The sequence below is a fragment of the Pan troglodytes genome, chromosome 12 (genome assembly GCF_028858775.2).
Source record: "Pan troglodytes isolate AG18354 chromosome 12, NHGRI_mPanTro3-v2.0_pri, whole genome shotgun sequence".
Taxonomy (NCBI): Eukaryota; Metazoa; Chordata; class Mammalia; order Primates; family Hominidae; genus Pan; species Pan troglodytes.
The window spans coordinates 21,690,805-22,267,520 of NC_072410.2; the positions used below are offsets into that span (position 1 = coordinate 21,690,805).

The 576,716-nt window shown below is 44.8% G+C and overlaps 3 protein-coding genes, 1 long non-coding RNA gene and 1 pseudogene across 13 annotated transcripts; 1 reads left to right on the forward strand and 4 right to left on the reverse strand.

Annotated features, from left to right (window-relative positions):
- Positions 1–90,176: 90,176 nt before the first annotated feature.
- On the reverse strand, positions 90,177–94,033 carry LOC112208200 (uncharacterized). Its single transcript, XR_010149059.1, has 3 exons — positions 93,778–94,033; positions 92,828–93,651; positions 90,177–91,552 (listed from the first exon to the last, which is right to left on the reverse strand). It is a non-coding gene; the product is annotated as an uncharacterized LOC112208200 (long non-coding RNA).
- TBC1D8 (TBC1 domain family member 8) lies at positions 93,997–238,551 on the forward strand. Of its 5 annotated transcripts, none has more exons than XM_063788967.1 (20): positions 93,997–94,057; positions 155,507–155,617; positions 186,302–186,420; positions 191,497–191,725; positions 195,202–195,442; positions 205,427–205,634; positions 207,157–207,351; positions 208,089–208,265; positions 209,629–209,779; positions 212,036–212,250; positions 213,414–213,531; positions 216,022–216,307; positions 217,365–217,494; positions 217,651–217,749; positions 218,346–218,414; positions 223,274–223,514; positions 224,049–224,114; positions 234,261–234,350; positions 234,777–234,874; positions 237,502–238,551. In XM_063788967.1, exons 5-20 carry the CDS (start codon positions 195,312–195,314, stop codon positions 237,952–237,954), a joined length of 2,727 nt encoding a protein of 908 aa, XP_063645037.1. In that variant the 5' UTR covers positions 93,997–94,057; positions 155,507–155,617; positions 186,302–186,420; positions 191,497–191,725; positions 195,202–195,311; the 3' UTR covers positions 237,955–238,551. The 5 variants fall into 5 exon arrangements, with proteins under 5 accessions (XP_063645037.1, XP_016804614.1, XP_016804615.1 ...); XM_016949125.4 differs by lacking the exon at positions 93,997–94,057 and adding an exon at positions 94,117–94,438 and having other exon boundaries at positions 155,507–155,662; XM_001162139.7 differs by lacking the exon at positions 93,997–94,057 and adding an exon at positions 94,118–94,438.
- On the reverse strand, positions 177,178–177,470 carry LOC107973572 (BBSome-interacting protein 1-like; annotated as a pseudogene).
- RPL31 (ribosomal protein L31) lies at positions 226,073–244,062 on the reverse strand. 2 transcript variants are annotated; one of them, XM_003309163.6, is made up of 5 exons: positions 243,517–243,606; positions 243,024–243,130; positions 241,535–241,660; positions 239,731–239,843; positions 226,073–226,799 (listed from the first exon to the last, which is right to left on the reverse strand). In XM_003309163.6, exons 2-5 carry the CDS (start codon positions 243,128–243,130, stop codon positions 226,759–226,761), a joined length of 387 nt encoding a protein of 128 aa, XP_003309211.1. In that variant the 5' UTR covers positions 243,517–243,606; the 3' UTR covers positions 226,073–226,758. The 2 variants fall into 2 exon arrangements, with proteins under 2 accessions (XP_003309211.1, XP_001162291.1); XM_001162291.8 differs by lacking the exon at positions 226,073–226,799 and adding an exon at positions 239,384–239,452 and having other exon boundaries at positions 243,517–244,062.
- A 4,993-nt stretch (positions 244,063–249,055) lies between these two features.
- On the reverse strand, positions 249,056–425,705 carry NPAS2 (neuronal PAS domain protein 2). Of its 5 annotated transcripts, none has more exons than XM_003309165.5 (21): positions 425,432–425,705; positions 341,032–341,085; positions 320,545–320,693; positions 312,820–312,911; positions 307,999–308,088; positions 297,488–297,608; positions 296,363–296,476; positions 281,668–281,786; positions 280,901–280,983; positions 280,078–280,184; positions 277,427–277,574; positions 274,784–274,868; positions 270,898–271,039; positions 270,277–270,386; positions 268,057–268,146; positions 263,519–263,665; positions 257,641–257,838; positions 255,401–255,591; positions 254,975–255,067; positions 252,303–252,483; positions 249,056–250,428 (listed from the first exon to the last, which is right to left on the reverse strand). In XM_003309165.5, the coding sequence occupies exons 2-21, from the start codon at positions 341,061–341,063 to the stop codon at positions 250,246–250,248; spliced, it is 2,475 nt and encodes an 824-aa protein (XP_003309213.1). In that variant the 5' UTR covers positions 341,064–341,085; positions 425,432–425,705; the 3' UTR covers positions 249,056–250,245. The 5 variants fall into 5 exon arrangements, with proteins under 5 accessions (XP_003309213.1, XP_003309214.1, XP_016804613.1 ...); XM_003309166.6 differs by lacking the exon at positions 425,432–425,705 and adding an exon at positions 424,647–425,194; XM_016949124.4 differs by lacking the exon at positions 425,432–425,705 and adding an exon at positions 424,647–424,893 and having other exon boundaries at positions 249,056–250,032.
- Between the last annotated feature and the right edge of the window lie 151,011 nt (positions 425,706–576,716).

Sequence of the window (576,716 nt, forward strand, 5' to 3'; positions counted from 1 at the left end):
CTGACTCAGCCTCCCAAGTAGCTGGGATTACAGATGTGCACCACCACACCCAGCTAATTTTTGTATTTTTAGTAGAGATGGGTTTCACCATATTGGCCAGGCTGTTCTCCCTCAGGTGATCCACCTGCCTTGGCCTCCAAAAGTGCCAGGATTACAGACGTAAGCCTGTACGCCCAGCCTTAAACAGTTAAATACATATCAATCCTTTGTATTAAATATCTTAATGGTAAAATGTTAAAATATTAATGTGAATAACAGCTGGCATTAAATATTGAAATTCACGGAACTCCTTAATAGTTTTAATTAACATCTGTTTATTTAATTTGTGCCATGTGATAAAACAGCTTTTTATGAAACAGCTTTTTTTTTTTTTTTTTTTTTTGAGATGGAGTCTCACTCTGTCACCCAGGCTAGAGTACAGTGGCGTCATCTCAGCTCACTGCAGCCTCCACGCCCAGGTTTAAGCATTTCTCCTGCCTCAGCCTCCTGAGTAGCTGAGACTATAGGTGTGCACCACCATGGATATTGCGGGATCTGGCCAGCAGCCCGCGATGCAGTGGGGCTCTCTCTTTGTTCCCAGGTGGATCGGCAGGTTGAGAAATAATAGACACACACAAGACAGTGAAAGCTGGGTCCCGGGGGGTCACCGCCTTCTGGTCCCGCAATGCCGCCAATGCACTGGATATACCAGCATTTATTTTTATTAAGTTTAGTGAGGGCGGGGGTAGGTTAGTGAGGGATTTAGAGTCGTTTGATTATGAGGTGAGATGGTCACATGGAGATGAAGTAGTTCTTTAACATAACATCTCTATGCAGAAGTACAGTATACAGAGATAAGAATTTACAACATAGTGTGTGCATCAGTAATTTCTAACAGAGCCTTAAAACAGAAACACAGTCTTTCCATAACCTATGATTAGCAAGATATTAATCAGCAGTAACAGTTGCAGTAAAAGCTGGTTACACACAATCCATAGAAACAGGACATGAAGCTAGACAACCGGTTAGACCAGAAATTCTCAGAAGGTAGCATGCCTTAACCCTACAGAGGCCTAGAAGAGCCGTGGCAAGATGAGGGCGTTTATAGCCCTATCTTATCCATATGGACAGGCGCCCCTCATGCATCCATTTATAGGCTCTCCACAAGGGTAGCATTCCATTCCCAGAGCTATGAACATCTGCTTTTCTGGGATAGGAATCTTGGTGATGTGAAGCCTCCCTGACTGCATGTCCGTTCATAGGCTCTCCGCAGGGGGAAGGACATCACGTGCTGTTGGCTCATTCTGGCAGTCCAACCTGGCATTGTCTTTACACAATTCTGCCTGCAATTTTTTATTTACAATAATCAGGAGCATTTCATCTTTTATTCTGTAGCAATAGTTTCAGGAGGTCTCCCTACATCTCCCCCTTTTCTCTGATTTAAATGAACCATAGCAATCATAGATTGGCACTGATCGCGATTGGATTGAAGAGTATTTTTTCCAATTTTACACATGAACAATAAATCAATAACACAAATTATACACAGAACAAAATTAATGATAGTGGATCCTCCCAAAGATTTTACCCATTGAATGGGGTTGAGATTAGATAACCCCTCAGAGATACTATCTAAAACTTCAGCACTAGGTAAAGCAGTTAAGTGTGCTTGAGAGGCCTCAAATGTCTGTTCTTTTAGCTTGCTTACATCTAAACTTAATTTATCTTCACTTCCTTGTAAATGGCGTTTTACTGATTCCCAATTGTGAACAGACTCATTATATTAGAATGGAGTTATACAAAAATCAGAAGTATTCCAATCACATTGCATTTGTAATCGATGTTCTAAACTTATAATTCTATCTGCCATCCATATAACAGTTTGTCTTAGATCATTAATTTGATTGGCAAATTTTTGATCAATACCTGACTGGGAATTCCACATCTGAGTAGAATTTTTTTTTGCCATTTATCCACAAAATGAGCAGTTTGAATAGATTGATGTCATGCAACTCCAGCAGTAGCAGCAGTCACAGTAACAACAATCAAGCCCATTATTACTGCAATTAATGTAAAAATAAATCATTTACTCCTTTTAAGATTTTTCTGTAGAATATTATCAATAACATGGATAGAAGGTCAAGATTCCCAAGGCCTATGTAAGGCTACGGGGTGCCAAATAACTTCCCTGGCTCTATTAAAATACTATGATATTGATTAAAAGATGAGTCAATGCAAGTATACAAGTAACAACACATGTAATTATGTTGGTTTTTGAACTAATATGCATCTTTCCTACTAATAACATATATGGTGGTTTAACACAACTTTTAAGTGGTATAGTTTTATTGGACTCCATATAGATAGTGTATATATTTTGGGATGGTATTCTTTTTTGTGAAATGTGGGGTGGGGGGAATAGGTTGTATGAGAGGTGGTGGGGGGACATTAGTAATGGAGGGGTATAAGTCCTCATAATCTTTACTGTCCCATCTTTGAATTGACATTTTGATGATTGCCATAGTGATATTTTTGGCTGTGTGGAAATAGTAGTGTAAATTAATCTGTTGTCTTAGTTTTTGAGGTGATAAGGTGGATTTACTTATAACACTTTCTCCAGCCCAAACTCTCAAACCAGTCATAGCTATGGTTAATCTCCATAATTCTGAATGTTCAGGTCCTAAGTGGGGAACAACGAGCCTTGGCTTTGGAGGGGCAACCCCTGCCCCTTTCCACTTAAAAGGAAAAAAGGAGTTAAATCTACGATATAATAGGGGAGGGCTGTCACTACTTTTTTGATAAGTAATATCATAGAGAAAATGTTGATAATCTCTGTGACCTTGAGAGCAATCATTAGTAATATGACCTTTAGGAGCCCAGTCAACAATGGTGTAGTGAGAAGAATTAAATAACACAGTTCCTTCTGGACTAACACAATCCTTCCACATTAATTTGTCAGCATTTTAACACAAGTTGAGAGGACACGCAGGTCCTAAAGGCTTATATTGGGAAGTGTGAATATAATCAGCAATTCCTATTTTTATCTGCCTTAGAGGTTTTAATGAGAGCCCTGATACCAAGTGTCCTTAAGGAGGGACAGAGTGACCAGATGGTAGTGTGACTGCCCAAGTTTGAATATCTAATGAGAGATATCCATTAGTGGGTCCCAGGCACAAAGGTGGATACCTAAAACCTAAAGTGATATTGAAAGGGATTCCTTCTGAAGGTTGGGCAGGACAACGATCATCTACAGAACCAGGCATCCAAATACTATCATTAACATAGACCTTAATAGGAGCGTCCATCCATGTCATGGCTCGAATAAGAGGAGGAAAAGGAATATAGGCCCAATATGTATAGTTTTTAACAGTCTGTGGAGTGACAGAGGGTAGAAGGATCAGTGTCATCAGGAGGAGGCAGAGGTTGAGCCAGTCCTGGATCGCTGGAGACAAGTTGTTCAGGATGGCTGACTGGATTGTCTGTTGTAAAGGAGTTAGCATGATTATTTTATTTCTTTTTTTTTGATGGTTGGATGTGTTAGTTGTTTTTTGCTTGGTGATTTTTCAGCAAATTTCTCCGTCTCATTGTTGCACGCATCTTCAGGACACAATTTCAGGTGTCTAGCAGGAATCCAAACAGGAGATTGATGTTCACCTGGGGAAACACAAGCATAGCCTCTTCCCCACGTTAAAATAGAACCTTTTGACCATATATTTGATTGAACATCTTTCCACCACACTTCCCTTCTTGGTTTACCATGGGACAGTTACCAGAGAAATGTTTTTCAGCAGCAGTAACAGAACTAGATTTAGGAATATTAAGAAAATTTAACGTGAACAATTCCAAGTTTAGTTGTATGTGAGGGGTAGACATCTCCTTATCCCCCTCTTTTTGTTTAAGTAATTGTAATTTTAAAGTTCTGTTACTTCTTTCTACAATAGCATGGCCTCGTGGGTTATAAGGAGTACCAGTAATATGTTTAATATGCCACTGATCAAGAAAATTTTTAAAAGCTTTACTGCAATTGGCTGGACCATTGTCTGTTTTGAGCTCACTAGGAATCCCATAACCACAAAACATGAAAACATATTTTTTTTTAACGTGAGAAGTGGCTTCTCCGTTTTGACAGGTAGCCCAGATGAAATTGGAAAAGGTTTCAACTGTGACATGCACATAAGCTAATTTTCCAAAAGAAGGAACATGAGTAACATCCATTTGCCAGATAGCATTAGGAGAAAGGCCTCGGGGATTAACTCCGGGAGATTGTGTGGGTAAGACAAGAAGCCGACATTGAGAACAGTGTTGTACAATTTGTTTAGCTTCTTTCCAACTGAGAGAATATTTGTGTTTAAGACCTGAGGCATTAGTATGAGTGAGTTGATGAAATTGTTCTGCACCTGTCATGGCTAGAGAAACTAGAGTATCAACTTTATGATTACCACTGGATAAAGGTTCAGGCAAATTAGTATGAGATCGAATGTGAGTGATGAAAAAAGGGTGCTTTTGGTTTCTGACAGTTTTTTGAAACAAAGAGAACACGGAAAACAGATTAGTGTCAGCAATATTTTTGATGGTAGCTGTTTCTATTGCCTTGGTGGCATGGACTACATAAGCTGAGTCAGAGACAATATTAAGAGGCTGATCAAAATCTTGTAATGCAGAGATAACAGCAAACAACTCGGCTTTTTGAGCAGAAGTGTATGGAGTAGGAATGACTTTATCTTTTGGCCCTACATACCCTGCCTTTCCATTACTGGATCCATCAGTAAAAATGGTAACAGCTGCCTCTAGTGGTGATGAACGAGTAAGTTTTGGTAGACTCCAGGAAGTATTTCATAGAAATCGAAAGAATTTTGACTTAGGCAAATGATAATCAATAGTGCCAATGAAGTCAGCCAGATTAGTCTGCCAGCAGAAGGATGTAGAAAAGGCATTTTTAACTTCATTTTTTGACAAAGGGACCACAATAATGTTTGGATCAAAGCCGGAAATTTTAGTGATATGTTGACGTCCTAACCCAATTAAAGTGGCCATTTGATCAAGATATATTGAAAGAGTTTTAGAGGCTGAATTAAGAAGAAATACCCATTCAACTAGAGAATCATTTTGTGCTATAAGTCCCGTAGGAGAGTGGATGGAAGGAAAAACTAAAAATTGTAAAGACAAATTTGGGTGAATACGAGAGACTTGTACCTCTCTCTTTGTTCTACAAAAGACAGCTCTTGTTTTGCTGGTTCAGATAGGGAGCGAGGACTCTTTAAATCTGTATCTCCCGATAAAGTAACAAATAGGTGAGATAATGCATAAGGAGGGACGCCTAGGGTTGGTCTGAGATAATTGATGTCACCTGGTAATTTTTGAAAATCATTTAAGGTGTTTAAATTGTCAGTATGAAGTTGGACTTTTTGGGGCTTAATGGAGAGAGCTTCTAGCTGCATTCCTAAGTACAGAAAAGGAGTGGCTGGTTGAATTTTATCAGGAGCGATGTGGAGTCCTGCATTGGCAACAGCTAATTTTAAAGAGGTAAAACATTGAATTAATTCATCTTTAGTGGGAGCAGCAATCAGTATATCATCCATATAATGAAGAATGTAATTATTTTTAAAAGTCTGTCGGATAGGTTGTAACACAGTACTGACAAACAACTGACAAATAGTAGGACTGTTAATTATTCCTTGAGGTAAAACTTTCCATTGATATCTAGCTGCAGAAGCTGAATTGTTAATGGAAGGTGTAGTGAAAGCAAATTTTTCACAGTCTGACTTGTCTAAAGGAATATGAAAAAAGCAGTCCTTAAGGTCAATGATAATTAAAGGCCATGCCTCAGGAATCACGGAGGGGGAGGGCATACTGGGTTGTAATGCCCCCGTAGGTTTAATAACTGTATTAACAGCTCTTAAGTCTGTTACCATCCTCCATTTTCCTGACTTTTTTTGTACAACAAACACAGGTGAGTTCCATGGAGACAAGGAGGGCTCAATAGTGTTTGCTTGTAGTAAATCATTAACAATTTCAATTAAAGTCTCCAACTTGTGTTTGGAAAGCGGCCACTGCTCTACCCAAACAGGTGACTCACACATCCATTGTGCGTGGGCAGAGGAAGAGAAGGAGAGTGAGGGTGTTGGGATATGGACCAGGGGGAAGCAGGATTCCAAACCTCTGAAAGAAGGGGTCCCAGAGCGTCGAAAGAAACAGTATGCTTAGAAGAGGGGAGAGGTCTGCAAGGATGAGAGGAATGAGAAACGGGCCATTCAGATGAATGCCACACGTCCTCCTCTGGCCGAGGGGGCAACAGCTTGGTAGAAGAAGAGTTAACATATACAGGTTCCAAGATAGGAGGTGGAGGGAGGGGATCATCACCAGGTTCCTCCTCTTGGGGAGAAAACAAGGAGAGATCGAATTCCTCCTCATCATCAGAAGGAAGACTAGTAGGGGGGTCAGCTACCCACGGTAAAGGGAGCAGCTCACCATCCATGTTAACTTGTGGCAGTTGAAGAGGATCACCAGACTGAAAAGGAAGTAAAGCGACATGAATAAGAACCTAGTCAGCCCAAACAGAAATAGGAAGTAAAACACCATCTCTCATGAATTGGTGGAGAGTGGTACCAACTCTATCCCAGTCTAACAGATCCATAGAACCTTCGTCAGGGAACCAAGGACAATATTTTTCAATAGTCTGAAATAAGAGAATAAGGTTATTGGAATCAGCCTTGATTCCACCCTGTTTAAGAAGAAGTTTAATAAAAGACAGATAAGCCTGGTGTTTAGACTGTGATTGTCCCATAATAACCCTGGAATAATACCGGTCAAAAAACCCAAAAAGAGGGGAGAGTTGGAAAAAGTGTACCCAGAGACCTTACCATCGAGACTGAAGACTACTCGTCACAATCCCGCACTCGGAGTGCACTTAGTCGAGGAACAAAGAAGGCCACATTGGGCGCCAGATATTGCGGGGTCTGGCCAGCAGCCCACAATGCAATGGGGCTCTCTCTTTGTTCCCAGGTGGATCGGCAGGTTGAGAAATAATAGACACACACGAGATAGTGAAAGCTGGGTCCGGGGGGTCACCGCCTTCTGGTCCCGCAATGCCACCAATGCACTGGATATACCAGTATTTATTATTAAGTTTAGTGAGGGTGGGGGGTAGGTTAGTGAGGGATTTAGGGTTGTTTGATTATGAGGTGAGATGGTCACGTGGGGATGAAGTAATTCTTTAACATAACATCTGTATGTAGAAGTACAGTATACAGAGATAAGAATTTACAACATAGTGTGTGCATCAGTAATTTCTAACAGAGCCTTAAAACAGAAACACAGTCTTTCCATAACCTGTGATTAGCAAGATATTAATCAGCAGTAACAGTTGCAGTAAAAGCTGATTTCACACAATCCATAGAAACAGGACGTGAAGCTAGACAACTGGTTAGACCAGAAATTCTCAGAAGGTAGCATGTCTTAACACTAAAGAGGCCTAGAAGAGCCGTGGCAAGATGAGGGTATTTATAGCCCTATCTTATCCATATGAACAGGCTCCCCTTACGCATCCATTTATAGTCTCTCCACAAGGGTCGCATTCCATTCCCAGAGCTATGAACATCTGCTTTTGTGGGATAGGAATCTTGGTGATGTGAAACCTCCCTGACTGCATGTCCGTTTATAGGCTTTCTGCAGGGGGAAGCACATCACGTGCTGTTGGCTCATTCTGGCAGCCCAACCTGGCATTGTCTTTACACAATCCTGCCTGCAATTTTGTATTTACAATAATCAGGGGCATTTCATCTTTTATTCCGTAGCAATAGTTTCAGGGGGTCTCCTTCCACATGCCAAACTAATTTTTTGTATTTTTAGTAGTGACAGGGTTTCACCATGTTGGCCAGGCTGGTCTTGAACTCCTGATCTCAGGTGATCTGCTCACCTTAACCTCACAAAGTGCTGGGACTACAGGTGTGAGCCAGTGTGCCTGGCCTGAAACAGCTTTTTTATTATTTATTTCTTTGTGAGACAGGGTATCCCTCTGTCGCCCAAGCTGGAGTGCAGTAGTGTAATCATTACAGTGAGGCTCACTGTAGCCTCAATCTCCCAGGCTCAGGCAATACTCCCACCACAGCCTCCCAGATAGCTGAGACTGCAGGCACATACCACCATGCCTGACTAATTATATCTATATCTATATCTATATCTATACCTATATCTATATTTATATATTTGTATAGAGATGGGGTTTCACCATGTTGCCCAGGCTGGTCTCAAACTCCTAGGCTCAAGCAGTCTGCCCACCTTGGCCTCCTAAAGTGCTTGGATTATAGGCATGAGCCACCATGCCCGGGGGGGGCAGTCCTTATAAATATTTTTCTTCCCCTCCTTCTTCTCCTTCCTCCTTTCTCCTTCCTTCTTCCTTCTTCTTTTTCCTATTTCTACCTTTTTAAAATCTGAAACAGGGTCTTACTTGTCACCCCAGGCTGGAGTGCAGTGGCACAATCTTGGCTCACTGCAGCCTCGACCTCCCAAGCTCAAGCAATCCTCCCACCTCAGCCTCCTGAGTACCTGGGACTATAGATATGCACCACCACACTGGCTAATTTTTGTACTTTTGTGTCAAGACAGGGTTTCACCGTGTTACTGTTACTGGAAAGGGGTCCTCATCCAGACCTCTCAAGAGGTTTCTTGAGTCTCTTGCAAGAAAGAATTTGAGGCAAATTCATAAAGTGAAAGCAAGTTTATTAGGAAAGTAAAGGGATAAAGAATGGCTACTCCATAGGCAGAGCAGCCCTGAGGGCTGCTGGTGTACTATTTTTATGGTTATTTCTTGATTATATGCTAAACAAAGGGTGGATTATTCATGAGTTTTCTGGGAAAACAGGTGGACAATTCTTAGAAGTGAGGGTTCCTCCCCTTTTTAGACTATATAGGGTAACTTCCTGACGTTGCCATGGCATCTGTAAACTGTCATGACACTGGTGAAAGTGTCTTTTAGCATGTTAATACATTATAATTAGCATATAATTGTGTCTGGAGTTGGTTCCTTCCAGTGGGTTCGTGGTCTCACTGACACCAAGAATGGAGCCATGGACCTTCACAGTGAGTGTAACAGCTCTTAAAAATTGCATGGACCCAAAGAGTGAGCAGCAGCAAGATTTATTATGAAGAGTGAAAGAACAAAGCTTCCACAGCGTGGAAGGGAACCCGAGTAGGTTGCTGTTGCTGGCTGGGGTGGCCAGCTTTTATTCCCTTATTTGTCCCTGCCCATGTCCTGCTGATTGGTCCATTTTACAGAGTGCTGATTGGTCCATTTTACAAACCTCTAGGTAGCCACAGAGCACTGATTGGTGCTTTTTACAATCCTAGCTACAGAGTGCTGATTGGTGCATTTTACAATCCTCTTATAAGACAGAAAAGTTCTCCAAGTCCCCACCCAACCCAGAAGTCCAGCTGGCTTCACCTGTCAATCCCCTCTCTAAACAGGACACCCCAACTCCTGTTGGGAATTGGGTGATGACCACTCTAGCTACTTCCTGCTGGATAGGGGCAAAGAAGGGGCCCTGCAGTCGTAGTGTCCTCCAGAGGGGAACTCTCTAGGCCAGCCAAAGGGTCAGTGGGTTGGTCCAGGGGTCCTCAGTAGAAGTTGTTAGTTGAGCTCGTTTAGGGTTCCATTTGTAAGACCATCTGTAGCTTGATGGCATTGATCCTGGAGGAAACAAATTTGACAAAGAGGTTAAAAACACAGGGCCCGAAGGCGAGTAATAGCAATATGGCTGTTACGGGACTTAGAAAGGGGAGAAGCCATGTTGCCCAACTCCAGAGGTTGATATAAGAGTTTGAAAGGTGTCTGATTTCAGAAGCCTTTTCCTGTAAATTCCGGGCAGCATCTCGTACTATTCCTTACTGGTTAGTGTAAAAGCAACACTCTTCCCATAAGAAGGTGCAAAGTCCTCCTTTCTCAGCAGTGAGGAGGTCTAGGCCTTGGCAGTTTTGGAGAGTCACTGCTGCCAAAGAGTCTACTTGGGATTGTAGAGTGAGGATAGATTTTGTTATTTCTTGTAAACTGTCTGAGAAATCCTTTGAGAGTGTCTGGTAGTAGGATAATCAAATAGATAAACCTGCTCTTCTGGTTTCTGTAGCAGTAGCCATTCGTAACCCTATAAGTAGGGGTATTAGTTGTATGGCCCTGTGCTGATGTACTTGAGCTTTGAGGGGCATGGATAGGGTCTGATTTCCACAAGATTAGAAGTCAGGATAATACATGTTACACTGTTAACTTTTAGCAAACTTTACTTTTGTTGAAAACCTTGTAAGTTTGGGATTTCAATTATTCTTTGCTATTTATAAGACCTCGTTCAGTACATATTTTCTTAGAATTGGTATAGATGGCTCCTTCATCATTCTGTAAATACTTTAAGGTTCAGCTGAGTGCAAACAGCTTGCACATTTGAGCACACCAATTATTAGGCAATTTTCCTAACTCTGCTTCTACAAGAATTTCCTTATCACTTACTGAATACCCATTGTATCTTTTTCCCTTAATCACCTGGGAGGAACCATCTATCCTCCCGTCCTGAAAGGAGTTCCTCCTAGATCTGGTCGGACCTTTTTATGGTAATTAATTAAGATTTAGATCCCCTGTTAGGAAACCTGCTGGGTTAAGGATTTTTGATAGAAAAGCTATAAGTCCAGCTGGCTTCACCTCTCATAATGAGCAGTGAGGACGATCAGAGGTCACTCTCATTCTCGGTTTTGCTGGGTTTTGGCCAGCTTCTTTACTACATGTTGTTTTATCAGCAAGGTCTTTGTGACCTGTATCTTGTACTGACCTCCTATTTCATCCTGTGGCTTAGAATGCCTTAACCTCCTGGGAATGGAGTCCAATAGGTGTCAGGTTCATTTTACCCAGGCTTTATTCAAGATGGGGTTACTCTGGTTTGAACGCCTCTGACGTTACCCAGGCTGGTTTCCAACTCCTGCGCCCAAGTGATCTTCTCGCCTAGGCCTCCCAAAGAGCCAGGATTACAGACATCAGACACTGCAACTGGCAAAGTCATGTGCTTTTTGAAAGCTGTTTAGGAGATAGATATTAATTTGATGGTTTAGAGATGCTATTCTCCCACTAAATGTGAGGAGAGAGGCCATTTCTCTTACTGTCTCCTGTCTCCAAAGAAAAGGCGGAAGTAAGAACTGAAAAATAACAGACTGATCGGGGCCACTGGCCAGGCCTGTAGGCTAAAGATTAACCCCACCCTAATCACTTGTGCTATTTATAGATCACAGACAATGGTATGGAGAAATACTTGCCTTGCTTACCCCCACCTAGTCACGTACCCCATGCTTGCTCAATCTATCACAACCCTGTCATGTGGACCCCTTAGAGCTGTAAGCCCTTAAAAGGGCCAGGAACTCTTTCCTCGGGGAGCTTGGTTCTTGAGACGCAAGTCTGCCAACACTCCTGGCCAAATAAAGCCACTTCCTTCTTTAACCTGGTGTCTGAGGGGTTTTGTCCACGGCTTGTCCTGCTACAAATGAAGCCAGTAAAGCACAGAGAGCTTTGCTATAGAAAAGTGACCTCTGGATTGCTATGCCTTTTGAATTCTTATGTCTACCTTTTATAGTTTTTCTAGGTCTTTCATTCCTGTTAGGTTGTTGCAAACCTCACAGTTTGCTCTTCAAAGCTGAGAGGGCTGAGCATCTTACTTTTTAGGATATTGTTCAGACAAGAGTGATGAAGTCAGAAAAGACTCATGGTTGATAGAAACTTAATTTTGTGACACTCATTTGGCTGCTTGAGAAACTTTGCTGCTCATTCGTTGATCCCTTCCTGAGTTGCAGGTAGCTGAGGTTACTGGATATTTGGCTTTTGTACTGATATAGGAGTTAAGAATAAATCACTTAGGCAGATAGCAAGGGTATGGGAGTCCTCAGTGAGACTTTTTTGGAGTGCAGTGGCGCAATGTCAGCTCACTGCAACCTCCGCCTCCCAGGTTCAAGTGATTCTCCTACCTCAGCCTCCAGAGCAGTTGGGATTACAGATGTGCACCACCATGCCCAGCTAATGTTTTATATTTTAGTAGAGACGGAGTTTCACCATGTTGGTCAGGAGGCAGGTTGAACTCCCAACCTCAGGTGATCTGCCTGCCTCGGCCTCCCAAAGTGCTGGGATTACAGGCATGAGCCACCACACCCGGCCAAGCAGTCCTAAATCATTTTCTAACAAAGAGCAGCCTGCAAGCTGGGAGCTTGCACGGGTGAATGCCGGCAGGAACTAAGGACTAGACATTTTCTCTCTTTTTTTTTTTTTTCTTTTTTGAGAAGGAGTGCAGTGGCATGATCCCGGCTCACTGCAACCTCCGCCTCCCGGGTTCAAGCAATTCTCCTGCCTCAGCCTCCCAAGTAGCTGGGACTACAGGCACGTGCAACCATGCCCAGCTAATTTTTTGTATTTTTAGTAGAGACAGGGTTTCACCATGTTGGCCAGGATGATCTCAATCTCTTGACCTCGTGATCTGCCTGCCTCGGCCTCCCAAAGTGCTGGGGTTATAGGCATGAACCACTGTGCTGGCTCAGGACTAGACATTTTCCAGATGGCAGCTCCATCTTCCATTCTCTTCCAGTCACATGTACTGTGAAGGGGCAGACAAGACACTGATCAACTGGAAAGCTCATTTGCATAAGAAGATTAGGGTGGGGCGACCAGCCTTCCCCACATACTATGTAAATGTCATACCTGATTGAACCAATCTATGAACCCTATGTAAATCAGACACCGCCTCATCAAACTGGACAATAAAACTCAGTGCATTCACTACCAGCAGATCTTTTCCACTCCGAGACCCCTTCCTCTACAGAGGAAGCTGTTTCTCTTTCTTTCTTCTACTTATTAAGCCTCCGCTCCTAAACTCGGTGTGGTGTTTGTGTCCTAAATTTTCCTGGCACGTGAAAACGAACCCCAGGGTATATATCCCAAACAACGCAACCACTTCAGTACCTAAGCTATAATCTTGCCTGATGTTTGCTTCGTTGTTCTGCTTTCACCGTTTTGTAGAAATTCTCATGCTTTTCTTCTAACATTCTCTTTCCTGACCGTTACTAACAAGGGATTCCCCTTTCAAAGATAGCTTGATATTTAAGCAATAACTTTGGTATGAGGCAAGGAAATGTTTCATTGTCCCTTCAATTGGCTGCAAGGATCCTGGGAAGCTCAAAATGAAAGTAAAAAAGACAATTGAACCTCGAGTCTCACTCATACCTGATTTAGATGATATTTAGGTGAGACTTTGAACTTGAAATTGATGCTGGAATAGGTTAAGATTTTTGGGGCATTGGGATGGGGGTAAATGTATTTTCCATGTGAGAAGGACATTAATTTTGGGGATTCAGAGAATGGAGAGTCGTGGACTGAATTATGTCCCCCGCCAACATTTATAATTGGAACCCTCACCCCCTATACCACAGAATGTGACTGTTTTTGAAGATAAGGACTTCAACTTAAATACCCAAAGAGGTATTTCAGTTAAAATGAGGCCATTGGTGGAGGTGGGCCCTATTCTTATCTGACTGGTGTCCTTATAAGAAGAGCAGATTAGAACAGACAGAGAGACATCAGGGTCATGCATGCACAGAAGGAAGACCATGTGAGGACACAGTGAGAAGGCGGCCATCTGCAAGCCAAGGAGAGAGGCCTCAGGAGAAACCAACCCTACCAACACCTTGATCTTGGACTCCCAGCCTCCAGAACTGTGAGACAATACATTTCTCTTGCTTAAGCCAAAGAAAGAAAGAAAAAAGGAAGGAACGAAAGAAAGAAGGAGGAGGAGGAAGCAACTAAACAGACAGCTCATATCCAAAAGTTACACACTCCACATGATGTTGGAGGCTGAGACTGAAGTGATGCTGCCACAAGCCAGGGAACACCTGGGTTACAAGAAGCTGGAAAAGGCAAGGAAGGATCTTGCCCTAGAGGCCTAGAGCATGACACTGACTACACCTTAATTTCAAACTTCTAGCCTCTAGAAGTGTGGGAGAGTACATTTTTTTTTGAAAGCCACCCAGTTTGTGGCACAACAGATTCAGTAGTCCATTGTGTGAGTGAGTCTACAAGAATTTCTCTACCCATGTTATTATTGACAGGTATTTAGATAATTTTCAATTTGGGGCTCTAATGAATAGAGGAGCTATGAATATTCAAGTAAAGCTCTTTTTTGTAGACATAAGCATTTTTCTTGCTGGGAGTAGAATTGCTAGGTCATAGGATACTTGCATGTTCAGCTTAAGTAAGTACTGGCAAAGACTTTCCCAAATGGTTGTACCAACTTATACTCCACCCCACTCTGGGCAGTGCGTAAGAATATGGATTGATTCACATAGCCACTAACTATTAATACTTTTTCTTTTTAAGCATGCTGGTTGGTGTGTAGTGGTATAGCATTGTGCTTTTAATTTTTACTTCTCTAATAACTAATGAAGTTGAGCACTTTTTCATGTTATTGGACATTTGGTATTCTTTTTGTTCCCACTGAAGTCTCTTGCCCATTTTTGTATTTGCTTTCTTACTGATTTGTAGAAATTCTTTATATATTCTAGGGATAACTCCTCTTTCAGATATAGGTACTATGAATATTTTCTCCCACGCCGTGAGAGGGCTTTGTGAGATATATGTAATATGGTATAAAAGCCAGCCACTTAAAGGGACTGGAGCCACATCAGTTCGGAGTGTGGGTCCAAACAATGCTAAGCATGTCTGGTTGCTGATACTACAGCTAAATACCTTAACAGCCAGCTCATTTTTCCTGACTTGTAACCTTTGCTCACTGGAATCCACCAACATAGCTGATTTCCAGTGAAGCATGTTGCAGCAACTTCTATCAGCTGAACCACAAACCCTAAATCCTTATTTTCAATGTCCCCTTTCTAGGCCCCGGTGGACTTCTGGGGCTAAGAAGAATAACACCCAACTCTGTTGAAAACCATTGCCTTTTTCAAGAAAAGATGGTACTGAGTCCAGTCCACTCCATTGGTCAAGGACCCTGATGAGTTTTCCAGGCTGTCTCAGGCTTGGCTCTGGATTATGGTTGCCTAGAGGGTTGGCCAATTTTCTCAGCTGGCTCCAGGTACTAAAGCTACCAATATGTCCTGTGCTGAGCATGGGACTGCTTATGACACTGGACAAATGCAGCTAAGACAGTAGCATCTTTGGCTAGAAGTTTTTAACTGCTGATACTAGAAGGAATGTCCATGTCTATATTCAGAGATCTTTGTACTACATGGATGAGATAGCTTCAGAATTCAGTTTTCACTCATGAGTTTAGCTGATTAATATCACTAACAATAAAAGCAAGGTTCCTAATTAGCTGATTTCACTTAAACTGCTGGTCAACCCTGAAGATGGAGCTCCCAGGTAGGTGTTGCCATTGGGTGGGCTCAACATGTCAGTGGCCTGCACCAACCAGGCCAGTCACCTATCCTCCTAGATCTGAACTCTTTTGACTCTCTCACTTTTCCTTCTTTTCTAGCAGTGAACACCTTCTGTTATGGGCTGAATTGTGTTCCACCCAAAATGCAAATGTTAAAGTCCTAATGCCTGGTACCTGCAAATGTGTTGTATTTGGTGATAGGGTCTTTAAGTTAAAATGAGACCTGAGGGTGGGTTGTAATCCAATCTGACTGGTGTCATAAGAAGAGGAGATAGGAATCACAGAGAGACACAAGGGGAGTTCATGCATTGATATGGTTTGGCTCTGTCCTCACTCAAATCTCATCTTGAATTGTAGTTTCCATAATCCCCACATGTCATGGGAGGGATCAGGTGGAGATAATTGAATCATGGGGGCAGTTTTCCCTCATCCTGTTTTCATGATAGTGAGATCTCACAAGATCTGATCATTTCATAAGGGGCTTCCCCCTTTGCTTGGCACTCATTGTTCTCCTTCCTGCCATCATGTGAAGAAGGACATATTTGCTTCCCCTTCCACCATGATTGTAAGTTTCCTGAGGCTTCCGCAGCCATGTAGAACTGTGAGTCAATTACACCTTTTTTCTTTATAAATGACCCAGTCATGTGTATTTCTTTATAGCAGCATGCGAATGGACTAATACATGCTTGGAGGGACATGGTGTGAAAACACAGGGAGGGCCGGGCTTGGTGACTCATGCCTGTAATCCCAGCACTTTGGGAGGCCGAGGTGGGCAGATTATGAGGTCAAGAGATCGAGACCATCCTGGCTAACATGGTGAAATCCTGTCTCTACTAAAAAATACAAAAAAAAATTAGCTGGGTGTGGTGGCGGGCATCTGTAGTCCTAGCTACTCGGGAAGCTGAGGCAGGAGAATGGCGTGAACCCGGGAGGCAGAGCTAGCAGTGAGCCAAGATCACACCACTGCACTCCAGCCTGGGCGACAGAGTGAGACTCCATCTCAAAAAAAAAAAAAAGAATAAAAAAAGAAAACACAGGGAGAAGTTGGGTATCTGCAAGCCAGACAGGTCTCAGAGGAATCAACCCCACTGGCACCTTGATCTTGGACTTCCAGCTCCAGAACTATGAGAACATAAATGTCTGTTGTATTAGCCACCTCGTCTCTGGTATTTTGTTATGGCAGCCCTAGCACAGACAGCCAACACAAATGCAGCCAAGAGACCACCATTGTACTATGCATGTATGCCACAGTTTGCCTCCAATCATGTTGCTCACCAAAAGGGCAGCATGATATCAAGTAACTTTAGATCATACATACCCAGACCAAGTACATCATGGGTATAATAAGGCTCATTGGTTTTTCCTATGGATATTGAGTTGGCTTTTGCAGAAAGCAAGCTACATATTTATTATTCAGCTTGTATTATAATTTAGAAAAACCTCTTACCTCAGCCTCTATATTGCTGGTGGACCTATATACATTTGTACAATCTTTTGCAAAATTAATTTGGTAACAGGCGTTAAGAGTCTGAAAATTGTCAATATCCTTTGTCTAAGTTATTCCACTTCTAAAAAAATCTATCTTAAAGAAATCAGAATCAGGAAACCCTTGTGTACAAGATTTTCAGTAGCATTTATTTTTACCAGCAACAATCTAAATGTCCAATAATAATAGAATACTTAGGAAACCGATGACATCTCCACCCATGGGAACATCATGCAGTCATTAAAAATGTTGTTTACTATTTAAGATAAATATTGTAAATCCATACCATAGAATACTACTCAACAAGAAAAAAGGAATGGACCATCGATATGTGTAACTTGGATGAGTCTCAAGGGAATTATGCTGAGTGTAAAAAAGACAATCTCAAAAGGTCACATACTATATTATTCCATCACTTAACGTTCTTGAAATAACAAAAGTTTGGAGATAGAAAATAGATTCGTGGTTGGCAGAGGTTACGGATGGTGGGGGGCAGAGAGGAAGTAGGTGGCATGAGGGAGCCTTGGGGTGAGGGAGCAGTCCTGTATCTTGATTGTGATGGTGGCTACAGGGATGTGCACTGTAACCCTGCGTGCTTCCTGGTTGAGACTGAACCGTAGTTCCACAAGATCTTACCATTGAGGGAGCTGGGTGCAGAGTACATGGGGACTTGCCATATATTTAAAAATTAACTTCCTGTGAATCTGTGACAATTTCAAAATAAAAAGTTTTAAAAAATTAGCAACATTCCTATGGCATAATGCTACACACAAAAAGTAAAATAGGCCAGGTGCAGTGACTCACACGTGTAATCCCAGCACTTTGGGAGGCAAAGGTGGGAGGATCGCTTGAGCCCAGGAGTTCAAGACCAACCTGGGCAACATAGCAAGACCATGTCTCTACCAAAAAAAAAAAAAAATAGCTGGGCATGGTGGTGCGTGCCTGTAGTCCCAGCTACTCAGGAAGCTGAGGTGGGAGGATCGTTTGAACCCAGAAGGTCGAGGTTGCAGTGAGCCATGATTGCATCACTACACTCCAGCTTGGGTGACAGAAGAAGACCCTGTCTCAAAAATAAATAAATAAAATATATGTAATATTATATGTGTGTATACCATATGTATATACACACTTTATTGTATAAAGTGTATGCACACATACATACTTAAAGTTGTTAATAATGGTTGTCTTTAGGTACTTTTTTTTATGTTCATGTGATTTCCACACACACATGTATTATATTTTTAGAATGAAAAAAAAAAAGAGGTAAAGCATCCATGTAAGTTGATGATTGGAATTTGTCCTTTGTAACTCAGACATCTGCCTATGTGTTCTTTTCTGAAATTTCCCTCGTTTCCCAAACTGAAAGAAATGCCAGATGTGCTTCAGCATTCTCCCTTCTGAGATTTGAGCCCCCTCCCTTCTAGCTCATTGACACAGGCTGTTGACAGCAGTTTCAATCCGCTCTCCATGTGGAACACCACCAAACACAAGGCCCAACATTCTCACTCTCCCTGTGGTGCTGTCTAATGGTTCTTGAGGTTGGTCTGTTTCTCATCCCTCCCAAGTGGTTCTTTCAGGAAAATTGGGAGAGGCAAAGAAGAATGAGGCAGCTTCAGTGGAAACATTTGGTTTTGTGCCCACTGGAGGAATGGCACACCTTCCTGTGCAGATGTTAGCATCCAAAAGCTCTCTTTTTCTCCCCGAGGCCCTCCTATATTCCCCATACAATTATCAATTGTCTGGGATTTCTTTCTTTTTTTTTTGTTTTTTGTTTGAGACAGAGTCTCACTCTGTTGCTCAGGCTGGAGGGCAGTGGCACAATCTCAGCTCACTGCAACCTCCGTTCCCCAGGTTCAAGAGATTCTCCTGCCTCAGCCTCCTAATTAGCAGGGATTACAGGCACCCACCACTACGCCCGGCTAATTTTTGTATTTTTAGTAGAGACGGGGTTTCGCTATGTTGGCCAGGCTGGTCTTGAACTCCTGAACTCAGGTGATCTGCCCGCCTCAGCCTCCCATAGTGTTGGGATTACAGGCATGAGCCACCGCGCCTGGCCTGGGATTTCTTTAACTTACCCATTCAAGGCATTCAAAAGACTTGCCCAATCCTGTTAAGAGTATGAGGAAGCCAGGGAGGTAAGCACAGGCTTCAGAATCAGACTTAGCTTGTCAGTATCCCTGGCCTGAGAGTTAGGTGCGGCTGAACAGACATCTGCCGAGTCTCTTGTGTGCTGGGCCTGCACTGGCCCTGTGGATGCAAAGGGAAAGAGACCCTGTCCCTGCCCTCCAGGAGGGTTCAGACTGCATGAGGAGGAGCCTGCTTTGTAAATGTGGGCAAGTTGTGATAAAAGAAAAAGTTCAGCCAAATTATATTTAAAGGAGTTTAACTGAGCAATGACCAATGCACAAATCAGGCAGCCCCCACAATCACAGCAGATTCACAGAGATTCCAGTGCAGCCATGAGGCGGAAGAAGATTTATAGACCAAAAATAGGGAAATGACATACAGAAATTGGAAGTGAGGGCCAGACGCAGTGGCTCACGCCTGTAATCCCCGCACTTTGGGAGGCTGAGATGGGTGGATCACCTGAGTTCAGGAGTTTGAGACCAGCTGGCCAACATAGTGAAACCCCATCTCTACTGAAAATACAAAAAAATTAGCTGGGCATGGAGGTGTGCACCTGTAATCCCAGCTACTTGGGAGGCTGAGGCAGGAGAATTGCATGAAGCCTGGGAGGCAGAGGTTTCAGTGAGCTGAGATCACACCATTCCACTCCAGCCTGGGCAACAAGAGTGAAACTCCATCTCAAGAAAAAAAGAGAAAAGTAAAGAAAAAAGAAAAAGAAATTGGAAGTGAGATACAGAATGGCTGGATTGGTTAAAGCTTGGGGTATGCCTTATTTGAACACAGTTTGAACACTCAGCAGTGTCTGAATGGTTGAAGTACGGCCATTGGGATTGGCCAAGACTTAGCTATTGTTACAGGTGCATACTACTAAGTTAGGTTTTCACTTTTGTCTGCCTGTTAATCTAGGTTACAGTTCATCCACAAGGACTCAAATATGGAGTCCTTCTCAGGCCATATTTAGTTTGCTTTAACAGTTGTTGACTGATACGGTTTGGCTTGTCCCCACCCATATCTCATCTTGAATTGTAGCTCCCACAATACAATTCCCATGTGTTGTGGGAGGGACCCAGTGGGAGGCAACTGAATCATGGGGGTGGGTCTTTCCCATGCCATTCTCATGATAGTGAATAAGTCTTACGAGATCTGATGGTTTTATAAAGAGGAGTTTTCCTGCACAAGTCCTCTTCCCTTGCCTGCCGCCATGTGAGACCTGCCTTTCACTTTCTGCAATGATTGTGAGGCCTCCCCAGTGACATGAAACTGTGTCTATTAAACCTCTTTCTTTTGTAAATTGCTCAGTCTCAGGTATGTCTTTATCAGTAGCATGAAAATGGACTAATACATTGACCCTTCTCAGCTTTGGTGTCCTCACCTGGGTTACAGAGAAAACCTTTCGTCTGTGGGCAGGAGATTGATAGCACAAGGAAGGGGGCCTTGCTTGGGATCCCTTGCCTCTTCTTAAATATGTTGAGAATGGGGAGGAAGGGGTCTTTTTTTTTGGTTTGTTGGTTTGTTTTCTGAGATGGAGTCTCACTGTTGTCTAGCCTTGAATGCGATGGCACCATCTTGGCTCACTGCAACCTCCACCTTCTGGGTTCAAGCAGTTCTCCTGCCTCAGCCTCCCAAGTAGCTGGAATTATAGGCACCACCACACCGAGCTAATTTTTGTATTTTTAGTAGAAAAGGAGTTTCACCATGTTGGCCAGGCTGGTCTCAAACTCCTGACCTCAAGTGATCCGTCCGCCTTGGTCTCCCAAAGTGCTGGGATTACAGGCTGAGGGCTCTGTGCCCAGCCAATAAAGGGTTTCTTTTTTAAAGGATGAATCTTTCTTTTGTGGAGTTTTAGGCATAAAACTGGTTCTACCTTTCACCTTCTTCAATAAAACTCTCATTCTAGCCTTTGGATTACTTCAACAGGACACATCTGACATAAAATTAGTTTCCAGCACTCCTAAATCTTTCCCGTGAAAAAGACCAAACCTATGATCGTAGATATCTGTAAACAACTGTCTTATCCATGCAGTGAGGAAAGACCCTGCTGAGGAGAAACCGGAGTGCCATCCAGGGCACTAAATGGCGATACCAGTACTGAAGGCAGCTGTCAGTTGTAACTTGTGAGTTAAGTGGGAAACTCATAAGGAACTAAGCGGTTATTTACATTTTCCTGTCGGAGAGAATTGTGAACTCTTTGACCGTCCTTGTCTTTGCTTCTGTTGGAACTCCTTCAGCATGACCAAGGATGACTGAGAAGGGCTACAGTGCAGGTCCTTCAGCATTTGTAGGGTGATAAACAGTGAGGCAGGATCTTCATGAGCCACCTCAGTGTATTGGGGAATGGGTGTGTGTCCAGGGCAGCCTGAGCACGGCGAGAACACTGGATCTAAAGCCACTGGCAGTCTTCGAGTCCCCACTCCAGTTACCAGCTGCGTGAACTGAGATCTGTGTCTCACTTTCCTCATTTGAGAGTGGCAAGTTAAATAGTACCAATGTCAGAGGGTCATTGAAACTAGATAACCACTGTCAAGGCTTGGCACCATACTTAGTAACACAAAACCCCAGCTCTAGTGATGTGCAAAATCATTTCCTGCCCGAACGTTTGTGGTCTGTCTAGTGTCTCCGTGTCCCAAGTGCCTTCTGAATGTCTACAGCTGTAACCACAGGACCAGCTCAAACCAATTAACCATTGCTTAAGCTGCCGCTATGGTGCAGAGCCAAAATTGAAAGTCATGTAGCTCAGGCATGCGCAATGGGAAAACGCTTTACCCTCCTGATGGTTAGCACCACCAGCCTGGCAGACCGGCTGCAGTGGCATCACCTGGACCGAGTTTAAAATGTCATAAAAGCTTGACCCCACTCCCCAGAGCAGGGAGACAGATTTGAGCATTGCCTCCTGTCTCCTTCCTTGCCAGCCAACTCATAATAAAGCTTTTACTTTCCTCAAAAGCCAGTGCCGTAGGATTGGCTTCTATGCACGTCAGAAAGTGAGCCCATTGCTCAGTAACAAAGACTTCCACATTCCCTATCTCAGATTGGAAACTCTCAGATGAATTGGTCTCAGGAACCCTTTGCACCCTTAAAAATTACTGAGGCCCCCAAAGAGCCTTTCTTCTATGTGGGTTATATCTATCAAGACTTATTGTATTAAAATTAAACGTGATAAAATGTTAAAATATTTATTCACTTAAAAATTACAGTGATGGGAGGATTGCTTGAGCCCAGGAAGTCAAGGCTACAGTGAGCTATGATCACACCACTGCACTCCAGCCTGGGAAACAGCAAGATCCTGTCTCAAAAACTTGTAACAATGAAAATAACAATATTTTCCCAAACAAAACACACTTGGGGCCGGGCACAGTGGCTCACACCTGTAATCCCAGCACTTTGGGAGGCTGAGGCAGGCAGATCACTTGAGGTCAGGAGTTCGAGAACAGCCTGGCCAATATGGTGAAACCCCATCTCTACTAAAAATACAAAAAATTAGCCAGGCCTGGTGGCTCATGCCTGTAGTCCCAGCTACTTGGGAGGCTGAGGCACAAGAATCACTTGAACTCGGGAGGTGGAAGTTGCAGTGAGCTGAGATCACACCACTGCACTCCAGCCTGGGCAACAGAGTGAGACTTGGTCTTGAATAATTAAAAAAAAAACAAAAAACATACTTGGTAGGAAGAGTAGCATTGCTTTACATTTTTGCAATTGTCTTTAATGTCTGGCTTAATCACATTCATTTCTGTATTTGATCTGTTGGAATATGTTGTTTTGGCTGATGTATATCAAGAAAATCCAGCCTCACTTAAATATGAAGTTAGAAATGGAGAAGTATTTTAATAGCCTTTTTGTATAATTGTGGCTATACTTCGACACAACACCAAAACTCAACAAGTACTAGTTTTATTTGTTTGTTTTTCAGATGGAGTCTCACTCTGTCACCCAGGCTGGAGTGCAGTGGCGTGATCTCGGCTCACTGCCACCTCTGCCTCCCGGGTTCAAGTGATTCTCATGCCTCAGCCTCCCAAGTAGCTGGAATTACAGGCGTGTGCCACCACACCCAGCTAATTTTTGTATTTTTAGTAGAGACAGGGTTTCACCATGTTGTCCAGGCTTGTCTCAAATTCCTGGCCTCAAGTGATCCTCCTGCCTTGGCTGGGATTACAGACCAAAGTGCTGGGATTACAGGTGTGAGCCACCACTCCTGGCCCAAGTAGTAGTTTCTTAAAGGTTCTTTATAATGAGGAATCTGAAACCATATCAATGAATGTTCATAGCTGATTACATTAAAATCAATTCGTCTATCTTGCACATTGTAGAAATATTTAATCATGCATGTTTTGGGAGTATCATACATTAGTATTTGGAAAATATTGACTGTGATATGCAGATCTTCCAAATGTTGACACATTTCATTATATTATACAATATCAAAACTCACATTTATTAATATCATCACTGATATCATTGGAAACGTATTTTAAGTATTGAGAAGCTGTCAGGCTCACGGGAGCAGACACAAGTTTTCCAAAATTCTAATTTTCACACGAATGCCTAAATGTTGTCATTGGCATCAAATACTGTCAGTAGTTTTCCTTGAACTGTCAAGCTCACTTTATTCATTTTCAAGAAAATGTTTGTTCAAGTACTGGTATCTAAATAGCCATAGTTTATCTGCTAACCCACCTTTCAAATAAAAATGATGTTTCATGAAAAAAGTGGCTAATTTAGCTCAAAATTCAAACAATCGTCGAACTGCCTTTCTTTGAGACAACTATGGATGGAGAAGGAGTGCTTTACACATATTTCTCATTTTGTCACACAGAATATTGAGAAAGCATGTGTTCAGCCAGGCATGGTGGCTCATGCCTGTCATCTCAGCACTTTGCAAGGCTGAGGTGGGCGGCTCACCTGAGGTCAGGGGTTCCAGACCAGCCTGGCCAACATGGTGAAACCCTGTCTCTACTAAAAATACAAAAAAATTAGCCGGGCATGGTGGCACACGCCTGTAATCCCAGCTACTCGGGAGGCTAAGGCAGGAGAATCATTTGAACCTGGGAGGCAGAGGTTGCAGTGAACCAAGATCGTGCCACTGTACCCCAGCGTGGGTGACACAGTGAGACTCTGTCTCAAAATAAATAAATAAATAAATAAATAAATAAATAAATAAATAAATAAAATAAAGGCCGGGCACGGTAGCTCACACCTGTAATCGCAGCACTTTGGAAGGCTGAGGCAGGCAGATCACCTGAGGTCAGGAGTTCGAGACCAGCCTTGCCAACATGGTGAAACCCCATCTCTACTAAAAATACAAAAACTAGCCAGGCGTGGTGGCACGCACCTGTAATCCCAGCTACTCGGGAGGCTGAGGCAGGAGAATCGCTTGAACCCGGGAGGCGGAGGTTGCAGTGAGCTGAGATCACGCCATTGCACTCCAGCCTGGGTGACAAGAGCAAGACTTCGTCTCAAAATAAATAAATACATAAATAGATAAATAAAAAGAAAAAATAAAGCATGTGTTGAAGGGATGAGTTTTTTAAAACATTTAATTTCATTTTATTTTAAATTCTGGGATACACGTGCAGGACGTACAGGTTTGCTACATAGGTACACGTGTGCCATGGTGGTTTGCTGCACCCATCAACCCATCACCGAGGTATTAAGCCTAGCATGCATTGGCTATTTATCCTGATGCTCTCCCTCCACCTGCCCACCCCCTCCAACAGGCCCCAGTGAATGTTGTTCCCCTCCCTGTGTCCCTGTGTTCTCATTGTTCAGCTCCCACTTATAAGTGAGAACATGCCGTGTTTAGTTTTCTGTTCCTGCCTTAGTTTCTTGAGGATAATGGCTTCCAGTTCCATCTATGTCCCTGCAAAGGACATGGTCTCATTTCAAGTGATGAGATTTAATAAAATTAATAATTTGTACTGCTTCCTCAAGAACATTCTTCAGTGAAATTGGCCTTTTTCCTTTTTTTTTTTACTGGGAGTGTGTGAAGAATATAATTGCCAGAACAACTTAACAGTGCTGCCTTGATTTATGATAAAGTAGCAGCAGTTTTACTCACCATGGCCATTGCACTATCAAATGACAACACAGTCAAAAAAGGTAAATAATGTCTTACTTTTATTAGAAAAATAATTTCAACCTTATAGGCCTCCTGAAAGGGTCTTGGGTACCCCCCAAATCCCATGGACCAGAACTGCTGCCTTAGACCTGAGATCAGCCAACCTCTTTTGTAGAGAACCAGATGGTGAATATTTTAGGCTTTGGAGGCCAGACAGTCTGTCACAGCTACTCAACTCTGCAGGTGTGGTGCAACAGCAGCCCTGGATAATGTGTAAATGGAGGGGTGTGGCTGTGTTCCAATAAAACTTTATTTACAGGGGGGCACGGTGGCTCACGCCTGTAATCCCAGCACTTTGGGAGGCCGAGGCCGGCGGATCACCTGAGGTCAGGAGTTCGAGACCAGCCTGACCAACAGGGTGAAACCCTGTCTCTACTAAAAATATAAAATTAGCCAGGCGTGGTGGCGCATGCCTGTAATCCCAGCTACTCAGGAGGCTGAGGCAGGAGAATCACTTGAACCCGGGAGGTGGAGGTTGCAGTGAGCCAAGGTTGTGCCATTGCACTCCAGCCTGGGCAACAGGAGCAAAACTCCATCTCAAATAAAAACAAAAAAAACTTTATTTACAAAAACAGCCAGATTTGGCCCAGGCAGTAGTTTACCTACCCCTGCTTTAGACAATCCCAATTGTTCGTGGACTTTTTTTTTTTTTCTTGAGACTGAATCTCGCTCTATGGCCCAGGCTGGCGTGCAGTGTTGCGATCCCGGCTCACTGCAACCTCCACCTCCCGGGTTCAAGCAATTCTCGTGCCTCAGCCTCCCCAAGTAGCTGGGACTGTAGGCGCCCACCACCACACCCAGCTAATTTTTCTATTTTTAGTAGAGACGGGGTTTCACCATGTTAGCCAGGCTGGTCTCTGAACTCCTGACCTCAAGTGATCTCCTTGCCTTGGCCTCCCAAAGTGCTAGAATTACAGGCGTGAGGCACCGCGCCCCGCCTTGCTCGTGGACTTTTAAGCCACAAGATGACTATTAATGTAACCTCAGCCAATCAAATGAGGACACAACAAATATATCCCATCATTCTTGTCTCACACAACTTCCTGCCCACACCCTCATTACAAGATATACCCTATGCAATGCTATGCTCTGTGTCTGTCCTGACATTGCACTTGTCAGAGTTGTTGGGGTCAAGGACCCAACAGGAAATAGATGGCATGTTCAAATTGGATGACTCTAGGGAAGTGTGGTTGGGGAATTACAGGGAATGATGTGATAACCCCTGGTCGGTTACCACCTCTGGGCCCAGAGAAACAAAGGGAGGGAGGGGTTGTCAGAATCTGGAAGGAATCACATAGGATCAGTGACCTCCATTTAAGCTAAGGAAATAAATACCCTAACTGACTGTCTTGCCTTCTCAGATCTGCTGGCAAAACCCACACGGAAGCCAGGGGCCTGGGGAGCCTGCCAATGGGGTCCATGAAGGTCAGGCTTCCATGGTAGAGGGCAGGGCACAGAAAGGTGGAGGGGGGCTAGGGGTGGGGCGGATGAAAGATCTATGGCTCGGCCATGTCCTGTGAGTGCCCGTGGACCAGTGTGTGTCCTCAGCTAGCTGGCCCAACATGAAGTTGGGTGTGTGCCCCTCTTTACTGTGGGATCTGCAGCTCTTTCCCAGTGCCTGGCCCACTGTGGGGTCAATAAAGTTTCACTGACAAAGGATGCATGAGAGTCCTGATGATGTGACTAGGGGGTGGGCCACAGAGCCAAGGAACCCTCAGCCACTCATTTATCCATCATGGGATCCCTTGAGCCTGCCTGCAAAGGAGACCACAGCACCAAAACTCAAGGCACCTGACCTGCTATGGCTGCTGCTGAGCCAGTGTTGAGTGGATCAGATCTCCAGCCCCTCCTCCTCACCTAGCACAACTTGTCCAAATAAAGAGCTTGGTGACTAGGCTGGGCGCGGTGGCTCACGCCTGTAATCCCAGCACTCTGGGAGGCCGAGGCGGGTGGATCATGAGGTCAGGAGATCAAGACCATCCTGGCTAACACGGTGAAACCCCGTCTCTACTAAAAATACAAAAAATTAGCCCGGCGTGTTGGCGGGGCGCCTGTAGTCCCAGCTACTCGGGAGGCTGAGGCAGGAGAATGGCGTGAACATGGGAGGCGGAGCTTGCAGTGAGCCGAGATCGCGCCACTGCACTCCAGCCTGGGTGACAGAGAGAGACTCTGTCTCAAAAAAAAAAAAAAAAAAAGAGCTTGGTGACTAGAGATGGTGTGAGCTGCGATTATTTCTGAATTTAAGTATAGAAGCCTTCCTCAAACAGAAGCCATGGCAGGACTTAAAACTCTGGCAGTGGTTTCCAGATTTTCTTTTACCAGCAGAGGTCCCCATTCATGAGAAATCCTGTGAAGAATAGGAATGTGAGCTGGGCACGGTGGTACACACCTGTTGTCCCAGCTTCTCAAGAGGCTGAAGTAGGAAGATCCCTTGAGCTCAGGAATCTGAGACCAGCCTGGCAACATAGTGAGACTCCAGCTTGGAAGAAAAGCATGTAAACCAGATAAAAGGAGAGCTATCCTGGTGAAAGAGGAGGTGCCCAGGACCTGACTTGCTTTGCCTCCCCTGGACGAAATCCTTTAGGTGGCTTAGAGGTGTCTCCATCATCTCACAGCTCGGAGGAATACGAGCTGAAACCCACTGCCTTTTTTGCAAAAAGTGATTGATGTTGTAAATGAACCTAGGAAAACCCTTATGGGTTTTTTCAAGCCCATAAAAATAAAAATAAATAACAGCACTCAGAATAATTCAAGATATTTTATATCACATAAATAAGTCCCACTGGTTTTCATTTGTCATCTTTGACATCGTGGAACATTTTTGGATACCTATCTTCCATCTCTTCTTAACAGTTTTTTTTTTTCTTTTTTCTTTTCTTTCTTTTTTTTTTATTCAGATGGAGTCTCACTCTGTTTCCCAGGATGGAGTGCAGTGGCATGATCTCAGCTCACTGCAACTTCTGCCTCCTGGGTTCAAGCGATTCTCCTGCCTCAGCCTCCCAAATAGCTGGGATTACAGGTGTGTGCCACCACGCCTGGCTAATTTTTTGTATTTTTAGTAGAGACAGGGTTTCACCATGTTGGCCAGGCTGGTCTCGAACTCCTGATCTCAGGTGATCTGCCCACCTCGGCCTCCCAAAGTGCTGGGATTACAAGCGTGAGCCACTGCACCTGGCCTTAAATTTTTAATTGATTTTTATTTTTACTATCCTTTTATAATTTTTTAAAAATTAATAAGTTTTTATCATATTTTTAATTTATTAAGACCTTAATTTTTATTTTACCAAACTGGTACTTGCACAAGAGACCAAATAGTTCTAACAGGCTTATAATGAAGAAACAGCTGTCTCCTGGCTTACTCTTCCCTACATGTTTCTCTTCCAAAAGGTAACCATTTTGAACTCTTTTAGCTGTTTCTTCTAGTACTGAATAACCTTCATGTTATCTAAATAATATATTTGGGGCCGGGCGCGGCGGCTCACGTCTGTAATCCCAGCACTTTAGGAGGCCGAGGCGGGCAGATCACGAGGTCAGGAGATCGAGACAATCATGGCTAACACGGTGAAACCCCGTCTCTACTAAAAATACAAAAAGTTAGCCGGGCGTGGTGGCGGGCGCCTGTAGTCCCAGCTACTCGGGAGGCTGAGGCAGGAGAATGGCCTGGACGCGGGAGGCGGAGCTTGCAGTGAGCCGTGATCACGCCACTGCACTTCAGCCTGGGCGACAGAGCGAGACTCCGTCTCAAAAAAATAAATTAAAAAATAAATAAATAACATATTTAAGAGCTTCCAGATAGCTGAACACATGGAGGTGCCCAGGGAGAGCATGGAAACTCCATCTCCCTTCCCCCATGCCCTGCCCTATGCATCTCTTCTACCCGAGTGTTCATTTTTTTTTCTTTTTTTGAGTTGGAGTCTCACTCTGTTGCCCAGGCTGGAGTGCAATGGCGCAATCTCAGCTCACTGCAACCTCCGTCTCCCAGGTTCAAATGATTCTCCTGCCTCAGCCTCCCGAGTAGCTGGGATTACAGGCGCCCGCCACCACACCCAGCTAATTTTTTGTATTTTTAGTAGAGATGGGGTTTCACCATGTTTGACCAGGCTGGTGTCGATCTCCTGACCTCAGATGATCCACCTGCCTTGGCCTCCCAAAGTGCTGGGATTACAGGCATGAGCCACTGCTCCCAGCCCTGGCTGTTCATTTTTATTAAAAAATCCTTCTAACTTGAATTCTCTTCTTACTTGAATATTCCCTCCCAGATTTTTCCCCTATGTTGTCTTTTTTTTCCCTCACTCTGTCACCCAAGCTGGAATGCAATGGAATGCATAATCCTGGCTCACTGCAGCCTCAAACTCCTGAGCTCAGGTGATCCTCCCACCTCAGCCTCTCAAGTATTTGGGACTACAGGTATGCACCACCATGCCCAACTAATTTTTTTTATTAATTATCATTATTTTTTGAGACAGCCTTTTTGTATAATTGTGGCTATTCTTTGACACAACACCAAAACTTAACAAGTAGTAGTTTCTCTTTTTTTGAGATGAAGTCCCGCTCTGTCGCCCAGGCTGGAGTGCAGTGGTGCCATCTCGGCTCACCGCAACCTTCACCTCCCAGATTCAAGTGATCCTCCTGCCTCAGCCTCTGGGGAGCTGGGACTACAGGCGTGCACCACCACACCTGGCTAATTTTTGTATTTTTAATAGAGACAAGGTTTCACCATGTTGGCCAGGCTGGTCTCTGAACTCCTGACCTCAAGCGATCTGCCCACCTTGGCCTCCCAAAGTGCTGAGATTACAGGCATGAGCCACACCACGCCTGGCCCCAACTAATTTTTGAATTGTTTTTTAGAGACAGGGTCAGTCGGGTCTTGCTATGTTGCCTAAGCTGTTCTAGTACTCCTCAAGCAATCCCTCTGCCATGGCTTCCCTGCAGGTGTGAGCCACCACACCCAGCCTGCCCTATATAGTCTTTGTTTAGATTTTCTCACTCCACTTAGCTCTAGTTATCACACCTGTTTAGACCCTCACAGATCCATCTGCTCACCTATGAAAAGTTCTGGTCATTCCAATCTTGAGGTGTCCTCCATACTTGCCAGAGAAACCATTGTCTACTTTCCCTGCTTCTTTTCTCAACACTCCCCAGCACACAGTGTACTGTAAACATAGCATTGTATATGGAAAAAAAGGGTAATAGATACAGAATTCTTGTTAATCACAAGAAATGTAGGGACTTGATTTGGCAGGAATCACACTGGAAGGGTGAAAATTTCTTGAATGTTTATCAAAATCACCTGGAAGCTTTTTAAAACATAGATCCTTGGCTTTGATCCACAAAGTAAACAAATAAACAAATACTATGTTTATACTGCCCTTTCTTGATTTATAACTTTTAGGTATTACCTATTGACTTATTTTTGGTAGTTGGGATTTTAGTATCTTTATATGCCCCCTTTCTCTTAACCTTCCCTCCCTATATTCCCAGTGAGGTTCTGTCACAACATTTAGTTAAATCAGTCACCAGCATTTAGATAATGTGATATTGCTCACTGCCAAGCCAGATGATATGCCAAAATTATGGGTTTTTGTTTTTTCCCCTCCAATAGCCTTGTGTTTTTCCTGAAGTTCATAAGTGCATCTATTTTTATGTGTGTCTTCCTATGTACTTATCAGTAACATTTATCCAGATACTCAGATCTATCTAATTTCCCAATGGCCCAAGCATATCAATGACTGACAGTTGTATTCGTCATTGCTCCTGCCCCGCCTGCAGGTATTTTGGGACCTTTAGACCTGGTAGTTAGCTACTTTCCTGGGACCTCCTTTTGCTGTTCTCCTGTTCTGTGTCCCATTTCCCAATCTCACGTGCTCTTCAACTTCAACTTACCTCCTCATTTTGCTAAAACAGTTCCTCCGGTATCTTCCTGGGGCCTCCAAGTGTTCAGACTCCCAGCTGTTTTTCTCAACAAATTTGTTTACTTCACATGTATATCTTCTTCTGTGGCTGCTTAGCTACAATTTCCCCGTTTCTACTAAATGAGTTGTCCTCCATTGGACTAGGGTACAGGCAATGGAGATGGAGAGAGGCAAACAAATTCAAGAAACAAAAGATATAAAATTCCCAGGACCGGCTGATATAGTGGCTTCAGGAGTAAGGGAGACAAATTTCTGGCTCATCCAGTTGTGCAGGGTTGTTTATTTGAACAGAAAACATAAACTTGTTTTATATCTGAATGTTGAGTTTTTATACAGTGAAGACATAAACAAGTAAAACTACAAAATTGCATATATTTATAAACAATATATAAATTTGTATGAAACCAAATGTCAATAGTTGATTTTTGGAATAGTTTCTAAATGGTATCTAATAAATCAGTGTTTTCCAAGCTTTTTTGGTCATAACACCCATCAGTAAAACTATTTTTTAATATGGGCCCCCATATTATACAGGTTGAGCATCCCTAATCCAAAAGTCCAAAATCCAAAATGCTCCAAAATCTGAAATCTTTTGAGCACTGACATGATGCCACCGTGGAAAATTTCATATCTGACCTCATATGGCAGGTCACAGTCAAAACTTTGTTTCATGCACAAATTTACTTAAAAATATTATATAAAATTACCTTCACGCTACATGTATAAGGTGTATGTAAAACAAAAATGGGCCAGTAGTGGTGGCTCACACCTGTAATCCCAGCACTTTGGAAGGCCAAGCACGAGGATTGCTTGAGGCTAGGAGTTCAAGACTGGCCTGGGCAACACAGCAAGACCCTGTTTTAAGGAAAGTAAAAAAAAATTAGCCAGGTATGGTGGCGTGGTAAGGCATGGTGGTCCCAGCTACTTGGGAGGCTGAGGTGGGAGGACTGCTTGAGCCCAGGAGTTTGAGGCTGCAGTGAGCTATGATGGTGCCACTGCACTGCAGCCTAGGTGACAGAGCAAGATTCTTTCTCTAAAAAAAAAGAAAAAGAAAAGAAACATAAATACATTTTGATTTTAGACTTGGGTCTCATCCCCAAGATATCTCATTATGTATATGAAATCCAGATTTCAAAATTTTGAAATTTTCAAAATTTTTGATTTCAAAAATTTGAAATCTTGGGACCACTTATGGTCCCAAGAAATTTGATTAAGGGATATTCAACCTATTTATACACACATATATACATACTTATATAAATGTGTATATTATTATGCTAATTTATTAAGTACAGCATAAAAATATACAAAAATATAAATTACAAATGATATACAGCTGGGGCAACATAGCAAGACCCCCCCATCTCTACAAAATACTTTTAAAAATTAGCCAGGCATGGTGGTGCATGCCTGTAGTCCTAGCTACTTGGGAGACTGAGGTGGGAGGATCATCTGAGCCCAGGAGCTCCAGGCTGCAGTGAGCTATGATTGTGTCACTGCATTTCAGCTTGGGTGACAGAGTAAGAATCCATCTTTAATAAATGACATAAAAATAAATATAAATGAAAAGTTACAGGGTATTATAGAAGTTATAGAGTATTAGCCAGATGACATGATCTGCTGTAAAGAACTGCCTGAGACTGGGTAATTTATAAAGGAAAGAGGTTTAATTGACTCACGATTCCGCATGGCTGGGGAGGCCTCAGGAAACTTACAATCATGGCAGAAGGGGAAGCAGACACGTTCTTCTTCAAATGGTGGCAGCAAAGAGAAGTGCCGAGCAAAAGGAGGAAAAGACCTTTATAAAACCAACAGATCTCAGCCGGTCGCTGTGGCTCACGCCTGAAATCCCAGTACTTTGGGAGGCTGAGGCAGGCAGATCACAAGGTCAAGAGATCGAGACCATTCTGACCAACATGGTGAAACACCGTCTCTAGTAAAAATACAAAAATTAGCTGGGCATGTTGGCACATACCTGTAGTCCCAGCTACTCAGGAAGCTGAGGCAGGGGAATCGCTTGAACCCGGGAGGCAAAGGTTGCAGTGAGCCGAGATCATGCTACTGCACTCCAGCCTGGTGACAGAGCAAGACTTCATCTCAAAAACAAAAACAAAAAAACTCATCAGATCTCATAAGAACTCTTTCACTATCATGAGAATAGCAGAGGGTAACTGTCCCCATGATTCAATTACCTCCCACCGTGTCCCTCCCATGACATGTGAGGATTATGGGAACTACAATTCAAGATGAGATTTGGGTGGGGACACAGCCAAACCATATAATATAGTACTTAAGCCATGGATTTCATCGAATAATTTTAGGCCCTATTTTGGTGCTTAGACCTATTTTGGTGATTAGGCCTATTTTGAAGATTATTGCTATAAATAACAGCCTTAGTTCAAAATATGATATGCAAAATGACCAATATTTATCAGCACTTCTGTGTATTGCTAAACTTCATAGTAACTTAACAGTTTAGCATGACCATCAAAGGCCACAGTTGCTTAAAGGGAGACTTCTTGAAAACCCAGGACCTGGCCAGAAGTGGTGGCTCATGCCTGTAATCCCAGCACTTTGGGAGGCTGAGGCCGGTGGATCACTTGAGGTCAGGAGTTTGAGACCATCCTGGCCAACATGGTGAAACCCCGTCTCTACTAAAAATACAAAAATTAGCCGGGTATGGTGGTGCGTGCCTGTAGTCCCAGTTACTCGGGAGGATGAGGTAGGAGAATTACTTGAACCCGGAAGGTGGAGGTTGCAGTGAACCGAGATCATGCCACTGTACTCCAGCCTGGGCAAGAAGAATGAAACTCTGTCTCAAAAAAGAAAAAAAGAAAACCCAGGACTTGGTTTCAGCAGTGTCACTGCTGAATTCTACCAAACACTTAAAGAACTAACACCAACTCTTCAAAAAATCAAAGAGGAAGGAGTACTTCTAAATTAATTTTATGAGGCTAGCGCTACCCAAATACCAAACCAGACAGGGACACACAAAAATAAAGAAAATTAGAGGCCAGTATCTCTGATGAACATAGATGTAAAAATCCTCAACAAAATACTAGAAAACCGAATTCAACACCCACTAAAAAGATCATTTACCATGATTAAGTGGGACTCATCCCAGGGATACAAGGATGATTCAACATATACAAACCAATAAACATGACGACTTACATTAACAGAATCACAAATAAAAACCATATGATCATTTCAGTAGATGGTAAAAAGCATTTGAAAAAATTCAACCTCCCTTCATGATAAAAATTCTCAACAAACTGGGTGTAGAAGGAACATTGTCAAAACACAAGGACCATGTATGACAAATGTATGAGTTATACTGAATGGGGAAAAAACAGAAAGCCTTTCCTCTAAGATCTGGAACAAGGCAAGTATGCCCACTTTTACCACTTTTATTCAACATAATACTAGAAATCCTAGCCAGGGCAACTAGGCAAGAGAAAGTTAAAATAAAGGGCATCCAAATAGGGAAGGAAAAAATCAAATTATCCTTGTTGCAGATGACATGATCTTATATTTAGAAAAACTCTACCAACAGTCTGCTAGAACTGATAAACAAATTTAGTAAAGTTGTGGGATACAAAATCAACATACAAAAATCATTGCATTTCTATAAATTAACAGCAAACAATCTGAAAAACAGACCAATCACATGTAGGTAGCTACAAAAAATATCTAGAAATAAATATAATCAAATAAGTAAAATATCTCTACAATGAAAAATATAAAACACTGATGGAAGAAGTTAAAGAGGACACTGTATTAGCCCATTTTCATGCTGCTGATAAAGACATACCCGAGACTGGGTAATTTATAAAGAAAAAGAAATATAATGAACTCACAGTTCCACGTGGCTGAGGAGGCCTCACGATCATGGTGGAAGGCGAAAGGCATGTCTTACATGGCAGCAGGTAAGAGAATGAGAACCAAGCAAAAGGGGTTTCCCCTTATAAAACCATCAGATCTCGTGAGACTTATTCACTACCATGAGAACAGTGCAGGGAAAACTACCCCCCATGATTCAGTTATCTCCCACTGGGTCCCTCCCTGCACACATGGGAATTATAAGAGCTACAATTCAAGATGAGATTTGGGTGGGGAACACAGCCAAACAATATCAGACACATACACACAAAAATGGAAGGATAGCCCATGCTCATGGGTTGAAAGAATATTGTTAAAATGTCCATGGTACCCATGGTGTCCATGCAATCTACAGATTCAATATGCTCCCTATCAAAATACCAATGCCATTCTTCACAGAAATAAAAAATAAAATCCTAAAATTTTTATGGAACCACAAAAGACACCAAATAGCCAAAGCAATCCTGAGCAAAAAGGATTGCCATCCCTTGGGCCTGCTGTCCCTTGGGCTTGTGTGCCTCTTCCTTCTGCTTCCCTCTATGTTCTTTCTCTGCAGTAACCCACAACCAAACAAAGCTGAAGGCATCACACTCCCTGACTTCAAAATATACTACAATGCTATAATAACCAAAACAGTATGGCTTGTGTATAAAACCATGACACATAACCAAATGGAATAGAATAGAGAACCCAGAAATAAATTCACACATTTACAGCCAACTCATTTTTGACAAAGGCTCTAAGAACATATACTTGGGAAAGAAGAGTATCTTCAATAAACGATGCTGGAAAAACTGAATATCCATATGCAGAAGAATAAAATTAGACCCCCCTCTCTCTCACCATGTACAAAAGTCAAATCAAAATGGATTAAAGACTGATATGTAAGACTTGAAACTATAAAACCACTAAAAAAAAACCATAGAGGAACCACCTTAGGACATTAATCTGAGCAAAGATTTTATGGAGAAGAACTCAAAAGCACAGGCAACCAAAGCGAAAATAGATCAATGGGATTACATCAAGCTAAAAAGCTTCTGCACAGCAAGGAAAATAATCAACAGAATGAAAAGACAACTTACAGAAAGGGAGAAAATATTTGCAAACTATGCATCTAACAAGGGGTTATGCAAACCATTGTTATATGCCAGAATATATAAGGAACTCAAATAACTCAATGGCAAAAGGTCAAATAATTGGATTTAAAAGTTTGAATAGACATTTATCAAAAGAAGATATACAAATGGCCAACAGGTATATGAAAAAATGCTCAACATCACTAATTATCAGGGAAATGCAAGTCAAAACCACAATGAGATACTATCTCACCTTAGTTAAAATGTCTGTTATCAAAATGACAAAAAATAGCAGATAATGGCAAGGCTGCAGAAGAAGGATAACAGTGGTACACTGTTGAGAGAAATGTATATTTAGTGCAACCACTATGGAAAGCAGTCTGAAGGTTCCTCAAAACACTGAAAATAGAGCTACCATACGATCCAGCAATCCTACTGCTGTGTATATATCCAAAAGAAAGGAAATCACTATGTGGAAGAAATAGCTGCACTCCCGTGTGTATTGCAGCAAACATCACAATAGCCAAGATGTGGAATCAACTGAAGTGTCCATCAACAGAAGAATGGATAAAGAAAATGTGGTACTTACACACAGTGGAATATTATTCAGCCATAAAAAAGGGATATCCTGTCATTTGCAGCAATATAGATGGAACTGGGGGTCATTATGTTAAGTGAAATAAACCAGGCACAGAAAGACAAATATTGCATGTTCTCACTCATATGTGGGAACTTAAAAAATTGATCTCATGGAGGTAGAAAGTAGAATAATGATTACCAGAGGCTAGGAAGAGGGCACAGATGAAGAGAGGTTGGTTAATGGGTATAAACATACAGTTAGAAGGAATCCATTTTAACATTTGATAGCACAGCACGATGACTAGTTAACAATAATTTAATGTATATTTCAAAATACCTAGAAGGTAAGATTTGGAATGTTCCCAACACAAAGAAATGCTAAATGTTTGAGGAGGTGGATATCCTAATTACCCTGATTTGACCATTACTTATTGTATGCTTGCATCAAAATATTGCATGTACTTTATAAATGTGTACAATTATGTATCCGTTTTTTAAAGTTTGTGTTTTAAAGGTAGATTTCTCTGGAGTGCCAGTATCTGGACCATTGGGAGACACTGTTAGCTTTGTAGAGAGGGCAGCAAGAGAGAGGGCTTGAGCTCTTGAGCAGCCTCTGCCTTCAGCTAGCTTTGAGCATGTCTTTGAGCATGTCTTCTCTAGCCTTCTGTTTATTTCTAAGGTGAGAAAATTAGATGCCATGTCCTCCAAGAAGCCATGCAGTGCTTCAATGTGATATTTCATGTATAGTGCTTGTCACAGTGTCTGGCACACAGAAATGTCTGACAGCCTCAAGGATAATATTATCATCAGTCATCTCCCAGATAACTGCAGCACCTCCTCCCTGGTGTTCCTGATTCCACTCTTGCTTCCGTTTTCCACATAATAGCCAGAGTGACCTTTGAGAAAACATAAATGGGACAAATGATAAAGCTTTTTTAATATAAAATGTATGATCACAATTATGCGGTAAAGGATTAAGTGGCCAAGTGCGGTGGCTCAGGCCTGCAGTTCCAGCACTTTGGGAGGCCGAGGCAGGTGGATCACTTGAGGTCAGGAGTTCAAGACCAGCCTGGCCAACATGGCAAAACTTCGTCTCTACTAAAAATACAAAAAATTAGCTGGGCGTGGTGGCAGGCACCTGTAGTCCCAGCTCCTTGGGAGGCTGAGGCTGGAGAATTGCTTGAACCTGGGAGACAGAGGTTGCAGTGAGCTCTGATCATGCCACTACACTCTAGCATGGGTGGCACAATGAGACTTTGTCTCAAAAAAAAAAATTAACTTTGTCCAAAGAAATGTTTGGTGGTTGCTCAACTCCTGGGTGGTAACCTCTAAGCCTGGAATGTCCTGCCTGATAAGATAAGGTGCCTTTGTTTATCTGGGGGCCTTGGGCCACCAAGATCGTGTATGCCAATTGATATGTGGCTTGGGGGACGTTGGGCCACACAGTAGCAGCTCAACTTATGGAGGGCCTGGAGACTAAGGTCAGCTACATGGTCAGTCAACCACACCCACATGGCTGACTCCCAATCAAAACCCCAGACACCAAGGCTCAAATGAGCTTCCCTGTTTGGCAGTACTCCATGTGTGTTGTCATGCATTGTGCTAGGACAGTTAAGCACTGTCCATAATATTCCAACGGGAGAGACTCCTGGAAGCTTGTGCCTGCTGTCCCTTGGGCCTCTGTGACTCTTCCCTCTGCGTCATTCTGTATTATTTCTCTGCAATAAACCATAACCCCCAGCACTTTGGGAAGCCAAGGCAGTCAGATCATTTGAGGTCAGGAATTCGAGACCAGCCTGGCCAACATGGTGAAGCCCCGTCTCTACTAAAAATGCAAAAAAAATTAGCTGGGCATGGTGGCAGGCACCTGTAATCCCAGTTACTAGGGAGGCTGAGGTAGGAGAATCGCTTGAACCTGGGAGGCAGCAGTTGCAGGGAGCTGAGATCACACCATTACACTCCAGCCTGGGTGACAGTGAGACTCAATCTCAAATAAATAAATAAATAAATAGCCGTGAATATAATCACTTCTGAGTTCTGCGAGCCCTTCTAGCAAATCATTGAACCTACAAGTGGCCGGGGGGACCCCTAAATTGCAAATTGTTTTAATTTTTTAATTTTTGAGATGAATTTTCACTCTCATTGCCCAGGCTGCAATGCAATAGTGTGATCTCGGCTCACTGCAACCTCCGCCTCCCGGGTTCAGGCGATTCTCCTGCCTCAACCTCCTGAGTAGCTGGGATTACAGGCATGCACCACCACTCCCGGCTAATTTGGTATTTTTAGTATAGAGACAGGGTTTCTCCATGTTGGTCAGACTGGTCTCGAACTCCTGACCTCAGGTGATCCGCCCGCCTCAGCCTCCCAAAGTGCTGGGATTACAGGCTTGAGCCACTGTGCCTGGCCTTGCAATGCTTTTTTAAGTTAAAAGTCTAACAGAGTACTCACCCTTAATAAACAATCAACATGCAAATCAACATGCACCTAATGTCTACCTGTTGAGACAATCTTGAATAAGATAACCTTTAGAAAAATCTGACGAAAAACTTCAATTTTAAGATACATGAAAGTATTTTGCTTTAGTGAGTGCTAGTGTTCCCCCTATTTTAGACTTACAGATCATTTACTACCCTGCTTAAAAGCCCAGTGGCTTCTTGGTACAGCTGGTATAAAATCCTAACTCCTTTTTGTAGTTTACAAAGTTCAAATGACCCTGCCCCTGCCCAACTCTCTGACCTTGTGTGGCATCACTTGTTCCTTTCCCCCATGCTCTGCTCACCTCGGCCTTTCTGCAGTTCTTTAGACAGGCCAAACCTCCTCCAGCCTTGGGGCCTTTGCGCGTGCTATTTCCTCTGCAAGGACAGCTGGTTCCGTGTTGTCCTTTCATGCCCAGCTTCTCCCAGGAAGTTTCTGGTCTCAAGAAAAATAGCCACCCCAATAGTCTCTATAACATGGCACATGCCTCCACGGCCAGCTAATTTTTTGTATTTTAGTAGAGACAGGGTTTCACCATGTTGCCCATGGCTGGTCTCAAATTCCTGAACTCAGGCAATCCACCCATGTGAGTCTCCCAAAATGCTAGCATTACAGGTGTGAGCCACCGCACCCAGGCAATTTTTGTATTTTCAGTGGAGATGGGGTTTTGCCATTTTGGCCAGGCTGGTCTCGAACTCCTGACCTCAGGCGATCCGCCCGCCTCAGCCTCCCAAAGTGCTGGGACTATAGGCATGAGCCACCGCACCCCACCCATCAGTACTTTTCTGATCTCTAAGGAGTTTCCAAGGCTGAGTCCTGGAGGCTGCTCCCAAAGATTGCATGTCATTAACACTAGATGGCATCAGAAACTGATCCGATGCACCAGCCAAGTCTTAAACCCCAGGCCCGGAGCTCATCAGGCCCAGAAACCATCGTTTCCCTTACTTTCATTTTAAAATCAAGCAAAAACAGAGTATCAACTATAAGTAACAGCTATGTAACTTCTTCCAATATATAAAATACCCCTTGGAGCTAATCTGATGAAGGAAATCTATGGTATGTGAAGTTATCTTTTTGAATGAATTTTAGCTATTTCTAATCTTTTTCTCTTAAAAAAAATTTGCTTAGGCATATGAAAAAGTGTAAGCATTACTATAATAAGCACCTACATGCCCGTCCCCCAGGCTAAGAAATCAAGAATATAGGCCAGGCGCAGTGGCTCATGCCTGTAATCCCAACAATTTAGGAGGCCGAGGCGGGCGGATCACCTGAGGTCAGCAGTTCGAAACCAGCATGGCCAACATGGTGAAACCCCGTCTCTAGTAAAAATACAAAAATTAGCCCGGCATGGTGGTGTGTGCCTGTAATCCCAGCTACTCAGGAGGCTGAGGCAGGAGAATCGCTTGAACCCAGGAGGCGGAGGTTGCAGTGAGCTGAGATCCTGCCACTGCACTCCAGCCTGGGCAACAGAGCAAGACTGTCTCAAAAAAAAAATAAAAGAAAAAGAAATCAAGAATATAAATACAGTAGTCATCCCCTGGGTATGTTTTTCCTCTCAAATGTTTCTCCCTCCCTGTTCCACATTTCCTACTCTGAAAAGACTAACTCTATGTGTATGTCCATTTATAGGATCCCTGAACAAATACCACAGATACACCAGAAATCCATTGTACTGCCATTGCCTCTTCACTGGGGGACAGAGGTCCGGGGAGCCTCTCTTTTCAATGTATCCTCTCCTGTACTATTTAAATTTTTTTTCATTAAAAAAGTAATATCCTATTCAAAATAGTAAATATATAAGCTTTGAAAATTGTCAGCCTGTATCTGGGTTTTAAAGGGGGGGTTCTTAGACTAGGTGCAGTGGCTCACACCAATAATCTCATCACTTTGGGAGACCAAGGTGGGAGGATTGCTTGAGGCCAGAAATTTGAGACCAGCCTGGGCAACACAGTAAGACTCTGTCTCTACAAAAAGTTTAAAACTTAGCCGGGTGTGGTGGTGCAAGCCTGTGCACTTGGGAGGTGCACAGGAATGGGAGGCTGAGGCAGGAACATAGCTTGAGCACAGGAGTTCGAGGTTACAGGGAGCTATGATGGTGCCACTGCACTCCAGCCTGGGCAACACAGCAAGACTCTATCTCAAAAAATAAATTATAAATAAATAAAAGAGTGTTTCTTCTCTTTTCACCATCTGAAACCTCACTTGGTTTAAAATCCTTTTTCTTAAAACAAACAAACAAAAAACAGCTTTATTGAGACAAAATTCATACACCATACAATTCACCTATTTAAAATGTATGAGTCAATGGTTTTTAGTGTAAAATTACTCTCTATTAGGGCTCATTTACTATGAACCCTAAGGAATCCTGGGTTTTTCTCCACAAAGGCACTCTGGCCCCCTAAGCTGGGCAGGTGTGAAGCCTCCACCTGCTTCCCTGCTTCCATGGTCTTCCTTTTGAGCCCTCAATCCTCTCCCTCACATGCACACTCTCCCCCTCCCCTGCTGTGCAGAGAAAAAGGTCTAATGAAATATTCGGGTGCGGTGGCTCACGCCTGTAATCTCAGCACATTGGGAGGTGAAGGTGGGCAGATCGCTTGAGCTCAGGAGTTCGAGACCAGCCTGGCCAACGTGGGGGAAACCCCGTGTCTACTAAAAATACAAAAAATTAGCTGGGGGTGATGGTATGTGCCTTTCATCCCAGCTACTTGGGAGGCTGAGGCAGGAGAATTGCTTGAACCCGGGAGGCAGAAGTTGCAGTGAGCCAAGATCGCGCCACTGCACTCCAGCCTGGGGGACAGTGAGACACCATCTCAAAAAAACAAACAAAACAAAACAAAAAAAACACAGAAAGAAAGAGAGAGAGAGAGAGAGAAAGGGAGGAAGGAAAGAAAGAAAGAAAGATTCAGCAAACCTAGGGGTGCTGTGAGGAACTCAGGTGTTGTATTTGATAAGCTTCTGTATTGTTTGAAAATTCTACAAGTAGCATGTCTCTTATTTTAATTAAAAAATATATTTAAAGTCTTATCTCTCCCCAGCATTTGTCAGTTCTAATCTGCGTATATGAAAAATGCCAGGAAGAGTCGGAGGAAAGCGGAGCATCCATGCTTCCTGGAGGGCAAGCCCTGTCTCTTATTCTTATTTTTATTTATTTATTTTCTTTGAGACAGGGTCTTGTTCTGTCACCCAGGCTGGAGTGAAGTGGCATGATCACAGCTCACTACAGCCTCAGGCCCCCAGGCTCAAGAGATGCTCCCACCTCAGCCTCGCAAAGTGCTATGGAATTATAGGCCTGAGCTACCACACCTGGCCAGACCCTGTGTCTTAGGTCTTGAGTTTCCCAAGGTTTTCCTTTCTGCCTTCACTAATCATGGAAGCCCTCCCCATGCAATCATGCCCAGCACTGGCTATAACCCTGGGAGGGGTGCAGAGGCAGCCCACGGTTCCAGGGTAGGAGGCAGGCCCTGCTGGGAGGGAAAGTGACTCGTTCCAAGTCCCAAAGCAGCAGAGCAAGTTTCTGCTCCAATGTGAGTGCTCTTGAGCATGCCAAACAAGCTTTCCCTCATGTCTGGCAGTTGAGAGCAGCCCTCCTTTGGGGTGCCTCCGTGGGCAGCCATCTTTGACAGGTTGCAGCCCAGGCCAGAAGGCAGGAGAATGCTGGAGAGAAAACGTCAGAGAGGACGCCAGGCCAGCTGGAGTCCTGCCTGCCCCTGGCCTGTTCCCCACCTGGGGACCCTCCCAAGCACCTCACATCCATGCACACACAGGACCCTTTCTAACCATTTTTATCATCTATTTCTCTCTTTCTTTCTCAGCGTTGCATTCCCAGTGGCTCTTATTGTCCTTCGCAACCCCACTTGATGTTGAAAAGCTTCAAATAAACGCTAATGAAGCATAATAGTAATCCTATGCGCTCAGTAGGGAGTTATTGATTTTGGGTGTAAAATACTAATGTGTCTTTCAGGGCTATTGCTGTATGTCATTAGAATGCAGCTCACATAGTGTTTCCTAATGTACAAACCACACCAAGACCTATTTTTCTTTCTGGGAAAACATTAAGTATTACCACTAACATTACTTTCTTCCCCCTTTTTATTTTTATTGCATGTCCAGACACTCAATAATAACTGATATAGGTTAGTCCTGTTAATGCATCAGCTGTTCCCATTTTTTCAGAGTTTTTTCTGGTCTGCACAGATATAGAGCTGTAATCTCACATTAGTATTCCACTGGCATGATTTTCAGTGGTACCATCTAAAGCCATACACTCAATTGCTCCTGTCCAATTTCGTCTTTGATGAAATAAAAATGTAAAATGTTTTGGCATGTCATTTTCCAAATGTTTCTCTGTTTTTTGCAGAAATACATGTTATTGATGGCAAGGTAAGTGCAAGGTCAGAATAAACAGTATTCTCCCTGGCTTCCAGCACTCCCACCAGGAGGCATCCAGGAGAAAAGGTCACCATGTTCTTGGGAGCTTCTCTATGTGATGTCAGTCAGCATGCATGCCTATTCTGAAGCCATACAAGGCAGCCACAGATTGTGCCCAAGAGCATGTATAGCTGGGACTACCCTATGTGTCACTAAATCTTTTCCTTCTAAGCACACAAAGAGACCACATTGCATCTAGAGAAATAAGAGATGTGGTCGAGTGCAGTGGCTCACGCCTGTAATCCCAGCACTTTGGGAGGCAGAGGCGGGCAGATCACCTGAGGTCAGGAGTTCAAGACCAGCCTGGCCAACGTGGTGAAAACCCATCTTTACTAAAAATACGAAAATTAACCAGGCGTTGTGGCACGCACCTGAAGTCCCAGCTACTTGGGAGGCTGAGGCAGGAGAATAGCTTGAACCTGGGAAGCGGAGGTTGCAGTGAGCCAAGATCATGCCATTGCACTCCAGCCAGGGGGACAAGAGCGAAACTCCACCTCAAAAAAAAAAAAAAAAAAAAAGAGAAATAAGAGATGAGTTCTGGCCAAGGAAATGTGGACAGAAGAGTGTGGGTGATGATTAGGGCCAGACCCCAAAAATCTCTCATGTGAGCGAAAAGATTGATGGAGTTTCACTGTTTTCTGACCAATCAACTGTGTACTCATTCAAAAAGCGTTAAGTTCCTTGTTTGTAATAGTGTCTTGCTCAATAATTTGAGAAACATTGGTTTCAACTTGTTTATTTATTACAGAACTTCTCAGAGACTTTATTTTTATTTTTATTTATTTTTTTGAGATGGAGTCTCACTCTGTCGCCCAGGCTGGAGTGCAGTGGGATGATATTGGCTGACTGCAGCTTCTGCATCCCGGGTTCAAGCAATTCTCCTGCCTCAGCCTCCCAAGTAGCTACGACCATACCTAGCTAATTTTTGTATTTTTAGGAGAGTTGGGGTTTCACCACGTTGGCCAGGCTGGTCTTGAACTCCTGACCTCAAACGATCCGCCTGCCTCAGGCTCCCAAAGTGCTGGGATTACAGACATGAGCCACTGCGCCCAGCAGGGGCATATTTTTATAACAAATAGCCAGGTTTTAGCCCATCACAAACAGCCAAACTTCAGCTAATCAAGGCAGCCAGCTGATCACATCATGCTCAAATAAGGCAAATGCCTAGCAGTAGCCAATCAGGTGATTTCTCTGCTTTGCTTCTGTGTTCGGTCTATAAAAGTTCACTGCTCACACTTACAGGTGGAGTCCTTGGAACCTCTCCTGCTTATGAGTACTGCCTGACTCATTAATTGTTAATTGTTCAAATAAACTGTTAAATTTATTTTGTCTGAAGTTTTTCTTTTGACACATTGCATATTAGTGTTTTCCAAAGCCTTCAAGGCCCTAGACTGAACCAGCTCAAGGCAAGTGTTGGGCAGCTGACACTGTGGCACTAAGCTCCAAGTGGCACTAAAACAAGCACTCAAAGAAAAAATAGATAAACTGGACTTCTTCAAAATGAAAAGGTTTATACATCAAAGAACACTATCAGGACAATGAAAAGACAACCCACAGCATGGGAGAAAATATTTGCAAACCATATATCTGATAAGGGACTAGTATCCAGAATATATAGAATACTCTGACAGATCAGAAATAAAAAGACAAATAACCCAATTAAGAAATAAAATCGGCTGGGCACGGTGGATCATGCCTGTAATCCCAGCACTTTGGGAGGCCGAGGCAGGCGGATCATAAGGTCAGGAGATCGAGACCATCCTGGCCAACACAGTGAAACCCCGTCTATACTAAAAATACAAAAAATTAGCCGGTTGTGGTGGTGGGTGCCTGTAGTTCCAGCTACTAGGGAGGCTGAGGCAGGAGAATGGTGGAAACCTGGGAGGCGGAGCTTGCAGTGAGCCGAGATCGCACCGCTGCACTCCAGCCTGGGCGACAGAGCGAGACTCCGTCTCCAAAAAAAAAAAATAATAAATAAATAAATAAAATCTGGCCGGGCACAGTGGCTCACACCTGTAATCCCACCACTTTGGGAGGCCGAGGTGGGTGAATCGCTTGAGGTCAGGAGTTCAAGGCCAGCCTGGCCAACATAGTGAAACCCCATCTCTACTAAAAATGCCAAAATTAACTGGGCATAGTGGTGGGTTCCTGTAATCCCAGCTGAGATTACAGGAGGTTGAGGCAGGAGAATCACTTGAACCCGGGAGGCGGAGGTTGCAGTGAGCCGAGATCATGCCACACCACTCCAGCCTGGGCGACGGAGCAAGACTCCATCTCAAAAAAAAAGAAAAGAAAAAAGAGGAAAGGAAATAAAATCTTCTTTGTCCAAAGAACATATACAAATGGCCAAGAAGAACAGGAAAAGATGTTCAAGTCATTAGTCATTAAGGAAATGCTAATCAAGCCCACAATGAGATACTAGTTCACACCCGCTAGGATTGCTGCACTAAAAAACATGGACAATAATACGTGCCAGCAAAGATGTGAAGAAATTGGAACCCTCATAAATTGCTATTGGGAATGTAAAATGATGCAGCTGCTTTGGAAGATAGTTTGTCAGTTCCTCAAAAAGTTAAACACAGAATTATCCTATGACTCAGCAATTCTCCTCCTAGGTATATAACCAAGAGAAATGAAAACATATGTCTATGAAAAAACGTGTATAAAAACGTCCATAACAGTATTGCTCATCATAGCCAAAATGTGGAGACAGCCCAAATATCCATAAATCGATGAATGGATAAACAAAATGTGGAATAGCCTTACAATGACAAATGATTTGGCAATAAAAAGGAATGAAGTGCTGACACATGCTACAACATATGAATCTCAGAAACAATCCACTAAGTGAAAGAAGCCAGACACATACAAAAGGAAGCCACATATTGTATGGTCTCATTTGTATGAAATGTGCAGAATAACAGATCTGTAGAAACATAAAGTAGATTAATGATTGCTAGGAGCTGGGGAGAGAGGTGAATGGGGAGTGACTGCTAATGGGTACTTGGTTTCTTTTTGGGGTGACAAAAATATTCTGGAATTAGATAGTAGTGATGGTTGTACAACTTCGTGAACGTACTAAAAACCACTGAATTGCATTTAGTGGCTGTAATTGTAAAAGGGTGAACTTAATGGTACATGAATCACGTCTCAATGATAATAATTTTTAAAATTGTTAGAATAAATGGGGGCCAGGCGCAGTGGCTCCGGCACCCCCATTTATTCTAATGACTTTAATGATTTATGCCTGTAATCCCAGCACTTTGGGAGGCCAAGGTGGGAGGATTGCTTGAGGCCAAGAGTTCAAGACCAGCCTGGCAACATAGCAGGACTACATCTCTAAAAATGAAAATAAAATTTCAGGCTGGATATGGCAGCTCATGCCTATAAATCCAGCACTTTGGGAGGCTGAGGTGGGAGGACTGCTTGAGCCCAGGCCATCCTGAGCAATGGCAAGACCCCATCTCTACAAAAAAAATTTAAAAATTAGCTGGGTATGGTGGTGCGCTCCTGTGATCCCAGCTACTCAGGAGGCAGGCTGTAGCAGGGGAGGATCACTTGAGTCTAGGAGGCTGAGACTTCAGTGAGCCTTGATTGCTCCACTGCACTCCACTCTGGGCGACAGAGCGAGAACTTGTCTTGAAAAAAAAAAAAAAGGCCGGGTGCAGTGGCTCACGCCTGTAATCCCAGCACTTCGGGAGCCCGAGGCGGGTGGATCACAAGGTCAGGAGATTGAGACCATCCTGGCTAACACGGTGAAACCCCGTCTCTACTAAAAAATACAAAAAAGTAGGCGGGCGTGGTGGTGGGCGCCTGTAGTCCCAGCTACTTGGGAGGCTGGGGCAGGAGAATGGCGTGAAGCCAGGAGGCAGAGCTTGCAGTGAGCTGAGATCGTGCCACTGCACTCCAGCCTGGGTGACAGAGCGAGACTCCGTCTCAAAAAAAAAAAAAAAAAAAAAAAAAAAAAAAAAAAAAAGGCTGGGCATGGTGGCTCACGCCTGTAATCCCAGCACTTTGGGAGCCCGAGGCGGGCGGATCACAAGGTCAGGAGATCAAGAGCATCCTGGCTAACACGGTGAAACCCCGTCTCTACTAAAAATACAAAAAATTAGCCCGGCGTGGTGGCGGGCTCCTGTAGTACCAGCTACTCGGGAGGCTGAGGCAGGAGAATGGTGTGAACCCGGGAGGCGGAGCTTGCAGTGAACCGAGATCACGCCACTGCACTCCAGCCTGGGCGACAGAGCGAGACTCTGTCTTGACAAAAAAAGAAAAGAAAAATAGGAAAGTGTTTGCTCTATGCAAACCAGAAGAAAAAACATGTAAATTACTTCGAGCAGATCTTTGGGAGCGTGCGCAACCTATACTGTTCAGCAATAAATCGCAGAAAAATGGTGACATGAAAGACAATTCTAAAAAATGCAAACGTTGTCATTTAGAGCCGGACAATGTTGACCATTATCTGAGACCCATGCTCGTGGAAAAGGGCAACGGTGACAAGTCCCCCACCCGTTTGTTTGTTTTCTGAAATGCCCCCACGCTTTTGTGTTCCAGTAAAGTGCCAACCCTAATCACCAAGAACAGTCCTGCCCCATATGCTTAGATAAGACTTGCTGTCCACTGCTTCTCCTAATGCTGTGGGCCTCGTGGATTACTCTCGGGGCTACCTGCCTTTAGAAAACTCAGACCCCTTGTCCACATTGAGGCATTCCTCATTAATGAGTGACTCCATCTTGCAACAGCCTAAATAAAATCATCTCCTTAATTGTCCAGTGCATTTTGTCTTTCACAGTCATGTAATACAATAAATCCTTTATTTTGAATATAAAGAAAGAGGTGTACAGTTTTTCTTACTGGACAATCTGTTCTTTCTGTCCCCACAAAGAAAATATTGAAAAAATATTTTAAAAATGTCAGTTTGGAGGGATGCCAAATATTCACCAGCTGAGGGTACCCACAGCTGGAGTTGCCCTGACCAGCTATCTCAGATAAGGACTGTGCCACAGCCTTCTTTGAATGAAAATTCACCCCCTTGTGGTGACAAATCAAGGAAGTTTTTCTTTTATTTTTTTAAAGCAAAACCTCTCCAAGTGCCTGACAGTTTTACATTTCTATAGAAACCGTCCTTAATCCAATGCCCAAGGCTGGTTCTTCTCCTCTCCCAGAGCTCCTCAAATGCCAAACATCTAGTTTTGTTCAGTTTTTTTTGGATATTAAGTGGAAATGTGCATGTATAGAACTGGTTTTATGCCAGGTGATCAGTTTTTTCATATAATCAATACATCTGATTTCTGATTTATTTTAATATAGTGACCACTCTATGCGTGTCACTATGCTTCAAGCCATTATAATAAATCATGGGTGGTAAATAAGATGGAAATACTCTGAGATGATCACAATTGAATAGCACATTGAACTTTCTCAGCAGAAACACTGTGGATAACGCACTCTTCAGTCTGTTAATGGGGCACATCACTGAATTGTCCGATACTTTCATGTAGCTGTTCCATTCCTGGATTCTTCCATAATCTGCTGGGCAGCCTCAGGAGCTCAACCTCAGGATTTCCCAGAATCATTTTTATTTCCCCCATGCTGAACCATTGGGGTTTGGGGACTACAAAATGCTGCAATATTGCACAGGCATGGTAAATTCTTCTGTTACCTGTCCAAAGGGGATCCAATTGCACCCTGGGCTGGGGCAAAGGGATTTAGAGGTTGAGCTTTATCAAAGAAGCAGCTGAATCTAGAAAATCAGGGCCAAGAATAAAAGTGTGATTCACCCTGGAAACTGCCCGGGGTCCTCCCTCTTAGCAGGTACAGGATACAGCTTCAGGCTTGTCTGACAACACCTGTTCCGATGGTCAGAGTGGACAGCACACTGACTGCCACAGTCCTATGGTCTGAAGTTTCTGTTTTGCTGGTACTTTGGGACAGGAGAGCCAACTCCCTTAGCATCCAGTTACTTTGTGTTTACCGTGGAATGATTGTGCTGTTGCATAGCAGAGGGAAAAAGCAAACTTTGCCCAATGTCTCACCTGTGAGTGCTATGAATGAGAGGTTGCTTGGTGTAGCAGGGAGATATGTGAGCTGAGAGAGTTGAGCTCTGGTTTTCAGCTGTCAATTTGGGGTTGTCTATTAGTCCGTTTTCATGCTACTGATAAAGACATACCCAAGACTGAGCAACTTACAGAAGAAAGAGGTTTAATTGGACTTACAGTTTCACATGGCTGGGGAAACCTCACAATCATGGCAGAAGGAAAGGAGGAACAAGTCACATCTTATGTGGATGGTGGCAGGCAAAAAATCAGAGAGCTTGTACAGGGAAATGCCGCTTTTTAAAACCATCAGATCTTATGAGACTTACTCACTATCAAAGAAACAGCTGAATCTGGAAAATCAGGGCCAAGAATAAAAGTGTGATTCATCTCGTGAGACTTATTCACTATCAGGAGAACAGCTTGCCCCCATCTATCTTATCCCCATCTTGTCCCCACTATTAGGAAGGACTTGCCCCCATGATTCAATGACCTCCCACCAGGTCCCTTCCACAACATGTGGGAATTCAAGATGAGGTTTGGATGGGGACACAGCCAAACCATATCAGATTGGCAGACTTTGGACAAGCCATCCCTTTCCTTCCACCTGTTTTTCTTCATCTGTAAAATAAAAGAACTGGATCAAATGAGATAGGAAGCCAATTCTAAACCTAGCTCTTTTTTTTTTGACAGAGACTCGCTCTGTCACCCAGGCTGGAGTGCAATGGCGTGATCTCGGCTCACTGCCAACCTCCGCCTCCTGGGTTCAAGCGATTCTCCTGCCTCAGCCTCCTGAGTACCTGGGACTACAGGTGTGCACCACCATGCCTGGCTAATTTTTGTATTTTTAATGGAGGCGGCGTTTCACCATGTTGGTCAGGCTGGTCTCGAACGCCTGACCACTGGTGATCCACCTGCCTCGGCCTCTCAAAGTTCTGGGATCACAGGCGTGAGCCACCGCGCCCCCCAGGCTAAATCTAGCTTTTGCTCATCAATCTCTTTGAAAATGATGTATAAAGTTTAGTTGATAGTGAACTAACAGCATTCTTTTTTTCTTTTTTCTTTTTTCACGGACAGGGTCTGTCTGGCTATGTCACCCAGGCTGGCCTCCAACTCCTGAGCTCAAGCCATCCTCCTGCCTCAGCCTTCTGAGTAGCTGAGACTACAGGTAACACAGTTACTTCTGATATTAGGATTAATATTAGGCCTGAATGTTTCTAGTGAAACTGTTTATCATTCTTCCACAACATATTTATTGAGCATCTACTAGGCACTTGATAAAACAATGAGGAAAATAAAGATTCCTACCCCACGTGGAACTTACATTCTAGCAGAAAAATGCAGACCCTAAACAATAAACACCATAAAAACAAGCTTATGTAATAGGCAACAAATTATTTATTTGGATAATTTCAGCAAAAGTGCCTAGCCAAGTGGAAACCCCAAACCAGCCTACTGTGGAAATTGATTTGAATGCTTTGAATATTTTCATTGCTTTCTTTAACCAACTAACTAGATTCCCCAACCATGGGAAGAGGATGGGGCTGGCCAAGAAGCTTGGATTTTTGCCTTAATTAAGAGTTTAGTTTGTAAGTAAATAACCAATTCAGGCTGGATTAAGCAAAAAGGGGAATTTATGCTAAGAATCCAAGACTGAAAGCTGGACTCAGGACAGAGACTAGGATACCAGGGGTGCACACTTGTAGAAGGCACAACAGGTTTGTACAAGGGTAGGCCTTCACCCAAGTGGAAGACATCAGTTCAGTGTTTAGGGGCCCCACCAGCCTGGTGGGCCCTCCATGAGGGGCTGAAAGCAGCCCTGGACACCTCCAGGGGCCTGGGTGTCTTTCTTCTCCCCAGGCCAGGGGTCCTTCCACCACATCACACCAGGCTCATTCAAGCAGCTGATATACCACATTAAGTACATTTCACTATTTATTATTATTATTATTGAGACAGAGTCTCGCTGTGTCACCCAGGCTGGAGTGCAGTGGCATGATCTCCGCTCACTGCAACCTATGCCTCCCAGGTTCAAGCAATTCTCCTGTCTCGGCCTCCCAAGTAGCTGGGATTACAGGCATGAGCCACTGCGCCCAGCCTCAACCATTTTTGAGAGCCCTGGAACTCATACAGGCTCCCGGCCCAGTGTGGCTCGCTGCTCTGAACCTGCCTCTCTCCCAGAGCCCAGAGCTCAGCACACCTGAAACCTTCAGCCAACCCATTCTGATTGCTTCCCGCACTGAAGGGCCTCAGCTGAAATCCATCTCACCATGGTCTCTGATGGTCAGATTTGATAAAGGGGCCACGTAGGAACCTGAGCCGCCTGGGGGATGGTTGTGAATCTCAAAGCAGACACACATTCTCCATTAGCGGCCCTCTGAGGAGCCCAATTTCAGCAGAATCATTAAAAGTTGATGATTCTGCAAATGTCTTTTTGTCTGCTGTGGGGTGATGGAAGCAGGGAAGTGTAGTCTTCCTCTGAAATGATAAAGCACTAGGCAAAGAAAGGCAGTAAGACAATTCCACACTTAACCTTAGAGTGACCATGAAATTCAACACTGAAGACTTTTAAGAGAGATTCAGGAGAGGAGAGCTCAGGTAACCACTGAAATGCTTAAAGGTCAGGAGCTGGGGAAAAAAACATCAAGGACTGCATTCAAAATAAATCAGAAGGCCGGGCGTGGTGGCTCACGCCTGTAATCCCAGCACTTCGGGAGGATGAGGCAGGCGGATCATGAGGTCAAGAGAAGGAGACCATCCTGGCCAACATGGTGAAGCCCCGTCTCTACTTAAAAAATACAAAAATTAGGCCGGGCGCGGTGGCTCACGCCTGTAATCCCAGCACTTTGGGAGGCTGAGGCGGGCGGATCACGAGGTCAGGAGATCGAGACCATCCTGGCTAACACGGTGAAACCCCGTCTCTACTAAAAATACAAAAAATTAGCCGGGCGTGGTAGCGGGCGCCTGTAGTCCCAGCTACTCGGGAGGCTGAGGCAGGAGAATGGCGTGAACCCGGGAGGCGGAGCTTGCAGTGAGCCGAGATCGCGCCACTGCACTCCAGCCTGGGCCACACAGCCAGACTCCGTCTCAAAAAAAAAAAAAAAAAAAAAAAAAAAAAAAAAAAATTAGCTGGGCGTGGTGGCACATGCCTGTAATCCCAGCTACTCGGGAGGCTGAGGCAGGAGAATCAGTCAAACCAGGGAGTTGGAGGTTGCAGTGAGCTGAGATCGTGCCACTGCACTCCAGCCTGGTGACAGAGCAAGTCTCCATCACAAAAAAAAAAAAAAAAAAAAATCAGACTGCAGAAGACCAGGGCTTAGCATTATTATTATTTTTTCCCCCAAGAATTGAACCACTCTCACTGTTTAGGCTTTGAGAGTTGCTTTGAGACACTGAACAACATCACCATGTGTGAGGGCATCCTCCTCATCCAGCCCCGCCTGGGCTGGGGTCCAGCATCTCCTCTCAGGGGGCCCTCAGCCCCCCTTGGGGAGAACTGCAGGCTGCAGAACTGCAAAGGGCCCTAGGTACACAGATAAGTGAGCAACCCGACTGAGGGGCTGCAAGCCCCTTGTAGTCAGAACTGGTGCTCAAGCTGAGCTGGAGCTCCTGTTTCCTAATCCCCACCTGAGCTTTGCACTGACCACCCAAAACATACATGTAAGTTGATTCATTTGGGAAAACTAAAGGCTGGGCACAGTGGCTCATGCCTGTAACCCCAGCACTTTGGAAGGCTGAGCTGGGAGGATCTCTCGAGACCAGACTGGGCAACATGGTGAGAACCGTCTCTACAAAAAAGTTTAAGAAATTAGCCGGGTGCAGTGGCAGGCACCTATGGTCTCAGCTATTCAGGAGGCTGAGGAAGAATTGCTTGAGCCTAGGAGGTGGAGGCTGCAGTGAGCCATGTTTGCACCACAGCACTCCAGCCTGGGTGACAGAGCAAGACCTTGTCTCAAAGAAAAAAGAAAAGAAAAGAAAAGAAAAACCATAAGTCCTTTCTTTCCTTCTTTTCTTTCCTTCCTTCTTTTCTTTCTTTCCTTCTTCTCTTCCTTTCTTTCCTTTCTTCCTTTTTTTGATGGGGACATGCTCTGTCTCCCAGGCTAGAGTGCAGTGATGCAATCACAGTATCGCAGCGTTGAACCCCTGGGTTCAAGCCATCCTCCTGCCTTAGTCTCCCTGAGTAGCTAGGACAACAGGTATGCACCACCATGCCCAGCTAACTTTTTTTTTTTTTTAAGAGATGGAGGTCTCACTATGTTGCCCAGGCTCGTCTCTAACTCCTCATCTCAAACAATCCTCCTTCCTTAGCCTCCCAAAAGTGCTGGAACTACAGGTGAGCCACCTCGCCCAACCTAGAAGTCCCTTCTAAATTCTGAATAATATTTCTACAATTAATTAATTTGCTAACACAAATACTAGCTTAGAAACATAGTACTTAAAGTTAGCTGCTTTTCTTTTCCATAGAGGTACAGTTTATGCTCAGTGGGTTTTGCTTGTTGACCTACTTCTCTCTGGTTATTTGTCACAGACCCACAGTTGATTAACGTCACCACTGGATCTGGGAAAAATGGCTTATGGGCAGTTTCACATCATAAAATCTTCTTGCTATTATTAAACAGAAAAAAAACGCTTGTGAGCTCAAAGCAAGTGAGTGCTGTTCATGAGGTTGGAGGCGTTTTGCAATGGGTAGGTCATAGCCATATGAAATGTTTGCTTCCTCTGTTTCTCTTCAGCTCTTTCCCTGGGCAGTTCTGACTGTGTGTGCCTCTCCTCCTAGGTGAGCCATGCTAATTGTCCTCCCCTGAGAGGAGAAGCTCTAGGGGTCAGGAATGTCTCAGCTTGACATGGGAGGTGTCAGAATAAGGCTGTTCTTGTCCTTCCCCGTGCTCTGAGCATGTGGCAGCATGCCCTCCTCTCTTTTATGGAGTGAAAGGGCTGCGTGTGTGGTGACAAGGACACCTTGGGAACAGGAGCCTTCGGTTCCACTCTCTGTTCACTGCAGACCCACCAAGTCACCTTGGCAACCCCCTTAGCTTGCATTACTGTTAACTCTGCAGAAGCTGGAAGTGGAGCTGAAGAGGTTCCTATTTCACATGCCAGCTGGCTCAGTGGGGGCTGGGGCGGGGGTGGGACTGGGAGTGGGAGGGAAAACCTGGGGGTTGATAGCTTCCCACGGTGGGAAACACTACCCCTGACAGGAATCTACCCCACTGGAAAACACCTGTGTTCCAGCCCTTCTGTGAAGTCTGACTGCCCTTTCCTCCCTCATATATATATATATATATATATATTTTTTTTTTTTTTTTAAGACAAAAGGGTTGTTCTGTCGCCCAGGCTGGACTGCAGTGGTGCAGTCTCAGCTCACTGCAGCCTCTGCTTCCCAGGTTCACGCAATTCTCCTGCCTCAGCCTCCCGAGTAGCTGGGACTACAGGCGTGCACCACCACGCCCGGCTAATTTTTGTATTTTTAGTAGAGATGGAGTTTTGCCATGTTGGCCAGACTGGTCTCGAACTCCTGACCTCAAGTGATCCACCCACTTCGGCATCCCAAAGTGCCAGGATTACAGGTGTGAGCCACCACACTCAGCCCCCTCCTACTATTTCTCCAAGTATGGGAGAAGCTGAGGGGACCGCGACTAGAGGGAGAAGGGAGGGTGACTCCGGATAGCAGAACTTCAGTGACTTAAAAGCTGTGACTCCCATCTCCCTAAAATACATAAAACTAAACTGTAACCTGACCACCTCGGAACCACTTATTCAAGGCTTCTTGGGTTCATTTTTCCTCCAGGCTGCGGTCATTCATATTGGCTCAGAATAAACCTCTTTAAAATATTTTACAGGATTTGGTTTTTCTCTTAACATGGGAGATAGTATCAGATCCCACAGGTTGAGGGCTCAGTCCCCAAAACTGCCCCCTCACCTTCAGACACCAGTTGCAAGTCCGAGCATCTGGAACTTCTGACCAACTGGCTTCAAGTTGGGGTTCCTACAACCCTGTCTTTGAGTTCAATTAATTTAATAGAGTGGCTCACAGAACTCAGGGAAACACTTATGTTTACTGGCTTATTATAAAGGATATTACAAAGGATACAGATGAAGAGATGTGTAGTACAAGGTTTAAGGGAAGGGGCATGGAGCTTCCATGCCCTCTCCAGGGCACCACCCTCCAGGAACCTTCATGTGTTCAACTTTCTGGAAACTCTCTGAACCCTGTCCTCTCGGGTTTTTATGGAGGCTTCATTACATAGGCATGATTGATTAAACAATTAGCCATTGATGATCACCTTAACCTTCAGCCCCTCTCCCCTTCCTGGAGGGCAGGGGTAGGGCTGAAAGTCCCAACTCTCTAATCCTGCCTTGGTCTTTCCAGTGACCAGCCCCATCCCTAATGTTGAGCTGTCAGTCATCATTAACACACAAAAAGATAGCACTCTGGAGATTTCAAGGATTTTAGGAGTTATATACCAGAAAATGGTAGGAAGACCAAATATATAATAATATCACAGAGGGTAAACAGTATATTATGACCCTCTGTCATAATATCACAGAGGGTAAACAGTAAAAGTGATTAATGTGATGTCAGTGACTTGGGTCAAAAGCTAAACTGCTGCAACCAACAGGCCTTAACATGTGATGGTTCAAGGCAGACACTTTCTTTCTCTCACTAATAGTCCAATGCAGGAGTTCTAGGTCAGCAGGACTCTGCTCCACACAGTCACTCAGGGGCCCAGGCTCCTGGTAGCCCTGCCATCTCTCCTACTTGGCATCCAGAGGGGCTCTGATTGGTACCATCCCAGCTAGAAGGAAGGAGGCAAAGGGCATGGAGAAGACCACATGAGGGGCTTTACACGTCAAGCCTGGAATAGGGACCTATCTTTCTTTTCTACTTCCACTGGCAAGCATTTGATCTCATGGCCACTCCAGACTACAAAGGAAGCTGGAAAATAGACTCCAGCCTTGGGTCCAGGTAGAAAGGAGGGCCAGTTTTGTTGGACAGCCAGCAGTCTCTGCCCCGATGGCTTTATCAAAATGGAAACATTTGAAAGGAAAACTATAGCTCAGAGTCCAGTTTAACTCCCACATGTCCAGGACCTCTCAGACTTCCCAAAGCTGCCAGTAGGGGGCCAGATTTTCACTCTGAGAACTGTCCCCTCTCCCAGCTTCCATGGATTCTGGAGCAGGGAATCAGAAGCCCTAGAACCACATTCGAGGTTTATTCTTTGGATCAAGTATGAGCATCTGTGGCTCTATTTTTAAAGTGAAAAGTACTTCTTCTTCTGGACGGGTATTGGGGTAAATTGTGCTAGATATCCAGTTAAAGAAAGTACACTCAAGAAATAGCTTTCCAGCCAGGCTTGGTGGCTTGCGCCTGTAATCCTAGCACTTTGGGAGGCTGAGATGGGAGGATAGCTTGAAGCTGCGAGTTTGTGACCAGCCTGGGCAACACAGTAAGACCTCGTCTTTACAAGAAATAAAAATATTAGCCAGGCATGGTGGCACACACCTGTAGTCCCAGCTACTGAGGAAGCTGAAGCAGGATGATCCCTTGAGCCCAGAAATTTGGGGCTGCAATGAGCTAGGATTACACCACGGCATGCCAGCAGAAAAAAAAAATTTTTTCCATTAATAATGTTAATTTTTTTTTACAGTTGTTGTGGAAGATAAAGCCCAGCCTGATATATGCTCTTTCAAAGGAAGTTCTCAGGAATATCCTGTATATGGCACCAGACCTCAGACAATTCAGGTAGACAAAAACCCTCATGTGTATCACAGCTACGTAATGCTAGAACAAAATATTGAATATTCAAGCTCAGAGTATTTTTTAGAGGGTTTCTGCTTTTCCCTTATTTACAGGTTTGGCTTTTTCCTGATGTTCTATCAGTGACTGGAAATTGTATTAGTCCCTTCTCATGCTGCATAAGGACATACCCGAGACTGGGTAATTTATAAAGGAAAGAGGCTTAATTGACTCATAGTTCTGCATGGCTGCAGAGGCCTCAGGAAACTTACAATCATGGTGGAAGGGGAAGCAAACACGTCCTTCTTCACATGGCAGCAGGAAGGAGAAGTGCTGAGTGAAGGAGGAAAAAGCCCCTTATAAAACCATCAGATCTCCTGAGAACAAACTCAGTATCACAAGAACAGCATGGGGAAACCACCCCCATGATTCAATTACCTCCATCATGTCCCTCCCATGACATGTGGGGATTATGGGATTACAATTCAAGATGAGATCTGGGTGGGGACACAGCCAAACCACATCAGAGATCAATTTTGAGTGTTGGAATTTTGGTGACATAGCAGAAGAATGACACCTTCGGACAAGTCTGGGGTTACATCTAGATGTTATTTCCAAATTGCACATTATTTAGGGGACTTGTGACCCCTAATATTTTGGCTTAAGATATGGTTAAGAAGTGGCTCAATTTATAGTACTATGCACCTGGCTTCTATCATAAAACTCCATTAAAACCACAGTCTTGACGATTTTCAACTAGTCAGTCTCCATATATCAGGAGATGGATTGCTTAGGTTGTGGGCTGTCTGACTTTTGAAAACTAAAAATAAAATTCTAAGTCCCCAGCCATCTGAATGGATCCTTCCTCTCAGACAAGGGCATTCCAGAGTTAACCTGAAAAACTAGTTCAGGCCATGATGGAAAGGAGGAGTCAGATATACCTCATTATACCCTCCTCCCTTATGAAGTTCAGGCACAGCTGACCAGCATTAACATTAAAACAGATCCCAAGACTGTCAAAACAGACCTTTTGTAGCAATAAGAGATATCGAATTCCAGCCTAACTCTAGTATAGCATCACATCACAGGTAAGAGGCCCTGAAAGAAATTGAAGTATTTTGCCCCCAAATTATGTTTCTTTGCCATATCTTGAAATAATCCTGCAAAGCTGTCTCTTGTGGGGAAAATCTACATTCTGAAGAGAATCCTCTTTCTTTTAGAGGCCTCTTTCTTGATCCAGGAGAGAATCAACTCTGATAAGAAACATCTACAATCTATTCTCTCTGAAGCCTGCTACCTGGAGGCTTATATTGTGTAATGGGAACCTCGGTTCTCATTTAAGGGGAACAATTAAGGGGTCTCCACAACCCCTTATCTTAACCCAGACATTCCCTTCTATTGATTCTAGATCTTTAGACAATAACTTAACCTCTTTCTACCAATTGCCAATCAGAAAGTCTTTGAATCCACCTGTGACCTGAAAGCCCCACCTTGCTTCGAGTTGTCCTGCCTTTCCAGACCAAATCAGCATACATCCTACATGTATTGATTGATGTCGTATGTTTTCCTAAAATGTTTAAAACCAAGCTGTAGCCCAACCACCTTGGGCACATATCCTCAGGATCTCCTGAGGGCTGTGTCACAGGCCATCGGTCACTCATATTAAGGGAGGAGACCACCCTTCATATTGTCTTATGCCCAATTTCTGCCTCCAAAGAAAGAAGTAAAAACTAAAAGGCAGGAATGAAATCCACAAGCAGACAGCCTGGCGCCACACCCTGGGCCTGGTGGTTAAAGATCGACCCCTGACTTAATCGGTTATGTTATCTATAGATTACAGACATTATATAGAAAAGCACTGTGAAAATCCCTGTCCTGTTCTGTTCTGATTACCGGTGCATGCAGCCCACAGTCATGTACCCCCTGCTCGCTCAATTGATCATGACCCTCTCACACGGACCCCCTTAGAGTTGTGAGCCCTTAAAAGGGACAGGAATTGCTCACTCTGAGAGCTCAGTTGTTGGAGACATGAGTCTTGCCAAAGCTCCCGGCCTAATAAAGCCCTTCCTTCTTTAACTCGGTGTCTGAGGGGTTTTGTCTGCAGCTTGTCCTGCTGTAATATTTGGCTCGGAATAAATCTGCAAATATTTTACAGACTTTGATTCTTTTTGTCGACACTTTATTTCTCTACTTTTTCCTTGTTAGGCCATTTTATGCTTTTTTGGTGTATTTCACACCCATGGAGACCAGGAAAGGCAAGATTACGGAAAATCAGTTCCAACTAGAAGTGTTGCTCATCAGTGGTGAAATATGAGGACAAGGAGGCTGGATCTAATGCTTAAATCACATCCTCGCACTGTCCTCTGCACCTGGAGCATGCTCTAACTTATGAGTTGCAGTTGTGGTCAGAGCAGGTGTTTTAGGTACAGGAGCGAGTTTGTTCTGCCTGGTCAGATACTCTCCTGCCCTTTTCTCAGTTGAAAAACGCTTTGGAGACCTCATGGGGGAAGTAAAAACACTCAGGTGTAAAAGATTTCTAAGGTTTACTAAATAAGCCTTCTCAGAGCCAACTGCTTTTAATCCCTAATGCCTCAAGCAGAAGGAATCAACCTCCATTCTGGAAGCTGGGGTCTGTAAGTACCAAACTCACTCAGGTAAGGGAATCATTCCTGAGTAGGTTGTTCTTTAAATGCATGAAAATGGATCTTACGGATGGCAGCTTTTTTGCCTATGGCTGAGGTGGGCCTCAGCCACAATTAATCCAGCACAAATGCAAATTGCAGAAAGCTCTTGACTTCTGTAGGCATGTTTCTCTATTTAGGCAATTTTTTTCGAGGAAGAAGCTTGGGATATAACATCTTACATGGTGCAGTTTGCATGTACGAGGCTAGATAAAAAAGGCCTCAGCTGTTAAGCAAACAGAAACAATTGGTCTTGTTTATTCTCCTTCCCTTTTCTTTTGTTCACCTTAGAGAGACCGCTTAGAGCTTGTCTATACATGTCTTGAGTGTATTAAGGCAAAGGTATGGGTAGAAAGGAAAGGAAAACGTGAGCAAAGTGATGAAAAACCAATAGGAAAATTTTGTGGGGAAGTTTTAATGAATGCCACTACAAGAAAATCACCTGTAAAACTCTAACTTTTAAAACTGTAACTCTTTTTCCCATAAACATTTAACTAAATGTTAACTCCATTTTGGCTGGGTGTGGTGGCTTGTACCTGTAATCTCAGCACTTTAGAAGGCCAAGGTGGGAAGATCCTTTGAGCCCAGGAGTTTGAGACCAGCCTGGGCAACATAGTGAGACCTCATCTCTACAAAAACTTTTAAAAAAAACAAAGTTAACTCCATTTAACAATGTTTATGCAAATTCCATTTAGGATAGCATCTAAAATAATCAAATACTTTGGAATAAGCTTAACAAAAGAAGTATAAGATTTGAATGCTAGAAACTACAAAATGTTTTTGAAAGAAATTAAAGTGCCGGGCGCGGTGGCTCACGCCTGTAATCCCAGCACTTTGGGAGGCCGAGGCGGGCGGATCACGAGGTCAGGAGATCGAGACCATCCTGGCTAACACGGTGAAACCCCGTCTCTACTAAAACTACAAAAAATTAGCCGGGCGCGGTGGCGGGCGCCTGTAGTCCCAGCTACTCGGGAGGCTGAGGCAGGAGAATGGCGTGAACCCGGGAGGCGGAGCTTGCAGTGAGCCGAGATCGCGCCACTGCACTCCAGCCTGGGCGACAGAGCGAGACTCCGTCTCAAAAAAAAAAAAAAAAAAAAAAAGAAATTAAAGTAGACCTAAATAAGTGAAAAACATACATATGATCATAGATTATAAGAGTTAATATTATTAAAATGGCAATATTATTCAAAGTGATCTACAGATTCAGTGCAATTCCTATCAAAATCCTACCTGGCTTTTTTTTTTTTTTTTAAATGGAAATTGACAAGCTGATCTCAAATTTCTGTGGAAATGCAAGAAACTGAGAGTAGCGAAAACAATCTTGAAAAAGAATAAAGTTGGAGGACTCACACATTCCTTTTTTTTTGAGAGGGAGTCTCGCTCTGTCACCCCAGGCTGGAGTGCAGTGGCACAATCTCGGTTCACTGCAAGCTCTGCCTCCCAGGTTCACGCCATTCTCCTGCCTCAGCCTTCGGAGTAGCTGGGACTACAGGTGCCCGCCACCATGCCTGGCTAATTTTTCATATTTTTATAGAGACGGGGTTTCACCATGATAACCAGGATGGTCTCTGTCTCCTGATCTCGTGATCCGCCCGCCTCAGCCTCCCAAAGTGCTGGGATTACAGGCGTGAGCCACCGCGCCCAGCCGGGACTCACACTTTCTAATTTCAAAACAAACATAGCTACAATAATCAAGACTATGTAATATTGACATAGGCGTAGACATATAGATCAGTGGAATAGACTTGAAAATCCAGAAATAAATGTTTACATTATAGTCAATTGATTTTCAGCAAATGTCCCAAGACAATTTAATGGGAAAATAATCTTTTTAACATGTCACATTGGTTGTGGGACAATTGGATATTTACACGTAAAAGAATGACATTGAACCCCTACCTCAACCACATGAAAAATTAACTCAAAATGGAAAAAAAAAACCCATAAATTTAAAAGTTAAAACTATAAATTCTTAGAAGCATACGTAAGTGTATATCTTCATGACTTTAGGTTTCTTACATATGGCACCAAAAGTACAAACAACAAAAGAAAAAATAGGTAAACTGAACATTACAAAAATAAAAACATTTGCTCTTCAAAAGACAGCATCAAGAAAGCGAAAAGAAAAAAGCAATCTTTCGAAATCATATATCCAATAAGAGATTTTGTTATGAATGTAACTGTGCCCTCCACAAATTCATAAATTGAAGCCCTCACCCCTAATGTGACAATATCTGGAGTTAAGGCCTTTAACAAGGTAATTGAGGTTAAATGACAGCATAAATGTTGGGTCCTAATTTAGTAGGACTGGTGTGCTTACCAGAAGAGGAAGAGGCCGGGCGCGGTGGCTCATGCCTATAATCCCAGCACTTTCGGAGGCAAGGCCAGTGGATCACTTGAGGTCAGGAGTTCAAAACCAGCCTGACCAACATGGTGAAACCCCATCTCTACTAAAAATACAAAATAAGCCAGGCGTGGTGGTGCATCCGTGTAATCCCAGCTACTTGGGAGGCTGAGGCAGGAGAATTGCTTGAACCTGGGAAGCAGAGGTTGCAGTAAGATGAGATCGCACCATTGCACTCTAGCCTGGGCAACAAGAGTGAAACTCTGTCAAAAAAAAAAAAAAAAAAAAAAAAAAAACGCCGGGCGTGGTGGCTCACACCTGTAATCCCAGCACTTTGGGAGGCCGAGGCAGGCGGATCACGAGGTCAGGAGATCGAGACCATCCTGGCTAACACGGCAAAACCCCATCTCTACTAAAAATACAAAAGATTAGCCGGGAGTGGTGGCAGGTGCCTGTAGTCCCAGCTACTTGGGAGGCTGAGGCTGGAGAATGCCATGAACCTGGGAGGTGGAGCTTGCAGTGAGCTGAGATCATGCCACTGCACTCCAGCCTGGGCAACAGAGCAAGACTCCATCTTGGAAAAAAAAAAAAAAAAAAAAGAAGAAGAAGAGGAAGAGACACCAGGGGTGCTCGAGCACAGAGAAAAAGGAGGTTATTGTCTACAAACCAAAGAGAGAAGCCTCACCAGAAACTAACCCTGCTGGCACCTTGATCTTGGACTTCCAGACTCCAGAGCTGTGCTGTGAGAAAATAAATTTCTTATGTTTGAGCTGTGGTATTTTGTTTTGGCAGCCGGAGCAAATGAGTACAGACTTGTATCTAGAATATGTGAAGAACTATTACAGCTCAATAATAAAATGAAAACCCATTTTAAAAATGGGTAAAGGATCTGAATAGACAGTGCTTCAAAGAAGATCTACCAATGACTAATAAACACTTGAAAAGATGCTCAACAACATTAGCTATTAAGAAAACCATAATGGGGTACCACTTCACATTGACTATGATGGCTATAATCAAAAAGACAATAATGACCAGGCGTGGTGGCTCACACCTATAATCCCAGCACTTTGCGTTGCTGAGGCAGGAGGATTGCTTGAGCCCGGGAGTTCAAGACCAGCCTGGACAACATATGGAGACCTTGTCTCTACAACAAAGTTACTTATTTATTTATTTATAGACAAAGTCTAGCTCTTTTGCCCAGTCTGGAGTGCAGTGGCATCATCTCAGCTCATTGCAACCTCCGCCTCCTGGGCTCAAGTGAATCTCCTGCCTCAGCCTCCTAAGTAGCTGGGACTACAGGCATGCACTACCACACCTGGCTAATTTTTGTATTTTTAGTAGAGATGAGGTTTCACCATGTTGGCCAGGCTGGTCTTGAACACCTGACCTCAAGTGATCCCACATGCCTTGATCTCCCAAAGGCCACCACACCTGGCGTCTACAAAAAACTTAAAAATTAGATGGGTGTGATGATGTGTGTCTATAGTCCTAGCTACTTGAGAGGCTGAGGCAGGAGTATCATTCGAGCCCAGGAGTTTGAGGCTATGGTGAGCCATGATTGCGCTACTGCACTCCAGCCTGGGTGACCAAAAAAAAAAAAAGGCAATAACAAATTTTAGTAAGGATATGGAGAAATTGGAAGCTTCATACATTGCTGGTAGAGATGTAAAATAATGCAACCACTGTGGAGAACAGTGTTGTAGGTAGCTCTTCAAAAAGTTAAACATAGAGTTTCTATTTGACCTAACAATTCCACCCCTAGGTTACCTTAGAGAAGTGAAAACATATGCTCCCAAAAAATCTTGTACATGAATGTTCATAGCGGTATTATGCATAATAGCCACAAAATGGAAACAATCTGATAGAGTTTGAATATATGTCCCTGCCAATTCTTATGTTGCATTGTAATCCCCCGTGTTGAAGATATAACCTGGTAGGAGGTGATGGGATCATGGGGGTAGAATTCTCATGAATGGTTTAGCACCATCCTCTTGGTGTTGTCCTCATGATAGTGAGTGAGTTCTTGAGAGATCTGTTCATTTTAAAGTTTGTGGCATCTCCCCCTACACTCTCTTTCTTGCTCCTGCTTTCACGATGTGATACACCTGCTCCCTCTGTGCCTTCCACCTTAAGTAAAACCTTCCTGAGGCCTCCTCAGAAGCCAAGAAGATGCCAGTACCATGCTGGTACAGCTTGCAGAACTGTGAGCCAATTAAACCTCTTCACTTTATAAATTACATAGTCTTAGGTATCTCTTTATAGCAATGCAAGAATGGCCAACTACACCATCCAAATGCCCATCAACTGATGAATGGACAAACAAAATATGACATATGCATACAATGGAATATTACTCAGCCACAAAAAGGAATAGAGTACTACATGCTACAACATTGATAAACCTTGAAAACTTTAAACTAAGTGAAAGAAGTCAGACAGAAAAGGCAACATATTGTATGATTTCATTTATATGAAATGTCCAGAATGGACAAATCTATAGAAAGCAGAATGGAGGTTGCCAGAGGCTGGGGCCAATGGGGAATAGGAGTGACTATTAATGGGTAGAGTTTCTTTTAGTATATTTGATGAAAATGTTCTGGAATTAGATAGTGGTGATGGTTGTACAACTTTCTGAATATACTAAAAACCACTGGGTTGTATAGTTTAAAAGGGTGAATTTTATGATTGTGAGTTGTCTCAGTAAAGCTCTTATTTTTTTAAATCTTCAAAAAAGTGTATGCAAACGTAAAATTAACAGTATTTCCTTTTCTTTTCTTTTCTTTCTTTCTTTTTTTTTTTTTTTTTGAGACCGAGTCTTGCTCTGTTACCTAGGCTGGAGTGCAGTGGCGTGATCTCGGCTCACTGCAACCTCCACCTCCTAGGTTCAAGCAATTCTCCCGCCTCAGCCTCCTAAGTAGCTGGGATTACAGGAACGTGCCACCAAGCCTGGCTAATTTTTGTATTTTCAGTAGAGATGGGGTTTCACTATGTTGGCCAGACTGGTCTTGAACTCCTGATCTTGTGATCCATCCGTCTTGGCCTCCCGAAGTGCTGGGATTACAGGCGTGAGCCACTGCGCCCGGCCAATAGTATTTTCAAAATGTAGATACAGTAACCAATATATTATTTTGCCCACTAGGTTAAAAGACTTCAGAAAGTCTCCAGGCCACTTAAATTTGTTTGTTAGTTTTTCTTCCCTGGTCTTTTCCTCTTTAAAAAGTGACGAATTATGCATGATGATGGTTCCTTCCCATTTTTCTCCTCTGCCTAGAGCTGTACCCACCCAGGAAGTGTGTTCTCAGCAAACAGCAGGCTCTCCTCTTACCACTCCCTCATTCTGTTCTGAGGATGGCAGAGGTCAAGGGGAATATTGGTCTGTAAAGTCCAGGGCTCACTTCCCTCTGCAGGCCTGTGCAAGACACACTGCTTTTTTTTTTGCAACGATTATACCACATGGTCTCAGCCTCAAAGTACTTACATTCCCAGACATGTAGAATGTGAATGATAATGTGTATTTCATGCAGTAGGACTGGAGGAGCTGTAGGTGGGAGATAGATTTTTCAGTGTGAATCATTGTGTATTGCTTGCATTTTTACCATGTGTTATGGATAGAATTGTGCTGCTCCCCCCACCAACCTCACCCACTGCCCCACATTTGTATTTTTGGGGGTTTTGTTTGTTTGTTTGAGACAGGGTCTCACTCTGTCACCCAGGCTGGAGTGCAGTGGCACAATCACTGCTCACTGCAGCCTCTACCTCCTGGGCTCAAGTGATCCTCCTGCCTCAGCCTTCTCTGAGTAGGTGGCACTATAGGTGGCACCACCATACCCAGCTAATTTTTTTATTTTGTAGAGATGTGGGGGTCTCACTCTGTTGCCCAGGTTGGTCTTGAACTCCTGAGCTCCAGCAATCTGCCTGCCTCAGCCTCCCAAAGTGCTGGGATTGCAGGTGTGAGCCATCGTACCTGGCCACCAAATTCATTTAAGTCTTAATCTCCGGTACCATTCCAAATATTTGGAGATAGGGCCTTTGAGGAGGTGATTAAGGTTAAATACAGGTGGGCCTTGATCCAATAAGACTGGCATCCTTATAAGAAAAGAGACAGAGGCTGGGCGCGGTGGCTCATGCCTGTGATCCTAGATACTTGGGAGGCTGAGGCAGGAGAATTGCTTGAACCTGGGAGGCGGAGGTTGCAGTGAGCTGAGATGGAGCCATTGCACTCCAGCCTGGGAAACAAGAGCAAAACTCCTTCTCAAACAAACAAACAAACAAAACAGAACTGATTTGCATTTCTATTGTTCCTATAGATAGGATCTCTGCCGTTAGAATCATAGGCTTTTTTCTTTTGAGACAAGGTCTGCTCTGTTGCCAGGCTAGAGTGCAATGGCACAATCATAGCTTGCGGCAGCCTTAACCCCCCCAGGCTCAAGCTATCCTCCTGCCTCAGCCTCCTGAGCAGCTGGGACTACAGGTGTGTGTCAGGCCTCTGAGCCCAAGCTAAGCCAACACATCCCCTGTGACCTTCATGTATACATCCAGATGGCCTGAAGCAACTGAAGATCCACAAAAGAAATGAAAATAGCCTTAACTGATGACATTCCACCATCGTGATTTGTTTCTGCCCCACCCTAACTGATCAATGTACTTTGTAATCTCCCCCACCCTTAAGAAGGTTCTTCGTAATTCTCTCCACCCTTAAGAAAGTACTTTGTGAGATCCACCCCCGGCCCACAAAACATTGCTCCTAACTCCACCGCCTACCCCAAAACCTATAAGAACTAATGATAATCCCACCATCCTTTGCTGACTCTATTTTCGGACTCAGCCCACCTGCACCCAGGTGATTAAAAAGCTTTATTGCTCACACAAATCCTGTTTGGTGGTCTCTTCACTCGGACGCGCGTGACTTTTGGTGCCAAAGACCTGGGACAGAGGGACTCCTTCGGGAGACCAGTCCCCGGTCCTCACCCTCACTCCGTGAAGAGATCCACCTACAACCTTGGGTCCTCAGACCAACCAGCCCAAGGAACATCTCACCAATTTCACATCGGTTAAGGGGTCTTTTCACTCTCTTCTCTATCCTCTCTCGCTAGCCTTCAATCTCCCTGTCCTTCCAATTCCAGTTCTGACTCTCTTTTCGGATTCAGCCTGCCAGCACTCAGGTGATTAAAAAGCTTTGTTGCTCACACAAAGCCTGTTTGGTGGTCTTTTCACTCGGACGCATGTGACAGTGTGCACTATCATACTTGGCTAATTTTTAATTTTTTGTAGAGATGAGGACTTGCTACGTTGAACAGGCTGGTCTGGAACTCCTGGCCTCAATCAATCCTCCCACCTCAGCCTCCCAAAGTGCTGAGATTATACGCATGAGCCACTTAGCCTGGCCAGAGTCATAAGGCTTTTGTTTAAGGATCATTTAAGATGTTTTTCAGACATCAAATCTTAGCAACCAGTTTGAAGATCCCCCACCTGCCCCACTAGAGGAGCAGGATCAGCCTGAGAATACAGCTTCTTCCTCTCCCTGGCTCATGACTTCACCCTGTACTCTTCAACCAATCAACAATCTCCACACTTTGGACCACTCCAAAACCCTTAAAAACTCTAGCCCCAAACTCCTCGGGGAGATGAATTTGAGGTTCCCTCCCATCTGCTCATTTGGTGACCCTGTGATCAAACCTGTTTCTCTGCTGCAATCTGGTATCTCAGCATTTTGACTTGCTGTGTGCATTGGGCAACAAACCTATTACAGTTACACCACCCACCTAGAAGGTGGTCTTGTCTTCCTCCAGAATCTTAGAGAAATCACTGCTTCCAAGACTCATTTTGACACTGGGTCTTTCCTTTTTCTCATTTATTTTATAAAGTTTGTGAAGATTGGGACCATCTCATGAGTGTAGACAGCTCTCCCAGGAAATCTTTTTGTTGTTATTGTGTTGAGTGATTGAGTCTAATTGTCAGAGGCGTTTGAACCAGAGTGACTCCATTTTGAATAGGGGCTGAGTAAAATAAGGCTGAGACGTACTAGGCTGCATTCCCAGGAGGTTTAGGCATTCTTAGTCACAGGATGAGATGGGAGGTTGGCACAAGATACGGGTCACAGAGACCTTGCTGATAAAACGGGTTTTGGTAAAGAAGTTGGCCAAAACCAAGATGGTGACGCAAGTGACCTCTGATCGTCCTCACTGCTCATTATATGCAAATTATAATGCATTACCATGCTAAAAGACACTGCCACCAGCACCATGATAGTTTACGATGCCATGACAATGTCAAGAAGCTATTGTATCTGGTCTAAAAGGGAGGAAACCACAGTTCTGGGAATTGTCCACCTTTTTGCTGAAAAACTCATGAATAACCCAACCCTTATTTAGCATATAATCAAGAAATAACTACAAGTATACTCAATCAAGCAGCCCATGCTGCTGCTCTGCCCAGGGAGTAGACATTCTTTTGTTTCTTTACTTCCCTAATAAACTTGCTTTCACTTTATGGATTCTCCTCGAATTCTTTCTTGTGCACGATCCAAGAACCCTCTCTTGGGGTCTGGATTGGGACCCCTTTCCTGTAACATAATTAGCATCTCCAACCAGAACAGGAAAGAAGATGAAACCCAATCTGTTTCTTCTACTTAGTTGCTTTGGTTAGAAAAAGAAAGTCAATTTCTGTAACTGTGGGTTTGAAAGACTGGTTCCAATAATTAGAATTTCAAAAATGTTTTTATCGATTTAATCTTAGTCATTGTTAAGGTATAATTTTCAGAAAGGTAAAATCATGAATCTTATGCAAATATAAACTGAAAATATGTCAAAGATTTAGTTAACTCACTAATTATAAGGGCACAAGTAAAATGTGGTAATTAATAAGATAGTATAAGCATTTAAGAAACTAGTTATAGATTGGCAATTTTATACATTGCTGGTTCAGGAGTGGAACTGATTAATGTCCAACAGGGCCAAAAACTATAACCTGTGGGATTATCTGTTCCACTGGACAGAAACTAGTTTGCATTCCCATGAGACAAAATTCTACAAGTTAATCATTGTTCCTACAGACTTGCAAAATAGCTCTGACAATGAAATGTTAAGCCCAACCTGCTGCAATGAGTGAATGCCTGGCATTTTAGTCTGTTCAGACTACTATAACAACATAGCTTAGACCAGGTAGCTAATAAACAACTGATATTTATTTCTCACAGTTCTGGAAACTGGAAAGCCAGTGGTCAAGGTGCCAGCAGAGTCCACGTTTGCTGAGGGCCTGCTTCCTGATTCACGGATGCCCATCTTCTCCCTCTGTCCTCACAGCGTGGAAGGGGCCAGGGATCTCTCTGAGGCTCCTTTTAAAAGGGCACTAAGGCCAGGCGCGGTGGCTCATGCCTGTAATCCCAGCACTTTGGGAGGTTGAGGCGGGTGGATCACTTGAGGTCAGGGGTTTGAGACTAGCCTGGCCAACATAGTGAAACCCCATCTCTACCTAAAATACAAAAATTAGCCAGGTGTGGTGGCAGGCACCTGTAATTCCAGCTACTTGGGAGGCGGAGACACGAGAATTGCTTGAACCTGGGAAGCAGAGGTTGCAGTGGAGATTGCACCACTGCACTCCAGCCTGGGCAACAGAGAGAGACTCTGTCTCAAAAAATAATAATAATAATAATAAAATAAATAAAAGGGCACTACTCCCATTCCCAAGGGGCCACTTTCATGACTTAATTACCTCCCAAAGGCCCCACCTTCTAATACCATCTCATTGGGGATTAGGTTTCAACATATGAATTGCGGGGGGGTCACACACGCTCAAATTGTGATCTCTTGCCCATTCCCAAGCATCTAAAACAATGCTCAATCCTTTAGGACGGAGGTTTAAGGGTGTGCCGAACTGAGAAATAGGAGCTGGTGCCACCGGAAACCCAAACATTCGTTTTAGTTATTACGCAATGAGGAGGAATCTGTGAATTTTGGTGACTCATTTTCCCATGCCAGCAGTAACTGAAATAGAAAATTCAGTGTTGGCCATCTGTCTTCCTAGGAGTAAAGTGAGGAAATTATAGGCCATGGTCCTTGTTGGGAACAGGCCTCCTAAAATCTGGCCATAAACTGGTCCCACAACTGGCCATAAACAAAATCTCTGCAGCACTGTGACATGTTCATGATGGCCATAACGCGCACGCTAGAAGGTTGTGGGTTTACCGGAATGAGGGCAAGGAACACCTGGCCCACCCAGGGTGGAAAACCGCTTAAAGGCATTCTTAAACCACAAACAAGAGCATGAGCGATCTGTGCCTTAAGTACATGTTCCTGCTGCAGATAACTAGGCAGACCCACCCCTTTATTTCGGCCCATCCCTTTGTTTCCCATAAGGGATACTTTTGGTTAATTGAATATCTATAGAAACAATGCTAATGACTGGCTTGCTGTTAATAAATACGTGGGTAAATCTCTGTTCGGAGCTCTCAGCTCTGAAGGCTGTGAGACCCCAGATTTCCCACTTCACACCTCTATATTTCTGTGTGTGTGTCTTTAATTCCTCTAGCGCTGCTGGGTTAGGGTCTCCCCGACTGAGCTGGTCTCGGCAGGTCCTCTGAAATAAAATAAAGCATTCCTACCTCAAAACATTATTTTTTCCCTAAATGTATACTATTTCTAAAGTTCCTCTCATGATTTAAAATTATTTAACAATTTTACATTTCTTGGCCCAGTGTGGTGGCTCATGCCAGTAATCCCAAAAATTTGGGAGGCCAAGACAAGTAGATCACTTGAGCCCAGGAGTTTGAGATCAGCCTGGGCAACATGGTGAAACCCTGTCTCTACAAAAAAATGCAAAAATTAGCCAGGCGTGGTGACAGATGCCTATAGTCCCAGCTACTCGGGAGGCTGAGGTGGGAGGATTCCTTGAGCCTGGGAGTTTGAGGCTGCAGTGAGCTGTGATCATGCCACTGCACTCCAGCCTGGGTCACAGAGTGAGAGCCTGTCTCAAAAAAATTTTATATTTCTTACAGTACATAATTTTATGACATATTGTTCTTTAAATGTATAATGAAAAACAACAGCCTTCTGCTTCATTTCCTCCCATCTCATGCCTATGCCCTACAGACAACCTCTTTCAACTTTTTTCTCAAACTCTCTGTCAGAACTTCAAGTTCTTCTGAACCCAGTTCCTCTCCATCAGAAAATCTCTCAAGTTACTAGCTCCCCTGGTGCCCTGGGACTTCCTGCTTCACACCAGATCTGGCACTTTCTGACCTTTTGCAAGGCTGTTGTGCTGAGATTCACTTGCCTTGACCTTTGTTGGGGGAATTCCCTTTGACTGTGTACTGTGTTGAGTCCTTTACTTTCTGGCTCCCATTTCCTTCCCTTTTTCTTGACTAACTCTCTTGTTTTATTTTCTTCAGTATTTCTTGAGAAAGTACATTTGGCAAGTAAAGTTTTTAAGATGTCTGGAATTGTCTTATTTTACTCTCATATTTGATTAACAGTTTAGTTGGGTATAGAATTCCTAGTTTAAAATCACTCTCCCTGAGAATTTTCTTTTTTTTTGAGACACAGTCTTGCTCTGTTGCCTAGGCTGAAGTGCAGAGGCACAATCAAAGCTCATTGCAGCATCAAACTCCTGGACTCAAAAGTTCCTGCCACCTCAGCCCCTCAAGTAGTTGGGACTGCAGGTATATGCCACCACGCTCAGCTAATTTTTTAATTATTTTGTAGAGATAGGGTCTTGCTAAGTTGCCCAGGCTCATCTTGAACTTCTGGGCTCAAGTGATCCTCTCACCTCAGCCTCCCGAAATACTGGGATTACAGGTGTGAGCCACTGAGCTTGGCCACCCTCAGAGTTTTGAAAATTTTATTCCACTGTCTACTAGCTTCAATGCTTTACTGAGAATTGCAATATTGATTTGATTCCTAATCATCTGTTTGTGATCTTTTCCTTCTTTTTGGAAGAGTTTAGGATCTTTTTATCCTGGATGCTCTGAAATAACCTTGGCAAGGGTTTTTTTGTTTTGTTTTTTTGATTTGACAGGGTCTTGCTGTCACCCAGGCTGGAGTGCAGTGGTGCAATCAGGGCTCACTGCAGCCTTGACCTCTCTGCTCAGGAGATCCTCTCACCTCAGCCTCCTAAGTAGCTGGGACCATGATTGAGTACCATTAATTAATTTTTTTTTTTTTTTGAGATGGAGTCTCACTCTGTCACCAGGCTGGAGTGCAGTGGCACAATCTCAGCTCACTGCACCCTCCACCTCTCGGGTTCAAGTGATTCTCCTGCCTCACCCTCCTGAGTAGCTGGGACTACAGGTGCCAGCCACCACGCCCAGCTAATTTTTATATTTTTAGTAGAGACAAGGTTTCACCATGTTGGCCAGGATGGTCTCGATCTCTTGACCTTGTGATCCACCCGCCTTGGCCTCCCAAAGGGCTGGGATTACAGGCATGAGCCACTGCACCTGGCCAAATTAAAGTTTTTAATTAAAAATTTTAATTTAAAAAAAATTATTTTTGTAGAGACAGGGTCTTGCCATGTTGCCCAGGCTGATATTGAACGCCTAGGCTCAAGTGATCCTGCTACCTCAGCCTCCCAAAGTGCTGGGATTATAGGTGGGAGCCACTACACCCAGCCAGTACGGGTCTTTTTTTGTTCATTGGGCTACATATCCTTCAAACTGGGTCCTTAAATTTTATCGTTCATTGAAAATGGGCCCTTGCAATATAAAGACTCATTTCCTCTAGTTCTGGGAAATTATCTCTTGATTTTTGTTTGTTATAAATAATGTTCTCCCTCCTTTTGTCTATTCTTTCTTTATGTACTTCAATTTGTCAGATACTCACCCATTTAGATTGACTCTATCTCTTTTCTCCTTCTTTCTGTATCTTTTTTTTTTTTTTTTTTTGGCAGAGTCTTGCTCTGTCACCCAGGCTGGAGTGCAGGAGCGCGATCTCAGCTCACTGTTTTGCTTTTCTTTTTTTGTTTTTGTTGTACTTCCTGGGAAATTGTCCTCAACCTCATTTTCCAGTTCTTCTATTAAAATTTTCATTTTTGCAATTATATTTTTAAATTTCGTAGAGTCTTCCTTGTTCTCCATTCCTTTTTTATAGTCTCCTGCTCCAGTGTTATGGTGAATAGTTTGCTCTTAGTTCTCTGGGGATTTTTATTATAGATTTTGGAAAAGTTTTCTTCTACTTCCTGCATTGTCTCTGTTTTTGTTTTATTTTTCCATTGTCTTCTGGTTGTTTTGGTCTCTGTCTTTCCTAAAAAGGCATTATCTAAGTGTTCTGAGATACAATGTGGTCCATTCACATTTCAAAATGAACCTCTAAAAAGTGGATGGAAGCTGTGTGGGCATGCACTGTGCTTGTTGATGGGAGGTTCTCATAGTGGGGACAAGGTACTTAGCTGGTATTTTTCATGGAGGGAGCCCCAAATGTCAACATATGTAGGTCATTTTCCTTGAACTAGGCACTTTCCACATTGTGTTAGCTTGTTCTCACATTGCTATAAAGAAATACTTGAGACTAGGTAATTAATAAACAAAAGAGGCTTAATTAGCTCACAGTTCTTTAGGCTTTTGTATTAGTGCATTTTCACGCTGCTGATAAAGACATACCTGAGACTGGGCAATTTACGAAAGAAAGAGGTTTAATTGGACTCACAGTTCCATGTGGCTGGGGGGGTGGGGGTGGTGGTGGGGGGGTGGGGGTGGGGGTGGGGGGGCGGGGGTGGGGGGGCGGGGGTGGGGGTGGGGGTGGGGGGGCGGGGGTGGTGGTAGGGGGGCGGGGGTGGTGGTGGGAGGGCCTCACAATCATGGCAGAATGCCAGGAGGAGCAAGTCACATTTTATGTGGATGACAACAGGCAAAGAGAGTTTGTGCAAGGGAACTCCTCTTTTTAAAACCATCAGATCTTGTGAGACTCATTCACTATCATGAGAACAGTGCAGGAAAGACCCGCCCCCATAATTCAATCACCTCTCACTGGGTTCCTCCTATAACACATGGAGATTGTGGGAGTTAAATTCAAGATGAGATTTGGGTGGGGACACAGCCAAATCATAGCATTCCACCCCTGACCCCTCCCAAATCTCATGTCCTCACATTTTAAAACCAATCATGCCTTCCCAACAGCCCCTCAAAGTCTTAACTCATTTCAGCGTTAACTCAAAAATCCACAGTCCAACATTTCATCTGAGACAAGGCAAATCCCTCCCGCCTATGAGCCTGTAAAATCAAAAGCAAGTTAGTTACTTCCTAGATACAATGGGGTACAGGCATTGGGTAAATACAGCCATTCCAAATGGGAGAAACTGGCCAAAACAAAGAGGCTACAGACCCCATACAAGTCCAAAATCCAAAGGAGCAGTCAAGTCTTAAAGCTCCAAAATGATTTCCTTTGACTCCGTGTCTCACATCCAGGTTACGCTGATCCAAGAGGTGGGTTCCCATGGTCTTGGGCAGATCTGGCCTTGTGGCTCTGCAGGGTACAGCCTCCCTCCCAGCTGCTTTCATGGGCTTTTGTTGAGTGTCTGTGGCTTTTCCAGGCAAACGGTGCAAGCTGTTAGTGGATCTACCATTCTGGGGTCTGGAGGATGGTGGCCCTCTTCTTACAGCTCCAGTAGGCAGTGCCCCGGTAGGGATTCTGTGGGGGGGCTCCAACCCCACATTTCCCTTCCACACTGCCCTAGTAGAGGTTCTTCATGAGAGCCCCGCCTGTGCAGCAAACTTTTGCCTGGACATCCAGGCATTTCCATACATCCTCTGAAATATAGGCAGAGGTTCCCAAACCTCAATTCTTGACTTTTTTGCACCCTCAGGCTCAACACCACATGGAAGCTGCCAAGGCTTGGGGCTTGCACCCTCTGAAGCCACAGGCTGAGCTGTCCCTTGGCCCTTTTTAGTCATGGCTACAGCAGCTGGGAAGCAGAGCACCAATTCCCTAGACTGTACAAGCACAGGGTCCCTGGGCCTGGTCCACAAAACCATTTTTTTCTCCTAGGCCTCAGGGCCTGTGATGGGAGGGGCTGCCATGAAGACCTCTGACATACCCTGGAGATATTTTCCCCATTGTTTTGGGGATCAGCATTTGGCTTCTTGTTACTTATGCAAATTTCTGCAGCCAGCTTGAATTTCTCCTCAGAATATTGGATTGTCTTTTCTATTGCATTGTCAAGCTGCAAATTTTCTGAACTTTCATGCTGTGCTTCCCTTATAAAACTGAATGCCTTTAACAGCACCGAAGTCACCTCTTGAATGCTTTGCTGCTTAAAAATTCCTTCTGCCAGATACCCTAAATCATCTCTCTAAAGTTCAAAGTTCCACAAATCTCTAGGGCAGAGGCAAAATGCTGCCAGCTCTTTGCTAAAACATGACAAGAGTCACCTTTGCTCCAGCTCCCAACAAGTTCCTCTTCTCCATCTGAGACCAGCCCAGCCTGGAGCTTATTGTTCATATCACTATCATTATTTTTGTCAGAGCCATTCAACAAGTCTCTAGGAAGTTCCAAACTTTCCCACATTTTCCTGTCTTCTGCTGAGCCCTCCAAACTCTTCCAACCTCTGCCTGTTACCCAGTTCCAAAGTTGATTTCACATTTTTGGGTATCTTTTTAACAACACCCCACTCTAGTAGTACCAATTTACTGTATTAATCTGTTTTCATGCCACTGATAAAGACATACCCAAGACTGGGCAATTTATAAAAGAAAGAGGTTTAATTGGACTCACGGTTCCACATGGCTGAGGAGGCCTCACAATCATGGCAGAAGGCAAGGAGGAACAAGTCACATCTTACGTGGATGGCAGCAGGCAAAGAAAGATTGTGCAGGGGAACTCCTCTTTATAAAACCAACAGATCTTGTGAGACTCATTCACTATCACAAGAACAGTGCAGGAAAGACCTGCCCCCCATAATTCAATCACCTCCCACCGGGTTCCTCTCACAACACATGGGAATTGTGGGAGTTACAATTCAAGATGCGATCTGGGGCCAGGCACAGTGGCTCACACCTGTAATCCTGGCACTTTGGGAGGCCGAGGTGGGCAGATCACCTGAGGTCAGGAGTTTGAGACCAGCCTGGCCAACATGGTGAAACCCCGTCTCTACTAAAAATACAAAAATTAGCTAGGCATGGTGGCACGCACCTACAGTCCCAGCTACTCAGGAGGCTGAGGCAGGAGAATTGCTTGAACCTGGGAGATGGAGGTTGCAGTGAGCTGCTATCACACCACTGCACTCCAGTCTGGCTTGGTTCACACACTTTTAATGAACAGATCCCGTGAGAACTCACTATTATGAGGACAATACCAAGTGGATAGTACTAAATCATTCATGAGCTATCCACTCCCATGATCCAGTCACCTCCCACCAGGCCCCACCTCCAAAACTGGGGATTACATTTCAACATGAGATCTGGGTGGGATCATACATCCAAACTATATCATTCTTCCCCTGGCTTCTCCCAAATCTCATGTCCTTCTCACATTGCAACATACATTCTGCCTTTCAAACAGTTCCCCAAAGTCTTAACTCATTCCAGCATTAACTCTAAAGTTCAAAGTCCAATGTCTCATCAGAGACAAGGCAAAACCCTTCCACCTATGAGCCTGTAAAATATTTTTTAAAGTTAGTTACTTCCAAGATACAATGGGCTATAGGCATTGAGTAAACCTTCCCATTCCAAAAGGGAGAAATTGGCCAAAAGAAAGGGACTAGAGGCCCCATGCAAGTTCAAAACCCAGGAGGGCAGTCATTAAATCTTAAAGCTCCAAAATAATCTTCTTTGACTCCATGTTCCACAACCAGTACACACTAGTGCAAGGGGTGGGATCCCAAAACCTTGGACAGCTCTGCTTCTATGGCTTTGCAGGGTTCAGCCCCAAGAGTTGCTCTCCTGGGCTGGCGTTGAGTGCCTGCAGCTTTTTCAGTACATGTTGTAAGCTGTTGGTGGATTTACCATTCTGGCACCTGGAGGATGGCAACCTTCTTTTCACAGCTTCTCTATGCAGTGCCCTGCTAGAGACTCTGTATGGGGGCTCCAACCTCATGTTTCCCCTCTCCTCTGCCCTACTCGAGGTTCTCCACAGGGGCTGCACTCCTGCACCAGGCATCTGCATGGACACCCAGGCTCCATACATTATCTGAAATCTAGGTGGAAACTCCCAAGCCTCAACTATTGCACTCTGTACACCACAGGCTTAACACCACATGGAAGCCACCAGAATTTATGGCTTGTACTCTCTGAAGCAATGGTCTGAGCTGTACCTGGAGCCCTCTGAGCCGTGGTAGGAGCTGGAGCTGTAGGGAGCAATGTCTCAAGGCTGCTCAGGGCAGTGGGACCTTGGGCTTGGTTCACAAAACCATTCTTCCCTCCTAGGCCTCTGGTTCTGTGATGGGAGGGACTGCTCAAAGGTCTCTGAAATGCCTTGAGGCCTTTCCCCCTTCATCTTGGCTATGAGCACTTGGCTTCTTTTTAATTATACAAATCTCTCTGCTTCTCTTTTAAATATAAGTTCCAACTTTAGGTCATTTCTTTGCTCACACACATGAGCACAGGCTGTTAGAAGCAGCCAGGCAACATCTTGAATGCTTTGCTGCTTAGAAATTTCTTCCACCAGGTACCCTATGTCATCACTCTCAAGCTCAAAGTTCCACAGATCCTAGGGCAAGGGCGCAATGCAGCCAAGTTCTTTGCTAAGTCATAACAAAAGTGTCCTTTGCTCCAGTTCTCAGTAAGTTCCTCATTTCCATCTGAGACCTCTTCAGCCTGGACTTCACCGTCCATATCACTATCAGCATTTTGGTCACAACCATTTAACCAGTCTCTAAGCCATTCCAAACTTTCCCTCTTTGTCCTGTCTTCTTCTGAGCCCTCCAAACTGTTCCAACCTCTGCCTGTTACCCAGTTCCATAGCTGCTTGTACATTTTCAGGTATCTTTATAGTAATGTCCCACTCCTTGGTACAAATTTTCTGTGTTAGTCTATTCTCAAGTGCTATAAAGAAATATGAGACTGGGTAATTTATAAAGAAAAGAGGTTTAATTGGCTCATGGTTCTTCAGGCTTTACAGGAAGCATGACAGCATCTGCTTCAGGGGAGGCCTCAGGAAGCTTCCAATCATGGCAGAAGGTGAAGGGGGATCAGGCGTCTCACACAGCAGGAGCAGGAGCAAGAGTGAGATGGGGGAGGCGCCACACACCTTTAAATGACCAGATCTCACAGGAACTCACTTGCTATAGTGAGGACAGTACCAAGCAGGTGGTGCTAAACCATTCATGAGAGATCCACCCGCATGAGCCAATCACCTCCCACCAGGCCCCGCCTCCAACACTGAGGATTACGTTTCAACATGAGATTTGGGCAGGGACATACATTCAAACTATATCACCTACTTTCCTGATTATGCATGTGGGAAAAGAAACTGAAAGTGTTCCATAAACTTTCAACCAATGCTTCTTTTTTTTCTTTTATTTTTTTTTGTAGAGTCAAGGTTTTTGCTATGTTGCCCAGGCTAGTCTCAAATTCCTGGACTCAAGTGATCCTCCCTCCTTGGCCTCCCAAAGTGTTTGGATTACAGGCATGAGCCATCATGCCTGGCCCAACCAACACTTCTTTTTTTCATCCACATGTTTCAACCAGCGCTCAGAAACCTGGGGAAATTCAGAGCTAATTGTCTAGACATTGCTCAGCTCTGTGCAACCAGGGCTCTCCCGAGTCTCTTTAGATTTGTGCTTTTTCCATCTTTTAGACGATTTTCCATTCCATTCCAACTTCCAAAGTGTTATTGCTATCTAGTCTGCTGTTTTCTACCCTCCTATTATTTTTATCCTTGCAAGTTTATTTCCTTTTAATCCCATTTACTATAATTTTAATGGAGCTTTGGAAGAGAGAAAAGATAAATGTCTGTGTTCATTCAGCTTCATTTAATGTAAAATCTTCCTCCCAACTTTTCAATTACTAAATTAAATTCTAGATAATTCAGTCTCAAATGTTCCTCCTTATAAGTTCTGCAAGGCATCAAGATGATTTTTTCTCCATATGGACCACCACCCACCCCTAACATTTATTTTCCCCCACCATCATTAAAAAGAAACAATTGGCCGGGTGCGGTGGCTCATGCCTGTAATCCCAGCACTTTGGGAGGCTGAGGTGGGTAGATCATGAGGTCAGGAGATCGAGACCATCCTGGCTAACATGGTGAAACCCCATCTCTACTAAAAAGATACAAAAAAATTAGCCGGGTGTGGTGGCGGGCGCCTGTGGTCCCAGCTACTTGGGAGGCTGAGGCAGGAGAATGGTGTGAACCCAGGAGGCAGAGCTTGCAGTGAGCCAGGATTGTGCCACTGCACTCCAGTCTGGGCGACAGAGCAAGACTCTGTCTCAAAAAAAAAAAAGAAAAGAAAAAAAGAAACAATTAACTCATAGATAGAACTTCCTGGGCCTTTCTTTTCAGGCTTATAATCTGGGTTTAGGGCTCTTTTACAATGCAAATAATTAGCTAAAAATGTTCTAATTTGTATCTTCTTTTTTTTTTTTTTTGAGATGAGTTTTGTTCTTGTTGCCCAGGCTGGAGTGCAATGGCATGATCTCGGCTCACTGAAACCTCCGCCTCCCAGGTTAAAGCAATTCTCCTGCCTCAGCCTCCCACGTAGCTGGGATTACAGGCATGCACCACCACGCCCAGCTAATTTTGTATTTTTAGTAGAGATGGAGTTTCTCCATGTTGGTCAGGCTGGTCTCGAACTCCTGACCTCAGGTGGATCCGCCCGCCTTGGCCTCCCAAAGTGCTGGGATTATAGGCGTGAGCCACGGTGCCCAGCCTGTATCTTCTTTATAGATGTTCACACTAACGAGAGCCATATAACTCAGTGAGGTGTCTGTTTGTCAAAGGAAACTTAAGAGGAGAAATAAATATTTAACAGACACAATTCTGTTTATCACCGAGTTATAATTGGTGAGTTCCAGCTTTGAGACTCTAGGGTTGCCACCAGCCACATGTGGTGATTAAGCAATTAAAATGTGTCCAGTGTGAATGAAAAATGAAATTTTATTTTAAAAAACACTTCATTACTTTACATTTAAATCTAGAGCCAAGCACAGTGGCTCACACCTGTAATCCCAGCACTTTGGGAGGCTGAGGCGGGCAGATCACCTGAGGTCAGGAATTCGAGACCAGCCTAGCCAACATGGTGAAACCCAATCTCTACTAAAAATACAAAAATCATCCGGGTGTGGTTGCGTGTACCTGTAATCCCAGCTATTCAGGAGGCTGAGGTACGAGAATCGCTTGGACCCAGGAGGCAGAGGCTGCACTGAGCCAAGATGGTGCCATTGTACTCCAGCCTGGGTGACAGAGCAAGACTCCGTTCTCAAAAAAATAAAAATAAAAATAATAGATAAATAAATACATTTAAATTTAAATAGCCACACATGGCTAGTGGCGACCATATTGGACAGCAGAGCTCTAGAGTCTCACAGAAATTTTCCTTTTTTTCATTTCATAGCATTTTCTGTAACATGAGGGGAATTAAACATTTGAGCTTGCTTTCACTGAAGCTATGCACTCATGTGTCATCTTAGTCCACTAGTGTTGCTATAAAGAAATACTTGAGGCAGGGTAGACTGAGTGCAGTGGCTCACACCTGTAATCCCAGCACTTTGGGAGGCCAAGGCAGGCGGATCACCTGAGCTCAGGAGTTCAAAACCAGCCTGGGCAACATGGCGAAATCCCATCTCTACTAAAAATACAGAAAATTAGCTGGGTGTGGTGGCGGGCACCTGTAATCCCAGCTACTCGGGAGGCTGAGGCAGGAGAATCGCTTGAACCTGGGAGGTGGAGGTTGCAGCGAGCTGAGATCATGCCACCGCACTCCAGCCTGGACGACAGAGCGAGACTCTGTCTCAAAAAAACAAAGAAAAAAGAAAAAAAGAAAAGAAATACTTGAGGCAGGGTAATTTATAAGGCAAAGAGGTTTATTTGGCTCACAGTTCTGCAGGCTGTACAGGAAGCACAGCACCAGCATCCGCTTCTGGTGAGGCCTCAGGAAGCTTCCACTCATGGCAGAAGGCAAAGAGGGAGCTGGCGTGTCACATGGTGAAGGGGAAAGAGAGAGAGGAGGAAGTGCCAGCTCTTTTTTACAATCAGATCTTGTGGGAACTACTAGAGTAAGAATTCACTCATTACCATGAGGACAGCACCAAGGCATTCATGAGGGATCTGCCTTCATGACCCAAACACCTCCCACTTGGCCCCACCTCCAACACTAGGGATCATATTGTTACTGAGAAATCAATAGGCTCACTGCCCAATATGCATTGAGGCCAATACCATGGCACTAGCTTCTGAGAAAAGAAAAGCTCTGGCTGGGTGCAATGGCTCATGCCTGTAATCCCAGCACTTTGGGAGGCTGAGGTGTATGGATTGCCTGAGTTCAGGAGTTTGAGACCAGCCTGAACAACGTGGTGAAACACCATTTCTACTAAAAATATGAAAAAAATCAGCCGGGCATGGTGGCACACGCCTGTAATCCCAGCAACTTGGGAGGCTGAGGCAGGAGAATTGCTTGAACCAGGGAGGTGGACGTTGCAGTGAGCTGAGATTGTGCCACTGCACTCCAGTCTGGGCGACAGAATGAGACTCTGTATGGGGAAAAAAAAAAAAAAACTTTATTGCAATTCAACTGGCAAGGAAACAGGAGAAATGCTCAAATCTGTCTTGCCAAGCGGGGGTTTGGGTTGAGTTTTATTTTTATTATTTATTTATTTTGAGATAGAGTCTTGCTCTATCACCCAGGCTGGAATGCAGTGGCGCCATCTCAGCTCACTGCAACCTCTGCCTCCCATATTCAAGTGATTCTCCTGCTTCAGCCTCCTGAGTAGCTGGGATTACAGGGGCACACTACCACGCTCAGCTCATTTTTGTATTTTTAGTAGAGATGGGGGTTTCACCATGTTGGTCAGGCTGGTCTCGAACTCCTGACCTTGTGATCCGCCCGCCTCGGCCTCCCAAAGTGCTGGGATTACAGGTGTGAGCCACCGCGCCTGGCCTGGGTTGGGTCTTATAAGTATAGGGTAATGAAGTGTGATCTGATTAGATCTTGCAATGAGATGATGCCGGGAGGCATGATCTAACTGGATCCTGCCATGGGGTGATGCCAGAGCTCAATCTGATTGGATCCTGGATTCTGCCAGGCAGCATGGCTTCTTAATTTAGTCCCTGTTCCTTTGAGCATTTAGGTTCCCCCTGGGGTTGCAAAGCTTGGTTCCTTTGAGCGTGCTCAGGTTACCTGACCTTTAACCTGGGCGTCCATGGCAACCAATAAACAACTCACAACTTTATTACATGATAATTGAACCAGATTGCTCGGATGTGGTTACAAAATTTCAACCTGAGATTTGGAGGAGAACAGTATCCCAACTATATCATGTCCATAGACTACATATGTTATAACATAATTGGGACATGAATAGTTTTACACAGATTTCGGTAATTAGGGGGTAGATTAAATAATACGGTAATCAACACATACTTAAAATCTAGAAGAAAAAATATGTTAACATCAATAGGTGTGATGAAGTGAAAGAGGAAAGGACGCAGTATAGTCTGGTGAATAACAATCGGAAATCAGACAGGATAAGAGGATGCCCTGCTCTTACTGGTTCAGTGATGGCTGAACATGCAAAGAAAACATTTTTAGGTCAAATCCTGGGTTCTCAGAATGAACAGTGTAATTTGTACCTTGGGAAGATTCCAGTTTATGAAGGTCCTTTTAATCGATCAAAATTCTTTTCTTTCTGCTTAGGAGCTTATGATTGAAATAGAATGCAGATTCTGTATCAGCTGAAGATTAGTAATCTTTCAGAGCTAATTAGAGAACATTGCAAGGTTTTGTCCTTTGATTTAATACTATTATGGTGTAGGGGTTCTTAATATAGGTTCTCTGACTTATAAACAAATGAAACAAACTGGTTGTAAAATCGGGAAAGAATCTGGAATAGGACAGGGCCATTTGTACATTCCCTACTGTAATTTTCCTTGGCACATGTGCAGACTCACAATCATTGCCATTTGTTATGATTCTTCTATTCTAATGTGTGTGTGTGTGTGTGTGTTTTGAGATGCAAAAAGAGCTAAAAAGGAAACCTAAGATTTGCTTTTCCCTGCCTAGTTCTGCTCCCTCATCTCTTTTGGCCTCTCCTTGTCCTTGTTTCTCCAGAGAGGAGTGCCTGGCCTGGGTGCAGGCTGGAAAGTCTTGGGAGGGTACTCTGAGGAGCTGGATGCTAGCTAGACTTTTGTTGGAGCCTTTCAAATATGTTGACATAATATAAGTACAGAGATAGGGAAATGCAAGCAGAGGTTGGGTGAACTGCCCTAGATGACAGATGGATGAGTGCACTGTCCCTATGAAAGGGGATGCCAGGGGACCCTCCTCCTCACCAACCCCTGAAGCAAGTGCTTTCTAAGGCTGACTTGGGTAGGGAAGAGGGCGGTGGTTGTGTTGGCTGTAATTTGCTTTAAAATATGTTAGCACAGGCTATCAAATGACATATATGTGCATGCTCACTGGTTTCAATCCACATGCCAGAGACAGCAGCATATACCCTCATCCCAATAACAAATGCACACTCCAGGAGCGGTAGAGCACCTGTAATTAAATGCCTACACTTTTAGCCGGGGGGTGGTGGTGGTGTGTGCCTGTAATCCCAACTACTCAGGAGGCTGAGGCAGGAAAATCACTTGAACCCTGGAGGCAGAGGTTGCAGTGACCCAAGATCCCGCCACTGCACTCCAGCCTGGGCGACAGAGCAGACCCTATTTCAAAAAAAGCAAAAATGCCTGCACTCCAGCTGTCTTTCTCTCCAATCAACGGCAAGGATTTTGTTAATTATCCCAAGGGATGTTAGAAGAGTAATTTTATTGGTGAAACTCATTGCATTCAAGAAGGTAGGTTGGCTAAAATTGGTTTGTAGGCCGGGCTTGGTGGCTCACGCCTGCAATCCCAGCACTTTGGGAGGCTGAGGTGGGTGGATCACCTGAGGTCAGGAGTTTGAGATCAGCCTGGCCAACGTGTAATCTCTACTAAAAATACAAAAATGAGCTGGGTGTGGTGGCAGACTCCTGTAATCCCAGCTACTTGGGAGGCTGAGGCAGGAGAATCACTTGAACCTAGGAGGTGGAGGTTGTAGTGAGCTGAGATCCCACCACTGTACTCCATCCTGGGCAACAGAGCAAGACTCTGTCTCAGAAAAAAACAAACAAACAAACAAAACAAAACAGACCAGGTACAGTGGGTCACGCCTGTAATCCCAGCACTTTGGGAGGCAGAGGTGGGTGGATCATGAGGTCAGGAGTTCAAGACCAGCCTGACCAAGATGGTGAAACCCCGTCTCTACTAAAAATACAAAAATCAGCCAGGCATGGTGGTGGGCACCTATAATTCCAGCTACTCGGGAGGCTGAGGCAGAGAATTGCTTGAACTCGGGAGGCAGAGTTTGCAGTGAGCCGAGATCATGCCACTGCACTCCAGCCTGGGTGACAGAGCGAGACTCCGTCTCATTTAAAACAAACAAACAAACAAACAAAACAAAACAAAAACCCAAAACATTGGTTGGTAGCAAGGCGTTTGTCCCTCCCCCTCCTAGAATGGCATTTGAGGCTTGACCTAAATGGGCCCATGTCCAGCTTCTGACTCAAAGCATTCTGGTTGCCTGGTGCCAACTATGAAGTTACTTCTAGGATATAGTCACATTTTTACTTTGAGTAAACATTTAATGCAAGTTGTGGTCAAAGACTTGAGACTTCAGGAGCTTACAGAACAGGATATAGGGTGATCTTGGGCTCTCTAATAAATGAGTTTTAATTTTTTTTAATTTTTATAGGTACATAGTAGGTGTATATATTATGGGGTACATTTTTTTGGGACAGGGACTTGCTCTGTCACCCTGGCTAGAATACAGTGGCATGAACATGTATCACTGAAGCCTTGACTTCCTATGCTCAAGTGACCCTCTGGCCTCAGTCTCCTGAGTAGCTGGGACTACAGGTACATGCCACCATGCCCAGCTAATTAAAAAAAAAATTTTTTTTTAAGAGAAAGGGTCTTGCCATGTTGCCCAGGCTGGCCTCAAACTCTTGGGCTCACATAATCCTCCTGCCTCGACTTCCCAAAGTGCTGGGATTACAGGTGTGAGCCACTGTTCCCGGTCTCTAATAAATGTTTAATACATGCTTGAGTGTGCTGCAAAATTTAAGAGACTTGCTTCCATTTTAACAAATTAACTCTTTTGAGTACACGGTGGTGATGAAAGGCATATCTACACCCTCGCTTATTTCAAACCACTAGTAGCTACTGACATTTAGCAAAAAGAATCTAGTGGTTACACATAACCAAACTAACTAATGTTTGTTTGCAATAGAGATTCAATGTGGAGAGGTCATTATTTCTGAGTTGCTATCATCTTTTCCTGGGGTGCTTGCCTCTCACTGTGCTTGGAAGAATGCTGGGGAAGGTCCTTCAGTCTGCAGGATACAAAAGCAATTTCAGAATTGCAGACAGAGGTGAGATATGTCACAGTTATACCCAGGGCCAGGGTTAGAATAACCCAGAGGTGATTATAACAGTTGCTATTTAGAAGACATGCCCAGGACAAGCCTGAGGTAGGTGTATGACTTAGGTCACTTCACTTAAGCCTTATAATATCTTAGAGAGACATAGGTATCCCTGTGAAGAAACTGAAATTGTAAGAGATTAAGGAACTTGCCTGTGGTTGCAAAGCTAGGAGCTAGGGAAAGATTTCTGAATCCATATCTGCCTCCTTCGAAGCGCATGTTATTTGGATGATGGCTCTAATCTTTATTGAAAGTAATGCTAAGGAAAAAAATAGATGCCACTCTCCTTCCATTAATAAGACTGAAACCAACTTAAACTGTTCATTAATGGAAAGAGCATTGGGCTGAGATTCAGAAAAGCCTGGGAGCAAATCCTGGTTCTGCCATGTAGCAGGTATGTGACATTGGCAAGTTTCTAAACTTTTCTGTGGGCTGAGTTTTCTCATCTGTAAAATGGGACTAATTTTAATTTTCTTTTAGATTTATTGTGAGAAATAAGTGAGATACCTGTTGAAAGTACAAGCACAGAGCTTAGTATATAGTAGTCCTCCAACAGTGTTCTTTTCCCTTGGAGGAAACTCCTCCTACCATGATATAAAGCCAGGAACCAGCATTTATTTATTTATTTTGAGACAGTCTCGTTCTGTTGCCCAGGCTGGAGAGCAATGGTGTGATCTCAGCTCACTGCAACCTCCACCTCCTGAGTTCAAGCAATTCTCATGCCTCAGCCTCTCGAGTAGCTGGGATTACAGGCGCCTGCCACCATGCCCGGCTAATTTTTGTATTTTCAGTAGAGACAGGGTTTCACTGTGTTGGCCAGGCTGGTCTCAAATTCATGACCTCAGGTGATCCGCCCCATTCGGCCTTCTAAAGTGCTGGGTTTACAGGCATGAGCAACTGCACCGGGCCTACAATTTTTTTTGAATCCCAGGAATTTCTCACAGTGCTAGTCTGTTGAACATATTCAATGGCTGTTTCTTGACTTTGCAAATCCCTTGAAACTTGTTAGCTTATTTCTGGGCTTCTTGTGACTGATTTTGAGCGTGCTTTGCGCCCATTGGGTGGAAGGCACTGTGGCAAAAGGTGTGAGCACACACAGAGGGCTCCTTCATTGCCTGTTACCTTACAACTGAGCTGTCAGAAGTGGGAGAGAAACTGCAGCCTGGGCCAATGATCTGTCCTTCACAGCATTCATGTTATAAGAGGAAATACAAAATCATGCTTCAGACAAGGAATCGAGCTAGAAATGTGAGCCAAAAGTCAACGAGGAAAATGTGATAGCAGTTTTCAAAAGGAAATCAATAATATCAAAAGCATACATTTTAAAAATTATTTTAAAGATTAAAAAACTAAATCAATGAAAAACCAAAAAACAACTACATTTAGTAGGTATCTGGACACTAACAGAAGCTTGTAGGTAACATAAGTGACAGTTCTATTAAGAACTAAAGAGTATTATGAGCCGGGTGTGGTGGCTCACGCCTGTAATCTCAGCACTTTGGAAGGTCGAGGCAGGAGATCACCTGAGGTCAGGAGTTTTGAGACCAGCCTGGCCAACATGGTGAAACCCTATCTCTACTAAAAATACAAAAATTAGCTGGGTGTGGTGGTGCATGCCTGTGGTCCCAGCTACTTGGGAGGCTGAGGGGGGAGAATCACTTGAACCCGGGAGGCAGAGGTTGCAGTGAGCTGACATGGTGCCACTGTACTACAGCCTGGGCAACAGAGCAACAGAGTCTCAAGAAAATAAAAATAAAATAAAATAAAAAGTATTAATTATGAAGGAAAACCAGAAATGCCTTACCGTTGCTTTTTTATATTGGGTCTAACATCTCAGAATATTTAGTTTTTCTTCCCCATTTCTCTCTCCTTTTCCTTCTTCCTCCTCTGCATGTATGAAGGGAAGGGCAAGGGGCTGGTGATTGCTGTCTGGAACGGCTGACATGGGCAGGCTGGGCTGCTAGGACAGAGACATAGGAGCCAGGTCCTGGATCCAGGAAAAGAGGTCCCGGCCCGGCACCACCTCTCACCCCCAAGTGGAAGTCATCGTCACATGGATAGGCTTTGTGTGTGCAGTTTCCTTCACCTGTACAACAAGGGATTTTTGGTACTTCTCGCCAAACCAATGATGAGTTGGGCCAGTCACCTGCCAGCTGAGTTCAGATTAACTACAAGCAAATGCTGGCAGTGAAGTGTTGAATGAGTGGTGTGCTTTCATCTCTGAATGCTTGCCATCCCACGGCAGGATATGCGGTGTGCTCGTCTTTCTATGACCTTTCTCAGACTGCCAGTCAGCACGTGAGGGGGACCACATCAGGGAGATGTCACTGCGGTTTGGGTGCTCTCAGAGGAGAGAGGTGTCCTAGAGGTTGGGTCTACTTCTCAAGGTTTTGCCAAGGTCTAAGAGCCTAGTATCTTTTCTTGGGGCCAGAGAGTATGTTTAGTGGGGTATTTGTATCCGGGATAGGAGAGCAAAAGTATCTTTGAAGGTCATTTTCTCTTTATTTTATTTATTTATTTTTTGAGATGGAGTCTCACTCTGTTGCCTGGGCTGGAGTGCAGTGGCGTGATCTCGGCTCACTGCAAGCTCCGCCTCCCCAGGTTTAAGCGATTCTCCCGCTTCAGCCTCCCTAGTAGCTGGGACTACAGACGTGCGCCACCATGCCCAGCTTATTTTTGTATTTTTGTAGAGACGAGGTATCACTATGTTGGCCAGGCTTGTCTCGAACTCCTGACTTCATGATCTGCCTGCTGTCCTCCCAAAGTGCTGGAATTACAGGCGTGAGTCACCACACCCCGCCTTGAGGGTCCTTTTCTCTTATCTCTCCTTTTTTTTTTTTTGGTTTGGTAGAGATGGGGTCTCACTATGTTGCCCAGGCTGGTCTCAAGCTCCTGGCCTCAAGTGATCCTCCTGTCTCAGCCTCCCAAAGTGCTGGGGTTGCAGGTGTGAGCCACTGTCCCTGGCTTCTCTTTTTTCCATCTTTCAACTACAACAAAATATTTATTTTATTTTTATTTTTTTGAGATGGAGTCTTGCTCCATCGCCCAGGCTGGAGTGCAGTGGCGCGAACTCGGCTCACTGCAAGCTCCGCCTCCCGGGTTCACGCCATTCTCCTGTCTCAGCCTCCCGTGTAGCTGGGACTACAGGCGTCTACCACCACGCACGGCTAATTTTTGTATTTTTAGTAGAGACAGGGTTTCACTGTGTTAGCCAGGATGGTCTTGATCTCCTGACCTCGTGATCTGCCTGCCTTGGCCTCCCAAAGTGCTGGGATTACAGGCGTGAGCCACCGTGCCTGGCTAACAAAATATTTTCAACACCCTACCAGTCCTGTTCCCTGTCTTCTACTGCTAAAGAATAATTTCCAAAAAGTTAAAAGCATGATTCTCATTGTAAATATAAAATGAACATGGATCAAAGATTTTATTCGACTCATTCATTAATGAGGGAATCAGTAAGACGTTAAGATTAGTTCAAAGGAGAATTCAAAGAACAGATATATAGGTATAGACATGGATATTAGTGAGGAATGCCCAGTAAATTTGCTAGTGGATGCAAAACTAATTAATATTCTATAGGATGTCTTTATGGACCAAAGTTTATCTGCATTGCTTTGGACAAGAGTCATGTGCATTATGATCTGTTTTCCACAAATTACCTTTTAAACTATTCAGCGTGGGGCGGGTGCGGTGGCTCAAGCCTGTAATCCCAGCGCTTTGGGAGGCCAAGGTGGGCAGATCACCTGAGGTCAGGAGTTCAAGACCAGCCTGGTCAACATCGCAAAACCCCATCTCTACTAAAAATACAAAAATTAGCCGGGCATGGTGGCATATGCCTGTAATCCCAGCTACTCAGGAGGCTGAGACAGGAGAATCACTTGAACCCGGGAGGTGGAGGTTGCAGTGAGCTGAGATCGCGCCACTGCACTCCAGCCTGGGCGACAAGAGCGAGACTCCGTCTCACAAAAAATAAATAAATAAAAAATAAAGTATTCAGCGTTTTCTGTATATTCATAGTATATTAAGAAACATTGCTGGGTGCAGTGGCTCACACCTGTAATCCCAGAACTTTGGGAGGCGGAGGCAGGTGGATCACCTGAGGTTAGGAGTTTGAGACCATTCTCACCAACATGGCAAAACTCCATCTCTACTAAAAATACAAAAAAATTAGCCGGGCGTGGTGCAGTGCGCCTGTAGTCTCAGCTACTCAGGAGGCTGAGGCACGAGAACCTGGGAGGTGGAAGTTGCAGTGAGCAGAGATCATGCCACTGCACTCCAGCCTGGGCAACAGAACGAGACTCCATCGCAATTAAAAAAAAAAAAGAAAAGAAACATCACCACGTTGTCTAAAACATTTTAATCACTCCAATATATAACACACTAAATCATAAATCCCAGGGGAATGTATGCATATTCATAAATTTTGCTGAATCTTACTTTATATTTTATTCGAGACAGGGTCTTGCTCTGTCACCAGGCTGAAGCGCAATGGTGCCATTATAGGTCTCTGCAGCCTTGACCTCCTAGGTTCAAATGATCCTCCCACCTCAGCCTTTGAGCAGCTGGGACCAGAGGCACGCGTGCACCACCACACGTGGCTAATTTTTACATTTTTTGTAGAGATGGTGTCTCACCGTGTTGCCGAGGCTGGTCCTGAACTCCTGGCCTCAAGCTATCCTCCTGTCTCTGCCTTCCAAAGTGCTGGGAATATAGGTGTGAGCCACCATGCCTGGCCTAACCTAGTATTTCAACCTCCTTAGTCTTAACACTTTAGAATCCATTCCCATACACAGTTCTCAGCTTCTCTGCAACACATATTGGCAAGATTTTCCAGCTTTCGTGGTATATAATCTATTTCCATCCTCCTCTTCTCTGGCTGACCTTGCATTTCTCCTTCTGGGCTCTGTAGAGAGTTTATTCTTGTTATGCTCCTGGAGTCAATGAGGTGCATCAGGGGCAAGTTTGGAGAACAGGCATCCATGTGGGAGGCAGAGGCCCCAGTGAAGTCTTGAAAGCTCTTAGTGTATGTGAAGGCTAATTTCCTTGCACAGGGGAGGCGGGGCTGCTTCTGTATACAAGGGAGCCTTGAGATTTGGGAATTCGGCTTTGTCTGTGTCTGTCCAAATGTTCCTATCACAAGTCTGTGGTCCTACTCCTTCCCAATCAGTGTCCTAATCTTAGCAAGAGAACTTGCTGAGGTTGAGCACTTAACCTTTGCCACAATTCTGTAATCTGTACAATTATATTTAGTATCTGAAGATGAACTTAGTCTGTCCTGTGCCTATCCCAGATAAATGGTTCTTTGGATTTCAGCATATCTGTACCTTAAAATAAGAATTTAATACATCATGCTTATCTTTTCCATTGTTTAAAAACTCTCCAGGGCAGTCAGAAACACCCATTTCACTCTACAATCTTTATAATTATTACTGTTGCCATAGCAATCAAGTGCAACAGCAGCAAAAGCCCCCAAAGCTTTGTGGTCCATCTGCCCCTCACACTATTCCCAGTGCTAACTGGAGTAATCCTGCTGCCCCTCCATGCCACGGGTTACTAGCATCCCTTTTGTTCGCTATGCACGCACGAATCTGTGGGTAACCCAGCCAGAATCCCACAATTGAGGAACTGTGTTTCCTGGGGTCACTCTGCTATCAGCCAGGGTCTTGGTAGGAAATGCAGTCCATCTCCGAAAGGTTGAAGAGACTTGCTGCTCAACAGCTGTGGGCAGGATTACAGAGGCAACTGGATTAATTTGCTAGGACAGCAGTAACAAAGTACGAGAAGCGAGGTAGCTTAAACAACAGAAATGTATTATCTCCCAGTTCTGGGAGCTAGACATCTGAGATCAAGGTTGTCGGCAGGGAAGGATCTGTTTCAGGCCCCTCTCCCGGCTTCTGGCAGTTCTTTGGCTTGTAGCAGCACAACTCTAATCTTCTCATGGTGTTCTCCCTGTGGATTTGTCTTCCCAAATTTCCTCTTTTTATAAGGACACCAGTCATTATGGATTAGGGGCCACCCTAATAACCTGATCTTAACTAATTACATCTGTAATCATCCTTTTTTCAGATAAGGTCACATTCTGAGTTGCTGGGAGTTAGGACCTCAACATATGAATTTGGGGAGACATAAGTCAACCTGTAACACCATCAAGGGTGATGAGAACGTAGAGATGAGCAACAGCGGGAAGTGGCTAGGGCTCTGCCGGATTTTCTCCACCCGCTCCTCCAGATCCCCTCTTCACCCTCCTCCACCTTGTTGTGTGTCTGGGAGGCTGACTGCCGCAGACTGCAGCCTGTGCCCCCTTGCCTCCTACTGGCTTCTGTTTGACTTGGGTAATGGCACAGGCAGGAGCTTCGGAGGTGGGAGAGAGATAATAGAAACACAGTACCTCATAGTACCCTCCCATGCCTTCCCAATGACTTTCATATCCCTCTCCGTGCTTCTTTCATATTTAATATTTGGCAGATCAGAGCTGAATAATGTTTAAAACATGGGTGAGCGTGTGTGAACCCTTTCAGAAGTTTTTGAACATTTAATAATAATGGCTGATGTTCACTGAGTACTTACTTTGTGTTCTAAGTACTTACTACAGTATGCTCTCGATAGTTCCTACAAGGGAGGCACTACGATTATCCTAATTTTATAGTTGAGTAAACTGAGGCTCATTGAGATTGGTATCTTGCCCAAGGTCAAGATCACACAGCTAATTAGCAGCAGTTGCAGGATTCGATTTGGGGCTGTCAGCCACCAGAGGCTGCTCTAAACCACAAGGTCATCTGTGCTGATCCATTTACCAGACATGACCTCCCTTACTTGACCTCCTGTCAAACTCATATTCAAGTACTGATCTAGCAACAGCTGTTCTGTGGGACTTTCTCAATTCCCTCCCCCCAAGAACTGACCACGCGGTCTGCGCATTGCTCTCTGCTCACTGCCCCCCTGCGTGGACTCCTGTTAGGAAGCCTACGGCTCTTTTCTGCCTCATTTTCCTACCTGTGAGTTCTCCAGGGCAGACAAGTCTCCCAGTTCATCTCTGCGATTCCCGGGCCTGGCAGTGTGTCTGCGCGGGAGGTGCCAGTGAATGTCTCTGGAAGGAATGTTTTCTTACCGTCCCTGACTGTTCTATATGCCCTGGTGCACCCTAATGGTCCCGATTACCATTGACTTCCTTCCTCAGTTTCATTCAGAGGCTGTTAGTGGCTGCCAGTCCTGGACCATGCTCTCCCGGCCTCTGGGTGGGCGTTCCTGTCCCCCGCCCACACGGTTCTTGTCCGCCAGGTCTGGTCAGGGTTTCTGAGCTGTTCCCTTCTGGGGGCGCTTCCCTCAGTTCCCAGGCGTCCTGGGGGGGTCGGGATTGACTTTACTTCCACTTTTCAGTTCTGTCCTAGTTATCAGTCACGTTTTGTCAGGGATTCCTTTGTTAAAACCCCAGGGATGTTTTGATGGGGTTGTTCTTTTCTTCTTTTGCTAGGTAGGGTGTTGAATGTAACTGCCTCCCTGTGGAGATCCTTGGAGGTCCTCCAGCCTGCTCCAGGCCAGCCACCTTGTCTCTGCTTCCACAACATCCTTGAGGAAATACGCATTTAAAACCCGACCTCTACATTCCCTGTAGTTTCTCTTCACATCGCCTACTCCATATTTTCCAGCTTTTCAATTTCTCTCAGAACAAAGGTTTTATTTCTGGGCAGGGCACTGACGGCGGCGACACTAATATCGGTACCTCCGTGCCACTTGAGGGACATCCAGACCTGAGTCTGGTCTGATGCTTTCTTTAGGATCCCAAACATCGCTGCCGCCTCCGCAGCGCCGTCGGATCCCTGGGGAGAGCAACCAAAATGTGAACCAAGTATTAAAAACATTGGAATATAACTGTTTTTAATTCTTATGCTGTTTTTTGGTTATTTGTAATTTTTGTTGTTGTTGCTATTTTAAACCCAACGCACTTAGGTTTTCTGGCGTGCATTCTGCCCCCGGCCCCCTCGGTGCGGAAAAATGCCCTCGGTGGGGCAACCTGCAGCTGCGAGAAGAAGGCTTTTTCCCTGTCCCTCCTCCACGTCTCAGGTCGAGGTCAGGGACGGCGGCTCTCCCGAGTTCCCCCTGGGAGCGCGGAGGGGCGGGAGGGAGGGAGCCTGGCGCAGGATTGGACTTCCTCCCTCCACTCCGGAACTGCGCGCCGGAGCGCCTGGGACGCGGAAACCCGGGAGGCGCCGCGGGAGCCGCGGGGTAGGGGCGGTCGGGGGCGGGGCCGGCGGCTGGGGCGGGGCCGGGGGCGGGTGCGGGGCGGGGCCACGTGAGGGCTGCGCTGGGTGCGCGGGGCGAGCTGCGCCTGCTGCGCTCCGCGGGCTCTCAGAGCGCTGGGCACCGGCCGGGCTGTGGTCCCCGCGCGCCGCCGTCGCCTCTCGAGCGGGCTCGGCTCACAGCGACCGGCGGCCGGGGAGATGTGAGCTGGGGCCGGCGGGCGCGGCCGGACCGCCGCGATGTGGCTCAAGCCCGAGGAGGTGCTGCTGAAGAACGCGCTGAAGCTCTGGGTGACCCAGAAGAGCAGCTGCTACTTCATCCTGCAGCGGCGCCGCGGGCACGGCGAGGGGGGCGGCCGCCTCACCGGTAAGGGGCGCGCCGGGGCGGGCGCGGCGGCCGGGCCCGGGGCCTCGCACCCCGCCGGGCCCGCGGCCCCCAGTCCCGGGCTGCGTCGCCAGAGGCGATTTCTTGGGAGACGCGGGGCCCGGACGGCCCTGCCGCGGGCTTGTTTTCCTTTTTTCTGCGTTTCTCCCGCGGGCTCCCGTCGAGGTGGTGGTAGAGGGGGCTCCCGGGCGCGTGCGTTTTCCGGGCGAGGCAGGTGTTTTCGCCGCCTGGCCCGGTGAGCTGGAGGCCGGACTCGGCTTGGGAATCGAAGGAGAAACGCCGGGTGGAGCGGGGCCGGAGGGAGCGGGGCCGCCCTGGAGCAGCGAGGCTGCTGTGCGGGGCCAGGTGACAGCGGGGTGCGCCGGGCCAGCCCGGACTCGGCCATCTGGAGGCGCCGGAGGCTCCAGGTGGTGTCGTGGCTGGGGGCGCGCGGCGATGCGCGCGGGGCGCAGCTCTTGGAGGCCGCGGTGAGCGGAAACTGTCTCCACGCCCGGAGGGGAAACTGAGGGTGGGCGAATCCCAAGCTCGTGATCTCAGTAGAGAAATTGAACAGATCAGTTTTTTCCTCTCTTTCAGTGTCTTACAAGGAATGATAGGAAAAAAAACCCAGGCTCGTAAAGTTGATGAAAAAACAAAGCATTTTTTTTTTCTAAAAGTTTTGTTCCAAAGCTCTTTGAAATTGACGCCAACTTGCAGTAGCTAGGACACCTGTTTAAAGGTCAGTGAAGGAACAATTAGACTTTTTCATTTGTATCTAGGGGACCTATACTTTTCTTTCCAATTTTGGAATCGGAATAAAAGAGAGCTTAGATCTCCTGTCTCGTTCCTGTTCTACTGAGGAGAAGACAGAGGCCAGAGAGAGGTCAAAGGACCTAGGTTAGGTCCCCGGGTTAGTGGTTGGCGGCTCTTTCTGCTCTCAGACCAGTCTAGGGAAGGCCTTTTTGAGGTTGAGTCTGGTAGGAGATGTACTAACACGCCTGGAAACCGCAGAACCAAGTGCAAAGGAACTGGATTTTGCTGGACTTTAGCTTCTGAGAAAGCTGGCGGTTGGGTTTGTTAGAGGAGTGCAGACTTACACTGAGACCGGGTGAGTGGGTGGGAGTTGGCAGGTTGCTGCATGGAGGGAGCTGTAGGCAGCTGAGGGTTCCCCATGGAAGGGGCAGAGGGTAGTTAGGATTCTGGATGGAGGCGGTGCTTTGGTAACCAGTGGTCCTGTTGAGTGGCAACAAGGACTCAACTTGGGCAACTTGGGCAGCACGTGGGCCTGCTCCAGGAGCTGTTTTGAGCTTTGGGGGAGGGAGTTGTGCAGGAGGCAGGGGCCACAGTGGCCTTGTTGGGCCCCGTGACGCACCCTGGTGCTTAGTGCCCAGGCTCTCAGGAAATGGAGGTGGGTGGTGCCCTGGGAAGAGGCGAAGAGGCAGGAATTTGTCGTCCCTCCCTTTCTTTGAGGGCAGTGTATCTTTATTTATGGTGCATTTAGCAGGGTTCCTGGTCTATAAATGTTTCATTTAGTAGAGAGTGAGGACAAGGCCTGAAGATCTGTGAAGTGAGAAACATAAGGACAGTTTGTCCCGTAAACGCTCATTCATTCACTGAGTTCCGTGCACATATGTAGTATACTCTGCTCGCTGCTCTGGAAAGAGGCCCGAGAGCAGGCGGTGAGGGCCGGCTACCTTCAGCCGATTCACCATCTAGTTAGTGGGTGAGATGGTTCCAGACACGGAGGGCAGAGCTGGCCATAGGATGCCTGGTCGGGCTTCAAGCCCGCTTCCTGTCCAGAGGGTTTCTGACTCTGTTGTCCAGAGTCTCTCTGTGATGAACTCAGTGAATTCCCTCCCTGTTTCATTCCAAAATCAAGCAGGTCCCATATTATTATTATACCTGTGGCTCTGGCATTCCTTGATATTTACTTCGGTTTGGACTTACTGTGAATGTGCAGAATTTTCTTATGCTTAAAGGCAACAAGATCGACCATAAAGAGGGAAAAGTCTACAAAAAGAGGACACTTGATGTATTTCTTGGAGACCCTGTTGATTGTGAAAAGGATGACATGTGCAGCCAGACACTTTACCTTTGAGCATTTAGCTGGGAAGCCAATGCGATGAAGCAGCGCCGAACTGCCACGTGTGCTGTTGGGGGCTGGTCTTCATGGGGCCACTTAGGATTGTGGTAAAGTCAAGACCCATGGGACACAGGGCAGCTCTGTGGTGGTGGCGGTTTTTGAAAAATGTGCAATTCTAATGTGGCAGATTGTTAGCAATTTAAGAGTTTAAAACCTAGATTGAGTTTATGAAAAGAATGAGGGCTACAGTGATACACATTCTGGCAGGTTGTAGACTTCTGTTTGGAGGGAAGCAAGCAGTGGTGGCCTAAGGGGGATTGGAAGTAAAATGTAAGAGAGCAGTAATCAATAAACATCTCTTTTCCCTTATTGTGATGCTGAATTTGTATTAGTAGGAGTTTAAACAGAGGAGATCTCGTGGTTGAAGTAATCTTAACTGCCTAACTTCAGAAATACTATCAGCTTTTGTTTCCTTGAGGATTAAAATCGGCCCTCCTGCTTACATACATGCATATACATGCTCTCTCTTCTCTCCCTCTCTTCACATCTCCAGGTTTATTTTTCTCCATAGTTCCTTCTCACTTTCTCTTACAATGTACCAATTTATTTTTTTCATTGCTAAATTGCCTGTTCTATGAGGGCAGGTATTTACCTGTGATAGTACCCAGCATATTTGTTCAGGAAACATTTGTAGGATGAATGGATGGGTGACTGTATGCATGGATGATGGATCCCACTTTTTTCTTAAAAGTTGGGTGGGAGTAGAGGCCCAGCGTTTGGGACTGATTGCCTGGAACAGGAACAACCCCTGTCTCTTCTCAGCTTCCTGTTTACCTGGCAGTCTGACCATTATGGAAAGCTGGAGGGGTGTGGGTGGGAAACACAATTGTTTCCTCCAGTCTTTTTTTGTAGCTCCCTCTTTTGAGGGGGATGGATCATCACACTAACTTCTCTGGTGGCCAGAAAGGGCGGGCACAGATGTGGCTGCCATTGTTACCTCCTGGGCTCTGAGCACTACTAGGGAGGTGCCCATCTTTTCCTCAGGTTAGAGCATAGCATGGCAGAATTCAGGATTATGAGATGTTTCCAAACTTCTGCTTGCGGAAGTGATATTGCTACTCTGGAAAGGAAATAAAGTTATACAGTGTTCACTTTGATACAGTCTGCAACCTCTTGCAACAAGTTCAGCCAGCTCTGGGAGAACAAAGAGCCCGGAGATGTTAGCATGTGGGAAAGAGACAGTGCAGAGAAAGAACACACAACATTGCTGCCCTCTCTCCCAGGGTCTCTGAAGCACTTCAAGTGAGTGGGATAATAAGGAACTTAAATAGCTCAAGAGCAAAAAAATCTAATAACTGGATTGAAAAATGAGCAAAAGATGTTAATAGGCATTTTTCAGAAGAAGACATACAGATGGCTAACAGGTACATCAAACATGCCCAGCATCACTAATCATCAGGGAAAGGCACATCTAAACCACAAGGAAATATCGCACTCCAGTTAGAATGGCTATTACTTGTTTATTTAATTAATGTTTTTCTTAGAATGGCTATTATTGAAAAGACAAAGGAAAAACGTGTTGGTGAGGATATGCAGAAAAGGGAACACTCACACACTTGGTAGGATTGTAAGTTAATATTGCCACTATGGAGGACAGTATGGAAGGTTTTCAAAAAACTGAAAATGTAGCTGCTGCATGATCCTGCCATCCCGCTACTGGGTATATATTCGAAGGAAATGAAATCAGTATGTTGAAGAGATACCTGCGTTCCTGTATTTATTGCATCACTATTTACAATAGCCAAGATACGGAATCGACCTAAGTGTCCAACAAGAGATAAATAAAGAAAATGTGAGATATATACAACAGAACACTATTCAACTATACGAAAGAATGAAATCCTATCATTTGCGACAACATGGTCTTGAACTCTTGACCTCAGGCCATCCTCCTGCCTCGGCCTCGGCCTCTCAAAGCACTGGGATTACAGGTGTGAGCCACCGTGCCTGGCGCATTTGCAACAACATGGATGAACCTGGAAGAGGACATCGTGTTAAGTGAAATAAGCCAGGCACAGAAAGACAAATACTGCATGATCCCACTTATATGTGTAATCTTAAAAAGTTGGTATTATCAAAGCAGAGAGTAGAACAGTGGTTACCAGGATGGGAGAAGATGGATAGGGAGAGGTTGGTCAACAGGTACAGAGTTACAGTTAGATAGGAGAAGTAAGTTCTGCTGTTTTCTTGCACAGTAGGGTGACTGTGGTGGTACCGTATATTACAGAATAGCTATGAGAATGAGAAGCTTTTGAATGTTCTCACCACAAAGAAATGATAATTGCATGAGGTGATGGATATGCTAACTACCCAAATTGGATAATTATGTAACATATATGAGTATTGAAACATCAAATTGTATCCCATAAATATGTACAATTACAGTGTGATAATTAAAAAATAGTGAGTGGAATAAACATTACTCTAAATAACAGATATCACCACCCAGCTGTGTCCTCTGAAGGATTTGATTTTTCAGGGTTTTATTGCGTGTATTCCTGTATAATCTTGCAATTCTTCTCTTAAATTGGCTGACAATTTAAAAGTTGTAATTTGAAAAAATATTGATGTTTTCTGCTTTGCAACATGGTTACCTTAAGTCCCTGTTCCTGTCATTGCATTTGTAGTAGTGATGGGCTGATTAGCTAAACAGTTAGGGTGAAGGGAGGAAGTATGGTATAGTGAAAAATAGTGTAAAATACAACCTTTGGAGTCAAGGTAAGTAAGTCTGTTCATTAAGAATCTGGACTGAGAGGCTTTGAGTTAGTTTATCCAGTTTCTTTGAGCCTTAGTTATAACTCAGCCTTAAGAAAGGGACAATAATGAATCTTACTTCGGAGGGTTAGAAACTGTTTTCTACAGCAGCGGTACCATTTTTCATTCCCATCAGCAATGCATAATGGTTATGATTAAAATAAGGCTTAGAATTAAAATAAACAGTATACATCAAGGGCTTAATTGTGCTTGGCACCTGGTAGGTTTGACAGAAGAAAAGCAAAGTACAATTTAAAAAAACTGAATAATGGCTTCTGAGAATAAAGGTGTAAAAACATTTGCATTGTAGTGAAGGACATAAGAAACATTCACTTATCTATTAGTGCAGTATTTAATATGTGTCATTAAAAGATGAAATATTTAAACAACAGCTTGGGTTAAGAATTGCTCAGGAGAAAGGTGTTTTTATAGGATTTGGGCACACGGCTCCTCTCACCACATTAAATCGTAGTGAGTAAAGGGAGCTTCACCTTGTTTCAAATGTTGAGTGTGAGTGCTCATGCTGTGCCTCCAGTGAATCACCTACTGCCTTTGGAAGAGTGTCCTAATGACTGGGGGAGGTGAAACTGACAGGCTAAGGATTCATGTGGGGTTACAAGGCTTGCTCAGAAGGACTCTTATCAGAAGGTTGGAAACTGATGAAGTCCAGCATGGATGTTGCATTTCTTGGCTAGTCTGTCTGAGGTTGGCTGGAGTCCTGCTCATATAGCTGAGTTTGTTGGTGAATTTTGTCTCCTCCAACAGTGAAAGTCTTTGACTCAACAGGGCAGCCTGTTGCATTCTATAGAAGTCCCAGATGTTGGCTCCAGAGTCTTACATGCTTTGGTATTTTTTCTTAAAAGCATAATAGGGAAGAAACCACAAGTAAAGGAAGTAGTTTGATTTTAGGATCATACATCTGAAAAATTAAGTTAAATAACTGATATATCTTTAGGGGCTGATAATCTATTAATAAAAGCCTTGAGGTTTCCAAGAGTTGCATTTAGTGAGAGCATAATAAGGGCAATGTATTTGTAATGAGATAATCAAACAAGGCACGGACTGTGTCACTCCAGGAGATAATATAAGGTACAAATTGTGCAGGCGGTGGGATACTGGAGGGTGGCCTTTTCCACCTAATTGGAACTCCTTAGGAAGAGCTGACAATTATTGAGAGGCTGGTAGCTTGTAAAGAATTCATTTACTAGAAGTGAAGGCAGAAGGATTTTATGATCTTGACTCCACATTCTAGGTGGCACTGGATAAAGGAGGAATTTATTTATTTTTATTTTTATTTTTGGAGAAAGAGTCTCGCTCTGTTGCCCAGGCTGGAGTGCAGTGGCGTGATCTTGGCTCACTGCAACCTCCACCTCCTGGGTTCAAGCGATTCTTCTGCCTCAGCCTCCTGAGTAGCTGGGACTACAGGCACGCACCACCACGCCCGGCTAATTTTTTGTATTTTAGTAGAGACAGGGTTTCACCATTGTTGCCCAGGCTTGTCTCGAACTCCTGAGCTCAGGCAATCTGCCCGCCTAGGCCTTCCAAAGTGCTAGGATTACAGGCGTGAGCCATCGCGCCCGGCCAAGAGGAATTTATTTAAAATGAAAGTAAATCTGGTAATTCTTTCAGCATGGATTTTTTCCCCCTATTTAAAAAACTTACATCAATGGTATTAAAAAGCAGCCGTGAGCCTATTTTAATCACTGCTGGGGGTTGCAGGCGCTGCCCCTGAACCACCTCTTGGGTTGCCTCTCTTCCCCCTTCTGCTCTTAAGCACAGACCCTGCAGCATGTTGGCACTTTTCTCTCCCAGGCCCCTCATGGCTGTCTCCTCCCCCACCCCCAAGCATCTGGCTAATTCTTGTGAACCTTTGGGGCTCCGCCTGAGCTCCACTTCCTGGAGATGTACCTGACCCTTCCCCTACTCCCACCACTGTAGTCATGAAGAGGCTCTTTGAGGGTTTGTCTGTTTAGGGTGAACCAGATCCTGAGCTCCAGGAGGGAGGTCATAGGTCTGTGCCCCTCTCTCCTGTGCCTTTAGTGCTGATGGTTCTTGTCACCAGAGCACTCTTGATAAATATTTGTGAAATACATGGATGTAGACATCAAGTAGTACAATCTTGAGGGGATCAAGTACAAACTTCATGTAGATGTCATGTAGGAGATATCAAGTTGTACATATCAAGTAAAATGGATAGATGTGAGCCTGTGCAGTTGAGAAGTGTTTTGTGTGTATCATCCTGCAAATGGAAATTATGTAGAATGCAGGAATAAATAATAGAGTGGTGTTCTTAACTGTCTTATACCAGCACTGTGTGCTGTAAGGACTAGCAGTAGTTTGTGGCTGAACCAGCCCAGCTGTTAGGACTACCTATTGATGCCGGGCAAGGGGGCTCACGCCTGTAGTCCTAGCACTTTGGGAGCCAAGGTGGGTAGATTGCTTGAGCCCAGGAGTTTAAGACCAGCCTGGGCAACATAGCAAAATCCTGACTCTACAAAAAAATACAGAAAATTAGCCGAGCATGGTGGCATGTGCCTGTAGTCCTAGCTACTTGGGAGGCTGAGGTGAAAGAATCACCTGACCCCTGGAGGTTGAGGCTGCAGTGAACTGTGATCGTACCACTGCACTCCCGCCTGGACATTGGAGTGAGACCCTCTCAAGGGGTAGGAGCGGCGGGGGAAGAACTACCTATTGGTAACCTTGTTGTAAATGATTCCATACAGAACCAGACTTATTCCTCTAGTGTATCACCAGCCAACAAACATATGTGTATGAATTTGAGTCATCCATATTCTTTAACATTTGGTGAGTCTTTCATTCTACTGGATTTTATTATTTTCCTGCTTCCTGCTTTTTACTTTAAAAAAAAGGAAAGTTGTCTGTGCGTGGTGGCTCATGTCTGTAATCCCAGCACTTTCGGAGGCTGAGGTGGGCAGATCACGAGGTCAGCAGTTCGAGACCAGCCTGGCCATCATGGTGAAACCCCATCTCTACTAAAAATACAAAACTAAGCTGGGTGTGGTGGCGGGCACCTGTGATCCCAGCCACTTGGGAGGCTGAGGCAGGGGAACCGTTTGAACCCGGGAGGCGGAGGTTGCAGTGAGCCGAGATCTCGCCATTGCACTCCACTCTGGGTGACAGGGTAAGACTCCGTCTCAAGGAAAAAAAAAAAAAGGAAAGGAAAGAAAAATCAACAATAAAATAAACAGTGCCTTAGTAAGATATCCTTATGAAAAGGTACTGCATTTTATGGTTTGTTTTTTAGTTAGGAACTTTTCGGTGTGCATAAGAGTATTTAAGGTAAGTTGTAGGTAATGGAGCAAACACTATATATCTACCACCTGTAAGTAAAAAAATAAGAGTATATCCTATGCCTGAGAGACCCCTTCTGTGTTTTCCTGATTACATTTCCCTCCCTTCCTTGCAGGCACCACTACCCTGGATTATGTGTTAATACTGACTTGCTTTTCTTTATAGTTTTAACACATTTATATGTATTCGTAATCAATACATAGTTTAGTTTTGTGTGTTTTTGTAACTTTATTACAAAATATACTTTTATTCATACTTTATGTATTTTTCTGTCACTTGATCACCCCACCCCCTGCATTATGTTTTTCTCACTTTGACCCATGGTAGCTGCCATGGTTCATTCATTTTCATGGATGTGTAGTAATCCATTGAGTGAATGTATTATTATTTATTCATTCTCCTGTCCTTGGATATTTGGGTTGTAGTTGTTTTAGTAGATAAAGCTGCTGTGAACATTTTCCTATAGTGTTCACACAGGTATACATTTCTCTAGAGAATATTTCTATGAGTGACCTTGTTGGGTGTATCCATCAGGATGAGTTAGGTTATGCTGCAGTAACAAACACTCCGACACATAAATTTATTTCTCTGTCATGCTGTATATTCAATGTGGGTCAGCAAGGGTCTCTTCTGACGGAGAACTGGGACTTTTGTGAACAGCCCTAATACTGGGTCATAGCTATGTGTATTTTCAACCTTTCTAGATAATTCCAAATTGTTTCCAAGCAGAGCATGGTGGTGCATGCCTATAATCCCCTCTACTTGGGAGGCTGAGGCAAGTGGATTGCTTGAACCTAGGAGTTTAAGTCCAGCCTGGGCAACATAGTGAGACCCCTGTCTCTAAGAAAAACTTCCCACAGTGGTACATCCTTGCTAATGCTTGATATTGTCAGAGATGTTACTTTTTGCCAATCTGGTAGGTATTTACATAGTATCTTAGAACCACTAAGATACTATTTCTCATTGTTACTAATAGGGATGAGAATATTTTTATGTGTTCATTAAGTATTTGTTTTTCCTTCTGAGAAATACTTGAGTCTTTTGCTCATTTTTTTTGTTGGCTTATCTTTTTTTTAGTTTTTTTTATGAGCCGTGTGTGTGTGTGTGTGTGTGTGTGTGTGTGCGTGCGTGCCTTCATGTGTGGTTTTTCTGTATTCTTTTTCAATTGTATGTATTTTTTTTAAAGTCAGGCTTTTTATTTTCATTGTAGGTTTTTTGAAGAACTCACATTGTTAATTTTCATGCAGTCAGATGTATCAGTCTTTTCCCTTTTGTTTTAATTAATTAATTTACCTAGACCTCTTCTGGCAAGATCTTTTTCCTTCAGAGTTTGTTCTTTTTGTTACTTGTTTAAGAAGAGCTGCTTGGAGGGGAATCTCTAAGATGATGGTGAAGGGAAATCCTGAGATGTCAGTGAGAACCTCTCTTCTTCCCTCCCCCAACCCAGCGTTCGGTCTAGATTGGAGCCTGGCAGGAGGCTGCAGGACAACTTCTAGGAGAAGAGAAAGTGATAGACTGTAAAGTGTGTTTGCACATATTGAATGAAGATCTGCACATCAGGGGAGAATTTGTGGATAGATTATCCATAGATGGAAAGCTGAGTAAGTCAGAAACTCTGGGATAGTTGTTAATTCCAGGGGAAATAAAAAGTTGTATAGGGTGGAAAAAGTACTGTAGTTTTGCTGCAAAACTCAGCTCTTGTTAATGGTTTTGTAGTTATAATAATGTAAATATTGACTCACGATCTAACTGAAATTATTGCATAACTGGGGTGGGAGTGTTGGGTCGCGGGTGGTAGTCAGTGAAAGGGAGCTAAAGCCTCCACTTCTGAAAGTTGACAGCTAATGCCTACACTAAATATCCAAGAAGTAGGCTGGGCACGGTGGCTCACGCCTGTAATCCTAGCACTTCAGGAGGCTGAGGTGGGTGGATCACCGGAGGTCAGAGGTTTGAGACCAGCCTGGCCAATGTGGTGAAACCCCGTCTTTACTAAAAATACAAAAATTAGCCAGGCATGGTGGCGCATCCCTGTAATCCCAGCTACTCTGGAGGCTGAGACAGGAGAATGGCTTGAACCCGGAGACGGAGGTTGCAGTGAGCTGAGATTGTGCCATTGCACTCCAGCCCGAGCGACAAGAGTGAAACTCTGTCTCAAAAAAAAAAAAAAAAAAAAAAGTAGTAATATAGATGTGTTATTTGGAGATGCAAAGGTGGATACAAAAATAATCCATTAAGAGTTGGAAGAGGTTGCCTTTGGGGAGTTGGTAAGTGGGAGCAGCAAGGAATAAGGGGACTGTTTGTGTTTCTCATGAGCCTTGCAGAATTATATGCTGATTGACACGTACCTGTAACATTGATATAATGCAGACAGCATCTAAACTCAGGGAGAGCTTGGCATTTTTTCTGGTGGGCAGCTCTGTTTGGGTAGTGGCGATCAGGAAGACATTGAAGCTGTGTCCCCTCATTGCCCAGGGGCCGTGATTTTCCCTGGACGCCTTTGTGTCAGCTATTTGTCCTCTCAGTGTGCTATATTTAGCCTTCAAAATGTCTAGCATGCGTGGGGTGTGTCATTTTACAGAAGCTTTTAAAACTATTTTCAGAAATGTTTTAAATTTCAGAAATCTAATTTAGTCAGGTACTTTTATTTGAAATTAAAGATATCTATTCTGGATTTTATTCCCTCTCTCAATAGAGGAAATAGGTTTAGAGTTGCAAGCTCATGATCTTTGTCTTCTTTCTCAACTTTAAAGAGGGGTTCTGTGACCATAACCCACTCTTTGTAGGGTCTCAGTTTATTAACCTGCAAAACAGTAGCAACGATTGCATAAAAATAATGAAAGTTTTTGCTGTGGGGGAGGTTTTATGCTTCAAACTGTAATGTTTTCTAGATATGTTGGTTAAATCAATGAAATTACTTGTAGATAAAGCAGCAGAAAGAAACCCAAAGAGCATTTTATTCAGCAGTGCCAGGCCCTGTGCTGTTGTGCAGCTTATAGTCTGGAGAGGTGGACTTTGTAGTTGTGATTGTGGGGTGATACTAAGCCATGAAACACTGAGTTATCAATGGTGGTGAGTGCCAGGGGATGCGAGAGAGAATAAGAAGGAAATGAATTTGGGTTGGAACATCAGGGAGCTGTCTCTGAGGAGCTGTGATCTCCACTGAGACCTGCATGGTGTGCAGGAGGGTGGTAGCTGGTGAGAAGTTGGGAAAAGAGCCGTCTGAGCAGAGGAAATGGCATGTGCAAAGGTCCTGAGGCCTCCGAGAGTCTGTTTTGGACAAGTTAAGTGTGGGATACCTGGGAGTTGTCTAGAAAGGCCTGTAGAGGAGGAGGAAAGGGCAGAGGGGACTGAGGCATGGGCAAGGGGCAGGCGGACCTCAGCAGTGTATTTTCCCTGAAGCCAGGAGGAAGTGTATGTGAGAAGGAGGGAGGGGTCTGCTCTGCATTGCAGTGTGGAAAAGGCTAGGAAGACCTTGGAGACCTCAGCCACAGCAGCTTGGATGCAGGCAGATGTGGCGTGGGAGCGGGCTGGAGACTGGAGGGTGGCGAGGAAGTAGGGATGGCGGATGAAGGCAGCTCTCTCAAGGTGGGATGTGGTGGTGTTTTTTTTTGTTTGTTTTTTGTTTTTGGATACATATTTATTATTTGTCAATGAATGGAGTCTCTGTTGAATGCTGGATCCACAAGTGTTGTAGATTTGGGGCCGAGCTGTTGGGTCTTGAGACGGGCTGGGGAAAGATTTGAATAGGTCGAGGGAGTAGTTCACCTCATCCAGGTGAGGGAACCTCAGGAGCCAGTTCCGGAGGAATGTTGTTTTAGAAATGGGGTTAGTACTCACTACTGAAAAAAAAAAATGTGTGGAAGAATTTGTCTCTGACTACCTGTGACATATTAAGAAATGTATTTCTTGTTTGGCCTCTGCTTCTTGTTCCTGGCACAGAGCTCCTAATCCTTTGGAATTTCCTGGGTGATGGGAGCATCTTTTGTTCTAATGAGGTGACTCTTGGTGGGCTCCTGGGTGGAGACTGGTCACCAGCAAGAACAGATTTGAAGCTTGGGGATTTCAGCCCCACCTCCATTCTCTGGGAAGGAGCAGGGCCTGGAGATTAATGATCAGTCATGCTCAGGTGGTGGTGGTGAAGCCACCTTAAGAATCCCTGGACTCTAGGGTTTGGGGAGCTCCAGGGCTGTTGAACACATGGAGGGTAGCCCACCCAGAGAGGGCACAGAAGTGCCACGTCCCCTCCAATACACCCCGCCCTGTGTATCTCTTCATCTGGCTGTCTTCTGTATCCTTGATCATATTCTTTATTACATAATAAGCTGGGAAATGTGTTTCTGTGAGCCATCCCAGCAAATTATCAAACCTGAGGATGGGGTTATGGGAACCACTGACTTGTAGCTGGTTGGTCGGAAGTGCAGGTGACAGCCTTGGGCTTGTGACTGGCGTCTGAAATGGGGCCAGTCTCGTGGGACCGAGCCTTTAACCCGCACTAATTCCAGGTAGTTAGTGTCAGAATTGAATGGAATTGTAGAACACCCAGGTGGCGTCTGGAGAGTTGGAGAATTGGTTGGTATGGGAAAGCTCCCCATACATTTAGTGTCACAGATGTGAATAGTAAAAGATAATGTTTTTTTCTTTTACCACCAAAACAATTAGCTAATTTAAATGGAACCTGATATGGTTTGGATCTGTGTCCCCACCCAATTTTCATGTCAAATTGTAATCCCCAGTGTTGGAGGTGGGGCCTGGTGGGAGGTGATTGGATCATGAGGGTGGATTTCCCCTTTGGTGCTGTTCTTGTGATAGAGATCTCCCAAGGTCTGGTTCTTTAAAAGTGTGTAGCACCTTCCCCCTCTCCCTCTTCCTCCTGCTCCGGTCATATGAAGATGCCTGCTCTCACTTTGCCTTCTGCCATGAGTGAAAACTCCCTGAGGCCTCTCCAGCCATGCTTCCTGTACAGCCTGTGGAACTGTGAGCCAATTAAACCTCTTTTCTTTAGAAATTACCCAGTCGCGGGTATTTCTTTATAGCAGTAAGAGAATGAACTCATACAGAACCCAAGTCTGTTGGCGTAGCACTATACAGTGATGTTTTCAGCTGGCAAAAAGAGTTCTTTGAGGAGACTGTGGCAGCTTAAAAATGTAATGTTACTGGTTTGGCATTTCACGTCACATGGAGCCTGCATGTAGGACGCCCCTGTACTGTCTTGTCTGGGGTAAATGCTGGTAGGAAACTGACTCCACTCAGTATGTTTCTCAGCTTAGATGTATTTAGTATTTTGTTAGAAATAATACGGTCAGGATTCAAAAAATATCTATTTCCAGAAGGACTATACAGATTAAAAGTCATTTCAAATCCCAGCACTTTGGGAGGCCAAGGTGGGCGGATCACATGGTCAGGAGATGGAGACCATCCTGGCTAACACGGTGAAACCCCGTCTCTACTAAAAATACAAAAAATTTGCCGGGTGTGGTGGCGGGCGCCTGTAGTCCCAGCTACTCGAGAGGCTGAGGCAGGAGAATGGCGTGAACCCGGGAGGCGGAGCTTGCAGTGAGCCGAGATCACGCCACTGCAGTCCAGCCTGGGCGAGAGTGCGAGACTCCGTCTCAAAAACGTGGTGGCTCACGCCTGTAATCCCAGCACTTTGGGAGGCTGGGGTGGGCGGATCACTGGAGGTCAGGAGTTGGACTCCGGCCTGACCAACATGGTGAAACTCCGTCTCTACTAAAAATACAAAAATTAGCTGGGCGTGGTGGCACACGCCTGTAATGCCAGCTACTTGGGAGGCTGAGGCAGTAGAATCACTTGAACCTGGGAGGCGGAGGTTGTGATGAGCCGAGATCGCGCCATTGCACTCCAGCCTGGGCGACAAAAGCCAAACTGTCTCAAAAAAAAAAAAAAAAAAAAAAAAAGAATTAGCCTAGTGATGAATGGTTTAGAAAGCTTCTGGGCTTTCTCGCTTGAAAAACAGTGTTTGCTTGACAGAAACACTTTAAAAAGGCGTCAAGAGCATTGCGCAGCCTCAGATGGAGATGTAGGTATTTTACCCACCATGGGAGCATAGAGAGTTAAATGGGTTCTGAGTATCTGTTATATTGCTGTTTTGTTATTATAATTAAAAATAAATGTGAAACGTAAGCAAGGCATTAAGATTGCTTACAGAATGTATAGCTCGTGATCATTCATCATCAAGGATTCAGCCATGGCAAGGGTTTGGCTGGAGTGAAGGGTCAGACTAGATCTTCGTAAATCCAGTGTCCCAAAATTGTATGTATGCACAAGTGTGCATACTCGTGTGTTTTTATTTTAACCTGTAGCTTCCTTTAGATTTTTGAGGTAAAGGAAGGCTTTGATGCTCACTTAGGCTCCAAATTGGACCATGTTTAATCCCAGTATTATGTAGCTGTCTGTTAATGTGGGGATTCGGTTCTCTTTCAGTCCTTTAGAATACCTGAGGCTGGGAATTTATAAAGAAAAGAATTTTATTTGGCTTGCAGGTCTGCAGGCTGTACAAGAATCATGGTCCTGGCGTCTGCTTCTGGTGAGGCCTCAGGAAGCTTCCACTCATGATGGAAGGTGAAGGGGAGCGCCTGTGTACACAGATCACATGGTGAGGGTAGGGGTAGGTGCCAGGTTCGTTTTAACAATCAGTTCTTATAGGCACTAATAGAGTGAAAACTCACTCATTGCCACCAAGACAGCATCAAGCCTTTTATGAAGGATCCACCCCCATGGCCCAAACACCTCCCACCAGGCTCCACCTCCAATACTGGAGATCAAATTTCAACGTGAGGCCAGGCCAGTGGCTCATGCTGTAATCCCAGCACTTTGGGAGGCAGAGGCTGCCGGATCACTTGAGTCTAGGAGACCAGCCTAGGCAACATGGTGAAACCCTTTCTCTACAAAAAAATACCAAAATTAGCCAGGTGTGGTGGTGCCTGCCTGTAGTCCCAGCTACTTGGGAGGCTGAGGTTGGAGGATCACTTGAGCCCTGAGGCAGAGGTTGCAGTGAACCAAGCCAGGGTGACAGTAAGACCCTTCCCAAAAACACAAAAACCAAAAAACCAAATTTCAACATGAGACCTGTATGAGACAAACATCCAAACAAAATCAGGTTCCAAAATCACCATGAAGAACAAACATCGCTTGAGGGAAAAACGACTGCAGAAATCAGCAAGCTACCTGTCTTTTTGCAATCTGCTCATGTTATCAGGAGGGCCTGGGAAGTGAGGACCCCTAGAGACCTGAGGAATTCCAGCCCTTCCACGAACTCAGGCCAGGGCCTGTGCTCCCTGATGGTGGGCAGTTGGTTTGAATTATTGTTCCCTGCTCTGTGTTTGGACAGTGCATATCGCTGAATGTGATGAATTCACGTGACCTGCTCCATAACGCCAACTGCGCCTCCACGTAGAACATCTGAGGTGGCTTCACAGTCAGGTGAGGCCAGCAGTGATCACGCCTACATTTGGTATATTACATGGGGGATTGCTGTTAGGTGAGGTTGGTGGTGGCATTTTTTTTTTTTTTTATTAGTTGAGCTACAATTCTGTTTTCTGCTGTTCAGATGGCTTATAACAAAAAGGTCTGTACTAAGAAGATGTTGTTTCGTCTTTCAGCCTTTTGGTTGTCTTCATTTAGCCAAATAAAACATTTAGATTTGAGGAGAAAAGGGGTTGGAGAGCCTCTTGTAGAACTGGAAGGTTCTCTTTGACAAGACGTGTATCTCACTGTAAAAACGGCTTTTTCTTTTTTCTTGTTTCTTTTTTCTTTTTTTGAGACGGAGTCTCGCTCTGTCGCCCAGGCTGGAGTGCAGTGGCGCGATCTCGGCTCACTGCAAGCTCTGCCTCCCGGGTTCATGCCATTCTCCTGCCTCAGCCTCCAGAATAGCTGGGACTACAGGCGCCCGCCACCACGCCCGGCTAATTATTGTATTTTTAGTAGAGACGGGGTTTCACTATGTTGGCCAGGCCAGTCTTGAACTCCTGACCTTGTGATCCACCTGCCTCGGCCTCCCAAAGTGCTGAGATTACAGGCGTGAGCCACCGTGCCCGGCCAAAAATGGCTTTTTCTGTTTGGTTTTAACTTCATGTGCAACCTGGAAAGCCAGATTTCAACATTCTGTATTAATACCAAAAGTTAAGTTATGTTGTGGATTGAATGTGTCCCCCTGCCCCCTAAATTACTGTGTTGAAGCTGTGACCTCCAGTGTGACTGTATTTGAAGATAGTGCCTGCAGGGAGGTAACTAAGGTTAACTGAAGCCATAAGGGCAGGGCCCTGATCCTATAGGGCTGTTCCCTTTATAAGAAGAGGGACAGTCACCAGAGAGCTTACCCTCTCTGCCATGTGAGGACACTATGGGAAGGTGGCTGTCTGCAAGCCAAGAAGAGAGCCCTCACTAGACATCACATTTGCTAGCCCCTTGATTTTGGACTTCCAGCCTCCAGAGCCATGAGAAAATAAACTTCTGCAGTTTAAGCCACTCAGTCTGTGGTATTTTGTTATAGCAGCCTGAGCTAAGACAAGTTAGAATCATATAATGTAATGTAAATTTGTTTACTTTCTTTGAATTAAAATTTATAAAGACTCTAACTTAGGCAAAGCCAGAGATCTGATTAGTATTGATGGTGCCTGAACATACTAAGACCCAAGACGAGACAGAGGCCCCAGAGGTTAGCATCCATTTATACCAGAAAGATCATTAGAAAGTCTGTGTGTGTGTGTGTGTGTGTGTGTGTGTGTGTGTGTGAGAGTGTGAGAGAGAGAGAGAGAGAGAGAGAGAGAGAGAAAGAGAAGAGAGGGAGTGCTAAAGTGTGAATATTTATGTCCCCCCTCCAAATTCATTGTTGAAATTCTAACCCTGATAGGGTTTGGCTCTGTGTCCCCACACAAATCTCATCTCAAATTGTAATCCCCACATGTCGAGGGAGGGAGGTGATTGGATCATGGGGGTGGTTTTCCTCCATGCTGTTCTCACGATAGTGAGTGAGTTCTCACAAGATCTGATGGTTTTATAAGTGTTAGATAGTTCCACTTTCACACACTCTCCCTGTCCTGCTGACTTGTGAAGACGGTGCCTGCTTCCCCTTAGCCTTCCACCGTGATTGTAAGTTTCCTGCAGCCTCCCCAGCCATGCAGAGCTGTGAGTCAGTTAAACCTCTATCCTTTATTAATTGCCCAGTCTCAGGGAAGTTCTTTATATTAATAGCAGAGTGAAAATGGACTAATACAACCCCCTAAGGTCATAGTACTGGAGGTAGATTCCTTGGAGGTGATCAGGTTATGAGGGTGGAGCCTTCCTGATTGTGATTAGTGCTCTTAGGAAGAGACCCCAGAGAGCTCCCTCTCCCTACCCACCTTGTGAAGACACAGCATGAAGCCACCATCTGTGAACCCCCCTCACCAGACACCAAACCTGCTGGTGCCTTGATCTTGGATTTCCCAGCTTCCAGAACCATGGGAAGTAAATTTGTGTTATTTATAAGCTATTCAGGTAGTGGAGATTTTGTTATAGCATCCCAAATGGACTAAGACAGGGAGAGAGGGAAGATGGAAAGAGAGGAGAGAGGGAGAGGGGAAGGGAGCGAATATCTCAGAGAGAGACTTGAATGGCAAATTGACTCACACAAAAAGAGATCATGATCCCAGAAGCATTTGGCAGTGCTCATTCTAATATGCTATGTGATTAATATTTCTATATGCATTTCTGAAAAGTTTTATTTAGAATCAGAATTGTCTAAGTTAGGTAATTTTCTTATTGCTTACATGTTCAGAGAGATATACTTTTTTTTTTTTTTTGAGATGGAGTCTCGCACTGTTACCCTGGCTGGAGTGCAGTGGCTCGATCTCAGCTCACTGCAACCTCCGCCTCCCGGGTTCAAGCAATTCTCCTGCCTCAGCCTCCCGAGTAGCTGGGATTACAGGCGCCCGCCACCACGCCCAGCTAATTTGAGATGTACATTTTAAGTAAAACCAAACTTAAACATTTATAGAAACGTCTATAAATTTGAATAAGATAATCGTATTGCAGATATAAGAATATTTTTATTGCAAAGTAAAAACAGAAACAGTGGCTCATGCCTGTAATCCCAGCACTTTGGGAGGCTGAGGCAGGAGGATCACTTGGGCCCAGGAGTTCAAGACCAGCCTGGGCAACATAGGGAGACTCCATCTCTACAAAAAATTGAAAAACAAAAAATAAATTAGCCGGGCATGGTGGCATATCCCTGTAGTCCTAGTTACTTGTGAGGCCAAGGCGGGAAGATTGCTTGAGCCAAAGAGGTCGAGGCTGCAGTGAACTGTGTTTATGCCACTGCACTCCAGCCTGGGCTGCGGAGTGAGATCCTATCTCAAACAAAACAACTTGATCAAAATTGTCAAACACAAAACAGGGATGGGATGGGGATTTATGTCTTCAAAAATGTCAGTCATAGAAAGACAGGCTGTGTTTGGAAAAGTTCTTTATGAAAGGAGACTAAAAAGACATGGTAGCTCAATGTAATACGAACCACAGAATACATACTGTACTGGAGGGAGCAGGTGCTATAAAAGACATCATGGGGTCACCTGGCAGCTTGGGGATATGAAGGGTAGATACAGATATACACGTGTAAAATTCACTGGAGGTGATGACTGCTCTTTTGTGTAGGACAGTGTCCCCATTCATAGGAATAGGCTTCCCCTCAAATGATTTAGAAAAGGTGTGTGTGTGTGTGTGTGTGTGTGTGTGTAATTATATCATATATCATATTGTATCATTATATTTAGAGGAAGAAATAGAAAAAGAAAAACAGCAAATGATATAGTGAATGGGATAAGCTGCTCACAGTAGATGAATCTGAGTCTTGGCAGAGAGGGGATGAGTGTTCTCTGTCTTATTTTAGTTCTAGTTTTCCTTTAAGTTTGACTTTATTTCCAAATAAAAAGTGAAATGAACATGCAAATCCAGTTTATGTGTGAATCTGGAAGCACCCGTCTACTTTGATTGAAGTATTTTTAGTCTGTGTTAACAAGATGTAAAATATACCTATAACAATTTTTAAAAAACCTTTTATTTAGGAAATTTCTGCAGAAAAATAACTTTATTGTAAGTCTGAAACTAACCACTCCCAGCTTTATCTTGTTGAACAACTATATTTGGAACCTTGCTTTTTTTCTTTTTCTTTGAGACAGAGTCTCGCTCTGTCGCCCAGGCTGGAGTGTAGTGTCACGATCTTGGCTCGCCGCAAGCTCCTCCTCCTGGGTTCACGTCATTCTCCTGCCTTAGCCTCCCGAGTAGCTGGGACTACAGGCGCCCACCACCACGCCCAGCTAATTTTCTCGTATTTTTAGTAGAGACAGGGTTTCACCATATTAGCCAGGATGGTCTCAATCTCCTGACCTCGTGATCCAACTGCCTCAGCCTCCCAAAGTGCTGGGATTATAGGTGTGAGCCACTGTACCCGGCCAGAACCTTGTTTTTTTTTTTGAAACGGAGTTTCGCTCTTGTTGCCCAGGCTGAACTGCAATAGCGCACTGGACTCACTGCAACCTCTGCCTCCCGGGTTCAAGCGATTCTCCTGCCTCAGCCTCCCGAGTAGCTGGGATTACAGGCATGCACCACCATGCCCGGCTAATGTTGTATTTTTAGTAGAGATGGGGTTTCTCCCTGTTGGTCAGGCTGGTCACAAACTCCCGGCCTCAGGTGATCCACCCGCCTTTGCCTCCCAAAGTGCTGGGATTACAGGCGTGAGCCACCGTGCCCGGCCTGCAACCTTGTTTTTAAAGAGGTAAGGGAGCCGGGCTCAGTGACTTGTGCCCATAGTCTCAGCTACTTGGGAGGCTGAGGTGGGAGGATGACTTAAGCCAAGGAGTTCAAGACCAGCCTGGACAACATAGCAAGACCCCATCTTTCTAAAAATAAATAAATAAAATAAAGAGGTGAGGTTTCCCAGGGGTCCTGGGTGCCACACCCAGCAGGGCAGGTTGTGTATTATTTGATGTGTATGAGGGTATCTTATCTAATCCCTTCCTAAAATTAAATGACTTCAACACAGGAGTTTTTGATATAGTGTATATGCATTATTGCAGTGTTAGGTTGGGGCTTGATTGTGGTCAATAACAGTTAGATATTAAGAGAATGAAGACCTTGGAAAAGAAGGCCATTCAACAGGTATTTACTGTGTGCTGCTAGGAGCCTGGCTCTTTCCCAGGCACCTGGATGTAGCAATGAACAAAACTAGATCCTATCCTCATGGAGCTTGAAGATTACTCTAGTGATTAATCTGGGGTTGGAATTCTCAAATATGCACTGCCAGTCCTTCTAAATATGTCAGCCCAGGCATCATTTTAAACTTATTTCATTAAAACAGTTAGTGCTGTTTTCACTGAACCACAAAAAATTGACTTTTTGTAGCTCTTGCCCTTGAAAATGGAAATACCTAGTCAAGGGGGTTAGGGCCTTTGAGCCCTGTCTTTTAGGTTCCTGCCTGTGTTGGCTGTGTCATCTGCAAGCTCTGTGACAGGATTAAAAGCACTGGGGCGAGGAACTTCTGCCCCTGGAAGTCTTTCTGGCCCCTTCTCACTAGGGTCCGACTTGGTGAGGGGAAGCACAGCTTAGCTTAGCCCTCTGCGACCCTGCAGTGGGCCTCAGGGCGCGGGCACCTGTCTTGCAGGCCAGCCCTGCTAAGCCACTGAAGTGTCAGCACAGCTGGCCCGTTTGACGCTTCCAGGCCTCCCCGGCTCTCACTCCCTTTTGGGAGGCAGCTCAGCAGCCTTCCGGAGGTGACTTGAATGAAGTGGACTCATTTTCTTAGTTAAAAATAACCCCAGCAGCTGTGGGTTCAAGTACCCCAATGGCAAGACTGGCCCTCGACTCATTGTTGCGACTCCTGGTCATTGTGGCTCTGAGGGTCATGGCTGGATGAACGTCGTTGCTGGGATCTTGGAGCCCACCAGCTCGTACCCCTTTTTACAGATGAACAAGCTGGGGCCCAGGAAAAGGTCCAGTGACTGATCTGAGGGAGGATGCTGTTACTTGATTTGACTTGGGCTAGCCCTTTCTTTTTCTTTCTTTTTTTTTTTTTTTGAGACAGAGTCTCGCCCTGTTGCCCAGGCTGGAGTGCAGTGGCACTATCTCGGCTCACTGCTAGCTCCGCCTCCTGGGTTCACACCATTCTCCTGCCTCAGTCTCCTGAGTAGCTGGGACTACAGGCGCCTGCTGCCACGCCCAGCTAATTGTTTGTATTTTTAGTAGAGATGGGGTTTCACCGTGTTAGCCAGGATGGTCTCGATCTCCTGACCTCGTGATCTGCCTGCCTCGGCCTCCCAAAGTGCTGGGATTACAGGCGTGAGCCACCACGGACTTGGGCCAGCCCTTTCTAGCAAAACTAGAAACCCCTGAAATGTGGGTGCTCCTGGCTGCCTTCTTCCAGCCCACCTTGGCTCCTCCAGATCTCTCCAGCTACTTTTGTTCTGGGCTGGCGACTGTTGAAATGCTTGTTTGTTTGTTTAATGGTTTAAGTAACAGATATTTTAAAAAACTGTGGTCAGGGCCAGATGCCATGGCTCATGCCCGTAATCCCAACACTGGGAGGCCGAGGCAGGCAGGTTACCCGAGGTCAGGAGTTCGAGAACAGCCTGGCCAACATGGCGAAACCCCGTCTCTACTAAAAATACAAAAACATTAGCCAGGTGTGGTGGTGTGTGCCTGGAGTCCCAGCTACTCGGGAGGCTGAGGCATGAGAATTTCCTGAATCTGGGCAGCAGAGGTTGGCAGTGAGCCAAAATCATGCCACTGTACTCCAACCTGGGCGACAGAACAAGACTCTATCTCAATTTAAAAAAACAAAACAAAATAAAAAACACACACAAAAACTGTGGTAAATATACATAACATAAAATTTACCATCTTAACCATTTTTAAGTGGCATTACATACATTCGCAGTGTTGTGCACCCATCACTACCATCTAATTTCCAGAACTTTTTCATCTTCTCTAAATGAAAGTCAGAGCCCATTAAATAAATAACTCCCCCTGCTCCCTCCCTCTATGGTAACCATCATTCTACTTTCTGTCTCTGAATTTGACTATCCCAAGTTCCTCATATAATTAGAATCACACGGTATTTGTCTTTCTGTGTCTGGCTTATTTCACTTAGCATAATGTTATCAAGGTTCTCAAGATTCTCAGGGAATATTATTTGAGGCTAATGATATTCTATTGTATGTATATGCCACATTTAAAGAATTCATTCATTTATTCATTGAGGGACCCCTGGGTTACTTCCGCCTTTTGGCTATTGCAAATAATGCTGCCGTGAAAACAGGTGTACAAATATTTGTTTGAGATCCTGCTCTCACTTTTGGGTATAGACCCAGAAGTGGAATTGCTGGATCACATGGTGATCCTGTGCTTAAGTTTTTTGAGACAATCCTAGACTTTTGCACCTGATTCTTTGTCTCTCCTGGCCTCTGAGGACTTGACTGCCCAGCTAGCACTGTACTGAATTTGCTGGGGCTGAGGCCCCAGTCATGGGCCCCTGGCTTCCTGAGTATCCTAAGCCTGGCCCTGAGACCCTCATTACTCTTCCCAGGAAGCTTGAGTGGAGAATTGAAAGAGAGCTGAAGCTTGTTTAGAGGTGCATTGCAATTGACTTAAAAACAAAGAATGAGAATTAGAATTTGATTTGGGGCATTTTCAGGTTTACTGTTCAGTCATTTGTTTTGGATTTCATGTAGTTTTGTTTTTCATAACTAAGATATGGAGTGGAATGCTTAATCTGTATTTGGTAGTTTTTCTAACATGTTCTCAGTTACATCTATACCTAAGGTTATTGGGGGGAAAGAATAGGACTATTAGGAGGTGGAAAAGAAAAGAAATCTTGTCCTTATTAACCTGAATGACCTTGGACCTTGGTTTCTTATTTTGTAAAAGGGAGTTAATAATGTAACTAATAAGAATGTTATGAGTAATTGGGGAAAAAATGGATCTGAAGTATCTGGGACAGGCTTAACAGCCATTGTGCTTAGTTAACATCAGCCTATCCTTACCTGTTTGTGGTTCTGGATTCATTAAGTAAGCTGTGTGTGTGGTCCTAGGCTCCCGAAGGGTAGAGCAGCAACAATGGGAAGAGCTCCGAGCAGGACTCAGGAGCTGCGACCCTCACATCCTCCACCAACTTCCTCCAGGCTCAGGTTCCTCACCTATCCAATGAGGAGGTTGGACTCATCTCTCTGATTTCTCATGGCGCTAAAAGGTCAACAAGGCTGGGTGTGGTTGCTAAGTTTGTAATCCCAGCACTTTGGGAGGCTGAGGTGGGAGGATTGCTTGAGCCCAAGAGTTTGAGTCTGTAGTGAGCTGTGATTGTGCTGCTGCACTCCAGCCTGGGCAACAGAGTGATACCCTGTCTCAAAAAAAGTGTTAGGTTTGTGGGTAGCCTTCTTGTGATTGCAGAGTGCTTTCTTTTCTCCATACTGACGTCTGTTCTCTACACGTGGTAGACCCATCTCCTCAGCGGTGTATGAAGTGAGTTGAGAGATTGAAAAGCCCAGACTGGAGTTTTTGTCATTCTAAGATCTTTAGGGCCATATGGGACCTGAATTTCCTTCTTTCTCTTTTTTTTTTTTTTTTTTTGAGATGGAGTCTTGCACTGTTGCCCGGGCTGGAGTGCAGTGGTGGGATCTTGGCTCACTGCAAACTCTGCCTCACAGGTTCAAGCCATTCTCCTGCCTCAGCCTCCCGAGTAGCTGGGATTACAGGCGCCTGCCACCACGCCCAGCTAATTTTTTGAATTTTTAGTAGAGATGGGGTTTCACTGTGTTGGCCAGGCTGGTCTCGAACGCCTGACCTCATGATCCACCTGCCTCGGCCTCCCAGAGTGCTGGAATTACAGGTATCAACCACTGTGCCCGGCCAGGGGCCTCAATTTCTTAACAGCTTGTTCTCTGGCTCTAGCCCAGAATTCCAATACCTATGAGGAGTCAACCCCCAAGCCCTTGTGACCTGGGGCCATCCACATCTGCGAAGGAGATGAGAAGGTGGAAGAGGCATTGGATGTGATTTTTGATTGCTCAGAAATAGAATTAAACTGTCTTCAAAGAATTGGACAGAGAAACTCTCTTGCTCCACTGACTTCAAGACTTGGCCGTTTTCTACAATTGACCTTGTCTGTCTTTATTACTTAGTTACCAATCTTCATTTTCTCCAAGGAAGAACAGCCAGCTTAGCTTGTAATGCTTCCTTCTTCCAGTCTTCCTATTTTTGAGAAACATTTATTGCTTATTAGCATTGTAGTAATAATACCATACATTTTCATATTGCATTACATTTTTCATAGGGCTTTCACTACTTTACCTCTCTCTGTATATCTATCAAGATTTATCTAGGCCACCTGGTTACCCCCATTTTGTAAATTGAGATCCAGTGTGGTCATCTATTTGCCAGGCTGTTGGTAACAGGGCCCTGGTATCTGTCTTTTCTTTCTGTGATGCTGGTTAGTCACCAGTGCTCGCTCAAGATTTGCTTATGGGCAGGACATATGTACCCAGCAGAGAAGCTTGTGGTAGAGACTTCTTACCCTCAAGACATTTGCTATGGTTCGGATATGGTTTGTGTGGCCCCACCAAGTTTCATGTTGGAATTTGATGCCCACCTAGTATTGGAGGTAGGGCCTGGTGGGAGCTGTTTGGGTTGTGGGAATGGATCGTTTATGAATGTCTTGGTGCCATACTCATGAGAGTGAATTCTTGCAAGAACTGGTTGCTGAAAAGAGCCTGGCACCATCTCCTCTCTCTCTTGCCTTTCTCTCCTACCATGTGCTCTCTGTATATGCCAGCTCCCTTCACCTTCCACCACGAGTGGAAGCTTCCTGAGGCTTCATCAGACACAGATACTGGTGCCATGCTTCTTGTACAGCCTGCAGACCTGTGAGCCAAATAAAGCTCTTTTCCTTATAAGTGACTCAGCCTCAGGTATTCCTTTATAGCAACACAAATGGACTAAGACAGCATTATAACCTAATAGGGACTCAAGGGGAAGGAGAATGGAGTTCAAGTGTGTTACTCTCTGGTAATGCTAATAATTAAAATGTCTGGTGGATGGAGGAAGAGCTAAGAACTCAAATGAAGTTTGGGAATGTTTCTGAATTTAATGCGTGGATATTGGTTACCCTGCCTCACTCTGGCATTAAGGAAAGGTAATGGTTTTTAAACAATACATTTAGATATCCTTAAGTCTCTGGGCTCTACATTGTATTGCTGCACCATAAAGGTGCGTCTATACCTCATCTCTGCAAGCTATTTCACACTATTGTTAAGTGTAAAAAGACAGGAAACATTGCCTAACATGCGTTATTTCTGATCTTGAATGCTTGTGGTTTGTGGCTTAGTTTTTCAGAGGATCATTGATAGTAAGGGCACGGGGCTGACCCAGGACTTTCTTTGGAACAGAAATAAGGATTTTTAAAATAAGTGACATTCTAATAGATTACACTATACTGTGCTTTGTGGAAATAAAATTTCTGGAAGGAGGCCTGTGTGTGTCTGTGTGTGAGTGAATGTCTGTGTGTATAATTTTCTCAGATTCCTGACTTTGCAAGTGTTTCATAAATCTGTAAGTATTTTATTCATATCTGCCTGCACCAGACCTGGAAAATGTGATTTTTTTTAAAACTATTTTTCTTGTGTACTCTTAGAAGGGAGTGGTTGTGAATAGCAGGTTCAGGAATGTGGGATTGTGTTGTCAGAATCTGAACCCTGGCCCCGGGTGCCCCCTGGGCTCTGTAGGTGCTGCTTTGCCAGACTGCTCTTGTTGGCTGGAAGTGATGTTGGCCGGAGGAGTGGCCGGAGGCTGCTTGATTGTTTGGATGATGAATGCATTTGTCATGGGAGGCTGCTTGTTTTTCAAACAGGCATAAAAATATCATTTGCTCAGAGGAAATGGATTCACACACAAATGTCACGAACCTTGGTGATCTTAGATTGTTTATCCGTGGGATAGTTTGGTTATTGAAGAGCTTGTTTCTAAGGCACATGGGAAGGTAAGGGCTCTGACTCACTTGGTGGGTACTTGGCCTTCTGTCCTGTTGTTGTAGGAAGCCCTATCACGTCTCCAGATGCTTCGAAAGAGGATTCCTGGCCACCCAGCCTCTTCATCACTCTCTGATTGTAGTATTTTTTCCACAGCTTCCTAAGTAATGAACTGCAAGTACTTCTGGCAGCTGATAGACCTGGGCTGTGTACCAACCCAGGGACCATGTCCCTAAGCAAGCTGGGGAAAAAGTCACATTTGATCTGGTCCCTGAGTTCAGGGTTGGCTTATGGTGGGCTCTGCTGCCATGTGCAGAAGTTCTCTTCTCTTGGGAGATAACCCTAACTGACCTCATCATTTCAGCCGGGGGTTTACTTAGATTCCTTGCCACATCTCCTCAGCCAGCGGAGCGTACTGTATTAACAGCAGGTTTTTTTCCTTAAATTGGAAGAGTTGTTTTTTAGTGTTAGTATTTTTGGATTTGGAGACTAGAAATGTGGTAGTTTTCATCTTGGTTAGCCTGCAAGCAACCCTTATAGCGCTCTCCAGAAATTATTTTTAGGAAATTTGAAGCATTTATTATAGAGCCTTGAGATAGGAAATGAGCTTGTCTTAGTCACCCACTGCTTAGATGCCCTATGTAATGATGACAATTCTTTTATACATGTGTGTGCAGAAAGAGAGAAGGTTTAAATTCTTTTTCTGTTGGAGATTGTAATGCATCCTCCACCTCCTCTCTCCTGCTGTTTCTGGTGGCCTCTGATCTTGTGTTTGTGTGGTGTCGGAGATCCAGTGGCAGTGGGAGGGAAGTGCTCACTGGTTGACAGAGGGTTTATGGCTTCAGTTCTTACTCCAGGAGCCTCTTGCCGAATCTAAACAACCAGCTGTCTATCGAAGTAATGAATCCAGGGACAGGACAACAGGGGCTGGAGATTGAGTCCAAGCACCAAGTCCATGGCCGATGTTTTAATCACTCCTGCCTACATAATAAAACTCTGGTGAGTTTCATTACTCTAAACACAGAGGTTTGGTGTAGCTTCCTGGTTGGTGAGTATGCTGATGTGCCAGGAGGGGGATGCCCCCTGACCCACAGGGAGAGGCCATGGAAGCTCCCTGTCGGGGACTCTGCAGGACCTTCCTTTATGTGTTTTCTCCATGTGACTGTTCCTTTATCATAAGACTGTAGCTGTAAGTATAGCCCCAACAAAACAAAGCGAACAACTGACTCCTCTCTTTTTGTAAGGTAGACCTATATCTGTGACAGTATACTGGTCCTTAAGGTGATTTGTTCCAGTGTGTGGGAAGCATGTTCTGTCTTTGGAGTAGTGGTGAGACTCAATCACAGGGTAAAGCAGCCCAAGAACACAGCTTCCACAGATTGTCACGGGGGCAGGTGAGATCAGGTACATGACTTAGCCGTGTACACTGGTTTGGAGCGTGCTTGAGAAGTTGCATCTTGGGGCAGTGGCTCCACAATATTTTTGTGGTTGTGGCCTACTCTGAATGCTGCTAGAACTGTCGCCAAGCAAATTAGCCACAGTGCTAATTTGCACTATGTACAACGGCTGAATACTGCTGGAAGTCCTAGCCAGAGCAATCGGGCAAGAGAAAGAAATAAAAGGCATCCGCATTGGGAAGGAGCAAGTCCAACTATCCCTGTTGGCTGACAATATGATCTTCTATCTAGAAAAGCCTAAAGACTCCCCCAGGCTGGTCACGATGACTGTTGCCCAGGCTGGAGTGCAGTGGTGACCATAGCTCACTGTGGACTGGAATTCCTGGGCTCAAGTGATCTTCCTGCTTCAGCCTCCTGAGTGGCTTGGACTACAGGTGCGCACCACTATGCCCAGTTTCCTGCTCTGTTTTAGGTACATATTCCTAAGACTTTTACCTGTGTGTTTTGGTAGACACAGGTGCTGGCTTGACACTGTGCTGTGCCTTTTGCCTTTGATTGGCAGCTGCTTACACACCCACATCACATCGCTGTACCACATGCTGGGCCTGATGTTTTTCTCCAACAAGTACCACCATACAAGTCTATATTCCTGGCTGTGGCAAAGCACATTTTACACCTTGATCAGTGTTTGACACCAATGTGAAGGGCTCGCGGTGGTGCTGCTCTGAACTGCACACTGTTGAAAAACGCAAGTGGATCTGTCTTCAAAATTTGGGGGGACTGTTTTGTTTAAAAATTTATTTTAAATCCTTTAATTGAAAACTCAAATAGTCTAAGAGTTTTCAATTCATTTGGGTTTCATGTACAGTATTACATTTATGCAACCAAGCTATCAGAAGGACTGGCTGTCCTTGGGAATGAAACGTAACAAAATCGTCAGTAGAGTATTACTTGAAAAGATTGTTTTCAGTCATGAACTAGCTATTTAAATGAGAAAACAAATGTAATGACGCTTTCTGTCATGATTTTATAAATAAATGTCAATTGTAGGAAATTGGAAAAATAAATGAAAAACTCATAATCCCATAGTTAACCTTTTTGTATTGATTTCCTGGCATTATCCATGCTTTTTTTTTTTTTTTTTTGAAATGGAGTCTTGGCCGGGCGTGGTGGCTCACGCCTGTAATCCTAGCACTTTGGGAGGCCAGGGCAGGTGGATCATGAGGTCAGGAGTGCGAGACCAGCCTGGCCAATATGGTGAAACCCCGTTTCTACTAAAAAATACAAAAATTAGCTGGGCATGGTGGCGCACACCTGTAGTCCCAGCTGCTTGGGAGGCTGAGGCAGGAGAATCACTTGAACCCAGGAGGCAGAGGTTGTAGTGAGCTGAGATTGTGCCACTGCACTCCAGCCTCGCGGCAGAGCAAGACTCCATCTCAGAAAAAAAAAAAAAAGAAAAAGAAATGGAGTCTCACTGCGATGCCCAGGCTGGAGTGCAGTGGCGTGATCTCAGCTCACTGCAACCTCTGCCTACCAGGTTCAAGCAGTTCTCTTGCCCCAGCCTTCCAAGTAGCTGGGACTATAAGCGCCTGCCACCATGCCTGGCTGATTTTTGTATTTTTAGTAGAGACACGGTTTCACCATATTGGCCAGGCTGGTCTCGAACTCTTGACCTCAGGTGATCCGCCTGCCTTGGCCTCCCAAAGTGCTGGGATTACAGGCGTGAGCCACTGTGCCTGGCCGCATTTCGTTTATATAATCGAACTCTGTATATCAGTCCTGTGTCTTTTCACTTACCGGAATAATAGCATTGTGCTATGGTCTAAATGTTTGTGTCCCTCCCAAATCCATATGTTGAAACAGAAACACCAGCAGGATGGTATTAGCAGCTGGGGCCTTTTCTTGAAGGTGGAGCACTTAAGATGGGAGTAGTGCCCTTACAAATGAGACCTCAGAGAGCTCTCTCACTCCTTTCACCGTCCTGGGACCCAGCTCTAGAAGGCACCATCTTTAAATCAGGAAATGGGCCGTCACCAGACACTGAATCTGGGATGCGAGTGCCAGTCCCTCTCCCACTCTTTGCTGTGTGACCTTGTAGCAGCTACAGAGCCTCCCTGAGCCCCGGGGATAGGACTGTGTCCGCCTCTAGTGTGGCAAGGCTTAAACAGAGGTGATGAGTGGGTGGAGCTTGTCGCAGTCCCTGGCACGTGTCATATGTCTGATATGTGTTAGTTAATGATGGGAGGGACCGGAATGACACGTTCAAACAGGCACAGCTGATAACAACCTTATAAAGGATGGAATAGAATATTACTTTATATTTTTGTCAACAAAGTCCTTTGGAATTCTTTTTCTCTTATTTTTTTCTTTTCCTCAAAAGAGCGCCTTAGTGATATGAGATACTTTAATATATTTTCTTAGAAAAGAGGGAGGTTTGCCCGTTCATAGGATCTGTTAGGTTAGGCTCTTCAACGTTATCATGCTACTTGTGAGTTCAATATTTCTAGGCAGCTGAATTTAATAGGGCTAAGGAGTTTTTAAAAAAAGGAACATAAAGACACCCTGTAATGATTGCTACACATCCAGCTGTAGTGTAGGGATCAGCTTTCAGCTTTCAGGTGTCATTGTCCCACTCAGGCTTGCTTCTGGGCGTGGGAGTGTGCATGTGTACATGTGCTGTGCCCTCTGAGTACTTTCTAATGGCCTTATGTCCCTAGCCCGTGGTTGTGAGCCAGCTCTTGTTAAGGTCAGACATGAGTCACTGCCCATGGGGCCCTTGGCTCTGTTCAGAGCTTCCTGGGACTTTGTGTCCTACCCAGTGTTTCTGCCACGAGGTTGAACCTGAGATCAACATCTTTGCATGGGCCTTGTATCCTTTTGCATTTAGCTTTTTGATGAATGACACTGACAGGTAGTTTCTTCCTAAACGTAGGCTGGCTTTTTCCTGCCTGTACTTTATGTTCTCCTAGGCAGATTTTAGCTGGCAGATGCATCAGATAACAAAGGTCCCTGCTTCGTTGTGCAAATAATAGGATAGACACAGTGGTTCATACCCTTGGCCACACAGGTGAGAGCCTGGAGAAATGTCAGTAGCCCAGGCCGGACCACAGACCACTAGCATCTCTAACATTGGGATTTCAAAAGCTCCCCAGGGGATTCCAGAGCTCAGGCAGGATTGAGAACCAGTGGAGCAACCCACAGCTCAGCCTAAGATGTTTTGGGCACCAGGAAGGGTGGGCACCGGGAAGGCCGGGCACATGAGAGATGGTTTGAGTTGGGAGCAGCGGCCAAAGAGGCAGAAGGATCAGGATGACTCTCCAGTGTGTTGTGGGCAAGATGTGAAGGGGGTCTTCATGCTGCTCTCTGTCCTGGTCTGAGGAGCTGGCTTTTGGATGATGGAGCGTCCTTGTTGCCACCCCCACCTCGGTGTTGATGGTGGTGGAGTCAGGGACCCTCTCTGCACTGTGGGGATGGACATGGAGTGAAGGCATGAGGGAGATCTAGCTCTCTTGGGCTCCTGGCTCACTTGGGTTATTTTGCCTGTTCTGTGGAGGGAGCATCTTCAAATTCATCACCTTCATCAGCAGGAGAGACTATTATCTTCATGTTGCAGATAAGAGAGCTAAGGCTGGAATATTTGATTGGTGTCATTTCAAGGACCTGCTGTAGAAGAACTGTCTGGATGGAGGCTAGATGCAATGGATAAAGAAGAAAGGGGCAGCAGGTGCCTTCTGCTTCTCTGTAATTTTCAAGGTGAAAGTAACTACAGAAGTGAAATTGCAGCTTAAGGGCAGACATAGTGGCAGAGTCAAGAGCCTTAGGGAAGAGGGAACAAGAGAAGATCCTAGAACAGTGGTCCTGGTCTTGGCTGCACAGTGAGTCATGGAGGATCCTGTGACAATGCCCGTGCCCAGGCAGCACCCCAACCAATGTCATCAGACTCTGGAGTGGGGCCCAGGCCGGCTCTGCACTGCAGCCAAAGGTTGAGAACCCCTGCTCTAGAAGGAAATCCAGGGAGTTAATGCAACCACATCTAGAAGGAAAGGAGTCAGAGGGGTTCTCATTTCTTCTGAACCTGGTGGGAAGGGAAGCAAAGGAGTAGAGATGGGACACTTAGGGTGGAAGAGGAGGCACAGGCTCCTGAGTCAGCAGGGAGGTGGGTACCAGGTAAAGTGTGGAGCCATCCGTAAGTAGGGTGGTTTGTATCTCACTGATACTGTTCCCCTGTTGGCTGGAGGGGGCTTCATGTTGGGGAGACATGGAGGGCCGGGGGGACTTAGTTGAAGGTTTATGTGGAATAGCTACTGGCAAACATGCATTGCCCATGGTTATCCATATGGGAACTGCTTGAGGAGCCTTAAAAATTCTGAGGCCTTCTTGATTTCATTCTCAGCTAGATTGTTATTGGTGTGTAGAAATGCTATGATTTTTGTATGATGACTTTGTAGCCTGAAACTTTACTGAATTCATTTATCAAATCTGAGAGTCTTTTGGTGGAGTCTTTTTTTTGGGGGGGCAGAGACAGGGTCTCAGTCTGTCATCCAGGCTGGAGTGTAGTGGTGTCGTCACAGCTCTGTGCAACCTCTGCCTCCCAGGCTTAAGTGACCCTCCCACCTCAGCCTCCCAGGTAGCTGGGACCATAGGCTGTGTGCCACCACACCCAGCTAATTTTTGTATTTTCTTCATAGAGATGGGGTTTCAACATGTTGCCCGGGCTGGTCTCGAACTCGTGGGGACTCAAGCCAATCTGATGGCCTTGGCCTCCCAGAGCGCTGCGATTACAGGCGTGAGCCACTGTGCCCAGCCTGATGGAGTTTTTTTTTTTGTTTTTTTTTTGTTTGAGATGGAGTTTCACTCTGTCGCCCAGACTGGAGTGCAGTGGTGCCATCTCGGCTCACTGCAAGCTCCGCCTCCTGGGTTCACACCATTCTCCTGCCTCAACCTCCCTAGTAGTTGGGACTACAGGTGCCTGCCACCATGCCTGGCTATTTTTTTTGTATTTTTAGTAGAGACAGGGTTTCACCGTGTTAGCCAGGATGGTCTCGATCTCCTGACCTCGTGATCTGCCCGCCTTGGCCTCCCAAAGTGCTGGGATTACAGGCATGAGCCACTGTGCCCGGCTACCTGGTGGAGTCTTTAGGCTTTTCTAGATAGAAGATCATATTGTCAGCCAACAGGGATAATTGGAGTTGCTCTTTTCCAATGTGGATGCCTTTTATTCCTTTCTGTTGCCCAGTGGCTCCGGCTAGGACTTCCAGCACTATGTACAATTGCATTTGGACCCCCAAAATTTATACAAATGAAAAAAAAAAGTACTGAAAGCCAGGCCCCAACCTGGCCCATTAGAACCCAGGGCTCTGGAGGTAGGACCTAGGGTACATGGCGGTCTGGGTGTGTTGCCAAGCAGTCCCCTCCCCATGTTGAAGGGAGCTCAGTCCTCACTCATTCGTGACTTTATGGTTGATGATGAGTGTGATAAGAGTGACATTTGCTATTTCAGGAACTTCAGCAAAGCAGCATTGTGTTCATGTCAAGGAGGAGGAAGTTACTGAGAGATGACTTTCCAGTGTCCCTGCAAGACGCCATCCTCCCACCCCCTTCTGTATGGAGAAATTAGAAGGAGGTCACTCTTCTTAAAGGTTAAAAAAAAAAAAAAAAAAAAAAAAGGCCGGGTGCGGTGGCTCACGCCTGTAATCCCAGCACTTTGGGAGGCCGAGGCGGGCGGATCACAAGATCAGGAGATCGAGACCATCCTGCCTGACACAGTGAAACCCCGTCTCTACTAAAAATACAAAAAAAATTAGCCGGGCATGGTGGCGGGCGCCTGCAGTCCCAGCTACTCGGGAGGCTGAGGCAGGAGAATGGCGTGAACCCGGGAGGCGGAGCTTGCAGTGAACCGAGATGGCGCCACTGCACTCCGGCCTGGGCGACAGAGCGAGACTCTGTCTCAAAAAAAAAAAAAAAAAAAAAAAAAAGTTCTGCCTCCTAACCAACTGTCATAGGCCTTGAACATGTGGGTGCCTCCCCGCTGAATCTGCCCTTTACTGGACTTAGATTATTGACAGGTCAGGGGAATAGGTAAAGTAAATAGCAACGTTAATGACTAGTAAATAGAAATTGGTTATGAAATCCACTTTGGGTCCAGAAAGATTGGCTGGGTGAGATGGTCAGTCTATTGTGGGAGGCTTTGGAGAGCCATCTCTTTGTATATTTAAAGCTCTCTCACTCTGTGTGTGGAAAAGAGCCAGGGCCTAAGTTGGGCATTGTCTCAGTTTCTAAGGGCTGATCCCCAACTAGGTGGCTGAAAACAAAACCACAGTTCTGGTGTCCAGAAGTCCAAAGTCAGCTTGTCCACCATGCTCCCTCTGAAACCTATAGGGGAGTTCTTCCTTGCCTTGCCTGGGGTTCTGGGGGTTGGCTGGCATGCTTTGGGGTTCCTCACAGCTGCATGGCTCAGTCCCTGCCTCGGTCATCACACAGTGCTCTCCCTGTGTGTCTGTGTCTTCAGTGGCCGTCTGCTCGTGATGACACCAATCACATTGGATTAAGGGCCTACCACCTCCAGTATGACCTCATCTTAAATAACATTAAATTTCACTTCTCGGCTGGGCGTGGTGGTGCACAGCTGTAATCTCAGCACTTTGGGAGGCTGAGGCGGCAGATCACTTGAGACCAGGAGTTCGAGACCAGCCTAGCCAACGTGGCAAAACTCCATCTCTACTAAAAATACAAAAATTAGTTGGGCATGGTGGTGTGCGCCTGTAATCTCAGCCCCTGGGGAGGCTGAGGCAGGGAGAATTGCTTGAGCCCAGGAGGCAGAAGCTGCAGTGAGCTGAGATTGCACCACTGCACTCTAGCCTGGGGGACAGAGGGAGACTCTGTCTCAAAAAAAAAAAAAAAATTCACTACTTTTAATTAATATTAACTGACATCACACCTGCACTGTGGCCCTGTTTTAAAATAAGGTAACATTCTGAGGTATGGGGGATTAGGATTTCAATGTATCTTCTTTGGAAGGGGTGAGTTGGCCCCTTCCAAAATTCAGCCTGTAAGAGGCAAGTGGGCCAGGGACTTTGCACCTGCTTGTTTAATCTCCACGCAGACCAGTGTGGTGGGGATGATCCCCGTTGGACACATGAGGAAGCTGAGCCTGAGAGAGGTGAGGCTACTTACACAAGCCACACAGCTGATACAGAGCAGAGTGAGGATTGTGACTCTAGAGCAGTGTACAACTTGCGTAGGTTAGACCAAACATAGGTTCTTTTTTTTTTTTTTTCCCGGGTTCACGCCATTCTCCTGCCTCAGCCTCCCGAGTAGCTGGGACTACAGGCGCCCGCTACCACGCCCGGCTAATTTTTTGTATTTTTAGTAGAGACGGGGTTTCACCGTGTTAGCCAGGATGGTCTCGATCTCCTGACCTCGTGATCCGCCCGCCTCGGCCTCCCAAAGTGCTGGGATTACAGGCGTGAGCCACCGCGCCCGGCCACATAGGTTCTTTTGTGACTTCCTTGGACTGGAGTCCATATGTCTTTTGGGCATTCTCAGGGCCCTTGTGGACATTATGCATCTGTGGGCAACCAGTCAAATACTAAGATAGTACTTCCCTGCCTCCTCACCCATTACCAGAAGGAAACTTGGAAACATGAAGTTGGTTTGATTTGTTGAGGGGGTAAGATTGGTGGAGATTTTTCTTATATTTATTTTTGTTTCCGTTCTTATAGCTATAACAACTTAAGCATATTTTAAATGGAATTAAGAGGAGGTTTTTAGAGCTTTGGTAATAATCAGCACCCTGCTGAATGCTGCTGGTCTCCTGGAATCCTTTTATGTTGTCAGCCTTACCTGATGAAGACTTGCCCCATTTCTCCTGGTGGCTGGCCTTGCTGGCATGTGCGTTAACAGATCCAGGTCATGGGATGTCTGGGGCCCTGGTGCTGATGGCCCGGTTCCATCACTACCACTGCCAGAGCATTTTTGCAAACAAGTACTGTGTACTAGTTTGTCTCAAGGATCCAGAATCTTTTTTTTTTTTTTTTTGAAACAAGGTCTTGCTTTGTCACCCAGGCTGGGGTGCAGTGGTACAATCTCGGCTCATTGCACCCTCTGCCTCCTGGGTTCAAGCAGTTCTTGTGCCTCGGCCTCCCAAGTAGCTGGAATTATAGGCATGGACCACCAACCCCAGCTAATTTCTACATTTTTAGTAGAGATGGGGTTTCACTGTGTTGGCCAGGCTGGTCTTGAACTCCTGGCCTCAAGTGATCCACCTGCCTTGGCCTCCCAAAGTGCTGGGATTACAGGCATGAGCCACTGCTCCTGGCCGAGATTCAGAATCTTGAAGGCTGCAACTTCCCCTAAATGGAAGGCATTGAACAATCAGATTTCAAGATCAGAATTCCCAGTAGAAAACTCCTGCTAATAAAGAGACGTCCATCAGTCTGAGGAAGTAAATTGCTCCTGCTAAGTCTCCTCCACTCCATCTTATTAAATTTTAATTTCATTTGATTTTTTTTCTAATTACTGGCTCCACGTCTGTTCTTCCCACAGGTTGTCTGTTTGTGGATGTTGGTGGAGATGCATCTTGGGTCAAAAGGACAGATTTTCTAAAGATAGATTGGGTGACCGCTGTCTGTCATAATGTGTGATAGCCTTAGAGAGAGAATGAGCTGTCATTTTATCCTTACTCCCTTTCTTCCTTGTCTCTATCTTGGACACTGTTGGGATCCACACGTGACTGAGTCCCGATCCAAAGCTTTCTTGGTAGCTGGAGAAAGCGACAGGTTCTGTGAAACACACCAGTTGGCAGTGTTTTACAGACTAGCTCTATGTATTGTCACTTTATGGGGAAGTCAGACCAGGGACCATGGGGCCAACTGCACTTCCTTATTTCCGTGGGGTGGCACCCCTGTTCTGGGTGTTTGCCTTCCTTACCTCTAGCTTGCCCTACTCTCCTACTTTCTCTGCTTTTTAGAATTAATGGTTAAATTCCCATGTGAATGACCCTACAGAAGAGAAGACAGTGTCTGAGAGTACACTTTAAGTACCTGCTGAAATGTCTGCACTGTGTGCTTCTTTCTAAAACCAGAACAAAGTAAAAACAAAAAGAAACTCTGTTTAGTCTGTGATATAAATTTAATTACTGACACAGTATCTTCTGCCCAGTCCAGGATGAGATTAGTAGGGTACTGTAACAGAACCATGTAACTGTTGTGTTGCAAATTACTGAAGGACATATGGCAGGCTTTGAGTAATCGGATTTCAAGATCAGAATCCACAGTGAACAAAACTCCAGGTACTTGGAGCATACGGAAAAAGTTTCCTGTAAGTGAGTTTAAACAACTGGGTTCTTTGAATTTATTTTACTGAAAGGGCTAATTAAACAAATATTTATTGAGGGCACAGCAGGAACCAGGTATTTATGCCAGGTGTTGCGAACTGATAAAGGATCCCAGCCCTTACCCTTGCACCCCCTTATATGTGCACTTAAGAAAGCTTCTGTAGTTTGTAAACATCTGACATTTAGTTGTAGCAAACTGGATATAATTTTATGCCTCTGTTATCAAAGATAGAAATGTTGACATAAAAATCAAGTAAATATGAGCTTTACAGCAAAGGTTGTAAAGGGTGTTGGAAACACTTGTGTGCTAAGCCTGACTGTTTTTAATATACCTGCACATTTTCAAGATGAATGGAACCCACTGTGGCCTCACTGGCTGCAGTTTGCAAATGATTCATCCTTCCCCTAGGGGAAGATTAATCAACTAGAGTGTCCTGAGCACATAGTGGGTGTTCAATAGATAGTTGTTTGTTTTAGGAATTGCACAAGAGTTGCTGTCTTGAAATGCATGTAGCTTGGAGAGCCTGATGAAACAGGCAGACTCATTCCTTTTCAAGATTTGTTTGCAGTTTTACAGGCTCCCTGGGGAGCTCTTCCCGCGTGAGGAGCCGGAATCCACCGCAGAGCAACCGTTTTTTTATTTTGAACTTGAGCCTATGGAGTTGTCTTCCTTCACTGACCCCTTTGCCTCTCATATTGATTTCCATTTTGCAAGGGAGGCACTCTTGCCTTGTCTTATTTATATGTTTTTCTCTGATCCAGGAGTGCCTCCAAACTCCATTTCCTGCCTTTTATTATGTACAGGGCCATTAAACAAGAGTGTGGTTTGCAAGGTGGAGGTAGAATTGTGTCTGTAACAGTAGCATACAGGGCTGTCAGGCTGCAGGCGGTATTTGTGATTAAATCTGGCTGGGAAACTGATTTGCGCATCATGGGCTGTGAGTCTCGCTGAACAAGTTTAACAGCTTTTCTGCAGCTGTCTCTGATCATGAAACAAGAAATCTTAGTATTTCATGTTCAGTCTTGTTTTTGTTTTGTTGATTTTTTTTTTTTAACTTCCAATTCTCAGTATCCTGTGTGGGAACTGAATTATCTAAATCTATGGCCAGTAAGGAAAGAGGCTAGAAGGACATATACCAATTAGTTATTGCTGAGTGGCAAGATGAGCGATTAAGCTTAGTTTTCTTCTTTGTGGTTTTATATGTTTTCCAAAATTCTATAATAAAAATGGATTAATTTTGGAATCAACAGGAAAAATTGCTTTTAAGAGGACAAATTGAGATTAGACCTTATTAGGGAAGGTTTTTGGAAAAGATATTCTTTATAACTGGTTCTCTTGATGTGATTTTGGGAGTACAGGTAATACCTGTTGGGCTTGTTAAAATGGGATGTCAAAAGTGATACGTTATTCAGACTCAGATGGGAAGTCTTGTGTTACAGCCTGCACGGGTATCAGAGTGCACTGGGCTGTTAAAGTACTTGACCCAAGGCAGATACTGTCTCAATGAAATGGAGAAGTAGTCAGAAATGTTTCAGCAAGGGTTCTTTTGACGTAGCAGAAACTGGCAAAAGAGTGCTGCCTGTGCCGTTACGTTTGATTACAACATAGTGTCATATTGTTCTAGTCTTCATGAGTTAGGGGCTACTGGTCTCTAAGGGAGGAAGGTTTGGGATTAAAATGGGCATGTCTGGAAAGAGCCCAAAAGAAAGGTAAGGGCGGGTTACACAAACTTGGAACCATCAGGACCGTGAATGGCCAATACCCTGAGCAGTCAGGCCTCCATTCATGGCCTTTGGGAGACTGAGAATGGCACCTCAACGTCCAGGGAAGAGCTGTGGATAGTCCTGGATTGTCCTGCGTTTGGCAGCGGAGGTGGAACAGGCTGTTCCAGTCTAACCCTGATGTCTCTGGCACCTGGCATTTCATTTGAAGACTGTATCAGATCTTAAAGCCAAGCTTTTTGTGACATCTTGGTTTTCCTTCTCCCATTATGGCCCTGGCCTTTCATTTTATAGACTTGAGTCATCTGTTCACGACGAGAAATGAAATCTAATTGCTCTTCATAACCATCATGGCAGGAGACCACCTTAGATCAATGGATGGCCAAGTGGATAGATTCGCTGGGGAGTTTCCACAGAACTGTATTCTTTAAAGCCACAGCAACAAGTGTGAGAAAGACACAGCAGTGACTGGGTTTGGAACTGGCTGCTGTGATGCTAAGGGTTCTTGCTGTCATGTGTTTGAGCATGATATCACCCTGCCTGGAGGCTCAATACAACAGGACCCCTACGTTTGGTCTGAGGCAAAGCAGATTACTTGGTCCCCATCCAGGGGTTATTTATGGAGCAGCTAGAGGACTGTGTCAGGGGTGAGCAATGTGGACCCAGAGCACATCTATGTTCAGATGGATTTATGATTCGTTGCTTGGGGGATGAGGTTAGGAAAAGTTGTTTTTCTATTTACATTAGGAGCCCAACTGCAGAAATCTCTGACCACTAGAATTTCACAGGTTTTTTTTTTTTTTTTAACTATGGTCAAGTACACAACATTTGACCATTGTAACCACTGTTAAATGTACAGTTTGGTGGCATTATGTACATTTGCATTGCTGTGCCAGCATCACCACCAGACATCTTCAGGATTCTTTTCATCCTGCAAAACTGAATCTCTGCACCCAATAAAGAATTTTCAGGTTTTGAGTGAAGACTCAAACCAATTTCTCCCTCCTGTAATTCAGTGTGAATCAGACAGTCAGTCCAGGTAGCGTAACTCGCTCCAGACACCTGAGGCTAGCAGCCACACCCATTGTCCTCTCTTGGTTTCCTGAGAAAGCAAAGGACCATTGTGTGGATGTCATCATTCCCATGTATCTGGGGCACCACGTGCAGGTGACTGCTCATTCTGTTCTTGAGAATGAGGGCCAGCATCCCTCCCTTGCAATGCCCTTGAAATGCTCCTCCGGACCTGCCCTCGCGCACACACTCAGGCATTCGTGTTGTGGATTCGGCAGGCTCGTTCCACCAGCCATGATGGGCACAGGACCGCCCATGTTGTCTGCTTAGTTAAAACGGTGAGCTTGTCAGGTTGCTGCCGCCGGAGCATCCTGCGTGATATGGTCGCCCTGCAGCTTTGTCCGCTGCTCTGCTGCACGCCCTGAAAAATAGCAGTCATCTCTTGGTTTAGTGGGAATTCGTGGGGATCATAAGAGTTCTCATTAAGAGTGATATTGAATTATGAAATGCTTTGTAAAAACAATATTCAAAAGTTGGATAATTTGGATTATGAATTTTACTTTGAATAGGTAGATTTCTCATGTTGCCAATGCAAATTTCCCCAACATTTTTCTTTTCTTTTTACTAGTCATTAGAAAGGACTTCATGTGGTCTTTTTCGGTTATTTGTGACTTTTCGTGAATAAAAGTTTTTCTCTTTGTTCTGGTTCTTTTTTTTTTTTTTTTTTTTTTTTGCGATGGAGTTTTGCCTTTGTTGCCCAGGCTTGTGTGCAGTGGCGCAATCTCAGCTCACTGTAACTTCCACCTCCCGGGTTCAAGTTCAAGTGATTCTCCAGCCTCAGCTTCCCAAGTAGCCAGGATTACAGGTGTGTGCCACCATGCCTGGCTAATTTTTTTGGTATTTTTAGTAGAGATGGGGTTTCACCATATTGGCCAGGCTGGTCTTGAATTTCTGACCTCGGGTGATCCACCCGCCTCCGAAAGTGCTGGGATTACAGATGTGAGCCACCGCGCCTGGCCTGTTCTGGTTCTTTATTTGCTTTTCTCTCTAACCCTCAAAAACAGTGACAGCAGCCAAAGCAAACAGCCCTAGCATGAAGACAGCTATCTAGTGCAGCTGGTTTCCCCACAGTGGCTTGTGGTGCACCGTGAAGGTGCCATCACTGTTTAATGGCTTGTGTATAGTGAGAAGTCCTTCTATTACTCCAGTAATAACGTTTTCCATCATTGAGCTGCTCAGATGTACTTCTGGGCCCAAAGCTGTTAGGGAAGGCATACTTTCTTTAATGTGGGTGGGAGTGGGGCGGGGAAGAGGGATGGGTGTAACTGTTTCTTAAAAACGGGTTTTACTATGCTATGGTGCTATTATTGGTAAGAGCAGAGCACTCTGCCACCACGGCCTGTGGTTAGCACAAGGCCCAACACAGTGGTTATAAAAACCATTAAGCCATGGGAAGGCTTCTCTGAGTACCCCTGTTTGCCCTGAATCAGTAGCTGTCATTTTGTCTCAGACTTAGTACCATCACTGTGCATCAGATCCAGCCAGAATGAAAGAATTGCCGTACTATTGCTTAGAAGCAAATTATTAGTAGGCCTCTATTTGGGCCCTAATTATAAAACTTGTCACTCGACATCTATCTCAGCCAGAGTTGTTATTCTAAGAGCCTAAAAATAGGAGTGTTGTGCTCGCTGAGACGCCAGGAGGATTTTCCTGTAGCGCCAGACAAGCCATATGGAACTGCTGCGGAAGGGAAAGCAGGATGCACGAGGTGGCGGCCCTGCAGCCCTTGAGTGGGGCCTCATTCCTGGAGATGCCCCAAAGAGTTTGCCGGTTTGGGCTTGTGGAGGGAAAGTCAATCTGAATGTAGATGGAACTGTAGGTTTGTAAATGATGTAGTATTTTTAAAAATAAGTGTTTGCCTGTCTCTAACCAGTCCTCACCCAGTGGAAGAGAACGTGGGCTCTAGAGCCAGGGCTGGGGAGGCCCGGCATCATCTCTCAGTGCTCAGGGCCTCAGCTGCTTCATCCCATCTGCGGAAAGGTGGTGGGAGGATCAGATGAGAAAACATGCACGTGGGTAGGAAGAACAGCAGTATTTTTTTTTTTTATGACCCTGCTCGTAAGTATTGCCCAAAGGCCTCCTTGTGAGTTATCTTCAGCTTCCTTATAAAAGGACAGACTAAGTAGGGCTGCACCGTGTTGTGGGAGCATGCATGAACATTTTGCCGTATAGTTGCTTTCTCTATGTGTATATATGTATATATTTTTGTCTTTGACCCGTTTGAAATTTGCAGACATGTTATCCAATTTTCTGATAATGTTGAAGGCATTCTTTGCCATGTTAACTTTTTTGTTTGCCCATTCAACAAAAACTGATGGGTAGTTCTTTCTTCCTGAGTTTTCTTTTCTCACCCGTATCTTCCCCTTGTCTGCAGAGTTGTGCCAGGGACACTCACTGCCCTGCCTGCCAGCTTTGCATCTCCTCTGCGGTGCTGGTCCTTTGTACCGTGGGTGGTTCCACCCTGAATGCTCTAGTTTACCCTCTGGTTTCATGCGACTCCCCCACCCCAACCTTGGGTTCCTATGGGGGCAGTTTGCATTTGCACAGATGTGTCACTCTCCCCTGCTTCTCTGCAGGTGGGCACTGATTGGCTTGATTTTCCTTGACACTTCTTAAAAAAATAAACTTTATTTTTTAGAACAGTTTTAGATTTACAGAAAAATTGTGAGGACGGTACAGAGGGTTCTGGTATACCCCATACCTGGTTTTGGTTTCTTGTGCTACTGACAACTTGTACTGGTATGGCGTATTTGTTACAATTAATGAACTGATATTGTTACATTATTGTGGTAGGCTGAATAAAGGCTCCATCCTGTGAATGTTAGGTCCCCGTGACAAAGGAGCATTAAGGTAGTAGGTGGAAGTAAGGTTGCTAATCAGCTGACCTTAAAATAGGGAGATTATCCTGGAGTAATGGTGGGTGGGGAGGGTGGGGTGCCAATGTGATCACAAGGGTTCTTATAACTGGACAAGGGGATCTGAAGAGAGGACCAGAGAGTTGGTAGTGTGGGAAGAACTTGGCCTGATGTTGCTGGTCTTGGAGATGGAGCAAGGGGCCCCGAGCCAAGTAAAGTTGTTGGTCTCAGAAGCTGGAAAGGGCAAGCAGACCTCGGAGACGCGCACCTGTCACCACCTCGATCCTAGTGCAGTGCGTTCTGTATCAGACTCATACGTTTGTTTTGTTTTAAGCTATTATGGTTGTGGTAGCTTGTTATGGCAGCAGTAACAAATGAATACAATTATTATTAACCAGAGTCCAGGTCTTATTCAGATTTCCCTAGTCTTGTGTTCCAGGATTCCATTCAGGACAACACATTACATTTAGTTGTCAATGTGGCTGGGACAGTTTCTCAGACTTTCCCTGTTTTGGATGACCTTCACAGTTTTGAGAAAATGCTGGTCCTGTATTTTATAGAATGTCACTCAGTTGGGATTTATCTGATGTTTTTCTTATGATAGATTAGGGTGATTGGCTTTGGGAGAGGAAGACCGCAGGGATAAAGTGCCATTCTCATCAGTTCATATCAAGGGTACATTCTCCCCTTCCCTCCCTCCCCCACTCCCCTCTTTTTCTTTCTCTTATTTTTTGAGACAGAACCTTGCTCTCTTGCCCAGGCTCGAATGCAGTGGTGATCATAGCTCACTGCAACCTCAAACTCTTGGCTCAGGTGATCCTCCTACCTCAGCCTCCTGAGTAGCTGGGACTACAGGCACCTGCTACCATGCCTGGCTCAAGGGTACCTTCTGTCAACATGACTTACCTTTATTGATGCTGTCCTCAATCACCTGGCTGAGGTAGTATTTGTCAGTTTCTTCAATGTAAAGTTACTTCCCCCCACCTTTCATACTGTGGGTTGTGTATGGTTAGCATTCCTTACTTTTTGACACTGTAAATGGTTCCAGGCTCATCTTGTATATTTCCTGTTCCGGTTCCAGAAGCAGCCATTTCTCCAAGGAGCCCTGGTTCCTTTCATTGGAGCATGGTAGTAGAAACCAAATCTGCGCTCTATGTGTGCTCATTGCTTCTAGGCCCTCTCAGAGGGCAAGGAATTTTTTCCTGATAGAGCAAGGAAATACATCTGTGTGAATTTACTCTTGTGTATATGCATGTCTATAAATATTTCTTCATGCAACTGTATTAGGATTCTCCAGGGAGACAGAACCTCTAGGATATATATCCTCATCTGCCTTTTTTTTTTTCTGTCTGGGCCCTCAGCCAATTGGATAGTGCCTGCCCACAGAGAGATTGGATCTTCCATACTTAGTCCACTGATTCAAATGCTTATCTCTTTTGGAAACACCCTCACAGATATCACCAGAAATAATGCTTTACCAGCGATTGGGGTATCTCTTAGCCCAGTCAAGTTGACACCTACAATTAACCATTGCAGTAACCCTTTGTATCTATAGTAAGCTGAACCTGAGTTCACACCTGTCTCTGACTCTAGTTCATTACCATCTGGATCATTCTTGCCTCTTTCCCTTGACTGTCTATAAGCTCCTACTGCAGAAGTGAGAAACCTGGCTCTCACGCTCTGCCATCCTTTTTCTTAATGGTTCATTTACAATATACTGATGCTCCTTAGCTTACGATGGGGTTACATCCCAATAAACTCATCCTAAGTTGAAAATATCATCGTCAAAAATGCATTGAATACACCTGACCCTCCAAACATTATAGCTTAGCCTCACCCACCTTAAACGTTCTCAGAACACTTACATTAGCCTACAGTTAGGCAAAGTCTTCTAACACAAAGCATATTTTATAACAAAGTGTGAATATCTCATGTAATGTATTGAATACGGTGCACTGTAGGGCACAGTACCGGTTGTTTATCTTTGTGATCACGTGGCTGACTGGGACCTGCAGCTCACAGCTGCTGCCCAGCATCACGAGAGAGTGCTGTGCCTTGCACCACTAGCCTGGGAAAAGGTGAAAGTTCAAAATTCAAAGGATGGTTTCTACCGAATGTGTGTTGCTTTCATACCACTGTAAAGCCAAAAAACCGTTAAGTGGAACCATTGTTAGTCGAGGACCATCTGTGCATGTGTAGTAGTTTCACAGTTGTTAACCTGTGGCTCATGGAGTCCTGTACTTGTGTATGGTTCTTTGCCGTCCTTTCCACAGACTCCACTTATTTCCAAAATTACTTAGGGCTGTCCCCTATTTCCCTCACTCCTCGCACTGAGGCTGTTTCAAACATGTGTAGTACAGTCAGGTTGCTGGGTCACATCCTGCATTAAATCCAGGGGTCCCTGACCTCCTAAAGGATTTATTTTTAAAACTTGCAAACATTAAGGTTTACTCTTTGTCCTGTAAAGTTCTGTGGGTTTTGACAAACACACAGTGTCATGCATCCACAATCACAATATTATACAGAATAGTTTTCACTGCCCTAAAATTCCCCTATGTTTGACTAATGTAACCTTTTCCCTCTAGCAGCCACCTGTCTTTCTACCCTTGCTATAGTTTTCCCTTTTCCTTTTTCTGGAATAATTGGAATCATACAGTATGTAGCTTTCTTAGGAGGGTTTCTTTTCCTTAGCAATATGCTTTTAAGTTTCCTGTTTGTGAAAAGTCATGGCTCGATAGATTTTTTTTTTTAAATCACAGAATAATACTCTACTGAATGGATCTAACCACAGTTTGGTTATCCATTCACCTATTGAAGGACATCTTGGCTGCATCCAGTTTTAGATAATTATGAATAAAGCTGCCATAAACATTCATTTGCAGGTTTTTCTGTAGACATATGTTTTTACGTCAGTTGGGTAAATACCTAGGTGTGCGATTGCAGGGACCATACGATAAGGCTGTGTTTAGTTTTGTACAGAACTATCAAGTTATCTTCTAGGTGGCTGTGCATTTTGTATTACCATCAGCAATGAATGAGTCCCTGCTGCTACACATCCTCACAATTGGTATCGTCAGTTTTTTGGATTTTAGCCATTCTATTAAGTATATAATGGTATCTTGTTTTAATTTACAATTTCCTAGTGACAAAAGATGTTGGACAACTATATATATATATGTTTTTTTTTTTTTAAATTTGAGACAGAGTCTGGTCTGTCACCCAGGTTGGAGTGTAGTGGCATGATCTTGGCTCACTGCAACCTCCGCCTCCCGGGTTCAAGTGATTCTCCTGCTTCAGCCTCCGGAGTAACTGGGATTACAGGCATGCGCCACCACGCCAAGCTGATTTTTAGTAGAGACAGGGTTTCGCCATGTTGACCAGGGTGGTTGCAAAACATTTCATATGTTATTTGTCATCTGTATATCTTCTGTGGTGAGACATCTATTCAGATTTTTTGCCTATTTTTAATTGGGTCATTTGTTTTCTTATTGTTGAGTTTTAAGAATTCTTTGTATATTTTGGATATAAGTCCTTTATCAGATGTGTTTTGCAAGTACTTTCTCTCAGTCAGTGGCTTGTCTTTTGGTACTCAAGTGTCCTTTGCAGAGCAAAAATTTTAAAATAAAGTCTAACATCAATTTTTTCCCCATGGATCATGCTTCTGGTGTTATCTCTACAGAGTCATCACCACACTTAGTCATCTAGGCCTTCTCCTATGTTATGTTGTAGAAGTTTTTTTTTTGTTTTTTTTTTTTTGAGATAGAGTTTTGCTCTTGTTGCCCAGGCTGGAGTGCAGTGGTGTGATCTCGGCTCACTGCAACCTCCACCTCCCGGGTTCAAGCGATTCTCCTCCTGAGCCTCCTATTCAGCCTCCTGAATAGCTGGGATTACAGGCGCATGCCACCATGCCCGGCTAATTTTTGTATTTTTAGTAGAGACGGTTTCATCATATTGGTCAGGCAGGTCTTGAATGCCTCACTTCAGGTGATCTGCCCGCCTCGGCCTTCCAAAGTGCTGGGATTACAGGCATGAGCCACCGCGCCTGGCCTATGTTGTAGAAGTTTTATAGTTTTCTGTTTTACACGTAGGTTTATGAGCCATTTTGAATTACTTTTTGTGAAAGATGTAAGGTCTGTGTCTGGGTTCATTTCTTTGCATACGGATGTCTAGTGATTTAGCACCATTTGTTGAAAAGACTATCCTTCTCCACTGAACTACCTTTGCTTTTTAGACAACGATAAGTATTTACTAAGTATTGACTTACATATCTAATCTATTACCAGTACCACCACACTGTCTTGATTACTGTAACTTTGTAGCAAGTCTTGAAATTGCGTAGTGTGAGTCCTCCAACTTTGTTCTTCTTCTCCAGTATTGTGTTGGCTTCTCTATATCTTGACATTTTTATATCAACTTTAGAATCAGTTGTCAATATTTACAAAATAGTGTGTGGGATTTTTATTGGGATTGTGTTGAATCTGTAGATAAAATTGGGAGGAATTACATCTTAACAGTATTAAATCTTCTAAACCATGAACGTGGAATATCTATCTATTTAGATCTTCTTTGATTTCTTTCATCAGAGTTTTGTAGTTTGATACAAATAAACCCTATGCATATTTATTTAGGCTTATGCCTAACAAAAATACCTTTTACTGTTGTCAATGGTAATTTTTTTTTCTTCAAATTCTAGTTGTTCAAATTCCAGTTGTTCCAGTTCCAGTTGTTCCAATTGCTGGTATGTAGGAGAGATGTTGTCATGTTAACCTTGAATCCTGCAGCCTTGTTCTACTTGCTTATTAGTTCCTGGAGATTTTCTTGCTGATTCTCTGAGATATTTCTACAAAGACAAGCATATCATCTGTGAACAAAGTTTTGTTTTTTTCTTCTCTCTCTCTCTATATATATCTTTTATTTTCACTTTTTATCTTACTGCATTAACTCTGATGTTGAATAGGAGTGATGTAAGAAGACATTCTTGTCTTGTTCCTGATTTTAGTGGGAAAATGTCCAGTTTCTTATCATTAAGTATGATGTTAACTGTGGGGAGTTTTTCTGGAGATGTTCTTTATCAAGTTAAAGAGTTCTGGCCATGCGCGGTGGCTCACGCCTGTAATCCCAGCACTTTGGGAGGCCGAGGCGGGCGGATCATGAGGTCAGGAGATCGAGACCATCCTGGCTAACACGGTGAAACCCTGTCTCTACTAAAAATACAAAAAAATTAGCCGGGCGTGGTGGCGGGTGCCTGTAATCCCAGCTACTCGGGAGGCTGAAGCAGGAGAATGGCATGAACCTGGGAGGCGGAGCTTGCAGTGAGCCGAGATAGTGCCACTGCATTCCAGCCTGGGCAGCAGAGTGAGACTCTGTCTCAAAAAAAGAAAAAAAAAAAAAAAAAGAAGTTCTTGATCCTTAGTTTTTTTTTTTTTGTTTCCTGCTTCCCCCTTCCAAGTTTTTTTTTTTTTTTTAAATCATGAATGGATGTTGGATTTTGTCAACATTTTTTGTGTATCAATTGATGTGATCATATGGTTTTTTCTTCTTTAGCCTGTGGATGTCATGTATTATATTGATCGATATTTCCAATGTTGAACCATCCTTGCATACCTGGAGTAAGTCCCATTTGATCATGGTATCATTCATTTTATGCATTGTTGGTTTCTATTTGCTCATATTTTGTTGAAAAATTTTGCGTGAGAGCTATTAGTCTGTAGTTTCCTTTATTTTAATATCTTTATTTGATTTTACTATATTACAGGAACGTTGGCCTCCTTACTGTAATAGAATGAATTCGCGTGTTCCCTCTGCTCTGTTTTCTGGAATAGATTGTGGAAACTTGTTATCATTTCTTTCTTAAGGTTTAGTAGTATTCACCAGTGAAACTATCTCAGCTTGGTATTTTTTTTTTTGCTTTGTTGCCCAGGCTGGTCTGGAACTCCTGGCCTCAAGCAGTCTTCCCACCTTGGCCTCCCAAAGTGCTGGGATTACAGGTGTGAGCCATTGTGCCTGGCCTGTAATACCCCTCTTTATTCCTGATGATATTTCCTGTTTTGAAGTCTATTTGTCTAAAATTAATACAGCTACTCCTGCTTTCTTTTGACTAATGTTAACGTAGTATACTTTTTCCATATCCCTTTACTTTTTTTCATTCCTTTACTTTTAACCTATGTGAGTCTTAAATGAGTTTCTTCCGGACAACATACAGTTGAGCCATGTTTTTTGTTTTTTGGTTTTTGGTTTTTAATCCACTCTGAAAATCTCGTTTAGTTGGTGTACTTAGACCTTTCATACTTGAAGAGATTTTTTTTTTTTTTTTAACTTTTTATGGAATCTTGCTCTGTCACCTAAGCTGGAGTGCAGCAGCGTGGTTTCAGCTCACTGCTATGTCTGCCTCCCAGGTTCAAGCAATTCTCCTGCCTCAGCCTCCTGAGTAACTGGGATTACAGGCACCCGCCACAACGCCTTGCTAATTTTTGTATTCTTAGTAGAGATGGGGTTTCACCATGTTGGCCAGGCTGGTCTTGAACTCCTGACCTCAGGTCATCTGCCTGCCTCAGCCTCCCAAAGTACTGGGATTACAGGCGTGAGCCACTGCACCTGGCCCTTGAAGGGATTATTGATGTAGTTGGATTAATATCTACTATGTTTGTAAGTGTTTTCTATTCATTGCATCTTTCTTTTTCTCTTTCTGTCTCTCCCCTCCCCTCCCCTTCCCTCCCCTCCCCTCCCCTTCCCTTCCCTCCCCTCCCCTTCCCTTCCCTCCCCTCCTCTCCACTCCCCTCCTCTTTCTCTTCTAAAAAAAAACCAACAAAACAGGATACATGTGCAGAATGTGCAGGTTTGTTACATAGGTATATGTGTGCCATGGTGGTTTGCTGTACCTATTGACCCATCCTCTAAATTCCTTCCCCTCACCCCCTACCCCCCAACAGGCTCTGGTGTGTGTTGTTCCCCTCTCTGTGTCCATGTGTTCTCATTGTTCAACTCCCACTTATGAGTGAGAACATGAGGTGTTTGGTTTTCTGTTCCTGCATTAGTTTGCTGAGGATCATGGCTTCCAGCTTCATCTATCCCTGCAAAGGACATGATCTCATTCCTTTTTATGGCTGCATAGTATTCCGTAGTGTATATGTACCACATTTTCTTTATGCAGTCTATCATTGATGGGCATTTGGGTTGTTTCCATGTCTTTGCTGTTGTAAATAGTGCTGCAATAAACATACATGTGTATGTATCTTTATAGTAGAATGATTGATATTCCTTTGGGTATATACCCAGTAATAGGATTTCTGGGTCAAATGGTATTTCTGATTCTAGATCCTTGAGGAATTGCCATACTGTCTTCCACAATGGTTGAAGTAATTTACATTCCCACCAACAGTGTAAAAGCATTCCTATTTCTCCACAGCCTCGCCAGCGTCTATTGTTTCCTGACTTTTTAATAATTGCCATTCTGACTGGCGTGAGATGGTATCTCATTGTGATTTTGATTTGCATTTCTCTGATGATCAGTGATGTTGAGCTTTTTTTCATACGTTTGTTGGCTGCGTAAATATCTTCTTTTGAGAAGTATCTGTTTATATCCTTTACCCAGTTTTTGATGGAGTTATTTAGCTTTTTCTTGTAAATATGTTTAAGTTCCTTGTAACTTCTGGATATTAGATCTTTGTCAGATGAGTAGATTGCAAAAATTTTCTCCCATTCTGTAGGTTGCCTCTTCACTCTGATACTAATTTCTTTTGCTGTGCAGAAGATCTTTAGTTTAATTAGATCACATCTGTCAATTTTGGCTTTTGTTGCAGTTGCTTTTGGTGTTTTAGTCATGAAGTCTGTGCTCATGTCTATGTCCTGGGTGGTATTGCCTAGGTTTTCTTCTAGGGTTTTTATGGTTTTGGGTTTTACATTTTAGTCTTTAATCCACCTTGAGTTAATAGTTAATTTTTGTATAAGGTGTAAGGAAGGGGTCCAGTTTCAGTTTTCTGCATGTGGCTAGCCAGTTTTCCCAGTACCATTTACTGAGTAGGAGATCCTTTCCTGATTGGTTGTTTTTGTCAGGTTTGTTGAAGATCAGATGGTTGTAGACGTGTGGTGTTATTTCTGAGGTCTCTGTTCTGCTGCATTGGTCTGTGTGCCTGTTTTGGTACCAGTACCATGCTGTTTTGGTTACTGTAGCCTTGTAGTATAGTTTGAGATCAGGTAGTGTGTACTAAAAATAAATAAATTTTTAGTAGTATTTTCAGCTTTGTTCTTTTTGTTTAGGATTGTCTTGGCTATATGGGGTCTTCTTTGATTCCATATGAAATTTAAAATAGTTTTTTCTAATTCTGTGAAGAATGTCAATGGTAGTTTGATGGGAATAGCATTGAATCTATGAATTTCTTGGAGCAGTATGGCCATTTTCACAATATTGATTCTTCCTATCCATGAGGATGGAATGTTTTCCCATTTGTTTGTGTCCTCTCTTGTTTCCTTGAGCAGTGGTTTGTAGTTCTCTTTGAAGAGACCCTTCACATCGCTTGTTAGCTGTATTCCTAGGTATTTTATTCTCTTTGTAGTGATAGTGAGTGGGAGTTCATTGATGATTTGGCTCTCTGCTTGTCTGTTGTTGGTGTATAGGAATGCTTGTCATTTTTGCACATTGATTTTTGTATCCTGAGACTTTGCTGATGTTACCTCTCAGTTCAATAAGGTTTTGGGCTGAGATGATGGGGTTTTCTAAATATAAAATTGTGTCATCTGTAAACAGAGACAACTTGATTTCCTCTCTTCTATTTGAATACCCTTTATTTCTTTCTCTTGTCTGATTGCCCTGGCCAGAACTTCCAATACTATGTTGAATAGGAGTGGTGAGAGAGGGCATCCTTGTCTTATACTGGTTTTCAATGGAAATGCTTCCAGCTTTTGCCCATTCAGTGCAATATTGGCTGTGGGTTTGTCATAAATAGCTCTTATTATTTTGAGTTATGTTCCATCAATACCTAGTTTATTGAGAGTTTTTAACATGAAAGGATGTTGAATTTTATCAAAGGCCTTTTCTGCATCCATTGAGATAATCATGTGGTTTTTGTCTTTGGTTCTGTTCATGTGATAGATTATGTTTATTGATTTGCATATGTTGAACCAGCCTTGGATCCCAGGGATGAACCTGACTTGATCATGGTGGATATGTTTTTTGCTGTGCTGCTGGATTTGATTTGCCAGTATGTTATTGAGGATTTTCGCATCGATGCTCATCAGGGATATTGGTCTGAAGTTTTCTTTCTTTTGTTGTGTCTCTTCCTGGTTTTGGTATCAGGATGATGCTGGCTTCGTAAAATGAGTTAGGGAGGAGTCCCTCCTTTTCAATTGTTTGGAATAGTTTCAGAAGGAATGGTACAAGCTCCTCTTTGTATTTCTGATAGAATTCAGCTGTGAATCCATCTGGTCCTGGGCTTTTTTTGGTTGGTGGGCTATTAATTACTCCCTCAATTTCAGAGCTTGTTATTGGTCTATTTTGGGATTCGACTTCTTCCTGGTTTAGTCTTGGTAGATGGTATGCGTCCAGAAATTTATCCATTTTGTCTAGATTTTCTAGTTTATTTGTGTAGAACTATTTATAGTATTCTCTGATGGCAGTTTGTATTTTTGTGGGATCAGTGGTGATATCCCCTTTATCATTTTTTATTGTGTCTATTTGATTCTTCTCTCTCTTCTTTATTAGTCTAGCTAGTGGTCTTGTTAATTTTTTCAAAAAACCATCTTCTGGATTCATAGATTTTTTTTTTTTTTGGATAGTTTTTCGTGTCTCTATCTCCTCCACTTCTTCTCTGATCTTAGTTATTTCTTGTCTTCTGCTAGCTTTTGGAACAGTTTTCCCTTGCTTCTCTAGCTCTTTTAATTGTGATGTTAGGGTATTGATTTGAGATCTCTCTAGCTTTCTGATGTGAGGATTAAGTGCTATAAATTTCCCTCTTAACACTGCTTTAGCTGTGTCTCAGAGATTCTGGTACGTTGTCTTTTTGTTCTCATTGGTTTCAAAGAACTTGATTTCTGCCGTAATTTCGTAATTTACCCAGGAGTCTTTCAGGAACAGATTGTTCAATTTCCATGAAATTGTGTGGTTTTGGTTGAGTTTCTTAATCCTGAGTTCTGGTTTGATTGCACTGTGGCCTGAGAGACTATGTGTTATGATTTTAGTTCTTTTGTATTTGCTGAGGAGTGTTTTACTTCCAATTATGTGGTCAATTTTAGAATAAGTGCCGTGTGGCACTGAGAAGAATGTATACACTGTTGATTTGGGGTAGAGAGTTCTGTAGATGTCTAGTAGGTCCACTTGGTTCAGACCTGAGTTCAAGTCCTGAATATCCTTGTTAATTTTCTGTCTTGTTGATCTAATACTGACAGTGGGGTGTTATAATCTCCCATTATTGTTTGGCAGTCTAAGTCTCTCTTTTTTTTTTTGAGATGGAGTTTTGCTCTTGTTGCCCAGGCTGGAAAGCAATGGTGTGATCTCAGCTCACTGCAACATCCACCCTATGGTTTCAAGCGATTCTCCTGCCTCAGCCTCCTGAGTAGCCCCCGCCACCACACCTGGCTAATTTTGTATTTTTAGTAGAAACGAGGTTTCACCATGTTGGTCAAGCTGGTCTTGAACTCCTGACCTCAGGTACTCCGCCTGCTTCAGCCTCCCAAAGTGTTGGGATTACAGGTGCGAGCAACCATCTCTTTTTTATTCATTGCTTTGTTCTTTCTTTTTTTAAAACCTTTCTTTTTCTGCCTTCTCTGGTTTTAATTGATTTAATTAAGTAAATGATTCTATTTGCTGTCTTTAGCATGTCAACTATACTTCCTTAAAAAAATCTGTAGTAGTTGTCTTAAGGTTTACAATATAAATTCTAAATTAATCTACATCAACCTTCAAACAATACTATACTGTTTCACATTGAATGCAGGCTTTATTTATTTTTTTGAGACAAGGTCTCACTGTGTCATCCAGGCTGGAGTACAGCAGTGTGATCAGTCATAGCTCACTGTGGCCTCAAACTCTTGGGCTAATGCAGTCTTTTCACCTCAACCTTTTAAGTAGCTGGGACTGCAGGTGCATGCAATTATGCCTGGCTAATTTTTACATTTTTTGTGAAAAATGTAAAAAGTGAGATGGGATTTCACTTTGTTGCCCAGGGTGGTCTCAAATTCTTGGCCTCAAGTGGTATTCCCAAAGTGCTGGGATTACAGGTTTGTGCCACTGGGCCCAGTCTAAATGCAGGTGTATTTTTTTTTTTTTTTTTTAATAACAGAGTATTTCCAAGTCTTCTCTGCCATTTTTATGACTTTACTGTTATTCATGTCACTTATCCATGTGCTGTAATCACCCAGTACATTCTTACTATTATTACTTTAGACGATTATCTTTTTGATCTATGGAGAATAAGAAAAATAAAATATTTTATTTTACCTTTATTCTCAGACACATTTCCTTTATATAAATTTCGGTTGCTGACCTATGTCATTTTCTTTCTCTCTGAATAACTTCATTTAACATTTTTTGCTAATTAGGTCTGCTGGAAATTATTTTCTCAGTTTTTGTTTAAGGAAGCCGTTATTTCTTCAATTTTGAAGGATAATTTCACTGGATATAGAATTCTAGGTTTTTTTTTCCTTTAAACATTTGAAATATTTTACCCCACTCTCTTGTTCGCATGCTTTTTAAAATGAGAAGTCTGCAGTAATTCTTATCTTTGTTCCTCAAGCTGTTTCTTCCCCCTATGGCTTCTTTTAGAACATTCTCTTCATCTTTCATTTCTGCAATTTGAATATGATTTACCAATTTTTTTTGACATTTATTTTGCTTAGTGTTCTCTGTTCTTTTTCGATCTGTGGTTTGGTGTCTGTCATTAATTTTGGAAAATCCCTGACCATTATCGCTTCAAATGATTACTGTCTCTTCTCCTATTATTCCAATTACGTACATCTTGTACCTTTTGGAATTGTTCCACAGTTGCTGGATGTTCTATTCCTTGTGCTCTCTCTCTCGCGCTCTCTCTCTCTCTCTCTCTCTCTCCCTCTCCCTCTCTCCCTCTCTCTCACTTTGCTTTTCAGTTTGGGAAGTTTCTATTGACTTATCTTCTAGCTCACTGATTTTTTTCCTTGACTGTGTCCAGGCTGCTGATGAGCCCATCAAAGGCAGTCTTCATTTTTCCTTGATTTTCTTTTCACGTCTAGGATTTCTTATTAATTCTTCCTCAGAGTTTCCATCTCTCTGTTTACCCATCTGTTCTTGCATATTGTTTACCTTCTTCATTAGAGCCCTTATTTATTGCAGTTATTTTAAATTCTGTCTGATAATTCCAAGGTTGTGTCATATGAGTTTCATTCCAATGCTTACTTTACCTCTTCAGACTTTGTTTTAGCGTGCATTATAGTTTTTTTTTTTTGGTCAAAAGCCAGACATAATATTTTGGGTAATAGGAACTGAGAAAATAGTCCTGAAGTATGAGTTTGGTGTTATTCTGGCTCAGACTTGGGCTGTGTTTCATCTTCACTGTAGTTGTAGGTGACAGAGCGTTCAGATTCCTCAGGTGTCCTTGTTATGGTCTCTCCATTTGTCTTTGGGCTTCTTTAAGAACTCCTTGGCTGAGCACTGTGGCTCACGCCTGTGATCTCAGCACTATGAGATGTCAAGGTGGGAGAATTGTCTGAGCCTAGGAGTTCGAGACTAGCCTGGGCAACATAGAGAGATCCCCATCTCTACAAAAAACTAAAAACATAAAAAAATTTAAAACAACAAAAAAAGAACTCTTTCTCAAATAGAGTCTGAGTCTTGCCATACTTCCAGCTGTCGTTACTGTCATTATACTGGAGCCTGTTGGTGTGGTGGTCAGGTATGGGGGAGGGGAAGAGTTCTATAATAGTAGCATAAATCTCAGTCTTCCATGGGCCTGTGTCCCTCGGTGTGACCTTCACAAGTGATTTCTGTTCCTCCTACCCTTACATCCCTAATGAGACAAGAAAGCTAGATGGAGTTAGCTTTCTTACTGACCAGAGAAGACTTTCTCTAGTTAATGAGAAATGCCCTTTTTGCATGGGCCAGGGAGGGTGGAAAAGGCTCTAGAAAATACTTCTCTGGCTGGGTCAAATGGTATTTCTAGTTCTAGATCCCTGAGGAATCACCACACTGACTTCCACAACCCCAATGTCCAACAATGATAGACTGGATTAAGAAAATGTGGCACATATACACCACGGAATACCATGCAGCCATAAAAAATGATGAGTTCATGTTCTTTGTAGGGACATGGATGAAACTGGAAACCATCATTCTCAGCAAACTATCGCAAGGACAAAAAACCAAACACCGCATGTTTTCACTCATAGGTGGGAATTGAACAATGAGAACACATGGACACAGGAAGGAGAACATCACACACCGGGGACTGTTGTGGGGTGGGGGGAGGGGGGGGAGATAGCATTAGGAGATATACCTAATGCTAAATGACGAGTTAATGGGTGCAGCACACCAACATGGCACATGTATACATATGTAACAAACCTGCACATTGTGCACATGTACCCTAAAACTTAAAGTATAATAATAATAATAATAATAATAATAAAGAAAATACTTCTCTGGTGCGTTGGCCTTTATTAATGGAGAACAGCCTGAGGATATTGAACAATGATTACTTTTCCCTTTGCCCTGAAAGGGCCAAAGAGGATCTTCCCTGGCTCTTCACGGTGAGAACCTGGTGGGGTTCCTGGTGTTAAAACCTATGCAAGTTGTGGGGTACCCTAGAGACTGTGGCTTTCAAGAGTTTCTTACTCTTCTTACACACTCAGCCTCCAGCAAGTTGCCAAAAATCACCATTTAAATATTCCTACGATTTATGGCTCCAGCAGAAGCTATAAACTGCTCCAGGGAAGCTGATCTTGGCTGTCTCTGGATTCTTCCATCTCTCTCTACATTTCGAGGTTGTGGTTTAACCTATGCCCTTCGTTCTCTGAATAGTCTGAGAAAAATCATGGCTTTTCAATTTGTTCACCTTGTCCTTGTCATATATATGGGAGTGATAACTTCCAAGCTCTTTGCATGTTGGAACTGAAACCGGAAGCACCCCTGTGGCTTTCTGATGGCTGCTCTGTCCACTTTCCCACCAGTTGAAGGGGCTGGGTTGGTCTTGACATAAAATGTCCTGACCTTTGCAAAAGCACCTGAGTCTTGTAGAGAAAAATTTCCACTCTTTCCAGTTAAAAAGTCACTACTTCCATATTGTGGCTGCACACCCTCCCTGCTGCTTTCATTTGATGTTGTCCAAAGTCCCTCCGGTTTTTATCAAACTAGATATGAGTTCTACAGCAGATCTCTTAATGTAGTTGAAAGTGCCAAGCATGTGGGGGTGTGGGATGAGTGGGATCTTTAGCCCCTTTCTGATCTTCATCAGCTTCCTTATCACCACCTGCTGTCCCAGTCCTTGACAGGCAAAGGTTTTATCAATCCCCTGCAACTGCAGCTTTAACCCTGTCCCCAACCTGATGTTCCTAATCACTGAGCTCCCCTGAGGTATGGCTAAGATTCTGTATTAAAGTGGCAGCCCCTTTATCCAGTAGACAGGTTTCCAGCCTCCTTTGTCATCTGGAACTTAGGAGCAAACTAGGAAGGGGGCAGGAATTCTGAGCAGCCTAAGGAGTATTTGCTAGAAAAGCTCAGTGCTCTTCCTTCTTTTCTGAGGGTTATTAAGTGGGCAGATTAAGGAGATTGCAGGGGTGGGGTGTGTTATAGCCTGGATGGGGTGAAGAGGGCCTCTGCTGTGGAGGGGATATTGGTAGCAACAGGAGGACTGATCAGATAAGTAAGTATTTTGAGAATCAGCCAGGCATGGTGGCTCACGCCTGTAATCCCAGCACTTTGGGAGGCCACATAGGCGAATTGCCTGAGGTCAAGTGTTCAAGACCAGCGTGACTAACATGGTGTACTAAAATACAAAAATTAGCTAGGCGTGGTGGCAGGTGCCTGTAATCTCAGCTACTTGGGTTGCTGAGGCAGGAGGATCGCTTGAACCTGGGAGGCGGAGGTTGCAGTGAGCCGAAATTGTGCCACCGCACTCCAACCTGGGCGATAGAGTGACCCTCCGTCTCTTTTTTTTTTTTCCCTGAGATGGAGTCTTGCTCTGTTGCCCAGGCTGAAGTGCAGTGGTGTGATCTTGGCTCACTGCAACCTCTGCCACCTGGGTTCAAGTGATTCTCCTGCCTCAGCCTCCTAGTAGCTAGGATTACAGGCGTGTACCACCACACCTGGCTAAAATTTTTTTTTTGAGAATAATGGAAGCCAGTTTACTTGGTGTTGGAAAAGGAGTTACAAATATGGAAAGAAATGAGAACTCTGTGGTATTGGATTGCAGTTGGAGGTTTTGGTGTGAACTCGTTTTTCTCTATGTAGATATATATGAAAATGCAAATACATGTAAATGTGTCAACAAATACGTGTATATGTGTGTGTGTATGTAAGTATGTATGTAAGTATGTAAATGCGTATGCAGTTGGCCTTGGAACAGTGCTGGGGCTAGGGTTGCCAACCCCCGTGCAGTCAAAAGTCCTCACATATAACTTTTGATCCCTAAAAATGTAACTACTAATAACCTACTGTTAACTAGAAGCCTTACTGATAAAACAGTTGGTTAACACATTTTTGTGTGCTATGTGTATTATATACTGTGTTCTTACAATAAAGAAAGTAGAGAAAAGGTTAAGAAAATTATAATGAAGAGAAAATATATTTACTATTCATTAAGTGGAAGGGATCATCATAAAGGTCTTCATCCTCATCATCATCTTCATGTTGAGTAGTCTGAAGAGGAGGACGGGTTGGCCTTGCTGTCTCGGGGTGCAGAGGCAGAAGAGACTCCACATGTTAGTGGATCCATGCAATTCAAACCCGTGTTGTTCAAGGGTCAGCTGTACACACATACACATGTACAGACATATATTTCCTGGCTCTGTACACTGAGGGGACCTGGAGGCACCCCATTAGCAATGAGCACACCTGGTTTCCCTGTACTGGCTTTTAAATACCATTAGTCACTAAAGAAACCAGAGTTTCTTGAAGAAATGGTGGCTGGTTCCAGGGCCAGAGTAGTGAAAGTACAAGATGAAGTTGGAATATTTTGTTGTCCCAGAAAATATGAAGAACGATGGGGACACATCCGAAGGACACAAAAGCCTGCTTGAAGGGGTTCCCACTGGCCAAACCTGGGACAATCAGGGCATCAAAATATATGATAGTAATAGATTATAACCCTTTGAGAAAAGGAGAAAAACATGAGGCCATACTGATATAAGTAAGAGAATAATGAAATATTTGGTGAGGAACAGGAAATTTGCATGGCTTCAGAATACTTCTCCACAGAATACTCGTTAATTACAAAGAAAAAGGAATAATTTTATAGTGCAGGAGCCTGGCAGCCCCAATTTGAGTCAAGTGATGAAAGCGAACGTTAGCAAGAATGGGACAAGTAGAGGTTATCTGCCACCTGATAGGATGTGGTGAAAAGAACACAGCATCACTTCTGTGATTCTTGCCGAAAATATATTACCTGAATCTAATCATGACCAGGCCTCAGACAAACCCAGACTTTGGGACATGCTACAAGAAAAACTGGCCTATAACGCTTCAAAAGTGTCAAGGTCATGAAAGTCAGTGAAAGACTTCTCCAGACCCACATAGTCCAAAGAGACTTGACAACTGACTGTGATTCTGAACTGGATCCATTGTAGCAAAAGGACATTATTGGGACATTTGGCAATATTTGAATGGGTCTTATGATTAGATGGCAGGGCCATATCAATGTTAATGTTCTGAATTTGATGGTTGTACTGTGGTTATATAGGAGGATACTGTGTTTGTACTAAATATATGACGGGGTGTTATGTAAGTAACTTGCCCCCAGTGATTCAGTTTTTCTTTACACTTGAGGTGGTTAAACTGTATAAAAATAGACATAGTAATTGCTCAGGCAGCTGTGGCCCTTATTCAGGGCCTATTAGTTAAGGATAATATGTGAAGTAAATTGAAGACCTAATCTTCTCAGCCATCTTAGCCATCTAGATTCCCAGGCAATCAAGGATCAGGATGCCTTTTTTTTTTGAAACTGAGGTCCTGCTCTGTCTCCCAGGGTAGGGCACAGTGGCATCATCACTGCTCACTGCAGCCTCGAACTCCTAAACTGAAGCCATCCTCCCGCCTCAGCCTCCTGAGTAGCTGGGAATACAGGCACTCGCCACCATGCCCAGCTAATTCTTTAATTTTCTGTAGAGATGAGATCTCACTGTATTGCCCAGCCTGGTCTCAAACTCCTAGGCTGAAGCGATCATCTGCCTCGGACTCTCAAAGTGCTGGGATTACAGGCATGAGCCACCACACCCAGCTTGGGATGCCTTTTTTGTTTTGTTGTTGTTGTTGTTTTGCCTGCCATTGATTTCTGATGCCACTCATTACAGGAAAGTGCTAATCCTGCACTCACATTTCGTGCTTTATGGTCTGTAAAAGACTTTGATAGGTTTTCTTTTCTTTTCTTTTTCTTTTTTTGAGATGGAGTTTCGCTCTTGTTGCCCAGGCTGGAGTGCAATGGTGCGATCTCAGCTTGCTGCAACCTCCACCTGCTGGGATCAAGCGATTCTCTTGCCTCGGCCTCCCGAGTAGCTGGGATTACAGGTGCCTGCCACCACGCCCAGCAAATTTTTTTGTAATTTTAGTAGAGATGGGGTTTCACCATGTTGGCCAGGCTGGTCTCAAACTCCTGACCTCAAGTGATCCTCCCGCCTTGGCCTCCCAAAGTGCTGGGATTACAGGCATGAGCCACCACTCCTGGCCGGTTTTCTTATTTACATCTCACAGTACCCTGGAGCAGGCAGGGATTATTCTACCATATTGGAGAGGAGGATAATGATGACAAAATAATAATAATGGGTGACATAGAGTACTTTTTATGGGCTTGCAATAGTTTAAGCACTTTGAATATTGGATACTTTAACTCATTTAATCATCCCAATTACCCTATGAAGTACGTAGACTGTGCTTATTTTATTTCACCAACAAGGAATCCAGGGCACAGACAAGTTAAGTGATTTGCCTAAGGCCCCACAGATTGAAAGTGGTGGAGCCAGGGTTTGCATCAGGCAGTCTTGAGTCCAGAGCCCCTGCTTATTTATGTACTGGGACTTAGTGCCTTAGCTAGGCTGGGCGACTGGTTCAGCACCCTTTGTTCACCTCTTCATTGATTGAGCAAATGAGTACTGAGTGCCTGTCAGGGGCAGGTCCTGCTGCAGATGCAGACAGAGCCCTTGGCTCCATGGAGCTCAGGCTTTGTGAGGTGAGTTGAAGAACTGGATGTAAAACTGTCTCTGCTACCCCAGCATGGAGTCCAGACAGCGACCACATGCCTCACACGCATGAGGAGCTGGCCAGCCCCATGCTCACAGGTGCACTTTCTTCTCTTTTCTTTTGAAGGTCGCCTGGTCGGCGCTCTGGATGCAGTGTTGGATTCCAATGCACGGGTCGCTCCATTTCGAATTCTGCTTCAAGTTCCCGGCTCCCAGGTTTATTCTCCCATAGCATGTGGTGAGTTACTGAATGGATCAGACGTTTACTGGGCCATAGCCACTGGTGAGTTTTGTTCCAGTTGGAATGTTCCAAACCTTAAGGTGTAAGCATGCTGAGTATCTGCATGTTGGTGAAGCTTGAAGGTAACCCCTTTGGATAGCTCCCTCATCTGCTTTCAGGAACTTAACTCCCCTCCCCTCCACTCCCCTTCCCTGCCCTTCCCTCTCCTTCCCTCCTCTCCCCTGCCCTCCTCTTCCTTCCTCTCCCCTTCTTCTCCTCTCCTCTCCTTTCTGCCCCTCCCTCTCAACCCTTGCTTTCCCCTCCCATCTTTTTTTTTTTTTTTTAAACCATCGAAAGCACATAAAGGCTGTAATCTTGGGCAGCGTAGCTTGGGCATGCCAGGCTTTCATTGGTGTGTTTCATGGTGCTCGTATATTGTTGATAACGAATCGAGCCATTTTCTTCTTAATCTTGTTTCTGACTTACCAAATGTGCTCCTGGATGCATACACATAATGGTGTGGGCAGATTCTGAGGGCTGTGTCTGACTCAGGGTAGTCTTCTCCTATTGTGATGATGTGGGCAGATTCTGAGAGCTGTGTCTGACCTAGGGCAGTCTTGACCCCATGTTCCACCTTTGCACTGAGAGAATGAGTCACTGGACAGCTGGGGGCTGAGAGAAGGTGGAAACCACCTGCTCATCTTCTCCTTCTGGGGTTTCTGTTCCTATCACAGGCATTACCTGGTGCTCTGTCTAACCACTCAGGTTCCTCTTGGGCCAGGAGTCACCACTTCTTGAGAAGACCCTTTTATTAAAAAACAAAACCAAAACATCTTTTTTTTTTTAAACACAAGTAATAAATGCTCGTCTTCCAGAAATGAAAAAGTGGATAAGAAAGAAGGAAAAAATAATCACCTGCAACCCTTTATCCACAGCTAATCTTCTTTCTGAATATATACGTGGTGGTTTTTTAGTTTTCTGTCTTCTCATAGCACCTTATTAGTTAACTTAAACTTTCAAAATCACCTCTACATGTTCTCCAGCAACATTTAAATAAAAAAAAATTAAATTTTATTTTATTGAGATGGAGTCTCACTATGTTGGCCAGGGTGGTGGTCTTGAACTCCTGGCCTTCAGTGATCAGCCTGCCTTGGCCTTCCAGAGTTGCTGGGATTACAGGCATGAGCCACCACGCCTAGCCAACATTGGAATTCTTTTTCCTCGAAAATACAAGAAGTGTGAAGAGAATTCACATTCATATCCCATGGATCCAATACTAATCACTGTTAACATCTTGGCATTTTTTTTTTTCAGTTTGTTTTGTTTTTTAATTAAGACAGATCATTCTGTATTTGCATAAAATGACAAAGATGATGCATGCTCGGTAGAAAGAAATCAGGCTGGGAATGGTGGCTCATGCCTGTAATCACAGCACTTTGGGAGGCTGAGGAGGGAGGATCACTGGAAGCCAGGAGTTCAAGGCCAGCCTGGGTGACAAAGTGAGACGCGCATCTCTGCAAAAAATTTAAAAATTAGCTGGGCGTGGTGGTGTGTACCTGTAGTCTCAATTACTAGGAAGGCTGAGGATCACTTGAACCCGAGTTTGAGGCTGCAGTGAGGTATGATGGTGCCACTGCCCTCCAGCCTGAGTGATAGAGGGAGAGCCCATTTCTTAAAAAAGAGAGGCTGGGTGTGGTGGCTCATGCCTGTAATCCCAACACCTTGAGAGGCCCAGGCGGGTGGATCACGAGGTCAGGAGTTCAAGACCAGCCTGGCCAAGATGGTGAAACCCCGTCTCTACTAAAAATACAAAAATTAGCTGGGCATGTTGGTGGGTGCCTATAATCCCAGCTACTCGGGAGGCTGAGGCAGGAGAATTGCGGTGAGGAGGAGGTTGTACTGAGCCGAGATTATGCCACTGCACTCCAGCCTGGGCGACAGAGTGAGATTCCGTCTCAAAAGAAAAAAAAAAGAAAAGAGAGAGAGTGCGTGTGTCAAATGAATCAGCTAACTGAAAAATACAAAGAAGGTATCTATCTCCCCAAATCCCAGCCACCCAAAGTAACTTCTAGTTTCATGAGGTGAGCATCAGCCCAGATAACTTTCTAAGACATTTAGACACACAGGGATAGTTGAGAAGTTGGACAGAAGGACTTTTATAAAAATGCAACTTGTGTGTCAGTGGTTTTATAACAAAAGTATTACACTTACTTGATTTCAATAAAAGGAAATAAACTGAAATGAAACCAAAGAAATGTTAAACTTCAAATAAATGTTTCTTTAGTACAAGAGAGATTATTTTCTAAAAGGTTCAAGTAAGGTTAAGGGAAGAGATTTTTGAAAGCATTAAAAGGTTAGAATTGTGGCTTTTGAAAAACAATGTTTGAAGTCTGATAGTGTTCACTGGCTCTCCACCCTCTGAGTCAAGGGTGCCAGCATTCTTATTCTCCTCCCTGCTTTCCCAATCTCTCATTTTAAAAAGTTTTATTATTAGTTTTACATTGTACTTTCCATTCTGTCGTGTAACCTTACTTTATTGTTTAGCTCAGTTCTCACTTATACGTTGATTTAATGCTTTTACTCAGGTATAGATTTCTCAATCTGGAATTTTTTTTTTTTTTTTTTTTTTGAGACAGAGTCTTGCTTTTGTTGCCCAGGCTAGAGTGCAATGCTGTAATCTCAGCTCACTGCAACCTCCACCTCTTGGGTTCAAGTGATTCTCCTGCCTCAGCCTCCCAAGTAGCTGGGATTGCAAGCATGCGCCACCACGCTTGGCTAATATTTTGTATTTTTAGTAGAGACAGGGCTTTTTTTTTTTACCTATTGGTCAGGCTGGTCTGAAACTCCTGACCTCAGGTGATCTGCCTGCCTTGGCCTCCCAGAGTGCTGGGATTACAGGTGTGAGCCACTGCATCCGGCCCCAATCCAGAGTATTTTATCTCTTATTTGGCTGGACTCCTGTTTTCTTCCCTCAATAATGTCAGTGTCCTATTTTCTGAATGTTTTTTCCCATTTGCCAGTGTTTGCCCTTGTTTCTGGACTTGAGTGACACTTTGGCTGGGTGATAGTTTGAGGCTGTGCTCTAGAGCAAGCTTGTCCAACCTGCGGCCTGCTGGTTGCATGCGGCCCAGGAGGGCTTTGAATGCAGCCCAATACAAATTAGTAAACTTTCTTAAAACATGATGAAATTCAGCCGGGTGCGGTGGCTCACTCCTGTAATCCCAGCACTTTGGGAGGCTGAGGCGGGCGGATCACCTGAGGTCAGGAGTTCAAGACCAACTTGGCCAACATGGGGAAACCCCGTCTCTACTAAAAGTACAGAAATTAGCCAGGGGTGGTTGTGGGTGCCTGTAATCTCAGCTACTCAGGAAGCTGAGGCAGGAGAATCGCTTGAGCCCAGGAGGGAGGTTGTAGTGAGCCGAGATCATGCCATTACACTCCAGCCTGGACAACAGAGTCAGACTCCATGTCAAGAAAAAAGAAAAAAAGAAATTTTTTTGCGATTTTTTTAAGCTTATCAGCTATTGTTAATGTTAGTGTATTTTATGTGTGGCCCAAAATAACTCTTCTACTTCCAATGTGGCCTAGGGAAGCCAAAAGATTGGACATCCTTGTCTAGAGGTTGGTGGCTGTTGTTCTAGGGCCTTCCTGTATTTGATAGGCCAATAGGAGAAATCTCAGGCAGCACCGATTGTTTTTTTTTTTTGCTTTGCATATGATGAGTTTTTTTTGTGCACACAACTCTGTCTTTATCATTGAAGTTTAGTAACTTGATTAGCATCTGTAACTACTGTGAGCATAGTGTGTTACATTTTTTGGAACATAGTATACTGTTGCAGTCTGCAGATTGGTTTCTTTAATCACTTTAGGAAATTTTCTTGCATCATTCTGTGTATGTATTATATTTTTTGATGCATTTTACATTTCATTTAACTTTTCCACTTCAAGGATACTTTATGTTGGATAGCCGTTATCTGCTTTTCATTTCTGTTTTTTGTTATCTTTTTCATCTGTGTTCTCCATTCAGCTCATAACTCTTTTGAGTTAATAATTTGGTTTGCAGCAGTATATTCTATACCTTGCTGCTTTTAACTTATCTACTAATTTTGTTGTCAAGTTTTTTTTTTTTTTGAGACAGAGTCTCGCTCTGTTGCACAGGCTAGAGTGCAGTGGTACAATCCCAGCTCACTGAAACCTCTGCCTCCCAGGTTCATGCCATTCTCCTGCCTCAGCCTCCCAAGTAGCTGGGACTACAGGCACCCGCCACCATGCCCAACTAATTTTTTTGTATTTTTAGTAGAGACGAGGTTTCACCCTGTTAGCCAGGATGGTCTCGATCTCCTGACCTCGTGATCAACCTGCCTCAGCCTCCCAAAGTGCTGGGGTTACAGGGTTGAGCCGCCGCACCTGGCCTGTTGTCAAGTTGTTTTGATCCTCCTTTCATTTTGTTAGATTTCCAACATCCTTTTAATCTGTTATCCATTAGCTCATCTGTGAGCGCTTGTTTTATTGAACCCGTGTTCTTCAGTTGTTTGGGAGCATGAAACATTCGTGAGAATTTTCTTTTCTTCCTTGAGTGTTCCATTCTCTTCTGGCACAGAATCTCTTCTTTGGAACCTTGTGTTCTCATCCATTCATTTTCTTTAGCAGTCGAGTGTTTGCTTGTTTGCAGTGCTGTTTCTCCTTGTCTTGCTCACGCTTGGGCATCGTTATCCCGGACGTTATATTGGCGCTAACGTAGTGTGACTTTAACTCGTGTTATGGGAACAGGGCAAGGAGGACTGGCATCTCGCTGGACGAGATGTGGTGGCTGAGAGAGTAGGATCCTCTTTTTCACATTTCTTGCAGATTTGGAGCTTTTGATATGAGTATTTTTTTTCTCCCCCCTAGGTTGGCTTCTGGGGAGTTGTCAGGGTGGGGAGTTGCCCACATTTCTGTTCTGTTCCTGAATCCATGCCCTTTGTAACCACAGCCATACCACGTTCTTAATGGCCACACAGCATTCAACTCTGTGGCCGTAGCTCAATTTACTCATCCAATCCTTTATTGGATACTTAATTGGCCTGGATTTTTTAATAGTTTAAAAGTGTTTAAACTGTTACAGTTTAATAGTGAATACCCTGGCTGGGCGCGGTGGCTCACACCTGTAATCCCAGCACTTTGGGAGGCTGAGGTGGGCAGATCACGAGGTCAGGAGATCGCGACCATCCTGGCTAACACGGTGAAACCCCGACTCTACTAAAAAAATACAAAAAAATTAGCTGGGCCTGGTGGCAGGTGCCTGTAGTCCCAGCTACTCAGGTGGCTGAGGCAGGAATGGCGTGAACCCAGGAGGCGGAGCTTGCAGTGAGCGGAGATCGAGCCACTGCACTCCAGCCTGGGTGACTGAGCGAGACTCTGTCTCAAAAAGAAAAAAAAAAAAATAGCAAATACCCATTCATATCAACTTTTCAGGACACTTCACAATCCCTTAAGTCCATTTATTTGAAATGTTTGTTGCCTGCCATGTACCAGACACATGCTTGATGTCGGGGATTCTGCGCTGTGTGTGTGAGGGGCAGTCTCCCTGCACCTAGCTTTTCAGGACCTGGGGGAAGGTAGATAGCAACATGAATAACAGGTGCAGGTGGGCAGAGGGCTAGGGAGGCCCTAGAGAAAAGCACCCTTGCAGAGCACATCCTGAGGAATGGCTGCATGGAAGGGATGTGTGTTTCTTTTTTTTGAGACAGAGTCTCACTTTGTTGCCCAGGCTAGGGTGCGGTCATGCGATCTCGGCTTACTGCAACCTCCACCTCCCGGGTTCAAGCAGTTCTTCTGCCTCAGCCTCCTGAATAGCTGGGATTACACGTGCACGCACCACTGTGCCTGGCAAATTTTTTGATTTTTAGTGGAGATGGGTTTTCGCCATGTTGGCCAGGCTGGCCTTGAACTTCTGACCTCAGGTGATCCTCCCACCTTTGCCTCCCAAAGTGCTGGGATTACAGGCGTGAGCCACTGCACCCGGCGGGATGTGTGTTCCTAATGCATTTTGTGTTTATTGCCAAATTGCCTACCATGACGTTTGTGCCAGCTTCCCTGGGTCCTCCCCTTCCAGCAGTGCAGGAGTCCTGAGCAGGTTAACTCCTAGACCCTCTTTCTGTTGAGCTGAGATCAGCTTCCTTTAGTTCCCACTGGGCGCAATTTCTGCCTCAGGCCTGACCCGAGCCAGGTCTGTAGATGCATCACTTTCTGCTGCCTTCTTGCCCACAGAACATCCCTTGAGTAAGAATTTGTTCTTTCAGTGCACTTTTCTTGGGTTAAGGAAGAGAGAATTGTTGAGTGTATTTCTGTCATGGACCCAGGGTATCAATTTAGATCCTTAGGCCTCTTCTGGGAGTGCCTTGGGCATCTTGCACTGTGTTATTGACTCACCGTAGTTAATATTTTATTGTGTCTTAAGCATTGAGCAAAGGCCCCTGCCCAGGGTTTCAAGTCTCAGATAAAGCCCAAACAAGAAGTGTAGGAAGGGCCTGGGAAGCCCCAGGACAAGGTGGGAACAGGAAGAGTGGCCTGCACGAATGATTTATATCTTCACTTGAGTTTGGCTGCTTGCACAGCAGGATGGGGAGACATAGGAGGGCCTTTGAGGTTAAGTTTTTTTCCTTTTTTTCTAAGTAGAGATAGGTAGATAACTTCATGGGTGAACTACATTATTATTTGGCAGAAGATATCTATGGCTGACTGTGTTTGGAAGGAGAAATGAATTGCTATTATTTTTAACTTAACATGGACCAGAGAATCCCAAGGCTTTATAAAGATTACTGGCTTCAGTGGGTGGAGACATCCTAGGAGAGAGTGGTTGTGAGTTGTTTGGGAGGTTGTGGGTGGTGTGATTTGGGTGAGAGCTGAGATGTCACCTCCCCTGACTCCCTGTCACCCGCGTCCTCCATCCCGGCACTCACTTGTCACCAACTCTCCTTTGACTTGATTTTTGTCTGCCTTTTACTTCATGGAATTAAAAGTTCTCTGAGTGTCATACTTGTGACCTTCTGATGCCTAGGACAGAGCTTGACGTGTCATCAATGTTCAGTAAACCATGAGTGGGTGAATAAGTGGGGAAGTATGGGAGAGAAGGAGAGGAGTCTCAGCAGTTAAGACTTCCGTATATAAAGAGAGTGAAGGTAAGGCACGCAGTTACAGATGAAACTCCTTGGGCGCTTTCTGCCGAGCCAGGCCAGGGATATTCCAGGCAAGGCATGGGCCTGCTCACCACCAACATGCAACAGAAGAACTTGAAAAACAGGGATGTTTCTTAATTTCTTTAAAAAAACAAATGTTTGTATTGTTGTAAAATATATATAACATAAAATTGACCGTCTTAACCATTTTTAAGTGTACAGGTTGGTGGCATGAAGTACATTCGCAGAATGGTACAACCATCACCACCATCCATCTCCAGAACTTTTTTCATCTTCCCAAACTGAAACTCTACCTGTTAAAAACTCACTCCTCACTCTCCTCTCCCCAAGTCCCAGGCAACCCAGATGGGATCCACGTTCTGTCTGTAGGAATTTGCCTACTCGGGCACCTTGTGTTAGTGGGCTCGATCAGTGTTGGTCTTTTGGTGACCGCTTATTACAGTCAGCATCCTATTTTCAAGTGTCCCGCATGTTGCAGTGGGTGTCAGAAAGTCCTTCGTTTTTACAGCTGAATGATATTCCATTGTAAGTCAGCTTTCTTTTTGAAATCATATCTCTGAATGATTGGGCATAAGTCGAAACAAGGATGTGGTGTGTGGAACCAGGAGAGCAAAATCCTAGGAGCTAATTCCTAGTCAGGTCATGGGGAGCAGGAATGCTGGGAGGGCCAGGGTGCCCAGCCTGCAGGAGGGCCGGTTTTTGGCTGAATTGATGCCTATCTCTTGCAGAGCCCTCTGGGTCTCTGGATGAACAAGGAGACTTCATTGCCATTTCTATGTATCTGATGGTCTTAGTCATGACTCTGTCCTGTGCTTGGAAAGTCCAGGCTGTTGTAGGCTGAGAGTTACCTATCATGTTCCTATGTGAGATGTCGATGTCTCATGTTCTTTTTGGTAGGTAATTCCCAAGGTTACCAACTGCATTATTCACACATATATTTTATTCTTTTTCGTTTTCTGAGACGGAGTCTCACTCTGTTGCCCAGGCTAGAGTGCAATGGTGTGATACTGGTTCACTGCAACCTCCGCCTCCCAGGCTCGAGCGATTCTCTTGCCTCAGCCTCCTGAGTAGCTGGGATTACCGGCGCCTGCCACCACGCCTGGCTAATTTTTGTATTTTTAGTAGAGACAGAGTTTTATCATGTTGGTCAGGCTGGTCTTGAACTTCTGACCTCAAATGATCCACCTGCCCCGGCCTCCCAAAGTGCTGGGATTGCAGGCATGAGCCACCACACCTGGGTACACATTTTATTTTTTACCATGGCCCTGTGCATTGAGTGCATTGTTCTTGCCCAGTTTTCAGGAAGCAGAAAGAAAATACAGGCAAGAACTGCAGGACTTTGAATTATCTGCCTAGATCATTCTAAGAATTGAATTGATTATGCAATAATTGGACTCCTTTTCCTGTAGATTAATTGAGGCATGAGGTGGACTGTCTCCTCTGGTTACTGGAAGAGGACTTCCTGATTGCCTTACTTTGAGGCAGCCAGGGTGGGGGTCCTCCCAAGAGCATGGGGAGGGTCCCAGGGGGCCCACTTCAGGGTTGCCTTTCATGAAAAACTTGTCAAACCTTTGTACAGATGGCTTTTTAATAACACTCACTGCTTTGCAGATCCAAGTTTGGACTCTGGGCTGCTCCAGTAGTTTGTTGGCTCTGTTTATGGTAGCTTAAGTGCAAGGTTTTTATGTAGCCAGTAAGGTCTGTCCCATGGTCTTGAGTGAAACGGGGAGCAGGAAAACAGAAAGAAAGGAAAGTGCCACGTTGTAGCAGGGGAGGGTCAGGAGACCACCTTACCTGGGCATTGTGGGGTGCAGGGGTGCCAGCAGAGCAGGAGCTTACCTGGTGGGCAGGGGCACTGCCACATCTTGGGAGGGAGTATGTGTGTAGTTTGAAAAAGCTTACTTAATAGTTTAGATTTGGAAAATGGAAAAAACATCCTTTTGAAATGTTAAAGATCGTTAAAGAAGTTTGTGATATTTTCATAAATCAAAATGTGGCATATGTTTTAAAAAATTGAGAATAGCTGGACACAGTGGCTTGCTCCCATAATCCCAGTACTTTGGGAGGCTGAGGTGGGAGGGTTGCTTCAGGCTGGGAATTCAAGACCAGCCTGGGCAACATAGCGAGACCCCATCTGTACAACAAAATTTTAAAAATTAGCTGGGCCTGGTAGTGCTCCTGTGGTGCCAGCTGCTCAGGAGGCTGAGGTGGGACGGGACCTGGAAAGTTGAGACTGCAGTGAACTGGGATCGTGCTACTGTACTCCTGCCTGGGCAACAGAGCAAGACCCTGTCTCCAAAAAAAAAAAAAAAAAAAAAAAATTGAGAGTACAAGAGTTGGGCTTTCCAGTTTAAACAATCCTTCCCTTTCCCATACTTTCTTTATTTGTTCCTCTCAATATTATATTGGGAAGTGTGATGCTTTGGCTCTGGAAAGGGAAGGAGCAAGCCACAGGGAGCTCAGGGACTTGCCAGGGCTGCTTCAGGCATCGGTAACACTGCGGGTGTGTCAGGTGCTATCCCTGACAGAATGTTCTTTCAGAGCGTTCTTTCTGACGCACATTCTCTTATCCCTGCCCTTGACCACGAGTGGCATCTTGGTTTTCTTGCAGTCTGCATCACTGTTTGCTTTGTCTTTGGAGAGAGAATTTTGTTGAGGGAGGAAATGTTCCAGGGTGGATCAGATTAGCATCTCTGTGAACTTTGTACCAGGGTAGCGAAGGAAGTGCCAACCCCATCTTTTTTTCAAGAACAGAACACCCTGGGTGCTTCAAGGAAAGTCTGGGAAGCAACCCAGTGGGAGGGAAGACAGTACTTTTCTCTGGGTCCCCATGCTGAGGTCAGGCGATGCGAGTTGTTACACTTGTTTTCGGTCATGCTCGGGGTGCTGCGGTTCATGTTTCTTTTCTATTATGGAGTTACTGTCACCAGGCTCTTACTGTTTTAAATAAAGTCATTTTGCTTACGCTCAAATAATTACACTCATCCAAGGCATTCTTCCCTTAGGGTTGTTGTTTATAGTTATTTAAAAAGCAGGGACATACTGAGTCTAACTTGTAGATCTAGTAAATGCTGATATCAAAAGTGATGTTAAAAACTATTCTTAAGACTGGACCTGGTTGGGGCTGGGCACGGTGGCTCACACCTGTAATCCCAGCACTTTGGGAGGCCTAGGCAGGCGGATCATGAGGTCAGGAGATCGAGACCATCCTAGCTAACACGGTGAAACCCCGTCTCTACTAAAAATACAAAAAAATTAGCCAGGCGTGGTGGCGGGCGCCTGTAGTCCCAGCTACTCAGGAGGCTGAGGCAGGAGAATGGCGTGAACCCGGGAGGCGGAGCTTGTAGTGAGCCGAGATCGCGCCACTGCACTCCAGGCTGGGCGACAGAGCAAGACTCCATCTCAAAAAAAAAAAAAAAAAAAAAAAACCAGACTGGACCCAGTGACTCAAATGCCTTTAATTCCAGCACTTTGAGAGGCTGAGGTGGAAGGGTCACTTGAGGCCAAGAGTTTCAGACCAACTTGGGTGGCATAGCAAGACCCTGTTTCTACAGGAAAAAAAAAAAAATTAGCCGGGCGTGGTGGAGCGCACCTGTAGTCCTAACTACTCAAGAGGCTAAGGCGGGAGGATTGCTCGAGCCTGGGAGTTCAAGGCTGCGGTGAGCTATGATGGCACTCCAGCCTGAGTGACAGATGAAACCGTGTCTTTAAATAAATACATGAATAAAACCCTCCAAAACAAAAAACCAATTTTTAAGCCTGGAATCAGACTTTTCTCTAGTGTCTTATAGGTTACAGAACCAGTTGGTAACTTCTGCATAGAGCAGGACTTGATTAACAAGGAAACCGTCTGGAGAGGATCTTAGCAGGCATCTAGTTTAATCCCTTTCATTTTTAGGAGATGAAGAGACATTGACTGGGGCTGTGGGTTTCAAAAGGAGATGACTGGCTAATGACTTTTTATTAAATGATTCCTTAATGATAAAAAAATAACATTGGGAAGGAGCACGGAGGCACCATGACTTTGTGCTGCCTGGAGCTCTCCTTCTTGGCCAGTTTTGCTGGTCTGACCCCAGTGGGTGTGTCTGCCTGCCTACTCTGGTCTCTCCCATTCCATGAGGTCCCCGGGGGCCCACTTCAGGGTTGCCTTTCACTGACTTCTGTGACATATGCTAGAGCCTTGTATATCTGAATTACCTGGGGCTGGTAGTGATCCTGATCAAAAAAATAATAAGGAAATTCAGGGAGTAAGCACTTCTGCCCATTTTCTTGCCCCACATTTTCACTTCTGATTATATTTTCCTCATAGGTAGGAGTTAGTTATCCATATTTGCTCCCCCCCCCCTTTTTTTTTTTTTTTGCTAAGAAAGGTTTTTCTTTTCTTTCCTTTTTTTTTTTTTTGTTATGAAGATTTTCAAACATGTCCCAAAGTAGGGAGGAGAGTGTAAGGAAACCTGCAGAAACCTCATTGTGTACATGCGTGAGGACTGAAGTTTTGCCCTTCTTGAGTTATTTCTTCCTCTCTAAGCCCTTCCCCTACCCCAAAGCATTTTAAAGCAAATTCTAGAAATTATAATATTTCACTTCTACATATTTTAGGAAACATCTCTGAAAAATATGGCCAGTCTTATCACTGTAATGCCCTCACTAAACCGATAAAGTTAACTTTGATTCCTTGTTGTCCCTGGACTCAGTCCATTCTTAGGCTTCCTGCTTGCTTCAGGAATCTTCATAGATCTGGGTTTTAATCCATAGCTAACTAGAACTGCACACCCATTTGGTTGTGTTTCTAAAGTCTCTTTGAGTCAAGAAAACTGTGACTGTCCAATGTGTTCATTTTGCCCACTGCCCATTTAGAACCAATTTCTCAAGATGGGAATTGCAATAAAGAGTTTAATATGTACAGAGCTGTCTGAACGAAGACTGGAGTTGTGTTACTCAAATCAGTCTCCCTGAAAATTCGGAGGCTAGGGTTTTTCAAGGATAGTGTGGTGGGCCAGGGAATGGAAGCTGCTCGTTGGTTGGGGATACAATCTTAGCAGTGTGGGAAATGGTCTTTGTGTGTGCTGAGCCCACTTCTGCGGGGGATGACTGGGCCAGTTGGTGGGTCCGGGTGGAGCCATCTGTGATCAGAAATGCAAAAATCTGAACAGACATCTCAAAAGGCCAATTTTAGGTTCGGTAAGAGTGTTATCTGCAGGAGTAATTGGGGAAGTTGCCAATCTTGTGACCTCCTGGAATAAAGGCTGGTAATTGTTTAAGTCTACACCTTAGCATAATTCAAGCTCCCCTCATCCTCCTAACCTGGTGGTCTTTCATTAGCTTTCCAAGGGTGCTTTAGTTTTGGGGAAGGGCTATTATCATTTGATATGGTTTGGATCTGTGTTCCTAACCAAATCTCATATTGAAATGTAATGTCCAGTGTTGGAGATGGGGCCTGGTGGGAGGTGATTGGATCATGGGGGTAGATTTCTCTTGAATGGCTTAGCACCATCCCCTTGATACTGTCCTCAGGATAGATAGTGAGTGAATTCTTACGAGATCTAGTTGTTTAAAAGGATGTAGCACCGGCCGGACACGGTGGCTCACGCCTGTGATCCCAGCATTTTGGGAGGCCGAGGCGGGTGGATCACGAGGTGAGGAGATCAAGACCATCCTGGCTAACACAGTGAAACCCCGTCTCTACTAAAAATGCAAAAAATTAGCTGGGTGTGGTGGTGGGCACCTGTAGTCCCAGCTACCCGGGAGGCTGAGGCAGGAGAATGGCGTGAACCTGGGAGGCGGAGGTTGCAGTGAGCCGAGATCATGCCACTGCACTCCAGCCTGGCACTTTGGGAGGCCGAGGTGGGTCGATCACGAGGTCAGGAGATCAAGACCATCCTGGCTAACACAGTGAAACCCCGTCTCTACTAAAAATGCAAAAAATTAGCTGGGCATGGTGGTGGGCACCTGTAGTCCCATCTACCCGGGAGGCTGAGGCAGGAGAATGGCGTGAACCCGGGAGGCGGAGGTTGCAGTGAGCCGAGATCATGCCACTGCACTCCAGTCTGGACGACAGAGCGAGACTCCGTCTCAAAAAAATAAAAATAAAAATAAAAAGTATGTAGCACCTACCCCCTCTCTCTCTTGCTCCTGCTCCCACCATGTGAAATGTCCCCCTTTGCCTTCCAGCATGATTGGAAGCTTCCTGAGGCTCCCCAGAAGCAGAAGTTGCCATGCTTCTGCAGCACCGTGAGTCTCGGGTATTTCTTTATAGCAATGTGGGAACAGACTAATACATCATTTATACTATCACCTAAATGTCTTCCAAAGTTAGGTTGGCCCAAGCCCAGGAATGACTAAGGGCAGTTTGAAGGTTAAAGGCAAGATAAGGATTGGTTAGAGCAGATCTCTTTCATAATTTCTCAGTTATAATTTTTGCAAAGGCAGTTTCACGGTTTCAGCCCTCTTCCTCCCCATCCCTCTTTTCATGCCACTGACCTGTTGAAGAAGTTGGGCCAATTTTTATGTGGAATATCCTGCTGGCTGCACAGTCTGTTTTCTCCCTCAGGGCATCATTTAACTTAGTGCACTTTTCTTCATGTTTCCTGGAAACTGGAAGTTACTAATAAAGGTTTAATTGAATGTAGGTTCAGCTGTTTTTAGGAAGAATACTCTATAGGCTGCGCCATGTATTTTATTTTGCTTTCTCTCAGGAGGCACGTATCATCTGGATGTCTCACTCCTATTGATGCTAAGATTAGTTCATGAGTTCAGGTGACAGCTTCCATTGCATTCTCCCCCATCAAGCTTTCGTCAAAGGTTTTTTTCCATTATGATCATTGCCTGAATTCACTTTTTCTCTATGGATCATGAAATGGTGGTTTTCTAATTTGATCATTCCTTTTACAACTGTCAGCTTGAGTTATCTGTAAAGAAGAACTTTGTCTCTTCAACTAGTGCTATTTGGTCACCCTGAGACATAATATATTTAGAAAACATGGGGTAAAATGCCTCCTTTTGCTCTGTAGTTGCCTACTGTTAATGTAAGGAGTTGGTGCCCTGGTCATCTGCAGTGATGACAAGTGAATTATTATTTTTCTATTTTAGCTTCCTTTTCTTTTTCTCTCTCCCTTCTCCCCTTTTTAGTATCATTTTAAAGTTAAGAATCCCTGCTCCTAGCATTTCATTATGAAAATTTTCAAACATACAGAAACGTTGAAAGAATTATACAGTGAACACTACAAGCCAGGAGTTTAAAAATATATTCACTGTGTTTCAATTAATTGCTGGATTTTTTTGGTATGTAGATTGAACCATCTTCTGCCCATTAGAGCCCATTTGTAGTCCGTTTTATACTGCTATAAAGAACTGCCTGAGACCGGACAATTTATAAAGGAAAGAGGATTAATTGACTCACAGCTCAGCATGGCTGGGGAGGCCTCAGGAAACTTACAATCATGGTAGAAGGTGCAAAGGAGAAGCAAGGCACTTTCTTCATAAGGCAGCAGGAAGGAGAAGTGCTGAGCAAAGAGGGAAGAGCCCCTTATAAGACCATTTTGTGAGAACTCACCATCATGAGAACAGCATGTGGGAAACTGCCCTCCTGATTCAATTACCTCCACCTGGTCTCTCCCTTGACACGTGGGAATTATGGGAATTACAATTCAAGATGAGATTTGAGTGGGGACACAAAGTCTAACTATATCACCCTTCCTGTGACTTCTATGACTTTTTTTTTTTTTTTTTTTTTTGAGATGGAGTCTCACTCTGTCGCCTAGGCTGGAGTGCAGTGGCGCAATCTTGGCTCACTGAACTCCCAGGTTCAAACAATTCTTGTGCCTCAGCCTCCCCAGTAGCTAGGACTACAGGTGCGTGCCACCACGCCTGGCTAATTTTTTGTATTTTTAGTAGAGATGGGATTTCTCCCTGTTGGCCAGGCTGGTCTCAAACTCCTGACCTCAGGTGATCTGCCCGCCTTGGCCTCCCAAAGTGCTGGGATTACAGGTGTAGCCACTGAGCCCGGCCGACTTCTATGACTAAACTGTAACATTTGTCTCAAGTGCTTCCTGGCTTTCTGGCCAACAAGCTGTGAAATGCTCATCTTGTACCTTTCCTACCTTTTATTTGGAATCAGTCATTCCTCAAGTAGCTATGGCTCCTTTTTTAATGAGTATTTAACTGATATATGATGCTTATTTAATGGTATTTAGGGACCACAGTTTAGGCTGTAGGGGTGCTCATTGTTACTGGGTTGTCATTGCCTCTAATGCTTTTCAAGTAAGTGTGAACCTAAAAAGTGTGTGTGATGATAAAGAAAAAATAAATAATGAGTTCATACTGACTTTTCCAATTCAACTGTAAAACTACATAGTTATAACTTAACTTTGATTTTATATTTCTTCTCTTATACTGAAAATCTTGATTTCTAACAATGTTCCCATAATTGTTTGTCTGTTTATCTAGTATGTGTACACGCACACCATTTCTAAATAATGTCAATATTGCTGTTAAGAATAGTTGAATGAGATTTTAAGGTTTTGAAGCTCTATATGGTGTTAGAATACATTTAACTACAGGTGTACCTCCTTTTATTGTGTTTCACTTTATTGTACTTTGAAGATACTGCATGTTTTACAAATTGAAGGTTTATAGTAACCCAGAACTGAGCAAATCTGTTAGCACTATTTTTCCAACCGCGTTGGAATGTGTTCACTTTGTGTCTCTGTCATATTTTGGTAATATTTTCAGTAGTTCAGACTTTTTCATTATTATTATGTCTGTTGATGGTGATCTGTTATCAGTGATCTTAGTTGTTACTGTTGTAATTGTTTTGGGGTGCTATGAACCATGTAAGACGATGAACTTAATTGATAAATGTTGTATGTATTCTGACTGCTCCACCCACTGGGCCACCTTCTTCTTGGGCATCCCTATTTCCTGAGACACAAAAATACTGAAATTAGGCTAATTAATAACTCTACAATGGCCTCTAGAGCTGAAGTAAAAGAAAATGTCGTATGTCTTTCACTTTATATCAAAAGCTAAAAATGATTAAGCTTAATGAGAAAGGCATATCAAAAATTGAGATAGGCTGAAAGCTAGGCCTCTTGGGCCAAACAGTTAAAGTTGTGAATGCAAAGGTAAAGTTCTTGAAAGAAATTAAAATTGCTACTCCAGTGAGCACATGAATGATAAGAAAGCAAAACAGACTTATTGCTTCTATGGAGAAAGTTTTTGTGGTCTGTATAGAAGACCAAATAAGCCACAACATCTTTTTTAGCCAAAGCCTAATCCATGCAAGACTCTCACTTTGTTAAATTCTGTGTAGGTTGAGAGATATGAGGAAGCTGCAGAAGAAAAGTTTGAAGCTAGCAGATGTTGGTTAATCAGGTTTACGGAAAGCAGCCATCTCCATAACATAAAAGTACAAGGTGAAGCAGCAAGTACTGATGGAGAAGCTGCAGTGAGTTATAATATCCAGAAGGTCCAGCAGAGCTCGTTGATGAAGCTTGCCACACTACACAACTGACTTTAAAACAATGTAGATGGCCGGGTGTGGTGGCTCACGCCTGTAAATCCCAGCACTTTGGGAGGCCGAGGCGGGCGGATCACGAGGTCAGGAGATCGAGACCATCCTGGCTAACACGGTGAAACCCCATCTGTATTAAAAATACAAAAAATTAGCTGGGCGTGGTGGTGGGCGCCTGTATTCCCAGCTACTGGGGAGGCTGAACCAGGAGAATGGCATGAACCCGGGAGGCGGAGGTTGCAGTGAGCTGAGATCGTGGCACTGCACTCCAGCCTGGGCGACAGAGCAAGACTCCGTCTCCAAAAAATAAAAATAAAAAAATAAATAAAACAATGTAGATGAAAGAGCCTTCTGTTGGAAGAAGATGCTATCTAGAAATTGTATAGCTGGAGAGGAAAAGTTAGTGCCTGTCTTCAAAGCTCCTCTTGATAGGGGCTAACATGCCTGGTGACTTCAAGTTGAAGCCAGTACTCATTGACCGTTCTGAAAATCCTAGGGCCCTTAAGAACTATGGTAAATGTATTCTGCCTGTGTTTTATAAATGGAACAACAAAGCCTGCATGACAGCACATCTGTTTATAGCATAGTTTACTGAATATCTGAAGCCCACTGATATGATTTGGGTGTTTTGTCCCCTTCGAATCTCATATTGAAATGTGACCTCCAACGTTGGAGAGGTGGGCCTAGTGGGAAGTGTTTGGGTCAGGGGGGCAGATCCCTCTTGAATGGCTTAGTGCATAGGTCCCCAACCCACGGGCCGCAGATTAGTACCAATTTGGTACCAATTTGTGGCCTGTTAGGAACTGGACCACACAGGACAAGGTGAGCGGCAGGCAAGCGCACATTACTGCCTGAGCTTGGCCTCCTGTCAGATCAGTGGTGGCATTAGACTCTCGTAGGAGTGTGACCCCCTATTGTGAACTGTGCATGCGAGGCATCTGGGTCAAGTACTCCTTATGGGAATCTAACCAATGCCTGATGATGATCTGAGGTGGAACAGTTTCATCCCAAAACCATCCCCCATGGTCCATGGAAAAACTGTCTCCCACAAAATTGGTCTCTGGTGCCAAAAGGTTTGGGGACTGCTGGCTTAGTGCCATCCCCTTGGTGATGAGTGAGTTCTTGCTCAGTTCACACGAGATTTGGTTGGTTAAGAGAGCCTGGGGCCTCTCCCTTCTCTCTTTTGTGCTCTCTTTTTCTCTCTCTCTCCTTCTCTCTCTCTCCTGCCCCCCTCCTTTTGACACACCTGCTCCCCCTTTGCCTTCTGCCATGATTGTAAGCTTCCCGAGGCCTCACGAGGAGCAGATGCTGGTGCAGTGTTTTCCATATAGCCTGCAGAACTGTGAGCCAATTAAACCTCTTTCCTTTATAAATTACCCAGCCTCAGGTATTCCTGTATAGCAGTGCAAACAGATTAACATACCTATTGTTGAGACCTAATGCTCAGAAAAAAAGATTCCTTTCAAAGTATTACTGCTTATTGACAATGCACCTGGTTGCCCAAGAGCTTGATGAAGATGTACAAGGAGATTAATGTTGCTTTCATGCCTGCTAATACAACATCCATTCTGCAGCCCATGGGTCAAGGAGTAATTTTGACTTTCAAGTCTTATTATTTAAGAAATACATTTCATAAGGCTATAGTTGCATAGATGAATTGTGATTCCTCTGATTCATCTGGGCAAAGTAAATTGAAAACGTTCTGGAAAGCACCATTTTATTTTTTGATTTTTTAAATTTGTAGTACCTTTATTTTAGATCTTTAAAAACACTTTTAAATTTCACACAGCAAATTTTAAATCATATAAGGATGCATATTTGAACTTAGTGAATTTAATTTGTGTTCCTTGAAAACTTTTTTTTTCCCTGCAAACTTTTAAAATGAGAGTACAATAGTAAATTATTTAAAATTAAACTGGGGAAAAACACAGGCACACTTTTCTCCATTGTTTACTACTCTGATCTAGACCTGAGTTAAATTTCTAAAATATATAAAACCTTTCATCATTCTTAAGTTCTATTATCAAATAATGGTTAGTGTTATAGAAAGTTATTCTCCAAATACCCAAAGCTTTACATTTACTTAATATCTGAGAAAATATCACCTACCAATCAATAACAATTAACTAAAGAATGATCACATTTCTAGCCTCCCCACAGGGCCTAATAACCAGGCCTTAAGGCCGATGCTTATTTATTTATATTTATTTATTTGTTTTTGAGACGGAGTCTCGCTGTGTCGCCCAGGCTGGAGTGCAGTGGCGTGATCTCGGCTCACTGCAAGCTCCACCTCCCGGGTTCATGCCATTCTCCTGCCTCAGCCTCCCGAGTAGCTGGGACTACAGGCGCCCGCCACCACACCCGGCTAATTTTTAAAAATATTTTTAGTAGAGACGGGGTTTCACCGTGTTAGCCAGGTTGGTCTCCATCTCCTGACCTCGTGATCCGCCCGCCTCAGCCTCCCAAAGTGCTGGGATTACAGGCCTGAGCCATCGCGCCTGGCCTGGCCGATGCTAATTTAAATTGCCTATTATTGACTGAGACAAACCCCCAAGAATTATATTCAGAATTTACAAAGATACTCTTAGCAATGTATCTGTTAGAGGCTTAGGTACAATGTTTTAGAATTAAAAATCCAAGTTTAATATGTATATTGACCTCCTGGGGTCTTTCAAGTCCATATTATTTAGGCTTATGTAGATAATTACAGTAACCATTTTTAGGTTTGTAATTGTTTGATACGTGGATGATAAAGGCAGAAATGTAATTCTCAAGTCCTTGAAATTAATGTAATTAGAAGCTTAGCTGACTACAGAATAGGTGAGGGTTTCTTAAAAATCAGATTTGTTGGCTGGGCGCGATGGCTCATGCCTGTAATCCCAGCACTTTGGGAGGCTGATGCAGGCAGATCACCTGAGGTCAGGAGTTTGAGACTAGCCTGGCCAACATGGTGAAACCCCGTCTGTACTAAAAATACAAAAATTAGCAGGGCATGGTGGTGGGCACCTGTAATCCTAGCTCCTAGGGAGGCTGAGGCAGGAGAATTGCTTGAACCTGAGAGGCGGAGGTTGCAGTGAGCTGATATTGTGCCACTGCACTCCAGCCTGGGCAACAGAGTGAGACTCTATCTCAAAAAACAAAAAATCAGATTTGTTTTAAGACACAGTTTTGTCTTTACTGGTAGGATCGGTTGGTCACACAAGATATTTAATAGTATTTAACATAACATGGCACAGAAAATTGGTTAAAAAAGGTTTTTTCTAATTAGGTAATGTAAAAACCCAACATGAACTTTATGTAAGATTGGAATGTATCTTCAAATTCAGGTTTTTAATAAAAATGTAGGCCGGGAGCAGTGGCTTACGTGTGTAATCCCAGCACTTTGGGAGGTCGAGGCGGGTAGATCACCTGAGGTCAGGAGTTCAAGACCAGCCTGACCAGTGTGATGAAACCACGTCTCTACTGAAAATACTAAAAATTAGCTGGGCGTGGTCGTGGGTGCCTGTAATCCCAGCTACTCGGGAGACTGAGGCAGGAGAATCGCCTCAACCCAGGAGGCGGAGGTTGCAGTGAGCCGAGATCATGCTATTGCACTCCAGCCTGGGCAACAAGAGCAAAACTCCGTGTAAAAAAAAAAAAAAAAGTAAACATGCTCTGTATATAAATGTTGTATTTAGTTCCTTGTGTCCAAGAATGTTATCTATAAAACTGAAAGCGATAAGAATAGTGAATAATTTAATTTGCAATTCTAAAAACATGACTTGAGAAAAAAAATCCCATAAAATTTGGTTCAAAGTTTAACTGCTATGTTTAATACAAACCAGAGTGTTTAAATTCACAATACAAGTTCTATCAATCTTGGGCATTTTTATATTATTTATATGAATAGTATCAATTTTATTGATATTATTAACAAATACTTTCATTGCACCTTATTTTCTAGTTATTGGTTTGTTTTGTTTTGTTTTGTTTTTGAGATGGAGTTTCACTCTTGTTGCCCAGGCCGGAGTGCAATGGCACGATCTCGGCTCACTGCAACCTCCGCCTCCCAGGTTCAAGCAATTCTCCTGCTTCAGCCTCCAGAGTAGCTGGGATTACAGGCAAGCACCACCACGCCCGGCAAATTTTGTATTTTTAGTAGAGACGGGGTTTCTCCATGTTGGTCAGGCTGGTCTCAAACTCCCAACCTTAGGTGATCCACCCCCCTCAGCCTCCCAAAGTGCTGGGATTACAGGCGTAAGCCACTGTGCCCGGCCTTTTTTTTTTTTGAGACGTAATCTCACTCTGTTGCCCAGGCTGGAGTGCAGTGGCATGATCTTGGGTCACTGCAAGCTCCGCCTTCCGGATTCAAGGGATTCTTCTGCCTCAGCCTCCCAAGTAGACTACAGGTGCCTGCCACCACGCCCAGCTAATTTTTGTATTTTTAGTAGAGATGGGGTTTCACCATATTGGCCAGGCTGGTTCCGAACTCCTGCTCTCGTGATCCACCCGCCTCGGCCTCCCAAAGTGCTGGGATTACAGGTGTGAGCCACCGTGCCTGGCCTTTTTTTTTTTTTTCTTGAAACGGAGTCTTGCTCTTGTCGCCCAGGCTGGAGTGCAGTGGGGCGATCTCTGCTGACTGCGGCCTCCGCCTCTGAGGTTCAAGCGATTCTTGAGCCTCAGCCTCCTGAGTATCTGGGATTACAGGCGCCCCACCACCACGCTCAGCTAATTTTTGTATTTTTAGTTGAGACAGGGTTTCACCATGTTGGCCAGGCTGGTCTCGAACTCCTGACCTCAGGTGATCTGCCTGCGTTGGCCTCCCAAAGTGCTGGGATTACAGGCATGAGCCACCACATACAGCCAAGTTATTGTTAAATAGTAGATAAGGCAGATTGTTCCCTAAAGTGCTAAGGTATCATCCAGTGGGTTATTTGCCATTTTTCCTTTTCTGCCATTTCTTGTTGGCGAATTGTATCCTGTGCTGCTTAGTGCATTTTCTCTAATTTTACCAGAGTCAGAGATTTTAAGGGTCAAAGTTTGGGTTTACATACCACCACTGTGGTTCCATCTTCCAGAGACAACTACCTTTGTTTTGGAAGAACTTCCTGGAACACTGACTTCACTCTCGCCGTATCTGAATTGCTGGATACAGTAAGTTTTTTCCTGAACGTTCTGGTCTTTTTTCTGCAACTTTTGACATTCAACCCGGTATTACCAAGAAGACTGAGAGTTCTTGACTCAAGCCTACAGAAGAAAAGATGCATCCCTTCGCAGGTGTCTCAGCTGCTGCCGCAGGTCATAGTCAGGATTTGCCATCTTAGATGCCTGAGGCACATTTGTGATTCTTGGAAGGAGGTCAAAATACCAACATTAATAGGAGTTTGGAAGAAGTTGATTCTAATCCTCGTGGATGACTTTGAGGGCTTCGGGGGTTCAAGGCTTCAGTGGAGGGAGTCACTGCAGATGTGGTAGAAACAGCAGGAGAACTAGAATTAGAAGTGGAGCCTGAAGATGGGACTGAATTGCTGCAATCTCATTAAACTTGAACGAATGAGGAGTTGCTTCTTATTGATGAGCAAAGAAAGTGGCTTCTTGAGAGGGCATCTACTCCTGGTGAAGAGGCTGTTGAAACATTGTTGAACGCTTCACACATTGTTAAAATGACAACAAAGGATTTAGAGTATTTCATAAACCTTAGTTCATAAAGCAGCAGTTTGAGAGAATTGACTCCAAATTTGAAAAGTTTTACTGTGGGCAAAATGCTCCCAACAGCATCTTCGTGAAAGAGAGAGTCAATCATGCCAGAAACTTCATTGTCATTTTATGTTGAGAAATTGTCACAGCCATCCCAACTTTCAGCAGCCAGCACACTGACAGTCAGCAGCCATCAACATTAAGGCAAGACCCTCCAGCAGCAAAAAGATTATGACTTGCTGAAGGCTCAGATAATCATGAATGTTTTTTTAAGCCATAAAGTATTCTCTAGGTAAGACATGTACTTTTTAGAAGACGTAATGCTTTCGCACACTTAATAGACTAACAGCATACTGTGAACGTAATTTTTATATGCATTGGGAAATTTAAAAACCTGTGAGTGACTCACTTAATTGTGATACTTGCTTTATCGTGGTGGTCTAGAACCAAACCCACACTATCTCCAAGGTATGCCTGTCCCTAATCTCAACGTCCCCCACGACAGTCTGTGAAAACTGTGTTCTTCAAGCTTGGTCATCTGTGATTGTCACCACTGCTCTTGAAGAGAGAACATTTTACTCTTCCCATGCAGTATTTGGAACAAAATGCCTTAAAGGCCAGTATAGTACCTTGTCATGGCTGTAAGTCTACCTTATAAGAGAGGAGGATTCATTATTTTAATAGACAGCTGGTTGTTTTAGATTTAGCAAGGTGCATTTGGTGTAAGAACTGAAGTCGTAAACACTCTGCCAGCCAGAAAGCACCTTCCTCCCATAGCCACTGGCTGTATCTCCAACACCATACAAATACATGGTCAGAGGCCACCAGAAACAGCAGGAGAGAGGAGATGGGAGGATTCGTAATAATGCAATCGCACACTTAATAGACTACAGTATAGTGTCAGTATAACTTTGATTTTTTTTTTTTTTGGGGTACTCGCTCTGTCGCCCAGGCTGGAGTGTAGTGGCACTCGATCTCCGCTCACTGCAACTTCTGCCTCCCGAATTCAAGAAATTCTCCTGCCTCAGCCTCTCGAGTAGCTGAGATTACAAGTGCATGCCACCACATCTGGCTAATTTTTGTATTTTTAATAGACACGGGGTTTCGCCACGTTGGCCAGGCTGGTCTCAAACTCCTGACCTTGTGATCCGCCCGCCTCAGCCTCCCAGTGTGCTGGGATTACAGGCATGAGCCACTGCGCCAGGCCAGTATATGCACTGGGAAGGCAAAACATTTGTGTGACTTACTTTATTGTGATATTTCCTTAATTTCATGGGTCTGGAACTGAACCCATAATATTTTTGAGGTATGTCTGTACATATGTGTAATCAAAACACTATTTAATTAGTTATTTTTTCTGTGTAATTATTTTAATAACCCAATAGTTAACTTTATCCATTTTTTAAGAATTGATTTTTCCCCCATATTGATTTAATCTTATGTAAATACCATATTTTTCATTCCTAAAGGTTTGAGTTGGGTCTTTTTAAATGTCTTCCATTTGGCTTCTTAACAGGCCTGTGCCTTCTTCTACCATTTGAACATATGGAGTATATTTATATTTATTTTATTTTATTTTATTTTTTTGAGATGTACTCTTGCTCTTTCGCCCAGGCTGGAGTGCAGTGGCATGATCTCGGCTCACTGCAACCTCCATCTCCCGGGTTCAAGCAATTCTTTTGCCTCAGCCTCCTGAGTAGCTGGGACTACCAGCACCCGCCACCACACCCAACTAATTTTTGTATTTTTAGTAAAGACCGGGTTTCACCATGTTGGCCAGGCTGGTCTCAAACTCCTGATCAGGTGATCTGCCTGCCTTGGCCTCCCAAAGTGTTGAGATTACAGGCATGAGCCACTGTGCCTGCCTTAGAGTATATTTATAATAGCTGTTTTATGTCTTGGTCTACTGATTCTATTTTTTGTGTCATTTCTGACTCTGTTTCTACTTACTGATTTTTCATTTGATCACAGATCATGTTTTTCCTGTGTCTTCTATTCCTGCTTTTATTTCTGAAAAGTGTGTCTAATGGTACTAATACAAGGACATTTTAATGACCACTTCAATTATAAATTAAAAGGCTATTTTAATTTTACTGTTGAAGAGATTAAGTTTGTCTGTTTTTCACTTTTAGGACTCTTTAATTTCACTTGAAGGCAAAAAAAGCCAAGGAAATTTTGTAAAAAGAAACATTTAAAGCTTATTTTCTTAAACTCTATAGTGAGAAATATACCCGACTGAAAATCTTGTAAATCATGATGATGGGATGATCATTGAACTTTTTCATGTTCTTGTAAAGATACTGCTTTCGACTTACAGATTAGATGTTACAGTATCCACTTGAAGAATGTCAGCTCTCTGAAAATCAAAGGCTTTTTGTTCCAACCCTTTCCCTCCTTCATTTGTAATTTTTGCTTGAATTCTTTGATCCTGAGTTACCCTGCACAGGGTGAGTGTTGAGTGAGATTTGGGAATGACATTGCCGTGACAGTTAACTTTTAACTAGCTCCTTTGTAGTCTATATGGCTTTTAGCCCAGGCATTTAGACAGTAGATGGTTAGTGTTTGGCCTGTAGAGAAATGTCTTGTCATTTCAGAGGAACAGATCTGAACTATACACACAGAATGCCCGTTTCATTGTTGATTAGGACTTAGGTGGCTGGAGAAGGCACTTAATTCAGTTGGATATTTACTGTGCAGAGAGAAGCAGCTGCTTTTGAAAACAAACTTGGATCAAGTTCTTTGTGGCAGTGTCCATGCAGGAGCTGTGGGCATAGACAATGAGATGCTTGTTTTATTTCCTGAAAACACCTCTGGGAAAAACCTAAGAGAATAAATATTGTGTGTGCATTTCAGTGTGACTCAGCCACTGGGAGCTTCCATCCATGACGATGTCATGGGCAGAGCCAGGCCCGAGTCAGATGAATTGGCTTTCGGGTTGGTTATTTTTTTCACTTTGCTCTTCTCACCTAGAAAATTTAAATACTGGCAGTTACCTTGTTTTTTATGTATTTTATGGAGATAAGTGATATTATGTGTATGGTATATGGAACAAAATTCCTGACACATGTCAGGCATCCAGAAGATGTCCTCTGTTGACCACCTCTGGTTGTTCTCAGAACATGGATTTGGTTACTCCTAAGTCATCAGTGTTGTTCGTTTTGTGGTCTTACCTGAGGTTTCTAATACTGAATTTTAGTTTTGCAGAGGCATTTATAACTGTGACTTTTGACTTCTTATGTGGGTGAAGTTTAAGATTCACTGGACTTTCATTTTCTTAGAAAATGAAAAAGTCTTTTTTTGAAAAATTGGAGGTCTTAATAAGACAGGCGTAGTTTCACTAATTGTACTTCCATGATGGTCCACAATATTGCTATAAATTTTGGTTTTAGACAGCTGCATTAGTTTACTAGTGCTGCTTCTCACCTCTACCTCACCTCCATCCCCCTCCACACACTGAGTGGCTTAAATAACAAGCATTGATTTCTCACAGTTCTGGAGACTGGGAAGTCCAGGATCAAGGTGCCAGCAGGGTTGGTTTCTGGTGAGGTCTCCTCTCTCCTTGGATTGCAGACAGCAGCCTTCTCTCTGTGTCCTCACATGGCCTTTTCTCCATGGGTGCACTTCCCCGGTGTCTCTTCTTATAAGGACACCAGTCATGCCAAACTAGAGCCCTGCTTTAATGACCTTATTTAACTGTATACCTCCTTAAAAGTGCTATCTCCAAACACACTCCCACTGGGAGCAGGGGCTTCAACATGAATTTTGGGGAGACAAAATTCAGGCCATAATAGCAGCTCTCCTCTGTCTTGGCTTTGGAAAGTCAGCAGAAGCAGCAGTGAGAACATTGCTGTGGTACTGAGTTAATTTGTAGGCTTTTTATCATCCTGCGTCTTCAATGGATGACACATTCTCACTTTCTTGTTTTCTCTTCTCTACCCTTCCCACTGCTGGTATGTCTATAATGCAGTGGCTTTCAGTTTTTTTTTTGGCCATGACCTACAGACAGAACTATATTCACGTGTGTGTGCATAACTCTAACAAATATTTTACAAATCAGTAGCTATCCTTAGGAGTTTGCATGTATTCTGTTTTCTATTTTTTTTTTTTTTTTTTGGAAAAAGGTATTTTCAGATGTGCTACTTTATGTAATTTGAAAAACTGATGTAGTGTAGTTTGAGAACTGTGATATGTGACATATATTAAAGGACTTTCCCTTTTAATCTTTTGTGGTCACGGACATGCAGTTGGCTTGCATTGATTTGTGGAATTTGTGGAACCCATCATAAGACTTTTCTGCAGAGGAAATTACAGTCTGGAAAATTTCCCTGCCATTTGGCAACTTGTGTAGGAAATAGAAGCCAGTAGGGTGGAAAAGTTTCATCATATTGATTGTCTTTGCTGGGAGAAGCATACAATTATGTCTTATATTCAGGAGCAGGGTAGATTGGAACAAAAGCTTACTATAGCTCAGTGATAGTTTTTTTTATGTGTGGTTTATTTTTCTCTTTTAAGGTGTGGGTTTGTTTTTGTTTTAGAATTATCTTTCTCTATGATAAGCTCCTTCCTAATAGGTTAGAATGAATTTTTTAAAGAATAAAAGTCTAGTTTTTTGATGACTTTGTCTCAAATCTTAATTCCATAGGGATATATTGTGTTGGGGCTTGATGATAATTTATTCACGTTATCTAAAGTTATCAGTTGAGGAAGACGCATGCGGTTAGCTGGTATCAGTTAACGGTGTTAGCCCCTGTGAGCTTAATAGCAGGATAAATGAAAACCTGTATCAGGTCGTCCGAAAGGATGCATTTGGGAGGATGGGAGTGGAGGGAGAGAGCTCGCTGTAAGTGGAAGCACAAAGTATCTTTTTTAATGCCCAGCCATAGCAAGAACTGGGCCTGAGGATGATGTAAATGATACTTAAAAATTCAAATTAGCGGGGCTGGGCGCGGTGGCTCACTCCTGTAATCCCAGCACTTTGGGAGGCCAAGGCGAGCGGATCACGAGGTCAGGAGTTCGATACCAGCCTGACAAACATGGTGAAACCCCGTCTCTACTAACAATACAAAAGTTAGCCAGGCGTGGTGGTGTGCGCCTGTGGTCCCAGCTATTTGGGAGGCTGAGGTGGGAGAATCACTTGAACCCAGGAGGCAGAGTTACAGTGAGCCAAGATCATACCACTGAACTTCAGCCTGGGTGACAGAGACTCCATCTCCAAAAAAATAATAAATAATAATAATTCAAATATAGCTTTTTATGGAAGGACCCTAGAGTACTTCGAAGTTGTAGAGAGTCATTTCATGCCCTGGTTTGCCCTTCATTTGATATGATTTTGGACAAATACTTGAGCCTCCATTTCCTCATTCAGTCTTCATCACAGATCTGTGAGATAGCATCTGGAACAGACTAGCACCACAAAGGTGAGTCTTCTCCCTGCTTTAGTTCTTCTTCATTCCTGCAACTCTTAGTTCTCTCTTCTTCTGGATCAATGAGTCCATGAAAACAAATAGCAAAAGATCGAGGTCCCATAAAATGCTCCCTTTTTAGCTTATTCTTCACTTGTTTTTTTTTTTTTCTTTATTCTGAGTGACAGGTTTTATTGTAATGGATAATAAAGGATAAAGACCTAGAAAGAAAAGGTCTTAAAGTACCCAGGAAAAGCAGAGCCCTGGGCTACCCCAGGTGCTTGTGCAAGATTATCAGCTTGGGTGGAACCCGACTTAGTGATGTGATAGAGAGACACCATTGCTGACCCACTGGATTTAGACGAGGGTGTTCTTGTGGCTGACACCTACACACCTGCCACCTGGGAGCACTGAACAGGGCAGGGAGACTTAAGCCAGAGGCAGGTAAACCAGATGTACCCCTAAGTCGGGCCAGCATGGCGTGTGTTATGACCAGCTGAGGAACCAAGCAGACGCTCTGGGCCTCAGTGCAGGTAGGGAAAGGTCGGAAGCTTCAAGAGAGTCATGCTGGGGAGCCTAGAGTAGCTGGGTTTGATTTTGTTTTAAAATAAGCTTTCCTGATTGTAAGAGGGATGGGGAGCCTGAAGGGCCAGGGGCTTTGTGACACCGCAGGAGCCCTCCCAGACGGCAGGAAGTGGAGAGCAAGAGGACCGGGACCCCTCACCTCAGAGGAAGCTTCTGCTACACCTGAGTGGGCTGCTGCTTGGGCTTCTGTGATCCATGGAGAGCATGACACGGGAGGTGGGACCGAGGGGCAGCAGGGCAGGGTCACTGACTAAGTGCTCTTGGTGTAGGGACCGGCGAAGTCATGGCCTGTGAATAGAGACCTCAGGCAGAGAGAAGCCTGGGCTGGCCCTCCCAGCTCTGATGAGAACACTGGCTTTAGTGATGACTGAAGGATACTGTTTTGGCCAATGCCTTGCCCAAGAAATACAAAATAGGCACCACTGTTTTAAACTTTCATTATTCCTTATGAAATATTCTATTAGATACTTCTTTTTATTCCTTCCCTAAGTGTCCCCTCAGAACAACAGTCCTACTACAGATAGATGTTTTTCATTCTCATGGACTCCAAAGCAGCCACAAGTCCAGAGCCGGTCCCCTGGCACCTTCTTGTGTGGGGTGTTTATATTTACATTCCAGGGAGAGGAAGGCTGCACATAACATGCAGAGAGAAAGATGACTGAGCAAAATGCATGCCTGGCTTTTTTTTTTTTTTTTTTTGAGACAGAGTCTTGCTCTGTCACCCAGGCTGGATTGCAATGGCGTGATCTCGGCTCACTGCAATCTCCGCCTCCCAGGTTCGACAGATTCTCCTGACCCAGCCTCCCAAGAAGCTGGGATTAGGGGGGCCCACCACCGTGACTGGCTAATTTTTGTATGTTTAGTAGAGATGGAGTTTTATCATGTAGGCCAGGCTGGTCTCAAACTCCTGACCTCAAGTGATCCATTCACCTCGGCCTCCCAAAGTGCTGGGATTACAGGCGTGAGCCACTGCACCCGGTCCATATCTGGCTTTTGAGTAAGTGGTGTGTGGCTCTGGGCACCATATCCCTCTCACACTGGCTAGATGATTCAGCTCTGTTGTTGTCTAATTTCTTTGAGATTAGAATATCTCCTGCTTCCCATTTTGGAAACCTGCCTACAGTAGAAACACCTGATGCCCACGTGCCTTTTGTTGTCCAGGACCATGTGTGCTTCTAGTCGTGTGCTTACTGAGCATCTGCTGTGTGCCAGGCCCTTCATGAGGAGCTGGAAGTAGTCCCTGTGTTAAAGTGCCCATTGTCCAGTAGAGATGATGAGAATAGAGAGGAAATACAGACAACTAAAATGACTAAGCTTTTTGCTTAATGCTTTAATAGTGTGGTGATTTAAAAAATTTGTCATTGAAAGAAATGAATTTACGCCTTTGATTTAATGCTTTTGTGTTTCTGTTTTAACATGTACCGTGAGACCTCTTTTTATGTATGTTTTTAACGGTCATTGCTATAAATGATATGAAGTATGCATTTGTAAGCTGTAGATTTCCTAGGCCCTTGCTTGTTGTGTTGCAGCAATGTTGGGTGCAAGTGGCAGTCCCTGGCCCTGGCAAGAGGCTCATTCCTCCGTGGACTTGGGCTTTAGTACTTCTTGAAGGCACCCTTGTTTTCATGGGAGAACTTTGCAAGGCTGCTCAGGATTGGTCTGCTACTCAGGGCTTGTTCCGTGCCGGAGTAGCTGAATCATTAGAAATGTTTCTGTCATTTGAGTGGAGATGGTCAGAGTTCTTTGCGTTAGTAGGGTAGGTGGGATGGTCATAGAACAGTCCCAGCGGTAACTCACTTGGCCACCTGGCCCATCTTTGTGGCAGTGGGAGTGACGCTTGCACATCCCAGTGCTGCAGGGAGGAGCACCACGGCCCCTATGGGGGTGCCTTCCTTTTCATCTGGCAAACTGTGGCCCAGGGTATGAGAGGCAAGATTTTTTTTTTTTTTTTGAGACGGAGTCTCGCACTCTCGCCCAGGCTGGAATGCAGTGATGCCATCTCGGCTCACTGCAAGCTCCGCCTCCTGGGTTCATGCCATTCTCCTGCCTCAGCCTCCCGAGTAGCTGGGACTACAGGCGCCCGCCACCACGCCCGGCTAATTTTTTGCATTTTTAGTAGAGACAGAGTTTCACCTTGTTAGCCAGGATGGCTCGATCTCCTGACCTTGTGATCCGCCTGCCTTGGTCTCCCAAAGTCCTGGGATTACAGGCGTGAGCCACCGCGCCTGGCCAAGGCCAGATGTTTTAACATCAACATGGGGATACACAATATTTGGAAAATGAGTTAATGTTCTAGGAATTACTTCTATTGCATTTTTTAATCTCTGTATCTTTTTCTGTTTGAATCCAGGTGCAACATTAGAGGAAATCAATCAGCACTGGGACTGGCTGGAACAAAATCTCCTCCACACCTTGTCCGTCTTTGATAATAAAGATGACATTGCCAGTTTTGTCAAAGGGAAGGTAAAGGTAGGTCCCCTGAGTTTCATGTTTCTCCCCATCTTTCCATCTTTCTTCCTTAAGACATTCCGAACACTGTAGCATACTAACAGTTTTTCCTACTAACTGAACTTTTGGCTCAATACGTAATGCCAAATAAGTTTCATTTATCACCTGTCTTAACTTTGTAGTCAGTCTAGCAAAATACACCTGACATGTTTAAAAAAAAAAAAAAAAAAGACTTGGCTGGGCACGGTGGCTCACGCCTGTAATCCTAGCACTTTGGGAGGCCGAGGCAGGCAGATCACGAGGTCAGGAGGTCGAGACCATCCTGGTTAACACAGTAAAACCCCATCTGTACTAAAAAATACAAAAAAATTAGCTGGGCATGGTGGCGGGCACCTGTAGTCCAGCTACTTGGGAGGCTGAGGCAAGAGAATGGCGTGAACCCGGGAGGTGGTGCTTGCAGTGAGCCGAGACAGAGCCACTGCACTCCCGCCTGGGCGACAAAGCGAGACTCTGTCTCAAAAAAAAAAATAAAAAATAAAAAAGACTTTATTCTCAGACTTAGTTTTTGTTATCCTTTACAGGAGTGAAGGCCTTTTTTTATCCCAGGAAAAAAAAATAATGTTAAGATTTCCGCAGAGCAACACATTATTTGACTTCTTAAATCACCTTTTTTTTTTTTTTTTGCAGTTGTGACATCTTGTCACACTGTTCTGTTGGATCTACCACTTTCCTCCTGCTAGAAGTGGATGTTTATTCTTAAAATATGTAAATTAAATGTAATGAAAGCCAATTAAGTTTTGAGTTGGCAAGAGAGGAATATTTTTGGAGGTATCTGTGATACCTCCTGTGAGTTACAGTCTTATATAACTGGCCTCACTGCAATAACATGATGGGTAATCAGTGCTTTAAAAGCCCCATCGGGTTGGGAGAGATGGTTTCTCATTCTAAATTTAACTCTGTCATTAAATACTTTAACACATTAGCGTATGATACAGTTTTCCTTCCTTAGGGTAAAACCTCCTAGCCCTTCGATTTTGTTTGTTTTCTGCAAAAAGCTTGGCTTTCTAATACGTCAAGTGCTATGGCTTTTAGTAAAGGGTGTAAAAGCAGATTTTTGATTTTGGAGGAACAAAATTTTTTCCTTTGGGGACTGGGGGTTACTTGTGGGATTTGGTGAAAGGGAAGGCATCCCAAGTCCAGCCAGCTTGACAATGTCTTCTTGGAGTTATACCTGGCCTGTGGGGTTAGGGGGTGGGCTAGGCGTTGGTGGGCTCGGGTCAGCCCTCATCCTGGCCCAGCCAACTGTGGCTCACTTCCCTGGGTCAGATCATACTGGGGTAGCTACAGAAAGGCCCCATTCAGCACTATTTTTCACACTTACTCTGCGTTTCTTGGTCTAATGCAAGTTGTAGTGGTTATTTGATTTAGGTGTTGCTCTTCTTAATTTGGAGGAAGAAAATTAACTTTCGCTACAGTGATTTTAAAACGGCTTCTGTAGAATAAGAAAACTTGTCCTTGACTCTCCTAGATTTCATGGCTGGGGCCCTGGAAATTACACTGACAAAAGATTAACAAGAGAAAAACAGAGTTTATTTTTGTTGGTTGTTTTTTTGAGACAGGGTCTTGCTCTGTCACTCAGGCTGGAGTGCAGTGGTGCAATCGTGGCTCACATCAGCCTTGACCTCCCAGGCTCAAGTGATCCTCCTGCCTCAGCCTCCCATGTAGCTGGGGCTGCAAGCACACACCACCACACCTGGCTAATGTTTTTATTTTTTGTAGAGACGAGGTCTCATTATGTTGCCCAAGCTGATCGAACTCCTGGGCTCAAGCAATCCTCCTGCCTTGGCTTCCCAAAGTGCTGGGATTATAGATGTGAGCCACCACGCCCAGCCAAACAGACTTTATTTGAACACAAAAGCATGCATATATGTAACAGAAACTCAGTGATGGGTAACTCACAGGGGTGGTTAGCACTTGGGCTTACATAGCATCTCAGCAAAGAACAGTGCATTTGTAGAAAGGTGACAAGACTAGGGAAAAGGCCTTTAGGCTTTTGGGGGCAGTGTACTGTGTGGGAAACTCATAGAAGCTAAGGATTATTTTAGTGAGGTTTGTTATGTAGATTCCTCTCAGGGCTGTTTCTGGACTTGGGAGGGTCAAGAGCTGTTTCTGGTGATTGAGAGTCAAAGTCCTCTTTCTGGTACAGGAGCAGGACACACCTCGACAAATGGACCTTTAAAAACAGGTCCTGTTTTTAGGCAAATGCCAGGGGAAGACAGAGAGCCTTTTTGGTGTTTGTGGTTTCTCAGTTTTCTTCAGCTCAAAATAATCCTTATGCCAAAGTGGCATATTTTGGGGTGACATATTCTAGTCCCTGACACTTTGAAGCTAAAATGCTTTGAAAAATAATTCCTGAGGAGGCAGGGCTGGGGAGTGAGGGGCCTGCCTGGCCTGAGCCTGGGAGCACAGCGTGACATTTGATCTCCCTTTCCTCTGGCCAAATCCTAAGGATCTGGGAATAGAGGCTTTCCTACTCATATCCTGAACCTTTGATGACTCTACAAAACTTTAAAAAAATCCCTGTTTCAAGCTGTGCCTATAACCAGAAACCACACTTCAAGGAAGGCAGGGGTCAGCACGGCCACCTCATGCCTGCATCAGGAGCCACTGGGTCCCACCCTGCAGCCGTGCCTGCTGCCTGTCTGCTCCGGAGCCTTCACAAAGACCCCTCCACGCCTCACTTCCAGGGCAAGGGGAGAGCTCAGCACTCATTATATATTAGATATGCTTTTCAAAAATACTCATCTCTCTTAACTAGAACTTCATTAATGTATAATGTCTTGTTAAATGAAATGTGGGAAATAGAGAAAAACATAATGAAGAAAATAAAAATCACTTGAAATTTCATCAGCCTCCACATTTCTTTTAAAAATAATTTTAGGCTGGGCACGGTGGCTCACGCCTATAATCCCAGCACTTTGGGAGGCGGGTGGATCATGAGGTCAGGAAATCGAGACCATCCTGGCTAACACGGTGAAACCCCGTCTCTACTAAAAATACAAGAAATTAACCAGGCGTGGTGGCAGGCACCTGTAGTCCCAGCTACTCGGGAGGCTGAGGCAGGAGAATGGCATGAACCCGGGAGGCAGAGCTTGCAGTGAGCCGAGATCACGCCACTGCACTCCAGCCTGGGCGACAGAGCGAGACTCCGTCTCAAAAAAAAAAAAATAATAATAATAATAATAATTTTACATTACATTGTTATTTTAATGTCAGTGCTCAGGTTTAATTTTGAAAATAGCTTATAAAGTAGTGCAGGGTTTCATAACAATACCCAAAAAGTAGTCTTGTCTTGAGGGACATAGCTTTTCATGAGACATACCTACAAAAAAAAAAAGGGAAATGTTAATAAAAATAAATGATAGAAGTATTTATATATATGTGTGTATTTTTAGAGATGGGGTCTTGCTGTGTTGCCCAGGCTGGAGTGCAGTGGCTGTTCACAGTTGCCATCATAGTGCACTGTAACCTCAAACTTTTGGGCTTACATGATTCTCCTGCCTCAGCCTCCTGAGTAGCTGGGATTTGAATTATAAATGTATTTTTATAATCAGGTAGCACATGTGAGGCTTGGGGCCCAGGAGTTCCTAAACAGCTGCTCACATGAAGGTACCAAGAAGATATTCTCAGGGAAGGATTTTGTGGTGAGCTCCCAGGGATGGGAAATCAGATTTCTGATGTTAGCAATGAGTTGTCAATTAGGAACAAATAGGCCACAAGCTTGAATTCTAGGCCCTTCTACCACCACCCCAGATTATGAAGGACACTACTTGTTACTCAGTTTTGGCAAAAAATTATAGATTTAGATGTTTTGTTTTCCCATAGACCTGAGTGCTTTGGAGGTTATTTATGACCTTGGGAACCTTGGCCAATATCCATTTAAGGCTACAAAGTGAGCCACACAGTCAGGCAGGTGGTAGCCTTAAATACCAACATTTTTGAACCTAATGAGGAAGATCTTCATGAGTTTTTCTCAAAAGACTAACTTTTTTTTTTTTTGTGAGGACTCTGTCATCCAGGTTGGAGTGCAGTGGCACAATCTTGGCTCACTGCAACCTCTGCCTCCGGGGTTCAAGCGATTCTTGTGCCTCAGCCTCCCAAGTAGCTGGGATTGCAAGTGCACCACCACACCTGGCTAATTTTTGTATTTTTAGTAGAGATGGGGTTTCACCATGATGGCCAGGCTGGTCTCGAACTCCTGGCCTAAAGTGATCTGCCCACCTCCATCTCCCAAAGTGCTGGGATTACAGGTGTGAGCCACCACACCTGGACACTCAAAGGACTAACTTTTATCTTAAAGTTGGGTAGTTCTTTGGGATTGATGCTGAGTTCACAGGCCTGAGCCAGTCTTTTTACCCTCATATGCCTATCGGGAAGATTTAGAAAATGATCATTTGTGGCCGGGCGTGGTGGCTCATGCCTGTAATCCCAGCACTTTGGGAGGCTGAGGCAGGTGGATCACCTGAGGTTGGGAGTTCGAGACCAGCCTGACCAACATGGAGAAACCCGGTCTCTACTAAAAATACAAAATTAGCCCAGCGTGGTGGTGCGTGCCTGTGATCCCAGCTATTTGGGAGGCTGAGGCAGGAGAATCACTTGAACCCAGGAGGTGGAGGTTGCGGTGAGTTGAGATCGTGCCACTGCACTCCAGCCTGGGCAACAAGAACAAAACTCCGTCTCCAAAAAAAAAAAAAAAAAAACAAAAAGAAAAGAAAATGATTGTTTGTTTGAGAACCGGGCTTAGAAGTCAAATGATTTGCCCAGAGCCTCATGATCGGTAAGTGGCCGAGTGAGAGACTGGTTCTTGGGTTTTCTGACCCCGACTGCCATTCCTTTTTTTTCTGCTGCAGCCGTGTGTCTGGGTGGCTGACGGATGACACGGCTGAGCCATTCTCCTCGTCAGGTGTGTCTGTCGTTGAAGCAGCGCACACTTCTCGGGGGCCTGTGCACCTCAGTCCCTCCTGCTTCCTGTCCCTTGCACCCCCTGCCTTCCCATTGCTGGCTCACTGAGCAGGGACTGTCATCTCTGTGTGTCAGGCTCTGATAGCCGAGGAGACCAGCAGCAGGCTCGCCGAGCAGGAGGAGGAACCCGAGAAATTCCGAGAAGCCCTGGTGAAGTTCGAGGCCAGGTTCAACTTCCCCGAGGCGGAGAAGCTGGTCACCTACTACTCCTGCTGCTGTTGGAAGGGCAGGGTGCCCCGCCAGGGCTGGCTGTACCTCAGCATCAACCACCTCTGCTTCTACTCCTTCTTCCTGGGCAAGGAACGTAAGTGAGGCCTGGCAGGCTCTTCCAAGATAAAGTTGGCCCCAGGGACTCAGCGCTGCTCCCAGGAAGGGCTGTTAACAGGAAGAGTTGGACAGATTTAAATAAATGGTGGAGATGACACCAGGTGACACTTGATTACTTATATATGCTACTGCTAGCAGGGGATTAGATCTGGAGAATTCACTTTTTCTACTGCTTCAAGAAACATCCTGTATAGTTCACTTTATATAGCCACTAAAGGGTTTTTACTACTGTAAGTTGTTTAGAAAACATAGTGTTATCACTGATGGCTTAATATTTCTCAAAGTGGAGAACATGTTCCTGCTTCTTAACAAAGCAGGCCATTAAAAAAATTCCTGGCGCTGAAGGTCAGGACTGCCCCTTGGAAGACTGGCTGGATATGCAGTCGCTTCCAGAAGGGGAATTCTTCACTATTTCCTTGAGATTCATGCACTGATTCACTGCTCACCTATTTATCCAGTGGCAGGAATTGTCCTAGGCAATGGGATTCCAAGGTGAAAAAGAGAAGCCACAAGTGTCAATTGTGTATTGAGTGTTTAAAAAGTCATTCCCACGGACACTTCTTCCAGAACCAAATATTGTTTCAAGTGCTCATGTTGGGTAGTATGGATGCTGCATATGTGAGTGTGTGATTTTGTTTTCTTTCTTCATTTATATTTCAAGTTGAACCAGTGAGAGGAGCTTCTCTTGAGTGTCTGCTGTGGCTGGCTTCTGGCACGTGGTGTTCCTTTTCCAGCTCGCCAGCCTTGGTTCTGATGCTCTAGGATATACACCCTATCTGCACAGCCCTTCCACACCCTCGGAGTGTGCCCTGACCTAACCTTGGCCACCTTCCTTCTTTTTGAAATGCTTTTCAAAGTACACCTGGCTTTCTTTCCTCTCTCTGTACTTAGCCTATTGGAAACTCCTATTCATCCGTCATCCTTCAAAATTCAGTTCAGATTTTGTCACATCCAAAAGCCTTCCCTGATCCCTGTATTATTTGTACTGTATTTGCATTTTTATGCTGGGTCCCAGCAAGTCAGTGGTCACTTACTAACATGCATGTCTGTTTTCTCTGTGTGAACAAGCTCCTTCAATGCAGGGCAGGCGCTTCGCAAAGGAGATACTTAATGAATGAAAGTTGGTGGTGTAGGTGGAGCATATACCTGTGTATAAAAGAGTTTTTATGAAAGCAGCTAGAAGTAGCTGGAGAAGTTTATTGTTGAGCCTGATGCAGAAATTTGGCCTTTAAAATTATTAAAGCACTGAAAGTGGTATTGCAAGATAAGTGGAAAGAAATGGTAAAAATAAAAGCAGTCATTCTCTATTTGAAAAGGAAAATGAATTGTTTTCTGACACTTATTAGTGATTGTCACTAAACCTTATTGTGTTAGGAGGATAAGATTTGGAAAAAATAGGTCAGGCACAGTGGAAACCCCGCCTCTACTAAAAATACAAAAATTAGCCAGGCACGGTGGTGCACGCCTATGGTCCCAGTTACTCGGGAGGCTGAAGCACGAGAATCGCTTGAACCCTGGAGGCGGAGGTTGCAGTGAGCCGAGATTGCACCAGTGCACTCCAGCCTGGGTGACAAAGCAAGACTCCGCCTCAAAAAAAAAAAAAAAAAAAAAAAAGATTTAGGAAAAATAAATGATTCCTAATATGTAGTGACATTTCTGATTTTCAGGTGTTCTGCATGCCTCTCTGATGACAGCAAGCCGTCAGATGTTTAGACTTTCTGTTCTCCTTGCTGGCTCTGTATTGCCAGCCCTGGCTACTGCTGTTAGAAACCTTTCTGAGACTAGACCAGGTGTTTCTAAAATGTACTGTTTGTACTGTGTTACTTTTTAAAAGTTTCATAAAAACTGCTTATACTCTGTCTTCTAAGACTCTAACAACTGTTATTGACACAGGCTAAATGTTAAGTCCATTTCTCTGAACGAGATCATGAATGATCCTCATTTACACACCTCTTTTTCCCATAGCTTACACCGTGAATGCTGTTTTTGAAACCAAAATTTATGTAGATTCAGAAACTTTTGCATAACTGTTGAAGTTTAAATATTCTTGAGAAAGGTATATGTTGTTAACTTGGTATTTCAGAATAGTGTTCCTTTGCAACATGCAGTAGCCAGCAGCTTGGGAAGTTTTACTGAGATCTTTAAGAAAACCATTAGAACATGAGTTGGGTTTTGACCAACAGCTGGCAAGTGGTCTGTGCTCTATCTTTCCTGCTCTGGTTTAAAGGTATTTATACCAGCAGCATATAAATGTTTCCTTTTCTCCACAACCTCGCCAGCATCTGTTATTTTTTGACTTTTTAGTAATAGCCATTCTGACTGGTATGAGGTAGCATCTCATTATGGGTTTAATTTGCATTTCTCTAATGATCAGTGATGTTGAGCTTTTTTTTTCCATATGCTTGTTGGCCGCATGTATGTCTTCTTTTGAAAAGTGTCTGTTCGTGTCCTTTGGCCACTTTTTAACAGGGTGGTTTGTTTTTCTCTTGTAAATGTGTTTAAGTTCCTTATAGATGCTGGATATTAGACCTTTGTGAGATATCTAGTTTGCAAAAAACTTCCCCTATTCTGTAGGCTTCTGTTTACTCTGTTGATAGTTCCTTTCGCTGTGCAGAAGCTCTTTCACTTAATTAGATCCCATTTGTCAGTTTTTGCTTCTGTTGCAATTGCTTTTTGGCATCTTCATCATAAAATCTTTGCCTGTTCCCATGTCCAGAATGGTATTGCTGGTGTAAATTAGCTCAATCATTGTGGAAAACAGTGTGGCAATTCTTCAAAGAACTAAAAGTAGAACTACCATTCAATTCAGCGATACCATTACTAGGTGTATATCCAAAGGAATATAAATCGTCTACCATAAAGACACATACGTGCGTATGTTCATTGCAGCACTATTCACAATAGCAAAGACATGGAATCAACCTAAATGCCCATCATTGGTAGACTGGATAAAGAAAATGTGGCACATGTACACCATGGAATACTATGCAGCCATAAAAAAGAATGAGCTCATGTCCTTTGCAGGAACATGGATGGAGCTGGAGGCCATTATGCTTTGCAAATTAACACGCAAGAAAACCAAATACTGCATGTTTCCACTTAGAAGTGGGAGCTAAATGATGAGAACCCATGGACACATACAGGGGAAGAACTGACATAGGCACCCATTTGAGGGTGGAGGGTGGGAGGAGGGAGAAGATCAGAAAAAATTACTAATGGGTACCAGGCTTAACACCTGGGTGATGAAATAATCTGTACAGCAAACCCGCATGACATGAGTTTACCTATATTGCAAACCTGCACGTGTATCCCTGTATCCCTGAACTTAAGAGATTTTTTAAAAAGGCATTTACACATTGGCCTAAGGAGAGCTTTGGATAGTTGCTTGCTGACACACTCAAGTTTGGCTCAAATTTCATGGCATAATATGTATTTCACCCTTTTCTCTTACAGTTAAACTTGTAGTTCCGTGGGTTGATATCCAGAAATTAGAAAGAACGTCCAATGTCTTTCTGACGGATACCATCCGAATCACCACGCAGAATAAGGAGCGTGACTTCTCCATGTTCCTGAACCTGGATGAGGTGTTTAAGGTCATGGAGCAGCTGGCCGACGTGACGCTGCGAAGGCTGCTGGATAATGAGGTCTTTGACCTCGACCCCGATCTGCAGGAGCCGAGCCAGATCACCAAGAGGTGAGAGCGACTGTTCTAGAGTGTCTCCCACCCGCACGGGGGACCCATAAGCTGTGCCCATCCCTTATGTACAAGTGCTTTTGTTAGCCTTGGTTATGTTAGATTTAAATTTCCCTGTGGCATAATCCAGATTTTCGTATGTCGTTAATCTCGACAGAGATATGACAGAAATGATGATTACTCATTTCATTTATGCAGTGGACTTCAAGTTTTCAGATATTATTTCAAAATTGATTTTCATAAAGAATGCTTTTAGAAATGTAGTAAGGGTAGGGCCGGGTGCGGTGGCTCACGCCTGTAATCCCAGCACTTTGGGAGGCTGAGGCGGGTGGATCACGAGGTCAGGAGATCAAGACCATCCTGCCTAACATGGTGAAACCCCGTCTCTACTAAAAATACAAAAAAATTGGCTGGGTGTGGTGGCGGGCACCTGCAGTCCCAGCTACTCAGGAGGCTGAGGCAGGAGAATGGCGTGAACCCGGGAGGCGGAGCTTGCAGTGAGCTGAGATGCCGTCACTGCACTCCAGCCTGGGCGACAGAACAAGACTCCGTCTCAAAAAAAAAAAAGAAATGTAGCATGGGCAGCTGCATAATAGAAATCTGTGGAGCACTGTGCTTTGCTAGTGAACATTAAGACATTTTGTCTTTTCTTTTTCTTTTTTTATTGTTTTTTGAGATGGAGAATCTCTCTGTCCCCCAGGCTGGAGTACAATGGTGCTATCTCGGCTCACTGCAACCTCTGCCTCTCAGGTTCAAACGATTCTCCTGCCTCAGCCTCCCGAGTAGCTGGGACTACAGGTGCCCACCACCACGCCCAGCTAATTTTTGTATTTTTAGTAGAGACGGGGTTTCAACCATGTTGGCCAGGCTGGTCTTGAACTCCTGACCGCATGTTCCACCCGCCTCAGCCTCCCAAAGTGCTGGGATTACAGATGTGAGCCACTGTGCCTGGCTGACATTTTGTCTTTTCACAGGAAATTAGTTTGTAGAAAACATTTTCAGGACAGCTGGACCTATTTTTGGTACCACTTTGTCATCAGAAATATGCCTCACTAACAGTGTAAGTCAGTATGCTACGTGGTTTGTTTGCCACAAATTGATACTAATCCTAGAGACTTGTGAGATAGTTGTTTGAATTGTTTGTTGCTTTAAGGAAGTTCAACTTTATTATCCAAAGTTTTTATTTTTAATTTTTAAAGAACCACTAGTTATTTTTTATTATCTTGGTGCAAAAGTAATTAAAAGCAGAATTATCCTAGTGTCCAGCAATTCCATTTCTGGGTATATACACTAAAGAATTGAAAGCAGGGGCTCGGAGCTATTTGTATGCCCGTGTTTGCAGCAGCATTATTCATAGTCACCAAAAGGTAGAAGCAATCTGAGTGTCCAGCAAGAGATGAAGTCATCAGCAAAATGTGAGCTGCACAATGGAATATTACTCAGCCTTGAAAAGGAAGGAAATTCTGACCCACGCTACCACATGGATGAACCTTGAGGACATTATGTTGAGTGAAATAAGTTGTGAAAAGACAAATACTGATATTCAAATGTGATTTTTCTGAGATTTAGTCTGCCATACTTGGGCTGGATGACATGCCAAGTTCCTTCAAAGCTCTAAAGTTAGTGTTCAGTAATAATATAGTGGTTTTTTTTTTTTTTAAAAAAAGACTTATTATTCTTGAAATCCGTGCACTGTCCTCTGTCTTTTCTCAATGTGTGGGGGAGAGAGTGTCCCTTCATTCATGGCCTGTGAACGGCAGCATGCTGAGGTTTTGATGTGTTCAGAAAGAATTCAAAGCCCCTTCCTACTGTGTCCATTTGTTTTAAAATGGATCATGTGTAGTCATGAGTTAGGTGAAATCAAACACAAATGCTCTTGATTTTTTTGGTTAAGATTCCAAGGAATTTCGCATGGTCTTGTGCCACCTCTGATAATCTGAGATGGAGGGTGAGGGGGTGCTCGTTGCCCCCTGTGAAAGGACACGCTTGGGGCAGTGTCCTTTGGGATTTGGACCTGCACCTCTCAGCCCCAGGCTCCCCATCATGGTCTCTCAGCCTCCATCTTAGGAGCACCTGTTTTAAAAGCAAGACAGTCCAGTACAGTGGGTGCCATGCCCTCCTGTATTTCTTCAAATGCCTCTACAGTAGTTGGTATCTGAGTCCTTTTAGTGCAGCTTACAAAGATATCTTAAAAATGGGAAAGTCGCAGGAAGCCCCGAAGCAACAAGCCTGGCTTGTGTGAGTTGCTAGAGGGCTCACAGGCGCACCATTTGAAGCTTCTCCCCCTCTCCCTGTGTGTGTGGGGCGCATGGGCGTGTGAGTGCAACCGTGTAGTTGCAGGAGTCGGAGGCCTGCTAGCAGCTGTTCTGGCCAGCCCCACAGCGCTGGGATTTCCGGTGATTCCTCACAAATCTACTGATATCCCGGCACAGCTTCACTTCCAGATGTGGTGTTTTTTGGTTTTGGGTGGAAGGGAGGAAAGAATACATTGAAGGTCTGTAGCACCAAATCCCTTGTGGTAAGAGAACTGGTTTTGGAGAAAAGCCATCAGTTGGCAGCCTTCATTTACATTCCAGAATTCAAGGAGATTCTACAAGACATTCCCCCTCTGTCTTCTACCCTGGGAATTATCAGAAAGAAGAGGGGAGAGGAAAGGCGTAAAAGGGCCTGGTGTTGGCCAGGGCTGAGCTGCCAGGGTGCCTGCAGGTGCGTGGGGCTGGCCCTGTGATGGGGCTGCAGGCCTCTGGGCCAAGCTGTTGACTGCAGGTTCAGCAGCTTTCTCAGAAAGTGAAAGGCATGTACCTTGCCTCCCAATTCCTGGCCAGTTCTCATTTGTAGCATTTGTCTTGGAGACGTGGGCCTGTGGGTATAAACAGGTAATGACTCAGTCTTCTTGAAGCCTTGCCAGGAGAGCCCAGGTTTGAAAGCTGAGGAAAACAGTCTCTTCATGCTCGCTCCCTGGCTCTCTTTGGTTGGTCCCTTTTCCCTTCCCTTCCCAGATAATGGCTGCAGAAAGGTGCCCTTGGGGTCACGAGCCGGGTGAGCCTCAGATTGCCAATTAGTCATGATTGCCATGTGTGGCCACTCCAGCAGGACTTATGGCCACAGTGCGAAGCCGCTCGTAGCTCCCCTGGGAGCAGGGAGGGTAGGGGGTGCATTGTCACCCTCGGTTGATTGGGCTGGTTGGAGTTGCCAGGCGTGGGAGTCACCTGGCTCAGCCCTCACAGGGCGCAGGGGAGGCCCTGGGCCAGGGATCCCTGCATCATAGCCACAGAGTCCAAGAGGGCAGAGTGACTGAGGAGCTGCCCACAGAGGGAACAGAGGGAGGGAAGCGGAAAGGAAAAAAGACCATCCTGAAATCTCAAAACAGAAAAGATATATCCCAAAGTTGGGAATGGTGGGGTGAAAAAAAGTGTATTCGGCTATTTTTTTGGGGGAGGGTAGTTGGAGAGTGATGGGCTTCATTAAATCAAATTACAATCTGTTTTGACTGGCTGAAGATGCTGGAGGAGAGCTGAATTAAAGCGGTGCAGTAAATGGAAACTCTGTTTCCCACGAGGCAGGCTCTTTCTGCCGGTTTATAAAGATGAATAGCGGCTGCCCAGAGGCAGGTGTCCTCAGCAGGGAAACCTGGTCCCTCATGGCCTGGCAGATTCTGAACTCTCGGGTCTGGCTGGCTTTGCAGACCCTCTTTGGCCTTCCCCTTTCCTCCCCTCCCCCCACTCTCCCTTTTCCTGCTCTTCTTTCTCGGCTCCCACTAGGACCGCTTTTGTGTAATTTATTTGACTTTTCATCCCTCTAATTCTCGCTCGAGTCCTCCTCTGCCTCAGAGTCCTCTTGGCCCACTTAAGACATCTCCCAGGGGCTCCTGCAGCCTGACAGGCCCCACCTGGCAAGAGAAGGCCCATGTCTCACCCTCCACAACCCCAGTCCCCAAGCTGCTCGGTGATTGTCAGCAGGTTGGCTTAGGTGGTTCTCTCTAGGACAGGACAGGAGGAAGAGGATGGAGGGATGAGCCTTTTTCTGAGTGTCAGAGAGCCTTACGGATGCCCTGTGTTGTCAGGGTCCTGGTCTCTTAGGTGCTCAGTGCAGACGGATTTCCAAAGGAATGAGGGGCCCTTCGTGCCGACCGCCTGTGCTGGCGCGGGACAGCCAGGTGAGCCTAGTGGCCGTGGGCTGCAGTGTGTCTTACTTAGCAGCTGCATGGCAGCTTCATCCACATTTCCTTAGGACTCCTCGGGGGGGTCACAGAAGAAAGGTATTCTGAGTAAACACACATTTGAGAAATGAAATATTTTATATACAGACTTGGGCTTTGAGGAAAAGCACGTGGATCTGGCCTTGTTTTTAGATTCAGAAAGCTTGCTATTTCCCTGATTTGATTTGATTTAGTTAATTAATTAATTAGAGGCAGAATGTTGCTCTGTTGCCTAGACTGGAGTGCGGTGGCGTGATCTCAGCTCACTGTAGTCTCCACATCCTGGGTTCAAGTGATTCTCCTGCCTCAGCCTCCTGTGTAGCTGGGATTATAGGTGTGCACCACCCTGCTGGCTAATTTTTGTATTTTTAGTAGAGATGGGGTTTTGCCATGTTGGCCAGGCTTGTCTTGAACTCCTGGTCTCAAGTGATCCTCTCGCCTCGGCCTCCCAAAGCACTGGGATGACAGGCGGGAGCCACCTCCTGGCCATGGGTCTCTCGGAGGGGGGCACATCACGTAGAGCCACTGGAAATCCTTGTGTGCTCCTTTATGAGGCAAACTCACCGCAGAGGACTGCGTTTGCCCTCCCTTATCCAAGAGGGCAGGAGCCATGGCTCCAGGCTTTCTGTCTAGTGCACACATGGGAAGTCCCTGCATGCTGAGCATGGGAGAGCCAAGCTGCCCTGGCCTGTCATGCAGCCTGAGTTTGGGGACGCATTAAGCCTGGAAGCAACGTTAAGCCTGCCGACACACAGTAGGCTCTTGGATGCGGGCTGAATGACCAGAGGGAGCGAGAGTTGGCGTGTAGCTCAGACAAGGTTCTTCCCAAAGCATTCTAGTGGGTGGATGGGGAGAGAGAGAGAGAAAGGGAAACCTGTTTTGATACATCTTTACCGAAAGTAGGAGAGACAAATATAACTCTGGATTTGCAGAGAAATAAAAGAAATACATACCTTCTTGGGTCCTCTTGGGATTAAGCTGAATTTTTTTAAGAATGTGTAACTTTTCTAGAATCTTCTGCATAGTTGTCATGCATTATTGCACATATTAATTTCAGCTTCAGCAACAAATCTGATGTTTGTTGTTCCAGAGTCGGGTTGACTCACATTTATTTCCTCCTTACTTACAGTCTCATCAATGGCATGTGTTAAGATAGGGTGGTTGGGCTGGGCGTGGTAATCCCAGCACTTTGGGAGGCCGAGGTGGGCGGATCATGAGGTCAGGAGTTTGAGACCAGCCTGGCCAACATGGCGAAACCCCATCTCTACTAAAAATACAAAAATTAGCTGGGCATGGTGGTGGGCACCTGTAATCCCAGCTACTCAGGAGGCTGAGACAAGAGAATCCCATGAACCCAGGATGCGGAGCTTTCAGTGAGCCGAGATTGCACCACAGCACTCCAGCCTGGGCAACAGAGTGCAACTGTGTCTCAAAAACAAAAACAAAAAGGTGATTGGTGGCGCTTTCTCCCACTAGTCTTAGCTGTAGCTCTCTCTTAGAGTGATTGCTTTGGCCTGTGTGTGCAGCACTGGAGGGTAGGTGTAGCTGGGGTAGCTGGGATGGTCTCCATCCTCATAGGGGTGCTTCTGCGGTGACCTACAGGCTTGTGTGGCCACGTTCTGAATGTCAGGTCATCACCAATGTCTGTTCTTCTCTACGGAGGAAAAGTGAAGGCACTTAGGAAGTACTGGAAAGTCTGAGAAGCGGGCTGTGAGCAGTGGCTTTGTTGTTGATGGTGTTCAGTAAAAGGAGTTGATATATTTAGCATCAAAACTAACATCTGCTTTGAAACAGACCTAAAGGATAGGATGGTCATAAACTTCATAAAGAGCTGATTTCTCGAGGATTTCTCATCTTTTCAAAGTCACGATATCTTCATCTCAGTTATGCTGGAAATTTAACTATCTTGTATATAATACATATTTAATGAATGGTGAAATTGGAAGACAACTTTCTAGTAGGGAGGAAGGAAACTAACTCAGATCTTAGGAAAGTCCCCCCTGTTGCTTATTTGTTTATAACTTGAGGTTTCTGGTCTCTGGCTACCCAAATGTGCAAAAGACAGATGTCTACAGGGAAAGCGAGGACAGACCTGAAAGGGGAATGGAGACTGTGTGCAGCTTGCCCAGGCTGCTCTGAAGCCACTGAGAGAGAAGCCGATTGAACTCAGGCAGCAGGTGCACTGGGTAGAACAAAATGGTTTAGTTGCCTCAGATACGGGAACACCTTATTCTTTTTTTTTTTTTTGAGACAGACTTTTGCTCTTGTTGCCCAGGCTGGAGTGCAATGGCGCGATCTCAGCTCACTGCAACCTCTGCCTGCCGGGTTCAAGCGATTCTCCTGCCGCAGCCTCCTGAGCAGCTGGGTTTACAGGCACCCGTCACCATGCCCAGTTAATTTTTGTATTTTTAGTAGAGGCGGGGTTTCACCATGTTGGCCAGGCTGGTCTCAAACTCCTGGCCTCGTGATCTGCCCAGCTCGGCCTCCCAAAGTGCTGGGATTACAGGTGTGAGCCACCACGCTCAGCCTGGAACACCTTATTCTTAATTTGAGGGATTCGGTGCAAAATAAATGTAAATACAAGTACTCCCACCCTTCTGGTGGCTCAGTGCAAGCTTCTGTGATTTGAATACTCACCATGTATTCACTTTGGCTTCAGCCATGTCCTAAGGGGAAAGAGATGCCCAGCTAGGAAGGAAGGCTGACATGACAGGTGAACTCACTGGCGACTAGAACCACGTTTGTGAGATACGTGCAGGGAGTAAGGGTTGATTTTACTTTCGTCAAAGCTAACATAGCCAGCACGCTCTGCGGACAAGGATGGAAGTTTTCCAATTTAAATGCACCAGACATAGTCAGCTTGGGGAACTTGGGGTCCTCTTGAGGGGCCTTGCCTTCCATTCTTGCGGTGTATGAACTGGTAGAGCGTTTATGGTGCTTTTCCTGTGTTCTCCCAGCTCCTCTCTGGAGGCAGCTCAGGTGCCCATGGAAACAGTAGTCCACGTTGTATCAGGCATTTAAGGAACTGCAGCTTTGGCCCCCAGGAACTGGACCCATTGTGATCTGTAGAATTTAATTTCTGTATGTGTCCAGAGGACTTTCTCTGTGTTTTCTCTTTTTGAGGGCTTGATAGTAAATTCCACGGATTGTGCCATCTCTGTATGATGGCTGCTGCTTGTAAGTCAGTTGTGTGATGGTGGACATGAGACCAGAAGGGGCTGCAGAAAAGGCGTGTGTCTGGGAGCCCAGCCTGGCATGGTTGAGGTGAGGTCTTATCTCCGGGGCCTCACAACCAGATCGTGCCTGAAAAGCTCACTTGAGCTGTGTGCAGCCGATTCCAGAGTTGAGAATTTACTATCTTGCATTTATGGCATTTATGTAACATTTCAAAAAGTTGTACTTTTCCCTAAAGAAAATAGCTAAGGTTTTTTTTTTTTTTTTAAAGCTAATATGTAGTCATGTAGAAAATGTAAGCAAAATAAAATTGGAAAGTGGAAGTCCCACTATGCAAAGACAATCACTATTAACACTTAAGATAAAGCCCTTGTACACATCTCTGTCTGGAAATTTTAAGGAATTTATGTAAAGGGATCATACTGTAGGTACTATGCCTAATTTCTGTTTTACCATATTGTGGGGATCATTTTAGATTCACAGGGATCCCTTGAAGCAGAGCATTCAGACATTATTCCCATTTTGTAGCAATCAAAATGAGATACAGAGAGTCTCATTCAGGGTTACAGTGTACATAAGCAAGCCAAGAATTCATATTCCTGACTTTAAGCAAGTGCTAATTTCATCCTTATATTTATAAGGAACTTTATAAAGTGCAAGAGAAAAATCTTTCCCTCTGTATGTTGGAATTTCCCCCTTACTAGAATTTTGGAATATGACATAAATTGATCAATATTTTCAAACACTGTGATTTGGCTGCTTTCTTTACTGGTTTTAGAGCCAAAAATCAGGATATGTAGGGTTGCCTGGGGGTTAGGATCCTTCTTTCCTCCTCATCAACATTCTCTCTTGTCATTACTGATGTGATGCATGAGCCACTGCACCTGACCTGGATTCTTAAAATATATATTTTTAAAAAGATAATAATAATAACTAATGTTTATTGATTACTTACTGTGTGTCAGATATGCATCTCAACTTTTTTTTTTTTGAGTCAGGGTCTCACTGTGTCGCCCAGGCTAGAGTGCAGTGGCACGATCTCGACTCACTGCAACCTCTATCTCCTGGGCTCAAGTGATCCTTTTATCTCAGCCGGTGGAGTAGCTGGGACTACAGGTGTGAACCAACACACCCAGCTGATGTTTGTATTTTTTTGTAGAGATGGGGTTTTGCCATGTTGTCCAGGCTGGTCTCAAACTCCTGAGCTCAAGTGATCCACCTGCACGGCCTCCCAAAGTGCTGAGATTACAGGCATGAGCCACCGTGCCTGGCCGCATTAAATTTTTTAATTTTTTTTTTGAGATTTAATTTACATACCATGTAATTATTATACATCCTTTAAAAGTGTACCATTCAGTGGTTTTTACCATATTCACAGAGTTGTGCAACCATCACCACGATCAATTTTAGAACATTTCATCACCCCAAAAAGAAAAAGAAACCATGTACCCATGAGCAGTCACTTCCCATTTCTCTCTCTTCCCCCAAGCCCCGAGCAATCAGTAATCTATTTTCTGTCTCTAGAGATTTGCTTATTCTGGATATTTCATATTAATGGAATCAGTCAGTATGTCGTCTTTTTGTGTCTGGTTTACTTCACTCAGTATAATATTTTCAAGGTTCATCTCTGTTGTGGCACTCATCAGTACTTCATTCCTTTTTTATGGCTGAACAATATTTGATTGTATGGATACACTACATTTTGTTTATCCACTTATCAGTTAATGGACACTTGGGTTATTTCTGCCTTTAGGTTATCATAAATAATGCTGCTAAGAACATTGGTGTGCAAGACACACGTTTTCAATTCTCTTGGGTATATCTACCTAGGAGTGGAATTTCTTGGTCAAGTGTTAAGTCTGTTTTTAGCCTTTTGTGGAGCTTCCAGACTGTTTACCAACATGACCACACCATGTTAATTCCCATCAGCAGTGTGGTAGGGTTCCAGTTTCCCCACATCCTCCTCACCACTTGTTATCAAACTTTTTGAAACTTGGATTCTTAAGCAATTGTTTTTCTGGTAATTCTCAGTGTTACTCAAACCAGGAAGGAATGCTTATTTGGCCTGTGAGTTTATTAAATTACTTCTGTGCAGAGGCAGTGCGTCTGCTCTGTGTCCTTGTTCTGAAGGTTGGCCATGCAGTTAGAACGTGGGATGCCCACGTGCACCAGCACAGGACATGCATGGTGCCTTTTTGTACTCACTTAAATACAAATTGTGCCAGTGGCTTTAAAAGTATTTTCTTGGCTGGGCGCGGTGGCTCACGCCTGTAATCCCAGCATTTTGGGAGGCCGAGGTGGGTGGATCACCTGAGGTCAGGAGTTTGAGACAAAACCCCATCTCTAATATAAATACAAAAATTAGCCGGGCGCGGTGGCGCGTCCCTGTAATCCCAGCTACTTGGGAGGCTGAGGCAGGACAGTCACTTGAACCTGGGAGGTGGAGGTTGCAGTGAGCTGAGCTCGCACCACTGCACTCCATCCTGGGTGACAGAGTGAGACTCTGTCTCAAAAATAAAATGAAACAAAAAAGGAAAAGTATTTTCCTTTGTAATCTTGGCTGTCCATTCACCTTTCCTATCTCTTCTTCTTCTCTCCCTGTCCTTCCCCAGGGACCTGGAAGCCAGAGCACAGAATGAGTTCTTCCGGGCTTTCTTCAGGTTGCCGAGGAAGGAGAAGCTGCACGCAGTTGTGGACTGTTCGCTCTGGACGCCGTTCAGTCGCTGTCACACCGCGGGGCGGATGTTCGCCTCTGACAGCTACATCTGCTTTGCCAGCAGAGAAGATGGCTGCTGTAAGATCATCCTGCCACTCAGAGAGGTAGACTGGCCCTACTGTCTGCTTCCCGCAGCAGCCTTTTGTTGTTTGAACACAAGGTTGCTGGCTGTGAGATGGAGTGTGGGAGGGGAAGTTCAGACGGCAGGTTTTGCCATCTAGAGATGGATGACTCCAAGGCTGGGCTTCTTGAGGGAGGCATGGCCTGAATTGGACCATTACCCATTCGGCCATTGCTTTTCCTGCTGTTGCTATGGCATCCTGAAATTTGCCAACAAGTGACTGCTGAAAACAGGGGACTCTAACCTCCACATTATTGATAAAGCTGTTATTAAAAACTACATACCTAGCAATGAAAGATTTTTCCAGCAGCTCCTAGGAATGAATCCTCCCCTTTCACTCACCAAAAAAAAGAAAGGAAAAAAAAAGCAACCTACAAAAAGCATCACCTTTTAAAAATAAATGGTAAATTGCCTGGCTTTTGTATGCTCCTGGAACTTCAGTTAAAAATTTTAAAATGCTTCCTTTGACAGGGATCAGGTCCCTTCTTCCTATAAAATTCTGCAATTCTCTTCTTGGAAATGGGGGCTCGGATTACTTCCAGATCTGAGCAGCTCAGTCCTTTGGCTTCAGGGCAGCAATTCTGGTGAGATGGTGCCCACAACTCTGTGTACATGTCAGGACCTCCAGATTCTTCTTTCTGATAACAAACGTACTGAGCATTCTTCTTTGGAAAAACTCAAAACTCTTATTTTTTTCTTCTTTTTAGAGAGGAGGGTTTCACTGTGTTGCCCAGGCTGGTCTCGAACTCCTGGGCTCAATCGATCCTCCCACTTGGCCTCTGACAATGCTGAGATTACTCCTTGTGGTCTCCTAACTCCATGTTATTATTCTGTAGTAGATGTCTTCATTTTACAAATATTTTTACTTATTAGTGGAGCAAGAAATCTAGGAGCCAACTTACATGCTTTAAAAATTTTTTTTGGTAATGTGTACCTAACCAGAAATGACATTTTAACCATTTTAAGTGTGTGGCTCAGTAGCATTAAGTACATTCACATTGCTGTGCAACCATCAGCACCATCCATCTCCAGAACTCTTTCATCACTGACAATGGAAACACGGTCCCCATAAATCAACTTCCCTCTTCCCCTTCCCCCAGCCCCTAGCAACCATCCTTCTACTTCCTGTATCTATGAATTTCACTCCTCCAGGTACCTCATATGAGTGGATTCATGCAATATTTGTGACTGGCCTTGTTCACTTAGCATAATGCCCTCGGAGCTCATCCATGCCGGAGCCTCTGTCCAAATTCCCCTCCTCTTCAAGGCTGGGTCATACGCCAATGTATGGATAGACCACACTTTGCTATCCAGTCGCCCCTTGATGCAGCCTTGCACAGCCTCCCCTTGTGGTGGTGGTGAGCAGTGCCACTTTCTCGCCGTTGCATCATCTCCTTTCTGCAGTGATTGTGCCTTGCCCTCTGTTTCGGGACATCTTCTGCATATGTAATAACATGCCTACCTTCCTCCCGCCCTTCTGTCCCTGCATGTTGCCTCTCGCGCAGGTGGTGAGCATCGAGAAGATGGAGGACACGAGCCTGCTGCCGCATCCCATCATTGTCAGTATCAGAAGCAAGGTGGCCTTCCAGTTCATTGAGCTCCGGGACCGAGACAGCCTGGTGGAGGCGCTGCTTGCGAGGTTGAAGCAGGTCCACGCCAACCACCCCGTGCACTACGACACCTCTGCAGATGATGACATGGTATGGTCCCTCCAGACCCTGATGATCCCCTTCTTCATGTCTCAGGCCGTGGTCTCCAAAGGGGAGTACACATGAGGAGAGCCATGTGGGGCCTGTGTGTGGTCTGCTGTCATTTCTGATGTGCCGGCTGTGCTGAGAGGGTGTGGGGAATTGCCCCACAGCTTGGAGGGGGTGACGGGGTCACCCCTCACAGGTGAGAAGGGTTGCTATCCCTGCTCCTGAGGTTTGAGGATGGCCTGATTGGAGGCACGTGTAACCTGCTAAAAGAGGAGCTTTGTCGGCCCTGAGGTTGGGCAGCTGCAGAGGTGGCCCCGGGGTGGCTGGGGCCTGGTCTCCTTTTTTCATGTCTCTTCTCTTTCTCAACCTCTTTTCACCCAAAATAGTGATGGGGAGAAAAGGAGGTGCAGCCTCTCTCAGCCCCAGGGCTGCTTTCTCAGGGTGGCCATCCTCCTGTCCATAAGCTGAGAGGAGGCTGGGGCTGCCCATGAGGAACTGCATATGGACCCAGATACGGACCCAGGTTCTGGGGACTGGGACAGCCTCACCCGGAGCATGCAGTGGGACTGTGTCTTCCTAGGAGCCCTGTCTGGTCTGGCGTCAGTCTGTCTTCCCCCTGAGTCATTGAAGTCTGCTATGCCTGTGCATCCAAAGGCAAAACAAAGACTGTCCCCTCGACTAAAGCCATGATTTTCTCCTCTCCTCTCTCTCTCTGTCTCTCTGTCTCTCTTGCTGTGCAGGCTTCACTCGTGTTTCATTCAACAAGCATGTGCAGTGACCACAGATTTGGGGATCTTGAAATGATGTCTTCTCAAAATAGTGAGGAGAGTGAGAAAGAGAAGAGCCCGCTGATGCACCCCGATGCCCTGGTCACCGCCTTCCAGCAGTCAGGCAGCCAGAGCCCTGACTCCCGAATGGTGGGTGACACCTGGTGCCCAAGCTGGACCACAAAGCTGAGCCGTGGGCTTGGGGGGGTTGCCCAGCTGTCTGAGTCACCATGGAACGTGGCACCTGACTTTGGGAAGCTAACGCTCCTCCTCCCTCTTGTTCTCATGGGTGAAAAGTGACCACTGAGGTGGTCAGAGGACTGAGGGGCTGCTCTCCCACCCACCCTTCGGTAACCCTCGCGCAGCTCTCAGCTGTGGGGCCTGCGGAGCTGGCCGCGCTGCCCCTTGGGGGTCTCCAGGCACAGAATGGTTTCCTCTCCTTCCAGCCAGTGCTGTCTGTGTGCCCCTCGTTATAGCTTTCCTTTTTCCTTTTTTTTTGTCTTCTGGGAGAAGGGGTCACTAGTCTTCTAGTTTTACTAAACTGGAAATATTTTTGCTATATTTACTTACAGATTTCCTCTTTGTAGGGAGAACTTGAGGGAAATGTCACGTATAGTCTGGTAAAGATACTGGAAGTTGTGCTTTGAAATGGGGCCATGGCAGGCAGGGTGCTGCGTTGGACCATGAGCACTGGGCAGTGGCCGTGAACCTGTTAACCCGAGCTTATTTTTGGTCACTTTAATGGCTCCTGTAAAATCTATTGTTGGTTTTATTTATCCAAAACTGAGCCTTCTCATAGGCTTTACACCCGGATCCTTAATTAACTTTTGTTGACAAAATGTATGAGAATGTTAAGTATATGTATTTATTTCTGCCATTACTGGAGAATACAGATAATTAAAAGCAAATGTAAATACCTAGTTTAAAAGGCACTAAACATTCCTGCCACCTAGGGGTAATTTCAAGTATTTTCAGTTGCCTAGAGAAATGGTATCTTTCTCATTTCTGGTAATAAGAACAATGCATTTTTTTTCAGGTTTCAGTTTTCCCTCTGGCTGTCAGGAAGCTCAGGGGAAATTGTGATGCCCCTGTACTCCCCTTTGCCCTCTGAGCTGACCAGTGTCTTTTTGGCAGATGCAACATCCAGAGAAAGCTTCCCCCAGCGTCCCCCTTACCCACCCCTCCCTCCCATCTGATTTGGGCTACTTTAATACTTGGATTCACATATCCTTGTTATCAGCCTTGCTAAGGAAATCGTATTTTATTTGTATAAATGCTCCCACTGGGCTCTGAGCTCCTGCAGGGCCTTACTCTGTGTTATTCATCTTTGCATCCTCTGTGCCCCCGGTAAAGGTTCAGAAATATTTGCGGCTTGCATACAGGTGTCCTTGCCCGTTGCTGTTGGCCCCTCGGAGAGCAGGGGCAGTACTTCCTCCATTACCAGTGGTGCATCGGTGGGTGGGGGGTGGTGAGGACAGACTTCTTTGTACATTAAGAATATTCCCATTTCCAGTCCAGAGAACAGATAAAAATAAGTCTGTGGAATGACCACTTTGTGGAATACGGCAGAACCGTGTGTATGTTTCGCACAGAGAAGATTCGGAAGCTCGTAGCCATGGGCATCCCTGAATCTTTGCGAGGGAGACTCTGGCTTCTCTTCTCAGGTAAGCGCTCTTGGTGTCTCGAAGCTAATTGTTCTTTTTGTCATGGACACAGGAACAGCCTGGACCCGAGCAGCGCGTGTGTTTATGTGCAGATGAAATGGTTCTGTCTTTGAGTCATTCCTGTGATTTCCCAGCTGAGGACTTCCACTCCCTGTTGTGTCAGCTGTGGGACCAGGGTCAGGCTGCCTGGGCCTCTGGGCTGTGGCTTCCAACTGGGTAAATGCGAGGTCTGGGCACAGTGACGGCCACTCTTTTAAAAATGCCTTCACGAGGCTCTACATAGTGCTGAGAATTCTATTCAGAACCCCCTGGAAGTGAAGTGTCTATAGTGTGTGAGCTCTGAAGTAGATGAAACAAAAAGTCCTCATCCATTGTCAACTGGCTGGGCTGCTGAAACACATCCCTCAGAGTGTGGCTGCCATGGGTCCCTCCTCCAGTGAAGACACATGGCGGGCACCAGAGGCAAAAGTGCAGATTTCTTTTCTGTTCCGTTTCCTCTTTTCTGCTGGACCCATTCAGGGATGGCCTCTTTTAGCTTTAGAGCCCTGGGGCCTCTCCCTGCACCCATTGGGGAACGCCTGGGAACCCTCATCAGGACATTTAATGATGGATGGGCTGAGCCTGGGACCAAACTTCCCCAGGGACATACTGGGTAGGCATTTGTCTGTCCCTCCATATCAACTGTGAGCGACTTGCTCCTTGGAGCAAAGGAGCTTGGGCCCGAGGGTAGGAAGGGAAGGCCCTGCCATTGGAGTGTGCCTTTGGGGCTCCTCAGGGTGCTGTGGGAGGCCAGGTGAGAGGGTCCCTTCCCCAGATGACCCCATGGCGCTTTTGTCAGCAGGGAGGCGCCTGGAGGCTGGGCTGGGTACCTGTGCCCTGCTCCGTTACTCTTCCTGGGACTGGAAGCATCTCTTGTCCTACTTCACCATCAGCCTCTTTCTGGTTCCTTGTCTATCCCCCAACTTTGTCCCTCACTTTCCTCTTCCCTGTCTCCCCCCCAGCCCCCAACCTCCTGCCCGAGATGCCCAGACACAGCCCTCATGCTTCCTGGCACACTCACTGTGTTGGGTGTGGTCAGTGGTCACTGATGCTGCCTGCACCACTGCGCCCCTCATCTCCTTCCTGCCTCCTGGCTTCTGCAGCTAACTTCCAGAGGCGCAGTGTTGAAACACCTCCTTTTAAAAGTGAAAAATGTCTTCTGTATTTTTGTATATAAAAATGACAACATAAATTCATAGTTGAAAAATAAAGGCATGGAGGAGTGAGCAAAGACAGTGACCTTCCTCAGAATCCCACCACCTGATGGTGAGGCGTGTCACTGCCCAAGGTCTGCATTCCTCTAGGTCTCTCTAACGCATATGCACACACACGTGCACACACACATGCCTGCACACATGTGCACACACTTGCACACACTTTTCATAAGGGACGCATTCATCCCTTCATCTTGCCCGCCCGCTGAGGCCTGGGCTGTAGCTCTGGCTGTGGGTGGCTGGCACAGGAGTTTTCTGGGCTGGGCACTTCTGCTGCAGTTTGTGCATCTCAGACCTGACTTCAGAGTTGCATGTGGGCGCCGTGCTGCTGGCCCCTTCGCTTTGTCATAGCTGCGCCCCCTTGATGTGCCTCATGCATCAGTGCTTGGTGTCATTTCTTGTTGAATTAATGCATGAAATATGCGTGTGTGTATGTGCATGCTTGCACATTGCTGCTACTAGGGAATACAGTGTGTTAAAAGCATATTAATACAGTTATTTCTATTATGAGTTTTCTCCCCTTCGCTCTATAAGGTTATTCTTAGAAAAGCCATACTATTTCTTTTATTTCTGTTTTTTTGACTAGGCTACATGGCAGAAATGAAGTCCTTACTCTGTCGCCCAGGCTGGAGTGCAGTGGTGTGATCTCAGCTCACTGCAACCTCTGCCTCCTGGGCTCAAGGGATTCTTGTGCCTCAGCCTCCTGAGTAGCTAGGTTTACAGGCACCCGCCACCATGCCTGGCTAATTTTTGTATTTTTAGTAGAGACAGGGTTTCACCATTTTGGCCAGGCTGGTCTCGAACTCCTGACCTCAAGTGATCCACCCGCCTCGGCCTCCCCAAATGCTGGGATTACAGGCGTGAGCCACCGCACCTGGCCAATATTTTGTCCCTCAGTAAGTAACGAGACCCCACTGGGGTCCCCTGATGGGACCAGCGTCTTCTTCATCATGACACTATCCTAGTAATCATTCCCCCTTGAAACATTGCTTTTAAAACTCAGATGCGGTGACAGATCTTGCCTCACACCCTGGTTACTACGGGAATCTGGTGGAGGAGTCCCTGGGGAAATGCTGCCTGGTAACCGAGGAGATAGAACGAGACCTGCACCGCTCCCTGCCAGAGCACCCCGCCTTCCAGAACGAAACGGGAATTGCTGCTTTGAGGAGAGTCTTGACGGCCTATGCCCACCGGAACCCCAAGATTGGATACTGCCAGGTGAAAGGGGTGTGCTCTGGGGCGCAGAGAGTCTTTAGTTGGTGTCTCATGTTGTCCTTCCCAGGGTTTCATTTGCATTCCCAGTCATCTGGTCCTGAGTGTTGTCGTGTGAAGGCGCTGTACTCGGTCCCTTTCCGGAAAGAAAGTATCAAATGAGGGCCAAAGGGACTCATCTTCTTATAATCAGCGGATCATGAGGTCAGGAGATCGAGACCATCCTGGCCAACATGGTGAAACCCCATCTACTAAAAATACAAAAATTAGCTGGGCATGGTGGCGCGTGCCTGTAATCCCAGCTACTCAGGAGGCTGAGGCAGGAGAATCACTTGAACCAGGGAGTCGCAGGTTGCGGTGAGCCGAGATCATGCCACTGCATTCCAGCCTGGCAACAGAGCGAGACTCTGTCTCAAAAAAAAAAAAAATGTACCGAGTGCCTGAAAAGAGAAACGTGCATGTGTAGTGGTTGTTGGTGGCAGGGCAGATTCAGTCTTCAACACCCCTCTTGAGCTCAGACGTAGGAGGGCATTAATAGAATTTCTAGACCTCTACAGAAATTACAGGAATTATTTAAAATGGCAGCGCTATTTGGGGAGGAAGATGATGATCAGGGCCAATCCCCTTCCTTTAGGACACATGAGTGGAGGTGAGATGTCTGCTGAGCTTTCCCGAGCTGAGGGTGTGGTCAGCAGGCACAAAAGGAAAATTAGTCCATTAAAGCAGCAGCCAAACCCAGCACAAGCCGGGATTAGTGAAGCTCCTGACATTTAAAAATTTAAGATTTCAAACTTTGTTTCCTGTGAATAAGCAAAGTCAGTGAGCGAATTAAGTTTGTGTGTGCACGTGTGTGCATGTGTGTGTCTGCTTGAACAAATAGCGAATAGCTGGATTTAAACCAACCTTAAGACTTGCACCACAGCTAAATTCCACATTGCTAGATGGGGACCGGAGCTGAGTGGTGGCCGATCGCTCATCTGGGCGTGTCCTGTGAGGACTGTGTTGCTGTCACGGTCATTCCACTGTACAGTGTCAGTGTGGTTGGTGTATGCTGGATCTCTCACCTATGAAATCTTTGCTTTTGTGGGTTGTTTGGGCTTGGATGCTTGTAACATCTCTGTGGCATCACATGGGCCGGCCAGTAACTGCCCTCCTTGACCCCCGAGCAGTCCATGAACATCCTGACCTCCGTGCTGCTGCTGTACGCCAAGGAGGAGGAAGCCTTCTGGCTGTTGGTTGCTGTGTGTGAGCGGATGCTGCCCGATTACTTCAACCACCGAGTGATCGGTAAACAGACCCCCTTCCTCCTCCTGTGTATCTGGGGAAGAGTGACAGAGCCTGGGCAGGATGTTTCTCATCAGTCCTGTTTATAAAATCTCTCAGTGCCACTCAGCTAGTCTGTTTGCAAACACAGTTTGACTCCTGAATTTGCAAAACTAACTCGGGACATTCTCTGCACAGTTCTGACAATGTAGTGGAATAAAGAAACTCAAACACATTCCTGCTATAAAGACCTACAGAGTCGGGATTAAAACAAACACATAATTTTAGATGGATAGCTGAGCTTACAAGAAGGGAAGAAAGATCCAAGGCCCAAGAAACAAGTCAGAAAGTGAAAACCAGGGTGGTTTTATATGGATGCCATGGCCTGGAAAGGGAGGGTGGGGGCCTGGGAGGATGCCTCTCGGTAGCTCAGGGAGCTTGTTCAGACAGGAGGCCCTCGGTTGCCCTAGAGAGAGGAGGTAGGTGGGATGGAATTAGAGACCCTCAAGGCCCATGTGGTCAGTTAAAGGGCAGACTTGGAAAAGTCCTCCACTTCCATAAGGACATCTTAAGAAAGCTCGTTGGCTGCTGTCTGGACTCTGGGTAACCTGTGGCCTTGCAACGCTCCTGCACTGGGTACCTGACTTTCATGTGGTTCAGATTTAAATGTGTGCTGTCTCTGTAGTCCAGCAACCTCCTAGTAAACAATACAAAAATGGTTCTGGGCTGGTGATGCTCTTAAGAACTCTTCTTAGTAATTCAGATGAGAGATGGAGCTGGCCTAAAATTAGGGTGGCAGCCCTGGGAACAGAACCAACTTCAGACAGAATTTAGCAACCGAGTGGATATAGGAGCAAGGCGGGAAGAAGGTGCCCTTGAAGACTGTGTCCTAAGGACTGAAGGGTGGCCTCTAGGAATAAGGAGGGGCAGGTGGGTGGTGTGGTCAGCTGGGAAGGCAGTGATGGCTCTGTGCCTGCTGGCCCAGGTGTACCCTTCCCTGAGCCTTCAGCCGTGCACACCAGCTCCTTCGTGTGCCTGAGTGGCCAGCTGGCTTGCTTCCCTTTTTACTTTGTGTTGTGGGAAGTGGTGTAAGGAACAGAGTAGCAAGGAGTAATTAAAACCTCGGCGTCATTGAGGGACATGCTGTCAAAGCCACTGTTGATGATTGTTGCTATGTGACAGCTCATATGCAACAGTGCCAGCTAGACCCTCTGTGAGAGTGCCCGTGCCTGTGTGGACACTGCCCCAAGACAGGAGGGGACCATTGGAACACATGCATCACCCCAGCAAGTTCTCTTCTGCCCCCTTCCTGCCATAGGCAACACCTGGTACTGAGTTCTATCACCATGGGTTAATTTGGCCTACTCTTGAACCTTGTATAAATGTAATCATGGAGGACAGGGTCTTTTGTGTCTGGCTTCCATCACACAGCAGAGCATCTGTAAGAGGCAACCACATTGTTGGTGCATTTGTAGAGCTTGCTCCTCTTTGTTGCTGAGTAGGATTTCACTGGTGTGCTTGTCCAGTCACCTGCTGATGCGCATTTGAGTTGTTTCCAGTCTTGGAATATGATAAAGTAGCAATGAGCAGTCATATAAGTCTTTTTATGAATATATACTGTCATTTTTCTTGGGTATTTACCTAGGAGAATTGTGGGGTCATAGGTTAGATGTATGACTTAATAAGAAACTCACAGTGTTCCAGAGTGGATGTAACGTGTTCATTTGTCTCATACCAGCATTGTAGGAGAATTCAGCTTGCTCCACATCCTTGCTAAAACTTGGTAATGTTCATCTTTTTAATTTTAGGCATCTAGTGGGTAAGAAGTGGTATAATTATGGTGGTTTTAATTTGCATTTCTCTGATGATTAATGATGTCTTTTTGCTTACTGACCATTTGTTTATTGGCTCTTCTGAGTGTTTAAATCTTTAGCCTCTTTAAAAAAGGTTGGTTGTTACCTTCTTACTAAGTTGCAAGAGTTCTTTCTTTTGAATATAAGACCTCTGTCAGGCATATGGATTGCAAATATTTTCTCCAAGTTTAAAGCTTGCATTTTCATTTTATTAATGGTGTATTTTAGAGAACGGCAGTTTTAATTTTGATGAAGTCCAGTTTACAATTTTTTCTATGGTTAGTACTTTTTATGTCATAAGAAATGTTGTATTTTTCTTAAATCTCTTCTAAAAATTTTACAGTATTAACTTTTATATGTAGGTCTATGGTCTACTTCAGATATATTTTTCTGTATGGTGTGAGGTAGGGGCTAGTGTTCCTTTTTTATTTCCCCCATGCCACTTTCCAGCTGATCAAGCAGTATTTTTTTTTAAAAGGCTATCTTTTACCCATTGAATTACCTTGGTCTAAAAGTCAGAATCAATGAACTAAGCATGGACGCTTTTCTGGACTCAAATTCCATCTCTTTGTTCTGGTTACCTCAGAGTGATTTTAATTTCAGACTGACCTTAGAGAGTGAGTCCTACCCCAGCCAGAGCCCTGTGGCCTTTCTTTTCCAGGGGCACAAGTTGACCAGTCTGTCTTCGAGGAGCTCATCAAGGGTCATCTCCCAGAGCTAGCAGAGCACATGAACGACCTCTCAGCCCTGGCGTCCGTCTCTCTCTCGTGGTTCCTGACCCTGTTCCTCAGCATCATGCCTCTAGAGAGTGCGGTGAATGTGGTAGACTGCTTCTTCTACGATGGCATCAAAGCCATCTTCCAGCTGGGACTGGCTGTGCTTGAGGCCAATGCTGAGGACCTGTGCAGCAGCAAGGATGATGGCCAGGCCTTGATGATCCTCAGCAGGTGGGCCCCGGCTGCACCTCTGTGGCCAACCAGAGATGGAGGAGGCAGCAGCACGTGCCCAGCAGGGCTATCGGTGGGGAAGTTTTTTTTTTTTAATTGAGACAGAGTCTCACTCTGTTGCCCAGGCTGGAGTGCAGTGGCACCCCACAATCTGCTCACTACAACCTCCGCCTCCCAGCTTCAAATGATTCTCCTGCCTCAGTCTCCCGAGTAGCTGGGACTACAGGAACCCACCACCATGCTCGGCTAATTTTTGTATTTTTAGTAGAGACAGGGTTTCACCATGTTGGCTAGGTTGGTCTCGAACTCCTGGCCTCAAGTGATCCACCCTCCTCGGCCTCCCAGAGTGCTGGGATTACAAGTGTGAGCCACTGCCTGGCCCCTGTGGAAGTTTTCTGTTCGACTCAGCCTCTTGACATTCTGTGGCCTCCCAAGCCAGTTCGCCATGTGGCACTGTCCCAGGCATGGGGTGAAGGGTGCCATTGTCCCTCACTCCTTTCCACAGTGAGAAACTCCAGGAAGAGCAGGGCCATAAATGCTTCTCTTTAAGAAGATTAAATGTCTTGCATTTAGATGGACTCACAGTGGCCTTGAACAGGGTTCGGGGGACACCAGACATCATGGGCATCAGGCAGCCAGCTAGAGGTTGCAGACATTTTCTGCATAAGGCTAGTGAGCAGCAGTGAGGGAAAAGGCCCACTAGGTTGAGTGCCAGAGCTGGGCTTTCTAGGAGCTGAGGGCAAGTCAGATGACACTGAAAGAGGGGCTTCTCTTTCAGAGCATGATGGAAGCTTAACCTTGCATGTATGCGCAGAATGTTAGGCTTACTTCACTGGAGAGTTTCAGGCCTGGAAAGCCACCTGTGGAGCCCAATCCACAAGCCGGGCTTCATGACTGCCTCTCGCTTCTCTAAAATAAGCCGAGCAGCTGCAGCCTTGCCCTCCTCCCAGGTGTTGGTGTTTGGAAGTGCCCTGGCATGTCTGACACTGTGAAGGCAGCCCGTGTTGTGGTACCCGAATGAGGATGGACTTGGGTGTTGACGGGGCGGTGTGTTCAGGTTTCTAGATCACATTAAGAATGAGGACAGCCCAGGGCCCCCAGTTGGCAGCCACCATGCCTTTTTCTCCGACGACCAGGAGCCCTACCCTGTGACTGATATTTCGGACCTGATCCGGGATTCCTATGAGGTAACGGGAACCCCCGCCCCATGCCCCGTTGCAGCCCCTAACCCCCCGGGAATTGTGACTGGGGGATGGATGTGGAAGGAGGTTCCTGGGCCACTTCCTGTTTCCACACTTTTGATGAGCAGGGGACTGAGCAAGTGGTCCCTTTTTTCCCTGCAGAAATTTGGAGACCAGTCTGTGGAGCAGATCGAGCACCTACGTTACAAGCACAGGATCAGGGTCCTCCAAGGCCACGAGGACACCACAAAGCAGAACGTGGTGGGTAGCAGACGCCTCACCCCCGGTGATCACGGTATTGGGGAGCCAACCTGGGAGTGCGCGTCCTTTTTGGTCATAAGAATGCCAGCTTTGAAAAATGTATATATATATTTTGGATTACATTAACAACTTAAGGGTGAAGTAGTGTAGAAACAATGTGAGCTTTGGAGCCAGGTGGTGAGTGTACTCAACACTGGAGCCTGTTTCCCCCGTGTAAAATGGGGATAACAGTGCCTGCTGCGCAGTTAAATGAGGTTGGGGTCTATGATGCCTAGCACAGGGGGCCCGCAGGGGCATTAGCTGGCGCTCAGAAGGCTCCTCCTGCTCATGCTGTTTCTCTGCTAGCTTCCTGGCTTCCATTAGAGCTCGGTAGGTTTGTCCTTAGGCACTGATGTGTGAACTGGAAAGAGGCTAAGGATGAAACACCTGGGAAAGATACCTGGAAGTGATCTTTATGTCAGAAAAGAGCCTTTGTGGGAGAGAAGCTGGTGCATGGGCTCCTTGTGTCCCCTTCAGGAGGAAGAGTCCCCTCCTGCCCTGACCCCTGGGGGCGCAGGCCTAGATTTCATGACATTGCTGTTTATTCTTTCCTCAAGCTTCGAGTCGTTATCCCGGAAGTCTCAATTCTTCCTGAAGAGCTAGAGGAGCTCTACGACTTATTCAAGGTACGCAGCTCTGGGAAGATGAGGGGTTCCAGGCCCTGAGCTGGCCTGAGCCGCGGTGCCCAGCCTGCCCAGGGGACAGCATGCAGCTGCCTGCAGGGCTCCGTGGAGCAGAGGCTGGAGCTGCCCCCCTTGAAGCTGTCTTAGCCTGCCTACCTGCTTCTACCCAGAAACCTCTCTCCCCACCCTCCACCCTAGAACATGGGAGGAGGGAGCTGGGGTGCTCTTTGGGCAGCCCAGCAGGCCTGGCCTCGCGCTGAAGCTGCTGCACTCTGCTGGGAGGGCTTCGGTGCTGTGATCTACTCTGCTCACCGCTGCTCTAGTGAGTGCGGGCTCTGGGTCCTGCGGTGACCCTTTTTGAAATCATCACCTGATAATACTTTTTAATTACTTGTGATCCCACACCACAGTACATGCATGAATATTTTCCTATTTGTGTGGCAGATATGCATTCAAGTTCATATTCTATTTTTCCTTAACATTCTTCCATGTTGCCGTATAGTCTTAATCATTTTTAATAACTCTGTGATCTGTCATATAGCTAAAACTTAATATAGTTAATGAGATTTTTAATATTTGGATATTTACCTGGAATCATCCTGCAAAGAACATCTTCAGGCACATTACTAGAGTTTTCTTGCTCAAAACAGTAAATGGAAATTAGGAACAGAGGCAGGCACGTTGTGGACTCCTGCTACCCTGGCAGAGACGGGGAGGAAGCGCAGTTGCAGAAAGCAAGCCTGGCAGGGAAGGGAGTGTGGCTGCCCCAGCTCGTCTTGGTGGGGGCTCCAAGCCCCTTTCCCTCCTGAGCCCAAGTTCCCAGCATGATTGAAATGATAGTCAGCACAGTCCAGGGCTTTGGAAGCCATGGAGCAGGCCTTTCCCCGCAGTCAGTGACTGCAGGGTTGTTGGGTTAGTTAGTAGGTTCCTCACTCCTCATTCCTAATGAGCAGGATGTATGGTGAGAATTAGCAGGCCGCTTTCTCCCGTACACATCATGTTTGCAAGTTTTATTGTTTCCTTTGTTGTGTGAAGGCAAACTATGAAGTCAAAGGTTACTTGGTATCCCAACCCCTGCCTCATTTTGGCTTTCAAGGAAGGAAAACAGGGAATACCAGGAACATAAAAGTAGGCAAACAAATTATGTGAGTTTTGGTTTGTGTTTTTTACCTTAAAAAGACTTTGATTTATTTAGGGCTAATTGTTCTCAGGTTGAGAGAATAGGAACTATCGCATGTCGGAATTTATGTAATTTAAAGGATGGCTTTAAATTCACAATAAAAACAAATTTTGTTAAGTACCAGCCACATCGTTCATGTTTCATAGGAAAGATTAAAAAAGGCCTTCAAAGCCAACCATGTTTGTTTCCTGTTTTTATCCTTCCTATGAAGGACCAACAGTGTTGGTTGGTACTTGAGGAAATTTATTTTTATTGTTAGTTTAAAGCCATTCTTTAAATCACATAAATTCAGGTCTGTGATATCTCCTTTTCTGTCAAATTGAGAACAGCTTCATTACTTTATCTCTGCAAGAAGGATGTGAACAGTATAAATACAGACTTGGTGCGTAAGCTACTCCTGGAGGCATCGGGGCCTGAAACGGCGCCTTGTGTATTCCACAAACGCGTTCCTACTGCTGAGCAGTGAAATTCACCCAGTGTTGCTGGGTTATTGTGCTCTAGAGAGCATTTGGTCTCTTCAGTGTTATTTTGCTTCCTTTCATGTTCTGCGTAAGACTTATTTTCAAAGTTTAATTGAAAGACACAAAGCTAAATAAAATTATACCTTACCATTAAAAAAAGAAAAAACCATTTTTTTCTCTTACCATTGAAAAAAGAAAAACAAAGCTTCTAAGCAAGAAAGGAAAGTAGCTGGGTGCAGTGGCTCACGCCTGTAATCCCAGCACTTTGGGAGGCCGAATCACTTGAGGTCAGCAGTTCAAGACCAGCTTGGCCAACATCATGAAAACCTGTCTCTACTAAAAATACAAAAATTAGCTGGGCGTGGTGACGCACTCCTGTAATCCCAGCTACGCGGGTGGCTGAGGCGGGAGAATTGTTTGAACTTGGGAGATGGAGGTTGCAATGAGCCAAGATCATAGCCACTGCACTCCAGCCCTGGCAACACAGTGAAACTCCGTCTCAAAATAAATAAATAAAAATTAAAAAAAAAAAGGGCCTATCGTGCCCGTATTACCCTCCCTGTACAGATAATTACGGTTAACAATGTGCGTATCTTTCCGGAATTTTCCCTCTTGTATCTATCTATAAATACACACATGCCTACAATACATACACACACACTTACTTTTCTTTCCCACATAGAAGTGAGATTATGGTATATATAATACCTGCAGGTTTTTTTGTTTGTTTGTTTCAGTTGACCACGTATGATGAACTTTGTTCTAGATGAGAATCTATAGATCTTTTCTCATACTTTTTTAGTGATTGCAGTTTCCTTGTAGGGCCGAACTCTGATATATTTAATTATTCATCTCTTGAGTGACATTTGTGTTGCTTCCGGTTGTTGCTGCTTGACACTGAGCACCTGTGCATTTCCTGGACCCCAGTGCTGCTGATTCTGTAGAATGGGTTCCTTGAGGTGGAACTGTTGGGTCATGGGTGATGTATATATTCAACTTTAGTCAATACTGCTAAAGCTTTTTTAATTTTTTCAAATTACAGTTCTGGCCGGGCACAGTGGCTTATGTCTGTAATCCCAGCACTGTGGGAGGCCAGTGCGGGTGGATCACTTGAGGTCCAGAGTTTGAGACCAGCCTGACCAACATGGTGAAATCCCGTCTCTACTAAAAATACAAAAATTAGCCGGGTGTGGTGGCATGCACCTGTAATCCCAGCTACTTGGGAGGCTGAGGCAGGAGAATTGCTTGAACCTGGGAGGCAGAGGTTGCAGTGAGCCAAGATCGTGCCACTGCACTCCAGCCTGGGCAACAAGAGTGAGACTCTGTCTCAAAAAAAAAAAAAAAAAATTACAGTCCCACTGATGGTGTCTAAGAGGACTCATTTCCCCACACTCCACACCCAGTATTTAATATCATGGATCTTTTAAAATTTTGCTAGTCCAGTGGAAAATTGCATTTCATTTTAATTTAAACTTGTTTTCTCATTAATGAGGTTGAGTGCCAGTTCATGTTTATTGGCTAGTTCTCTACTCTTTTGAATCACCTGTTCATGTCCTTTGCCTATTTTTATAGTGGTTTGTTTTCCTGTGGCATTCTATGTAAACTAATATTTGTCCTTGGCATATGCATTACAACCATTTTCTTCTGCATTTTATGGGATGTTGATGTGACAGTCTACATGAATATACATAGAAATTCATGGTGTGCCTTGGGTTTTAAGGAACAGAAATTTATGAGACCTTTATTTCACACTTAAAAGTTCTTGTGGTTATTTTCATGATTCTGTAATGACTATTTAAATAACATGGCTGCAGTGAATATGACAGTAAAATTATAAATGGCATTTTGGTCTCTTTGAGGATATGAGCTTGCAGACTACAGCATCTGCCCTTGTTTTTGTCCCATCCTGTGGACAGAGGACATTGAAATGGTCAAGAACCCTGCAGTTACTGGGAACTACTTCAGACTTTTGTGAATTGGGATGTCCAAAGAGATGACGTAGTCATTTAGTATGGGTGGAAATGATGCATTCTGAAGAGGCTCACCTGGTCCTCAGCGATGGGGCCGGTTTTGTTAGTTTTCAGTCTATTCCCAAGACTTCAACTCACCTTAAAAAAAAAACTTAAAAAAAATTGTTAATGTATTCATGTGGTTCAGAATTGAGAAAGTATTAAAAATATGCAATAAAAAGTCTCATTTCCGCCTCTGGGGCCCTCCCCACAGGTAGCCAGGGTTATTAGTTCCTTCTGTATCCTACAGATCTGGCTAGTCCTTTTTGATTTTTAAATAATATGATTTTGGGCCAGTCGCAGTGGCTCATGCCTATAATCCCAGCACTTTGGGAGGCCAAGGCGAGTGGATCACCCGAGGTCAAGAGTTCGAGACCAGCCTGGCTGACACGGTGAAACCCCATCTCTACTAAAAATACAAAAAGTTAGCTGGGTGTGGTGGCGGGCACCTGTAATCCCAGCTACTCGGGAGGCTGAGGCATGAGACTGGTTTGAACCTTGGAGGCGGAGGTTGCAGTGAGCTGAGATCGCGCCACTGCACTCCAGCCTGGGTGACCGAGCGAGACTCCGTCTCGAAAAAAGGAAAACAAACAAAAAAAACGCTCTGTTGCCCAGGTTGGAGTGCAGTGGCGCGATCTCGGCTCACTGCAACCTCCGCCTCCGGAGTTCAAGCGATTCTCCTGTCTCAGCCTCCTGAGTAGCTGGGATCACAGGTGCACACCGCTACACCCAGCTAATGTTTTGTATTTTTTAGTAGAGACGGGGTTTCACTGTGTTGCCCAGGCTGGTCACGAAATCTTGAGCGCAGACGATCCACCCACCTCAGTCTCCCAAAGTGATAGGATTACAGGCGTGAGCCACCACGCCCGGCCAAAAAAGTAGGATTTTAAGTGAAAATATCAGAATAAAAATTGTGTGTCTTCTATAATGAAAACTATGTTAGCTGAACTGTACATTTAAAAATAGTTACAGTGGTACATTTTACGTTATGTATATTTTACCACAATGAGAAAGAAAAAAAACCTTAATAAAAAAACCAACGTGAAAATTACATGTTCATGTGGGTAAGGATGTCAGGGTAACAAGGGAACACTTTTACGTATCCAGTTAGAGTGGTGAGATTGTGAGTAATTTATTATTGTATTTGTTTGTGTTAATAACGTGGCTTGTTCAATAAGTGGTAAGAGCTCCCTTTCCCCCTCTTATTTGAAGAGAGAACATATGATGAGCTGTTACTGGGAGCAGCCCAGGCCCATGGCCTCACGCCACGACCCCAGCCGGCCCTATGCCGAGCAGTACCGCATAGACGCCCGGCAGTTTGCACACCTGTTTCAGCTAGTCTCACCCTGGACCTGCGGGGCCCACACGGAGATCCTCGCCGAAAGGACGTTCAGGCTCTTGGATGACAACATGGACCAGCTCATCGAGTTCAAAGCGTTTGTGAGCTGCCTCGGTATGCCTCTGTGGGATTTCGCAGTGAGGTGCTTTGGGGTGTGGGTCTGTGAACAGAACACAAAGTGGATCTTCGGAGCAGGCAGATGCACATGGTGTAACACTTTTGTGAGTGGCCTGACATGAACTTATGATTTTGAAATATCACTCTGCAGGCCCCTCTCAGGATCTACTTTCTGAAGGGGGATGGGAGAGGGGCCCACGCTCTCAACATACGAGGCTGTTCACCTTGCTTTCCTTGGCATCCACGATGTGGTGGTGGCTTGTTGGAAGCCATGTTCCTAACTTTTGTCCATAAAATTAAAATGTTTTGGAAGGTATGAGGCCAGACAACATTCACAAAGTTCCGTGGAGCTCACATAATCACCAGCCCAGTCTTTAACACTTTCATTGCTACCATGGTGTGTGTCTGGGGCAGGAGAGTTGGGGGTGGCAGGTATTGACCTTCCCCAGTGTTCTCTCCACAGTGAGTTTGTGTCCTGACAAGTGGACTTTCAGCATTGGCATCAACTCACTCTTTTTAAACTTTTTGCAGATATTATGTATAATGGAGAAATGAATGAGAAGATTAAACTATTATACAGGCTTCATATCCCTCCAGGTAAGAAAGTCCAAGTAGCAAAATCAGACTGTGCTCTGCTTCAACACAGTATCAGCTTTGTGCATGACTCTGAAGCTCTTCTCTTTTTAAAGTTCACTTATGCTTGAGGCAACAGGTGTTTCTGGCTTGGGGTTTCAGGTCACAGGTTTGAAGTTCTGTGCTGCACAGCTCTGGCAGGACCTCCCAAACTGGAGTGTGCACCAGAATTGCCTGGAGGGCCTGTTAAACCAAGTTCCTGGGCCCCCACCCTGGTTTCCAACACCCTGGGTCTGAGGACACCTTCAGAACCTCTGGCCTGTGGAATGTGTGTGAGAGCCATATCCTCATTACCTTAAGAGTTATTTTAGGCTACTGAATCTGAAGAACCATGTCATGTTTCTAGTGCATCAGACCATGTTTTCTCCAAATTTCAGCACTAGTAACCAGGAAAAGGAAGCCATTTGGGTATCTATGAGATCAGACTTGACGTTGACGGGAACAAGACCAAGGAAACCTAAAAGGTGTTCCTTGGATCTTAAAAACTAATAGAGATGAATCAGAAATCCCAGAGGGCTCTGTCCCCCCAGTGCTGTGGTTGTGGTTCTGGTGTTGGATGGTGCCTGGGGAGGCTGGTAGGCACTGAGGGGGCTTCTAGAGCCATGATATCCTGGTGGCTTTTACAACTATTGGTGCACTTACACATTCTCCTTTATCCACTGGGCATATGTCCCAAGAACCCCCCCAACTCCCCGTGGATGCCTGCAACTGTGGATAGTACCAAACCCTATATACACTCGATTTTTTCAATCTGATCACCAAGATGGCTAATGAGGGACTAACAGGCAGGTAGTGTAGACCTTGTGCAGATACTGGACAAAGGGAGGATTCACGTCTGGCCTGGGATGGAGTGGAACGGTGCAAGATTTCAAAATGTTACTCAGAGCAGCATGCAGTTTAACACTTCGGATGAGGGGGACTACTGTACAAACATTGAAGATGCACCTGGACATTACTTGTGGGCTTTCTGGGTCTACTTCCCAGATGCAGCCATTACTGAACTGGCATCTTATACGTTAGGCATGCTCTCCCCAGTGAGCATTCTGTGCTGGCCACACAGTCCCTCCTTGACCTTCTCATTGACAATGTGCACTATTATGACTTGAGTGCAAATTGTTTATTATTTATTTATTTTTGGTTTCCCTTTCTCTGTCAACTGATCATAAATGCAAATTGTTTAGCATCACTGAAGTTTTCTGCTCTTTATGCCAATATAAATTGAGTTTTAATTTATCCTTATTTTTCACAAATGTTTTTCTATTAACATAGAAGGCATGCATAATTGTTTATCTTCATCATATCATCATCATCATCATCTTTCCATAGTTGTCATTATCTATATCTGGCATTCTTAAATAGAACATGATTGTTTTTATTTTACTCTATTATTTTATCTTGGTTTTAAAACAAACATTATTTTGGAATAATTTTAGATTTATAGAAAAGTTGCGTAGATTAGTACAGATGGAATTTCACCATGGTATATTTTTAAATTTATAATTGGCTTTTGAATTATCATCTAAGATTGATTTTTGATTCTTCATCTGTCTTTTTTTTTTTTTTTTTTTGAGACGGAGTTTCGCTCTGTGGCCCAGGCTGGAGTGCAGTGGCGCAATCTCAGCTCACTGCAGGCTCCGCCTCCCGGGTTCCACGCCATTCTCCTGCCTCAGCCTCCCGAGTAGCTGGGACTACAGGTGCCCGCCACCACGCCCGGCTAATTTTTTGTATTTTTTTTTTTTTTTAGCAGAGATAGGGTTTCACTGTGTTAGCCAGGATGGTCTCGATCTCCTGACCTCGTGATCCACCTGCCTCAGCCCCCCAAAGTGCTGGGATTATAGGCATGAGCCACCGCGCCCAGCCTCTTCATCTAACTTTCTAATGAATTACTACTTGTTTCCAAATAAGTTTATTTCTAAAAGACATTTTAATTACATTGATTTATTAGAAGCATTTGTAGTCCTTCATGGTTTCAGAAAATCAATTGTTCAGACCTTTTTGAACATATCTGATTGTGATATTCATACTGTGTAACTCTGAATTTAAATCAAGTTCAGTGGAAATTAAGATATGATGTATTATTTTTTAGTGTATGTTTCGTATCTGAATTTTTGATGCAGTTAAAAAAGCCTTAAGAAAACGACAAAAAAGCTAGAGTGCAGACAACCTAAAATCTCTATTTTAAAACATCATTTTCCTGAGGCCATGCAGACTCATATCTAAGTTTTTTTCATTTAAATAGACTTAATTCTAACAAATACTTACTTTCATAATGAAAAACTTTTTAAAGGTGGGACAGACATACTAGTTACGAAATGAAAGTTTTCAATCACAGATCAGGAAGTATAATGAGATTACATCAAATGTGAATTTGTGTGCCTAAAGAATTCTCTTCACTTAAGTCTTATTACTTGCCTGTCGAAGAGGCAAGGGCAGAAAACATCAGTACCTTGCTGAAACCCCGGCCGTGTAGAACAGGCCTGGCCCTCTGCCAGGGTAATATGGGAGACAGACGTCCTCGGTGAGCTTGGTTGTAAAGGCATCTGCTGCAGCTCAGGAAGCAATGAAGAGCCGAGACCCAAGGCCTCATCCACTTCCAGGAGGGCTCCCTTTATGGGCTCTTGGTGACTGTAACACTGTTTAGCACAGGAACTAGCACAGAAATATTACAGATGATTTGGTACCATGTCAGGTAACACACAGATGAAGACCATTCCAGAAGATTAGGACATCAGCAGTTTTCACTGCAGATTGATAAACCTACGGATATTGGCCATTTTGCTTAGTTAATTATACTAATTGGACTTTCAGAGGAGAACTTCCTGGGAGAACTTTATTTTCCTTGGAAAGAAACATAACAAACTGCTGAGAAAGTTATACTGAAAATGGACACACACAAATGAGACAATTTGGAGGTTTTTCTGTAAGTTTGTATACTGAGCAAACCTATGAGGACCCCTCACATCATGAGTTCCTTCTGCGAACTCTGAGATTCAGGGAATATGCTATTTTATTCACAGATAGGCTCTCTGAAATGTTTGCCTGCCAGCCTGAATCCACATTAAAGGATGTCCTTAAAATGTTGATTAATAAAATTGGAGCTGCTCCAGTCTTTGTGTTCAGCTTTCTGTGAAGGAATAGAAGTTTCCTTCTGAGGTCTTATACATAACCAAGTACATCTGCTGTCTAAAGGATGAGTTCTGTCAAGAAGTTGAGTTAAAAGGAGAAACCTTTTGAATAATTCCAATTTGCAGTTGGTTAAGGGTAATTATTGGCTTTAAAAAAAAAGCACTTAAAACGTTGAAAACCTGAATGAACTTAATTGATAACTGAAAGAGCACATGACATTATATTAACACACACTGACAAAATATGAATTCAAAGCAAAAATTCAACTTCGGAAAAAAGGAGGTCACAAATGTTTCATTAGTGATGTTTAGTCAGTGTTATAATTTGAATTCTAAAACATAATTATAGATTAGTACAGCAACATCTGTATGAATGAGGGAAAGCTTTGTTATTCTGAAAACTTTATATGAAAAAGTGTTGATTGGATTCAAAATCTAGTCCCATTAGCCAAAAAATTGTCAACATTACATTTGTCAGTGAAAAAGGGGTTGATATGTAGAATGAGCACATGCTTGAAGTAGAATTGCGAGCATTGGAACTGTTCAAATCCTCTATAATGACTTTTCACCAAGTAGAGAAGAAAATGCCATTTGCTTTCCCCTTCTTGTTCGGTTTCTCACTGATGGTGACAATCTGCTTTGAAGAGATCATCGTTTTGAAGACCTAATTGGGAATTGCATGTAGCTGCTTCACTGTTAGTATTAGTATGAAAACTAATATTAAAAAGTCCTGAGCGTGCCAAGATTTTGGTAACATCTTATCCTTTTTGTCACTTGACCCTATCTTGCCTGTGATAAAGTGATGTACCATGGATATCTGTTAGAATGATCTGCTTTCCAAACCTGTGTAGTACAATTGGAAATACACAAGATCTTTGCACAGCATGGTCTGCTTTGCCAAGGGTATCTGCAGATTAGATGGTAGGTACTGATAAATATATACTGTTGTGTGCCACATAGGGACGTTCTGGGCAAGGATAGACAGCATGTATGATGGTGGTCCCATAGGATTACAACGAGACTGAAAAATGCCTATCTTAGCCATTGTAAACACCATAGCAAAACACATTACTCATGTTTTTGTGATGATGCTGGTGTAAACAACTCTATTGCCGTTGTATAAAAGTCTAGCATATAAAATTACATGTAACACCTAATACTGGGTAATGATAATGAATGTTATTGGTTTATGTAATTACTATACTATTTATCATTATTTTAGCATGCGTTCCTTCTACTTATTAAAAAAAATAAACTGTAAAACAGCCTCAGGCAGGTCCTTCAAGCGCTATTCCAGAAGGCACAGGAGAGGACAGCTTTGTGTGTGTTATTGCCCATGAAGATCTTCAGTTGGGACAAGATGTGGATGTGGAAGACACTGATATTGATGATCCTGACCCTGTGTAGGCCTAGGCTAATGTGCGTGTTTGTCTTGTGTTTTTTTTTTTTTTTTTTTTTTTAATACTTTTAAGTTTTAGGGTACATGTGCACAATGTGCAGGTTAGTTACATATGTATACATGTGCCATGCTGGTGTGCTGCACCCATTAACTCGTCATTTAGCATTAGGTATATCTCCTAATGCTATCCCTCCCCCCTCCCCCCACCCCACAACAGTCCCCAGAGTGTGATGTTCCCCTTCCTGTGTCCATGTGTTCTCATTGTTCAATTCCCATCTATGAGTGAGAACATGTGGTGTTTGGTTTTTTGTCCTTGCGATAGTTTACTGAGAATGATGATTTCCAATTTCATCCATGTCCCTACAAAGGACATGAACTCATCATTTTTTATGGCTGCATAGTATTCCATGGTGTATATGTGTCACATTTTCTTAATCCAGGCTATCCTTGTTGGACATTTGGGTTGGTTCCAAGTCTTTGCTATTGTGAATAGTGCCGCAATAAACATACGTGTGCATGTGTCTTTATAGCAGCATGATTTATAGTCCTTTGGGTATATACCCAGTAATGGGATGGCTGGGTCAAATGGTATTTCTAGTTCTAGATCCCTGAGGAATCGCCACACTGACTTCCACAGTGGTTGAACTAGTTTACAGTCCCACCAACAGTGTAAAAGTCTTCCTTTTTCTCCACATCCTCTCCAGCATCTGTTGTTTCCTGACTTTTTAATGATTGCCATTCTAATTAGTGTGAGATGGTATCTCATTGTGGTTTTGATTTGCATTTCTCTGATGGCCAGTGATGATGAGCATTTTTTCATGTGTCTTTTGGCTGCATAAATGTCTTCTTTTGAGAAGTGTCTGTTCATATCCTTTGCCCACTTTTTGATGGGGTTGTTTTGTTTTTTTTCTTGTGATAGTTCACTGTAGATTCTGGATATTAGCCCTTTGTCAGATGAGTAGGTTGCGAAAATTTTCTCCCATTTTGAAGATTGCCTGTTCACTCTGATGGTAGTTTCTTTTGCTGTGCAGAAGCTCTTTAGTTTAATTAGATCCCATTTGTCAATTTTGGCTTTTGTTGCCATTGCTTTTGGTGTTTTAGACATGAAGTCCTTGCCCATGCCTATGTCCTGAATGGTAATGCCTAGGTTTTCTTCTAGGGTTTTTACGGTTTTAGGTCTAACGTTTAAGTCTTTAATCCATCTTGAATTAATTTTTGTATAAGGTGTAAGGAAGGGATCCAGTTTCAGCTTTCTACACATGGCTAGCCAGTTTTCCCAACACCATTTATTAAGTAGGGAATCCTTTCTCCATTGCTTGTTTTTCTCAGGTTTGTCAAAGATCACATAGTTGTAGATATGCGGCGTTATTTCTGAGGGCTCTGTTCTGTTCCATTGATCTATATCTCTGTTTTGGTACCAGTACCATGCTGTTTTGGTTACTGTAGCCTTGTAGTATAGTTTGAAGTCAGGTAGCGTGATGCCTCTGGCTTTGTTCTTTTGGCTTAGGTGTCTTGGTTTTTAACAGAAAAGTTAAAAAGATTTTTTTGATAGAGAAATGTTTATAGAATAAGAATATAAAGAAAATATTTTTCACAGCTGTACAATGTGTTTGTGTTTTAAGGCAAGTGTTATTACAAAAGAGTCAAAAAGTTTATAAAGTAAAAAGTTACAGTAAGCTGAGGTTAATTTATTATTGAAGATCAAGAATATTTTAAAAATGAACTCAGTACAGTTAAGTGTTTATAAAGTCTATGGCAGTGTGCAGTAATGTCCTAGGCCTTCATATTCACTCACTACTCACTGATTTGCCCAGAACAGCTTCCACAGCCCTGCAACCTCCATTCATAGTAAGTGGTCTATACAGGTATACCATTTTTTTTCTTTTATACCATATTTTTATAGCACCTTTTCTACATTTAGATAGTTTAGATACACAGCTACCATTGTGTTCCAGCTGCCTACAGTATTCAGGACAGTAACATGCTGTACAGGTTTGTAGCCTAGGAACAACAGACTTTATAGGCGAGGTGTGTAGTAGGCTACACCATCTAGGTTCGTGTAAGTCCACTGTATGATGTTTGCACAATGACAAAATCACCTAATGATGCATTTCTCAGAATGTATTCCTCTCATTAAGTGACACATGACTCTATAAAATAATAGATTTCACAGAATATTTGCTGTGGAGAAAAACCTTACAAGCATTATGGAATGGGAGGTGTTTAAAATTAACATCAGTAGGACCAAAGATAGAGAGCATGTGACTACTGGTTGTCTAAGAGAGAAGTATGGCACTCAAGTTATACCCACTATCTTGATTCTTCACTTTTTGGTTAGGCTTTTCTTATGGCTATGGTAAGAAACAATACTGAAGATAACTCTGTACGCTCTTGCTTTTAAGAACGTGCCAATATGTCAAGGTATCTGCTGGAACCCAAGAAACTGAGGGATGCTTACACTGCTCTAAGGACCAAAATAATAATGGGAATGGCACAAATGGCATAGGGGAAGAAGGCTCACCAGGTGAAATGGAAGCAGATTGGCTAAATGATGAATCCAGCCAGGATTAAGAGCCTCCCTCAGAGAAAAAACAGTCATTCTAAAGATTTAGCTGGAGGAAACAATGACTTTGAAAAGGGATGATGTGTTGATGAAATTTGCAAAGGTCAGCATCTCACAGGGCACAAAAAATGGTAGTTTAGATTCCAGTTTAACACGCAGTCCTGATATCAGCTCCAGTTTAACAGTTAAGCAGTCCTGATACCAGCTACATCAGAAATGATACCAGACATGTTTGATTCGATGATGGGCAGCTTGGGCTAGATGAAAGATCTATTCTGGCCTTGGATTGGGATCCTGAGTTAAAATGCCACAGAAGATTTTGAAAAATATGGAAACATAGAATATAAACTTCCTTGAAAAAAAAAAAAACTTTTGCGAAATTATAAGACTGCCTCAGACCCTTTTCAACAAAAGAAAACTAAGTGATAAAGATTCCTGGTATCCAAATCGTCAAGAAGCCACCACTAAGAAATTGGATGTATGATCCCTGCCTCCAGTAGCTGTTGCATCTCAAGTGATTTTTCTTACAGTAGATCCTTGAGAAACAAGTTAGATAACTTAGTTGATTTTCCTATCAATGACTTGGCTGTATTGGAATTTCTGATTAATCCAAGTGCAGGGCCTCGCTGCTATAATTTGATTGCTGTTTCCAACCACTATGGAGGGATGAGAGGAAGGCCCTATACTGCTTTTGCAAAATAAGCATGGTGGAGATGGGATTATTTTGATGATTACTGTAATGTCTCAACTGCATCTGAAGGCCAGATTGTGTTCAAAGCCATATGTGAATTCTACTACAGAGAAGACACTTATGGTGGAACTGGCTTGTCGCCTCCACAGGCATCCCATTTAGAAAGTGAGGAAGATGGCAGTGGCAATGACAATGATATAGAAAATAGAAACCATGTACAGTGTGTAATGAAGGTCCCTAAGGCTATAAAGGAGAGACCTTCCTGCTGGTGGTATCTGTTGGAGCAATGAAGTTACCTACTACCTTTAAACAGAAGTCTGAGATGAGGGTTTCAGATGACCAAATGTAAACCCTTTATCTTATTTTAACTTGGGTAGTACTTGAAGTGAGACACAATGAACACTTTAATAGAAATTGTCTGTCAATCCATTTAGACGCTTGAATTACAGGCTACATATATATAGGAATGAAAAATAAGATCATGTTTAAACAGCCCAAATATCTCATGTAAAAAGATTGAAAGGATTTTTAAAGACTGTATGCATGCTTAGTAGTTACTATTTCCCATAATGCATAATATCCTATCCTTCTGATCATCAATAGATCGTGGAATGAGTATTTTCAGTGAGTTCCATGTCCAGGTGACGTTCTCTTCATATGCTGTGACGGCAGAGGTTGGGAGGCTCTGCTCTGAGAGTTGTTTGGCCCCTCAGCTCCTTGTCACTGTTAATACTTTACCTGCCTCCTTTCTGGACACTTGCCCACCCCCTGGATTAATTGCTGCCTTTCTATGGCTCCCATCACATTTTGTTGGTGACTTGTATACACATTTCTACTTTGTGGTACGCCAAGTTCTTTGGCATCCCAGCACTATTCTGGGAAATCCGTTTCCATCCTGACTGCCCCAGGTACCATTCACGGTTTGCAATTTTCCTCCTGTTCAGTTTGAGTGGATTCTTACATGTGCCAATGCACAAAATTCGTTTTGGGCAAAGTTGGAAAAAGTAAGGGTAGCTTTCCAAAGCTTTGCTGCCATCTTGTGGAAGCTTGTTGAATCACAGCTGAATTTTGCCTTTGATTTATTTTCAGTGAAATGGTTTACGAATAAGTTCCAAACTTTTTAAAATATGGGGAACCTTCCCTGTCATCCCCGATAATTGTTATTTTATAGCAGCTTTATTGAGATATATTTCACGCACCATGCAAGTCACCCGTTTAAAGCGTACAATTCAATGGGTTTTTTTTTTGTATATTCAGAGTTGTGCAGCGATCACCACAATCAATTTTAGACCATTTCATCACCCTGAAAATAAATGTCATATCTTTAGCTCTCACTCCCAGTGTATCCATTTTCCCCAGCCGTAGGCAGCTTTCTGTTTCTGTAGATTTGCCTGTCCTGGACATTTGATATAAATGGAGTTGCTGTATCATGTTCGACTTCTCTCACCTAGCATGATGTTTTCAAGACACATCCATGCTGTAGCATGCGCCAGTGCTTCATTCCTTTTAATGGCCAAATATTCCATTGCATGGGTATGCCATGATTTGTTTATTCAGCAATTTATTCAACATTTGGGTGTTTTTTTGGCTACTATGAACAATACTACTGTGAACAATCTGTGTACAAGTTTGCATGTGAACACTTTCAGTTCTCTTGGGTGTATATGTAGAAGTGAGATTTCTGAGTCAAATGGTAACTTTAACTTTTTAAAAAACTGCCAGACTGTTTACTAAAGTGGCTGAGCCAGTTTATATTCCCATCGTCAATATATGAGGGTTCTGACAGTTTTATTTTTAACATCCTTAAGAACACTCCTAATACTAAGATGCTGCTTTGAATTCACTAAGGCTTTTCTTCAACTTTTAAAAGAAATTGTGTAAGTACAGCAGTATGTGCTCATTGTAGAGAAATACTATCCTGAAAAGTTTAAAATCATTACCAATTATTCCACCACCCAGAGATTTAGTGTATTTATTTCTAGAGTACTTTATGTGTGCATGGATATATTTTAGTTTTACAAAATGGGATTTCACTACATACATTTTTTCCAAATCAGTATTAGCAGTGTCCTTCTATGAATGTGTATGTTGTTAATTACAACAGTCTCCGCATACCTCTGGGAAAAGGCACACTTGGTGTGGGGGACATTTTATTTTCTCTGGGTATCCAGATAGTGCTTGGTGTGCATTTGGGTTCGTGGACCCTGCAAAAACTACAGTCCACAGGCTGGGAGCTGCTGGCTTAGCCTTTAGTTGCCTAGAAAGCTACATTACTGTCAGTTTTGGTAAGGCAGAAAATTTGTTTAATTTAAACCTCTCATCTTTTTTAAAGCACTCACTGAAAATGACCGAGACAGCCAGTCGCCGTTGAAGAATCCTCTGTTGTCAACATCGAGACCCCTGGTTTTCGGGAAACCCAATGGCACGTACCTCTTTTCATTGTTGCTTTCCCCTGGGCATACCACTGCAGTGGCGGGAGGCACCCGGGTTGCCCTCATCCCTCTTCTTGTAGCAGCCTTGTCTTTTCCCTTCGTCCAATGAATTATCACCGAACTCATTGCCTTTAGAGGACAGAAGTGCTCCTAGTGGGGGTGTTGCTGGGTGGCTGCCCCTTGCCCCCACCACCAAGTTCCTTCCTCCTGTTTGCTGTTTCACAGGTCCTCCTAGAGCAGAAGTCCCCCAGTTACCACCCACTGGCTCTCCAGGGGAATCTCTTGCTTTCCAGTTTTGTATGGAATTTGCTTAGTGGAATTCCTCACCCCCTTGCTCCTCTCTCCTACATAGTTTCCTTTTTGCTGTCACTGAATTTATTTAAATTAAACCACATATTGTTTTCCTTTGTTTCAAGGTGATGCAGTTGATTATCAGAAACAGCTGAAGCAGATGATTAAGGATTTAGCCAAAGAAAAAGATAAAACTGAGAAAGAATTGCCCAAAATGAGCCAGGTATGGACTTTCTTCAGTGCAGAGAATTAACTTTTTTTTTTTGAGATGGAGTCTCGCTCTGTCGCCCAGGCTGCAGTACAGTGGCGTGATCTCAGCCCACTGCAACCTCCACCTCCCAGGTTCAAGCAGTTCTCCTGCCTCAGCCTCCTGAGTAGCTGGGACTACCGGCGTGTGCCACCACGTCTGGCTAATTTTTGTATTTTTAGTAGAGGTGGGGTTTCACCATGTTGGTCAGGCTGGTCTTGAACTTCTCACCTTGTGATCCGCCTGCCTCAGCCTCCTAAAGTGCTGGGATTACAGGTGTGAGCCACCGCGCCCAACCGAGAATTAACTGTTTTTTCAGATGATTAATCTGAGAATCAAGCTTGGGCCCCTTACCTGCAGAGTCCAGGTAGTGGAACATCATAGTGATTAAAACAGGAGGCTGCCACACACTTCACATCTTTGAGGAGTTTTTGTATAAAATTCATTTATCCAGGTTGTGATACAGATTTATTCCTCTGGGAGGTAGAAGTATTTGGGGCCACTGTGGATACAGCATTCTTCCCTTCAAATACTGTGTTTGCTCCATTTCCTGGGAAATCACTGGCTGCATGATACACAGTACTGATAGAGGAGTCTCTAAAACTTCTGAGCATCTTCCAGAAAAGGGTTGTGCCATATTCCGGTTCCATATGGTTTGTTTCATTTTGAAAATGGTTCCTCCCAATGTTTAGGAAATGTAGGCTTAAAGTTAAAAATGCTCCTTTTTGGCCAGGCGCGGTGGCTCACGTCTGTAATCCCAGCACTTTGGGAGGCCGAGGCGGGCGGATTACGAAGTCAGGAGATTGAGACCATCCTGGCTAACATGGTGAAACCCCGTCTCTACTAAAAATACAAAAAAAAAAAAATTAGCTGGACGTGGTAGCGGGCGCCTGTAGTCCCAGCTACTCGGGAGGCTGAGGCAGGAGAATGGCGTGAACCCGGGAGGTGGAGCTTGCAGTGAGCCGAGATCGCGCCACTGCACTCCAGCCTGGGCGACAGAGCGAGACTCCATCTCAAAAAAAAAAAAAAAAAAAAAAAAAAAAAAGCTCCTTTTTTATAGGACTTAAGTCATTTTGGTGCTGTGGACTACGACCATTCAAGAGTAGAATTTAGCATGCAGTTTCTCAGTCTTTTTTTTCTTTTGACCACAAAACATCTTGTGGGATTAGTGTTTCATAGCATGTTTGAGAAATGCTGCTTGTCTGCTGTGCTGGGAATTGCTCTCAGATGCTCATTCTACTCTCTGGATATATGATCAAAATGAGTTAAACTTCATCACTCAGAGCTATCAGTATTAACATTCTGATACACATAACCTTTTTTTTTCTATAGGTGATGTTTCAAACAAAACGGGCCATGTTCATATTCAGGTTTCCTTTCAGAATAACCATGGATCTTTTCCCCCAAATAAATATTTGTTATATTAGTACCCAAGCATTTTTCATTTTTGTTTTTTGTTTTTTTTTTTTTGAGACAGAGTCTCACTCTGTCACCCAGGCTAGAGTGCAGTGGCACGATCTCGGCTCACTGCAAGCTCCGCCTCCCAAGTTCATGCCATTCTCCTGCCTCAGCTTCCCGAGTAGCTGGGACTACAGGCGCCCACCACCAAGCCCGGCTAATTTTTTTGTATTTTTAATAGAGACGGGGTCTCACCATGTTAGCCAGGTGTTAGCCAGGATGGTCTCGATCTCCTGACCTCGTGATCCGCCCGCCTCGGCCTCCCAAAGTGCTGGGATTACAGGCATGAGCCACCGCACCCGGCCATACCCAACCGTTTTTCTATTCTTGGAGTAATTGTGTAGCTAGATTCCACCTAAAGCACCTGTCCTCACATTACGTATTCTCAATTTCAGCAGCAGTGTCTCAGATTACACTGAGAAAACAACAGGCATCACTCTTCCATTTCATTTTACATTTAGGTCCTGCATGGCCTTCCCACCACAGGAACATGCCCTAACTTTATAGCGTTTCAGCTGTTTCCAGCATTTTCCTATTATAAACTCTAGCTTAAAGATCCCTACAGATAAATCTGTACATTGCTGTGGTTTCATTTTTTTTTTTTTTAAAGACAAAGTTTCACTCTTGTTGCCCAGGATGGAGCGCAATGGTGTGATCTTGACTACCACAACCTTTGCCTCCTGGGTTTAAGCGATTCTCCTGCCTCAGCCTCCCAAGTAGCTGGGATTGCAGGCATGGGCCACCACGCCTGGCTAATTTTGTATTTTTAGTAGAGATGGGGTTTCTCCATGTTGATTGGGCTGGTCTGACTCCCAGCCTCAGGTGATCCGCCTGCCTCGGCCTCCCACAGTGCTGGGATTACAGGCGGGAGCCACTGTGCCCAGCCTGCTGTGGTTTCTTGAATTGCTTTGTTAAAGGGTGTGCACATCCTCTAGGAAGGTCTACCCATTTCCAAGTCTGTGCTGAAATTCCCAGGAATCACCACTGTTAATAGTTTAGAGTGGAAAGGCGGAGACTACCTTTTCTTATATTCTGTGTCTTCAAAAATACTGTGTCGTTTTCTCAAAGCTCACAGGTATGTTTAAAAAAAAAAATGACACTTCCACCCTGGTTCTGCTGCTACCTAAGACTTATTTCAATTTCAGAGAGAATTTATCCAGTTCTGTAAAACTCTGTACAGTATGTTCCATGAAGATCCAGAAGAAAATGATTTGTATCAAGCCATCGCCACAGTCACCACACTGCTGCTGCAGATCGGGGAGGTGGGGCAGCGAAGCAGCAGCTCTGGAAGCTGCTCCCAGGAGTGTGGGGAGGAGCTGCGGGCTTCAGCTCCTTCTCCTGAGGACTCGGTTTTTGCAGACACTGGGAAGACGCCCCAGGACTCCCAGGCATTTCCAGAGGCGGCAGAAGGGGACTGGACTGTCTCCCTTGAACATATTTTAGCTTCACTTCTGACTGAACAGTCATTAGTCAACTTTTTTGAAAAGCCACTGGACATGAAATCCAAACTTGAAAATGCCAAGATCAATCAGTACAATCTCAAAACTTTTGAAATGAGCCACCAATCACAATCTGAACTTAAGCTGAGTAACTTGTAGCAAGATAGCAGCTGCTATGCACACTGGAGTCCACCATACCAAAGCACAAACCAGACTGTTTCTTGGGATCAGCCCTAAACCGAGATTTCAGTCTACCTTACCAATGGGGCATCTGGCTAAACAACCTGACAAACTGTGGCCAGGGGAACCGACACAACCCTCAAGCATTTCTATGTATTGAGAATTGTCTGTCAGTGCCCTAAGGTATCCATTGGTTCCCTTGATGCCGACTTACAATTTTTACCGGATTCGCTGAAATGGGCACTTCTGCTGTGATGCTAGTGTTGATTTTGCTCTCAGATGAACACACTGTGCCATACTAACCAAGAAGCAAGAAAAGCCCCATGCTTTCATTTTTCACTTGGAGTGACAATGGGAGAGGTCAGGAATCAAGTTCACTTTCAAGATCTAAGGGAGTCCACTATCTGTGCAATTGTATTTGGCTTTTTTTTGCACTGTTTCAATGCTGGTAATTGAAACCATTTTAATATATTTGGTTGTATTCACTTTATATGTCCTTCCAAAAATGTTGTTGTGTACAAACCATGCTTTCAATGTTGGCTTCCAAGTTTTTTAATAAGAAACTTTTTGTATTTACTTGGTCCTTTTCTTTTACCTTGCAGTTAAGTGTCTTAAGCTGTAGACTGTGGCAGTGAATGGGTAAGCTGGAGATGTTGCTGCTGCCCATCCATGGTTTCTGGGTGGTGCAACACTACTAGGTACTTCTCAGCCCTGCCTTGGGTGTGCCCTACGGCTTCAGAGACCTCTTTATGGCAGCATTTAACATAGAGCTTGTAAATGCTGGTGAAACATAATCTCAGCAACACTGCTTTAGGACTGAACTATTAATACAAATTTTTGTTATTGATACCTTAAGGAACTTTTTACTTCTGAACCTTGACTCCAGGTACCACGGGGCCATTACAAAAGGCTTAAAATATGAATCTGATTATCTCACCAAAAATCAATTATTTTAGAAGACAACAACTATACTCAATATGGATGTAGGCAGAAGCTTAAAAGACCTACTGCCACATTAATTTCATTACCTTTAAGATGCTACAGATAGATAGATAGCTAGTATATCATTTTAAAGTTGTTTCCTAAAATGTTGAGATGTCAATGGCAACTGGATTCTACATCCTGGTTTCTGGAAAAATGCTTATCTTAGAATTAGCAAAACATACAAGTAGAATAATTAACAATATGCCTTCAGTATCCCAACTACCCAGAACAGTGGTTCTAAAACTAGGTTGCAGTTTGAAATCACTTTAAAAACCTGCCTAGACCCTGTCCACAAATTCAACCCCAGGGGATAGGGAGAAGGCAGCACAGGCCATCAATTTGGGAAAAGCTCTTCAAATGATCCCATAATTAGGATAGGGATATACAAGTACATTATGTTGCAACTAAAAAGAACAAAAACAAGGCAATTTTATAACTTTATTTGATCTGACGATCAGCAATTAGTTCTCATCCACATTGACTGTCTGTAGATCTGTAAAGGAAATAACAGTCAATTTCCATACCCACATCACATTTCATATTTCAACTCTAAAAACCTTTTGTAGACGGGTCTGGGCATTCTATTTTCCACAACCTTTTTACATCCCAGATATGGATCAGTTTTGCATTCTTTAGCATCTTCCCACACCAACAATTAAAAAAGGGTACAATGACGTGTGTCACCCCTAGCTTAACAGATGAATTCACATTTTAAGAGGTAAGGACATTTTTCTAATGAATTTAAATGGCTTTATGGGATGGAGAACTTACTTTTGAAAGTGGTAACAGGTACATAGGTAACCAAAGTATATAGCTTATTTGGTGAATCTTCATCCTCATTACGTTTTCTGGACAGCCGCACACGGATTCGGTATGGCACATTCCTAATAAAAACATAATTGTGTTGCTAAAGTCAATGCCTCCTTTCAACCAAGCAGCCACTAGCTGTATTCACATATCTCATATGCCTGCTTCTAATGCTGTCCTTTGCTCTACTCTGACCAACCTAGAACTTACAGTTCCCTGGAAAATGAAACATAACCCCCAGGTGAACATTAAATGCTGTTACCACAGGAGGGATGCTTGTTTGAAGACATGTTAAGGTAGCCACCATTGATACCCAACCGGTTAATCCTAAGCAGATATCTGGGTCCAAATGGTCCAAATGTGTTAGTCTTTTGTCTATCACCAGAAACTTGTTACGTGATTTTTCTGTTACATTAAAATATGAAGAAACGGCATGGTGGCTCGCCCCTGTAACCCCAGCACTTTGGGAGGCTGAGGTGGGTGCATCATCTGAGGTCAGGAGTTCGAGATCACCCTGGCCAACATGGTAAAACCCCTCTCTACTAAAAATGCAAAAACTAAGAGCCAGGCGTGGTGGCGGCTGCCTGTAATCCCAGCTACTTGGGAGGCTGAGGCAGGAAAATAGCTTGAACCCAGGAGGTGGAGGTTGCAGTGAGCTGAGACTACGCCATTGCGCTCCAGCCTGGGCAACATTAACTCCATCTCAAAACGAACAAAAAACAGTGTTAAAAACTCTGCCACAGGCGCATACTCTTTTCTCTGTCTTCCACATGCAATCCCCTTGTCCTGTCTTACCCTCTCCGTAGCATCACAGCTGATTCTCTTTCCTCTATCGATGCTGGGTATTGTTCTAGGCCCCGGATTCCTATAAACTCAGGACTTCTCTTGGCTCCTGTAATCCCATTCCTCTTATCCCAAGGCAGGCATCGGAGGACACTTCTCCTGCTGCACCCTTAAATGTCCACCCACAGAAGAGCTAGGTCTCAGGTCCCTGTCTTGTTCATCTCACTTAATCCTAAGGTTTAAATACCACACAGATGCCGACAGTCCTCCCCCAACCCGTTTCCAGAATCAACTAGTCCACACTGTCATCATTCCTCTAGCTGCCCCTCACTCCACTTCTGTTCTGGCACCTCATGACGTCCTTTACAGCACAAGCCTCCCCTGCTTTCTGGTTCCACTTTAGAGCAGGGTCCCCCAACATCAGAACTAACATCTGAGCTAGGCAATTTTTTGTTGAGGGAGCAGCCCCATGAGTTGTAGGATGTTTAGTAGTCCCTGGCCCACAGTATCCCTCAGTAGTGACAAAAAACACTGCCCCCCACCCCCGCCACAACCCCGGGAAGGACAGGTAAAACTGCCGCAGGCCAAGAACCACTTCTCTCATGGTGGACTTGCCATGATGTCTAGAGCGACCCTACAGGGTCGGCCCTCACCCCTCCCTCCCTCCTCCACTGGGCTCGCAGTGATTTATTCCACTTTACCTGCGTTCACCACCCCGCTCCCAGATCCTGCCAAGCTTCCTCTCTCTGCAGTGCTCTTTCCCACCCTACACTGCTGGCTCCTTCCCTTGGGTCTCAGTTCAGAAGCCACTAAATTAAGGGGCTTCCCTGCAGATACTACGCACCCTAAGTCATGGTCACAGTATTTTTTTTTTATACTTCCACATGCATTAACCAAATTACTGAACTGATACGGGCTCTTGCAGGGTTAAGTGAAGCTGGTATCATTGCAAAAGTTCACCTTCGAATACAGATAACTTTAGCACCTTATTCCTTTGGCCCAGACAGCTTTGTTGAGCCTGGTGTCAATGCGCACATCTGGAGTTCCCATCTCCTTCATGGCAAATTTCCGAATCTCTTTGAGTGCCCGAGGTGCACGCTTCTTGAAGCCCCTACGATTCAAACATAAGTGAACAAATTAAAGGAGCACAAAACTAAATTAGGTACATGTGAGAAATCCTCAATGTCGTTGATAGGCTCCTGGAAACTGACTTTAAGCAACGTCTTATGTAACAAAACCAAGTTTTTACAGCATGCAGTAGGCCAGTGTGCTTAAAGCTCAGTGAAGACTTACTGTAGATGGTATGTCCTCCTAAAACCAGCCTAAACCAAACCTTAAACTAGGCAGTAACAATCCTTTTTTCCCACCAGTGTGCAATGCCCAGCAATTAGCATAATACTTAGGACAAGAAAATGCATAATCCACTTTCTGAAGTCCTCAATCAAAATACTAAATTTGATTAAATGTCATGTCTTAAGACAGGACATGTTTTTGGAACAGATCATTCAATGCTATTGACTTCATCTATGCTTAAAGAGCAGGGGCCTGAAATGTGCAGACAGGTTGCTTCTTGAGTATGATGAATGGCAGTAGTTAACGCTATGAACCCATCAAGCAAGCTCACTTCACTTAAATACTTAAAACATCCAGAAGTAAACGGTACTAGAAATAACAGCAGCTGGCAATCCCTTGTTCTTCACACAGCTTATGTAAGCAACCTATTGAGTACATCAGATGGTATCTAGTACTACAGAGAAAGACAAACCAGGGAAAATAAAGCATTAGGGAAGGGGACTGCAAGTTTCTATAAGACGGCCAAGGTGGGCCAGGTGTGGTGGCGGGGTCCTGTAATCCCAGCTACTCGGGAGGCTAAGGCACGGAGGCGGAGGTTGCAGTGAGCCGAGATCGCGCCACTGCATTCCAGGCTGGAGACAGAGCAAGACTCCGTCTCAAACAAAACAGAACAAAACAGATGGCCAGGGTGATATTGGACTCAAAGTCTGAAGGCAACGAAGCATTTATTTGTGGAAAAAACATTCAGGCATAGGGAAAAAAAGAGTAAAAATTCAACAAAGTAGCTACTTTGAAACAGAAGCATGCCCGGTATGATTAAGCGGGTCAGCCAATGTGGGATCATGGCAAGAACTCTTGATTTCTAACCTAAGATAGAAGGCCGATGGAGGATCTGAGAATAGACCACGCATGTTTGGGTAGGGAAGGGAACAGGGGTAGGGAGCTGCTGCTGTCCGCATTCGGGTAAGAAAGAATAATGGGGGCGGTCAGAAAGACCAATGCAGCTGGTCAGACTGTGAATGTATTCGGAGGGTAGAGCCCACAGGATTTGTTAAATTGCCAATGAATGAAACAGGGAAGGCCACAAGAGGAAAAGATTGGGGTGGAGGTGATTCGGCACATCTCTCAGTGACAACCAGACGCGTGAGTTCGAGACCCAGGGCAGCTACAGGGATACTCACACTCCATGGATGCGCTTGTGAATGTTGATGGTGTATTCTCGGGTTACCACTTCGTTGATGGCAGAACGGCCCTTTTTCTTCTCGCCACCCTTCTTTGCGGGAGCCATCTAAATGCAGGCGACAAGGAGGCTCAGAGCAGAGTTTAACAAGCTCAAGCCAAGTCCTCCCTCCCAGCCTCACGCTGTCACTCTAGGGGCGCTTCCAGGTGCTGAGAGTCTGGCCAGGCTAAGTCGGTCACCCAGTGGCCCACGCACCCGCGCCCCTGCGCCCCTCAGATGCCTCCGACCCGGAAATCCCTGCCGCTCCGGCTCCCCTAAGCCTGGTCACTTTCCTCCTCAGGCTCTGGGAGCCTTTAAAAGCAGGGTGTATTCCCATCTCCCCACAACCGGAGCCCCGGGCTGGCTCGGGAGAGATTTTGCGGTCCCAGTTAGCACAATCCCAAAGGAGGATGGCGCTGGATTCCAGGAGCCCAGACTCCGCCACCCATACTCACTCTGCAGCGTCCAAGTTGGAAAGGAAGAGCGCGAAGGATTGTGGGAGAAGGAAAGCCGCAGTTGCAAGTACAACTTCCGGGTCGCCAGGCAAGGGGGTGTGGCTAGGGAAGGGGAGAGGCGAGCTATGATGTAAGCGGCGCGCGCCGAAGTGGGGCCAGCTAGCAGGCGTCGTGGCGGGGCCGCGCTTTTGGGCCGCGAGCTTGAGGTCCCGCTTCTCGACGGATTCCTTCTGGCTCCGGGAAGGAACTTGCGTCCCTTCTCTAAGTCTTCGGATAAAACCAAGACCTAGGCCTACAGATGTATGGGAGCAGGGCCAGGGAGAGAGACTTCGTTTTTCCCATTCATTCATGCATCCGACCAACACTGACTGAGCCTGCGTCGGGCGCGGTGCCTGGCTGGCGGCCCCAGGGTCACTAAGACGCAACCCGGCGCTGGAGGTGCTTGCGTCGAGCAGGGCTGGCACAGGATTGCCAGTCGTGGCTGTCCTGTGCGGTGGAGCCACAGGGCTGTCGCGTCGTCCCTGTGCGTGGGTGGCCCAGTGTGTTGGATATGACCCGAGAGATGACAGATGTGAGATGACACGACAGGGAGATCTGAGGAGGTCCCCAGAGAACTGGGAACTGCGTGTCACCAGTCTAGAGATTCGGAGACAGTTGGATCTATGGACCCATGTCTTCCTTTTTCTTGTCAAACTCCCTTCTTTCACAGGAGCACACCATTTTTAGTGGTTTCTTAAGATGAGTACACTAGCTAAAAAGTTTATGAGCCCTCAAATACCTGAGTATTTATTCAACCCTCAAATTTAAATTCTGGCTTGTATGGAATTCTAGATTGAAAAGAATTTCTCCCCAGCATTTTGAAGGCAGGCTTCATTGTCTTCCGTTTTTCAGTGTGGTGAGAAGTGATGGGTCATTTTTTTCTCTCTGAAAGATTTTAGGATCTTCTCTTTAAAGTTCAGAAATTTCATGACGATGGTACCTTGAATTTAAGGAAATTTCCCAGAACGAAGGAGCTTGATGTTCCAAGTTGAAAGGGCCCACTTAATGCCTGGCACTTTGGTGAATGGGAAAATGCCCGGACCAAGTCACCCCTAACCTACTAACAGGGTTTTCAGCAATGGACATGTTTCAAGACCTCACAGACAAGACTGGAGGCAGGCAATTTCAGGGCTGGAACAGGAACTCTGATCTCATGAGGAATCTTTGCATCCTGTATCAGGGTAGATGTTGCACTTCTAGGTATCCCAGCAGTCCTCAAAGGCAAGAGATGGTGGTGGACAAGCAAGCCTCCCCCCATGTCTCTTATCAGACTCCAAAGGCCTTTCCAGAAACCTCCAGTAGATTTCTGCCTGTCATTGGTTAGGACTAGGGACTCCATTTCAGTTAGGCTGGGAGAGCACATGCCTGCCAAAAGCAAATGGGATTGTCATGATTACCTTGGCCTAATGATGGGTTGTGTATTTTGTGGCCTGGGCTAAACACATTGCTTTTGTTGTTGTTGTTGTTGTTGTTTTTTGAGACGGAGTCTCGCTCTGTCGCCCAGGCTGGAGTGCAGTGGCGCGATCTCGGCTCACTGCAAGCTCCGCCTGCCGAGTTCACGCCATTCTTCTGCCTCAGCCTCCTGAGTAGCTGGGACTACAGGCGCCCGCCACTACACCCGGCTAATTTTTTGTATTTTTAGTAGAGACAGGGTTTCACCGTGTTAGCCAGGATGGTCTTGATCTCCTGACCTCGTGATCCGCCCGCCTCGGCCTCCCAAAGTGCTAGGATTACAAGATAGACACATTGCTTTTAATGCACAGAAGTGGGGTTCTGTTAACAAAGAAGAAGAGGGGCTGGCACAATTTGTTTCAACCAAATGATGCTTGCTCTCATCTCCTTTCTGCCTCCTCTTCCTCATGCTCAGGCACCCTAAAGCCTGCCTCAGGCCTTTCATACCCCATGGCCCTTTTGGGATCATTGTTCTGATCCTGACTCCCTGCAATCACACTCTGAAGATGTGATCTTGCCCCTTCTATCTGGCTCGCAGCACCTAGAGAGGGATTAAGGGACAGCTTTCTAGGGTACCATCCATTAGAGGTAGTAAAAGTGTTACTGTAATAAATCAGAAAGAAGTCTGGTGCCAGCTGACTCAAGTTTCCGTATAACTGATGAAATGTGAGTAGATCCTACCACTTGTTGAAATAAATAGATCCTTCCAGTGGGAATCTACAAAACATCCCCCTAAGATGTCAACTCTCCTGCCTTACATAAAGGTTGAACAGACATATAATAAAGACTGTTAGGTTTGAGGATTGAAAATCATTTGCCTGCCTGGGGCTCTGCAGACTCTTCCAGCTTCTGTTTCCCTCCCAAGCCCCAGGGACCAGGTCAGTGACTACTGGGCCTGGAAGAGACCAGAACCATATAATAGGAACTTTGTAACTCTCTGGTGTTTGTTAGCTGGGCTAATCACTCACGTCTTTTTACTTTTACTGATGAGCAGAGAATCCATAAAATGAAACAAGATCTGAATGTTTCCCTGTCGGGGCAGCAAGAAAGTAGACAGGTTGCATTCCCGTCCACCAGCTTTAGGGGCGACAAACCTAAGGGGCTAAAGGAGTCCTCCTTGGCAGTTTCATCCTGGACTGAGCTCCAGGAAGGTCCAATGGGACTTCCCAAGAAGCGCCACCGAAAGATTTTTACAAGGAAAGAGGCGTGGTGCTGAAGAGGTGCTAAAGAGGTAGTGTGGGGAGACCAGGCCTGGGAGGTCAGTGTGGAGGCTGTTTCTGTGACCCAGCCTAAATGGGGCCCAAATGAGGCAGCAACTAATGTGACAGGAGAGGAATGGCACAAGAAGTATTTGAAATTAAAATAAACAGTTCATAACTGACTTCATATGGAATGTCAGTTTAGGAGAAAGTGCTGAACAAAATCACATTAGAAAAGTAGACTACGGTATAATATATATTACATTGCAGAAATCAATGTGATTTCATGACTGAAAATGTTTTCAGCTCCATCACAACAGGATGACCCAATAACAGCAACAGAGGCAGCGCTTGACCCAATACCAGCTCTTAGTCTTACTCTAGGTGTCCAGATTTTAATCTCTTTTTTTTAATTAAAAGGAATCAGGACTCCTTGGAGGGTAGTCGCCTGCATGCTTTGAGAGAGGAAAAATAAAATAAATAAATAAATCAGTATGGGCCTCGATTGTGTTGTTCCCAGAAGGAGATCTGGAATCTGATTTCTGATGGGCAATGCTAAAAAGAGAAAAGAGCCAAACACAGGAGCTGGCTCTCACTGGCCGGGTTGTACCAATTTGAGCATGAAATAAATAACAATGGTCAATTAGAAAAGTTGAGTCCATAAAAGGCCATGAGTTCCTAACTTCATGCTTAAAATAAAACACGAAATATAAAAAAGATAATTGTAATTTAAAAAAGGAATCAATATCATAGATGTGCCTAAGTGTGGTTAGGCAAAAATCCTACGAGAGTTGTTTTGTGTTTCCAGTGAGCTTTTTTTGCCAGAAAAATAAAGCTGTTTGTATGCATAGTGTGAAATTAATGCATGTCTGCCCAAAAAGCTGCTAACAGGTATCTCTAGAGGATCCAAATTAGTTATTTATCTGGGACATTAATGGCAGACTTGGAGACCTTCAGGCTGTGCCTACACTAAGTAAAGAGAGAAACCAAAGCAGTCTTGTACCAAAACAAATTTTACCAGATAATTTAGACAAGAGTGTAAAATGTCATGGCTTAGAACAGTTGGCTAGTTCCCCATGTCGCATGCACAAACAACATTTTAAAATTAATGTAATGAATTTTAGTTGAATTAGAGACAGTAAACTGAGTTAGTTGAAAAGATCATAAACTGAGTGTACTTGAGTTCGCGTTTCAGTCATTTCACGAGCCAAGACTTTATAGTTTTACAAATAGAAAGGTCATGGTTTTTCTGGAAATAGGACAGGGTTGCAAAATAGCCTTTGAATGAGCAAACTTTAATGAATCAAAAGTTTAGGGATTAAACTTCCCATGATGCATGTGGGTTTAAAGAAATATTACACGAGTTTTCCGAGTTTATCCAAATTCTGAACAAGTGTAAGATTTAAGCAAGGCTAAATCAAATTAGTAGCAAGGCACACTCTGCCCTTTTTTAATGACTTCCAGCTAGAAAATCCTAGGACAATAAATATGCTGTCCATTAAAAATCTTGTTCTGCTTAAAAAAATGCTGACAGCAAATTAAATTACAAATTCTATTACAAGCAAATCAGATCTAGAAACCTTTGAATTTATAAAACATTTAAAAATAGTTAATCCAGTTTCACAAAGCATTTTTAAGAAGGGGGTTCATTTCTGGTTCCTTTAAAGAGTTAGTGTTTTAGTACGTGCAAAATATTTTCACTTACCTTTTTCTCAGGAATAGAACAATTGTGTGAGTAATGAAACTTTTTGGATGTATTTATACGGCACCCTCTCACGCCATCCAAAACTGATCCTAGTCATAGAACTGGGAAGAGCCATCCCCATTCTACATGGGAGGAGTAGGAGCAGAGAGCCATAGCAATGCAGCAGGGAAAGGAACTTTGCTCTCTTGGGCCAATGCTTTTGGAAGGGGCATTGCCATTGCAGTGGTTCTCAACCACAGTACTCCAGGGTACCCTCCTTCAGCCCATGAAGCCTCATGATGGGGTGGCTGTCTGTAGTTGGCAGAAATCTTCTAGATGCTGTGGCTATGCCCCCACCCTCAACGTGGCATATGTGCACACATCTTATATGGAGACACACATACGCTGCCCACATCACTGATATCTAAGTGTTGGTGGCGAAACCCCATGTAATTCCAGGCTGAGTTTAATGATGGGCTATAAATGAATGCTTTGGTGGAGAATGTCTTGGTCACCTCCATGGATTTTACCTGTGTCAAGACTGAGATGTTGGCTGGGTATGGTGGCTCACACCTGTAATCCTAGCACTTTGGTAGGCCGAGGTGGGCTGATCACTTGAGGTCAGGAGTTCGAGACCAGCCTGGCCAATATGGCGAAACCCCGTCTCTACTAAAAACACAAAAATTAGTGGGGTATGGTGGTGGGTGCCTGTAATCCCAGTTACTCGGGAGGCTGAGGCAGGAGAATCACTTGAAACAGGAGGCACAGTTTACATTGAGCCGAGATTGTGCCACTGCACTCCAGGCTGGGCAAGAGAGAGAGAGACGCTGTCTCAAAACAAACAAACAAAAAAGATTGAGATGTTTCCAGAAACTTTTTCTGTTTTGTTTTGCTGTCACTTCTACAGTAAACCATTTGTTTTTCGGGCACAAACTTTAATACAAAGATCAGAACCTGATAGGCCGATGCACATATTGCAGCTCAAAAAGCTGATGGCTTGCTTTCATCTTTTCCGTATCTTTGATTATCCTTCAAACATCTTGAAATTAGAAAAAAAGAATTACTGGTGAAAACATGTATGCAGGGATGTATAACAAGGGACAGAGGAAATTGTACAAATTTGTTAATTTATTACAAAATTTTCACTCACAGAAAAACACAAGAAAACTTTTATACTTTTATATTTGGGAAAAGGAACTGGTATCTCAGATACAAAATAATTTACACATAAGCCATACAATTTTATTTTATATAGAAATAGGTCATTATTACAACAGCTGTACAATTCACTACGCTTCATCTTATAATTACATAAAATCTTTTCTTTAGAAACATCTCAACATAACAAAACATACAAAAAAAGCAAAGTGCATTTTGAAAAGGAAAATCCAATTCTCAGTATTCTCATGAAGATATGTAGAAAGATGCAGCATTCTCACTCAAAGGGCCAGCACGTGGCAGGGTCTCCTTGGGGACTGCAGTCCCCCAGGCCTGTCTGGCTTGTGAAACCTCTCCCCTCACAGACTTGGAGTTCTCAGCAGAATTCTGGAATGTTGGCTGGCATGATTGTGCTTTGCTTTGAGTCCACCTTTGTAGTTGCAATCAATGAAGTAAACAGGAAATAGTCCAGTGTTTTATTTAGGGGCTAAAAAATCACCACCAGCATGGCCTGGGGTGAAAAGCCTCATCCCATTAGGGTTTAGGCCAGAAAGTGTGAATCTGTAGCTTGGTTAATAACAACCAGCTTCTCTGATTGGTGGGCTGCTGTTGTTACTGTGGTCTCTGAATGAAGCCATGAGACCTTATTATTTTTTTAAAAAAAAAAGAAAGTGCCTAAGTTATTTCCTCTGTGTAGCTGTGCAAATTAAAACAAAAACAACCATTTAAAAATAATGAAAAATAATCTCTTTATTCTCTCTCTCCAACAGATCTCTGACCCAGTCCTTCTCCAATACAAAGGAAAGACGATCAAGAGCGTGAAGGCCAGCTAGCGCAGATGGGCGAGCCGCAGGTGGCTAGAGCAACCGGTGTACTCTCGGGGGATGCAGCGAGATGCGCCATCTCTGACGGCAAACCGACCGACGATGCCTACACGGGGCACCTGGTTCCTGTCCAGTATGGCTATAGAGTGTGCCCAAGAACCTCGGAGGCAAGAGAAACACGGTCAGTATTCCTGATCATTTCCACTGCAGCAAGCGCTGCACTCCAGAGATGGTTACCATCCAGGAGTTCTGAAACGTATGCAGTGTGCACAAAAGCCAGGGGTTTAGTTCAGACTCCTCTCCCCATCTCCTGTGGCCACCCCCCTCATCCATTGGTTAAAGCTGATTGTGTCCCGACTTCAGTGCCGGGGCATTATCGGGGCGGCTGCTGGAGGCCTGACGACTCAGACAGACTGCTGACCCTTCGGGGAGGACGTAGGGGCTGGGGCTGTGCTGGGGGTGGTTGGGGGTAGCCCAGGGTCCCTGGCTGTTGTGAGTAGGTGGAGAGAAGTAGCGAGTCCTGCTGCTCACTGTGCAAAGAGGTTGGTGCCTGTACCTAGAAAAAAAAAGAACAAAGGGCTTCAGAGGTGGTTCTGATGTCCGCTCCTCAACTGTCTTACAAGGCAGTGCGGGGCATGCTGCAGGTTGAGTTAGACTATAGGGCTGTCTTTCTTGGGGGGTCATGTGGGGAGAGGTGGCTCTGGCAAGACCTGGGGGTGTGGTGGGGATGGGGACTAAGGGAACCTTAGGGTGAATTCTGAAGCTAAGTTCTCCGCCAATAGTGGGGGCACCTTCTGGCCCAATCGACCTAGGCCTGTGGCTATGGCTATGGGGAACGGTTTCGTAAACACGTGCACATGATCTACATGTAGCCACAATGTTTTTGGATGATGGAACCTGAGGCCACATGCAGGTAGTTGACAGGGCAGAATCCAAACACACATACAGTTTGCACACTTTTCACTGCTGGTCCCTGATCCCGTAGCTACCTCCAGATTCACCAGCACCTACTAGGAGCATCTTGATTGGAAGTTTAGAAGCTTTGACTGACCAAAGCCTGACTTTGGAGACTTCAGTCTTATCACCCACTATTCCCTTCCATGAAATCTCCTCCTGCAAGTAACCCAGCACCCCCCTGCTCTCAAAGCTGCCCAGGCACAGCTGCCCTGAACTTTTGCTCAGGCTGTCTGGCTGGAACACTGTCCCTTTATCTTCACCCTCACCCACATTTCGGGCATTTCCTGGACATCAGACTCTGCAGTGGGTGCCTTCTGAGCCCTCCCTCTTCTCAAGTCCCTTCCTCCACAAAGGCTTCCCCACCACAGCACTCCCACTGTTCCCAAATCCGAGCCTGACTGCATTCTGTGCTAACCCACCTCTCTGCACCCCACCCCAAGCCCCTAAGGGCAGTGAGTGGGCCGAAGCGCTCTCTGTATTCATAGCCTACATCTTGTCTGCAACAGGTGCATGCAAACTTGTCTGTTGCTGATTTCCCATCCAAAATCACTTCTGGGTCTCGAGAACTGACAAGATCTGCAAAGCCAAAGTCTGAGTTGACTCCCACTATGTGTGGGGTCAGGGAGATCTGAAAATTATAGCACAGATGGCTTAGCAGCACTGGAATTAAATTACATTCTAGAACTGCAAGGACAGCTATCTTCATCACTATCTACAGTACTCAAGAGGTCTCAGCTACTGCTCATTCTCCATGGCTTTGCAGGTGCAGGTGGGGCTGCAGGCCAGGGAGGAAGCCCCCCCCAGGACAGGGAAGGGCTGGGGTGAAGAGGGGCACCCTGCACATGGGTGAGGGAAGGCCAGGCCCTTCTGGAGCTTGGGAGACGCAGACGTGTGGCTCCCACGTGAACCTGCGGACCAGTGGCTCTCACCCTCCCTGCTTTTGACATACTTGGCACTTGCTTGAAGTAATTTTTGCCTTCGAAGTAGTGACCACATGTAAATGAGCTCCAAATTTTCCTGGCAAGCCCAATTTCACACATCACTGTATTTATGAAGGCAGGTTAATGGATCTTTAACTAAATGTGATTTAACTTTATGTTTATATAGGACTTTATAAACACACTGGAAAGTCCAACATAGTCATCAATGTTTTTTGACTTTTACTCTAAAAACTATGAACATATCAAGATGCAAATCCTTGAGTAAAAACTACTTTTTTAAAAAAGAACCTTTTTAGCACATAACCACATAAGGCATAATAGCCGACTCGTAATTTCACGTACTCTGTAGACATAGACTTCATAAACTTTAAGCATGAAAAACAATCAAATAACAATCTTTCTGGGGCTTACTTCTATACTAGGGATAGAACAACCTTGAAAGCAAGGGAATAAAATATCTCTGAGACTTGGGGTGTGGAGCGTGGCCCGGCTCCCAGGCCTGCACGGGGGCCCCCTGGGCCGTGGCACCCACCTGCAGGTAGTGCTGCGGTGGCTGCTGCCGGGCCTGTGCAGGCTGCAGGGGCGATGGTTGGGAGGCGGGGAAGCTGGGGTGGAGCACCGCCTGCCCCATCAGCAGGACGGGCATCGGGGCGCTGCTGCTGTTGGCGGGGTGTGCGTCTGGATTTTGAAACACGGTCTGGCTCTGTGCGTACCTGTTTCACGTGGGAAGGAGAAAACAGGTCCTTTAAGAAAGCAGTATTGATACGACACCAAAAGCACGAGCAACAAAGAAAAAACAAATAAGTTGGACTTCATAAGAAACTTTTGGCCAGGCGCGGTGGCTCATGCCTGTAATCCCAGCACTTTGGGAGGCCGAGGCAAGCGGATCCACAAGGTCAGGAGATCGAGATCAGCCTGGCCAATATGGTGAAACCCCTGTCTCTACTAAAAATATAAAAATTAGCCAGGTGTCATGTTGGGCACCTGTAGTCCCAGCTACTTGGGAGGCTGAGGCAGGAGAATAGCTTGAACCCGGGAGGTGGAGACTGTAGTGAGCCGAGATCACACCACTGCACTCCAGCCTGGGCGACAGAGTGAGACTCCGTCTCAAAGAAAAAAAAAAAAGAAACTTTTGTCCATCAAAAGACACTATCAACACTATCAACAGAGGGAAAAGGCAGCCCACAGAGTAGGGGAAGATATTTGCACATCACATATCTAATAAGAGACCGATACCAGAATATATAAAGAATGCCTACAACTCCACAACAAGACACCCACACAACCCAATCAAAAAATGGGCATTGGGGCTGACATTTCTCCAAAGAGAAGCTAGAAATGGCCAACACACACATGAAAACATACTCAGCATCACGAGCCATTCCATTAGGGCAAAGCAGATCAAAACCAAAATGAGATGTCCCTTCACACTCATTACAATGGTGATTATCAAAAAACCAGGAAGTAACTTCACATGGCCGGGAGGAGAGCGAGAACGAGGGGGAGGGGCTACACACTTTTAAACAAACAGATCTAGGGAGAACTCTATCACAAGAACAGCAAGGGGGAAGTCCCCACCCATGATCAATCACCTCCCACCAGGCCACACCTCCAACACTAGGGATTACAATTCAACAAGAGATTTTGGTGGGGACACAGAGCCGACATTTAACACAGTGGCTGCGGCACTGGACAGTTCCCACCAACAGAGCACTGAAGTTCAAGTGATTCTCCTGCCTCAGCCTCCTGAGTAGCTGGGATTACAGGCACGTGCCACCACACCCGGCTAATTTTTGTATTTTTAGTAGAGATGGGGGTTTCACCATGTTGGCCAGACTGGTCTTGAACTTCTGACCTCAGGTGATCTGCCCGCCTTGGCCTCCCAAAGTGTTGGGATTACAGGCATGAGCCACTGCGCCCAGCCTATTTCCACTTATTTGGATCATTTAGGAAGAACAGGTAAAATCCAGAAGCAAAACCAGCCCACTTCCTCCCACCTAATGATAGACATGAATGGAACTTTACAGATGGCTCCCCACAACCTGCAGGTCCCTCCTTACCCTCCTGTGACCAAAGGGAGGGCTAGAAAGTCTCAGGGGCAGAGGCTGCCTAGAAAGTTATCCTGAGGCATAGGGAGACCCCAGACAGGGCCAACAAGGTGGACTTTGAAGATTCAGGGAGCCCAAGGGGCCTGTGGCCTGGAGTTAGCTGGCCTCCAGCCCCACCATCTGCACTGTGTGGCCTTCAAGAATGTAATCTAACCCCTTTAAAGCCCAGCCTCTTCACTGGTTTATAAAACAAACAAAAAACAAAACAAACAAACAAACAAACAAACAAAACCGAGCATGTGCCTACACCCTAGGGTTTTTATCAGGATAAAATTAAATAATGAACATACAGACCCTGACCCTCAGAAAGGCAGTAACCATCTGCCGTTACTCTCTGTCCTGGCTGAAGGAGGGCACAGAAGAAGGACTTCTAGGGAGAGGGGCCTGGGGGTGCCTGCGAGGCTTCTACATGAGGGCATCCCAGGCCTGATCGGCTAGCACTGCCCTGGTTAGCTCTGGACACAAAGTCAACCAGTGTTAATATGAAGGAGATGTCTGTGTGATAGCTCTATTTCTGCCTCATTCCCAAGGGCTAGAAACTGTTTTCCAGCAGCTTTTAAACTATTTCCCCTGTGTCTCCAGTAACCGTTGTCCCTAGTAATTAAGTAGCTGAGTAAAGCTGCTTCTGGTCCTACGGGTGCTAGTGGGGAGGAGGCTGGGGAAGGCAGAGAGGGGGCTGCTTGTCTGGGAGAGAAGGGCCCGAGCACAGTGCCAGAAGCACGGAGCACCAAGTGTGCCTGCGGCATGTCAGCTGGAGCCTGGGGGAGGGTCCTTGGGAAGGGGGATGTCTCCAGGGGTGAGGGCTTTAGAGGGCTTTACAGGTGTAAAGAAGTCGGAAGATGATGGCAAACGGTGGGGTGTGAATTGTTTCATTCAGTGCTGCTCTAAGCATGGAGCGCTGAGTTTTTTCTGCTTAATTGGGACACGGTAGAAGAAAAGCTGAGGGGCAGCGTCCCCTTCACAGCTGTGGGCACACTCAGACCCTGCCTTTAGCGCAAGGCTCATGTGAGTGCTGCTGGCCCAGGCGGGTGAGTCTGGCCAGCCTGGAACCATTCCACCAGCGCTTGCCTCCTGCCTCCCGCCAGGGTCCACGTACTTGACTTGCCGTCCCGTCCTGCTGACTTCCGAGGGCTGCCTTGCGTCACAGGACCCGGGCATCATGGGCTGGATGGGCTGGCTCAGCAACAGCCTTTAAGCAGAGGTGGGGAAATAGGAAACTGATCAGCACCTGAACCACAGACCCACTGGTCGTGGCAGCACTTGCTCAGCCTGGCTGGACCCTTTATGGTTGACTCTAATCTCCACTCTCCTGGCTTCATTCTCTGAGGATGATGGACGCAGCGGGTAACCTCCCCTGGACCTCAGGATCCCAAGCCCTGTCCTCTGCTTCCTTAGCTGAGATCAACTGTGGACACTTTAGAATCTGTCTGAACTTTGCCTCCGTCTAAAGCAGAAAGTAGAGCTGAAATGAATGGGGTAAAATGATGCCTGGGTTATCCTTTAAACAAGGGCAGTCTCGTACCTGAGCTGCCGATCATGGCTGAAGTCTGGGCTGGGCTGGCACTGGCTGGCATCCTGGGAGGTGGAAGCAGGTGTGGTCAGATTCAGACTTGGCGGGAGCACAGCTGTGGCGCTGCTGAACGGGGACACTAGGCTGCTTCCAGAGCGGCCGCTGCTCTGCATTAGCTGTGAGCTTCTCATTGGCTTTGGACCCTGGAGCATCATTTCAATGAGAAAGGTAAGACTTGGACTCAACCCTGGGCCATCTCTCCAGGAAACCTCCCAGTGTCTCCTCCTTCTACCTACCCTTGCCTTTCCTCTAAATCAGAACCTCCCAACTACTGAATTACTTTGATCTTGTGACTGTCTTCCCCATTGGATTGTATTTGAATCCCTTGGGCCTAGGACAGTGCCGGACTCCAGGCAGGCAAGTAGCAAATGTGCCTTGAACTGAACTACTTTCTGCTTCAAATTCTACTGCAGACACATGGCCCTCCTGGCTGTTTCTCCAACTCACCAGGCCTACTCCTGCCCTAGGGCCTTTGCACGAGCTGACTGCTCTGTAGAATGCTCTTCCCCTGACATTGACATGGCTCATTCTTTCACCCCCTCAGGTCTTGACTCAAATATTATCTTCTTCAAAAGGCCTTACCTGGCTACCTCTTTACACCTCCAGCCATTCCTGGCCCTCACCAGCATTCCTGTACCATTGCACATACTATAATTTTCACATGTTCGTCTCTCTCCTCACTTGGAACAGAAATTCTTTTTTCTTTTTTGTTCACTGCTTTCCCTCAGTGCTCAGAATTTAGTGCCTGGCACGCAGTGAGCTGAGTGAAATAATAAATGAGTGAGGAAGTGGGCTTGCACCTGCTTTGGGTTTTCTGTCTATTTCACTGATTGTCCATTCATCCGATAACACAGTGCTCTCATTCTTAGTTTTTACAAAATTTTCCAATATCAGATAGTATAAATCCTTCCTCAGTTTTCTCTTTTCCAAAATTTTCTTAGCTCTTCTCACCTATTTTTCTGATGACCTTTTAAATCAAAAGGCTGTATTTTCAAGCAAAACCCTTACATTTGAAGAAAGATGGCCTAAACACTTCCATATGTGTTTATCTGTATTGTACTGCAGGTTATCTAAGTTCCCAGATTCTCTACTGGACTACAAGCTCCTCGAGGCCCAGGACAACTCTTGCTCATCATTGTTCCCCTGGGTCTTGGTGAATTCAGGAGCTCAGCTGACTTTACCAAAGCCACGAGGGCCTGGGAATGTGAGGCTGGAGGAAAGGCTGCCTTCCCATCTGTTATCCTCCAGAAGCCCTGCTCCAGACTTCTGAATTCCATTCCATTTGAGTGCCATTTATCTGCTGGCGATTTTGTCCAATTGCAAGGTCACTGGTGGCTTGGAATAGGTGGAAATGGCTACAAGGGTTTGGCAAAGAGTCTGGGGGGCCTGGAGGAGCAGGGGGGCCTGGAGCAGGGGGGCCTGGAGGAGCAGGGGGCACCTGGAGGGGCAGGGAGGCCTGGAGGAGCAGGGGGGCCTGGAGGAGCAGGGGGCGCCTGGAGGAGCAGGGGGACCTGGAGGAACAGTGGGGGCCTGAAGGGGCAGGGGGCACCTGGAGGAGCAGAGAGGCCTGGAGGAGCAGTGGGGGCCTGGAGGAGCAGGGGGACCTGGAGGAGCAGTGGGGGCCTGGAGGAGCAGGGAGACCTGGAGGAGCAGTGGGGGCCTGGAGGAGCAGGGGGTGCCTGGAGGAGCAGGGAGGCCTGGAGGAGCAGTGGGGGCCTGGAGGAGCAGGGGGCGCCTGGAGGAGCAGGGGGCACCTGGGGCAAGGGACAGTGAACAGCAGTGGCTGCTCATGTGGGTAATGGTTAAAACCAGAGTAGATGACAGGGACCGTGGATGTTGAGTATTGGGACATTCAGCTGCCAGTGGGTCTCTGGGATGGCCATACCTGCCTCTAACCCTAAGTCAGCATCAAAGGTGAACATTTCAGCTGAGTGGTATCTTTTAAGCACGAGAGCAAGGGACTGAGGTGGACATTTATAAAACACAGAAGGAAGCCAATACAACTTGGGGTTTCAAAGTGACTTTAACAGAAGAAGGAAAAGAAGGCTCACTCCCAAATCTACCCCCAGTCCATAACGGAACAGGGCAGTAGGCCTCAGTTCACGTAGGCTGCAGGAATCAAGTATGTCCCAAACTGCAAGAGGGTGTCTGCTCTAGAGGCAAGGAGTGAAGCTGGCAAGGAGCACATTTACCTGGGTTGATATCACACTTGATTCTCTGAGCAGGTGCTGGCTTGTGACCTGGGCAGAGGAGATCTGCCCTGGAAGTTGGGGGCCCGCCCCGAGCTGGGGCTGAGTCACTGCAGCTGACCTTTGCTGTAGCTGCTGCTGAGCCTCAGGTCGCTGGGTGCTGCTGAAGCTCAGGGATACAGCTGGCTGCTGCAGGAACATCTGGGAGCAGAACAGAAATGCCTGTGAAGTTGGGGTCATGGGTACCTCACCAGTGTGCACCTCCTTTGCATTCCCTGTGCCAGTAAGAACTTTCTTGCTCTGAGCTGCCTAGAAATAGTTCATTTACTCCACTGGTGGACATGGAGCACCTGTGATGCCCCAAGCTCAGTGTAAGGCACTGGCCACAGAGCCATGGGCTGGAGAGACACTCTCTCTGCCTTCATGAAGGTTACAGGCAAGTGACTGAGGCCTAACAATGTGAAAGCTGTTTAGACCCAGATGTTCTGTAAATTATGTGATGTACTTGTTTAGAGTCGAGGTTGGCTTACCAGCTTCTTCCTAGAAGGGAGAAATACCTGGTGAGTGGAATGCATGATGCAGTCATGATAATATTGCCTAATGATATAGGGGCAGAGGGATGGCTCACCTGTGGCATGGGCCACATTGCCCTCGCAGTAGGACCAGACTCTGTGTTTGCCCTTGAATCTCTGACCAGTGACTCGTGTCTGTACCCACATTACTGTTGAGAATCTTCAATCCAGTGCTCTCAGGTGAGATGGCAGATCTCTCATTAATTAAGGAACCACATACCCAGGCAGGCCAATAACATGGATATGATCGCATAACATTAAGTCCATGCACTTTAAAATTATGTTCAAGTTTTGTAATCATCATGATCATCTCTGTGTTTTGTTACCTAAGGTGTCTCAGAGACATTTAAAAGGCCACGGGATATTAGCTTGGTGGTTTTAATTTGAAAGATTTAAGAGAATTTGAGGTGTTCTTGAGAATCCTGATTTAGTTCAAATAAGTTTGGTGTATTTGATTTAAAACAGTTGTTTACGCTGGGCGCTGTGGCTAATACCTGTATTACAGCACTTTGGGAGGCCAAGGCAGGCAGATCGCTTGAGGCCAGGAGCTTGAGACCAGTCTAACCAATATGGTGAAACCCTGTCTCTACTAAAAATACAAAAATTAGCTGGGCATGGTGGCGCACGCCTGTAATCCCAGTTATTTGGGAGGCTGAGGCAGGGGAATTGCTTGAACCTGGGAGGCGGCGGTTGCAGTGAGCCAAGATCGTGCCACTGCGCTCCAGCCTGGGCAACAGGGTGAGACTCTGTCTCAAAAATGAATAAATAAATAAAACAGTTGTTTCGGTGCTTAGAAAGATTTTACTTCTTAGCTTTGTAAGTCTGCCTTGTTAGGTACATAAAATGCTTGAAAGATTCAGATAAATTAAATGTGTAAATGAATAGTTTTGGTAGATAATGTTGATTATTCACAATCAACCTATCAACTAATTGAACATAAATAAAAATCTAGTTAGAGCATTGCTCTTTTTAGACCAAATTAGTAGATTCATAAATAAAACGGAATCTGTCAGTTGACTCTAAAGTTTTAAGAAAGACAACTTTTGTAATTTTAATAATAATTTAATGACAGACCTGAAACTGGCTTTTTAAACAAAAGTACCTCTTGGGTATTAAAAACATCAGATGGCACTGTATCTATCATGATTCTCAACATACACTGTTCCAGTCCATCAGGCCCTTAGCTTGGAGTTCTTTAGGGGGAAGGCTCTCTGGCTCCCAGCATCTGACGTTTTTCACCCCATTCCTGTACTCAGTGCAGTCCCACCTCATATGCAGTACAGGACCCACAGGCTGACATCTGTTGAGTGTCAGCGCAGGTTTGGAGAGGCAGGCGCGCTGGGGAGACTTACGGATCGGTTCGCTCAAGCATCTGTTTCATGGGTGGGGTCGAGCCACTTACCAGAGGCCCGAGATGGGCAGGTGGCTGAGCTGGGGCTGGGTTCTGATCTTTCTACCATCCCACGGGACCTCCCCAAACTCCTCTCATGCCCCACCCACCACAGAGAAGCCTGCAGTTTTGAAATGAGGACTCCTTGTCACTTTAGAAATTAAGAAGAATTTTCTGGGTATCCATCATTTTACACATTTTGAGGATTCATGTTTCATGCAATCCCAGCTCCCTATTAAAATACGACTCATTTATAGCACATAGGGCAACCTATACTTCATCACTTCAGCAAAAACCTAGTTAGTCAAACCCAATTACCATGCGTTTTTCTGGTAGGACACAATTTACCTTTTGATTAGAGTTCGAATAAATCCAACCTTTATTGATGAGAGGCAGTATAATTTACCTTAAAGCAGACCTATCTTAGCTCAAATTCCCACCCTACCATTTACTAGCAGTATGGCCTTCGGCAATTTTAATAACTTTTCAAAGCCTTAGTTTCCTCATTAGTAAAAAGTAGTGACATTAAAAAAAATAGTGACATTAAGAGCATATATCTTATTAAGGACTAAATGACGTTAATGCATATAAATGACCTGAAACATAGTAAGTACTGAATGAATGTCAGATAATAACATTCAAAATGAAAAAAGGAGCTTTTTCCTCCTTCGCCTCTTTGGGCATATAAAAACTGTTTGATAAATGAATGAATGGAATAAATACATGTATGAATGAATAAACATATGAATGGTGCTTTCACTCAGAGAAGGGCAAACTATGTCTGCTGGTGTTATTTATGTAACAGACTGTAACAGCAAGGTGTGCTACTCTGTCCCATCGATGTATATCCTCTGACAGTAGAAACCCTGTCCTGTTTATCTTTCTGTATCCTCACAGTGCTTAACCACGTGCCTGGTAAATAAAGGGTGTCTGTCGGATGGATGGACTAAAGGATGGATGGAAGGAAGAAAGGACGGGCAGAAGGATGTATAGAAGGGAGGGTGGCTAGAAGAAAGGATGGACAGATGGCGGCTGGATGGAAGGAAGGATGGATGGAAGGATGGATAGATGGTGGCTGGATGGAAGGACGGATGGAAGGATGGACAGATGATGGCTGGATGGAAGGATGGATAGATGATGGCTGGATGGAAGGAAGGATGGATAGATGGATGGATGAACCAGTTGAGGAACACGTCATTTGCCATTGCTACAGGTGTCCTTCTAGGCATTCCTTTGAGCAGCCAGCAGAGGGTGCGCATGCTCTCAAAAAGAGCAAGAGGCAGCCTTGGAGGGGGCGATGATGGGCCTTTCAGCACAACAGCTCTTGTCCAGGTAGCCCCATTTTCATGACCCCATCCAGGTGCAAACACCAACAGCCCTTCAGGACTTCTTCCTCATAACCCAACGTTTTTTTGAAAAAAAAAAAAAAATAGTAAGCATCACAGGCACATATAGCCTCGACGAAAGTTTTGAAGCAATGAAGTAAAGCATCACAAGTCCACTGAGGTTGGGATAAAGGCCACGGGGTGGGGGACTGGTTCCTGGTTTGCTGCTGGGCACAGCCGTACTTCTGTTTATCAACAATAAAGTAGAATTTTGTGGCTTAAGGAGATGGTGACTTAAAAGGGCTCTGAGGTCAACTTTATAGAAAACATAAAAAAAAAAAAAAGTTCTCCAAGTGGGAAAAGTTATCAGAGAAAACAAACCAACAACTTCTAATTTTCAAGAACAAACCAATCCTACACTCACAGATGATTTTTCATTAGTGTTATCTGCTTATTTCTACAAATACTTGTCATTACAGGACATTTTAGAAGTATACAAAATAGACAAGTAATATAATGAAACCTTGGCATCACCATTAGGCTTCAACAATCATCAGTGTTTTGTCATTCTTATTTTATCTATCCCTCTACTTTTGGGGGTGGGCTGGAGTCATTTCTACTTGCTTATTCTTCACACTTGAATCACACAGTTTAGTTTAAAAAAAACAAATATCACATTTTGGAACATATTTCTTTAAGTCTTACAAAAAAACAAGGCAGGCTCCTTGAGGAAATATCCTCTGTCTTGACTATCTGTGGATTTCCATGATCTCTGGAAAATTCCACTGCAAAGATAAAGCCTCAGGAATGAACACAGGGCAGGAAGGCACCGGAGGGTGCAATTCCCATGCCGGCCAGCTCAGAACGTCCCTCAGTGCACTGTGGCATAGGTACTTTGGGGTTAACCAAAGGCATGGGTCACAAGGAGGAAAAATACTTTGTTATAACAGGAGTGAAAGCGATAACCTTGCTGCCTGTTATTTTAAAATTCAGAAAAGGCAGGAAGTAGAAAAACTCCAGGCACTGAGGGGGATGTTCATACGCCTACCTCAATTTTAGCAGTTTCTGGCTCGATTTCCCCCTTCCTGTTAGTGTAAAAATTCCATTAAAGTAATTGGAGTCAGGCAAGCATCGGGCTCCCAGTCAGGCCCTGGATCAGTGAGAAAAATATTCCAGCTGGGAAGGCGTAAGTCAAAAGCCACTTTTTACCTATTCTGGTAAAAGGTGGAATGGCAGCTCGGTGACTCCATTTCTTTTCACGAGAAGGCCGAGCCTTTTCCTGGTCAATTTAAGGGTGCACTGAGGAGGTGGGGAGAGCAGCAGGGCTCTGGCATGGCCCAGGCTGTCTGAGTGAAGCCTGCTCAAGGCGCACACGCCGTGTCTTGAGGGGAGCAGGTGGGGAGGTGGCCTGTCCAGGGCGGGGCTCTTCTCTTTAAGGTGAGCAGCCACCTCTGAGAGGCCTGTGCAGGGGCAGGAAGGGGAGGGACAGTGAGCATCTAGAAAGCCACCAGGAGTGCCCCTGAGGGCCAGGCGGAGCTGCTGGGACCTCAGCGAGGCAGGATGGCCAAACGAGCATCTCCCTAAGCCCCCAGACACCTGCACCACTGCGTATTAATCTCAGCGTGCACCGGCTCAGGGCGCTGTGCCCCGACAGAACCCGCCTGTCGCCTATGGTAGGTGTGGCTGCACTTCGGAAGCTGTGTGGCCAGGGGAGGGTCTGCGTAGATGGTGATGGGGGAAGCAACAGGGACAGTGCTCCGGCAGAGATGTTATTTCTGCTTCTTTCTGTCCCTTCTAAGGGTCTCCAAATGCTTAGCGCTCCCAGGGCAGACGCCAAGGTTAGCTAGAGTTACATTTACAATCAAAGGCTGGGTCAGAATCAGGCACTTCTGAAGATACACAGTCCTGGACTAATATAAGTAAAACATCATGTATTATTAAGAGAGATCCAATACGTAAAGGTTTTCCTCCAAAACAAAACAAAAAACAAAACAAAACAACACCTCTCCAAACAATTCTAATATCTGGGGGTCACAGTGAGAGCTGCTGCTGCTAGGCCTTGCAGAGCTTCCCTGCTGGCACACCACAAATGGGGTGCCACCCAGCTCCCTCTGCAGTCCCCAGTAGGCTGTGATATGGATATCATCATTTCCCACATCTCCCTGGATGCCTGCGTTGGATGAGAAACAACAGAGCTGCGTCCATCTCCTCCTGATGGCAGCCTGGGCTGGGAGCTAGGAAAGCAAAGTTATAGAGGTGCAGGGAGGTACTACCCAGGACCGAGGCAGGCATCCATGCAGGGCAATCCAACGCCAAGTGCACAAGTGCAAACGGAGGTGGAGGCAGCGAGCAGATGTGTCTGCCAGAGTGAGGGGCGAGGGAAGAGGACATCAGGGGTGTGGCCTGGAGGCAGGGATGGGGACCGGGATTTGTTCCTTGTCCTTTGCAGAGACTGCAATATGCTTTCATAAGCAAATGGGGCTTGGCAGGGCAGTGCACAGGGCTTGGGAGGAAGTCCTGGCTGCCCGGAAATGGCGGCAGGACCCCTTCCCACACAGCAGCAGGGACAGAGGCCAGCCCGGGAAGGGGATCACCTGGACATTGGAGTCCTGGACCAGGCAGAGCTGCTCCTGGATCTTGTGGAGCTCTTCCTGTTGCCACCGGATATTGGCCTGCAGGATCCGCGTCCGCTGCTCTAGCTGGTCTTTGATGGTCTGGAACATGCTGAACTGTGCCGAAAACTTCAAGGTGGAGCCGAAAAACATAACCAGATGAAAGAGTTATTTCAGCCTTGCAGGCAGATCTTGCTGCTGCTCGGTCTGTACACTTCATTTCCGTCCCTTAGCCGTCTTTCCCAGCATCCCTAAGGAGCCCACGGCTGGGTCCTGGGCAGTGAACAGGGGCTGCAGATGAGGTCTGGGCATCCTGGGGGCCCCTGTGCCAGTCTTTCTCAAGCTGGCTATGACAGCAGGCCCGCCTGAATCTGCAGACCTGACTTACTGCCCTGCAGTCCGGGAGGGCCACAGAATTGGGACAGGATTTTGTAAGCAATGTTCACAAACTGATATTCCAAATTTAGAGAGATGAACAAATCGTTCTGGAGATGAATGTCAAAAGCAGGGCATCAGAGAGTCCCTTTTCCCCCTCATTTAGGGCATAGCAGTTTGTATGTGACAGCTTCACAGGCATTTTTGGGTCCGGTCATTATCCTAAATCTGATCCTGGCTCTCTCCAAAACAGCCTGGGATCACCAAGAACTTATCATTCCCCCTCACCCTCCCCTCTCCAGCCTTACTTGCTACTATGCACGTCTTGGAAATCTGTGCAAAAAACGAACAAAACAATCACCCAGTCTTTGCCCGAGGGCCCCCTCTCCAGTGTGACTGACCTCGGGGTAAAGACACGGTGATTGTTTTGGGTCTCCCCTTCCTTTGGACCCTTAATCCTTTCTGGGGAAGGAGGCTGGCCTTAGGAAACTTGCAGGTAGTCTCTGCCTCCTGTCCCGTCTCCCTCAACACAGGCTCCTCCGCTTCCAGGAAACACTGTTTGGGAGGGATGGCAGGAGGGGCCTGCAGCCCCTGCTCTGGGCTCTTCGGGGCTATGACTCCCATATCTTGAGGCAAATGAGTTTGCTAGATTCATTCTGTTTTTCTCTTTCTCCCTTTTTACCATGACTTAACCCCCATTCCCTCAATCTCTAGCCCAACAATCTCCCTAGTCTGTTTCCTGCCCGCTGTCTTTTGCAAATGCCCCCAGGGCCTCTCTCTTTTCCTCTGCCCTTTGACCTCCCAGACACAGGGAGGCAAGGAGAGCAGGAGAGTTGAGAAACAGGATGAAATAACTGAAAGCATAGCTTTTGAAGCAGCAAAATAATAATAAAAAGAACCAGTAAGAGTAAGAATAGCAGGTGCTGACATGTGCAGAGACCCTCAGGTGCCAGCTGCTGCCCCAGGCAAGTAGAGGTACGTGTGTTGTGCTTCTTCACGACGAGCCCATGCCACCCCAAGAGGCTGCACCCTGCTGGAAGTCACACAGCGAGATGGTGGCAGCACCAACATGTAAATCCCAAGTCTTAGGAGCTGAGCAAGGCCAAGAAGTTTTGCCCACAAGACACTCCCATCTTGACCAGAGTGGCTTTGACCTCAGACTTCCTTTAAAAGGAAGGTTCTGTTGCTACCCATGCATTTAAAAATACCTGTGCTGGGCCTGGGGTGGTGACTCATGCCTGTAATCCCAGCACTTTGAGAGGCCGAGGTGGGCGGATCACCTGAGATCAAGAGTTTGAGACCAGCCTGGCCAACATGGCAAAACCCCATCTCCACTAAAAAATACAAAAATTAGCCAGGCGTGGTGGTAGGCACCCGTAATCCCAGCTACTCGGGAGGCTGAGGCAGGAGAATTGCTTGAATCCGGGAGGCAGAGGTTGCAGTGAGCCGAGATTGCACAACTGCACTCCAGCCTGGGCAACAGAGTGAGACTCCGTCTCAAAAAATATATGTATAAACAAAAATAACAAAAATTAAAAAAAAACCTGCGCTATCCCAGACTCACAAAAATCCCAGTCAGATTGTGACTAATCAGACCACTCTGTGAGGATTTTGAAAGAGAATTCAACGGAGAAAGCAAACGAGCTATTCCAAGTATTTAACGAAACACAAAAGCTTCTCTGGCAGGTTCTACAAAGTCGGGAAACTCAGCGTTGCCCCTTCCACCTGCAGTGGAGGCGGCTCATGGGTGCCGAGTTGGCTTGGAAAGGGAGTGGCGATGGGCTGGGTTAGGAGATGGTGGCTGCCTCTCACGTTATTCGGATTTTTTCAAGGCCTCCCAGACACCCCATCATTAGGCCCTCCTTACCTTCTTGATGGTGATGTTTTTGATAAAGAGAGCTACTCTAATTTAAAGACATTTTAGAACCATAGTATGAAGAAAGAGGCTTTTTGGAAAACCACCAGTTACCCAGATAACCGCTCCTCAGATTTTGGATTTCATTTTTCCCTTCTTTCCCTGAAGGGTGAGGGGAATGAGAGAAAAATCCCAGAATCTCGTTGTTTCACATGAAGTGGGTATTTCACATGAAGTGGGAAGAACTGTGTGACTTGGAAAGTCAGTATTATGCAGGGATGTCTTAAAGAATATAGTTATTGGCTGGGCGCGGTGGCTCATGCCTGTAATCCCAGCACTTTGGGAGGCTGAGGTGGGCGGATCACCTGAGGTCAGGAATTCAAGACCAGCCTGGCCAACACAGCGAAACCCCGTCTCTACAAAAAATACAAAATTAGCTGGGTGTAGTGGTGCATTCCTGTAATCCCAGCTACTTGGGAGGCTGAGGCAGAAGAATCGCTGGAACCCAGGAGGTGGAGGTTGCCATGAGCCAAGATGCTGCCATTGCACTCCAGCCTGGGCAAAAAGAGTGAAACTCCGTCTTGAAAAAAAAAAAAAAAAAAAAATATATATATATATATATATATATAATTAAATATAGTACACATGACAGACTAAGAAGTTCAATAAATGAAAAATCAGAATTCCAAAAGAGACTGCATCACACTGTTGTGTCTTATAAACACAGACATTCTTTATAATGCAAGACCCAGAAGTTAAAGACATTTTCATTTTATGCCCCTTTGGATTAAAAGGTTACTAATTTCTTACCAAATAGGCCTTGGAAATTTAAAGAGAAAAACAGTATTCAGGTTTTTTTTCTTTTGGCCTAATGAGGGTGAATATAGGCAGTTTTAATGAGTAGATTCCAGAAGGGCAGGTTTTTTACACCAATCTTCAAGCCTGACTCTGGCAAGCAGCACGCGTTAGCATGTGTCTTACTCCAGGAATGCATGAGAGACCCCCACTAAGAGGGCATATGTTCCGAAATAGTTTTCATCAGTGGTGACAGATGTGTGCCAAGACAGAGAGGGGCACCTGCTGCTGAACCGCCGTCTGGGGCGCAGCTCTAGCTTGTGGCCATGGTCTGGGCAGAGCTAAGTCTCCTATGAGGGAACTGAAGTCAGAGCTCAGGCCTGGGCAGGGTTTGTCACTCCCCGTGTTCAGAACTCCCTGCTGAAGCACATCCCTGCTGTCCCCCTGCCGCACCATCTGGCAACCTCCTACCCACCTTTCCGGGGCCAACTCAAGCGTCACCTCCTCCAGGAAGCCACGTCAGACTTCCCTGGGCAGAATATTTCCTTCATGGTTCTATAAAAACGCATGCCCTGCCACGGCGGCGTCTCTGTTTACATGCCTGTCTCTCCCTTTAGTTCTGAGAACTAAAAGCAAGGGCTGACTTACATCTTTACATCCCTAACACCTCGCTCACTGACCCAAATAGTAACTCACCGAATGTTGTTGAAACAAGGATGGAATTACTCAGCAAAGCCGTAATCCTTTTCTTTTCTTTCTTTCTTTTTTTTTTAAACAAATGTGATATTTATAGTGCTGGACTCACGGCTTTTAGATCCTTTCAGTCTTTCTATGACATGCAGCCCAATTCAGACCTTTTCTAAAATACCGTGGCCAATTTGGAGTCGTAAAGAACAAGAGGAATGTGGAAAAGTGGCAAAGAGGTGAACAGAGACTGTTAAAAGAATTAAAAAAACAGACTCTGGACTTTTGCAGCAACTTGGATGGAGCTGGAGGTCATTATTCTAAATGAAGCAACTCAGAAATGGAAAACCAAATATCGTATGTTTTCACTTCTAAGTGGGAGCTAAACTATGAGGTCACAAAGGCATAAGAATGAAATGATGGACTTTGGGACTGGTGGGGCAAGGGTGGGGGGGGTGTGAGGCATAAAGGACTACATATTGGGTACAGTGTACACTGCTCGGGTGACAGGTACACAAAATCTCAGAAATCACCCCTAAAGAACTTATCCATACAACCAAACACCACCTGTTCCCTCAAAACTATTGAAATTTAAAAAAAGAAAACCCCAGACACTGGAAAAAAGAACTTGGAGATGAGAGGGTGGGTGTGGGGGGAACCTCATGGCTCGACACAGGCCACACACACATTGGGAGGGACATTCCCCCACGTCAGGGCCTTGGTTGGGACCTAAGTGTACAAGACCATCAGCGCAGCACACTGCGGGCTTCTGGCTTGAGAGGGGCTGCCCTTTCCTGGGTCCCAGACTCACCTGTGCCATGGGAGCGGGTGTGCTCTGCAGAACGGTCTGAGGCAGGAGCTGCTGTGTGAGGTCGCAGGACGATGGGGAAGGCAGAGGGGCCTGCGGGAGAGAAAGGGGCTTTGTTACCACTGCTTCTGCCATTCCAGGGGACAGGGATGTGGTCTCTTGGTCCGGTGGGTTCTCTGCATTCCCAACTGGGGTGAACAGCTGCAAGTCAAGAGTTCTAGAAAGTATAGGTGTCTGTTCCCTGGCTGCACTGCTTCCTACGCAGGGCACACGGGCAGAGCCCCTGCACAACCGGTGCAGGCTTCCGCCCCACCACAGTGTGCTCTGCCAGGCTGCTGCTACCTGCCCAAGCCTGGTAGCTCAGCTCTACTTCCCTTCCCTTGCCTGCTGTCCTGGACTCCGCCGTGGGTGGATTTGGTTGCTCTCCTCCCAAACGGATTAATTCTTAGCGGTGTCATCAAGCAGGACGACGTGCGTGGACTGCTACCATGAGCTGCTGTGCGTCCGTATCTTTTCTGCTCAGCGCTAATGCAGATGGACAGACACGCCATGCATGTTTGTCCATGAACTCATCTAGGCAGTGAGGACTGGGGCAATTTCACCAGCCTCTGCCCAGAACCTTTTAAGAGACTCCTGGGAAGTGAGCTGAGTCACATCTGTGTTCCCTGATCACTCGGGTGGGTGGGGGAGACAATGTATAGTAACAAGAAATGAAACACTCTGCTTCACGGGCTAGTGGTTTTTTTTTTTTAAAGAACAGTGAAAGGACTCATCTGAAGTTATTCTGACACGGCCCCTAGTTGCTAGGGCCTATATAAAAAAGCAGCTCAAATGGAAAGTGTCACCCAGGACAGCACTGGGAGGAAATGACACCAGGAGACCTTGTTTCAGTGAGAAGTCTCAGGCACAGGGCTGATCCAGAAGCTGGTCTGGGTTCTGTTTCCCTGTGCAGCTGGGAGGAGACAGAAGCACTCTGGGCCTCCGTTGTTGGCAAAGTGAGTCACACTGGACAGGAGAGTCTGGAAGAATGGCAGGCACAGCTTGCAAGCGCATCTGGAGGTGGCTGGAGAGAAAGTAAGTGGTCTTTGCCACATTCTACTTGAAAATAAAACGCATCGCCCAAGCTTCTCAAGCAGGGTGCGCACAGCCTTTATGGAGACAGCAAGCAGGAAGGTGGCACGTTCACTCCATCTCCAAAGTGACAGTGAAGTGTGGGTGGGAGGGGTTTGGCAACTATCTGGAGGTGGCCCCTAAAATTCCTGGGTACTTCTCCCATCTAGAAGTGGAGGTCTATATCCCTCTTCATGGGTGAGCTCGGGGCTGCTTTGACCAAGAGGTATGGCAGTGGTGATACTATATGACTTCCGTGGCTAGGTCACAGAGGTCTGCATGGTTCCTGCCTGCGTCTCCAGGTGTCTCCTCTTGGAACCTGGAGTCCACCACCATGCCAGGAGAAGCCTAAGGCTTGAGAGGCCCATGCAAGTCAATGACGGATGGCCTCAGCTGAGCCCAGCCCTCAGCCACCCAGCCCGGCTGCTGGACATTCATGTGCAGACACCATCTGGTGGGTGCATTCCATAGCCTAGGCCCACGAGATCCCCGACACCAAGGAGCAGAGAAGTGCCATCCCCATGATGCCCTTTCTGAATTCCTGACCCAGACTCCATGAACTTCATACATGTGGTTGCTTTAGGCCACTAAGTTAGGTGTAGTTTGCTACCTGGCAATAGATGACCAGAGTGGTGCATGCCAGTGACTTTACATATAGCCAGGGCCATACATCCCGATGTTCTGGAAGGATCTGGCACATGTTGGGGACGCTACCTGATATGTGCAGAGGTACATTTTTGTTGACACTGAGCTGCTCAAATATTTTCACCAGCATGAAAGGGGATTCAAAACAGAAGAATCCTAATTGTGTAGCCCCAGGGGCTCTGGGGGTATGAGGGTATGACCCCGGGTTTGCAGTTTTGCCTTTAATCCTTAAAATTCACTTGGATTTTGTATTCTATGGATATGCATCCATGTTAATTTTGTCATGCAAATGTTTAAAATTAGTTGCCAATTAAATTACTTAACTTCCCACCCCCATCTGCCACCCTACACTCTCAATCCCTAAGTAAAACGGATTCTCTGGAGAGACGCAGCACATCGCCTGTGGCTCTGCAGCCCCCACCACATTGTAGCGTACCCCCGTGGAGGAGTTTGGGGTCACACACTTACCGGCATGGTGGCTGCCTGGCTGAGCCCGGGGACAGGTAACTCTTGGGGCAGGGTGGCTGATCTTGGCAAAGCCGGGGTGCTGGCCTCTGCCATCAGCTTGGTGGGAGTGGCTGTAAGAAAGCAACGAATGACCTTCTAACTTCCATGTACTTAGCATGTACTCATCCGAAGAGGGGACCCATGACCGTGGTGTGCCCAGCACAAGAGCTCGCTTGGGATCTCTGATAAAGGAAGTCCACCATGCAGGGTTGAGCTGAACCACAGAAGCCCAGCCTGGGAGCAGGTAGGAGACACCACAAACACTCCCTAAACTTCATTTCGGCTGCTTGGTCCAATGAGCTGCCTGATCAGACGCCTCCCCAGAATTACTGAAAGCAGTCAAGGGATCAGATCTGTGCACAACCCATTCAATGTCTTTGCTTGGCAATGAATGGATACCAGAGTGTGGAGAGGTGATCAGGAGGCGGGAAGTCTGGGAAAGGAAAGGGAGTATAAACTGCACGGCAACCTCTGTCAGAGGCACAGACTGCCCTGATTCCACTTGGGCCCGGGACCCTCTGTGGGGCTGTCCCTCTGGTCTGATGGGGACATCCCGCTCCCCATCCAGGGACTCGCACTCACAGGTGGGTTCTGACATGGCTGTGTGCGAGGATTTGTGGGAACTTCTTGAGGACGCCGATGGCGAATGACTGGTATTAAGGCCCGAGGCACCCACGTCGAGTGCATTAAAGTGCTGCCGAGGTTCCAGGCTTGAGCCCTTGTCCTGAAACACACACATCAAACAGTCCTCATGTCAGCATCAAGAGGAAAGAATCAGTGGGCGTGACTTTAGTTCTAAATACGTCGACAACCTCAGAAGCTGCTGAGACAAATACCATAGTTGTTTGGGGACGATTCCAAAGATGCTTGGGTAGAGTATATACATATACGTAACCTAAAGCCTCAGAGAGGCTTGCAGCCGAAAAGCAGCGTTTATTACCCTTTCTCACCTTTTGTTTTTATTGTTTACATTTTCGTAACTGACTTTCCATTTTATTATTTCCTCAACATTGTCACCTCACCACCTAGCATCTTGACTTTCCAAGAAGGGGGAAAGAGGTTCTAGAAATAAGGTTGCTGCTGGCAGTGGACTGTAAACTCATCCACTGGGACAGGTGCCTTTGGACCTTCCTGGGTCCTTCCCAGGCTTTCTCCTGTTACTCATTCTCTGCAGCCTCAGTGTCCCCTGGAGTGGAGAACCGGGGAGGGCAAGGGGTCTCCTGTCTTTCGACCTCTCGCTCCTGACTGACCCTGGCTCCCAGGATGTCTCTGCTTCAAATACAGTGTGACGAGAAAGCAGCTGTGACAGTCTGACTCCGAGGGACCGTTTTTCCATCCTCTGTGGCTTAGCTGTTATAGGCACATGAAAACAGGGGTTGGGTTGGGGCTGGGTGCGGTGGCTCACGCCTGTAATCCCAGCTCTTTGGGAGGCTGAGGCAGGTGGATCATTTGAGGTCAGGAGCTCGAGACCAGCCTGGCCAACATGGTGAAACATCGTCTTTACTAAAAATACAAAAATTAGCTGGACGTGGTGGCAGGCGCCTGTAATCACAGCTACTTGGGAGGCTGAGGCGGGAGAATGGTTTGAACTTCGGAGGCAGAGGTTGCAGTGAGCTGAGATCATGCCATTGCACTCCAGCCTGGGCAACATAGTGAGACTCCGTCTAAAAAAATAATAATAAACCAAACAAAGGTTGGGATAATTTTTAAGCTAAAGAAGAAAACAAAACAGTGATTACCCTCCTGAGCCGCATTCCTACCTAGTGTTAGACGAATGGAAACTGCCAGCATCTCTGGGCTATGTCAATGGGCTGGTCTGTGTCCCATGGCCTTGGGTATGAAATCCCATGCGTGCGTCTGCGTGGCCGTTTTGTCTTTTGTGTCACGGCTGCAGTGGGGGGTGGATATTGTACACGTACAGTAGGAATGAAGTGACTGACATGTGACCTACGGGCCTTTGTGCAAAACAGAAATACCAGATGTGGCTGGATGTGCTGAGGTAAATGGCAATTTGGGGACCTTGCTGCTTGGTTACAGTTTGCCTTTGACCAGGCTCCTTAGAGCGGGGTCCCTGGACCATGGCTGTTTGTGAATTATGTGTTCCTAGTCAGCAGAGAAGTCGGTCCAGGAAGTGAGAATAAGCCCAGGGGAACCTTGATGCCCATTTGACATCTCTGCACATCACATCCACACACGGGAATCTGCATTTTACAAATGCACTGCACAGTGACAGACAGCAAAGCTATAAAAACCAAACTGGTTCAATACCACGGATAGTTTGGGAGCTTTTACTTTAAAGGGATTTCTTAACCCAGTTCCCAAGATTGTGTTTGTATTTTTTTTTTTTTTTTTTGAGACGGAGTCTCGCTCTGTTGCCCAGGCTGGAGTGCAATGGCGCAATCTCGGCTCACTGCAACCTCTGCCTCCTGGGTTGAAGCGATTCTCCTGCCTCAGCCTCCTGAGTAGCTGGGATTACAGGTGCACGCCACCATGCCCGGCTAATTTTTGTATTTTTAGTGGAGACGGGGTTTCTCCACGTTGGTCAGGCTGGGCTGGAACTCCTGACCTTGTGATCTGCCTGCCTCAGCCTCCCAAAGTGCTGGGATTATAGCACGGTGAGCCACCGTGCCTGGCGATTGCGTTTGTATTTATACATATATGCATTTTGATGAGAAGACATTCTTTCGCAGGGCTCCAGGACTCCCCAAGGATCAGAAACCTCAATGATAAATTTCCGACTGGATGATACACACTACATCTGTTCTTCAGCGATGATGTATGGTGTGTCTAACATCTGCCTATTAGCAGCTGAATTCCCTTCTATGACGTGATACATAATGTATGGTGTGACACAGCTGGGTAATAAACAATGTCAGCTGCGTCCTATCAGTGTGCTGGTGATGAATTGCCATGGAACACACCACCACATGGCACAGCAGCCGGGGAGGCTCTGCGAAGGCACCCACTGCTCTCTGATCTTGAAAGGTGATTTCTCCTTCCTCCCAACTTGGCCCTTCAGGGGTGAGAGATGCTTCTGTTGGACCACAGACAGCCTGAAAGACTGGACCATTGCTGTGGCACCAGCCTCTGGCCCAAGGCTCTGGATTCGCAGTCACTGGGCACCCTGGAAGTTGAGCTTCACCAGTTCTAAGAGGTACTCCCCTCTCCAGCACTCACATTTGAACACTTCTGAAATTAAGACGTGTCCTTCCGTTGATGAAAAGAAACACTTGTTTCAGAGATTGGTTGGCAGCAATTTTTCTCTTAGTGGGAGAAAAAATCATGTGGAGGCCAGGCACGGTGGCTCACACCCGTAATCCCAGCACTTTGAGAAGCTGAGGTGGGAGGATCACTTGAGGTCAGGAGTTCGAGACCAGCCTGGCTAACATGGTGAAACCCTGTCTCTCTGAAAGACACAAAAATTAGCCGGGTGTGGTGGCGGGCACCTGTAATCCCAGCTACTTGGGAGACTAAGGCAGGAAAATCGCTTGATCCTGGGAGGTGGAGTTTGCAGTGAGCCGAGATCGAGATTGCACCACTGCACTCCAGCTGGGGCAACAAAGCGAGACTTTGTCTCAAAAAAAAAAAAAAAAAAGAAAAATTCATATGGATCTTCCAGTTGACACCTTCCTTAACTTTGATGAAATACAACACGCCCTCCCTTTCTTGCTTTTTTTTTTCTCCCAACATTTGTGTCTGCTTTAAGAATGGACTCCGAGGAACAGGGCTCTGGTCTACTTGCAGATGGTCCCCAAGGTTCCCTGAAGCTGTGTGATGGACCAGGACCAGGGACAAAGAGACGTCTGGCTAGGCAGAGGTGAGCAGAGGGCTCAGTGTGTGGAAGGAAAGATGGAAGGGACTCTGTGGAGGGAAGGCCTTTCTACAGCAGGGCTCGCTGACCCAGAGCTGGCTCCAGCATGATGTTCACTAACACCCCTGGACACAGAAATAGAAAGCACAGGTGACAGGGAGAGTGGCGTGAGGGCAGTCTCCCCATAGGGTGCCTGGGTCCCGGAGGCAGTGCCATGGCCCTCAAGCAAAGGAAGACCAGGGACTCTGGAATTCCTCCACAACCCAGCCGGGGAGGGAGGAACTCCCCCAGTGTCTTATCTGTGGAGGAAATGCCGAGTGGACTCACTGGAGTCATGCTTGTAAGGCTGGAAAGTCGCCGAGCCGTGCTTTGAGTCCAGGGGCTGTGTCTAGCCCAGCTCTGCAGGCTCTTTTTTTTCTTTTTTTTTCTTTTTGAGATAGAGTCTTACTCTGTCATCCGGGCTGGAGTATGGTGGCACAATCATAGCTCACCACAGCCTCAATGTGACGGTCTCAAGGGATCCTCCCACCTCAGCCTCCTGAATAGCTTGGAGGTACCCTTCCATTGATGAAAAGAAACCCTTGTTTCAGAGACTGGTTGGCCGCATTTTCTTCCTAGCCAACCTTTGCCGTATCCATCTGGCAGGGATGGGCATACCTTTAGTGCTGAGGAGTGGAGGGCCTCGGATGGCGGGTCTTCCAGAGCCAGCTCCTGCCTCCTTTCCACCCGGACATCTGCGTAACTGCACAGGAAATTAAGAGACCACAGTGGAGATGGGGCATTCCAGGAAGGGATGACACCACCTGAACAGACAGCAAGGTACATCGAGGTTCTCTACGTAACCCCTGCCCCCCCAACTGTCAACACAGAGGAGCCTAGCCTGTGACTTGTTGGAAGGAATGACCGTCGTTCTCTGCCTTAAATTCTACCTGAGTGACTTATAATATTACATTCAAAATCTTTTTATTTCCAGGATGTCTTTATTCCCCTCTCATTTACTATTCTTTTTACTTCCCTGAAATCTCCAATTGTAATTGTCTTTAAAAAACACATTTTCGTCTATGGGATAAGCTTCTGCCTTTAAATAATTAGAAGCCTTTCTTAAAACCTGCTCAGTCTGGACCGTGCATATGGAAGAGTGACACAAAACTTTTTTAGTAGTTACATTTCTCAGAAAGTTTCCTCTCAAACCAACCCGGACTAGCCAAATCCAGACTGTAGATGAGCCCACGGGCCCACTTTTCAGCAATGTGGGTAAATCAACTCAACACAGGGACGCCCAACTGACCCTGCAGTGCCTCTGCCCCGAGTGTGGAGACCCTGGGGCAAGAGGCCTTGGAAAGCAACGTGGCTCCTGGGCCTCCGGAACGCCTGCCACCTGATTCATTCACTCTGTTCTCTTCCTCCTTTCTCTGAGAGTTTCTTCCAAGGATTTGGGAGGTGGAGGATGGAGAAGAGCTGGTAGAGGGCACAGCCTGAAGGGCGAGGGGTGAGTGCTGCCCAGCCTTCCCTGGGGGTAGGGGGCCCTCGGGCAGAGGACCAGGCTGGGTGGCAACAGGCGGCTGCCATGGAGTCAGAGACCACTGCTGCTGCACGCCCAGTGGCGGGCTGGGAATCTAAGATCAAGTCCCTGAGCGAAGGCATGAAGTGTGGTCAAGTAGAATCAGGGTCATTTGCTGCTGAAAACTAGTGTTTCTCCCCTCTTCTGCATGTTAAGGAAGAATGGCTGATTTGGTGACCTGATACATGTATGGTGTGCGTGTGTGTAGTGTCTGTCTGTCTACATCTGTCTGTTACATATATATAGTCATGTGCTTATGGGACATATTGGTGGTTCCCTAAGATTGGAACACTGTATTTTTACCGTACCTTTTCTGTGTTCAGATACGTTTAGGTGCACACTTACACCTGTGCTATGACTACCTGTAGTGTTCAGTGCAATAGCATGCTGTACAGGTGTGTAGCCTAGGAACAATACACTATACGGTATAGCCAAGGTGTATGGTAGGCCACACCATCTAGGTGTGTCCAGTACACTCTATGGTGTTTGCATGGTGACAACATCACCTAATGACACATTTCTCGAAACATATCCATCATCAAGCAGCAAGTGGCTGTATATAAGAAATGCATATGAAATTTCAAGTAGGTTTTTCTAATTTTATGGAATACTATGCAGCCATAAAACAGAATAAGTTCATTTCCTTTGCGGGAACATAGATGAAGCTGGAAGCCATCATCCTCAGCAAACTAACACAGGAACAGAAAACCAAACACCGCATGTTCTCACTCATAAATGGGAGTTGAACAATGAGAACACATGGACACAGGGAGGGGAACATCACACACCAGGGCCTGACAGGGGTGGTGGTAGGGGACAAGTGGAGGGAGAGCATTAGGACAAATACCTAATGCATGTAGGGCTTAAAACCTAAATGATGGGTTGATAGGTGCATGGCACCATGCACCATGGCACATATATACCTATGTAACAAACCTGCACATTCTGTACACGAGTCCCAGAACTTAAAGTTTAAAAAAAAAAAAAAAAGAAAGGCATGCTGTCCTTCCAACTTTTCTTTCTTTGCCCTTCTCCAAGGCTCTTCTGTAGGCCAGCTTAAAACTAATTTACGTTCTTAAAATTTCTGTAGTCGGGGAGAAGACCATTTTCCCCTTCATCCTTGGGAGCAGTGACCCCACAAAGGCAGCATCTATGAAACCCTGGGCATGCCGCGTCTCTTTAAAGTCCTGCTCACCCGCCCTGGGTGCAGGGCTCCCTGAGGCCAGCAGGGACCTCCCAGGAACCCGCGCCCACTGGCAGCCAGGCTGTTTTCCCAACACTGCCTCAGTTGCCAGCAGGGGTTTTTAAAGCATTAAAAATAAAGGGGAATATGTGTTTGAGTTATTTAGAGGTAAAATTTAAATTTTCTACTCAAAGCAGGAACAAGGGAAGGCTGTGGGTTGGATAGAGATGGGAAAATATGTAAGTAGGTCAGTGAAGCAGTCACTTACTAAGTAATATCCTGGCAGCCTGCGAGAGTCCATGAGGCGTTCAAAGGGGCCTGACTGAGAGCTTGAAAGGAGTCTCAGCCCTGGGAGGGCAGAGCCAGTGGTGCCTGGAAGCGAGCTGAGCTCTGGGAATTGTGCTGTTAACAGCAGGGGATGGCCTGGGCTTCATCTTCGAAATGGGGAACACCTGAGTGACTGCTGATCTGACTTGGCCATCAGGGGCCACGCCACCCTGCACCCCTCCCCCAGGTGCGACAAGGACGCAGCCGCACCCCTGCCCGTGCGCGGTACCTGACCACCGAGTGTGTGCACACGATGAACTCGGGCTTGGAGTTCCACTGATGGTAGGTGATGTAGTAGTGAGTCTGCAGCCAGATCCACTGCTGACCTTTGGTCAGAAACCGGTAGCAACACGACTTCCCTTTGCCAAACTGCATCACTGTCAGTAGAAAATGGATTCCGCATATAACCAATGTTAATATGAAAATGATCTTTTCCCCAAGAGTTATTGTAAAGATAAGCTTTCAAAAAAGACAATACCAAACATGGCTTGTTTCCCTGGTTGCCCTGTATTTTAAGTGACTGTCAGGATCACGGTACACTGTCGTGAATTCTTAAACAGTGGAAGAGTGATCCATATACTTTCCCAAATGCTCAGAAGCTTAAAGAGATCCTCAGATAAGGGCAGATGCAGACGGATTTTCAAACTGCAGGTTTAATGAAAGAGAGGCCCAGGTTTGCCTGGTGCTCATCTTCCCGCTGCAGGCAGAGCTGTCTTTGGAGCTGCAGGAGCCCAGGAGAGAGCATCCAGAATTGGCCCGAAAACAGACCTGCCAGCCAGCAACCTCTGGACGGATTCTGTGGCTGCCAGTCAGCAGTTCATGCCCAGTCGACACAGTTCTCAAATAAAGAGTCGGGGACAGATGCCTCCACCCCAGGCTTCCCCCTTCCCCAGAGCTGCTTGCAGCACCCCCATAGTGATGTCTGCTGGTGGCTTTTCTAGGGGTGTCCAGAGCAGAATGGATGCTGATGGTGTATCAAGCCTGGGCAGGGCAGAAAGATGGACTACGGATCCAAGGAAGAAGAATGATTTGGGTTTTATTGCCATAGTGCCTGGAACTTAGCACCTCTTTAGGTAAATGGTTAAGAGAAATCTCAACTAGGAAACTAACGCTACAAAAGGACACTGACGGCTGGGCACAGGGGCTCATGCCTGTAATCCCAGCACTTTGGGAGGCCGAGGCAGGCGGATCATGAGGTCAGGAGATCGAGACCATCCTGGCGAATATGGTGAAACCCCATCTCTACTAAAAATACAAAAAATTAGCCGGGTGTGGTGGCGGGCGTCTGTTGTCCCAGCTACTCACGAGGCTGAGGCAGGAGAATGGCGTGAACCCGGGAGGCGGAGCTTGCAGCGAGCCGAGACTGGGTGACAGAGTGAGACTCTGTCTCAAAAAAAAAAAAAAAAGGACACTGACTTGGAGAATGTGATTATCTGAAGAGGAGATAAGCCCAGCAGATTGAGGGTGTGGGCTCCACAGGGCAAGGAGGTCTTGCCCAAGCCATGGAGAAGCCTTTCAAATGCTGAATGTAATTCTTCACTTCGGGATCTTGTTAAAATAGACACTCTGATTGAGTAGGCCTGATTCTACAAGTGAAGCAAACTTCCCGTGATGCCTATGCAGTGTGGTCCTAGACCACGCTTTGAGGAGCAATGAGTTACAGTTTTAATGATTAGTTTTAAATTCTAACAGCCGATCCAGATGGAACTCAAGCCTATTCTTCCTTCCCTCTCCACAGAAGATAAAGTTCTAGCCAGGCACAGTGGCTTATGCCTGTAATCCAAGCATTTTGGGAGGCCGAGGTGAGCAGATCATTTGAAGTCAGGAGTTTGAGACCATCCTGGCCAACATGGTGAAACCCTGTCTGTACTAAAAATACAAAAAATTAGCTGGGCGTGGTGGCACACACGCCTGTAATCCCAACTACTCTAGAGGCTGAGGTGGGAGAATTGCTTGAACCCAGAAGGTGAAGCTTGCAGTGAGCCGAGATTGCGCCACTGCACTCCAGCCTGGGTGACAGAGCGAGAATCTGTCTGTCTCAAAAAAAAAAAAAAAAAAAAAAGTTCTAATGGGTACTACAGGTGAGACATCTTTTAAAGCACAATATTAGTGGTCGATTCATGCATCAGGATCAATAGGTCAGTGTTCCTGTTTAAAGTTAAGAGTTGGCACTGAAAATACAGCTGTAAGTGGTTAATTCTTGAAGCCACTTGCTAAGTGAGAACTTGGACAAGCTTGTAATTCTCACTCCCCCACATCATAAGTCCCATCCCCCATACATTTGCTAATGTGTTCGCCTCGTATGTGGCAAACAGCCTTCCCCGAACCCCAGCTGTGAGGGTCCTCTTGAGTCCCCGAGTATGCTGTGTACATCCCCTTCAATGCACCGACCACATCCCACAAAGTCACCCATTTCTGGCTTTCCCAGAAGACCTGCCCTGCGGGACAGCAAGTAGGTACTGATCATCCCCATATGCCAGCCTACTCAGTATCTGGCCTATGGTTAGTGACCAATACATATCTGCTGATGAAAGAACAGTTATGAGAATTCGGTATTTTATCTCTGAAATGTATTGCATAACTTAAAAAAAAAATCCCTGCATCACCTTAATTTCTTAATTAGGTTTAAACAGGGCACCTATCTGGATGACAGTGGGAAGGTGCTAGGGTTTGGGGCCAAGTGAATTCCAGTGACATGGGGGTAGACGCAGATAAGGGGCCTCCACCATGCCCCCAGATCATCTCAGAGAAAACCAAGTTCCTCACCTTAAAAAGAAACCAGGTAACGAGCAGAGGCTTCTGGAGTCCCAGAGCCCTGCTGCTGGGCCCCAGTGGAGTGAACGCAAGGCCCCCATGCCTGGGCTGGGCAGTGGTACTCACGGTGCTGGTGACACCTGGCCAGGAGCTCCAGGTCATCAATGTGGTAGTAGTCATAGCCTGAGGTTCCCAGCACTTCAAAAGGCAGGTATCCTATGATTGGAGGTGCTCTGCACAAGGACAAGGAGGACTTGTCATCAGGGAGGAGACACACTGCAGGGCTCACCCTGGTGGCCATGCCTTTCCATAATGATCAACATGGAGGCCTCATTTCTCAAGAACGAGGGGAGAAAAATAACTTCGCAATGGTCAAAACCAGAGAGGCTGTGTTTTCCAAAGGGCTCAACTTTTTTTTTTGGCATATAGATACTCCTTTCCCTTGGTATAACTTGGCCCAAATAACAATAAGCTTTATCACTACTGGGTAATTAAAAACAGCTACAAATTGGATCAGCCCAACACCAAAGTGTAATATAAATTAAAGGGTGGGGAGGGGAGATTTGGAGTTCTTCAACTGCAAATAATGTTACAAAAGAAACAGTAAAGATTGGGCTAAAGGATCAAAGGATGTTGAAAAAAATGAGATGAGAGATTTCTCTCACACTTGCTGCTGCCTTACTGGGAGCCGGGAAGGGCCTCAAGTGAGGATCATCCCAAAGATGGCCCGGGGCTGAGCCATCAGACCCAAACACAGAACATATTCACGATGGGGCAGATGAAGTTGGAGGGAAACCACCCACCCTTGGCAGGGACGACTTTTCCTAGCGCCAGAGAGTCCTTCTCCTTCAATGGACCAGGGCCGACTCTTCTCTCCCAAGGAGAGCCTGGCTCATGCAAACAAGACTTGAGAAGGGCCCAACCCAAATATGTTTTTCTTTTCTCAAACCTGTGATCCAGAAATAAAAATTTCCATTCCAAGCTATGCCTTGAAGTGAATTCCTCTAAAGGTTCGTCAACTATGCACATTTCCTGTATTGGAAGCAGAAAAAAAAAAAAAGTTGCTTGGGTGCCAGATGCTCACCCTAGGTTTGTTCAAGAGGAACGCATGGTGGGTAACAGAAGTTAAAATCATTTCGAGCAAGTCTCCAAGTCGTGTTGGACTGAAACTCATCATCTGTAGCTAATTTCGGTATTAGCTGATACTAAATTTATTTCACAAGCTGGGGAAAGATACCTAGGAGCCAGAATGTCACACCATCCCTTCCCATTATCGAGAAGTGGCAAACATGTGGAAAATGGCTTTTCATCGGAATCTGAATTACTCATTTAACTCAACATTCATGCCATCGATGTTGAAGCAATCACAGATGAGAGAAGGCAGACAAACCCCCAGCGCTCCAACACTCGGTTCTCACCCAGGCCTGCCCTGCATGGTATTAACGCCGGTGTGAAAGGTGGGAAGATTTACAGTTATCAAACAGCACTTCTGCGGGCTGAACAGCAAGTGATGCTGCCTTCAAACAGAACCACTTGCAGGAAACGGGACAGGGGAAAGGGCGTGTGTGCAGGCACAGAAGCCAGACACTTCGATTTTCAAAGCCAGTGACAACTTCACTGCAATTTATTCCCTCCCAAAAGACCATTAATTACATATAACAAAATGTGAGTCAATCATAACAGCTCCGCACAATGAACTGCCTCTCAGGTACTTGCCTTTAAGAATTGTGGTGTTGCCAGACGAACGGTGGCAATGAAGCAAACCTCCTTTCCTAGTGGCACCCGGCAAGGTCTTGAAAGGGTGTTGTCAAAACCATTACAGGAGGGGCTAGGCACTGGAGGGTTGGGAAGAAGAGGACACATAGGTTAGCCCTGTCTGGTGGCAGCAGCCAATCCCTAGTTGGCACTTAACTGTAAGCCAAGCGCTGCCCCCAGGGTTTATGTAGAGTATATTAACTCATTTCATTCTTACAACAACTGGATGAGGTAGGTCAACTATTATTCCCATTGCAAAAAGAGGAAACCGAGGCACAGAGGGAAGTAACTTGCGCAAGACCAAAAAGCTTGCTAGAGCTGGGATTTGTGCCCATGCTGGTCACCAGCATTCAGCACTGCCTCTCACTTCCACTAGCCCTATGGCTTATAATGCTGGGAAAAATAGTCTACAAAATGAGAACACAGGCCGGGCACAGTGGCTCATGCCTGTAATCCCAGCACTTTGGGAGGCTGAGGCGGGAAGATCACTTGAGGCCAGAAGTTCGAGACCACCATGGCCAACACTGTGAAACCCCATCTCTATTAAAAAACAAACAAACAAAAAAACAAAAATTAGCTGGGCATGGTGGTGTGTGCCTGTAATCCCAACTGCTTGGGAGGCTGAGAATCACTTGAACCTGGGAGGCAGAGGTTGCAATAAGCCAAGATGGCACCACTGCACTCCAGCCTGGGTGACAGAGTAAGACTCTGTCTCCAAACCAAACCAAACCAAACCAAACCAAACCAAACAAAACAAACAAAAAAACAAAGTGAGAAGACAGCCTCATTCTACAGTAACGGTTTGAATACTCCAGCCAGTGTTTTAAGGTGAATTCTATAATCAGTGTTCCTGATACTGATGGTCCCAGGGAAAGTAGGGGTGTCTCGGCATCATTGACACCCCCTTCCCTGGCCCTGTCTTGGCTGGCATACATGGGGTTCACGGGCCTCTGTCCTGAAACTCCCCCTTGGGAGCCCAGGCTGATGCAGGGGTTGGGTCTGGGCCATTGAGGAGACAGAGCTCAGGATTTAGGGTCATCCCCAGAGGAACACAACACCTACAACAAAACTTGCTAGTTCCCTAGCATGGCCCAGGTGACAAAATCTGCTCTCACGCATCTTATGTCTTCTCAAACATCTAGGAGGGCATTACTGTCCTAGGCCCAGAATGGTTCTATAATTAACCATGGTCACTCAGAAATAACAGCAGGGATGCCATCAAGTTTTTGGGCTCTAGGCCCAGGGTTCTAACAGGGCAGAGGGGGGACTGTCCTAGGCCCACAGCCATGGGCCCACGTCATGATGCCGTCTCACACCTCCAGTAGCCTCGGCAGAGTCTTCTCTGTGTGACTTGGTCCCTGCCTCCAGGGCAACTGTGGAGAACGGACTGACCTTCTGGGCCAGAGAAAAAGTTAGTTACTTTTAGATGGAGTTTTCTAGGTGGGATAAAGAACCCTGTTAAATAGGAGAAAAGCCAATTTACTATGTACGTGGAACTCTCAAAGTCGTCCACGGGTGGGGTTCCCTTGGGACCCTGGGCACCGCTGCCTGGGCCCTAAACAGATCAGCTAATTCACAAACTCTGGGGTGAAGCCCAGGCACTGGCCTTCTCAAAGGCTCTGCAGGTTCACCAGTGTGCAGCCAGGCTGAGGATCCCAGGGCTGATAATCTGTGCTGCGTTTTTCACAATTATATCCTGCACATTCTGAACTGGAATATCATGATGTTCTCCAAGTTAATGAGGAACATATCGAGCATCAGAAAGCTAAATCATTATAAAATGAAATCTGCAAGATTTTCTTTGGATTTTAGCTTTCCAATCATTTTTTAAAATATATATATTTATAGGTTTCTAAAAGATTCTATAATGTGGTCTTCTCTCCACTAACATGAATAAATTCATTTTACCAAACATATTCTCTGAATTCATTCGCATAAATACTAATGTTTCCAAACATGAATATAAAGTGGGCAAAATAAAAAACAGTGGTCTCTGGAGAGCTTACATCTGTCACAAGTTGGCTTAGGCTATTGCGAATGAATTTGTAAGATGAGCCAAGAAACTTATCAAAGGGAAGGAAAACAATTCCACATAAGGGACGGTTCTACAGATGTGAACATCCGCATAATTAAAAAAAAGAGACATTTGAAAACTTCCCAGATGTGAAATACTCTCTCTGCTAGAATCTAAGACATATTACCCAGCCAGATAATGACTAATACAATTCTGACTCTTTCAGAATACCAAGACCTTCCAAACAAACTTCTGAGGGCCTCCCAGGAATTTAAGAGGAGGCCTCCCCCTTAATCTATCTCTAAACGATGCAACATCTTTGAACGATCTTTCAGCTGTTACATTCCTGTGCTCTGTCAGAAATGCCTTCCCCTGATTCACTGTGACGAGGAGAAGGGGACAGAAAAAGATTGTGAAGTGGGAGGCCCTGGTTGCTTCTTCGAGGGCAGCAGCGACCTGGACCATGGACATTAGGTGGATGTTTTGCAGAGCTTACTGTTGGCCTGGCTGCCCCCACAGTGCAGTTTTATCTGCCCTTTTATAGCATCTAAGTCTTTAAAGATAAAAATGCACCCCCCAAAAGGAAGTTTCATTATTGTTTGTAGCCTGCATTTGATGAGCTAGATATTTTACAGATGTCCAGAACGGGGCAACTTCTCTCTTCAATATGCCTTTCCCACCAAAAAACTTAAAAACACTGAGGGCATGATCAAGGGTGATAATAAATCAAGGATGAATGCTTTAATAGAGTCCAAGGAGAAAACCTTGGGGAAAACTAAGGCAAAGAAGATACTTTGAACATTTTGCCAGTTGCATTTGAAATAACTTTTTCCTGCAGCACGAGTCTTCTTGCATATTCTAGAGGCAACACAGGTGCAAACTGCTCCCTGGAACTTCCTAGTCATATTTAGCACTTAGAATAACTTCTCTGGCACTTTGTATCTCAAGGTAGTTTAAAGACATTAATTAAGGATTCAATTAGTTGTTTCAATTTAAGTAATAGAAAGAATATATCTAATTACAACTGGCTTCCTGAGACTCTCAGGATTACCCACTAACTGCAGGAGCAGCCCTGTTTGCTCAGATCTCTGACCACTCACAATATAGAGAAAAGCAACTCATTCTTGCTACATTTTCCCTCCTAGGGTCATCTTACTCAAAATTGACCTTACTCTTGCCGAAAGCTAAATATATAGCCTTCCCCATGGCAGGAACTGGGGCTCATTCTCTGTCTCCACCTCTGAGCAGGTGTCCTGCACACAACAAGTGCTCAACATGTGTTTATCAGATGACTCTCCCATGAGATGGCCCGGCTCATCTCCAAATCCCAGCTTAAGGTCCAGTTCGGGAAGACACCATCTCATCCTTGCCAGCAACTAGCACACAGACCTTGGGACCCCAAGGTGGCTTCCCCTCTGCAGTGTGACCCACCTTGGTGCTGCTGGTGGCCCGTTCACTCTGCCAGCTGTGGGAGGTGCCCATAGCACATGGCCTGGGTTCCACTGGCAGGCAGGTGAGCTCACTGCCCGACTGATACATTAACACTGATCAGCAGGAGGCCTGGTCAGGGCAACTGCTGCAAATCAGCATACGGCAATCACCACTCTGTGATGGAAAACAGAGCAGCAGGTGCGTGGCGTGGACTTCTGCTTGCGGAGATGCAGGGCTAGCTTGCTTTTTGAGACAGAGTCTTGCTCTGTGCCCCAGGCATGTGCCACAATGCAGGGCTAATTTTTGTATTTTTAGTAGAGACGGGGTTTCACCATGTTGGCCAGGCTGGTCTCGAACTCCTGACCTCAGGTGATCCACCTGCCTCAGCCTCCCAAAGTGCTGGGATTACAGGCGTGAGCCACCGCGCCCGGCCTCGTGCTTTCATGATCGTCTTTCTATTAAAACAGTCCACAGGTTATCACGTCCTGAAACTGTCATTACACTCTAACTTCAGAGACCTTGAGAAAGTTTTGTCTTGGGCTGGTATTCTTGGGATTCCAAAACCAGGAGAGTCCCTGGGACTCAGAATGAATCATGTCTGCCTCATTTGGAAGCACCCAAGGTTGGCTTCCAAGTCTGTCTGATGGCAAAGGTGAGCTCCCAAATCAGCCATGATGAGGAGAAAAAGATGACTATGAGGGCAGGAAGATCTCAGGTGGTAGAGAACTTTTTTCAAAAGGGCTCAGGAAGGAGCAAGGAAGATGCAGAAATGGTAATAGCATTAGTTAACAGCAAAAGAATACAAAGAGCTGGAGAAAGATGTCTGGCTCTGTTCCACTGAATTACCAGCTCAGTCATCAGAACAATTAAGTATTCTCATCAGAGATGACCTGCTTATGATAAATTAGTTGCAATGGCTGGAGGAAAACATACTAATAGTCCACAAGGAAGTGACAAATAGCTTTCTCGGCACTTCTCGAAACAAATGAAAAACAAGTCTGACAGGTGTCTGAGAAGATATGAAACTATCAGTGATGAGGTTTCGCTCCAGGAAGAATAAAGTTGTTAAGTCCCCATCGTGATAAACATCCAAAACATTCAGGCTATGGCTTTGGAATGTTGAGGGGAAAATAACTTTCTGCACATTCATGAGGAATCATCTCCCACTAATTAAGCACTATTTTCAGACTCTTATTTTTCTCTCTTCACAATGTGCTTGACCCAATGTGTTCTGAATAGCCAGGTGGCCGGGTTCCTAGGAGAGCACCGTGATAATCCTGCCCACTTCTTGGCAGGGGCACTGCCTACCTTACCCAGGGCATATTTGATCCTTTCCTTTCTGTTTCCTTTCTTTCAGCTGTGTTTTGCATAGAGAAGAGCAATGTTGGAGAAAAGGCAGGAGCCACAAGAGAGAGCTGGGGCTTTGCAAATTTTTTTTTTTTTTTTGAGACAGGGTCTCCCTCTTTGCCCAGGCTGGAACACAGTGGTGCGATCTTGGCTCACTGCAGCCTGGACCTCCTGGGCTCAACTGATCCTCCCACCTCAGCCTCCTAAGCAGCTGGGACCACAGGAGTAAGCCACCATGCCTGGCTAATTTCAGTTTTTTTTTTTTTTTTTTTGAAGAGACGGGGTTTCACCATGTTGCCCAGGCTGGTCTCAAACTCCTGAGCTCAAATTATCTAACTTCTCAAAGTGCTGGGATTACAGGTGTCAGCCACCGTGCCTGGCCTGGCTTTGCAATTTGCTGGATTAAAAAATGACTCTAAAGGGAAACTACATGTCTTACTCAAATATTTCTTCTTTCCTCTGGCAATTATTAATTAAAATGAGTATTTTTAGGGGCCAGAAGAGTGTAATGGCGTTGAGAAGATATCCACGAGACGGTTGGTGTGGATGGGCCAAATTATTTGTATGTTCAGGAAAGTGAACTTCCCTCGCCCCTGTCTTCAAAGTGGATATCTCACACACATTTTTATCACGATTATGGGACAACTTGTATGAAAGGTCCCCCCACTCCCAGACTGAAACGAGCAGAAAGATGAGGTTGCTTAAAAGCCTGACCATTCCTCATTGTTCCATTTTAATATGAACCCCAGGTGTCTGTGCAGGATGACGCTCCTGGGGCACATTTTTTTTTACAGTGATTTTAACTCCCCTGCGATCTCTCTGGCAGCACTGACCCCTACAGGGGAAGGACGGCCTGATTCTTTGCTGGGTGGAGGGGACACTCTGCTTCCCACTCTTAGGGTCCTGAGTAGATGAGACACTCCTTCCACGAAGCCGTCCACACTCGCGTCTCCATTCCCAGTGAGGTCTGGCGTGCATGCGCTTTGTTCCCTTTTACTGAGGCATCTCAATTAAGCTCAGCAAGGAAAAAACTCAAACCACCCCAAAGCCATAAAATGAGGCAACCTCCAGAAATCCCACGGAACATACAAAATCGAGTGTTGTAAGCTGAAAAGCCTCCACTTCTGCCAGTATTTCAAATCTGGTTGTGCGGTTAGAGGCGAGTAGGTAAAACGAGGGCAGGGAAACTTTTATACTCTGGTGTGTGGTTTCTGGAAAGCCCAGGGTGGAATGTTTGCCGAGGGTGACCTATTTGGAACCACACCAGCAACTTTTGAAATACTGCTTTCTGGATTTGTCAGACACACATCTACATCCAAGTCTGGAGGAGGAGCAAAAAGGCTCAGAGAAAGGATTGCCTTCTTGCATGAAGTTATCTTTCAGGATCTGGAAGCCTGCATATTAGGACCCCGTAAAGCAAAGACCTTTTTTTTTTTTTTTTGAGACGGAGTCTAGCTCTGTTGCCCAGGCTGGAGTGCAGTGGCGCGATCTCAGCTCACTGCAAGCTCCGCCTCCCGGGTTCACGCCATTCTCCTGCCTCAGTCTCCCAAGTAGCTGGGACTACAGGCACCTGCCATCATGCCCGGCTAATTTTTTCTGTATTTTTAGCAGAGACGGGGTTTCACTGTGTTAGCCAGGATGGTCTCGATCTCCTGACCTCGTGATCCGCCCGCCTCGGCCTCCCAAAGTGCTGGGATTACAGGCGTGAGCCACCGCACCCGGCAGGACCTTTCCCCATGCCTCTGAAAATCACCCGGCCAGTTTCTTTCCACTAAGAGTGGTCAGGTGGGGCTACAGGACTTGGGCACCTGGGGTTTGAGAAAGGAGGCACTATTTCGCTGGAGAAGCAAGAGATGGAAATTGTGTATTTGTCTGAAAGCATCTCTCTTTTGTTGTTGTTGTTGTTTAAAGTATCTGTTACAAGCAAACATAGCCCTAAATAAAATCATCTTGTTAAGCTCTATTCTGGAAACAGTCAATTAGAGGAAGAAAAGGGCTGCTCCTACCAGTGGTCCATGCCAGTGCTGCTGGCTGGCCAGGTCCAGCGTGGGCTTTTCAGGGGAAGAGAATAGGACACGGGGTTACATATCCCAGCTCAGAGCCCTCCAAGAGGCTTTGCACAGACTGGGTTAGAAACTGTCCTCAAGTGAAACTCTTCTAAAAAAGACTACTTTCTTGTCCCATTTCCTGACACATATTTCTTCACATTTATTAAAAATCTAGGTTAAAGATGTGAAGTCCCGTCTTCCCTCCCCTGCCCCCAGAACATCTGTGGCAAATGATGAAGTCCTAAGGAGTGACCAAAATGTGCAAACATTGAAGTAGGGGAAAATTCCACTTGGCTGAAGGACCTGAGCAATGGCTGGTGTGTTCACACTGCCAAAGTGAATGGGGGCAGAGGAGAGGGGGGCATCCTCCACTGGGGAACCTGGACATGTCCAGTTGGAGAGTGTAATGTCACCTAGTTCACCAGAGCAAAGGGGCTTTGTTCCTCCCTTCCCCTCAAATTCCTACGAACTCAGCCCCATCACGTTGCGTACAGAGCCTGACAAATCCCGGGTAGCCATGTGGGCGAGCAGACAAGATGGGATCCTCGTCTGTGTGCTTCAAGGCTCACGCAGAGCACTCTCCAGCTCAGCCTCACCCTCTCTCCTCTGCCCTGGAACCTACACATCTCTCTTTGGTTTGGGGCCTGAGGCTTCCTGTTGATGTGATTTTTGAGTGGTGGCCCAGGGACTCTCTCAGTCTTGGGCCAACTCAGTTGATCAGAGGAGCAAGAAGAGAGCGCGTTAGCCGTGGAATACTATACAGCTATGAAAAGAATGAAAACATGTCCTTTGTGGCAACATGGATACAGCTAGAGGCCATTATCCTAAGTGAATTAACACAGCAACAGAAAACAAAATACCACATGCACTCACTGGTAAGTGGGAGCTAAATATTGAGTACACATGGACATAAAGATGGGAGCAGTGGACACCGGGGGCTGCTGGAGGCTGGAGGGAGGAAGGAAGGAGGGGGTGAAGGCTGAGGGGCTGCCTGTCAGGTGCTGTGCTCACTGCTTGGGTGACAGGATTATTGGTACTGCAAACCTCAGCGTCAGGCAGGGTTCCCATGTGACAGACCTGCACATGTACCCCCTGAATCTGAAATAAAAGTTAAGCCGGGTGCGTGGCTTGTGCCTGTAATCCCAGCACTTTGGGAGGCCAAGGCGGGAGGATTGCTTAGGCTCAGAAGTTTCAGACCAGCCTGAAAAACACAGTGAGACCTCATCTCTACAAAACATAAAAGAATTAGCCAGGTTGTTATAGCATGCGCCTGTAGTCCCAGCTACCCGGGAGGCTGAGGTGGGAGGCTCTCTCGAGCCCAGGAGGTGGTGGCTACAGCGAACCATGATGGTGCTACTGCACTCCAGTCTGTGTGACAGAGTGAGATCCTGTCTCAAACAAACAAACAAACAAACAAACAAAAAACTGAAAATATTTTCAAAAGAGAGAGAGGGTGTCAGGAGCATGGGGTGGGGAGTCCTGGGTAGGGACATCAGGTAAGGGGGCTACTGGCCTCCAAACACCCAAGCAGCTGAGGTGAGGAGGCGGCTTGATGTGGTGGGAGGCACAGAGTGGGTGGGGAGTGCACAGAGCCCACAGACGAACTTCCCCAGCCACTCACTGCTGCTTCAGAGGCCCTCAGTGTGGACAAATCACAAGGCATCAGGAGTGACACAATCCAGTTAACCCAGTGCGTACCCACCTGTGTTCAATCTCCACTTTGGATTTAAGGCCAAAGAAGTGACTGCAGCTCTTCTGCATATAAGTGCACTCTATCCCCAGAGTGTATTGTGGAGCTGGTCGAGGAGAGAGCTCTGTTAGCTCCTAGGGAAGCTCTCTAAGCCTCAAGTCTGGTCTGAACCCTGCTCTGCCCTCCACCAGCTGTGTCCCGGGGCCAAGATCAAGCCTCACTTTAGGTCAACCTATTTTTATCCGCTGCTTATTTATGTGCTGGGTAAGGACCATGCTAGGCCCAGGAAGCGGGTACAGTAAGGGTTGCTGTCCTTCCCATTCCATTATTTATACATATATATAAAAAGGACAGGCATCAAATAAGAATGTACCATGTAACACTCCACCAACTAAACTGCCCAGCAGAAATGCTAAGACTTTTCACAGTAATGGACCAAGGTGGGTTTCCTAAATAGTTCATTAAGGTGTGAGCAAGTGTCCTATAAAAATACAACAGATAGGCCAAGGTGGGATCACCTGAGGTCAGGAGTTTGAGACCACCCTGGCAAACATGACGAAACCCCGTCTCTACTAAAAATACAAAAATTAGCCAGGCATCGTGGCACATGCCTGTGATACCAGCTACTTGGGATGCTGAGGCAGGAGAATCGCTTGAACCCTGGAGGCAGAGGTTCCAGTGAGCCGAGATCACGCCACCACACTCCAACCTGGGTGACAGAGCGAGACTCCGTCTCAAAAAAAACTAAAAAAAAAAAAAACCAACAAAAAAATGATGTTAGTGGTCATTTTTCTTCTACACATATTACATATTATTACTAATATTACATCTTATTTTTTCAACTGTCACCACACCTGGGAACTTGGAGTTGGAGAAGTCGTATGGGGAGCCTTGTGTAATAGCTATGTTTTCTAGTTTCTTTCTTTTTTCTTTTCTTTTTTTTTTTTTTTTTTTTTGAGACACACTTTTACTATGTCACCCAGGCTGGAGTGCAGTGGACAATCTCCACTCACTGCAACCTCCGCCTCCCAGACTCAAGCAATTCATATGCCTCAGCCTCCCGAGTAGCTGGGATTACAGGCATGTGCCAACACACCCAGCTAATTTTTGTATTATTAGTAGAGACACAGTTTTGCCATGTTGGCCAGGCTGGTCTCAAACTCCTGACCTCAGGCAATCTGCCCGCCTCTGCCTCCCAAATTGCTGAGATTACAGGTGTGAGCCACCGTGCCTGGCCCACATTTTCTGGTTTCTGTTTTCGATGCTTTGACATCTGGGGCCTTGCTGGTGCTGGAGGGACTGCCTCTCCCAGGGTTAGCCAATTCCTAGGGAGGACAAACAACTCACCTTCCAGGTAGCTTTCATATGCAAAGCAACCCACCTAAAGCCCACACCCCAACCAGGTCCTTCAGGCTCTCATGTCCTGGGCCCTGTCCCCTGACTTAACCAATCCCCGGGCAGGCACCAGATAATTAGGGACAGCTCCTCCCTCCCAGATCCCACTACACTTATTCATACTACTCTCTCTCACCCATTCTTTCTCTTGGAATCTACAATAAAGGTTCCCTCGGACTCCTGACCAACCCCGATGCTTCTCCGTGTGGCCCTGCATGGTGGGCCATGTGTGCCTCCTGTTCCCAGGGACCTGAGAGCATGAACCTTTCCCTTCATGACAGTCCATGACTGTGTGTCTTTGTGTTTGATTAAAACACATCTTGGGTGCCCTTCACACAGCCTGGCGTGTGGGTGCAGGGCATCTGACATGCACAGGCATTGTAGGCATCATGGATCAGCAGAATGCCAGGAGGCCGGAGCGGGCCTGTGTCTGTGTGTTTCATTCCGACACTGATGTGTGAAAGGCAGCAGGCACTGGGGTGAAGACTGTGGGCTCCGGGTTAGAGGGTCTGGCTGTGAATGTGGGCCCCTGACTTCCCACTCACACATCATAGATGCAACCCTTCTACGTGTCCATTTCCTCCTCTGTGAAGATGGGATGATGCCATAAACCACCTCAAAAGGCTGTGGCGAGGATTACATGATCAATGCAAAGCCTGAACTCTGGGCCGGGTGCTTAGAAAGCACTCCTAGGGTGAGCTTTTTTTGTTACCTCATTGTTCAATGTTTATTCAGAAGTAAACCTATGAAGTCAAATTTGAGTTCTTATATTAAAGCATATCTCATAGGTCACGGTGGTTAAATGTTGGCAATTTTATAGGGTGTTTTTTTTTTTTTTTTTTTTGAGATGGAGTTTCACTCTGTCACCCAGGCTGGAGTGCTGTGGCGTGATCTCGACTCAGTGTAACCTCCGCCTCCTGGGTTCAAGCCATTCTCCTGCCTCACCCTCCTGATAGCTGGGATTACAGGCTAATGCCACCACACTCGGCTAATTCTTGTATTTTTAGTAGAGATGGGGTTTCGCCATGTTGGCCAGGCTGGTCTCAAACTCCTGACCTCAGGTGATCTCCCGCCTTGGCCTCCCAAAGGGCTGGGATTACAGGTGTGAGCCACTGCATCTGGCTTTATAGGGTTTAATCTGAGAAATTCATTTGTCTCTGACAATTTTTGCTATTTTAATCCCAGTTAGAATGATATTTCATGTACTCCACAGTTACACGGGAACTCTTGTCTCAAGAAAGCCTCTTTAATGCTGGTTTGTAGAACAGACCCTGAAAAGACACTCCGCACTCTTTCTTTTAAATTTGCCACATTCAGTGCTGTGTGTTTACAGCAGTAATAGTTTCAAAAAAAAAAAAAAACCTCACACATAATTTCCACACATTCTTTCAGGCAAACAAACACTATCTCAACCCACAGTGAAAGTAGAGCCCTGCTAGTTAAAAAAAAAAAGTCCCAGGTATTCAGAATGAAGCCTGCCTATTTCCTTGAAATCCTCCAAGATGTGGTAAATGACAGGATGCTTCAAAGGGATATTCAGCAGCATCTTAATGAGATCGTGGAAATGTAAATTCACAAAGGATACAACTGCTGCTCGCCAGCCAATCACAGGCTGGTTTTTTGTTGTTTTGTTTTCTTTTTTGAGACAGAGTTTTGCTCTTGTTGCCCAGGCGGAGTGCAAATGGTGCAATCTCGGCTTACTGCAACTTCCACCTCCCAGGTTCAAGTAATTCTCCTGCCTCAGCCTCCCGAGTAGCTGGGATTACAGGCACCCGCCATCATGCCCGGCTAATTTTGTATTTTTAGTAGAGACGGGGTTTCTCCATGTTGGTCAGGCTGGTCTCGAATTCCCGACCTCAGGTGATCTGCCCGAAGTGTGTGCACTGTTGTCATGGGGCAAGAGGGAGCAGCATCCTATGATTCCCACAGTCTTGGTGCCCTGAGGGCCAGGGTGCCTTTGCCCTTTGCCCTCTGTGCACGTGGCCACCGGGGTATGTTGCTATCACAGTAGCTGCCATTATGGCCAATGCACATCTTTTTTTTTTTTTTTTTTTTTTTGAGACAGAGTCTTGCTCTGTCGACCAGGCTGGAGTGCAGTGGCACGATCTCGGCTCACTGCAAGCTCAGCCTCCCGGGTTCACGCCATTCTTCTGCCTCAGCCTCCCTAGTAGCTGGGACTACAGGCGCCCGCCACCACCACGCCCAGCTAATTTTTTGTATTTTTAGTAGAGATGGGGTTTCACCATGTTAGCCAGGATGGTCTCGATCTCCTGACCTCGTGATCCACCCGCCTCGGCCTCCCAAAGTGCTGGGATTACAGGTGTGAGCCACCGCGCCTGGCCATCATTTTTTAAAAATTGTGGTAAAACACATATAACAAAGTTTGCCATCGTAACCATTTTGAAGTGCACAGTTCAGTAGGGCTGAGTATATTCACACTGCTGTGCAACCATCCCACCATCCACCTCAAGGACTCCTTTCATCCTGCAAAACTGAAACTCTGTCCCCATTTAGCAACTCCCATTTCCCCCTCCCTCCAGCCCCTGGCACTCACCATTCTACTTTCTGTTTCTATGAATTTGGCTATGGTACCTCATATAAGTAAAATCATACAATATTTGTCCTTTGCTGGTTGGCTTATTTCACTCAGCATAATGTCATCAAAGTTCTTCCATGTTGTAGAATGTCAGAATTTCCTTTCTTTTTAAGGCTGAATAATATTCCAGGGCATGTATATACCACACTTTCTTTATCCATTCATCCACTGATGGACACGTGGGTTGCTTCCACCTTTTGGCTATTGTGAATAATGCTGCTATGAACACAGGTGTGCAAATATCTCTCAAGTCCCTGTCTTCCCTTCTTTTGCATGCATACCCATAAGCAGAATTGCTGGATCATATGCTAGTTCTATGTTTAATCTTTTGAGGAACGAGTGCACACGTAAAGCAAATTCCAAATCACTGTTTACATTAACTCAATGATAAAGTTGTCTGGGAGGAAGGCCATTGCATTCTCCACAGAATGGCACTGGTATCACACTAGGACAGTGCTTTTCAAAGTCCATGGCCCCTGGAACCAGAACCCCACAGTACTCCCCAACGGCACATTCCTGGGTCCTACCCTCCCATCTCCTGAGCTAGACTCTTTAGGGCAAAGGCTGAGAGTCTGCATTTTAACAAGTTGCCTCACCCAAAGAACCACTGCGCTAGGGTTAGTATGATGCTGGGTTCTCTACAAGGTGCCTCTTAGGTCAGTTTCTTTAACTGAGCAGCCCAACGAGAGCTTCCATTTACCTCTTTGTGTGGTTCATTAAACATTCATTTCATGAAGTTTAGACAAGCCTTTCAGATGAGTAGGATGAGGCATGGTTAGGCCTTGGCCTCATCTGACTTTGCCCAGATGTAGGGGCCCACCTGGGAGGATGGACTTCCCACCACTTCCGACCATCTTAAGCCCTGGATGGGTCTGTTCCCAGAAAGGCCTCCCAGTCGGCCAAGGAGCCCACCATCCAGGCATAAGCCCTGCACCCTGGACCTGAAAATCATGCTGGCAGGATCACACTAAAGGTTTAGCATCTAGTTGGAGCCTTTTAAACAAAGCATGTGTATTTATGCAAATAACATACAACAAAGGACCATCTGAGGTAGAAGGAAAAATCCTGGTTAGATGTGAGGACTTGGTGCCATTACTTTGGCTGTTTCTAATAGAAACCCTGGGACAAATTTGACTGAGGGAATAGACCCACCACGTCCAGAGTGAAACAGCGGTCAAGAACGCAGCAGAAGTTAATGCTGTCATCATCTGCTCTCTGCATCTCCCCCTCATTTCTGCAGCTCATCTTTCTGTTTTTGTTTCCTTTGGTATTTTTCTCATTTCCTCTTTTTTCCCCCATTCCCTGTCAACGCTTTATTTTATTTTTTTTTCCGTCTTTGCTGCTTTATGAAATGTTAGCTGTTTCAAAGTTATTTGTTTTGTGTTGAGTTTGGAGGAGCCCAGAAAACAAAATGCAGGCCATGCTGAGCTCAGCCCATAACCAAGTTGGCTTAGGACTTGGTTTCTGAATTCCTGGCCTCAGGCCTGCATTTCCATTTTGCATGGTTCAAAAGTAAAAATAAGTGTTTTAGTCTAGTTCAGAGTTGTTGTCTCTGTAGCCAGAGTTTGGTTAATCAGGTAACCGGGTAATTTCAGAAAATAAGACTTTGCTACTTGGCTTATCCTGCTTGATAATTCATCCAATGCAGATTCCTGGCTCATTGTAAAATGACCCCCTTGCTGTGCATGAGGGCCACAGTGAGCAGAAGAGCTACGGACCAGGTCTACTAAAACACGCTCACAACAGTACTGCAGGGGGAGGGAAACAGTGTGGAAGGCAAGGTTATGGATCATCAAGTCACCACGAAGGCCTGTTCGGCAGAGCCTGTTCTTTATTCCCCGTACGTTGTTTCTCACAGTACAGAATTATTTCATCAGCCCGAAGATAAATAAACGAATAATGTGTGTTTCAGTGGGACTGTGTGCACTGGCACAAACAGGTGTGGGAGTGTGTTCCTCTTGAATGGGAGAGAACATTGATGAGCACAAAAACACATCCTGGGAGCTCGAAAATTCAAATGCAAATGTGAAAAGCACGCGTTCTCCCTCCTCCTCCCTGGGCGATTCTTAATGCCCCCATGTGCACGTTTGCATGAGAAAAGACACTGTCACACTTATATGACAATTAAAGCTTACCATTGTTGTAAGAGCGAAAATTTCCTACAAATTTTATGTATTCATAAGTTGGAAATTCCTTTGGGTTCAAGCTGCCTCTGAGAAGATGGCAATAAAACTCTAAATCGCTGTCAGCTGGGCCGTTAAAGGAAGAAGAGGAGAGAAAGGGGTCGTGAGCATTGCACAGACTCTAAACAAGTAGCGTCTCTGTGAAAACTCTTATGGGATTTAGTCTACACATGGCCAGGCTAGTTCTCTCACTACGACTGACTTCTGGACCTGGTTTGTAACCCTGCTGCACAGGGGTTTCCTTCCATAGTTCATAGATATTTTGCATTCCATACATGGACCCAATTAGTCTTAATTTGCTCCCAGATGTCTGTGGTTGGTAATGTCGGCATTGATTAGTTCCGGCTGTTTTCATATGGTATGTTAAAATAAAGCGGCTCATATAGAGCTGCTCCCTTTAATTTAATCTTTTTGCTTTGCTTTGAAGTAAAATCAGATGTACGACAGGACAGATTATTCATGGAAAATGGACTCAGGCTTGCACTGATGCAAGCAGCTTTGCTACCTCATGCAATTGTGTATGCTTCATTAAGTGACACGCGGTTCACGAGGCATCAAGGTTAGCCTTCTACCTAGGTTGCCAAATATTTTGATAAAAACTTCTGAATTCCACAGAACACAAAAATGTATATAAATAACCAGGTGAGAGCCTCAGGAGGACAGAATTTGGATTTTTGACCTAATTATTCCGTTTTCAGTTGGTTTCTTGATATTATATGAATTTAGTATCTTAGTATCCTCCACGATGAGCTGATTGTTCACTGATGTTTGCACTGTTTCTTACTAAAAGACTCTCATGCAAAAAAAAAGAGAAATCTTATCATATACACAAAATAAATTATTATTCTTGAGTTCTCTGCTTTCAAATTTTCCACATAAAAGCCAAATGTCTTACATATTCCAAATTCCAGTTTTAGCTTTAAACCTAAAATATACCTCTAAGGATCTTGGAAATGTTCTGAGTCATGAGGAAAATTATTCTTAAAATTAGTTCTCCCTTCTTAATTCATTCTAACCTCCTTTCAAAAGCAAAATTCTTATCTTTCTAGCTTGTAAAACCAGAAAAATTAAACTTACATTTTAAGTATTCTGGGGAGGGGGAATCCGTCACAAGCATATGGGAAGAAAGGATTTTATAAACTTCTGAATGTTCTTGTTCTGGGAGGAAATTTAACAAATTCTGATCCATGACATCCGACTGAAAAAGAAAATAAAGGACAAAGGTACACCCTCAACGAAGATGAAAAACAGAAGCAAAAACAAAAACTGAACATTCACAGCAACGCAGAACTGGTTTCTGAAATGGAAAGTTCAATATCTGATTTTCTGTGGACACTCTCAGTTTATCACTCCACTGTTTTAAATAGTAACCTAAAGGGCTGTATTTGTTCAAATGCATATGTGCTGTTGTCTGTGGGCCAAGGAGGGAACTAAGAGTGAAGTCAGACAAATGTAGGAAGGACTGAGTCCTCCTGTTGCTTGAGAAGTGCTGTTTGCTGACACTCCTGCGTTTTGGCTGGGGTAGCAAGGCCCCTGTGCACGCCCAGTGCGAGGCCAATCATTGATTTAAATGGCTCCAAAGAGCCCACAGGGTTCCTTTCCTGACCCTTAGGGCAGCAAAGGGCTGCCAGTCTACTTCGTAAAGGTCTTTAAGTTATGGAACTGCACGTTTTCTTCTGAGTGCCTTGGCACTGTGGTTACAAAATAAATACAAGGTAGAGTTCAGATTGAGTGCTGTCCAACAGAACTGTCTGTGATGATGGAAATGGTCTGTAATCTGTGCTGCCCGTAACAGGAGCCACTAGCCACATGGTTACTGAGCACTTGAAACGTGGCTAGTGTGAACAAGGAACTGAATTTTAAATTTCTTTTTTTTTTTTTTTTTTTTGAGACAGCATGTTGCTCTTGATGCCCAGGCTGGAGTGCAATGGTGTGATCTCGGCTCACTGCCAGCCTCCACCTTCCGGGTTCAAGCGATTCTCCTGCCTCAGCCTCCCAAGTAGCTGAAACTACAGGTGTTTGCCACCATGGCCAGCTAATTTTTTGTATTTTTAGTAGAGATGGGTTTCACCGTGTTGGCCAGGCTGGTCTTGAACTCCTGACCTCAGGTGATCCGCCCACCTCGGCCTCCCAAAGTGCTGGGATTACAGGCATGAGCCATCAAGCCTGGCCCATTTAATTTGAATTGAAATTTAAACAGCCACATGTAGCTAGTGGCTACCATATTGGATATGCAGGTAGGAGCTCACAGTGGACCGAGGAGACAGGCACCTCTCTCTTCCTCAGTTTCCCTCAATAAACCCATCCACTCTCACAGCTTCAAACACAATCTGTATACACTTTCAGGTTTGAATATCCAGCCAACTCTCTCATGTTCCAGCCTCAGCCTTCCAACTGCCACTCAGATGCTCCCTGGGGACCACAGATGAACACATGTCCTGAACATCGGCATTCTTTCCCACCCATATCATCTCCAACCCTTGTGTTTGCATCTCCATCAACAGTATCATCAGTTGGTCACCTGCCTCTCCCAGACCCTCTGGTGGCGCCTTTGTCTTCTCTCCTTCTCGTCCTTACCCTCAAACCAAACAGTGTCCATAGTACTGCCCATTTTTCTCCCTCAAATTCTCTGCTCCATTCACTTCTATTTCTCCAGCTTCCACCCTAGTCCAGACCCCCATCCTCTCTTGCCTGGGAATGATTTGGCCAAACTGGTCTTCCCACAATCCACTTTAGTGCCTGTGCAATTTGTTCTCCATCAGCAGTCAGAGGAGCCTCATATCAGATCAAGTCACAACTGTCCCTTGGCTTCCGACTGCTCCAGGAACAAAGCCTCAACTGCTCAACACAATTTCACGGCTCTTCACAGCTCAGCCTCTGCCTCTCCCAGCTCCCAGCATTTCTCTAATCCTTCTGAGCCTTTTTTCCTCCAGTTTGCCTTCTGTTCTCCCCGAGCCTCACCTGGGCTGTTCCCTCAGGCAGGAACATGTTGCACCCTCCCCTTGTGTTTAACGAAGCCCTGTGCAACCTTCAAGCCCCTGCTTTGAAGTCACTTCCTCTGAGAAAGCCCCAGGTGACACCCTCCACCCCCACTGATGATTTAAGGGGCTCTGAGGGGACAATGACCCCCTTGATGGGACATCAGGTGACATGGCAAGGCGTGAGAGCTCAGAGCCCAGGCTTGAAAGCAGGTTCTACCCCTCCATGCTGCATTTTCCTCAGTTGCAAGGTGAGGAAACCATGAAGGTTCCATGAGCTCACCTGCCTCCACTGCTGATAAAACAGCACGTGGCAGACATTCAATAAATGCCAAGTGCGATTAGGCACTGAATGACCAGTTAAGAATGACTGCAAGGGCACCTGCACCACAGTAACGTTTTCCTGTACAGCTATGTGCTGACTTGAGCATTCCGCCTCCCTCTCTCCAACAGGAGCTTCAGGAGAGCAGGGCCCAGTGCCTTGTTCACCACCACATCCCTGATGTCCAGGATGGTGACTGAACTGACCAGCTGAAAGAATGGCGTGGCCAGCACTATGACAGGCATTAAAACAAGGTGCCCGGAGAACACTGCGGATGGTGTGCCGCCTCCACAATGAAAGGGTAGAGGAGACTCCTGGGGAACAATTTCCAGAGGAAGGAGTCTTGAGTGGGAACCAGGGGACAAGACAGTGTCTGCCAGACAGGGTGGGAAGGTGCTCCAGCATGCACAGAGGCGTAAGGTGGGTACCCTGACAGCACTGCAGGAAGGTGGGAACAACAGGGAGGGCGAGAAGCCATGAGAGAGGAGGTTGCACAGGGAAGCAGGGCCCAGATGAGAGAGGCCTCGGAGGAGTCAGGGCTCGACCCTGTGCCAGGAGGAGCCATGAAGAACCTGAAGGAAGGGGGTGGCAGAACTGCTCGTGCATTTTAAAGAGATCCTGCTTGTAGTCTGGAAGGAGAGAGCACTGGAAGTCAGGCTGGCAATGGCCAGGGTCCCAACAGAGACAGGGGAAGGAGTGGAGAGGAGCAGACAGAGTCCCAGGCAACTCATCAATATCATAGTCCAAACAATACTTGCTGAGGGCCGCCATGTGCCAGCCACTGTTGGGCATGGGGAAGACACGTTGGGAAGCAGGCAGAGCCCCTCCCTGCCTGCAGTCAGTGTTCCGGTGGGTGTGAGGACAGTGGACACAGCTTGGTGGCTGATCGGAGGACAGGAGGAGGGAAAGGAAGGACTCAGCATGGCTTCCAGGCTCTGGCTCGGACGCACCGGTCTTTATCTTTATGGACGAAACTCTACCAGGATCCTCTCTCGTCTATGCTACCATTTCTCATTCTGGCTTTCTCCAAGTTTCTTCGGATGTTCCTGGTTTTATTTTAAGCCCATTCTCTCTAGTTTTTTTAGAAGATGACTCATGTTCACAGATGACAGTAGTCTTTCTTCATAAAGATATTTCAAATACTTGAAAATGAAAACTAAGTGACTCCATGGCCTCTTCTTGGAGGGCTCCATCTGAAGCCACTTCCCCTGACGGTGGGTGTGGCAGAGAGCAAGGCTGAGTGGCTGCCTGGCCGGGTCACCTGTGTGAGAGAACTTTACTGATACAGGTCCGAGGGCCAATATCAGGACACGGGTTCTGCACAGAATAAAGACGAACGCTGGATGCAAGTAGGGGCAGGTATGATATGTGGGAGGTTGCGAGGATGGTGAATTGACACACAGAAAGGGCCCCAGACTGTGCTTGGCTCTTGCATGTATTTGCTAGTACATTGCTATTATGCTACTTCCACATGCTGAAAACCAACACAAACAATGATAACTTGAAATTTTTAACCCTAGTGCTTACAGGGGAGAAAATTACATCTGCAGTTGAACGGTCCCTTGAATGAGCTGAGTTCTGTTTATTAAAATAATAGCAATTATGGAGACAAGGGAGGGAATGTGCCATCCACAGCCGTCTTCACAGCCGAGTCCCACGATTGGGAAGGTCACCTGCCTGTGGAGGTGGGCGGTCCTCTCTCCCAACGGCCTGACAGGCCTTGAACCAGCAGCACCAGTGCAGGGACACCCAGCTACGTTAAATGAGCCTGTACTAAAAGCACGCTGAGGCTGAGCTGGAAGTGGGCTGGATGGACACTTCCTCCCAGAGTGTCCCTGAGGCGCTCTGGCAGTTTTGGCTTAAGATCTGTGCTGGCTGCAGTGAGAAGAGGCAATGGTGAGCAGCCCTGGAGAAACTTCACCTTGAGAAAAGAACGGCTTAAGAGAAGTCACTGGGGCCTTGGTCTCCCTGAAGGTCCAGGAAGTTGGAGGCATATTTGATCCACTTAGATTCAGTTTAGATTCAAAGTCAAACTAACGGCCATATGGTTAAGCTTTCAGAAGGTAGTGTAGAGAACGGCTTTGACTTTGTAATAGTAAGAATTAATTGAGATATAAAAGGTACCAATTATACAGAAAGAATCTCTGTTCATCAAAATGCCCTAAAAAAGGGGGAAAGGTAAGCCACAAAGTGAGAGAGGATATTTGCAACACATACGTCTGTGGTATGGCCCAAAATTAAGGTTCTAAATTATATGCTGCCTCGGCATCTGGTAAAATTGGAAGGGCCTCAAATGGCCTAACTGCAGGTTCCCTCCCCACACAGACCCATGGATGAGGTCCCCCAGCCAAGCCCCCTGCTCTTATCACGGGGACAGGTACAGTTTCTGCTCATCCCTGAGTAGCAGGTTGTGGAATTATTCAAACATGTCAATCATGTCCTCCTGTGGGAACCAGGGGCCACCTCACCCTCTTCTTACTGCATAGCCTGCTTCCCATAGCCCCTGCTGGTTCACTCTTTTCCCACGTGCAGCCCCCTGTGGCCCTGTGTGGTCCTCATCTGGGCTGTGAGTATCTGTGACTAATTAACTGCTGTTGGCCTCATCCAGTGTCAGCTGTGGAGTGTTCAGACATCCGCATTACCCCAGGGTGGGGTGAATGAGAGGCAATTAAAACAATACCTGCCCACAACTTGTGTCCAGATCGTGGAAAGAAAGCCTACTCACAATTGCAAGAAAAAACCCAATCAAAGAGGATGTCCAAACACCTGAGCAAGTAATTCGGAAAAGATGAAATCTAAATGGTTGACAAACATATAAAGAGACACTCAATCTCATTGGTAATCGAGAGAAAAGCAAAGTACAACTCCATGAGACACCTTCATGTACCAGACTGACAAAAACAAGAAGTCTGACAATGCCAAGTTCTGATGCCACAGCACTGCGACGTCTCCACCTTGCTGGTGCAGGGCAAACTGGTGCCACCGCTATGGCATCATTCTGGTGTTACTTAGTAAAGGTGGAGGCAGAACTTCCCTCAACCCAGCCATTCTACATCTAGTCAGTTCTCCAGGGATGCTTGCAAACGTTCATCAGGAAACACTACAGGATGTTCATGGAAGCACCTTCCAAGAATCCCTAACTGGGATGAATGCAGGAACTGCAGCACATTCCTACGATGGAACACACCCAGCAATAAGAAGAGCCCACAGCAGCTACATCTGCCAGTGTGAGGCAGATGCGAAGCACAAACGATGTTGAGCAAAAGGAGAAGTCACAAGAGTCCATTTTCAATGATTCCATTTACACACAGTGAAACAAAAGGCGATACTAAAGAGTTTAGCAGTGAAGTCAAAGTTGGTGAAACTACAAAGGAAAACAAGCAAACAATGACCTTAAAAGTCAGGAAAATGGTTGCCTCCAAGTGGAAGGTGGGGGTGTGATGAAAAAGGGGCAGACAGGAGCTTCTGTGGTCCCAGCCGTGTTCTATTTGCTCACCTCAGTGACAGCTGCATGTATGTTCACTTGGTCAATTTAATACTGAACATATGTTTTATACACACATCTGTATTTATGGCATATAAAAATCAAAAGGCATTAAAAAAATCTAACTAGAGGCCTGGAATCTTTTAATCCATGATCAACTCTAAGCTGCAGCTGCACCTGTCAGGGCTCTGCTCCGACCCGGAGACACCTCTGACAAAATGATGTGGATCAATCAGGTGGGAGCTTCCAGCAGGTGAGGGCAGGGTGGGGTGGGAAGGGCAGAGGGATGCTTCCTGAAAAGGTGTCTCATGGCCTTGGCCTTGCTGCTGTGTTTTGTGTTAACACAGGCCAGGGGCTTTGGCTTTCCTTTCCTGGGATCTCCTCCTGCTGTGCCCCTGCCACAGGAACTTGGCTCCATATCCCATTCTGGTCTTGTATTTTCTTCTCGCTGGGGCTTGTACCTGGCGAGCCAGCATGATACAGAAGTATTTTCTGGCCTGCAGATTTCTCCAGTTTTATGAACACTTGTGCCTTGTTTTCTTTGGGGAAGGTAGGGTTATCCATGCACATAGTTCTCACATCCAAGGCACTCCCCACCCGTGCCAAGCTGCTTGCAGTTGCTCATAACCCCAGTTATGAATTCAGTCCCTCGTTCAATGAACACTTAGGCACATGGCAAATGTTCAGGGCTGGGGATATGATGTCTGCCTTAAGAGCTTAGCACGATCCAGCTCATTAGGCAACACTGCATCTAGGAACAAATCAGAAAGTAACCCAGGAAGCTAACTTTCAAAACGTCAAATAAAAGCCCAAACAGGAAACACAGATTATGCCTACTTTTGGTCTCTCATTTGGTTCTGCCTCAGCCGTACTCTTTCCCCATTCTGTCCAAGGCACGTGACTCATGCCCCTTGGATCTCTCCCGCAAGGTTTTCATTCCAGAGGCTCCCGTGAGCCCTTGGCCTCCATTGTATGCACGTCTGTCTTGCTCATGTTCCTTGCCTGTGTCAATTCTAGACACCAAAATGTGCTGGTGCTGCCACTGCTGAACAATTCTCATTATTATTGTTATTTTTTTTTTGAGCCAGGTCTCACTCTGTCACCCTGGCTGAGGTGCAGTGGCGTGATCTTGGCTCACTGCAACCTCCTCCTCCCAGGCTCAAGCGATTCTCCCACCTCAGCCTCTCAAGTAGCTAAGACTACAGGCATGCGCCACCACACCTGACCAATTTTTGGATTTTTTGTAGAGACGGGTGTTGCTGAGTTACCTAGGCTAGTCTTGGACTCCTGACCTCAAGTGATCCACCCAGCTCAGTCTCCCAAAGTGCAGAGATTACAGGCGTGAGCCACCGCGCCTGCCAGTTCTCATCTTAAAATCACTTTCACTTTCAGCTATTTTATTCTTTTTTCTCTGCCAATTTGGTAAAGAAAGTTCTAGGCTATTTCATCAGAAATTGCTGTACGAAAATCTATCGCATGAGCTTCTGTTACATCTGAGATGTTGGCAGTGTGAAGGAAACAGAGAGAGACTTGAAGCCCCACAGCCTGAGAAGTGGGAAGGAATTCTGGCTGCTCTCATCCCCCTTACAATGGCTCTCCAATCCCCAGTCACACAGGGGGCATGGGAGGGGACCCCAGCAGGCCAGCCTGTGCTTGGCCTGACACCAAGAGGGGCGTTGCTGCTGGGGCCCACAGCCTCCTGCCCCCTGGCTACCCTGTGTCCCGACCTCCACCTCAAGAGCCGCCTCTTCCTCGAGGACCGACCACCACCTCTCAGCTCCTCATTCTCCCTTTCTGAGCCCCACACCCTGAGAACATTCAGCTTTACTGTGTCCCGTATAGGATTCTGAGGAGTGGTTAAGCACCAAGCTCTGGAGCCAAAGTGCCTGAGTTCAAATCCCAGCTCTTCACTGTCTGGCTGTGGAACCTTGGGTAAATTATTCAATCTCTCTGTGCCTCAGTTTCATCATCTGTGAACTGGGTAACTATGTACTTCATAGGATCCATAAGGATGAGGAGAGCAAATATAAAACAGCCTCGCTCTGGGCCAGGCACGGTTCTATGCGCCTACACATATTAACGCATGTGAGTGACTCTTAATGGTGCCTGCTACATTGTAAGTGCTCAGTGTTAGTCACCCAAGGTTTAATGGGTAAAATCTCTCAACAAAATTGCAAAAGGAAAGACAACCTCACAAGTTTTGAAATGTTGCATCATCTGTGGAAAGGACCGGGGCTCACAAGGAGTGATATTTAATAGTTAAGTATGCATCTAAGTAAACCAAACCAAAATCAGAATTCCTAAATTATGACCCAAATCCTGGGCATCAGAAAGACACCAGAGCAGACTGGTGACCAGCCTGGGTTCTGCAGTCAGCTACCCCTGGGGTAAGCCCCGCTGTGCCTCTCACTGCCTGGGCCGCTGGGGCTTCTTCCCCATAGTGGAAGTCATAGAGGTCTGACTCCCAGATCCGCTCCTCTGCCCAACCAGCTGTATGCTGATTGCACCAGGGAAGTTTCCATCCTCAGCAGCCTTTGCCTACCCACTTGCAAAGGAAGATCCTGGTGAAAACTGGATAATGAAAGCTGAAAGTAAATTGCAGTTAAATTTGGGGACTGCCTGGCCCAGGCTCACCTGCACCAGGGAGTTGAGGGCTGACTCACTGTATGTGTCTGGGCATGGGTATATATACAGAGTCTTAGTTTGCATTCAAGTGGGTCCAACATTGATAAATTAGAGTCGGGTCATTTCTGGCCCTTGTAGAGTTAGAAAATAATTTATGAAAGTGGTCCTAAATTGCTCCATAATTTCAAGTCAGATGAATTTCCCTCTTACTTTCTAAGTCCCGTCTGCCACGTACAGCAACTGGGTCATCAGATAATTACAAGAGCATAAAGCAGAACAGTGCAAATCCTGTTTACCCAAACAGTTCTGGCTCCTGTCTCTCATTCCCAGGTCAATAAGCAGGCCACGTGTGGTTGCTTTCGGTCAGTGCCTACCACTGCCGAGCCCCTGCCATTCAATACAAAACACAAGCACCCTCCAAAGAATACCCCAGCTCCTCTTCTGTCCTCAGACACCCTCAGATCAGCCCAGCTTCTCTGGGGTGATGATGGGGATCACTTCTGTATTCATGGTGTCAGCCCCATCACTAGCTTCCTGGCCAGAGATGAAAATCAAGGTGCAGCTGCACCCTCAGCTTCCTCCTTCAGGCCGAGTGAGGATGAGCCACTTCTGATGGCTATCAAGAGGAGAGAGCCCCCCAGCTCCCCACCACCAGCCTGATGCACCCTCGTTTTAGGAAATGGGCTGGAACACAAAGGGGAGACAGATTAGGTTAGTTTAGGGCCTATTGGGAAGGCATCCGCTTAGCAACATAAAAAATGCTTTTGTGGGCCACGGCTCAGTGAATGCAAAGAAAAATGTAGGCAGCGGCTTCGATCTGCACACAGCATCATTTGCACTAATGGTGGGATAAGGGAGTGGCTTCCAGGGAAAGGTATGACCCAGGATGATGTGGAGCCCTGGGCCGTCAGCAGAGCTGGGCTCATCACCCCAAGGCAGATGGAAGCTGCCCATGGAACAAGGCCACGGTGTTCCCTGGGCAGGGGCAGCTAAGGAGAGGGAACCGCGGTCCTCCAGCATCATCCTGGCCCAAGCTTTCCTATGTGTGAACCCAGGGCAAGCCTTCCTCTTTTCGTCACATAAACTGGCCGCCCATCCATGGATAAGCAGGGGTGGGGGGTGGTGGGGAAGGTTTTGGCTGGGCTCATCGGGAGAAGAGCGGAGAGAGGACATTTTTTTCTTGTCCATCACACGTGCTGCTCCTGGTACAGCTGTCATTCACAATGATGCTGTGTGCAGATCGAAGCTGCCGCCTAGGAACAGGAACAGGCAATGGTGTGGCAGGAGATGGAAGCCTGGCCAGATGCCCATGAGGGAGCCTCAACGGTGGGTCCTCCACCAGCCAGGTGCAGACCCGTGAGTCCCTTCATCCTGTGTCGGGGGTTACCAGAGAGCCAGCAAGGCTTATGCAGAGAGGAGGGAGGGAGGGAGCGAGGGAGGAAGGAAATGGGGGAGGGAGGGAAGGAGGGAGGGAGGGAGGAGGGGATAAGAAGGGAAGGAAAGGAGGGAAAGAGTGGGGAGGGACATCTGTCAGGGCCTGTGACCATACCACAGCCCCTTCTGCCACCTTGGAGCTTCCATCGTGCACTTCTGGAATGCAAAGCCGACCCTCTCCTGGTCCACCCAGATACTCCTCACTCCCCAAGGTCTTCCAAGACATCAGTCTTCCCAGAGCAGTTCAACCCCCAGGAACCGGCCCTGCTGCCAAACCCTTACCACCACTAAGTGTTGCTACCCACTTGCAACCTCAGACATGTCCCAAGTAAGCCCCAAACCATGTTTCAACCCAAGCCATCTGTTGTCCTCTCCCTTGATCAGCTGTCAGGTGACCCTGGATGTCTGTCAGCCTCCATGATGGCTCTGAGCTCCACTAACAGTGCTGTGACTCTCTCATCAGTCCCCATTTCTGACCCAGAAAAAGAATCTGTAGCCACAGCTCCCACTCCAGGCCTTGCCTGTTCCAGGATGGCACACGCCTGCATCTGCCCTTTTCCTGGAAGGCTCCTGGGACCTTGACCTCGGCCTGGTCCTGTCCCCAAAACTCAGCAGTCCTTTACTCTCCACCCCCTTCTCACCTGCAGCCCCCTGACACCTGCACCACCTTCCATCTGAGATCTAATGATTCTCAACAGAAACATGATAACGTGAACCGGTAAAGGCCATTGGAGTGGAAACTCACCGGTAAATGCCCAAGGAGAGGCGTGATACTGTCAGAGACATAGATGATGCTGCCGTCTGTTGTCACTGCGATAATGAAGCCATCTAATGCCTGTGGAAAATGCAACATTTGAAAGCTCCTTAGCAATGCGTTTATGGAGGAGCATGTCACTGAAGCAGAGGACACTATTTTAGGACACTGGCTTTGTTTTATAATCCTCAGAATATTTCCATGAATAACCTCACGGCACTTCTTGGCCTTCCACAGAGGACAGCTTCTTACAGAGAATGTGTCTGGCCCAGAAAAAGCGTTTGCAAAAGCACTACAGGATCGGTGAAAAATGTGACCTAGTGGCATAATCAAATAACATTTAGCCATGGAAATTCCCTAAGTAGGTTTAATGATAAGCATATTATTAGCCTGATTCAGAAATACCACCCTTGCCATTAGAAAACATCAGCCATAGTTTATGGTTCCCATCTCCCTACCCCTGCCATCACTTTGAGTTCAATGGTAAACATTTGCCCTGATAAAGATATCAGACCTGACAGATGCATTAAAAACAGAAAGTGTGCCTGTTGGCCAAGGCAGGCCTCTGCTCACATTCATTGCCACAAGAGAAATGCCCACTGAAGGGACTGTTTGTAAAGAACATTCACATTACTCTACAGGGCTGGGTGGGTGTGGGGGTTGCGTAACTCAACTGGATCCATAAGCATTTCAGAATGTCTGAAAAATCCATGCATTTGACAGTCTCTACTGAGTGCCTACTCTATGCTGGGCACACTGTCCTGGGTGCTTGTGATATAACAGGTTGAAGGTGGGCAATGCTTTCTCATAAAGCAGACACTTTTGCTCATGGTTTTTTTGTTTTTTTGTTTTTTTTTTGAGATGGATTATCACTGTCACCCAGGCTGGAGTGCAGTGGCATGATCTCGGCTCACTGCCACCTCTGCTTCCCAGGTTCAAGCGATTCTCCTGCCTCAGTGTCCCGAGTAGCTGGGATTACAGGCACATGCCACCAGGCCCAGCTAATTTTTGTATTTTTAGTAGAGACAGGGTTTCACCATATTGGCCAGGCTGGTCTTGAACTCCTGTCCTCAAGTGATCCATCTGCCTCAGCCTCCCAATGTGCTGGGATTACAGGTGTGAGCCACTGCACCCGGCCACTTTTGCTGGTTTTAGATTGTTTATTGGGATTTATTTTTGTGTGGATGCTTGCAATGCTTTCACAATATGTATCTGATAGTTGATTTCTAAAATAAAGACGACATAATTCAGCAGAGAATAGGATCACAGTGGCAACTGGCTGTCTAGGGTGTGCCAGTGAGGGGGAGGAGACTAGAAATGAAGCCTACCTCTCCAGAAAGCAAGTCTTTAAGGGAATAATAGCTCAGGGAGACTTTTACTGGAAACCTGTCACTGTCGGTTCACTGACTTTTTCTTTGACTATCTTCCCCGAATCTGGACATTTTTCTGCTTAGGAAAAAAAGTGAAATATGTGCTTAGAAAGCTCTGGAAACATGTTGCATGCTCTCAACTAGATAGTCACGTGATGTCTGAGAATCTGTGTGGACAATTCATTCCTTCACGTTAGGAGGGTGTGGCTGACGTGCATGGCAGCGGGAACCCGGAAGAGGCCACGAGCAGTGCATGAAGGGCACCTTTATACCATGCCGAAAGGGGAAGGAGTTCTTTTCACCAGGAAAATTAACACTAGACTCATTTATTATTTTACACTGACAGCTGGTAGGATTTAGACTGAAAAACAGATTCAAGTACGTTTCTTAAATGGACCTCATCCTCTTGGATGACATCAGTGGTTCTCAACTGGGGGCAATTTTGGTAATGTCTGGAGGCATTTTTGATTGTCACCACTGGAGTGGGTGACTTTGGCATCTAGTGCTGCCAAACATCCTGTAATATGCAGGAGAGTCCCCACGACGAAGAACTACCAGGTCCAAAATGACCACAGTGCAAGATTGAGAAATGCTGGGTTAGATTTGAGTTACAGTAAACGAAGAGGTACATCCCAGTAACTTTTCCTTCCCAGGTATTTTTCTAAAAATGTTTTAAAGTCATCTATGAAGCCCTCTAGGAGGTGAATTTTTTTAAGGGGTAAGGGCACTGTTGATGACATCAGTGAGACTTTTCTGGAAAAAGCAGATTGGAAAGCTGGGAAAAGCAAGGGCAGTGCAAATCGTCTTGCACAGTGAGCCCATGTCCCTCCTGAATGTCTAAAGCAAGCGGGTGTTAAAAAGCTGAAGGTATTTATAGACGGGAGATAACTTCCATCAGCTCATTGGCATTTCCATCAACTCTATGAGAACTGCACTGAGTCATTGCTTTAAGAAAGCTCGCTGTGGTTCTGGAAGTCCCATCAGTAGCATCCGAAAGGGATTCAACAGCAAGTGATTGCAAAGTGCTGTGCCCCTATCCATGGAAGGGTGATTTTGACTGGGGTGTTTCCAAAGGTGCCATAATGGCCCAGAATTTTCTAACCGCCACACATTAGAGGGAAATGAAACCTTCCCTTTCTGCGAATTCCTGAATCAGATGGAACATTTCTTGTGTTCTTTGGGACAACCTCTGGGCTAAGAGAAGAGATTGCTTTTCTGATTAAAATTCAGAAATTCCACAAGCTCCCTATTCCGCAGGCCACAGGCACTTTGGCTCCTTTTGAGTGCAACTGCTCCAATGCTGGTAGCCACAGTCTTTGCCAGCTGATACTTTACCAGCTTGGCTGGTCTGCAGCCAGGTCAATTTTGTTTTTTCAAACTTCACAGCTATGTGAGTCCTCCTGGAGTCTGGTTTTGTGCCTCTTAGAGAGAAGAGGGAAGAAGACGGGAGTCACATCTGGAGGGCATTAGCAGTTCCCTAGGGACATGATGGGTTATCTCCTGGGCTCTGTCCTCATTTTAGAAAGGGAACATCCTGGCCACTAAGACATGGCACCTGGATTCTTCACAGTCTCTGAAATGGCTCTGAAAAAAACAGAGAGATGGGCAGCTGGAGAGAGACCCATGCTATGGGAAGGTTGCACTGGACAATGGTGACATCACCGTGGGAGCTCCCCATCTCCCCCAACCACAGCTGGGGCTCAGGCCACCAGGGAGGAGATGCTAGAAGGCTCCAGTCACTCAGCACTAGGTCTGTGTCTACTGAAGAGCAACAGGTTGGAAGAGAAGCCTGACACAGTCAGGGTCAACAGTACTAGTTGGTGGACTTTCCAGACCACTCACAGCTGCCATTCACCCAGAAGGCCTGCTGGTTGTGCAGGCTTAATTTCAGATCCAATTCATTCATCTAGCATGATTTCCTTTCCACCGGCTTCTAGGAGTCTACACCGGGAGCAAGGGAAAGTGCATAAAGACTATACAAATATCAATCTTCCTTGTCTAGAAATTCCAGTCTCCTGAATCTCAGTCCCGTCTTCTAGCCCCGAAATTTATTCATTTTTAACTTTACAAAAGCCCTATTTCCTCAAATACTTTTGATAGTTTGAAACTCACTGGGAAAAAAAAAAAAGGTTGTGCTACAGGCTCTTAAAAAAAGGCTGCTGCTATAGGGTTATGTGTTTTAACTACTTTTCCATAAGAATTAAAAGATAAATCGATTTATGTAAATTAGCATAATGATACATTAATTCAACATTTCACAAGCTGCTTTAAATTTAACATACTTAAAAATGCATTGCTTCTGCAGAAAGTTCTGTATTTTCTTTAAATATAGTTCACATGTAGATTTAAGTATCTTTCATCTTATGCAAATGTTCATTAATGCGTTTACATTTCATAATATTTGGACATCTTCATTCTGGCATTTTCTTACTCCAGTACTTTCTGTTTTCTGCAAGTTAATCTATGTAAATTGAAGTTTACATCAGTCTTATATAGGCACATAAGATATGAGAGAGAAAGATTTATCCCCAGAAACCACTCTCCAAACACCCTGCCAGGAACCACTGGTCACAGCCAGCGTCTAACTTCCTTTTGCTGAGCTCATCTGTCCCAGTTTGCCTCCTCTTGGTTGTGGGCGTGGATATGTCATGCCTGGAGCTTTCTCTGACCCACTGCCATATCCATATACTCCAAAACTTATCCCCAGGTGAGAAGCCACAGCACGTTGGCAGTTGTTTCTGTAGAGGCTTATGCTTATCTGCATTGAGGAGTTTCACCCATATACAAATACATGATGTTGAGGAAGGGGACTCATTCAGATCAGCCAGGTTTTCACAAATACGGCCCTATAGATGAGTATGGGGCCTCTGACCCAGAGGGAGGAACATGAGTATCTCACTCAGCACAGAAAGGGCATGAGCTGGATGGGGAGGCACGGGATCCCTGGGGCTGATATCCGTATGCCATGTGGATGTAACATGAGTTCAAGTTCAAAGCATATTTTAAAAAGACAACTTTTAATTTCAAAACGTGTTTCTACTAAGGCAAAAAATGTATAATCATAGCAGTCTAAAGAGAAGACTCTCTGAGTCAAATGACAGTGCAAGCTGATTCATCTTCCCTCTGTCCTTCTCCTCTCTCTACCTACCTCGAACCCACCCTTCCTGGCTCCCCAGCAAGGTGTCCTCTGGTTGTGACACCATCAAGGGGCTCATCCTGTGGTCACTGTAGTGAAAACACGTGACCACATTCAATTTTGGGATTCTTGTTGACACGGCCCATAGGCAACAGCAGGCAGAGAGCCTCAGGGAGGTATCTGTTTCAAAGTCAAGTCTTCCCAGGATCAAGAACAGTAGTTTCCTTTGGGTACAGGGACTTATCTGCAACAAGTAGCGACATTTTAACTGGCAACTGTTTAAGCTATTTTGAAAGTGCATTTCACCTCCAACATCAGCTGGGTGAATTCTTCATTACTGAGGAATGAAGGCTTCCAGTCTTGCTGAATGTCACAGATTTCCGTTTGCGCTGAGACTTCTAGAAAAGAGACACAAATAAGCCTTTATATTCAATGGCACCTAGAAATTGGAATTAACAAATGAAGCACATGTTACTTCTATGTAATTTTGTGTAAACTTCTGTGTAGTTTAATTTAAGAAGCCAGCAGAAGGAAATATGTTACCCTGATTTCCAAGGACTGGGAGCTTCGGATGTTCTCACCTCCCTTAATGAGGCTTTAGGGAGGTGCATCCCCCACCTTCTCTATGGCTGTGGTGCCTGCCCTTGCAGGTGGTACCATGGCCCTGAATGTCTACATGACGAACTCCATCGTCAACAGTTGGAATTAGGTAGTTACCACCTACGAAGGCAACAGGAACAAACACTGGGATGGTGTGACACCTTCATAAGTGGCTTCTTCATGGCCCAGGTGAAGCAAAACACTTCACAGACGTGGGATTTTAAAAATTCCAGAAACACCTTAGGCGTGTGGAAAATAACCCACTGTGTTATACAGAATGTACCATATTTTTCAGCATTTCCATTACTGAAATACAGCGTGCTATATACATACACAGAATGTACTCTTCTCAAAACTTTTTGGGGTTAATCTATAGTTTATCCATTTCACAGAACTGCCTTGTACTGAAGACATTATGCGGATTTGTAAATTCAAATAGTCATTGGCCTACAAGGGGCTCCTTAAATATTTTAGTTCTTCTGCATTTTTAAAGAATGTTTTGTTCTATTATTGAATTATTTCTGATAAGATAATTATAGGTGGCTCAAATGTAATATCAAATATGTTTGTTTTTCCTTCAGTTTATCCTCCATCTTAAGCCAACATTTTGCTCCATTTCACGTAGTAAGAGGTTTCTTCAGAGATTATTTCCTTGGTGCTAGGAAAAATGTAAGAACATAAGACTCATAGCTCAGAGAATAAAACTAACCTGTTTAACAACTTCCTGGAGAATGCATATGGTCCAGGCAGATAATCCATCAACTTTAAGCCAGGAGAAAGATTTCAAGGCTCTCTCCTTTGTGCCTGTGTTTTTGATCATCTCTCTTACGTGGCGCATGAGGAATGCATTCTGCCATTTGAATGAATGAATCTGAGTGAATGCAGCAGCTACTCATGAACAAAAGATGTAAAGAGCTGAGTTATGGCCGGGCGCGGTGGCTCACGCCTGTAATCCCAGCACTTTGGGAGGCCGAGATGGGCAGATCACGAGGTCAGGAGATCGAGACCATCCTGGCTAATGGTGAAACCCCGTCTCTATAAAAATACAAAATATTAGCTGGGAGTGGTGGCGGGCTCCTGTAGTCCCAGCTCCTCGGGAGGCTGAGGCAGGAGAATGGCATGAATCCAGGAGGCAGAGCTTGCAGCGAGCCAAGATCGCGCCACCACACTCCAGCCTGGGTGACAGAGCAAGACTCCGTGTCAAAAAAAAAAAAAAAAAAAGAGCTGAGTTATGCGCGTCACCCTGTAAACCTCCACTTGTTCCAAAACCCAATGTTCCCAGCAGTGCTCGTCTCCACCAGGAAGATTCCTTCCTTCGAGATGTCAGAAAGAACGAGTTGCTGCTGCTGTTATACAAAATTGGATTTTTGTCTTTGTGAGTTTAAAGGGGCAGAAAAGAGCTGCTATGAGCCTTTGGTAATAGAACACTGAAGAAACCCAGGAGAAGAAACCCAGGAGAGGAAACCGTGCTGGTGGTCAGGCAGCCAACGACACTGAGAGGGCCCCTGGAGGGAGGGCTGCGCTGTGGGGAAACGTCCAGTGTCGGGCCTCATATGCACATGGTGGAATGCAGCATGGGAAGCAGAGGCAGGTGCTACATGCACATCGTGGGTCAGAATCCATTCTGTGGTGCTGGCTGAGGCAAGGAAGAGAGGGTGCAACTCCCAGTTCTTCAAACAGATGGTTGCCACAGTTCGACCACTTAGAAAAGACAGGGACTGAAGATGTGCTATAATATTTAACCCCATAAATGCCTTTCCTCTTCTCCCCAATATGCACACTCATCTGTGAGACTCTTTTGACCACTAGGATCAAACTATAGACTAACTGTTTTTCTAGCAGAAGAGTCTTTATGGCAGCCCAAATTTCATTTAAATAGAGATCCATTCAACTTAATGGTGAAGGAAAATGAAATACCCATTTCTTTAACTTAAGTAATTTTTAGATCATTCTGTATGACTGGGTATTTTGTCAACGCTAGCATAATAACACTGAAAGCAGCCATCTCATTCACTTTGTATTTCAACAACTGAATTAGACTCCTTGGAAGTTAAGGTTCATTTCATAGCATATTAAAAAAATATGTTAGATATGGTGTCTCGAATCGAGGAAAAAATGTTACACTGGGAAGTAAAATTCAGTGTTATGGTCAAAGTGGTTTCCAAATTTCAAGGGAAACAAAACCACCTGAGAGCCATTTTTGTAGGAAAACATTGTGATTAAGAGCCAACCCCCCAAATTCTACTCTGATATCACTTGTACCCATTTCCTAGAGTGCTCAACTCCCGACTGCTCCTGGTATATCTGAATAATAAGCAGTATATGTTTGGGATGTATGTGGTCAAATAAAAGCCTGGAAAATGGAGCAGAAATTCCACAGCTGTCCTGGGTAAATATTACCCTGTTCAATAGGGAAATTTCTCCTTGTTCTACAGCTCTCCCCACCTCACCTTCCATCCATGAAGACAGACACATTAAAGAAGTGTGAATGAGGAATGGGATTTAATGTTAGGAGAAAATTTCATTAAGTCAGCTTGAGACTCACTCAGGAAGAGGATAATGTGTAGGCCAGCCTGACCCACTAGAACATCTAGATGGATGTAGATAAGGATGTCCAATATGTCCTGCTATTTACAGACTTTAGGGATTTCTCTCTTATAATAGCTACTGTTACAAAATTTTGCTACAAAGAATCATGATCAGATTCTCATTTTGATTTGGATTACTTCAGAGAGAATAAGTGTACAGTTCAGGATTAAAATTCATTTCCGAAGCTGAGAAAATAGCAATGCTGAAAGATTATTAGGGAAAGAGCTAAATAATAATTACTTGGACCTAATCATCTTTCCTTACTTATCATGTGGTCTCCCTTCAGCATGACGGCAGGAAGCATGTTGAAATTCATAGTTCTTAACCCTCACTGCACACCGGAATCACCTGGGGGCCTTAAAAATGCTGATGCCTGGGCCTTACCTAGCCATCTGCTGGTGAAAGGCTCTCCACCCTCTACAATAAACAGCCCTGATTTGCAGTGTTTGCCCCTTTCTGTGGTGTAAATACGCCTACCATGGCTGATTTCAAGCTACCAACTTGATGTCAACTGGCTTGCAAAACTCCTGAAAAGTGAACAATCTTCTCTTGCAAGCTGGTATCCCATTGTGGTCCCACCCCTAGAGATCATGACATATTGGTCTGTGGGGGGTTACCTGGTAATATGTATTTTTCAAAAGCTCTTCAGGTGATTCAAATGTGCACACAAGGTTGAGAACCAGCAGTCTAAATGGACACACTCATGAACAGCTGGAGTGCAGCTGTGATATAAATAGCCACAAGAAGCCCTGTAGATCACCCCTTGTGGAGCAGCCATAGAGTGTAGTGCTAAAAGGTTGGGCTCTGGAGACAGGCTGCTGGGCTTAGATTCCACATTTTCCTGGCTGTCTGACTTGGATGAGTGACTTGACCTTGTGTGTCTCATCTGTGCAATGGAACTAACTCAAAGTGCTGCCATGGGCCGGGTGCAGTGGCTCACGTCTGTGATCCCAGCACTTTGGGAGGCCAAGGTGGGCAGATCACTTGAGGCCAGGAGTTCGAGACCAGGCTGGCCAAAGTGGCAAAACCCCGTCTTCACTAAAAATACAAAAAATTAGCCAGGTGTGGTGGCACGTGTCTGTAATCCCAGCTACTTGGGAAGCTAAGGCAGGAGAACCGCTTGAACCTGGGAGGTGGAGGCTGCAGTAAGCTGAAATTGCACCACTGCACTCTAGCCTGGGTGACAGACCAAGACTCTGTCTCCCAAAAGAAAGTGCTGCCATGAAGAGGAGCTCTATGTAGAGGAGTTCCTGTAGGTAGAGCTCTTAGAATACTGCCCAGCTCATAGCAAGCCCTGAATAGATGCTGACGGTCAGTATTCTCTACTCTGTTGCAGGTGCCTGCAGAGTTCATGTCCATTTGGACTGCAAGTAAAGGAAAGTGATTGCTTTGTTTTTTGCTTTAATCCAAGTTTTGCTCCAACAACTCTACTTCCCCAAAAAACGTACCATGAATTTTCTGCTTTATTTTGAATATGAAATCACAGAGATGAGTGAGATCCTGGCATGATCCTCATTGTGTTTAAGCGGGTTGTGCGGAGCAGGCCTTCATCTTATGAAAAAGGCGAGCTGAAGCAGGCTCTCCCGGTATTTGGAGGCTGCATTTCTGCTGACTTATCCTTTCCAGGGCCCAGATTCGACAATTCTGTAATTCCACAGTGGACAGAGCCCGGCATAAATGTCAGGCCGATGAACTTGATCCCAGCTGTCCTATTTAACAGCTGTCCTGCTTCTCGGTGGCAATGACCTAGTTTGAGTAATTTGCACAAAATATCTTGGCAATCAAACCAACCTGCTATTTCACTTGGCTAAATCATTATTTAGGAAATATAACCATTTGATTAAATTATCAGGGCAATCAAATACTGCTGTAACACTTCGTTCCAATCCTGCTTGATTGGTCTTTCCTGACTTTTAACAAAAGCAATTAACATGTTCTTTACTCTCTCCTGGGCAGCTTTGGAAAAAAGAATATGAGGATATATCATCACTGTCACATTTTTAATAGGTATATATGATCATCAAAGAAATAATAAAAGAATAAGAAGTATAATGAAATTTTCTGATGTCCCAGCCGCACCCTCTTTTATGAAATCATCTTGTCTAGGAAAATGTTCAGTGGAAGAGACACATCACTGCCTGTATGGAAGAACTGTAATTATTTCCTCACTAATTCTGACATTTCTGACTTATTATGTTTGGTGTCATGATTAAAGAAAAATGAATTCTGCTCTTCCTGCTTGCTAATAGGTTCTGAGCCCTCTTAACTATTCTGTGACTTTTTGTAACATCCTGGGTGACTGGCAGGGTAGGTGTGACCACACACTAACAGGTAAAAGTGCTTGAAGGAGAGGAAAAGGGAGAGAGAATGATTTGAGAAAGATGTGAGCTCAAGGATGAGTTCAAGTGGCATATGCAGGTGATCGTGTGATGGAATACTATACACTAATGAAAGGGAACTAGCAATAGCATGGGAAGGATGGGAGGAATCTCATAAACATCATGTGTATAATTCATGGTTCCATCTGAATAAGGTTCCAACAGGCAAAAGCAACCTATGGGGTTAGAAGTCAGCACAGAGGTTCCTTCTTTTGGGAAAGCAGAGGAAGACAGGAAGGAGCTTCTATTTCTTGACCTGGGTCGTTGGTTCCCTGGCTGTGTCTGCTTTGTGATAATTAATTCAACTGTACAGTTATGATTTGTATATTCTCTGTATGTGTTACTTTTATAAAGTATTACAAAGTTAGAAAAAGAATGGAGTGCCAGGATAACTGGAAATCCACATGCAAAAGGATGAATTTTCATAGCCTACCTTACGACATCTATAAAAACGAACACAAAATGGATCAAATATCTATGCTTAACCTACAGTTTAAAATTATAAACCTTTTAGGCTGGGCGTGGTGGCTCACACCTGCAATCCCAGCACTTTGGGAGGCCGGGGCGGGTGAATCACGAGGTCAGGAGAATGAGACTATCCTGGCTAACATGGTGAAACCCCTTCTCTACTAAAAATACAAAAAATTAGCCGGGTGTGGTGGCGGGCGCCTCGAGTCCCAGCTACTCAGGAGGCTGAGGCAGGAGAATGGTGTGAACTCTGGAGGCGGGGCTTGCAGTGAGCCGAGATCACGCCGCTGCACTCCAGTCTTGGTGAAAGAGCAAGACTCTGTCTCAAAAAAAAAAAAAAAAAAAAAAAAAAAGAAAAAAGAAAAAAGGTTATAAACCTTTTAGAAGAAAACATAGATATAAATCTTCATTACCTTAGATTAGGCAATGATTTCTTAGATAGAATGCCTCAAGCACAAGTAATCAAAAGAAAAAAATAAATTTGACATTAACTGATTAAAATTTAAAACCTTCGTGTGTCAAAGAGTATCACTTGAAAAGTAAAAAGACAATCCACAGAATGGGGGAAGATATTTTCAAATTCTATACCAGATAAGGGTCTAGTATCTAGAATACATGGAGAACTCTTACCACTCCAGCATAAAAAGAAAAATCAATGATTTAAAAAGGGGCCATGGATTTGGACATCTCTCCAAAGAAGATACACAAATAGCCAATAAGTACATGAAAAGATCATGAAAAGGAAAACATGATCAGTTATTGGGAAATTCAAATCAAAGTCACATAAGATATCACTTCATACCCACTAGGGAGATTATATTAATAGTAGTCATAATAAAAGAAGACAGTAATAAGTGTTGACAAGGATGTGGAGAAATTGGAACCCTCATACATTGCTGCTGGGAATATAAATAGGTACAAGCCACCTTGGAAAACAGTTTGGCAGTTCCTCAAAAAGCTAAACACTACCATTTAATGCAGCAATTCCCCTCCTAGGAATACAAACAAAAGAAGTGAAAACATATATCAACTGAAAAATTTGTACATGAATGTTCACAGCAGCATCATTCATAATTTCCAAAAATTGTAAACAACCCAAATATCCATCAACTGATGAATGGTTAATCAAAATATGATATTAATATATCCATACAATGGAATATTGTTGGTCCATGAAACGGAATGAAGTACTCACACATGCTAAAACACAGATGCTACGTGAAAGAAGCCAGATACAAAAGACCACACACCGTATGATTCTACTTGTATAAAATGCCTAGAATAGGGGAATTGATGGAGACAGAAAACAGATTCGTGGTTGCCAGGATCTGGAGGGAGGGGGAAGAATGGGAAATGATGGCTAATGGATACAGGGTTTCTTTTTTGGCGTGATGAAATTAGATAGTGGTGATGGTTACACCACCTTGTGAATATACTGAAGACCACTTGCACTCTACACTTTAAAATGGTGAATTTTATGGTATGAACATTATATCTCAATAAAAACAGAATGAATGTGACATTAAGAAAATTAATTCTTTTCAATGTATTTTTTCATGATGTAGCTCAAAAGACCAAAGAGTTCGAGGGCAGTGGCAGAGAGGGATGAAAAGGCCCACATAGTCTGATCCCACAGGAAGTGAGTATTCAGCCACTGCATCTGTTCAGCATTGAATAAAAGACACTTGGTTCCAGGGATTTTTGATCAAGATGTTGTCACTGTGAATGCCACGCTGCTTCGGCTGGGTGCTACCTGTGAGGTTGTTTTGGATTCTCTCGTCTGGCTTATAATGCAATTGGGAGGTGTGTGCCCTCTCCCCACCCAGCCAGAGACGGGCTGATAGAGGGTGGAGTGCCTTTAAAATGGGAAGCCCTCGACCAGTAAGGCTGGGCCTGGCTGGGGAGACAAAACCAACCAGGCAGCCCAGATTGGTGAAGTCATCACCACATGGACAGGGCAGGGTGGAAGAAAAACAGAGAGAAGGGTGACCTTTACCATTGTGTTTCTGCAAAAATCCGATGACCTTTTCCAACACGGTGGTTTTGTCCATTTTCCGCGTGTTGCCAGGGAGCATGGAACTGAGCTCTTTGATGAGAACATTGAACTGGTCCCGACGCTTCTTCTCAGACTTGTTTCGAGAAGCTCTGTAAACACAAAACGAGCAGGTTACTGGAACATTCCACGTCACAAAGGCTTTGTGATGAAACAAAAGCACTTTCTATTAGAGCACATTCTATTGTGATCATCTATCTTATCAAAAAACTCTTTCAGGAAGGTCACGCTGGCCACATTTCCAAGGCAGGAGGATAGAAAATGTTTTGCTAGACTCTTGGCCACAAAGACAGACAGCATTAATAACCAGTAAGTTCTGACTCAGACGCAAAATCTTACAGATTAGCTCTGAGGCCGGATGCTGCTCATTCGGATTTCATAGAGCTTTCACTTTCAGAGAGCAAAGGACACATTGCTGACTGAGATGGCTGTGCTCGGAGAGCCCTTCCTAAGACTCAAACCAAGTCCCCTTCAATCCAGAACACCCAGCCTGGTTCCAGGGCCCACGGGGTGGCCAGGTATCCCGTGTGCCACCAGTGCATATGTCCTGGCCCCTGCTCCAAAGAGCTCATCGCCCTGTTGGGGGAGGCAAGACACACCCTGCCTACAACAGCCAGGGCTGTACAGACCCAGGGCAGACGTATGACAGGTACTGCACCATGGCTGTCAAGCTGCTAAGAGCAGACGAACACTTTTTAAAATGACATGGAGGAAAGTTAAACACATATTACTAAGTTGGAGAAGCCAGTCTGAAAAAGCTACACACTGTATGATAGCAAGTATATGACATTCTGGAAAATGCAAAACTACAGAGACAGCACAAAGATCAGTGGTTGCTAGGGGTTAGGAGGGATGAACAGAGGATTTTTAGGGCAGTGAATCCACTCTATATGACACCATACTGGTGGATGTGTGTCAACACATTTGTCTAGACTTGGAGAATGTACAACACAAGAGTGTGCCTTGATGTTAACTCTGAATGGTAACAATGTATCAGTGTAAGCTTATCAGCTATAACTAATGCACCACTCTGGTGGGGGATGCTGATAATGGGGGAGGCTGAGTGTGTCTAGGGAGGGCTCAGGGGGATATGGGAATGCTCTGTGTCTTTCACTCAGTTTGTCTGTGAGCCTAAAAATGCTTCAAAAAATAAAGTATATTTTAAATAAGTGACACCCTGTGCTGCACACTTATAGGAGAGATCAAAGGGAAGCTGCTTGGTTAGAGAGGAAGGGCCTCCCCCAAGCCACCCAAGCACCTCTGAGGACCCTGAGATCCTCAGGAACTTGAGTAGGGAATCGTGGCTCTCAGGGATGCTCTAATTAACAACGAACAAGGAACACGTGATGCAAAAAGCCCTCCTGAGAAGTCCGGAAGCAGTGCTACTCGAGGGGCCTCCATCTTCAATGACACGCCACAGGCCCTTCATCAACAATCCACGTATTTGAAGGTGATCCAGGGCTGAGAAAGCTGGTTCACTCCTCCCCAGTTCACTGAAGACAGACTTGTTCCAGAAGTCAACTCTCTGAGAGAGAACAGGGGCCCCAGAGGCCAGGCCCATAAAACATTGCTGCTTTTCCAGGCACCTTGGGCCCGGGGTCATGGTTCTCAGGGGAGCAAATCCTTCACCAGGAGGCTCCTGGCCAATGTGTGGTCAGGACAGAGTGTGCACCTGGATTCTGATTCACCTCCCTTGGAGCAGGTGTAAGTATCTATAGGTAACAGTATCAATAAACAGCCCTTGGACACAAAAGGACGTATTTCCAAAACCCTTTCCCTAGACACCACGAGGACCATAACCACTCAGTTTGCCCCTGCCTAATTGCACACAACCTGCCTTTATTTCAACACACATGTTCACAACCCATCTTTTACCGGTCCTATCTCAGTTTAGGCTGTTTCCTGATAACATTTGGGCAATTCTTCAAAGCTCAGCTAACGTGCGTGGTCACTACCCTTTACCTAGGGGTCTCTTCCTGCCTCTCCCCTCCTCCCTGTCTGTTCTTGGCCTTCTACAAAGGCCCTGTCCCTCGCCGAGCCACTCTCTTTACCTGCGCTCTCTCACATCACACACTAACTGCAGGCGTGGCAGCAAGATGTTGCGGAGTCTTGTTGCTAGTCCAGGCTAAAAGACCATGTTCAAACACATGGGAGAGAAGAAAGGAATCCTTTAACTTTCAGAGTGAGTGTCTATGCATTATAAATAATTTTTTGGCCTAGATTTTAAAGAGTGACATGCAACCTCCTTAGCCAAAAAAAGCTCTGTTCCTGTCCTAGTTTGCCCATTATAAATTATTTGTGAGCTGATAACACCCAGCTCATTACTGCTCTGTTCTCGTCTTCAACGGGTGTAATGACGACCAACATGGCCTGGTAGCAACTCCGACGAAGGCTCCTATCGTTAGTGACAGAGACACAAGCTTGTTTCCATCCGCCTCCGGCTGGGACACACTGTGGTGTCCACTGGAAACTGGTCGCTGTCAGCTGGTTCCACTGCTATCAGGCAAGAGAAAGAAAATGAGCCTGGAATGACCTTATTTCCAAAAAGAAGGTCCTCTCGGCAGGCCCCGAGACCACCACACACAGACACTGGGACGAAGGTTTTGAAAGACACTCCAACAACCCCAACAACCAGGCTTTGGGTTTTTGTTTTTGAGACGGAGTCTCACTCTTGTTGCCCAGGCTGGAGTGCAGTGACGCGATCTCAGCTCACTACAACCTCCACCTCCCGGGTTCAAGAGATTCTCCTGCCTCAGCGTCCCGAGTAGCTGGGATTACAGGCATGCACCACCACACCCGGCTAATTTTTGTATTTTTTAGGAGAGACAGGGTTTCACCATGTTGACCAGGCTGGTCTCGAACTCCTGACCTCAGGTGATCCACCAGCCTCGGCCTCCAAATGTGCTGGGATTACAGGCATGAGCCACCATGCCTGGCCAGGCTTTGGAGTTTTAAGGCATTTTTTAAATTCAATAAAATTCATCCATTTTAGTGCATAGTTTGGTGTATTAGTTGGGTAACTACCACCAAAATCAAGATAAACAACAGTTCCTTCATCCTAAAGAGGTTTCTCCTGTGTCTTTGTGATTGATCCGCCCACCCCCAGCCATAGCCACAGGCAACCAACCACTGATCTGCTGTTCGTGTGGTTTCACCTGGTCTAGAATTTAACAGACCTGGAATCAGAGTACACAGTCTTTTTGATTTAGCATGACATTTTTGAGTTGCATCATGTTGCTGCACATATTAACACCCCATTCCTTTTTCCTGATGACTAGCATTCCTGTGTATGAATATGCCACAACATCTGGTTCATTTCTAGTTCAGGGGTAATAAGAATAATGCCGTTCTGAATACTCATGTACAAATCTGTGTGTAGATAGAGGCATTCATTTCTCTTGGGTGAATACAGAGGCATGGAATTGCTGGGTCATCTGCTAAGCGTATGTTTAACCTGATAAGACACGGCTGCACTGACATACGGTGCACTGAAATGTTTAGCCATTGAAATGTTACCTTACTGTGGCTTGGATTTGCATTTTTCTAGTGACTAGTAATGTCGAACATCTTTTTACATGCTTAATAGCCATTTATGTATCTTATTTTGTGAAGCATTTGTTCAAATCTTCTGCCTATTTTCCAGTTCGGCTGTTTGTCATCATCTTATTGAGTTTAAGAAAGAGAGAGTAAGAGAGAGACCAAGGGAGGGAGGAAGGGAAGGTACGTGTGTGTTTTAAATATACAAGGATATTGATTTTTGAATGTGGGGCTCAAAAAGCCCCAAGTTATCTGTTCTGAAGCGTCCATCATCGGGCATCTTGGGGAGTTTGGGTCTGGTTACACAAGGAATATTTGCTGGGCACTTACTATGTATGTAACGGGCACCATGTTAAGAGCTTTACATCCATTCATTCCTTCAATTCTCATGGCAACCCTTTAAGGCAGGTACTATTGCATTTCCATTCCAAGGGGAAGGAGCGAGGCACTGAGAGGCTGTGTAACTCACCACCATCACAGGTCTGGGAAGCGGTGCCACAGGCTGGCTCCAGTGCCCACACTGTGAGGCCGTGCACCCTCCTGCCACTTCCTACAGCTCCCTCCAAATCACTGTGGCGGGATCTGTTATGGACCTACAGACCCAGTGTTCTGGGAACACAGAACTGAGAGTGACTAATTCTGGCTGCTTGAGTTTATAGCACAAAAACTAAGCACACCGTGCAGAGAAACAGTGCCATACACTAACAGGAGGCTGGTGTTTGCGTTCCCTGTTGGGGAAGGGTACTGCAGGAAATCAAGGGAAGACTGCGACCTTCGCTTCAGCTCCTAGGAGGAGTGGCCTTTCCCACTGTCGTGGTCACCTGTGGTGTTAGGATTGCTGTTCACCGAATATTTCCAGTTTGTCTTCTGGACAGAGCAGGATTGTGCTTCCCTGCCCCTTCGCTTGGCCAAGAACACGTATGCGCAAGTGCCATGTGTCAGTTCCCAGGGAGAAGCATGAAGAGTCAGTGCAAAATCTGGTTCATTCCTTTTTCCATTCACCTCCCTTGGCAATGGGAGGTGAAGCCTCTGTCAGCCTGGGTCCTTGGGTGAGGACACTTTATAGTAAGGGGCCAGCAGCTCTGTGATGAGCACGTCAGCTTTACTGAGATATGGGGATTGTGTGCCACATAGCCCAACTAGCCTATCTGGATACACATAGTAGGGGATTGAGCAGAAAGGCACTCATGGGTGGAACTCAAACATCCAGTTATTAAATGCAATACAGACAGACCTCCAGGGAAGTGGGGGACAGGTTACCTTCCAGTACCCTTAAAAACTGTACATGTTTATGGGGTACAATGTGATGTTTTGATATATATATACACACAACATGGAATGATTAAATTAAGCTAATTACCATATCAGTCACTTATATGTGGTGAGACATTTGACATTTACTCTCCTTGCAATTTTGAAATATACAACACTGTACGTTATTATTAACTACAGTCACCCTGCTGTGCGATAGATCTCAAAACCTGATTCCTCCTGTCTAACTGAAGCTTTCTACCCTTTGACTAACATCTCCCCACTCCCTCCCCCTTTGACAGGAGGACCCTCTTCCACTTCTGACTTGAGGGTTCTCTGGACAAGGGCAATTAGAGACAGGAAGAGTATTTGTTCTATATTCTCTGATTAGCACCTTCTGTGCACAAGGCGCTCCATCAAGCGATATGGAGGAGGCAGCAATGAAGAGGTCTCGGCCCTCAACTGAAAGCAGCTCAGTGTCTAGAGGAAGAGATGGAACTCATTCCTCAGAAGCTGGTACAGGGGGTGCAATACAATACTGCCCGGTGAGAAGTTCCAACGAATCACCAAGGGTGTTCACCAAGGAGGGAGCCCAGCCACGGAGCCCCTAGAGGCAAGAACATGAGGTGGCTTTGAGGGGTGCATAGTCAGGGGTGGAGAGGACAGCCCAGGGGAAAGCTGGGTGGTCAAGTTTGGCAGCAGAGTTGGGCCCAATTGGAGAAGGAAAGGATAGGGTGGGGAGGCAGGGGGAGACCGACGGCACAGTCGTGAATGGTAGGCCAAGCAACCTGGTCTGAGCTTTTGGATGAGTGGGGACAGGGAAAGGAAATGAAATGGGTCCTCAGAAAAGGATGAGGAACCCAACTTAAAGGGGAAGTGAGTAGAGACAGGAAGGGTCCGTGAGGCTCCTCCACCCCAAAGCACAGCACGGCGCTGCTGCTCCCTACCGCCCCCAGCGGGGGATGTAGGGAAAGAGCCAAGCAAGGCTCAGTCAAACTTCGTTAGCCTCGAAAGGGTGACGCTGACGGTGGATGCTTTAAAACGTTTTTTTGTTTTTGTTTTTGTTTTTTTTTCCCCTTAAAATTAACACACAGTGAGCCTGACTTTTTCTTCGGGGACACGGTTCTATACGTTTTAGCACATGTATAAAGGTATGCAACCGTCATCACCATCAAGACAAGAGACAGCTCTCTACAAAACTCTCATGCCCTCCACTCCCCCAAAACTCTGGCCAGCTCGGTTCTGTTCTCCATCCCTATGCTCTTTTCAAGAATGTCATAAAAGTATAATCCTATAGCATGTAACCTTTTGAGGATGGCTGCTTCTACCCAGCATAATGCCTTTGAGATTTATTCAACTTGTGTCTGTCAATAGCGTGTGCCTTCTCATTGGTGAGTAGTTTTCTACTGTATGGGTGTTCCACAGCCGGTTTATGCATTCACCCATTGAGGAAATGTGGGTCGTTTCCAGTTTGGGTAATTATGAATAGAGCTACTATGCCCATTGGTGTACAGGTTTTTCAGTGAACGTGTTTGTATTTTTCTGAAGTAAAGAACCCAGGACTAGAACGTCTGGGTCATATGGAAACTATATGTTTATAAGAAACTACCAAACTGTTTTCCAGAGTGGCCATGCCATTTTACCTCCCTACCAGCAATGTATGAGTGATCCAGTGTTCTACAACCTTAAAGGGAATTAATATTGTCAGTACTTTAAATTTTAGCTAATCTAAGAAAGTTGCGGTGGTACATTATTAGAGGTTTAATTTGCATGTATCTAATGGCTAATGGCAGTGGACATCTTTTCACTTTTTTTGACATCTGTAGACCCTCTTTGAGGAAGCATCTGTTCATATCTTTTGCCCATTTTAAAATTGGGTTGTCTATTTCCTTACTATTGAGTTTTGACAGTTGCTTGTATTTTCTGGATACAAGTCTTTTGTCAGAAATGTGATTTGTCAGTATTTTCTACCCGACTATAGCTTGCCTTTTCAATCTCTTAATAGTAACTTACAGAGTGAGTTTTTAATTTTGATGACGTCCAGGTTTAACAATTTTTTCTCTTACGAGTTGTACTTTTGGTGTTAGGTCTAGGAACTCTTTGCCTAACCTTATAGACTACAAAGACTTTCTATTTTTTCTTCTTATGGTTTTACAGTTTTACGTATTTTACATTTAGATTTATAATCTCAGTATTGATTTTTATTTCATGAATAGATGTTGCATTTTGCCAAAGTCTTTTTCTGCATCAATTGATATAATCATGTGGTTTTTCTTTTGTAACTTCATAACATAACGGATTACATTGATTTTTGAATTCTGAATAGCCTTGCATTCCCTGGATAGGCTCCACTTGATTGTAATTAAAAAAATATATATAAATATATATAGTTGGATATAATTTGCTAATGTTTTGTTGAGAAATTTTGTATCTACACTTATGAAAAATGCTGTTCTGTAGATTTCCTTTCTCATACTGTCTTTGGGTAATGCTGGTCTCATAAAATAAACTGGAAAGTACTTCCTTATCTTCAACTTTCTGGAAGAGTGTGAACAGAATTGGTGATATTTCTTCTTTTAATGTTTGGCAGAATTCACCAGTGAAATCATCTGGGTCTGGAGATTTCCTGTTCAGGTTTTCAAATACAAATTCAATTTCTTAGTTATAGGACTCTAGGTTTTCTCGTTCATCTTTTGCGAGTTTGGTAGTCGTGGTTTTTAAGTAATTGGCCCATTTCATCTAAGTGGTTGGATTTTATGTGGATCTAATTGTTCATAGTATTTCCTTATGGCCCTTTGAATTTCTCAGGAATATCTAATGATAGGCCTTCTTATTCCTGCTATTGATAAATCGTGTCTTTTTCAGTCCCTTGATAGACTTATCAATTTTATTGATCTTTTATTATTTTTATTATTTTTTTAGATGGAGTTTCGCTCTTGTCACCCAGGCTGAAGTGCAATGGCACGATCTCGGCTCACTGCAACCTCCACCTCCCAGGTTCAAGTGATTCTCCTGCCTCAGCCTCCCAAGTAGCTGGAATTACAGGTGCCCGCCACCATGCCTGGCTAATTTTTGTATTTTTAGTAGAGACGGGGGTTTCACTATGTTGATCACGCTGGTCTTGAACTCCTGACCTCAAATGATCCCCTCACCTTGGCCTCTCAACCTGCTGGGATTACAGGCATGAGCCACCATGCCTTGCCAATCTTTTAAAAAATCACCTTTTAGTTTAGTTGATTTTTCTATATTGTTTTTCTGTTTCTAATTTTATTACTTTCTGTGTTTATATCTAATTTCCATCTTTCTTGCTGTGAGTTTATTTTGCTTTTCTGTTTCTAGTTTCTTAAGGTAGAGATTAGTTGTTGATTTGAGACCTTTCCTTTTTTTCTAATAAGAGCATTTAATGTTGCAAGTTTCCCTCTAAGCATTGCTGTAGCGGCAACCCACTAATTTTGAAATGTATGTTCATTTTTATTTAGCTAAAATATTTTCTAATATCCTTGAGACTTTCTCTTTGACCCATGGATTACTACACAGTTTGTGGTTTAATTTCCAAGATGTGGAGATATTTTTCCCGCTATCTTTCTGTTTCTAATTTTTTCATTTGAATTTATTTACATTTGTTTTATGAAGCAGGGTTTGGTCTAGCTTGGTAAATATTCAATATGTACTTGAAAATATGTGTATTCTGTTATTGCTGAGTGGAATGTTGTATAAATACCAATCAGATTCTGTTGGTTGATGGCATTTTTCAGTTCTTCTATATCCTTGCTGAAGTTTACTAGTTCTATTACTAAGAGGAGCATGTTAAAGACTCATCTAACTTCTTCAGGTTGTGCCTCCTGTACTTTGAAGCTTTGTTTTTAGGTGTATACATATTAGAACTATTATCTGTTCTTGGTGAATTGATCCTGTATCATACGTAATGTCACTCTTTATTCCTAGTAAATTTCTTTGCTCTGAAATCTATTTCATTTGATATTAATAGAACCATTTTGGCTTTCTTTTAATTAGTGTTTGTGTGGTATATCATTTTCCATAGTTTTACTTTTACCCTCTACCTATAGCATCATATTTGAGTTGAATGTCTTGTAGACAGCATATATTTAGGTATTTAGGTTACCGAAAAAAAATCATTGCAACAAAATCTGTTTTTTAGTTGGCATATTTAGACAATTTACATTTAATGTAATCACTTATATGTTTGGATTTACATTTTCTATTTTAACATGTTTTCTGTTTGTACATTCTTTGTTTTGGGTTATTGTTTATTTCCCCTTTCCTGCTTTCTTTTGGATTATTTAAACATTTTTTAGTATTCCATTTTAATTTATCTATTGTTTTCCCCTCCATATTTCTTTGTATGACTTTTAGTAATAATTCTAGGGACTGTAATATACAAACTTGTCTTTTCAAAGTCCACTTAGAATATTTTATCATTTCAAATGGAATCTTTTCTCTATATAGCCCCCTCTACCTTCTCCCCTCTTTTATGCTGCAATTGTCTTATGTACTGTCTATACATACACTAAATATACCCTATCAGATTATGCTGTTTTTGTCAAATATTTACCATTTCTGTTATTCTTCCTTTATTCTTCCTATTCCAAGTTTCTATCTAGTGTCATTTCCTTTCTGCTGAAAAAACTTCCTCTAGTAATTCTCTCAGAGCAGGTCTCTTGACAGGAAGTTTTCGTTCATTTGAGAGTAATCTTCATTTTACCTTCATTCCTGAAGGATATTTTCACTGCATGTCGAATTCTGGGTTAATAGCTCTTTTCTTTTAACATTTAAAAAATATTTTACCCCTATCGGAAGGCTTCCCTGGTTTCTGATGAGAAATCCATAGTGCTACTAAAATATGTTCCACATGGCCAGTCTTAGACCTTGGGTGGTGGTCTATTCTGAAGTGCAGACCTGAGGGTCTATGGTATGCTGCTCAAGATGAGATCCATGCAGATTCAGCTCAGGGGTGAGCTCAGAAACTCACAACCAGCTTTACAGAGTCACTTTCCTGAGCACCTCCCTCTCTGAAATCTGCCCAGTACCTTCTGGTTCCCAGGCTCCCTTTCTGTTCCGTTGGCCAGAAAGCTGGCTCTATTTATCCTGCCCTTCCTCATACTACCTACATCTGCGCTTTCATCTGGGGCCAAGCAGTAGGAAGATAGAGAGCAAGGGGGAAGAAAGCAGCAGGGTTTCATCCCACCCTCTTGGAAGTGTAGCTGCTCTGTCTGGAGAGAGGTTCCCCTTCCTCTGCATAAAAGGTTTCATGTGGATTCTGATGGCCACTGCTGCTCCTGCTATGCTGCTGTTGGAGGATTGCTTCCGGGATGCAAGGAAATAAAGAAAAAACAAAAAAGGGCAGATTTAACCTTGCACAATCTGAGCATTAGGAGACCTTGTTCCTGCTCCTTAAGCCAGTGCTAGAGCTCCTGGTCCTCTCTCTGTCAGCAGAGGCCCACTTCTGGGTGTGGGGCTGCATTGAGTCTAGGCTAGGAGATATTACAGGGCAAAAAATGGTGAACTCGCTGCTGGTTTGGTAGTGCTTCCCCAATCTGCACCCTACTATTTACTCTTCAGGGTCCTCAAATGGCTGTTTCATGCATTCTGCTCACGCTTTACAGCTGCATTCAGTGTGATGGACAGGACGGAGTAGGCTAACTCCATCTTACCAAGATCCAAAACTCTCATATATCTTTTCATATATTTTTTAATGAGTTTGTAAAAAACCCATAGAAATCAAAGGGTGGGAACAGAGAATATAAAAGCCTGGTGGCAGGGGCTGTTAATAAGATCCTTTTGCAGAAAAGCGTATGGGGTGAGCTGGACTGTAATTATAAGAGACTCTTGAAGAAACACATTTCTGGGTAGCTCTTGCAGAACAAAGAGAATGACAGACGAACTGGGCAGGCCCTTCTTCCCTTGGTATTAGCGTATCACTCTGGAATGAGCTAACATTAAAAAAGCATCAAAAGGAATCCGCCATTGCACATCAACATGGAGTTTTACTAACCCAATAAAACTACTGTCCTATGCCTCCCTCCCCTCTGAGAGTAGATGTGCACCTCAGGCGTAGCTCTCTAGAACTCTGGAATCCAGAGGAGGGTTGTACTTGCAGCTCAGGATCCAAGCGAGTCCTAGCACAGTAGCCCCATACTCTTACGAAGGGGCTGTGTCTGTGGTATTTCAGGAGGGCTGGAGGAAGGAGAGTCACCACATAATGCAAGGCAGGAGAGGGCCACGGTTCCAAGGCAAAGTGTCACACACACACCCACACCCATACCCCTTGGGTTTCTCCCACAGGTGGAATCTTGGAGGCCCTTCTCTGAGAGGATTTCATAAGACAGATGCATATTATTTACACCATACTCAATGCTTCTCTCCTCTCCTTCTTGGTGAAGAGATGACACAGGTGTGCACACTTAGTGTGCAGGACTGGACTTCACACCCAGCTGCCCAAGATGCATGGCTGTGGCTGGGATGGGGATCAGGTCCTTCTGAGGGGCCTGTGGCACAGAGGAGGAAGGAAGATGCTCATTTCCCATCCTGCTGGGAGAGACCCTGTGCCAAGAATACTTTGAGCATGCAGGTGAATGACATCGAGCACCCCCAAGTTTGTGTCCTTGGCCCTCTGTCTTCCTTAAATTCACAAGAACGCATGCATAGTGGTGCAGGTGCATTTTATACATCACCAAAAGTCCTATGTTTCCCTTGGGAAAAAATTAAAAACCATTGAATCGGAACTCCTCATCTGTGAGCTGGATCAGGAATGAGGATAAAAAGCAGTAAAAAGAGAAAAGAGGGGGGAAAAACTATCATTCCTAGGAGGCTCTTCCTTTTAATCCATTTCATATGTGGACTGCTCTGGCTGGCAATGTCTTCAGCTTATGCATCTCTGGTATCCACTGGGAAACTATCCATAACGTCTATCAGGCTTCCCTGCTATTAAGATGCTTTTCCTGGTGCCTCTTCCCAAGGGTGCCATCTTTTAAACTGGCTCCACTAAGTCTAGTTCTGTTAACTGAGTAAATAGGGCATCCTGATGGGGGAATATAGAAGATGCTCTCTGAATCAAAGAGAGTTGATCAAATGGAGTGAAAGCTCATAAATTAAATGCTTTCCAATCAAGTTGGAAAGCTATGTTCGGAACTGGTGAAGGGAGCACTAGCAGGCTCCCTTGCTGCCAAGAAGAGCTGGTATTTGAACAAGAGGTACAAATAGGTATGCAGATAGATGTGCAGCTCTCTGAAGAGTGACTTCTTGCCCTTGGAGGGTCTCTATGGTGAGGAGCTAAAGGCATTCTATGAGGCATCCTATTTTCATGTTCCCAATTCCCACCGGGAGCTGAAGAGAGGTGGAGGGAAGAAGAGAATCCAGACAATTTGGCTTGGCTGAGATGAGCACTAGACAGACTTCAGAAGATGTGAGTTCTCATCCTCATTCTGCACCTAAGCCAGGAGAGAGTAAGCAAGGCACTCCCAACCACACATTCCTCAGTTTCCTCTTAAAAAACAGTGAGGACATTGATATGGTGATTCTGACACACAGCATTTAAATTCTCTGAAGCTCTCCCATCAAAAGATGGGTTCTAATTCTCCTTCCCTTGAATAAAGGCTGGCCTTGGAGGCTGGCTCCTGGTGAATAGATAGCAGCAGCAATGACAATGTTTGGCTTCCAAAGCCAGGTACTAAGAGGAGATAGAGCTTCCCCATGACATTCGCCCTTGAATGCAACCAGGTGTTGTGAGGAAGCCATATCTCCATAGGGAAAGCTACTTCCAGTGGACATGCTGGTTGAAAGCCAACATCAACCAAAGGTGTGGGAGTGAGCGTGTCTTCAGGGGGTTCTACCCACAGTCTTTGAGCTACTCTGGCTGATACCACCTGGAACGAAACAGGCACTCCCTGCCAAGCCCTACCCTAGTCAAAGATCCATGAGCAAAATGAATGTCATTGCTTTAATCCCTCACATTTTGAGGTGGTTTGTTACATAGCAACAGAAACCCAGAATAGTTAATGCCTAAACCAAAGACACACTGATACCCAAGTTCCTTCCAGATGGGGAATTCTGGCATATCTTACCTGGGGTCACTAGTTCTGCATTATAGGATGGGACAGGAACCGAAAAGGGTGCAGCACTAGGCTTCTCAAATCTGAGTTTTATAAACTGAGCAAAATAATAAATAAATAAATAAATAAATAAATAAAGCAAACTGAACCTTTCTAGAAGGCATATCAGGACTAGGCCTTATTCTTCTTTTGTAGTCTCCACAGTGCCTACGACTGAGGTTGTAGAAGGAACACACATTTCTAGTAGAACTGAAATATACCAAATAGGTGCTCACAGTTTTAAGAGGCAACTGCAGCACGTGATGCTCAGTGAAGACAGTGCTGTCCATAAAAGGTGAACTTTCCTAAAGAATACATTAGAGCTGGTCATCCACATTAACAAAGAGCATCTATGAGCATTCCTATTAAAACTGACTGGAAGCCGGGCACCATTGCTCACACCTGTAATCCCAGCACTTTGGGAGGCCAAGGCTGGCGGATCACTTGAGGCCAGGAGTTTGAGACCAGCCTGGCTAACACGGTGAAACCCCGTCTCCACTAAAAATACAAAAATTAGCCTGGCGTGGTGGTACATGCATGTAATCCCAGCTACTCAGAAGGCTGAGACAGGAGGATGGCTTGAACCCGGGAGGTGGAGGTTGCAGTGAGCCGACATTGTGCCACTGCACTCCAGCCTGGGCAACAGAGCTAGACTCTGTCTCAAAAAAAAAAAAAATTGAATGGAAATGTATAAAAAAGGCTGACAGGGAATATGCTATAATATTAACAGTGGCTATCTCCAGGTGGTATGATTATAAATGATCTTTGTGGCCGGGCAGGAGAATTGCTTGAACCTGGGAAGCGGAGGTTGCAGTGAGCCATGATTGCGCCACTGCACTCTAGTCTGGGCAATAAGAGCAAAACTCTATCTCAATAAATAAATAAATAATCTTTGCTCACATCTTCAAACATTTCAGAATTTTTCAAATGTTGTTTTGGAATTTTTTACACATAAGAAAATGTATAATTATAATGGGAATACAGATGACATATCTATTGCCTAAGATAGTGTTGGTCAATGGGTCTTCTGTGGAAAATCATGAAGAATTACTTGAAGAAAGGGGAATGACCATGGCCAGAGGAGGTTATTTTCTTGCTACTATGTTTTTATTTTTCAGGATAATTTTTTAAATGCAGGATTGTATGATTTTTGGTTATTTGCTAATTGCAGTCTTAGCATCTTTAATGTGCTGAGAAGCCCTAAAATTCTCCACAAGGGAGAAACAGTAAACATACAGTCCACAATTATTTTGGGGGCATTTCCTGGGATTAATATTCTCCATAATACATTTTGGGTAACTTCAGCATAAATCAAGGTCCATATAAGGTCAGTGCAGTCCCCTCCTGTGCCCAGGCTTAGAGCCTGGAGACAGGTGCACAACCCCTCACTTCCGTAGCCCAGGCAGCATCCCTGCATGCTGAGGCCATGGGGTTTGGGGGCATCGCTGGGCTCAGAGTCTCAAGAAGTTTGGTGTAAGAAGAAGACATCAGGCTGGGCATGGTGGCTCATGCCTGTAATCCCAACATTTTGGGAGGCTGAGACAGGTGGATCACTTGTGGTCAGGAGTTCAAGACCAGCCTGGCCAACATGGTGAAACCCCAACTCTACTAAAAATACAAAATTAGCCAGACATGGTGGTGGGCGCCTGTAATCCCAGCTACTTGGGAGGCTGTGGCAGGAGAATCACTTGAACCCAGGAGGCAGAGGTTGCAGTGAGCCGAGATCATGCCATTGCACTCCAGCCTGGGTAGCAGAGTGAGACAGAGTCTCTGTCTTAAAAAAAAAAAAAAGATGTCATCTGGCTGTGTGGGGAGAAAAGTTGCCCCAGCAGGGCAGGCTGATGCCATCCTCACCTCATGGAGAACTTAGGGAACTATTGCAGAGACTTAGCAAAGCGTCTGGTGGTGACTGAGAGCAGCTGAGGCTGTCTATTCTCCCGAGAAGCAACAGAACAGCTTTACTCTTAACCACAGTTAGCAGAAAGTGTCTGGGCCCAAATGGGAAGCTGGCCTAATTTCATAGTGACTCTTAGTTAACAGTAACACAGGCACCATTTAATTGGAACATGATAGTTAGGAACTTGTCACCAAAATTCTAAAAAGAAACGTTTAGCCTTTTCTAAAGAAAGGCAGCATTTTCAAGTGGTGCATTCCTGATCATCTCTTTTCAATTTAAAATTTACTGAAATTATTGAAAAGGCTTTAGTAAACTGCCTTTTGCCTCAGATGCCCCCAGAGAGGTTCTGGATCTCCTTGAACGAAGACATTCCCAAGTTTCTAAGGCTGCCAGACACCACGCTTCTCTGACAACTCCTCTGAGCCAATCAAAGAACGCTAGCAGGGTAAAAGCCAAAAGCCCCCCCAGCAGAGGGAGGCCCCTTTTCCATTCCATCGTTTACTGGGCTACAGGAAGAATTAGCATTCTGCCTGCAAGTACAGTTCTACTTTCCCCTTTGTTTTGAGAACAGAATCACTCATCTGGAAATTACAAGGTAATATACACGAATCGCATGTCCTATTACCTCCTGCGTTCTCGCGATGCCTGCTGCTGCCTTAACCATAAAAAAAAAAAAAAAACAAAGAGGAAGCCTCAGAGATGTTTTACTGCCATTTTTTTTTCCCCGTGTGGGAGCTTATGATGATGTAAGTAAAACCCAATCCAAAGCCTATGAAAGGAAATCACAGCAAAATTAGCACGACAGGCTCCAGCTGGGAGCATCAGCCCACTGTCCAATGCTGAGGGCCCGGGGTTCTCACTGCACTGTGCCTGCACGCAGGGGCACTCTGCAAGTGTGCATGGGGCTGGAGTCCTCCAAAAGGGCTACAGCCTTTCTGGGCAGACCTTTGCTTTCAGACCTACAGAATTTATATCCAAAGAAATGGTACGAATGAAACGAGAACAGTCTCTCTTCTTTGCCATATTACTCTCCCTGAAAGAGCAATTGGCTGAAAGGGTTGAGTTTACAAATTTCGATCTCCATCCTGTCTTGGCCTAAAACAGACTCTGCAGAAAGTGTTTTCTTTTCCTTCTTTATGCTTATTTTCATGAATGCATCTCTAACTTGCCTGAAAGCGCTCTGAGGGCAGGATAATGCTATGTATCCTCATCTGTAGCATCCACTTGCTCACCACATCACTTAGTCAACAAATACAGATGGGATGGTCTCAGCCATTCATCGGTCCATGTCATTAAACTACCCTATCCTTTTCCTCTACCCGGGGGGACCAGAAGAAATAACCAAATGGCTAAACCTTTTCCTTCTGAAATATCTGCTTCTGCAAAATGGCATGCGTAGGCTTCTTGTTTGCTTATGTTTGAACTCTTCCCTCTCATCTGAACCACTTTATTGACATTGAGACTAAGAATTAGGGTCAAAGAATCATAAAATTGTTTAGCTGATGTTTCAGAACCAGCATCCACTCCATTAAGAGCCCCAAGAATCAGCGAATCTGACCTGACACTTTTGATTCTCATGAACAAAGGCAGCAGAGCCATAAACTCACCTTCTCCTCTCCCTCTCTCAACCAAAGGTATGGGACTATGGAAACAACCTCACAGCTGACTGGAGAGAGGAGGTCATGGACTCATTTAACACTGGATTAAAGGAAGAGATGAATATGAAGCAGTTTCTTCTTAGCCAACAGGTGCTCATTTCTGTCAAGAAATGGAGTAAGCTGGATTTTGCAATACGGCAAAGTTAGATCATTGCTTTCTTTGGAAAGCAAGAATTCCTATCAGAACTTATTTTCTCTACCCCTTGGGAAGGTGGTGACTCAAAAGGAGTGGCTTCCATTTACTGAATGTCACAGACGCTGTTAGGAGCCCAGACTTCAGAAACAGATGTGTGCATTTGAATCCCTGCCTGCCGCCAACTGGCTGTGCAATCCCTGAGCCTCAGGTTTCTCAACTCTAAAATGGGGCTAAGAATAACCTATTTTATGAGGAGGTGTTGTAAGGCTTGGAGAATTACTGCATGTAAAATGCTCCAGGCAGGCTGTGAGCGCTCTGCAAATTTTAGCTTTCCCTATCAGCACTGCATACTGCACTGTGCCAGGGGATCAGACACAGCTACGTTTAATTTCTGCAATAAGTAGCGACTATTATCACCCCACTTGACAGAAGAAGAAACTGAGGCTAAGAGAGATTTAGTGACTTGCCCAAGGACAGACAATAAACATTGGCAAGAATCAAAGCCAGGCCTGTCTGATTCTAACCCTGCGCACTTCCTGCTACCCCACACTGCTTCCTGGATGACCACAAATGCACGCACATGCATGTGCACACACACACACCCTACAATACTGTTTCACATCGGAATTAGAAAGACGTGCTTATAACTGGAATACAGAAAAAGCTGTGAACTTCATTATCTAGGGATTACAAATATCTCTCAATCAAGCTGTTTCCTTCTTGAGTACAAGGACTATATTTTTGCATCTTCCCTAAAGAATAGAGCACTCAGTTCTGAACACACAATAGACACTCAATTAATACTCCCTGGATTTACATGGAAATTCACAGAAGTGGAACCGTGCCCTTGTTCGGAATACTTGATCAAACAACCCAAATACACCATGAATTCCCTAAAGCATCGAAAGCCTTGCCTAACACAAAGCAAGTTTTCTGCAGACAATGAGAGTTTTGATCTCAAGTTAAACATTTCTAATCTCATCAAAAATAATGGGTGTGTAAAAACAATTCATGCCAGGCCTCCAGGTGGGATTAGGGGAAGGGCCTCCCATGTTACTGCTATAAAAACTACTTTGAAAAGCATACGATCTTAGGGGTGTGGGGGTGTGTGTGTGTGTGTGTGTGTGTGTGTGTGTGTGTGTTCCCAAGTGTTAGGAGGGGTACTGCGTCCTTGCTATTTCTGGGTACCACCAAACGTTCTAAACTCCTTTTTCCATCTGAGGACAAGGGAGGAGTGTGGGCCCCAGCCTCACTACACAGGTCTCTGTGCAAAGATTTCCAAGCAGAGAAGTTTTTGGGTGGGGGAGGTATGCTTATGGCCCAAAGCAAATGGGGAGGGGAATGAATGAAAAGAAACTGCATACAAACTGATTTATTTCTAGGAACTTTTAGCCCAGATTTTTTTTGGCATGTCTATATTTGCTGATTTCTGCGTATGGTAGAGCCTAAACATGCATTTTTATCTCTTCCTGATTTAGAGGTAAGCGGTGCAGGAGAGAGGCAGGGATGGGACTAGAAGGGGTTTGGAGGGTGATATTAAAGATGACGACAGCAAAAGTAAAACTCCTATGAACTCCTTAGTCATGCCAGAATGCAGCTCTTTGTCTAGTCGGCCAGGTAGATTGAGTTTGGTCTTATATGAAGAGCCTCTTGTGGTCTGGGGATAAGAATAGAGTCTAAGATTAAAGAAGTCTGTATTGAAGTTCTCATTCTGCCACTTCCTAGAGCTTTCTGATCTCTGACAATGTACTCAACCTTGTTGAACTTTAGTCTTCTCACCTGTAAAATGGGAATAAGAATGATACACACTTCAATGGAATGTTGAGAAGATAATATGAGATGACGTACATAAAAGGACTTAGCTCAGTACTGTGGGCACCCAGCGAATGCTGGCTACCACTGCTGTTCTTTCCATCATTTCTAATAAGAATGGCCTGCGCTTGAACCCGGGAGAGGGAGGTTGCAGTGAGCCAAGATTGCGCCACTACACTCCAGCCTGGGCAACAGGGTGAGACTCCATCACACACAAAAAAGATTGCCCTGTAAATGTATTACTGTAAAGTGTGCTGCATATTCATACACATGTAATGATGAATATTTAAAAAGCACTACTCAGTCTATTTTGTAGCTAATTTCCAAAATAACCAGTGAGGAAAGCAGGACAGACACTACAACCCTTATGTTGCAGGTGAGAAAACAGAGGCTTTGAGAGATGAGGGGTCAGTTGGAATTCATCAGCTAGCACAGGGCAGGCCAGGAATGCAGCTCACATCCGTCTCCAGCGCTCCATCCGTAGCTATGCTGGAGGAAACCAAAACATCCCAGAGGAAGGAACTCTAGTCTGGTCTAATCCAGTCTATTCATTTGTTGCTTGGGACCCAAGTGGATTTTGCAACCCTTGTAGGTTGTGACCTACAGTTTGCAAAGCACCTGGGTCCCAATGCCAAGTAAAGGGCCTGTCACTTCAGGATAAGCTGGGGAGTTCTTTGCACTGATGCCTGTTTGAATTTTTATTGCAGAAATTTGCAAACATATGCAAAAGTAAAGAGTACTAAGAGTCCCCAGTGCTGATCTCCCAGATCCTGGGATGAAGGCTGTTCTGTCTACACTTCTGGCCATTTCCTCTGCTCCCTGATTTTTTTAAAGGAAATATTGGGGGAGTTTAAAACAACCCAGACTCCTCTTATGCCTTGCAGACTCAGGTATGGCAGGTCTGGGGGTGGCCAGGGATTTGTGGTTCTCATGGCTGCCTCTCCAGGTGACATGGAAGGACAGCTACCCTGCAGCCACAGAGCTAGGTGGTACCTGAGGGCACTACCATTTACAGGTGACAAGCAAGCAGTGGGTTCTGTGAAGGGAGGTGGGCAAACCCTTTAGCTCTGCAGGTTCACGAGGCTGTCACAGAGGACGGAGAGCCCTGCCACACACAAGCAGTGGCAGAGGCAGAAAGGGGTGAGATCACAGCGAGGAGGCTGGTCCAGTGGGGTTGCAATGAAGGGTGTCTCCAGAGAGGATGCCCCCTGCTGCCAAGGCTCTGTGGCTGGGCCTCCACCCGAATGACCTGCAGTGAGCCACTGAGGAGGTTCCTGCTCACGTTTTTTTCCCCAGAGCATGGCACAGTAACTGCCGACTGGGGTGAATCGTGTGAAACCGATGACATTCAACTGTTCCTGACCCTCTCAATGTCACTGTTATGATTCCACTGCATATCTAGTAGGCATTCAACACATGTCCAATGAAGGAATCAACATAGACAGGTTATTAGGGCTCTCACATGCCAGCTGCCAAGTTAGTATTTCTAGTTGACCCAACCACAGTGCAAGGTGTCTATGACATCTCCAATCTACAGCCGAGGAAACTGAGCTAATCTATGTATACAAAAGTGCTTAGCACAGTGCTGGGTGATGACTGCATGCTCACTGTGTGGCAATGATCATTATTATTATCCAAAGCCAGACAGAGCCCCAGCAACTGAGTTAGGACTTGAATCCAGGCCTGCTGGGCTCCAGTCAGCCTGCCTTGTCAAGCAGTGTCTGTCCTGGAAAAGCAGTAACCAGAAACCCTGAAAGATGACCAGTGTCAACAGGGGTACACAGGAGCATGACAAAAACCCAGACCACTCAGCCAGTCCTAGACAATGTGTCATTTCACAGCGAGGGGCAGGGCTGAGTGAGCTCTCTAGGTTTCTCATGGAGCACTGCAATATGTCACAGACAGTGTGTCCTACAGCTGCCTATCTTGCTGGTGGCCTCACCTGCACAGAGTGAAAGCCAGCGAGATTCTGCCAGGCAGACCCCCGGGGGCCAGAGAGCTCTGCTGAGGAGGGGGAGAGCTGCATCTTACCTCTTGGCTCTGTCTTTCTCATCTTCATCCATTAGATTTTCTATGCAGTTTTTCCTGCAAAAATAAATAAATAAATAAATAAATAAAAAGAATGGATAATTACTGTCTGCTTCTACATCTTTCTTAAAAGTCTTTCAGGTTGTTGTCATTTCGGTCTTAGCCCAGTGGTTCTCAAACTTATTGGTCCTAGCACCCCTTTACACTCTCAAAATGGACTGAGGTCTCCAAAGCACTTCTGTGTATGTGGGTTAAGGCTGAGATATGTTTAAATGCACAGGCACTCATTTCATTGGGCATCGGAGCAATGAAGTCATCAGATGTCAAGTAACTTTTGGAAAAGTCAGAATAATTATGTCGTGTACACTCATGAGACAAGGAGACCTCTTTTAAAAGGAGCAAATAACGAGTTAATTATATTTTGAAAAAATGTCTTGACCTCAAGGACCCCAAGGGTCTTCAGATCACACTTTGAGAACTGCTGTCCAGACCAGCTCAGTGAAGCAGCATCTGTTCATCTCAAGCCTTAGGTCACACGCACCTCCCAGTGCCTGCCTGGGATCCGTTAGCGACGCCACAGCGGGCCTTGTTCACTCCTGCTTGCAGGACCCCAGTGGCCTATGACATCCTAAAGGAGAGTGTTTATCTGTCCATTCAAACCACACAAGCTCCTCTGACAAGTGGCCTGGAAGAATCAGCCCCAAAGTAGTGTAATCCGCAGTTCCTCCCTTAGGGCGTTTACTCTCCTTGAGACAGCGAAGGTGCACAGATGTGAAAGATTACGTAACAATCCAGGAATGTTCTTCAACACTGGAGCCTCTACTCTCCCAAGGCCACTGGCTTGATGCTTCTCAGGCCCACAGATCCAGCTTCCTCTCCTACCACACGCAGGCCTGGGTTCCCTCCACCCCTCAGAGCTGTGCAGCCCTGGTTCCTTTCTTCATTCACACATTTCCCAGAGCCCCACCTGTCTGGGGTGCGCCCCCCAAGTCAGCACATCAAGCAGAACCATTCTCAGGGCGCTCATGAGGCCAATGCCAGCTGTGGGAGTGGGAGGCTGAAGGCTGCGGTGGCTGGGAGGGCAAAGTGTGATCGAGGTAAAGGTGGGGACCATGGAGAAGCTGAATCACCACTGCCCACCCGCTTCTACGCTCAACACACAGGGTCTTCAGTCGGAACTCCCAAACCAGCACTTTGCAAATGCACCACCAATTACTCTTGAAATATGAAGTTTCAGATAAAAATTTTCAATGGAGCCAATCAATCTTTCTCTGAGCTCATTTAGTTTTGTGATTTTGGTCACCTATGTACACAAACATGGGTCTGAGCCAAAGCAAAGATGAATTCTGCAGCCATAGCCCTTGTTTACATAATGCCCATGCAGTCAACAGCAGGCATATTCCACAATGGACTAGCAAGAAATGCCGCTTAGAAGTTAAAGCCTGTATTACAACTGAGTCAGCATTAACACATCTGCAAACAGGCCTGTGCTTAATGTTTTCCAGATGGAATCTGTTCAAAGTTTTATGTCAATTCATTGAATGATGCCCTACCCCAAGCCCGTGCTTCCAAGGAGAATGGTGGCTGACCAAAGCCCCAGGGCATGAGCAAGGACCCGGCCACGCTGTGTTCTTTACCAGGGGCCCCTGGACAGAGCTTGTCCACAGGAGGGCTGGCTGCTGCTCCTCAGTCCACTCTCCTGAGCTCCTGGGATCCTGTTTGGATGACCAGAGTTGCTGAGTCATAAACTAAACATCTAAAAATGACTAATAGCTCTTCTTTATCAACCACATCTTCTGTGATTTGTATGTTTATCACACAGACATTTCCTGAATCTATAAAACCTGGATGCTCTACACCCATTTCCTCTTCTTCAGCATCCCTCTCATTTCCCTGCCCCGTTCCTCTCACTTGACCCCTGACTAAGCTATTCAGCTGAGCTGCACCCAGTGTGAGGAGAAGGCCTCTAAGCTGAGTTCCCATTGCACCTGCCACAGAAGCTCCGTGCTGATATTTTTACTATTTTATCACCTCTGTTGTCTACCATGTTATTTTTTCACTTAAAAAATTGTGATAAAATACACCTCAGAAATTTGCCATCTTAACCACTGCTGAGTGCCCAGCTCAGTGGCATTAAGCACATTCATACTGTTAGGCAACCATCACCACCATCCATTCCAGATCTCTTTGCCCTTGCAAAGCATAAACTATTCATTCAACAAGAAGTCCTCATTCCCCACTCACTCCAGGCTTCGCAACTGCCCTTCTACTTTCTGTCTCTATAAATTTGACTATTCCAGGTCTGTCATGTAAGTGCAACCAGACAGTATTTGGCTTATTTCACACAGCGTAATGTCCTCAGGGTTCATCCATGTTGCTGCATGGGTCAGAATCTCCTTCCTTTTTAAGGCCGAGTGATATCCCATTGCTTGGAAACGCAGTGTTTTGCTTGCCCATTCATCTATCCATGGACACGGGCTACTTCCACCTCGGCAGCTGTTGAGTGTGGGTGTCCATCCCCCCTTGCGTTTTAGAGTCACCCTTTTACTTAATAATAGGATCTGGAACCAGCTTGAAGGCAAACAAGGAACAGGATGGAAGGGAAGAAAAGCAGTCCTCTGAGGTCAGGTTAAAGGAATCACAGAGAAGTTTAGGGAGTGACAATGACTCTTCTCAACCGTATAAAGTTTTCAGTGAGAAGGATTTTGAGCATCTATTTTTTTTTTTATTTTGATCACAGAGTGCCAGAAAACAGAAAAGGAGCTTAAATGGAAGCAGAGGAGATTTTGTTTGGAGCTGAGACATAATGGTTGAGGTGATGAACCCCCCAGAGTGAACAATGGAGGGATGCCATACAGCCTTTACCCCAGATAACCATGTGTCCTACGTGGCGTAGACAGTCACGAGGTGTGTGAATCAGGGTCCCAACAGGTAAGCAGAAGGCAGGTGGGATCCTCTGAGGAGTGCTGATTTACAGGGGGGCTCTTTGTAAAGGTGTGGGTGGGGAGTAGGGAACCAAGAGGGACAGTGTGGTTACCTGAGGTGGGGAACGGCAGAGCTGTGAACACCTGTAAGGGGAAGGGACAAGAGGGAAATTACTTCCCAACCCTGGAAGGAGTGTGTCCCATAGGAGGCGGCCTTCAGTGAAGGGACAAGAAGGGAGCCAAGGGAATAAACACTCTCATTCTCCACCCACCCTCTGATCTCCTGCTGCGTCTCCTTTAGCCATGTCTGCAGGATCCTCTGCACAGGGGAGCCTCAGGGAAGAGAGAAGGGAACACGCCCGGTAACATTCATCTCTCTGGGGCTCTTCCAGTTCTGGGTTTCTTGGGTTTTCCTAGAACACAAACTCTCCGGAGTCTTTTTAAGCTTTGTAACATCCCCCCCAATTTGAAATCCAGTCATCTGCACCTAGCAACTGACCACACAACAAATCATGATCAACAGTAACCATAATTATGGGAGCCTGATGAAAAGAGAGGCTGAGAGGGGTTCCCACAACAACCTGAGCAACAAAATGAGTGACAACCGTATTGATTATAGCCTGTGCCACAAACTAAATACTCATGAGTCCTATTTATTTGTTTTATTGTTCCCCACCTCAGGTAACCACACTGTCCCTCTTGGTTCCCTACTCTCCACCCACACCTTTACAAAGAGCCCCCAAATAAATAAACAAATGGGGAGGTAGGAGGAGGGAGGGAGACAGCTTCCTCTTACAGAAGATTCCAATTAATAAATGTAGAAGGAACAACAGCAATAGAAAATCACCATCATGCTTCATGCCTGTAATCCCAGCCCTTAGGGAGGGAGAGTGGGGAGGATAGCTTGAACCCAGGAGTTTGAGACCTGCTGGGGAATATAGTGAGGCACTGTTCTCCACTAAAAGGAAAAAGAAGAGAAGAGGAGAAGGGAGGGGAGGGAAGGGGAGGGGAAAAGAAAAGAAAAGAAAATCACCATCGGCATACCATAGTAATCATTGTTGCAGGCAAGATCCACCGATGGATGCTAAAATTAATGTGAAAAAGCTTGGGGAGAAACAGGATATTTGCAGAGTTTCAAAGTATCTCTCTCAAGATATTTATTAATTACAAAAGAAAAACATTTTACAGGGAAGAAGGTTGGCAGACACCACTTTCACCTACTGGTCAACATTAACATCACCAGTGTTAAGTCATATAGAAGTCTCTGTGGAAATAAGCACTCGTTCCTCTTGGGTGTATATATTCAGGAGTGTCATTCTTGGAACACGGGGTAGCTGTATGCTTACTTTATTAAAAACTGCCAGTCTGTTTTCCAAAGTGAATGTACAATTTCATATTTGCACCAGTAGTGTACAAGGAGTTCCAGTGGCTCCATTCTAACATGTAATATTTCTTAATTTTAGTAATTTATGTGGGTGTGTAATGATATCTCATTGGGATTTGCATTTCCCTGATGACTAATGATGCAGAGCACTTTTCACTGGCTATTTAGATATCTTCTTTTGTAAGATGTCTAATTCTTTTGCCTGCTTAAAAAAATTGGACTGTTAGTCTTCATCATACTGATCATAGAAGTTTATCTCTTCCAGGTACAAGTACTTTGTCAGAAAATATGAATGGTGAACATTTTCTCCCAGTCTGTGGGTGGCCTTGGTGCTTTCTGGATGGTGTCTTGTGATGAGCAGTTTTAAATTTTGATAAAGTCTAATTTATCAACTTTTTATTTTATGGTTAGTGATTTTTGTATTCTAAAATGTATTTGCCACCTCAATGTTGCGAAGAATTATCTTATGTTTTCCTCTAGAAGCTTCATCACTTAGCTTTCACATTTTGATCCACAGTCCATTGCAACTTAAATTTTATGTGTAGCGTTGGATAGGGCTCAGACATTATTCACCACCACCCCCACCACGCCCCCAATATGGACATCCCTCCAGAATAGTTAGTTTAAAAGGCATTTATTTCCCTGTTGAATTGCATTAGCACTTTCATCAAATAGTGTGTGATCTTACATGCATTATTTATGGACTGTATTTAGCTTCATTTATCCTATGTGTCTCAATTCTGCAGGACAGAATCAGGATGTCTGTGGAGTGAAGACACATAAGATAAACTTATTAAAAAATAAACCGCATTTTTAAGAACAACTTTAGATTTACAGAAAATGCAAAGAGAGTAGAGAAAGTTCCCTTATCCCCACACCCAGTTTCCTGTTATTAACATTTTACATTAGTATGGTGCATTTGTCGCAACACTGATACCTTCTTATTAAGAAAAGTCCAGGCCAGGTGCCAGTGGCTCACACCTGTAATCCCAGCACTTTGGGAAGCCAAGGTAGGTGGATCAACTGAGGTCAGGAGTTCGAGACCAGCCTGGGAAACACGGTGAAACCCCATCTCTACTAAAAATACAAAAATTAGCCCATGTGATGGTGCACGCCTGTAATCCCAGCTACTTGGGAGGGTGAGGCAGGAGAATCGCTTGAGCCTGAGAGGCAGAGGTTGCAGTGAACTGTGATCACGCCACTGCACTCCAGCTTGGGTGACAGAGCCAGATTCTGTCAAAAAAAAAAAAAAGAAGTCCATAATTTTCAGACAAACTTGCTCAGATTTCCTCAGTTTTTACGTAACGTCCGTTTTCCACTCTAGCACTCTATCCAGGACACCACAGCACACTTTGTCAGCACGTCTCCTTAGACCCCCCCTTGGCTCTGCGAGTTTCTCAGGCCTTGACAATTTTGAGGAGTATCTGTAGAATGTTCTTCAGTTCAGGTTTGTCTGATGTTTTTCTCAAAGTCAGGCTCAGAATACGGGTTTTTGAGAGGAAGACCCAGGAAATAAAGTGTCCTTCTTATCACATCATGCTGTCAACATGGCTTGTCATCACTGTGGATGCCAGCCTTGGCCACCCGACTGAAGTGGTGGTAAACTCACTCATAAGAGGTATGTTAGTTACATTTACATGTAATATGTACAATGTGTTTTCCTTCAACTTTCAGGTTTTTTTTTTTTTTTTTTTTTAGGTGAAAGAGGTCTAAATTTAAAGTGGTAGATCCAATTATTACGCTGAAAAAATTATATGATTTTTGCCTGTACTTTTGGACTTAGATGTATAATGAGTGAACCTGTATCAGATTAACAATTGGAGCCATTGCTTTACATTTAGAGGCCCTTCATCTGGAAATATATTGAGCATTTCACTTGAAAATATAACTCCTCTGTTGTTTAAACAAACTAACTCCATGTTTCCCAATTCCACCACACCCTTTGTCTATTGTTATGCCGGTACCACACTATCTTAACTCCTAAAGTTGTGCAGTAATTACTGACATAAATGTAGGGTGGGCCTTCCAACGTTTTTCTTATTCAAGTTTACCTTGGCCATTCTAAGTCGTTGCACAGCCACATAAATTTTAGAATTAGCTTGTCAATTTCTATAGAAATGCCTGATGCAGCTGGGTGCAGTGGCTCATGCCCCTAATATCATTGCTTTGGGAGGTTGGGGCATGAGGATTGCCTGAGGCCACGAGTCGTCTGGGCAACACAGCAAGATTCCGTCTCTACAAAAAAGTAAAAATTAGCTCGTCATGGTGGTGCATACCTACTTACTGCACTTGGTGGTCCTAGCTACTTGGGAGGATGAGGCAAGAGCACTGCTTGAGCCCGGAGTTCAAGGTTACAGTGAGCACCAGCCTAAACAACAGCGTGAAACCCTGTGCCTCAAAAAAAAAAAAAAAAAAAAAAAAAAAAAAGTGATAGCTTGATGCGATTTTGATTGAGAATGAATTGAATTTGGGGATCAATTTTAGGAAAACTAACAATGTGCAGGTCTCTGATCCATGCACCGTGTGTACTATCTCCTTCTATTTGCCTCTCCTCTTGGGCTCTGTGATGAGGCAGGAGAATGTATATGCCAAAGCACAAATGTGCCAACTGCATGTGACATACGGTGATTCAACAGATACTCCCTGAGTGCCTGGGCAAGGGGGAACCCACTGTGAGCAAAGCCGCTACTCTCATGGTGCTTACATGAGGCGGGGGATGCATGTGTCAGGGGAGTTGGGGAAAACTGCAGGCAAGCAAATAAGTAAACACAGAGCCTGTTCTTTGGTTATCACTGCAGTGCAGGAAAAGGTGAATCCTGGGTGGGACGGGGTTCGGGGAGTCTTGTTCTGATGTTTTAGGGAGTCTTGGAAGACCTCCTTGATGAGATGCTATGTGAGCTGTGACCTGAAGGGAGTGTGGGAGTGAGCAGTGAGGGTGCCTCCCCCAGACAGCAAGGAAAGCGAGGAACAGCCCAGAGGCCAGCCTGGTGATTGCTTTGGTGAGGGGGAGGTGGAGCCAGGGGCAGAGGGGCATTGTGGCTTTTGCTTTATGTGAGACGGGAAGGCACTGGAGGTTTTGAACATGAGTGACAGACACCTATCTCAGAGGACAGCGGTGAAACTTAAACGAACTTAAGTTTGCAAAGTCTGGCCTGCAGCAGACACTCAAAAACAGGTTCTCTACTTTGATGGCAAGGATTAGGCAAATTGCATCTTCACCCATTTCACGATGGCTCGCCCAGCTATGATATGGTTTGGCTGTGTCCCCACCGAAATCTCATCTTGAATTTAGTTCCCATAATCCCCATGTGTCCTGGGAGGGACCAGGTGGGAGGTAATTGAATCATGGGGGCAGTTACCCTCATGCTATTCTCATGATAGGAGTGGGTGCTCATGAGATCTGATGGTTTTATAAGGGGCTTTTCCCCATTTTGCTCAGCAATTCTCCTTCCTGCCATCATGTGAAGAAGGACGTGTTTGCTTCCCCTTCCGCCATGATTGTAAGTTTCCTGCGGCCTCCTCAGCCATGCGAACTGTGGATCAATTAAACCTCTTTTCTTTATAAAGTACCCAGTCTCAGGCAGTCCTTTATAGCAGCATGAGAATGGACTAATACAAGCTCCTTACCCATATTAGGTGCTCAATAAATGCATGAGGAATGAAGAAGAAAAGGAAGGGAGGAAGGGAGGGAGGGAGGAAAGGAAGGACAAAGCCAGGGCCAAACCCCCATCTGAATTCCTGTGCCACTACCTGACATTCACTCCCACAAACCTCCCCATGATCGTGGTGGCTCCAAGGTAATAGTGCTTACAAAGTACATTTGAAGGGACAGTTATATCCTGGTGACTAAAATTAAAACAAAAACTTCTGCATGTGCAGGAGCTACTGACTAGAGGGAAAATCCACTCAGACAGCACTGGCAGCCAGGGCTCTTCAGGAAGGCCCAATGGGTCCCTCACCAACCCCTGGCAGCTGCCAAGTTCTGAAAAAACATAATCTCATTTTGTCTCCATCAGTTCTGTGGGTGGAATGGGCTGGCTATAGTTATCCTCCACTCATAAATCAGGCAGCACCACCCCCCAGCAAGGCTAAGTGGCCTGCCCACAGACACAGGCTTGGGGACAGAGCAGACCCTGGGCTCTGCCTCCTGGCACTGACTCAGGAGGCCTTTCTCCAGCCACTGCTGCTCAGAATAGGGGGTTTCCGACTTCAGAGTCAGTCTGATTTAAATCTCCATTCCAACCTACTTGCTCTATGATCTTGAGTAGGCCCCTTAAACCTCATGAGCCCCTGTTCCCCTCATTCCTAACACAATGCAGCTAACACCCACCAGGCAGCAATTGTGCAAGGTGCAAACAGGAAGCAGGTCACAGGTATGTGTGCAATAAAGGACCCAGCATGATGCCTGGGGCACAGAAAGCTCTAGGTGAGTTCCATTCATTGCACACCTGCCTCACCTAACTGTCCTACCCCTTCTGTTCACACTGTGGCCACTGAGCCCCTGCTAAGGGAGGTGACACTAAGCTTCAGCCTTTCTTATCTACTTTGAATTTCAACGAACACATTCTCTGCACAGTAAGGAGGTCACCAGGGGTGAAACAGAAATGGACTCTGGGGTCACACAGACCTAAGGTTTCAGAGAGGGGCTCCTAAACAGAGACAGAAAAGGCCATATTGGTAGGAAGAGTGCCTTACAGCCAAGAGGCACCCGCAGGCAGGGGCTCCAGCTGAAGCCTGAGTCTGCCCCACCCCTAGGGACTACCTGTGGCTGCTGCAAACAGGACTGTGAGGACCACTGAGTGGGGGCATGGGGGTAAGGAGCTCTGCCAGGCCCAGTAAACAGACCAGCTGGGGAATCTAATCAAGCAAGGCCAGTGGAGCACTGAGTATGGAGGGGCGGGGAGGAGGGCTGGAACTCCTAAGGGAATTGGCAGACAGCCACCCCTGCTGCTGGCAGGCAGAGCTACTGGGGCACACTGGGTGTCAGAGTTCCTGGGTCCAGCATCCACATCTGTGAAGGGGAGAAAGGCAGTGGTGGCCTGGGGTCAGGCGACCCAAACTGAGACCGACCCAGGCTTTGCCCTTCAGTATCTCTGTATAACCTTGGACAAGTGTGATGCTCCCAGCCCTAGCTCCCCAACTGCAAAGTGAGAGAACAGAAGAGCTTTTCTCACTGTTTGGCTGTGAGACAGCATAAGAGAGTCCGAGGGAAGCCCCCAGCACAGTCCCCGGCACAAATAAGTCATCACAAAATTGTAGCTGCAGAATTTTAATCACACTATCACTAATGATCATGAATTAAAGGGCTCACAGTAGAAACTGGTACTTAAGCCCAACAAGTGTCTTTGGGAGAAACAGGATAATCATTCCCTTCTACCAGTGTTGAAAATGTGTATGTGTGTGTGTACGCATGATGGACAGACAGACACACATACGCTGTCTAGAATACTGGACTAGCTAGTGATAACTGTATACAGTACCCTTGACACAGTAAACTCCATCTTAGAGAAAGACTCCATCTTACATTTTAAAAGGCACCTTGCCAACAAGACTGGATGTTTTGCCTAATCAATGAAGACTGCTTCCAACAAGGACATAACCAAGTACATTCCTCCACTCAGTCCTCACCAGAGGACTCTGCGGCCATAAGAGCAGTACTTCACCAGCTAGAAATGGCTGTCCCCACAGACTCCATCTTGCTGTCGCTTGTGATCAGCACCCAGCATCCACTGCCCAATGCTCTGCCCACATCAAAGACTCTTCCTTGTGAGACCAATGGACTGCCCAGACCAGGCCAGGACATTCTTTTTTTTCATGTTGCTCTCCCTGGACTGGTCCATTAACCCTTTTCTTTTGATGTTAAATGTTACTTCATTTATTGTGAAATGTTTAATCATTTATTTATTGATAAGTGTACTATTATGCATGGTTTGCAACACTGACTGACCTGTGGAGTGGCTTGAGCCTGTGTGCCTGCGGCTCTGACTCCTGAGTGAATGGGAAGTAGTAAGGGGAAGTTCCTCCTTGGGAACTCAATGGAGCTTCCAGCTTTTGTGATTGAAATCATGTCAATAAAAGTCTGACCTTGTGGAGAGACACAAACATGCATGGACCTGGTTATCACTGACCCTGAGCCGCTCATAACTAAACAGGAAAGCAACCGGCCATTGTGAGGTTGTGAGGAAGGAGAGAAGGGAATGGAATGACTATCAGGTGAAATGACTGGGGTTTTCCTTCCCACAGCAGACTCTCAAAAAATCTCTTGACTCTAACTGAAGCAAAGGACAAAAGTGAAGCCTGCAAATGACATTCACACACCCAGGTGAAATTTCTGCCCCAGAGGCTTTAGAACATTCTTTCTCACAGCCACCTACTACACAACTGATTAGAATTCTGGCCCCTGGCAAATGGGGACCTAGAAATGGCAGCAGGATTATTTTGTCACGGCATATCCGCCCTGGGTCCCAAGTGCGTCAGCAGTGAGACAGAAGACTAATGAGTCATACAAGTGACAGGCTCCCCCAGGGACTAGCAGCTCACCCAGGTCTCCAGAGAGGGCCTCATGCAGCACGCACGGAAAGGCATGTTACTCCACTCATGCAGGAGGTAGCAACCCTTTTCTCCACAGGGCCACCTGGTAACTATTTTAGGTGCAGAGCATCCAGTCTTTGTTGCAACCACTCAACTCTGCCATTATAGTGCAATGCAGCCATAGACAACATGTAAATGAGTGGGCATGGCTGTGTTTCAATAAAACTTTATTTACGAAAACAGGTTGTGGGCCAGATTTGGTCCCCAGACAGCAGTTTGCCAAACCATGTTAAAGAATCACTGGAATCATGACTCAACTTTCCTCTTCAGTGTCTTTTAATTTAGAATTTTTTGTAAAGTCTTTATAGGCCCAGTGGGTCACTTTGTATCATCATGAATTTTCCCTGAAATGACTACCCCAAGCCTGTTGTGTTGCAAGGCCTATGTTTTCACAAACATAAAATCATGATGTATTGAAATTGGCTGAGAACTGGTTTGAATTACAGGTCCCAAGTTAGCTGGAAAATCCTAACACTCTTCCCCACCATACCAACCAAGCCTGGTAGAATTTAATCAAAAGAAAAAAATACAGAAAACAAGAACAAGTTGGAATCATAAAAGGCAAAACCGAGCACACACATCTCCCCAATTGATGGGGGTTTATTTATTGCTGACAGAGTGTGTACCTTCTGTCCTCCCAGCCAGTCCCTGGTGAGGGGACCTCATGTCGTTTTGGATTAACGTCTGTATCTCACACATGGGAGCTTGGTAATGATTTTTCCTCATTATGTTAAGGAATAAAAAGCCTTTGGGCAACAGTTGCTGATGAACTGCGACGCTCACTTATCTTCCTTCGTCATTTGGGGAAGCTAGGAAATAACTTCCATATTTTGATTCTTCCTCTCCAGGGAATGGCTTTTGGTGTTGCAATGATTCATTCAGTGAGAAAAGATAAATTTCTAAGGCCAAGCGCAGTGGCTCACGCCTGTAATCCCAGCACTTTGGGAGGCTGAGGTGGGAGGATCACTTGAGGTCAGGAGTTCTAGACCAGCTGGCCAACATGGCGAAACCCTGTCTCTACTGAAAATACAAAAAATTAGCCAGGTGTGTTGGTGCACGCCTGTAATCCCAGCTACTCAAGAGGCTGAGGCAGGAGAATTACTCGAACCTGAGCCAAAGGCCGCAACGAGCTGAGATCACGCCACTGCATTCCAGCCTGGGCGACAGAGCGAGACTCTGTCTCAAAAATAAATAAATAAAATAAAAAATAAATTTCTAAAGGAGATGGACAGTGAAAGCCTGAGAGCCGGCAGCTCCTGCAATCCCAATTCCCCTCCAACTAGGGAGTTCTCATCGCATTCTGGCACATTCTCTGACCTGGAAACGGCAAGGCGGACAGATCCAATCCTAACACTAGCCCTCTCCAGCCTTGTCCCAAGGAGCCGGGTCTCACGGTGCTTGCTGGAGCCTCATAGAGCCAGATGGCTAGAAGAAACCAAGACAAGACTCTCATGAGCGTCGTGACCATACGCAAACACTACCACGAGTGTCTAAAAAGCCAAGCTGAAGCTTTATCTGCCTGTTACAACCATGGTTCCTCCTTCATGATTTCCTTTTTCCAAGAATCTGATGATTCATTATTCAGAGAGAGGGTGACATATGCAGTGAAGGAATGGATGAAGAAAGTTGAAAAATTTGTTATTAAGTAAATGTACCATAACATCGTTTGGTCAGCAAATAATTCTCAAGATAGAAACGGCCATGATATCTGGATGGAAGGGCCATCCTAACACAACATATTATTCTTGCAACCTTTGACATTTATGTTGCAATCACCTCAGGTTCCTTTTAGGGGGACTCTCTATCAAGAGTTCGGATGGCACAGTGTAAACCTGAGTCAACTGGAGACTCTGATGGGCGACAGTGTGTGGTCAGGGTGTGGACAATAGATGCCTAGAAAAATCAGCAAGAGGGGAAAAGGAGATTTATGAGTCATGCTTGGAGCTGAGTCAGTGAAAGCCTTTGTTGGAAACCGCTGTTCGGCTGCCACAGACAAGCCGAAATGAATCCACAAAATACTGCTCCAGCAAGCATCTCCCTCCATGGAACTGTTCCCCAAATGCTCCTTCAGGTCAGAAATGCTCATCTTCACTGCGCTCAAGTTTGCAAGGAGAGAAAAAGTAGGTGCCCTTGAAACAGGAAGTCAAATTAGTTTTGGACACCTAGACTGTGGAATCTTGGGTTTAATATCAAGAGTTTCAAATAACATTTAATCAAAACGTAGGAGGTTTGATGTGAATTGCTAATTGAGGCAGCAGAATTAGTTTGGGAACTAGCCAGATCTAGGTTGAAATGTCCTCAGTGCTCTTGCCTTCACTTGTGTGGTGGCCTTGGAGCCTGGGCATGATGACCTCATCTGTAAGCTGAAGTGGATAGACCCACTTTTCACAATCGATAGGAGAATCTATTGGGACGCCTCATCTGGTTAATTGCCTCCCCTTCCACAGCACAGCGGTCAGAAATGGTGACTTTAGAACGAGAACAGGTGGGACCTTCAGAGCCGCAGGTCACGTGGTCAAGTATGTCCAATGCTGCACACCTTGTTGGTAGGACGCACCCTCATGTTGCACCATCTTCCTTCTCCTGTTATCCTCACTTCTTTTTTTTTTTTTTTTGAGATGGAGTCTCATTCTGTCGCCCAGGCTGGAGTGCAGTGGCGCGATCTTGGCTCACTGCAAGCTCCGCCCCCCGGGTTCACGCCATTCTCCTGCCTCAGCCTCTCGAGTAGCTGGGACTACAGGCACCCGCCACCACGCCCGGCTAATTTTTTGTATTTTTAGTAGAGACGGGGTTTCACCGTGTTAGCCAGGATGGTCTCGATCTCCTGACCTCATGATCCACCCGCCTTGGCCTCCCAACATGCTGGGATTACAGGCGTGAGCCACCGCGCCTGGACCATCCTCACTTCTTTTACTTACAGTTTAAGCAGACAGCGCACTGCTGGCCCTCCCTGTGCAGCCAGGGGTCTCCTGCCCACCACCCCTGCTGACTCAGCCAAGGCCAAGTCAAGCTCACGGGCTGCAAGGGGCCCCACAGGGAGCAGATGGGACAGCACCAGCAGCAAGGAGTGCTCTTCCTTCACATCCGGGACTCTCTCATGATGTATTAGATTTAACATATTCACTGTTAAAGTATCTGTGATGTTGGATCCTCCTCCATTCCTTCCACTGTCACTGTATCATGCGATTCAGCTGAGCCTGGAAGAGGCATGCAAGCAGAAGGAATGGTTTGTTCAAAGGCCCTGGGGCATGAGAAAATGGGGCATTTGGAGCCCCTCAAGTGGCTCTGAGTGGCTGGCTCCTCACTGTATTTGGGCCTGATGACCTGAGGGTACAGGGACACCTGTGGTACTGCCCAGAGCACCTGCACCTCTCCCTGCCCCGAGATTCCCCGTAGGCTAGGGTCCCTGGGAAGGCCTGCACAATTTTGTGTGGAGGTGCATTCAGGGGTAGAAACTATCAAGGAGATCAACGTTACTAAGTTTGCCACCCCTTCCCTGCACCCACCTGTCCCTATAGTCAGAGATGATGAGGGGCCTTGGCTGGGCCCTGAGGCCAGCTGAGAGCTCGCACTACCTCTGAGCCCGGCCTGCTCCCTGGACACAGCCGGCCCACTGTAGGGGACCAACATGCCTTGCAGAGGTATTATACCAGGGCTGGGGCCTAACAACCCTCAGAGACATGACCTTGCTAGCTGTCATCCTGGTGTGTCACACTAAGATCTGGCAAAGCTACATACCTCATACAGTATGCACACAGAAGCAGGAGGGTGCCCATTTCACTCCCAATGAACCAGGAACTCACCACTGCACGCTGCCAGGAGGAGGGTGTGCACGCAAGGAAAACCTCAATCCTTCTAGTTGCTCTACATATCCCTCCCCGCCCCCGAACATGCCCACCCCACGCTCTCAACCTCAGGGGACGTCTCCACGGCATCTACACAAATCTACACAATGATGCATTCATACGGAAAATGGCATTAATTCACCATTTTTAAAAAGTCAATTAAAAAGTAAAAAGCATTGAGATGTATCTGCTAGGTCACCAAACTGACAGGTTGCTGCTTTTCTTTTTAAAATCTGAGTTGTCTGAAAACCCTGGTTGGTTGGGTTGGATGCAGGCCCAGCTGGGAATTTGGGATCCATTGGTGATTGCTGCCTGGTGAGGCCTTTCTCCTACCACCTTGATAAAACTAGATCCTAATCCACAGAGTGAACCAACCCTAGACATGCCTCTCCCAAAACCCCAACCAGCCCAGCTTCAGGATATCCGGTGTGGTAAAAATGTGTGCATGGATCAAATACACAGGAACAAAACTAATGTCAGGAAGACCAACCAGTAGGCAGAGAAGCTGGGATGTGGGGATCATAGGTCAGTAGGGAAAAAAACTGGTCGGGACAACTGGTCTCCTCGAATGTCACACGGCGAAGGGCATGTCTCTGCCTGTGCTAGAAGAGCCACTGGATACAGGGTGAACCTCAACAAACAGAAAGCCCCGTGGCAAGCCCTTCCCAAGAGCTTACAGCTCTCCCTAGTGAGGGGCTTAGGCAATGTAGGGCCGAGTATTTCCATTTTCCCTCTTCGAACACCAAGACTCAGAGTCCCATACAGGTATTCAACAAATGTTTGCTGAATGTCTAAAGAAGAGCTACTGCCTTAATTGAGTGACAAACATTACCATCACCGGTAATGGGACAGGTAGAAATGACTGACTTTTATGCCATCTCTAGGTCATCTGGGTTTTGCCTCAGCAGGACTAGAAATCTCCAGTTTCTCAATGTCCATTAGATATTCACGTTGTAAATTAAAGATGTTTTAGATCCCTCTCCTTACATCTGTCACTCTGCCTCTGAATAATGCTGGGGAAACTGCAAGAGAAATCAGAAGTACATATTTTTCTTTTTAAAAAGAGACTGAGTTCCTCCTTCTGCAAACATCTAAAGAAGTGGCCCCAGTTAAGGCACAATTCACCCACTGGCCCGATTCCTCCTCCAAAGCTCTGGGTGGTGGTAGCTTCGGGGTGTCAAGGAGAGTCCAAGACATGTCCCCCTGAGTCAGAAGTCATGGCATCAGAATTAGAAGGCACAGGCCCAGGACCCAAGGCATGTTGCTACACACAAAATCCATGAGCTTGAGAGATAAACTACACATGAAGCTCTGGCTAGTGGTTTTCTTGTACATTAGCTTATTTAATCATGACAGTCTGGGTCTGATCTTAACTATTTTCCCCTGAACAACTCTAACAGATACTATCCTATGTTCACAGGCAGCAATATAGCAATATTTCAGCAAAGAATAAAGGTAGTAACTATGGGGTGGGGGGATAACATGTACATCTACTAGCACTTCACATGGTTCCATATCGTAGCATTCAAACCCTCAGATGACAAGCTGCCAGTCTGTGACTTTAGCCCCATCCTCATCACATTGTCCCCCTCTCCAACACTTTCTACCCTACTAGCGCATCTTCCTCCGCCCCCACGGCTCATCCCTATCCTCTTCTGTTTCTGCTTCTCCTTGGCTTTAGCTGTTCACAACCCTCCCCCACTGGATGGTAAACCCCTCAAGCACAGGCATGGGTCCCACCCTCCTGGCATCTCTGCAAGTGGCTGATGTTCTTTGGGCTTAGTATAGAATATGAAGAGCTTCCATTTAGGAATCTGTGTTTAAAGTTTGGAAAGAAGCCTGGCATTGGTTCCCGCAATAATTCATCCTAATGCAGGATCTCTTCGGGAGAGGCTGAATATGGGTTGCAGGATGCCCCTGTGCTTGGACCTGGGCTCAAGCCATCCTGGGTGCTGGGCCCTAACTCTGCAGACTAAGGGCAAAAAGGGCAAACAGATTCAACCACACTCACTCAGAAGACTGCCATCTGTATGACTCGGAAAGCAACTTGCTCTGCCCAGCCCCTCTGGACGAGGCTAAACAGGCTTAGCCTGCTGTGGGCAAACAAGAAAAGTAGGTCAGCTTGACAGCCCAGTTCTTCCATAGTGATGAACTAATGATGCGAATGCAGGGCCCGTTCGCGGAGAGGGGCGGTGCCGGCACCAGCCCAGGCCCTCGGCTGATCCCAGACCCAGCCTGGGTGGCTCATGCCAGCCTGTGGATGGCAGACAGGGGACCTGGGTAAGAGGAAAACCCAGAGAACACTTGGGAAGATGGCTCAAAAAAAAAAAAAAAAAAGAAAAAGAAAAAACTGCAGAAAAACAACTGTGTAAATTGACACATTGCCATTTCCCTGTTATTAAAGACACATGAATTCATGTCTGTATGGTGCTGTGATACTTGCACAGGCTGCTGGGCCTGCACGGGTGCATTATAGTGATAATTTGCACGAACACTGCTGAGAAACCGTGGTGCTACCTCCCAGCTCGCCTGCATGACGTCCTCTCCCCTCACCTCTCCGTCAGCCACTGGCAATAACTAGAGGCTCACTGGAGCTGAGGAAGGACTTGAGTCAGTGGTTCAGTGGTGCCAGGATTGGTGGGCACAAGGCCCATGCCACGGAGGAGGCCACTGCTCTGTTCCTGCTGTTCCTGCATCCAGTCTGGGCTGTAGCTGTCCGACAGAAAGGCTTCCACTTCTGGCCTCTCTGGCTCAGAAGCTGGAACGCTTTGAGGGAATTCCCCTGAGTCTCAGGTGATCTACTTATAGGAGCTAGTGTCTGGATTGGGGTTGTCTCGGGAGGGCCCAGCACAAACCTGGAGGCTAATGCTGGGGTCCTCAGGAGGCCAGTCCTGCTTCCTAGGGCTCATAAGAGGACAGTGGCCTTGCAGCCCAGGCCAATGAGGAAGCAAAGGAATCTGTTCAAATGCAGTTATGTATAATATTTAGAGCCCTTTCTTCCTCAAAATGCTGGACATTTTTCCCCTTATGTCACGTTTATAACAAATGTATTAGAAGGTTCTGTCAATCAACATTTTAGAAACATTCAAATCTAAAAACTCATGACTCTGGGAATGTTTACCCCACCTCTTCCAGGAAATGACCTTGTCTGAAAGTTTTGTCTTTGGCATTTTTAAGAACTGAAGGAAAGAGCTGACATCATTTCTTCCTCCTTTCTCTCTTTCTCCTGTCCCTTGGCCTTTGTTCATGAATTCATCTAGAGGATATTAAAGGAGATGGGAAATCTACCATTTATGAAGAGAGGCAAGGACTCTCGCATAACGTGGGAACAGTCCTGAAAGATCCTGGCTTCTAATCGTGACTGTTGCTTAACTAGCTTAGGCAAGTTCCTAACCCTCTCTGCCTCAGTTTCTCCCCTTCACAGGCCATCTGTGAGACCTGAGAACACAATCCCTTAAAGCAGCTAGAATGTGGGACAGCATAAAACTCAATGAATTGTTAGCTCAGGTGGTGGCTACTATCACAATGCAAAAAAACAACTCCAAAGGCATATTTAAATGCTTCTACATTTAAATAACAGATCCTAGCCATGGACATCAACTATCTTCATATTTAAATTCCCAAGATATTCACCAGCTACCAGGGAGCCTGCAGAGCAAGTCCTTTTATGTGCAGACCTCGGGATCCAAAAGGTTGCTGGATAGGAGACCTTGGCTTGTGTAACAGTGTTTTCCTGAAGAGCTGAAGACAAACAAACTTGGGTAAAGTGAATCATACTTGAAATGTGCGAGTGGCTTGGGGGCCCGCTAATTGGAGGAGTGTGGATTCCCACCCACCCTCACTAACGAGCCTTCTGCAATGCAAAACTCCAAGCTGCCAATTAGTGTGCTTAACAAAGTATCATACACCTGGTTTCCAGGCGACCACAACTCACTGCAATTTTGAAATTCTGGACAAAATAGGGAGAAGTTTGGATTTTTAAATTTTAAATAAATGATTTTACATGTCTAGCCAAATTTAACAAAATTGAAAGTGAAATGCTGTTAAAATAAATTGGCTAGCCGGGTTCGGTGGCTCATGCCTGTAATCCCAGTACTTTGAGAGGCTGAGGCAGGCAGATCACCTGAGGTCGGGAGTTTGAGGCCAGCCTGGCCAACATGGCTAGGCTGTCTCTACTAAAAATAGAAAAATTAGCCAGCTGCCTGTAATCCCAGCTACTCAGGAGGCTGAGGCAGGAGAATCACTTGAACCTGGCTGGGGGAGGTTGCAGTGAGCTAAGATCACACCATTGCATGCCAGTCTGGGTGACAGAGCAAGACTCCATCTCATAAATAAATAAATAGGCTATACATTAGTCCTACCTATGATTCAAAGCATTTCTTATAATGCAACAGCATTATCACAAAGAACGTTCCATTTACTTGACTTACTTAAGTAAGCAATTCAGGATATCTTTACCTAAATAAAGCACGAAGTTTTCAATTCCCAGAGTACCCTAAATTATAGAGTTCATTTAAAAACTATCAGATTCTTTGGGACAAAACTAAATAATCATTCCAAGGCCACATACACATATACTCTTGCATGTTATAAATTTAAACAGAAATTTCATTTTTGCAACCTATTTGGAAGAAAAAGAAACCAACAAGGAAATAAATAAAAAAGTATATGTCTGGTTTAAATAAAAACATTAAAAATTTTTCTGTTTTCTGGAGAAGCAGTACATATTCATTGCAATTCATTCCCTCTTTCATTAAGAATACAAAGGATCGGCTGGGCGTGGTGGCTCACGCCTGTAATCCCAGCACTTTGGGAGGCCGAGGCAGGCGGATCATGAGGTCAGGAGGCAGGCGGATCATGAGGTCAGGAGGCAGGCAGATCATGAGGTCAGGAGACAGAGACCATCCTGGCTAACAGGGTGAAACCCCATCTCTACTAAAAATACAAAAAAAATTAGCCGGGCGTGCTGGTGGGCACCTGTAGTCCCAGCTACGCGGGAGGCTGAGGCAGGAGAATGGCGTGAACCCGGAAGGTGAAGCTTGCAGTAAGCCAAGACTGTGCCACTGCACTTTTAGCCTGGGTGACAGAGTGAGACTCCGTCTCAAAAAAAAAAAATTATATATATATATATATATATATATATATATATATATATATATATATATATATGATCTTAGGCCATTTTCGTTAGGGAGAGCCAAGATGTCTCTTTATATATTAAAAAAATATATTTTAAAACAAAACGGCAGAAGTACTAAGTCCTTCTAACTCTCCTAGAAATACTAATATTTTCTCCCTTCTTTACCTATACTCTTACTAAATCACTCCTTTGAGTCTTTCCTCCTTCCCATGGTTTAAACTGTGTATTCTGCCTTGCTCTGGAGGAACTATGTTCATGTCTATGTAAGAAGGACCCCAGGCTGACTCCCTCTGAGGAATGCTCCATCTCTGACCCCAAGCTTGCAAACATTTTGAGGTCATAAATCTTATATTAACAATAACACCACCACAATCTTTCTCAGCCTTGATCACAAGGAGTGAAGTCTTAATAATGTGTGTGCGAGAGCATGTATGTCACATGGCATCACAGCAGGATGTAAACTATGATAAGACAAGGGATACTTATTCAAGGGGCAGGAAGAACTGGTCCGTATCAGAGATGGTGGGGCTAGTGAGCTGTACAAGACATACACATTCCTTTATCTACTGTCTCTTATCTTGGTTGTAGAAAAATGCAATAATTTTTTTTTAATCTTCTGAAGGTACTGTTTGCTTTCTGCTAAGTTCCTCAGTGCCCTTGAGACCTCTTATATGGTCAACGGGAGGAGATGAGGGTGTGGCTTGCATTTAGGCAAAGAGAAAGGAACTGAATTCAAGAACAGCCTCACAGAAACTTAAAATACTGACAAATATAGGGGTTTCACACAAAAGCAAGCAGCTTGCAAAATGCCCCACAGATCTCAGCCACAGTACTGAGTTTAGAAAACCCCATAATCCGGAATCAGGGTCAAGTTCTCTCGAGCACCTGCCCCCGGTTTTGGAGGGCATTTAAGGGACAGGACATGAAGACAGGAGTCTGGCTGTGCTCCCCACGGAAGCAAGAGCTGCTCCTCTTCTCTTTCCACAAACTCACAAGATGCTTCAGGGCCCTCTCCAGCGGTGAAACAGAAACACTTCTCTGTGTGGGCTGGGGCCTAACCAATAGGGAGGTGTAATGAGAAGATGGGAACTGTGGTGCTGATCCATCACTGACCAGGTAGGTGGCCTCGGGGGAGGCACCAAACTTTTCTGGACTGTGGTTTCTTCATTAGGTGGAATAAGAAGTAACTTTTGTAAACTATGAAACCTCATATAAATATGAGGTTTTATAACCACTGAAGATGGCTGTTTAGCTCATGTACTATTCTGGGCAAGAATGACCTGCACAGGTGGCTGTACAGGTAAACATGGATGGGGAAGGGTGCTAAGAACCCATGGAGACTGGGAGCGCTGGTTATGACAGAGCATTCTCCATCTGTGACTGTGCCATGGTGACAAATCAGAGCCATTCATGCTGGTCCTCTCAGCTGCAAGCAGTGGGCACATAAATCTGCAGCATCCCATGGCGTGTGGTTACCTGAAGTTCAGGTTTATGCTGCTACCGTGTGTGGCTCTGACACACCACTCTGCAAATGAGTCAGCAGGTCGGGAACCTCATTCCCACCCTCCAGTCAGGTGCTGATGTTCTTGGTTAGGAATGACTGGGCTGTGAACCTGCCCTGACCCAGCAACCTTGCCTGCACCATCTCTGACCCAGTTCACCGATAGCCTGGCATAAACCCAGTCACTGATGACAACATCTGGCCTTGGTGGATCTCAGCCAGGCATTTGTACTTTGGACTGGGGTCAGTTCAAAGATAATCATCCTTTTATTTGGAATTTAACATGAAAGAAGTAAAATAGCTACACTTGTGGGTCATCTGCTCCTGTGGTTTCTGGATGCAAATTCTTCCTCTAGCTGTGTAGGTTCCAATCCATCATAGACGCTGCTGTGGAGCTGTTTCCAGCACGGGACACAAGTGATTTCAAGTGATTACCTGCTGGTTAGGTCAGTTTCCTTTTCTTCCAGATGAGAGCAACTTCCATCCCCAAGACTATCTGACTTTGTGTCAGTTTCTCCTCTAAAAAGAAACACAGGTAAAAGGAGTGGGCCCCTCCCCTAGCCCAGCCGAGGAGGAACAGGTCTCAGAACAGCCACCAAACACTTTGAAGTCTTCCACAGAGAAAGTGCATGGCATGTGTGTGCATGCATGTGTGTGTGTGAGAGAGAGACAGAGACAGAGAGAGAGACACTTCACCCAGGCAAGGCAGAGGTCGCTGACCATACCACTCTAGTGGGCCGCCTTGCTTTGTGATGTACAGCAGCTCTCTCTCCTGCCAGCAGGAAATCAGTCTTTATAAAGTGTGTTTTCAGGGACCCCACCGTTTTTTGTTTGTTTGTTTGTTTGTTTTGAGACGGAGTCTCGCTCTGTCTCCCAGGCTGGAGTGCAGTGGTGCGATCTCGGCTCACTGCAACCTCCGCCTCCCGGGTTTTACGCCATTCTCCTGCCTCAGCCTCCCGAGTAGCTGGGACTACAGGCATGCACCACCTACGCCCGGCTAATTTTTTTTATATTTTTAGTAGAGATGGGGTTTCACTGTGTTAGCCAGGATGGTCTCGAACTCCTGACCTTGTGATCCGCCCACCTTGGCCTCCCAAAGTGCTGGGATTACAGGCATGAGCCACTGCGCCCGGCTGTCTGTTTGTTTTTTTAAGTCAAGGAAAGAAATGGGTGGTTTACGCAAATCCACAAATGTGGCAAATGACACAGAATTCTACAGGCCCCTGTGGCAGTGCCGCCTTCCTGGGGGTGATATTGTGCTATAGTGACGTTAAGATGTTGCCACTGGGGGAAACCAGGTGGTGGGTACACTGAACTTGAACCTCTTGGTGACTTCCTTTGAATCTATAATTACTTCAAAACAAAGAATGAAAAAAGAAAGGGAAAAGCTAATGACAAGCTGAGCCATGCATTGAGGATTCCCATGGCATCAGGCTCCAAGCTGAGGCACGGGGTCTCCCCAGCCCCAGCAGTTTCAGCATACCCAATAATTACCCAGCCTGGGCTCCGGGCAGGGCACTGCGAGCACATGAGGGAGGTGGTGGGTGTCACAGAGAGCTGAAGCAGGCCCTTGGACCTGGGGGAGAAGGCCCTGAATGGGGCACGTGGGAGACCAGCACTGTCCGTGGCATGTGGAGTGAGTGAAGCCCTCTGCGCCTGGACTTCCTCCCCTGTCAAACAGCTGAACAAACCAGCGATTGTTCAGAAGATAAAATGAGGAAAAGCACCTCGAAGTGTCTTGTAAATAAAGATCGACAGCAGCACTTTTTTTTTTTTTTTTGAGATGAAGTCTCACTCTGTGGCCCAGGCTGGAGTGCAGTGCTGTGATCTCAGCTCACTGCAACCTCCGCCTCCTGGGTTCAAGTGATTCTCATGCCTCAGCCTTCCGAGTAGCTGGGATTCCAGGCACCTGCCACCACGCCTGACTAATTTCTGTATTTTTACTAGAGACGGGGTTTCGCCACGTTGGCCAGCCTGGTCTCAAACTCCTGGCCTCAAGTGATCTGCCTGCCTTGGCCTCCCAAAGTGCTGGGAGCACAGGGGTGAGCCCCCATGCCCCGGCCCAGCAGCACTTCTGAAACTCAGATGGGCACACAGGTCCCCTGGGATCTTGCTAATGTATGGATTCTGACTGGGCGGGCGTGGGGAGGGGAGACGCTGCATTCCCAGCCAGCTTCCAGGTGAGGCGGATGCTGTGGGTGCACCACTCACACTGAACAGTGATGATCCTAGGCTCGCAGGCACCACAGTCATTAAAACAGAAATCCCTGTTGGGGCCGAGGTAGGATGGGAGGGACACAAAAGGTCATCTGTTTCCACCTAAAGCTAAGACACCAGGGGCCTTTGTCCAGATGCCCAGTCCACACCTTAGGCCAACAGCGTCAGCATCCCTGGGGTGGGGCCCAAGTGTGGCTTTCTTGTGCCACCAAGTGAATCCCACGTGTCCTCGGGGTGAGAACTGCTGCTCTCGGGGTTGAGTGCAGCACCCGACAGGCACTCTACAGTCCCCTGCACTTGCTGCTTTCTTGGGCGGCCTCTTCAATTTCCTACTAGTTGTATTTATGAGTCAGTTTTTCCTGCTGAGCAAAAATACTGCTCTCCCTCCTCCCTGCTGTGCTCCTGGAGCTTCTACTCATTTCCTCTTGCCATATGTCCAGGGGTCACACAGAATGACAGCCCTCAGATTATTGTTTAAATTGAGGTAAAATTCACATAACATAGAATTAACCATTTAAAAATGTACAATTCAGTGGTGTTCACTGCATTCATAATGTTGTGCAACTACCACCTTTCTCCGGATTCAAAACCTTCTTATTTCCTCCGAGAAACAGCCCGTACCCACTGAGCTATGCTCTCACTCCCACCTCTCCCAATTCCCTGTCTCAAGGGATTTTCTTTTTCTGGATATTCACAGAGAGGGACTATACAACCTTTTGCCATGGCGTCTTTCATTTAGCATAATGCTTTCGAGGTTCCTCCACATTCGGGCATGTTTCAGAATTTGCTTCCTCTTTAAGACTGAATAATATTCCTATATATATACATATGGTACCACATTTTCTTCATTCATCCACTGATGGGTGCTTGGGTCGCTTCCATATTTTGGCTATTATGAATAACGCTGCTGTGAACATTGTTCATAAGTTAACATACGTTTCTGCAGGGACATATGTTTTCATTTCTCTTGGGTATAGACCAAGGAGTGGAACTGCTGGGTCATATGGTAATTCTATGTTTTAACGGTTTGAGGAGCCACCAAACTGTTTTCCACAGCGGCTGCACCAGTTTACATTCCTACCCGCCATGTATGAGTGTTCCAATTTCTCCATATGCTCACCAACACTTGTTATTTTCTATTTCAAAAAAATTCTTTTAAATTAAAGCCATCCGAGGGATGCAGTTGGCCTTCAGATATTGGAGCAGAGTGATCTTGTCCCCCCCCAGAGGTCCCCCATTTCAGGCCAAATATCTTCAGTTGCTCCCCACTTCTTGACTGTCAAAGACACCCTGAAATGTGGTTTTCAGAAGTGGGCCCGGTGTCCCTGTGTGGAGGGACCAGCCCTCAGCCGTGCAGGCCACCAGTGGCCAACCCCAGAGCTGACTCTCCTGGCCACCGATTCGGAGCCTCTCTCCTTGAGTGGCTGCTAGGACACATCTTGTCCCTTGTTGATGGTTGTTTTTTAACCTAAAAAAGTGAAATCCTTTTGCAAAGAACACAGCCCCATATCCAGTGTGAAGCACGATATTAAGAAAGGCCTGGCCACAGTGAGCACTCTCTCTAAAAAGGGAATCAGGAGGTCCTGCCATTTCCCACAACATGGTCGGGCCTGGAGGACATTATGCTAAGCAAAGTAAGTCAGACACAGAAAGAAAAATACTGCATGATCTCACTTACATGCGGAATAAAAAAAATAGAGATAACAGAAGAAAATAGTGGTTACCAGGGGTTTGGGATGGATGGAAGGGAGGGAGAGAGAAAAGGAGGAAGTAGAGTTCAAAGGATACAAAGTAGCAGGTGAGGGGGGTCAGCAAGGCTAGAGGAACATGAGGATTGTAGTTAATAACATTGTAGTGCATTAGGAACTGTTGTTAAATAAGTATATTTTTAGCTCCTCTTGTCACACAAAAAAGTAACTGTAACATGATGGATATGTTAATTTGCTTCACTATAGTAACCCGTTTCCTGTCTATACATATCCCGTAATATGTTGTAAACCCTAAATACAATAACATTTATCTTAAAATATAATTATCAATGAAGCAAATGATTCATGTTTAGCAACATGTGCCCTGGAGATCTATTGCACCTTCATGAAAATATTTAGAAGGCTTTTTTTTTTTCTTTTTTTTTGAGACAGAGTCTCGCTCTGTCGCCCAGGCTGCAACACAGTGGTGCAATCTCCGCTCACTGCAACCTCCCAGGTTCAAGTGATTCTCCTGCCTCAGCCTACCAAGTAGCTGAGATTACATTGTATGCCACCATGCCTGGCTAATTTTTGTATTTTTAGTAGAGATGGGGGTTTCACCATGTTGGCGAGGCTGGTCTTGAACTCCTGACCTTAAGTGATCCACCCGCCTCAGCCTCCCAAAGTGCTGGGATTACAGGCATGAACCACCGTGCCTGGCCAGAAGGCATTTTCTTTTAAATAATTTACAGTGCCTTTAAAAAAATTAGCGGTGAACATTTAAAACCCAGGTTATATTATTTGGACTCAGATGAATTTCAAACAAGTAAACATCTCTCCCTTATAGTTGGGTATCAGTGAGAATCTACAAAATCAATGCCACCAAAATTAGAAAACTTTTTTTGAAACAAAACCGCAAAGTTACCTTGATTCTGTTAGCAGATAGCTGAAAGTGTATATTCTTACTGAACTTAATGTACCACACACGGCCATTTCAGTTGACGGTTAAAACCAGGTGTTCCTTTAGAAGAACAAACAAAGTAGCCACATCTCTCCATGCCTTTTCTTCTTGCTTCAATGTCACAGAGGGAGCTATTCTCCAGCTTGTTGCTGTGGGTCTTTCTCATGTCCTTGTCCAACGCTGGAAAGAGGAACTGCTGGTTTTCCAGGTCCTCAGCTGCTTCCAAAGACGGACATTCCGTTGTGGGTGACAGTCTCCTCCTGGCCTGCAGAGCCCTTGCTTAGGCAGAAATGTCAGGGAATGCTGCTTGCCTCACTCCTGGCTCCCTCCCGAGCTCCTCGGACAGTCCTCTATATTTTTTTGCCTTCTGCCCAGCTTTCCCTAGCATCTGGAGCCAGGGCCACTGCTCCTTGCATGGCCACACGCACTGACCTGGTCCCTGGAGGCTGTCCTCTGTCACAGGCAGCTTGTCTCAGCTGCTGCCAAACAACCTTCCGCGGACATAGGGGAATGCTGACTCGTCACCACTTTTTGCAATCACGGCAGGTCCACGGGGCCTACAAAGAACAGCACTCTGGTCTTAGCTATACCACACATAACTGATAAATTCTGCAGGCCCCAGACTATAAGTTTCCAGCACTTTTTATGTAGTGTTTCAGCCATGTTTACTGTTTGATAATTTCATTTTACTTGGTCCCTGGTATTGTACAAGAGAAGGTCCTTGGCATTCTTACAAGGCAGTATGTGAAATGAAATAAAAAGGATGCACCGGCTGAAGACACGGCTGCACTTGAGCCAAATGATGGGGTTCCCTAAGAGGGATGCCAAGCCAAGCTGCTTGGGTGATGAGTCACGCCATATTCAATTGACCAATGAAGGTTGGAACAGTAATCACAGGGTGCAAACATATCAGAAAATGCGCATGGTGCTGTGTAAAATGGGTGCTATGACACTCACAGGATACTCTCAAGTGACAAGGTCCCCCGTGAAAACCCTTGGGGCTGTGAGCCCACCTGAGGGGAGGGGAGGCTGAAGGCTGCTTGGCCAATGCTTGCATGGCTCCAACTGTAAAGAAAAACAATCTTTAGAAGCAACTCTTCCAGAAAGCTCTCTTATTTCAACCATTTCTTTTTTTTTTGTTTTTGAGACGGAGTCTCACTCTGTTGCCCAGGCTAGAGTGCAGTGGCGCGATCTCGGCTCACTGCAAGCTCCGCCTCCCAGGTTCATGCCATTCTTCTGCCTCAGCCTCCAGAGTAGCTGGGACTATAGGCACCTGCCACCACGCCTGGCTAATTTTTTTGTATTTTTAGTAGAGGCAGGGTTTCACTGTGTTAGCCAGGATGGTCTTGATCTCCTGACCTCGTGATCCGCCTGCCTCGGCCTCCCAAGTGCTGGGATTACAGGCATAAGCCACTGCGCCCAGCCTATTTCAATCATTTCAAATACAGCAATTCCCAGGAGGAGATCACACTGCCCTGACTGCCTCAGCAGAGTCAACTGAACATAACCATCAGCTCTCTTGGGTGGCTTGGTCATCAGGAGGAACTTGATCCATGACGTTGATGGAGAGGGCCCCGAGGAGGGTGACTGTGGGCTCCAGAGTCAGGTGCCCTGTGAAATACCAAACCTCTTTGGTTCTTCTACCAGTTTTCTGTCATGTTTCTGTCCTTTTTCTGGTCCATGGGAGTCACCTGCATCTCCTGGTGGCTGCAGCTCTTGTTCTTTGCAGCATTTCTTGAACCCTGAGTGCTTAAGGGCAGACGTCCACCTCCACATGTCTTTGTTAAGAGTCGGGGAGTGCTCTCTGCCTTCCCTAGGAGCTTGGTGTGCATGGCTCTGGGACCTGTTTTCCAGACAGGCGAGATGCCCAAACAGATGGGATTAGGCCTGAGCCACCATAACATGCACGCCCCTGCCACCAACAGCAACAAGAAGGGATCTGAAAGACTCTCCTTGCCACCAACCACACAGCAGGCCCACATCTAAGCTCTTCATGAGTCACCACTGATGGGGAATCACTGATTTAAGGCTATAGTCTCCAAATACAGCTGGGCAGCAGGATTACTTGGAAAGCAACTAAAATACAGATTCCTGGGCCCCTAGGGCAGCTGGAAATTCTGACATATGGCCAAATGGAAAGGCCAGGTCCGAAAGGAAGAGACAGATACCTCGTTCTGCGTTCTCCTGAAGCCCTCTTAGGAGACGTGGGAAGCAGCACCACTGACAGTCACGAGGGTGATGGGGCCCTGAGCAGCAGGCGTGGGGACCAGGTCATCACTGAATTTCTCCACGCAATGCGTTCTGGCCCCACAAAATGATACCAGCCACACGCCTTGGTTCAGGAGTTGTGAATACCCTGTTCACCCTGGAGAAAGGTTGCTAAGCGAATCTGTGGCTCCCAGGTGTCACTACAAATACCAGATATGGGGAAGAGAGGAACAGAACCAGAGAGGCCGCAAAGGAAGTCTCTGTCTGATGTCAGCTGCCTCTGAGAAGGCCTGCTCTCATTTACTCAAACAAAAAAAAATTAGAGTGGTAAAGGTAGAGAAAAGCAAATAATTCGATCCACTGGAGTGTAATGGGATAACAGGATTTATAGCATTTTTGAGGCTAAAAATAGCTTAAGAGCCCTCACTTCAGAACTCTGAGCACTTCACACGGTTTTAACCCATCCTCCCATTTCCCTTCTGTGCTAATATCACGTGGCTTGAAGTTTGCTTTCTGCGGTATTTGATTCCATGTGGGTGTTTTTTCCTCATCCGTCTCCCCTTTTGTTACTTCAAGGGAAAAATAACCCTGGGAAAGCTTTCATGCCGTCTGCCATTGTTCTGCGTTTAAGGAAAAAAGTGCATGCTGCTTAATCTGGGCCTCGGGACCAAGCAGGCTGGCAAATTCCAGAAACTTTAAATCTTTGTTAAAAATGCCAAAGTAAACGACCTTCGGTCTACAAAGCTAAGGGGAGGCAGCCCTGCCCGCGCCTTTCAAGCCTCGACAAGCTGCGCGTCCAGGAGCCGCGCTGTGTAGGAACCAGCTAAGGAAAGCGACTGTCTCATCCCTCCGAGAGGCCAACACTGGGGCATCATGCTCACATCTGTGTGATCCCTACATGCTGTGTGTGTGTGTGTGTGTGTGTGTATGTGTGTGTGTAAGCTTTTAATTTTTAAAAATTTTATTTTTAAAAATTGTGGTAAAATACATATAATTAAAAATTTACCATTTTAACTGTCTTTAAATGTACAGTTCAATGGCATTAAGTCCATTTGCACTATTGTGCAACCATCAGACAGAAACTGCACCCACTAAACACTAACTCCCCATTGCCTGCTTTCCCCAGCGTTTGGCAACCACCATTCTGCTTTTTGTCTCTAGGAATCTGACAACTCCAAGTGACTCAGGTAGGTGGAATCATGCAGCATTTGTCCTTCTGTGACTGGCTTATGTCACTTAGCATAACGCCCATAAGGTTCATCCATGTTGTAGCATGCGTCAGAATTTCCTTCCTTTTTAAGGCTGAGTAATATTCCACTGTATTGTATGGATAGAGCACATGGGCTTAAGCTTTTCATCCTAAAAATGATAAAAATATCAACCTGTTGTATGTCTTGGATTCCACATTCATTTTCAATAAATAGAAACTTAATAGACAAATGATCCAGCATGAGGCCCACCACAGTCATCGGGGCCCATCCGTCTCCTTGGGTCCTTGGTGTGGGGCCTGGCATGAGAGCCCCTGGAATTCTAGGATAGGAGACAGCCTGGAGGAAACGGCCCCGGGTTCTGGGCATTCTCTGCCTTGGCCACATTTTGCAGGGCTGTGAGAACGCTTGCAGAAAACTGATGTTTACTTCATTTTTATCTTTTTTTTTGAGATGGAGTTTCACTCCTGTCCCCCAGGCTGGAGTGCAATGGTGTGATCTCAGCTCACTGCAACCTCCGCCTCCCGGGTTCAAGTGGTTCTCCTGCCCCAGCCTCCTGAGTAGCTGGGATTACAGGCGTGCGCCACCACACCTGGCTAATTTTTGTATTTTTAGTAGAGACAGGGTTTCACCATGCTGGTCAGGCTGGTCTCGAACTCCTGACCTCAAGTGATCTGTCCTCCTCAGCCTCTCAAAGTGCTAGGATTACAGGCATGAGCCACCGTGCCCAGCCCATTTTTATCTTTTTAAGTGGTAGTTGCTATATGAGAATTCTCAGCTTCTTGGGTAAAGCAGAGACTATGCCTCCACCTTGTACAAGGCAATGTGGGGTGCTCCGCATATGGCAAAATCAAACATGACCAATCGTTGTTCTGCTCCATCATGTGGGTTGTACTCCATTACTTTCCTCTACTTGCTCAACAATTAAGAGTTGGTTATATATACTTTGAAGGCCGAGGCAGGCGGATTGCTTGAGGTCATGAGTTTGAGACCAGCCTGGCCAACATGGTAAAACCCTGTCTTTACTAAAGATAAAAAAATTAGCCAGGTGTGGTGGCATGCACCTGTAGTCCCAACTACTCAGAAGGCTGAGGCGGCTACAGAGAAGGCTCGAACCCAGGTGGTGAAGGCTGCAGTGAGCCCAGATCACGCCACTGCACTCCAGCCTGGGCAACAAGAGCAAGACTCCATCTCAAAAAAAAAAACAAAAAACAAAAAAAAGAGTTGGTTATATATAAAACTGCCAGCTGAACAAAGGCTTCTAGAAGCCCCTCTTAGTTTTCAGGTTGACCAAAATGGGAAGACATTTCTGTCTTTAAGCCTTTAAAGCTACAGACAGTTATGATGGGGAGGAACAGGGCAGGTATGATGCTCAGGTATGATAGCGGTTGGGATTTTGGAGCTTACTTATGCATCCATTACACCCGTGCAGCAGCCCTGCTCAAACTGCAATCCTAATCCACTCACAAATGAATCCCCGCTCCATTACTATGAAAGTAAGCACTTTATAATATGTAGTTACAAAATATTTTTATAGAGAGCATAAGAAAATGAAATGGTGTTTCAACAAAATGTAAAGGAGAAAATACAGAGGTTTAAAGGACTATCTATGTAGCTGAGTTGGCATATACTTTGGGGGTTACTTTCTGGGCATATTTCCATTAACTGTGAAATTTGGAGACAGGTTAAAAAAAGGGATACAATATATAGTGCTCTTGTGAGATTCAGTATTGTTGTATTGAGAAAATGAATCATACTGCAAATTTCTTAAGGTAGCTTCCTTGTGTGTTTTCAAATATATATATATGAAAAAATATGTATATATACATATGTGTGTATGTATATGTGTGTGTGTGTGTGTGTGTGTGTATATATATATATATATTTTTTTTTTTTTGAGATGAAGTCTCGCTCTGTCGCCCAGGCTGGAGTGCAGTGGCACAGTCTTGGCTCACTGCAACCTCCGCCTCCTGGGTTCAAGCAATTTCTGGCTAATTTTTAAAATTTTAGTAGAGATGAGGTTTCACGATATTGGCCAGGCTGGTGTCAAACTTCTGACCTCAAGTGATCTGCCCACCCCAGCCTCCCAAAGTGCTAGGGTTACAGGCATGAGACACTGCGCCTGGCCAGTTTTCAAACAGATTTTAACTGGCATTCATTTATTCATTCATTGAACCAGGAAGTCTTTGGTACTTACTAGAACTTAGTCTGTTAGTCACAATAGATATGCAGATAAATGACACCAGTCTCTGCTCCAGAAGACAAATAGGATCTCAGGATGCCACAGAAGCACCAAGGTGGTAGGGGGTTAGGGATCAGGGAGGACTTCCTGGAGGTGGATGCTGAGTCTTGGGAAACAGAGTTCGCAGACAAGAGACCAAACTTTTCTGGGCTTCTCATCCAGTGTTCAGCTCTAGAGTGAGGCAGTAAGAAGCTACCAAAGATCCACCATGCTGAGGATGGCCACTAGGTTCTAGATGTTTCTAGAAACCATTTCCTTTGAAAAAGGAATTTATAAATAGCCTCAGTAGGAAAAGGGAGATAGAGAACAAATATAAATGAAACCCCAGAAAATGGTATCTATCTACCATGTATTTGGCTCCTACAGTGTCCCCTGTTTTGGTGCTTTAAATCTATCATGGTTACTCCTTAAAATAAAAGTTTGTTATTATGATTTCCATTTTACAGCAGGAAAGACAAAGTCAGAAAGATTAAATAATATATTATGATAATGAATTACATTTGACGGCTTCCTAGGTTGCAGGCATGGTTCTAAGTAGTTTAAAATATATTATCTCATTTTGTCATGTTTGCCTTTGTCCAGATGAGGAAACTGAGGCACAGTGAGAGTGACTTGCCAATGCCCACTGGTTAGTCAGTGCAGAGCAAGGATTCCCAACTAAGCAGTCTGATTCCAGGTTGCACACTTCTGACCACAAGGCCATCAACAGCCTGTGCTCTTGCAGCCACAGAAAGCATATTGGTGAACACTTACACAAAACACACTTGCTGGTGATGGTTTCCAGTACAAATTAATTCTTCACTGCTCAAGCTGATGACTCAAAAGGAGAACTCCTCTAGTGCCATTAAACGCTATTTAACTTGCTGTGTTACATGTTTGTTGTTGCTGTTGCATTCCCAAGACTATCTGCTGCTTGAAATGTGTATTTGGACTGAATGTGTAAATGGATGGAGTCAAGATATCTGCCTTCCCCCAAAGGGTCTGCAACAGAAGACCCATGAAGAGTGGAATGAGGTCCCTGATGTGGAGTGGAGAGACTTTAAGCGTCTAACTAAATTAAGTAAGGGTTTCCAAGGGCAAGCTACTACAATGTCTTTCAGCATGCAGAGATGAATTTCTAGTGTTTCAAAGGGCAAATCATGAGCAAGCTGAGGACAGCAGGAAAAGTTCAGTGGAGCAACGCTGGAGCTGAAGAGGTGACAAGTGTGGTTAATGAGGAGGGGAAGGCCTGGATACAGGATGCTCTAGGGAAGAGTTAAGAAGAGAGAGGTAGGCAGGCCAGGCGTGGTGGCTCACATCCGTAATCCTAGCACTTTGGGAGGATAAGGCGGGCAGATCACTTGAGGCCAGGAGTTCAAGACCAACCTGGCCAACACGGAGAAACCTTGTCTCTACCAAAAATACAAAAATTAGCCAAGCACAGCAGCATGTGCCTGTAATTCCAGCTACTCAGGAGGCTGGGGTGCAAGAATCGCTTGAATCTGGGAGGCAGAGGTTGCAGTGAGCAGAGATCACATCACTGCACTTCAGCCTGGGCGACAGAGTAAGACTGTCTTTAAAAAACAAAAACAAAAACAAGGAAGAAGAAGAGGTGGGCAGCAAGCATCCTAGCTCAGGACCTTAAAGCCAGGCTGAAAAACTCTTTGCAAAGTGAGATATGGTAAATATTTTCAGTTTGATGGGCTACCACAGTGGGAAAGTAGCCAAAGGTAATATGAACGGGTGTGGCTGTGTTCCAATAAAACTTTATTTACAAAAATAAGCTGTGGGTGAGTGGGTGAGATGTGGCCCACAGGCAGTGGTTGGCCAACCCCTGCCTTAGAGCATGGCATTGAAGAGAAGGCAACAGGTTGCCCAGGGCAGTGTGATGGGACACCCAGGCTAGCTGGCAGAAGGCTGTCAGAACAGCGTTAACAGGAAAGCACAAAAGTCATTGATCTTCTGAATGATAAAAGACTTGACTGGTCCAAAGTCCAAGGTGCCACTAGAGGGCACACAGCTGAATTCAGAGATGAGAGGAAGCATTGACTCCCCACAGGAATCTTCACCTAGATGGGACTGAAGCATCAGCGCTTGCCACAAGCATATCTGTTGGTACATGCACAGCCCCTCACACCATAGTGCTGGTTGGGGGTGTGTGCTCAACTACAGACAACATGGAAGAAGAAGGGACCTGCCTATATCACCCTTAGCTAGAGGAACTAAGCAGAGAAGGCTGGGAGTGGTGACTCACGCCTGTAATCCCAGTACTTTGGGAGGCCGAGGCAGGAGGATTGCTTGAGTTGAGTTTGAGACCAGCCTGGGCAACATGGCAAAACCCCATCTCTACAAAAACACAAAAATTCACCAGGTGTGGTGGCAGGCACCTATAGTCCCAGCTACTCGGGAGGTGGAGGTAGGAGGATCACTTGAGCCTGGGAAGCAGAGGTTGTAGTGAGCCAAGATCGTGCCACTGCACTCCAGCCTGGGCAACAGAGTAAGACCCTGTCTCAAAAAAATGAGGGGTGGGGTGAGAACTAAGCAGAGAAGTTGGTCCGTGTAAGAAAAAAGATGGGGCCCCTTGGCCTTAACAATACAGAACACTTATTAACTGCATGTGGTTTCAGTGTATACCCTGGACAGCCTCCTACTGAAGTCAGCTAAAAAGAATAAGAGAATAGGAAACTTCTGAATAACTATTGAGCTAATATGAAAGTCAGGAGTCTGGGCCAGGCACGGTGGCTCACGCCTGTAATCCCAGCACTTCGGGAGGCCAAGGCGGGTGGATCACCAGGTCAGGAGATTGAGACCATCCTGGCTAACACGGTGAAACCCCATCTCTAAAAACAAAAAATTAGCCTGGCGTGGTCGCAGACACCTGTAGTCCCAGCTACTCAGAAGGCTGAGGCAGGAGAATGGCGTGAACCCGGGAGGCAGAGCTTGCAGTGAGCCAAGATCGTGCCACTGCACTCCAGCCTGGGCAACAGAGCGAGACTCCATATCAAAAAAAAAAAAAAAAAAAAAGAAGTCAGGAGTCTGCTGGGGCCAAACACAGAGAGGAAGTGGGGTCCTGAGAGTAACAGGGTTGAACTAGCATGCTCACAGGAGGGGAGCACCGGCCCAAGCCTTTTTGATATTGTGTGGATAAGGCAGGAGGCCGGAGAGGAAGCCCATCCTTGGAGGGGAGGGGTGTGCCTAAGAAGAGACCCTTGCTTGTAAAGCTCGACCTCAAAGGAAGGATGTGCTCAGTATTAATGGGCATGAGGAATAAACCCGCCCACACGGAAGGGACAGGAAGGGAACGTGCCTTTTTCAATGCCAAGGAGAAAGTTAGCCTCTCCCAAATAGTCCTAGCCCCAAACTGACCTTCACACAAGGTTCAGGCCCAAATTCCCACTGTGTGGTTTGAAAATCCTTAAGAGATCATTTCGAGTGGTTTCAGGTTGACAGCCTGCAGGTGTGTAGCAGAACAAACACAAATCCTCTGCAGAGGTAACTTTAACCCAGCCTTCAAAAAATTCTCACAGATCAAGTTCCAAGGATTAGGATCCTGGTCAAAATTTACCAAATGTACAAGGAAAAAGGTCACCCTGGATGGGATCCAGCAGAAACAACAAAGAACAAAATCAGATTCACAATGACCTCAAATACTTGAAGATCATATGTCAGTTATAAAATAAGCATGTTTAGACCAAGCATGGTGGCTCACGCCTGTAATCCCAAAACTTTAGGAGGCCAAGGCAGGTGGATCACTTGAGGTCAGGAGTTTGAGACCAGCCTGGCCAACAGGGTGAAACCCTGTCTCTGCAAAAAAAAAAAATACAAAAATTAGCCAGGTGTGATGGTGCATGCCTATAATCCTAGCTACTCAGGAGGCTGAGGCACGAGAATCGCTTGAACCTGGGAGAAGGTTGCAGTGAGCTGAGATTACACCACTGCACTCCAGCCTGGGTGCAGAATGAGATTCCATCTCAAAAAAATAAAATAAGTATGTTTAATATGTTTAAAGATATAAACATGAGGCTTAAAAATAAAAGCAAGGAAGAAGGGATTATTTTTAGAAAATGAAGACCAAGCAATTTGAAATTTGAGAAAAGAAGAAAAGATAATTTCTGGAATAAGAATTTATTAATTTTTTTTAAAAAACCCAATAGATTGGTTAAAAAGAAGCTGAGACACAGGTAGAGTGAGAATTACTAAAGTTTAACACAGATCTGAAGGAATTATCCAGATTGCAGAATGCAGAGACAAAAGACAGAAAATATAAAAGGGAGAGTAAAATCAACAGACAGTGACCTAACACATGCAAAACTCAAGTTCTAGCAAGAGATATTCGAGGGAATGGGGTCTAGGAAATATTCAAAAGAAAATTTTCCAAAATTTATGAAAACCACCAATTCTTAGATTCAGGAAGCCTAACAACCCCAAGCAGAATAATTTAAAATGTATCTATTCCTAGAGACAATCACCATGACACTGCAGATTACCAAAGTCAAGGGAATCATCTTAAATGCAGCCAGAGAAAACACTGATTATCTGATAAGGAACAGCAACTGGATGGGCAGCAGGACTTTCAAGAGCAACCATGGAAGCCAGACAACAGGAAAAGAATCCCTTCAATGTGCTGAGAGAACATCACCATCACCCTAGATTTGTATACCCTGCAAAACTATCTTTCAAGAATTGATAAAATAGAGATATTTTAGATTAAGAAAAAAGTTTGCTACTAACAAAATCTCACTAAAGTAAATCTAAATAATGCCCTTGAGGCAAAAGGAAATTGTCCCAGATGGGAATTTTGAGAGGCAAGACAAAAAAGTGAGGAAATATAGTGTGCTTCATAGAAAATAATACTGGATAACAGTAACATGTAAGTAATAAATCATTCTAAGGTCTTCATATTTGGGAGGAGAAAAATTAACTTAAAATTTTCATTAATTAAATTGAAATTTTAATTAATTAATTTGAACAAAAGTTCCAATTAGTAGAGGAAAAATGTAATAAAGGGAAAAAAAAGGCAGAAAAAAATGGGACAAATACCAACTATAATATAAAATAGTTAAAAATAAATAAGTACTTCAGCTGAGCACAGTGGCTCATGTCTGTAGTCCCAGCACTTTGGGAGACCTACGTGGGAGGATCACTTGAGCCCAGGAGTTTGTGAGACTGGCCTGAGCAACAAAGTGACACCTTGTCTACAAAACAAAAACAAAACAAAACAAAAAGTACTTTAGTAATCATAATAAACATATAATCTCTCCAGTTAAAAAGATTTAAGAGTCATCACACAGGATGTTTTAAAACCTAGCAAACATCGTTCTCAAGAAACACATCTGAAATCTAAAAACAGAAAACTTAAAGAGTAAAAGGAGAAAAAACAAATACCAGGTAAATACTAACAAAAGGAATCTACCATACATCTGTTAATATCAGACAGACTTTAAGGCAATAAACATAACTTAGTAGCATATAAGCATAACTTTGACATCAGAGAGGGTCACAAAACAAAGATAAAAGTTTCAACTTACTTGGAAGAGAAGATAATCCTAAACTTACATGCACCTAATAATATAGCCTCAAATTATATAAAGCAAAAAGCACCATACCTCAAAGAAAAACTGACAACTCTATCATAGTCATAAATTTCTGACATATCTCATAAGTGATATATCAGGCAACACAACAATTAGGATAAATAAAATTGAGCAGCACAGATCTAATGGACAAATATGGAATATTACACCCAATAATGGGAGAATAAACATTCTCTTCAAGCACTCAACAAATATTGACCATTTAGGAGGACGCTGTTTTAGGTCACAGTAGACTATGTTTCAGTCCTCCTAACAGGGGATTTGGAGCATCCACTTCAAATTCAGCTATTTGTCAGGTGACCAAATATTACACTGGCTACAAAATAAATTAACTAACCTGTAAATGACTCTCTTTAAAATGGTGTGCTTAATGTCACCCCAAAGAACAAGAATTGTTTTCCCCGCTCACACACCTCACTGGACTGAGCAAATAAACAGCAAATTAGAAAGAATATAGAAGCTACAACTCCTAAAATGACCATTGAGAACCTAGATAAAAGATTCACTTCACCCCAAATCTTGGAGAATGTTGATTTGTTACTTGCTGGATAGAATGTCAGTAAAATGAGAGCAGGAATCTTTGTTTTGTTCACAGATGTATCATCTAGTGCATAACAGCATTTGATAAATACTTCTGAATGATTGGTTGAATAAATGAATGAAGATCCTACACTACTACTAGATGTTCTTTGCCTTTCCCTGTGGCACTGTAATAATTCTGAATATTTTGTGATGTATATGCTACTTGGCAAGTGAGTGACCTAATCATCCCACATTTAGGTTCAGACATGGTATTTTGGAAAGAAAGCACCCAACATCTGCGTTGCTTTTTTGTGCTCCTGATGCCAGGTTAACTCTGAGACTGCTGGACAAAGAAAAAGATGCCATGATGGACATATCTGGGCTTGCTCATGGCAGCAAAGCCTGCTGGGAAAAGCAGAAAGAGGGTAGATAAAACAAAAATGAACTGAGCTCTACTTCTCTAGTATTTTTCTTACAGGGAGGGGAATAAAATCACACAGTCAACAAATGACTCATGAGTCGCCTGCTCTTGACAAACTGTGTCAGGAGTATCCAAGGAGAAATGCAGAAGATGAATAAGAATGCTTTGCCCTGATCAACTGTTCTCTCCCCATCACCCCCTCAACTCCTCTGCCACAGTGCTCACTCCACTTCCAATCTTTCAGGCCTCACTGATGGCACAGCTAGGGCCCTGCAGAGTGTGTGGTCAGACAGCTGCAGGGACCAGAGCAACAGAGAAACCATCCATTCATAAACAGAATTGCTGAGCATGAATATTGACTGAAGAGGGGCGGGTCACCCTGGGCTGTCAGGCTGAGGGTTGGGTCCAGGCTGGCGTCAAAATCAGTGAAGAGACAGGAATAAAGAGATATCAGGGCCAGGGTCTAGGCAAGCACTTGGGACTGGTAACAATTTTAGCGGGAGGCAGTTCAAGGTTTCCATCTATAGTACTGCCTCAGGTGTGACCTTCCAGAACTTAGAGAGTATGGTCCAAATAGGAGTCTCCTTGTTCCCAAAGTCAGCAGTTGTCCTTCCTGGACAGAGCTCCTTGAGTTTCCAAGTTAAATGGAAGCATGACTTCCTGCACGTGCATTGGAGATCCAGTCAGTAACACCAGGCACTTGGAATTGCCCCCTTTCCAAATTCTTCTCTGAAATGGGGTCAGAAGGTGGATTTTCAACAAGGGTTCTGAGCGTTTAAGAGCTTACCTTCTTATTTTAACTAGAAGTCATGGTGGTGATTGGTGTGGCCAGGTTACCCGACTTGAGCAAAGGTGTCCTACAAAGTAGACTATGTCAGCAGTCACCGGTCAGGGAACCAGGTGAATTGTGTGAGCTTCCGAAAGGTCAACAGTGCGGGCAGCAGTAGTCTAAGAACACATAGCAGGTAAGTGGGGCCTCAGCTCCACACAAGCAGACAGGAGTCCAGGCTACGTTCCCAGTATAGAGGGAAGGTTGAACATGCATCCAAAGGAGCATGCTGGCTCAGGCGGCAGCACGACCTGCTTCCTCCCACGGACTCCCAACTTCATGGACAGAGAACAGATTCGTAGTTGAGTTCAGGGTTCTTATGTTCAAGAATATTCCAGTTCAACTAATTACTCTGTATTAGCAGTTCTCAAAGTGTGGTCTGGTGACCCCTTGGGAGTTCATGACATTTTAAGGGGATCCATAAAGTCTAAACTATTTTCATAATAATGCCAAGACATTATCTGTCTTTCTCAATCTCATTTTCTCACAAATGTACAGTGGAGTTTCCCAGAGGACACTGGCATGTGATATTTGCCTTCTGTGAAGCTGGACATTGAAGAGATTTGCAAAAATTAAAACAATGCTACTCTTCTCACTAAATTATACTGTTTGGGGAAATGTAGTTATTATTTTTGTGTTAAAATGCAATGCACTTATTATTTTTAAATGAATTAATAAACATTTTTAAATGTTCTCAGTTTTCATTTATAAGGTGATAAATACTCATAGATAAACCCACATAAACAAAACCTCTTTGGGATTCTCAATAATTCTGAAGAATGTAAAAGAAGCCTGAAATCAACAAGTTTGGGAACTGCTGCTCTAAATTTTCAACATAAATCCTTGGTTACAAATGTTGACACTTACCAGAAATACTTAACAGTCACTTTAAAGACTAAGGGGGGTGTTGTGCCCCATTTTTTCTTTGTTATGTAGATGTTCAAGCAATATAAAAGACTTGTCAACCATTTTTCAATGCCATGTTCCTTGGTGCCTCAGAAATGGCTCCAGAGTTTCAAGGAAGACACTTCCCATGTGTCCCAAGGTAAGGTTCTCGTGGACTTTTTATTCCAAGGAGTTGTTGGCTAATCGTATGGAAACTTAATGCTGAACCCAGCACCATTAAATGCGGGAGAGGCTTTATTTATATCCGAATATTATTATATCACACAGTTTTGGAAGAGATCAGGGAAATTTGTGAGCAATTTAAATATACTAATATTTTATCCTGATGGACTACTCAGTCTAGAACTTAAGGTAATTTGGTAAACGACTAAAACAATAACCACAAAATGTTTTTCTGACATTCAGATGAGCACTCTTCCTCTACAAAACCAACATACAAATCAACAAGCCGAAAAGATAAAAGGTATCCCACATGGGCTCTGAATTATGAATAACTCACAAAGAAATAGGATGCTAATTCATAATCATGTAAGTCAACCAAATTCCCACCAAGCATCTAGTTACTGATAGCTCACTACACATCCCATCTTCATGACATCTCGGCATAATGCTTTCACAATTAGCCCAGTCTCGATATGATAGAAATATTTTCATTCACATTTCAGACAATTTCTAAGTGCTGAGTTGTGTTTGGCTTGGATTTGGCAGTGTGACAAATTAAGGTGTGCTTTAGGTCAAAAGCTTATACTGATGGAGGACACTGTCCATGAGAGAGAGAGAAGGAGATCTGCAGCAATCCTCACACTACAAAATGGAATGCAAGGAGGGCTATATAAATTATATACATATATACATTAGAGCTCACAGATGGAAGAAACTAAAATAAGAATGGTCAAAATGGCAAAGATATAAAATATTTGCACAAAAAAACATGTCTTCACCATTGCGTGAAAATGGTCCAACTGTATTCAAGGATGCAACTCGTTAGCATTTATTTCTCATTCCTGTGTTTAGACTAGCAGGAAGAAAGAAAGAAAAGCTATTTAGAGTCATTCTCCTGCCATTCTGACCCATTAGATATAATTCCCCATGAGAAGCTCAAGCTGGGCTTCACATCCCTCTAGGATGCTGAAAAAAGAAACCACTCCTCCAAACATGGGGCACAGATCTGTGGGCCCACGGACTGTGTGGCCACTGATATGGACATCTTTCTATCTGCCAGGATCTCTTTCTCTAACACACAAATAGCAACTCAGGAAAGGGCTCATAGGTAACTGCATGGGGTTCCCATCAAACCAACCAACCAACTAATCAACCAAGCAACCCACCATCAAAGCGGGGAAGAGGAAGCAGAGTCTGGCAGCCATGGCCCTCTTTTGCTTGAATGGAACCAGTGTGGCTGAGCATCCAACTCCTACACCTGCGTGAGATGCTCCAGCACTTGGGTCATTGTGCTAAGTGCTACTAGCGGTAGACTAGCCCCTTCTGCTCTCGCTCTTATTTTAGACAGTGAGAAGGTCGGGCTGTTGTTTCAAAGTAGGCTTTCAGAGGCATCAGATTAACCAAGAGGATAGGTGACTGCCTTGGTGGCACTGCTGTGCACGGGCTAAGGCTCTTGACACGGAAGTGAAGATACATCCTTCCTCATTAGAGAGAACACGACCTTATAGCAAGGCAGAGCTTACTCCTTCCTGACCCGACAACACCATTTCACTAACAGCTCCATACATAGCTGTTATTAATGCTGCCAAAAGGCAGGGTAAGAAGAGGGTCACTCACATACGTCCCCCTCACTGCCATGTCTAGTCTGGGGAGGACACAAAATGGGAGGCGTACAAGAGCAACTCCCATAAAAGGAAGAGCTCATCAACAGGAAGTGGAGCACTGTCTGCCCCTTTCCACATAGAATCTAAAGCCAAACTATATGCAAAAGCCAGGCCCAATGCGTGTTTCAGGTGTGAAAAAGGAACGGCAGTGTGCTGACTTGCTGGAGAAACTATGCCATGGTACGTGTGGATAACCTGGGCAAACCTGAAAACCTTTTCTAGTCTACTGAGGAAGGTTATGGTAAGGGAAGCTCTGGGCAGTGACTGTCAGGCAGCCGCTGGATCACCATGCCCTGACCTCCAGACCTGACCACAGCCTTCTGCACTGCCAAGCTATGGTTAACACCAGCCCTTGATTTGAAATAAAAATTAAGCTACGAGGCAATGAAACCCTCCAACTTTGCTTTTCAGACAAAAGCAGAAGTTAAATACAGCCCGATGAATATCAGCTGTTTCTGATTTAGAGGCAAAAAAAACCCCAACCAACCCTCAAGTAAACATTACCAAAAATGCCAAAACAAACAACATCTATATCTACAGAAATGACTGAACCTACTACATAGAAGCCAGATCCCTTTCCAAGGTCTGATCAGACAACAAAACCACTGTGTTTGTGAACTACGCATCTACTTAGCAGCAGCTCTGACTACAGCTTTGAGATGTATTCTTTTTTTTCCTTTTACCCATCCAATAGGTTGTGAGAATGCTATGATTATAGTTTCCTCATCATAAATTCTTTATCCACAATCTATTTTTAATTACCCCTTATCAATTTTAATTTTGACATAATGTATTTTTTGACAGCAAAGATTTTAAATACTACATATAGACATACATATGTATACATACATATACACACATTCTTTTCTTAACACAGATCCCTTAATACAAAAAAAGTGACAATTCCTGTTGACATCTTCCCCAGTCCACCGGGTTGGTAGTCATAGGATGGTGCAGAGAGGTAATCTGTTTACATTTCTTTTTCTTGATACACATACCAACAGTCAGACCCAGAAAACATGCCCAAAGGCTTTCATATCTGTTGTGAAAATGCCAAGCATCTGCCAAGCATTGCGAAGTGAAAACAAGGCAGAATATGAGTTGAAGGACACACTCTTCTACCCAGGACAGCCTGATTCAATACCCGTAGAAGAGGCCCCCAGGTGTGTGGTCAAATCTCACCCTTCTCAGATATGCATCTCCAGCCCAGGCCTCCTTCCTGTGTCCCAGACCCCTGAGCCCACCTGCCCCTCACATGACTGCCTGGCTGACAAACAACTCTCAAGCTGCACAGGCCCGAATCAGAACCTTCCATCTTCCCTGTCCAAGGCGGCTCCCCTCCTCCCCTTGTGTTTCTTTTGTCAGAAAAGGACACCTCTGTTCTCCCCGATATCCCACCCATCACAATTCTGTCGGTTCCAGCTTCAAAATCTACCTTAAATCCATCCCCATTCTCTGTCTGCACTATGAATATCAAGCCCAAGCCAGCAGACTGAACTACACCCTAAAGTTTTCCAAGTGTTCTCCCCGGTTTGTCTCCTGCTTCTCTTCAATGTGCTCCTCAAGGGTAGACACAGTAATATGTTAGAAATGCCAATCAGATCAGGCCACTGAGCAGCTCGGAACCCTTCAGTGCCTCACTCTTCTCGAAAAGAGCCAGGCTGGGCCAGGCATGGTGGCTCACAGCTATAATCCCAGTGCTTTGGGAGGCTGAGATGGGAGGATCCCTTGAGGCCAGGTGTTCGAGACCAGCCTGGGCAACAAAGTGAGACCTCGTCTTCAAAAAAAAAAAAAATTAGCTGGGGGTGGTGGTGTGTACCTGTAGGGAATCTGAGGTGAGAGGATCGCTTGAGCCCTGGAGTTCCAGGCTGCAATGAGCCACTGTACTCCAGCTTGGGCAAAAGAGCAAGACCCTGTCTCAAAACACAAAACAAAACAAACAAACAAACAACAACAACAAACAATAAAAAAACCATGCTAAGTCCAGTGGGGAGGAAGGAAAGTACAGAATGAGCCTGGAAAGTCAGAAGAGCTCAAAGAATGATGGGGACACGTCAGAAGCCAGCTGGAAAGAGCTCTCCCCAGCCAAATCTGGGACAATCTGAGAACCCAAACTGTAATTATAATCCACCAAATAAAAGAAATCTACAAACCCATACTGATATAGAGAATAAACAAAGAATGAATGGATGGAGGAGAAGGAAAGCTCCTCCTTCAAGTAGACTGCCAACTAACACACGTAGAAGGGAGGATTGAATTAGAAACTTACCATTTGGCAACCACCATAGTAATGTTTCAAGCAAGAAAAATCAATGGATACTAAAACTAGTGGGTGAGGCTTGATGAGAAACAATATATTTACATAGTCTCAGGATATCTCCCACAACATAATAATTAAAAGGAAAAATAGTTCAGCGGAGAAACCTGGCAGATACCGCCTTAATCAAGCGATCAAAGTTAACATCACCAGTCATGGGACTAATCAACAGCATGGTCGTCTGATACACTGCATCACTCTGATATTCCTGCCAAAAGTACAGAATCTGAATCTAATCATTAGAACACATAAGACAAACCCCAACTGAGGGTCATTCTATGAAGGAAATGACCTGTAATCTTCCAAAACGTCTAGGTCACAAAAAAACAAGTGAAGACTTAGAGAACCGTCCCAGATGGAAGAAACTAAACACCAGAAGACAACGAAATGCAACGTGTGATCCTGTATTGGATCCTGAATCTGTAGAGGACATTATTGGGACAATCTGTGGAATTCCAAAGGGGACCAAGCATTAGAAAGAAATACTGTATCAGTGTTAATTGCCTTCTTTTGATGACTGAATCATGGATACATACACAGGAAAGTGTCCTTAAGCCTCATATCTGCAACTTACCTTCAAATGGTTTAGTAAAAAACAGTAATATAAATACAGAACATGATAGGCAACTGTGATCAAATGTTAACATTCTTAGCAAAGGCTATAAGGAAGCTAGTTGCCCTATTCTTACAACTTTTCTCTTAAGTTTGAAATGATTCTAAATAAAAAGTTAACACCAACCAACCAACCCACCCACCCTTACCACTTTCCCACTGCACTTCTGGCAAAACTACCAGGGCCTTGGTAATCTGCACCTATACCTCTAACCATCCCTCAAGGAACATTTCCCATCCTCTCCACCCAAGTTGTCCTTCTATGCTGTTCCCTCTACCCGAAAAGCTCTGCTCGCTCCCCTGGCGTCACTGGTTCCTACTCCCTTCCCACCATTCAGGTCTAAGTTCAAATCCATCCACTTCCTCCGAAGGGCCACCCCTGTCCCCTAGACTGGACCGAACTCCCCATCACAAGGTGATATTCAACACTGATTTAGGTGATTATCCATTTAATGCCCATCTATCCCACTATTCTATGAGCTCTGGGTTTGACTTGTTTTCCTCACTTTCAATTCCCAGGGCTGAAGCATATTTTCTGGAATAAAGGACTGAACAAAAGATCTCGACCACAGAGACTTGACCTGGCTTCCACTCTTGGAGGCAGTGGCCTTTCCATCACAAATGCATGCTATTTTTTTTGAGATGGAGTCTCGCTCTGTCACCCAGGCTGGAGCGCAGTAGCATGATCTCGGCTCACTGCAACCTCCGCCTCTCGGGTTCAGGCGATTCTCATGCCTTTCAGCCACCTGAGCTAGGATCACAGGCGCATGTTACCATGCCCGGCTAATTTTGTATTTTTTGTAGACACAGGGTTTCGCCATGTTGGCCAGGCTGGTCTTGAACTCCTGACCTCAAGTGATCCACCTGCCTTGGCCTCCCAAAGTGCTGGGATTACAGGCGTGAGCCACCGTGCCCAGACAAATGCATGTGTTTTTATTATTTTACTCCAACAACTTATATTCTTGAGGCGTTGATTATGCAACCTTACTTAGTTTTACTAAATATCTTATTGAGCAGGAAAATTACACTATGGAGGGCAAGGGCTGCTATATTTAAATCCAAATAAACAGGACGGGGCGTGCACACTGACGTGTAACATGATCACCCTTAATGACTTAAACAACTGATATCAGTAATTAGGACTATTTTCAGAGTACGGAGAAGGTGATTAAAAAAATTAAGTAGGGAGTAATTAATTTCACATAATAGTCACACTGGGACCTATTGTGAGATCTGACGTTAATGATGTATTTCTTTTCTGTAATTAATTTTTATGTGCAGTCCTGGGAACTCCCCGCCACCTTCTGAATTGCTCCTTGCTCAGCACCCCTAACTCTTCCAGCCCCACCACATCAGGCCAGCCTTCCCTATAACGAAAGGGAACACAGAGACCACTGGAAACAGAGGCCCTCACAGCAAAAACTTTAGTGTGACAATGCTTTCTCTGCTCAGCGAGGAAATTAAAGTAACTAATAGAAGTGAGAGTGCACGCTGGAAGGAGTTTGTTTTTCTCTGCAGTTTTTTAAGCATTAAAGCAGATGACAAAGGGAGAGACAAGGGCAAGAGACTCGAATTCCAGTCTAACCATTATCACCACCTACCAGCCTGGCAAATCACTTTCTTTCTCTACGTCTCGCTGGTCACGGTTTTAAAATATGGATAGCATCCTCATCCCTGAAGACAGAGGCTGAGTCAGATGGCCTGTAGCTTTCACAGTGAGAAGGAACTAGAAATTACAGCAAAGTCCCTGATATGATGCAAAAGAGAGGCAACAAGACCTCTTTTCCATGACTTAACCCCTGGCCTCTTTGTCTAGGACTATCATGCAAACAAACTGGTTAATACTGAATCATGTTTTATAAAGAGCTGCATCATTTCCTTCTCTTGAGTACTGACTTTTTCTTCCAGATTCCTAAAGGATGTTTTACAACCAGTTTTCCAACTTGCCTACAGCTGATAATGGCCAAATACACAAAATTAAGGCAATGTGCTTCTTCTTCAATGCCAGGAGGCAGCTTGAGCTCTCCGAAGCAGACATAAGAGAGACCAAGTGTTACAGATCACAAAATATACACATGTGGTTGTTTCAGTGGGACAAAGAGTCATTTGGTGAGAAATGAAGGAAAGCGAAGTTCAAGAGTGAACTGTGGCCTGCCCTGTAGCAGACGCCGGGTGCACAGAAACACTTGCTGTGGTCATGCAGCCCAGGTTAACAGGAGCGTGTTTTCACGCCACCCATTTGCGGAGACTTGGCTAGGCTCCCACTCTTGGAGGCAGTGGCCTTTCACGATTAGAACCCTCCCTGAAACACATATCTAGTGACCTATCCAATGGTTACCAAGTCACTGCAGTGGCCTGCTCTGGCCTGTTCCTAAATATGGACCCAGGAAGCCCCATGGCCACATCTGAGGGCAGCCACCACACTGACTGACAATCCACTGGGCTGCTCTCTCATTAGCCAGCTCCTTGAGAGCAAGGACTGAGCTTTTTATTTCCATGTCCCTGCCATCTACTACATGGAAGGGCTCAGCAAATGTTTTCAACAAATGAAAGCTCAGGGGCGATCTCAGGGAATGATAACATCTTTTTTTTTTTTTTTTTTTTTTTTTTTTTGAGAAGGAGTTTCACTCTTGTCACCCAGGCTGGAGTGCAATGGCGTGATCTCGGCTCACTGAAACCTCTGCCTCCTGGATTCAAGTAATTCTCCTGCCTCAGCCTCCCAAGTAGCTGGGATTATAGGCGCCCGCCTGGCTAATTTTTGTATTTTTAGTAGAGATGGGATTTCACCATATTGACCAGGCTGGTCTCGAACTCCTGCCCTCAGGTGATCCGCCCACCTCGGCCTCCCAAAGTGCTGGGATTATAGGCGTAAGCCACTGTGCCCGGCCAGGAATGACAACATCTTAAGCTTGTGCTTGGACAGCCTGTCCTATCCATGCTGCACCAGCCACTCCCAATTCTGGCAAAAATGCACGCCCTACCACTCTCCATCACCTGCCCTACTTCCTCACCCAGGTGCTGTCTTACTACCTGCTCTGAAATTTTTAAATGACTCATAGCTCATCTGAAAAGGTCAGGGTGCAAGCAGCGTGGACACCTCTCTCTCTTTTCATGTTTGGTCCTTCCCTGGCACCACAGGTGCTTCCTTTTGATTCACAGGGGTTATGATTCTGCTAAACACATGCCCCCGCCCCCGCCCCCACCCCGCCCATACACACATTCTCTCTACATTGCTTCCGAAGTCCGAGCTGCTAAAGCAGATGCAATGCACTCGGAGTGTGCCGCATGGCTTGAATTCTGTGAGCATTATTTCCACTTCTTTTCTTTATAAACATCAAATTTTGAAAAATCAATTTCAAAGTCTGAATGAAAAATATTTTCTTTTCTTTACCCTGAGTCTTTACTAATTTACTTCCAATTAGATCTAAATGAACATTTAAATACTTATCAAAGAATACTTCTTCCACACCCAACCAGCAGGTAACACAGGTCCCCTCTAACTGGATCTGCACCAAGGACCGGGGGCTTGTGAGAAAGCAGACAGCATTGGGAGCCTGTGCCCGGGAATGTGGACAGTCATGTAACGAAACAGTTCTCAACCAGAATTAACCACACGTTTAATTCAGGAAAAGAAAGGCTAGTAATTAGCAAGCAGAATTAAACACGTGACACTTAAATCCTAATGGATGGTCTTGTCTGATTTTTACTGGGCAGTTACATGCCACAGGGAGAGTTACCTGTAATTGCCAGAGAGAGCTGGATCCATTTTTCTGTTCTAGTTTTGGATGGGTTTCTCTCAATATGTCAATTTTAGACAAAGCTCCTTAATTTTGCTTAAGTAGGGCTCTTAGCTCCAATCCCTCTAATCAAAATGTATTACTGGAAGACGTGATAAGCAGAATGTGTTTGGAGGGAGGGGGGTTATTTCGAGGGGTTATTTCTCAGAGGAGTCCTTGGGAGAAGGCAGTATGGACTCCAACCCTTACCTTAACCTTCCCCATTCAAGCTGAGTGGGCTGAGACCCTCTGTACTAGGCATTGTGCACTTTTCCTCCAAGAGTTTTTGGGAAAGTTGGTCAAGAGCCAGTGATTCATCAGACATGCAGGAAAGCTGAAGCTGGTGCTACCATCTGCTAGCCCTGTGAGTTTGGGGAATGGGCCTGGTTGCCTCACTGCTGAATTCGGCCCTATGCCTGGCACATACTAGGGGCTGTCACAACTTGATAAAAGAATGGATGGAAGGACAGACAGAAGGCTGAATGGAGGGAGATAAACATGAGAGCAACAAGAGGGCAAAGAGTTGCCATTTTGATTAGGCTCTGAAGTGCTTTCTCACATCTGGATTGTGGAATAAATGCATGATGGGTCAACAATGAGGTAAAAACAAAATGTGTAAGAACACAGACAACTCGGAATGCTAGTGCTTTTCATGGAGACATGCAAACCTTCACAAATAGGATCCAAGAATGAGATTCCAAAAGTTGTGACATCTCTCACTCTTTTCCCCCTGAATCTCAGGTGGTTCCAGCTCTACCCACAGTTGAGGCCTTCGTGAGACAGGCTAAGCAAGTTAGGAGAATTGTCTAGGAATCGCGAAGGGCAAACAATGACTCACTGAAACCCCCAACACTCAAACAGGGGTGCACATTGAAGTCTGAGGAGATAATGTCAAGGAAAACAAAATTAATGACCCAGTGGATAGTGACTTAAGGATTAATACCCCCAAGGTAGAAATATGAACACAGTCTAGAACAGCGGTGTGAAGAGAAATATAATATAGCCACATATGTAATTTCAAATGCCTACAAGCCACATTTTTACAAGTAAAGCTATATGGGTGAGTATAATTTTGAAAATACACTTTATTTCACCTAACATACACAAAATGTTATTTCAACATATAATCAATATTAAAAAATAATAGCAGAGCTTGCATTCTTTTTTCCTACTAAATCTTTTAAATCCAGTATGCACTTTACACTGACAGCACATCTCACACAGCGTTTCAGGGTCCAGCACTCAACATTTCAGCGTCTCAATAGCCACACTGTGCGCAGCTGTAGAGACAGGTGAATGCATGTACCAACAATGGGTATCACCAAACGAAGCAGCAGGTTTGGAGTGTACTCCCTTTGTGGGGCTTCGGTTATTTTGGCCTGCATTTATTTCCTGTGGATTCCTGCCATACAGTTTTAACAAGGTTGTCACTCACAGTACTTGTCACCTCACTCGCAGGGTGAGCACCTGACCCTGGCCTCCTAATCATAATTCAGGCTAATGCTGGAGTCCAAGAGAAGGGCCTTGTGACCAGGCAAGGCCAATTAGAATCTTTCCCTAGGACTGATGTATAAAAGCTGGGGGGAAAATGCTTTCTCTTTCCCCTGGGGTTGGTGGGGTAGAGTCTAGGTCTCTCCCTATCATAGAGATCTAGAGTCATAGTCTGTCTCAGGATGGGGTCATGAAAAGGCAAAGAAACACCCTAGTTCCATGCCCTGAGGCCCTGGTTCAGGTCTCTCTCTCTTGCTTGGATTCAGCCACCTACTCCACTTCCTTCCCAGTAGTTGCTCTCACTTCCTTAAGCCACTTAGGCTTGGGTTTCAGCCACTCCCACAACTCCGGCCCATGGCCATGTCCTCCCACCCCATGCCTAGGAGCCCGTCTCTAAGGCTACATGCCAGGCCACAGAGAGGTCACCAGCCAGACTCAAAGGCAGGACTCCATCTTTTTTTTTTTTTTTTTTTGAGGCAGGCTATGTCCAAAAGCCTGTTGTCGAGGCTGGAGTGCAGTGGTGCAATCTCTGCTCACTGCAGCCTTGACCTCCCAGGCTCAACTGATCTCCCAACCTCAGCCTCCCGAGTAACTGAGACTAGAGGCACATGTCACCATGCCCCGCTAATTTTTTGTGTTTTTTTTTTTTTTTTTGTCATGGGCTGAAGCCATCTGCCTGCCTCGGCCTCCCAAAGTGTTGGAATTACAGACGTGAGCCACCGTGCCCGGACCAGGACTTCATCTTTAAGTTTCATCAATGCTGCACAGCGCTTGTTCCCTCCCTAGGTCACCGCTTGGTTTTCAGATCTGCGCCCTCATACCTCCACCCAGCCAACAGATGTGTGCCAGAAGGCTGAATGGCTCCACCTGGCTGCAGACGCCCCTGGGGCTCCCCTTTGTTCTCCTCCACGTGTCCACCGTCTTACCTCACTGCCCCTGCAGCATCCTGCCTTGAGAAGCAGAAGGGTGCCATGAGTTTGCCCTTTCACTACAGGATCTAACTGGCCTCCTGGTGAACCATGTGAAAAGCCTGTTCTAAAACACTGACCTTTTAGAATCAAGTGAACACAAAAGGAGACTGTTCCAGGCCCGAGGTTACAAACATAAAGATGATCATGTCCTCTGTCCATGCATGAGATTCTCACTGGTATTCCCAGCGTGACAGCAAATATGTACTATGTTCACCCAGGAAACAGCCACTTAGGACACTGGTGAGCTACTCCTTAGGGGGTTGTGGAAATAGAGCCCAATCTGGCCTTGACTCCATCGTAGAGCACGATTTACTGAGCAAATTCTAATAAATGTCAATTGAAATTTACATACGATGCTGTTCTTTTCAGAACCAAGATTCGTTCGCTTACTGCTTATCAACTCTTCCTCCTGTTTAGGTCTAGTTCTCTCCTGTGCAAGATTGCGACAGACGCTGAGAGGAGCCTTCTGGTGTTTGATCGATACACTCCCTTGACCACAATTTATTCACTGTAGTTACAATGGATAGTCTTATGAAATCTTAAATAGCTGCTTTGAAAGTCCACAGGGGTGTAGACAGGGCTCTTCACTCTACCTCACATGATAGAAGTTTATAAGATAAGTAATAAAAATCCAGAGTTCAAATTATTCTTGCTCCTCTTAGGAAGTTCAGCATGCTAATTTAATACTTAATGATGTTTTCAGGGCTATGGGAAGATAATGAGTGAAATTCATGTCGAGCCATTAGCGGGTTTTTTTGTCTTTTATTTATTTTATTTTATTTTTTTAAAGAAAGCACTGAACGCCCCTGCAGGAACTAGTGCTAACCTACCGAGTCTGGTGCCTGTGCAGGGGGCAGGCAGAAAGGGTCCATACTTGCGATTTTGCTCATTTTCCTCCTGTAGCTCTGAACAGTGCAGGACACCAGGGCAGGGATCAGTGCCTCCCATCTCTCTTGCAATGTAGAGGCGGTGACTCCACTGTGAGTGCATGAATCCCTTCCTGCAGTGCTCCATCACAAGTGGTCTCATTGTCTCCCTTCTTTCCACTCTAGCTAGACAAGGACAGGTTTGTGGGGCCAAATGGGGTATGCTGTGCTAGCCAGGGGTCCCTGCATTGACAGACGCAAACATCTGTAAAACAAGTCCTGTTCTTACGTGGATGGGCAGAGTTCCACGGGGGAAAATTCTTGCCTCAAAATGGCCAGACACCCATTCCTGGAGGCTTTCAAAACTTTTTTTATTTTTATTTTTATTTTTATTTTTATTTTTATTTTTTTTGAGATGGAGTCTCGCTCTGTCGCCCAGGCTGGAGCGCAGTGGTGCGATCTCAGCTCACTGCAAGCTCTGCCTCCCGGGTTCACGCCATTCTCCTGCCTCAGCCTCCCGATTAGCTGGGACTACAGGCACCCACCACCACGCCCGGCTAATTTTCTGTATTTTTTAGGAGAGACGGGGTTTCACCGTGTTAGCCAGGATGGTCTTGATCTCCTGACCTCGTGATCCGCCCGCCTTGACCTCCCAAAGTGCTGGGATTACAGGCAGGAGCCACCGCACCTGGCCAAAAACTTTTATTTGCTAAACCCAAGGCAAGTTATCTAACCTGCTGGAACCTCACTTTTTCCTGTTCAAAATGGGAGCACAACACCAGCTGCCTGATTTGGTTATTGCAAGAACCATGTAGCTAACGTGAGACTCCCTGAACAGCCTCCTCCACCAGGGTCTACCTGTAGCAGGCAATTGCTTTCCTTTCTTTTCCTTCACTAAAGATCATTTTTGACTGTGTTTCCATCTACCATGCACCTTCCCAATAAGACTACTCACTCATTCAAAAACCCGGAAGACCCAGACAAGTGAAAAATAAAAATGTTAAATCTTCCATGGACTCATGACCCCAGACAACCACTATTAATATTTTGTGTTTTCATTCCTGGGCATGGGAGCATTTTGCATAGTTGAGATCATGCTGTAGATATAATTTGGCATATTCTCTTTTTCACTGAACATTATATGCATTTCCGCATGTCACTTTGTAGTCTCGAGAAACAACACTTTCCATAGCTGCATGTGTTTCCGGCCAGTGGGTGCTCAGGGTTTATTTAACCACACAAAGCTTTTCAAGAGTCTTGGCTTCCAACTTTTTGCTAACATGAACAACGCTGGTTAGTAAAGCCTTTCCTTGAGTTGGGCTTACTCCCTTGGGAGGAGTCCCCGAAGCAGAATGACGGCATTCAGGGTGTGAACTTGTCAAGGACCTTGATGTATACTGCAGAAGGCTTTCCCTGTGCTCATGCCATAAGCAATGCTGCGGAAAGCCCATTGCACATCCACAGGAAGTACCTTTCAGGATTTTTGATTTTTAAAAATTGTGGTAAAAGACATATAACACAGAATTTACCATGTTAACCATTTTTAAGTGTACAGCTCAGTACTGTTCACACTGTTGTGTAAACTACGTCCAGAACTTCTCAATCTTGCAAAACTTAAACTTTATTCCTATTAAATGGTATCTCTCCATTCCTCCCTCTCTCCAGCCCCCACAACTCCCATTCTACTTCCCGTCTTTGGATTTGACTATTCTGGGTACCTCATCTAGGTGGAATCATGCAGTGTTTGTCCTTTGGGACTGGCTTATTTCACTTAGCATAGTGTCCTCAATATTCATCCATGTGGTAGCATGGGTCAGAATGTCCTTCCTTTTTTTTTTTTTTTGAGACAGAGTTTCACTCTTGTTGCACAGGCTAGAGTACAATGGTGCGATCTTGGCTCACTGCAACCTCCACCTCCTGGGTTCAAGTGATTCTCCTGCCTCAGCCTCCTGAGTAGCTGGGATTACAGGCACCCACCACCATGCCTGGCTAATTTTTGTATTTTTTGTAGAGACGGGGTTTCACCATGTTGGCCAGGCTGGCCTCGAATGCCTGATCTCAAGTGATCCTCCCACCTCGGCCTCCCAAAGTGCTGGGATTACAGGCGTGAGCCACCGTACCTGGCCTGTCCTTCGTTTTTAAGGCTGAAGGATATTCCACTGTACCAATAAACCATATTTTATTTATCCATTCATCCAGTGACAGACACACGGGTTGCTTACACCTTTTGGTGACTGAGAATAATGTTGGTATGAACCTTGGATGTACAGCCCTGTAACATTTTTTTGGATACCTTGATACAAAATGATCTCGTCCTTTTTCTTTGCACATTCTTGACTTCCATTTTCCTGTTAACCATATACCATTCCTTCCTCTTTTGTACCTTCACATGAATGAATGCCTTCTGCCAGAGAAGAGAAAGGATCTCAACCTTTGGAGGCTGAAGACTTGGCAGAAGAGTTTGACAGAGGACAGGAATCTACACTTGAAACTAAATCTGACGCAACCTATTCTTGGGCCAGAATATGAGAACTCGATTACAGTATCAGTTTTAAAATTTGTTTATTTTCCTTATACTGAAGATGTTAATTCTTTTCTGCAAATTCCTCTAAAGGTTAATGATCTTTACATTTTGATTACCTTTAATGAAGTATATGAGTTTAACTCAAATCTGTCAGTATGTTCTTTAGTGATTTCATTGAATCTTAGAAAATTCTATACACTCTGAATTTCACAAATTTTTTTTCTATTTTCTCTTGCTTTTTTTTTTTTTTTACAAAAAGAGTTACTGTTAGATCTATCTGGAGTTTAAGTTGGCTATATAGGGTAAAGTGAAGATGTAAAATTTTATATTTTGTTTGTTTTTGAAAAAGTCTAACCACTTTCCCTGACCATTACAGCATAATTTCTCCCTCCCCAGTGACTTCTGATGCCTCTTTTAGCCAACATCAAATTCTTACAGACAACAGGACCTCTGTGGGACCAGAACCACGCTGCGTCCATTCCTCTCCTCCCCAACCTCTCTCCAGTTTTCCAGGATCTCTTTGTTACAGACTCTAGCCCTGAGAAACCTGCTGGCACCTGAAACCTTCCACAACCTTGCTTTAGAGCAAAGTAAAGAATGTAACAATTCAAATGTCTTCCTACAGAGAGTGAGGAAATACATTATGGCTTTTTGTAAATATAGAAGTCATGCCTATCATTTTATAATAATGTTGTGCTTAGAATATGGTTGAGGCAGAGATTTTTCAAGCTGAAGGAAGCCCAGGAATGATCTACCTGGAGTTCTGACCCTATGAAGAACCTGGAGACCTGGGAGGTGAAACCAACTGCGCAAACACTGCAGCTAATGGTGGCAGGGCTGGAACTCACAGCCCTTGTCTTTGCTCCAAGCCATGAGCCTCCCACTGTGACCTGCTGCCACTGTCCTCCCCTTTCTTGGATTTATTGGTGTCACAATTAGGCAGGGAGGTGACCGTTTAGCTAAAGACCCTATTTAGGGTATCTTAATTACTTTCATTCACCCACTCAGCTACACAGAACCAAAGCACACAACTATCACCCTAAACCAGAGAAGAGAGAGCTGACTTTAGACTGATGCACTAGTCTGGTCTGAGAGATGCTTCCAGCGGAATGGTCTAGATGAAAGGCATCTTGCTTGTGGAGCAGCCTTTGAGAAAGGCAACCGACTGCCTTCCACTTCCCCGCAGGTCTGTAAACTTGGGTTACACGTAGATTTAAGTGTGCAGGGAAACCCGTATTCCTGAGATGAATGCACAGAAAAGGTAGCTGGATGACCTGCGGCATCTGCCCCGTGTGCTGGCTGTCCTCCTGGCCCATGCATGACAGGCTGCGCCCCACGGCAGGGATTTGGGGACTCAAGGCAGAGAACATGTCAGGGCGATTTGGGACAAACAACCACAAGATTTTCCCCAAATAGAATTATTTTAACCAGTGTACAGCCTAAAATTACGTAGAGAGAGTCTTATTGGACATAAAAGTTTCTTGACTACTTCAAAGTTAAAACTAATTTCCAGCTACAGATCTATGTATTCGTTGACTAGCAGGGAATGTCCTCTTTACGCATTTCCAGCTCTGTATTGTTGAATTGTGCAAGTAATGCTCTCAAACACCCACCAATTTATGCTGAAAAGATCACTTTTTCAACCTATGATGGCACGTATGTATTCCTCTCATTCAACGGGGTGCTTCAGAAAAATAATGTGTGCTCTAGATGCGGAAGTGACCATTTCATGCCAAACTGTGTGGGTCAATTCCAGGCTTTGGGAATTCTCTTTTCACTTCCCTTTCCTCCTCCTTTAAATCCTCCCTGTTTCATGAGTTTCCTTGGATTCCAGAAAGGCAAACATTCAAGGCTTCATCCAGATCTTACCTATAAGATTTGTGTCTATAAGAACTTTACATTCACATTACCTCCCAAGTATGATACAGGAATTTCTTCTAGAATACCATATGATCCTGGAAGATCACACCCTAAGAAAAACTGGGCCAATGGGAAAAGCAGGGCTGGGCAGACCACTGAGGACCCACCGGACTTTGTAACCAGGGTCTTTGCAAAATCGAAAACAGTCCCAATAAAAACATGAGTCCAGTCAAATCTCCCAGGCCCAGCCACAGCATCACAATGGCCCACCCAATGCAAGCTCCTTCCCTGGGCCTCTGCTTCCTCCTTTAAGGGGAAAGCCCTTGAAAACATCCACTTCTAAATGATACCAGATTTGTCAACACTAAAAATAAGGTCCAGGGGTCCCCCTCTGCATCAACTCTTTTCTTTCCTCTTCTTTTAAACACAGAAAGACATATATTCACAGTGTCTTTATCTGTACTTGTAGCTTCCCCAAACACAGTAGAAACCAAAGTGGTTCTTGAGGCCATGAAATCAGCCACTTCTTGTACCAAAAGAAGGCCCTTCTACACTATTCTTGGCTTTTTCCTAAAGGTCTTCATATATGGCGAAGGCGTTCTGATTACATGTGTCATCAACACAGAACATTAACGTGCTAGGAGAAAACCTCACTACAACCTTTGAGTCCTACAGACGTCACACCTTGCCGAGTTCCCCATCAGCTCACTGGCTTTATAAAAAAAGTATTTATGGCCGGGCATGGTGGCTCACACCTGTAATCCCAGCACTTTGGGAGGCCAAGGTGGGCGGATCACGAGGTCAGGAGATTGAGACCATCCTGGCTAACATGGTGAAACCCCGTCTCTACTAAAAATACAAAAAAATTAGCCAGGCGCGGTGGTGGGTGCCTGTAGTCCCAGCTACTCCGGAGGCTGAGGCAGGAGAATGGTGTGAACCCGGGAGGCGGAGCTTGCAGTGAGCCGAGATCGCGCCACTACACTCCAGCCTGGGCGAAAGAGCGAGACTCCGTCTCAAAAAAAAACAAATTTATTTTTATTGTGGTAAAGTATACATAATCTAAAGTGCACAATTTTAACCATTTTAAGTGACAGTTCAGTGGCATTAAGTATTTTACCACAACGAAGAAATGTAACTCTGCTAAAAACTAAAAAAGAATTCCAAGATAAGAAGACAGTCACGTTATTTTTACTAACATCATCCTCCCTGTTTATTTTTAACCTGTCTTTTCTCAAATTTGGCTTTATAGATAGCAAATCAGTCCCAACAATATCACCAACAGCTGAGATCAAACTCCAGGAAAGAATGGAATGATTGTTATTATTTCTCATACTCCAAAAGCTTGAAGCGTTCTGAGCTAAAAGCATCTATAGAGTAAGTGGCTCTCTTCCATTCCAGGTTTATGTTTTTGGGAGACACAAGAGAGAAACTAAGCGCCTTGACAACATGCAACGGAATCTTCTAGGGTCAATGCAGGCTTTTGGTGGATGATTGATGGCTCAGGTCCAAACTGTGGCTGTGTGACCTCAGGCAGATGGCTGAACCTTTCTGGGCCTCAGTTTACAAGGTATAAAATGAGAGTAGCATGAGTAGATGAGTTAACATATGTAAGGCATTTTCAACACTTTATGGCACAAATAAGTCCTCATTAAATGATACCTAGTATTATTGAAAGGCCAAGATCCTGCAACCAAAATATTTTAGTTGAAGGACCAACTAATATGACATTTTTATTGTGTGCAGCTAAACATCAAAATGTTTTAGAATTCATAAAAATACTTTAACTTAAAGACATGAATAATTGTTCTTTCAGTGACAAAAAGAAATATTCTTTTTTAACTTAAAAAGAAGGCTTATTGTTATTCTTGGTAGTCAATGGTACAAGAGTTGTTATTAGGAGAAAAAAATACTCTTGACAGCTTTGACTTAACTCCTACACACAGTGGATATCATTTAATTTAAACGTACAAACACACACAAAGACAAGAGAAGAAGTGCCTTTTTAAAACCATCCCCTCTTCAAAAATTACAGATGTCTTTCAAAACCCAACATCACATTTTTAGAGCTTATCTATAAAACTTTAATACTTTAAGCGCATTTTATGTAAAACTTAATGCCTTAAACTCTGGAAACTTTTTATTCATATCTTCTAGCAAAATAAAAGATTCCAGTGTCTCCCTTGACTACCAATGATTTTACCACCCTAGAATTTTCCCTAAGTGTTGGAGAAAACACACAAGAAACATATAAGCAGAAAACCATGGGGGAGGGGCGTGACCTTCAGAAAACCACATGTGGGCCTGCAGGTGCTGAAATCGTGGGCACCGAGGGCTGGCCCGCATGGCCAAGCCATTTGGGCACTGTCTCCATTCACCTTGGGCCTGACACCGCACCCAGGGTGGGGAAGCCACAGCATTGAACTTGCAGGGGTGGCAAGAAACTGACTGAAGGAGGGGTCGGTTCCTACAGAAATTCCAGAGTGGTTTGGAATAATCCATTCCTGACCAGAAAACCCTCTGCCATGGTGAGGAACCAGGTGAGAGCTGAGAACAGGAGCATGATGACATGCAGGAGAATCTTTTACTGTCAGGGGATCCCTAGATGACAAAGACAGCTGGTCACTACCAAAAATGGGCTAAAATCTGAGCTAGAGCTGCCCTGCCCAATAAAACAGCATGCCTCTCAGAGAAGCAGTTCTCTGATGTGAATCCCAAATTGAAGGAAGGCAGTTAGGAGCTCACAGCACAAAGACACTGCACTGTCAACAAGCCCCATGGCCAAGTATGAAACTGCCCACCAGGGCTGACATTGGATGGCTGCAGTGTGGCCCCAGCTGGCATCCACCCAGAGCAGCGTGGGTGCCTGAGTGCATGTAGTCAGCTACCTGGCTGGGTGGCTTCCATGCTAGCCTATGCCAACCGGTGTGCTGGGTCTGTTGTTTGTTCTTAGCCAGTGCTACATTGGCACTGAGAGACTGGATGTACAAATGGACAATGGGCAGACCACATGTAAAAACAGAACCTGATCCCCAGCCTGCAGCAACCTGTACAGGAAGCCAGCCCCTCATCTACAATAATCAGCATGGAGCCAGCCTGCTCCACGTCAGACTTGGAAGAAGTCAGACCTCTATCTGCAGCCACCATCCACGAAGCCAAACTATAATGATCAGCCCCAAATGGCCAGGAGTTGATTAATAAATGACAGCTGCCCTAATTCCACCCCGATCCACTGCTTCAAACTTAGAACCAACCAGAGAGAGCCAAACATGCTCCCCTAACGGATCACACAGGAGGCCCCATTTCTAGTTAGTTACCAGCAGCTCCCCCATGCCAACAGCCTCCAATCAGGGCATGCTTGCAGCCTTCCCTTCTTTCCACTGTGAGGCTTTCCCACCCGCTGCCTGCCTCTAAGTCTCTGCCAAACACAAGTGCTGGTGGCCGACACCCTCACTAGTGCAAGCTCTGGATAAATGACCTCTGCTTGTTCTCATTTGGGTGGTCTTTGTTTATTCCCACAGTACAATGTCTCTCATCCCTTCCTCACCCTTGACTCTCTATCTCCTTCTCTAACGAAAGTGGCAAAGGAAAAGTAATTAATTTCAGTGAAAAAGTCAACTGTTGCTCTGGAAAGAGGCGCAACTATACACAACCCATTTGAATGATCACAAAACACTCTCATCTCACTTTCTAGTAGTAAGTATGACTCATCCGGACAGCATCAATATGAAATACTCACTGATCTAGATTTCAAACAACCAAACGTTCCCCTATATTCATCTGGTGACATAAGAGCTAAATGAAAAAGAAAAATTAATACTAAGGGTTTGTTTCAAAATGTACTCTGCAGTCGATGCATATCAGTGTGGTACCCTACACCTTTTATACCTGCAGAGCTGGTGGGGAATCATGCAGAAAACTGTTCAGAATCATGGACCCCTCCTCCTCGGTACCACTGGAGGCTAACTGAGCAAAGAAAGGTGAACTTTTCTGTAACATTTATGTATACTTATTTCTTCTAATTCTCTGAAAATTGGTGTTCCAAGTATAAAATATATGGTTAAGGAGATTTATCAAAATACTTGCTGATCAGAACCCCTGACTCTCCCAACATCCTGGGTAAGGGTCCCTAGGGTCCTTCTGAGCCCCGAGCCTCCTCTTGACCCCATGGAGTCCCCCTTCAGTGGTACCCCACACCCAGCACAGAGCTGGGCATGGTGGTTGCTGGGTAGATAAATCACTTCACTAACTATGGGGACGATGACACAAACCCTATATTAATTGGGTCAGCATTGAAGGAGAAATTGGGTGGCCAGGCTGTGAGCCTGCAGACAGTGAGAGCTGACACGGCCCTGGCAGTCTGTGTACTATGGGCAGCCCGGCCCTATCAGGGCGGGCATCTTCACCACCGTTTCTCTTCTCATCTCTTCTTGGAGTATCTAATCATTGGAATCTTCCATTTCTGTCTCCTTCTGAGCAAACGGAGGACATGGGTGCTGGAATTCCTTAGTTCTGGAATGGCTTATCAGGACACCATCTTCTCATTTGCCAAACCATCTGAACAACTGATTGATGGGTGAGATAAAGGACACTCTGAAAAGGAATTATTCCTTCATGCCAGAGTCCTTTCTAAACCTCATCCATTTTCCTTTATAAAGAGATCCTTTGGATCTCTTTATAAATGTCATCTACTTCCTTAAGATAAATGGAAATTTTTCTTAATCAAGAAAATGTTAAAGTGAACACCGAAGTGTGGAAAGCATTTTATGTTTCTTCTGCTTAACATAAGTGTTAAATAACAGAAAACGAGGGTCAGAGCCATTTCAACAATGAACAAATATCAGTATATAGGACAAACTATCTCAAAACATACTGAAAACTTACAGTGAAAATTTTTCTAAGCAGACTTTTACCTGAGACTATCAAAACATCTTCCCATAATGGAGGTTCTGATTCCCTGTTTATCTAAAAATGTGCTTCTTACCTGCCCCCTCAACCCCCAAAACTATATTGCTGTTTGGCTGTAATCTGATTTTAATGTGTGTGCAATGTTGGGGGCAGGGGAGGCTTTATAGCCAATGATTAAAGCTCAAGCAAAGCAGAGACTTTGGACTTTGATCAGAAAATGTATGAAATTCCCAGGTGAGGCTGACCAAAAGTGGGGACACCAGGGAACAGATGCCAGCATTTTTTTTTTTTTTGAGACAGAGTCTCACTCTGTCACCAGGCTGCGGTGCAGTGGTGCGAACTCAGCTCACTGCAACCTCCGCCTCCCGGGTTCAAGCGATCCTCCTGCCTCAGCCTCCCGAGTAGCTGGGACTACAGGCATGCACCACCACACCCAGCTAATTTTTGTATTTTTAATAGAGATGGGGTTTCTCCATGTTGGCCAGGATGGTCTCAATCTCTTGACCTCATGATCTGCCTGCCTCAGACTCCCAAAGTGCTGGGATTACAGGCATGAGCCACCACACCTGGCCGATCCCAGCATTTCCTACTCCTCTCAGGAACAGCTTAGGACAGAATCACTTCATTATGATAGAACTGTACTTTTCTGTAAAAAGAATCCAGCTACAATGTGTAAAAACTGGCTGTTTGTTGAGGCACTGAATGTCTTTGCTAAAAGAAGCAACACTGGTGGGGCCACATGGAGCCTCTTGTTGTCAACAATGCACCTGTGGGCTGTGCTGACCTGTCATCCAGTTCCTCAAACACATCCCAGAGACAAGGACACAGGTTTCTCTAGGCCAGTGAAGTGCTCAGTTATATGGACCCGCTTTGTGAAACTGTGTAGGGTCTGAGATGCTGCCCACCTTGCACGACTAAGGACTTTATATAAGTGAATACTGCAGAAAGAGGAGGCAGCTAGGTCAGGGAAAAGGGCCCTTTCTTTACTGACACTCACACCCTGACTAACAGCCAGAGTAACTGCAGCAGCAGCCCCGACACCCAGACCACAAGCAAGATGATGACAGTCGAAGGAAACTTTCTATGTGGGCGCAGACTAGCTCCCATTGACAAGGGATGGCGCACGATGCATTCTGTCTACGTGCAGGAGTAGCTGCCTCCCTCCCCAAGTAGAAAGAAGGGAGAGAAACCTTTAGCTCCTTGGAGATGGGATGGAAAGGATCCTGGGTTCTCACCCTAACCTTTTAAAGTATAAATAAAATATCTCCAGGGGTCAGAAAGCCTCATGAGTCTGGGCTTTTATGACCTAGAATTGTCTCTAAGATCTAGGCTTCATCCCTTTGGACATGTAAATACCTACGAAGACAGTGCTCCAGTCTTCCTGGCACCTGGGGGCTTGTGTGTGTGTGTGTGTGCGTGCGTGCACACGCATGCATGAACATGCACGTGCACATGTATATGGTGTGCATACATGCATGTGTGTATATGTGTACTGTGTGAATGCATATGTGGATGTGAATATGCTGTGCATGCTTGTGTATATGTACATGCACTTATGTATATGGTATACATACATGTGCAGTTATATGTGTGCACCTTTACATGTATTTGTGTACATGCACATATGTGCATGTGTATATGCTGTGCATGTATGTGCATATGTATGTGTCTTTCTGTGGGTATATACATGTATTTGTGCATGTGTGTGTGTATGCATATGTGTGCATGTATATATATATATGCAGGTATGTATGCATGTGGTACGTGTATATGCATGTTTGTATATGTGTATGTGTAAATGTATTTGTGTGTGTATGTATGTGTGTGTAGACGGAATTCTGGAGGGTCAGTCTGGTTATCGAATGTTCTAACCTTTAGTCACTGGTCACATCAACTAGTCACCAGCCCCTCTGGCCACTTTACACAGGCCCACAGCAAGATCTTAGGCACACAAATAGGGATTATGCTTGTTTTAACACTTTCTCCAAATTTTTCATAGGTATATTTGGCATAGGCATACACAGTCACCGTAGAAAATTCTTTTCTTCTCTTTTGAGACGGAGTTTTGCTCTTTCATCCAGGCTGGAGTGCAGTGGCGCAATCTCGGCTCACTGCAACCTCCACCCCCCGGGTTCATCAAGCAATTCTCCTGCCTCAGTCTCCAAAGTAGCTGGGATTATAGGCGCCTGCCACCATGCCTGGCTAATTTTTTTTGTATTTTTAGTAGAGAAAGAGTTTTGCCATGTTGGCCAGGCTGTTCTTGAACTCCTGACCTCAGGTGATCCACCTGCCTCGGCCTCCCAAAGTGCTAGGATTACAGGTGTGAGCTGTCGCGCCCAGTTTAGAAAATTGAACAGTAACAAGTAATAGGCACTGTTTGCTCACTACATGCCAGGCACAACTGTAGGGCTTTGCATATGTTGTCTCCGTGAATCCTCAGAACAACATCCTGAAGCAGATCCTACAATTATCCCCACTGTACAGAGGAGGAATGGAGACCCTGGACTGAAGCCACTTTCCTAAGTTGCACAGCCAATCAGAAGTGGAGCAGAGATGCAAACCCCAGCTGCCTGACTCCAAACTTGACTGGTAAGCACCGTGTTCTAGACTTCCTCGTGCTTATTTTTAGACAGATCATTCTTTTCACTTTTCCATTTTTTTAAACAAAAATGGAATCAAACTGCTGTTTGCCCCTTGCTCTTTCCCTTCGCACATGTGACTTTCTCTGATGGATATGGTTCTCAATGTTCCCTGCCCCACCACTGTGAAACTGATGACTTCACAGGCATCTGATGTTCTCTGACAGATCGACTCTGGAATTCCAGATTCTAAACCCCAAACAAAGCCTCAGGAACATCAGGTTGCTGTGGGGGTTAAGATTAAAAAAAAAATGGGGGCTGTGGAGAGAAGATTGTCCAGGGTATAAAGCGGCTACCAGAAGGTTGCATTAGAGGGTTGTGAGGAAGCCGGGTCTGTGAACACAGCGGATTTAACAAAATGGTGCGTCTCAAGGACCTAAAAATGAATAATTTTAAAAGATGGGTCTCCATTCAAATGAACAGAGGCTTCCTGTCCTTCAGTGCAGTTCAATAAACATGGATAGAGCAAGTCTACTCTACAGCAGCTCCTAAAAGACAGGAGAAAAAACACGTGGTCCCCACTCCCGGGAACCTACAGTCTTCGCTGTAGTTAAGTGAAGGAGAGCCACACCGGTAACCTTGGAACTGTAAAATTTAGATACTGCCATGTAACAGACATGCAGGAGTCTCTGTCAGAGCCCAGAGGACAGACATTCGACCCCTGTGGGCAGGATCTTAGAAGCCAGAGCTGTCCGAAAGGGTGAACAAGAATTGGCAAGCAACGACGGAAGGAAGGGTGTTCCAGGGCAGCAGTAACAGTATGAGCAAAGGCTCCGGGGCCTGGATAGGTGAACGGAGTAATGCCACTAACATCTGCTGTTCATGTAAAGCATAAAATTCCCTGAATATAGATGAGAAAAATCTGCCTTCACGCACTCTGCATCTACTAACCATGAGCAATTTTCAAGTTAATCCTAAATTCCATCAAAAAGAAAAAAATATTATTTAAACATAGAGTAGCTGTTTACGGTTCTAAGAGTATCTATAGAAGAAGATGGACTTCGAAAGTGAAGCACAAATATTCCTAACTGATATGAAACAAAAACTCAAGACATGCCTGGCAGCAATTTTTGATAAAAATAAAATGAAAGCATAAAAAATTCGAAGGATTACAAAAATAATCTGTATAGAAATATGGCTGACTCTTGAACAATCCAGGGGTCAGGGGCACCAACTCTCATGAAGTTGAAAATATGAGTATATAACCTTTGATTCCCCCAAAACTTAACTATGAATAACCTACTGTTGACCAGAAGCCTTACTGATAACAGTCAATTAACATGTATTTCATTTATATATATCATACCCCATATTCTTAAAATAAACTAAGCTAGAGAAAAAATGTTATTAAGAAAATCATAAGAAAGAGGAGATCTATCTACTCTTCACTAAATGGAAGTGCATCAAGATAAAGGTCTTCATTCTCAGGCCAGGCGCGGTGGCTCACACCTGTAATCCCAGCACTTTGGGAGGCTCAGGCAGGTGGATCACCTGAGGTCAGGAGTTTGAGAGCAACCTGGCCAACATGCTGAAACCCTGTCTCTACTAAAAATGCAAAAATTAGCTGGGTATGGTGCTAGGTACCTGTAGTCCCTGTTACTCAGGAGGCTGAGGCAGGAGAATCCCTTGAACCCAGGAGGTGGAGGTTGCAGTGAGCCAAGATCGTGCCACTGCACTCCAGCCTGGGCAACAGAGAGAGACTGTCTCAAAAACAACAACAACAATAACAACAAAACAAGTCTTCATCCTCATCATCTTCATGTAGAGTAGGCCAAGGAGGAGGAAGAGGAGGAAAAGGAGGGGTTTGTCTTGCTGTCTCAGGGGTGGGAGAGACGGAGGAAGGGAAGGGGAGGCAGGAGAGTCAGGCACACTCACTATAACTTTTATTGAAAGTAAAGCTGCATATAAGTGATTCCACACAGTTCAAACCTCTGTTGTTCAAGGGTCAACTGTAAATATATATTTAATATATATTTCTAAAATTTAATCTCTTCTCTGTATATTAAAAAATAACTGATCCAAAGCAATGGAGCAAAGCACCCCTTAAACTTTCTAAGCAGTACTAACAATTTTCAAAGCAAATTCACCCTCATTATCTCCTCCGATTATTATGAACACCGCTTTGAGAAGGCAGGCCTTGTTATCTCAATTTCTCAGAGGATGTAAAGTCAGTCACTTCTCTGCAGCTAAAAGGGCCTAGACCAGGGGTCCTGCTCTCTCCATCTCAGCGTACTGACTATGCAAATCAGTCTTCAAGAGAAAGGCCAGGCATGGTGGCTCACATCTGTAATCCCAGTACTTTGGGAGGCCGAGGCAGGCAGATCACCTGAGGTCAGGAATTCGAGACCAGCCTGGGTAACATGATGAAACCCCTTCTCTACTAAAAATACAAAAATTAGCCAGGCGTGGTGGTGGGTGCCTGTAATCCCAGCTACTCAGGAGGTGGAGGCAGAAGAATCGTGTGAACCCAGGAGGTGGAGGTTGCAGTGAGCTGAGATTGCACCACTACACTCCAGCCTGGGCAACAAGAGCAAAACTCTGTCTCAAATAAAAAAGAAATAATCTTCAGGAAAAATTAAATCAGCACACATATTCATGAAAAGCAAATCTTAAATGTTTATTATAACCCATCTGACTTAGGGGAATTATTAAAAAAAAAAAAAAAAAAAGCTAACCCAGGGATGACAATTTCAGGGCTTGAAAGATAGTCGTTTTCTGATGTCACAGCTACAATCACGTTCTTGCGTCTAAAATAATTAACACTGCCACTGAAAGACAGGTAGGGCAAGAAAGAAAGGGTGCTGCAGAGAATGAGGTGGAAAGGCAGATGGTGACCTCGTGACAGAAGGCTGAAGACCTGTTCCCACCCTGGGTTCTGCCACTGATGAGCCTCAGCCTCAGTTTCCCCTTCTATAAAATGATGGTGCTGGCTTCCTGACCTCTAAGGTCTCGTCCAGCTCTGTCGTTCCCTGACCCTCCTCTCTAAAGGACACTTCCTGGATTAGAATCACAGTTGAGGACAACAGTGTCTCTCTTCCATATCTCCTCCTCCCAGCATACGCCCAACTGTTCTTTACTTCAGCTTGAAAAGGGCAAAAAGACCAATCTGAGGAAAATTCCATTTATCTTCAATCAGATTAGCAGCTAACCTCAAATATTTTCCAGGTAGTTATCAAAACAGGACAGTGCAAAATTAAAAGGTAAACTGTGTGTCTAAAAATGGCAATCCAGGCCAGGTGCGGTGGCTCATGCCTGTAATCGCAGCATTTTGGGAGGCCAAGGTGGGTGGATCACCTGAGGTCAGGAGTTCGAGATCAGCCTGGCCAACATGGAGAAACCTCGTCTCTACTAAAAATACAAAACCGTCTCTACTAAAAATACAAAAAAATTAGCTGGACGTGATGGCGCATGCCTGTAATCCCAGGAGAATAGCTGGAACCCAGAAGGCAGAGGTTGCAGTGAGCCAAGATCGCACCATTGCATTCCAGCCTGGGTGACAAGAGCAAAAATTCATCTCAAAAAAACAAAATAAATAAAAATGGCAATCCCTAGTTAGGTATAAGAAAGAGAATAAGATATTAGGATCAATACGGCCTTTTACAATCTAACTTTTAGACTGTCAGATCCATTTGGGGCCTCAAGTAATCTGGATGAATTATCTATTCTGCCCGAACTCAAGTGAATTCAGGCTTCTGCTTTAGCTGAAAGAAAATCTCCTTGGGATACTAGATTTGTCCTAGAACATTAATAACTCTGGAAGGATGGGGTCCCGCTGCTGTATGGCTCTAGTGTCTGTAAGCGATGTAATTTACTGGAAATAGCAATGTGAGTGTGGCCACCAGATGAGCCACACTAAAGTGTTCAAAGGTGTTCTTGGTTTTAGTTCTTGATCCTGAAAAATCTGCCCCAGAACTAAGAGGAGCACCATGTTTCACAATTCACAGACCTCATCTCATGTTCTTTTCAAAGTTCTTTCATATTTCTGACCACACATTTCCCTATCTGGGAAAACGGAGGAAAACCCCATTCCTCCCAAACCCTGTATACCTCTTTCCCCCAACATTATACATGTGGCCCGGGGACTTGCCTTCACGACGGGGCAAAGCTGCAATGCCATAGAACCCAGGGAGGCATTGGAACCAAGATGCAAAACAGTTCCGTGCATACGGAAGAAAGAAGAAGGGCATTCACTCGGCAGAGCCACCCCTGACCTGCATCATGGGAACTCGGAGGCACCCCTTGAATCGTGAACTCCTGACCCTGTTATTCCATGGTTGGTCCTACCACAGGTCATCCCAACCTCACCCTCCCCTACCACCACTGTCCCCAGGCGCTGGCGTTGAGTGGCCATGTCTTCCAGCTGAAAAGCCTTCTTAAATCAGTTTCAGTGTTGTTTCCTAGAACTCTCTGAAATGATATACAGCCCAGAATAATTCAAACAGATGTTATTCAAGGATTCCAGGTGGGGAGAAGAAAACAAAACAGAAATGGCTCGGGTCAGGGTAATATGCTTATTCGGAGAAGGCGCTGGGTGGCTGATCCCAACTCTCTGGGATGGGGGTGGTACACATCGAAGTAAGGTCGCTAGGGCAAATTTGATTTTGTGTGTGTATATGTATGTCAATCAAATTACTTTATTGATGTTTATGTTCAGATTTTGCTTCTGTTTTCATAAACGGTAGCAGCAGGAAGGTAGACAAAGTGGAAGTAACCTAACTGGGCTCCTCATTGCCATCCTGCAAAGAGAGCCTGGCATCTCTGCTTACAACCAAGGCTGGTGGCGGGAGTGGGGTTAGGATGCTCTGAACTGCCCTTAATCAGTTAAGTGGATCACTACGGAGATACTCCCCAGGAGTCAAACCGAGGAACAATGACTTAGAAAACCCTGTTACTCAAAAGTCGGTAATATCTTGCTTGCATGTATTTCCTTTATATTACATTGAGCGCTGAGGTCTGTGCTCAGCTGTGGAGGGGAAGAGGGGTAGGAGGATATGTTTTGGGGTGACCCTGAGTGACTTCTAGGAGGCTTCCCCATAAATTCAGTCCATCTCGGGTTTTCCAGGCCCGGGATGATGAGACCCAGGTGAAAAGCTGTTTGACAAATGTGGTCCAGGTGACCCCTACCTTTCCACGCTGGCTTCTAGGTTAAGCTCAGCTGAAGAAAGATGTACCTGACTCCAAAATGAGGAGAGACATAATGAGTGTCCTGATTTAACAATCCTTATTACAGCCAGAGAAACAATTTTGGAAAGCTGGTTCGCTACTAAAAGACAGCAAGGAACAGAATAATGATTTTGTCCTAAAAAAGATTTTCCTGCAAGCGTTCCTCTTTTGTACCCTTTCACACGCAGCCTCCTCCTCCGAAGGGTGGAGTCGAGCACGGACACCAAACTGGAGTGGTTTCCTACTCCGGCATGCACCCAGCCGCCGCACAGTGACCTCCTGCTCAAGAAAAACCTGCTGAAGCTAAAGAAGGCAGGTTCAGATGCTGGACTTGATTTACACACATCCTATTTTCTTCAAAGCAACATTTCAGAAAAAGTAAATAAAAACGAGCTGTTCTATTTCTGGTTCTTCTCTAAACAGTGAAATTCAAGTTCCTGTTCTGACTGTCCTCATGCCAGTCATTTAACTTATCTGCGCCCCGGTGGCCTGTATGGAAAATGGGAAGAACATAGTGCTTCCCTCCAAGTGACTGCTGTCAAAGCAAATGAGCAAACTCGTGTCTGTAACGATGACTGTCGAACACAGGGTCCCCCCTCCCAAATGATCCTTGGACCTGACGATATTTTTACCTTGCCTAAATTGTTATGGAAAAATGATAAAGGGGCCAGGCGCAGTGGCTCACGCCTGTAATCCCAGCACTTTGGGAGGCCAAGGCATGCAGATCACTTGAGGTCAGGAGTTTGAGACCAGCCTGGCCAACATGGTGAAACCCGGTCTCTACTAAAAATACAAAAATTAAAATAAAAAATAAAAAATTAGCTGGGCATGGTGGCGCATGCCTGTAATCCCAGCTACTTGGGAGGCTGAGGCAGGAGAATGGCTCAAACCTGGGACGTGGAAGTTGCAATGAGCCAATATCACATCACTGCACTCCTCCAGCCTGGGCAACGGAGTGAGACTCCATCTCAAAAAAAAAAAAAAAAAAGAAAGAAAGAAAAGAAAAGAAAAATGATAAAGGGATGGCCAAGCATGGCAATGTTATGGGGTTAAAAAGTCCGGGTGAGAAAATCCTGCAGCTGACCGTGACCCCGCCTGGCATACATGAGAAGCACTATTAAAAGCTGGTCAAGTAAGTAGGCAGTTTAGTCTCCTTCATAGGCATGAATGAGCTCTGTGCGTTCAGTCTATCTGAAAAAAGTCAGATGTCCGCGCCTAAGAGAGTCAGCTGGTTCCCACAAGTCAAGTGGACGGTCCGTGTCCATCCTTGTCCTTGTTTTCTCCCTGTACCCAGCTGCCTCTAGCACCCAGCCTTCCTTATCTTATGCTACTCACGGCAGAGAGCAGATTGTGGAGAGCACACAGAGAGATAAGGCGATTCAGGCAGAGTGGGTAGTTGGCCTGTGGCGTGGCCCTCCCAAAACCTCTGGGTGGAGAGTGCACCGGCTGAGCCCAGAAAGCCTCATTCTTATGGACTCTCTGGGAGCAGGGCCTGAGAAACCCCTGATTCTCCAGGTGAGGAAGCCTCTTCAGGACTCATCAGAGCAAGAGAAGCACTGAGCCACCAGGAAGGGGTCGGCTGGTCTGTTCGGTGCCGGGCAAGCGCCAGGACTCAGCAAAGGCCTCTTTGCTTTCTGAGCCTCTAGTTTTTACCGGGAAAAGGTGCACCACGTTGTACCAGATGATCACTAGGGTCCTTTCCTTCCACCTCAAAACCAGCTTATTAACCAGAATTGGGAGTGTGTCTCCAATCTGAAGAATAAACTCCTGGTTCCGTTGAAAACCAGGTGATCCTTATTCTTCAGGGGATGCTGACATAGGAGACAAACAATAGGATCCTTTAAGAACTGTGGGAGCTGAGCCTCCATTCTGCAAGCCAAGCCTCTTTAGAAAAAAAAGAAAGGCCACATGAAGTAGCACATGTCACATTCATCATGGCAAAACAGCCCCACACATCCCATAAAAATTTCAGAATCCATGGGATACACAGAGGCTATTTGATTTGGACTGAAATCCCAGACACAAAAGGTTATCAGGGTACTTTGCTCTTATAAATGGCAAAAGCTTTCAAAAGCACACTGTGCAGCCCCAAGCAACTGCCAAGACATTCCGAGTGTTTGGCTTCTAGAGTTGAAGTATTTCACTTCCCCCACTTCATGTTAGCTTTCAAGAGAACATTGGGATATGTTGGGGTTTTACTTGCTAGAATGTACCTTGTTTGAAAAAACCAAGTACTTCATTCAAGAAGAAAACACCTTGAGGCTGGCATTTACCCAGCTGGGTGTGCAAGAGTTTGAGTGAACTGGTCACAGCGCAAAATAAATCAATAGCACTACTTTTCATTTTTATGAAACTCTAACAAGCATTCTCTCCTCTTGATTCTCATCCTGAGTATCAATATCTCCCTTTCACAGATGAAGAAACTGAGTCATGGGGTTTATGCAACTTGCCAAGGTCACTTGGTCACAGTGACCATATCAGGGCGTCAAAGCTTTCTGCTATGGGCCATGCGCTGTCCTCGTTACACCATTTAAAAATGCCCTGGCCCATACGGCGATGGCCACTCACACACTGTGATTTAAAATCAGGTCATAGGGTGCTGCTGGCACACCCATGGTACAGGCTGAATGTTTTTATAGGTGTCTCATATAAACAGGCTGCAATAGATGCAAGAGCTGCCAAAGTCTGAGCTGTTAGAAAACACAGACATCGCCTCAGGGAAGCACATCCGAATGATACCACCCAAAGAAGTACAAAATGGGCAAAGAGATGCTGTTGCTTCATAGAGATATGTGCTTAGACACATGGCACGAGGAAAACATAAGGAGATTTTGTACAGAGAGGTTAGATAGCTGACCACTTTGGACACCTAACTCACACAAACACAGCACAGCTTCCCAGAAACTGGGAGCCCAAGAAGAATTAACTATTCCTTTTAAAATTTAAGCATGGTGTCTCCGGCACTAGGCACCCCCATTGTTTCCTGGGTCATTGCCAGGCAGGGGCCCATCCAGGTCTCTTAAGCAGGCTAGCAGCAACGTTCTTCTGGTGAGAATGCTACTAGACCAGGCATGGCGAGAGGAGAAAAACCTACTGCACAGTTGGAAGGCTAACCAACTCCCACCGAGGGACTGTGTATATACCAAACAGTACAAGCCCAAACAGATGTGGCGCACACTGGAGCGCACCACCTTGCTGCCCAATAAATCCCCATTTTTCACAGAGCACCGGGAACATGACTCCCTGAACTGGTACAGCAACAGCAGCAGGCCCTGGCTGAGGAGGAGCCAACAATTGCCAGGGCAGGTACAACATGGCAACCACCAGGTAAGTGCTTGGAGCAGGTTTCTACAGAAATCAGGGGACAAGGATGATGAATGACCTGCCCAGGGTGGGAAGGGAGATACAGGTGGCTCAGGGTGCTGTGAGTTTCCTGAGACTCTCTTTGAGGGGCTCATATCTGCTGTCTGGCAGTCAGGAACCAGCACAGTTCTTCTCTCATTCTCTCCATGGAATGTGATAGAATGCCGATGTGCCTACCCTACATGAGGTGCAGGGGATTCAGCGGGGATCGCAGGCCCAGGCAGAGCCCAGCTTGGTCATGAGAATCACACACACACACATCAGGACAAGAGCAATGATGCCAGCAGCTGGAGCCTTGCCAGGAAGCATCCCAGGAATAACTGGAGAGCAAGTTAAGGACTTGGGGCCCTGGCAGCTGAGAATCAGCATGCTAGGGGGTAAATGACAGCAAACGAAGGCAAAAAGAGTATGGGTTTGCAGGTTTGAGAGAATAGAAAAGCCAGGAAGGAGATATAAAATGCAGGATAGGGGTCTATTTTCATCAAGGCCACCTTGAACTCCAAATCCAAGGGTCCCGTGCTTCCCCTGGACAGTTTCCAAAAGTGGTACCTTTTCAGATCAAATGAAAGTAAAGATGATTTTATTTTGCTTGAGAGATCATAAAACCTCTAAAAAATTGCCATGCAAATTGGTTGTGAATGAATCTCTCTCTCCCACAATGCTATGAAGGGGAAAGGGGGGAGGCCATAAAAGGAAAATTCCCTCTGACCATTAAGAAGGCCTTGGAGAGGTCACACAAAAACTTCCATCTGCTTTTGGTCATTAGATGAGCTGAGATGACAGAGCTGCACAGCAATCGTTCTCAGCAAGGTTCCAGCTGACACATCCACCCCCACCTTACCACACACCCCACAACTTGGGGTTTAAAGTTTTCCTCGTATTTGTTATTAGATCTTGATCTCCAGGGAATTAGGCATCTTTTGCTGTAACTTATGATACTGTATGCCATGTCTTTCGTAGACAACACAAACTGAAGTGCTGACGTGGCAAACACACAATTTATTTTTATTTTTATTTATTTATTTTTTGAGACAGAGTCTTGCTTTGTCACCCAGGCTGGAGTGCAGTGGTGCAATCTCAGCCCACCGCAACCTCCGCCTCCTGGGTTCAAGTGATTCTCCTGCCTCAGCCTCCCGAGTAGCTGGGATTACAGCCATCACCACACCCGGCTAATTTTTGTATTTTTAGTACAGAAGCGGTTTCACCATGTTGCTCAGGCTGGTCTTGAACTCCTGACCTCAGGTGATCCACCTGCCTCAGCCTCCCAAAGTGCTAGGATTACAGGCATGAGCCACTGTGCCCAGCCCAAACACAAGATTTGGTAGGTCAACGTAGCAGCCAGACTGGCTTCCCCTTGTCCTCACTCCAACCCACCTCCTCAAAAAACCTCTCTAGCTACAAGAAAATGTTTCCTCCCCTCCCTTACTGTCAACACTTTGTCAACAGGCAATGATCAGCACTGTTTGTCCCGTGACCTATGTGGACGTATGATGCTGTCTGCTTCTAAAAGGTCTTCACCCTCCATGATGGATAATGGAAAATTGAAGCCATCAAGTTCTGAGATTGAAAAAATAATGGATGGATGTTTCTATATAACACTAAAGACAGATCTGACTTCTACTGACGGGGAAGTCAGTACTATTTGTGAAAATACTCCAAAAGGACTCCAGCCCATGTCGGAGAACCATGACTAGCCGCTGGGTTGGATGAAGCTAGAAACCATCATTCTGAGCAAACTATCCAAGGACAGAAAACCAAACACCGCATGTTCTCACTCATAGGTGGGAACTGAACAATGAGAACACTTGGGACACAGGGCAGGGAACATCACACACCAGGGCCTGTTGTGGGGTCGGGGGAGGGGGAGGGGTAGCATTAGGAGAAATACCTAATGTAAATGACGAGTTAATGGGTGCAGCACACCAACATGGCACATGTATACATATGTAACAAACCTGCGCATTGTGCACATGTACCCTAGAACTTAGAGTATAAAAATAAAATAAAAAGAAATGGAGTTAACCCATCTGAATTAAGGAGAAAACAAATGTTTGCATTTGTATGCCAAAAAATATAGGCATTCATAAAAATTAATAAAAAATAGAGGCATTCTCATTTCTTCATGGTCTCAAAGTTTCTTCTACCACCTGTCATGTTATTGCATGTAGTTTGATGACTAACAATTCTATTCGCGTTAGGATACTTGGGATGCCTCAATGCATGCAACAAAGACCAAAGAGCTATGCTGGCTGCCTCATGATGTCCCCAGGAAGTCTACTGATAGATTGTTTTTGCTTTCAAGGTATCTTTTTCTTGTGTGGTCTGTTGACTCTGAGAAGGTTTTTTCTTTTGTCATCTTGCCTTTTCCTTTCCTATTGGAGGACAGCAGGTGGTGGGTGTTCCTGGGCTATGCACTATCACTTAGGAGTGAGGAAGTAGAAGGATGATCAGAGGTCCATGCCCAAGAGTGGTGCTTTTCAAATGTGCCCTTGCCTGAAGGGTGATTAACATTTCTTATGAGTTTTATCCATTTCATTTGCCTTCCTCTCTTCTCTAGCAGAATTGAAAATGTTTCAAGAGCATTCCCCTGGATAACTGGAACAAGATGAGGATGCCCACTCTCACCACTTCTATTCAACATAGTACTGGAAGTGCTAGTCAGAGTAATCAGGCAACAGAAAGAAAGTAAAGGCATCCAAATAGGAAACGAAGAAGTCAGACTCTCTCTCTTTGCTGCTGATATGATTCTATGGCTAGAAAACCCCGAAAAACTCCACCAAAAGGCCCCTAGAACTGACAAATGACTTCGATAAAGTTTCAGGATACAAAATCAATGTGCAAAAATTAGTAGCATTTCTACATTATTTCACACCAATAACGTCCAAACTGAGAAACAAATCAATAACACAGTTCCAAAGTGCTGGGATCAGGCGGGCAGATCACCTGAGGTCAGGAGTTCAAGACCAGCCTGGCCAACATGGCAAAACCTCATCTCTACTAAAAATACAAAAATTAGCCAGGCATGGTGGTGCGTGCCTGTAGTCCCAACTACTCAGGAGGCTGAGGTTGTAGTGAGCTGAGATTGCGCCACTGCAATCCAGCCTGGGCGACAGAATGAGACTCTGTCTCAAAAAAAAAAAAAAAAAAAAAAAACACACACACACAGTTCCATTTGCAGCAGCCATTAAAATATAAAATACATAGGAATACAGCTAACCAAAGAGGTGAAAGATCTCTACAATGAGAACTATAAAACACTTCTAAAAGAAAACATAGATGACAGAAACAAATGGAGAAACATTCCATGCTCATGGATTGGAAGAATCAATATTATTAAAATGCCCATACTGCCCAAAGCAATCTACAGATTCAGTGCTATTCCTATCAAACAACCAATGTCATTTTTCACAGAACTAGAAAAAACTCTTCTAAAATTCATAGGGAACCAAAAAAGAGCTTGAATAGCCAAAGGAATCCTAAGCAGAAAGAACGAAGCTGGAGACATCATATTACCCAACTTCTAACTATACTATAAGGCTACAGTAACCAAAACAGCATGGTACTGGTACAAAAACAGGCACATATACCAATGGAATAGAAGAGAGGACTCAGAAATAAAGCCACACACCTACAGCCATCTGAGCATCAACAAAGTTGACAAAAATAAGCAATGGGGAAAGGACTCTCTCTTCAGTAAATGGGGCTAGGATATTTAGCTAGCCATACGCAGAAGAATGAAACTGGACCCCTACCTTTCACCATATACAAAAATTAACTGAAGATGAATTAAGGATTTAAATGTAAGACTTCAATCATAAGAATCCTAGAGAAAAGCCTAGGAAACATCAATCTGGACACTGGCCTTGGGAAAGAAAGTCCTCAAAAGCCATTGCAACAAAAACAAAAATTAACAAGTGGGACCTAATTAAACTAAAGAGCTTCTGCACAGAAAAAGAACCTATCAACAGAGTAAACAGACAACCTACATAAATGGGAGAACATATTTACAAACTATTCATTCAACAAAGGTCTAATATCCAGAATCTATAAGGAACTTAAACAACTGAACAAGCAAAAAAAAAACAAAAACCATATTTAAAAATAGGCAAAATACATGAACAGACACTTCTCAAAAGAAGACATACAAACATGAAAAAATGCTCCATATCACTAATCATCAGATAAATGCAAATCAAAACCTCAATGAGGTACCATCTCACACCAGCCAGAATGGCTATTACTAAAAAGTCAAAAAACACATGCTGGAGAGACTGTGGAGACAAGAGAACACTAATGCACTGTTGATTGGAATGTAAATTAGTTCAGCCACTGTGGAATGCAGTTTGGAGCTTTCTCAAAGAACTTTAAACAGAGCTACTAATTTGACCCAGCCATCCCACTACTGATAGTAGTATCTATCCAAAAGAAAACAAATCATTTTACCAAAAAGATATATGCATTCACATGTTCATCACAGCACTATTCACAATAGCAATCGTGATTCCATGTCCATGTCTATTGGACATGGAATCAACCTAGATGCCCATCAACAGTGAACTGGATAAAGAAAATGTGTTACATATATACTATGGAATACCATGCAGCCATAAAAAGAATGAAGCCATGTCCTTTACAGCAACGTGGATGCAGCTGGAGGCCATTATCCTAAGTGAATTAATGCAGAAATAGAAAACCAAATACTGCATGTTCTCACTTATAAGTGGTAGCTAAACATTGGGTACTTGTGGACATAAAGATGGCAACAACAGGTACTGAAGACTACTGGAGGGAGCAGGGAGCCAGGGATAAGGACTGAAAACCTAACTATTGGGTACTACATCAGTACCTGGGTGATAGGATCATTCATACCCCACACCTCAGTATCATGCAATATACCCAGGTAACAAACCTGCACATGTATCCCCTGAATCTAAAATAAAAGTCGAAAAAATTAAAAGAATACAGCAAATTTACTTTTCAGCTATGTCTCATGCAATGTACGAAGTGTTTACGTAACTACTGTACATTCAGAGAACTGAATTTAGAACCTGTCTGACTGTAAATCTGATGGATTCTAAAAGCAACAAAGCTTCTTAGAAATGCTTGGGGCAGCCTACCATCTGACTGGATTGAGAAAGGCCTGGAAGGTCATCTCCTCAGGGTTTTCTTGGAAACATATCACTGGAGGGGTGTGTCCCCCAACACCATTTCCAGAAAATCTTTCAGGTTTACTGCAAGGTCGATCATAGCCACTTAATTTTCATAGACAACCTCTATTTCAAATATTTCCCTTTGCGTCTTCATGTACCATTGATACACTCCCAAAACAAGTATAACTATTATGTAGCCAATAAAATTTAATTTAAATTGTTTATGTCATGGCAAAATGCTTATGTTCACGTGAAAACAATCAGAATAGAAAACTATAAATGGTACTACCTCAAACATGTGAAAATGCACAAAAAAGATTTAAAAGCTGGAAAATACCTTGTGTTAGTTAAGATATGGAGACAAGGCGGCCTTACACACTGTAGATGGGGAGGTTAACAGGCATAGCTTTTTTAGCCCCCAATTTGGCAGCATCTATCAATATTTCAAACAGGTGTGCCTTTACCCAGGAATCCTAATAATCCCTGACCTAGAAAATCTTGAAATGTACATAAAGATATACAGATAAGGAAGTTAATACAAAAACTGTAACAGTCAACTCAATAGATTATTTATTAATAGGGATGGGTTAAATAACGTCCTATTTGTACTTCTGAATAATACTCTGTAGCCTTTAAAAATAAAGAAAAAGATATGTCATTAAAAATCCATGCCATATTAAGTTGCTAAATAATATACATAAAATGAGTTCAGTTTTTGTTTTTATTTTTTAATTTAATTTTATTTTTTTGAGACAAAGTCTTGCTCTGTTGCCAGGCTGGAGTGCAGTGGCAGGATCTTGGCTCACTTCAACCTCCGACTTGCTGGTTCAAGTGATTCTCCTGCCTCAGCCTCCTGAGTAGCCAGGATTACAGACATGTGCCACCATGCCCAGCTAATTTTTATATTTTTAGTAGAGACAGGGTTTCACCATGTAGGCCAGGATTGTCTCGAACTCCTGACCTCGTGATCCGCCCGCCTCGGCCTCCCAAAGTGCTGGGATTACAGGCGTGAGTCAGTGCACCTGGCCTTAGTTTTTAAAAGTGTACATATGTGTGTGTATATGTAAATGCGCCAAAAATGACTAGCAGAACATGCCCCATGGTTATCAGTCATTACCTCCTGAGAAAGGTGGAGAGTTATGGGATGCTTTTGGCTACAACAGAAAAACTAGCTCAGTTTGCTTCATCTGGTAATGGTTTCATGATCTCACACATGTTCAAAAACAGACTCTTCTTTGTGTAATTCAGAAAGTCAAGGGCACCACAGAGACCTCCCTGCCCCCTGCCCTTCTTCACCTTTGCATTCTTCCGCAGGTCAGCTGAGACCTGGCCCAGCCCCTCTGGTGGCTGATGGCTGCCCAGTTTGCAGGCATTATGGCCACATATCACAGTATCTAGTGGAAGGAAAGGACTGTTTCCTTCCTTGTCTCTTTTGAGAGCAGGGAAACTTTCCCAGAAGCCTCCCAGTGGCCCACCCTCACATTTTATTGGCTAGAACAGGGTCCACATGCTCACCCTGAGCCAGTCACTGGCAAGGGCAGCAGCCCCACCCTCACCAGGGTTGAGTGGCCAATCTGATAAACCTCCAGAGGCAGGTGTGGGTTGGCAGTCTACTGTACAAAATCCAGTTTCTGCTAGGCAAATAAAAGATAGGGCGATGATTATGGGTAGGCCACAAGGATGAAGGGAATTTTTTTTCTTTCTACTACAAATGGTTCTGTGCTATTTGAAAATTTTTACAAGATTATATCCATGTGCTTTTTAAGATAAACTAATATAAAAATATTTCAATGCATAGAAAAAACACTGAACGGAAAATATATCTTGAAATTGTGGGTTTTTTTCCTTCTTTTCTATCTTTTCCAAAAACTATGTACTTTTATAAACAAAAGCCAATAATTTTCAGATGACCTTGAGCTCTTAATATTTTATCACCAAGGGACACAAATATCATTCATAAAATTGTGCATGTCATTTTTGGCTCAGAAGAGGCTAGAAGAATCACGCCACTAGGTTCTGTCACCTCGTCACCTGTCTGTCTTTAGATGGGCCTGTGTTTTCTGGAAGCCTGGATGATTTTCAGTGGTCTGGGAACATTATCTGCCACGGCCTTCAGCAAAGCAACAAAGTCCACAAATTGGGTCCTAGGGCCCAACGTCTCAGCTTCAGCCCCCACCACTGCTCCCATTTCCGTCCTGGTACTCCCATGCCTGACGATGCCTTCCTTTCCCTCTTTCGTCTCCACCCTCACCCAGGCCTGCCTTGGCTCCAGGGGTTCCTCTGCTTTTCCTTCCCCCTAAACATCAAACTGCCATTGCCATTCTCTTAGAACTTGGTTTTCAAGGTTTACTTTTAGGGAGCTGGAAGGCAAATGGTGGCAGAGAAATCGCCTTCGCAAATAATAAATGGAATCCCAAAATATATTTTAAAAAATCAGAGTGATGTTGGTTGAAGTGTTTTCAGGGCCACCCAGGTGACCCCTCCTAATATCAGGGTGAAGGACACCATTGCCTTGCAATATCCATCTCTCCTAGATGGCAGGAGGAAGCAATATCTTAGAGTGCAAAGCATAAAAGGCACCCCAGGTGAATTCCAACACGCCCGGCACTAGTTTCAAGTAACTCGTACTATGGTGGAAAGACAGATTGATGGCTTTGATCCTAGAAAGTGACCCACCACAGAATAGACCAATGCCCCTCAAAGAGGAGAGGTGTTTGTCCTCTCCACTACATTTTTAAACAGCGCTTGATTGCCGCTAGCAGTCTTGATCAACAGAACCTACAGCTTAAGTACCAAGAAAAGCTTCAGATGAAAATATCCTAGGAAGGGCTATCAACAAAGCAAACCAGAAGCCAGGGACTGCAGGAGAGGGTGGAGATAAGCATGTTCCCAATAGTTTTCCATTTTGCCTCTGATTAGCTTCCACAGCTGCCTGCCCTCCAGCCCTGGCCCGGTTCTCCACGGCCGGCCTTGGGTTTGCTGGTTAACCAAATTGAATCTCTAATTGGTGAACTACATGGAACATATTTTAGTAACCTCTTCGTCCTCCTTGCTTTCCAGCCTCCTCTCTCCTATCAACAGTAATAAAAGCAATCACTTTTGTTAGGCCTAACACGCGTCCTTTACTGGTAATTCTACAAACTTGGCAAGGTAAGCATCATTTGCACTGTTTTTCTGACAAGGACTCTGAGTCTCAGAGAGGTTAAAAGTTGCCATAGCTGAGCTGGGAGGCTACCCCAGGTCTGTCTGACTTCAAAATCTGCATTTTATTTCTTGCCAAGTCACAAGGCTCTCCATTCAAATATGACTACAGGTCAAGGTCAGCAATGTGGAAGCCCTACCAGCAACTCTCCTTTCCTGGGCCCCTTTCTGGCCACCACCCCAGAGAATGGCATCCCAGAACCTCATTTTCAGCTTACAATCCCTCTCTCTCTCCCTGCCACCTCATCTTGTTAGCTCCTCAAGGGCAGGTACAACCCATCTTCTCATTTTTGTATCATCTGGGCTCTCTATGTGGTATATGCTCAGTAAACATGCTGAACTGGATTCAGTGCATCCCAAAACCTTGCCAGCGTGCAGCATCTGGTAGCTGTGAGAAATGCAGCTCGGGTCCTCTCCCAGGTGTCCTGAGTTAGAATCTGTGTTTGACAAGGGCCCCAGGTGATTCTCGGGCACTATGATATCCAGCATCCTCCATCTCCTTATACAGTTTTTTTCATACCAGTGTAGAGGATCAACACTCTCCTTCCTATTCTGAACCATCAAATGGAACCACCCATTGTTTTAAGACTTGCAAAAGTTCAGGTGGTCTCTGGGGGAACTTTACCTAAGAAATGACTTTGCTTAAAATGCCAAGGACTCCTTAATCTCAGTTAAAGAATTCAAGTGAGAAGCAGCAGTGCCTTAAAGACTGCATTAAAAATTCCCCCTTTAAACATATGCTCATATTTAATACATGTTTATTTAGTGCCCTGAGATACTATTAATCATCATCACCTTGAGATTTAAAATAGAATTACTCATAGTTAAGTACCCCATTAGCATTCAGAAATTTCTAACCTTTGGATAGTGATCACCAACAATTCAGCTCATTTCCCACACCTATTTACTGAGCATCTATTCTGAACAAGGCCCCATCGAGATGAGATGCTGTGGGGAATATGAAATGTGACAGTCCCTGACCTCCCATCTTTGCTACAAATAGAACGAGGATCAGGAACATGCTAATCAGACACTTCTGTAAGCAAATAATGCACCAAGTACCCTATCCACTATTTAAATGTGAAATTCAATTAGATGCTTGCTATGATGCAGCCAATTAAACCGTTGGCATAAAGCAGCCAAGAATACTGAGTCACTGGGCTATTTTCAACACCTCGAAATCTGACCTCTCTTGGGAAAGAGTTGCACCGTGCATGGAATCAGCATGGGACAGTGTCGTGATCACACTGGGAGAACCAGACGATTCATGTAAAGAACAAAACACATGCTTGTTTTAAAAATTAAGAAAGAAGACTTAGCCCTTTGGGTTCTTAAGATTCAAAAGCAAGACTCTGAAAAAATGAACATATAAAGATGGTTAAATTAAAAAGTATACGCATGCCTTATTATTTTATTCTGAAGAAATTAACTTTCAGTTTTTAACCTAATAAGTTGCAGTGTTGAGTGAGCTATAAAGATTACCAAGAGTTAAGAAAGATTGTTCAAAAAAAATAAGGTGAATTCAACTTAAACATGGCACACATCAGGTTATATGTGTTATCTTTAACGATTTTCATCATTTGCATTATTAAACAGCCAGAAATTTTTTTAAAGGGCCCAAACTGTTTTAAGAGAACCAAATGAGCTTAAAAACAATTGTTGTTTTCTACATAAAGATCAATTCTTTAGTCATCATCTGAACACTCTCTCATCAGACCACTAATTAGTAAAGCCTCACTTGGTTCTTTTTGGCGTGGTTAACTCTTTGGGGGTAACGTTTTATTAATAACATATTTCCTCTAGAACGTATTTCCTTCTTTCACCTCCACAGGAGCCCCTCTGGGAAGCAGTGAGAATAAAACCGATTCTACATTTACGCACAGTGGGACAGATCAGCAAATAAATAGAGGCATCGATTTCCAAGAAGAAAACGGCTAAAAGCAGCGCATTTACAATTCTTCTAAGCCATACTCCACACATCTCTCTGTGAGACGGAAGATAATTACTGAACGTCTTTACTTTGCACACTTTATTTTTAACTAAATATTTAAGTAGACTGCTGAGAGATACCAATACTTCTACTGGTCCTGGTTTAGCGCCGTAATGAAACACTGAATTTTTGCTTTTATAAAATAGTGGCGCAGGTCAGGATAACTCTTTTAAACATTACACTATTTATTTGGGGGTTATTTTTGGCTAACTTTTTCCTTTAAGGACATCTTAGTGGCAGGAAGATGGAGCTAGTGTGTGCGCTTGAATGTGAACAGTGCCTCCCAAGGAGGGCAGCTCTGTGTTTAATGCAAGCCATAATTAGTTGGTCAATTCACTGATGGGGACCAAGTTACAGTGAGAGAGAGATGCTGGCAGAGATGTCTTGCTGGGAACTACTTTAGAACTAATTACCTGGGAAGTTCAAACAGGAAAAACCTTTCTATTAAGAAAAATAAGGTTTGGGTTCTAAATGATCAAGACGGTTTAGCTCGTCTCTGCTGATTAAGTTAATTTAATAAGTGCTCAATGTTTTACCTGTAGGAAAACAGGCTAACCACTTTAATGAAGTTGGGGTGGATGTCAAAGCAACGCGTAAAGACGAAACTCCTCTCCGGGACCCTCCTGAACACCTGTTGAACTCCAGGGCTTCTAACTTTCCGTACTAAAGCCTCCCGGACACAAGCTCGGGAGTGTTTAGACTTCGTGGAAGTGCGTGCATATATTCAAGGTTTCCATCTTGCTTAATCAACAATACTAGTTACTAATTATTTATGAATCACAGGGCTGAAACAAACTTTCTTACCTTGAGCAATTAAGGAGTGGCAAGCAGAGGAGCGGGACTGGTTCTGAATTTAGCCGGGTGGTGCCTGTCCCTTCCCTGGTTACCGACCTGCCCAGCTCTTTAGAAAGGTCAAAGGTGCGTCCCTCCTCGGCTGGGAAAGGGGCACATCTCCCAACAAAACCATACGCATACATCCAACCTGGGGAGCTCCGGAGTTGGGGTGGGGGGCCGGCAGCGACGTGAGGAGCCAGGCTGCACGCTGTCTGCGCGCACGGGGGTTGGGGGCACCGACTCCGCACCCAATCCGGCCCGGAACCAATTCCGACCCAGGGACTCCGAGAGACCGCGGGCCCAGGGCGCGCACGCCGCACTCTCCGGGGGTCCAGGACGCCCGACGTTTCGGAGGGTAGCGCGATGGGTCTCGAAGACAACCACGGGCAATCCCCAAAGCTGTTGCCCTGGGGCACGATCCTTCTCCACCTTGTCGGACACCCCGAGGACCCCCAAATTCCGAGGCTCGGATGCCCAGTCCTCTGTCTTCTGCGTCGCGACGCGCCCGGAGCCCACCGGCCCAGCGATTGCTACCTCCTGCAGGACGCGAAGCCCCCAGCGGCCTGACTGTGGAGGGGAACCCACCTCTCCGCGCCCCCGCGTCCGGGGTCCCCGGTGCCGCGCAGCCTCGCGCCTGAGCGCCCCTCCGCCCCCGCGCGTCCTCCACGCTGGCGAGCAGGTGACCGAGTCCTGCGACCCCGCGCGCACGTACTACCCACCCTGGGTCCCCCGCGCCCCTAGGCGCGGCCCCTTACCTCGGAGCGGGCCGGAGCGGCCCCGCGGGGCCGGGCGCGGACTGGGCCGGGGAGACGCGCCTCCCGCCGCCGCTGGGAGACGAGGCGGCGAGCGGGCGCGGCGAGCTCCTCCCGGGCGGCGGCGGGAGGCGCTGCTCTAGCTGCTGCCGCCGCCGCCGCCGCCGCGGCTGCGGGTCTCCGGGCTCCGCGGCCGCCGCTCCTGGGCCGCAGCCGCGCGGGTCCCTCGGCTCCTGCGAGAGGCCGGCTGCTCGCGCGGCAAACTCTTCCGCACGCAGAGCCGGCGGGGAGAGCCGCCTCCGCCTCTGCCTCCTCCCCTGCCTCCTCCCTCCACCCTCCTCCCTCTCCACCTCCCCCTCCTACCCCCACCCTCCTCCTCCTCCCCTCGCCTGCCTCCGCCTGCGGGGTCTCTCCTGGCCCCGACCCAGCCTGGGACAAGCACCCCGCGCGCGCCGCAGGCAGACGGACCCCCGGACCCCTAGACCCCCGGCTTCCCTGGGCGGCGCAGACACCCGCGAGTCCCCAGGCCGCCGCCGCCTCTGCTGGGCTGCCAGGGACGCGCGGCGGGGTCGGGCCTGGGGCGCAGGGTCGGGGTTGGGCGCCGGGGCTGGGGGAGTGGGGGTTGTGCTTCCAGGTGAGCCGGCCCAGAGGAGAGGCAAGTGGACTAGAGGCTGCCAGCCGAGGTCCCATTAAAGTTGTCACTCGGGGGGAATAAGGAATCTGCCGCCCCCGCCTAGTGTAGACCCTCGCAGTGCGGGCCGCCACCCTGCTGTCCCGCGCAGGGGGTGAAGGGGGACGAGCACGCGACTGTCACCCCCTCCACACTGTCCTCCAGGGGCAGGGTTGCGCGCAGGTCTCGACCCAGGGCACAAAGCGCGTCTCTGCGGGGACCACTGCGATTTCTCAATGAGCGGCGGGGGTGCGGCCCGGGGGCAGGTGGGAGGCGGGGGTCGGGGAAGATGCGGGCGAGCGGTGGTCGGCGGAGGACAGCTGCGACTGCCGGGGAGGAATAACCAGTGCCTGTCCTAAGGCGAACGTAGCTGGTCCGGAAAATGGGTCAAGGATGGAAAGGAACCGGCTAATTGCCCCCCTCCCCGGCAGGGGCACGTGGGGTGTGGGGCTGCGGCCAGGAGCGGGCACTTGGAGCTCCACTCTGCCTCTCCCTCCCCTCCTCCGCTGCCCTCCTCTCCTTTTGCACCAGTGCAGGAAATGTTCCACTGACCTACATATTTTTCCAAACATACGTGACCTTTTTTTTTTTTTCCTCTGTGGGAGGAGACAGGCGAGAATCCAAGAAAAAGAAGCTGGAGAGAGAGGCGCGCGCGAGAAACAGGGAGGATTTTACCAAGGTTCCCGCAAACGCCAAGCGGAGGGAGGCAGAGGTACAGGAATAGTCCCCGGGTGCCGGGGCTGCTGTCTGATGCCCTTCGGGGCTCCAAGACAGAGCCGGGTGAAAACCGGAGACCGTGTGCCCCGCCGAGGTCCGGAAACGTGGCCGGTTTCCCCTTCACCCGGGCGGCGGCGTTCACAGCGGGGAGGCGCCTGGGTGGAAGCCCGGGAGAGGGGAAAGGTCCCCCTGCCCGCTCCCACGAGGTCTCCGCTCCCCTGGCCTAGGTGCCTGGCCTGGCGCAGCGCTCCGAGCGTGGCAGCCTTTTCCGGACGTCTCTCCGTCCCTCTTACATTCCGGCAAGTGGCCCTGGAAGGAAAGCGCCCCCGCTGGCCCTTTTCTGTCATACTCGATTTTGTGGCCAGAAGGGGTCTCCTAGGGCCTTTGCCCCGAGCGCGCCAGGCCCCCGCGGTGGACTGGGGGTCGCCCCGGACGCTGTTCCTCTCGCTGTCTCGTCCTCTCCCTCGAGTTTGAGACGTGCCCTCTCCCTCGCAGATCCGACCAGCAGCGCCTTATTTGGGCATGCAACCCCACACCGTCAATTAGATCAAAACGCTCACACAGAGCTCCTTTTTCCCCCCCTGTAAAGTAGGTCATTCTCTTTATTTCCCACTTGTATTATTTGTGTCTAATTCTCCTCCTGAAAAATAATCAGCTGCAAGGAGCTTTGAGCATCCTAAGAGCAGCTGTTATTCTCAGGCTTGCTTCTGACTTGGAGGGCTTTTCAAGAAAGAGGAGGAGGCATTTGGCCTGTCATGATTTTGAAGTCCCTCCCTTTCCAAAAGAAGAAACTTTTGTTTAATGTATTTTATTTTGCTTTGTTTTTCTACCCCGTCCTTTTCCTCCAGGCAAGTAGGTTTCACCCCGCCTTTAGAGCGTGGCCATGACTAATATTACTAAAGGATGAAATTGTGTACTTCTAACCGGTTTTAAAGCATCATTTAAAGTCACCTCCCTTCCTTTTTTGCTTTGGAAGAGATTCCAACTCCCTTTTCCTACTCCCTTTTGGGAACTTGTTGAACAATCATTAAATTTTCTTTTAGGAAACCTGGAATGTCCTGTAGTAGTAACTCATCAAATAATTCTGCAGTACAAAAAGTGTTTTTGCTGTGGTCTCTTTTTCTCTGTTGTCCAGTAGATGCCCCTACTAAATGTGGTTTCTGCCTTTTTAGTCTTGGAGATGACGTGTATGTGGTTGTCGTATTTATTCCAAACTCCATCCCGTGTCCTAATGTTAATCTCACCCAGATGGGAAGGATACCTCTAAGATAGGCCACATATCCTATCTGACCGTAAGGCAGAGTGGATTCTGCATCACAGAAGCCAGTTAGACTAGGCCCTTTCCCCCACATGGGGAAGAGAGCTACGGAGGAGAGTTGACCCCATGTTCATTCTATGCATTTGACAGTTGAGTTCCTTTTACTGACATCTGTTGAAGGCTTGCCATGAGTCAGGCTGGGCTTGGCCTGTGAGGGATCAAGGGAACATTAAGGCAGTTTCTATACACAAAGGGTTTACTATGTTGAGGCAGGCATAAACACGAGCCAAATAGGGCTAGGGCCAGAAAAGCCCTCCAAGCCAAAAGCAGATGTCCCATGGGTGCCGAGGAAGGACTCAGGATGAGCTTCTTGGAAGAGGTGACATTGGTGCTTGGATTTTTCGTTAACCAAATAACAAAGCCAAGCTACAATAGATCATCTATGCATTGTTCAAAATGTGCAGCATGGAGCAAAAGAGCCATTTCAAAACTGCATTGCGAGTTTTAGGACATTCTCACTGAGTTCCAGTCATTGGGCCTTTAAAAGAACATGGCTTTACTGATTGAATGTTGCCTTGATGTATTCAGGAACTCCAGATATTTTTCAAAGAATCCAAATGTATGGAAGGGAGGATAAAAAAATTTTTACAGTCAATTTTATCAGTCTTTAGAGGTATCGGTGAAATAATTCAAAGTTCTCACAGTCAAATTGGATATTCTTTTCCATCATAGAAGTTGAATCTGTGGCATATCCTAATTTTAAATATGCATACATTAAATTTTCAAAATATGTATTGGGTGACTATGGGTGTTCATTTGTGGTATTACACAAGGGCAAGAATGTGTGGGCTGCTATACGAATTACAGCACTAGCCCAGGGCTTGGGACTCTTGTTGGATGTATACATTCAATGACTTCAGCATAAGCTTTGGAACAGACAATAAGAACAGGGTTCCATGCCAGATGTTAGCACAGTTTTTCTAGTTAATCACAAGGTGGGAAGGCCCTCTTTCTTCATGTGAATGTCCAGAAGCCCCTTTGTGGATTCTTACCTCTGATCATCAGTTTTCACTTCAAAACTCAAAAGAAAAAACACAATACCACGCATCATTGGATAGAATAACATTATGCTAGAGAAGAAAATTGTAGCAACCAAGGCATAGGGAAGTTGGGTCAGTATAAAGGTGAAGAAGAGGCTTTAGAACCCAATAATTGGAGACTGACTCAGAGGCCAGGGCTTATGAAGAGTACCTTTGAAAGCAAGACTGAGGAACGCCTATCATGTGTTTCAAATATCAAGATTAGGCCGTGACAGTGGCTCATGTCTAATCCCCAGCACTTTGGGAGGCTGAGGTAGGCAAATTGCTTGAGCTCAGGAGTTCAAGACCAGCCTGCGCAACATGGTGAAACTCCGTCTCTCAAAAAAAAAAATTAATTAATTAATTAATTAAAAAAAGAAACAATATCAAGGTTAGCACCTTGATGTGCTGGTTCTGCATGAGCTTCATAGAATAGAAGAGTACAGGAGGCAGCAGGCTCTCGCCCTCCCGCCTGGGCCAGAGGATGCTACCAGGAGACAATCAAGGCCTTGTATAGCCTGCCTGATAGGGTTAAGACTTAACTTGGCTTTTGTGCCTATTAGATCATGTGGTTGGCAAACTAAAGAATGAAGTAAGATTTCCTTACAAAGACTGTGTGGAGGAGCCAGGGAGGAAAACAGGACTGGAGGAGTCTGGAGGTGACAAAGCCCTGAAGCCTTAGCACAAACATACACACAAATCTGAAAAAGAGGTGAGATTATTGCCAATGCGGGCGCTTGAGAATAATATTTCCTTATGCTTAAGCCCCGCTGAGGAAGTTCTTTCATGTACATTTTCTCTAACAGTAAAGTGTGATTTTAGATCCTATCTACTTCTAAGAGGATTTTCATAAATAGACATTATTGTTTTGAGCAGCTTTTGACTCTAAATAACTGAGAGGAAATACAGAAAGGTCCCATACACCCCCCCTCCCATGTACAGCCTCCCCCACTATCAGCATCCCCTCCCTCAGTGCTAAGTTTGTTATATATAGTGACACATCATAATCACCTAGAGTCCATAGTTGACATGAGGGTTCACTCTTGGTGTGTTTGGTCAAATGTGTAATGACACAAATCCACCATTATAGTATAATAGTATAATACAGAATAGTTCCACTGCCCTAAAAATCCTCTATTCTGTGCCTGTTCATCCCTTCCTCCCCCCAACTACTGGCAGCCACTGATCTTTTTATTGTCTCCATAGTTTTACCTTCTCTGGAATGTCATAGAGTTGGAATCATATGGTGCGTACCTTTTCAAATTGGCTCCTTTCAGTTAGTAGTATGCATTTAAGGTTCCTTCATGTCTTTTGTGGCTTGATAGCACTTTTTTTTAAAAGCATTGAATACTATTCCATCATCTGGATAAGAGAATTTTTAAATGATATTTTATTTAATAATGTTTTCAGGAATAAAAGGTGACATTTATCTAATACTTATATGCCAAGGTATTTACATTACCTCATTTCATCTTCATAAGGTCCTGTACAAAAAAGTGTTTAATTATTTCCAGTTGGCAGATAAGGAATCTGACTTAGAGGCTCAAGGTGCCCCCAGTCCCTTGGCAAATGCAAGACAGAGCAGGACTTGAAACTGACCCTGATGACTGCCAAGCCCGGGCTTTCTCCCACCCAGCCCAGCACATCGCCACATCCAATGCCAACACAAAGATATTCACGGCATCATTCACTCCCCATGAGATCTTGCTGGGTAATGAATTGATACCAAAGCAGTGTTACACACTTCTTGTCTCTGTTTTCTCTCATCCTCCCATCAGTGCATCAGTTATTAATATCTTTACTCCATTCTTAAAGCAGCTGTCTTCCAAGTGCTTGAAATAGAATTCCAGGATAAAGGATTGGATTGGCAAAAGAGCAATACTAGGTCCTGATCATTCATATAAGGAAATGAAGTCAGTGGGTCGATACATGGGTTATTGGCCTACTGGCATCTCACCAAGGGCACTGTTTGGACTTTGGCAACAGACTGGATGGGAGTGTTCTTTTGTAAACGTATGCAATCTTCAAACCAGCTCTGGGCTTCAGGTTGGGAAAGGATGCAAGTTCCTCTCATTAAATGGAAAGTTTGGGTGCAGGTCAGGCATGCTCATCTTGGCCCAAGAATATGGGACCAGTGCAGGTCAGCCCAAGGCAGGGGCTTTGCTCAGCTGTTACCTCCGGTCATCCTGCTGATTAAGGTAGTGGCCGGGGATGGAGCCTTTCTCACTGGAACAGGAACATTTTTCAATGGTCAGCTCAAATTCTGAGTGCTCCAGGGAGGCATTTAAATGACCCCATCCTAGCCAAACAGCCATCACGAGGGAACCTATGGAATGCAGAAGGGACACTGATTTCAGAGCATGTGGAAAATAGAATGAAGAAAAGTCTTTTGTGTAGCAGGGTGCTGGGAGTTGTGGGGGGAGGAAGGTGCGAGGGCAGCAAATGTGGGGGAACTGTAAATGTACCAGAAGAATGGGAGGTGTTGTTTAGCTCCTGCAATTAGCTGAGAGGATTTCAGAAGTCACTGTGGAATTGGAACTAAAGTGCATTGGATGTAGAAAAATCCATTTCAGCTCTTTCAGGTGTTTGCCCCGGCCCTCCTTCGTGGAGACTTGAACAAATTTGAGATTTGCACTTTTCTAACAAGTGCAAGGAACACCCTTTAAGAATAGAGCCAAGAAACAGCTATATGGAGGCTCAAGCAGCCATTGTCTTTAGTTGCTCTCAGCACCTGCCTGTTTAACTCAACTATGAAGAGGTAATTTAATGTGTTTGCACACGTCTGTTTGTAAGAGCACATACACCCCAAATGGGCACTTCCCGTCAATTTCATAGTGTGGTTTCCATCTCTGTCTCATTTAAAAATTCTCTGACTTCCGTGCAATGCCGTTTGTTCAGTTTCAACATTAACAGATGCATAATCTGCCATATACTTTGCCCAGGAAGAACATCTAGTGATATGAAATTCATTACACATAGTTCACTTGAAGTGAAAGCTAATTATAGAACAATGTTCTCCAAGGAGCTATTTATAGCCCCTCCCAAGTAGACAGCAGACAACGCATTTCCTGTATGGGTAAGCATTGTTTTATTAGTATGTTTTGTTGCAAGATTTTGGTGAGAAAAAGCTTTTCTCAATGGCCCCAGTTGAGCACTTGTGTGGACAGTGAACATGATTCCATGGTAAAGGCAACCTCATTTGATGTTGTTAATGCACATGTGCTATTACATGTTGCTTCAGATTTCTTCCTTTCCAGTCAAATAAAGGCTTTAAAGGACACTTTTATCATAGCAACTAGGCTTGATTGTATTTTTACATTCCAGAAATTGGTAATTAAAGTCACCTTTCCTTTCTATTAGTGAGTTCCAGATGGTTCAGAGTGCCTATATCCGGGATCAGTTATTAGGGCTTTTATTTAAAGACTTTTCACTTGAGAATTTAAAATGCCAATAAGTGGCATTTTGTTTTCCTGACCCTTCATAATTCAGAGTAGTGGTTTTCAAAGTATGTTCTTTGGAAGAACAGCATCAGTGTCACCTGTGAACTTGTTAGAAATGCAAATTTAGAAGCACTACCCCAGACCTGCAGAACCTGAAACCCTGGGGAGCCAGCCCAGCAATCTCTGTCAAACAACCTTTCCGGAGATTCCAATGCATGTGAAGTTCATTCGAGGTCCACTGGTTTATACAGTTGGTGATGAGGCTAGTAGGGGGTTATTCAACTCTCCTGTGGTTTGCACTAATTGTATTGATCTTCCTGTGCCAGGCCCTGGGCTAAGAGCATTAACTTATTTAATCTTCACGCCTACCCCCTGAGGGCAATTTTCTTATTATCCGATTTGACAGATGATGGAATGGAGGCCTAGAGATGTGGAGTTACTTGCATAAGGCAACATGGCTGGCAGGGAGCAGAGCCAGGTTGGACACGTGGGCCTCTCTGCCACCCACACCTGTGCTTTGAGCAGCCTACAGTTATGCTATCTTGAGGGGATACTTAGTCAAGTGATTGATAAGAATTTTAAATAAGCCTTCCTCAATTCTTCTCCCCGTTTCTCAATTCCTTGGTCCCTTCCCTTTCTCTCAGTGTCTCCTGGTCATTTCTTCTCTCTCTTGCTCTCACTGTCTCTCCCTCCCTCCCTGCTCCATGGACATGAGTACTTTAACGTATGATCATCCTATCGTTGATCTCTTTCTCATTAGCTCCTCATCAGAGTACAGTTTGGTCAAGTCTAAAACATAGTGTTGAGCCACAACCTTCTGACTTCAGGGTGTGTGATGAACCAGTTGGCTTGATGTGGCTGTCAGATAAGGGGAAGCCGGCAGGGTGGGACACTGAGTTACAGGCATCCTGTAACTCCCTGTAATGTAACTCCCCCTGTAATGTACAGCAGATTTATGAACTGCAGTGGCTGTGCCTGCCACAGTGCAAAGCAAGTTCTGTAGGCATTGTTTGAACTCACTGGAGCTGGTAGTCTAAGGGAAATGACACTAACTTGGGTCACCAAGTCAAGAAGTAGATGTCTGTACTGTAACATAAAAATAAAAAATTGGCATAGGACATGGATGACAAGTGTAAAACATTAAGGTAATAGAATGAGAGCACAGAAATACACCCTTACATTTATGGTCAATTGATTTTGACAAAAGTACCAAGACAATTCAATGGGGAAGGAGTAGTCTTGTCTTGTCTTGTCTTGTCTTTTTTTCTTTTCTTTTTCTTTTTTTTTGAGACAGAGTCATGCCATGTTGTCCAGGCTGGAGTGCAATGGTGTGATCTCAGCTCGCTGCAACCTCCACTTCCTAGGTTCAAGCAATTCTCCTGCCTCAGCCTCCCTAATAGCTGGAATTACAGGCACATGCCACTATGCACGGCTAATTTTTGTAGTTTTAGTAGAGATGGGGTTTCACCTTGTTGGTCAGGCTGGTTTTGAACTCCCGACCTCAGGTGATCTGCCTGCCTCGGCCTCCCAGAGTACTGGGATTACAGGCGTGAGCCTCCACGCCCAGCCAAGAGTAGTCTTTCTAACAAACAAATAGTACTGGGACTGGATATCAAGACACAAATGAAGTTGGATCTCTACCTTGCATCATGTTCAAAAATTAACTCAAATGGATCAACTGCATAAATATAAGAGTTAAAATGATAAAATCGCCAGGAAGAAAATGTAGGTGGTAAAGCATCATGACCTTGAATTTGGCAAAGGATTCTAAAATTGGCAAAGGACTCTTGTATAACACCAAAAGCACAAGCAACCAAAGAAAAAGATACATTAGACTTCATCAGAAGTGACAACTTGTGATGATACTATCTAGAAAGTGAAAAGACAACCCATAAAGTGGGAGAAAATATTTGCAAAGCATGTATCCGATAAGGGACTTGTATCTGCAATTGTAAAACTCTTATAACTCAGTAATGAAAGACAAATAATCTAATTTTAAAATAGGCAAAAGATCTGAATAGACTTATCTATAGTGTATAGAAAGTATACACTTGGCCAAAAAGCACATGGAAAGATGCTCAACATTATGAGTCATGAAGGAAATGTGAATTAAAATCAACATGAGATACCACTTCACATTCATTAGGTTAATACATTTTAAAAAATTGAAAATGACAAGTGTTGACGAGGATGTGGAGAAATTGAAACCCTTATACACTGCTGGTAGGAGTGTAAAATGGTGCAGTCCCTTGGAAAACCAGAGGACAGCTGTTCAAAAAGTTAAACATAGTTACCATGTGATTAGGCCATTCCAGTCCTAGATATGTACCCAAAAGAAATGAAAACAAATGTCCACACAAAAACTTGGACAAGTGTTCATAACAGCATTATTTGTAATAGCCAAAAACTGGAAACAGCCCAAATGTCTGTCAGTTGATGAACAGATAAGCAAAATGTGGTATATCTATACATTAGAATATTATTTGGCCATAAAAAGGAATGAAGTACAGATAACGTGCCACCACACGAATGGGTCTTGAAAACATTAAGTGAAAGAAGGCAGTCACAAAAGAAGACAAATTCAATAACTGAGGATTCCTTTTATATGAAAGTCTAGAGTAGGCAAATCTATAAAACAGAACGTAGATTTTCGTTGCCTATTTCTGGGGACATGGGAACTTGGAATGTAATGGATAAAGGGTATGGGGCTTTAGGGGGTAATGAAAATGTCCCAAAATTGATTGCGGTGAAGTTTGCATGACCGTGAACACGCTGAAAACCATTGGGTTGTACACTTGACACGGGTTAATTGTATGGTATGTGAGTTATGTCTGAATAAAGTTATTAACAGAAAAATGGAAAATATAACCAACTCTTCCTTCTTGAAGCCTTGTTCATCCTTCCAACGTCATGCTTCCTTCACGCCCAGGCCTGACCTATCCTTCTCCTCCTCCTCATGCCGCTCCCCTTCTTCTTCTTTTGCTTCTTCCTGCTGCCCCATAAGTGAGCACGTCTCCAAGGTTCTATCTTTAGTCTCTTGCTCTTCTCTTTCTCTCTGGGGAGAGCCCAGCCCTGTGGTTCTTTTCCAAAGTCTCTCTCATCTGTACCTCTGATCCTGACAGCTTCTCTCAGCTCTCCTCCCACACTCCCAACTGCCTGCTGATATTTCCATTTGGACGTCTCCAACTTAGCTTGTCTAACACTACATCGATTCCTTTTTCCCTCTTCTCCCTACCCCAGCTCTTTCTCCCAGCCTCGCTAGTCCTATTCATGAGGTTACTTTTCTCCCAGTTATCTGAGCTTGAAGCTGAACTCTGCCTTTAAACTCTGTCTCCCTCGTCTTCTCCCATTGTTCAGTCACTGAATCCCAGGAGATTCTTGCTTCCACCTCTTGCTTTCACTCAGCTCTTCCTTCCCATTCCCACTGTCTCTGTCATCTGCAGTTTAGCCCTAATAAGTAATATTCACTAACCTTCTTACTGGCCATAGTAGCTACAGAACATGAATTGTAGAGAAAAAGGATGTAAATTTGCAGCTGAAGGGAGGGCTTCCAAATTCCTGCTGTGACCTCCGTGCTGGAGGTTTTGCAAGAGAGTTGCACAAAAGAAGATAAAACCCAAGGGTCTGGAGAAGCCTGTTCAAGAAGCAGGTTGTCTTGGGAAAATGGAAAGATACCCAAGGGAGTGGGTTCAGAGAGCCCCATTAACAGGCCTGATAACTGAGCCAGTGTACACTGGCACCGCCATACTGGTGGTTAACATGCTAAAATATTTTGTGCTGGTTGCTAAACAGCCACCATCCTGAGCCCCCAGTGATCTCCCGCCTTCCTGCTGATCCTGTAGGACTCCCTGAAACTCCCCACCACATGGTGATTAGGGGCCCAGGGCCCTGTGGATGGCTGTGCTGTGGTACAGCTCTGACCGTGGAACCCCTGGCTTCTCCAGCGGCTGTCAAATCAAGTCCACACTCCTTGGCATTCTTGGGGTCCATCTTTTTTTTTTTTTTTGGAGATGGAGTCTCACTCTGTCGTCCAGGCTAGAGTAGTGCAGTGGTGCGATCTCGGCTCACTGCAACCTCCACCTCCCAGGTTCAGGTGATTCTCCTGCCTCAACCTCCCTAGTAGCTGGGACTACAGGCATGCACCACTATGCCTGGCTAATGTTTCTTTGTATTTTGAGTAGAGATGCGGTTTCACCATGTTGGCCAGGCTGCTCTCGAACTCCTGACCTCAAGTGATCTGCCTGCCTCAGCCTCCCAAAGTGCTGGGATTACAGGCATAAGCCACCACGCCCGGCCCTTGGAGTCCATCTTAATCTAGCCATAATCCAGCTTTCTGGTCTGTCTTCCACTCCTCCCTACAGTGAGATCCCTGGACAGTATGGGCTTTTGCTCTCCCAGCACCACATCTTTGCATTTGCCTTTCTTCCCTTCTCGGTCTGCTGAAACTCCTTCTATCCCTTGAGGTCTTGATCATGTGCTACCACTTCCAAGAAGTTGTCTCTGAGTCCTGTCAGAAGTAGCCTTTCTTCCTCATGGCACACATATGTACGCATATATACATATGTACATATTCTTGTATGTATTTTTATGTCCATGTTTATGGTCAAGTGCATAAAAATGGTTCTATCAGTTAGGATTGTTTTTCATATAGAAAAAGAACTCTTGCTTCCAGGGTGTGGGCTTCAGATGCCCTCTCTACCTACCATACTTACGAATCTGGTCAGTTCATCCAGCCTCATGGCTGGAAGTTCTGTCCAATCCATGGGCCATCGGCTCCCAGATGAGTAGCTCCAGCCTTAAATACCCCATTGCCTACTTGGCAAAGTAAACTTCCTAAGTCCTAACTTAGGCAGTGGGAGAATGGCGTCCAACATATGCAGAATTCACAGCTTTTCCCTGCTACACTTCATACTTAAATGTCTCTCTTAAATTAAACCTCATGCGCTTTGAGTTGTAAGCTCTAGTGTGTCTGTGAGCAAAATATTTTAACAGCTTCCATTTTTAATTTTTATTTTATTTATTCATTTTAAAAATTTTTATAGATTTATGGAGTACAAGTACAGATTCCTTGCAAGCGTGTATTGCGTAGTGGTGAAATCTGTTTTTTTGGTAAAAAAAAAAAAAAAAGTAGTGACAGTTCTAGCTTTCCTGAACTGGTGAGCAGAAAGGACATTTCACATACAAAGTCAATGTCCAGTTGAAATAAGAGAGAATAAAATTGCAGTGCCCTATCAGGGACTTGCAAGTGGACGAGAGCTTGCATTTTATATCCTAGATCCCAGCCGAGGGCTTCAGAGTTGGTTCCGTTCCAATGACCTCTCCTGGCATTCTCAGGGTCAGAGAGTGTTCCTGGCTGCCCTTCCTCCCCTCTGTGGCACAGCCTCATGGCCTTAAGTCCTGCACACAGGGATATTTGGTTGCATGATGGAGACGTGGAGGCAGTTTTAGGAAGCTTTGAGTTCTTGCTGTGTGCCGGGTGCTGTACATGTTGACACTTAATGCTCACAACCACCTGCTCAGGCCAGTGCTTCCCTCTTTAGCTGATGAGGAAACTGCGGCTCATAGAGATTCCGTGATGTTCCAGATGCCATCCCCCAGTAAGCAGTAGGCCTGGAATGGATGGAGAGTTGTGCACGGTGATTATGCACGCAGCCTCCTGTTGAGGTCCTGTCCCTGATTCCCTTGGAGAAGCTTCCCACCCCCTGGCTCCCCACTGACCACATTCCCCTCTCCCTCCTGAGCCTCTGGGAGTGCAGGGTCTCGACGCATCCAGCCACCTGACCACCTTCTCTCCTCCTCAGCATCTATCCCCTCATTGTTCTCCAGGGAGGCCCATTTCGCTCATCGGTCTCCAAGGAACTGTGGTCCAGCTATGCCTCCTCCATGTTCAGTTCCACACCGGTCAGCACCAGAATCACCTGGGGCCATCCGGGATGTCCAGGTTCAGATACACTCATGCCAAGATTCTAGCAGAGGCAGATTGCAAATGGTTAGAATTCCTGATGAGTTCAAAGGAATGAATTGAGAAGTCCCAGAAGCAGCACTTAAATCCTGCCTTAATCACTGAGTGAAAGGACAGCAAGTTGGATGGGGATGTGGCAAAGGGGGATGAGGCCACTCAGGGCTTCCATGTCAGATCTAAAAGCAGCTGCAGATGCCTCGGAGTGTCCCATTGCTGTGCAGCAAGTCTGTGCAGATGTCCATGGTGGCACTGCTTTTTTTTTTTAATGTCACCTTATGCCTCCTCCTGGCCCTTGTCATCCAGGCTTGCCTGTCCTGTGTCCTGGGCCTTTAAGGCAGTCTTTGTTTCCTACCAGAGGAGAATGCGTTGTGGAAAGTTAACCATGGTGAAGGAATCCTGTTCACATGTTGGTGAACTTGTGTATGACCTCTGTTAAGTAACATAATGGGTTAACCAGGGCTCTAGCATTCAGCTGTGCAGGTCGTGCACTGCACAACTCAGGGGATTAGTCACATAGACTCCTGATCCATTCAAAATACCCTAGAACTCAGGAAGCCCTTAGGGTGATGATGCAAAGGGTGGGAGGTTGGTACCTTTGCATGGGGACTCTGGAAGGGGTGATATATTTTGCAGGAGGAGACAGCATAACCTGTTGCAGGATCAAGAGCTTTAGAAATAGGCCCACCTGGTCTTGGATTTCATTGTCACCATATCACCACTGAGGGCCTGGATCACCCAGGCAGTTTACTTGACTTCTCTGAGTCTGTAAAAGGGAGGATGGGAAAGAGTTTTCAAGTTTGGGGTGGGGGTGGTGAGGGCTAAATGAGATGATATGAGTGAGGCACCCTGCAAAGAGGACACTGACACATGCAACTCTCTTTTTAAAGATGGGCCTCTGGCAGCACTCCCTATCCCATCATGCAGGCAAGCTCTTCCTTCACTCTCGGTGCTGGGGCAGCCCCTTTGGCTCTGGTCGGCAGGCCTCTGCTTCCTGCATTATTTCAGTCCTTCCTCTACTGGGAAAGGGAAAAAATTATTTCGGTCCTTCCTCTGCTGGGAAAGGGACCCATCTGAAGGATTCCTCATCACCTGAATCCAGCTACAGAGAGCTTCGGGCAGTTGTGCGTGTATGTACACACCGCCCCCCCAAACACACACACCCCTTTATTATGATAAAATAGACATAATAAAAATTTACCATTTAAATCATTTTTTTGTGTACAATTCAGTGGATTAAGTATATCACATTGTGCAACCATCACCCCATCCATCTCCAGAAGTCTTTTCATCTTGCAAAACTTGAATTCTGTCCTCATTAACACTAACTCCCCATTTCCCCTCAGCTCCTGGCAACCCCCATTCTACTTTCTGTCTCTATGAATCTGACTACTCTAGCGGCCTCATGTAAGTGGAATCATACAGTGTTTGTTCTTTCGTGATTGACTGACTTCACTAGGATGTTGTCAAGGTTCATCTATGTTGTAGCATGTGTCAGAGTTCCCTTCCTTTATAAGGCTGAATACTATCTCATTGAATGTATAGACCACACTCTGTTTATCCACTCATCCACTGATAGATGCTTGCATTGCTTTCCTCTCTTGGCTGCTGTGAGTAGTGCTGCTATGTACATGAGTGTACAGAGAGATCGGTTCAAGTCCTTGCTTTCAAGTCTTTTGAGTATATACCCAGAAGAGGAATGGCTTGATCACATACTTCTATTTTTAAATTTTTGAGGACCTGCCATACTGTTTTTCACAGTGGCTGCATCATTTCATATTCCCACAACAGTGTATGAAAGGTCCTGTTGTTCTACATCCTCTCCAACATTTGGTATTTTTCTGTTTTTCTTAAATAGTAGCCATCCTAATGGGTATTATACATGTATTTTAGAAATTAATAATGCACACCTTCTTGTAGTTTTCTTGATTTCTTCATGGCTACCTCCTTAGATTGCTGAGGGCAGAGAGATGGAAATTCCTGCATCTTCTCAGAAGTGATGGGACAGAGGAGTCCCCAGAAGTGTGCACACCTGACTCAGTCTGTCCTGAAGACAGGGGGACAGTGGGGTGAGAGGAAGCACAAACTAGGTTCAGTTGTTCCTCCTGAGTGAGGTTTCAGGAAGAGCTCTGAGAAGGGGATAGCTCCAGAAGACAATGATTTTGTCTTGCACACGTGTCTTTAGTATCCCCATGAGGGCAATGTATGTTTGTATTTTTTTTATTTGGGCACAATTTTGGCACTCCACTAACTCCAAGTAATAGAATTGCTCTTTCATTCAGAGCAATCATTGGCAATCTAGTGCTGGTCTTTTCTTCTTTTCTCTCTCCTCTCCCCTCCCCTTCCCACTCTCTTTTTATTTTTTTCATAAAATGGATGCTGAATTATCAGCAGAAAGAAATAAAGGGGCCAAGAGCAGCCTGTCCCCAGTTTGAAGAATCCTCATGCACTGCCATTAAGGAATTGCTGTCCCAAACACCAGAGGTTTGTGTGGGCCATGCGGCCTGAGGAAGTTGCCTTCTCAGATGAGTGTGGCCCAGGCTCTGCCCTGGGCTCCAAGCACAGCATCCCCTGAGATGGTGCCTGGAACTGGCTCTTGTGGCGGGACTTGGCCATCTGACAGCAATCACCTGCAATCTGTCCCGAGCTACCTGCTGAAGAACTCTGCCACTTGGAACCCCAGTGTGGCCTTTCCTGCCTCTGTTCCTGATACCATCTGGCTCTGTGTTCCCACCCAAATCTCATCTTCAATTGTAATCTGAATTGTAATTCCCATGTGTTGGGGGAGGGACCTGGTGGGAGGTGACTGGATCATGGGGGTAGTTCCCCCATGCTTGGTATAACCCCCCATGGTTATATAAGGGGCTCTTGCCCCTTGACTCGGCACTTCTCTCTCCTGCTGCCTTGTGAAGAAGTACGTATTTGCTTCCCTTTCTGCCATGATTGTAAGTTTCCTGAGGCCTCCCCATCCATGTGGAACTGTGAGTCAATGAAACCTCTTTCCTTTATAAATACCCAGTCTTGGGTATTTCTTTATAGCAGTGTGAAAACAGACTAATACAGTTCCCCAGACTTTCCAAGTAGCCACTCTCTCCCAGCTGCACTGGTAGCCCTCTGGAGAAAGAACAGGAGAATTCTGCACACTTCCATTTCACTAGAAATGACATGAAGAATAATGCATGAACCAAGAGGATGAGAGAAGACTGTTCACTCAGTAACCCCTGGCTTTCCTGGCCTGAATCACCCTGAAAGCCCTGGAACCCCACCCTTCCCTCTGCTGTCCATAGATGGAGGATTTGGGATGTGCACCTTCACTGCATGCCCACTCCAGTGAGCATCTCTCTTCTGGTCGCTGTGCCATTCAGCAATTATTAAGGATCACACCTTGACTTTTCACCCATGATAGTTAAAAAGATAGATCAAAGCAATTGAGAATGTGCGATAGCCATAGAGAGAAGATAACAGCAGGCAATTTTTTAAAATGAATTTTGATTTAAATCCTGACATACACCCCCACAACTGCCTGCACTTCCCACTTCCTAACAGTTGGATCCAGGAGAAGGTTACAAGGACCGCTGGGAAATAATAGTTCTCCAGCCACTTCATGCGCAGGGCCTGAGCTACCCAGTAGGGCTTCTGTAATAAAGAAGTGGTGTTTCCATCTGAGTGCTGGAACCAATGGGAACAAGCCCCTGTGTGGGTGTGGGAGTCATAGCTGGGCTCTTGGGCTGAATTTACATCTTTGTCTGCAATTAGCCAGTCGCTCCTTCTGAGAACACGAATAGTTCACTCTGTCATAAATGGGAATGCTGTTCTCATCCCAATGGGAGGGAAGATGCCCAGAAACATGTTTAATGGGTTTTATTTGATACTTAGAAACATTGCAGTGATTTTTGGTTTCCAAAAAGGACATGTTGATAACTTTTCCATATGGTAGTTTTCTGCTATGACTGCTAGTGGCTTGGCAATTTTTAATATTAAATTCCTAATGGTAAGCAGAATTCCATCCAGTTTTAAATCCATAAGGCCAGTTATATTTTTAGAGAAGTCATTACTTTTGTTTTTATTCATATTGAAAAAGTATCTCTGTCACTGCCGTGGTCCAAATGATGTGTCCCCTCTGCTTCTAAAATTCATAGTTTGAAATCTTTACCCCCAAGGTGGTGGTGTTAGGAGGTGGAGCCTTTGGAAGGTGATTCAGTCATGGGAGTGGAGTCTGCATGAATGAAATTCATGCCCTTATAAAAGAGGCCTGAGAGAGATCCCTGGCCCCTTCCATCCTATAAGGACGCAGTGAGAAGGTGCCGTCTATGAGCCAGGAAGTGGGCCCTCATCAGAAAACCCTACTGGCACCCTGATCTTGGACTTCTAGCCTCCAGAACTGTGAGAAATAAACATTTCTGTTTGGGTTTTTTTCTTCTAAGAGACAGGGTCTTGCTCTGTCACCCAGGCTGGAGTGCAGTAGCATGGTCATGATTCACTGCAGCCTCGACCTCCTGGGCTCAAGTGATCCTTTCATCTCAGCAACTGCGATCCCCCCACCCCTCTGTCCCCCCTCCTCAAGTAGCTGGGACTGCAGGTGCACCACCACACCCGACTAATTTTTTTGTTTTTTTGGTAGAAATGAGGTCTTGCTATGTTGCCCAGGCTGATCTCGAACTCCTAGGCTCAAGTGGTCTTCCCACGTCAGCCTCCCAAGCAGCTGGGAATACAGGTACGTGCCACCATGCCTGGCTAATTAATTTCTGTTGTTTATAAGCCATCAGTCCATGGTATTTTGTTATAGTAGTCTGAACAGACTAAGACAGTCCCCAATCCCACAGTTATCCCATCTTGTCAGATGTGGCTCCAGGCTCACGAAAGCCCTGGGGGATGGACTCAAAGGCACCCTCAGAGGCCTGTGGTTCTCGTGGTTCAGAGTCTCCGGCATTGCATTTCCCCGCGTTACCTTTTCCAATTCCAATAACATTCTGTGCGTCAGCGTTGCCAGGGCAGATGCAGCCAGGCCCAGGATAGAAACCTTTTTTTCCAGGCAGAGATGACTCTCATGCAAGCAGGCCGGCTTCCCTGCCCAGCAACAGGCTGTCTCACACAACTGAAAGATTCAAAATGCCTTTTCCTAAAAATATCCAAGAAGACTCTTACAAAAATTGTTTAGTATTGCTTGTTTTTCTCTCTTACGGGTGGTATTCGTAGTAGAAGAAATTACATTTATGCACTTAATAGAGATAATGAAGATGATCTTAAGAATGGTATTAGCTCTGGAAATAACCCAAGTATGGGTGATGTCTGATATGAAAGCTGATCTTCAGCCTGAGATTTCTAGAACTTTTGAATTGATTTGCAACTCTCCCATTAGAATTGTGATTTTCATTTGTAAAAGGCAGGAAATTCACACATGTCAAGCCTGAATGACTACTTAGTGTAAAAGATAAATGAAAACCAGCCTTTTCAGATGCAACTTCAGTACAACCCTTCACTTTTGTGACTTTTTTCTTTCTTACTTGCCTCTGTAAATTAAACCATTTTCAGCTCAAGGGCTGAGGCAAAGTGATGCTTTTAAAAATCTTGTTTATATTTATTTATGCCGGACACTAGGCATGCCATAACATACCAACCTGCTGATGCCAGGTTATAACTTTAAGCAAATCACTTCACAAAAACATTCCTAGAATGGTTCTCTAGGGAAGGGCTTCCCTGGTACATTTTATCTCAGGGATCTGTAAAATGTAACAGACTATATTGGTCTGGGTTCTTAGTTGTAGGTAAAAGAACCGTCTCTGTTTAAGCAGAGATTTATGAGGGATGGAGCCAGCCTTCAGAATTGCTGGCAAGGATGAAAAAAGACTCTACAATAAACTCACAGGAACAAGGTCCAAAATCACCCCACAGAGCTGGGTACCAAGGAGGCTGCTGTCACAGCAGCCCAGGACCATGCTGCCTAGGCCTGGACTGGTACTTGCAAGTTGATATGCCCTCTCTCCATGCAAATAATTTCAGAATCCAAGTTGCCTGTGCTTGCATCTGATCTGTAGTTCCTAAGTCTCACCCTGATCCCTAGTTGCCAAGAAATCTGGAAAATGTAAACTTGAGCTTTCCAGCTCCTTCTGTGCAGGAAAGTGCATTAGAGTGGGAGAGGAATGGAGGTTGAAAAAGTCAACTCACAGTAGCTACCACATGTGAAACAGAAACAGAGCGGCACGTGGTGGGGAGGGTGGCTGGGAGAGATGGGGAAGGAACAGACAACACAGCCTGGGCAAATGAAACCCATCTTTCAGCTGCATTGGACAAGGTTTAGCCCCCAGAGAATACAGTTTGAACCAGTTGGTGGAGAGGCTGGGATTGGTCAGTGATCAGAGTATCCTGGAGAAGTTTAACCAGCACAGTGCCTAACTGGCCAGCTGATGCCCCTTGAGGTCCACCTTACAAGCCACGCTGCAGGCAGGTCAGAGAATGTCATTACCAGTTGGGTCTCCTGTCCCGGGAGGGCTGATGGCCTCTTCTCTCCCTACCAGGCATCCAGAGGCCTCTGGAGTTCCCCATCCCTACCTCACCCACTCCTCCCCTGTGTCCAGGTTTTCTCCTGGGTGGCCCTGGCTCTTGGAAGGTGGCAGGTGCTTCTCCTCCAAGCTGGGGCCCAGTCTGTGCCTCCTCATCATCTGAAGTGGAATGTACAAGATCAGACATTTATTTCCATGTGTAGCTTGAGAAAGCCATCTCGTGACAGTACAGTTATTCCTTTTATGTTTGCTTGTCTCTTTTCAGTTGGCTTTCATAAAAATCACCAGATTTTAAGAGAATTGTGGATATATTTGAAAGAGGCAGTAATAGCAATGGCAATGGCCTCATTGTATTTTTACTACGCTTTTGCCTCTGCCTATACAACCATCTTGTGAGCTAGGTTCAACTATCTTCAATTTATAGGTGAGGAAACTGACCTTCAGAAACGTTAAGTGACTTGTATAAAGTAACACAGCAGCTCCAGTCTGACCGCTATCCTGTGACCCTCAAGTAGGAGGTTCTTTCCTCAAATACTTTACTCTCTTGATGTAAAGACATGAACAACAATAGAAGAAAATGGGAGGCGTGGTATTGGTGAGGGATGTGTGTGTGAGTGTTTGTGTGTCTGTGTGAAAGGCTCATGCAGATTTTTATGAATTTTACTTAAATGTACAGACTGTATATTAATCTAACCACAGTGCACGGCAGGTAGGATGTTGCATTTTCAATTGAGATCTTACAACGCGGCAAGTTATCTGTCATTATTCTGTTGCTCTACCTTAACAAAGCAAGGGTGGTGGCAGGAATCAGGCCAGGACTGTACACATGCTTTCTATGTGCCACATGGGGCCCATTGGCAAGATGCCTGCAGAGAGCTGATGCTCCAGAGAGCTAGAAAACACTGATCAGAGCATGATGAGGTCAGAGGCTAAGAAGCATCTGTCTGGAAGAATGAATATTGCCTGACTTTGCCTACTAACCCTCACCCTGGGCTGGCATTTCCATTTGTCATCTCATGTCACTGGTGAATTAAATGATGAAGGGGACTGTGTGTCTTAACCAAGGTCCTTTAGTGAGTGAGTAGCCTGAGGGACCCAGTAGATAAGGTGGCTGTCTCTGGACGAACCCTGTGGGCACCGGGAGCATCTACCTGTGTTACTCCCTGGAGGGAAGGGCCCTTCGGCCAGGGGCAGAGGTTCCTGAGAATGGCTAATCCCCAAGGAAAAGGGCTGAGAGTCAGAAGGGAGCCTGGCAGGCATGGCGAGAAGCTGTGGAGGGGGAGTTGGGGAATCAGAGATGGTGCCAAGTTCATTCATCTATGCAGCATCCTTCCCTATGGAGTCCACATGACACAGAGGACACTGAGCTGCCCTTTACCAAAGGACCCTTGCTTTTGAGAGGCTTCTACTAATTATGATATGGACTATGACAATGATAATCAATAACACATAACACGTGGAGAGTCATATTAGTCAAGGCCTACTCTCATCCAGAAGGGCTTTATCTTATTCTACCACCTACAGAGCATATTCAACTGCGGGACCTCGTTTGGTCTGCATGACAGTTTCTGGAGGCAGAAAGATGAGGCTGCTGCTGATTTTTTAGTGAGAATCTCTAAGGCTCAGAGAAGTGAGACTCAACCTTCCTGCTCTGCCCCCCAGCACTCTTTATTTCCATAACACCAATGGTTTTGAGCCAGAGGCACATTATATTAATGCAAGGGGAAGGAAAACAGTGAAAACAGGGTGGGGGAGATATAGGGTTCCCCACCCCCAAGCCCAACCATCCAGAGCCAAGAGCTCACTCTCTCACCCTCCTGCAATCAGACACAGCATGCAGCACATCTTCCTGGCCCAACTCTCGGGAGGCTGTTGGCTCTCCCAAGTCTTCTGCCCAGCAGCAGGTGGCTTCCTGGGTTATGTCTTCCCCACCTAATCGTGCAGAGTCTCCACTGGCCTTCTGCTACCGTAGTGCCTTGTGAGGAAGCCACCTCACCGTGCCGTGGTGGGTGACAGACCACTTGCCCACAGGCTCCCAGTGCAGCTAGAAAGCAGTTCGGAAGGTCAGCCACCCGACAGCCCCACACTTTGTGCAAAACACTGTTTCCTGGCCCCTGAACATGGTCCTGATCCCCACTCCATCCTCCTGTACACACACCAAGAAAAGGTGGCTCCAAAGTTGAGATCATTGCTCTCATCCAGGCTTTAGGTATTCAGGGAATTAGGGAGATCACAAGTCCCTGATGCTCCAGGACACAAGGCAAAATGCAACAATTGTCGGAGAAAGGGCAGACACTGTGCTGAGCCTGGAAAGTCTGGTGGGATTTGGAGAGGCGTGGTGGGAAATGTCCAAGTATTTTTGAAACTCTTCATGTTATATTACAGGTTTAGAGGCTATCAGAAAACAGCATCAACTCTATTAGTTTTCTAGGGCTGCTGAAGTAATTATTAAAAACTGAGTGTCTTAAAACAACAGAAATTGATTTCCTCACAGCTCTGGGAGCTGGAAGCCTAAAGCTACACTGCAGGCAGGGCCAAGCTCCCTGTGAGGGCTCTAGGGGAGGGTCCTTCCTTGCTTGAAGTTTTGGGCTTTTCGAAGCATCTCTCCGATCTCTGCCTCTCTTGTTGCACGGCCTTCTCTATGTTTGGCTCTGTGTCCAAATCTCCCTCTCCTTTTTTTCATAAGAACACCGGCCATATTAGTCAAGTTCCACTCTCATCCAGGAGGCCTTTATCTTAATTTGGGTGTATTTGCAAAGATCCTATTTCTTTCTTTTTTTTTTTTTTTTTTTTTTGAGACGGAGTCTTGCTCTGTCACCCAGCCTGGAGTGCAGTGGCGCGATCTCAGCTCACTGCAAGCTCTGCCTCCTGGGTTCATGCCATTCTCCTGCCTCAGCCTCCCGAGTAGCTGGGATTACAGGTGCCCACCACCACGCCCAGCTAATTTTTTGTATTTTTCATAGAGACGGGGTTTCACCGTGTTAGCCAGGATGGTCTCGATCTCCTGACCTCATGATCCGCCCACCTCGGCCTCCCAAAGTGCTGGGATTACAAGTGTGAGCCACCGCACCTGGCCTGCAAAGACCCTATTTCTAAATAAAGTCACATTCACCAGTACCAGAGGTTACCACCTACTGGTTCAGATGATTCTCCTGCCTCAGCCTCCCTAGTAGCTGGGATTACAGGTGCCCACCACCACACCTGGCTAATTTTTGTATTTTTAGTAGAGACAGGGTTTCACCATGCTGGCCAGGCTGGTCTTGAACTCCTGACCTCAGGTGATCAACCCTCCTTGGCATCCCAAAGTGCTGGGATTACGGCATGAGCCACCGCACCCAGCCAGCAATAGGATTATTAATTCAGGGGTGATTGGAGGTAAACATAGTCTTGAATAAAAAACAATTTCCTCACAAGAAAGTCCTTATCATTTGACATTGAAAGGAAAAGAAAAAACAACAGAGAAAACCCTGTCATTGTTGATAGTGAACAGAGCATTTAATCTGATTTAAGGTCCTATGTTTCTACCTGCCTACTTGGCTAAACAAAGCTCTTTAATGCATTAGGTTATATGTTCAGTAGCCTTAAAAGTAAGATAAAGAAACTGTACAGCACAGCATCCAAATACATAGTGCTTTTTCAGTTTAAGCGATTTCATAATTTCCCTTTAATTTAAAGTTAATTCTTTAATGGAGACTCATATTTCTGATTTCAGATTTTCTTTTTTGGAAGGAGGGAGCCTAAATTATTCTGTTTGCACAAGTGGACAACATTCCTCTTAAAAGACCAGAATTGCCAAAGACTAGAAGGCGTATTCTGAAAACAATGGCTAGATTCAGCAGGACTTGCAACAGACCAGCCATGAGGATGGGAGAGGGAACAAGGTGGGGCGATTCTTTGGGCTCATGGAATGCAGTACTCCATTGATAATTTGATGAATAAATGAACCACAGCAGACAGAAGGTAGGTGCCGTTGTCTGAAATGAAGAAGACAGAAGGCGCGGACTGGAGCAGGAGTGGGACAGAAGACATGAGCTTTATTTTGGAGATACTGATCTCAAGTCTCTAGAAAGATGACACTGGGAGGTGGAAATGCAAAACTGAGATTTAGCAGTGAGGTCGGGGGTGAGGGTACCAGTGCAGAAGGCATCTATGGGAAATAACAGTTGAAATCATGGGAGCTGATGCAATGTTTGATAGAGACTGTACACAGAAGAGAAGTTGGCTGAGCATAGATATACACTGGAAATTGTCCACCTTTAAGGGTTAGTGGGTGCGATGGTCTGAATGTATGTGTCCCCTCAAAATTCCAGTGTTGAAGCCCAGTGTGATAGGAGATAGGCCCTTTGGGAGATTACATCATAAGGGTGGAGCCCTCATGAATGGGATTTGTGCTTTTCTTTTTTTTTGAGATGGAGTCTTGCTCTGTCGTCCAGGCTGGAGTGCAGTGGCGCGATCTCGGCTCACTGCAAGCTCCACCTCCTGGGTTCACGCCATTCTCCTGCCTCGGCCTCCCAAGTAGCTGGGACTACAGGCACCCACCACCACGCCTGGCTAATTTTTTATATTTTTCTAGTAGAGACGGGGTTTCACCATGTTAGCCAGGATGGTCTCGATCTCCTGACCTCGTGATCCACCTGCCTCGGCCTCCCAAAGTGCTGGGATTACAGGAGTGAGCCACTGCACCCGGCCGGATTTGTGCATTTGAGACTATAGAGCTAGGTAGCTCCTTCTGCCACTTGAGGACACAGCAAGAAATTGGCTGTTTGCAACCTGCAGGAGGGCCCTCACCAGACCGTGACCATGCCAACACCTTGATCTCAGATTTTCAGCCTGAGATCAGGCTAGAATAGATTTCTGTTGCTTATAAGTTGCCCAGTCTATGGTAATGTATTATAGCAGCTCAAAGAGATGAGGACAGTGGGGCAAGGAGGGCCAGAGGAGACGAATGAGATGATGGATGCAGCATAAAGGTTAGTGTCTGAGCTAGACTTTAAGGGTCAGTGGTAGGATGACCTAGCTAAGGCTGTCCAAGTCCAAGACCAGACACAGCTGCAGTGAAGCACAAGGGCTTGAGGATGGATGCTGTCGGAATGGCAGGGAGGACAGGGCTGGCAGAGCAGAAGGTACTCAGTATCCTGAAGTTCTGCAAGGGTAGAGCTGGAGCTGCAGTTGGTGCCTGAGGCGTGGCTGCCCTGGGAGGCATGAATTGCATGTCTTGGGGTGATGGTGGCAGGTGGCATGCTGGAAACCAGTGAAAGAAACCAGTCAGTCTTGAAAGAAATTGGAGCAGCACAGCTTCCTGGTTTTAAGAGCCTAAGCTCTAGAATCAGATCCGTGTTCCAATCCCAGCTCTGCTATGTTGGTGACCTTGGGCAATTTACTGAAGTTAGTTGATGTTCATTTCCCCACCTACAAAATGGTAAGAAGCTATGAACTGGCACAGATCATGCGACTTCATATAAAGTGCCTAGTCCAGTGTCCCAGGCACAGTAGCTGTCCAATGAATGTTGGTTATTCACAACAGCAATAGTAATGGAACAGTTGTGAAGGCAGGGATGCAGATTTAGAAGATTGGTCAGGCTAGAACAGGACGAGTTCAGGAGCCTCTTCTTTGGCTGAATGTTGTTGAGATTACATGTGTTGCCTGGAACCATGGCAGCTATCTTGGGTCCATGAGGTCACAATCCTGAAATCCAAGTCAGTGTTCAGAGAGTGGCAGGGCCAGGAGACAGAGGGGGGCCTGCGTGTTTGAAGATGAGTTGAGCTGCCGAACCAAGCCACCTACTGTCTGGGACCTCCTCATTAAGTGAGATAACAAACCCCTATGCGTGAGCATCCTAACCAATACAACACGTGAGAGATGCTCTTCACGGTGGTTCCCACAGCGGGCTTCTCTGAAGAAAAAAAATGGCATGACATATAGACTCCTCCCTGCCTGTTATATTACTGTGCTATCATCTCTTTTAGTAGAGAGAGATGGTGAGGGTGGAATATGTTGGTTGTTCACTAGATCAGAATTATGTGGTCACCACTATGAAGCAATTAAATGCAGGTAGCAGGCTACTCTCGCTCTGTAATGAGGACATGGGGCTGGAGGTTAGGATTTGAAACATGTGGCCAGTGAGCTCCCACTGCGTCGAGTCCCTCTCCAGTTTCTCTTGATTTTACCACCTAAATACCCCTCTCACCTGCCTGTTTCTCTCCCACTCCGCTGTCACCACTGCAGTCTTTTACCAGGGCAACAGCGATAGCCTCCGTTGTCATTGCTAACTCGGGTCTAGCCTTGGCCTCTCTGGTTTCTTTCTCCCACCGCAGCCAGAGTGAGCTGTTAAAAACATAAACCTGATCATTGATTCCCTGCTGAAAATCCTTGCCTGTCTTCTCCCCTTCAGACTCCAAAATTGCTCAGGATACGGGTTTAACCCCTTTGTGGGGGGACTGCCCCCGGCTGCCCACCTGCCTCTCTGCTCCTCTTCCAGCACGTCCAGAACGCTCAGTCACACGGCCCTTCCCTTAGCTCATGGTGGCCGTCTGGGCTCAGACTGTTTGCACATGCTGTTCCTCCCTTCCAGAAACCTGTTCCCGCTGGTTCTGCCTGGGTAACCAGCCCTCGGAACTCAGGCCTCACTTCCGGGGAGGAGCCTTCCCCGGCCGCTCCAGCAGGCTCCTCACACTGGACACAGCTGTGACTCCTGCTGGCTCCTATTTAATCACTGTTTCTCCCAGAGAACCTTAAGCTTCATGAGAGCTGGGTCTCTGTGTATTCTGTTCATGTCATCTCCTCGGAGGCAGCACGGAACAATTTTGGAATGGATGATTGACATTGCTTTTTTAGTTGTTTTCATTTTTTTCCCCTCATGGTTACCTGATCTTACTAGGTTCTCCTCTCCTCTTGAGTACAGAGAAATCAGGGAGGGTGTTGTGGTGTCAGATGGATTTGTAAGGATGGGGCTGGGGAGGTCGATAGAAAGGAGACAGCCCATGGTGGGGAGGATGGATGAGCAAAACTTCCAGTGGAGACTGTATTTACAGACGGGCCCCAGCAGTGGACAGAAACCTGCCGCAGTCACGGGGATAGTGGGTCCTTCAATTATTAGTTCAACAAACAGGTACTGTTTGTTGCATTTACTCTGGGACCGGTGTAAAGAAGACATGCAGACAGATGAGTAGGTGGCTGATGGACAGCTGTAGTCGCTGACGCTCTGGGGACTTAGGGAGGTACACCTCACCCAGGCAGGAGGCTGTGGGGAGTCCCCAGGCTCCCCTAGGAGGCATCATGTTCAAGGATGTGGGAGGGGAATGCTGGAGAAGGCACAGAGCCTGTGAGAGCTGGAGCACTCTGCACTGTCTGGGGCTTGCCAGGTTGGAGCAGAGAGCTGGTGCGGAGCCAGAGCTGGGGGACCTGGTGCGGAGGTGAGCTCTATCCTGACAGTCATCAGGAGGCCCTGGATAAGCCCAAGGCAGGGAGGGCCATGGTCCCATTTGCAGTTTATTTCTCAGTGTTGCTGCTTGAGTAGTTGTAGGGGGTTGAAGAGTGGCCTCCCCAAGCAAGGTGTCCATGCCCCAGAACCTGTGCTAGCTTATTTGGGAAAAAGGGTCTTCGCAGGTGTGATGAAATTAGGGATCTTGAGATGAGATTGTCCTGGGTTATCGTGGCCCTAAATCCAATGACAATTGTCCTAATAAGATAAGGGGAGAGGAGGCCAGGCGCAGTGGCTCACGCCTGTAATCCCAGCACTTTGGGAGGCCAAGGCAGGTGGATCACTGGAGGTCAGCAGTTCGAGTCCAGCCTGGCCAACATGGGGAAACCTCGTCTCTACTAAAAATACAAAAATTAGTCAGGCGTGGTGGCGGGTGCCTATAATCCCAGTTACTTGGGAGGCTGAGGCACGAAAATTGGTTGAACCCTGGAGGCAGAGGTTGCAGTGAGCCGAGATTGCACCACTGCACTCCAGCCTGGGTGACAGAGCAAGACTCTGTGCCCCCCACCTCCCCCCACCCAAAAAAGAAAAGAGAAGCGGAGAAGAGACATAGAGGGGCAGAGGCCATGTGAAGTTGGAGGCCAAGATGGAGCTGTGCAACCACAAGCCAAGGGACGCCTGGAGCCACCAGAAACCGGAAGCGGCAAGGAAGGATTGCTGTCCCTCTCCCGCCACCACCCTGAGCCTTCAGAGGGATTATGGCCCTGCAGACACCTTGGTTTTGGACTTTTGGCCTCCAGACCTGTTAGAGAATAAATTTCTGTTGTTTTAAAGTCACTTAGTTTGTGATACTTCGTTACTGCAGTCCTAGAAAATGAGCATGATGATCTTTCCAAAATAAAAATCTACAGGCACCACCCCTCTGCGGTCTCACAGGGCTCAGGCATTCTCCATTTGTGCAAAATCAAACCATGGGCCCAGGCCCACACGGCCCTTCCTGTCCTGCCCTCCCCTGGCCTCCTCTCATACCCATGCTCCGTGCTGTGGCTCCAGCCCTGGTGGCTCTGTCAGACTCTGCGCTGCCCCTGGGCCTTTGCCTTGGCAGTTTCATCAGTCTGGAACATTCTTCCCCACCTGGCTCCCAACCTGCCCTCCCCCAAACCTCGCTCTGCCAGAGAACTAATGATCCCTGTGATCTCAGCTTGGCTGTCACCTCCACCAGGAAATCCTCCGCCACCTCCCGAGCCAGTGAGAAGTGCCTCCTGCAGGCTGTCAGGGCAGTTGTCACAGGGTATTGAAATGTCCTCTTTCGAAGTCAGTTCTCAGAGACCGTCCTGCCTTGTTCCAGTGTAATCCTGGGGATGTAGCCCAGTATCAGCTGTGCAGTGCACTCAGTTATTATTTATTGAAAGAATGGCTCAGATGTGGGCATGACCTGAGTTAAAGATAACAGTGCTAGGGCTGGGGAAGAGGGCTGCAGCAAGAGACGTGGGGAAGAAGGATGAACGGTGCGTGGTGACCGGCTGAGAGAGGGCGTGAGTGAGAGTGGAGGCCACCCTCTGTTGTCTGGCTCATAGCCAGGGGAGAGTGATGTCATTGAAACAGGGAAGATAAGAATGGCAACAGATTATTGATTTGGGCATATCAACCAAAAATACACAGAACGCTCAATTTCTGCACAGTGGGGAAAATGACTTTTTTCCTTGGGGCATGAGGGGAGCCACTGCCCTCAAGTAGATCTCTTCCTGTTATAATGCCAGGACCACATGCGTCTCACACTACAAGATGAGACTCAGAGGCAGCTGGTAGCACAGGTCAGGAAATGCACATGCAGAGGTACCATTCCTGGCCTGCAGGCAGTGACCACTAGCGTTCCAGGTCATAATGGGTCCATACAGATGTTCTCAAGTTTTGGCAAGCTGGGAATCTTTAAACTTTGAGTAAATGAGAGCCATCCAAGGATGGACAAAAGATGAAGATTCATAAGTGTCCTGGGTTGCAGAAAGCCCCCGGCTCATCTTAAATGTAGTCACAGCCTCACCCAGATGGCCCCAGAGTCTGCTGCAGGCTTTGGTTGACTTGTCTCCTAGTCTGGACCATGCCCTGCCTGTGCCTGGCAGGTTGGATGGATGCATGAAGAAGTAGGGAGAGATCTCTGACATGTTCTTATGCCCATATCATCTACTAATCCATTAATGTTTAATTTAAAAAAATGGAAAAATGTACATACAATGGAATATTATTCAGCTTTAAAAGGGAAGGAAATTCTGCCACAGGTTAGAACATGGGTGAACCCTGAGGACATTATGCTAAGCGAAAGAAGCCAGTCACAAAAATACAAATATCCCATGATTCCATTTGTACAAGGAGCCTAGAGTTGTCAAATTCATATACAGAGAATAGAACGGTGGTTGCCAGGGACTGGGAGGCGGGGAATGGGGAGTTAGTGTTTAATGGGCACAGAATTTCAGAGCAGGAGTGCGAGAAAGTTCTGGAAAAGGAGTATAATGATGGCTGCTTGACCTTATAGTTCACTGAATTATACACTTGAAAATGGTTAAAATGGTGAATTTCATGTTTACCACATATTTCACCACAATAACAAAATTGGAAAAAATATATGAAACTTTTTTCGAGGAGCTAGAATGTACATGCTTCTACCCAACATTTGCCAGATTTCTTTAGCAAGCTAAGGAGAGGGGAAAAAAATCACTTTGAGCATTGCAAAAAGAAAGCCTGAGAACTCCCTACACTGTGTATAGAAAACATTTCAATGTAGACAGGGAGAAATGAAAGGAGCAGTTGCATCTGGGAGCACGACAAGGGAGACATGGATGTACCCAGACGAGCACCACTCTTTGCCCCACAGCATGCTGCAGAGATGGGAAGTTAATACCAATTGACTTATCTTTATCTAGTATTCATATCTATGCTTAGTTGACATCTTTAATATTATAATTATTTATTTTTAGAGCTATTGAATAGGCTGCATATAGTTCTCATCCCATGCTGTGGGCTTGCACATTCTCAAGTATTCCCTCTGTGGATTCAACGAAGTCTGAAGCAAGGATGTCCTCTTGGTGTAGTTCTGGGCTCACCTCACAATCATAGTCTACCAGGGCCCTCCAATAAAACTGTTGGTGGTTGGCCGGGTGCAGTGGCTCACGCCTGTAATCCCAGCACTTTGGGAGGCCTAGGTGGGCGGATTACCTGAGGTCGGGAGTTCGAGACCAGCCTGACCAACATGGAGAAACCCCATCCCCACTAAAAATACAAAATTAGTTGGGCATGGTGGTGCATGCCTGTAATCCCAGCTACTAGGGAGACTGGGGCAGGAGAATCACTTGAACCCAGGCAGCGGAGGTTGCGGTGAGCCGAGATTGCGCCATCGCACTCCAGTCTGAGCAACAAGAGTGAAAAACTCCATCTCAAAAACAAAAAACAAACAAACAAAAAAAAACTGTCGGTGGAGATGGAAGCTATTGAATATGGTGGCTATCAAACATTTGAGATGTGGTTAGTGAGACCAGGGAACTAAATCTGAAACTGTATTTAAATTTAAGTCTAAATAGCTATATGGCTAGTGGCTACCATTTTGAACTGCCCAGACTAGATTTTAAGTCTAGAGTGAACATGCCAGGTAGTACCCACCTTCTGGAGCGGGGCTAGAACTCTCAGATGGCTCTGGCCTGGCTGTTATCTTTTACAGGGGCCATAGTGTGTCCTGGCTCCTTCTTAGAAGTAGATGTTTGACCATGTAGGGTGGGGCCCTACATAAAACACTGGGCAGGCGCAGCAGAGTCTAGGCCAGCCTTTTAAAAAGGCTCTGCGAGAGAATTAAGCCCTGCAGAACCTAATGGGAGTGACTTTTTTTTCTCAATGTTCCAAGAGCAGTACTTAGCAAGGATCATTCCAGGAGTGCAGGGGAAAAGTGAATTGATTCTATTCCATGGATGTCTCAGGACCTCAGGGCTTATTTTCTCCTGGACCTGGGGTTGAGAAGGACTGCTGTAAAGACAGGGCTCTGTAAAGTAAAAATGATGCACTGAATCCAACCTTCTTTTTCCTTCCAAGGATATCTTTCTTGAACCTACAAAAGCGTAGCAGGGGTTAGATGTAGTAACAGTCTATGGTAGACCAAGTCCTCTGATACAGGTCTTGCTCGATGACTGTTGGTATATAAGAAAAAGCCTCTATTTCATCATCTGAGAAAGCAGTTCTAGCCAGTGTACACGCCATGACCAACTTTGTTTTCTTCACCATTACCCACATCACCATCACCCCCTCCTCATCACTGTCTCCACAACACTAGGAGGGACCTGATTTCCTGGCCAACCATGCCAGGCCCCACATGTGTGGGTTGAAACAAACAACCTTTAAGAGCCTACCAATACACACAGGTACACAGAATGTAGGTCATGCTTGGCACACAAAACCTATTCTGAGAACTGATGTGTAAATCAACTCATATTTTTAAGGCAGTACATAGCTTACATTTTTAATAGGATGCAGAAAAGTATAAGCAAGAAAAGAAATATATATGATTCAGAAAATATAGAAATAGAAATTCAATAAAGCACAGATGAAAAGTTCATCTCTTTCCCTTCTTCTACAATTTCCTCTTCAAAAAGGCTATTTTGTTTTCTTGATTTCCTTCAGAACTTAAAGAAACACACCTGTATGTATGTATATATGTTCATGTTCATGCACACACACCCACACACATAATTTACAGGGGGTTCAAAATATACAGGCATGAGGACTGGCTTTTTCACATGCTTTGTAAGGAGATTTTTACTCTCAGCACACTCAACACCTCTCCCTCTTTGTCCTGGCTGTATAGTATTTCATTCTATAATGTTAAGGGTTAAATTGTGTCCTCCACAAAAAGATATGTAACTCCAGTACCTCAAAACGTAACCTTATATGTAGATTGTATTTACAGATTAATTAAGTAAAAACGAAGTCATTAAGTGGGCCCTCATCCAAAATGACTGGTGTTCCTATTGTGAACAAAAGTTCTTTGAAAAAGAATTTAGAAGAAAGAGACTTTATTCTAGTAAACAGTTTGCAAACTAGGAAAACACAGCCTTTGTTATGAAACAAAAATTTGTTCCAGAGAACAAAAGGAAGACAGGTTTTATAGCAAAAGTTCTTGCCCAGGTTCCCAATCAGGTCCATTTATGCAAATGAAGGATTGAGATTCATTTAGTTCTTACTGGTTGACACAACTGAGTTCTTATTGGTCAGTGCAGCTGAGTGCCCATTGCTAGATACAGCTGAGCCCTGATTGGCTAAGGCAGGTGAGCGCTGACTGGTTGGTTATGGTGAGCTCTGAAAGTCCCAAAGGTTAAAAAGTGTGGGTTTTTGGGAGAACATAGAGTACATGCGTGACCTCTAGGCAGCAAATGGTTGCTTGGCTCTATTTTAAATTTAGGCCCAGTTAGCCACTTAAAGGGTTGGCTTTTTCAGGTTCACATTTGTTCACATGATTAAAAGGGGAACTTTAGACACATAGAGCGGGAAGTTGATCTGAAGAGCACAGGGAGAAGATGGCTGTCTACAGGCCAAGTAGAAAGGCCTCAGGAGAAACCAACTCTGCCAACACCTTGGTCTTGGACTTCCAGCCTCCAGTACTGTGAGACAATAAATCTCTGTTTTTAAGCCACCCAGTCTGTGGTACTTCGTTAGGGTAGCCTGAACAGACTAACACATATGGTGCATCATAATTTATTTTACTAATCTCTTTGATAAACACTTTGAATTCAAAAGAATACTTTTCACGCATTAGGAAAATGCATTACGTAATTGGAAAAAAACCCATGTAGTAAGTTCTTTTTTTGTAGAACAAAAAATTCTTTAGGGGGTGTTAATACTTATCCATCATTCTTCAGGCTGGATTATTTGCATTTCAACATATCAAGCTTTCTTAAAGTAAGTCCACCTATAAACCAGATGCCTGTGCAAATAGACAAAGTACAATTACAGAGATTTCATATGTAATAGTGAGATCATGAGTGAAAGAGAGTCAGGTGACATTATTAGGAATCTTTTGGTTGCAAGTGACAGACACTGCACTTGAACCAGCCTGAGAGAACAAGGAAACTAATTTTAAGGCTCGGTGTCTTGCAGGATCTAGGAATAGCTGGATGTCAGGGCAAACAGACCAGGGACTCAAACACCCTCAGAACACTCTATTGCTAAATTTAGTCCTGCCCCTCTCTGGACATTTGATCAATTGTCCTTCTCTTCTAGAGATCAGCTTCCTCCACTTTTGTGGTCTGGCTTTGAAAGGTCTCTGATGGGCTCAGCTTGGGTCAGGTGGTCACGCCAGGACATACCCTGGTTCATCTTGAGAGAAGAGTCACTATACTAATCTGACAGCAACCTTGGGCACAATTTGGATGATGGGAGTAGAGCAGCATGAGGGTGGGAGCTGGGTACTGTCAGAGTAAAGGGGGTGATGTTTGAGTGGCCATCGCCTAGGGTCTCCTCATTGTTTTTGACAAAAATTTCCTGGAAGAGGTAGAATTTCAGCAGTGCCACCATTTGGAGAAAACCTAAGGCTTTGTAATACCCAACCCAAGGACTCTGGTCATGCCATCTTCATGGGCCTTAGAGAAGACCCCCTAACTGAGTAGAGTCACCCTTGACAGGTAGAGGCCACCAAATGTGCCTATCCTCTGCAGCTGTGCCATCTTTCCAGGCAGAAGCAAAAAGCAGCAGGCATGACTGCCGAAACAAGACTGGGCTCTGCTTGCAGGAAAATCCGGGCTGTGGTGGCGGCTCAGCGCCTGCCAAGCAAAATACCAGTTAGGAGATGTCGCTGGCATGCAATTTAAAGACTCACTTGACTAGTACTTGAGGTTATTTAGAAAAATACCTTTGGTCACATGCTTTCCAGAATGTTATGTACTTGAAATGAATCATCCCTACCCAGCCCAGAGCGATTTAATTACAATCCCCTCCCGTGTTACTTCTTTTAAAACTTGACCTTCTTTTCTGGTTGCAATTCAAATTCGGCAAAATATCAACTTGGTTTTCTTTTTTGGAAGCCGAGGAGGAATCTTTCTATAGCTGAACAGTTTCAGACAGGAAGAAGGGACCGAGTTCCACGGTGAGAAGCCTTGCAATACAGCAGTGACTGCAGATGACCTTTAATAACTGGGAAAATATCATTCATCTGTGAGGGTTGTTAGATAATTTGTCTCAACATCATACCCGGCTTGTAAGCAAAAACAAACATCTGAGGTAATACAAACAGACCAGGTTCCTAGTAATCTGGTGAGATTATGCCAGCCACACGTGTGTGTCTCTAGGTGGGGGTCACTGTTCATACACAATGCTGGGGAGCTTTAGGGGTGATGCACTTGATGTGAGTTTTGCTTTTCTAAATCTGAGCATCCTCACTGGCTTGTGTTATTGTATCTGGAGAACCACCCGTGCCAAGGGTGTGTCCTCTTAAGTAAGCATCCATAGCAAGGTACCTCTTGCTTGCCTGAGCGCTGATGCATTGAGTGGGTAGAAATGCCTGCTTGCTCTCAGTCCTAAGGTTGTTTCTTCTGCTGCGACCCGGATCCTGGTGGCCCGACATGGGCTGTGGAGACAGATAAGCCTGCAGCCACGTCTTTCCTCTGCCATTCACCTAAGCTCTCCGAATCTTAGCTTCCTCATTGGTTAGATGGGGATAATAATAATAGTGCCTACATCACAGAGCTGTTGTGAGGATTAAATGAGATAATCTATGTGTCTGCCACAAATCAGGAGTTCAATAAATGGCAGTCTGTTCTGTAAAAACCACAATATCAGCTCAAATTGGAATCAAGTAAGTCTCCAATAAAATAAAAAGCAAAGGTTTCCAGTCATAAATCATAAGAAATACCATTTTAGACTGATAGAATGCTTTTCATTTTGCAGTGCGATCACTTCTGTTAGCTCATTTTATTTTTCTGCAACTCCCATGCGAGAGGCAGGACAAGGATCATGAGCCCCGCCTGTGGATAAAGCAACTGAGGCTCAGACAGCCTTCATTTTTCCATGCCAAGTGCCGAGGGCAGACCCGGCCTGGGATGGTGCCCTATGAGTGTGTGACTGATGGCGCACAGGCCATTGCAGCAGTATCGGCCACAGAACAGGGTGGCCATCAGGGTGCAGGGTGAAGAAAGCATCCAAAACAGCAAGATATCAGGACTAGATTTTAAGCTCCTGAGGGCAGGCATTGCAACTTGAATTTTTTCACAAACATCACAGTTTGTAGCCTGGACTCTGCATATAGTAGACAATATATACCTTTTCTGTTCGTAATACCATTTCTGCTCATAAACCATGCCTAAGTTGCTCTGGTCAGCCATTATGACTGACTAGTCACACTTTAAAAGTTATAAATCAACCAAAGGGTTATTCATCTGAAGTACGAAAACGGGCTGTGCAGATGATTTAATAGAACGGCCTTTGACCCTGAAACTGCAGATGATATACAGCCAGGAGAACAGGCTCTGGGGTCAGACTCGGGCGAGCTCATGAACCCCCTGAGCCTCAGTTTTCTCATCTGTAATGCCGTGTCAGTAATACTCACCTTGCAAGGCTTTTTGTGCAATTGAGAGAAAGTGCATATGAAGTGACTGGCACATGATAGAAGCTTAACAATGTTGATTAGTGTTATTCCTTTTTAATCTGCTTTTTGGTTTCTGGTAGTCAGATTGTTTACAACTCTGAATCTGAAGCAAACAATGCATGATTCAATAACATGTTGGACAAGGGTTTCTCTCTCATTTTCTTTATGTTCCAAATTAGTTGTTACATCCGGGAGATGTTGACCCTAAATAACCACATTCGTAGATGTCAGTCAGGTGTTGATCAAAACCTATTGTTCTCGAATCAGCTCTCATAGGGTGAGAGTGGGAAAGTGGGAGAACTCAGCCAGGAATGGGACAATGTTCAACTTGGCCATCTTTCCAGAGAGCCACTGTGGGTTCCTTGGGATCCAGAACCTTCCATCCTTTCCTGGTGTCCGTCCCAGACCCCTTCTTCCCCAGGCCTCATTCTTGCTCACTCCCTCCTTTCCAAGAGTCATGCTTGGGAGGAGACATATACTCACCTGGGAGGGCACTTTCAGCTGCAGGACTTGACACTCTTGTTTTCTTAGGTATTTGAGATAGGAATGTTATTCACAACAGCCAAGAGGGGAGTCCCCTCTCAAGTGTCCATCAGCAAAAGAGTGGTTGAACAAAATGTGGTCTATGCAATGTGGCCCATACAGTGGAATATCATCCAAGATTTGAATACCATTTTTTTTTTTTTTTGATGGAGTCTCACTCTGTCGCCCAGGCTGGAGTGCAGTGGCACGATCTCGGCCCGCTGCAAGCTCCGCCTCCTGGGTTCACGCCATTCTCCTGCCTCAGCCTCCTGAGTAGCTGGGACTACAGGCGACTGCCACCACGCCCGGCTAATTTTTTTGTATTTTCAGTAGAGACGGGGTTTCACCGTGTTAGCCAGGATGGTCTCGATCTCCTGACCTCATGATCCTCCCGCCTCGGCCTCCCAAAGTGCTGGGATTACAGGCTTGAGCCACTGCGCCTGGCCACCATTTTAACTATTCTTTTTTTTTTGGGTGGGGGACAAGAGTCTCTCTGTCGCCCAGGCTGGAGTGCAGTGGCACGATCTCGGCTCACTGCAACCTCCACCTCCCGGGTTCAAGCGATTCTCCTACCTCAGCCTCCTGAGTAGCTGGAATTACAGGCATCCACCACCACGCCGATTAATTTTTGTATTTTTAGTAGAGATGGGATTTCACCATGTTAGCCAGGCTGGTCTCAAACTACTGGCCTCAAGTGATCTGCCCACCTTGGCTTCCCAAAGTGCTGGGATTACAGGCGCGAGCCACTGTGCCCAGCTAATTTTTGTATTTTTAGTAAAGATGGGTTTCGCCACGTTGGCCAGGCTGGTCTCAAACTCCTGACCTCAAGTGATCCACTCACCTCAGCCTCCCAAAGTGCTGGGATTACAGGCGTGAGCCACTGCACCTGGCTTCAGTTCTTTTGGCTGCCTACCCAGAAGTGAGATTGCTGGGTAATATGACAATTCCATTTTAATTTCGGGGGGAACCGCCGTACTGTTTTCCATAGCGGCAGCATCATTTTACACTTCCACCAACAATACACAAGGGTTCCCATTGCTCCACGCCTTTGCCAGTGCTTGTTATTGCCTTCTTTTTTTTTTTTTTTTTTTTTTTTTTACTACTAGCCATCTTAATGGGCATGTTTTAGAGGATTCTGAGCAGGAGAATGGTGAGATCTGCTTTGTGTTTTTGAAGGCCACTGTGGGGAGAATGAGGTGTGGGGTAGGAAGTCCTCATAATTTACTATCCCACCCAGGATAATTTTGAGAATGAGGCCTCTATGTGTAAGTACGCAGGGACAGTGTGCCAGTTATATTGTTCTAGTCACACCAGACGTGTGGTCAGTTATGTTTGGGAGGCAAGAGCGGAGCAGCTCTGGAGGCCTGCGAGGAGGCTGTTGCAGGGAGGGGTGAGGGCGGTGGAGAAGGGGTGAGTAGGTGCCTCTACAACAGAGGGGTCGAATGCTGGGATTGATTACTCTGGTGAGAGGGGAGCCGGCATGGCAATCAGGGTGGGGAGGCAGGAAGCCACTCCCACCCCCCAACAAGGAGAGGAAGGAGAAAGTGGTGTTGATGACTCTGAGGCCCCCATGGGTCTATCCTATGGGAGCTGGAGCCAGGGAGAGGCCTCTCTGCAGCCACTGCCCCTGACTGTGCCCAAGGCTCCCCACTCTCCCCACCCCCATCTCTTACAACCTCCCATGGCTGAGCTGGGGGCTTGCAGGGCTCAGCCTCTTGCAACGGAAAGGACAGTGGGGAGAGACTGGGGCTGGCCCCATCCAGGCTCAGCGCTTGGACGGGGAGAGCCTGGGTAGACAGAATCAACAGGTCTGGATGGCTGCGGGTTTGAAGGAGAAAGCGGAACTGAGAGGAGGCCAGTGATTCTAGACACAGCACTGGGTGAATGGAGTTGCTTTTCCTGAGGTGGGAGGTGGGCGGGGAGAGCAGGGAGAGTTGGTTACAGGGGTTCACCCTACCCTAATCCATTCAGCTCCATGTTCATTTTGCTCAGTTTTCTGTTTGAGTTTTATTTACATAATAAAGTGGTAACTTAAAACAAGAAAGGAAAGAAAGAAGGAAAGAAGGAAGGAAGGAAGGGAGGAACGGAGGGAGGGGCAGGCTGTTTGGACACTGAGGGAGTCTAACATAACACTTTTCTCTGTGCCCCTGACAGACTGAGATAGATCAACACTGTAGTTCTCCCTTCTTGGGCAAGAGAGGCCCCAGGCTTTGCCTCAGTGGTGACTGGGAGCTGGGGATTGGGGAGGGAGAAGGAGAGAGGTGCTCCCCTACCCAGGCTGTGAGACACTCAAAGAAGGGTAAAGGGGGCAAAGACAGATCCAGGCAAAGGAGAAGCCAGAATCATTCAGTCCCACAGGAGAGGAGGAGGCAGCAGCTGCTGGAACCGTGGCGGCTGGGTGGAGACAGGCAAGTAGGTGAGGGCAGCTGGCCCTGGGGAGGCTGATGCAGCATCAGGCTGGGGCGGGGCAGCCTGCAGCGTATTGCCCATGGGCCGTAGAGCCGGCGGCTGCAGGCGCTCCTCATTTGGGAAAGCTTTACTTATTATTATTGTTATTCGGTTTTTAGTAGAGACCAGGTCTCACTATGTTGCCCAAGGGGGTCTCAAAATCCTGGGTTCAAGTGAACCTCCCACCTTGGCCTCCCAAAGTGTTGGGATTACAGGCATGAGCCACCGTGCCCGGTCTGCTTATTGTTTTAGAAAACGTTTTTCTTGACTTTACATTTTAAGCAGAATTTACCACTAAGTCCTCGTGTAAAGGACATTGAGTTACACATGGCACAAGGCCTTCGTCATCAGTTTTGCAGATTTCAAGAATATTCAGTTTTACATTGTTTATCGTTTTTTTCATATATCCCCAACTAAAGCTAAACTTGTATTTTGGACAGCCTATAACCCAGTGCTGAGTACGTGGCTGGCCTGTTGATAGATTGAAGATTTATTTTTACCTATTTTTTTAAAAATGTTTTACTTGGGATGATGACATTGGCGCTTGAGAAAAATGAAGCTCCCAAGATATGCTTTGCTGGGGAAGCAGGTAAGCCTTTGTGGGAAGAGCTTTTCTAATCCCCTGAAAGCAATCTATTTATATTCTAAAATCCAAGTTTTTAAGGAAGTGTATCATTATTATAGCTTGCATAACTACAATTATGTCAGAGAACTATTTCTACTGCCCTAGAATCATCTAACCATGTTCCGAGGCCTCCATCCTGACAGGTGGAGTTTGCAAACCGAATTCTCTCTGCATTAGCTGTGCACCGACTTTCCTGTAATTCCTATCAGTGGCCTCTTTGTTCTAGGATTGTGCAACCGGATAACACAGGGGAGTGATTCTTGCTTATTTTCCCTCTTAATGATTGTGAATGTGGCCTTTCAAACCTTGAAACTCATTTCCTCTCCTGGCTCTCATTGCTGGTGAGACAACCACAACCTGGACATCATCAGCTCAGCTCGAGGGGAGGCGGCAGAGAGAGGTGGAGGGGAGCACCTTCTCGTAGATCCACCCTGCCAGGCTGTGTGGGCAGAGGGCGTTGTAGAGACTGGGCAATGCCAGCCTCCCAGAAGGTAGGGTTTGGAACACAGGCAGAAATGCAGGAAAGAGCAAACTGGCCCAATGAAAGCACTGTCCAAGGAGGAAGGAGTTGATTGAGACGAGGCAGTTGAGAGGGAGAGATTGCTGTAGGCTGAGGCAACCAGGAAAGGACAGGGCTGGCCTAGGGGAAAGACGGGGTGAAAAGCCAAGAGACTCTGTCCATTGGCAGGAGCAGAGGGTAGGGGAGTGGTGAGAGAGGAGACTGGAAAGGTCAAGGCAGGTGCAGGCAAAACTGTAGAGAGCCTCATGCCAGAGGAAGGAGTTTGGACTCTGCCCCCAATTAAGTGGTCACCAGACCTCTGGATTTCACAAATCACTGATTTTTTTTTTTTTTGACACAAGGTCTTGCTCTGTTGCCCAGGCTGGAGTACAGGGCGTGATCATAGCTCACTGCAGCCTTCATCTCCTGGGCTCCAGCGATCCTCCTGCCTCAGCCTCCTGAATAGCTGGGACTACAGGCTCATGACACCACAGTCAGCTAATTTTTAATTTTTTGTAGAAATAGGGTCTTGCTATGTTGCCCAGGGTCATCTTGAACTTCTGGCCTCAAGCAATCCTCCCACCTGGACCTTCCAGTGTGCTGGGATTATGGGCGTGAACCACTGTGCATGGCATTATTTTTTTTTAGAGAAGTAGAGCTAAGGTGGAGAGGAACGAACATGGTTGCCAACTTAATTTTTCCATGAGACACACAGCGAACCCCCATCAACTATCAGCCTGCTGTCATAAATGAGGAGAAATCTTAACACCCTTCAGAAAAAACACACGAAGAACAAAATGTCAAACTAAAGGAGAATATCTCTGCAGAAGGACAGCTGGCAACCTTATATCCCGCGGGCGCCGGAGACTGAGAACATCATCTCAGGCTGGTGTGTTACACAGACAAGCTCCACCAGGGCCGTGGGAGCTGTAGGGCTGTGTCTCTAGGTGGGAGCCATAGCCTTGGGTTCCCAGGCAGACTAGGGGTCAAATGGGCTGAGCACTGGAAGGGGGCGGGGGGCAGGAGACAACTTGGAGGCTGCTGTCTGAACCTTTTTGCCCCTCAAATCCCATCCTCTAGTGCAGCTATCACCCATGTATAGCCTTGTGTACCCCTAGATTGTGAGTGGGCTCCGACTGCTCCCTGGCTTCTGCCTCTTTCCCTGTAATCCATCTTCCACATAGCAGCTAGAATGGGCCTTGAAAAAGGTGCATGGATCATGTTCCCTACATGCAAACACCTTCTATAGCTCTCCAGTGGGAGTAGCATAAAGTTCAACTCCTGGCCCTGGCCCGAGTCCCTTGGAGCAGCATCTGTCTGCAGCTCTGACATCAAAGGACCTCCCAGCTTGCAGGGATGTCACTGGCTGGAGGTAGTTCAGCTCTCTAGTGAGCCACGTACTGGGCCATCATGTTCTTGGTCATGCTTTTCCTCTGTCGGGAGCATGTGCCTCCTGCTCTTGTTCCCGTGAACTTCTCGTTATCGTTAGGACTGGCTGACATAGAACTCCCACAGAGGGTTCTTCTGGACCCCCCATGCTAACGAGGCCCCTGCTGTCTTCCTTACATCACTCGTGCTCTTCCTTCATGGCATTTACCATGGTTGGAGTGTTGAGGGTCCCCAAGACCATCCCTACATTTGAGATCTGCTGGAAGGATGCACAGGACTTGGCGTATAGTTGTGTTAACAGCTAAGATTGATGACAGTGACGTAACAAAGATCTACAGCTGGATCACAAGGGAAAAGAAGCAGAGTCTGGAGAACACATGGATGGTTTCCCGATGCTCTCCCTCCCATGGCAGGGTCCCACAGTGCACGCTCCTCCCCCAGCAGTGAAAATGCAGCAGCACATGTGTGAGGATTCTGCCCAGGGGAGCCCAGTAGAGACTCAGCACCCAAAGTTTTTCTTGGGGACTGTTTATCTAGGCATCCTCTGCCTAGCACATGCCAAATTTCACACCCCTAGAAGAAAGGCAGTGTTCAGCCTAGACCATATTGTTTTCATAGCTAGGCATAAGGAGTCAGCTCATCAGCTAGCTGTTGACTCGGAGTGTGCTGGGAGCCAGGTTCCCAGATGCCAGTCAGGGGCCACCTCGCAAGCAGGTACGCTTGGTTCTCTTTCCTGTGCCATTTGTAATGAGACCTTTATCTCTCTGTCTCTTTGGGTATGGCCTGTTTTGTGTACTAGGGCTGTCAGTGGTGGGAGAGCAGGACCCCTGTCTGCATTATCCATGATTCCTAGCATCAGGCACACAGCAGGGCTCTGAGAGCTTAAGAGCAGAGGAATATCTGCAGGGGTCTGAATCCTTGTCCACTACTTCTGATCCATGTGACTTAAAACAAGCCCCTTAGCTTCTCTTGGCCTCAGTTTTCTTATCTGTCACAAGGGGATAATAGTAGTTCTTCCTTACAGAATTGCTGTGATCGCTGTGTTGCTATTATTTGTTCAATGGATGCAACCTGAGATATGGGCCTGGACTCAGTTGACAGATACAGAAATGGAAACCTAGAGTGAATTCTAGAGCTATTTATTAGGGAGAATTGAAAAACAAACAAACCAAAATGTGATTAGTCTTGGAGGCCCAGGAAGGAAGAGAATGAGGAGAACTGAAGTTTTAGATCTGAGTGGTTAGAGAAAAGACATCAATAGAAATGTGGTTGTTGAGTTTGGGACAAGGACAGATGTTGATAAATTTTGACCAGTCCACTATAGTCCTCATTCCTAACCATCAGCTGTCTGGTCATCAATAGACCATGTAGGTTCTCAGTCACCACTTCTGCAGGAGCAGACTGGATTTGGGAGGAGGCCCTTAGGAGAAATGCTCTGCCCTGTTGGCGTGTGCTAGAGACCCTGGTCTTTGCCTTCTCTGGCCACTCATCCCTTCTCCTTCCAGGGACATCCACCCTTCCCTGGCCCCTGTTGCTACAGTGGCGATGTTCTGCTCCATGGGACCCACCTTGGTGTTGCTCACTGGATCAGGGCACCTTAGGGCTGGTTGGCCAGAGGACTCTGAACTATGATCCTGGCCTGAAAGGATGAGCTGGGCTGCGAAGGTTCTTTTCACAGGAATTTGGAATAGGGCTTATTAGCAGTAAGCTTCCAATTATAAGGGTGCAGTGGGGCTGATGTGGGGGCCAGGGCAAGCCTTTGTGAGTCAAAGTTATAAGGAAGCAGAAATGGCTGTGTACCGGGTGAGGACGTGAGGACAGTCATCAAAAGACCAAGAGAGAGACACCCCTTAGCTCTGCTTTGGGCTTGGATGGTTTCTTGAACCAGCTCCAGTGCACATGCATTTTAGAATCTGAGACAATTTAATCAAGCCACTTAGAGTTTGGCTTCCACACTTAGACTTGGATACAAACTCTGTGCCATGCAAGCTGTGTGACCCCAGGCAAGCCCCTTAAGCTCTTTGAACTTCCGTTTCCTTAGTTGTGTAATAGGGGGAATAATATTGCCAACTTCATGAGGTTATGGTGAGGCCTAAATGAGACCTGGCTTGTAAATGGCTTAGCACAGCTTCTGACATATTATAAGTGTTTAAAAATGTTAGAAAGCATTACGATACAGTCATGCACGGGGATACGTTCTTAGAAATGGGTTGTTAGGTGATTTACCCTTGTGTGAACATCATAGAGTGTACTTGCAGAAACCTAGATTGTATAGCCAACTACACACCTAGACTATGTGGTATGGCCTATTGCTCCTAGGCTAACTTGTACAGCATGTCACTGTAATGAATATTGTAGGCAACAGTAACACAGTGGTAAGTACAGTCATACACTACATAATGATGCTTTGGTAGATGACCATATATGAAGGTGGTCCCATAAGATTATGCTGGAGCTGAAAAATTCCTATTGCCTAGTGATTTGTGTTATAATTGGCCTATGGTATTTGGTACAGTAACATGCTGTGCAGATTTGTAGCTTAGGGGCAATAGGCCATACCACATAGCCTAGGTATGTAGTATGCTGTACCATCTAGATTGTGTAAGTACACTCTGTGATATTCCCACAACAGAATTGCCTAATGGTGCATTTCTTGGGATGTATCACCTTTGTTAAGCAACACATAACTGTATTTGCATATCTAAATATATCTATACATATCAGGTACTATGTTTAGCACCTGGGTGATGAGTAATCTATACACCAAACCCCTGTTACATGAGTTTACCTATATGACAAACCTGCATATGTACCCCTGAACATAAAAGTTAAAAAAGGCCAGGCGCGGTGGCTCACGCCTATAATCCCAGCACTTTGGGAGGCCGAGGCAGGTGGATCATGAGGTCAGGAGTTCAAGACCAGCCTGTCCAAGATGGTGAAACCCCGTCTCTACTAAAACTACAAAAATTAGCTGGGCACAGTGGCAGGTGCCTGTAATCCTAGCTACTTGGGAGGCTGAGGCAGGAGAATCACTTGAACCTGGGCAGCAGAGGTTGCAGTGAGCCGAGATTGCACCACTACATTCTAGCCTGGGCGACAGAGTGAGACTCCATATCAAAAAGAAAAAAAAAAGTTAAAAAAAAAGAGAAAACGGGACATAATGAAAAAAAATCATAGAAACAGAAAAAGCACAGCAAAAATACTGTATAAAAGATAAAAAGTGGTACATCTGTGTAGGGCAGCTTCACTATAATCTTATGGGACCACCGTTGTAATGTGTAGTTTGTCATTGGCTCACGTATCTATATGCAAGGCAGGGCTATATTTTCATAACTCTATTTCGTGATGTCATTCAGGTGGCTCTCTGTTTCTGACCACAACAAATCAAAACACAGGCATGACGGATGATTCTTTCCTTGTTAGAAGGATTCTTATAGGGAAACTATAGTTCTTAGTGCTTCAGCTTCCAGGGTTCTTCCACCTTACCTGTACAGAATGCATACTGGCATTTAGCAGTCTTTTTCTGACAGCTGACTCCCTTTCTCTCAAAGCATTCAGAATTCTATTTGCATGTTTTAACTGCAGTTAGAATGCTTCCATCAATTTCCACACAGTCCCTTTGGTGAATTTTACAGTTTCTCTCTGAGTCTGACTATACATAAAGGATGGTAACAGTCTGCTAAAGTCTCCCTGACACGAGATTTTTTGACCAATGGAAGTGTATTAATTCTCACAATACTACTTAATGTGTGTTACAAGTGTCCATGATCTATTTAGCATTTAGAAAAATGGAGGCCTTAAGAGAGGAAACAGTGCAAAAGGAATAGCACAGAGCAGAGCCTTCCAGAGCTAGCAGGTCTGCAAAATCCATATACTCCCTCCCACTGCACTGAGCCACCCTCCCCAGGTTAGAGATACCAAGCCTCCTTCATCCATTTGTCAAAGTATCTTCCTGCCTCTAAGATGAACCGTTCCATTAAGTTGTGATGAAAATGACATTTCTTCCCATCACAGAATTTAAACTTATTTTAATGATAGAGCTTTTAAATGCATCCAATGAAATAAGACTCGGGGGACTTGGAGAAGTGCATTTTCTCTCTGCATATTATGTTCTTATTACAGCTTCCTCTCTCAAATCTTCTTATCAGCAGAGTGATGCACTCTTTAGTTAATACAATTGAATATAACCTTTTGACAAAAACATAGTATTTTAGGTTGTGGATGAATGTCTATATTAAAAGATTGATTTTTTTCTACCACCACCTTCTGATTAAAGTGGACCAGCCACTTTCTCTCTCCTGGGCTGTTGCATCTGGCTTCCTGCAAGTCTTGGTTATTCCTTTCTCTCCCCCATTCCCATTTATCATCTACTCTGATGAGCTCTCAAAAACCGAATCTGATGCTTTTGTTAAGAGCTGTTGCTGGCTTCTCCCTGATCGGGTTAAAATCTAGCTTCTTTAGCACATCTTGGGAGGCCTTCAGGGCTCCTTCTCCCTCCAGCTACTTTCTCCCTGCCTTTGGCCATGCCTCCATCCTGCCAGCCACCTTCAATGTGCTTCACTCCTGGTTAACTCCAGTCCTCAGTACAACTGTTTTCTTTGTATATAAAACCCTTCCTGTGGTTCTCTGCATCTCAGGTCAAGGCATCCTTTAAATTGTTCCAACTCTGACACCAACTACTTCTTCCCCCTTTCTACTGGGTGTGTTGTTTACTCCTCTCTCTATAGCACTCATCTTGCTGCGACTGTAGGTCTGGGGACAGAGACATAGTTGACATAGAATCCTGGGCAGGGCTGACCCAAAGCAAAATTGTGAAGAAAGACAAATATTGTCTTCAGCTTCTCCTCACCTTTCTTTATTATCACAGTGATTGCTGTTCTTTTTTTCCCTTTATTTTACCACTTTATTGAAACATAATTTACATGTCATAAATTCATCCCTTTAAAGTGTACAATTCAATGGATTTGATTATAGTAGACAGATAGTCCCTGACTTATCATGGTTTGACTTACCATTTTTTGACTTTACAATGGTGCAAAAAGTGATACATATTCAGTAGAAACTGTACTTCCAGTACCCATACCACCATGCTGTCTTTCATTTTCAGTACAGTATTCAGTAAATTAGGTGAGAGTTTTATAATGTGGCTCTTTGGCTCTAATAATGATTGTCTTAAGGTCTATTTTGTCTGATATTAGTATTGTCACTCTAGATTTCTCATCTCCCCTTTTACTGTTTGTATGTTTTCCATCCTTTTACTTCAACCTAATTGTGTCTCTCAATCTTAAGTGTGTCTCTTATCAACTTTAGCTCAGTGGGTTAGAGCGTGGTGCTAAAAAAGTATGTCTCTCTATGTTGCTCAGACTGGTCTCAAACCCCTGGCCTCAAGTGATCCCCATGCCTCAGCCTTCCAGAGTGCTACGATTACAAGCATGAGCCACTGCACCCAGCCCAAAGTTTATCTTTGATATGTCTCTCACTGGGGCTGCAGGAGGGATGGGGTGGATGTGGTGGTGGCAAAGGGCCTATACATCTATTGGTAATTAACTGTAAGTATTATGGAGTGCTGCCCGAACTTAGTTCAGGGTACTACCCTCCTGGCAGTATGTGAACTTCCCTTATGTCCATCATAGAACTTTATATAACTAATGGAATCTCAGAGATGATCTTGTGCTATGCACCCACTTTCAAATGAGAACCCAGGGTAACAGAAAATTTATGTGCTCAGAGTAACACAGTTTGACATAGAGGCTAACTTTCATACCCTGTAGTTTGTCATTCTCCCTGAATTTCCCACTGTTCTTTTTCATGATAGAAAAGGCATGGGAGACCAACATGTGGATCTCTATTTGTGGAGGAGAGCCAAGGATAGAGGTGGATAGGGCTTGGATTTAGAAAATAAGAGTTCAGGTCTGATTCTGCCACCAATAACTATGTGATTTTTTTTCAAATTTCTTCATATTTTTTGAACCTTGGTTCCTCTAGTCTAAACGTTAATGATAACACCTACTCAAGTGAGTTATTGGGAAGATTAAGTGAAATAATGTATGTGAACCCCACATGTATGCTCTTAACAGCCACAAGACTGAAAAAAATTATAAAAGGCTATGACTTCGGGGTTTCTTTTTCTTTTTCTTTTTTTTTTGTAAAAGCTAAACTCATACAAGAAAATGTCTTTTAAGGCAACACGTGAAGAGAGAAAAAAAATTTCCTTAGATTAAGAAAAAAGGTAGTATGTTTTAGTTCACCCTAACTATGGACAAATGAGTCGCAGCTCATCTTCATGACTGAGGATAGAGTTAGGAGCTGAATTAGAGAATAATCCAATAGAATTTTAGCCTCCCTCCTCTTTTAGCTTTGGAAAGCCTGAGCAGATGGAGAAAGTTTGTTTGGTTTGTGCACTTAATTACCTCATTATTTTGCTTCTCTCTTTTGTTACATATTAAGCATCAAGCACTGTAGTAAGATCTGAGCAGTCAAGAGTGACTGAAGACCCAGTCTCAGCTCTTAGCTGTTCTAGATCTGCAGTTGATATCACTGAAAGAATTTTCTGTCTGTATTAAACATAAACAAACTCATGGGTAGATTAGCATGACCTAACAGATCTTTGTTATGGACTTAATTGTCTCCCCTCTAAATTCATGTGGTGAAGTTCTAACCCCCTGTGCCTTAGAATGTGACTGTTTTTGGAGACACATTCTTTACAGAGGTAATTAAGTTAAAATGAGGTCATGAGAATGGACCCTAATCCAATATGACTAGTGTCCTCATAAGAAGAGGAGATTAGGAGACAGACATGCACAGGGGGAAGACCATGTGAAGGCACAGCAAGAAGACAGCCATCTAAAAGCCAAGAAGATGATGCCTGTAATCCCAGCACTTTGGGAGGCTGAGGCAGGTGGATCACCTGAGGTTGGGAGTTCGAGACCAGCCTGACCAACATGGAGAAACCCCGTCTCTACTGCAAATATAAAATCAGCTGGGCGTGGTGGTGCATGCCTGTAATCCCAGCTACTCGGGAGGCTGAGTCAGGAGAATTGCCTGAACCCAGGAGGCGGAAGTTGCGGTGAGCCGAGATTACGCCATTGCACTCCAGCCTGGGCGACAAGAACAAAACTCTGTCCAAAACAAAGCCAAGAAGAAAGCCCTCAGTGGAAACCAACCCTACCAACGTCTTGATCTCAGGCTTCTAGCCTCAAGAATGGAGAGAAAATAAATTTACATTGTTTAAGCCACTTAGTCTGTGGTAATTGGCAGCCCAAGCCAATCGATACAATTCTCCCTCAGGACTGACCACTTGGGAGATTAGTTACTGCCATGGTAGGTTAATACAGCATTGAGCCTGCAGAGTTTAACTCATATTGAAATGTTAATAAATGTCTTTGTGTTAGTCAGGGTTCTCCAGAGAAACAGAGCCAGTAGGATATGTATAGATACACAGAGAGAAGACTGATTATGGTAATCAGCTCACACAATTATGGAGGCTGAGAAGTCCCATGACCTGCCGTCTGCCAGCTGGAGACCCAGGAAAGCTGGTGGGATCATTCAGTTTGAGTCTGAAGGCCCAAGAACCAGGGGGGCCAATGGTATAAATCTTGGAGTCTGCCAAAGGCCTGAGAACCAGGAGAACCAAAGCCTGAGGACAGGAGAAGATGGATACCCAACTCAAAGAAAAAGAGAATTCTCTCTTCCTCCACTTTATTGTTCTATCCATGCCTCAAAGGATTGGCTGATGCCTGCCTACTCTGGTGAGGGAGGTCTTCTTTACTCCGCTTATTGATTCAAATGCTCATCTCTTCCAGAAACACCCTCACAGACACACCCAGAAACAACACTTTACCAGCTATCTGGGCATCTCTTAGCCCTGCCAAGTTGACACGTGAAACTAACCATCCCAGTATTATGGTGCTGGGAACTGTAAAAACAACATTTTATTAATCTAGCTTTATTGTACACAAGCCTGCATGTCCCTCCCACCGCCTCGCACATGTGAAGGATGGAACAGGGCTTCCTGCTCCTCTCTAAAGGAAAGACGAAGTCTTGGTGCAGGAATAGAACAGACACTCACCATCAAACCCTGAGTTATGACACAGGGTTTGAAACCTGGCGCGTGCACACACACACACACACACACACACACACACACACACTACTTATGCTACAAGGTTAAAGGAAAAGAGATAATTCTTATATTTAATATAATTATTGTTATATAGAAACAATAAAGGTTATAAATTCTATGTATGGAGAAAAGAGTGGAAGGAAATATAGTATTTCACACCTTTTTTTTTTTTTTTTTTTTTTTTTGAGATGGAGTCTTGCTCTATTGCCCAGGCTGGAGTGCAGTGGCACAATCTTGGCTCACCACCACCTCTGCCTCCTGGATTCAAGTGATTCTGCTGCCTTAGCCTCCCGAGTAGCTGGGATCACAGGCGCCCACCACCAAACCAGGCTAATTTTTTGTATTTTTAGTAGAGCTGGGGTTTTGTCATGTTGGCCAGGCTGGTCTCCAACTCTTGACGTCAGGTGATCCACCCACCTCGGCCTCCCAAAGTGCTGGGATTACAGGTGTGAGTCACCACGCCTGGCCCACACCATTTTTGGTAATTGTTTTGGAAGATGGTGTTACAGCTTATCTTTTTTTTCTTTTCTATTACCTGCTTTTCTGAATTTCGCCTATTTTCTATAGTAGGTATATTCACTGTTCTAATAGAAATAAAATCAATAAACTGTGTCTTTTTTAAAGATCTCAAGTTTGACAACAATTTCTTGGGTGTACAGCTGTCTGTTCCCACTTCAGCATCTTGTCTCAGATATAAATCAAGTAAAATAGGAACCTAAAAATTTTCCATTATTCAGATCTGGTTGATTTGAATCTTATGATGATTCTTTATACTTTCTAAGAAAAGAAAGCATTTACAAAGTAAATTTGTACTCAAACCGGTTCAGTGACTAGTCTACTTTAAAATTCTAGTTGTTTCTAAATACTTAAAGAAACAACAAAGCCCCTCTACTTTAGCTGTGTCACTTCTGCATACAAAAAATGACCTCTTGGCCGGGCGCGGTGGCTCACATCTGTAATCCCAGCACTTTGAGAGGCCAAGGTGGGCAGATCACCTGAGGTCAGGAGTTCAAGACCAGCCTGGCCAACATGGCGAAACCCTGTCTCTACTAAAAGTACAAAAATTAGCCAGGTGTGGTGGCGGGTGCCTGTAATCCCAGCTACTCAGGGAGGCGGAGATAGGAGAATTGCATGAGCCCAGGAGGGGGAGGTTGCAGTGAGCCGAGATTGTGCCACTGCACTCCAGCCTGGGAGACAGAGCGAGACTCAATCTCTAAAAAACACAGAAAAACAACAAACAAAAAAAACACTCTCTCTGACATGTTCGTTAAAGGGATGCTCAGAGGACTCCTTCTTAGCAAGACTTGATCTTCTGTTCTGTTACTGTATGCCTAGAATATTAGCAAACATGCATAGTACAGTTTACAGGCACTGTTCTAATAAATAGCTTCACATACATTAACTCAATGTGACCCACCCAACTCCTATGAGAGAAAAACCATTATTACCCTCATTTTTCCATGGAGGAAACTGAGGCGCAGAGAGGTGAAATAACTTAGTAAGTGATGGAGCTAGGATTTGAACCCTGCCAGTCTGGGTCCCAAGCCCTCTCTCTCAAACACTTTCCACTGAGGAGGGGGGACTTGGGATAACAAACTCTCAAAGCTTTGACAACGTGGCTTGGTGTCGATTCAGCCAGGACCTTACCTCTTCTCCTTTTCTCCTTGCCTGTGAGTTAGTGAACCTTACTCTTTGCCAGGTAGGAGTGTATGGAGGTAGAATGAGATTGCTGATTGCATGTCCCTGAAGATGGAAAAACCGCTCTGTTGGTGGCAGTATCAGCTCATGCCCCACCTCCATTGTTCTTTTATTGGTATTTCTAAAATTCTGCAGGACTCAGTTAAAAGTTTCCATCAGTTCAAGTGAACTCCGATCACATGCCTCTCTCTTCTATTCATTTTCTAACAACTTTCTCAGGTTAGAGCCGCCCAATTTAACAGAGAAAAAGTTGGTAGCCCTATAATAAATCTTGGGAAAGTGTAGAGAAAACACTCCCTTGCTGCCTTTGGCAAATCGAATAAGCAAATAAGCTCATGTTCTTAGAAGAAACTCAATTCTTAGAAACTCTTCTCCTTCACACAGCTGCGAGGACAATTGCAGATTAATTAATTGAAGTGCATTGGAAGAGATATATACTAGAAAACATTTTCCAAATATGGCTTTCTCAGGGTTTTAATTTGAAACTGTTGATGGAAAAGCCTATTTCAGTGACTAGTCCATTGAGCAGGCTTCTTATTTGTATGCATGGGAAATCCCAGTGACCCATCCGCCGGGCTGGTCAAGAGGCTGCTGAGATGTTCATTACCACTCACTTTCTCCTCCAGTGGAGGCCTGAGACACAGAGACAAGACTAGGAGTTTCTTTGTTATTTATCTTTGATGAAGTTCTTTTCCACAGCCAGGGAAGTGTCCCAGTTTATGTGTGGGGTCAGCCAAGGTTAGTCCAGATGGCTGGCCGGGGAGCTGATTCTAGTGCCTCCAGTCTTGGGTGGCTGTGGCTGGGGTAGGGAGGGCAGGGTGTCAGGGTCCTCCCTGAGCATTGTGATGGAGGATCCTCTACCCTGTGCAAAGAAGTCAGCCAGAGATTAGATTCTGGAGCAGTGTATTCAATTTGGGTAACGTCAGAAGCCAAAGAACAGACTGCCATTTGGGAGAGAAGGACCAGGAAGCCAGGTGCAGGGTTATTGGCCTCTGCTTTGCCTGTGCCTGGCTTACTGGGGGAGCTGCCTGAATTGTCCCTTGAGTTTGTGGTCTGAGATATCAGCTGAAAGGCCGCCTGCCCATTTCTCTGCCACCAGGAAGTTCTGGGGCCCAGACTTTGGCCCCTTCTGAAGCTCTCTCCTCTAAAGGAACCCAGCTGAAGCTTTGATTGCTACTTCACTGTTTAATATTTCCTTTTCATTCTCCCCTGGCTTCTAGCACCCAGTGACTAGCAATGGAGAAGGGAGGTGCTATGGAATTATAAGGGCTCATTTTGTTTATCTTTTAAAGTATTGCTTTCAAACTTTAAAAAGAAGAGAGAAAACATCCACTGTATAGCAACCTGGCAAGCAGCTTGCGCCCAGGACAATGGTTATGGCACCTCAGCCCAATCATGAGCCCTGAGGCTCCCGGTGAATTCAGAAGGCCATGTTTACTGACACACAGGAAGGGAGTTTAGGCTCCATTGCCTCACCTACTACTCACTGTCTATTTAAACTTTCTGAGTCTTAGTTTCTTCAGCTACAAAACGAAAATCAAAACACATAGCCCACAGCTTTATCAGGTAGAATATGACATTTTAAAGTGCTATGAAACTACAAATAATCATTCAAATGCAAACAAGAGCTTGTTCTTATAACAAAGATCATAAAGCCCTTGTATTTGGCTATACAAAGATCATATAGTCCTTCTTCTTATAACAAAGATCATACAGCCCTTGTATGTGGAGATCTGATACTAAAATCCATGTGTTGAATACTGACCATCCTCTGCCAAGGCTCAGAATTCTATTGAGCCTATACTAAGGAAATTCTACAGAGCTTGTCATCCAACTGGCATTTAAAGGGTCACCTTCTTCCCTCTGTAATTGTTGGGAAGTCATATCCAGGGACCGTCATGCTACATTCATTTATTCCACAAATATTATGACTCACTTGCTCTGCAGTCCCATGGATTTGATTTTATAGGGTAAGCAGAGCTCATTAACCCCTTTGTAAAACTTCCAGGAAGGAGGTGCAGTGAGGCTCTGCAGAGTCTTATTTATTCCAGCATCTCTAGCACCCAGCACACATGTCTGACAAATAGCAGATGCCTAGGAATCTGATGGATGAAAGGATAAGTCAAAGTACTGGAATGCACTGGCTTCTTCCATTGTCTCTGTAGGATGTTTTCCAAGAGTCTACAACTGCCTTTCATTTCTTTAAAATAGGAAGACAGATTATACCCTGTCACCAGTGGAAATCAGTGAAAGTTAAACCATGGGGCATGCAGGCTTTCAAAGGACAGGGTAGCTAGTTATTATGGGAAAGGTTTAAGACAACAACAACAGCAACCATGAAAAGTCTTGGCTTGCTTTCTATTCCCAGGATCAAGTCAGTGATGAATGACCATATTCTAAACGAAGGCTGCTGCCTGTATGGTAATTCTTGCATCTGAGCAGAGGTGCTTTCCACAATATGCAGGAGTATCTGGGACTGCCCAGGGGAAGCAGAGACCTTCTGGAGGACCTGCAGCTTTGAGTCCCCAGGGAGTAAGTTGTGATGAGGAGTGAGGGGACCCAGACATTTCTATTCTAGGGACAGCAAAGGCCAGTGCCCAGTCCTACTGTGAGGATAGGATTCCCTGCAGTAATAATTATGTGGTAATGATTCACTGATGGAATCAATGTGGAGTCAGTCCAATCTCAAAACATTTTTGCACCTAACCTGTTAAGGACTTGGAAATCTATTCTTGTACTTGCAGGATATCCAAGGTCTTTCTCTCCCTTGTGTCTTCCTTTCCTTCTTTAACCAGGATTCCTTTTTCTCAGGGTTTCAATGTCGCTCATTGGTGGCCCTTATTCTGAGCCAGGTGCTGAGCAAACAGAGATGTAGGAAGCAGAGTCCTGTTCTCGATGGGCCTCCAGTGCAGTCAGGGAGGAACTCTTCATGGATAAGTACTCTCCAAGCATGAGAGGGTAGGCATCCTAAAGCTGATTTGCACAATGCGTTGGGCAGGGAGTGGTTTATGTATGCTAGACTCAAGGGAAAGAGGGTGGCCTCCCAAAGACGACAGCCCCTGAGCCGGGCTTAGCAATCCGCCATGGAGATAGAGGCTGGGCATTCCAGGTTGAGGAAGGTCATGAGCAAATGCGGAGGGGGAAAAATTGAGAAGCCCAGACTACAGCCAATGGGTGAATGCGAATAGCACAGGGAGAGGCAAGGCTTCTTGTGTCCAGAAGAGCAGATATTCCTTACCTGTTCTGCTCAGGACCTCAAATTTTATTCTGTAGGCAATGGGGACTCACCAAAGGTTTTTAAGAAGGAGAAAATTATAACCAGGTCTATATTTTGCAAGATCATGGTGGCTACCTCAAGGACGATAGATTGGGGGTAGGATGAGTAACAGGGAGCTGGGGACGTAGAAACCTGTTAGGGTGAGGTTGCAATTGTCCACGTGAGAAATAGTGAAGGGAAGAGAAACCAACACTTATTAAAGCTCTATTATGTGTCAGGCTGGGCATACTAGGTACCTTGACTGGCTACCTCATTTAATTCCCAGGAAAGCCCTGCAAAGAAGCTATTATTGTTGCTACTCTACCTATGAGGGACTGAGAGGTGCAACTGTGCCAAGGTCATGTGACAAGAAATGCCCTCCCTGCCTCTACGGGGGCCACTGGCTGGAGCATGGGCTGGCAGGGGCCGAGTGAGAGTGAGCTGCGTGAGAGCTGCTGGAAGGAGAGGGAGGCATAGGGCAGGACTAGGGATGAAAGGCAGGGGTGGAAGGGCAACAAAGACTTGTAGCTTAAGGAGGTGCTTGGCAGTGGTTCAGCCAGTAAAAGGGGCCAAGAGCAGATTACTGTCCAGACAGCAAGAGCTTATTCTGCCATACATACTTAGGCACACATCTTTATTACTACCAAACAGCATTATTTCTGATGAAGTATTTTTTTTACATAAATACTTTGAAATCTAACATCTAAAGCAAAACATAATATGCTAAGTCGATAATACAAGTGTCGATATTTGGAAAAATATTTTAAATAGGCTTTGCTATGATTTGACATTAGCAAAATCATCAATAAGTCTTTAACTTCCTCTTCTTTTTAAAAATCTGCTTGAGTTTGTGTGCTCAGCACTAACTCCTTTAGAAGCTGTTGCACTATGGTTGCTCTTAAATAATATTAAATTAGTCTTAATTTTTAAAAAAGTTCTGTTCAGGGAAAATAATGAGAATTGTTAAAAATAAATAACAATCTCACTTAAACTTACTCTTGTTTTAGAATTTTATAATAACTCTCAATGAATTCATAGATTTAAAAAATATTTTCAATTTCACTTTCTAACATTATACAAAGAAGTAATCACACCAGTAATGATTCTGCTTGGTTTTGTGAACGTTTATTTTGCGTATCCTATGTTATTGTTTATGATAACGAACTTTTCATCCACTTGAATTGATTGGGTTGAGGTAAGAAATGCACCTGTCAGCAACTCAGCTTAACCCTTGGAAATTTGGGTCTAGCTGTGTATTTACTCTATTAGTTTGTCTGTGAATACCTTGTATTCATCTGGGTTCTCCAGATAAATGGAACCAATAGGACATATGTCTATATATAATATTTACTATAAGAAATTGGCTCCCTTGGGCAAGGAGGTTGAGAAGTCCCAAGATCCCCAGTCAGCAAGCTGGAGACCCAGGAGAGCCAATGGTTTAGTTTCAGCCTGAGTCCAAAAGCTTGAGAACCAGGAGAGCTGATGGTGTAGGTTCCAGTCTGAGTTTGAGTCTGAAGGTAGGAGAAGACCTCCGCCCTAGCTTGCAGACAGCTGAACAGAGAGGAGTTCCTTGTTGTTAGCAGGAGGGTCAGGCTCTTCATTCTTTAGGCCTTCAACTGATTGGATGAGCACCACCCTCATTAGGGAGTGGTAGACTGCTTTGCTCAGCCCACCAATTCCAATGTTAATCTCATTCAAAAACACTCTTACAAACGTACACCGAATGTTTGACCAAATTTCTGGGCACCTTTGGCCCAGTCAAGCTGATGCATAAAATTAACTATCACAAAGGCATGGCCCACACGTGGGCCTAAAAAATGTTATGAATCAAAGACAAGTAATATTGATTCCTGGGTTTTGACAAGTTGAAGTTGATAAAGCAGCAATATTAAATTTCACTTAGATGATAAGACGATCATATTTTCTACTATATGTTAATGCTAATTCTGAAAAACATTTTAGACTGCTTATGACTAAAAGTACCCAGATATCAAAGGGCTAGCAACTGTTGCTCTTTGTCATTGCCAATGCTTGTAAATTTTCTGAATCCTGTTTGCTGAAATCGCTGGCAAAGTTCAAAGAACTTTTACAGGAGAATCCCAGCATTGCCAGTGAGACCTTGGAATGTCTACTTGATACTTTTGCAGAAGTTAATAGATCAAATAATTGATATTCTGCTCCAATAACCTAAGAAGTAATAAATTGAGAGGGCTACTCTTTGGGGGAAGTAGAAAGAGTCTCAATTATACAACAAACTTGACTGTGTTATTGTTTACATTTTGGTTCCTATATTTTCTTCAGTAACATGTAATTCAGTCTTGCAGCTACTTACACAATTAGAAATTAGGAAGGTAGCATTTACATGTTAAATTGACAGAAGGATTGATTGCTCTTTGGGTCGATGGAGAGAACGGAGTCTCATCTTTATGAAATTTCTCCTCCTTTATTGTCATGGAGATAAGGCACCATGCTACAGTAAGTATGCCAGGGCTGTGATTTAGAGCCAGATTTTAAAGAAAAAGGAGCTGAATTCAAAAATTTGAGTGCAGATTTTTTTAATTTACTAATGTCATATTGATTTTTTAGACGTAAAGCCAGATCAATGTCCATGATTGATATCACTGAAGCTCTGAACTTGGGAGTCTATATTAGTCTGTTCTCACACTGCTGTATAACAACTGCCTGAGACTGGGTAATTTATAAAGAAAAGAGGCTTAATTGACTTATAGTTCTGCATGGCTGTGGAGGTCTCAGGAAACTTATAATCAAGGTGGAAGGGGAAGCAAACACATTCTTTTTTGCATGGCAGCAGGAGAGAGAAGTGCAAGGAGGGGAAATGCCAGATACTTATAAAACCATCAGATCTCATGAGACCCACTCATTATCACGAAAACAGCGTGGGAGAATTGCCCCCATGATTCAATTATATCCACCTGGTCCCACCCTTGACACTTGGGGATTATGGGAATTTCAATTCAAGATGAGATTTGGGTGGGGGCACAGAGCCAAACCATATGAGGGCCTTTCATAGCTCCATGGTCCTGATGTCATAAATTGACTGCAAATGTTCAGTTGTACCACAGGTAGGTCATGGATGAAGCCATTGATTGAAACAGGACAAATGAGCAGAAACAGATTTGGGGAGGAAGATAGTTTGGGACTTGGATTGGAGATGCTAGTGGAAACCCCACTGAATTGTCTAGCTGACCCTTACAATCTGGGTCTGGAATGCATGAATGAACACCAGCTAGCTAGTGGATTTGGAAATTGCTAGTTATGATTCTAAGATGGCCAGGCATGGTAGCTTACGCCTGTAATCCCAGCTACTCAGGAGGCTGAGGCGGGAGGATCGCTTGATTCCAGGAGTTCGAGACCAGCCTTGGCAACATGATGAGACTTCGTCTCTACAAAAAATTTTAAAAAGTTAGCCGGGGTAGTGGCTCATGCCTGTAGTCCCAGCTACTGAGACTGAGGTGGGTGGAGGCTGAGGTGGGAGGATTGCTTGAGCCTGGGAGGTCAAGGCTGCAGTGAGCAGTGATCACACCGCTGCACTCCAGCCTGGGCAGCAGAGTGAGACCCTGTCTCAAAAAAAAAAAAAAAAAAAAAAGAGGGCATAGGTTGGCAAGATTTTTCTGCAAAGCGCCAGATAGTAAACATTTTAGGCTTTGTGGGCCAGAGAGTCACTACAGCAGTTCTTCCATTGTAGTGCAAAAGCAGCCACAGGTAATATGCAAATGAATTGTGTGTTGCTGTGTTCCAACAAAACTTTTTATTTTAAAAACTGAGGCTGGAATAGGAATAAGGGAGAGGACAGTGAGGGTGGAATTTGGTCAGAGGTCTACTGTAGACCATGGGAATGAATGAAATTATGAAAAGAGCATGTAGGGTGGACAGTGTCCAGATGAGAACGTGAGAAATGCCTATGTCTAAGGCAAAGGCACAGAAAAAGCCAGGGGAGAGAGATGCATTTTGAGAGGAAGAAGGGAACTCAAAACCTCAAGTGCCCTAGAGACTAGAAGTTGGTGTTTTAAGAAGGAGGTGTGTGCCACGATGTTAAAATACCTCCCGGAATTTCAGTGGGACAGGCATTGAGAAGAGACTGTTGGAATTAGTGATTAGGATGGCATTTCTGATTTTGAGAATGCAGTTTTAGGGGTAGTATGGACACTTAAGCTCATGAATGCAGGTGGTTGTCAAGGTGATGGGTGGCGGGGTATACACGACAGCAGTGGGGGCAAGGCAGGCTCAGGGGGAGGGTGGGAAGAGAAAGTGTTTCAGGCTTGGAAAGATTAGTAAGTTGGGAATACTGAAGGGAAGAAGCCAGCACATTAGGAGATTTTCAAGACGCCAGAGAGAACAAATTCTAAATGCAGCAGTTCCTGGAGGGGATGCAGTCAAGACCTTGTGGCAGGTGATACGCTGGGCATGGTGCCCATGAAGCCTCATTGAGTGCCATTACAACAGCATAAACAGACATTTGTATCAGACACTGCTAGAAGTGACCCAACATCCTTTCCTCCCTGCTTCCTTACTAATAACCCCTCAAGTTTGCTCAGGGTAGCAATGTGCCCAGCTAGAATACTCACCTTGTCACACTCTTGAGCTGCCAGGGGTGTCCTGTGGCCCAGATCTGACCAATGTGTTGTTCACAGATGTCTATAGGGTGGGGCTTTGGAGTCAATTGTTATTCATCCTATTTTTTTTTAAATACAGTCAGCTGGCACTACTTTTTGTCCTTTGCTCTTCCTTCTTTCTGCCTAGAATGCAGATGCCTAGAGGTGGGGCAGCCATCTGGTGGCCTTGAGGATAAATCTCCACTTGCTACGGATAGTAGAGCAGGAAGAGTCAAGGGGCCTGAATCTTTGAACAGCAGCACCAGCCCTGACCTCTCCGTCCCTGGACCCCTTCTGAAGTGAGAAAAATGAACCTCAAACTTGTTTACCATCGTTTGTCTGGTTCCTATTACGTGGAGCCAAATGCAAACCTGAACTCCTATTCTGTACCCTCCTGTTTTTCCCCAGTGGAGGAAATGGGCTCAGACAGTTCATCATCAAGATCATCAAGATCACTTAGGCCCTTGAGACTTGCTATGCAAAGTGTGGTCCACGGACCATCAGCGTCAGCAGCACCTGGGAGCCTTTTAGAAATGCAAAGTCTCGGGCTCCACTGCAGACCTACTAAATCAAAATTGGTTTAAACAAGACCCCCAGCTGATTCATGTGAAGTCTGAGAAGTGTTGGCCTGAATAATAAATAACAGAGCTAGGATTAGATCCCAGGTCTCTAAGACTACAAGGTTCACACTCTTCTTCAGAAATAGGAGGAAATGGGCCGGGTGTGGTGGTTCACGCCTGTAATCCCAGCACTTTGGGAGGCCAAGGCAGGAGGATCACGAGGTCAGGAGATCGTAGACCATCCTGGCTAACACGGTGAAACCCCGTCTCTACTAAAAACACACACACACACACACACACACACACACACACACACACACACACACACACTTAGCCGGGCATGGTGGCGGCTCCTGTAGTCTCAGCTACTCGGGAGGCTGGGGCAGGAGAATGGCGTGAACCAGGGAGGCGGAGCTTGCAGTGAGCCGAGATCGCACCACTGCACTCCATCCAGCCTGGGCGACAGAGCGAGACTCGGTCTCAAAAAAAAAAAAAAAACACAAAAGAAATAGGAGGAAATGACAAGATACTGATGTTTTCTGTACAAATATGAATGTCTGTTGAGGTAGAAAGAAAGGACGCTGAGAGAGTCTGTGGCAGAGGGCCTCAGTCTTCTCAGGATGAGGGAGTGCTAGAATGTTCATTCACCAAGCAGAACTGCTCATCTACTCTGTTCACCTGGTGCTAGGAGTAAAAGACCATCTCTGTCTTGAAGGAATTCAAAGGTAGTGGGTAACAATGTAACCCACTGGTTACAATTGGTCATTATAACAGTAGCCAATAATCATAATATTATGATAAATGCAGTAGTAGAGTCTTGAAAATGCTGGAACAATACCCTGTTTCCTAACGCCACATCTCAGCCCTTAAATTTCTTAAATTAAATGGAATTGTATTGCATCAGTGGCTGTGACCACAACGCCCCGAGTTAAAGGAAGCACAATTGTTAGCAGATTGATTTGATCAGTACTGAGACACAGCCTGGGCTGAAGTCGGCCCTGAATTGCAGAAATTACACTGAGCTTTTTAATTTACCTTTATTTTTATATGGAGCAGACACTACTCAGTACAAGTGGTTATTTCAACGTAGAGAAGAAAGGCAAGTTGCAGAGGGCTGAGAAGGGGATAGGTTAAGAGGAGCTGAACCAAAGGCTGCAGTTTCTTGTGATCAAGAAATTTTATTTTGCAATTGGCTAAGGGAACTGCAAAGAAACAAGTGCTGCCAAGGCAAAGTCTCAGAATGGTGACTACTAAGCTGATAAAGCTTATTTTATCGATGCTGCACAGAAGACAGCTTCATGCAGCTTAAACAGCATGCTACTTGATGCCTAAAGACTAGGTTTGAAGGTTGGGTTTGTGTACCAGCTCTGCCATTTATCTTGAGCCTTGTCTTAGGTTGGCTTTCCCATAAAGCAGGCACCAGTGCCAGATTTGTGCACAAAAATTCACTTGGGAAGTGAGATAGGCTAGGGAAGGAAGCAAATACAAGGTTTCTTTTTCTTTTCCAAATTGTTTATTGTGGTAAAATATGCGTAACATAAAATTTACCATTTTATCCCTTTTTGAGTGTACAATTCAGTGGCAGTAAGTAAATTCACATTGTTGTATAAGTATTATTATTATCATTTTTTTTCTCTGTCGCCCAGGCTGGAGTGCAGCAGCACGATTTTGGCTCACTGCAACCTCCGCCTCCCAGGTTCAAGCAATTCTCTACCTCAGCCTCCCGAGTAGCTGGGATTATAGGTGCCCGCCACCATGCCCGGCTAATTTTTTTATTTTTAGTAGAGATGGGGTTTCACCATCTTGGCCAGGCTGGTCTCGAACTCCTGACCTCAGGTGATCCGCCTGCCTAGGCCTCCCAAAGTGCTGGGATTACAGGCATGAGCCACCATGCCTGGCCATTGTTGTACAATTATTACCACTATCTATCTCCACAGTTTCCCATCATCCCAAACTAAAACCCTGTACTCATTAAACAACTCCCATTCTTCCTCCTCAAGCCCCTACTTTCTGTTTCTATAAACTTGACTACTCTCCCAGGTCTGGCAATAATATGTACCTCATATGAGTGGACTCATGTGGTATCTGTTTGTGTCTAATTGATTTTACTTAGCACAATATTGTCAAGGATCGTCCATCCAAGGTACACTGTGGCATGTGTCAGAATTTGCTTCTTTTTTAAGGCTGAGTAATATTCCTGTATTAGTTTGCTTGGGATACTGTAACAAAATATCATAACCTGGGTAGATTTTAAACAATAGGGATTTATTTGTCATAGTTCTAGAGGCTGGGAAGTCCAGGATCAAGGCCTTGAGTGCTGAGAAGAAGATAGCCATGGAAAGATCTGGAGGGAGAATGTCCTGAGCTTTTGAGCACAGCAACTGATAAGCACAACGCCCCTGAAATTAAAGTGCAGAGAGAAGGTCAGTGTGGCTACAGCATAGTGACTGAGGGGAAGAGTAGCTGGAAATGAGGTCAGAGCATGGTCAGGGGCCACATAAACCTTGAAGTCTATCTCAAGAGGGTTGGCTTTTTTTATACTTACAATGGAAAGTTATTGGTTGGCACAGGGCTCTCTCTGACTGCTGGATGAAGAATTTACTACAAGGATGACAATATAAGCAGAGACCTGTTAGGAGCTTCTTGTGGTTTTCCAGGTGACAGATTGTGATGGGCTAGGTGAGTAACAATGTTGTTTCTCTTTAGTTCAAACAGTAGGTAATTTACTAGGCCAAATTCCTGCTTTTGGTCTTCCCAGCCCAACCTCCAATGTTAAGGCTGCAGAGATTAGTTTTCTGGTGTTAGTCAAAGTCTCTACTCAACCAGGTGGGTCAGGAAGAAGGCTCTTTTCCATGGAACTGAAGCAGGGTGTCTGAGGCACAAAGAGCAGTGGCATGTCATGGATGTCATCAATCTTGGCTTTAGCAAGATATTAGACACTGTTTCCCATGACTCCTTTTGAAAAAAAAAAAAAAGGTTGAAATATAGTCTGAATCCAGGACAGTGCAGTGAATTCACTGCTGGTGGGACAGCTCCACCTGAGAGTGCTGATTCTGATTCTGTGAAGTCCTAAGGAGTCTCACTGCCTGTTTGTCCTCGTCAACACTCTCATCAGGGACTTGAGAGAAGCTCTGGAAGTTTGTTTATCCTCTTTGCAAATGCCGTAGGCCAGGAAAGATGAGTCATGGGTTGGAGGACAGATTCACTATTCAAAGGTCCCAGAGCTTTATATCCATGTTTGTGTCTCTCCGCTCCATCTCTTGATAGGTAGCCAACATAACATGCATAAGAATCAACCAGAATGCTGTTTTAAGTGCTTAATATGGTCTGGCTCTGTGTCCCCATCCAAATCTCATCTTGAATTGTAATCTGAATTATAATCTCCACATGTTGGGGCAGGGACCCTGTGAGAGGTGATGAGATCATGGGGGCAGTTCCCCCATGTTATTCTCATGATAGTGAGTGAGTTCTCATGAGATCTGATGGCTTTATGAGGGGCTTTTCCCCCTTCACTAGGCACTTCTCTCTCCTGCCGCCATGTGAAGAAGGACATATTTGCTTCCCCTTCTGCCATAATTGTAAGTTTCCTGAGGCCTCCCCAGCCATGTGGAACCGTGAGCCAATTAAACCTCTTTCCTTTATAAATTACCGAGTCTCAGGTATTTCTTCATAGCAGTATGAAAATGGACTAATACAGTGCTGGTGGTTTCCACTCCTGGTGGGCTTTGGGGAGGTCAGGAACATGTGCTTTTAATGAGTGCCAATCAGATTCTCAGGTAGGTGGTCTGGAGTCCACACGTTGGTTAACCCTACTTGATGCCACAGCATCGTCACACAAGGTTTGTAACTGCTTGTCCATGTGTTCGCCACCCCACTAGTCTGTGAGCTTCTTCTTTACCTATTGTCAGTGCCTAGGACCTAGTGCCTAGTACCGATACACAACAGAGCTAATCAACGTTGTTGAAAGATCAGGCTGGAATATTGTACTAAAACCATCAAAACTACATTTTAAGAGGATACAAGTAAAGACCATTTAAGATGAAAAACTCAGTTGGATAAATACAAAATGGGGAATTCGTGGCTTGGAAACATTTCCTGTGGAAAAGAGCCAGGGCTTTTGGCTTAATACCAAAGGCTGTTAAATAATAGCATATGGTAGCATCAGGAAGTTGAGAGCCCTTCATCATTAAAGATAATCAAGCAGAGAATATAATGAACCCAGGCATCCTATGTCATATAAGAAAAATTTCCCTTTCCATTTCTGTAAAAGTGACCTCAGTTAGGTAGCCATTATTTCTTAGCTAGAATGATGCCATTTCCTTCTGGGTCATGTTTTTGCTTCAAATTCCTCCCTCATGGAACATATGTAGGCCCCATTTATTGACTCCTCAGCACCTGTTTCTTCCTTCTTCCTTATTTGCAGAATTCTACTTTTGGTGGGGAGTCCAGCCTTCCTCCCAATTTCTCAGGTGTAAATAAAAATCAGGTGAAGCCAGTTGTGGTGGTCCCATTCTCTTTATCCATGAATGGTTTAGGCCAGGACATCTGACTCAACTCTGGCCAGTGAGTTGTAAGGGGAAGTCTCCTGGAAGCTTCCGTGAATGATTCCCTCATTCCTGAGAGAGATAGCAGGAAGAGATCTTTTCTTCTTCCTCTGGATATTGTTACATATGATTACCAGATCTGGAAACTGAGGCAGCCCCTTTCTCAGAGGGAGCTACACCGAGTAGAATGCTGACATTCTGAGAATGGCAGAGCAGAAAGATGGAAGGCTGCTACTGAAAGAACCAACACTGGGACACCTCAACTTCTCAACCATCTTTTGAATGAGTTAGTAAATGCCTTCGTTGGTGAAGTCATACTGAGTTGGGTTTTCCGTTCTTTGCAGCCTAAACATCACAGCAGATGCACAGAACACCCTACTACATACAGTGTTGCCAGACTAACCTTTATAAAAGGCAATTTCGATCACGCCACACCTCATCAAAAACCTCAAATTTCTCCCTCAGTTTCCAATGTGTTTAAAATCAACCGCTCAAGCCTTGCTTTCCAAGGTGATTTGTCTTCTGCACTGAAATCAAATTTAACTTCCTGATATTTCGTCCATACGGTTGTTCCTGCATGGGGTTCCCATCCTGGGATCCACTTCCCTTCCACCCTTCTTTGTTTGTTGAAATGTTACCTCTAAGGCACCTTGCCAAATCCTACCTTTTCCATGACAACCTTTTATGGTTAGCATTCCTTTTTTTCTGAACACTGCTCCCTGCCCTAGTGCTTTTGGGTACCTCTCTTAGGACTTAATATATTCTTCCATGTTGTATTATTACTTATATAGCTTTCTCATTCTGCCTACTAGTTGGTGAGCCCTGGGCATAGGGACCACATCTTGCTTGTCTTGGCAGGTTCAGCAACTTCCAATTTGGTGCTTCACAAGGTGGACGCTCAGTAACCACTTGTTTAAATGTTGTATTGGGTGAGACATCAAAGGTCCTTCCCAATTCTTAAGCTCTGTGGTTTCTGTGCCTTCAGCTTTCTAATTTTGACTTAATTATTAAAACAGAGAAGCACTGTAACCTCTAAGTAAGAATGTGAAATGGCTCCAGTCGAGTTTGAATTCATTAGGAAGACAATTCTTGAAACTTGGTCCTGTTATATTTATGTGTGGATAATCATGCAAAGGATTTAAAATTCCTAGGCTTCAGTTTCCCCTCTATCAAATGGGTATAATAGTGGTTACCTCATAAGGTTGTTGTGGGGACTAAGTGAAATGAATTATATGTAGCAATCCCTTCTGAACATTCACTCGCATCCATGTCTCTTCCTTCTGGTTTAGCTCTTCCTTCTGGTTTAACTCAGCTTTGTGCAGCCAGGAACATCTCCAAGGGAATTAGCTAGTCCAATTCCTTTGTCGGTGGTGAGTTGAGGTTTGGAGGGAATTGTGGCTGATATGATATGAGGAAACATCTGCTTGGGACATTCTTGGAGAGGTTTCCTCATTCATAGAAAGAGACCCAGTGGAAGAGTCAGCCTCTTCTACTGAGCATTATCATCTTGAGAATGACAGCTATATTGTGACTGCAAGCGGAGCCCCAGGATGGCAAAATGGGATGGTGGCTTTGATGGCACTGAGTCACTGAATTAGCCAACTAGGAATGATCCTACTTTGGGACTTCTGTGATGTGAGGTAGTAAACCTTCTTTATTGTTCATGCTATTATTCAGAGCTAAGTTTTCTATGACTGCAATTGAAAGCAGTGCCTTACACGTGGTATGTATTCCACAAATGTAAAGTTGTGCATCATTTAGTCCTTTCCTATCGTCTCATATGAGAACATCTGAGAAAACTGCAAAGAAAAATACTTAACTAAATTAAAATAGTCTTGAATAAAACAACTTTTATAACTTGACAGTTCTTTTTTGTTTGTTTTTGCAGAGCTTGCTGATTATGAAATAAAAAAAATCAGTCAGGGCAAAGGCTAGAATAGGTGATAAATGCAACCCATCTGGTGCTATAAGAAATATTGAACATACCAGGAAAAAATACAAATAAATGTAAAGGTTAACTTCATGCCAATATTATCTACTGGAAACTGATGTCTTGTTAAAACTCTAACATGTTTTATTTTCATAAGACACAGTGAAAATAGAAAAATCATAAACCAGTGCAAGAAAAATAAATGGAGGTTACTCCTGGGACTGAAGATTTAGGATTGTTGAATGTTAACAAACTAGGTTTTGCTTTTTGTTTGTTGCTTTGTTTGTCTTAAAAATCAATGGACAGCCTTTGAGTAAAAGAATCTGCCAAAATATTTCTGGAGAGATTCCTAGGGTCAGTAGAAGAGACTTTCTTCCTCTTTCAGCTTCTTAAGGGACAAAAAATAGAAGCATATAAGATAGCATCTCTAAGCAAATCTACCCATATACCAACTATCTGAAAGAAAGGCTGACATTTCATTGCAAAGAATGTGGAAAGTCAGTTGCTTAAAAGCTAGGTGTAAGCAGGTTCTTCTCCAACTCAAGCTTCTCCCTGTTCTGGCCTTAGACGAATCTTGGAAGCTTTGTCCTTTGTGGACTGTGTAAGACTTGGACATTAAAACTCACTAGTGTGTCCAATGGACTTGAAAAATAGAAATCCATGGGCTATTGTGGCTTCATGTAGGAGGAAATGAATGCTCGTTTAGAATTCTTTACCTAAAGATTAGCAGATAATGCCTGAAGGACTGAGAAAGAGGATCCAGAAGCCTAGCAAAGACCCTCTGTGCGTAGTTGGAACAACGAATACAACTTTATTTCGAGCATCCCCCTGGTTCAAGCCTGAGATGCCTGTCACTGGTTCCTGAATTCCTGACTCCCAGCAGGCAGGACTCCCTCCTTCTGTGCTCAGTCTCAGGGCTGCTCCTCTTACCAGCAAGCCAGGCAGTTTACCCATATGCAACAAGGCCCGCCCATCAGCTCAGGATGCATCAGTGACTTGGCCTCCAGCTCTCTAAGTCTGCTTCCAGAAGCTTCCCAAGTGTCTTGCTATGAGGCCACTGAAGGTTGAGAGCCTCCACGTTTCCCTCCCTGGGTAATGAGGTGAACTTACCATCCTCTCATTTGGAATTTCAGTGAGCTGAAGGCAGATCTCTGCTGCTGGAGAGAGCTTGGTGGGAGATTAACTCTTGAGGTAGTGCCTGCCCTTCATATCCCCGCTCCCTGATAGACACACTTGGAACTGGGAGAGGAGTATGGTGGTTTCAGGTAGTCATTATAGAGTTGGGGACCACTGAGGATCCTAAAGAGCAAAACTTTTCTGTTGTACCAAGACTATTTGTAGTTGGTTTGAGAACAGAGTGTTTTGATCTAATACTCCCCAAAGAGCAGTGGGCCCTGTCTCAGTTCCTTTGGTACCATGCCCATGTTTCTGTACCATGTCATGACTGTTGAAAGGAGCTTAGGCTTTGGAGATATGCCAATCTGTGTTTGCATGCTGGTTCTGCCACTTACCACCTGGGTAACCTTAAGTTAGTTACTTAGCTTCTCTGAGCCTCAGTTCCTTCAGGTCTAATACTGAGATTATAACTCCCAATTAATAAGGCTGTGGTGGGTTGAAATGAGATAAAGTGTATAAAATGGCTTGCATAGAGTTGGTGCATGGCAAATGCTAGAGAAATGGGTGAATATTATTCCTTCCCATTTATCACATTGCCTTTGACGTGGTTTCATACCATCTGCAGTGTTTGATGACAAGCTTTTGAGAACAGGAACTATTTGTCTTCTATTTTGAGTATCTAACCCTGTACTTGACTCATAGGTATTGCACAATAAATACTTTTTGAATGAATGGAGAAAAGACATTCATGAATCTGAAATTTCCACTCTTCTAAACGTAGAATAATTGAGAAACTGTGTTTCTGTATACTTTTCTTGTTGTTGTCTTTTATGAGATGTATAGATTCATTTTCAGTTTTCTCATTCAGGCAATAGTTTGAAATGATATGCCACCTTCATACTGTATAATAATCATATAGTGAAGTGAAATAGCTACACTACTATCTTAGTCTGTCTCTATATTTGTTTTTTGTTTCCATATTGGTCAGGTCAAGCAAGATGACACTATGGTAATGACCCCCACATCTCAGCGACATGGCAGGTTGCTTTCTCACTCATGCTATATGTTCAATGTGGGGCAGCAGTGAGGGTCAGAATGATAAAGATTCTGTCAGAGCATGTAGAGGAAAGGGACGCTGGTGAAGGACGCACCAGCTCTTAAAGCTTCTCAGAAGGAGCATACATCTGGCAGGGCACGGTGGCTCATGCCTGTAATTCCAGCACTTTGGGAGGCTGAGGTGGGTGGATCATGAGGTCAGGAGTTCAAGACCAGCCTGGCCAAGATGGTGAAACCCCATCTCTACTAAAGATACAAAACTCAGCCGGGCGTGGTGGCACATGCCTGTAATCCCAGCTACTTGGGAGGCTGAAGCACAGAATTGCTTAAACCCAGGAGGCAGAGGTTGCAGTGAGCTGAGATCACACCACTGCACTCCAGCCTGGGTGACAGAGAGAGACTATGTCTCAAAAAAAAAAAAAATCGTTGGGGGCATACATCCTTTGCCCTTGAATTTTAGGGGCTGACACAACTTGTATAGCCAGGCAATCCTTTCTTGAGCCCAGAAGGAAGAAAGACAGAAATACTTGGTAAATGGTCTGAGTGGCTCCGCAGTTCAGGAAAGCAGAAGTCACAGCTACAAAATGGAGAGTGGAGGTAAGAGAAGGCAGTCCCCAAAATCTCAGCCTGCAGCAGTACAGCCAGGGAAAAGGAGCTCACTTGGAAGCCCCTACAAGTCCCAAGAAACCCCAAGAAGCTTCTGAAGACCATCTAAGCCTGCAGCATCTTAAGAAGCTGCCACCCAGCCGGGTGCGATGGCTCACGCCTGTAATCCCAACTTTTTGGGGGGCTGAGGTGGGCGGATCATGAGGTCAGGAGATCGAGACCATCCTGGCTAACACGGTGAAACCCTGTCTCTACTAAAATTACAAAAAATTAGCTGGGTGTGGTGGTGGGCGCCTGTAATCCCAGCTACTTGGGAGGCTGAGGCAGGAGAATGGCATGAACCTGGGAGGCAGAGCTTGCAGTGAGCCGAGATCATGCCACTGCAGTCCAGCCTGGGCGACAGAGGGAGACTCCATCTCAAAAAAAAAAAAAAAAAAAAAGAAGCTGCCACCTACTAGGTCCACTGCCTACATTTTCAGGAAGGGGATGCTTACCTGGAAGCTGCCATGAACCTCCTACCTGCTGGCTGCCCGCACATCTGCCTGTAACTTCCTCCTGGAATAACTCCTTCTCCACCTCCTGCTCCTCTCAGTGGCAGACTCTACCCTGCAACTGCATAGGGAAAGTGATTCTGGGAAATGCAGTTTTGCATCTCCCCTGCCACAGAGGCCACAACATGTCAACATCAGACAATGCAGCAGTTTTAGTTGTCAGAAGGATGATTAGCTGCTTCAAGTTCCAGCCCGTCACCTAGGGACTGTCACCTCTGAAATAATCTGAGAGATTATAGGGGCAGAGTCAGGGGATGAGGGAGGGTGCACATCCAACACAGCAATATGATACTAGCAAGAAAAATTCTGCTAGACAGGAATACTCCAGGGTGATGAAAAGGAGGTACAGCCAGGTTGCTCATGTGAGATATTTCTCTATTTCAATTCTCATTAAAGGTAAAGGACCACCTCCTACATCCTCACTCCTGCTACATGCAAGGGGAAATGAACCTCCAGAGTATAGACAACGGGGACAGTACAGTGAAATGGGTTGGAGGGGGCACAGTCTGTGTTTGGGCTTGGTGTGTGGGCAGAAGAGACCCGGATCCTAGTCCATGCCCTGCTAACTGGTCATGTGACTTGAAGTGGGTCCCTTCCATTTTCAGGGCTTTCTTTCCTACATTGAATTTAAAGTGTGTTTCTTGTCAACAGCATATAGTCGGGTCATGATGTTTTAGCCTCTTTATCAATCTGTCTTCATATTGGTACATTTAGGTTATTTACATTTAAGGTAATTATTGACAAGTTAGCACTTATGTCTCCCATGTTATTATTGTTTTTAATTTGTTTCCTATGGTTCTTATTCGTCTATATCTTGCCTTCCTGTGGTTACTTGAATATTTTTAGGATTCTGTTCTGATTTATTTATAGCTTATTTTGAGTGTATCTGTAGGGTTTAGTGGTTGCTCTGGTTATTATCTTAGCCTACTGTATCAATGTTTCCACTGCAAGTGAAGTGTGGAAACCTTATTTCCTTTGAGGTCCCTTTACCTTTCCCACATTCAAATATCATTGGCCTGAGTATTAGCTGTTGTCATAATTTTTGTTTCAGTTATCAAATTATTATTTCTAAAACTCAAGAAAAGAATTATCTATAGTATGTACCCATATTTCTTCTATTTCTGTTGTCCTTTTGTTTTCCCAATGTTCCAAGCTTCCTTCTTCTATCGTTTTGTTTGAAGAGCTTTCTTTAGTCAATCTCTGAAGATAGGTCTGCTACTGACAAATTCTCTTAGTTTCCTTTGTCTGAGAATGTCTTTATTTTCCCCTTTCATTACGTAAGGACAGTTTTGCCACATATCATGGTTGTCAGTTCCTTTCTTTCAGCCCTTGAAAAATGTTGTGCCACTGCCTTCTGGCCTCCATAGTTTCTGATGAAAAATTCAAACTGATGCTCCTCTGTAGGTAATGTATCATTTTTCTCTAGTTGCTCTAAAGATTTTTTTCCTTTATCTTCAGCTTTCAGAAATCAAATTGTGATGTATCTTGGCACGGATTTCTTTGGTTTGTCCTATTTGGGGTTTTCTCAGTTTCTTGATTCTGTAGGTTAATATCTTTCACCAAATTTGGGAAGTTTTCAGCTATTATTCCTTCAAACATTCTCTTATCCCAAGTCTCTTTCTTTTCTTCTTCTGAAGATCCAATGATGCAACTAAGTTTCATTTTTTCATGAGGCTCTTTTCACTTTTTTGCCTTTGCTATTTTCTCTCTGTTATTCATTGGGTAAATTCTATTGATTTGCCATCTAGTTCACTGATTCTAACCTTTGTCTTCTCCACTCTACTACTGAGATTGTCAGGCAACTTTTTCATATCTGTTATTGTATTTTTCTGTAGTATAATTTCCATTTGGGTTTCCCCTTTCCTCCCTCCCTCCCTCCCTTCCTTCATTCCTTCCTTCCTTCCTTCCTTCTTATATGGCAAATGAAATTTTATATATATATATGTGTGTATATATATATATTTACTGTGTACAAGATGACATTTTAAAATATGTATACATTGTAGAATGGCTAACTCAAGCTAATGAACACATGCATTACCTCATATATCATCTTTTATAGTGAGAACACTTAAAATCTACTTTCATAGCAATTTTCAGGAATATAATACATTGTTATTAGCTACAGTCACAATGTTGTACAATAGATCTCTTGGACTCTTTCCTCCTATCTAGCTGAAATTTTGTATCTTTTGACCAATATTTCTCCAACCCCCTGAGTTTCTTTTTTTATAGCATCTATTTCTTTGCTGAGATTTTTATTTTTTCATTCACTTTAAGAGAGTTTGTAGTTGATTACTGAAGCATTTTTATGAAGGTGGCTTTAAATTTCTTGTCAGAAAATTCCAACATCTGATTCATCCTGGGGTTGGAATCAGTTCATTGTCTTTTCTTACTCAAGTTGAAATTTTTCTGGTTCTTGGTACAGTGGGTGACATTGATTGTGTCCTGGACCTTTTGTCTATTATGTTAGAAGACTCTGGTTATATTTAACTCTTATATTTTAGTAGGCAGTCACCCTGTTTAGATTTAGCATGGGAGTACTGACCTACTTCTAAGGGCTGTGCTTCCAATGAGAGTTAAATTTTCTGGGCATTTTAGCTTTGTTTAGCTGGTGCTGCTGAGGCTCCCCCAGGTCCCTGCTGAGGTCCAGCCTGAGGGGCTGGAGGGTCTCTTGGTTGCAGAGGGGAGTTGCAGGCTTGCAGGGACCAAGAGGCTTCCCAGGCCAGGTGCTTATTGTAGGGTCCCATCTACTGATCCCCTCTAGCTCCCCTGGTGCCTCCACAAAGAGGCTTCCTGAGCCAGACCACTTGTTATGTTGTGGTTTTCCCTTCGCGGTCCCCCTAACATCCATCTCTCAGTAGGTAAAGGGAGTGTTGGACCTGTGCAGAGAGACTATTTCCCCTTGCTGCTTAGTTATTGTGGCTCCTGACCACCCTACCTGCCAGCAGTTTGGGGCTCATCTGATATTGGAGAAACTCCCACTTGATCTGGGGGAGGAGTGATTACCTTCTGTTGTTAGGTTGGGCCGCCTCAGACATGATTTCTCTAGGAAGCCTTTCAGATCCACTTCCCCACATGACTCCTGCTTCCCCAGCACCCTCTCCTCCCCCTGCCTGGCACAGGACTGCAATCATTATTTCCTCACCTCTTCCTCCCATCATGCTGCAAATTCCCTGAATCAGAGGCTGCGCCTCAGAGGCTCTGTGGCTCCAGTGCCTTGCAAAGTGGCCACCACTCAGGGGGCCAGGATAAATATGACCAGATAAGTACAGAGTAAAGTCAATCATGGAAAAAATATCTGAGTTTTAATACAGCTTCTTGCAGATAATGTCTTCCCAACGGACTGAGAGCACAGGGATTGAAGACACCTGAGAAGTTGCTAGAAGGGATATTTTTCAGAAACTAGGCCTCTTGTGGCTCCTCTAATCTCACCAAGGAGGTAATCACTACCTTCAGGACACTTAGACTAGGGTGGCCTGGCTTATCATAGGCCTTAATGTATGACTAATAGGGTTCGGAATTGGCCTTTATGAGGAAACTGGCTTCCATTTAATTTACTTCATGTAAAGATAATTTTTTTTCAGCTTACCCTCTATTCTATCTCTCTAGCAAGCATCTAACATATCCCTACATCTGAACCACATGCTTCAGAGGCACTCAGAGCTAGAGGGAATGTAGACAGGCTTGCTTCTAGCCCATGCCTTCATTCCCCATGCGTGAGGAAAGGACATGCCTGAATTTCCACCCAGGGGGAGATGGGCACTAGTACCTAGGTCCCCTTCCTGGACCAAGTTTTCCTGCAGGTCGTCCCACCACCACCTTACCATTTTGGTATAAATGTGGCCATAAACTATTTTTAAAATTTATTTTTAAATTTTTTATTTTTATCTTTTTATTTTATTTTATTTTATTTTATTTTATTTTATTTTATTTTATTTTTGTGGAGACAGGGTCTCATTACGTTGCCCAGGCTGGTCTTCATCTCCTGGTCTCAAGCAATCCTCTTGCCTCGGCCTCCCAAAGTCCTGGGATTACAGGTGAGATCCACCACACCAAGCTGCAAGAAACTATTCGTCACAGGAAATAAGAACACAGAAAATTAGCAAATGAAAAGAAAAAGCCACTTGTAACTCTATTACCCAGAGGTAACCATTGTTGATTACAATACATATTCCTCTATTTCTTTTTTTTTTTTTTGAGATGGGGTCTTGCTCAGTTGCCAGGCTGGAGTGCAGTGGCATGATCTCGGCTCACTGCAACCTGCGCCTCCCAGGTTCAAGCAATTCCCCTGCCTCAGCCTCCTGAGTAGCTGGGACTACAGGTGTGTGCCACCATGCCTGGCTAATTTTCGGTATTTTAGTAGAGACAGGGTTTCACCATGTTGGCCAGGCTGGTCTCGAACTCTGACCTTATGATCCACCTGCCTCGGCCTCCCAAAGGGCTGGGATTACAGGCATGAGCCACTGCACCCAGCCCATATTCCTCTGTTTCTAAAAGCTACATTTTAGAATTTAAATTAGAGTTATGCTAATCATCCACTTTTGTATCCATTTTAGAAAAATTGATAATATATTTGTGAAAACATCTCATATCATTCACCTTCTACAATAGAACTGTTAATAGTAGGAAAATAATCCTAGTAGCTAATTCATATCGAAGGCCTCATACATATCAGCGAATTTTCTAAGGCCTGTGCTTCTCATCTTAGCCCCGCTTTGTGGATGAGGATGTAGAGGCACAGAAATGCTAAATACTTGCCCAGGGTGCACCGCTGGCAAGGCCCAGGCAGCCTGGCTTGAAAATCTGGGTTCTCAGCCTGTCCGCATCTCTTACCTAGGCATGTCATCCAACCACTATGTATAGTTAGGATGCTTATAATTCTCACTCCAATTAACAACACTGTTCCCAGTGACTTTGTATGGACATGTTTGTATAAATTTCTGACTATTTTTGTAGCACAAATTCCTAGAAGTGCAATTGTCAAATTGACCATGTTGAAGAGTTTTGTTACGCATGTGCCAAATTCTCCACTCTGAGACGTGAAGAGCTTGAGAATGTCTTTGCCACTCACCCCTCTGGGCTGGGAAAGCACAACTTGTCACTTTTGCAGTTGTCCCTAAGATTAATGAAAAGATGCTGTGATGGTTAATAATTAGGTGTCAACTTGATTGGATTGAGGGTTGCCTAGATGGCTGGTGAAGTATTGTTTCTGGGTGTGTCTGGGAGGGTTTTGTCAGAGGAGATTGACATTTGAGTGGGTGAACTGGGAGCAGAAGACCCTCCCTCAATGTGGGTTGGCACCACCCAATCGGCTGCCAGCATGGCTGGCACAAAGCAAGCAGAAGAAAGTGGCATGGTTTTGCTTGCTGAATCTTCTAGCTTCCTTCCTCTTCCAGTGCCGGACACTTGCTTCTGCTCCTCTTGCCTTTGGACATCAGATTCCAGGTTCTTTGTCCTTTGGACTCTGGTGCTTGCACCAGTGGCTTGCCAGGGGCTCCTGGGCATTTGGCCACAGACTGAAGGCTGCATTGTCAGCTTCCCTGGTTTCGAGGCTTTGGTACTCAGACTAAGCCACTATTGGCTCCTCTTTCCCCAGCTTGCAGATGGCCTATCGTGGGACTTTGCCTTGTAATCATGTGAGCCAATTCTCCCTAATAAACTCCTTCTCATATATACATATATCCTATTTGTTCTGCCCCTCTGGAGAATCCTGATTAATACAGATGTTCTCACTAACCAGTTCTACAAGAAGCTGGATCCTCATCTTTTCAGCAAACCTCCTTCATTCAACAGATAGCTCAGGCCAGGCACTAGGAACATGAAGACCAAAGCATAAACCTTGTAAACAAATGGATGCACTGGACTAGAGTGTTTCCATCAGTTGAGGGTTTTCCTGTGTCACTCTTCATGCAGGTATATCATCTTACCGTTAGGTAGATATTCTCATTTTCCAGATGAGGAAACTGAGGCTTGAAGAGTGTGACTTGCCAGGGTGCCCACTGGAAAGAAGCAATATCCAGACCCCAGGTATCTGACTCCCACACTTCCTGGGCTCTTAACTATTGCTCCTACTGCCAGGGACAGCAGACACAGGATGGAAGCAGGGACAGGGGCCGAGGCAGAGGCAGAAATGAAATGAGTATCTGTGAGTTGCTGGTAGGACAGGCAGAGGGAACCATTTAGGCAATTGTCTGGGGCCCAGCATGAACTGGCAGGCTCTGGGCCTGAAATGTGGGGGTGAGTGTCGAGGGAGAGTAGCCACAAGTGAAGAATCTGGAGGGGAGATCAGGTCACCAGTGGTTGGGTTATAGCTGTCTCTCTGGATGTCAGTCTAGTGAAAAGCTCATTTTACTAGACTGTGGCCTCTGCAATTCCCCTCAGTCACATTTGTGTGTGAACACAGGTATGCCAGGGAAAGTGGTGGTTGTTCAAGTTGCATGGATCTATTGCAGTAGTCTGGGTGAGAAACTGCTTCTGGTTTCTCCACTTTCACTTTCCTTCCTGATGAGGTCATCTCTCACTTGGAGGTAAGGTGACCAACTCAGCCCGGGTTGCCTGGGACATTCTGCTTTTAGCATTAAATGTTCTGCATCCCGGGAGACCCCTCCGTTCAAAGCTATCTGGGGGACAATCATTTTGGGGGCCGGGAAGCAGAGCAGCCAGTTTCAGAGGGGCATGGGTCTGGGTCGGTGCAGTTGCAGCCAAGAACAAAGGGACTGGTCTCAAGTCAGTCAAATCTGGATGGAATCCGGTGACGGGGGTAGGCGTTGAATGTGAAATCCGTGCGTCAAGCTTCATGAGGGCAGGCTTGGGTCTGCTTGTCCTCAGCTGCCTCAGCAGTGCTCCGCGAAGTGTAACACATCGGAGCTGCCTAACTCAGGGCTGAAAGGGACCAAAAGAGATTGTTGCGTTCAGATCGACTTAGATCTTCACAGCTGCTTCATGTCTGCTCACTGGGTCCACATGATTCCTAGTAAAGCCTTTCTCAGTTTTCCATGGTTGCTGTGACACCTCAAGTGACCTCCCCTTTAGCCCTGAGTTCTATGAAGGTGTAATGTATCTTGCAGCAGGTAAACACCCTCAAGTGGCAAGTGCACAGAAAAATAAATTTTGCAATGGGCCGGAAAATGGAGCCTCAGTCTACTCTTGTGTGTGTCTGGTCCCCTGCTCACAGTAGATAGGAACACACATATTTTGGTTTGAATTAAACTCTGGGAAAATTTGCAGCATTTATGAAAAATGTGGGAAATGTGAGTGGATGCAGCGTGGCTGTTTGCCTGGGCCAATTCTGCCCCAGCCAACGATCTGAGGAAGGAAGAAGGGTTACTTAGCACAGCGGCAACGCTTGTTCCATGGCCTTCACATCCTCCCTGGGTACCCCCAAAGCGGTCCCTTCCTTGGTTGTGCTCTAGAAATACAGAATAAGTAAACATCCAGGTGTCCTTGATGGAAAGATGAATAACTTTCCACTCTGAATGGGGAAGGGGCCAAGCTGGCCCTGTGGTGCTGCTGCCCAGAGAACAGTGGAGGAGACAGGGATCTCTTAACTGTTTCAAACACAGGTGGGATTGATACTCCATTTTTTTTGAAAAAAATTTTTTTTTTTTTGAGACACAGTCCCACTCTGTTGCCCAGGCTGGAGTGCAGTGGCGCAATCTCGGCTCACTGCAACCTCTGCCTCCTGGGTTCAAGCAATTCTCATGCCTCAGCCTCCTGAGTAGCTGGAACTACAGGTGCCCGCCACCATGCCTGGCTAATTTTTGTATTTTTCGTAGAGACAGTTTCACCGTGTCGGCCAGGACGATCTCAGTCTCCTGAACTCAGGTGATCCGCCCACCTCAGCCTCCCAAAATGCTGGGATTACAGGTGTGAGCCACCGTGCCCAGCCCGATATTTAATTTTGAACTTCCATGTTGTATTGGAAATAAAGCATTAAATTGTTAATTCTTGCTTCTCTATTCACCCGTGACCTTAAGGTGTTAGGGTCTGTGGATGAATCAACCATCTGGACTCTTACATCTGCTCCTTTATGTGCAGAAACACAGGGAGAGAGTCAAGCCAAGTGCCGCTCCCCTACTTGGCCAATGTGAATAGTAAAGTGCTGTGTGAGTGGAAAAGCAGTTAGATTTCCTAACTTTACTACACTGGGATTTCCCAGGAAAGCACAGGCTGGAAGAATGATGTAATGGGTATATTTTACATATGTTTTCGATAAGCATGCCTGTGTGGGCCATTCATGGAAAAACCCTTCCCATCAAGTCACACCACGTGGGACAGAGTCTGGCGGTACCAGCAGTGCCCCAGTCCCCATAGTCTCCTGTTTCAGTTGTTAAAAGGCGATTTTGACTCTCCCTTTGTAGAAATCATACAGCTTGTGTATCTGATCAGAAGGTCAACAACACAATCATCTGATGTTAGGCTAGAGGTAAGAACAGCGGGCTCTGGGGTTCCCGGAGGAAGGAATTGCCAATCTCGCCTGAAAGAACTGGTAAGAACCCTCCTCCATTCCCTGACACTGAAACATGGGAAGAAGCTCAGTCCAGCTGTTCTTGATCAAGGCTGGGACTTGTCAAGTGTCATGAGTAGCCTGCCCAGACAGAAATGAGCGGGGGAGATGGTTTTCTTAGTTTGGACCAATTCTGGCATCATAGTTTTGATCACAGTTGTCTGTTGGAGTGAACTTGGCAGAGAAATACAGTAAGTCTGTAGAAACTCAGTCAGGATGGAATGCACAGTCTTCAATGGGGAATTTTATAAAGACCACAAAATAGCTCAGTTAAGACTGACGAACCCCACACAATGGCAGAAGAACGACATAGTTTCATTTATTCCACAAATATTTGCTGAGTGTCTGCCCCAGGCCAGGCACTGTCGGCACTGAGGAGATAATAGTGTACAGTGTGGCTGCAGCCCCTGGGTTCAAAGGGCTTGTATTTTAGACGGAAAGACCCACGACTAAACAGTCCATGACACAAATGTGTAAAAAGTGTGGTGGAAAGGGAAACTCAGGGTTGCACAGCTAACACACACCTACCTGGTCTAGGTGCAGCAGAAGATAGCCCTTGAGCAAATGGCTATTGGAAGATTTATTTTTAAAAAATTACTTGTGGTAAGATCATGTAACATTGGATCTACCCTCTTAATACATTTTTGAGTGTATGCTACAGTATAGTGAACCACAGGCAGAATGCTGTACAGCAAATCTCTAGAACTTACTCATCTTGCCTAACTGAAACTTTATACCCATCAAGTCACAACTTCCTATGTCCCTCTTCCCCCAGCTCCTGGCAACCACCAATCTACTTTCTGCTTATAAGAGTTTGACTATTTTAGATACCTTTTTAAGTGACATCATGCAGTATTTGTCCTATATATGTCACTTGCTATAATGTCCTTGCTTTCATCCAAGTTGTTGCATATGGCAGGATTTCCTTCTTTTTAAGGCTTAATAATATTCCATTGTCCATATGTACCCTATTGTCTTTATCCATTCACCTGTTGATGGATATTTAGTCCACATGTTGGCTGTTGCGAATAGCCAACAGTAAACATGGGAGTGCAAATATCTCTTTGAGATCCTAATTTTACTTCTTTTGGATAAATACCCAGAAGTGAGATTGCTGTACCATAAACTAATTCTATTTCTAATTTTGTGAGGAATTAAGATACCGTTTTCCATAGTGGCTTCATCATTTTATATTCTCACTAACAGTGTAAAAGGGCTCTAATTTCTCCAATGCTTACCTTTTGTGTTTTTTTGGGGGGATAGGGGTGGGGGTGGGGGCGGGTAATAGCCCTCCTAACTAGTGTAATGTGACATTTCATTGTGGTTTTCATTTGCATTTTCCTGATGATTAGTGATGTTGAGCATCTTTTCATGTACTGTTTGGCCATTCGTATGCCTTCTTTAAAGAAATGACTACTCAAGTGCTTAGCCCATTTTTAAATTGGGTTATTTCACTTTTTTACTATTGAGTTATATGAGTTCCTTATAAATTTTGAATATTAACCCCTTGTCAGATATATAGTTTGCAAATATATTTTCCCGTTCCATAGGTTACCTTTTCACTCTGCCAATTGTTCCGTTGCTATGCAGAACAGCATTCCCATTTTCCCATTCCACAGGTTACTTTTTCACTCTGTTAATTGTTCCGTTGCTGTATTCTGTTTTTGTTTTTGTGTACTGTGCTTTTGGCATCATATCCAATAAATCACTGCCAATACCAATATAATGAAGGCTCCTCTGTATGTTTTCTCCTGGGAGTTTTACAGTTTAAGTCTTTAATCCACCTTGAGATCATTTAAAAAAACTTTATCAAGGAAAAATTTACATAAAATATAATTTACCAACTTTAAGTGAACAGCTCCATGAGTTTTGACAGTTGATTGTAAATACTGTCACAATCAAGATGTAGAACTTGCCCACCACCCCCAAAAGTCAGGCTTGTGAGCCTTTGCTGTCAATCCTGACCTCACACCCCCAGTTTTAGATGACCACAGATCTATTTTCTATGATCAAAGATTAGATTTGTGCTTTCTAGAGTTTAATATAAATGGACTAATATATAATATATTCTTTTATGTCTGGGGTCTTTTCCTCAACATGATGTTTTTGACATTCATCGATGTTGTTGAATGTGTTAGTGGCTCATTCCTCTTGATTGCTGAGTAGTATTTTACTGTATGACTATTCCATACTTTAGTTATTTGTCTTTGGATGGACATTTGAGTTGTTTCTACTTGTAGGCTATTATGTATAAAACTGCTATAAATATTCATGTATAAGTCTTTGTATAAACACGTTTTATTTTTCTTAGGTAAATACCTAGAGCACAATGCTGGGTGTTAGGATAAGTGTCTGTTTAATTTTATAAGAAACTGCCCAACTGTTTTCCAAAATGCTTGTGTCATTTTATGCCCCACCGTTAACTGTAGGGCAGTTCCAATTGTTCCATCTCTTGGTTATCTAAAGCTGCATAACAAATTACTACACATGTAGAGACTTGAAAGAACATGCTTGATGACCCACAGTTTCTGCAGGTCAGGAATCTTGGCATGGGTTACCTGGGCCCAAGGTTTCAGAGTCTTTCATGAGGCTGCAATTAAGGGCAAGACTTATCTGAGGCTGGAGTGGAGAAGGATTCACTCCTAAGCTCTTGGGATTGTTGTCAGGATTCACTTCCTTGTGCACTGTTGGAACTCAGCTCCTTGCCAGATGTTGCCTGGTGGTCACACTCAATTCTTTGTTTCATGGGGTGCTGCATAATGTAGCCTACTTCATCACATCCAGCGAGGGAGACAGTCATTAGAGAGAATGGGCTGGCAAGACGGAAGTTACGGTCTTCTGTGATGTAAACACGGAAGTGACGTCCAATCCCCTTCACCATATTCTATTGGTTAGAAGCAAGTCATAGGTCCCACCCATACTCAAGGGGAGGGACGCCACAAGGACAGGAGTACCAGGAAGGGGGGTCAGTGGGGACCATGCATCATCCACCTTTTTTTAATTTTAGCCTTTCTGGTGGTCGTGTGCTGCCGTGCTGCACCTTTAATTTGCATTTTCCTGATTATTAATATGTTGAGCATCTTTTCACAAGCTTATTTGCCATTTGTATATCTTTTTCTGCAAAGTGTGTGTTCATATCTTTTGCTCTCATCTCTTTTATTTTTTTATTTTTTTTAGATGGAGTCTTGCTCTGTCGTCCGGGCTGGAGTGCAATGGCGTCATCTGGGCTCACTGCAACCTCCACCTCCTAGGTTCAAGCACTTCTCGTGCCTCAGCTTCCCAAGTAACTGGGATTACAGGCGCACACCACCACACCTGGCTAATTTTTTTGTATTTTTGGTAGAGATGGGGTTTCACCATGTTGGCCAGGCTGGTCTTGAACTCCTGACCTCAGGTGATCTGCACACCTCAGCCTCTCAAAGTGCTGGGATTACAGGTGTGAGCCACCACCCAGCCTCATCTCTTTTAAAATTGAGTTCTTTTTATTTTATTTCTGAGTTACAGAAGCTTTTTATTTCTTTTGGATATAAGCCCTTTGTCAGATAATGTTTTTGCTAACATTTTATCACAATCTGTAGTTTTCCTCTTCATTTTCTTAGTGGTGTCTTTTGATGGGCAGAATTTTAAATTTCGATTAAGGGTAATATATCAATTTTTCCTTTTGTGGTTATTGCTCTCTGTGTCCTGTCTATGAAATTGTTGTCTAATCCCAAATCAGTAAGATAGTCTCCTATGTTTCCTTCTAAAATATATACGATTTTAGCTTTTACATTTAGGTCTGTGATCCACTTTGAGTTTTACTCTGAGTGTTCTTTGTTTATGCTGAGACGGCACCGAGCTTCATTTTCTTCCTTCAGTGTGAATACACAGTTGTTCTAGCACCATATGTTCAAAGGACTCTCTTTTTCCTGTTCAATTATCTTAGCCCCTGTGTTAAAAATCAATTAATGTGTGGATCCACATCCCTGTGTTAAAAATCAATTAATGTGTGGATCCACATTTGGCATTTTTTAATGTTCTGTTGGTCTCACATTGTCTTCATCACTGTAGGTTTCAGTGAGTCTTTAAATCAGGCAATGCGAAGACTCTAATATTTGTCTTCCTTTTCAAAGGAATATCTTGGGATATTCTAGGTTCTTTGCATTTCCATACACATTTGAGAATTATCTAATCTTTATAAAAGAAGCCTGTTAAGAACTTGATTAGGATTGTATTGAGACTATAGATTCATTTGAGGAGAATTGCCATCTTCATAATATTAAGTCTTTTTTCCCATTTATGTGGTCTAGTTATTTATTTAGGTGTCCTTTAATTTATATCAGCAATGTTTTATAGTGTACGGGGTATAGATCCTTAATATATTTTGTCTAAACATATTGCTATGTGTGTCATTTGGTGATATTGTAAATAGTGTTGTTTTTAAATTTCAATTTATTTTTTGAGACAGGGTCTCCCTGTGTCACCCAGGCTGGAGTGCAGTGGTATGATCATAGCTCACCACGGCCTCCAATTCCTGGGCTCAAATGACCCTCCTGCCTCAGCCTCCAGAGTAGCTGGGACTACAAATGCATGCCACCATATCCAGCCAGATTTCAATCTTCAATTGTTTGTTGCTAGTAAATGGAAATACAGTTCATTTTGTTTACTGGCCTGTGATTTTTACCCCATGACCCTGTTACACTTCAGTTTGTCAGTCCTAGCAGCTTTTTTGCAGATTCTAAGAATCTTCTTTGTATATAAATATATTGTTTCTCAATAATGACAATTATACTTCCTCCTTTCCAATCTGTATGCCTTTTATGTCTTTTATTCTTTGTCTTCATACACTGACTATGACATCTAGTATGATGTTACATAAACCCCTAAAAGTAGACATACTGCCTGGTTGCTGCGCTTAGGAGGGAATTCATCATTCCTCTTGCTATGATGGTGGTTGTAGGTTTTTCAGAGATGCCTTTTATCGTGTTGAGAAAGTTGTCTTCTATTCCTAGTTTCCTGAGAGTTTTTTCTTAATTGGATTTTTAATTTTGTCAAATAATTTTCTTGCATCCATTGGTTTTGCTTTATTTTTTAATATGGTGAATTTACATTGATAATTTTCCAATGTTAAACATTGAATTCCTGAGATGAAACCCAAGTATTATTATTTTCATATATTACTGGAATTAATTTTCTAAAATTCTCTTAGAATTTTTGAATCTATGTTCATGAGGGGTATTTGTCTGTAATTTCCTTTTCTTACAATGTCTTTGTCTCGTTTTGGTATCAAAGTAAGAAGGCTGATTCCATGAATTAATTGGGACATGTTCCTTCCCCCAATTTCTGAAAGGGTTTGAGTAGGAATGGTGTTTCTTCTTTAAGTCGTTCAGAAAATCTGCCAGTAAAGTCATCTGTGCTTGTGATTTTCTTTGTGAGAATGTTGTAATTATGAATTCAATTGCTTACATAGACATAGAATTATTCGACTGTCTATTTTTTTTCTTGAGACAATTTTGGTACTTGTGTTTTTCAAGGAATTTTTCCATTTTATTTATGGTTGTTGAATTTATTGGCATAAAGTTGTTCATGTATTTTCTTATCTTTTGGCTTTATTGAGCTATAATGACACCATAAATTGTGCATATTTAAGTGTATACTGATACATTTTGACATATGTCCAGCCCTGTGAAACCATTTTAGGGCTAGTTTTTACCCACTCTATAGGCAAGACCCTTCCAAGTGTTCTCTCCATCACCTCTCTCATATGAGGTTTTCACGTCCGGCTGGTTAGAATAAACACCATTTCTGTCCTGGTGTGAGCTCTAGGTAATGTTCCCCCTCATCTTTTTGGGCGGTTCCTTCTCTAGCCTCACCCATTTCACTGACCAGTGCTCTATCAGTAGTTGATGAGGAGCCTGCAGACCTCCAGAGTCCTCTCTGCAGCTCTCTCCTCTCTGGCAGTCTGCCCTGTAATCTCTCGCCTCTGTCCTCTCCCTGGGCCATCAGCTCCAACTCTTCCACTCAGGGAATCCACTAGGTTCTAGCTGTGTGCCCCATCCCTGCACCAGGGCCTGGAGACCCTCTTCAGGCAATAAGACAGGCAATTATAGGCCTCACCTCATTGGTTTCCTGTCTCTCAGGGATTGTTGTCCTTTGTTGCCTGATCCGATGTCTCAAAAGCCATTGTTTCACGTATTTTGTCTAGTGTTTTATGTTGTTTCATGCAGGAAGGAAAATCCTGTGCAGTGTTTCATGGGTTTTGAATCTCTGCTATTGGGTACAAACATTTTTAGTGTTGTTAAGTATTCTTGCTAAATTGATCTGTTTATCGTTTTTGAAATATTCCTCTTTGTCTTTGGTTTATGCCTTGTTTGGAAGTCTGAAGAATGTCTTTGTCTGACATGAATAGAACTACTCCAGCTTTCTTATGAATAGTGTTGGCATGGTATAGCTTTTCTATATTCTTTAACTTTTGATCTCTCTCTCTGTGTGTGTGTGTGTGTGTGTTCCCTTGAATAATAGTTCTTGCTTTTTCACTCAGTCTTATAATCTTTGCTTTTAATTGGAGTGCTTAGACTAACCCTTTTCAATAGACCTTTCTGTGATAATGAAAATGTTATAAATGTTCCGTCTAATATGCTACCCACTAACCAGATGGCTACTGAGCACTTGAAATATGGCCACAGTGACTGAGGAACTAAATTGATCTTATTAAAGTTTAAGTTAATTTCTTTTCTTTTTCTTTTTTTTTTTTGACAGAGTCTCACTCTGTCACACAGGCTGCAATGCAGTGGTGCGATCTTGACTCATTGCAGCCTCACCAACCCAGGCTCAAGCGTAGCTGGGATTACAGGCGCACGCCACCGTGCCCAGCTAATATTTTAATTTTTTTTGTAGAGCCTGGGTTCCACCATTGTGCCCAGGCTGGTCTTGAACTCCTGGGCTCAAGCCATCTGTCTGCTTTGGCCTCCCAAAATGCTGGGATTACAGACATGAGCCATTGCACCCAGCCTTAACTTAATTTCAATAGCCCCACGTGGCTAGTGGTTTGTGTACTAGACAGAATAGGTTGACTATATTTAATGTAATTATTGATGTGATTTGGGATTAATTTTACCATCTTGTTATTTGTTTTTAATTTTTAAAAATATTTTTCATCTCTTCTTTATCCGTTTTTTCTCTTTCCCTCCTGATTTTGTATTGAATTTATTTCATTATTTTACCATTGGCTTATTAGCTATATCTTTCATTTTGTTTTGTGGTTGTTCTAGGATTTATCATATTCTTCTTTAATTATAAAGTCTACCTTTAATTAATATCATATCGGCCAGGCATGGTGGCTTACACCTGTAAGTGCTTTGGGAGGCCAAGGTGGGAGGATCTCTTGAGCTCCAGAGTTTGAGGCTGCAGTGAGCTGTCATTGCGCCATTGCCCTCCAGCCTGGGTGTCATAGCGAGAGCCTGTCTCAAAAAAAAAAAAAAAAAGGAGATATCATACCTCCTCACATATAAGGACCTTATAATATACTTCCCTTCCCGACATCTTTTGTGTTATTATTATGTATTTAATTCCACTTATGTTATAAACCTCACAATATATTGTTATTTTTACTTTAAACAATTACCTTTTAAGGAATTTTTAAAAATTATAATAAGAAAAAAGTATTTTTATTTTTATTTTTTATGGAGATTGGATCTCCCTATGTTGCCCAGACTGGTCTTGAACCCCTGGGCTAGAGGAATCCTCCTTCTTTGGCCTCCCAAAGTGCTGGGATTGCAGGCATGAGCCATGGTGTCCAGTCTAGAGTATTTTTATTTATCACATATTTCAATTTTCTGTTGCTTCTCGCTTCTTTGTGTAGATCCAAGTTCCCATCTGGTATCATTTTCCTTCACCTTGAAGGACTTTATTTACCACTTCTCATGGTGCAGGGCTGCTGATGAAGAATTAGCTTTTTTTTTTTTTTTTGTCTGAAAGTCTCCAATTTTTTTTTTTCATTTAGAAGATATTTACCGGGTATATAATTCTAGGGTGACTCTTTTTTGTCATCTTAAAATACTTTGTTCCAGTCTCTTGTGTTCTTAATAATTTCTTACTAGGCATTTACTGTGATTCCTGTCTTTGTTTCTTTGTGTGTAGTGTCATTTTTGCCTGGTTGTCCGGAAGATAATCTTTCCAGGACTCGGTTTCAGGAATTTGATTATGACGTTCACCTGGTGTCGTGTTCTTTGTATTTATCCTCCTGGGCTTGGTGATCTTCATGGATCTCAAGATTTATAGTTTTTGCAAAATTTGGAAAAAATTATTTCTTCATGTATTTTCCCCTCTACATTTTCCCCTTTTTTTGGAATTCCAATTGTGAATATATTAGACTGCCTGATTTGTCTCACAAGTCACTGATATTTTGTTCATTTTTAAAAGTTTTTTTTCTCTTTCTATTCTACATTTTGGATAGTTTTTTGTTTTGTCTTGTTTCTTTTTTTGCTACGTCTTCACCTTTGGGTTCACACCTCTTTTCTTCTGCAGTGTCTAATCCGCTGTTGGTCCCATCCAGGGCAGGGGGAGAGACTCTGCAAAGGTACAGAGATAGGCAGCAGCCGGGGGGCTCTGGGAACTGCAGCGTCCCCTGTGATCTCACCATGCTCAGCTTCAGCTCAGCCTCAGCTCAGCGGCAGGGAAGAGAAGTTCTGTATTTTGACCTGCTGCAGGGAGTCCTTTCAGGCAACTGAGTGGAAATGCAGCCATTTCTCAACTGCGAACTCTCCCTAGAGAGTCAAATTCTCTTCCCTTTTGTAGTGCAAGGGAGTAGTCATCTTCCTATCTCTCATGAGGCAACCTCCCACTCTCGCCTAATTGGAAATATCTCCTGGTCCACACAATGCCACAGCTGGCAGCTCCCCCCGCCTCACCCCCACCCCGTTCCCTCCTTGCAACAGAGCTGCTTCTCTAACTGCTGTGAATGATGAGGAAATCTGAGCCACGTGAAAGAAGCATAGGAACCTATGCCAAGCCCTATTGTGCCACTGACCTTCGGATTTGAATGAAATTAACAATTGCCTAATTAATTGAGTTCTGATAATTTCTATCAAGGCACTTTAAAGTGATGGGCCCCAAGAATTCATCCTGGGGATGAGGTAAAGGCAGTGTCTTTTTATTCAATGTGCAAATTATTTGAAAGTCTCTTCCACGTGATTCAGTGTCTTCGATGACTCATTTATAATTTTTCTGCAAGGGAATGTTAAAGACGGGGCCAGTGACCTTCCAGAGAAAGTGCTTTACTGCTCTTCTGAGACCTTTTAGCACCTATACTAAATGAATGCCAGTGCAGGAGCTTATGTGTGGAAAGACTCAATTCCATGAAGGGCCCTGTTAAAAATATGACAGTACCCAAACCCTCGTGACCCCAAACCCTCACAACCCTGTGCTTGCAGCAAAGCAACCGGGAAAGGTCAGCTCACCCTGGCTCATGTTGTTGTCAACTCTCTGAATTTAGGATTTCGAACTAAAGTTAGAAAAGTGTGCATTGCTTTGTGTAGTCAGTCTCTTTTCCAGAAAATACGTTTTGATTTTTTTTTGGTAGATAACATCATTTTCAGCTGACACTAGGTGAATAATTTATATTTAATAAATTCATTTAAATGGGTACTATAATGAACGAATTAACACGATGAGCGACAGAAGAGGCAAACAATGTGATTTTTGTGATCGAGCATTTAGAAAGGTTAAACTGACAATCTTGACGCTTATGGAAGTTAAATGGTCAGGTGCTGGGACACTTCGTAAGAGAACTGGCCAGGTTGGGGAGAAATTGAGAACACTTTGGAAAATGGAGACGTAGGTCCCAGACCTGCCAGTTATGGGCTAAGGAGGCTTTGTGAATCACTTAGTATTCTAAAGTTGTGGCCTCTCCCTTTGTAAAATAATTTTATCTGTTTAATAGGGTGCTTGGAAAGTTAAATGCCAAAATAAATGCCATGGTACTTTATAAGCTGGAAAGTCCTGTTACTATTAAGAGGGGCCAGATTTCAAAGAAAGCAGAGGCTTTGTGGGCTGCTATTGCCCCAGAAGAGGATTTGGATGTAGAGAGACTGAAGATTGGTTGAACCTTGGAGAGGCCACGGAGAGGAGGAAGAACGCTCACTAGAAAGACGGCATGACTGAGGAAGTCGGTGGGAACAAGCCTGCTTCTCCCATGGGAATGTTTCTAATCCTTTACTGTGGCCACCCTTCGCCAAACTCTGCGGAGGGAGATTGCAAGCTGACCCTACCATGGTGCAGCATTTGGACCATGACTGTCTGGGGGCATGAAGTGCTTTGTGATTTGGTTTAAGGGTGAAATCAGTGGTTCCAAACATTGAGCGCACATTTAAATCACCTTGGAACATTGCATTGCAAGAATGCCCAGTTTCCATCCCTGAGCTGCACTAATCAGACTTTCTGGGATGTGACGGTTTGGGTGATGTCATTTTCATAGATTTAAAAGTGATTCTGAAGAAAAGCAGGGATGAGAACTGCTGTTGAGTTCTTGATGTATGGATTGAGAAATTCGTTCTGAATCGAAACACCCTGTCATCCACTAGTTAAGAAAAATTAACTCTGTTTGCTACTGGTCCCCAAATGGGGCCAGTTGGGCTCTTATGGGAGGGCCCAGGAAATCTGAAACCTTGTTAGTGTACTCCAGACTTCTGCCTCATGCCTGTGTCCTTGGAAACCTAGGCTCCTCCTCTTGCCCTGTGATCCCAGGGGTCCGGCAGGTGAAGGTTTCAGCCATGTTTCACAGTGGGACACCTGCCATGGCTCACAAAGTTGTTCACTGTACGAATTCTGTGTAGTGTCCACTCATGTCCTCACTGCCCACACCAGCCCTGCCCAGCTGTCTACATGAACCCTGGCAGGACTGAGGGAGGCAACTGAATCCAACCATCCTCACACAGGACAAAGCTATTGTTATGACTAACAATAAGTCACTCTCTTTCCATCTTAATTGCATCAGATCTACTGTTATTTAAACATTGTGTTTATTGTCCTCCTCCTCAAGTAGAAAGTAAGATTCATGAGAGCAAAGATCTTTATTGTGTCACTCACTGCTATGTTGCCATTGCCTAGAAAGGTGCCAGGCATATAGTAGACACTTAATTTACACATGATGCATGAATGGATGATGCAATAGCACCCATTTATGGAGTACGTATTATGTGCCAGGCTCTATATCACTTCACATGTATCATCATGTTTAATTCTCACAACAAGCTTAAGAGGGAGGTGCTACTATCTGTTCTCATTTTAGAGAAGCGGAAATTGAAATTCAGACAAGTTTACACACCTGCCCAAGGTTACACAGGTAGGAAGAAGCAAAGCTAGGACTTGAACCCATGACTTTTCAACTGCAAAGACCACGATCCTAACTATTATATTATACTCATTCCTCTTGCCAGGTATGGTGCAGGGACATGTATTTAGCAAGGACTGGCTGCTTATCTGTCAGCCAGTCAGAATCTGGTTGACTCTGGCACTGAGTAGTCATGTTAGTGGCACAATCTCCAGGGAGAGTTATTGCAATCTAAGGGCTGAAAAGGAAATAGATTCCTATACCTTACTCCCCAAATCCAAGGTTCTTCAGGACATCTACTGCAATGCTAGATAAGCTTATTGACTTTTTTTTTTTTTTGAGACAGAGTTTCACTCTTGTTGCCCAGGTTGGAGTGCAATGGCGCAATCTCGGCTCACTGCAACCTCCGCCTCTCGGGTTCAAGTGATTCTCCTGTCTCAGCCTTCCGAGTAGCTGGGATTACAGGCATGCACCACCACGCCTGGCTAATTTTTGTATTTTTGTAGAGATGGGGTTTCTCCATGTTGGTCTGGCTGGCCTCGAACTCCCAACCTCAGGTGATCCATCCGCCTCGGCCTCCCAAAGTGCTGGGATTACAGGCGTGAGCCACCGTGCCCAGCCAACTTTTTTTTTTTTTGAAGTTTACCCTAGCAGCATATTGAAAGGGCCAAGGTGAGATCAAAGTATGTCTCTCTTGGGTAGTGAGACCCTGAATGACTTTTATTTTACCCTTTATATTTTTCTGCAATGCATATGTATATTCATTATAACAAAAAGATCCCCAAGTGCATTAGCCTACGTGAGTTCAAAGATTATTTTTGCCTCAGGTGAACAGTCCAGGGCAGAAAGGTGAGCTCTGCTTCATAAGGTCATCAAGGTTTCCAACTGGCCCAGCATGTCTGCCTTCAACATGTGGCTGTTCTTTGGGTTAAGGCTCCTGCTCCAGTTGTCCTCAACCTCGTGGTTGAAAGTAGCTCGCCAGCACCACCTCCAGGAGAGGGGCTGGAGGATTAGGAGAATCTCAACAGCTTCATCTTGAAGTAATTACTTATATCCCACTGCCCAAAACCTAGTTACGTGGTTACAACTAGCTGCAGGGTTGAGGTTCATGTTTTTGTGTGTATAAATGCCAACACAATTTGTTGAAAACACTATCATTTCTTCATTGAATTTCCTTTGCACATTTGACAAACAAGATTGATTTGTGTCTATTTCCGTACTTTCTATTCTGTTCTGTTGATCTACGTGTCTCTCCCTCTGCCAATACCACACTGTCTTGATTCTTATAAGTCTTAAAATTAGATAGTGGGATTCTTCCAAAGCCAATTTTCTTTTGGCTATGCTAGTTTCATTGCCTTTTATATGAATTTCAAAATCAGCTTGTCAGATATCTGCAAAAAAATTCTGCTAGAGTTTTGATTGACATTACATCAAAAGCATAGATTGATTTGGGGAAAATTGGCCTTTTTCTTGTTGAGTCTACCAATCCATGAACATAGTATGTTTCTCCATATATTGAGGTCTTCTTTGAGTTATTTCATCAGCATTTTAGTGTTTTCAGCACATAGATTCTATGTATGTTTTGTTAAAATTATTTATACATATCTCTTTTTGGGGGGGAGCTCTTATCATTTTTTGTTTGTTTCTGATTGTTTATTACTATCTTTATAAATATACATGATTTTTTGTATTGACCTTATATTCTAGAATGTGTTTAAACTCAGTATTATGTTTTCCCCAAAAATTTACATATTGAAGCCAGTTAACTGTATTTGGAGATAGGGGTTTTAAGGATGTAATTAAGGTTAAATGAGGTCATAATGGTGGGTCTCCAATCCAATAGGACTAGTGTCCTTATAAGAAGAGGAGAAGATACCAGGAATGCAAGTGTAGAGAAAACATCATGTAAGCAAGAAGGCAGTGATCTGCAAGCAAAGGAGAGAGGACTCACCAGAAATCAACTTGCTAGCACCTTGCTCTTGGACTTCTAGCTTATAGAAGTGTGAGAAAATAAATTTCTTCGGTTTAAGCCCCTCAGTCTGCAGTATTGTGTTATGTAGCGCTAGTGGACTAATACACTCACTGATTCCTTAAAGGAGCTTTTGGTAGACTTCTTGGGTTTTCTATATAGACAATTGTGTAAACTGCAAATAGAGAAAGTTTTATGTCTTCCTTCCAATCTGTGTGTATTTTATTTATTTTTCATGCGTTATTGCAGAGTCTAGAAGTTCTAGTGTTATGAGGTATACTGTGGTGATAGTGGACATCCTTCCCTGGCTTTGTTCCTGACCTTAGGGGCAAAGTATTCAGTTTTTCTCCATTAAGTATGATATTAGATGCAGGTTTTTGTTGATGCTCTTTATCAGGTTGAAGTGATTCCCTCTATTCCTAACTTGCAGATAATTTTTATCATGAGATAGTGTTGTAGTTTGTCAAATATTTTTTCTGTGTCAATTTACATTATCATATGATATTTCTCCTTAGCTTATTGACACAGTGGGTAACTTTGAATGATTTTTTGAATGATGAGGCAATCTCGTGTAACTAGAATAAATCTTACTTGGTTGTGGTGTATAAGTTCTTTTATATATTGCTGGATTCCATTTGTTAATATTTTGTTGAATATTTTGACATTTAAATTCATGAGAAACAGCCTGGGCAACATGACAAAACCTCATCTCTACCAAAAAGACAAAAATTAGCCAGGGGTGGTGCATGCCTACAGTCCCAGCTACTTGGGAGGCTAAGGTGGGAGGATCACCTGAGCCTGGGAGGTGGAGGCTACAGTGAGCTGTGATCATGACACTACATTCCAGGCTGGGTGACAGAGCGAGGCCTTGCCAAATAAATAAATAATAAATAAGTAAATAAATTGATGAGAGATATTAGTTTGTAGATTTAATTTTTATACTGTCTTTGTCTGGTTTTGATATCAGGGTAAAAATGGGCTCATAAAATTAGGCGGGATATATTCCCTCCTCTTTTCTGGAAGAGATTGTGCATATTTAGTGTTATTTCTTATATGTGTGGTAGAAGTTGCCAGTGAAACCATCTTGGCTTGGAGATTTCGTTTGTAAAATTTTTAAACTATAAATTAGTACTATTCAGGTTATCTGTCTCATTTTGAGTGAGTTTGGGTAGTTCGTGGTTTTTAAGGAATTGATCCATTCCATCTAAGTTGTTGAACTTATGTATGTGGAGTTATTCACAGTATTTCTTTATTGTCATTTCAGTGGCTGTGGGATCTATGCTTAGTTTAATTTTTTTAATATTTCTTGTTACATTTCACAAGAAAGCATGCTGCATTGGTTTTTATGACTTCTCAACTGTGTAATAATATCATTTTATGGTCTTTGGATTTTGTATATCTTGAATTATACATGAATTTGCAACAAGCATGGCATCTTTAGCCTTAGTCTGTTCCTGCTGCTATAATGAAATACCTTAGATTGGGTGATTTAATACATAATAAAAACTTATTTCTCACAGTTCTGCAGGCTGGGAAATCCAGGATCAAAGTGTGAGCACACCCAGTGTCTGGCGAAGGCTCTCCCTCTGCTTCATATTAATAGATGGCACTTTCATGCTGTGTCCTCAAAAGGCAGAAAGCAAAAGGGCAAAAGGAATGAACTCATTCCCTCAAGACCTTTTATAAGGGCACTAATTCCATCCATGAGGGTGAAGCCCTCATGGCCTAATCACCTCCTACGGGCCCCAACTCTTAATATGATTGCAATGGGGATTAAGTTTCAACATGAATTTGGGAGGGACACCAACATTTGAATCATAGCAAGCCTACATAGCAGATATAGAATGATGGTTGATTTCTCTGGTATGTGGGCTGTTTGCTACTTTCAGGCCTCCATTCCTTAGCCTGGAAGAGCTCCCACCACAAATCACTTCTTGGAAAAGATTGATACCAGCTCAAACACTGCTTTTATTCTTTTTTTTTTTTTAATTTAGATTCAGGGGGTACATGTGCAGATTTGTTACATGGATATATTTTGTGATGCTGAGGTTTGGGCTCCTACTGATCACCCAAGTAGTAAATCAACCACTGTTTTTTCAGTACTTCTTCAACCCTCTTTTCTTGAGCCTCTCCCTCTTATTACCAGAGGAAAGAGATAAAAAATATAGTATTTATCTCCTGGAAAACCTCCAACCCTGCCTTAGTATTGTTTTCAAATCCTCATTGAATATCTTGGAGGGAAGCTTGGAAGAAATTAACAACTTGGCTCTCTGCTATTTCTGAGAATTGATTATCAGAAGAGTTAAGCCTTTGGTAGTTTCCTGTGGTGAGGAAGGGCCTCAGGGATTGTCTGTCCCTTTAAGGTAGGTATCATTTACTGAATGTCTGTTTCCAATATAACTGGCGGTTAAAGTCATTGTGTCTATTACTAATAGAGACATCTGGCTGGGAATTATTGTTCTCATTCCGCAGACAAGAACTATGAAGCTAAGAGATGTTCAGTTTAAGATTATTTTTTCATGGTTCTGGCTGGCCATCTGATCCTAAGGTAACTACTTGATCAGAAATTGAGTCTCAGTTTTTCACTTGTACAATGGGGATAGTACCACAACTTAACACATAAGGCTGGTTGAGGACTAAATGTGTCTGGCACACAGTAAGCATTCAGTAAGTGTTGTCGTCATCCTCCCTGTTATTATTGTACTACATACTGTTTCTTTGAAACTTTTGTATAAGAAAGTCTGTTCTAGACGCTTCTCAAAAGAAGACATTCATGCAGCCAACCAACATATGAAAAAAAGCTCATCACTGATCATTAGAGAAATGCAAATCAAAACCACAATGAGATACCATTTCACACCAGTCAGAATGGGAATTATTAAAAAGTCAAGAAACAACAGATGCTGGCGAGGCTGTGGAGAAATAGGAATGCTTTTACATTATTGGTGGGAATGTAAATTAGTTCAACCATTGTGGAAGACGGTGTGGTGATTCCTCAAGGATCTAGAACAGAAATATCATTTGACCCAGCAATCACATTACTAGGTATATACCCAAAGGAATATAAATCATTCTATTATAAAAATACATGCATGTGTATGTTCATTGCAGCACTATTCACAATAACAAAGACGTGGAATTAACCCAAATGCTCATCAATGATAGACTGGATAAAGAAAATGTGGTACATATATACCACGGAATACTGTGCAACCATAAAAAGGAATGAGATCATGTCCTTTGCAGGGATATGAATGGAGCTGGAAGCCATCGTGCTCAGCAAACTCACACAGGAACAGAAAACTAAACACTGCATGTTCTCACTTATAAGTGGGAGGTGAACAATGAGAACACAGGTACACACTGGGGGGAACAACACACACTGGATCCTGTTGGGGGAGGGAGAGCATCAAGAAAGATAGCTAATGCATGCTGGACTTAACCCCTAGGTGATGGGCTGATAGGTGCAGCAAACAACAATGGCACATGTTTACCTGTGTAACAAACCTGCACATCCCGCACATGTATCCTAGAACTTAGAGTAAAAAAAGAAAGTCTGTTCTTAATTTGCACTAAATATTCTTTAAAATTTATAATTTTTGATTTTTTAAAATGAAAGCCTTTTGTATTCAGTCAAGAAAATCTTGACTAACCAGAACCACACAAATTAACCCCTAAGTTAATCGATATTTTGGCTGCCTTCAGAACCAGTTAATGAGAAATAAGCAGGGTGTATTGAGAGGGAGTGGCAGTCCTTTCTGCCAGCCACAGCCTGCCTTCATGGTTCTGGGCTGACTCCGGGGCAGTGAGAGCCTTCAGCATCCAGACAGCCTTACTTGGGTTCATTAGCATGAAAGTACAAGGAATCTACCTGTAGAGAGAGAAAAACAGAAATATTCTTCTTCCTTCTCATTCTTTATCCCTTCCTCCTCTCTTGTCATTCCATGTTCTTGAAGGGATGGAAAACATATTCTCAGGACTAAGCTGGGAGCCAGCAACTAATAAAATACATCAATTTAAGCTTAAGTATGAGATCCCCAGGCCAGCAGTTTTTAAGATGCTCTTCCCCACATTCCCATTATTTGAAATATTTCCACTTAACCTGTGTCTGAGTAAATTTAGACCAGTGTTTCTCAAATAAGGTTTCCAGGATCACCTGCATCATTCCTCCTGAGGTGCTTGTTATCATGTAGATTCCAGGGTCTTATCCTGGTCTTTATTGAATTAGATTGTCTGGGGCCATGAATCTGCATTTTAACGAGTGCCCCCAGGTGACTGCTAGTTTGAATGCTTTATTTTGACCTAATCATTCGTGTTTATATTATTCCACTCACTGAGATGATGAAACTCCAGTTCTAGTTCTAATAGAGCAGTGAACAATTGTCCACGCATAAGCCACCTTTTTAATTGTATTTTTATTTTACTTTAAGTTCTGGGATACATGTGCAGAATGTGCAGGTTTGTTACATAGGTATACATGTGCCATGGTGGTTTGCTGTACCTATCAACCTGTCATCTGAATTTTAAGCCCCACATGCATTAGCTGTTTGTCCTGATGCTCTCCTTCCTCTCACTCCACATCCCCTGACAGACTCCAGTGTGTGTTGTCCCCCTCCCTGTGTCCATGTGTTCTCATTGTTCAATTCGCATTTATGAGTGAGAATATGTGGTGTTTGGTTTTCTGTTCCTATGTTACTTTGCTGAGGATGATGGCTTCCAGGTTCATCCATATCCTTGCAAAGGACATGAACTCATCCTTTTTATGGCTGCATAGTATTCTGTGGTATATATGTACCACATTTTCTTTATCCAGTCTATCATTGATGGGTATTTGTGTTGGTTCCACGCCTTTGCTATTATAAATAGTGCTGCAATAAACATACATGTGCATGTGTCTTTATAGTAAAATGATTTATATTCCTTTGGGTATATATCCAGTATATGGGATTGCTGGGTCAAAATAAGCCACCTTTTAAAAAAATTAAAATATAAATGCCTTTATTGAGTCCCAGGGGAAAATTGTGTTTTAGGTCATTTACTCTTTGGAACAGAAGAATGTTGTGGTAGAGTGAATAGGAAATGTCTCAAATTTTTTCACTGTTCCATCCTTGCATCCATGTTTGCAATGTGACATTGCTGGGCCTGGCATCAGAAGGTAGTCTGTTCCTTTTCCTCTTGAATTTGATCTGCTTTGTGACTAGCTTTGGCCAATCAGATGCAGGAAAAGTGGAGGCCCACAGAGGTCCTGCAGTGCTCCACTGTCTTGGGCCCCTGGCACTGTCCTGTGAACAGGCCTGGGCTGGCCTGCTGTGGGTAAGAAGCTCCTGAGGGAGAACCCAGCTGGCCCAGTCACAAGCATTTTGGAAGTTTATAGCCATAGAGGAGCCAAACCCCCCCAAAACAAGGAAGCACAGCCCAGATCAACAGAGCCACCTGCAGCGCCACAGCTGGCGGCACAAGCCCCCACTGAGTCCAGAAGGACTTCCAGGCTGATCTGCAGACTGTGAGCGATGGGAAATGGAATTGTTTTAAGCAATTGAGCTTTGAGATGGTTGGTCATGCAGCAACAACTGATTCCTACAAATGTCAATGAGAATAATGACCATGAAAACATTGCCACTAAAATGTTAATATTATAACTGGCCATGTTTTCTCATTTTTCATCCTGAAATCAAAAGTCAGGCAGCAAGGAGAAATGGGTCAGGCTACAGTGGCCCACTGGCCATGGGGACACATCCCCTCCCCCTGCCATGTGTTCTAATATATCCATTTGTTGCTGATTTTCCCAATTCCAGTGGTCCAGAAAGTTCTGGATGGTGCTGTCATGGCTACTTCCCCATGTTGAGCCTGGCCACCTCCCTGCCCTTGCAAGGAGATTTGCTCCCTGCAAAATGTGGAGGTGGTCTAGGCTTATTCATCTACCAACCTAACAATAAAACAGTAAGCACTTGAGCAGTGATCATCTAGCAGGTGGGGTCTACCCTTGGACTTCATCCCCAATCAGAGACACTTAAGAAGCCAAGTGTAGTGCAAACAGCATATTCAACATTATGTAGGCATTTACCATTACAAAGTTTTAAAAAAGCTATTAGTTTTTATAGTACAAACTACCCAAAGTAACATTCAACAGAAGTTTTTTTTGGGTAAAGGAAATATGCAAAATATATAGCGATTTTTAGCTGGGTGACTTTCAGAATTTGAGGGCGGGATGGGAACAGGACGAGATTTATACGTTAATAGTAAAGAAGAGGCCTCAGATACAAAAGTTTAGATGCTGTGGCTTAGAGCACTGAATTTAACATGTATCCCCCTTTTAGCAAGGCTTGAGTGGTCTCCCTATGACAGCACTGAGTGGGATTTTAATAATGGAAATAATAACTGCATCATCCATACAGTGTGGTTTCTGTAAACCATAGCTCTTGCTTTTAGTCTAATAATATCCCTGAAATGTGCTGAAATCCATTAAAAATCCCTTTTATAGATTCTGAACTAAGAACATTTTATTTTAAGGTGGTAGATTGAATGAGACTTCAAGCAAATACCAACTGGTCAACCTTCATCCAGTCCTCTGAGCATTACTGGCAGACCTCCCTGAAATGGGCACATCACAAAAAAATTGTAAATGCTTCCCACCCAGCTCCCAGACAAAACTCCAAGAATGCATTAACACCACTCCCAAGGGGTTGCACCAGCTATTGGAGTGGCTTGGGCAGGGAAAATGTTTGTCTCTGCTTTTTTTCACACCTGGATGGGAAACAACTTGTGGAGTTTCCCATTGTCTACCAAAGGTTTCAGCTGGACTCCATCCCATGGGCTGCTTCCACTCAAGTAGCAAGGAAGCAGTGAGGATGGTGTCAGGGAAGGAAGAGTAATTTGCTGGAAAAGTGCAAGTGATCCAAACTGTACTTCTAAGAGGGCAGAAGCAGGCAGGGCAGATGTCCAGTGCTCATGATTCCTGGTGGGCATTTCTACTGGCAAAAATGCAGGTACCCAAAGGAGGAAGCTGCCTTGCTCAGGGGAGTAATGTGGGAGCAGGGAGGGGGCTGCTGAGGACAGAAGCTACACAATATGTCCCTGGGTGTCCTTGGGTTAATCAGATGGTCTCAGATTTCTTTGGGGCCTGACTGCATTGCTAAATTCAGGGGGGGAATCCAATTCCATGGCCATGCTTAGGAACAAGGAAATATGCTCTACACATATGGTCCTGGGAGCACCCCCTTCTTCCTTGCCTCTGTGTATGACAGTGCACAGTACCTCCCTTACCTGGGCTAAGTCAGTTCAGACCCTAGTTACCTACAGTGAAGCTGAAGTGGTCTATTTGGAGAAGCCATGAATGACAGTTTGGAGGTCATGAAACAAGTAACTCTATGGAAGTAAAAAACACATGGTGTGGTCCAGTCTCAATGACTTACCCCAGGGTTATGGGCAGACAACCTCCCTCCCTGGCAACTTTCTAACCAGCTCACCCTCTGAAATAAGTTCACCCTAAAAATTCCCAAATCTGCATTGCTCAGGCTGTTTCTAATACCTGCCAACATTCCTAGACTAAACTTGACACAATTATTTTTCTAGTAGAGGTAAAGATTTGGGGGTGTCATCCTAATGCTTCAATAAGCCCTTCCTAAGGTTGCTGGCAGCCCTCTGCTGGGCTGCATCTGTGGCTATATGGGAAATACATTAAACTATTTGGGGTCAGGTTTTCAAAGAGTCAATTACAGTTGAAATTAGGAGAGAGAGAGAAGTTAGACACATTGAGTGTCAACCATGAGCCAGGCAGTATTCTAGGTCTTCAAAATACGTAATCTAAATTTGAATTTAAAACTGGATTGAAATTTACATAAGAACGGGGTAACACAGATAATTGGTATAAGGGCTGCAGATATTTCTGCAGACTTTGAAGACTCCACTGGAGTTGGGGGCAGATGTGGAGGTGGGCGGGGCGGTCCTTTACATGGATGGTGTCTTTGTTGCTAGGGGTACTGTAAATGCCTTTATCCAGAAGAGCCCAGTGAAGACCTCTGCTCTGTTTTCAGACCACGAGGACATTTGGTAAGCTGCTCTGAGAAATTTCATCAGCTGTGGAAGCAGAGGGGCTGTTGATGGATTTCTGGAGGAGGGATGGTTGTCTGTTCTCTTCGCTTGCCCTACTCAGAAAAATGTTCAGATTTCTTTTTAAGGCGTTGCATGTAGAATCATTCTTGTTGCAAGATATGCATATGTATCTTTTTAATTTTAACTCAAGCTCTATACCAAAAGGCAAGTTCATTTACTCAGAGCCTAGACAGAAGGCTTTCCCAGTCCTGACACCTTGCTTATTTGCTACTTAAAGTCTTTTGGAAGAAAAGAACAGATTTTTGCATTTTGTTCCCTTTCCTATTTCAGGAAAAAAAAAAGAATTTTTTTTAAATCTACACAACTGTCCTAATTGGAAGGGATTCTTGATCTGTTTCATTGCAGTCTGTTTATTTCTGGTAGGTGTCCAGACCGCTTGGCCCCCACCCCTGCCAGGCTGTTCTCCAACAACATCCCGACTCCATTCCAGAGCAGCTGGGAGCCTACAGCAGCCCAGGAATCTCCATGCAGCCCCAGGTGGCATGCAGGGCCATGTCTCCTCTTGAGGGCCTGTCTTCAGCGTCTCTTTTAGGCCCACTCTGGCTGTCCTGCCACATCAGCATCCCTCTGTCTCCTCCTTTCAGGTCACCCAGCTTGTCTTGTTCCAGGCAGGGCTGCCCTACCCTAATATCCCCACACTCTGTACTTAGGCATGGACCTGAGAAGTTACTGCGGCCAAAGTTTCACTCTGGAAGCAACTAGAGCCCCTGTAGTGTGGTGCATGAGCCCGGGCCAGCTCCCGCCTGCACAGAGCTGCTTCGGGTTAAGGACTTGCGTGTTAAGAAGGAACCTGCCTAAGGCAAACAGCTCAGACTGGAACAGGGCCAAAGCTAGAGTTCTGGGGTTCAGGTGGAGAACAGCGTTGCTCTATAAACGCATGGTGATGCAGAGGAAATCAGCATCAAGGATAGCCTCAGGGCTGGTGGGGAGTGGAGAAGCCGCCAAGATAACATGCAGTCATGATAGGTGTTAAAAGGGCTTACTGGAGCAAAGGAGAATTGACAAATCAGGCAGCACTCAGAACTAGAGGAGGTTCTGGGAGTTCTGCTGAGCAGTGTGGGCACTGGGCCTTTATAGGCTGGAGCGGAAGGGATACAAAGAAAATAGATTCAATTCGCTAGAATGGAGAGTCCCTGGTTAGAGATTCATTGAGGGTTTCTGACTGGTAAAGTGCCCAGGTTCGTTTGCTGTTTACCTAGAGTTTGTGCTTGCTTATGAAGAAATTTAAAGAACAAAGCCACCATCACCTAATGGCCTCCCAATTAAGATGAAATTTTAACACGGACAGTGATGGTGGATCCTTAATACAAGATGGCAGAGAAGGACCCTAGAGATGATATAGACCAGAAGTGGTCTACCAGTGGCCTCCAGGTATGTTCTATTTGTCCTATGTAATGTGTGTGGGGGGGTGGATGGGTGTGTGTGTGTGTGTGTGTGTGTGTACATATTTTCCCCTTAGTTGATGCTGAATGCTTTTTGATGGCACATGAATTCTGTTCTTTCCTACAGCTCCTACATATGCTCACTGACCTCCTCTTCCCTCTTGTGTATTACCACATTACTGTATATTACTGCATCACTACTGTGATGTGGTATATTGTATATTACCATTATTATATTGTATATTATATTATATTGTATGTGGTATATTGTATATTACCATTATTGTATATTACCACATTACCTGCTGGAGCAGCGATGCAGGGCCCAGAGAGAGGGAAGGAAAGTGGTGGAGGAAGAGTGCCTTGGCTGCACCTGGTCAAAAGCCTTGGAAAGGATGGCTTGGAACTCAGCATCAATTCCCCCGAATCATCAGACTTGGAAATGAGCATGGAAGTGGTGCTTCCTTTTCCTCATGGAAATCACATGCAGCTTCAGAGAGTTTCATTTGCATTGAAACTTAGAGACAGATATAATCTATAGACTCCAAAACATGGGTAAGGGCTGCAAAGAGCTGCAAGCTCACAGGAAGAGGAGCAGCATCTAGGGCGGCAGCGGAACTTTGAGAGCACAAGCAGAGCTACACTTCCCAAGGATGAGGCACACACCGGCCCCTTGTTTGCATTTCCTGGGAAGGAGCTAGAAGTCCCTGCAGCAAAAGCCCTCAGGGACCCAGTATGATTCAGAGAAGCTGAGGAGGCAGAGCTCTATAAAGGATAATACCATATTTTCAGGAAGCAGTCTGTCTCTGTGAAAACAAAGAGAAAGAGGTCCTGTGAGATGAAGAATTCTGGAAGACTGTCCTTGCCCCACCCCTGGTTAGAACATCTTGCAAAAAGCTGATCTAGGGAAGTTCAACCAGTACACTCCATGAATAATTTAAAAGGAGATGGAATAACCTCGATACAAACATTCTATAAGACACAAAGAGCAGCAAATCACATCAACCGAAGAACATGCACCCGTAAAATGTGGGCTGGAAGAGGTGAAAATTACGATGAAACATTCCACCATGAATTAGAAACAAAGCACCTTGACAAGGCAATTTGATCTCTAACGGAAAACCACAAAGCACAAATGCAGGAACTCAAATAGAAGATGAAAAGCTGATGGGAAGTGATGAGATGGAGCTAGAAGACTCAGGAAAGACGCAGAGGATAATAAGGGGGCGAAGTCACTGCAAAAGGCTCTGTAAGAGAAGCACAGGATGGGAGTGTGGAATGCAAATCTGATGTCGTAGAGACAGGGAGTTAAGATTAGAGAGAAAGCGATCGCAATAACAGGGAGGTGAAGGAAAGCCACACATGCAAAACTGGAGTCTCTGAAGAAGCCAAAACAATAGGATGTAAAAAACATTTTAAAATACGATTCAAAACATTTCCTAAAATAAAGCAAGACTTGAATCTGCATGTCGGATGTTCACGCTACTTCCCAGGGAAACCTGATTTAAAACAGTCTCCACCTGAGATGCAATCTAGTCAAGTTATTGGATTTAAAGAAAGTATCCTTTAGGCAGTAAAGCACAAAATACTAAGTCACATACAGGGAGAAAAAAAAGTCGGGTTGAACTCAGACTTCACCCAAACAGCATTTAACATTAGAAGAGGATAGAGAAACATTTAGAAGATATTTAAGGAAAGTGCAAACCAAGAATTTTATATCATCCAAGCTGTTCAACAATTACAAAGGCTATAGCAGAATGTTTTGAACATACAAGAGCTTAGAAAGTGTAGTTCTTGTGAACCTTCTTAAGGAAATGACCAGAAAATGAACCTCAGCCAATTGAGAGTCTACTATGGAAGCTTTAAGCACAAGTCTGACTGTAAGTATTGATTATACTTAAGTTCAGATCTAAGACTAAATATAATGTGGGGATTAGTGTAACATAATGGGATGTAAATCTTATAAGCCCTGGCAATGTAGAAATAACACAACTAACACAAATTGGGATGGGAAAGGAGTAAAGATGGCAGGAAGTAAAGTAATTGCTTCTTGGATAAACTCAGGGAGACAAAAGAAATAATTTAAAGCCAAAGAAACAAACAGTATTTTTGTTAAAAATGTATTTAAGAGTCCAAAGTAAAAATTAACAAAGATAATATTATTGAATTGAGTCAGGAAGTGGAGGGAGAGATAGGAGAAAGGGAAGAAAATACACACTTATTTTATTATGGCCTAATGCTGTTTATGAAGCAGATGACCAGGGTTTTATATGACAATATAATTACAAAGAAATAATGAAACAACATTAAAAATCCTTCTAAATACCAGAACTTAATTCTCTTCTCTTCTCCTGTGGCGTTTTCTCCTTTCATCGCCTCTCCTCTCTTCTCTCTTTTCTCTTTGCCCACTCCCAAAAAAGCACATTCACCTTATGTTGAAAGACTTTAAATAACTGTATTCAGAGAACAACAACAAAAACAACAACAACAGAACAAAGATCAACTCACCTGTCATATCAATAAATATAAATGACATTAACTCATTGTGATATGATGATATGTATATATCTATATACATTTTTATTAACTCACTGTGATATTATGATATCTATATAGGTTTTTATCCATGGTTCCTGGCTTATAACTCCCATAGCCCTTGTTATAATATTGGGGCCCCTGGGCCAGCCTCAGAAAACAGAATCTCTCTCTCTCTCTGGCCATCCCTTGCTCTCCTTTCACCTGCTCCTTTCTCTCCCCAAGGCAGGACTCTAATCTTCCCCTGCCTTTCTGTCTTGGAGCTGGCATAAAGCAATTCTCTGACCTACCTTATCTCATTGTAGGACATCAGATCTCCATTTCAGACATGATCCTGCCCTGCACCCTGGAGGAAGGAGTGTCACACAGAGGCCAAGAAAAATCTGAACAGACAGCCCTTGCCGGGTGTCCCCACTCAGTCTATTAGCATTAGATCATGCCCTTTTTGTCCTGTTACATTTCTACATGGTTATCAATCATGCTTATCCAATGAAGGCTCCATAAAAGGCCCAAGAGGACAAGGTTCAGAGAGCTTCCAGATAGCTAGATGCTTGGAGGTTCCTACAGGGTGGTACAGCATGGAAGGCAGGGAAACTCCACGCCCCTTCCCCCATACCTTGCCCTATGCATCTCTTCATCTGTATTCTTTGTGATGTTCTTTATAATAAACTGGTAAACATAAGTGTTTCCCGGAGTTCTGAGAGCCGCTCTAGTAAATTAGTCAAATCCCCTATTTGTAGCCACTCAGTCAGAAGCACACGAAAAACCTGGGGCTTGCAATTGGCATTGGAAGTGGGGGTCAGTCTTGCGGACTGAGCCCTCAACCTGGGGGATCTGATGCTACCTCCAGGTAGATGGTGTTAGAATTGAATTTGAGGACACCCAGCTGGTGCCTGTGGCAGAATGGATTGCTTGCTTGGTTGTGGGGAAGCCCTCCCCTAACACATCTGGTCACAGAAGTCTTGTGTGTTGATTGTTGTAGGTGTAAGAGCAGGGGAAACACAGTTCGTGATTTTCCCCCTTGGATTCATTCATTAAGGTAAATGATTTTCACATTGTATCATAAAGCAAAATCCAATTCTATGCTGTTTAAAGGAAACATATCTAAAACAAGTGAACCATAAAAGATTGGAAATGATAAGAATGAACAAATGTGTACCAGGTGTATTAGTGTTATCTTAGAGAGACAGAACTAATAGGATATATATATATGTATGAGTTTATTAAGTATTGACTTACATGATCACAAGGTCCCACAATAAGCTGTCTGTAAGCTGAGGAGCAACAAGAGCCAGTCTGGGTCCCAAAGCTAAAGAACTTGGAGTCTGATATTTCAGGGCAGGAAGCATCCAGCACAAGGGAAAGACGTAGGCTGGAAGGCTAGGCCTGTCTCACCTCTTCATATTTTTCTGCCTGGTTTATATTCACTGGTGGCTGATTAGATGGTGTCCACCTGATTAAGAGTGGGTCTTCCTTCCCCAGCCCACTGACTTAAATGTTAATCTCCTTTAGCAACACCCTCACAGACATACCCAGGATCAATATTGCATCCTTCAATCCAATCAAGTTGACACTCAGTATTAACTATCACAAGTCCACCCCTTGTCAACTTGAACCCATACACATCTCCTGAGATCATACATAATCTTCAAATAAAGACAATAATAAGGTCATAATTATACCTAACATAATACAACTGTCTTTCATACAACTGGAAACACACCAATCCCCAACCAAGTACTATTACATAAAGTTAACAATACTTAAATGCTGATATGAAGTCAATAAATCTTATGTCACATGATAAAGGAAAAGGAAATAAAACAAAGATATTTTCTTAGTACAAGTGTATACATGTACAAATATGTTTTTAATAAAAGAAGGAGGAAATACTCATGACAATTACAGTCTTTATTTCTGCAGCTGGTCACATGGTCATAGCTGGTATTGATGACTACCTCCTTCTACTACCCATTCTGTATTCCCTTTGCCTTCAGCAAGCATCTCAGCAGGACGTATTTTTTTTCCTGGTGGAGTGACCCAAACCTTCATTCCTGAAGGATCTGAGTCATTTGTAGTCCTGCCTGGATTGGGATGTAGTAGTTTTCCATTGACCTTAATCATGGGGCATGGTAATACTAAGAGACTGCCTAATCGATCTCCTATATTCCATTTGCACTCTTCTTTACCTCCATTGTGGAGTAGTAGACTGATTTTGTCTTGATAGTCCAGGTCAATCACCCCAACCAACACTATAACTCCCTTCTTAGCCTGTTGACTTAAAGGTAGAAGGAGCCCAAAGTGGCCAGGTGTCAATCTTAACTTCCAGTTTAATGGGATTGTTGTTGTTTCTCCTGGTGGCAGCATTCCTCCCTCTGGAACTAAGACCTCTAGGCCAGTAGAATGTAATGTCGTGGGAACAAGAATGGGGGTGATAGTGAGTGGTGCCACTTCCAAGTCCACTCCTTGATTCCTGGACCCATGAATCCTGGCTATGGGAGAAACAGTACTATATTTTGGACGCTGATTCAGAGCATACGTGGCCTTCTGGAGAACTTTGCCCCAGGCCTGCAAAGTATTGTCACCTAGCTGGCGTTGTAATTGTGACTTCAGAAGGCCATTCCACCGTTCTATCAATCCAGCTGCTTCAGGATGATGGGGAACATGGTACAGTGAATTCCATGAGCATGAGCACACTGCCGCACTTCTTTAGCCATAAAGAGAGTGCTTTGGTCAGAGGCAATGCTGTGTGGAATACCATGACGGTGGATAAGGCATTCTGCGAGTCCACAGATGGTAGTCTTGGCAGAAAGATTGCATGCAGGATAGGCAAACCCATGTCCAAGGTATAGGTCTATTCCAGTAAGGACAAGCGTCTGCCCTTTCCATGATGGAATAAGTCCAGTGTAATCAACATGCCACCAAGTAGCTGGCTGATCACCCTGAGGAATGGTGCCATATCAAGGGCTCAGTGTTGGTCTCTGCTGCTGGCAAATTGGGCACTCAGCAGTGGCCATAGCCAGGTCAGCCTTGGTGAGTGAAAGTCCATGTTGCTGAGCCCATGCGTAACCTCCATCCCTGCCACCATGGCCACTTTGTTGATGGTCCCATTGGGTGATGACAGAAGTGGCTGGGGGAAGTGTCCACAGAACAGGTCATCCTATCCACTTGATTGTTAAAATCCCCCTCTGCTGAGGTCACCCATTGGTGAGCACTCACATGGGATACAAATATCTTCACAGTTTTTGACCTCTCAGAGAGGTCCATCCTCATACTTCTTCCCCAGATTTCTTTGTCACACATTTTCCAATCATGCTTCTTCCAAGTCCCTGACCATCCAGCCAAACCATTGGCTGCAGCCCATGAATCAGTATATAATCAGACATCTGGCCATTTCTCCTTCCATGCAAAGTGCATAACCAGGTGCACTGCTCGAAGTTCTGCCCACTGGGAAGTTCCCTCCACCGCTGTCCTTCAGGGATGTCCTAGAAAGGGCTGTAGTCCTGCAGCTGTCCACTTCCAGGTGGTGCCTGCATATCATGTAGAACCATCTCTGAACCAGGGCCTAGTCTTCCCTTCCTCTGTCAACTGATCACAGGGAACTCCCCATGAGGCCATCGGTGCAGGCTAGGGGAGAGAAGGCAGGTGGCAGGAGTAGAGACCATGGGCACTTGAGCCACTTCCTCATGTAACTTACTTGTGCCTTCAGGGCCGGCTCGAGCCCGATCACATATATACCACTTCCATTTGATGATGGAATGCTGCTGTGCATGACCCACTTTATGACCAGATGGGTCAGAAAACATCCAGTGCATGATAGACAGTTCAGGTCGCATGGTGACTTGATAACCCATAGTCAAACATTCAGTTTCCACCAAAGCCCAGTAAGAGGCCAAGAGCTGTCTGTCAAAAGGAGAGTAGTTATTTTCAGAAGATGGTAGGGCCTTGCTCCAAAATCCTACAGGCCTCCACTGTGATTCACTTATGGGAGCCTGCCAAAGGCTCCAAAGGCCAAGTCAGTGGCTGCATACCAGGTACCAGATGTGTTAATTTCTTCAAGCAATGAAACCACATCTGGTACAGCAGCTGAAATTGGAGTCACCACTTGATTAAGCTTATGATAATCCACTGTCATTCTCCAAGATCTATCCCTATCTGCCACTGACATTTCAAGCACCTTTGGATCTGCTGGGTCATATGGCCCAAGTGGCAGAGCAGCTTGCACAAGAGCCTGGAACTGTTGCAGAGCCTTCTTCTGTTCTGGACCGCACTCAAAACTGGCAGGCTTTTGGGTCACTCAATAAATGCGCCAGAGTAAGGCACCAAAATGAGGAGCGTGTTGCCTCCAAAATCCAAATAGACCCACTAGGCGTGTGCCTCTTTCTTGGTTGTAGGAGGGACCAAATGCAGCAACTTATCCTTTACCTTAGAAGGAATATCTCTACAGGCCCCACACCATTGGACCCCTAGAAATTTTCCTGAGGTAGAAGTTACTTTCATTTTAGTCAGATTTATTTCCCATGCTCTGTCATGCAAATGTCTCACCAATAAGTCCAGTGTATTTACTACTTCTTGCTCACTGGATCCAATCAGCATAATGTCATCAATGTAATGGACCAGTGTGATATCTCATGGAAGAGAGAAGCGATCAAAGTCTCTCAAATAAGATTATGACACAAAGCCGAAGAGTTGATATATCCCTAAAGTAGGACAGTAAAGGTATATTGCTGGTCTTGACAACTAAAGGCAAATTGCTTCTGGTGGGCCTTATGGACAGGAATGGAGAAAAAGGCATTTGCCAAGTCAATGACTGCATACCAGGTACCAGATATGTTAATTTGCTCAAGCAATGAAACCACATCTGGTACAGCAGCTGAAATAGGAGTCACCACTTGGTTAAGCTTATGATAATCCACTCTCATTCTATAAGATCCATCTGTCTTCTGCACAGGCCAAACGGGAGAGTTGAAAGGGGATGTGGTGGGAATCACCAGCCTGCATATTTCAATCCTTGATGGTGGCGCTAATCTCCGCAATCCCTCCAGGGATGTGATATTGTTTTTGATTTACTATTTTTTCTAGGTAGAGGCAGCTCTAATGGCTTCCATTTGACCTTTCACCATAATAGCCCTCATCCTACCAGTCACGGAGCCAATGTGGGGGCTCTGCCAGCTGCTAAGTATATCTATGCCAATTATGCATTCTGACACTGGGGAAATGACCACAGGATGAGTCCAGGGACCCACTGGACCCACTGTAAGTTGGACCTGAGCTAAAATTCCATTAATTACCTGACCTCTATAAGCCCTTCCTTTAACTGGAGGATCACAATTATGTTTTGGGTCCCCTGGAATCAACGTCAGCTCAGAGCCTGTGTCCAGTAGTCCCCCAAATGTCTGATCATTTCCCTTTCCCCGACGCAGTTACCTAGAAGCAAAAAGGGGTGTTGGGGGTGGCTCCTGATGAGAATCAACATTATTTTTCCTGGCCACTGCCTCAGGGGAGGCTGTCACTATTGCCTCAGGCAGCTCAGGGTTTATCTCCTCAGACAAAAGTGGAAAGGCTGATGGCAGCATGGGTTGGGGAGGGGATGTTGCTACTACTGGGGATAGGGAAGCTGTTCCTTCTGGCAAAAAAGGTTCATCAGAGTTTACAAACATCAGGGTCCTACCACATGCCCCTATTCCAAGTTGCAGGGTCCCATTCTTTTCCAATCAATGCCCTCACTTTAACAGTAGACAGCTGGCGAGGCTGTGCATGAACCTTTTGTTGCAGGTCAGCCACTCGCATGATAAGAGCTTGTGTCTGTTTTTCCACAATTTCAGCTCTTTCTCTACAGGAGACAAGACTCTCACTCAGGGCAATCTTAGCAGATTTGAGGGTCAGTATCTGCTTCTGAAGCCAGGAGACAGAATCCCTGAGTTCACCATTTTCTGTCATCACTTTGTCCACTGAACTTAGGAGCAATCAACCAGCTTCATTATGTTCCTTGGGTCTCCACACATGGCTGAAGGTATTATGTGAAGTGTCACTAAACTCTCATGAGCGGTGAATCAGGAGTGTCAAATGCATTTATTTTGTGTAATTCTCTAAACAGTTTCCACCAAGGACTATCAGTGTTCTCCATACTATTAGAAGTAGAGTCCTTAGCATTTTTGCGTTTAATCATATTAAGCAGCCAACTCCAGAAACCCCAAAACCAATGAAAGAACTCCACCCTTAATATTCTGTTTCTCTAGAACCACTACCTGGTACCAAAATCTTTATTAGTCAGGGTTCTCCTGGAGGGACAGAACTAATAGGATATATATATATATATATTATATATTTTTTTTGTTATATATATTATATATATTTATTATGTATATATAATATATAATATATATTATATATATGTTTATTAAATATTAACTTATACAATCACAAGGCCACAATAGGCTGTCTGCAAGCTGAGGAGCAAGAGGAGCCAGTCCGAGTCCCAAAACTGAAGAACTTGGAATCCAATCTTCAAGGGCAGGAAGCATCCAGCATGGGAAAAAGATGTAGGCTGAAAGGCTAGGCCCGTCTCTCTTCTTCACGTTTTTCTGTCTGGTTTATACTCTCTAGCAGCTGATTAGATGGTGCCCACCTGATTAAGGGTGGGCCTGCCTTCCCAGCCCACTGACTCAAATGTTAATCTCCTTTGACAGCACCCTCACAGACACACCTAGGATCAATATTGCATCCTTCAATCCAGTCAAGTTGACACTATTTACCATCGCACCAGGCAAGCGCAAACCAAAAGCTAGCAAGTGTTGCCAGTTTGCCTTCAAAGAGGAAGAAATTCAGGGCCAAAGAACATTAAATGAGACAAACAAGGGAGCATTCTAATGCTAAAAGACACAACGCACAGAAAAGATGAAATAGCTAATGAGCGTCTGTGTGCAAAAGCACATAGCATCAATATTCATAAGTTAGAAATTACAGAGGATATGAGGAGAAATAGAAACACACTTGTAGTAGAAAACTTTTCAAAGCTATTAATTCATGTCAGATCAAATAACAGAAATAAGTAGAAAGTAAGAACATTGATCTGGTTGATATATGTCAAAAATCTATATCCTGAAAATGGAAAGTTTCCCTTCTTTAGGAAGGTCAGTGAAACATTCATGAACTCTGACTACATAAATGTACATAACAAAATTTCAACAAATTATCAAAAGTAGAAATAGTACAAGCAAATCTCCTGATCATAATAGGATTAAACTAGACATTGATAACAAAGAAATAGAAAAAGATGCTTCCATCTGAAATGTTTTTAAAAGAAAAAACTCTTAACTTTACGTTAACGAAGACATTTTAGAAAACAGCAATTGCAAAACTGTGTAACAGAACCTGTGGGTATAGCTGCAGCAGTGCTCAAAGGAAAAGGCATATCCTTAAATATTTATGTTAATGAGGACAGAAAGAAAAAACAAATTATTTTAAACATCTAACTCAAGTTTTTAAAGCCCTGGTTGTTTTTAAACCCAATCTTCAGGCCGGGCATGGTGGCTCACTCCTGTGATCCCAGCACTTTAGGAGGCCGAGGTGGGCGGATCACCCGAGGTCAGGCATTTGAGACCAGCCTGGCTAACATGGTGCAACCCCCGTCTCTACCAAAACAAACAAACAAACACATTAGCCAGGTGTGGTTGCTGCACCTGTAGTTCCAGCTACTTGGGAGGCTGAGGCAGGAGGATTGTTTTTTATTTTTTGTTTTTTTTTTGAGACGAAATCTTGCACTGTCGCCCAGGCTGGAGTGCAGTGCGGTGCAGTGCAGAGGCGCGATCTTGGCTCACTGCAACCTCTGCCTCCTGAGTTCACGCCATAGGAGAATCGTTTGAACCTGGCAGGTGGAGGTTGCAGTAAGCCAAGAAATGAAGCAACCTGGGCGAAAAGGGCAAAAGTCTGTCTCAAAAAATAAAAAATAAATAAATTAATTAACCCAATCTTCAACCATAGTGTGTTATTTTAAAATAAATCCATGGTGGTATAATTGGTGTACAACTAACTGCTCGTACTTAAAATGCACGGTTTTGTGAGTTGCGACTTGTGTAGCCACCTGTGAAACCATCACCACAGTCAAGATAACGGACGTATCCATCACCCTCTCCAAAAGTTTTCTCAGGTGCTTTTGTAATCCTTTCCTCTTGCCTCTCCCAGTCCTGTCCCCAGTCACTGATCAGCTTCTTGTCAATATAGATTGGTTTGCATGTTCTAGAATTCTAAACAAATAATAAAATATATATTGTTTTTGTCTAGCTTCTTTCACTCAGCGCAATGACTTTGAGATTCACTGAAATTTTTACAGTTGTAATAATATGATGTCTGGGATGTACATCGAAATTATTAGGAGGAGGGAATGCATGAGTGGAAGTCAAGATGAACTAAGGTTGGCTGTAAATTGATGAATATTGAAGCTAGACCACGGGCAGAAGAGATTCATTATACTATTCTGTCTACTTACATAAGTGTTTCGAATTTTCCATTAAGGAAATGTTTTAAAAAATACTTCTGCTACACCTTGCCACTTTTATGCTATTTTATGTCACACTGCTATATGGTTTGTCTTGAATTTTTATTTCTTGCTGTTATTCAAAATAATCATCCTTGATTTTCCTCTTTGAGGCTTTAAAATCCACTTTTTTTTCCTTGCAGGACCTCAGAAAAGTGGATCAATGTTACTAAAAACAAAACAAAACCAGTCCTCTATTTCAATGTCCCAAACCCTTCTGGCACCAGGGACTGGTTTCATGGAAGACAATTGTTCCATTATATATATATAAAGTTTAACCTAAGCAAAATTTCTAAAACAAGAGTTTTTTCATTTTAAAAATGAAACTGTTCCATCTCACATCATCAGGCACTGATTAGATTCTAATAAGGAGCGCACAACCTAGATTCCTTGAATGCACAGTTCACAATACAGTTTGTGCCCCTATGAGAATCTAATGCCACTGCTGATCTGACACGAGACAGAGCTCAGGAGGTAATGTGAGCTCACCCACTCGTCACCTCCTGCTGTGCGGCTCAGTTCCTAGCAGGCCATAGACCTATACTGGTCCACGGTCTGGGAATTGGGAACCCCTGCTCTATTGAAGTTTTTTAAGCACCAGGTGCTAGAAATCATGAGTACCTCTGCCCAAGGGAGGAAATGTTTCAGCAGACTGGATATTTTCTGTCCTATAGACAATGGCATGTAAGATCTGCACCTGATGGCAAAGGCTTCTCTGAAGTGGACATATTTGCAGGGAACTGAGGCACCTCCTTCCAAACTTGGTAGTCTTGTTTCTCAGGTGAGGGAAGCACGAGAGAAGCCTGTGGGCCAGAGGTCAGGTAAATAGTTACTGTCAATCAAATCTAGTTATTTAAAGGAGGTAAATAGTGAACTATGAGTTACTATTTACAAGTGTTATTTTTCAATTAAAATGTTATTAAGGCTGGGTATGATGGTCCACACTTGTAATCCTGGCACCTTGGGAGGCCAAGGCAGGCAGATCACCTGAGCTCAGGAGTTTGAGACCTGCCTGGTCAACATGGTGAAACCCTGTCTCTAAAAAAATACAAAAATTAGCCGGGCATGATGGCGGGTGCCTGTAATCCCAGCTACTCAGGAGGCTGAGGGAGGAGAATCTCTTGAACCCAGGAGGCAGAGGTTGCAGTAAGCAAAGATCATGCCACTGCACTCCAGCCTGGGCAATAGAGCAAGACTCCATCTCAAAAAAATAAAAAGTTATTAAAAATAGTAAAATAAGACAACAAAAAGAAACAAACCAAAAATGTGCTCAAACTTCCTTTGGTGCTAATGAGAATTTGCCTGGTAAGGAGAGCTGGCTGGCTTTTTCTTCCACACTGAGTGGCTCTATGTGTGTTGTAGCTTCCTCCCTGAGAAAGAGAGATCTGAAATTTGCTTACAGGATTTCATGTGTGCCAGACTCGGTTATCCCTAAGTAGGCTGCATTTATGGAATGATGGGTATGGCAGACTGTAATATCTGTAGCTCTCAAGGAAGCCTTCTGGTGCTGTCCACAGTGTCTCTGAGCTTGGCCACATGACTGGCTGAGGGTATTAGCAGGAGGGATGCAAACAGAGGCTTGGTAAGTTCTCAAGCACAATGGGGCTTATTAACCTCTTGGACTGCTTGCTCCTGGAGCCAGCCGCCATGCTATAAGGAAGCCCAAGGTAGTAGCCACATGGAAAGATCAGGTGAATTGAACAAGAGAACAACAGCCTTCCAGCCAGCTCCAGCAAGACCCCAGTCATGGGAGGGGAGCTGTCCAGGATGTCCCAGCCATCTGACTGCAGACCCCATACAAGGGACACCCCATACAAGGTCAACAGAAGAAATTTCCAGCTGAGGCCTAGTCAACTCATTGAATCGAAAGAAATAATAAAATGGTTGTTTTAAGACATATGCAATCACATATATATCAACTCTTTTAGTTGTCTACTACCATGCTAGAAACCACTCCAATCAATGGTAGTGGACAACTAAAAGAGTTAATATATATGTGATCATATATGTCTTGAAAGTGAAAATCTGCACATGAGAGCTACAGGTTAGGAGAATTCGTCCTGAAAACAAAATTCCTACAACCACTAAGATAATTATTTTCATTCCACACAAGTCTAGATTTTAAAAATCCCTGTCATGCATAACTTTCCTGGAACACATCTATTGTGTAGTGGCGGCTACCCAGGAGATGGCGTGTGCCCAGGGATGCCCAGAGGAGAGGATGCTGGAAAGACATGTGGATGACAGGCATTGGTTCGGGTTGATATGTCTGACTGTGGCTTCTCAGGATAATAAAACGCCATGGTGGAGTTGACCCTATCCTGTTGAGCCTATTTTGCCGTGGCCTGGTGAGTGGTTCTGGGCCATTCGGCAGAGAGGAGGGGACTAGGTCCAGACAGGAGTGGCTGTTGGCGTCGCTGGCCCTGGAGCAAGCCTATGGCAGGTCTGGGACATGTGATCTCTAGACACTAGCTTAGGGAATGAGCTAAGGAGTTGATGGGGGATGGGAGAAGCTTTACTTTAGTTGAGGTTGGAACTCCCACCTGGTGGGCTGGGTGCACGGCAGATGCCATAGTCACAGCAGTGCCCCAGCTACAAAAGGAAAAGCCAAAGCGAATGGAATAATTCCATGACAACTCTGCCTTTCTCTGCTTTGCAATCATTTCCTGTCTATATTCTTTTCCAAAGTGAGTGAAATTGTTCTAGCTCACCGCAGTGGGTGCAAACAGACCGCACCCACCATTTCCTGGGTGTGGGTGCCGTGGGCAGATGCCAGGAGGGATTTTAAAAGAAGCCGTGCTATTTCAGGCCTTAGGATTTGCCATAATGCCAAGGCAGCAACATGTCTGCCCCTGCGAAAGTCCCATCATCCTGTCGCTGAGCTTCTGCCCACATTCCTCTTAATCCGCCTTTCCAGCACATCCCTTCATGAAGTCACTCTGTGGTCTTTCCCTTACGATTCCCATCACGGTGCGGGGGCTCCTGCCTCAGTCTAGGTATGGAGCTCTGACCCCCGTCCTGCCTGGCTGATCCTGTTCAAATCTCTAGTGTTTTTGTCTCACGGGCTAATGTCAAAGGTAGGCAGGGCAGGGATGCCATCGTCACATCTGCAGGCAAGTCTGACGTTTGCCAAGAAGGTTCCAGATCTGCTCTGTCCCCAGAGATGACTCACAAGTCGCAATAGAAAACCCAGGAAGAATAGTCGAGGCAGGCAGGCCAGCACCCTCCCCTGCCCAGCGCTCGGAGCTGGTGCACATCAGGAAAATGAGGTCATTCTGAAAAGAATGGAAGGCTATTTTGGGGAAAGTAAAGGCAAAACGGATGTCAGTAGACAAGCCAGGAAGACCTCCAGTTATGTATATATTTTCTCATTTTGGAGAGTTTTGTGGAGCTTGGAAGCAGGGCCCTATTTTTAGTGTCTATTGTGTGAGGCTATGGCAGGGATGTGTGAAGCTGCAGTTTTCTTCTGACAATGATTCCATTTTAAATAGGGAAAGAAGGTAATGAGGGCAAAAATAATAACCATTTTCAGGGCTCAAAATTCAGGGTGTTTGAAACAGAGTTTTCTAAAATGCCAGCCTAGTGGAAGAACCATTTTTCCTTCCTGCCTTTCATCTGAGAGCCTCCTAACAGATGCCTTGCTCTGGGGGAGGCGATGTGGCCTCCCCGCCTTTCTCCCTGTGCCCGCTTAGGGCCCAGCTGTCTGGTTTCCACTATTTAGCACGGAAGGAGAGAGAGGAAGCAGCCTCCCACCATGGAGATTCTCAAATATTGGTGTGCCTTGGATTCAGCAGGGCTGAATCAAATGCAGATTCCCTGGCCCCGGCTCCAGAGTGTCTGGTTTCATTGGTCTAAGAGAGGCCTAGGAATCTGTATCTGGCTTTTTGTTTTTCAAACCTACTCTTTCCAAGGCATTGGGTTGTGGATGGTTCCTGCACCCTGTTTTGAGAAACCTACCTTGCAGCCTGTGCCCCTATAAACTGTACTCATGAGTTAATGAGCTTGAAGGAGTCTGAGATGTTTGGAATGAAAAGGCACTGATGTTTGGGTTGGATAAGGCTAAGAGGTGACCTGTGGCAAGGCCATGGCCTCCAGAGTCAGGCTGACTTGGTGAGAAGTTGAGTCCCGCGGACCATTCGCTGGATGTCTGTGGCCGCTCTCAGAGCCCCAGCTAGTTAAAATGGCCCTAACTCAAAGAGCTCACCTGCCTCTTCCTCATCCTACACTGCATGATAGCAGAAAGGATTTTATTTCTCCTTTAAACATGAAGAAAAAGATGCAGTTGCGGAGTGCCCTCCAGGGAGAAGAGAAGCCCCACTGGGGTTTGGAGAAAGGCCTCCCTGAATGCAGAAAGGCACAGACACACCGTGGCTCCACAGGGTCGGCCCATCTGCCGGTGCTGGTCAAGGGGACAGTGCACACAAGAGCTGCCTGCACATAAGTGATATTTGTGGAGGTGGCGATGCCAGCGGAAGGAAGGAAACACTGTCAGACTCAGAGTGAACCTGAATTAAGGAATGATGGAAATGGCTTCTTAGTATTAATATGCTACGGTTGCATCTCTGGCTACATCAAATGGAAGATCGTGATTATTATCAGAAACAGGCCATTTCTTACCAAGTAAAACAAAGGTGATGATATTTTGGCCTTTCTTTGAGTGAGTGATGTGGCTTGTTCTGATTTCAGCCTGACAGCACCAAGCCTCCTTCTCCCCACAGTAACTGGGATGCCTTGGGTTTCCTGGGGGGTGCCTGGTTTCCCATCCTTTATGGACTAAAATGGAAGGATGGCCAGATGCTCTCCAGTTGTACCGAATCAGAATCTTTGGGGATAGGACCTAGACTGTCCTTTTAAGAGGCCTGCAGGTGATTTGGGTACATAGCAGGGTTGACTATCACCCATTGTCATTGGTGCACACCCTTATTCGTGGTCTCCACTCTGTGTTGGGGGATGGTATGCATTAGACAGGGCTTTCTGGAGGTCAGAGACAAAAATCTAACTTAAGGTAACTTTAGCTGAAAAGAGGACCTATTGGCTCCCATAATGAGAATGTGTCAGGGGGTGGTGCTGGCTTCTCACATAGCTGGAACCTGGGGCTCTAGGGGGCCTTCCAGATCTCTCCTTCCATCTCTCAGTTCTGACTTCCCTTCATCGACTTCATTCTTAGGCAGAATCCTTCTAGGGAGGAGACAGAGATAATCCCGCAACATCACCAGACAGAGAGTAATTCCAGAGACAGGAGCATTGCTGAAGGGGGTCACGTGCCCTCCAACCCACAGCTACACTGGGGGGGAAGGATGTGTTAATAATTGTCCAGGTTCGTCAGGTGCCCATTCCTGGGGTGGGCAAGACAGGACCACTCACGTGGAGGAACGGATCTGCAAAAGAAAAGAAGCCGAGACCAAAGAGTCGGCATCTCCGGTGGAGGCCAGAAAGCTCATGTTAATAGCCAACTTTTCCCTGAGCACTTGGTGCCTGTGTATGTATCAGGGACTTTAAAATAAGCAGTTGATACACACTGCCTTTTGAAATTCTTCTAACAATCTTACAAGATGTGCCCCTTGTCACCTTCTTTTCCTAGAGGAGTGCAGAAGGCCTGGAGAGATGCAGTGCTTACTCAGGCTTGCCAGCCAGTTGCTGGTGGAGCTGGGGATTGAACCCAGGACTCTGATGCTAGAATTGAGTGGTGCCTGCAGGACCGGTGTGAGCACGAGGCTCCCTCCTCCCCCAGCGCACCATGGGCCTCACTTTGGCTCCAGGGTGGCTGACCGCTACCCCTTTCTTATTCTTTTGACTTAGGGGAGGATACCCTTCCCCCATTTTAAACCCCCAGAAGAGCATTATTGTGCTGGGGGCACTTCCCAGCAGTTTATGAACACTGGCCCCCACTCCAGCAGGTCCCCGGGTTAGCTGGCTGTGGGTCCGGCATTGGCTTTGCTCACAAAGTGGAGCATAGCACCAACAGCTGGGCCGTGGGCACCCTGACATCCACACACAAAGGAAATTCCTACGGAAGTAGCGCTACAGAGGTTTTAAAATTTGTATTTTATTTTCCATTACAAACACTATTCACAGGGTGAATTCCTCCTGGCCGCATCCTTGTTCTTCACAGTCATGAGGGTTAAGACTGTGTTCTTCACAGTCATGGAGGCAGTGGCAAGGCGTCAGGTGCCTTGTCCTGACTCTTCAGGAATCACATGCAGCAGGGTCCTCAGGAGCCTGAGCCAGCACCTCACCGTCCTCTTGTCTCCTTTCTTCCCATGGACCTGCACCTCCCTTGCAGGTCCATGGGAAGACCTGCAAGGTCTTATCTTCCCTTCCTGCTGCCCTCCAGTGGTTCCCATCCCTCCTTCACTCAGAGGCAGCTCTATGATTTCTAAAGTGCAGTATGTACTTTTAAGATTTTGCCTTCCTGCAGTGGTGTCAGGACTGAACTTTAATAAGACTGTAAACACCCTTTTAAATCCTTTTTTGGGCTTTCACTTTTTATATTATACGGCATGCTTGTCTCTCTATGAATAAACAAATCTTGTACCAAGTAGCGTGAGAAAACGAATTTCCTTTGTTGTTGCAGTGGTTCTTGCTGGAGGCACCGTGACTTGTAACGCAGGCATATTTCAACCTTCTTTCCTTCTCTCGCAAGAAAAAGAAAACAAGTGCAAAATCCAAACCACAACCTTACTCCACAAGGATGCAGAATGAAAATATCACCCATGCGATGGCTCACCAGTAATCTATCTGTGCCTGACATCTGCTCCATAAACTCTAAAATGAGTAACTGGGTGCTCCTGGGTACTGTCCATAACTATGTCAGGCAGGGAGGCAATAAATATGCAGAGAGGTTTTAAATGGGAAAATTGTTGATGAATGTGGAGGAAGAGATGAGGATTGTGTAACACATGGCGGGCATGAAACCAAGACAACATTTTATCCTAGCAATGCATCATTTTTATGATTGGGAAGATATTTAATAGTAATATAAAACCTTTAGGGAAAAGAACAGAATAATATTAAAACCTGTCTCTCTGTGTCTTAATCTGTTTAGTGTTGCTATAAAGCAATACCCAAATCCGAGTAATTCATAAAGAAAAGTGGTTTATTTGGCTCATGGTTCTGCAGGCTGTACAGGAAGCATGGTGCAGCACCTGTTTCTGGGGAGGGCCTCAGGCCGCTTCCATTCCTGCTGGAAGCTGAAGAGGCACTGTGTGCAGAGATCACACGGTGAGAGAGGAAGCATGAGAGAGGGGGAAGATAGCAGGCCCTTTTTAACAACCAGGTCACCCTGGATTGAATAGAGTGAGAAGTTATTCACCCTCCCCCAAGGAGGTCATTAATGTATTCACAAGGGCTCCACCCCTCCATGACCCAAACACCTCCCATGAGGCTCCACCTCCAACAATGGGGATCAAATTTCAACATGATTTGGAGGGGACAAACATCTCGACTATAGCATCATGGGATTTTTTTTCCCAGAAAAGTGACAATCAGAAATTTAGTTCTCTATGGGGCTGATCTGCCACTGTGTACAACTCACCTCTGGTTAGAAACTACATTGGTGATATCATCACTAACATCTCCCATAGCCTTAAACAGTGCAGTCATTTTGGGCCAGGAGAGAGGGATGTATGAGCTTCCTTCTACTGTATCAAAACATTTCATTGGAGGAGCGTATCAAAAAAGTTCCATTTTGAACAGATTGATTTTAAAGTACCCAAAAGTTTTGCAGCCTCCAGGAAGAAATGTCTGGTGGGCAGTTTGAAATCTGGGGTCCAGACACCACTGCATTTGAGAATCGGAAATTCTGATCATACTACAAGCTGTAAGAGAGAGGAAGCGCTTTCTTCTAGAGGCTCTAGAAAGAGGAGATGTGTGGAATTTGGGGAGGATGGTGTCATTGCAGAGCAGTTGGAGGAAGAGGAAAAAGCAGTTAGAGAAAGAGAACCACGAGAGAGTTGCCTTGGAGAATACAGGAGGCCAGAGTTGCAAAAAGAAGTGCTCAGTCAGATGCTGCTGAGGATTTGAATTTAATAAAAACCAAGGAGAGAACCCTGAACCTAGGAGCTTGGAGTGATTTTGCCGAGGGTGTTTGGCAGAGGCACCATCTGGGGTCAGAATCCATACTGCACTGGCTGAAGATGAGGAGGAGACCAAGAAGTGCCAAGGGTCCTTACAAGAAATGTGTGGATGAAAAGAAGGAGTGGGATGGCTGATAGTTCATTGGAAAGAAAATACTGACAGACGATGGTGCAGGAATGGGAGTGCCCAGATTCCAAGGGTAGGGAAGGCAACACAGCCAAGGGGTGGGAGCTTCTGCGGTTGCAAGAAGAGGGTGATAATTGATGGAGGTGGAGAAGGTGTCTGTTTCTGTTCAACTGTTCCTGTTTCTTGTGAAGGTTTCAGGTTCTTAGGCCACATTTCTAAGTCTGGGTTTATGCCCAAGGCTACTTGTTCTTCCCCTCCCTGCAGCAGGTTCTGTGAAGCGGCTCTCAAGGCCATGGCCTGGAGATGGAAACTCCTGCTGGAAATGGGCATCAGAGGGTCCCTTCTTCTCTCCCACACTGATGCCTTTTGCCTGCTCAGAAGTCTCTGTCACATACAGACAAGTGGTGTTCTCATGCTCAGAAAGGCAGGTATGGAGGCATCTGCCTGTCTCCCTCTAGATGAAGAAGAGGTGAGGTGTCTCCACTGAGAGGGGTGTGGCAAGGCTGAAAACAGCAGCGAGGTGAATGGGAAAGCCAGTCCATTGAGGAAGTATGAGGAGGAAATGAGAACCTGCTGAGGAGCCCAAAGATGGGAGGAGGATGAGGAGGAGGAGGAGGAGGAGAAGGAGAAGGAGGAGGAGGTGGTCAAGAGTTTGGGGTCTGTGGGACACAGAAAAGTAGATTTTGCCTGATCCCACCCTTTAGGGGAGGCCAGTGTAGACTGACAGGAGTGAGCCAGGGCCAAGTAGAGAAGCTGGTTAATGAGTGGGGAGAGGGCGATACAGCCTGAGGGAGAAACCCAATGAAGAGAAGGATCAAGGTTGAGCCACAAGAACCTGACTCTGTGTTCTTATTCAAGGGTGAAGGGTGTCCAAGACAGAGGTCAGACACCAACCGGAATTAGAAACAGTGGTGGTTGAGAAGCCATGTCTGACTAGAGATATAGAGCCCAGATGTTGAAAGTGGACCTCAGCCTCTTAGAGATCCCTCTTCTAAAATGATGCTTTAATAGTGTGGAGGGGGAATAGCATTGAGGTGGACAGGTTCAGTGGGACTGGGGAGGCAGGAGGCTAAGAGGTCGTGATAAGAGAGGAAATGTCAGATGAGGAGTAGTTCCTGCTGACAACGAGGTCCAGGAGGGAGCTGAGGTGGAGGGAACAGACCTTGGAATGGGAAACCCAGGCATGGTTAAGGCTGGGGTGTTGGACGGACATCTGGTGTGGACATTAGTGTGAGAAGAGGAAGCCTTGGAATCAGTGACCTAAAACCTAAAGGAACGTGAATCAGAGGCTTAGAAATTGTCCAATGCTGGGAGTAAAACTGGGAAAGGATTGGATGCCACAAAGGGGTTGGTTTGGAGAAAAGGCCATTGAAAAATGGTGGTGGAGAGGAAAGAGCTTCAGCTGGGTCAGGGTCTTAGCCATCCCCTCTCCAGCAAAGTATCTGGCCATTGGTCTGGGTACCCCACACCTAGGCTTTAGAGTCTTTCAATGTGGTCAGGAACCCAGTTCATAAATCACCCTTAGTCTTCAGGAGTCTTGCCAAGGAAAGACTCTGTAAAGGCCTTGCTGAGGGTGCCAGGCGCAGCCAGAGAAGATTCGGCTTTTGGGGGAATGTGCCTGGATCAGGCATTCACTATCCTTTCAGGACTCTAGATGTAAATTGGAATCCCCTGTATTAGTTTGCTAGGGCTGCCATAATAACATACCACAAACTAGAAGGCTTAAGGAATAGAAATTTAGCCTCTCACAGCTCCGGAGGCTGGAAGTCCAAGATCAAGGTGTCGGCAGAGTTGGTTCCTTCTGATGTCTTTGAGGGAAAGATCTGTTTCAGGCTTCTCTACTTGGCTTGTAGATGGGTGTTGTCCCTGTATACGTGTTTCTGTGTCCAAATTTCCCCCTTTGATAAGAACTCCAGTATTGCTGGTTTAGGGGTCACCCTAATGACCTTGTTTTAGCTTGATTACCTCTATAAAGACCCTATCTCCAAATTAGGTCCCATTCTGAGATACTGGGTGTTAGAACTTCACCATACGAATGGAAAGGTGGCACAATTCAACCCATAACATTGCCCTCCATGGCAAGATTTCATCACATTTCATCTTCCTAGGGTTGTCTGTTTTATAAAAATGAGTTTTCACAGTTGTCTGATTTATACCCCTGCTTGTTTGGAAGGTAAAAGCAAGAGTCACTTTCCAAAAGAAATATGATCAAACTGCACACTCTTTATAGATCAGGAGAATGGAGGCTCCTGAGGCTCCCAGCTCCATTTTCAGGGCCTGAGCCACCCCCAGCCATCAGGGCGACCCCAGGAGCAGATAGATGCATGAAGAGCACGAATAACTCTCTCTCGTCTGCATCCCTCCACCCCCAGGTTGTCTGAGACTCAAATATCTGAAGGGCCTGGCATATTGGAGCCAGCTCAGGCTGTCCATCTTAGGGATCAGACAAGGCCAATGAGGTTCCAGGCAGGACACTTCAGTCTCATTGGGACCATCTCATTCAGAGCATTTCAGTAACATCTGAGGAAGTCAGGAGATTGTAACTGAAAACTGACCCAGTCAAATTCCCTGGTTCTGGAGTCTGGGACGGGAGGCCCCTCAGTGCCAGGCTTGTTTCAGGACCAACAAACTGCCCAGGCCATGAATTGGGCAGCCTCCCGAGCCAGAGTAAGCTCTGAGACTCCAGCATAGCCATGTGGCAGAAGATTTACGGACAGAAAAAGGCAAATGACCTACAGAAAACAGAAGCGAGTACCAAAATGGCTGGATTGGCTACAGGTTGGCATTTGCCTTATTTGAACACAGTTTGAACAGTTGGCTACATTTGATTGGACAAAACTCGGTGATTGGCACAAGTGTAGGCTATGGTCTTTTTACACCTCTGCTTGTTACAGTTCATGATGTACAGAGAAACCTTTAGGCCAAACTTAAACTATGTAAGGGGGCAGCTTTTGGCTAAACTTGATTTAACAGATCTTTCTTCTGTTTTAATGTAGGCATTTATAGCTATTAGTTTTACTACCTTAGTTGCAGTTCATAAATTTTGTTGTGTTGTATTTTTGTTTTCATTCATCTCAAAGTATTTTCTAGTTACCCTTGTGATTTCTTCTTTGACTCATTGGTTATTTCAGCAGGGTGTTGTTTAATTTCCACATATTTAGGTATTTCTCTAATGTCTTGTGGTTAATTTCTAACTTAATTCCATTGTGGTCTGAGATCATAATTTGTAAGATTTCAATGACTTTAAGTTTATTGAGGCTGGTTTTATGGCCTAGTTCATGATCTATCTTGGCGAATATTCCATGTGCACTTGAGAAAAATGTACATTCTGCTGTTGTTGGGTAGTGTTTTCTACAGATATCTGTTAGGTTTGCTTGGTTAATAGTGCTGTTGGAGCTTTCTAGTTCCATATCATCCATGTTCCATAGAACATCCATGGTGTTCTATCCATTACGGAAAGTGGGCTGTGGAAGTCTGCAGCTGTTGAGTTGTCTATTTCTCCCTTTAATTCTGTCTAACGTGTTTTGTGTATTTTGGGGCTCTGTTGTTAAGTACAAAATGTTACATTTTTTATTTTCCTGATAAATTGACCCTTTTATTGTTAAAAAAAAGTCTTTTTTTTTTTTTTTTTTAGCCCTGGTAACATTTTTTTTTTATGTTTTAGAGTCTATTTTATCTGATATCAGCATAGCAACTCCTACTATCTTATGACTGCTATTTAGATGGTATATCTTTTTTCCCCTGGTTTTATTTTCAATCTCTTTATATATATTACCTTATATATAACACCTGTCTTTTAAAGAGGCTGAGAAAAGAATGGAGAAAAAGTATATATTTAGCAACTTTCTTATTTACCACTTTTGTGTCTCTTCATGTCTTCCTGTGGATTTGAATTACCATCTTGTGTCATTTCTTTAATATAATTTTGTATCCCCCCTAACTTCCTTTGCATTGTTATTGGTAAACATATTACATTTCTGTAAGTTATAAATTCAACAATACAATAATATATGTTGTTTTATACAATTGCTTAATCAGTATAGAGAAGAAACATGCAATTATCTTATCTTTTAGAATTACTGACGTAATTACTACATAATTACTCGATGCTACACAAACCTTCACTGGTGCACTCTGTTTCCTTGTGTGGATTAGAATTATTCTTAGCCCTCACCTGTTTTCAGTCTGAGGGACCTCCTTTCGTATTTCTTGAAAGGTAGGTCTGCTAGCAATGAATTTTTTGTTTCTGTTTATCTGGGAATGCCTTTGTTTTGCCTTCAATTTTGAAAGATAGTTTGGCTGGATATAAGATACTTAGTCAACAGAATTTTTGTTTCGTTTTGTTTTTCTTTCATACCCTACCTTCTGGCCTTAATGTTTCTCATGAGAATTCAGATGTTAATCTTATTGAGGGTCCCTTGTATATGATGAATCATTTTTCTCCTGCTGCTTTCAATTCGTATCTTTGGCTTTCAATATTTTAACTGTGTGTCTGTATGTACGTTTCTTTGTGTTTATTCTACTTGGGCTTTATTGAGATTTACATACATATAAATTAATAATTTTAATCAAACTTGAGACAATTTTAGCCATTAATTTTTTGAATATATTTTCTTTCTTTCTTCCTTCTCGGTCTTCTTCTTCTTTTTTTTTTTTTCTGAGATGGAGTCTCGCTCTTTGCCCAGGCTGGAGTGCAGTGGCGTGATCTCAGCTCACTGCAACTTCCACCTCCCAGATTCAAGTGATTCTCCTGCCTCAGCCTCCCAAGTAGCTGGGATTACAAGCACGTATCACCACGCCCAGCTAATTTTTGTATTTTTAGTAGAGATGGGTTTTCACCATGTTGGCCAGGCTGGTCTTGAACTCCTGACCTCAAGTGATCCACCCACCTCAGCCTCCCAAAATACTAGGATTACTGGCATGAGCCACTGCACCCGGCCTATTTTCTGTCTCTTTTTATGTCCTCTACTTCAGAGACTCTCCTTGCACATATATGTTGACACATAATTGCATCCTACTTTTTCCTGAGGCTCTGTTCATGTTTCTTCACTGTTTTTTCTATCTGTTCTTCACACTGCATAATCTCAGTTGGTCTATTTCATATTTATTGAATTTTTCTTGTATCAGCACAAATATTATTGAGCCCCTCTAGTGAAATTTTCATTTTTGTCATAGTACTTTTCAACTCTAGAATTTCCTTTTCCTTTTTTTCTTAAATTGCCCCTATTAGGATGGTGACTCCTCTTCCTGCCTGTAAACTAAAAATAAAATCCTAAGCCTCCCAACTAACTGAATGAAGCTCCTCTTGGCCTAGGGACCCCAGAAAAACCTTCAAAACTGAATTCCTAGCCATGACAGGAAGGGAGGTTGGACACACCTCATTATGCCCCACTCCCTTTTGGAGTTTAGGCAAAGATGACCTGGTATATATGTTAAAATAGAGACCATAAGACTGACAGAACAGACTCTTTGTGGCTATACGACACCAAATCATAAACAAGACCTAAGGCCATACAAGGGAAAAGTTAAGCCTACAATGAGATTTTATAATCTCATTAAATGTTGAAATTTTTTTGAGAAGGAGTCTCACTCTATTGCCCAGGCTGGAGTGCAATGTCACAATCTCAGCTCACTGCAACCTCCACCTCCCAGGTTCAAGTGATTCTCCTGCCTCAGCCTCCTGACTAGCTTGGAGTACAGGTGTGTGCCACCATGCCTGGCTAATTTTTGTATTTTTAGTAGAGAAGGGTTTTGCCATGTTGGCCAGACTGGTCTCAAACTCCTGACCTCAGATGTTCTGCTTTGGCCTCCCAAAGTGCTGGGATTACAGGTATGAGCCACTGCACCCAGTCTAAATGTTGTTTTGTTTTTTTTTTAATTAACCTGATACAATGTGGCTTACTTTCCAACCTGACTGTGGTATAGCATCACATGACCTACAGAAGACCTCCTTGTCGTAATGCAAGCATTCCTTTGTACTGACTTCAAGTCTTTAGAGAAAGCTTAACTCTTTCAACCAATTGTCAATAAGACCTAAGGCTTGCCCATGACTTATAATCCCCTGCTTTGAGATGTCCTGCTTTCTCGGGCCAAACCAATGTATATCTTCCATAAACTTACCTATGATTCCTGCCTCCCTAGAATGTGTAAAACCAAATGGTAAACCAACAGCCTCAGGACCACTTACTCAAGGCTTGTTAGGTTTATGTTTTCTCCAGGCTATGGTCACTCATATTGACTCAGAATAAACCTCTTTAAAATATTTTACAGAGTTTGGTTTTTCCATTAACATGCCTGATGATCTCTTGGTACAAGAAGCCAATATGCCATGGAAAGAGCCATAACTTATAATTCAATGAGCCTCTCTATGTATTCCCTTGAAAGTATTATTTTTTGGAAACCAAGACCAGTAAACACCCACAATTCAGATATGCCAGGATGGGATGCACACATTTTTCATATGAGGATACTCCCATTGCTACCCATTTGGTTACCAATCCATGTATCTACCTACTGAGCACACGTGACACTGATTTAGAGTATCCCCTGCTTCTTGGAGGTGACACACCATCCTCACACCAGTGCCTAAGCTGTGCCTACAACGGGCCATTTAAATAGTTTGGATGTTTGTCCCGCATGTTCTCACTCATAGGTGGGAATTGAACAGTGAGAACACTTGGACACGGGATGGGGAACATCACACACCAGGGCCTGTCGTGGGGTGGGGGGAGTAGGGAGGGATAGCATTAGGAGATATACCTAATGTAAATGACGAGTTAATGGGTGCAGCACACCAACATGGCACATGTATACATATGTAACAAACCTGCACGTTGTGCACATGTACCCTAGAACTTAGAGTATAATTTAAAAAAAAAATAGTTTGGATGTTTGTCCCTTCCAGAATTCATGTTGAAATGTGATCCCCAATGTTGGAGGTGGGGCCTAGTGGGAGGTATTTGGGTCATGGGGGCTGGCCTTATGAATGGCTTGGTGACCTCCCAATGGTAGTGAGTGAGTTCTCGCCAACATGAAAGCCGGTTATTTAAAACAGCCTGGCATATTTCTTGCTCCCTCTCCTGCCATGTGATACACTGGTTCTCCCTGCCTTCCACAGTGAGTAAAAGCTTTCTGAGGCCTCGCCAGAAGCAGATGCTGGCACTGTGCTTCTTGTACAGTCTGCAGAACAATGAGCCAAAGAAACTTCTTTTCTTTATAAACTACCCAGTCTCGGGTATTCCTCTATAGCAATGCAAAATGGACTAACACAGAAACCACTCCATCACTTCATCAGTTGGGCAGTTTTTGGATGGAGTTTAAATATTATATAATAGAATGCCCATTGAAAATAATTTCTGTGTCTTTATTGAAATTCTCTTTTTAGTGAGGCATTGTTATTATACTCTCCTTTAATACTTTAGACAAAATGTCCTTTATTTCATTGGACATATTTATAATAGCTGATTTGAAATCTTTGTTTAGGAAGTTCAACATCTGGACCTCCTCACAGACAATTTTGTTGATTGCTTTTATTCCTGAACTGGGACCATATTATCCTGTTTGGGAAGTCCTATAACTTTCACATGCCTCATAGTTATTTTGTTGAAAACTTTATATTTTAGATAATATATTATAGTGATCTGGATACTAACTCTCTTCCCTCTCCCACTCTGCACCATTGCCACCTGAATTGATGTCATTCTTGCTTTCTTGGTCATTTATTCATTTGTTTAGTGACTTGGTTGAACTAACTCTGTGATGTCTGTTTTCTATGCATTGCGCAGCCTCTAATGTCCTTGCTCCAGTTGTTTTGCTTTATTTTATCTTTTAGCCTAGCTATTTAGGGGTTGCTCGAGGTCATGATAACATAGTTATTGGTGAGAGGTTGTGCTTAAGTCCTCTTAATCTGTTAGATTTTTAACCCTTTACTACGTGTGTGACTGGGAGGCTGCTATCAGTTTAAGGAGTGTATGCTTTGCCCCATGTTCAGCCAAGGAGTAGTAGCTTGGATGTCCCTTCTGATCACTGCTGAGAAGGCCTAATCTTGGGTATGCATACAGTCATCCAGACTGGCAGACGTGCATGTGATTTTATTTCTAATCCTAGCTTCCTAGGAGTTTCCCCTGGATAGAGAAATTTGTTCAGCCAGTGTTTGGTCAGGGTTTGTGATTAGGTTTGTTGTGAGGCTTCTGCACATTGGATGATGGGTTTCTGTGCAGCCTTGAGTGGTTTTAGTCTGCCTCACACATTGCTCTGATTACTCCTGAATGGGATAGTCCATGCCCACAGCCTTCCCAACCCCCAGGGTTGGCTGTGATCTGAGGAGGGCTCTTTTTGGTTGTTTCTTTCGTGGGTTCTCATGATTAGATTTCTGGTTGTTTTGCTGTTTTGCTTATTGCAACCAGTATCACAGATCTGGAGGGGCCTTTTAATTGTTCTCCACCAAGATCCCCATTGTTTTTGGTAAAGCTCTGGCATGGTATCCTCCATGATCTGCTCCAAATAAAGTCAGTCTTTTCAGGCAGAGCTGCAGAGCTCTTTGTCCTTAAGGCACCCCTTGAGCAGAACCTCAGCACCACTGCACAGGAGCTGGGGGGTGAGGAATGTCTAGCTCCCTATTTTTCCTAGAGAGACACCTCTGCCCTGCCAGTGGTCACTGGAGGAATGGTAGTGGCCCCTGATATTCTTGGATTGCCCCTCCAGGTGTACAACTTCCAGCCTTGGAGAAAGCTGTGGCTGCACCTGGTGTAAGAGCTTCTACCCCATGAGTAGGGGCTGGACAGAGGGGAAGGAGCCTCAGACTCTTGGCCACACCCACCAGGAGCTGGAGTTGAGCTCTTGCAACATGGTGACAGCAGTGGTGGGGAGTGGGTTAGAAATGCCAGTGGCTGCCCTTCCTGGGGTCAAAATGTAGCCCTGTTAGGTACTTGGGACAAAGGGAGCCCTCATCTTCTTGTCTGTGCTGGCTTGGACAGAGCACCTGGAGTAGAGCTTTCCTAAGAGGGAGCTTGCAGGGAGAGTGGGGAGGGAGCAGGTCATGGCTCCAATACCACAGCCTTACACTGTTCTTACTGGGATTTAGTTGATTTCTTGAAAATATATACATATTTTTTAAATTTTCTGTGTGCCTTTGTGGCAGTTTTCAGAGACTTAAATAATTGTTGTTCTTGTTGTTTTTAAATCTTCTCCTGTTCACTGGTTGTTTGGTTGGGAAGAGGGGCATTGATCTCCTTATCCTTCCCGGGAAGTTTCCAGGTTCTGCCTTTTGCATTATTTTCAGTCTATTCCCCCTCCCCCAGTTGGACATCACCCTGTTTTTATTTAAAGGGCCTTCACTAGTGTCAAGGCTGGGACAAGTCAAGGTGAAGGTCACAGTGAGTCACATCCTGGGGCTGCACCTTTCTTGTCCAGCCTCTTTAGACTTGCTTTGCAGATAAGGCAAGAGAAACACATGTATGGCTCAGGTTTTACAGCCAAGCTTCTTGCTTGCTTTTTAATGCTTAGCATGGCGAGGTGGTTAAGAGCAGCAACTCAAGCTGGTTTGACAGGGTTCAACTCCGATTTGATCACAGGTTTGCTGTAGGGCCTTGAGCAAGCCACTTCCAACTCCCTGGGCTTCCATGTCCTTGCCACAGACAGGCGAGGAGGGCAGATATGATGGTGACTCTCCCTATTTTATTAATGGAACAGAGGCTCAAAATGTCACTTGTGCTGCCCCAGAGTCACGAAGTTATAGATGGAGTAGCAGAAATTAAATCTAGCCTTGCTGAGCCTGAGCTATTCTGGCTGGCATTCTGAAGAATGCCCCGAGAAGGTCTTGGTCTTGCATGGAAGATGAGGACCCTGAAAAGTCAAGTCGTTGGCCTGAGGTCACAATGGCAGCTGGTGGTGGAGCTAGGCCAAGCTCAGGTCCCATGGCAACCAGTGTGGTGTTCTTTATGAAAAGGACATTGTCTCCCCAAGGGGCTCTGGGTCTGGAGAGGTTGCTGGATTGTGAGTTTATTAGGGGAAAGGTTGGCATGGGGGAGAGTTGAGGATTCTAGTGAGCCCACGCCCCAGGAGGGTAGACGCCCAAGGGGTCTAGGAGGCTTCTAGTGTCATGGTCCAGCACTTGGGCTCTGGTGTCAGATAACTGAGTCCAAATCCTCCTTGCACTTCTGCTTCCCAGCTGTGTGACTTTGAACAAATTACTAGAATTTTCTGACCCTCACACTACCCACCTGTGAAGTGGATATATACAAAGTACTTAATACAGAGCTCAGCATCTGTTTAGCTCTTCTGTTTAGTTGAAGTCAATCCACAATCACGTACTGGGGACCTGCTGTGTATTAGAGCCCTTGTTAGGTAACAAAGACTCAGTGGACAGGACAGACATGGTCACTGCTCTCATGGAAAGTGGCTAGGAAGCTGGGTGGGGAACACTGGCAGTAAGTAGGTAGCTATGAGCATGGTGAGCATTACAACAGAGAAAGTGGTAGATGTTGTGGATTTTATGGGACTGGACCTTCCTTCAAGTCTGGGGGTCAGGGCAGTCTTCCCTGAGGCAGTCAGAGGGGAGAGTTGAAGGAAGAGTTACACTTGGTATTGGGAGGGGGCCTGGACCTTGAGTAGCAGCAGCAGCCCCTCCAGGCAGAACCAGGCACCGGGGGCTACATTTAGCAGAGGCCATGGAGGATGGTGGTCCCCAGCAGCAGTGATTGGTGCAGCAGTGGTTTCTGTCCTCAGTCTCCTGACAGCCCCCATCAATGAGGTGCATATTCCACTCCTGGCAAAGCTCCCAATTTGCAAGTTTTCTGTCATTGTCCACAAAGCAAAGGATTTTTCATTTATTTGAGATAAATAGCTGCTCCAAGTGACGTAACAGACCCAGTTGGCACTACCCTGAGTGGAAAATGTAGCTCAAGACTTCCCTTGTTTGTGTGTTTCTTGGAGGCAGGTTGACTGCTCTCTTGTCTTTAAAAAGACTCTTTAGAGAGCTTATTGTCTAAGAGAGGGGCATGTAGGCAACCACCCAGGAAGTTCTGTGGGGGCATTCCAGGGATATGTGTGTGTGTCTGTGTGTGTGTGTGTGTGTGTGTGAGAGAGAGAGAGAGAGAGAGACAGAGAGAGACAGAGAAAGAGAGAGAGAGAAACCAATGTAACATCCCTACATCCTTGCCCCCGGCCCCCATCATGCCTGGTCACAGGGATGACCTACTTTAATTATTGGAGGGTATGGAACCAAAAGGGATCCCAGAGGCAAATAGCTCTTTAATGGTAGTTGCAGCTAAAAATGAAAGCAACCCTCAGTTCTGGCAAGGACAGACACCCAGTTATTTACAAGACACTCCATTGAACCTGGTCCACCTCCCCTCTAGACCTGGCACAGAGATTGCCTGATGGCTCTAGACTGCAGTCTGATGAAAGAGAAGGAGGCCCCAAAGACCCAGGCTTTGAAGGGGATTCAAGAATTAAGAGAGGACTCCCTCTCTCTGTGCCTCAGTTTTATCATCTGTAAAAAATAGAACAGTATCTATCACAATGAGTTGGTATGAAGATGAAATGAGTCAATAAAACTCTTCATTAGAAGAGTGTGTGGCACATAGTGAGCGCTTGATAAATGCTATTGTTAGTTTGTTGTTGTCATTATCATTTTGCTGTAGTCGTTATGCCAACCTTTACCCTCTCCCCTCTTTGCCATTAACACTATCAAGCTTACAGGCATAAGGAGGGGGGTCAGTGGCTTTCATCTGAGCAAGTGCAGCCCGAAAAGGCCTATCCAGGTGGAAGGATCCCACAGACTGAGCCTCCTTGGAGTCTGTAATGACAACACCTTGTAGCCTGTAACTAGCTCTAAGCCCAGAACAGAAGCTAAGACATTTGCACCCTCAAAACACATCCTTGAGCTCAGAGCTCAGAGACCCTACTGGGTCTGGGTAGGGATGTGTGAAGCACCACAGTGGCCATCCACAGGGAAACAGAGAGAGTAACACTGGAGGCCGGGAGCCACAAGAGCAAGCGCCTTGCTATTGGAGGAAACAGGAGATAAACTGAGTTCACACTTGAATCTCTAAACTCCTGATAGTAAATTTTGTTTTGATTTATACCATGCAGTTCTTAGCATCAGACTTAGCTCTCCTACCTGACTCAGAACATTTTGATTTACAAATTGGAAAATAAATGGGTTTGCACATCCTGGGCCTGTCTTGCAAACCACTCCAATAAATTCTTCATCAGTGGTTTCAGCTCTTAGCCACTTCACCTGCATTTGGGCTGCTCTGTGCATTACAGGCGAATAAATCATATTTGAAAGAGCTCCATTCTTACCGCTACATTCTGTTCCTTTGTCTCTCCTGGATGTGCGGACTGTGTATTTTGTTAAAATTACTTGGGGAGGATGTAGTCTGTTTGACAGGTCAGGCTTTCTTGCTGGAATCCACTCCTTACCCAGAATGCTGAGCCTCTTCTCACACACTACCTACTGCCTGAACTCTGGACCTTGTTCCCTCTTGAGCTCCTCTCAGCCCTGTTCTTCTTTCTTTTGCAGCTGACCACCCTCCCTGCTGTTCCAGCAGAGGCCTACTTTGTAATATTCTTGGGGAGCAAATCTCAGCTTCAACAGACTTTGCCTCCCAGCTTTTGAGATCAGCAGGCTTCATGGATGGCTGCCTGGGTATAGATCTTCTCCTAAATAACTCTCAAGACTCAAGCTTTCCAGCATTTAGTGACTTTATTTATTTTTAAATTTTTTTCTCTTTTTTTCGATGTATTCAAAATTTTATTTTACTTATTTTTTATTTTCCATAGGTTTTGGGGGGAACGGGTGGTATTTGGTTACATGAGTAAGTTCTTTAGTGGTAATTTTTGAGATTTTGATGCACCCATCACCTGAGCAGTATACACTGAACCCAATTTGTAGTCTTTTATCTCTAACCCCCTTTCCATCCTTTGCCTCTGAGTCCCCAAAGTCCATTGCCCAAATACTTTGGCATAAATTTAACAAAAGATGCACAAGAGCTCCACACTGAAAGCCTCAAAACATTACTGAGAGAAATTAAAGAATATCTAAATAAATGGAGATAATATGTTCATGGATTGGAAAGTTCAAGATTATTGAGATGTCATTTCTCCCTAACCTAGCAATTTTTTGGTTTTGTTTTTGTTTGGTAGAAATTGATGAACCAAGTCTATAATTCATATGGAAATCAAAAGGACCTAAAATAGCGAGAACAATTTTAAAAATAAGTTGGAGGGTATATATTACTTGATTTGAAGACTTACTATAAAGCTACAGAATTGAAATGGTATGATAGTAACATATAAATTGACAAATAGACAAATGAAGCAAAATATAATCCAGATATAGACAAACGCATGTATGGTCAACTGATTTTTAACAACAGAAAAGCAATGTAATAGGGAAAGGAAGTTTTTTATTAAATGGTGCTAAAACTGAACATTTATGTGGTGGGGATAAGCTGGATCCCTACCACACATCATATACAAAACCTATTAAAAGTGGATTGCAGATCTGAATATAAGTGATAAAACTATAAGACTTCTAGAATAAAGCATAGAAAAATATCACGACCTGGGGGTAGGCAAAGATATGTTGAAATTGAGCGTCATCAAAACAAAAAACTTCTGTTCCAAAAAAAGCACCATAGACTGGAAAAAATAGTCCCAATCCATATATCTGACAAAAGTACTGTTTCTAGTATATATAAAGAACTCCTATGACTCAATATTAAAAAAACAAACTCCATTTTTTCAAAAGAAGCAAAAGTCTTGAACAGATACTTTACAAAGAAAGATATACAGATGGTCAATAAACATGTGAAAACTGTTCAACATCTTTAGTCATCAGGGAAGTGCAAATTAAACCATAGTGACATACCACTACTTACCCACTATAATGGCTATAATTACCAAGTCTTACAACACTGGTGACTGGAAAGAAGGCAGAGCAACTGGGACTTTCATTCATGACTGATGGGAGTGTAAGATGATTGAACTACTTTGGGAAACTCTTTGACAGTTTCTTATAAAAGTTAAACATATATTTCTCTTATGCTCCAGCAAATGCCATTTCTAGGTATTATAACAAGAGAAATAAAAAACATATGTCCACACACAAAAAAAGACAAGCACAGAATGTTCATACCAGTTTTATCCATTATAGTCAAAAACTAGAAACAATTGAAATGTCCATCAAATGAATGAATGATATCTACAATATTCATACAAAGCAATAGTACTCAGTGATAAAAGGAATAAGCTACAAGTAGACTCAACAAAATGCATAAATCTCAAAGCATTATGGTGAACAAAAGAAGCCAGATACAAAAGAGTATATTCTATGTGATTTCATTTATATGAAGTTCTAGAACAGGCACAACCAATCTATGGTGATTGTCAATCAGTGATTGTCTTAGTCTGTTATGATTGTTATATAACAGAATGCCACACATTGGTTGGCTTACAAACAGAAACTTATTTCTCATAGTTCTAGAGGCTGGGAAGTCCAAAATCAAAGTGCTGGCAGATTCTGTGTCTGACGAGATCCTGCTTCCTGATGCATAGCTGGCACCTTCTCCCTGTGTCCTCACATGGAGGAAGGGATGAAGGACCTCATGACTTTATCACCTCCCAAAGGCCTCACCTCCTCCATCACATTGGGAATTAGGTTTTAATACATAAATGTTGGGGAGGACATAGATATTCAGTCTACAGCCTTGATGCTTTTTGTGGGCAGAATAGATGGGAGTTTGACTGAAAGGGAGATACAAGGTTACTTTCTTGTAAACTTCTACTCCTGCTCTGAAACTTGCCTTGGTCTCTTCTGTCTAATATTTTCCTTTTTTGTAGTATACTTATGTGACTTTGGTATCCAGGTAAATTGAGTTAGAGAATATTTACCCTTTTATTTTCTTAAAAAACTTTGTGTAAAATCTTATTTATACATGTAAATGATGTGTTATTTCATCCTTAGATTCTTGGTATAATTGAACCATGAAGCCATGTGAGTGTGGAGTTTTCTTTGAAGGAAAGCTTTTAGTTACAAGTTCAATGTCTTTAGAAAATAAGGGGAAATTCGATTCTTCTATTTCTTTTTAGTTCAGTTTAATTGTATGTCTTTCAAGGAATTGATTAATTTTATATATTTAAAATATCAATGTATTTATATTGAATTTGTTGGTATAAATTTCCTCCATTTTTTTAATGCCTGTAGGGCTTATAGTGATGGCTCCTCTTAAATTCCTGAGATTGGCAATTTTTCTCTCTCTCTTTTAAAATGAGTCTTGTTATGGAGTTACCAATATTATTAATATTTTTTTAAAAAGCAACTTTTTATGTTATTGATTTTCCTATTGGTTTTCCTTTCATTATGTTCTTTTCCTATTTTTATTAATTTTTTCTATTTTTTTCTGTTAAATCTTTTTTTCCCCCAACTTCTTGATGTAGCATCTTATACTGTCAGTTTTAAATCCTTTTTTCTCATGTAATTATTTAATATTATATATTTCCCTCTAAACATTCCTTTAGCTGCATGCCACAAATTTTAATATTCAAGATTTTATTATTTATTTTAAAATATTTCTAATTTCCCTTGTGACTTCTTCTTTGACATATAGAATATTTAGAAATATGTAGCTTCACTTCCAAATATTTGGAGATTTAGGACATTATTTTAATATTACTCTTCAATTTCATTCTGTTGTGGTCAAGGAAGATGATCCTTACGATTTCAACACTTTAAAACGTATCAAGACTTTTTAAAATGGCCCCATATATCATCCATCTTAGTGAATGTTTCATGTATGCCTGAAATGAATGTGTATGGAGTCAGACATTGTGTTCTATAAATGCCAATTAAATGTTGACATTGTTATTTAAATTTTTTGTCTTTTTTCTATTAATTATTCACAGATGAGTATAAACATATATAACTATGATTTTGAATTTGTCTGTTTCTCTCTTTAGTGCTGTCCATTTTTTTCTGAAGGTATTCTGATGCTCTTTTATTAAGAGTATACACAAATAGGATTTTTATGTCTCGATGAATTGACCTTTTTTTCATTTTATCTCTTTATCTCTAGCAACAGTTTTTGAAGTTTGCCTTGACATATTATATTGACTTATAAGTGACTTAAATTGAAGGGGTGGCCTGCCCCTCCACAGCTGTAGGTGTTTCTTGTCGGGTGGGACGAGAGACTGAGAAAAGAAAGAGACACAGAGACAAAGTATAGAGAAAGAAAAGTGGACCCAGGGGACTGGCGCTCAGCATACGGAGGACCCGCGCCAGCACCGGTCTCTGAGTTCCCTCAGTATTTATTGATCATTATCTCTACCATCTTGGAAAGGGGGATGTGGCAGGACGATAGGGTAATAGTGGGGAGAGGGTAAGCAGGAAAACAGGTGAACAAATGTCTCTGTGTCATAAACAAGGTTAAGAAAAAGGTGCTGTGCTTTGATGTGCACATTCATAAACATCTTGGTGCATTAAAGAGCAGTATTGCCACCAGCATGTCTCACCTTCAGCCCTAAGCCAGTTTTCTCCTATCTCAGTAGATGGAATATACAATTGGGTTTTACACCGAGACATTCCATTGCCCAGGGACAAGCAGGAGACAGATGCCTTCCTCTTATCTCAACTGCAAAGAGGCCTTCCTCTTTTACTAATCCTCCTCAGCACAGACCCTTTACGGGTGTCGGGCTGGGGGACGGTCAGGTCTTTCCCTTCCCACTAGGCCATATTTCAGACTCACATGGGGAGAAACCTTGGACAATACCTGGCTTTCCTAGGCAGAGGTCCCTGCGGCCTTCCACAGTGTTTTGTGTCCTTGGGTAATTGAGATTAGGGAGTGGTGATGACTCTTAACAAGCATGCTGCCTTCAAGCATTTGTTTAACAAAGCACATCCTGCGTAGCCCTAAATCCACTAAACCTTGAGTCGACACAGCACATGTTTCTGGGAGCACAGGGTTGGGGGTAGGGTTACAGATTAACAGCATCTCAAGGCAGAAGAATTTTTCTTAGTACAGAACAAAATGGCATCTCTTATGTCTACTTCTTTCTACACAGACACAGTAACAATCTGATCTCTCTTTTCCCCACATTATACTAATAACTACTCATGTTTTCTTATAATTGGTGATTGAAAGATATATTTTTCTCTATCTTTTACTTTTAATTCCTCTGTACCTTTGGTTTTAAAGTGTGTGTCTAGTAAATAGCATATGATCAAATCTCTTCTTTTTATCCAGTCTGACAAGCTCCACTTTTTAATTGAAACGTTTAACCAACTTTCCTACTTGTTTTCTATCTATCCCATCCATTCTTTGGTTGTTCCATCCCCTTTCCTCCCTTCTTTTGAATTAATTGAATAAATTTTAGTATTTCATTATATCTACTCTTTGGGTTGACTTTGGGTTTTATAGTGGTTTCACTAGAGATTAAAATATATATCCTTAACTTATCCCAGTCAATCTTTACTTAGTATTATACTTCCTGTAAAATGTAAAAATTCAATAATAATATTCTTCCATTTTTATCCTTCCCATCTTTGTGCTATTTTTCCTACATTTTAATTCTAAACATTCTACCAACCGCATTGTATATTTTTATTTTTTTCATTTCTCTTAAGTCAAATGAATTTTCTTCAACATTTCTGGTAGTACAGTGTATCAACAAATTTTTTCAGCTTCTGTTTAGTTTGAAAATCTCTTTCACTTTATTTCTTAAAGTTATATTTGCTGGAAGAATTCTAGATTGCTTTTTTTTTCTTTAGCACTTTAAATACGTCTTTCCATTTTCAGTTACTCTTATTGTTCTCCTCTATACATTTTGTCTCATTTCTCTGACTGATTTAAAAATTTTCTCTGTCTTTGGTGTTCAGACATTTTACTGAGATATCCCAAGATGTAGTCTATTTTTGTTTATAATACTCAGGATTTGTTGAATCCGTTGAATCTGAACTTGTTAGTTTGACATATTCCATCAAATCTGGAAAAAATTCTGTCAGTATATTTTCAACACTTTTTGCTGTAAAATCTCTTACCTTTCCTTGTGAGACTGTAATTACATACAATGAAAATATTAACTTATCTGTTGAGAGTTCTGTTTCTTATATCCACATTTTCTTTATAAATCCTTGAATAAATATGTAACAGCCGTTTAAGATTTCTTGTCTGTTAATTCCATTATCTGTGTCATCTCAGTATCTGTTTCTATCGATTGTTTTCTCCAGTATTAGATCATATTTCCTACTTCTTTATTTTTGTAGTGAATTTCTATTGTTTGCTCTACATTGTGAATGCAATATTGTTGAGGGCCTAAATTAAATTTTCTTCCTTGAAAGAATGTTGAGTTTTATTTTGGCAGGAAGTTAATTTACTGGCAAAACAGGTTGGTTTTAGGCTTTGGTAGCTCAGGCTGCAGTAGCCCCTACTTTGGAGCATAGCTTTTCTGCAATCTTAACTGAATACCTAGAATTCTTCCATCTGTAGCAAGGTTTCTTCCCTCGGGCTGATCAGACCTCCAAAGTTTCCAAGCACTATGCCTTCTCTGGAATCTTCATGCATTTCTCAGTTCCCAGAAGTTGTTCTGTCTCAGGCCTTTTGGAATTTCATGTTTACACGTGTAGTTTAGTATTTGTCCGTAGACTCAAGAGGTCATTATACAAATTTCTGGATAACAGGTTTCTTGCATGCTTCCTCTTCTTTGGTATCGTCTCTCTCAAATTCCAGCTGCCTCATCAGCACTGAACTAATATTTTTTCTCCACTCAGGCAGAATGCTGCTGTCTAGTTCGGTTCCACTTTCATGTCACAATTTAGAATATGCTCTCAGGCAGGAATCTGGCATAAATGTGACATCAGTCCATGTGTTCTTCTTTCAAGGGCCACAGCCCCACACTATCTGTTGTACAATGGCTGAAAAGAGTTGCTTCCATATTTCTCTCAGTTTTGTAGTTGTTTATGGCGAGACTGTAAGTCTGATACCCAACATTGCATCATGGACTGACTGGAAGCCTCCAGTGGCCCCCCCATTTTACAGATGGGAATGTGGAGGCTTAGCAACCTCTTCTGTTTTGCCCAGTCAAGATCACTCAAGCGATGGGTGTCAGAATGCTGACCAGAGCCCTGATTTTTACCTCTCCTTTTAGTTCTCTCTCTGCCACATTTCGTGTTACATCAGAGCATGGGAGCCCCGGAAGTGAGAGTCTCCTGTTCTCATCCCTGCTGTGTCCTGTGCTCATGCTTCAATATTTCGGAGACTTTTAGATAGCAAAGTGCACCAGCTGGGGTTCTGGGTCTGCCAGGCCTCGGTGGGAATCAGATCCTCCACTTAGCAGCTGATTGACCTTAGATGAGTTTCTTCATATTCTTACCCCCATTTGTTATCTTTAACAGGCGGGTAAAAACACTAACTGTTGGAGGGGTTTGCAATGATAAAATGTTCCATACTCAGAATGTGCCTGCTGTAGAGGTTTGCTCCATAGAGGTGAGCACATCACAGTGTGACTCTGGGAACTGAGGGTGGGTGACTGACAAATGCTGTGCTTTCTCTCTCCATGCACATGGTGAGCTTGAGTTATTTTGTTTATTAAAGCATTTTGTGGCAATGGCACTTGATGAGTCCCAGGTGTTATTAATATCTCTGAATCACTATGCAGTTCTATAAATACCTTTCCCTCCTCTAGCTATGTTGTTTTTTCCCCTTACCTTATGAAAATGTAAGTCAGCAACGAAATTATGAATCACTGGCTCCCTTATCCTCTGTTCTGTAATTAAGGAAGCGCTAGGTAAGAAAGCACCTGTTGAGGAAGGTGGATGGCAGGCAGAGCCCATGCTGGAGGCTGCCTGCCTGCCCACCTCCAAGGTGCCAACAAGGTAGTTAGCTGTGGAAGCTCTGCAGGAGCAGAGCCAGGTACCCAAAGGCTGAAGGTCATAATCAGTCTCTGTCCCTGAGGATTTCTCTTTTTGTGCTTTAGTCTTGTCACAAGCTAGTTTTCCAAGCTGGCAAGCATTTTGTTTCAGTCTTGAACATTTTACCTGCATCTCTTTTTTGCTTATCCATAAACTATTACAGTCAACCAGCCACCCATTTCAGTCATCCACCATATCTATTTTTTAAGTGAGTATGTGGGCCTTCAGCAGAATTTGGCCCTTTACACAGATCTAACCATTTAGAACCAAGAGAAAGATCTTCACTGGGAAAATCTGTCTCCAATCCCATTGGTTTTTAAAAGATTCTGTATATTGGAGGGGGGAAATGCTATTAGGAAGGGAAAAACCATAGTTTCTAATAAAGAAACATGGCACTGTTTTCTTCAATCCACATAACGACTTCTGATTTAGTTACCTTGGGAGCCATCACAGGAGACTGTGAAGAGAAGTTGTAAAGCAGCCTGCTTCAGGGGCTGACTTTAAACATGGAATGTTTTAGAATTAAACAGTAGTTTAGATATAACTCTGCCTGCACTAGCTCTACACATAAGCAAATGAATTTAGTCTTCTAATCCCCAGTTTTCTTATCTGCAAAATGGGAATAAGAACGGCTGTCTGATAGGGGCCATTAAATGACAAAGCATGGTTGATGCAGATGCCTAATAAGTGATTGTTATAATAATTATTGTTTTGTTTTTGTTTTTGTTTTTTGAGACACAGTCTCAGGCTGTTGCCCAGGCTGGAGTGCAGTGGCATGACCTCAGCTCACTGCAACCTCTGCCTCCTGGGTTCAAATGATTCTCCTGCCTCAGCCTCCTGAGTAGCTGGGATTACAGGCATGCACCACCACACCTGGCTAATTCTTGCATTTTTAGTAGAGATGGGGTTTCACCATGTTGGCCAGGCTGGTCTCAAATCCTGGCCTCAAGGGATCCACCCGCCTTGGCCTCCCAAAGTGCTGGGATTACAGGTGTGAGCCACCACATCCGACCTATGATAATGATGGTTACCATGAGGAGGCTTGACCTGCAGAGAGTCTGAGTGAAGTCTGTTTTACGTTAGGTTTGGGGAGGTTGCACTTTCACTTTTTTGGACCACTTCAAATGTTATTCCCCTCCCTGCTTGACATTTGAGGCAGTGAATAGCAGTGTTCCTTGAGACTGCTGGATAGTGCTAACAGAATCTGTCTCTCCCTGTGAATCTGTTCCTTGGAGCAAACAAGGAACCCTGACACTCAGCCGCCTGGTCACTGCCAGAGAAAGCTCTATTCTATTTTCCTTTCCTTTTTTTAGATTAGAAACCTAGGAATCCTCTGTTTGTCTTGATCATTTTCCTTTTCCCCATCTAAGCTGCCATTAGTCCTATCCCTTCTCCAAAGATTTAGAAGCTCCCTTTGCATCCCCTGTGGTCACCCTACTTTGGGCCTCAGCACATCTCACCTGGACAGCTGCAGGAGCCTCTGGTTGGCTTCCTCTGCCTCTAGTTAGGGTTGCCTCTTGCCGTCCACTGGCTTCTGGATTCTTCATGATGGAGACCTTGCAATGCCTCCTTAGTGCAGCAACTGTCACAGTGACATTGCCAGGCCACCTGCTCCAGAGTCACCTGGGTGCTACTTAAGCAGGTAGATACCCAGACCCCACTTCTTCCCTACTGAATCAGAATATTTGTGGCAAGGGCCCAAGTGTGTGCATTTTAATCAACTTTCTCAGATGATCCCTATATTCATTTTTGTTTTGTTTTGTTTTGTTTTGTTTTTTGACAGAGTCTTGCTCCGTAGCCCAGGCTGGAGTACAGTGGTGCAATTTTGGCTCACTGCAACCTCCGCCTCCCAGGTCCTGGTTCAAGCAATTCTCCTGCCTCAGCTTCCCGAGTAGCTGGGATTACAGGAATGCACCACCATGCCCAGCTAATTTTTGTATTTTTAGTAGAGAAGGGGTTTCACCATGTCAGCCAGGCTGGTCTTGAACTCCTGACCTCGTGATCTGCCCGCCTCGGCCTCCCAAAGTGCTGGGAATACAGGCATGACTATATTCTTATATTATATACTGAGTTTGAGAGTGACTGGCCTACTGCTGAACATCTAGTCTGGCTTTCAAGGCATTGCAAGACCTGACTCCCTCTTCAAACCCTGCTTATTTCCCCCTGAACCCTCTGAGCAGATGCTCTGGTTGGCCTATCCAATAGTCTTCCCCAGCTCCAATCCTTTTCTTCCTACTGGCAGAGTGTGAATTCCCACAGTTAAGGCTAAAAATGCCAGATACACACTTTTCCAGCCTTCTTTGCAGGTAGGGGTGGGCAGGGCCCCCATTTCTGGCCAATGAGGGGAGGCCTTCTGGTAAGGGGGGGTTCTGATACCCCCCCAATCAAAAGAGAGACACCTATTCCTGTCTTAGCATCTGCCACTCCCTTGCTTCCTGCAATTGGATGTGGTTGAGCGGTTGTTTCTGGAGCTGCACTGGCCGTCCTGTGGCCTGAGGTGACAAATCTGTGGATTAGAAGCCACCATGCTGGCAGATGATGGGATGGAAGATGACTGGACCTGCGGCCCTCGATGGGACTGCTGAGCTGTTGCACCAGCGGAGCCCAGCTGCCCCAGGCCTCCCATTACAGGCTGTCACAGGACACCAATGGGGGCAGGCCATGGCTGGCCTGGTTCACTCTTTCTCATGACTGATTCATTCATCATGGTCAGGATGGACTCCCCCCTGGCCGCCATGTATTCCAGGTTTCTGCAGACCTCAGGCTTCGGCTTCTCATATCCAGCTCCTGATACCCATTCATTTTTCTCTGGGCTTTTCCAACTTGTGTACACTCTTTAAGGACTAGTTTGAGTATCGACTTTCCTCTTCCATGAATCTTTGCATACAGCAATAGGCTACATTAACTTCTACTTTAAGTACTGATTTGTTTTCTATTTTGTGACAATTCATCTTCCTTCCCATCTAGATTTTAAGCACCTTATACCACCTTTGTTTCATTGCATCTCCCAGGATAGTGATGGGATAAATAAGTGCTCAATAAATCACTGACAATTGATGGTGTGATTGATCGCCGATCTAGGACAACCACAACTGAAGCAACATTTTAGGTCTTCGTTGATGTGCTTTGCAATTTCCTTCATAGATGACTGGAGCATAAATCTTCAGTTAGGGCCAGTTCAAAGTTTTCATGACGCAAAATATTGCATTCAAGATTGGTATTTTATTAACCAGAGTTGATCAATTCTGTCCTTAGATCTGTGTAGATCTCCAGAGAGATAGAAAGGAAAATACTATTGGATGGAGAAAAATTACTGAAATAGGAACAAGAACAATAAAACAACATGAACACTAGCTGATAAAGACCCTGAATGAAAAGGACCGAAATGAAATCAGTTGAAGTAAGACCGGAGACGGGGGGTCTTCTGTCCTCCGCTCCCTTCTCCAACCATCCCCTCTGCAATCTCCCACACTGCAGGCAAAGTTCATGGAAGTCTGTTTAAAAGACTTGTGAACTTTATAGGGTAAATGCATTCTACTTATATATTTAAGTCGTGGGAGTTTCAAGATAGCTCAAAATACTTGCTAATTTTCTAACTGGGGTCTGAATTTTCTGGTTCTTACTGAGTGAACTTTTCGTGCCTACTTATATTCTGTTACCTGAGGCAAGGGTCATCTTGCTATGCTTTTATATCTTTTTCTTAATTCTCGCCACATGTTGTGTCTCTTAGATCCAGATTTCAGTTTTAAATTTGGAACCGGGGGAAGGGAGCTCACATTTATTGTGGGCCTACCATTTGCCAGCACTTTATATAAGAATCACATTTCATCCTTCCAGCAGCCGTGTGAGGTGGATAATATTGTTCTCATTTTATGGATGAGAAAACTGAGGCTCCAAGAGGTTAAATACCCAGCACGAAGCAACGCTGAGGTTAATCCCCAAGGCAGAAACTTTTCAGTTCTATGTGTCAGAAATTCAGCTCACACGGGCTCAGCAAAAGAGTGGTTTCCTGATTCCCATAACTGAGAAATGTCGGTACTTCCAACCCAGCAGGACCTAGAGGCTGAGATGCTTTCCTCAGGACTCGGCCTGGCTCTGTTTCACGCATCCTCTGTCCCCAGGTGGGCCCTTCCTTTCCTCGTAGGGTCCGGAAGGCTCCCAGCACTCCCAGTTGACATCTCACATTCTCAGCTGTCCCAGCAGGAAGAGGACTTCTCTCAATGTTCCACCAAAGGTCCAGAACAGAAGCTCACTGGCCTGGCTTAGACACCATGTGCTGTGGTCTGAGTGTTTGTGCCCCTGTCCAAATGTATATGTCAAAACTTCACCCCCTGTGTAAGAGTATTTAGGGGCAGGGCCTCTTGAAAGGTGACAGTGTCATAAGGGTTGAGGGTTGAGCACTCATGAATGGGATCAGTGCCCTTATAAAAGAGGCCACGGTGAACTCTTTTCCCTATGTGAGAACACAGTGGAAGGACAGCCGTCTATGAACCAGGAATCAGGCCCTCACCAGACACCAAATCTGCTGACACCTTGATCCTTAGGCTTCCCAGCCTCCGGAATTGTGAGAAATCACTTTCTGTAGTTTCTAAGCTGGCCGGTGTATGGATTCTGACATAGCAGCCCAAGCAACTCAGACACCCTGCTTACCCCCAGAACGCTCACTCCCCCAGTCGGGGAGCGGGGTAGAGAGTGCTCCTGAGCCTCAGGGCCCGAATAGGGGTGGCATCGTCTCTGAAGTCAAGTCCGAGGGGGTGTTTCTGGTAGGAGAGGAAGGGATGGTGGGAAGGCAGAATGATGCTCAGCCCTGAGCGGGGATGCACAGGACCAGCCTGGCCATCCCTCGACCCAGGAGCAGGTTCTAACCACACAGCCCTTCTCTGTCCTAACCCTGCACCATCTCCAAGTTGTCAGGTGGGGAGAATGGAAAGCAGATCTTTATTCCCCTTGTACAGAGGCCTCATAGCTTGTGGCATATGTATGTGGATTTGTGCTAGAGAACACAGAACAGAAATCAGAGGGACTCAGAAAGTAGGTGGGGAGGAAATGCACACCATAGGATGCTTCTTCTGCGCCTCCTCCTGTGTTAGAATTGAGGCTCCAGGATGTCTCCCCATGCTAGGGCCGCTCCCAAGCCCTCATCCGGGCCCACTCTTCTCCCCTGACCCGAGCTCTGACCCAGGGACATGCTCCTCCTTGAGGAAGCGCATTGCAGGCAGACCCATCAGACCTACCGTCAGCTCTGAGGTGCCTTCTCTTAGTCCTTCGTCTACACAGATTGTTGGCCACCATATTTCACCCAGGCTGCAGTGGAAGAGCCCTCGGGCTCTGGAGCCTATGACCTGGGTGAGTGTCTCCTCTTAATACCACCTCTCAACTCTTGACCTCAGGCAAGTTACTTAACCTCTCTGTGCCTCAGTTTGCCTTATCTGTAAATAAATTGAGGTAGGTGAAGCCCTTAGCACAGTGCCAGGGGCATATGCAGTGTGAAATAAATGTTAGCTATTATTATTATTACTTCCTCTGGGCATGGTGAAAATTTAATGAGCTAATGCACAGAAAGCACTCAGAACAGTGACCAGCATGGAAGTTCAGGCTTAGTCAATGTTTGTTGCTGTTATACCTTCGAAACCAGCAGGACATACAAATTGTCACTTCCTGGCCAGGCTCACAACCTTAGCTGTCTGTTCAATCAACCTGACGAATTTTTAAAATATACCCATCAATGGGCCTCATCCTAGCTCAGTGGGTCTCAGCTTTGGCAGCTCAATGCAATCACTTGGGGAGCTTTAATAGCTACGGATAGCTAAGCTACATTCCCAGAAACTCTCACAGAAATGGCCTGTAGTGTCCTGGCCAGTGAAATGTGTCAAAGCTTCCCAGGGGTGGCCAGAGCTGAGAACCCTGTCTTAGGAGGATCTAATTGGAAGAGAGGACATCATAGATAATATAATAGTGACATCATAGGTGACAGAGGAAATGCCCGGTGGCTCTGAGACTAGCAGAGAGGTGCAGGCAACTCTCTGCGGGTCCAAGACATGGTCCCACGAGGGCCTCCCGGTGGGTATTGAGCCAAGGAGCAGCCAGTGGTGATCACAGACTCCAACCAAGGGCTGGGCCCCTCCAGGGTGAGCAGAGCCCTGCTCAGCCAGCTCCTGCAAATATCAATCCTGCAGGAAGGGTTGTGGGGAGAAGACACTGTTCCAACCAACTGACCTGCTGGATTGGAGGATCTAGAAACCTACACGTGACTCTGGCCAAGATAAAATGCTTCAAGGTTCCTGGGTACGCTCCACATGGATGAGGGCTGTGTCTTTTTATTCACTGATTTGTGCCTATAGAAAAGACTTACTACAAGGCAGAAGCAGTGCCAGGCGAGCAACATAAATGCAGCCTCTGCCTTCGTGGGCCTGACCATCTAGAGAGGCATGTGGATGTGCACACTTGGAGGCCCACAGGGGTACCTGGTTTGTGGGGTGTAGATGCTGCTCACTGAGCTGGCAGCAGGGTGGGACCACTAGGTTTGGAGCAGGGTATGGGCTTGGGGGGCAGGGACTCTAAGTAGAGTCATTCGTTTTTGCATCTCTAACACAGTAGCTGCCTTCTTGGGCCACATGTTCGAATCTCCTAGGGAGCTCTTAAAAATGACTGAAGCCCAGTCCCCCACCCCTATGCATTCTGCATTCTTTGACCTGAGGGTGAGGTCTGAGAATGTGAATTTAAACTTTCTCCTATGAGTGGACATAGCTGGGCTCTGGACAAGTGCTCTAATGCTTAGCATAGAACCTGAATGACAGAAGGACTCCACATGGCATATGGAGCCTGAACAGGGAAGTCCTAGTTATGGCAGTTGGGGGTGCAGGCTGGCCCTCCAACCCCTGTAACCTTCTGGGATGCTTCCTGGAGGGGCACCAATCTGGCATTAAGAGTTGAGGGAGGAGAGAGAATAGCTGGGGGCCGGGGCAAGAGGCAGGGCTCCCATTCTTGTAGGCTTGCCGATTTTGAACAAATTTGCCAGGCAGGCCTCGCTTGAATTCTTGGATGCAGAAGGAAAGGAAGGCTCAGAATCAGATGATGTCCTTCCCCACTGAGCTCAGCCAGGGCTGGCCTTGCTAACCAAGGACGCTGCACCAAATGGCCTTGCTCCCCTGTAATCTATCCGAAGACCCTGACAGAACCCTCAGGCTTAGAAACAGGAGGTGGGTCTTGAGGGCCACTGCAGCTCCTGGAAGAACAAATGAATGAGCTCATTCTTCAAGGGAACGCAGGGCCGGGACAGAAGCTACCGTCTGCCAGATGCGGCTCTCTGTGCAGCGCCTTTCTGAAGATTCAGACTGTTCCCATGGTAATTTGAGTCAAATCGTGGGGGAAGCAGCTCATCACTGTATGGTCAGTTAGACATAAAATGTGTTTTAAAATAATTTTCTTTGACTACATCTGTTATCAAAAATCACACCCACCTCCAGAGTATACATTGCAATTTTTAAAAGTGAAAATTGAGGAAAAGTGCATTCTTATCAAAATAGCCCCCTCTTTTTTTCTCCCCTCTCTCTCTGCCTCGAAGCCATCAAATTGATTCAGCTTAAGGCTAAATATAGGGATGACTAACAATGATTTCCACAAGAGCTTTAGAAATCGCTTGTAAGCGAGCAAACGGAAAATAGATCGTCCCGCAACCACATCAACCAATGTCTGAGACAACAGCCTAAATCCAGCTGCTGAACTGAAATGCAAAGGAATGCTCTGTCCCTTGGCTGGCCCAGCAGTTGCAAGGCCCCAGCAGAAGGGGAGACATCGATGGCGCCCAGTGCCCTCAAGGCGGGTCTGGCTGGTTGCTGTTTGGAGATGTTCCCTGGGAGGGGCTGAGGGGTTGCCGTGAGAAGCCCATTCATTCCACTGTGGGTCCCAGGGTGGGTTTTCTGGAAATCAAGTACTTTGTGAGCCCTGGCTCTATGTATCATAGCAAATGAGACCCTTTGCATGTTTTGCATCTCTTAGGAGGCCTGGAGTATTGGCAATAGCAGGTCAGAGAGGAAAGGCGAGCTGCTGGCCCAGGATGCTACAGAAGGGGCCTGGTCAAGAATCACGACCAAAATAGTCCTGTTGACAGGAGAGGCTCCTCTTCATCAACGCCCCTTATTAACCTTTGCAGAACACCATGACTACTTGGGCCTGGCAGGCAGTTTTAGTACCATCCTGATGCCTGGGCAAGACGGGATCCTCCCTCAGCCCTGTGCCCCTGAGGGCCCCACTCCCCACTCCACAGGGTAAGAGGTCCAGGGCCCACTGGGATGTGTCCACCTAGAGTTTTTGCCTCACCTTCTAGACCAGGGTTTGCAAATGACTCCTGGGCCACTAGTTTCCATTCAACTCATAAGCTAAGAATGGTTTTTATATTTTTAAATGGTTGTAAAAACATCAAAGGAAGAACGATATGTGAAAATTACATGGAATTTAAATTTTGGTGTCCATAAGTAAAGTTTTCCTGGAACATTGCCATGTTCATTTGTTTGCATAGCGTCTATGCTGTTTTCACCACAAAACGGCAGACTTGTGTAGTTACGACAGAGACCGTATGGCCTGCAAAGCCTGAAATATTTATCATGTGGTCATTTGTAGAAATACTTGCCAATCCGGGCCTAGACCATTCTTAGTGCACCTGGGACCCCAGCATTCCCTGCCCACAGGACCCCAAGCCCCTTCCATCACAGGACGGGTTTTCTTCTTGAGGATGGCCAAGGGGCAACTGTTTGTAGGGGACGTAGATGGAGCTTCCACAGTACTTGCCAGGCCCCTTGGTGTGTGAGAAATGGGGGTGAGAAGAGGAATGAGGTACACCTGGGCTGGAGCCTCAGAGCTGGCCATCTCTGACTACCTCGTTCTAGCACGGAGCCCTATGGAGTCCAAGAATTCAATGTTAAAATCTGGCCTTCTGGGTTTGTCGGGAGAGGAAGGCAGACTGTATTTTGTTAGAGTTAACTTGATTTATTTTTATTTTATTTATTTATTTATTTATTTATTTATTTATTTATTTATTTTTGAGACAGAGCCTCACTCTGTCACCCAGGCTGAAGTGCAGTGGCAGGATCTTGGCTCACTGCAACCTCTGCCTCTTGAGTTCAAGTGAGTCTCCTGCATCAGCCTCCCGAGTAGCTGGGATTACAGGCACACGCCAGGTTAATTTTTGTATTTTTAGTAGAGACGGGGTTTCACCATGTTGACCAGGCAGGTCTCGAACTCCTGACCTCAAGTGATCCACCCGCCTCAGCCTCCCAAAGCACTGGGACCACAGGCATGAGCCACCGCACCTGGCCAAGTTAGCTTGATTTGTAATTTTCAAATGTTCAGCAGCATGGCATGTGGGCCTCCATTTGTGTTCTTGCCCTGGGGTTTCATGTGTTGGGGGATTCTCTAGACCACTCCCTTCTGGCCCCACCAGTTGAGGTGCTCTTCACCCAGAGTCACAGGGATTCCTCCCAAACCCACTCTGCCAGAGGTATGTGCTATCACACTTACACAATTTAACTCAGCACTTACAAATTAATGAAACATGAATGTGAAAATGACAGCTTTTTTGTTGAAAAGACCCAAGAAAGATGAGTCTCTAGAAATCAGTGGCATTGACATAGGTGTGGGCAGGACAAGTTTACATGTTTGGGAGAAACATTGAATATTCATAGGACTCTTGCATCGTATATTCCTTTAAACCTTTGCTCTATTTTTAGAATCAAAACTGCAGAGCATAGCCTGTTTATACACTTGTAGTTTGTATAAGGAAGAAGACATAAAGTTCCTGCAGAAAGACAAGGCACAAGCCAGGGCCTTGACCCTACATCAAAAGATAGGCAAATCAGTGTGCATTTTTGCTTTTTACATGAAATAATTTTAATACATTTATCATTGTTTATAATTCCCTACTTAATATTTTTGATTAACTCTTCAGTTAATAATTCCATAAGGACAGTTCTATAGACGATGCCATCTTATGCCATCATGGCGAACACAATTAAGCCCTATAGGGAACATTGTCCTGAAAGGTACTGAAGCTCTACAGGCATTATTTCATTTAATTCTCAGAGGTCTCATGTGACAGATGCCCCTATAGCTCTCGAGCCATAGGTAATACAACTATAAGTCGGGTGTGGTGGTGACGCACCTGTATTCCCAGCAATTCTGGAGGCTGAAGTGGGAGGATGGCTTGAGCCCAGGAGTCCGAGGCTGCAGTGAGCCATGATAGCACCAATGCACTCCAGCCTAGGTGACAGGAGTGGAACCCTCTCTCTAAAAAAAAAAGAAAAAAATTAAAAGATAATACAACTAAAACTCAGAGAGGGCAAGCCACTTGCCCAAAATCACACAGCTAGTAAGTGAGCAGAGACTTGAATGCAAGTTAGCCCTTACTCTGAACTCGTGAGCTTAACATCTGTGCCATCCTCCACATGGCAGGCCCAATACGTGCAGAAGAAATGAACAAATGAATGATAACCCCTAAGCAGCAGGTCTTGCTAGCTGGATTCTGGTTCTCTGCGGGAGTCAGTGTGCTGGGTGGGAACAGACAAAGCTATAGGCAAGACATGGCACAAGAGCGTTGATTCTACCTGAGAGCAATCAATAGAAAACTCTTAAAATGTTTAAGTGAGGCCAGGCCCAGTGGCCCACTCCTGTAATCCCACCACTTTGGGAGGCCAAGGCAGGCGGATCACCTGAGGTCAGGAGTTCGAGACTAGCTTGGCCAAAAACGCTGTCTCTACTAAAAATACAAAAATTAGCCAGACATGGTGGGGCACACCTGTAATCCCAGCTACTCGTGAGGCTGAGGCTGGAGAATCAGTTGAACCTGGAAGGCGGAGGTTGCAGTGAGCCGAGATGGTGCCACTGCACTCCAGCAGGGCCAAAGAGTGAGACTCTGTCTCAAAAAAAAAAAAAAAAAAAGTTTAGGTAAACTTGTATATATCACGGAATGAGATGCAAAACATTGCATCACTTCTAAATAGAAACCAGAAGACTTCAAAGAAACTCTGAGGTTCTGCCCTGCTTTGACCTATATCCCCATACCCTGCGGAGTTTGCCGTTGTTCTTGGCTCCTCGATGGAGATTTCGAGACACACAGTCCCACAGAGTACCAAAGAGGATATCCTCAGGGTCAGGGAGGAGAAGAAAGGTGCAGGCGAGAAGGCTGAGTTTGAGCCTTACACAGCATTGCCGGGTTGTATTTGGACACCAGGCAGAGGGTTTGTGGGACAGGGTGCTAGAAAAAGCTGTTGCCAGGCCCTGACATTGCCTCATAGTGCAATGCAGGAGGAGGGTGGAGAGGTGGGGAATTCATTCTGGGTATATGGGAGGGCACATACTCTGTGTGGCCAGAGCCCGTGGGGAGCTAGAAAGGACAGAAGGCTGCTGAGGTGCAAGCCTCTATTGAGGCTGCATCATGACTGTGCTGAATGGGAAGAAAAGTGTTCTCCTGGCAAAGACTGAATAACACCTCTGCTTAGGAAAGCGACCGAAGGATAGATCATTACCTCCAGAGGCCTGGGGCAGCCCTCTTCCCTAAGCCCTGGGCAGAGGGGCCGATGTCCCTGTGCTTCCCTAGAAAGCCCTGTGGTGGCTCATTTTACAAGTCCACTTGACTGACC

Bases quoted from the DNA above. Each gene is read 5' to 3' on its own strand.
- TBC1D8 (XM_016949125.4), top strand. From the start codon at position 94,312: ATGTGGCTCAAGCCCGAGGAGGTGCTGCTGAAGAACGCGCTGAAGCTC. The intron at 191,726-195,201 runs GTAAGTGAGGCC...TTTCTCTTACAG, and splicing joins CTTCTTCCTGGGCAAGGAAC to TTAAACTTGTAGTTCCGTGG. The intron at 217,750-218,345 runs GTGGGTAGCAGA...TCTTTCCTCAAG, and splicing joins ACACCACAAAGCAGAACGTG to CTTCGAGTCGTTATCCCGGA.
- RPL31 (XM_003309163.6), bottom strand. From the start codon at position 243,130: ATGGCTCCCGCAAAGAAGGGTGGCGAGAAGAAAAAGGGCCGTTCTGCC. The intron at 241,661-243,023 runs GTGAGTATCCCT...TTTGAATCGTAG, and splicing joins CACAAGCGCATCCATGGAGT to GGGCTTCAAGAAGCGTGCAC. The intron at 226,800-239,730 runs GTAAGTTCTCCA...TTTCTGTGCTAG, and splicing joins ACCTGTTACCACTTTCAAAA to TTCCTGTGCTAAACAGTGTT.
- NPAS2 (XM_003309166.6), bottom strand. From the start codon at position 424,819: ATGTATGCGTATGGTTTTGTTGGGAGATGTGCCCCTTTCCCAGCCGAG. The intron at 308,089-312,819 runs GTGAAATGCACT...CATTTTCCACAG, and splicing joins TCACCCAGCTGATGTTGGAG to GCATTAGATGGCTTCATTAT. The intron at 250,429-252,302 runs GTGGGTGCCACG...TTTTTTTTCTAG, and splicing joins CACCGCAGCACTACCTGCAG to GTACAGGCACCAACCTCTTT.